The sequence below is a fragment of the Heteronotia binoei genome, chromosome 3 (genome assembly GCF_032191835.1).
Source record: "Heteronotia binoei isolate CCM8104 ecotype False Entrance Well chromosome 3, APGP_CSIRO_Hbin_v1, whole genome shotgun sequence".
Classification (NCBI taxonomy): Eukaryota; Metazoa; Chordata; class Lepidosauria; order Squamata; family Gekkonidae; genus Heteronotia; species Heteronotia binoei.
The window spans coordinates 97,028,487-97,556,667 of record NC_083225.1 but is presented as its reverse complement, the minus strand read 5'-3'; the positions used below and the strand labels follow the sequence as shown (position 1 = coordinate 97,556,667).

The window sequence follows — 528,181 nt, the reverse complement described above, 5'->3', positions numbered from 1 at the left end:
CCTTCATTTCTAATATCCTTTTCAAGCAGACTTTTAATTTGTTGTAATTGAAACCAATTATACTTATAATCCAATTCTTCCACTGATTTTAATTCCACCTTGCCGCCTCGTATTTTTAGCAATTGTTTGTATGTTATCCGTTTTCCTTCCTCAGTATCAAAATATAACTTTATTACTTCTGTTGGCACAATCCCAAGCGGTTTCCTCTCATCACCATATTTCTTGTATTTCAACCACGTCTTTAACAAATTACTTCTTATATAATGATGTGAGAAAAAGCTATTCATCTTACTTTTCCCATAGCACAAGTATGCATGCCAACCAAAACTATTTCCATGGCCTTCTAATATTAATGATTTTTTATTTAATAGCATTATCCATTTCTTTATCCACACCAAACAAACTGCATCATGATATACTTTTAAATCCGGCACTTGAAAACCTCCCCTTTCTTTTGCATCAGTCAAGATCTTCATTTTAATTCTTGGTTTCTTGCCAGCCCATATGAATTCTGAAAGTTTCCTCTGCCATTTATTAAATTGTTTATCTTCTTTCACTATTGGAATTGTCTGGAACAAGAACATGATCCTTGGTAATACATTCATCTTAATTGCCGATATTCTACCCAGTATAGACAGGTTCAGCCTATTCCATTTTAATACATCTCCATCAATTTTCCGCCAGAGCTTTTCATAAATATTTTTGTATAAATGAATATTTTTTGTTGTGATTTCTACTCCTAAATATTTTACTTTAGAAACCACTTCACATTTTGTAATTCTGCCTGTTTTTGACATATTTTTACACAGAATTTTTGACTTTTCTTTATTCACATAAAAGTCTGCCAGTTCACCATATTCTTTAATTTTTTGAAGCAGTAATGGTGTAACTTGAGTCGGGTTTTCATTTATAAACATTACATCATCTGCAAAAGCTCTGTATTTGTAAGAAAAACCTTTCAATTTCAGACCCTCTATCTCCTTGTCTTCTTGGATTTGCATAAGCAATATCTCTAAAGCCTCTAAGGAGGCCAAACTTAAAACAACTAGGGAGCTGGCCTTCTCTATAAAAGCCCCCCAATGGTGGAATCAGCTGCTGGAGGAGGTGCAGTTCCGCAGGGCCTGCAAAAACTGCCCTCTTCCAAGAAGCCTTTAAGATGTAACCAGAATAAATATTATGCTGCCGGATAAATAGAGACTGTAGCACCACTGTATTGTTTTAACTTTTTAAAATTAATTTATATTTGTATTTTTATTGTTGACTGATTTTCTGTTATTGTGATATCATGATTTCGTATCACGTTCTGTAAGCCGCCCTGAGCCTGCTTTGGCGGGGAGGGCGGGGTATAAATAAAAATTTACTTACTTACTTACTTACTTACTTACTAAAGTCATTATAAATATCAATGGGGATAGAGGGCACCCTTGTCTTGTTCCTTTACTAATTACCATTTTCTCTGTCAAGTCTGCGTTAATGCAAAGTGTCAAGCATGGTAAAACTCAATGGTGATCTATAGTTTTAGGGCGCTCCATAAAGCTGGTCTATGAAACGTCACGGAAGGCCAATGTAACATGGCTCTGTTATTCTTCCCCCCCTCCTGCTTTATGGCTTGTGTAGTGGAATAGGAAACAAAACTAGTAGTAAGATGAAAAGGAGTGACACCTTCCCATACATTCCTGCATGGGAGTATAGACCATCTGGGAAAGCAAGGACGAGATACTGATAATGTAGTGAGAATGTAGACTTTTATGATAGTTTATGCGCCGGCTGGCATTCCTCACCCCTTCCCGTGAGAACCCTTTGAAGTGTGTCTTAAAAGAAGTGTATCAATGTTGGTATCACTCTCAAGGTCCTGTACCAAGAGAGCATCTCGATTTAGCAATAAACGTAGTTTTGTATCCACTTGACTCGTTCTTTTGAAAATCGCATGCTTGACACAAAATCTTGCTTGTTGGTCAGTATATATCGCTTTTACCAGTCTCTCAAAGTCTTCACCCAATCTCAATTTCTCCATTACTGCAAACATAAATTCCCAATGTACATTGTCAAAAGCTTTCTCTGCATCTGCAAAAAACAAAGCCACTTCTTTTTCTGGATGTTTATCATAATATTCAACTATATAAATTAAAGTTCTAATATTGTCTCTGATCTGCCTTATGGGAAGAAACCCTGCTTGCTCTTCTTTAATAAAATTATTCAAATGATGCTACAGGCAATCTGCTAGTATACTAGCATATATTTTATAATTATTATTAAGTAATGAGATTCGTCTATAATTTTTTACATTTGTGGCATCTCTGTCTTCTTTTGGTATTAATGAGATTACTGCTTCTTTCCAGGTATTAGGTAGCTTCCCCTCAGCTCTTATAATGTTCATCAATTTCAGAAGCTTTGGAAGTAGAGTCTCCTTAAAAACTTTATAGTACTTTGCTGTAAATCCATCTAGACCAGGAGCTTCCCCCAGTTTCATTGAATTAATTGCTGCCTCTATTTCTTCTTTTTTGATAGGGTCATTTAAAATTTTCTTCATATTTTCAGTTAAGGGTTTTACATTCATTTTCTGTAAAAATGTCTCTATTTTTCCTTTATCCACCAAGTGGCTTTTAAACAATTTTGCATAATATTTGTAAAATTCTCTTTTGATTCCTTCCTGATCCACAATTTCTTTGTCTCCCAAAATAATTTTATTGATAATTTTCCCTTTTTCGTTTCATTTGCCAGGCCAAGTATTTTCCCGATTTGTTAGCGCTCTCAAAAGATTTTTGTTAAAGCCTTTTTAAGTTCCATTCCACTTTTTTATTTAGTAAATGTCTTAATTGTTCTTGTAGAATTGTAATTTCCTTTGAGATTTTCTTTTTCCCTCTCTCTCTTTCCAATTTCTTTTTGTAGATCCATCATTTGTTTTTCTTTAGCTTCTTTATCTTTATTATTAAATGTGATTAAAATACCTCTCATTACTGCTTTATATGCATCCCACATTGTTTGGTATCGGACATCATTATTTTCATTTAATTGGAAGAAAGCTTTGGTCTCTTTCTCAAGAGTCTCTACTACCTCTTTTTTCTACAGCAAACCTTCATTTATCCGCCATTTCAAAGTCTTTTTAGTGTCCTTCGCAAACCACATTATTTTGTTGTGATCTGCACTTATTTTAGGAAGAATCTCTATTTTTTTTGTTATCAACCCCAAATTTTTTGTAATCCATAACATATCAATCCTTAAGAGTTATGTCTTGCTGAAAAGAACGTATAATCTCGCACTGTAGGATTCATCTCTCTCCAGATATCCACACAGTTTTCTTGTTTAACTAGTTCAAAAAAAGATTTCCGTAATTTTTTCCCCCAGATTTGTCCAAAATATTCTTGACTGTTCCATTAAAGTCTCCCATTATCATAATTTGCTCATATGTCACTTGGTCAAGTTGTTGCATAATATCCTTAAAGAAAGAGTCTTTAGCTCCATTAGGAGCATACAATCCCAATAGCAAAGTTCTTTTGTGGTTTAACATCACTTCCACTGCAATAAACCTACCACCATCATCTTTAAAAATCAGTTTTGGGTCTAAGTCCTGCTTCACATAAAAAACCATGCCTCTTTTTTTCTCCTTGGCCAATGAAAAAAATTCCAAACCTAATTTCTTATTCCATAAAAAATTGTAATTTGTTTAATATGTACTTCTTGCAAACAAATAATGTTACACTTTTGCTTCCCAATCCAATGAAAAGTTGCTCTTCTTTTTTGTGGTGAGTTAAGTCCATTTACATTCCAAGATAATAATTTGTAATTCATCGTGATTTTCTAATTTTAATCTGTACCCCCCAAATTCTTTATTTTCCATCAGAAATTTCTCCGTATCTTGCACACTCGTGATGGTACATCTCTTCCCTTTGTATTCAAAACCCACACCTTCTGGAAGAATCCATCTATATCTCAGTTCACTCTTTCTCAACTGATCAGTCAGTTTTTTATATAGTTTTCTGTCACTTAAAACTTTTCTTGGTAATTCTTTCATGATTCTGACTTCACTGCCCTCCACAACCAAATTACCATCATATTGTTTGCTTAGAATTCTACCCACCAGGTCTCTTGTTACACATCTTACTACCACATCCCTTGGTAGTTTATTTTTCCTTACATACTCTCAATTGACCCTGTAAATATAGTCATAGAAATAGTTAGTCTCTTCAGGGTCATCACCAACAAATTCAGCAATAATCCTTATTATATATGTTCTTAAGTCCATTCCATCTTTTTCAGGCACCCCTCTCAAACGTATCTGATTCTCCATTAATTTGCAATCTTGCAGTACTGCTTTTTCCTGCATTTTTTTAATAGTGGAATCCACTGTATTAATTCTTGCATCATGGTCTGTCACTTTATCTTTAACATCTTGAATTCTTTTTGATATTGCTTTAACTTCTTTAGTGAGGACTTCTATATCTTTTTAAAATTCCTTCTTACATTCACTTACAGATTCTTTAATCAGCTTCACCAGTCTTGCTTCCATGGCATCCATTTGTTCTTTTTTTCAGATTTTCTTAACTTCTTCTAGTGTCTTGGCTCTTGTCTGTATCTGTTTCCCTGCCTTCCCATTGTAAATATAGGCACTAAGTTGATGTCACCAAAGTTTTTTAAAACTATACAGTCTTATAGATTAGGACACGCCCTTTCAGATAAGCCCAAAATCTCTGTCCTCCTAAGCCAAGATATTAATTTTTAAAACTTTAAAATTTCCAAAATGGCGGCCGCGTGATTTTTCTTTTATTTTTCAGAACATTTTTCTTTTTTTAATAGATTGCTCCCAGGTAACTTTAAATTACATAGTCCAGTATATTTAATCTTCAAATGTTGATATTTATTGGCTCCACTCTTTTTAACTGTCCAGTTCTTTAAAAAAAATTTTTTGCAGAAAATTACCTTCTTATAATGGCCGCCAATGTTTCTCTATGGTTACAATCCTAGAGAGGCTTAGGAGCCTTATTTTTTCCTCCTTCTCTTAATGGCCACCACTTTCCTTTCTTGCCACAAAGTCTCGTTCTCTATGGTAAAGAAGTCTCGTGATATTTCTATGATGTCACTTCCTGTGACATCTTGTTGTTCTGCAGTTCTCTTCTAGTATCAGAGGGGGTAGCTGACCACAGGTATGCATAACAATTCCAATTTCCCCCCTTTTTAGCCATTGCTTTATTTTTCTCAGTTCCAATTTCCCCCTCCTCCTTCTTCTTTGTTTTAATGTCTTATATTAATATCCAGACCTTTATTTTTCTTCCAAATAAATCTTATTTTAGTACCTTTTTAAGACGTGATCCTTCAAAAAGCACCGGTCTAATTTCATTAGATATTAATTAGTCCCAAAGAAGCTTTGACTCATAATGAATTTAAGTTGATTTCACGAATCCAGATATCCTCTGTAGACATTGGAATGCGATTCTTCTTTGGAGATTCTTCAAAGCCAAAAAGTGGGATTCCTCATCAGCCAAAGTAAATATCCTCAGAATTTTATAAGCATGTCTTGGCCACCTTCTTGCCTAGAGGATGTGGACAGCAGGCATTAAAACACCTTCTCTGCCCAGAACAGAGGGTTTGGTCTGCTCCTCACTGAGAAGCACGTCAATCCTCCATGAAGCCAAAACCGGAAGCTGATTTTAAAATTTTATTAATAGTTACAAGTAAAATCAAGTAAAATCAACTGTTTTAGTTAAAATACACAATTCACATGTGAGCAGATATTAAAGCATCCTTATTACAGTATTTTGAAGTGAGTTCTTTCTTTAAAAGAATAGATAAACATTTTCTTCGTTGTGATATTCTATTAATGATTAAAAGGTTACATCTTTTACAGTTAGATGAAATGTTATACTGAATTTAAACCATCCTAAAAACCTAGATATTGTCTTAATCATGTAATAATTTCAAATGTAAGAGCAGATAATAATACATCATTATTATAATTTTTGAAGTGAATTGTTTCTTTAAAAGAATGATCAAGAACTTTCATAGTTGCAATATCCTATAAACAATAAAAAGAGATTGCACCTGTTACAATTAGATAAATTTTAATGCTAAGTTCAAAGCAGGCTCACTTCTCTGCCATCTGGTGGTGACACTTTTCTGGGTTGTGAAGGGGCTCTTATCACATGCCTGAAAGGGTGTTGACTCAAGCCCACTGTGACTTTTTTGTGATAAATATCTCAGATTAAAATTGTTCTTATCCATCACAGCTTAGATGCTACAGTTGGATCAGTTTAGTATCAAGATGCTACTGGAGCGCAGTGTGGTCCTTGTTATATGGATGACTTTCAGTTGATGAGGTCTGAAATAGACAAGCTGCTAGAAGTGTATGGCCTATCACATCTAGGCTTACCCCTTCCCTTTCATGGCTGCTAGTATAATGCCAGGCTAGGTTGCTTGAATGGGTTCCAGAGGTAATGAATTCCTTTCTGCATATAGTTGTACTGTCTTTGGTTACTTTTATTAAATCAACTTTTGTATTTGAAAATATCTTGCCTCTGTAAGCACACTTACTCCTCAAATTTCAAAAAACAAACCCCTGTTTCTGGCAGAACATGGTTCCCCAATTTCTGATTTTTCTAGAGGACTTCAACATTCATGCTGACGGCACCTTGTCTGGTCCAGCCTAAGATTTCATAGACTCCTTTGCCATTGTAAGTCTCAGTCCAGTTGCAACAAGCTAAACACATGAAAAAGGACATTTGGGCAGACAACAGTTGGGTGGCATGAAGCCACCCAAAAGAGAGCCCGCCAGAAATAGAGCACCCGGGAGCTTCCTGGTGGCACTCGGAAGAGGGACAGGCTGCGGGCACCCAGGGAGCATCTGGAACGCTCACGTGCCCCTTCTGCAGCTCCCTGGGTGCACTCCGGCCACTTCCTGGCCTTCCAGATGGCTGGGGAGGCACCTCAGATGCGCCTCAATGAAAAGGCACCACTTTCAAAGTGGTGCCTTTTTGAACTGGCTCCCAGCAAGCCGGGGGCGACTCGGGGGTGGGACGGGAGGCAGATGTGCATGTGGACATCCTTTTTTGGTCTGCCTGCCTCCTGTCCCTGGGGTGGCTTTAAATGTTATCACCCACTGTGAACTTATTTTTTGGGACTGAGCCTTTGGGGAAGGTCTAATTTGGAATCTGGGGCTCAAGCCTGTTAGTTGTATATAACTCCCATTTCTTCAAGGCACAGCTAAATGAGGTACCAGCCCTCTGCTGGAGCAGGAGCCCAGTTAAACTGGTGTGCCCAAAGAGATAAATGGATTCTACTGGATTTCAGAATCCTACAAAGGATTTTAAGATTCCAGAGGATAGATGAGGCTGCGGTAGGAATCTGGAATGCAAAACTCATGGAAGCTATTGATAAAGTCCCGTCCCCGCTTTGTCTTTTCTTTACTCAAGTGGACTGTTGGTTTACTACAGAGTTATGTGACTTGAAGAGTCAGGAGGATGTCTTAGAGAGGCACTGATAGAAAAGTTGGAGCTAATCATCCATTTATTGATTGTTATGATAATTACCGTGATGAATTACCGTGATGAATGTTGAAAGAATATTGGGATCTGTGAAGGCCCCCTTGTTATCTGCATCCCTGCCCATCTTGATTTTTGAAATCTTGTAAGGATCACATCAGTGAGCTCCTAATGTCCACCATAAATCAATCTCCGGCTCAGGGCACCTTTCTTCAGTCATTTAAAAGAGGCAGGTATCCATCTACTACTCTAAAAATAATATTGAAGAAGAATGTTCTGGCCAATTATCATCCAGCATTTAATTTGCTTATTCTGGGTGTTAGGAAGAACCCCTCCCCCCAAGAATATTGTTACTAGCCTCAGATTGATTGATGATTAATAAGTCAGATCAGGTGTTGGAGTATGAGTAAAAAAAGAACAAGCCTGAACTTCAGATGTGAACTCTCTAAGAAAGGGGGCAGGAAAAGGTAGACAACTTTTAATAAGCTTTGAAGCTGGCCTAAAGCAATAAATATACCATAGTTCTTTTCTTTTTGACTTTTAAACTTTTTTATTAGAGTAATTAAAAATAATACAATACAGAAACTTTCACCAAAGGTAAGTAGGTAAGTATTCAAGGATTATTTACATCATATTGGCATCATTCATATTTAGAAATATAACATTCATTTATAGAGCGGATTTCTAGGTAATGTATCCAGAGTTGTCAAATACTCCACAATTGGAAACCAGACCGGAACAAAATGTTTTTCATACTTATCCAAGGTTATAAAGTAATGGAAGCTGTAAAAGGTAAGAAGGACTCATTTAAACAATGGAAAGCTAGTCCAAGTGAGATTAATAAAAGGGAACACAGGCTGTGGCAAATCAAAAGCAAGACTGTGATCAGGCAGGCAAAAAGGGACTATGAGGAGCATATTGCAAAAAACATAAAGACCAACAATAAAAATTTCTTCAAATATATTAGAAGCAGGAAACCAGCCAGGGAGGCAGTGGGGCCCTTGGATGACCAAGGGGTCAAAGGATTACTGAAGGAGGATAGGGAAATGGCTGAGAAGCTGAATGCATTTTTTGCCTCCGTCTTCACTGTGGAAGACGAGAAGTGTTTGCCCGCTCCAGAACTAATTTTGGAAGAATTGTTGAAAGACCTGAGTCAGATTGAGGTGACAAGAGAGGAGGTCCTACAACTGATAGATGAATTAAAAATGAATAAGTCACCAGGTCCGGATGGCATACATCCAAGAGTTCTGAAAGAACTCAAAGTTGAACATGTGGATCTCCTGACAAAAACATGTAATCTTTCATTGAAATCTGCCTCCGTTCCTGAGGACTGGAAGGTAGCAAATGTCACCCCCATCTTTTAAAAGGGTTCCAGAGGAGATCCGGGAAATTACAGGCCAGTCAGTCTGACTTTAATACCGGGAAAATTGGTAGAAACCATTATCAAGGACAGAATGAGTAGGCACATTGATGAACACGGGTTATTGAGGAAGACTCAGCATGGGTTCTGTAAGGGAAGTTCTTGCCTCATTGACCTGTTGCATTTCTTTGAGGAGGTGAACAAACATGTGGACAAAGGAGACCCAATAGATGTTTACCTTGACTTCCAGAAAGCTTTTCATAAAGTTCCTCATCAAAAGCTCCTTAGAAAGCTTGAGAGTCATGGAGTAAAAGGACAGGTCCTCTTGTGAATCAAAAACTGGCTAATTAATAGGCAGCAGAGAGTGAGTATAAATGGGCAGTCTTTGCAGTGGAGGATGGTAAGAAGTGGGGTGCTGCAGGGCTCGGTACTGGTCCCATGCTCTTTAACTTGTTCATAAATGATTTAGAGTTGGGAGTGAGCAGTGAAGTGGCCAAGTTTGCAGATGACACTAAATTGTTCAGGGTGGTGAGAACCAGAGAGGATTGTGAGGAACTCCAAAGGGATCTGTTGAGGCTGAGTGAGTGGGCATCAACATGGCAGATGAGGTTCAATTTGGATAAGTGCAAAGTAATGCACATTGGGGCCAAGAATCCCAGCTACAAATACAAGTCGATGGAGTGTGAACTGGCAGAGAATGACGAAGAGAGAGATCTTGGGGTCGTGGTAGATAACTCACTGAAAATGTCAAGACAGTGTGAGATTGCAATAACAAAGTCCAACGCCATGCTGCGAATTATTAGGAAGGGAATTGAAAACAAATCAGCTAATATCATAATGCCCCTGTATAAATCGATGGTGCGGTCTCATTTGGAATACTGTGTGCAATTCTGGTCACCGCACCTCAAAAAGGATATTATAGCATTGGAAAAAGTCCAGAAAAGGGCAACTAGAATTATTAAAGGGTTGGAACACTTCCCCTATGAAGAAAGGTTAAAACGCTTGGGGCTCTTTAGCTTGGAGAAACATCGACTGCGGGGTGACATGATAGCGGTTTACAAGATTATGCATGGGATGGAGAAAGTAGAGAAAGAAGTCCTTTTCTCCCTTTCTCACAATACAAGAACTCGTGGGCATTCGATGAAATTGCTGAGCAGTCAGGTTAAAACAAATAAAAGGAAGTACTTCTTCACCCAAAGGGTGATTAACATGTGGAATTCACTGCCGCAGGAGATGGTGGCGGCTACATATAATTTTTTTTTGGCCACTATGTGACACAGAGGTCGTTTTCGCACTCACCTCCAGCCGGCGCGACCCCCCTCTTCACCGCGCAGGATCTGCGCGGATTTCCCACTAAATGCTGTGGAGCAGCCTTTTGCGCTGGAAACTCCCGGCGCAAAAGCCGCTCAAACGTAAACCTCCAAAAAGCAGTTTCCGGCGCAAAAGGCTTTTGCGACGGGAGTTTCCGGCGCAAAAGGCTGCTCCGCAGCATTTAGTGGGAAATCCGCGCAGATCCTGCGCGGTGAAGAGGGGGGTCGCGCCGGCTGGAGGTGAGTGCGAAAACGACCAGAGTGTTGGACTGGATGGGCCATTGGCCTGATCCAACATGGCTTCTCTTATGTTCTTATGTTAAGCTATAGAATTAGAAATCTTTGCCATTATGAAATGTTCCCACAGCCTTTGTTGCCATTCAATGAGCGTTCGTTTGTACTGTGAGATCCATTTATAAGCGATACTGGTGCATGCCACAGATAACAAAATGTGTGTCCTTATGTAATGCCAGGTAGTGGACATATAAACTTTATAAAGGACACAGACACACAATTAAAGATTTTTTTTACTTAAAATAAAACATGCTTAAAATATTAGCATGCTTGGAATATTTTGTTTTACAGTCTCTGATAAATGTTACCTCTTGCTATGACTTATTGCATCAAAAACTGCAGACAATGTCTGTGCTGTACCAGCACAATGTATGTGCTGTTCAGGTGTGCACATCTGTAAATTGCAAATCTACTTTTGATTCATTGACATTCATTACAGACATCTCATGGTCAATGCTTTGAGCCTAAAACCCAGAGGAACATAAAGCAGCTGTGAGCTTTTATACAGAAGTTGCTTCACGTACTAGTCAAGAACATATGAAGGCACCACGGCACAGACTGAGGGCTATGTGCTTGTCTACAAAACTATCATTTCCCCCATAAAAATGACTACAAGTAAAAAAAAAATACAATTTCCCCCCCCAAACCACTGCAAGAACAGAGAGACAGCCATGTACAGTGGTCAGTGTCAGGTTACTGTCTGGGATGTCTAAATTGAAGACCCTCAATCAAAGGAAAATGTGAAAGAAAAATTAAGGAAAATTTGCTGGGTAAACCTGGGGTGGAACACACTCTCAGCCTAATGCTGTCATTTCTCTTCTAAATAGTTCACATGCTTTCCTATTGAGAAAGACTGGAGGGCATGAGTACAGTGAAAAAGAGGAGGGGAACCCAGTTACAACCATAACAAAACTCTCTCTCTCTCTTTCTCTCTGTAGCAAGACAAAATGTTCATACCCATTAAAACGTTGCTAGTCTTAAAAGCTCTCCTGATGGTGGGGACTGGCAAAGGAAGCTCTGACTCTTTCTTTCCTTCCCTGGGGCACAAGGAGGTGGAGGAGCCTCAGCCATTCATTAGAAGGTAGAGAGGCTCTTCTTAATAATAATAATAATAATAATAATAATAATAATAATAATAATAATAATAATAATAATAATAATAATAATAATAATAATAATAATAATAGATTTTATTTGTATCCCTAGGCGGCTCAGGGCGGCTAACAACATTTTATGCATTTACATTGATAGATAAAAACTTCAAATTTAACAATTAAAAATTAAACATATAAAAACCAGTTAATAGAATTAAAATACATAATTTAAGTTAAATTAAATATATCTGGCAGCAATAAGATATTCTGGCGCTGGTTCTGCCTGTTTAAATAGTTCCAAAGTAATATAGATGGCGGTTCCTTTGTTCACAGCATTCAGCAGTCAATGTCAATATACGCTTGTTTAAAAAGGATGGTCTTGCAGGCCCTGCGGAACTGGTCAAGGTTCCGCAGGGCCCGCACTTCCTCTGGAAGCTGGTTCCACAGTGCAGGGGCCGCAGCTGAAAAGGCCCGTGCTCTGGTGTTTTGGAACTTGACCTCTCTCGGCCCAGGGATAGTCATTTTATTTTTTCCAACTGACCTCAGTGCCCTCTGGGGTTCATATGGGGAGAGACGGTCCCTTAGGTAGGCTGGTCCTCGGCCATATAAGGCTTTAAAGGTAATAACCAACACTTTGTACTGGACTCAGTATGTAATTGGCAGCCAGTGCAGTCCGCGCAGCCCCGGCCGTATGTGCTCCCATTTCGAGAGCCCCAATAGTAGCCTGGCCGACGCGTTCTGCACCAGCTGCAGCTTCCGGGTCCGGCACAAAGGTAGCCCCAAGTAGAGGGCATTACAGTAGTCCAATCTTGAGGTGACCGTTGCATGGATCACTGTTGCGAGGTCGCGATGCTCCAGGAAGGGGGCCAACTGCCTTGCCCGCTTCAGATGGAAGAATGCTGACTTGGCAGTGGCTGCTATCTGGGCCTCCATTGATAATGAAGGCTCCAATAAAACGCCCAACCTCTTTACCTGGCGCGCTGATTTCAATAATGCGCCGTTGAAGGTTGGGAGAGCTATTTCCCCTCCTAGGGCGCCGCGACCCACACAATAGACCTCTGTCTTCGCTGGATTAAACTTCAGCCCACTCAACCTGAGCCACATTGCTACAGCCTGTAAAGCCCGATCTAGGTTCCCCGGGGCGGAGCCGGGCCGTCCGTCCATTAGTAGATAGAGCTGGGTGTCATCTGCATATTGATGGCAACCCAGCCCAAACCTCCGGACAATCTGGGCAAGGGGGCGCATATAAATATTAAACAGCATTGGGGAGAGAACTGCTCCCTGAGGCACCCCACAATCTAGTGTGTGTCTCTGGGATCGCTCACCCCCAATAGCCACCCTTTGTCCCCGACCGGAGAGGAAGGAGGAAAGCCATTGCAAGGCCAACCCCCCAACCCCAATGTCGGCGAGGCGGCGCTTTAGCAACTGATGGTCGACTGTGTCAAATGCCGCCGACAGGTCTAATAACATCAGTACCGCAGTGCCACCCCGATCCAGTTGCTGCTGAAGGTCATCCACTAAGGTGACCAGCACCGTCTCCGTCCCATGGCCCGGTCGGAAACCAGACTGGCACGGGTCAAGAATGGAAGCATCATCTAGGAACCTCTGTAGCTGCAATGCCACTGCCCTCTCAATGATTTTACCTAAAAATGGTAAATTAGACACCGGACGGTAGTTTGCCAATTCGGCCGGGTCTGCTGTACATTTTTTTAAGAGAGGGCGGACCAACGCCTCTTTCAGAGGCGTTGGGAAATGCCCCTCTGTGAGGGATCTGTTTATGATGTCCTGTAAAGGACATCTAAGCTCCCTCTGGCAAGATTTAATCAGCCAAGAGGGGCAAGGATCCAAATCGCATGTTGTTGGGCGAGCAGCGGAGAGGATCCCATCGACTTCCTCCAGGTTGAGTGGGTCGAAGTGATCCAGTACCAAACCCGAAGACAGGCACGGAGCCTCAATTTCGCTCACTGTTTCCAAGGTGGTAGGCAGGTCTTGGCGGAGCAATGAGATTTTATCTGCAAAGTATTTCGCAAATGCCTCACAGCCAATCTCCAATTCTCTAATATTTGGTTTGCCTTGTGGCAATGTTATCAGGTCCCCAATTATTCTAAACAGTTGTGCTGGGCGCGAATTTGCAGATGCAATCTTGGTTGCAAAGTAATTTTTCTTTGCAGCCTTGACTGCCATCTCGTAAGACTTCATAAACGTTCTGTAGGATGTTCTCATTGCTTCGTCCCGAGTATGTCTCCACTGCCTCTCTAGTCGTCTGAGCCCTTGTTTCAGCTGGCACAATTCCAAGGTGTACCATGGGGCCAGCCTCATACGAGGGCGCAGAGGGCGCCGGGGTGCTATTTCGTCGATGGCCCTAGTTAGCCGGTCTTGCCAGGTCTCCACAAGGCCATCGAGGGAATTGCTAGTGGGCCAAGGATCCCTCAGGGCCGCTTGGAACCGTTCCGGGTCCATCAGGCCCTGGGGGCGAGCCAAAATAGCTCTGCAGAGTGATTAATTGAGCCTGGCAAACTTAATCACCCATCAGAGCAATAGAGCTAAGTTCCCTCATTGGCTGAGGCTGCTCCTCCCTATTGAAAAAGGGAGTGGGGAGAGGGAAAGGCTGCTTTGCTGCTCTGGCTTATCTGGGAAGACACACAAAATGGCAACCGAAAAAAGCAGGCAAGGGAAAATGAAGCAGACAACAGCCAGTTGCTGAAGGGCCTGATTGGAGCCCTCTAAGGGGCTGATCCGGCCTGTGGGTCGTATGTTTGACACCTCTGCCTTAGAGGCATAACATGGTGATGTCCAAATTTTTAACCAGTCTTGTTTACTAATAGTATAACCAAAATCTGTATGCCAAAGATTCTGATATTTTAAACTAGGAGGCTGCCTTATATTCAGAAGTATTTTCCTTATTTTAGATAGTAGACCTTTAGTGTTTCTATCTAATTTTAATAATAGTTGCTCAAAATCGGTCATTGGTCTTTCCATGGCTTTCTTAAAGAGTGGGGAGTCAAAAGCCGATTGAAGTTGAGCATACCAAAGCCACATAACTTTAAATCGTAATTTTTTTTCTAATTTCTGTTTGATCAATTTGCCTTTCTCTATAAAGTCTTTCAGTTTTGTTATCACTGCTCCTTGCCAAGAACAGTAGGTATTGACCTCTTGCCCTGGAGCAAACCATCTTTGTTTTGTATATGAGGATAATAGCGAGATTTCTGGGGTCAGACATCCTTGTATTTATTTCAAATCTTTATAGCATTTTTAAGAAATATGTTCTCTTGCCATTGTTTTGTTGGAACTAAAGATAAATTCCATATAAAATCATTAATGGAGAAGGGTTCTAAATGTTTATGTCAATTTGAACCCATTCTAGATCTGAATATATAGAAGCTCGAAATAATGAGGCTAAGTTAGAGGCTTCATAATAAAGAAGAAGGTTAGGAATTTCCAAACCTCCCTGGTCTGATGGATTATAGAGGTTTTTTTTAATTTAGTCTAGCTTTTTTATTGCTCAGAAAAACTTTATTACCTCATTTTGCCATTTTTTTCAGATCTTTGAGAAGAATCTCCAACAGAAGTGTTCTAAAAAGGTAAGTAAATTTAGGTAAAAGGAAGCTTCTTATTAAGTCTATTCTATCTGATAAATTTAATATTAGAGAATTCCAGTTGTTGATTAATTTTTTTAATTTCTTTAAACAGAGCTTCAAAATTTTCCCTATATAATTTGTGGATGTCAACTGGAATATTAATGCCCAAATACCGCCAATTTTTAGTAGCCCAATTATAAGTAAAGTGTCTTTTGATGAAATTAGATGTATCTCTAGATAAACAAATTGGGTACAGTTCTGATTTATTCTTATTGAAATGAAGACCAGAGATCTGGGTAAATTGATCTAAAATCTTTTGAATTTCCAGTTAAGTTTTAGTAGGGTCGGTTAAACATAAAACAATATCATCTGCATATAAAGATATTTTATGACATTTTTTCCCAATTGTAACCTCATGAATATTTGGGTTCATTCTAATGGCATCCACCAAAGGTTCTATAGCCATTGCAAACAATAGCGGTGAGAGTGGACAGCCCTGTCTGGTTCCTCTTTGTAAAAAAAATGGGGGGGGGGGGGTTATAAGACCATTAACTAAAATTTTTGCATTTGGGTTACTATAAATAGCCTGAACTGCTTTTAAAAATTTGATGCCAAAATCTATCTCTGTTAGAATTGATTTTAAATAGGATATTTCCACGTTGTCAAAAGTTTTTTCAGCATCCAACGATAGCATTACTGTTTCTAATTTAGATTTGGTGCTATGGTTAATTATGTTTAAAATATGTCTGGTATTATCTGTGATATTTCTCTGAAAAATAAATCCTGTTTGGTCTGCTTTTATGTAATTTGGAAGAATCGGTTTTAACCTATTGGCCAGAATTTTTGTGAAAATTTCTGCTTCCATATTCAGCAGGGATATGGGATGGTATGATCCAGGCATCTGTAAATCGTCGTTTGGCTTTGGAATAGTTATTATGGTCGCTTCAGACCATGAGTTCGGCATTGAGCCTTTGTGCAAAATATTGTTGCAAAGGGTAGTTAAAGGTTCTAATAATTTGACTTTGTAATATTCCACTGGAAAGCCGTCATTACCTGACGCTGTATTAGGTCTCAGTTGAATTATAGCACTTAGCACTCCCCTAGTGTCAATATCTCTGTCTAAGAGTTGCATATGTTCTGCAGTTAATTTAATTGGGGGATATTTTTGTAGAAATTCCTTGATCAGACCTAAGTGTGGAGATTTTGTTTGGTAGATATGTGAGTAATATTTAGATATTATATTTGCTATTTTTAATTCAACTTGTCTACATCCATTAGCATCTTTTAAAGAATAAATAACTGATCTACTCTGGGTTTTTTTTTTAACTCTCCAAGCTAAATATTTAAGTGATTTGGGAGTTTTTTGCCAAAACTTTTGTTTCAAATAAATCATTTTTTTGTATTTTAGTAGTTTCAATTGCCTCCAAAATTCTACGTTCAGCTTGTAATTTTTAATTTTTTTTTACTTAGTGTTTTTATGTGACTGTTCTAGTTGTATTTTCTCTTGCAATTTACTAATGTTCTCTTTTTTTTCTTTTCTAAGGTGTGCAGATATTGAGATAGCCGAGCCTCTTATTACTGCTTTTGATGCTTCTCACACCATCTCAGCTAATACTCCACAATTCTTGTTTTCTTTGAAGTAGTTTTTAATATCATTTGATAATTGTTCCCTATAAGATGAATTCAATAAAATGTTTTTATCAAATGTCCATGTCCGGTCTTTCTCAGTTTGCCTTAGACTATTTAGAACACAATTAATTGGAAAATGATCAGTCCACAACTTAAAACCAATTTGAACATATTGCACATTTGACAACAATTGTTTTGATAATAAAATGTAGTCAATTCTTGTGTATGTTTGGAATCAGGCTGAATAATAAGTATAGTTTTTAGCTTTTGGTTGGTGGCAATGCCAAGAATCATATAAGTCAAAGTTTTTCAGTACTGTGCCCAGTTCAGGGTCTGCCTCATTGCTACTTCTCTGACGCTTACTTGAGTGAAATTTATCTAAATTTACATTTAACATAATTAAGGTTGCCTCCAATTATTACCTTTTCTGATTGGAAATCACTCCGTTTGCTGAAGGTTTGTTCAAGAAACGGTATTTGATCTGCATTTGGTGCATACGCTGAGCCTATTATGATTTCTTGGCATCCAATAGGCCTCTTATGAAGATATCGCCCTCTTGGGTCAGTGAGTGAGTCTATATGTTCATATCTAAGGTGTTTGGCCAACAATATGGCAATGCCTCTAGATTTTGAATTACCTAGGGCATGGAATTGTATTTGGAACAAAGAGGTTTTTAAGACTGGGTGAGTAGCAGATCTTAAATGCATTTCTTGCAACAGCAAAATGTCTGGTTTACTTTTCAGTACCTGAGATGTTATGCACCGTTGTTTCACAAAATTGTTAAGTCCACATTAAGAGTCATTACATTGAGTTCCATCATTTTGCTTACACTTCTTACTTTGTCTATTAAAAGCTAACCTTTCTCCATATAAAAGAATCTTTCCTCTATAGCTTATTATCCTGCCTACCTTCAATACTTTAAACAACAATTTTACTCTAAATCTACTAACTTATCTATTAACTTCTAATCTACTTTGCTATAATACTAAAATCCATACCTTATATCTATTAAACCTATGCTTAAGTATTCTTAATCCTATACCTTTTAAGTTCTATAAATTCCAACAATTAACTAAAATATTTTCGGGTCCAAAAACAGTTCTCTCCCTTCCCGTTCACTGCTATATTTCTTATTAATAAGTAAATAAAACGTTTAACACTTATATAAGATGAGCACTTATCCAAAGGTCCAGGAACGCACTACTTCCATTGTCATTATTACTGTCCTCTTTTATAGTGCAAGTCAAGTCACCAGTCTTACTGGTATCTTGCTAGATTTCTGTGAGGTAAAATTCAGCTTTCTTTTGGAGGATTTCTTACTTTCTCCAGCAGGTAGTTCCAGGTTCAGTGTTTGGAGAAGGAGCATGCCACTGTCCATATCATGCGAAATATGCATTTTCCCCAAGCGACGTACTTGAATTTTGCAGAGCACAGCCCACCTATACTTAATGTTAGCTTCCTGCAGCTTTTGTGTAATAGGTTTTAGCGATTTCCTAATAGCAAGTGCATCAGGTGGGATGTCTGGAAATACTGCAATTCTTTCATATTTATAGGTCAAATAACCCAGTTCTATGGCTTTGTTCAAAATTGTCTGTCTCATCCTGAGGTCCTGTAGCATAATTAAAATGTCTTGGGAATCTCCTGTTGGGGTTATTGAGAACCCCAATTCTATAAGCTTTATAAAGTACTGGAATGTTGTCTGCATCTAAGAGGAGGCATTTTGCAAGCCAGTTAGTAATGAAGTGCATTAGGTCTCCTGTCCCTTCCACGTCCTCAGCAAATCCATGTAGCTTCAGGTTAGGATATTTAAGAGCTGCCTCCAGTGAAATGATTTTTTCTTGCAGATGTATATTTTCATCTTGCAGGCTAAGCCCCAAATTCAGGGCAGTATCAGCCAGGGCAGCATCTCAGTATGAGACAGGGTTTTTGAGATGTCTTTCAACTGCTCATTAATAGGTTTTAGGAGGTCAACAATTTGGGTGCAAAGCTTTTCAACTAGAGATTTTTCTAGTGCCTGAAGGGCAGAATGAACAGAGGACTGAATAATATCTCCCAAAGGAGTATCGGTTTGGTGCTCACCCATTTCTTAGTCTGCAGACGGCGCCATTTTGTTTGGAGAAAGTGGCAACAATTCAGCTGCTTTCTGCCACGTTTCCTGGCTTTTAGAAGCTCCTGATCACCCAGGACATCAAGGAGATCATTGCTGGCCAGGTCCATTCAGATTTTCCATTCTCTGGGCAGTGTTTTGGCGGTCTATTGCAGGTTCTCAGCAGGAATGGGAAGGGGTTTATCAGAGCAGCTGTTTTACATGTCTGCCATCTTCGCTGGCATCGCCCCACACCTACCAGAGTTATTTTCATGGACAAGCAGCTGTGTCTTGAGATTTATAAAGCACTGGAATGTTGTCTGCATCTAAGAGGAGGCATTTTGCAAGAGGAGGCATTTTGCAAAGCTTGGCATACTATTAGAAGCTAGTCCTTATTAAGGCTGTAAGTTAAAAACCTGTTATATCAATTAAAGGAATAGAAGGAACTTGCATAGGATCATCTGGAGTTCAACACATATCTTCTTCATTAACTTGCTATAGTAAAAAAGGCCTTGCTATGTAAGCGTCATCAGATAAGGCCTGATCATGTTTTTTGAACCCTAGTCATTCGAAATTTATAGTTTGTTTTGCTCATTAAGTGTCTGGAAATGGAACCTTGAACCACTGGTTTGAAATTTTGGCTTGAAACAAGGGTTTGTAATACTTTATTGCTAGTGGGGTCAAAGCACCATTAATTTAAAAAGTGCTGACAAATATGTTTTGTTTTATGCATGTATAAAGGAAAACAAAGGAATTTCAATTGAGCATGCTCAATGATATAAGAAGGGGAGTGTGAGGAACTCCCATCAGAGACTTTACTCGGGAGGCAACTACTTTAAATTTCTCCCCAGTCACCTTCCCTTATTCCCTCAGCCAGACTCAAGAAATCCTGTCAGAACTAGTAATAATTGGCACCAGACGGTTTTAATGTTAACAACCACAAAATATTTATTAGGTAACAAAAGGCAAAGAGGGGGATGAAATAATATTGATTATAACTGTTCAATATTAAAAGGCAAAACAGTTGGCAGCTGGTTGGCAAAATAAAGTAATTAGAGAGAGTAGAGACTTTTTCAGGCTGAGGTAAAAATATAACAAGACTTTGGCAGAAGATCCTTAAAATAAACAACAAACCAGGCAGGTTTCAGTGTCCCACTAGACTCTATTTCACACAGGCTGTCTGTGCCTTCTGGGCACTCAGAATGCTGTTTCTTCAGATGTTTTACCCTAACTTAGGCAGTGCCAAATCATATAATAACAAACTTCAATCACTCTTCCACACACACATAGAGAACTCCTGACTGGTATCAGTATTCTCCCTCACAGACCCTTTCACACTGTCTTTCAGGACTCGCACCCCTGAATACCGATGCAACTCAGCCCCACAGCTAGTCCTCTGGTCTGAGTCTTGGGCAACCCTGCTGACCACCAGAATCCAGTTCTCCTCTCTGTGTATTTGTGTGATCTAGTTTGTACCTGGAGATTGCCTGATGCACTGGCAAAATCTCCCTCAGAGAGTTTCAAACGGTATGAAAACTCCCTCTTCCAGACAGAGTCCACTCAGCTGTCTCCCACAAGAAGCCCAGCCACTCTGGCCGCTCTCAGCCCCTCGTCCACTTGGTTTTACAACTGCCTGGTCTAAGTCCACTGTCTTCACTGGTATACTGAAGACTTCACTCGAAGACTCCCTGGCTCAGACTAAAAATCCTGAGTTGATTTTCTGCTGAGCAAACCTCCAAAGGATACTTTTCCGTTGCTTGGGCTACGTTCCAGCCAATCGCTGTAAGCCTGTTTCTCAGCAACTCAGGATAAGGGCCTGAGTCCGTCACAGGGAGGTTTTAATATGTCATAGTATATGGAGCAACCTGATCTATAAAATGTGATGTAACATTGCTTAGCTGAACTCTTGGGCTGAAACACCTGCCAAAAGAGTTCCCTTTATTGAATAAAGAAATATGTTTTTTGCAAAGCTAAAGCTATGGTGAGATTCATTAACCCAGCCACACTGCCTAAGGACCCCTTCCCTGGGATGTTGCCTTCATAGGCAAGGTGTTTAAATGGAGGGTCATATTGTTTAATCTCTGTATAAAACCCTTAGGAGAAACCATTCATGGTTCTGCAGTTGGGTGCCATCCAGATGACAACAGCCAGCAGTATGTTTCTTTGTCTAAACTACACACTGATGGTGTAGAGAATTTTGAGTCAGCACCTCACTGCTGTGGCTAAATGGTTAAAAGGTGAACAAGATGAAATTGAGACCGATTCCTCACTAGCAGTTGCTCCACGCCTGGGCTTCTGCTTTCCACGACTCAAGCGATTGATTCCCCACCAGTTGCTGCGCAGAAGCATTTTGACCTGCAGCTCCCTCCAATTTCCCTCACGGTTTCTGGATATCTAAGAAACAAGACCAGGAGCCAAGGGGAAAATTGGAGGGAGCCACAGGTCAAAATGTGTCCATACAGTTTGAGACAGGGAAGAGAGATGCCCAGGGGTGGAGCAACTCCTTGTGAGGAATCAGTGTCTATCCTGGCAAGACAGAAGTGGTACTGGTTTGGAAGGTTGAGTTCTTGGAGAGCAATTTGTTTCCTACATTTGATAGTTCAGCTGAACCTTGTAGACTTAGTTAAGTATTTAGACTTGACCTAGCATATGTGTTAGAAAAGCAAGTGAATTCAGCAGCAAAAAATGGCTGTCAGTTTCAGTGAAATATCAAGATGGTTTCCTTCTTTGACCCGGATGATCTGGTGACATCTATCAAAAGCCACAGTAACCTACATGAGTTTTCCCTTGAAGACCATTCAGCATCTCAAGCTGGTATAGAACTCTGCAGCTCAATTGAACTATCAGGAGCTAGGTGGAATATACATATTAGACCTCTGTGGTTGCTCCCTTGATCATCAATTCGTTTCAATTCAAAGTACTGACTATCACCTATAAAGCCCTTCATGGTCTGCCTCTCTCAATGAAAGCCAGTTTGATGTAGTGGTTAAGTGTGAACTCTTATCTGGGAGAACCGGGTTTGAGTCCCCACTCCTCCTCTTGCAGCTGCTGGAATGGCCTTGGATCAGCCATAGCTCTGGCAGAGGTTGTCCTTGAAAGGCCAGCTGCTGTGAGAGTCCTCTCAGCCCCACCCACCTCACAGTGTGTCTATTGTGGGAGAGGAAGATAAAGGAGATTGTGAGCTGCTCTGAGACTCTAAGATTTAGAGTGGAGGGTGGGATATAAATCCAATATCATCTTCTTCTTCAATAAGTCCCACTGTGACTTCTGTGCTCATGTGAGCAAATTGTGTGGAAGATGCCATACTACCAATGGGTAAGATCAGCAACTGTCCATGCCTGAGTATTCCCTATCTCACTTTGTTCTACTGTGCTGCAGAATATGTAAAATGTTATTGTTCAGGAGGACACTCCTACAAAGGGACAAGTGCTATTGTTTATGGCACTGTCTATTGTATGCAGCAAAAGCTGCTGTACTGTAGTCCTAAGCTCTGCTCACAACCTGAGTTCGATCCCCGGCGGAAGCTGGTTTTCAGGTAGCCGACTCAAGGTTGACTCAGCCTTCCATCTTTCCGAGGTCGGTAAAATGAGTACCTAGCTTGTTGGGGGGTAAGTGTAAATGACTGGAGAAGGCAATGACAAACCACCCCATAAAAAGTCTGCCGTGAAAACGTTGTGAAAGCAACGTCACCGCAGAGTCGGAAACGATTGGTGCTTGCACAGGGGACCTTTCCTATTGTATGCATAGTTTTGTTTATACTGCATTGTTTTCTAATTTCTGTAATCCAGAATTTCTTACATGTTATGCATTATACTGATTTTATTGCCTTGTTTTCTAACTTTCTGATCCATCCTGTTACACTGTTTTTGTGTGTCTTACATTGTCCCTAATTGCCTCTTGTTCAATTTTGTAATCTATCTTGAGACACAGCAAGAAAGATGGATGATAAGTAAAGCAGTATTAACGAATCATGTCATGTTGTGCAGTACTGTTTTTCAGAGTTTCAGGCTGGAATGTTAAAATTAATAAGTAATAAAAGTAATAAATATTAGAAGGAATATTAAAGCAATCCAATTTTTCCCTTCTGAAAGTCCTTTTGGTCATTTCCCATTGTCTAGAAACAAGTTGAGTCCTCTTTGAATTTTTAATTTCCCTGCAAGCATATTTACCTGGCTGTTGTTTCTCCTTTTCCAGTTCTGCCCTTTCCTTTTTTCACGTTATATTTCCTCCTTGTACACTACTAGTTATTACACTATTTCCTCTACTATATCTTCCTCTTCAATTTCAGCCAATGTCTTTTGTTTGCTTTTGCCTTCTTTATCTAGTAGGATCCTCACCTTCCTTCACTACCCTCCTCCTTTCACCCCAAATACCCTCATTCTCCAGAATTCTTAACTGGAAACACTCAGGCAGGTTTATTACAAGCTGCCCTACAACCAGGCCCTCAGATCTTGCTGGACAGCTGCTCTGTTTTTGCTCATCAGCCATCATACTTCTGTGAAGATGGAAGCAGCTCCCTCCCCAGTCTCCATACACTTGGTCTTCTCAAACAGCAACAATTTCCAAGCTGCATGGCAAACAGCTTTTGGAACTGTGCCATGAAGACCAGTTGTTCAAAGAAAAGAAATCCTACTGGGAGCCCCTTGTGTTACCCCTGAAAGAATTATTAATTGTTGCCTTTGATCTTTATTTGGGGAAATTAGCTGCAAAGGTGGAGTGTAGCAAGACTTGAGGTAGAGCAGGATCTATTATCTATGTTTATGGAGATAGTCCCAGGTAGACCCTTTTATTAGAGCCAATAGCCAGGCCACGTAGTAAAATAAAATGAGTTTTATTTATAAAAGAAAAATAAAATATTTAAACATACACACATACAAATGCTTTCACATAAGATACAGAAACACAGGGAGAGTGGGTGCTATAGGGGAAGAGAGAGATGGGTAATACTTTACCAGATCTTGGAGAATGGTTCAGCCTGAAGATGGTCAATGGGAAGGGTGCATGTAGAACAACCAGCACTATACATGGGCAGACCTTATGTGGATCAAGGGTGCTTTGTTAGTGGTCAGCAGAACATGAGGAACATGGCAAAATACAATACAAGAACTCGTGGGCATTCGATGAAATTGCTGAGCAGACAGGTTAAAACAGATAAAGAGAAGTACTTCTTCACCCAAAGGGTGATTAACATGTGGAATTCACTGCCACAGGAGGTGGTGGCGGCCACAAGTATAGCCACCTTCAAGAGGGGTTTAGATAAAAAATATGGAGCACAGGTCCATCAGTGGCTATTAGCCATAGTGTGTGTGTATATATAAAAATTTTTTGGCCACTGTGTGACACAGAGTGTTGGACTGGATGGGCCGTTGGCCTGATCCAACATGTCTTCTCTTATGTTCTTATGTTCTTAAAATACATTTATACCTGAAAATGTATCCTGAAGATATGTTAATGTGTGTCACACAGCAGGGGACCAGGAAGGACCTTTTACTAGCTGCCACCACTCCATAAGGGTCTGTCTAGGAGGGCCCAGAGCACCCACCCAACTCCTATATCTTCCCTATTATCAAAACCTTTTAACCATGATTGAAAAGAAATGAGGACCCAAGCAGTTTAACAACAACAAGACATTTATTATAAGTGCTCTACAACAACAAATGAGTAGTAAAAATGTTAAGTGCACAGTGAATATAGAAAAAAGTAAAGGTTGGTGTAAATAAATAAAAGGCTTAACATATCTCTCACTAGACATTTCCTTGCTATAACTCTAAAGACTCACCACCCCCTTTGGGTGAATGATCTCTCCTGCAGCCTTTTTCAGAGAGAACCTTTCTACCTGAGCCTTATCCAGAGAGAACATGCCCTGTCTGTGGCTTGGCCTTTTAAGTTTTCCTTCCAGGTCCCACACCTCTGGGCTAGTTTTCCCTCCAAAACTTTGCCCCCAATCAGAGGGAAGGAAGGAATCCTGGGAGATGTAGGCCCAGTAGCAACTCCTAGTCAGGCTTCTCCCTGCCCTCTAGGCTGCACTAGGCCTAAGATCATGACAATGTGGTTGGACTAATATGACAAAGACTTGAAGGTTTTAGGAGATCCTGACAAAAAACAAGGTCTATGTTCTCCCACATGTTAGACAAAAAGGAGGATGTATCTTAATAGGCATGATAGCAAATTCTATAAGATAGTAGGTAGAGCTGCACCTAGGTAATGGTTTCTTATAGCCTGGCCTGAAGAGGGAAATGCAGATTTAGACCAGAATTGCCAGTCCCCAGGTGGGCACAGGGGATCCCCTGGTTTGGGGGGTGGGGGGTGAGGCTTGGCCACATCTTCCAGCAGCCAGCCACCTAGCCTCAGCTCCCTCTCTTTCACACACTCTTTCACTCTCTCTCTCTCTCTGTCACTCTCTCACTCACTGTCATTCTCTCTCTCCTGTTCTCTCTCACTTTCTTTTGCTGTCACTCTCTCCTCACGCTTTCTCTCTCACTGTCACTGTCACTCTCTCATGCTCTCTGTCTCTCTCATTTGCTGGCTCTCTCTCTCATGCTCTCTGTTGCTCTTGCTGTCTCTCATGCTCTCTCTTTACAGAGGGAAGGGGGGTTTGCATAAACTGGCCTGCCCCTCCGTAGCTACGGGCCTGGGTATAACAGTGAATTAATCTGCAGGTATCTGGGGCTCTGGGGTAGCTTTTTTTTTTAGGTAGAGGTACAAATTTTCAGCATCTGGTGCCTGTTGAAAATAATTCAGGCCAAAGTCTGGCTCACTCAGAAGAAAGCCTTAAATGCAAAACCGTTGTGTATGTTACTCATAGTTGCTCCTATGTATTGAAATTGCTTATTGCTTATCTGTAGGTGTTTCTTTTTTAAGCCAAGGACGGGAGAAACAGTTGCCTTGGGAACCGTTAAGGTTAAAAGTGCAGAATGCAAGGGGAGGGGGAGGGTTTGCTGAGACGGGAAGCCTTAAGATGCTTTTGAGCATGCGTATCTAGCTAGGCAGATTGTGAAGAGGCCCCATCAATTTGTGGGAAGAGAAACTTCAGAGTTAGCCAATTAGTGTGGAATTTTACTCATTTAGGAGAGATGAGATAATGCAGTAGTACGTGTCTGTGTATGGTGCTTTCATATAAGGGAAGGGGGGGGGATGCTGCTTCATGGTCGGGAGGAGTTAGATTGTAAACTCTGCGCCGATGACCTCTCTCTGGTCACAGGGGAAGAGAGAGGGGGGGTTTGCGTCGGGAATGCTTTAAAAAACAGCAGCTTAGGCTAAAACGGCAAAGAGACTGCCTCTGAATTGAAGCCTCTCTCTCCACAATTGCAAATGTGATTTTTACAAATAAACCTTTGGATTTTTGAGCAAAAAGTCTCTGCCTGGTAAATTGTTGGGGTTTAAGGGCCGTGGGCCCAAAACCGGTTTACATGTCTCTCTTCAAAACACCCTCCAAGTTTCAAAAAGATTGGGCCGGGGGGTCCAATTCTATGAACCCCCAAAGAAGGTGCTCATTCTTCATTATTTCCATTGGAGGGAAGGCCTTTAAACTCCACCCCCAAAGTCCCCAGTTATTTCTTGAATTGGACTTGGCAACCCTAATTTAGACAAATGTTTAGAAGAATTATTTCAGAGTGATTATTTGGAGGAGGGATGTACTAGAGTTTCCATGGTATGGCAGAAGGGAAATTGGTTATGTTAATACAGACAAACATTAGAATAGTTGTGCCCACACCAGAGTGATGGCTAGAGGGAGGAAATACTATTAGTATCAGAGTGTGACAGGATGTAACAAAACATAATCTATTCATATCATAGAAGATGTGCTAGAGGCAGGATCTTTTGTCTGAGGACCTTTTCTGACAATAGGTAGTCTCGTAGCCCATTAGAAGCTGGGACCTTTGAATTATTGCAATTGCTTACCCATCGTTTTCCAGGACAGAAAGAAGAATGAAGAGGGGGGAGCACAGAGAAATGTGGCAACCAGCTTGTCACTGTGAACCTGTTTTCTCTCTCAAGTACAGCAATGGCTCCTGGCAGACCCATCATTGATGCCAAGCCTGGCATTTCTGAGGACCTTACTGTGGAGACTATGGGTCTCTCTGGATATCAGGGTGTTTCTGCTCATGAGGAAGGACAATCCCAGGCTGGAGGGAGGATGTCTTGGCAACAATTGTAGGATCCTGAATGTGCAGCTGTCTATCCATCTATAGTTGCAAAGGAGGAATGACAGACCTTTTATCAATAACTAGCACTATATGTAGGTATCATATATTCCCCACTCATAAAGAAGGAAATATGTTGAAAAATATACTGACAGCATTTAGTACATTATCAAAATATGTTCCGTTTCTCTTGCTGGAAGAGGACTGAGTCACTTGCAACACCGTTGCACCTCTGCCTTTGGCTGCATGACAAATTAACATAGAAGCTCTTTTTCATACATCCTTACTGAGTTACTGAAGTTCCATATAATAAAAGGGGTGGGGATTTGTTATATGTATTAAGTGATTCATAGTGCTAGCCTTTCCTAATTTCTTCAATTCAAATCCCCATTGTTAATTACTAAAAACTAGTCTTGGTTTATGTGTAGGCAGTGCTGAAGTTGCTGCAGCCTGATCAGTCACTCTGCAACTGAGTCATTAGCATCAGGGAAGCGAAAACTCAGCAGGTTCTTTCACCACAGGGAGAGCAAGCACACTTATTTGTTGTTAGATCAAAGTGGGCAGCCGTGTTTGTTGTTAGGCATTGCAAAAAACAAAAAACCTCCTCCATGGTCTTGTGCATGTAAATAGCACCAAGGGAAATATTACGGCTACAATTTTCAATAGTCTTCCTAAGGAGTTAATCCCATTGAACTCAGTAACTCTGAGTAAGCATGATAGGAATTGCACTGTAACACGTCCCCTGAGGATTTTTAGCTATAATACAATCATGGTGGTGGTTTCAAAACAGAACAGTTGCAAGGGAGAAGAGCTGCTTAAACCTTACACTTTGTTTGATTAAAAATGCCCCCTTCCCTTCTTATTGATGGAAACACATATACTTTGGTCAGTTCAGTATCTTCTGAAGGCAAGGTTGAACTTGCTGCCTCCTTTCTGCAGGGATGGTGGACCAATTTGGATGGTTTTCCCTTGGAGATTAATGGATCCAGTGACTCTGTGGAGGCCATTGTAGCTGCATGATGGCACCATAAACAAAGTTGCTCCTTAGTGTCCTCTTTCACACTCTGTAAGACCCACAGCTCCTTGGTTTACTAGGGAACTGGGCAATATGAAGCAAATTGGAAGACAAATAGAGTGACTCTAGCAGAAGACCAGAGATGAATCAAAAAGAGCACACTTTGCAGGTCTATGAGGTGGCAGTGATGGATGCAAAAAAGACTTTGCTCTGCCACCTTTGCATCAGCCAAATCTCAACCAGCTATTATTTAAAGTGGTTTTTGACTTGATGATAGCTACGTCTGATGCTGCCAGTGATGAAAATGTTGGTCTCGGCAGTGATGTTTCTGCAAGGTTCTTGGTTGACAAAATTTCTCTTATCCATTTAGACATGGAGGCCAAGTTGAGAGTGCTGATCAGATACCTGAGGTGTCAGAAGCACCTGACTGTATTTTGTTATGGACAGTTTCAGATTGATCCTGTATATGGATGCTGACAAGATCCTTGGAAGTATGAGGAACACCATGTGTTCCGGACCCATGCCCATCTTAAAATATTACTGGAAAAAGCTACTGCAGCCATCAGTTAAAATTATCAATCTCACCCCTAATTGAGGGGGCTCTTCCTAGGCTTTTGAGACCTCTGCTCAAAAAAATCCCTTCATTGGTTATGGAGGAGGTAGCCAATTATAGGCCAGCCTCCAATTTAACTTTCAAAGGAAGGTGATACAGTGTGTTGTGGTGGAGCAGCTCCAGGTCTTCCTGGGTGACACATCTGCCCTTAACCCATCTCAATCTGGTTTCAGGCCTGGATTTAGTACCAAGATGAGTTTGATAGTAATGATGGTAGATTTTTGTGACAAGGCAGTAAGATGTTCATGAGCTGTGCTCTGGTGAGAGGGAGTAGTTTTGTTTTACTTTTAGCTTCAATACTTCTATATTTATATTTATTTTGCTTCTAACTCCCTCTCTTCTCTTTTTTATGAATTGTGTGTGTGTGTGTGTGGGGGGGGAGAAATAAGGCTTTTAACAAACAAGAAGTGCCAGTTCTGGAGCATTTTGCAGGACAGTGGCTGAGTCCAGACCGGCATTTTGTATAGATTGAGAACATTCTAGGTTTGGATGCAGCTTGTATGCAGCTATGCATGTTTTCTGCAGTTTTTTTGTTTTATATTCTGAGGTCTTAGAATATAAAATGCCAATACATTAACCTATTTATATTACAAATAATATAACCCTAGTATGCACGCCTTGTATGTAAATAATATAAAGCTAGTATGCATTCCCTTCTCCAACTGTTCTTGCTTTCAGACCAGTTTCCCCAAGTCTTCAATCCCAACTCCTTTACTCACCCCTTCTCTACAGTATCACAATATTGTCTCCAGATATCTCTTTAATTTTCCCCCAACAGAAATGTACTCCTCCCTTCTCCCTTTCATTTCTGACCAGATTCTGGTAATCAAATAATCTCTTTTTCCATATCTTCCATCCTAGCCACACTTGGCTCAGTTTTGAAACTCCATTGGGCACTGGTCATTTTTTCTCCCATGCTTGGCATCAAGTCCATTTCTTCCCTTCGCAATCTGTAACACTTCCATTTCCCCTCTGCTCCCTATTTTTCTTGAGGATGCCACAAGTACATCTATAGGTGGGTTCTTCCTGTGCTAGTCATGAGTGGACACATCTAGTTTAATATGATCACTTCTACTAGGGTCAGCTTGTTTTTATTACATTGCATTTTAAATATACCTTCCTCTCTTGTTTTCTCAATATCTAATAATGACTGAATCAGTTCAAGTAAAGGTTTCTCTTGCAGATTTCTCTAAATATTTATTTATTTTATTTTACAAAATGCTTACCCCGCCTTTATGTCCTAAAAACCACCATGGTGGCTAACAAATTAAAACATACATTTCAAAAACCATTAAAGCCAATGGTTTTAATGTTGTTGGGAGCTCTGACAGCACCTGACTCCACCTGGCATGATAATGTCAGCTGGAAATGATGTAATCACACCAGACATGTCATTCAGGGATGTTTTAGCATTTTGATATAAAACTCTTTGGTACGGAGGGAAGTCCCCTCACCGGCAGCCAGGTAGGACCTGGCCATCCTAACCATAGCAGTCATATCTGTGTATACACACACTTAGGATCCTCCACTGCAACTGGAAGGTGAATGTGAGGGGACGTCAACATTTGTAATCTGAGCTCCATGAGGTGTTAATTGAACTGAATCTCTCTGATCTGTTCTGCTAATGCTGACAGTTTTTGGCACTGAGGAAAAAATCTGCAATGCTAGGGGCCCTTCTGGCAGTAGAAGAGACTGCAGTATTGCAGAAGGCTCCCTGTATCAGAAGAAAGGGCCACTATTAGTAGAACAGATCCACAGGATCCAAGCTACTGATAACAGAAACATTCCTAGTGAATCAATAATGAATCCACAATATGTTCAAAAATTGTTTATTGTTTCCAGTTAATACACTAATTTCATAAAGTCATTATACTTTAAAATGGTACTATATATTTTAGGTACATTTTACTTGCGTTCTCACTTTGTGGATGCTTTCATTTCACTGCCTCTGCATGGATACACAAAAAAAATTAAATGGAATTGCAAAGGGAAGAAAAAACGTTTGGAAGTCAAACCATTTTTATAGTCTTATCCAACAGTTATCTTGTTTTTCCTAAAGCATATAGTTTGTTACAGGTAAAAATATAAATGTGGACTCTTTTTTAGCCAGATAGATATGATTGAAGTTATAAACTAAAGACTACAGCACTTGTAAGCATCTGCGGATACATTAAATGAGATTTACTTAAGAACGTAAGAGAAGCCATGTTGGATCAGGCCAATGGCCCATCCAGTCCAACACTCTGTGTCACACAGTGGCAAAAAACCCCAGGCACCATCAGGAGGTCCATTAGTGGGGCCGGGACACTAGAAGCCCTCCCACTATGCCCCCCCCCCTTTAGCACCAAGAATACAGAGCATCACTGCCCCAGACAGAGAGTTCCAACAATATGCTGTGGCTAATAGCCACTGATGGGCCTCTGGCCTATCTGACCCTCAGAAGCTGTTTGTTGGCATCACTCTTCTCCTTAAATTTTAAAGGACCATTGTTCTATGAGGAATTAACCTTTAATATTTAAGGAGCAGAGAGCCCTAACATCTGTTTTCTTCGGGGCAGAAGTTTTGTCTCTTTCCCTCCCTCCTTCTCTTTCTGCTCCTGCTGTCTCGGGGGAAAGGGGTAACATTTTTCAAAAATGACCCAAAATTCCAGGTCCTAAAATAAAAATTCCAAAAACAGATTCATGAACAATACTAGCAGTCACAAAGCATCAATATAACAGTGTCAGTGCCCTCCCCAAAATCTAGATCAAAATTTAATAGGAATTTTGGGGAGTACTCATCACTACTAGGAAGTTCTTGGCACAAATCTTACTTCTCCATGAAGTCAAAGAGTTGTCTTTGACAAGCATCTCTCTCTTTCTCAAACTCAGACACCCATCTCCAATATGAAGATAATAATGCTGGCTTACCTTACATGTCATAGAAGGACTGCAATAAGATAATAGAATTCCGAAAATGCCTTACAAATGCAAGTATGCACACACAGAGAGATAAGATATTGTCAGCATTAACCAAGATTGGTTACACACAGAGGTTTTACTCAATCTTGGCCAGCAAACAGGACACAAAGACCCCTTTTAAAGCTATCTGTGTTTGTGGCTATCATTGTGTCCACTGGCAGTGAATTCCACAATTCAATTAGTTATTGAATTTAGATGTACTTTCCTTTTTCTAACCTGCTAGATAATATTGGTCAATAGATTCAGGACAGACCAAAAAAGTTCTCTTTTATTCAATAAGTAATTAAATTGTGGAATTCCCTGTAAAAGACATATGATGACCAAAGCATAGGTAATTATAAAGATGGGTAAGACAGATTCATGGAAGATAGGTCTGTCAACATGGTGACTAAAAGGAACTCCCATATTTAAAAGCAATATCCAGTGTTAAGAGGCAATCTTTTGTTGGCTCTCTAGGACAACAGGTTGGCCACTATTTGAAACAGGATGCTGGGCTAGATGGACCACTGGTCTGATTTGACTCTTGTTATGTTCTTATGAAAATATCACTAAGAATACAAAAGGATAGGGGTAACATTTTGAAAGAACATAGAGGACAACTTTCGTGACATTGTCGATTGAGTAAATTGTGGCCAGGGCAAGGAAAAATAGATTTTAATCTAGAGGAAAATGTGGACTTTCAATAGTAACAGAAGCATGATCATTCTCTTTCAAGCATATTTCATACTGTCAGCTATAAACACTTAGAAATTAATATTTTCCTAAGAAACAGTTATTCCCCTTCCTCTTTGCCCATCTGACATTACAAATTAAGAGGGAAAATACCACATTGTTATTTTAACACGACTGGAGGCGGTGGGGGGACTGTGATGTATTTTCTTGATTGCTGTAATGGATAATAATTGCATTAAAATATTGGTTTGATAGGAATGAAATCCAATGTCAGGCCTCAAGGACAGTATGTTCTCAGTCACAATCAAATGATGCAGTGAAATTAATCAGGTTATTTTTCTTGAATGGCAAAATGAACTCAAGTTTCAAAGTCCACTGAACTTTAAATCCTGGATTCTCTGACCTCTGAAGTAGAGCCAGTTACAAACAGAAGGAATAGGATCTACCTGTACACACCAACTCAAAGTATCTCACTCAACAGCAGTTAGAGACCTATAAATAGCTATTAAATAGCTAGTGGAATAATATAAGGCAACAGACATTTGTAATAATCTACCAAGTATCTTGTGAAAATGTAGCATGAACAGCATAACATCATACCATAACATGTGGTCTCTAATGTCAGCATGATCATCAGTCACCCACTGAATTCAATGGATTAATGTCCATTATAGAGTCTGATCATAGAGTCAATTGTTTGATCCTTTGACAAGTAGATCTCTCTCTCGGCTTGACTTCGCGAACGAAGATTTAAGAAAGGTGCAGTAGTCCACGTCTGCTGCAGGCTCGCTGGTGGCTGACAAGACCAATGCGGGACAGGCAGGTCCGGCCACAGTGGCTGCAGGGAAAAGTCTGATTTGGGGTTGGTGCTGTAGCAGTGCGATTCTTCCTCAATCTCCTTTTGTCCTCAAGACCAGCTATGCGTGCATTCTCAAAGGAAGAGACAGCCTGGTGGATGGTGTGTCTCCATGCTTTGCGATCTGAGGCTAGGTCAGACCACTGGTGATGGTTAATGCAACAGGTACCAAGGGATTTTTTCAAGGAGTCCTTGTACCTCTTCTTTGGTGCCCCTCTATTTCGATGGCCGGTGGAAAGTTCGCCATACAGGGCAATTTTGGGAAGGCGGTGGTTTTCCATCCTGGAGATATGCCCTGCCCAGCGCAGCTGCATCTTCAACAACAATGCCTCGATGCTTGTAACCTCCGCCCACTTGAGGACTTCAGTGTTGGTCACAAAGTCACTCCAGTGGATGTTGAGGATGGTGCGAAGGCAGCGCTGATGAAAGCACTCAAGGAGTCGCAGGTGATGACGGTATAATACCTACGATTAGGAGCCGTAGATGAGGGTTGTCATCACAACCGCTTTGTAAACATTGATCTTTGTGCCTTTTTTCAGATGCTTGTTGCTCCACACTCTTTTATGCAGTCGGCCAAATGCACGGTTTGCCTTTGCCAGTCTATTGTCAATCTCCTTGTTGATCTTGGCATCTGAGGAGATGATGCACCCCAGGTAGCTGAACTGCTGGACTGTCTTCAAAACTGATTCACCCACAGTGATGCAATCTTCCTGGGGTGCAGGCTGGTGGAGAACTTCTGTCTTCTTCAGACTAACTTCTAGGCCGAATAGATAGTAGATAGCTGGGTGGCAAAACCACGTACTGACCGTATGGTGACTTGCCTGCCTGGTGAGAAGGTAGTAGACATTACATGTGTTGTAGATAGGCTGATAGACAGTGGTGGGGAGGAGCCAGTGGTCATGGTACATGGCGGCACCAATGATGTGGGGAAATGCAGTCATGAGGACCTGGAGGAAAAATTTAGGCTGCTAGGCAGGAAACTCAAGGCCAGGACCATAGTAGCCCTCTCAGAAGTGCTACCTGTTCCATGCACAGGGACAAACAGAAAGGCACAAATTAGAAGTGCATGGATGGGACAATGGTGTAGGGAGGAAGGGTTCATGTTTGTTAGGCACTGGGATGCTTTTTGGAACAAGTGGGAGCTGTACAAAAGAGACCGTCTCCACTTGTCCCCAGAAGGAACGAGGCTGCCGGTGTTTAAAATCAAAAAGTGGCAGAGCAGTTTTTAAACTGAATCTTGGGGGAAAGAAATCAGGAGATGAAATGTTTTTGGTTCAGGATGCCTCATCTCAAAGAGATGAAGGGTTAGCTGTTACTTTTCTACCAGGCAATGGATTAGAATTGTCCACTGAGATGGTGACAAACAGTATGGTTGCCTGGCAAAGTGTCAAGGCAGCAGGAGGAAGGTTATGGGCCTAACTTACCTGGGAAATTATAGATGTTTATATAGAAATGCTAGAAGTGTCTGAGGTAAAACCAGGGAGTTGGAATGCTTAGTGTTGGGGGAAAACATAGATAATGGGGGTATTTCAGAAACTTGGTGGAATGAGGAGAATCAGTGGGACACAGTAATTCCTGGATATAAATTATATCAGAAGGATAGGGAGGGAAGGGTAGGAGGTAGGGTGGTTCTGTATGTCAGAGGGGATATACAGTCCAGTACGATTGAGAAGGTAAGAGAATTAGATTCACTTCTCGAAATGCTTTGGGTCGAAATAGTGGGTCCAAAAGGAAGTTTAACTATGGGAGTTTGTTATCACCCACCAGATCAAAAGATAGAGGATGATTATAAAATGATGAAAGAATTTAAGATAGTGGCTAAACGTCAAAACTGTGTCATAATAGGTGATTTTAACTACCCAGAGATTGATTGGATCAATATGTGTTCCTGTCAGGAGAAAGAGATTGAGTTTCTAGACACTCTAAATGACTGTGCTATGGAGATGATGGTCACAGAACCTATCAGGGGTGGGGCGATCCTGGACTTGGTCCTAAGTAATGCCCAAGACCTGGTGAGAGATGTAAAAGTGATTGCACTGCTTGGGAGCAGTGATGTTGTTGATTTCACCATTTGTATAAATAGGGAGTTGCCCACAAAGACCAACACAACCACTTTTAACTTTAAAAGAGGTAAATTCTCTTAGATGAGGAGGCATATGAAGAGGAAACTGAAAGGAAAGGTAAATAAGGTCAAAACCCTTGGAGAAGCTTGGAGGCTATTTAAAATTACAATTCTAGAAGCTCAGATAAAATATATACCACAAGTCAGGAAATGCACAAATAGGTATAAAAAAAGTCTTCCTGGTTAACAAACAAAGTAATGGAAGCTTTAAAAGGTGGTGAAAAACTAGTCCATGTGAGGTTAATAAAAGGGAAGACAGCCTATGGCAAATCAAATGAAAGTCTGTGATCAGGCAGGCAAAAAGGGGCTATGATGAACATATTGCAAAAAACATAAAGACCAACAATGAACATTTCTTCAAATACATTAGAAGCAGGAAACCAGCCAGGGAGGCAGTGGGGCCCTTGAATGACCAAGGGGTGAAAGGATTGCAGAAGGAGAATAGGAAATGGCTGAGAAGCTGAATGCATTTTTTGCCTCCATCTTCACTATGGAAGATGAGAAGTGTTTGTCCACTCCAGAACCACTGATTTTGGGAGGGGTGTTGAAAGACCTGAGTCAGACTGAGATGGCGAGAGAGGAGTCCTACGACTGATAGACAGTTTAAAAACTGAAAAGTCACTAAGCCCAGATGGCATACATGCAAGAGTTCTGAAAGAACTTAAAGGTGAACTTGTGGATCTCCTGACAAAAATATATAATCTTTCATTGAAATCTGCCCCTGTTCCTGAGGACTGGAAGGTAGCTAATGTCACCCCCATCTTTAAAAAAGGGTTCCAGAGGAGATCCAGGAAATTATCGCCCGTCAGTCTGACTTCAATATCTGGAAACTTGGTGGAAACCATTATTAAAGAGAGAATTAGTAGGCACAAAATTTATTGAGGAAGATTCAGCATGGGTTCTGTAAGGAAAGATCTTGTCTCACTAACCTATTAGAGTTCTTTGAGGGGTGAACAAACATGTGGACCCAATAGATGTTGTTTACCTTGATTTCCAGAAAGCTTTTGAAAAAGTTCCTCATCAAAGGCTCTTTAATAAGCTTGAGAGTCATGGGGTAAAGGGACAAGTCCTCTTGTGGATCAAAAAATGGCTAATGAATAGGGAACAGAGAGTGAGTATACATGGGCAATTTTTGGAGTGGAGGGCGATAAGCAGTGGGTACCGTAGGGCTTAGTACTGGGTCCGATGCTTTTTAACTTGTTCATTAATGATTTGGAGTTGGGAGTAAGCAGTAAAGTGGCTAAGTTTGCAGATGATACTAAATTGTTTACGGTAGTGAGAACCAGAGAGGATTGTGAGGCACTCCAAAGGAATCTGTCGAGGCGGGGCAAGTGGTCATCAACATGGCAAATGAGGTTCAATGTGACCAAGTGCAAAATAATACACATTGGGGCCAAGAATCCTAAATATAAATAAAAGTTGATGGGGTGTGAACTGACGGAGACCAAGAGAGAGATCTCGAGGTTGTGGAAGTTAACTCATTGAAAATATTGAGACAGTTTGTGACTGCAATAAAAAAGGCCAATGCTATGCTGGAAATTATTAGGAAGGAAATTGAAAACAAATCAGCCAGTATTGTAATGCCTCTGTATAAATCGATGGCGCGACCTCATTTGGAATACTGTGTACAATTCTGGTCACCACACCTCAAAAAATATATTATAGCATTTGGAAAAGTGCAGAACAGGGCAACTAGAATGATTAAAGGGTTGGAGCACTTTCCATATGAAGAAAGGTTAAAACGCTAAGAATAATAGACTCATAGAGTTGGATTGGACCTCCAGGGTCATCTTGTCCAACTCCTTGCACAATGCAGGACACTCACAAATACCGCCCCTTAAATTCACAGGAGCCTCATTGCTGTCAGATGGTCATCCAGCCTCTGTTTAAAAACTTCCAAGGAAGAAGAGCCCACCACCTTCTAAGGAAGCCTGTTCCACTGAGGAACTACTCTAACGGTCAGGAAGTTCTTCCTAATGTTGAGCCAGAAACTCTTTTGATTTAATTTCAACTCATTGGTTCTGTTCCTACCTTCTGGGGCCACAGAAAACAATTCCACACCATCCTCTAGTTGACAGCCTTTCAAGTACTTGAAGATGGTGATCATATCACCTCTCAGTTGCCTCCTCTCCAGGCTAAACATGCCCAGCTCCTTCAACATTTCTTCATAGGTCTCCAGACCCCTCACCATCTTCGTTATCCTCTTCTGGACCCGTTCCAGCTTGTCTATATCCTTCTTAGAATGTGGTGCCCAAAACTGAACAACAGTACTCCAGGTGAGGTCTTACCAGAGCAGAGTAAAGTGATACTATCACTTCATGTGATCTGGACACTATACTTCTGTTGATACAGCCCAAAATTGCATTTACCTTTTTAGCCACCATATCACACTGTTGACTCATGTTCAGCATATGGTCCACTAAGAGCCCCAGATCCCTTTCACACATACTATTGCTAAGACAAGTCTCCCTCATCCTGTAACCATGCATTGGATGTTTCCTACCTAAATGCAGAACTTTACATTTATCCCTGTTAAAATTCATTTTATTGGTTTTAGCCCAATTTTCCAGCCTGTCAAGGTCATCTTGTATCCTGTTTCTGTTTTCTACTGTATTTGCAACTCCTCCCAAATTTAATAAGCATCCCCTCTATTCCTTCATCCAAATAATTGATAAAGATGTTGAACAAAACAGGTCCCAGGACAGGTCCTTGAGGCACTCCACTTGTCATTCCTCTCGAAGAGGATGAGGAACCATTCACAAGCACTCTTTGGGTGCGATCTGTCAACCAGTTGCAGATCCACCTCATGGTAACAGGATCCAAACCACATTTTACCAACTTGTCAACAAGGATAGCATGTGGAACCTAATCAAAAGTCTTACTGAAATCAGGATAAATGAAGTCTACATCCAGCAAGGTAGTCACTTTCTCAAAAAAAGACTAGGTTAGTCTTACATGACTTGTTCTTGAGAAACCCATGCTGACTCTTAGTAATTACATCCATTCTTTCTAAATGTTCCAGGACCGACTGATGATTTGTTCTAAAACTTTTCAAGGTATAGATGTCAAATTGACGGGTTGGTAGTTACATGGATCCTCCTTTTCCCCCTTCTTTTTTGTTTAAAACAATTTTATTATCCTGTAATATTTTGCAATAATACTCATCATAAGTTCATACAAAAGTTCATACAAAAACATTACATTTTTCTCCTCCCTCCCCCCCCTTTTTATGACCTCCAACGGTGTATTTTAAGTAAATTGCTAAAACTAAAAGGTAATTTTTTCAAATAAAGAATCTTCATAAAAAAATCTTTCCGCAAGAAGATAAAAAGGAAATAAAAAACCATATGTAATAATTATAATCTATCTTCATTATAATCCTTTAGTCCTTATCAAAAGAAAATTAAAAAGAAAGTATTTTGACTATAGTCCATATTCAACTATTTTGAAAAATCGCCAAGTATCCTTTAACCTTCCATTGTTTTTCAACATATATTTGAAATTTTCCCCATTCATTTTTAAACTTCTCTAGATCATTTTTTAAGATTCTTGTAAGCTTGTCCATTTCACTCCAATGCATAACTTTTAAAGTCCAGTCCCACTTTTCTGGTATTTTATCCTGCTTCCACATCTGTGCATATAACGTCCTTGCAGCTGAAAGCATGTACCAAATTATCGTTCTATCATGTTTCGGAATTTTTTCCATTTGTAATCCCAACAAAAAGATGTCTGGTGCCTTCTTAATATTATAACCCAGAATTTTTGAGATCTCTTGCTGAATCATTTGCCAAAAATGTTTTGCCTTTTCACAAGTCCACCACACTTGGTAGAAAGACCCTTCATGTTTTTTACATTTCCAACATCTGTCCGACACCTGATTATTCATTTTTGCCAGTTTCTTAGGTGTCATATACCACCTATATAACATTTTAAAACGGTTTTCTTTAATGTTATAACATGTCAATATCTTCATAGAGTTCTTCCATAAGTACTCCCATGACTCTATCTGTATTTCCTTATTTATATTTATCGCCCATTTTATCATTTGAGATTTGACTACTTCATCTTCTGTAGACCATTTCAACCATAATTTATAAATTCTTGAAATCAATTTTTCGTTATCACCAAACAGCATTCTCTCCAGTTCTGTTTGTTCTTGTCTTATTCCATCGTTTTTAATGTCCTGTTCAAGCAAACTCTTAATCTGTTGCAATTGAAACCAGTTATATTTATGTTGTAATTCTTCAGCCGATTTTAATTCCACCTTCCCTCTATGTATTTTTAACAATTGTTTGTATGATAGCCATTTCTCTTCATTAATATCAGAATATAATTTTATTACTTCTGTTGGCACAATCCAAAGTGGTTTCCTTTCATCTCCATATCGTTTATATTTTAGTCATGTATTTAACAAATTGCTTCTTATATAGTGATGTGTGAAAAACCCATCCATCTCACTTTTCGCATAACACATATATGCATGTCAACCAAAAACATTTCCATGACCTTCTAGTACTAGTAGTTTTCTGTTTAATAACGTCATCCATTCCTTAATCTACACCAGGCATACTGCATCATGATACAGCCTTAAATCAGGAAGTTGGAAACCTCCCCTTTCTTTTGCATCAATCAAAATTTTCATTTTAATTCTTGTTTTTTTCCTAGCCCACATTAACTCTGAGATTTTCCTTTGCCATCTGCTAAATTGTTTATTATCTTGAAACAGGAACATAATTCTTAGTAAGACATTCATTTTAATTGCGGAAATTCTGCCCAGTAAAGACAAATTCAACTTGTTCCATTTTATCAAAACTCCATCAATCTTACGCCAAAGCTTCTCATAATTATTTTTGTACAAATCAATATTTATTGTTGTGATTTCCACACCTAAATATTTTACTTTAGAAGTAACTTCACATTCTGTTAGATTTTGTAGTTCTTTCTGTTTACTCTTTGACATATTTTTACAGAATATTTTCGATTTTTCTTTGTTTATGTAAAAACCTGCCAGTTCTCCATACTCTTGTATCTTACGAAGCAGCAATGGTATTACATGAGTGGGATTTTCATTTATAAACATTACATCATCTGCAAATGCTCTGTATTTATAAGAAAAACCTCTCTGTTTCAAACCCTCTATCTCCTTATCATCTTGAATTTGCATAAGCAAAACCTCTAAAGTCATTATAAATATCAATGGAGACAGAGGGCAACCTTGTTTTGTTCCTTTACAAGTCTGCATTTATACAGAGTCTTGCTTGTTCAGTATATATTGCCTTCACCATTCTTATAAAATCTTCTCCCAGTCTCATTTTTTCCATCACTGCAAACATAAAATCCCATTCCACGTTATCAAATGCTTTCTCTGCATCTGCAAAAAATAATGCTACTTTTTTTTCTGGGTGTTTCTCGTAATATTCAATAATATCCACCACTGTTCTGATATTGTCTCTAATTTGCCTCCTGGGAAGAAATCCTGCTTGCTCTTCTTTAATAACATTGTTCAATGCTGTTTAAGGCGTTCTACTAAAATTCTAGCATATATTTTATAGTCATTATTAAGTAGTGAGATTGGTCTATAGTTTGTTACATTCGTGGTGTCTCTGTCTTCTTTTGGTATCAATGAAATTACTGCTTCTTTCCATGTGTTAGGTATTTTCCCATCTGTTCTTATAATATTCATCAATTTCTGAAGTTTTGGTGATAGTGCGTCCACTAGCACTTTATAGAATTTTGCCGTAAAACCATCTGGACCAGGTGCTTTTCCTAATTTCATTGAATTAATTGCCACCTCTACTTCTCCTCTTTCAATTGGTTGATTTAATACCTTCTCCATATTTTCTGTTAAGGGGTTTACTTTGTTTTTCTGTAAATACAGTTCAATTTTTCCTTTATTCACCTTTTGACCTTTAAACAACTTGGCGTAATATTTGTAAAATTCTCTTTTAATTCCTTCCTGGTCAACAATATCTTACCTTCTGTTGAAGTCTTTTTAAATTCCATTCCACTTCTTTGTTTAACAAATGTTTCAATTGACTTTGTAATATTGTAATCTCCCTTATAATTTTCTTTTTCCCAGGTCTCTTTTTAAGCTCCTTCTCCTTTTTTACAATCTCTTTCTGAATATCCACCATTAGCTTGTCTTTGGCTCTTTTATCTTTATTGTTCAATGTAATTAAAATATCCCTCATTACCGCTTTATATGCATGCCACACAGTTTGAAATTGAATGTCCTCTTTTTCATTTACGGTATTTGAAAGAAAGATGGTCTCCTTTTCCAGAGACACCGCTACTTCCTTTTTCTGTAGCAAATCTTCATTTATCCACCATCTTAAAGTCTTTTTCACAGGTTTTGTAGACCACATTAATGGATTGTGGTCTGCTCCTACTTTAGGAAGAATCTCTATTTTTTTCATTATAAGTCCATGATTTTTTTGTACTCCATAACATATCAGTTCTTGAAAAAGAATTATGCCATGCTGGGAAAAAAGTATAATCACGTTATTTAGGGTGAAATTCCCTCCATATATCTTCCAGACTTTCTTGTTTTACTACCTCAAAAAATGACTTTGGTAATTTTCCTTCATTATTTTTTCCCCAGATTTGTCCAGAATGTTTTTAACTGTTCCATTAAAATCTCCCATTAGCATGATTTGCTCATATGTCACTTGGTCTAATTGTTGCATAATGTCCTTAAAGAAAGAGTCTTTTGCTCCATTTGGGGCATACAATCCCAATAACAAAGTTCTTTTATAGTTCAACGTCACTTTCACCGCAATATATCTGCTATCATCATCTTTAAAAATCAATTTTGGGTCCAATTCTTGTTTAACATAGAAAACAACTCCCCTTTTTTTCTCCTTAGCCAATGAACAGAATTCCACACCCAGTTGTTTATTCCATAAAAAGTTGTAATCCATTTTTTTAATTTGTACTTCTTGTAGGCAAATTATATTACATTTTTGTTTCCCAATCCAATGAAACGTTGCCTTTCTTTTTTTGTGGTGAATTAAGTCCATTTACATTCCAAGATATTAATTTGTAATCCATCATGATTTTCTATTTTTAGTCTGTACCCCCAAACTCCTTATGTTCATCCAAAAACGTCCTTATTTCCTGGGTGCTTGTAATTGTAAATCTCTTTCCTTTATGTTCAAAACTGAAACCCTCTGGAAGTATCCAACTGTATCTCATTTCATTTTCTCTCAGCTTTTCAGTCAGTTTTTTGTATCATCTCCTGTCATTTATAACTTTCCTTGGCAATTCTTTCATGATTCTTACACTACTACCATCCACCTCCAATGCATTTTCAAATTGTTTACTTAGAATCTTTCCCACCATCTCTTGTCACAAATCTTACCACCACATCTTTTGGTAGTTTGTTTTTTCTGAATTAACCCTGTAAAGATAGTCATAAAATAACTAGTTTCATCAGGGTCATACCCCAAAAACTCAGCAATGATTTTTATTATATATATCCTTAAATCAGTCTCAATAGATTCAGGCACCCCTCTTGAACGAATCTGATTTTCCATTATTTTACAGTCTTGTAGCACTGCTTTCTCCTGCATTTTTTTTATAGTGGAATCCACTGTGTCAATTCTTGAGTCTTGGTCTTTCACCTTTTCTTCAACCTCCTGCACTTTCTTTAATGCTGCTTGGGAATCTTTTCTGAGATCTTCAATTTCTTTTTTAAATTATTTTTTAATCACCTCTGCACTGGATTCAATGTCTTTTTTAAATTCTTTCTTACTCTCTGTTATTGAATCCTTTATTACTTTTACCAATCTTTCCTCCATGGCCTATATTGCCTCCTGCCATTTAGACATTTTTGCTTCTTTAAGTGTCCTAGCCCTTGTATGAAACTGCTTTGCTCCTGATTTATTCACAGACATCACTGTCTGCCCATTGCTGAAATAGGCTCAGAAGTTGACCACATCAAATTAATTTTCAATATCACAGTCTTATAGATTAAGGCATGCCCTTTTAGATGAGCCTAAAATCACCGTTCTCAGAGGCTCCTAAGTCGAGATATTATTTTTTTTAAGTTTTGTTTTCCTCAAAATGGCGTCCGCAGCATTTCTGTTCTCTTTTTAAAAAGTTTTCCTTTTTCTCCTTGAGTGCTCCAAAATTGAATCAAAACATATAGTCCAATAGCTTTCACCTTTTAATGATGATATCTGCCGGCTCCACTATTTTTTAAAGTCCCGTTTACTTTTTAAAATTTTTTAAACTTTTGACCTTCTTTTAATGGCCTTTACTTCTCTATGATTTATAGTCCCAGAGAGAGCTAGGAGGCTTGCAGTTTTCACTTCTCTTAATGGCCACTTTCTTCCTTTCTTGCCACGGAGTCTCATTCTCAATGGTTGAGAAGTCTTGTGTTAGTTCTGTAATGTCATTTCCTGTGACATCCCACAAGTCAGCAGATCTGTTTTTGGAGGTGGTTGTCAAGCCCAACCACAGGTATTCAAAACAACAGTTGTTTACCTTCTTTTAACCTTATTTCTCCAAGTTCATTAGTCCCAAATCTATCCCCTCCTTTATCTTCCTTACTTTTAACATAACATAGTTGGATCCAGACCTTTATCTTTATTTCAAATAAGTCTTATTTTAGTCCCAGAGTGATAGAGAAAGATATTTTACCTTTAAAATTGTGATCCTTTTAAACACCGTTCTCTTCAAAAGTAGACGTTATTCAGTTCCAAAGAAACTTTGAATCCTGGTGAATTTAAGTCAATTTAATGACCTCAGAAGTCCTCTGTAGACGTTGGAATGCAATCCTTCTCCGGGGACCCTTCAAAGCCAAAAAGGAATCCCACTGGAATTCCTCGTCAGCCAAAGTAAATTCCCTCAGAATTTAACATGCATGTCTTGGGCTTCTCCCTGCCTGGGAGAAGAAGGTAGCAGGCATTAGGATCGCCTTCTCTGCCCAGAACAGAGGTTCTGGTCTGCTCCTCTACTGAGAAGCACCTCAATCCTCCATGACTCAAAACCGGAAGTCTCCTCCTTTCCCCCCTTCTTGAAGATGGGGACAACATCCCCCCGCCTCCAGTCTTCTGGTTCCTCTCCTGTTCTCCAAGAATTCTCAAAAATAATATCCAGAGGCTCAGAAATTACACCCAAAACTCTTTTAGTACTCTTGGATGCAGTTCATCTGGCCCTGACGACTTAGTTTCATTCAAAGAAACTAGGTGTTTATGTACTACCCCATGTTGATCCTAGGTTGGAACTCCATATCCTCATTACATGTTCTATTTTTGCCATGTTGAGCACTGTTTCCCTCAAAAGAGAAGACTGAAGAATAGTAGGAATTGAGCAGTTTTGCCCTCTCTTCATTACCTGTTATAATTTCACTTTCCTGCCCTCACAATGGACCCACCATGTCCTTGCTGTTTTTCTTACTCTGAACATAAGAAAAGAACCCTTTTTTGTTGTTTTTAGCATTTTTGGCCAGCCTAAGCTCATACTGAGCTTTAGCTTTCCTAACTTTTTCTCTACAAGCACTGGTGATTTGTTTATATTCATCCTTGGGTATACGACCCTCCTTCCCATTTCTAAAAGAGCCTTTTTTATTTCAAATGTCTTTTGAGAGCTGTTTATGGAGCCACCTTGGCTTCTTTAGACTTCTTCCATTTTTTCTTCTCATAGGAATTGTCTGTGATTGAGCATTCAGTATTTCACTTTTAAGAAACTCGCACCCCTCTTGAATCCCCTTCTTCGTATTTCCGACCATGGGATTTTATCCAGCATAGTTCTAAGTTTGTCGAAGTTTGCCTTTCTGAAGTTCAACCTATAAGTCTGACTACGTATAGCTTTTCCCTTCCTTAAGACTGTAAATTCCAAAATCACATGTTCACTACTTCCCAAGGTGCCCACTATTTCCACTTCATCAATCAATTCTTCCTTGTTGGTGAGAATCAAACCCAAAATAGCAGATCTCCTTTTTTCCTTCTTCACTTTCTGGAAAAGGAAGTTGTCAGAAAGACAGGAATCTATTTGACTTTTCATTTTTAGCAGAGTTGGACTTCCAACAGATGTCTGGGTAATTGACCACTGTGTCCCTTCTCTTGGAAAACTTTTCAATCTGATGTAGAAGTATCTCATCCGTCCTCTGCCTGGTTTTGTGGTCTATAGCAGACACCCGCCATAATATCACTGTTATTTCTTACTCCTTTTATTTTTACCCAGAGACTCTCAATTGAGCTGCCATGTTCAGATTCACATATTTCCTGACTACATACCTCCTTCACATATACTGCTAAGCCTCCGCCTTTTCTCATTTGTCTGTCTCTTTTAAATAAGTTGTACCCCTGAATCCTAGTATTCCAATTGTGAGTGTCATCCCACCAAGTTTCAGAAAGGCATATTATGTCATAGTCTTCTTCCTGTATTAGGACTTCCAGTTCCTCCTGTTTGTTTCCCATACTCTGTGCATTAGTGTAAAGACATGGGAATCCATGTTTTATGCATCCTGAGGGTTTAGTTTCCGTACATACCGGCAAGTTAACATTACCTAGTGTATGCAGCACTGGCTGCAAAGCTTCAGTGTTCTTATCTCCAGTTTCTGGCTTTGAATTATTGTCTCGCTCCCCCATACAATTTAGTTTAAAGCCCTTCTTATTAGGTTAGCAAGGCTGTTACCAAACACTCCTTTCCCTACCTTTGTAAGGTGCAAACCATCTCCCGATAGAAGACCACCATCTTGAAAGCATAAGCCATGGTCCAGAAATCCAAATCTTTCCTGATGACACCATCGACGTAGCCAGTTGTTTATTTGAAGCATTCTTCTTTCTCGTCCTAAACCATGGCCTTCAACAGGAAGAGTTGATGAGAACACAACCTGTGCTCCCAGCTCCTTCACTTTCTGATCAAGAGCCACATAGTCTTTTCTTATACGTTCAGGGCTGTGATGGGCAGTATCATTTGTTCTCACGTGGATCATCAAGAAAGGATAATAATTCATGGGCTTGGTAAGTCTTTCAATCCTTTCTGTCACATCCTGGATGTACGCACCTGGTAGACAGCAGACCTCTCGGGAGGAAAAGTCTGGTTGAAACACTTTGGGCTCCACTCCTCTGAGCAAGTAGTCTCCAATTACCACCACCCTCTTATTCCTATATTGGGGAGTGGAAGCTCCAGGCTTCTTATCCACAGGATCCTGAGAAACTTTCTTCAAGCTTCATGGAGGCTGGGAAAGTAGCCCTTGTTCCAACGGTTTAGAATCAGTTTCTGTGGGGAGATCCTGGAACCTATTGCTGAGCAATATCTCCTGCTTTTCCTGATCCTTTGGGTTACATTTTTTCACGAACCCTCCTCCTATGTTAGGTTCTCTTCCAATTGCTGAGATACCACTTCCTCTTCCTCCTCTTAAGAGCGCCTCATGGTTCTGTCAAGAAAATCCTCACCTTTCTTTATACACTGCTGTGTGGACAATTGTGCTTGGGGCTCTTTAGCTTAGAGAAATGTCGATTGCGTGGTGACATGATAGAGGTTTACAAGATTATGCATGGGATAGAGAAGGTAGAGAAAGAAGTACTTTTCTCCCTTTCTCACAGTACGATAACTCATGGACATTCAGTGAAATTGCTGAGCAGTCAGGTTAGAACTGATAAAAGGAAGTACTTCTTCACCTAAAGGTTGATTAACCCATGGAATTCACAGTCACAGGAGGTGATGGCAGCTGCAAACATAGACATAGGGGATTGGATAAATATATGGAGCAGAGGTCCATCAGTGGCCTGTGACCTTACCTAGGAATCAGCCCCTGCCACCCGGCCATGTGGCTAAGAGGTGATTGAGCCTTGAGACAGAAAATATCTGGGCATTATGTATGCTCCCTGGAAGCTTTACAGATCTGTGAAGATTCCCTAGTGGTTGCAAGCCACCTGAACATTGATGCTGTAGAAGTGATGCCTGTTGTGGTAGACTTGAGGCTCCTCCTGGGGGGCTACCAGAGTGATGTGATTGCGGTCAACAGCCCCCACGACATTTGGGAACCCACCAATCATGCCAAAGCTGAGAACTCACTGTTGCTCAAGGACTATGATTTTCAATAAACCCCCATGTTTGCATTGAACTCTAATGAACTGTATTTGGACTGGCATCTGTGGCATGCCAGTTATGGGCATTTACCCCACGGACTTTTATAATGCTGGTTCAAGCCAGGCTCAGAGCACCCCTGCTTAGAGCCCTACACAACTGGTAGCTCCAAACTGGAGAGCCAGTTTGGTGTAGTGGTTAAGTGTGCGGACTCTTATCTGGGAGAACCGGGTTCGATTCCCCACTCCTCCACTTGCACCTGCTGGAATGGCCTTGGGTCAGCCATAGCTCTGGCAGAGGTTGTCCTTGAAAGGGCAGCTGCTGTGAGAGCCCTCTCCAGCCCCACCCACCTCACAGGGTGTCTGTTGTGGGGGAGGAAGATAAAGGAGATTGTGAGCCGCTCTGAGACTCTTCGGAGCGGAGGGCGGGATATAAATCCAATATCATCATCATCATCATCATCATCATCATCATCATCATCATCAGCTCCTGCTCACAGAGTCACAAAGGCTTCAGACCATGTTTCAATCCCAACTGCATAGCCATCACAAATAAACAACTGCCACCCTGTCTTCATGGAGGCAAGACCACTAGCAGACCAAGGGGAAGCCATGCTCCTGGAGGTTTTTCAAAAGGATAACATATTTTTCTGTGGCAGCCATGAAGGGTCTGTCTGTATACCACAACCTGCATTCCAATTCTCTTGCATAAGTTTTAGATATGTAAATACGAGCTACCCAGTCTAAGACAAAAGAGCATCTGCAGCGTTTGCCACCTATTCAGGAAATCACTTTTGTCAATAGATAATTGTTAGACCTATCTTTTGCCATCAGCCAGATTGTCACACATCTCTCCTCTTCCCAATTCCTTTGTTTTCCCTTTGTATCCCCAAGAAGTGTCACAATACCAATCATTAGACCCTAAATTGCCCAACATAGTTTTCTTTTTCTTGGTATATGATCCACTCAGAGAAGCAATTACCACTCTCTGGATGTCTTTTGTTCAATTTCCTGGGAACCATTAATCTGACAGGAAGTCCCATCGCGGGTTCCTGGCTCAGTTTATGAAGTTGACTATATAAGGCAGATCCTTCTATTTTTAGGTGTGATTCTTTCCAGATTTTTCCCTACCTTGCTTGAATGAGTCATCTCCATTCCTGATCAGTTTGGGCCCATTTTTGCTGATGATGCTGGTCACCTCACATGCCCCCTTTCACCATCTTCGCTGTTGAACTTTGGCTTCCCTCCAGGATAGGTAAAATATTACCCCACTATGATACCTCCTGCTAATGCAAACGTCCCTATCTTTTCATATCTATTTTTCTTAGGTCTGAATTGCGTGTATTGAATGTGTGTCTTTATCTTGTATGCTTGAAGTTTCTCCAATAAATATAATTTGTTTTAGTTGCAATCTCATCCTTGACTCTGGGACTCCTGGGAAATACTGACTCTGGTAGACACAGGTTAATGACCCTGTGCTATTTATGCTATCTTGCCAAATTGACTAAAATTCCCCAAGTTTACTTGGAAAAGGCATTTTGGCTAACTCCCCCTCATATGTTGGAAAGTGGACATGCTCATGGAGACACGTTAGCATGACATCCAGGAATGAATGGAGACAGCAGTTTGCTGATGACTGTGACACCTCAAGGACCTCAGCCACAATGCCCTGAAACAAGCCAGTAGCCAAGAACCTCAGGGAGATGAGCACCTTCTGCAATATGGGGATAGCGCATGGGCCCATCACCTGGCTGTGCAGATTTGGGCTCAGCTCCTCACATAGGGCTTGGATGGCTGCACTGTTTAGACAGAAGTGGTCTAGAGAGGTGCTGTTCTCCAGCTACAAAATGCTCAGCATCTCCCTGTACCTCCAAGCCCTACAGTGTTGCTTCCACCACCAAGCAACCCTGATGTACAGCTCTGGAAGGAAATGGATGTGGTGCACTCCCAGTGGGTGTGGAGGAGGTGGCATCATGATCTGCATTCCCATATTGGCCCTGTGGATGAGCATGGGTCATTTTTAGTGCACGAGGGGTGGGTGGGCTTGGATCATGACTAAACTCACAGGGGCATGGGGGGTGGGGTCACCTACCCTCATTTCTGCATGTTCTGCCACTGGTGCCTGAGAGGACATCCCATCTGTCAGATTCCATTCCATGGGAAAGCAGGGTGCGGCTGGCTCTGGTTAAGAAGTCTTTTCCAGCCAACTTGGATGGCCAACGGCAGCCAAGCTGGATGGAGGCAGAAAAGGCGCTGTTGTCTAGCATGGTGGTCCTTCAGATATTTGGGTCTTCTTTTCCACCATCAACTTAATTGGGCCTTTCATCAGAAAATGGCTTCTACAGCTGTAAGGAACCAACTGTCTGCAATCTTTTGATTCCATTTCTGCAGTGGGAACCAGTATGTCCCAGCTGCTTTACAGATCTTCCGGATGAAGAATATAAATAAACTTCTATATGGAATTCCAATTTGGATCCTGGCAGCAAATTCTGAAGTAGATTGTGTTGCAGCTACCTTTTTATATTGCATTCTGGGCCTTCTAAATATGATCAGACTTACTGCTATTTCTAATGAACTTGGCCTTCATCTATAGCCTGGACGGTTACCATTAAATACTGGTTGAGGCTCCATTTCTGGATTTGTCCTAATACGCCGTTATATGATTTATATAGTTCCAAATGGTACCTACATATCAGATCAAAAATTGTCTCTATTGGTATCGATTTAGAGTCTCTAATAAATTGTGAAGAGATTCAACTATTTTACATTATTCGTCAAAGAATTTGAGAGTCAGACTATTGTAGCAGCAATTAACCTGATATGTTCTCCATGGTTTTTTGGCTTGTTGCCCTCTGCCAGGCAAGGAGCTGCTTACATGCAAAATCTTACTAATCCCCAACACCATTGGGCTTTTATGCTTGCCAGATTGAATATTTTTCCATCATCTGTTCTTTCTGGCAGATTCCATAATACACTTTTCGAGAACAGATCGTGTAAATATTGTCTACTGGAACCAGATTCAGTTACCCGTATTCTTCTCTGTTGCCCCATGTTCTGTAAGATTCATCAGCAACTCCTTGATCCTGTTATTTCTAACCTCTCAGGCCCTCAGGAAAGAATTACCAAGTATTTACTTGCTGATAAATCTGCCAGTTTGACTGCAATAGTGGATGAATATTTGGCTATTGTACTGTATAAGGGTTATTCTATATCTAGGAAAAGGCAATGAGTATTTGATTAATTCTGTTTTTAGTATTTTTTTCTCTGTGACATTGTCTTAATTGCTTTTTCATTTTAGCTCCTATTTGTATTATTTATTTATTTATTATTTTATTATGCCATTAAAGGTCTTGAACTTGAATTACTTGACATCCCATCTGCCAGATTCCATTCCATGGGAAAGCAGGGTGGGGCTGGCTCTGCATGAGAAGTCTTTTCCAGCCATGCCCTGGCACCCCCACTTCCGCTGCCTGTGGGAGGAATGGTGGCAGGTACCTTTTTTTAAAATTTATCTATGACTTGTATCCCGCCCTTCCCACAAGTGGCTCAGGGCGGCTTCCAGCAATTGATCAACATAAAAATTAAACAATATTTAAATATATAAACCATTAAACATTTAAAACAGTTAAAACCTTAAAAACCAGTAAACATTCCAAATACATATAAAACAGAAGTCTGGCAAGCTACATTGAGTTCTCATCTTAGCTAGGTGTAGGCTAGCCGGAAGAGGGTCGTCTTACAGGCCCTGCGGAACTGAACAAGGTCCCGCAGGGCCCTCACCTCCTCCGGCAGCTGATTCCACCATGTAGGGACCATAACGGAGAAAGCCCTTTCTCTGGTGGATTTCAAGTGGGCTTCTTTTGGCCCAGGGATAGTGAGGAGATTTTGTGTTCCCGACCTCAGTACTCTCTGGGGAACATGAGGGGAGAGACGGTCCTTCAGGTAGGCAGGTCCCAGGCCATATAGGGCTTTAAAGGTAATAACCAGCACCTTGTACCGGACTTGGTATATCACTGGAAGCCAGTGCAGGGTCCGAAGACCCGGCCGAATGTGTCCCCACTTTGGGAGACCCAATAACAGCCGGGCCGCAGCATTCTGCACCAGCTGCAATTTCCGAGTTCGGGACAGGGGCAGCCCCATGTAGAGGGCATTGCAGTAGTCCAACCTCGAGGTGACCGTCGCATGGATCACTGTTGCTAGGTCGTCGCGCTCCAGGAAGGGGGCCAACTGCCTTGCCCGCCTAAGATGAAAAAACGTGGACTTGGCAGCGGCTGCTATCTGAGCCTCCATCTTTAGGGAAGGCTCCAATAGCACCCCCAAGCTCCTGACTCTGTCCGCCGCTGTCAGCGGCACACCGTCAAAAACTGTCTTCGCAGGATTTAGCCTCAGCCCACTCAGTCTGAGCCACTCAGCCACGACCTGTAGTGCCCGATCAAGATTTTCCGGGGTGCAGACCGGCTGGCCGTCCATCAGTAGATAGAGCTAGGTGTCATCAGCGTACTGGTGACACCCTAGCCTGTACCTTCGGGCAATCTGGGCAAGAGGTCGCATGTAGATGTTAAATAACATTGGGGAGAGAACTGCCCCCTGGGGCACACCACAATCGAGTGTGCACCTCTGGGATAGCTCCCCCCCAATTGCGACCCTTTGTCCCCGACCTTCCAGGAAAGAGGAAAGCCACTGTAAGGCCAACCCCTGAATCCCCACGTCGGCGAGGCGGCACGTCAGTAGCCGATGGTCGACCGTGTCGAATGCAGCCGACAGGTCTAACAGCATCAGCACCACTGAGCCACCCCGATCCAGATGCCGTTGAAGGTCATCCACTAGGGCAACCAACGCAGTCTCCGTCCCATGTCCTGGGCGAAAGCCGGACTGAAATGGCTAACTCGGATGGCCAACAGCAGCCAAACTGGATGGAGGCAGAAAAGGCACTGTTGTCTAGCATGGTGGTCAAGAATGTGTGGGTCCTGCTGGCCACCTTGAGAGCAGGTTGCGCAACTTCCCATCACAGAAGTTTCTGGCATATGGCAGCTGAACATGTATTGGCTGTGGGCCATGCAACACACATGGTGCAATCCACCCTGAAGTGCTGGAATGGCTTGTTTGGCCCCACCAAAAAATGGGTCCAGCAGCTTATGGCTCAGGCACTGTCAGAAGGCCTGAATGGAACAGTGGTCATGATGTGACTGCTCATCTCCTATGGTTGTGGCTGGCCACGGAGTGGAGGTACTTTGCAGTAAGTCACCCTGTGCTTCTCCCTGGTGTCTTCTTGGCTGCTCTGGGCCCCCTGGATTTATGAAAGAACTGACTGGTGAGTTGTGGGGGGGACACACCTTGATGGACACAACTGGCTAGGAATTTAGCCAGTTGCAGAGCCCACGACTGGGAACATCATATGCTAATTTGAGCTCCCAGCCACATGACCAACCAGATGACACATTGAGTGATGAGGGGATGGACACTGCTGCCACTGGTCTCTGTCTGACCATGGATGACAAGCCCCTGGATACCCTGCCAGGTGTGTGAGTGGGTATGGAGTGGAGGATGCTGGACACGGTCATGGGCACCCGCTGACTCCTGTCTGATTCCACGGGTAGATATTCAGTGACAATTGTGGGAAATGTGGTGGAAGACCTTTGCAGATTGTCCCCGAGGAGATGCTTGGCTATGGCAGCTTTACTCATTCATTGCATCCTAGACCTCCCCATGTCCCCACCCCATGTTCCAGTGGACAGGGATGCAGGAGCAGCACCTATGGCAGCCACAGAAGACAGTCTCTCATCCCCTTCCCTCCCTGGGGAGCCTCTATTTTCTGGTGGAGGGGGTGGGTGGGAGCTCTGGCTGGACAGGACGGGGCAGATGGGCATGTGGATGGTTGCAAGCCAGGTCCCAAGGCTCAGGGTTCATGGCTGGATCAAAGAATCCTGTCCATCCTGTCCTCCATGTGGGTGGTCATTGAGAGAGAGTACCTGGAGAATCACTGAGAGTGTCAAGAGGCAATAGCTGTGGCCCAACAGTTGATGGAGGAGATGTTAGGAATGGTTCTGATGGCTGCCATGCACTTTCCAGTTGCTAACCATGGTGAGGCAGTCAGTGGAGTGGTGAGAGATGGTCAAGTGGCTACATCGACCAATCACTGTCAGCTGGGTGACCAGCTGCTCTGCCTAGTGGTGAGCTTTTGCACCCCCGGTGGGTGAGGCATGTGTGTGGACTGTGCTGTGGCTGCTGACCAGGACATTGCGCTCACCTGTGATTGGATGGGGGTTGCCAGGATCTCAGGAATACATGCCTGGACTTGGACCCAATTCCTGTCCCCTTTCTGGGGCGGTACACATGTGTTTGGGGGAGTTGTGGTGACCTTCTGATGGCTCTTGCTTCAATAAAGTTTGTGTCTGGATGCTGCTCATTGTGTGTCTCTGGCTGACTGTGGCGGGGGGTGGGGTGGGGTGCAAACCCATGTGGGGAGTTGTGGTGCAAGCAGCTGGGGGGGTGGACTTGGGCCAGATGCTTCCCCTCAGCCTGGATGACCTCATGAGGTTGTTGTGCTCATGGAATGGAGAGGAGGGGACTGATGCAACTTGAGGGGGGGGGGAGTTGCAACTGGAATGGGTGCATGGCTGAGGCCCCTGACTCTGTGTCTTCTCCAGGACAGGGTTTCTATTGCAACCGAGGGCCATCTACACACATAGCAGAGAGCCGCAATGAGTCATGGTGGTCCCCTGAATCAATGTTGGGGGGAGCCATTGCAGGGGGCTCTCAGAGTATTTGCCGAGAACTTTTCCATGGAATGTGTTGGCGTGTCAGTGGCCTGGGTATCTGCCTGTAGGTGGGGTGGGACAGGTGATCAGCATCTCCAGAGCTACACTCTCTCCCCACCCCAACTGTCACATGCTACACCATCTGTTCCAGGACTGGCCAATCCCATTGGTCTGCATTGCCCCTCCCTTCCTGCCACCCCCACCTTGCCAGAACACTCGGAGTCCACTCTCCAGCAGAATTGTCATGGTGATGGTCTCACACGCAGCCAGCTCCGCTTTCTCCCCCTCTCCACCCTAGTGTAACTTGGCCCTAAGGGAGCCAACTAGTGCTGCCTGAGTTACATGGTGACTGGGTGCTTGGGCCCACCTAGATGTAACTCAGGATTGCTCTGTTGTATGAACTATGATGTATGAAGAAATCATGAAGCAATTGCACTTCAGCATGGTTCCACACTGCATTCAGAAGAAATCTGCCAATTGAAGTATTTATGATTCTGGAGAAAGTGCTAATTGCTGCTAAAGAAGCATTGATATATATTGCATATGTATTTATACATATTGAAATGTGCTGAAACTGGAATGGAAAGTAGAAATGAGAACTTCAGGAAGAGCTTAAATACTTTCTTCCCCCACCCCTTGTCACTTTGAAATACTGTATATTAATTTTTCAGGGAGTAAAATTATCTGATATTAACATTAATGAATTCTTAATACTTCCATAAAACAAATACAATTCAGCAACACTATCTAACTTTCTAAAATTGCTTTTTGTTACTGTAAAATGTTTACAGCTACAGTTCTTTTTCAATGTTTACTTTGAGAAGACCGTCTTTCATTGTTATATCCATGAAGCACTACTGTTAATTGATCTAATCTGAGCACTGAAAATATGTTCTTTGACCTTAAAATGTGTTGGTAGAGTAACACAGCAATGGTGCACAACCTGATTAAAGAGTAGATAAAGGTTTATTTAGAAATTAATATACTTGAGTGTTAAAACAATTTTATTGGTAACATATGGTAATAAATCTATATCTATATCTTACAACTTAAAAAAATGTATCTACCCCATATATTACTTTCCACCCACCCCTCCCCCATTACTTGACCCCCGCCAGTGTTATTTACTTAAAAAAACAAATATTAAAGGTACCCTTAACTATTAAAACAAAAATTTATATTCTTCTTTTTAAAACTTAATCATTATCAAAAATTGTCCAGTGTTCTTTTATTTTCCACTCTTTTTCTACATATCTTCTAAACTTTTTCCATTCCATCTTAAAAGCTTCTAAATCATAGTCTCTTACTATTCTTGTTAATTTGTCCATTTCATTCCATGTCATAACTTTTATAATCCCATCCCATTTTGGTATTTTTTCTTGCTTCCACAACTGCATAGAAATTAATATACTTGATAGGAAAGAGGACAGACAGAGATAGGTTCCTAACTACATCTTTAGCTGAGAGAGAGCGGGTAAGACTGCGTGTGGCACTTCTGTGAAGAAGAGGGAAATTGCCCTGGGACTAGCAGTCTGGAGACAGACAAGGAATTACATTTAAAATGAGAGAAGATGCTGACCTATCTTGTCTTCTTGCTGCCCCCTGCAGGGTCTTCTTTTCTTCTTCTTTGTATACAAAACATTGCCTTTTCTGACAAAGTGAAGATTTAATCATTTCTAAATTCAGTCACTATGACAAGAATGGAATTTAGAAACTTATGTGCACCTTGAAACTACTGACTGGTCCAATGAAAGATATCATTTGACCACATATTCATTTCATGACGTATTATTACTTGAGCTGGCTTTTACACACCCTATTATGGTGTTTCCATGGATAATAACGAGAAAATGTAGGTGTGCACATATACCAAGAAGCACTGAATCTCATCATTCCAGTTTGATGTAGTGGTTAAGTGCATGGACTCTTACTGGGAGAACCGGGGTTTGATTCCTACTCCACATGCACCTGCTGAGGTACCTTGGGTCAATCACAGTTCTCTCTCGGTGTTTGTTATGGAGAGAGGAAGAAAAGGAGATTGTAAGCTGCTCTGAGTGAAGGGCAGGGTATAAATCCAGTCTCTTCTTCCTTAGTAAAACTACCAGCAAAGTAAGCCAAATTGTCAAAAGCTGTGAATTGCTCATTCCCTTAAACAAAAAAAAGGCACAGGGTGAAGCCCTAACAGTGACCTCCAAAGAGGAAGTACTTTTTTTGCTTGTTTTTAAAAATGTGACACAACTCATTAAAATCCACACATTGGCTCCTCATCAGATCCGCTTGCTGCAAAAATCCTGCTTTCTTGCTTCCTTACACTGACGATTAATGCAAAGAAGCAGTGCTAACATTCTGAACGATCTGCAGTGCAAGCAGTGCACTTTGGAATTCAGTCGTTCTAGATTTTTTTTAGCACAGCATCTTTGTATTGCATGTCCCAAATCCAACATGTGAAAGAGAAAGAAATTGTCAGTCTCTATACAGTGGGAGTTCTGTTTAGTAAAGCTGCAGACTCTTAGTGGTGTGATTAATGTATTCAGGTGTTCACACATTTTCAAAAAGTTAATTAAGGACACTGGCTGCTACATCTTAATTTCAAATAAATGACAAATTGCTAGAAACTGTAAAACTGTAAGGTCTTCTACTGTTATTTGTATCCAACAGTAGCTTTACATCGTGTTTAAATCTGTGTGTGTGGAGGGACACTCATTCACTTGCAGCATTAAACAGTATATCTAAGGCCAGGCCTCATATTCAGTGGGAACTCACAGAAGCACAGCTCCCAAACCTTTCTGAGAGTTCCACCGCCTCCTTCTGAGAGTTCCACCTCCTTGTCCATTGAATCGTATGTGCAGCTGCATAACAATCCCTGGATGAGCTCCACCACCTATTTTTCTACAAAATAACCCCTGTCTAAGACAAAAGCATTATAGGAATAAAATTGTCCAGGGCTAGACATTATGCTTATAATATTAAATATTGTTAGAATTTATTTCTGTGATTCCTACCCTAGTCCTTTACTATTTTCTTTATCCTCCAGCATTTCCTGCCTAGGGACTAGGCTACAGCAGTTAGGAAGGGAACCAAGGAGGGGATGGGAGTCACATTTTCAATCTCTGATTGAGGACTTGACAATTCAGCTGACTTGACTGTATGGGCTACCAAAAGCACATGTAAAATAGGCTACATAAGGGATAAAACACAGATGATTAATCATTGTTTTCACATATCTTATACAGTGGAGCCAAAGAAATGACAAAGCACAAGTTTTCCTCCTATGTGAGTAAAATGTTTATCTTTTGCAAAAAGCATGTTGTCTACACAAAGTAGAACAGGAGTTCTCAACTTTTTGCAGCCTGTGGGCACCTTTGGAATTTTGGCACAGCATGGTGGGTACAGACATAAAAATGGCTGCTGTAGGAATCAATGCCAGCTACAAAAAGGCTGCCACAGCTTACCTTAGAGTTGACAGCCTCCAGGTGGGGCCTGAAGATCTCCTGCTTTTACAACTGATCTCCAGCTGGCAGAGAACAGTTCCCCTGGAGAAAATGGCTGCTTTGAAGGATGGATTCTATGGCATTGTACCATGCTGAGGCCCCTCCCCTCCCCAAACCCTGCCCTCTCCAGCTCCACCCCCCCCCCAAAGTCTCCAGGTACTCTCCAACACAGACCTAGCAATCCTAGCTTACCTTTAGTCACACAGTGAAGATCCTTATACTGTGATGGCAGCACAGCTTGTGCTGTGATAGAATTTTAAAATTTCTGTACAGCCAATCAGATCTCCATGGATAAATTGTAAGTCTTATTGGGCAAAAACCTGACCCTGACCACTGTCTAAAAACACTTGGTGGACACCAGGAAAGGTGTTGGTGGGTGTCATGGCATCTACAAGCATCATGTTGGGGACTCCTGGTGTAGAAGATCAACACAGGCACTAAAATCCATAAAAAGAACAGTAATGGAATGCCCTGTTCAATTTCCTTTATGCTTGTAAAACAGATAGTTAACAAATTGTCTTAATAAAGAATCAGGTACACAAGCATTAAACAAAATAATTTAAACTGTACAAAAATGTCTTTTTTGAACCTACAAACTAATGTTCTGGTTTGGAAACAATTCAGTAACTTATGACACATCTGCAATTTCTGAATTTTAGTATAGGAATTGTGAAAAACTATCAGTTTCAAAATACAACTTCGTTATACACATGGGGGGGAAAGGATTACATCTGTGATGATGTTGTCTAGTGCAGGGGTGGCTGGGGCTGATGGGAGTTGTAGGCAAAAAATATCTGGAGATCTACCATTGGCCACCCCTGCTCTAGTGTTAGATCTATAGAAATTAACAGGAGCTGTGCAAAACCTGTGAATAATTTGATTCTTGGAAAAGGAAAGTAGAACAATTCCAATTAATAGATTAAATAATTGGATCTTCTCAGTTCTGTCACATTTGGAGTTCATTTAGTTCCCTGGATAACAAGATTCAAGAATTTATTATTTATTTATTTTGTAAATTTATAGTCCGCCCTTTACCATAACGGGTGGATCATAACATGGTAAAACAATTAAAACCAGCAATAAAACAATTAAACCGATAAAACAATTAAACCATAAGATCAAAATAAATTTAAGGCAGCAGGGATGGTGTAAGCACATAAATTAAGTCATGATTGTCACAGGCGATTTGGATATCCAAAGAATGTCAACAGTATCAGCTTGATTTTTAGCAATCAAGATGGCAATCAGTGCTGGGAGGCCATTTGAATAGTGTAATGAAATGAGGATCCCCGCTTGCCTCAACCATAGGCCTGGTGAAACAGCTCCATTCTACAGGTCCTCTGGAATGGTAACAGGTCCAGTGGGGCCTGAATCTCCATAGGGAGCTGATTCCACCAGGTTGGGGCCAGGGTCGAGAAAGACCCGGCCCTGGTCAAGGCAAGCTGGACGTCCCTCAGGCCAGGGATAGTCAAAAGATGTTGGCTGGCTGATCGTAATGGGGATCATATGGGGAGAGGCAGTCCCGCACATATGCCCATTGCACTTGCATCATTGGAGGGGCAAATATCCCTGCAGATATGAATGAAATCTTTCTCTCTCTCTGTATTCTGTTCTGTGAAGTCTGTTAAAATTCAGTGAACGAACAGAGCAAAACCACACATGAGTCCCTAAAGTACAATCTAAGTATTGAAAACATGTTATTAAAATGTCCTTAAATTGAAGGTTCTATTATTTCTAATTTCAGTTACTATGGTTTCATATTTTAAAAGTAATAAGAAGATACAGTTTTCAAATAATAATTTCAGTAATCAATAAAATGTACCATTATTGTAGTGCTGACATTTGTTTGTAGAGGGCGCCAGTCAACCTTCCAGATCTTCCATGCACTTTAGAAAGAGTACTGCACCTGCAGATGTTTAAGCTCAGGCATGACTTCAGTTCCACAAGTTTTTGAATGGAAAGATTAAAAACAGAAAAGCAACTACTATACTTAAATATTTTAACACCTAGGGAACTACTAGCGTTGATGATAATATATAGAGATTTACTGCTGCAAATAACTATATTTTGGTTTCTAACCAGAGCTGTGTACAGATAACTGTGGAAGATGAGATCCATAATGTGTAGAAAATTGGCATGGCAGTTAATTAACGAAATTCTGGGCTTGTGGAACCAAGAGTAAATTTCCCTGAATTGCAGTTATTCTACCTGGGACTGTATACAAATGAGGACTTGTGATGTACTAGAAGTTTTGAACATAACATGTCTAGCATGAAGCTATTCTAAGCAACATTGAAATGGAAGCTGCCAGCAGTGGTTCTTGATGGATTGTATGGATTGCAACCTGTGTATACTGATTGATCCTTTGCTTCTAGGTTTCAGAAGATTCTTTTCAACCGGAGCAACCAAATTATTAATGAAACAAACGCATATATAGATAGGAATTCCAGTTGGATCTTGATTCACAAATTAGCCAGTCACATGAAGAAGCACATATCTGCATCTAAAATTTCATTTGTGTTGGCATGAAATGCTCCACTGCAAGCTATTTACAAGCTATTTGCTATAATGTGATCATCTCAGTTAAGTCTGTAGAATTCCCCCAGTGTTGGTGATCAGAAAATCTTTATCTTCCCACTATATATTAATAACTTAGTTCTGCAACTCTCTGGTCAGTGTACATACAACAATAATGAAAAACGCTACTCAATGTTGATCAGCTTTGAAAATCCATTGTTAATTAACAGCATTCCATTCTTATCTGGTTTTCAACATTTCAGTGGAAATAAATGACATAAAATACATTGTTAAACTCCTTCATCAGTCATTGTAGAAAAATAGAAGTGTATGGGAAATTTTTAGTACAAAATTTTGGTGAAGCTTCCCCACAGAAAGCACTGGAAGCTTCAGGTTTTTAAGTTTATATTACAAAAATGAGATCCCATAAACTTTACATTGGATGCTTCACGGATAATAACTAAGACAATTCAAGAGGAAGCTTAAACTTTGTGCTATACTCGCGCAAAGTTACAGTTTATACATGCATGTGCCAGGATGACACACTTTATTTTTCTGTGCCAAAGGGCACAAAAAGATTAACAGGGTCTTCAAATCCAGTTTTCATCTGACAGGCTTTTAAACATTTGAAAGATTTTAAAATCTAGCTACGATGGAATATTGAAAGACACCCCCCCCCCCAGTAACACAAGCAAAGAGCTGATTGCCTCCAAGAAGGCAATTATTTTTTTTCTTTTGTTGTTTGCATTCTCATACATTCTTGTTTAGCAGAGCAGACTGACACAGCCATGTTGGAATTCCCCACCATTCTTATTTACTTTTTTAACTTGTTCTTCTTTCTTTTTTTGTTATAAGGCTGCTTCTGATATATGCTAGTGCACTACTATGATATTTTTAGGGAGATGTCTCCCTCAACCAACAACAGTATGACTAGTGTGTGTATGGGGGAGATAGCTTCCACCCTAAAAGCATTTCCCCTCAGTCATTCATATTTAAGACAAACAACATATAATTTCTCTTGCACTCTCAACTCGTTAACACAAGGTAGTCTGAGGCTCTAACTTTCTCTTTTAAAATATAATATGCAGCCAGTAAATAAATCTTTTCTTGGACTCACCCCCCCCCCCCATTAGCACAGTCATGGATGGGTGTCTCAATGCAGCAAAGAATATCTGCAAATACAGCTGATACCAGTGCAGCTGGGATGTTCAACCAGTCTCTACAAGGTCCAACATGGAAGTCTTAGATGTACACCAACCTTCAGGGCTACCATTCGCACACAGAGTCTACTATTGCTGCCATGGTCACAGATAAACTGTATTAGCTTAAGTTACATACTCTAATGCTGTGACAACATACAAAAGGCATCCAATTACACATTGACATTATCTACAATGAGACTAATTTGTTTCAGAAGTAGAAATGAAATTAAGTACCAATTCTATATCTTCTTGATAAAACAAAGACATAGATACATTTTTGGGAGAAGTGCTAAGGTAGCAAACACCTCATGGAAGTCCTTGCTCTGTAAAAGTGATCAGAAAATATTTCCTCAAATCTAGGAAATATGGGGTGTAGCTCTTTTTTATCCAGATCTGTTGAGCAACATTTCAGTCTAGGAATGAGCATAGCTTCTAGGAGGCGCAAAGCAAAAATACATCATCCTCATTCCATTAAAAATTAAATCACTGGAAACTGTATTCAGCAAGAAAAAAGTCAGCACACTGTTGTGAAATTCATGTGAAGGATACATCACAGTGCATAATTTTTACCTGCCTATTAGATTTCTCCTGAGTTAATTAATTTAGAGCATGGTTTTACATATCTTTGTACAAAAAAAAAATATTTCAATGGACTTTTTATTTCCATATTGGGCAGGCAACAACATACAATTAAGGCTGTCATTTGTTTTTTGTATTTAAGGGAAACGTCTTGCTTTGATTGAATAGGCATTTGCACTAAGAATTATGACAACAAATTTTTATTTACATACTTGGATTTGTTCTGCCAAACTTTACTCCATCTGAATAGTAATTTATTCTGGACATGGATTGTTACCAGATTGATTAGGTTTCTTTCATGATTAATCCAATTTGAGCAGGACTATCTTAATTCTACTGAAAGGGGGATTTTTACAAGCACAAGTAACATAATGTTGGCCTCCCTTGAGAGCTCTTCTGTACCCTTAACAAAAAGCTCCCTAACTTGCTCTTTATATTAATTGCTTCAGCAAATGAGTTTGAACATTGATGAGTACTAATTTTCTCTACCAATGTATTTCAGTAAACCCAGCTTCTGTGTTAATATGACAAGTTAGTGCAATGCACTATTACAGTATCAATAGACACAGTCAATAGCAGATGTTTCATTACAGCACTATGCAGAAGTACTTAAGCAACACAGAATGATGTTAGATGGCTCAACATAAGTGTTCAGCAGTGGCAAGGTGTGAATGGTTTTTTAAATTTTAGTATTAATATATGGCATATTGCAGAAGAGATCTTCCTTACCCAGCATATTCAAAGGATAGTTCTCATTTAATGCATTTACAAAATGACATTTAAAATAGTCCTCTAAACATGTAAAATGGAAATGTAATGGCAGATATATGTGATATATGTCTTGCAGGTATGATCCTCTAAGCATTGCTATCTGGCCCTGATTAGGCACATGGAACTGGGAAAGCATGCTAATTGCTATTTGAAACAAAGTTTTTCATATTTTTATGAGCTAATTTCAAAGTACCATGAAAATTAGACTGAAAGAAGTGGGTGCCACTCTGATACTATCAGAACTTGTCGTCAGTGCATTATATTTGTTGCATATTTGTTTGGGGTTGGAATGTTGGATTAGTTCTTGACAGTTTTTCTTAACAGAAAAACAACAGTAAAGAATGTAGTTTGTGTGTGTCCATTAAGTTCATAATGTATAAATTGAGACCATCTTTTAATTTGATAGTGCATTGGTCATTTCTAAAGAAGGTTGTTCCATAGTAAGGAATCTATCATATTGTTTACGTCTATTCACTGCTCTTTAGTAACTTGATTGATGGACTGGAAATCTGTAGCGGTAACATGGAAGTGCACATGACTACTGAAGATATCATGGGATTAAAAGAAACTTTGTAAAGATGCGTGAATATTTTCTGATGTGCCTAAAAGGCTGGTCCAAGCTATGAAAGTGCAATTCATAGCTTGTATACTGCTTCACATTCTTTACAGAGCAAACTTCCTTGGACAAATGACACATTTCCCCTGTAAATGGTTCAGCCCCAAATATATAAACTGGTGGCAGAATGGTTAGGGAAGTTGTACAGATATTGCCCACTGGCAGTTGTCTACCATTGGGTAAATGTGACACTGGAAAGCACTTAAGGCACTATTCATTGTAAGTAAAGATGGCAGAATGAGGCCTACAAGTTGTGCTCACTGACATCACAAAAACAACATGTGTGCAAGGATGACATGCTGGTATCTCCTGAGAGATGCCTTCTTATGGATTGCTCAAGGGTGCAGATCTTTGGGGGAATATTCAAGACACATGAAGTACCTATTATAATGAATTTCATTGACAGAACTTCAGCTGAAATTCAGTTTTTCCCTCTCAGATTATAACATCAGCTGACCTATGTATAACATTCAGAGATCTCATGGCTTATATTGGTTATAGATATAAAACTACACAGTTTTCTAAAACAAACTGAATGGTTTTGAAAACCAAAGAGTTCCCCAAGGTATTGCACTTAAAGGGTGATAGCATATCACAATCTTTCTTATGAACAATGCCATACAAAGAGGTGCTTGGCTTTGACAAGAATCTTTCACAAGTTCTAACTGTACTGTTCGAATAACCATACCTGGTTTTACCATACAGTAATACAAAAGACAGTATCTTTTTGTAAACAGTTTCACAGTTTATCAAGAATTATGTTGCAGTTGTTCTGCCCTTTCCTCCCAGGACCCAGACCCAGACCTATGGCTTTTTAGAGTCAGGTAAATCATTGCTTAAGAAACAGTGAGGTACTCTAAATAGCTGCCAGTCTGGTACAATGAGAAACATGGCATGCATTAATTGGGCAGGGTGCCAACAAATTTCTGGTATGAGAATAGAAATGCCTTCTCAAAGGTGGGTTTTATTTTTTGCATCCCATTATTTCCTAGAATTATATGTTTAAACCTATATGTACATTATTTAGAAGTTCTTTACTACAGTACCTTTGTACATGCTGGGTTTATTACTAAACTGAAAGAGAAATTACATAAGGCATATGTACAATGTCACACTGAAGAGCATTTCTTTCTCTTGCCTTGGGTCTAAAAGCTGCAATGCTCATTTTCTGCAGGCATCTCATTCAGTTTATGAAACTGTTCCCAAATATATAAAAAGCTGAAGTTAAAGCTCAGGATGTGAGTGAACAATACTTAAAGTTGTTCCATTTGTTTTTGCCCCAGGTTAATAAGTGTTTGCCCTTTACCTTAAAAAACAAAAAGCAAAACAAACCTGCAACCTGCATATGAGAATGTCTCCAGTTAAAAAATAGGACAGTAATAGGAGATTATATTGAAAAATAAGGGATATTGCAGCTTTAATCCAAATCTTTGCTTATTTTATGGGCAGGTAATCATTTCACACCTTAAATGTTTCTCCTTCTCTTTCCTTTTAAAAATAGATTTATGGAACTCTGATAATAGGTTTTAAACTTTGGATTCATTCTCTAAGTTGGTCACATCACCATTCCTTTCAGTTTGTTCTTCAGGATTCTTGGCCTCCTCTTCAGTATCTGTTTCAGCATGCTGGTCTAATTGGCTGGACACAGACCAAGTGAGGGGTAATTCTGCTCGACTAGCCATCTCTGCCAGTTCTTTGGCACTATAAGATGGTGTGTTGGTTTCATATGTTTCATGAAAGTTATTGTAATCAACTTCATAAAATCCATCCTCTAATGTAAGAACAGGGGTAAACCGATAACCCCACAGGATCTCACTTGTAACGTAAGAACTTCGAGCTTGGCATGTCATTCCTGTGAAGAGTAAAGGAAAAAAATTAGAAGCATTGAGGGCTCCCAATGATGTTGCATATCATTACTAACTGTAAATAGCTATGGTTGACTCACAAACTGTGCTGAACAAATAAAAATATTGCAATATCAAACACCTATTATTATGAAAGTATTAACACTCATATAATTTAGCAGGCCAACTTGGTTTTCTCCTTCCCATATTATTATTTATTATTTCAACACTCTACTAACTGCATTTTCCTCAGTTCATTTCATTTCGAGTGGAACATCTGAGAACAATATGTTATTTTTACTATTAAAAATAATTTATGTACATTAATTCAGATAATAACACCGTACTTCTGAAATGAGAAATCCCACCATTCCAATTTTACATTACAGTGGAGAAAATGAACACACACACACACACACACACACATACACACACACACAAAGCTACTTCATAATGAGTCAGCTCTCCAGGGTCTCAAGCAGAGGCCTTTCACACTGATCCTTTTAACAGGAAATTCTGGGATTGAGACCTTGGAGCTTCTGTCAAGCATTGGTATTTCAAATAACCAAGCAGTTGTTTAATACAAAGTCTTGTTTATTGATAATCCGGTACTTGCCCAAGGTGCAATACCTTGGAAATGATACAAAATTTCGCGCAGTATAGATTCTTAAAGGCTACATCAAAGGCAATAGGATAGATAACTTCAAACCATAAAACACAGATGTAAATTGCAACAGATGCTCAAAGGATACTACCAACTACCATTATGCGGTTATAACTTCTTCCGGTTCCCAGACATTCCTGCTTTTCTGATAAGATGTTTGAATGGGAACTGTTTGGGGGAGGTGCCTCTCTTCTATCATCAAGGTTACTTCCATATTCTAACTCTTCTACCCAGGGGTGAGAAAGGAAGAAGAGGGGGAAGAGGTGGGGGGGATAAGCTTTGAAATGCAACTAAGAAAGAGAATGATTTTAGGGCAGAGAGGAAATAATTCCCAATACTTATATTGATTAAATACACAGAAATTGCATGCTTGACATATTACCCCCCCCCCCTAAGACTTTTTCTGGGGTTTATTTGGATTCAATTTGTAAAATTTCTTTATTAAATCTGCTGCCCGCACATTTGAAGCCTCCACTCATTCATTGTGACTTGGTGGGAAATGTTTCCATCTGATAAAAAAATACAACACCCCTCTCTTTAATTTTGCATCCAGAATTTCTTTAACTTCATGGTGACTCTGATTCCCAATCTGGATAGGTTGTGGAGCTTGTGGTCGAGGATGCCATGATGTAGCTCCAGGATCCCGGCATAATAGACTGCAATGAAAGACAGTCGTGGCACCCTCAACATTTTTGGTAACTCTAGCTCTACTGTAACTTTATTGATGACTCTCTTTATTTTGAACGGGCCCAGGAATTTCTAAGCTAGCTTCCTCGAAGGCTGAGACATAGGCAAGTTCTTAGTTGACAAGAAAACAGTTTCCCCCACTTTAACAGTTTCCTCCACCATACTGGAGCGTGATTTTTGTCATAGTGTTTTTTGTAAGTGTCTTTAGCCACTTTTAAGTTTTCTTGTATTACTTTACATACCTTTCCCAAGTTCCCCCACCAATGTTCAAAGGAGGAGGGTGATTCTGGAACAGTTCCTCCTGGTAATAGTGGAAAAAGTTTCCCTTCATAACCATTCACTACTCTGAAAGGAGAAATTTTAGTGGAACTATGAACACTGTTGTTATATCCATACTCCGCAAATGGCAACAGATCTACCCAATTGGATTGTTGGTTATTTACGTAGCACCATAAATATTGTTCTAGGAGAGCATTCACTCTTTCCGTTTGTCTGTCAGTCTGAGGATGGTACGCAGAACTCAGACCTTGCTCCATGCCTGTTAATTTAAAAAACTCCGGCCAGAAGTTGGCAACGAACTGTGGCCCTCTGTCACTAATGACTTTGTCTGGAAAAGAGTGTAATTTGACCACGGGCTGGAAAAAGAGATAGGCTAGGTTTTTTGCAGTGGGTAATTGGGTACACGGAATGAAATGCGCTTGTTTCGAGAAGGTATCCACCACTACCAAGATCACGGTTTTTCCTTGTGATACTGGGAGTTCCACTATAAAATCCATTGAAACCACTGACCATGCCCTGTTGGCGGTTTCTAAGGGTTGTAATAGTCCCAGGGGTTTTCCTCCCCTTTTTTTTAGCCATTATGCACACTGGGCAGGTGGCCATATAATTCGAAATGTCTTTTTTCATAGATGGTCACTAAAATTGGCAATTTACCAGATGCAATGTTTTCACATAACCAAAGTGCCCCGAAAGTTTACTACTGTTTCAAAATTGTAATACTTCCTTCTGGAGACTCTCTGGTACATACAGTTTCCCTTCTCGGTACCAGAATCCTTCCTCTCCATTTACAACTCCATCTGGCTTCTGGTCTCTCTCCTTTTCCACTTCAGCAATCAGTTTTTCCCCTCCCAACTTTCCTTCTATGTTTTCCTTTTTAGCTTTAGACCTAGTGGTTACTGCTCCCACCAGGTGATGGGGTGATATAATAGAGTTAATAACCTCTTCCCTTTGGCTATTGTGTTGGGGAAGTCGAGACAAAGCATTCGCTAAAAAGTTTTTGGAACCAGGGATGTGTTTGAGAGTAAAATCAAATTTGACAAAAAATCCTGCCCTAATTTGTTTCTTAGTCAGTTTTTGGTGTCCTGTGAGTGCCTCTAAATTCTTATGATCTGTCCAAATCTCAAAAGTGACCCTGGCTCCCTCTAACCAAGACCTCCAGGTTTTTAAGGCAAACGTTATGTCAAATGCCTCCTTGTCCCACACAGACCAGTTCTGCTGTTCCGGGGAGAAGTTTTTGGAAATGTAAGCACAGGGTCTTAGTCTCCCTTCATCATCTAGTTGCATCAGAATGGCTCCTACAGCGACGTTGGAGGCATCACATTGAACCACAAAGGGCCGTAACTCATTTGGGTGACTAAGAATGGGTTCACTAGTAAATAGTCTTTTCATTTTATTAAATTTCTCCTGACATTTGGCTGTCCATTCCAATTTTGCCCCTGGTCTCTTTGCTTCTGGGCCCTTCTCTTTTGTTTTGAGGAGGTCCATTAAGGGTAGCATGGTGTGTGCAAATCCCTAAATGAAATAAAGGTAAAAATTTGTGAAACCGAGGAAAGATTGGAGCTGTCTATGTGTCCTTGGGGGTTCCTAATCTAGTACTGCTTGGATTTTGACGGAGACCATGGCTAACCCCTTCCTGGATATCCTGTACCCTAGGTAATCCAGTTCCGTTTTGTGAAATTCAAACTTGGACAAAACTTATGTTTGTACAGAGCGTTGAGTACATCCCTCACCAACTTTACATGAGATGGTAAGTCTTTGGAGTAAGTAATTATATCATCCAGGTACACTACGGCCCCTTTATATAAGTATTTACACAGTACTTCATTTATAAAATTCATAAAAACTCCGGGTGCCCCTTGTAATCCAAACGGCATGACTAAGTACTCAAACTGACCCATGGGAGTATTGAAGGGAGTTTTCCATTCATCTCCCTCTTTTATGCACACTCTGAAGTAAGTGTCTCGCAAATCTAGTTTGGTAAAGATTTTCCCTTTAGATACCGTGCTCAATAGGTCTTTGATTAGGGGTATAGAATATGCATTTGAGGTAGAAATCCCATTGATCCCTCAAAAATCCGTGCAAAGCCTAAGCCCCCATCCTTCTTTTTTTCTGAATAGTACGGAGGCAGGGTGGGGGGCGGTGGCCGGTCTGATGAATCCTCTTTTTAGGTTTTTGTCTAAAAACTTTCGTAATTCCGCTTTTTCTGCCCATCCCATAGAATACAGTTTAGCTTTAGGAAGCTCTTGCCCCGGGATCAATTCTATAGCACAGTCAGTGTCCCGGTGGGGAGGAAGTTCGTTCGCTTCCTCTTCACTTAACACCCTTTTTAAGTCTTTTTACTCCTTGGGGATGGAGCGTACTTCTTCTACCGATAAACATAGTCTTTCATTTCTAGCGGGTGGCTCAGGGCCCCAAGTTTTGTCCCATTTGTGGCATTCGCATTTCTTATCTGTAAAGTCTATGGTTTGGTCTCCCCATTTAATGTTTGGTTCATGTTTCACCAACCACCCAACTCCTAGCACCACGTCAAATGAGGCAGATGGAGCTATTACAAATAGTTTGGTATCCCAGTGGTTTTCTATGCCCACTGGCACTGCTTGAGTTTGGTCAACGCAGGATTCCCCCTTCATTACTGTCCCATCCATTTGCTCAAATTGTATGGGTTGAGGTAACGGGATCTTGGGGAGACCCAAAGCTTCCATTAACTTGGGCGTAATTATTTCTCTTGTGCATCCTGAATCAATTAAGGTCCAAACATGAACAAACCTCTTTAGCTTCGAGTTTAACAAAGTCAATGGGACAAAAAATAAAGATCCAGTTATTCTCACCCTTAGTGGTGCTGTTAGTTGCACGACCTGCTGCTCAGCACCTGTCAGTGCAGGTTGCTCCCGTTTCCCGCCGGCTAGTCTTCCCAAGACATCTTGCTTAACTAATCTATGATGATGGTCTCTTCATCCATGGAAGTAGCGGCCACGGTACTGCCTTTCGCTGATTCTTTAGGACGACTTGCGTTCTTCTTGACGCCAGTGCTCTGGGCTTTGGAGTAAGGGGGGGCCTCGAGGTCTCTCTGGGCAGTTAGCAGCCAGATGGTTCAGGTCCCCACATCGGAAGCAACTTCGCGGGGGTAGTTGGTTTGTTGGCTACCCCCGGGGGGTTAACTTTCTTTCCTTCTGGCTCTGCCCCCGACCGAGACTCACGTCCCCCCTTACTCCCTTGCTGCTGCTGACGTTGCAGGGCCACTCTCTTCATGTTGGTCTCTACCTCACCAGCTAGCTGTACCCATCCCACCAGTGTGGTAGGGCGAGCTTGTTGTAGAGCTTGATCCAACATGCTTGCATTCAGGCCCCTCTGGAACTGCTCAATTTTTATCAGCTTGTTCAATTCCCGGACATTGGCCTTATTTGCCCGAAATTTGGCCGCATACTCACGCACTGACTTTGACCCCTGTTGCATGTCTCGCAGTGCTGTCAGCGATTGAGTTTCTTGGAATGGGTCTTCATACTGTGTGAGTAAGGCTTGAAGAAAGGCAGCAACTGTGTCCAATTTGGGGCTTCTGGTCTTGTATAGACTCACGTACCATCGTTTGGCGGCCCCTTTCAGCTTCGACCCTAGGTAGTCCACGTGGCTGAATTCATCAGGAAAGTTGTTCCCCCAATAGTGCATGTAGCTATTGGCTTGGACAGAGAAGTACTCCACCTCCTTGGGTCTCCATTAAATGTCGCGTCCAACTCTCTTCCCCGGCCATAATCTTGGGTGGTATTTATTTATTTATTTAATTCAATTTATATCCCGCCCTACCCCACCAAGGTGGGCTCAGGGCGGCTTACAACAGTAAAAGCTAACAGAAATCGGTTTAAATATGATTAAAATTATACAATAAAAACATAAAAACCTAAAAATACATAAAACTCACATCGGTATACACTATGCTACATTTTCCTTAAATCAGTCCTTCAATTTCCAATATTCAGTAATCTGATGTTTGAGATTTAGTATTCGGCATTCTGATCACAATTAATTATATGCCAACCGGAAGAGGGTTGTTTTACAGGCCCTGCGGAACTGCTCCAGGTTCCGCAGGGCCCTCACCTCCTCCGGGAGCTGATTCCACCAACAGGGAGCTGCAATCGAGAAGGCCCTGTCCCTGGTCGCTTTCAGACGGGCCTCCTTTGGCCCAGGGATTACAAGGAGGTTCTGAGACCCCGACCTCAGCACTCTCTGGGGAACATGTGGGGAGAGACGGTCCCTAAGGTAGGCAGGTCCCAGACCATAAAGGGCTTTAAAGGTCATAACCAGCACCTTGTACCGAACTCGGTATGTTATCGGCAGCCAGTGCAGTTCCCGAAGCCCCGGCTGAATGTGCTCCCGTCTAGGGAGCCCTAACAACAGCCGGGCAGCGGCATTCTGCACTAGCTGCAACTTCCGGGTTCGACACAGGGGCAGCCCCATGTAGAGGGCATTGCAGTAGTCCAGCCTCGAGGTGACCGTTGCATGGATCACTGTTGCCAGGTCGCCGTCCTCCAGGAAAGGGGCCAGCTGCCTTGCCCGCCTAAGATGAAAGAATGCGGACTTGGCAGTGGCTGCTATCTGGGCCTCCATAGTTAGGGTAGGCTCCAGTAGCACCCCCAGGCTCCTAACCCTGTGCGCCGCTGACAGAGGCACACCGTCGAGGGCCGGTAAGGGAATCTCCCTCCCCGGACCACGGCGACCCAGACAAAGGACCTCTGTCTTCATCGGATTTAGCTTCAGCCCACTCAGCCTGAGCCATCTAGACACGGCCTGCAATGCCAGGTCCAGGTTTTCTGGGACACAGGCAGGCCGGCCGTCCATAAATAGATAGAGCTGGGTGTCATCAGCGTACTGGTGGCAGCCCAGCCCATATCTCCGGGCAATCTGGGTAAGAGGGCGCATATAGATGTTAAACAACATCGGGGATAGAACTGCTCCCTGAGGAACCCCGCAATCCAACGGGTACCTCTGGGACAATTCACCCCCAATCGCCACTCTTTGTCCCCGACCTTTGAGGAAAGAGGTAAGCCATTGTAAAGCCAACCCCTGAATCCCCACGTCGGCGAGACGGCAAGTCAGCAACCCATGGTCGACCGTATCGAACGCTGCCGACAGGTCTAACAACATCAGTACCGCCGAGCCGCCTCGATCCAGATGCCGCTGGAGATCATCCACCAGGGCGACTAGCACTGTCTCCGTCCCATGACCCGGGCGGAAGCCCGACTGATGGGAGTCAAGGACGGAAGCATCCTCCAGGAAACTCTGTAATTGCAGCGCCACTGCCCTCTCAATGAGTTTACCCAAAAAGGGTAAATTCGAGACCGGCCGATAGTGTGCCAATTCGGCCGGATCCAGTGTTGGTTTTTTTAAGAGGGGGCAGACCACTGCCTCCTTAAGAGGTGTTGGAAATTGCCCTTCCATCAGGGATCTATTTATGATATCCCGTATAGGATACCTAAGCTCCCTCTGGCAAGATTTAATAAGCCAGGAGGGGCAAGGGTCTGAATTGCAGGTTGTAGGGCATGCAGACAAGAGGATCCTGTCAACTTCGTCCAGGCTGAGGGCGCCGAAACCATCCAGAATACAATCTGAAGACAGGCAAGGAGCCTCGGGTTCGGACACTGTCTCCAATATGGCGGGGGTGTCGCGGCGGAGCGACGCGACTTTATCTGCAAAAAATTTCGCAAAAGCCTCACAGCCGATTTCCAATTGACTAGCGTTTGGGCTGCCCTGTGGCAGCGTTATAAGAGTCCGAATCATGTTAGACAATTGTGCCGGGCGCGAAGTTGCAGATGCAATCTTAGCCGCAAAGTATGTTTTCTTTGCGGCTTTGACTGCCATCTCATAGGACTTCATACACTCTCTATAAGATGTTCTAGTCGCTTCGTCTCGAGTACACCGCCATTGCCTCTCTAGTCGTCTGAGTCCTCGCTTTAATTGCCGCAACTCCTGGTTATACCAGGGTACTAGCTTTAGGCGAGGGCGCAGAGGACGTCTAGTTGCAATCTCATCGATGGCCCTGGAGAGCCTATCGTTCCAGGACTCCACCAGGTCATCGAGGGAATTGCCAGAGGGCCTGGGATCCCGTAGCGGCATGGGAGGTGCTGCAGGTTGTCTCACCAGCGGGGGTATTGGTGCCCCCCTCAGATCTGCGGGTCTCAGTACCCTATTGAGCTGCCTCCTAATCTCTTGCGCCATGAAGGTGGCGTTGGCTTGTATCACGTCCCTCAAGCTCCTCGCCATGTCAGCCATCTCATTTCTCACCATTTGAAGTATTCCTTGATCATCGGGTTCAGGTTCTTCCCCCTCTCCTTCGGGGCCTGGTTGCTCAGGAGCTTCACCTTTCGCCCCCTCCTCAGGTTGGGGTTCCTCCCGCTCCCCGCCACTGATGACTTGTGTGCCTTCCCGAGCACCTTCTTGTCCGCTCTCACCGATCATTACTCTCACCCGACGGGAGTGTCGTGTTAGGATGGCTTCCCTTCGAGTTTTTGCCTCCTCCATCAGGGTGGTGGAAGTTCGCAGTTTCCAATTTCGGGGGGTGATGAGTTGTTGAATGTGCAGAGGAGATCCTCGCCCTGCGGCTCTGCGGGCGTCTAGTATGTGCCACGGTGGAGTCTGCACTTTGGCTTCATCCTCCCTGCTTTCGCCTCGTCTGCTCTCCGGGGGAGTGGGGAATTCACTGTTATCCGGAGCGCTCTCCGCCATACGGTCAGAAAACTGCGAGTTCAGTTAAATTCCTAATAGGATCACTTCCAAAATGTCAAGCATCGGTATTTCGAATAACCAAGCAGTTGTTTAATACAAAGTCTCGTTTATTGATAATCTGGTACTTGCCCAAGGTGCGATACCTTGGAAGTGATACAAAGTTTCACACGGTATAGATTCTTAAAGGCTACATCAAAGGCAATAGGATAGATAGCTTCAAACCATAACACACAGATGTAAATTGCAACAGATGTTCAAAGGGTACTACCAACTACCATTATGCGGTTATTGTCAAGCATTGTATACTCATTTTATATTATAGAAGCTGGATTTCAGAATTGTTACTTTGATATTGTAGAATCCAGATTTTAGAGTTGTTATTAACCCAGAATTAAATATGGACACATCAAAGTAGCAGCCCCCACCTTTCTTCTTTCGCTTTTACTAACAGATGCAGGAATGTCCTCTTTGAAGATAAGACCTCCTGGGAATTGTTCTCAGGCTCAGCCAGGCCCGAACCCAGGATGTGCTAGTTGCAATATAGATAAGGAGCCCAGCATGTGAATTTCACACGTGAATGTAGAATTGTTTATAGAACCTTTGATGTGCCATTTTAAAGCATGTATTCTAGTGTTACAAAGTATCAGTTCCAATCTTCAGCTCGAATGAGCCACATAGATTATCAATAAACCTAACTTTGTTTCAAAATCCAAGGATTGGTTATTTTGAAATCTCATGCTTGACAGTTATAACCTCCTGGTTCCCAGATATTCCTGCTTTTCTGATAAGATGTTTGAATGGGAACTGTTTGGGGGAGGCGCCTCTCTTCTATCATCAAGGTTACTTGCATATTCTAACTCTTCTACTCAGGGGTATTATACCGTCATCATCTGCGACTCCTTGAGTGCTTTCATCAGCGCTGCCTTCTCACCATCCTCAACATCCACTGGAGTGACTTTGTGACCAACACTGAAGTCCTCAAGCGGGCGGAGGTTACAAGCATCGAGGCATTACTGTTAAAGACGCAGCTGCGCTGGGCAGGGCATATCTCCAGGATGGAAAACCACTGCCTTCCTAAGATTACCTTGTATGGCGAAGTTTCCACCGGCCATCGAAATAGAGGGGCACCAAAGAAGAGGTTCAAGGACTCCTTGAAGAAATCCCTTGGTACCTGTTGCATTAACCATCACCAGTGGTCTGACCTAGCCTCAGATCGCAAAGCATGGAGGCACACCATCCACCATGCTGTCTCTTCCTTTGAGAATGCACGCATAGCTGGTCTTGAGGACAAAAGGAGATTGAGGAAGAATTGTACTACTACAGCACCAACCCCAAATCAGACTTTTCCCTGCAGCCACTGTGGCCGGACCTGCCTGTCCCGCATTGGTCTTGTCAGCCACCAGCGAGCCTGCAGCAGACGTGGACTACTGCACTTTTCTTAAATCTTCGCGAAGTCAAGCCGCGAGAGAGAGGAGACCCAGGGATGAGAAAGGAAGGAGAAGAGGGAGAAGGGGGGAGGGAATAAGCTTTGAAATACAACTAAGAAAGAGAACAATTTTAGGGCAGAGAGGAAATGATTCCCAATACTTATATTGATTTAATACACAGAAATAGCATGCTTGACAGCTTCTGCATGCCATTGTCCAGCAGATGCTCTACCACTGAGCCATGGCGACTCCCCTTACTAGAAACGTTTATTTCCCAGTCTAAAGTGCATCTTATCAGTGACTTTATCCATTTCTTTCCCATTCAGTGCTTTTTATGAAGCCACTCCTGAATCCAAGGAACTGGTTGGCCACTGTGTGACAGGGTGCTGAACTGTTAGACAGACCATTGGTTTGTTCCATTAGGGAACTTCTTATATTCTTATGTTAAGGCTACATAATAATAATAATAATAATAATAATAATAATAATAATAATAATAATAATAATAATAATAATAATAAATTTTATTTGTATCCTGCCCTCCCCGCCTAGGCAGGCTCAGGGAGGCTAACAACAAGTTCAATAAAATTATACAATATATAATAAGTTTAAAACAGCATTTAAATTATACAATAATTTAAAACAACAATATCTAAAACCAGTTCCGGTTGTCTAAGCCATTCCATAGTTTAATTTAACGGCAGCGGTGATGTTCCTGATGTTATTCTGTGGATTTATATAATGGCAGAGATCACTAGATAAATCGTTTGGGGGGTTGAACAGCCATCTTGTCAGCGGTCTACAAAGGTCTGCTTGAAAAGAATGGTCTTACAGGCCCTGCGGAATTGGTCCAGATTCCGCAGGGCCCGCACCTCCTCTGGGAGCTGATTCCAGAGACACGGGGCTGTAACAGAGAAGGCCCGTGCCCGGGTGCTCTGTAATTTTGCCTCCCTTGGCCCAGGGATAGTCAGCATGTTCTTCCCTGCTGACCTCAGTGCTCTTTGGGGCTCATACTTCCATCCCTGGCAAAACTATTATGGATTATCAATATTGTCAAGAACTTTGTAGAGAATTGACAACTCACTCTGAAAGTAATTCATTAGAATTTATAGTGAATTAGATGATACCTTTAAACCAGTAATAACAAGCCAGCATGGTGTAGCGGTTAGAGTGTTGGCCTAAGATCTAGGATACTGATGTTCAAATCCCTACTGTGTCATGGAAGCTTGCTGGATGACCTTGAGCCAGTCATACACACACATTCTAACATACTGTGATGGACAGTTTAGGTTGCACCTTTCCCTAAGAGTGATCAAGGGGTACTGATGGAATGTTAGAGTTGAAAAATGGCAGTTTAGCAGTTGGCAGTGTGGGAACTGGAGGGTAAAGGGTATATCTGACTGAGTGAAGCTAAGGGGAAGATCAACTGAAAGATAAATGAAAATAAAAGTCAGTTACAAATGATCCCAAATGCTAGAATGGGGAAAGAGTCCAAAAGTTCAAGGATAAAGAAACATTGTAACATCTGCCTTACTTCCCTCACTGTTATGCTCAAAGCACAAATAAAAATTAACTTCTTGTTTGTTTCACTCTGTGGACTATGCGTCTTAGGGAAAGAAACAGATATGTACACACACATACACACCCCAGTGAAGATCTCAGTGAAAATACCTATTTTTGGAAACCAATAGATGGCAACAGCACATTAATGGAACAGTGTATGAGCCCCCAACCCCAATAGCTCAGTTAAGTGTTTGACTAAGGGGTTGTTATTAAAGGGATTGGACTACCATCCTGATCTGGATAGCCCAGGCAGGCCTGATCTCATCAGATCTTGGAAGCTAAGCAGATGGGAGGCCTCCAGAGAATATCAGGGTTAGGAGGCAGAAGCAGGCAATCAAGCCACTTCTTTAAATGTCCTCCATGCTCCAATAAGAGTTACCAGAGGTCACCAATGACTTCCAGGCATGGGCACACACATGCATATGCACACAAAATACAACACACACACACACCAAAAAAAGAAAGAAAGAAAAGGGAAGGGAAGGGAAGAAAAAAGGGGCTGGGCTACTCTGTCTACTGATGTCTCTGTGAGTGTGACAGAGGACCTGGAAGGTGAGATGTTCATGGAACCTGAGAGAGTGATTGTGGGGTGTGAATGAGCCCTGTGTGAGTGGAGAAGAGGTGTCATGCCTACTTCACAGGTTTGCTGTGAGGGTACTAGGAAGGAAGGGAGAACAATGTTGCAAAGTGCTTCCAGTCCCCATTGGAGAGAAAATTAATAAAGCAGACATAAAAGTGCACTTGGAGGAGAACAATGTAGGCTGCTTTTGGTCCTCCTTGGGGGAAAAGGTGGTATATGAAGTAAATAAACAAAATACTGTAAGTACAAAGAAGTCCAACAAAAATAGAGAAACTCTGTTTACAAGACAGAACATTAAATAGTATTTGTTTTTAAAATCCCATTTATTTCTGCTGGAATGAAGAATGAATGGAAAATAATTTATTACTGAACTTCTCTCAAGGAATAATAAACTCTTTATCCCCTAAAAACCTTTTTAAAGTTTATTTTTATTATTAAATGCTGACAGTAATGAATCCATTGCATAGGCAACACCACTCTCCATCAAACCACGTAGTACCAATTGTTTCCAGCTAGAGAGTGACCATATAATTAGCTGAGAGAATTAAAGCTGCTAAAACAGCATACCTGACTTGAAGGTATTGAAATGGAGGTAGGTTCCAACTGGTGTTCCCTCAAAGCTGAGTTAGCATGTGCTAGCTCAAAGATTTTTAGCCTCCAGCTCACACATTTTTGTTTTAGCTCAGGAAGGATGACCCCAAAGCACACTAATTTATACAGTAGCTCACAACTTTAATGCCGGTAGCTCACAAAGCAGAATTTTTGCTCACAAGACTCTGCAGCTTAGAGGGAACATTAATTCCAACTATTTCTTCCCCTGGTAATCTTAGGGTTGCCAAATCCAATTCAAGAAATATCTGAGGGCTTTGAGGGTGGAGCCAGGAGACTTTGGGGGTAGAGCCAGGAGATATTGTGGTGGAACCAAGAGCAAGGTTGTGACAAGCATAATTGAACTCCAAAGGGAGATCTAGCCATCACATTTAAAGGGACTGCACACTTTTTAAATGCCTTCCCTCCATTGGAAATAATGAAGGTTAGGAGCACCTTCTTTTGGGGCTCATAGAATTGGACCTCCTGGTCCATTCCTTTTGAAACTCAGAGGGTGTTTTGAGGAGAGCCACTGGATGCTTTGCTGAAAATTTGGTGCCTCTATTTCAAAAAACAGCCCCCCTCCGAACCCCAGATACCCATGGATCAATTCTACATTGTATGTACCCCATGGAAATCAGTCTTCATAGAGAATAATGGAGTTTCCCTCCCCCCTGCTTTCTGATGACTGTGAAGCAGGAGGAGGGCCTCCAAACCGGGGGATTCCCAGCTCCCACCTGGGGATTTGCAACATTAGGTAATCTCTTTTTTCACATTATCAATTTACCAACGTCAAATACATCTCCAAACAAGGAGACATGTAATTACTTTATATACTGACCTTTTATGGGGGGGGGGTGCGGGGGTGAGTGGGCTCCCTCTGGGTATCCTACCCCCCCCAGGGAAAGTGTATGCGCAATACATAGCCTCTCCTCTCCCGGTGTAGTGAACGCCACGTGGTCACTGTCTGGCTATGCCTGGCAGATGGTCACTGCAATGGCCTCTCCTGCATTACTGCATCCGTAGCAACACCTTCTCGCTGGTCCCCCCCGTTTTTCACAGAGTTTGCTACGTCATGGTGCGACCGAATTGTCCGGCGGTATAACCGGATGGGCAGGCTGGGCCCACCAACCTCGCCAGCCTAAGAGAAGGAAAACTCTAACATCAAACCCGGGCAGATAGAGCTCGTTAATGTAACACCTACCACCTGGAGGACTCGCTGCCGGCGTCCCGGCTTACTGGGCCATGGCAGATGACCCCCAGGTGAAAGGGTGGAGCCAGTACCGCGCACACTGCGCTTCACCTAAAAAATTCCTCTGCGCAGGCCTGAAGGGCATATCCACATACACAACCCACAACGCATCAAGTCCTGCAGCGATGGGCAAGGGGCGAAACGGCAGGTGGAAGGTGCCACTGGAAGCCGCAGTCCCGATCCTGTATGTAGGCGGTTCAGGGTATTGGTCGCCTGATGCTAACCCGGAGACGAAAGCATTTTTCGGCAGCACCCTGAACGACCAAGCAGCCTTATCTAGGGACAGCACTGCTTGCTCCACACGGAGAGGGGCCTAGAAAAGGTGGCCTAAACAAAGCTCGTCTCCTCCACCCCAGTTGGCTAGCCGCGGTCAACGGGCATCCTTACTTGCGGTCAAAAAATAACAACAAAGAAAAGGCATGCACCTGCCTCACAAAGTGTGCAAAGACTAAAGCTTGCATGTTGGAACATCAGAACCATGCTTGACACAGTAGACAGTGGTCGCCCTGAACGACGCTCTGCTCTAGTTGCCCACGAACTTCTCAGGTTGAATATCGACATAGCAGCTCTCAGTGAGGTCCGTTTCCCTGAGGAAGGTAGTCTTCAAGAACACGGTGCTGGCTATACCCTCTACTGGTCGGGTAAGTCAAAGGCTGAGAGCCGCCTTTCTGGCGTTGGCTTCATGGTCAGGAACTCCATTGCCTCCAAACTCGAAAACCTGCCAACAGGTCACTCAGATCGCATCATGTCCATGCGCCTCCCACTTCAAAACAAGCAGCATGCAACACTCTTCAGTGTGTATGCCCCAACCCTTCAAGCAGATCCTGCAGAAAAGAACAAGTTCTATGCTGATCTACGCAACCTCATACGGAAGACCCCTACAGAGGACAAGGTGATCATCCTTGGCGACTTCAATGCCAGAGTAGGTAAAGACTCGGAAGCCTGGAAAGGAGTACTTGGCAAACACGGCATTGGCAACTGCAATGACAACGGGCGCCTCCTGCTAGAATTCTGCATGGAGCACCAGCTCACCATCACCAACACTATCTTCCAGCAGAAGAACAGTCTGAAGACAACCTGGATGCACCCACGGTCCAAGCACTGGCACCTTATCGACTACATTCTGGTGCGCCAGAGAGACCTTCGAGATGTCTTACACACCCGAGTAATGCCCAGTGCAGAATGTCATACGGATCATCGTCTTGTACGCTGCAATCTCCGTCTTCACTTTAAACCCACACCCAGGAGAGGGGGTATCCCTCGGAGGAAGTTTCAGGTTGGCAGTCTCCAGTCAGCCGAAGTTAAAGCTGCCTTCCAGGCAAAACTCCAGTCAAGAATTGAGGACCCCAGTTGCCCCACAGATCCTTCTCCAGAAGCACTCTGGGAACACCTAAAAACTACCGTCCTGCAGATCTCTGAAGAAGTCCTCGGGTTCTCCACAAGGAAGAACAAGGACTGGTTTGATGAGAACAATCAAGAGATCCAAGATTTACTGGCGAAAAAGAGATCTGCCTACCAAGCACATCTTGCTCAGCCCTCCTGTCCTGGGAAAAAAGCAACCTTTCGCGCTGCATGTAGCAACCTCCAGCGCAAGCTTCGAGACATTCAGAACGATTGGTGGACCAAGCTTGCAGAGAGAACCCAGCTGTGTGCAGACACTGGTGATTTAAGAGGGTTCTACGAAGCCCTGAAGGCAGTATATGGTCCATCATATCAGGCTCAGAGTCCCTTGCGTAGTGCAGATGGCCAAGTGCTCCTCACAGACAAGGCATCCATACTGAGCCGGTGGTCAGAGTATTTTCAGGTTCTCTTCAGTGCCAACCGCGTAGTTCAAGATTCAGCAATCCACCTCACCCCACTTCAGCCAGTGAAAACAGAGTTGGATGAGATCCCCACCCTAGAAGAGACTGTTAAAGCCATCAAGCAACTGAAAAGTGGCAAGGCAGCAGGAGTTGATGGAATTCCACCAGAGATCTGGAAGCATGGGGGCACAGTACTACATAGCTCACTTCACAAAGTGCTTGTCACCTGCTGGGAACAAGGCAAATTACCACAGGACTTTCGCGATGCAATCATCATCACCCTATACAAGAACAAAGGGGAAAAGTCAGACTGCTCCAACTACCGGGGGATAACCCTGCTCTCCATCGCAGGCAAAATCCTTGCCAGAATACTCCTGAACAGACTGGTGCCCACCATTGCAGAAGAACTCCTCCCAGAGAGCCAGTGCGGCTTCAGAGCTAACAGGAGCACCACCGACATGGTATTTGTTCTCAGGCAGCTCCAAGAGAAATGCAGGGAACAGAACAAGGCTCTGTATGTGACTTTTGTCGACCTTACCAAAGCCTTCGATACCGTTAGCAGGAGAGGCCTGTGGCAAATCTTGGAACGTTTAGGATGTCCCCCAAAGTTCCTCAGCATGATCATCCAGCTACACGAAGACCAGCGAGGCCAAGTCAGACACTGCAATGACCTCTTGGAGACTTTCCCAATAGGCACAGGTGTAAAGCAAGGCTGCGTTCTCGCGCCAACTCTCTTTACGATCTTCTTTAGCATGATGCTTCACAGAGCCGCAGTAGATCTAGATGATGACGATGGTGTCTACATCCGCTATCGCACCGATGGCAGCCTGTTCAATCTGAGGCGACTAAAGGCCCACTCCAAGACGATGGATAAACTCATCCGAGAGCTACTGTTTGCTGATGATACTGCACTCGTCTCCCACTCGGTATCAGCTCTGCAGCATATGACGTCCTGCTTTGCAGAGGCTGCCAAGCTATTCGGCCTAGAAGTTAGTCTGAAGAAGACAGAAGTTCTCCACCAGCCTGCACCCCAGGAAGATTATCACCCTCCCTGCATCACTGTGGGTGAATCAGTTCTGAAGACAGTCCAGCAGTTCAGCTACCTGGGGTGCATCATCTCCTCAGATGCCAAGATCGACAAGGAGATTGACAACAGGCTGGCAAAGGCAAACCGTGCCTTTGGCCGACTGCACAAAAGAGTGTGGAGCAACAAGCATCTGAAAAAAGGCACAAAGATCAATGTTTACAAAGCGGTTGTGATGACAACCCTCATCTACGGCTCCGAATCATGGGTTTTATACCGTCATCACCTGCGACTCCTCGAGCGCTTTCATCAGCGCTGCCTTCGCACCATCCTCAACATCCACTGGAGTGACTTTGTGACCAACACTGAAGTCCTCAAGAGGGCGGAGGTTACAAGCATCGAGGCACTGCTGTTGAAGACGCAGCTGCGCTGGGCAGGGCATATTTCTAGGATGGAAAACCACCGCCTTCCCAAGATTGCCCTGTATGGCGAACTCTCCACTGGCCATCGAAATAGAGGGGCACCAAAGAAGAGGTACAAGGACTCCTTGAAGAAATCCCTTGGCACCTGTCGCATCAACCATCACCAGTGGTCTGACCTAGCCTCAGATCGCAAAGCATGGAGGCACACCATCCACCAGGCTGTCTCTTCCTTTGAGAACGCACGCATAGCTGGTCTTGAGGACAAAAGGAGATTGAGGAAGAATCGCACTGCTACAGCACCAACCCTAAATCAGACTTTTCCCTGCAGGCACTGTGGCCGGACCTGCCTGTCCCACATTGGTCTTGTCAGCCACCAGCGAGCCTGCAGCAGACGTGGACTATTGCACCCTTCTTAAATCTTCGTTCGCGAAGCCAAGCCGAGAGAGACTGTTTATATTTTATGGAAGCTGCCTTAAGAACATTTTTCCAGGACTTTGGGACAAAAATGAAAATACTCTGTGGTGCATCAGCTTTCATATTACATACACATGGGAACCCACAAACACATCACTTTCCCCTGTATTCCTCCACCCTCATTATTTCATCTTTTTCTCCTCTTGGTGACTCCCCCATATCATCTCACTTTTCCCTGGCACGTTGTCTCTTTCTCAGCTGTTCACCAACTTACCTTTTACCTAGGGCTGCCAAACTTCTGCTGGGGGTGGGGGAATCCCTTGGTTTGAGGGCCACCAACCTTCCGACATGGAGTAGGCCACCAGGGGATCTCCACCCCCAAAAGTGCCTGTCATCGTGCAACATGCCCTGTGCAATAATGTCACCTGGAAGTGATGTCATCATGCTGGGCATGTTGCACTGGGGATGCTCTAGGATTTGTGGTAAAACTCTCTCTTGTTTCAAACAATTTTGTTAGTAACATATGGTAATAAATTTCAATTTCTTACTTCATTAATAATTACTTTTTTAAAATCTATCCCATATATTACTTTCTACCCGCCCCTCCCCCCGTTACTTGACCCCCACTGGTGTTATATACTTAGAATCTTAATATTAAAGGTACCCTTAATTAATAAGAACCAAAATTAATATCCTCCTCCCTCTTGTACTTAGTCATTATCAAAAATTGTCCAATGTCCTTTTATTTTCCACTCTTTTCCTACGTATCTTCTGAACTTTTTCCACTCCATCTTAAATACTTCTAAATCATAGTCTATTAAGGTCCTTGTTAACTTGTCCATTTCACTCCATGTCATAACTTTTACAATCCAATCCCATTTCTCTAGTATTTTTTCTTGCTTCCACAACTGCGCATACAATGTCCTAGCAGCTAAGAGCAAGTACCAAATTAAAGTTCTATCTTCTTTTGGAAATTTTTCCACTTGTAATCCCAACAGAAAAGTCTCTGCAACTTTGTTAAATTCGTATCCCAAGATCTTAGAAATCTCTTGTTGAATCATCTGCCAGTACTTTTTTGCTCTTTCACAAGTCCACCACATATGGTAGAAAGAACCTTCATGTTTTTTACATTTCCAACATCTATCTAGCATCTTATTGTTCATCTTTTGCCAACTTTTTAGGAGCCATATACCATCTGTACATCATCTTAAAACAGTTTTCTTTAATACTCTGACATGTTGAGAGTTTCATAGAGTTCTTCCACAAATATTCCCATGTGTCCATCTGTATTTCTTTATTTACATTAATTGCCCACTTAATCATTTGAGATTTCACTACTTCATCTTCCATAGACCATTTTAGAAGTAACTTATAGTTTTTCGAAATTAATTTTTCATTATCTCCAAGCAGAACTTTTTCCATTTCTGTTTGTTCTTGTCTTATTCCTTCAGTTTTAACATCGCTTTCCACCAAACTTTTTATTTGTTGCATTTGAAACCAATCATACTTATTATTCAACTCTTCAGCAGTTTTCAATTCTATTTTACCGCTTTGTATTTTTAATAATTGATTATATGACATCCCTTTTTCCTCTCCTGTCTCAGCTGTTATTCTTATTACTTCTGCTGGCACTATCCATAGTGGTTTTCTCTCATCGCCATATTTCTTATACTTCATCCAAATATTTAGTAGATTATTTCTTATATAATAGTGAGAAAAAAAACATTCGACTTTTTCTTTCCAAAAAAGACTAGACAAACTGCTTCATGATATATTCTTAAATCTGGTAGTTGAAATCCTCCTCTTTCTTTAGCATCTGTTAAAACTTTCATTTTAATCCTTGTTTTTTTCCCAGCCCATACAAATTCTGAAATCTTTCTTTGCCATTTATTAAATTGTTTACTGTCTTTCACAAATTGGAATAGTTTGAAACAAATACATTATTCTCGGCAAAATGTTCATCTTAATTGCAGCTATTCTACCAAGCAGTGACGAATTAAGCCTGTTCCATTTTATCATATTTTCGTCCATTTTATGCCATAACTTTTCATAATTGTTTTTAAACAAATCAATATTCTTCATTGTTATTTCCACGCCCAAATATTTTACTTTATGGGTAACTTCACATCCCGTTAATCTCTGCAATTCCTTTTGTTTACTTACTTGCATATTTTTACACATTTTTTTCAACTTTTCTTTATTAACATAAAATCCCGCCAATTCTCCAAAATCTTGTATTTTGGCTAACAACAAAGGTGTTACTTGCGTAGGATTTTCATTTATAAACATTATATCATCTGCAAATGTTCTATATTTATAGGAAAATCCTTTCATTCTCATTCCTTCAATTTCTTTATCATCTTGTATTTGCATCAATAAGATTTCAAATTATAAACAACTATGGTGAAAGCGGACAACCTTGCCTTGTACCTTCGCTGATTATCATTTCTTCTGTAAGATCTGCATTTATACATAACCTTGCACGTTGTTCAATATAAATTGCTTTTATCATTCTTATAAAGTTTTCCCCCAACTTTATTTTCTCCATTACTGCAAACATAAAGTCCCAATTCAAATTATCAAAAGCTTTCTCTGCGTCCGCAAAGAATAATGCAACTTCCTTCTCTGGATGTCTTTCATAGTATTCTACAATATTTACAACAGTTCTAATATTGTCTCTTATTTGCCTTTTAGGGAGAAAACCCGCTTGGTCTTCCTTTATAAAATTTATTAGATATCGTTTAAGCCGTTCTGCTATGATTCTTGTGTATATCTTATAATCATTGTTTAATAATGAGATTGGTCTATAGTTCTTTACATTAGTGACATCTCTATCTTCCTTTGGAATCAACGAAATTACTGCTTCCTTCCATTATTTGGTATTTTCCAATTTATTCTTATCACATTCCTTAATTTTTGAAGTATTGGTATTAATTCTTCTTTAAAGGTTTTAAATTTTTTTGCCATAAATCCATCTGGTCCAGGAACCTTTCCAATTTTCATTGCATTAATCGCTACTTCAATTTCTATTTTTTCAATTGGATCATTCAAAACCTTTTCCATATAATCAGTTAGGGGTGCTATTTTAATCTTCTGCAAATACGCTTCCATCTTTTCCTTCTTTACTTTAACACCTTTAAATAGTTTAGCATAATATTTAAAAAATTCTCTCTTTATTCCTTCTTGATCTACCATCTCTCTTCCATCAGCCACAATTTTATTAATAATTTTACTTTCTCTCTTTTTCTTCAATTGCCAGGCCAAATGTTTTTCAGGTTTATTCACTCCCTTGAAAGATTTCTGTTTTAATTTTTTCAAATTCCATTCCATTTCTTTATTTAACATGTCTCATTTGTGCTTGCAATATTGTAATCTCCCTTATAATTTTCTTTTTTCCTGGCCTTTTCCTTAATTCACCTTTTTTCTTAATTTCATTTTGAATGTCCAACATCTGTTTATCTTTTGCTCTCTTGCCTTTATTATTCTTCTCATTACTGCCTTGTAGGCATCCCATACCATCTGAAATTTTATATCCTCTCTGTCATTTACTTGGAAGTATGCTTTGGTTTCATTTTCTAGAGATGTCACTATTTCTTTATTTTGTAGTAAATCTTCATTTAATCTCCATCTTCTTGACTTTTTTGACAGTTTTGTAACCCACATTATTGGGTTATTATCAGCTCCTATTTTAGGTAATATCTCTATTTTCTTTGTTATAAGTCCCAAATCTTTAGTACTCCACAACATGTCAATTCTAGAGAAAGAGCTATGTCTAGCTGAAAAAAAGGTATAGTCCTGTACTTCAGGATTAAACTTCCTCCATATATCTTCCAAACTCTCCTGTAAGACCAATTCAAAAAAAGACTTTGGGAATTTCCCTTCTTTATCATTTTTTTTCTTCCCAGATCTATCTATCGTATTCTGAATTGTTCCATTAAAGACTTCCATCAATAAAATTTGCTTATAGGTCACTTCATCAAAATGTTGTATAATATTTTTAAAGAAAATGTCCTTAGCACCATTAGGGAGGGATGGTGGCTCAGTGGTAGAGCATCTGCTTGGGAAGCAGAAGGTCCCAGGTTCAATCCCTGGCATCACCAAAAAAGGGTCCAGGCAAATAGGTGTGAAAAACCTCAGCTTGAGACCATGGAGAGCCGCTGCCAGTCTGAGAAGACAATACTGACTTTGATGGACCAAGGCAGTATAAGGCAGCTTCATATGTTCATATGTTGGAGCACAAAGTCCCAACAACAACGGTTTTTTGGCATTCAAAGTAATTTCTACCACTATATATCTTCCATCCTTATCTTTAAATAACAATTTTGGGTCTAATCCTTGTTTAATATAAAAGACTACTCTTTTCTTCTTCTGTTCAGCCAATGTAAAACATTCTAGTCCCAATTGTTTATTCCATAAAAGTTTATAATCCTTTTTGTCTAATATGCACTTCTTGCAAACATACTATATTACAATTTTGTTTTTTTATCCAATGAAACATTGCCTTTCTTTTTTGTGGTGAATTTAGTCCATTTACATTCCAAGATATCAATTTATAATCCATCATGGTGCAAATTCTTTATTTTCTTCATAAAATCTACTCAGTTCCTGTGTATTTGTGATTGTAATCCTTTTCCCTTGAAGTTCAAAGCTCAAACCTTCAGGTATTATCCATCTATACCTCGTTCCATTGTCACGTAGTTTTTCTGTCAATTTTTTATATGCCTTTCTGTCAGTTAACACTTGTCTTGGCAGTTCTTTCATAATTCTTACTCTACTGCCTCTCACTTTCAATGACTTTTCGAAGTTTTTATTCATGATCTTTCCCACCATTTCTTTTGTCATAAATCTTATGACCACAGATTATTGGTCATAACATTGGCAGATTATTCTTTTTTGCATAGAGTGAATTTACTCTCTACATATAGTCATACATATTTCTATCCCCTTCAGGATCTTCCTCCAGACGGATCTGAGTTTCCATCAGTTTGCAGTCATGAATTGTCACTTTTTCTTGTAATTTCAACAAGTTGGATTCATGTGTTTTCACTCTCTCTTCCTCTTCTTGTACTTTTTGTTATTACCACAGTGTCATTTCTGAGATTCTCTATTTTTTTTTAAATAATTTCTTTGAGTCCTCAATATCCTTTCTTATTTCTTTTTTAGAGGCAGTTATTTCTTTCACCCCCTTCATTATCCTAGCTTCCATTGCATCTAATTGGGCTTGCATTTTCTCTATTGAAGCAGACCTAGCACGAGTTTGTTTCAGGTCTGACATATAAAAAAAAAATCAAAAATTTTAATCTCACCAAATTAAATTTGTACCATCAGGTTTGATAAAGTGAAGCTTGCCCTTTCCAATGCACCCAATTTCGCTGTCCTCTGAGCCTCCCAGGCTCAGATATTAATGTTTAAAGTTTTTATTTCTCCCAAAATGGCAGTCACAACGTTTGCTTCACTTTAAATTTTTTTTTTCTTTTTTACCAGTTCAAATCTTCTTATCTACTATCCAACAGTAGTAATTTTTTAATTGCCAAATCTGCTAACTCCACCAATTTTTAATTTCCCAATCACTTTAAAAACAATGTCAAAACTTAGTCCTTCCAACAACAATGGCCACCGATGTTTCTCTCTGGTATTATAATCCTAGAGTAGGCTGTTTGCTTTGTTGACTTCCTTCTTCTTCCTCCAATACTTCCTGCTTTTCTTGCCTTCAAATCTCGCTTCACTGGTAGAGAAATCTCACGATATCTGATGTATTTCCTGTGTTGACTGTGAGATCTGCAGGTCTGTGACGATGGAGCTGCCTCCTCAACCACAGATAGACTAAACAATAAATTCCTTTCTTCTTTTAACACTGTCTTTTAAGTTTACAAAGTTCAAATTTAGCCCCTTATCTTCTTCTCCTTTCAGGCTTTCAGTATTTCCAACTCCCATTGTTTACTTTTGTTTTGTTTAACTTTAATTAGTCTTGGAATGAAGAGATAGCAAACAGTACCTTTTTTCTGTAGTTTATCCAAATAAACACCAGTCCTTTGCAGATTAGATGTTTAAAATTGTAAAAGAAGGTTTGGATCATGTCAAGCTTATGCCAAATTGATGACTCTGGAAACTTCTGCAGATGATAAATATGCAACTTCTCTTCGGAGATCCCTCAAAGGAGCCCCCCCCGGGGTAAGTCTCCTCAAAGTATCTGTGCATATCTTGGACAATTCTCTAGCTGAGAAATGTAGGCAGAAGGCATTAATTTGCCTTTTACTACCCTGAACAGAAGTGCCAATCTTTTTCCGTTAGGGAAAGCAACTCAGCTCACCATTTTCCAAACCCGGAAGTCCAGTATGTGGTAAAACTCTCTCTTACCATAGAATTTTTACTGCAAATCCTAGGCATCTCCGGAGCAACATGTCTGGTGACATCACTGTGCTGCGCATGCTTTACCTCTCATCTTCAGATAAATTTATTATTTATTTCATTTATAACCCACCTTTCTTCACAGTAAGGACCAAAGCAGTTTACATTATGTCAAAGTATATCACCTTGTGAGTTGCCATAGTTAACTGGTGATTTAAGCCCAAGTATCCGAGATCCTACTCTGAAACTTTAACTTCTATACTACAGTGGTTCTCATAGGGTGGCTGCTGTTGAACAGTAGCAAGTAGTCAGTCCTAGGTGAGTCATGCAGTTGGTGTCGGTATATGGAGTCCTCCTTTACACAGCATGACAGGAGCAACAAGCCAGCAGGTGGATCTATCTGACAAGTCAGGTCAGAGTAACCTTGTCAGCAAGCCGGTTCTGGCTGGACAATGACTAAGGGAAAGTACCTGCTAGAGTCAGCAAGAATATGGACTGCCTTGATTGGCTGATGTACATATATAAGGACTGCATTGCCTGTATGAAGTTCTCTCACTCGAGAGGTGGATACTGGCGGAGCACTTTGTCACTCAGATCTATGTTTGTCACTGCACTAGTAGCTTTGTATATATTCTGTAAATACACTGTTTTAATACTAGGTGCTGGTGTTTGGCTCACCCTTCTTTCTGAAGCTTACTATTGTACAGTTCTCTGTTCCTCACTCTGCACACACACGCACCGATAGTTGGGTGGTATCAAGTCACCCAGTAGTTGCTGGTGCCAGTGAATCCTCCCTCAAAAGCCTGTAGTATTGTGGTTGCCTAGTAACTGCTGCTGAGGGCTTCCATTTTTAAAGCTATAGGCTTTTAACATTTTGAAGAATTTTTTTTTTTTATTTCACAAGTTTCCGCAAACCTGGGGCAGTTTTCAGGTTTGTAGAAGAATCACAGTTCCAGTCATCAGATTTAAGTACTCTCAGATTTGGCTGACTTTGTTTTTAGAATATATAAGTGAGAACCTGCAAGGACTTGTATGAGTCATCTCATTTTCCCATCCCCCACTATTTTCTTTCTCTTCCCTGAAAGCCTACACAGCCTCTCCCCCTCTGTTTTCCTCTCTGCTTTCCAACCAACAGCAAACCTACCTTTCTCTGCCCCTTGGTCTTCAGCTTTCCCTCTGCCCCTCAGGAGACTACACAGGAAAACTATGGCCCAGTTGTATGATGTTGGCCACTAGGCCAGACCTATTTCCATGGTAGGGAACACTCAAAGACTTGTGGGGAGGTACCTCACTTTCCCTTGAATTTTCCTCCCTGCACCATTTCCTCCTTCTCTCCTTCTGGCAATTCCCATATTCTTTCCCCTTTCCCTGCTTCATTCTCTCCTTCTTAGCCATTCACCAACCTACCTTTTATCAGCTTTTCATTTTCAGATGTATTTCTTATTATTTACTTTCATTATTGTCTGCCTTTCTCCAGAGTGGAACCAAACCACTTTACATTATTCTCCTCTACCCCCTTTTATCCTCACAACAACCATGTGAGGTAGGTTAGGTTGCTAGTATGTGATTGGCCCAAAGTCACCCAGTGAGCTGCCACAGCAAGATAGGGATCTGAACCTGGGTCTCTGAAGCTACATCCTACTCTTAAGCTACATCACACTGGCTTTCATAGGGTGACTGCTGTTGAACTGTAGCAAGCAGCCAGGCTTAGTTGAGTCAAACAAATTGGGTAGTCTCACATCACCCAGTATTCACTGGCAGGCAGGCTTGGCCTCAGTGAGTCACCCCTCAAAGAAACCATGCTTAGAATTCTGTGGTTGCCTAAAAACAGCCATCGTGGAAATCTGTTTCTTAAAGCTATAGCTGCAGTAACATCACTAGGGTTGCCAGGTCCTATCTTCTCTCTGGTGGAAAGATTTGGGGTGTGTTCCTGGAGGGTACAGCCATCCCCGATGTAATGACATCACACAGAGTGATGTCATCACATCCTGGACACAGTGTGCACACGCCCTTGCTTTTTCCCAACCAGGGGTCATTTTGTAGAAAAAGAAGCACCAGAGCTTATTAACATAACTCATTTGCATATGCCACACACCCCTTGCTTCACCAAAAGTGCACCAGAATGCCAGGTGGTGGAGATATGAACTTTATAAAGGGCACAACGAAACACAAGTAAAGATTTTTTTAACCTAAAATAAAACATGTTTAAAACATTATAACAACTGGCAATATTTTGTTTAGCAGTCTCTGTTAATTGATAACTCATGCTCTGAATTATTACATCAAAATCTGGAGACAATTGTGCTGTGGCAATCCTGAGTAGCTGTTGTTTGGTGTGAATCTGTAAGTTGCAAACCTACTTTTGATTTATTGATATTCATTACAGAAATCTCATGTTCAGTGCTCAGTGCCCTAGGACCCAGGGAAAACTTGAAATGGCTGGCCGTTGCAAGCTTTTGTACATATATTGCTTCATGTGCTGTTCAAGAACATGTGAAAAAACCATGACACAGACCAAGGGCTTTGTGTTTGTGTAGAGTGGTCAGTATCAACCTGCTACCTGGGAAGTCTAAGTTCAAATCAATCAAGTTCCCCAATCAATCAAAGAAAATCAAATGAAAATGTGAAATAAAAATAAAAGGAAATGTGCTGGTGAACTTGGTCTGGACACATAGCCTAATCCTGGCTTGCTGTTATTCCTCTTCTGGAGAATGAAGGCATGGATCATGAGGGCATCAATACAGTGAAAAGGGGAAGGCAAATACAATTGCACCCAGACATTACAAGCCAACCAAACAAACTCTTTCTCTCCCTGTAGCAAGGCAAAAAGCTAATTCCACGAGTAAAACATTGCTGCCTTAAAGGTGCTTTCTTTGTATCTGTACCATGCAATTGATACAGGAAACTAGGCAAAGGAAACTGTTTGTCTTTCCCTCCTCCCCAAGGGATAAGGAGTGTGAGAAGCCTCAGCAAACAGAAGGAAGAGAGCTCAGTAGCTCTGCAGTGTGATTGAAAGAGTCTAGCAACCCAGGCTCTCTTAATCACACAGCAGAGCTACAGTGCTTAGCTCCTCCATTGGTTGAGGCTCCTCCTCCCTTCTCCCTTTGGAAAGAGGAAGGGAGAAGAGTGAAAGAGCAAGAGGCTGCTTTACTTGGTTGCCTCATCACAGAGGAGGGGGAAAATGGGAACTGAAGCAAGAAAGGACAAGGAAGCAGACAACAGCTATTTGCTTGGGGGCCTGATTAGAGCTTCTGGAGCTGTGCTCCGGTGAGCTCTGTCCCCAGCTAAGGCCTGTTCCCAACCATTCAAAGGGAACCTTCTCTTTAAATGGTTGGGGGGAAAGCAGGGGCCACATGCACCTGCTTGCAAGGAGCAGAGCTGGCAGCCTTCACTTGGAAAGAGCAGGTGCCACGTGTGCCTACCCCACAAGAGGCAAACTTTCCTCTTGCAGGGCAGGAGCTGGTGGCCCCCTCTTGGAAAGAGCAAGCACCATGTGTGCAGGCCTGTAGCTACAGGGGGACTTGTGGGAGCCCTGCCTCCTGTCCTCCTTATGGGTGCCCGAACTCAGGTGCCCCAACCTTCTCACCTCCCCCTCCAGGGGTGAAAGCTAAGAGTAGTAGTAGTTCTTTATTCACGGTCATCCAACCAGCTTAATACAAACAAAAACAAAATCATAAAAACAAACCCATCACCAATTCCTGACTCCTACTATTGCACATATTGTTAAAACTCATAACCAAGATTTACATTCTCAATCCCTATATGGTCGAGGACCTGCCTACCTCAGGGACCGCCTCTCCCCATATGTCCCTCAGAGAGCACTGAGATCTAGCTCTCAAAACCTTTTAAAAGTCCCTGGACCAAGAGAGGTTAGATTGAAATCAACAAGGGAGCAAGCCTTCTCAACTATGGCTCCCCAATGGTGGAATCAACTACCAGAAGAGGTGCGAGCCCTGCGAGACCTAAACCAGTTTCACAGGGCCTGTAAAACTGCCCTCTTTCATCTTGCATTAAGATGAAACCCGGGAAATGACATCTTATTTATCTATCTATCTATCTATCTATCTATCTATCTATCTATCTATCTATCTATCTATCTATCTATCTATCTATCTATCTATCTATCTATCTATCTATCTATTTATATTTAGACTTATATCCCGCCCTTCTCACCGAAGTGTCTCAGGGCGGCTTACAACATAATAATTTACACAGATTCAATTTAAAAGCATTTACAGATACAATTTAAACCATAATTAATCTAGCCTTCCTAGTTGAACTGTAGCACTGAAATGTATAATTTACAATGGTTTAACTGTTTATTTAATTTTAACTTAACTTATGAATGTAATTTTATTTGTTTTAATCGCTTAATTGTTTGTTGTAATATTGTATTTACTATCATGGTATATACCGTGTCGTGTTAGCCGCCCTGAGCCTGCCTTTGGCGGGGGAGGGCGGGATACAAAAATAAATAAATAAAAAATTCCCTCCTAAGAGGCTGGGGGATGCTCCCTTCATTTCCCCACAATTTAAATTGCACAGAAGGTGTACCCAGGAGCAGCTGCTGCCCCTCCCATGCCACTTAAAGGGCCCTCAAGTGGTGGTATTGGCAGGAGGGCAGGAGGGAAGGTTAGGCATCCTGAGTCATGGCAGCAGCAGCCAGGGGAGGGGAGTCACTAAGTGTCCCCTAACTTTTTTACATGTCCCCCAAATTTTAAAATCCTGGCTATGGGCCTGCTACCCTGCAATTCACTGCTCCCCCCCATAATAGGTTTTTATTGTCGAAACGAACAGCTTACAAATATGAGTAAAACATTAAAAATGATACATCAAGAAATACATAAGATCTATACACATGCATTTGGAACATGAAAATAATCAGAGGTTACAAATTAATTCAAAGAAAAATATTCAGCAAAACTAATTCTTTTAAAAGGTGACCACTTTTCCATTATAGACCATTAATGCAGGATTGCACCTCACTGGTGATCTTGTCTAATATAAAATAATCCCAGACTTTTACATACCAAGCCCTTATAGTAGGGGTATGTTCATTCCATTTATGAGCAATAACAGCTTTAGCTGCTGTTAGTAAAATCATGATTAGCTCTCTATCAGGCTTAGGGACAGACCCAGATCCCCATAAATTAAGAAGAATCAATGTTGGTGTAATGTACTCGAGGCGGAGACGAGAGTAGGGCAACATTGTTTATTAGGAGCACGTTGCAAGAGAGCGAACACGCGGGCCGGGCCCCGCTTATGTACATACCCGGTTCAGCCTCCTGTACCGGTCAGGCCAATCCTGGCCTGTTAAACTTCCCGCCGTGGATGTGGTAGGCGGGGATTCCGCGCCCCGCGCTAGAGGTGCCTGGGATGCCCAGCCGCCTCTGCGCGTGGGCGCGTATTTCAGCCAATACATTACACTCCTCCCCCCCTAGTTAACGAACATAGTCTTTAAGATACGCGGGCGGTCGGCTCTCCCTGGTGGACCGTCTGGGAAGGTCCTGTGGGGGGGGCGCTGCTTCCCTGGCGGGCACGTCCGGGGGTTGTGGTGCCGCCAGAGGCGGCGGGTTTGGTTCCTCGGGCCGGTCGGGCTCGGTGGGCCCCTGCACTTCGGGCGGCGGCCCTGCTGTCGTTGGGGGCGCGTCGTCTGGCCGGCCTCTGGTTGGCTCCGCCTCCTCTATGTCCGCTGGGTCCTCGGGCAGCGTCCGGCGGCGTAGCTGGTCAATGTGCCGCCGTAGGACCTGGCCCCCCTCGGTCGATATGTCGTAGTGGCGGGACCCCGTTACTCGTAACACTCTGCCCGCCACCCATTCGGGTCCCCTAGCGTAGTTCCGGGCATAAACTGGGTTGCCTGCGAAGAACCCCCTTGCCGCGTCCCGGACCTCGGGACTTCCGCTGGGGTCAGCGGTCCTGTCGGGGTGTAGTCGGTCCAGCCGTGTTATGAGTTTGCGCCCCATGAGGAGCTCAGCCGGACTGACCCCTGTGGCCGGGTTGGGGGTGACCCGGTTATCGAAAAGGAACGCAGCTAGTCTGTGGTCCCAGTCTCCCTGAACGATGCGGCTTAAGGCTTCCTTGGTTGTGCGGACCATCCGCTCCGCCTGGCCGTTAGTGGCCGGGTGAAAGGGGGCGGAGCGAATGTGTTTAATCAGGTATCTATTGAGGAACCCTTGGAAGTCCGCCGCTGTGAATGCTGTCCCGTTATCCGAGACTATGGTATCCGGAATACCGTGTGTGCACAAGACCCTGCGCAGCGCTTTGATGGCGGCGGCCGCTGAGGTGGACCCTACGGGAATGACCTCCAGCCATTTGGAATAGGCGTCCACAATGATCATGAAGATTTGACCCTGGAATGGCCCCGCAAAATCGATGTGGAGCCTCGACCAGGGCTTCCGGGTGGACTCCCACCGTGTGGCGGGGGCGCTGGGGGGCGCAGGCCTTGACTCCTGACACGTTTGACACCTGCGCACCCACGTCTCAATCTCCCCGTCCATTCCCGGCCACCAGACGTAGCTCCTGGCTAACGCCTTCATTCGGACTATGCCAGGATGGGTCTCGTGTAGGGATTCCAGGACTCGCTTTTGCAGCGGAGGCGGGACCACCACCCTGCTTCCCCATAATAGGCACCCCTTGTGCGCGGCTAGTTCCTCCCTCCTGGTCGTGTATGGTTTGAATTCTTCCCCCATGTTTCCCTCCGGCCAGCCCCTCATCACCCAGTCGAGCACCCTCGCCAGTGTTTTGTGTTTCTGTGTTGCCTTGGCGACCTCCGCCGCGTGGAGGGGCTGCTCCGGGAGGCTCTCTATCATCATGACTTGGTGTGCGGGGGCGGGGTCTGGGCCTACTTCTGGGAGCGGCAAGCGGCTGAGCGCGTCCGTGTGGCCCATGGCCTTGCCTGCCCTGTGCACCAGTGTGTACGTGTAGGAGTTGAGGAATTGGTTCCACCTCAACACGCGCTGTGAGAGAATTTGGGGGGTTTGCCGGTCAGGGGCCAACAGGCCTAGGAGAGGCTTGTGGTCGGTGGCAATAGTGAACCTCCGCCCGTACAGATATTCGTGGAACTTGCGGACCCCCGCCACGATTGCCAGTGCCTCTTTGTCTATTTGCGCGTAGTTGCGCTCGGCTGGTGTCAGTGTGCGGGAGTAGTATGCGACCGGTACCTCCCTCCCGTCGGGTAGTTGGTGCCCCAGGACTGCTCCCACCCCGTATGGCGACGCATCGCATGCCAGGATGTCGGGGAGGCCCTCGTCAAAATGGTGGAGCACCGCATTAGACACCAACACATCCTTGACTGCCTGAAACGCGGCCGCTTGGCGTTTGCCCCAAACCCAAGGGGCTTTTTTGTCCAGCAGGCGGTGCAGGGGCTCTGCTAGGGCCGCCTTGTGGGGGAGAAATGAATGGTAAAAGTTAAGCACCCCCAAGAAGCTTTGTAGCTCCGCTTTGCAGGTGGGGGCTGGCGCTTGCACAATGGCTCGGGTCTTCTCTTCCGTTGGGTGGATTCCCGCTGCATCTACGGCGAACCCCAGGAACTCCACCCGTGGGACCCCCAACAGGCATTTCTCCCTCTTGACTTTGAGCCCCGCTGCCTGGAACCGGCGGAGTACCTCTCTTAGGCGGTTGCCGAATTCTTCGGGGTCCGGGGCGGCGACTAGCACGTCATCAAAAAACGGCTGGACTCCCGGGATCCCTTTCAGGAGAGCGTCCATTATACTCTGGAAGATCCCGGGAGCGACGCTAACCCCGAATTGGAGCCTCCTCACCCTGAAGGCCCCCCTGTGTGTCACTATCGTTTGGGCTTCCGCCGTCTTAGCATCTACCGGGAGCTGTTGGTAGGCCTGTGCCAGGTCCAGCTTCCCGAAGATCTTGGACCCCGCTAGGGCAGCCAGAACGTGGCTTACCACCGGCACTGGGTAGGGGTTATCCTGCAGTGCCTTGTTTATCGTGCATTTATAGTCTGCACAGATCCGCACCTCCCCGTTTGGCTTGATGGGGGTTACGATGGGGGTCTCCCAGGTGGCATAGTCCACAGGCTCCAGGACTCCCTGGGCTGTGAGGCGGTCTAGTTCGGCCTCTATTTTTGGCTTCAAAGCGAACGGGACCCTCCTCGCCTTGAGCCGAATCGGCCGGACCGTGGGGTCTAGCGGTAGGGAGATGGCCGGCCCTTTGTAGCTCCCTAGAGACCCATCAAACACGTCAGGGAACTCTTGGCATATCTCCCCGAACCCCCTGGGTGTTAGGGTTTGCCCCACCCCTTCCACCCGGATCCCCAAGGGTTTGAACCACGCCAGTCCCAGCAGGGTGGCAAGCTGGCGCTTTACCACCAGGATGTCCAGCGGGCCGTAGAAGGACCCCCGCTCGACTTGCACCCGCGCCCACCCCGCGATTTGCACCGGATTCTTCTGAAAGTCCCGGAGTATGAAGTTCGCCGGCCTTATTTGCAGCCGCTGGGGGGGGGGCACAGCTTCCTCAGGGTTTCCTCAGCTTCCTCGATGAGGACCGCCATTTTGATTTTATCGGGGGTGGAGAGGGGCAAGTTCAGTACCTGCAGGGACGTGGAGTCCGTGGAATGGAACTCCGCCGACTCGTGATGCGTGGTCGGCCTCCGGCGGTTGGGCTTGGCTCGGCAAGCCCTCGCAATGTGGCCCGTTTTTCCGCAGCTCCGGCAGTCCCAGTTCCGGTATCGGCAGTCCCGCCTGTCGTGGGGGTCGCCGCAGCTGGCGCACATGGTGGCCGGAACCCTCTCCGTCGGTGGGGGTCGTTCGGCCGCTCGGGGGCATTGGGCGGCTCTGCTGGGTGGCCCGGCTGGGCGGTGCAGCTGGTGGGCTTCTTCCTCCTCTGGGCAGTCGTGGTCCAGCTCCTCGTGGTGGGCGGCTTCTGTCCGGGCCTTGGGGAAGGTCCTGGAGGTCCTCTCGAACGCCACCGCCTCGCTGAAGGCGCTCTGGAGGGTGAGCTCTTCTTTGGCGAAGAGCTTCTGCTGGAGCCTCTCGTCGCGGAGGCCCCACGTGAATCGGTCGGCCAGGGTATATTCCAGCTGGGGGAAGTTGTAGTTCCCGGCGATCTTGCGGAGAGCCGCCAGGTAGTCGGCGGCCGATTCCCCCACGGCCTGGTCTCTTCGGTGGAACAGGAACCGACGGGCCACCCGCGAAGGCTGTGGCGAGAAATGGCCGGTGAGGAGCCTGATGATCTCCTCGTAGGACTTCTCCGTGAGGCGGGCGGGAGCCGAGAGACCCTTGGCGATCTCGAACGTGGCTGGCCCGCAGATGCTCAGGAGAACGTCCCTCTTTGAGCCTGCGTCGGTGACCTTGTTGGCCCTTAGGTAGAACTCGACCCGCTCCGCGTAGGACTCCCAGGCCTCGGGATTGGCGGGGTCGAATGTCTCGATGTAGCCGGTGGTTCCGTTCTGTGTGGCCATGGCGGCGGCGGTCAGGCCTCGTGGTTGCCCTGGATCTCCGTGGTAGCCGCTGAGGCTAAGATCCCACCTTCGTCGCCAGTGTAACGTACTCGAGGCGGAGACGAGAGTAGGGCAACATTGTTTATTAGGAGCACGTTGCAAGAGAGCGAACACGCGGGCCGGGCCCCGCTTATGTACATACCCGGTTCAGCCTCCTGTACCGGTCAGGCCAATCCTGGCCTGTTAAACTTCCCGCCGTGGATGTGGTAGGCGGGGATTCCGCGCCCCACGCTAGAGGTGCCTGGGATGCCCAGCCGCCTCTGCGCGTGGGCGCGTATTTCAGCCAATACATTACAGTTGGTGAAAGTGGAACCAAAAACCCTGTGATCTTAAAAATGTCTTTAACAATTTGCTTCAAGTAAATGGTAATCACAGGGCAAGACCATCAGGCATGAAAAAAAGTTGCCTTGGATCCACAGCATTTCCAGCAATGTGGAGACATGTTAGGGACAGAATGTGAAAGCTGAGCAGGAGTTAGATAACACTTAGGGATTACTTTGTACATTTGAAGCCTAATATTGAAAGCAGCTGATGTGTATACAGAAGTATTCCAGATGCAACCTAATTGAATTTTGGAAAGAGAAACACCTAAATCTTTATGCCAAGCAATTTGATAGTTATGGAGAAAAGAAGTTTTTGGGCAACCAGTATATTATAAACTTTCTTAATTAACCCTTTAATAGAAGTTACATCAAAATATAACAATTTTTCATAATCAGAAAGTAGAATGCACATAGGAATGAATTTGTGAGTGGACCATAAATGCTGTAGCTGTAGGTTCTCAAACCAAGGCAGAACAATGGAATGGTCTCTTTCCAATTTCTTTTTTTCCAGGAGAACACTTTTCAATGTTACATCACCAAACCATATAATATTATTTTGTCCCCAAGTCCAAAAAGCAGAAGACAAGAGAGCAGCAGGAAATCATTTTTGGCCAGTAAAAGTTGACAATAGGGAAGTGGGAGGGGCTGAAATTTTGTGATGCCTTCTCTAAACTTTTGTGATAGTCTCTATAAATAGATTATGTCTCACTTTGGGATGATGATGCTGAATGAGGGGCCATAAAATTTCTTTAAAAGATTGGGGGGAAGGGTAAGAACCTTCAATAAGCTTCCAATCAGCCCTGTATGAATCTTGATATTGCTTCACTATATTGGATAAAATAATAGAGTCATAATACAATTTCACATCTGGTACAGCTAACCCACACAAGTTGAATGTCATACATACGGACCGAAACCCAATATGGGATTTATGGAAGCACCAAATAAATTTGTTTAAGCCTTTTTGCCAATTAGCCAATAATTCATTTGGAAGAAATATTGGAATTGCTCTCATGTAAACGATTAACTTTGGCAGAGTAAAATTTTTAACAATATCTACACTCCAATAATATAAAGAATTGTTTATTCCACTTAAATAGAAGATGGTTTATCAATTTAGTAACTGATGAATGATTAGCAGATATTAAGCCCTTAAATTGTAAGGGAACATTCACTCCTAAATATCTCTAAGTAGAATTTACCCACAAGAAACAATAATGAGATTTGATATACTGTAGTAATCAGATTGGGAAGATAAATTAATAGGATATAAAGTGATTAATCTGCAGACCAGCTATCAAGGCAAAATCATTAAGATGTTTGGATATCACTGAAAGAGAGGACTGTGGGTTTGATATATATATATAAGACTATATCATCTGAAAGAGGCTAATTTTAAATTGATGATGTCCAATTGTAATACCAGGGTTTTTAGGGTCTGCTCTGATTATGTTAGCAAGAGGTTCTACTGCAAGGGCAAGAATTAATGGTGATAAGGAACAACCCTGTCAGGTGTCCCTACTCAATCTAAAATCTTGTGAATACACTCCATTGATAAAAATTATGTAGAAGAAGAAAAAGATATTGGATTTATATCCCACCCTCCACTCTGAAGAGTCTCAGAGCGGCTCACAATCTCCTTTACCTTCCTCCCCCACAACAGACACCCTGTGAGGTGGGTGGGGTTGGAGAGGGCTCTCACAGCAGCTGCCCTTTCAAGGACAACCTCTGCCAGAGCTATGGCTGACCCAAAGCCATGCTAGCAGGTGCAAGTGGAGGAGTGGGGAATCAAACCCGGTTCTCCCAGATAAGAGTCCGCACACTTAACCACTACAACAAATTGGCTCTGAATATATGGACGTTCTACCCTATCTAATGCCTTCTCAACATCTAGAGACAGAATACACTTGTCTTCAAGATGGAATTGCTTAGAATAATTAATTATGTCTAACGGTTTTCTAATATTATCTGTTATGTTTTGATGAGCAGGTGAGCGCAGTACCCTACCATTTCTCTTCCCTTGCAAGAGGGGAGGGGTAGGAGTAGCCACCAAGTGGTTGCTTTTTGGTTGCTCCTCCTGCTGGCTATCTGGCCAGTGACAGGCTGGAGTCCATGAAATTGGGGGATCTCCTGCCCCTACCTGGGGCCTGGCATCCTAACTGCTGTAATGCACTCTACATGGGTCTGCCCTTGAAATAAATTTGTAGACCCCCATTGGGATGGAATGCAGCAGCTGGGTTATTATCAGGAGCTAAATGGAGCGACAACTGAGGGTGTGCACATGCTCCAAGGAGTAAGAAGCCGAAGCCTTCCCCCCTCCGAGAAAGAAAAAGATTTACGACCTAAAAGGAATGTAAACATCTCTATACAACGTGAAGATAAAAGAGGAGTGTGATTAAGAAACAGAGAGCAGTCTGACCCGAAAATTCAGCTGCTGCATAAGGAAATGTTTATTTAACTTTCAAGATAAGGAGTCGACACTGACAGTGTTTGATTGTTTAAAATGGCGATGACTGTGAAAGGGCTGTCGGAGCAAATGACACAATTCCAAAATTTAATGTTAGAATCTAATGAGAACATAAGAGCAGAGATCGAAGAAGTGAGGAAAAAAGTCTCCCAAATATGGAATTGAAAGGAGTTAAAGAAATGGCATTAAGAGCTGATAATGCCACAAAAGAGAATAAGGAGCAGATTACTCAATTGAAGAAACAAATCACTGAGCTTTCAGACAGAAATAGAAGGGCCAATCTAATTGTACAGGGGATTTCAGAAGAAGTGGATCCAAAACACCTAGAGAAGAGCATGGTGGAATGGATCTCAGAGCAAGGAATAAAAATAAATGAACAGCAGCTAGAACGAGTTCACAGATTGCGGAGTTGGAGAAGAGGGGGGGAACCATGCTCCGTGATAATTAAATTTGCAAGGGAGAAATTACAACAGCAAGTATTTCTAGCTCTAAAAAAAATAAACAATTGGATTATAAAGGAAAAAAGGTGTTTGTAAGGCAAGATTTCTGTCAGGAAACATTGCAACAAAAGAGCTTAATGAAACCTTATGCTGAGAGGCTCTTCCAGAATAAAATACAGTTTACATGGACTTATTCAGCTTCTATAGTAATTTTCAGAGAAGGGAATTTTCAGACTTTCCTGGAGGACGCTTCCGTCCTTGACCCATTTCAGTCCGGCTTTTGCCCGGGCCATGGGACGGAGACCGTGTTGGTTGCCCTGGTAGATGACCTTCAACGGCATCTGGATCAGGGTGGCTCGGCAGTGCTGATGTTGTTAGACCTATCGGCTGCGTTCGATGCGGTCGACCATCGGTTACTGACTTGCCGCCTTGCCGACGCGGGGATTCAGGGGTTGGCCTTACAGTGGCTTTCCTCTTTCCTGGAAGGTCGGGGACAAAGGGTCGCGATTGGGGGGGAGCTATCCCAGAGGCGCGCACTTGATTGTGGTGTGCCCCAAGGGGCGGTTCTCTCCCCAATGTTATTCAACATCTTTATACGACCCCTTGCCCAAATTGCCCCAAGGTATGGGCTGGGATGTCACCAGTATGCTGATGACACCCAGCTCTATCTGCTCATGGACGGCCGACCAGTCTATGCCCCAGAAAATCTAGATCGGGCATTACAGGCCATGGCTGAGTGGCTCAGACTGAGTGGACTGAGGCTAAATCCTGCGAAGACAGAGGTCCTTTGCTTGGGTCGTCGGGGACCGGGGGGGGGGGGAATCCCCCTGCCAGTTTTTGACGGTGCGCCGCTGATGGCGGCGGACAGGGTCAAGAGCCTGGGGGTACTATTGGAGCCTTCCTTAAAGATGGAGGCTCAGATAGCAGCCACTGCCAAGTCTGCGTTTTTTCATCTTAGGCAGGCAAGGCAGTTGGCTCCCTTCCTGGATCGCGACGACCTAGCAACAGTGATCCATGCTATGGTCACCTCGAGGTTGGACTACTGCAATGCCCTCTACATGGGGCTGCCCCTGTGTCGAACTCGGAAATTGCAGCTGGTGCAGAACGCCGCGGCTCGGCTGTTACTGGGCCTCCCAAGATGGGGGCACATACGGCCAGGTCTTCGGGCTCTGCACTGGCTTCCAGTAATGTACCAAGTTCGGTACAAGGTGCTGGTCATTACCTTTAAAGCCCTATATGGCCTGGGACCTGCCTACCTGAGGGACCGTCTCTTCCCACATGTTCCCCAGAGAGTACTGAGATCGGGAACCCAAAACCTTCTCGTTATCCCCGGGCCAAAAGAAGCCCGCCTAAAATCCACCAGGGATAGGGCCTTCTCTGTTATGGCCCCTACATGGTGGAATCAGCTGCCAGAGGTGGTGAGGGCCCTGCGGGACCTTGTTCAGTTTCGCAGGGCCTGTAAGACAACTCTCTTCCGGCTAGCCCACACCTAACTGATGAGAAACTATTTTATATTAAATATATAAATATTTATATTTAATGTTTCTAAGGTTTTAAATGTTTTAAATATTTTAAATGCTTATATATTTAAATGTTAGTCTAATTTTATGTTTGACTCTTTGTTGTAAGCCGCCCTGAGCCACTTCGTGGGAAGGGCAGGATATAAATCCTAAATAAATAAATAAATAAAAATAAATAAATAAAAGACTGATGGCAAGAAATCCATCTGAAGCAGTGAAACTACTAGAGAAGTTTGGAATCGATCCAGGAGACATAGGTTCCCAGCCGATGGAGGAGACTTCATTATTGGAACAAGAGGAAGGAGAACCCTCTACACATCAGGACAAACGGTAAAGGACGTCCTCATAAGAAAAGGGAAGTATTCATAAAATGAAATAAAAGGTCATAAGTTAAGGATATAATTAAGTATGAAGGAGGGGGGATGTGCATACCTAAGGGCATAGAGAGGGGATGAGGAATCACCCCCAGTTACAAGCTCTATGTCAGGGGAAGGGGGGAGGGGATGGGGAGGGGGGAGGGCAGTTGGGAAATGGGAAGGGAAAGATAAAAAAAGTAAATATTCATCCAGAGGGCTGGGAGAATCTTACTGTAAAAGAATATGGTTAGAATGTTGAAGATGCTTTCATTGAACATCAATGGCTTAAGTTCTAATCTCAAAAGGTATAGACTTGCTAGACTTATAAAGCAGCAAAGTATAGATATTATGTGCTTGCAGGAAACATACAAAGCCAAAAGGGATATTAAACCATTATTTAATAACCCACGGTGGGAGGTTCTGGCTGAAGCAAGAAGTACAGCAAAAGCAAGGGGAGTGGCAATTTTGGTACACAAAAGGAATGATATTAAATTCATAATTGCATTAAGTGACCGGGAAGGAAGATATCTCTTGGCTAAATGCTCCTTTCAAAATAGATTGATAACATTGATAAATATCTATGCCCCAAACAAAGGAGGGAAAAAAATTTAGTAAAGGTTTTACAAAAGTCACAGAGGTTCTCTGAAGGAGAAGTAATAATAGCAGGAGATTTTAACACTGATGTTACTAAAGACAAGACAGTCAGGTGGAAAAAGTGGAATTTGATAGAAGCATACGAAGCCTTAGGTTTGAACCCGCAACCAACTCACTTTTCAAGCAGGCACAAAACAGCTTCATGCTTAGATCATATAATCTTTCAAAGATCAAATAATTGGGAATTGACAAGAAGAACAACACATCCAATATGGATTTCTGATCATGCCCCATTGAGCATAGAAATAGAAATAAAAAAAGGAGCTAAATGGAGCACACATATTACACCTATTCTACAGTCACCCCATTGGCTGCCCATCAGCTACCAGGTTCAATTCAAGGTACAGGCTATCATGTACAAAGGCCAACATGGTCTTGGACCATATTTGTAGGACTGCCTAGTCTCCTATACTTCACCACAATAGCTTCTGAGTAGGGTCTTCTGTAGGTGCCAGTCTGCAAACTGGCAAAACCACCTTCACTTATGCTTTCTCTGTTGTGGCCTGCACCTTTGCAATGTGCTGCCTGAGGAGGTCAGGAAAGCTCTTGCATATCCCACAATCTACATAGAATAGAACTGTTTAGGTCGGGAGGACATTTTTTTATAGAGCTAATAGGACTTCATTTAATTTACTTCATATTTTAATATTTACATTTTTATGCCACCTTTCCACCTCATCAAGGTCTCCAAGGTAGTGAACACAAAAATCATTAAAACATTTCAATAATTAAAAGCAACAAAACTCATAATTTGAAAGTTTCAAAAGGGTGCTTATAAAGGGAAAGGAACTGTGGACTATGCCACGGTGTATAGGACATAATATTTGTTAGTCATATATATTATTCTGTTTTCACTGCAGTTTCTTCTAACACTATTTTTCTGCATTGTATCTGTATTCTGAATTGTGTCTAATATGCTATGCTTGTTCCAGATTTCTGTAATCTTAGTCCTAGTACTTTGACTATCAGCTGACTCATTCTATTGATTGCACTAACACCATGTAATCTCAGTGAGAAAGGTGGACTATATAGATAGGAAATAAAGGAATTGTTGATGACCTTATCAAATTAATTTTGAGGAGTCAGAAGATGGCAGTCAGTGGTAGATGGGAAAAACTCTAGACCATATTGTGCTTGTGGTATTACTTAATGCGTGTGACAGGACTGAACTTCAGAATGCCCCAGAAGCTTTTTGTTTGTTTGGAAAACAAATCATTTTCTCCTGTGCAGTCTAAATGTGGCGATTGTGTGTGGTTGTTTGAGATCATGTTTCCTGTAGCTTCCTTAATGCTCTTCCAGTCTCAGCCAAAATGGAGCACCTCATAACCCAACTCTAAAAAGTATTGATCTGAATAACAACACAAGCAAGCAATTACATCATTTTTTTTTCTTTTTGGTGTTTTTATAACAGTTGCCAAAGCACAGTTAATTTGGGTTGTGTTTATATAAAATTGGCAAACTCAACCCAGGGCTGAACTTGTCTATTTTTCATTATCCTGACATTATCCTGTCACTGCTATCTGAAAATAACAGGGTGCAAGTTTTAATCAATTCATTGGTATAATTAATTAAAACATTGTTCTTTGATCAAAAATTCCTCACTGTGATTTTTAAAGATATTTCATCCACTATGAAGGGAAATTGCCAGAAATTTTTATAGAAAGATCCCAGTCTCTTAATTTCTGAATTAGCAGTGAACGTTATGTTGTTGGCAACTTTCTTTCTTAACAATTACAAATATTCCATGATATCCTGACCCACACAGTTAAAGGTAAGGGTGCCAAGTCTAACTAAGAAAATAACTATGGACTTTGGGGGTGTGGCCAGGTGACTTTCCCATTCCCTAAAATAAAGAAAATAAAAATACAGCATTGCAGTTTCCCTGAATACAGTCAGGGGTGGAATTCTAGCAGGAGCTCCTTTGCATATTTGGCCACACACCCCTGATGTAGCCAATTCTCCAAGAGCTTACAAGGCTCTTTTTTCTGCTCTATTTTCATTCCCCAGCAGCTAGCTACTCTCTCTCTCTCTCTCTCTCTCTCTATCACACACTCACTCACTTGGGTTGCCAAGTCCCTTTACCTTTCCAGTGGAGGCCTTTTTTGGGGGGGGGGGGTGTTCTAGGAAGTGGCTGGGGATGCAAATGATGTTTTGGACCACTTCTGGTAAAATCAGAAGTAGCCCAAACAAGAAAAGGCTGATAGCCATTTGAGTGGTATCTAGGGGGATAAAAGGACCACATAAATGGATGCCAGCCATTTCATGGTCAGTTTCTCGCCTCCCCCCCTTCTAATGGGGTGTGTGGAGAAGAGAAGCAAAATTGTTCCCTGAAAAGGGATAGCTAGTCTGCTCAGTTATCAGGATCACTGAAATTTTGTAGCCATTTGAGTGGTCCTTTTTGTTTTCCCAGGGGAAGCAAAAGGGACCACTCAAGTTTGCCTGCTTAGTGATCAGGATCAGTAAAGCTAGCAGCCATTTGAGTAGTCCTTTGTGCTTCCCCACTCAAATGGATTATCTGGTGCAGCACTTCTGGTCTTTTGGGCCGCTTCTGGTTTTACCAGAAATGTCCCAAAAACCTCATTCTGGGGTGGGATTTCCCCTACTGGCCAACTGGCCATTGGTGAGAAAGCCCTCTTCAAATTGGGGGATCCCCGCTGGGACCGGGGGATTGGGATCCCTAGTTAAAGGCTAGTGGGTACTCATAATTAGGGGGTTTTGCTTATATATCTGATTATGCTGAATATTATTTCATTGGCGCTCATGGATATTGTTTGCAGCACATCAGCATCCCTTATTAGATAAGTAGACACAAAAGATTTTAAGTTTTTGGATCTCCATTTTAAGTTTGGCCAAAATAGTAACTTAATATTCTTTGAACTTTACCACAGAGATCACTTTAGTCTCTGCCACTGTTTAATGAAATGGGCTGATTATCATAAAATGAAAATTACCTTTGTCATATGAAGGGAGGAGAAGAGAATTTAATTGTCAGCAGTGAGTAGACAATTAGCAGACTTCAGAGAGGCAGTTGGACAGTTAAGACATTGTTGCAAGAGAGTAAGTGGGAAATGATGGATAGATCAAATTGCAATAAGCATATGGTGAAACTGAACAATAAATTAGAATGAGATGCCATTGTGCAGTGTGCTCAGATGAACCATCAACAGAGCTATGAAAATGATTCTTCTTAGGCTGAGGGATAGTTTTCTATACTTTTGTTTGCAAAGATAAAAATCCAACATACTCTAGCCAGAAAAAGATTGGTAATGACAGCTCTGTTTGCCTAGAACTTATTACCAATTCTTGTGAATGTTTGCTTGTATAATAGCATCTCAAGTACATGAGTTTAGAAAGAGTAGACAGAGCATATTAGTGGGAAATCATACATCAAGAAAAGTGATGGTTTCTTGTTGATCAATTTCATAGCACATATAATTTGAGTATGTCGGTTTTAAAATTTTGGAGAGGAAGATGTCATCAGAGTTTCAACTTCATTTGTAATGATATCCTGGTAACCTTATGTGGCACCCTTTGATTCTTTGGATTCTATAAGTTCTTACATTACCTTCACTGGTATTATTACTAATGTGGTAGAGTTATTATCACACCACTGTTGGTAATGGTAAAAGACTTGTGACTGCCTAGAAGAGATTGCAATATACAGATATATGCAAACATATATCAAGCTGTGTGATTACTGCATGCTGAACATTAACAGCAATAAGGTAAGATGTATGTTTTCTAAGTTCTAGCTAGCTACAGGCACCCCTAGTTATTTTTGTCTTGGGATCAGTGGCATTCTACTGAAGGTGTTGAACATTTTTGTAGACTCTAAAACCATTGATCATGAAATGTTGGTGTGAGTTCAACACATTCTCAGCAAAGCTGCAAAGGACAATGATAGGTAGTTTCTCGTCTTCCCATGAGCTTCTTTGGGAGTTCCAATAAGAACCCCTTCTGTTGTTCCATATATGACCACAGTGTTATAGTGGCATATAAGCAGGGGTGTAGCTAGAAAATTTTGGGTGGCGAGGCATACTGTGGGGCAGGAAAGCTGAGGGAAAGAGAAAGAGTTTCCAAATCTTTGTTTTTATTTTGCAGTTTTAAAAACCTATTTGGAAGCCCCATGTGCATCTCACTTTTTTGGGGAAGGGGGGATTTTTTATTTTAAAATATTTTTTTTAATTTTTTATGCAGGGGCAGCACTTATCCATGGGAGGCATTGCCTCCAAATGCCTATTGTGGCTACAGGCTGGCATATAAAGTTAAAGACACCGAACAATTTTCAACCTGTAATCTTGATGCATGTTCATTGTTGGGCCATGACTACGGGTAAAACTGAAAAAATGATGCTAACCTGTGCTGGGGCGGGGGTGGTGAATAAATTTGCTAACAGTGCAGGGGCTTGCTATTCAGATTTGTAGAAGTGGGGTGCTTTTGGATCCACTATTGTATCTCAAAGGTGGTGAGGAGCATTATTAGGCAACTCCACTTGATGATAAAACATGGCCCCTTTAAATAGATTTCCAAAATTTGTCCCTTCATGAAATTCAAGGCCTAGGCTACTGTAATATGTTGCCTATGGAACTGCCAATATGCTTTGGTTGCTGTCCAGTGTGATGGCCTGCATCATGATGGCAGTGTGTCACTGTGGAACTCTTTTCTCCTCGAAACTATAAAAAGAAAGGTCTGCATATTTTATAGAAGTACATTAAGACTTTATCATTTGGGTTGACTTTCATAGACTGGAGTTATGCACACTTGGAAAAATGTAATGGTTTTTTTATATAGTCATTTCTAATTTAATTCCCAAAATTTTAATTGCTTTTATTTGGAGTATCATATGAATGGTCCCGCAGTTGCTGCAGAATAGAGATGAAAATAAATCTTAGCAGCATAGCAAGCACAGTGCATCAGGAACATTACTTCATGAGTCAAGTGAAATATAAAGGATATGGATATGCAAGGAATGGTTTCAAATGACAAACTATATGTAGATGTAATATGTTTGGCATCGATCAACTAGATCTTTAGAACTTGCATATGCATTTACATACATTCTGATTCTCTCTCTTACACACATTCTTATAAAATTATAAAACAAAAGGCTTGTTTTCCTTTTAAAAGTCGGGTAATTTTTTATCCCAGTAGACTGATTTAATCAATATCTAAGAAGATTTTTATAATGGGGACATAGATTCTATATATGTATATGTAACTATAAATTGTCAAACAGTAGGAACATATATGTAAGTCTATAAGTAAAAAAGGAGCTTGTCTTCCGAAATGTGTGTGTTCACATACATACATGCAAATGTGGTGGTGGCTTCTTCATGCCTGTCTGCTAATCTGTCCAACACCCACACGTTGTTCCAAGTGTGTGGAATTTAACAACTTGAAAATTGTTCATTTTCAGTTATCATGGAAATATATAACAGTTTCTTAAACTAGGAGGGGGAGACAGTGTCATTGAAGTTGAGCCAGTTATGTGGGTGTAAGATGATTAATGTGAATATAACGTAGGAGGAAAAGGAATACCGTACTTTTAAAAAAGGATTGTATTTCTATCACATTTAATATTCTCTCCAGAAAGGTGGGGTGTTTTTATTAGAAAGGTATCACCAACAATAAATCTAAAGCTTAATTCTTTTTTACATTACCATCTGGGGATTTAGTTACAATAGGGAAAATAAAAATGGTAGCCAACAGTTACCAAATCAGGATGAAGCTGTGTAGACATTGACACTGCAAATATGTGGAGAGACTGTACAGCTGCATAGCTTTCTCATAATGTGTAGATGAGATCCACTTATAAATAATGGCTGTTTCTTGATTATAGATGATGGTGTACAAATTCTAGCCATCTTCCACACAAGCTAGGAAGATAGAACCTGCCATATTTATATTGCTTTTGCAAGTATTAACGGGAAGCATTTGAAATCTTTGGCAAATTATTCTCTACATGGGCAAATGATTTCTCTACATTTGAAAATGTTTTCTTCAATATATTTTTAAGCTTTACTTAAAAGGATTTTCAGTGTTGACAAAAACCCGGGAGGTGCATAGTTTCTAAAAATTGGAGCTGCTCTTTCTTGCATTTGAAGAAATCGTTGTTTTTCAAAATTATTTTGCCAGAATTTGCAGTGGGACTTTCAGTTCTTTTTAATGAAAGATGATTTTTGATTTTCAGAAATTTAGGGACATTCTTCAAAAATAGGTCCAAACATAAAATATTTTTCCAAAGGAGAGAATATAATACAAAATTAATACAGTAACAGATAGATTTTAAAAACTGCATCAGATGATTTTCACGTCATCTTTCCTAAAACCTTTTTATCAACCAAAATGAGATTTATTTTCTGGTCCAGTTTTGGATGATACACATTTCAGACTCTCAGAGATCTGAGTGAAATAAATGGTTATTAGATGTGCTACAATTAAATTGTATGGGATTAAATTATGCTAAATTATACTTTTAAACAAATAAGCGCGATGGAAATGAGAGTGCATAAAAAGGTTCCTGCATTCCTCATTTCCCCAACAGTTAGTATGGTAGGAATGGCTGGGTGGGCATACAGCAGAGAACACTACCTCTGACACCTCATGTGCCATTCCCTCCAGGTGACTGAGGGTATCCCTTGTTGCTATATTTGCTGATGCTGTTTATCAAAGATGACCCATCAGACTGCACAGCCTACAACCAAGCTTACCTATAAACATGCATGATCATCAAGTAGGTATTCAGCCAGTTGAAGATGCAATTCTGATGTCTCCACTGCACAGGGGGCTGCCGAACTATGGAGCCTCTGGCAATGGTGAAGCTGCTTGCAGTGTGTGCCATGCTCCACAACATTGCCATGTGCCAGTGTCTCCTGCTTCCCCTTGGTGGGGCCGATGTGGAGGCTCCTTCAGCCAGTGAATGGGACTCTTTGCTGTCACCGGGACCTTAGGGGCCATCTTGAGCAGGAGCTTGTGTCTCTGCCACACATCTGGTGGCAGAGACATCTCAATGGCTGTGCTGGCAGTTGTGGGGGCTCTCACCCCCTCAGATCAGCCAGGGAATGATTGTCCCACTGGTGACCTGCCCATGAGCCTGAACCTCACTGTGTGGCTTGGGGGCACTTCCAGCCTCATATGGGCCCTCCATGAGGGCTGGATCCCCCAGCACATGCCTCCATTTGAGTGTTATCAGGATTGACAAGGTGGTCAGCCTGTCAGTACAGACTGAACACAGTAGTGCCCCTGGTTTCAACAGGCCAGGTACAGTGCTCAGTGAGTTGTGCAGACACATGCCTGTGGCCCAGTTGCTGGAGCCATTGTGGCCTTTGGAATCCTGAGGGGATGGTGAGGTCACTCCCTTGGGCACCAGTTGCTGAAGTTACTGAAGACAGCAGGGATCCTAGCCCCATGGGCACTGACACCTCAGAGAAGGCAACCCTGACAGGCAGTGAGCCAGTGACTGAGGATTCAAGAAAGGCTGCTTCACCTCCCCTTTCCCCAGAGCGAGGGGTATGCAGGAGGTGACAGGTGCAGTTGCAGCTTCTCAAGAGGAGATGGAGTGTGCGCCTTGCAGCTTGGCATTTACCAAGTCAGGAGGAGCACCTGGGGCTAATGAGCCAAACAGACAGCTCTCCTGCAACTTCAATGAGACCCAGTTGTGAACTACCTATAAAACAAGGGACTTCAGACAACTTAAGCATGGGAGCAACCTGTCAACAATCCAGGGATGCCATGACCACGACCGCCACATCTGACCCTGATTCTTCTTGTGATTTCTGAACTCCTGGCTTTGGACCTGCTCAACTGTGCCTCTTGGACCTGCTTGCACCTTGTTTCCTGGATTCTTGGCTGGCCTCCCTTGTGTATGACTTTTGGACTGACTTTTTGGCTACACAAACTTGGTTAGTAGTTTATACAGAACCTGGCGAGACATAAGCCTGTGGGGTTTATACAGCGATCCTAAATTTTAACTGTACCTTTTATATTTTACGGGTAATTTTATTCTGTATAATTTGGTGATCCTTTTATTCTGTATAACTGATTTCTTTTATGCCAATAAAGGCTGATGATGATGATGAAACTTGGCTAGTGTCCCTGCTTTGTCACCCTTACTGCCTGTGTCTGCCCTCCTCTGGGATAGGTCCGCACATCCCTCTATGGTGCAGATTCTGTGAATCCACCCAATGATGGGCAAGTGTTCCTAGCTTTGTGGGCACTGGGTCCCAGGATGCTAGTGCTGGCTACCTGGCATTTGCCATCATGATTGCCATGCTGCTGGAGTGCCATCTGAAAGGGCGTTGCACATATTGTTCATGGTGCCCATTGCTAGTGCTGTGGGTTCCTGATGTTGCCCAGTTGTTACTGTTATTTGCTGTTTGAGCCCCTTATTTGCAAACCCACATATTCCCTGGGGTGGCTGGAATCCAGATGGCCCTAGAGAGGCTCTGTAGGGCTCTGCTCTCTGAGATATACCATATCTGCTTTGCTGCCCTTTCAGCTATTGGTTGAACCTCACCAGAGGTCATTTCATAGAAAAAGAGATTCCAGAGGTCATAAGCACAACTCATTTGCATATGCCACGCACCCCTGATATCACCAGAAGGTGTTCTAAATTATATCAGCTTAGCATCTACCTTAAAATGGTTCTTGAATTATAATTGTCATAATAAAACCTTACTCTCATCATACTTGGCCAAAACCCTGCAAGGTTTCCAACCCATGGAATGGCCTTGGGTTAGCCATAGCTCTGGCAGAGGTTATCCTTGAAAGGGCAGCTGCTGGGAGAGCCCTCTCCAGCCCCACCCACCTCATAGGGTGTCTGTTGTGGGGGAGGAAGGTAAAGGAGATTGTGAGCCGCTCTGAGACTCTTTGGAGTGGAGAGCGGGATATAAATCCAATATCTTCTTCTTCTTTTAAAATTATTTTCTCCTATGTGAAGATTTGCATCTGTCTGCTTTATATGTTTTGGTTATTTTTCCATTTTTTGTGAGGGGAAATATTAGAAAGTTTGTCAAATCTTAAGAATTCAGCAGAATTCTCACAGGGGGTTTGAACAATGGAGCCCAGAAACAAGTATTTTTTTTAAGGGGGGGGGTAAGAAAGAAAAAGCACAATAACATTTAGAGGTTTTAGAGCTCTGCTCCTGGGACCACAACTTGTGCAACTGCTAGCCTGCTTGGTCTTCTGCCATAAGGGGTGCCTCCTTGATGGCAGTGGGAAGGGACTGACCAGGTTGCTGGATGTGTCTGATGTCTTGCAAGGGGTGGCTTTTACTGTGGTGTGAGAGCTTGATGGTATTTTGACAGCACAGTTGGGGTATCTCCTCTCCCCATTGCATTGGCACCTGAGTATGGGCCAAAACAGATATGGGAGCAGCAGGTAATGTTCTGTTGTTGCAGAATGAAGGGCCATAAGCAGTCCAGCAGCGGTCTTTATGCAGCAGAAGGGGCACCCTGTTGGGTGCTGTGATGCTGCAAGGGGGGCCCTGGGTGGCCATTTCCATAACCTCCTTACCTGAGTTGGCATCCTGTTGGCACCTCCCTGTAATGCAAGAGGAATGGCATTAGCACTTTGAGAACATACTTCTTCTGGATGGGGAAGGGTGTGGCCATCATGTGGAACTGGTCAGCACATAGGTTGGCGATACTTGCTGGCAGCTGCAAAGTTTTGGCCAAGGAGGGTGTTGCCACCTGGACAGGCAAGCAGCCTTGTATACAGCTGTCACAGTGGTCCCTCCCCTGGCAGCTGCCTCATGCAGGCTCCGAGGCACCTAGCCACCTGTTGTGCAGCAACCATGTAAGTCTGGGGGCTTGCTGCTCAATCCCACAGCTTCCAGGTCCAAGATGGGATGATGCCATGTCCAGTGTGGCTTGGTGTCACTGTGGTAGGCCCAGGGGGTGCACATGATGGGGGACTGGGGGAGTAGGGATGGGTATGAACTGAACCACGAAGCAAAATTCATCATGAATTTTGCTCTGCTTGTGGTTTGCAAACAGAAGTTCATGATGGGTCTACCGGCACAAACTTCCACAAACATTTAAAGTATTTTGTGGCTGTTTGTGGTGGTTTGTAGATGGAGCAGAAAGCAGGAGTTTAAATGGATTCCAAGTCCCTTTAAACTCCATATTTCTGTTCCCAATGAAAAATGCAAAAATAGCTGAGCAGTGGGGAGTGCCTCCCTGCCATGCAGTTGTTTTCTCTACTGCTCAGCTGTTTTCCCAGCTTTCTGCAAACCCTGTTGAAAGGGATTGTGGTACCTTTCAACAGGGTTTTGGGGGGCATGAACCATAAACTGGTTTGGTTTGCAACCTGGCCTCCTATTTTGATCCAGTTTGTGATTTGGTCCATGGTTTGCCATGAACCATGAACTGAACTGCACTAGATATGCTGATCAGCTTGCTTGAAGATGGCATTTCCCTCCTTTTTAGAATCCTTTTGCATCAACTGTCTCCTACTGTGGTATTTAGTTTTAAAGTATACACTACCTAGTGTCCTAATATTGATATCAATGAATCATTCTACTGCTGTTATGTAAGGTCCTCCTCATCAGTTCTCAAATATTTTCAATAACATTTTTATTTTTGTGATATTTTGCTACTCTAGTTTAAAAAACAACACTAAGCAGTCCTCAAACCAAACCATAGTTCAACACAACACATAGCTCAGTCCTCAAACCATAGTTCAACACAAGACACGCAATGGAGTGCTCAGAATTATAATTATGCATGTTTAAGTGACAATAGATTATAACATCAGCACTGAAAATTCAAGATCAGATCTGAAACATCAAGTTTACAAGTCCAAGCACTGTTGTAGTTTCACAAGATTATACTTGTCTACCATATTACAATGGCACAAAAGCAAAATAAATCATGCAAATACCTGAATATTTGTTTAATGTATATAGAATTACAGAATTCAGCTTTTGTTACAGACTTCGAGTCACCTTTAGAAAAGAAGTTTAGGAACATGTTTGAGTCTGATTATGAGGAATAAATTAACTAAATATTAACATGGAGTCAAAAGACAATAGTAACTCAGTCAACAAGGCTGCAGTTAAGAGCTAGGGCAGTTTTGCAAAGTAGTAATAGAAGAAGAAGAAGATATTGGATTTATATCCCGCCCTCCACTCCGAAGAGTCTCAGAGCGGCTCACAATCTCCTTTACCTTCCTCCCCCACAACAGACACCCTGTGAGGTGGGTGGGGCTGGAGAGGGCTCTCACAGCAGCTGCCCTTTCAAGGACAACCTCTGCCAGAGCTATGGCTGACCCAAGGCCATGCTAGCAGGTGCAAGTGGAGGAGTGGGGAATCAAACCCGATTCTCCCAGATAAGAGTCCGCATACTTAACCACTACACCAAACTGGCTCTCCACACCAAACTGGCTCTCCAGCTGATAACCCAAGTTATTATATAAATAACATTCTATGTGTATAGTTTACTGCTTCTCAAACACATTTTCCACAGCTGGAAATGTTTTTATGCAACCATAAACCCTTCAACAAATACTACTCTTCAGCTGCTCATCTATCAGAACCATAAATGAAATTAAAAACAGATTTAGATGATTTACAAAAAATAAACGTATCAGCACAGCTTCTTTTAAAGATGATTTTCCAGCAGGTTCATGTTCATGAAAACCTCTTCTTTATCTACATTGTATCAGTAAAAAAGTCTGTATATGTTCAAAGTGTGAGGTTCAAGCTCATTGGATTTGCTGAAAGAAGGGTTGCCAAGTCCAATTCAAGAAATATCTGGGGACTTTGGGGTGGAGCCAGGAAAGTTTGGGGGTGGAGCCAGGAGACATTAGGGGTGGAGCCAAGATCAAGGCTGTGACAAGCATAATTGAACTCCCAAGGGAGTTCTGGCCATCACATTTAAAGGGACAGCACATCTTTTCAATTCCTTTCTTCCATAGGAAATAATGAAGGATAGCGGCACCTTCTTTTGGGGCTCATAGAATTGGACCCCCTGGTCCAATCTTTTTGAAACTTGGTGGGTATTTTGGGGAGAGGCACTAGATGCTATATGGAAAATTTGGTGCCTCTACCCCCCAAAACAGTCTCTTCAGAGCCCCAGATACCCGCGGATCAATTCTCCATGATTTTCTATTGGAATAAATCTCTATAGGGAATAATAGAGTTTCCAGCAGACATTTCCCTCCCCTCCCCCCGCTTTCTGATGACCCTGAAGTGGGGGGAGGGCCTCCAAGCTGGGGGATCCTCTGCCCCTACCTGGGGATTGGCAACCCTAAATCTCCTTGATCCCGCTCCTGTTATCTTTTCGGCTTCCTCCAGCCCTGTCTCTTCTCTGAGAAGCATGCGCCTTGCAAAAGAAGTGGCAGAGAGAAATGAGGGGGCGTCAACAAAATTGCGGCTCCACAGCCACGTGCAGCTAGATTGGGAGGGCTGTGGGTTAATTCCATAGTCAGTCACCGGGTCGTCGGTTGAGCGGACAGCTGCTTGCGCATGCTTGCTCGTCCCGTTCTTTGGCTCTCTTTCCCCCTGCCTCCACCCTCCCCTTCTCTCATTTTACCTCAGAGGTGGAATGGGCAACGCCGCTGCTCTGCCGCCTCTTGTCCGCTTCACACCATAGCTGCTCCGCCGAGATGGGCTCGGAGACGGATTCGGACTCACCTCACTCGACCTCCATACATGCGGCCGCCCTGCTGTCCAAATGCCCCAAGAGTGAGTGGCACCAAAATTGGCGCCATCCCCCCCCCCCCCGCTTCCAGATTTTTGGAGAGCGGGGGAGGAGGCTGCAAATTCAGGGGTCCCCCACCAGGGCGGCGGGGGGGTTGGGAAGCCTAGCTGAAAGTGAGATGTGAAGGGCATGAGCTCATGACTCATGTGGGCCCAGTAACTTTATAATGGAGATGAAGTTGCATAGATGGATGAGTAGACACCACTAAGAAAATCTGCCATAGTGGCATGTATGAACTAGCTAGGTATATAGCTGAGCTGATGGGCTGGGGAAGCTTCCAAGAGCTAATAAGGTGTAAGCATGTGATTTCATAATGCCCGAGAAATACTAGTTTGGTTGATTGCTAGACAAGGATGAAAGAAAGAAACATCTATTTACAAAAGTCTCTCTCCTTGTCTTTTTGCTTTGGTTCCTGATCAAGGATAAATAATTCTGTAAACAAAACCTAAATGAGCAAGACACATTAAATTCTGCTAGTTGTATGCTTAAAGTTGCACATCTGAATTTAACAAATGAGCTTTCAAACAGGAACATCATGCAAATATATTAAAAGTAGGGAACAGTGCTTGGTTGCATCTCTGAGCAAAAACTTGGTGGGCTGCCCAATTTGCCAATTTCTTGGGCCAGTCATTCTCTCTGACACACTTTCTGGCTGTGAGCCTTTATGCAGTGAAATACATTATGTAAAGCTGCATTTTTTTTTAAAAAAGGAAGCAAGTAAACCCCACTGAACTCAGAAAAGCCAGGCAGCATGGATGGATCTAGCCCTGTTTGGGGATAACTGGTGGGTATATGTTTTCTTGTATGTACAACAAATAGAGTCTATTCAGTATTCCAGATACGTAGGAATGAGCTTCTGGTTTCTTTACTCTGCTTTGGAATTGTGTTATTTAATTAGAGCACAGGTTATCTAAACTGTGAACTTATTTGTATATGTTATCTTCCAGTACTGTGAGCCAGTTTATTGTGGACTTAAGTCTGTTAGAGATTGAGCAAGGAATGCTTTCCCTATTATCATTATAATTGGTTGTAATAATCAGAACCACCTCTGAACTCTACATTTACCATTTCTTTTATGTTTTTATTTCCTTCCTGCATTCTAAAAGCAACATGCAGTAATAATATAGTTGTCTTTATGAGCTGTGCATGCTCCACCCTGACATGTTTAAAGTATTTTCTGAGTACCTCTCCTTTTATTGTGAACCCACCTGGGCTTTGTAATTGTTCTGCCTTAATGCATTTTGAACGAAGTGCACTTCTTTTGTTCCCAAAAGTGAATGAAGTGCACTTCTTTTGTTCATGTTTCTGTTCAGAAAAAATAGTTTACAGTGGCCATGTTTTTGACCATCAACATGGTCAAAGATTGACATCTCTTTGCATGACTTTGGTCATTTTGGTTTTAGTTCATGCTTATCCATGTGTATATTTTTCTGATACAATCAGCAGATTGCACAGCTAATCCAAACTAGTATGGTTGGGATGGGAATGGAGACCTAGATCACTTTGTTGCGAGGATGAAAGATTCCATTCTGGAAAAAAAAAAGCATTCTCTTTCTTGCTCACTGTGCTTGTGATGCCATGATGGAGGCATGACATTGTCATATATTTGATGTGACGGTCAAAAACTGCTGTCTCTCTCACAATTGAAAGGGAAAGGTTAGGTAATATCAAACTGTATAATCTTTTGTGGGGCTGCAGACAACCTCCTCCTCACTTTAGTGCTTTCTGTTATTTTGAGGTTAGTTGTGTTCATCTAGTTGATTCCTCCTGTTTTAGATGAAGAAGAAGATATTGGATTTATATCCCGCCCTCCACTCCGAAGAGTCTCAGAGCGGCTCACAATCTCCTTTACCTTCCTCCCCCACAACAGACACCCTGTGAGGTGGGTGGGGCTGGAGAGGGCTCTCACAGCAGCTGCCCTTTCAAGGACAACCTCTGCCAGAGCTATGGCTGACCCAAGGCCATGCTAGCAGGTGCAAGTGGAGGAGTGGGGAATCAAACCCGGTTCTCCCAGATAAGAGTCCACGCACTTAACCACTACACCAAACTGGCTCTCTGATACAATAGGACTACCTACTTTGCAATAGGACTACCTACTTGTTGGTCCCCTTCTCAAGCAACAGCCAACACAAACCAGATGACAGTATCCTATAAGCAAAGAGACAGCATGTGTATTGAAAACAGTTCAGTAGCCATGTTAGACCATGTAGAACTTCATTGGTCCATCTACTTCAGTTCCTTCTTTTAAAACTAACAGTTTTCCTGATCAGACATCCCTCCATCCTTCAGTTCTAAGCAGCGTTGGTTCCTGTTGTTGGTTGATCAGATGTCTCAACCGGATCTCATTTTTTGAGATGGCATTCCACACTTGTGCAAGCGCAGTACCATGGAATATCGTGCTTGGCTTTTTTAAAAAAAAGGTGCCAGAAAAGGTGGGCGATTTGCCCCCCCCCCATTTAAACACCCGGAAAGGAAGGGGAAGCCCAGAAGTTCTCTTTGCTGTCTCTTCGCCTGGTGGGGAGACAGCAAAGGTGGGTCATCTTCCTCCCCCCCATTTAAACACCCCGCATAGTGTTTAAATGGGGGGGGAGCACGGCAGCTCTCTTTGCTGTCTCTCCGCCTGTGGGGAGACGGCAAAGGTGGGTCATCTTCCTCCCCTGGCAGGGAGACAGCAAAGGTGGGCGATCTGCCTCTTCCCCATTTAGGAAAGGTCCCCTGTGCAAGCACCAGTCATTTTCAACTCTGGGGTGATGCTGCTTTCACAAAGTTTTCACGGCAGACCTTTTACAGGGTGGTTTGCCATTGCCTTCCCTGGTCATTAAACTTCCCCTCCCAGCAAGCTGGGTACATATTTTACCGACCTCGGAAGGTTGGAAGACTGAGTCAACAATTGCTGGCGCAATGATATCATTTGGAGTGAGCTCTCGCAGGGAAGCGGATGTGCGCTTGCGATGAGTCGGCTACAATGGAGCGTTCAAACATAGAAAGTAAGCATGGGAGTCGTCGGAAGCATTCTTATTCCAGATTTAATGGGCCAAGGTCAGACGCACATAAACTGATGAGATGGGCATGGATGACTCCCGCGCGTACTTTCTATGTTTGAACGCCGTGCTCCCCCCCATTTAAACACCACGGCGGGATGTTTAAATGGGGGGGAGGAAGATCCCACACCTTTGCTGTCTCCCCGCCAGGTGGAGAGACAGCAAAGAGAGTTGCCATGCTCCCCCACATTTAAACACCATGGCGGGGTGTTTAAATGGCGGGGGAGGAAGTTGACCCACCTTTGCTGTCTCCCCGCCAGGCGGAGAGACAGAAAAGAGAACTCCTGGGTTTCCCCTTCCTTTCTGGGTGTTTAAATGCTGGGGGGCAGATCGCCCACCTTTTCTGGCACCTTTAAAAAAAGCCAAGCACGATATCCCACGGTTCTGTGCTTGCGCGAGTGTAGAATGCCATCTCAAAAAATGAGGTCTGGTTGAGACCTCTGATCAACCAACAACGGGACAAACGCTGCTTAGAACTGAAGGATGGAGGGATGTCTGATCAGGAAATTCATTGTAAAAAATCTGTGGGGTATAATAGCGATGGGTTAGGAACGGATTTAATGGTGAGTGTGATCATGTACTATCAAAAAAGTCCGTGTCTCAGTCATGGCAGTTCAGGACATGAATGAGCCAACGACCATTGCCAGATGCTGATGTTTGGACAACCGCATAAAATCCGACATGCATCTGGCTTTCATCCATGCCATCTTGTCAGTTTATGTGCGTCTGACCTCGACCAGTGTCTATCTAGAGTGGTTAGTCAGAAACTTTCCAGGTCTAGCTATCTCAGATCATTTGACCTGCAAATGCTGGAGATTACTGAACCTAGGGGGCTTTCTTTATCTATGAATAAATACTTCAATGTGAAGATATCAGAAATTATGGCATCCTATCTGAAAACATTAAAACTAAAAGTAAGGATTGAATTAACATGAGCACATGATCAAACAGAACAAGCTTTAAATTCTGAAATCAATAACTGTATGTATTCCTGTCGCAAACATTTTTTGATTTTTGTGATAAAGAAGAGAAATTAAAGGAATTGTTTTCCACTGGCAACCATCAATATTTAGCACAACAGTTTTCAAAAGTATGAGACAGACTTCCCCAGAAAGTGCAGTCACCAACAGATGCTCATTCAGTTTCCTACTCTCTCCTATAATGTGTCCTTACCTTACCATGAACCAGAGTATCCTGTTGTGATGTATGGATCTTTGAAAGAAATGAGTAATCTGTTTTCCTCCAAGTCTTTTTGCTTTGTTATGTCAAAACAAGTTGCAGAGCACCGTTTAAAACCTCCCCCCTTTCATTTCTTTAATCTATTTGCATTTCTACTCAAATCATAAGAATGGATGTTCTGAGATTAAACTTCTGCACTTTATGTTTGGAAGGTTTGGATTTGGTTAGATCCACAGTAACAAAATATGAGACCCCTTGGTTTAAACTTTCACACGTGAACTATATTTTCACTTATTAAATTTTACTTTTTTAAACATAACTATCTTTTTTTTAAAAAAATAATCAAATGTATAAATTATTAAAAAAGGTAAAAATGAGAAAAATTACCTGTTGCCTCCACCATTCCTTCTAGGATTACAACTATCTCTAATTCCTCTTTGGGCAGTTGGGCTTTAGAAATCTCCCAGAAAGGACTCTGTTGGTTTATTTCATGGCTGATAATCAGTGGCGAAACCAAAAATAGCCGATCATCCCCTGTGTAATAACCTACATTGATATCTGTCTGGTTGAGTGGTATAAATTCCCCCTCCTTTGTCTGTTTAGACTTGATCAACTTGGCTCGTATTGATGCCTCCACAATGTGTGAATTCCTGAGGTCCCCAACTCGGAACATCAGACACAACTTTCCATCACGCATTGAAATGACAGCATTGGTAGAAAACACCAGAGTTTCTGCCCTCTTCTTGGGCTGGGATATTTTCACAAACATGCAGCCAACCATGAAGGCATTAACAATAGATCCTAAGACAGACTGAACTAGAAGCAGAATAATTCCTTCAGGACACTTGTCTGTGATGACCCGGTAACCATATCCAATTGTGGTTTCAGTCTCTATAGAGAATAAAAAGGCTGAAACAAACCCATTAAGGTTACTGACACATGGGGTCCATTTCATATCCCCTATATGTTCCATGTCTCCTCGGATGTAAGCAATTAGCCACCAGATGAATCCAAAGAACAACCAGGTCACAGTGTAAACCATGACGAAAATCAAAAGGTTGAATCTCCACTTGAGGTCCACCAAAGTAGTGAAGATATCAGTCAGATAACGATAAGTCTCTCTTACATTTCCATGGTGGACATTGCATTTTCCATCTTTCCTCACATACCTCTGGATTTTTCTCTTGGTACATTCTTTGCTTAAGTGCTTTGGCAGATCTTCTCTGGCTTGTTTGGGCAATTTAGGTGGATGAATTGTAACAGGGCTCTCCACGTCCTGCTCCATTGAGTCTCCCTCCAGCACATGAGCTGACATTAAAGAAAACAATAAGATAAATATGGACATGTTTGCAGAAGATTGATTAAACCAGCACCTTTAACACCTGTTGTATCAGTTGCATGGAACAACAAATGTTATTCTCAATCATATTCATGCATTAGTAACAAAGGGTTGGGTCCAATCAGCTTTTCTATGAGTGAAGAAGTCCCCTATGACTGCCAAAAAGATTGTAATATATCACGGGACCTGCATAGACAAAAGCCATGTGGGATGGCAGCTATACTAAGAAAGGGTATTGAATGAGAAAAATCTGGCTGGATTCAACCCCAAGTTTTAAATCTCCTTTAAACGTAAATTTGCTTATAATAAACTCAACTTGGCTACATTAATAGTTGCATTATATAGAATATTTTCAAATATATGTCTTCTCATTTTTCTTTTACAAATGAGTGCTATTGCTTATGAGCCTTTTGAGTATAGCAGCTGCATAAATGAGCAAAAAGAGACTTGCTTCTAAGAAAACCAGAGATAGGATGCTAAAGCCAGTTTTTATTCTACTTATTAGAATTTCTAATTAAAACTATCAGAAGATAATTTTAAATTAACATTTCCTGCGAGCCTTGTACGTAGAATAAATCCATATATTAAAACTGTATATTAGCAGTAATTAATACCATTTTCTATAGAAACCAATGTATAGATTTGATAAATAATGTAATGCATACAATGCTTTAGATTTTGGAAGCAACTTCACTGTTTATCAACATGACCAATGATGGATCCGTGTATCTATACCATTTTTGCCCACATGGAGAGAGCCAATGCTTTTTCATTATTGAACTGTTGCATCTCATTTGGCCTTGTGTATTCAAGTGCCATTGACTATCACTGGGTGGATGAAAAGTCTGGGCATCTTTCTCTGCCTATATGCAATAAAGTTTATGGGGGGGGAATGGAGGGAAATATGGGGGGGAAACCTCTTTCTTCATCTTTTCTCCAGGTTTGTATGCCAACCTTCCAGCAAATACAAGCAAAGCAGGTCAGATCAGGAATATCGCCTATCACTGGGCAGGGAGGAGCCTGAGCCTTTGCTGCTAGCCCTCTCCAGACTGGCCCCTCCTGCCACTTTAAACAATGGAAGAGATTGCATAGCAGACACAGCGCCAGAAAACTTGTGCTTATACGGAATTAAGAAAGTTATCCTAAAGCCATTGTGACTGGTAGAAATGTCAATTGGGGGCAATCTTGTTTAACAAGATATCTGCTAGCTGTTATAGTTGGATGAAGCCCTGACAGGTATGTATCTGCTAAGATACTCTCTTCCCTTTCTACCACTTCTGTTGCCTGGTGACGTGAAACCTGATAGTGAGGCACAAGGTAAAGGTAGTCCCCTGGGCAAGCACCAAGTTATTACCGACCCTTGGGATGATGTCATATCATGACATTTTCTTGGCAGACACGAGAATGGTAGGAAATTTTTCAGTTGTTAAAATATCAGAAATTGTTGCAATTGGATTGGTTGTATTAACTAAAGTGGGCACATGATTTTGCCACCTTTTAATCAGTGATTATTTTAATACACAGCCCTTACATTGTTTCCAAAGTCTCAGTGTAATTCAGTATTATACCCTGATTACATCATTTGTACCACTTCACATAGTTTCTCTCAATTTGATTTCTCTCCAGATAAACACTGATTATTTAAATAGTAATAACCTCCCCAGTTCTCTGACTGTTTAGTAGTTGAGGGGCCAGCAGTACAGCATTTAATTTTCCTTTGGTGAGAGAGAACACAGGAGACTTATGGTGTAAAATGGTGTAATATGTATTTACTAATAAATCAGAGAACTTTGTAAGCAAACAACACAACCACTGAACCAGTATCAGATTCCTGAAGGGAGTGGCTGTACACCTTCTACCTACTCACAGCTTTCTTATTCTATCTCTGCCCAAATATAAACTGCAAAAGCTCCTTCTAGTTCTCTCTCCCCCTCCCTCCCTGAAACACTGGGGGCTTTGCATTCCAATGAATAGAGCAAGGTTATCAAATGTCTCGCCCGCAGCAATCAGGCTCATGGCAATTTTCTCTTCCATTCTCCCCCTCCTGTCCTCACCCTTTGATGTTCCAAGACTGTTGAGGATGTTCCCAGCTCCTTCTGTCCTGTCTTTGCTAGCTTCTGGGCTTGCAAAGCTGCAAGGAAAACATAAGAATAAATTTTCCATTAAGGTCTCTGGGTGCAGATACCTTAATGAAAATCCGTTCCATGTTTTCCTTGCAGCTTTGAGCTGCAATATATTTCAATGGAGTGGAGCTAAGACAGTCTCGCTTTTTGCCGCATTTATGGCCAGTTGATGTTGCTTGTAAATAAAAGTTGATGCTTTGAACCAGTTTGTCTCTGATGAATGGACCTGAGAACTGGTGCTTAGTAAGTACTCTAACCTGTGAACCCACAGCCAAAAGGGGATATTACACTGGAGAGCTGTTGTCCATCTGAGTAGACCCAGGAGGGAGGGAGAAGCTTGCAATGCCCAGTCATTTCATATTTTCCTAGATCAGAACATTTTATATTTTTAATTTCTGCTGTAGTCCTTGTGCTTTTTCTTCATGTTTTATTTAAAAAATTGCATTGCCAAATCCCACTATTCCCCCACCTTTCCCTTTTAAGCAGAACATCACATGAGTTTTAAGCATGTTTGCATTTTAAATTAAAAATAATATTTTTAATATTATTTATATGCATCCTTTATAAAGTTTATATCTCCACTATCTGTCATTACATTTTATGACATGCATGGCATAGCCCCACAGAATCCCATTTGTGTCAAATCTGGCCCTTGTAACAAATGAGTTTGACACCCCTAAGCTAGAGCCATCAAAAATAGTTCAGCTCTCTTGTTAAGTCTCTTATCATCAAGTTTGTCAGGAAAATCACAGTGATAGCCCCATTCATGATAGCCAGATTCAGAACTTCATTCCATCAAATGAAGGGTAAATCTGCAGATGACTTTTAGGTAAACAGAAGACTGATGAGGTAACACAATTAAGAATATACAAGGTGATTCATACAAAGTAGTTATCTCTTCCAATCAAATGCTTCAACTACATGCCATCAATTTCTCATCATCAATAAATGGTTTTCCCTCTAAAAATGGTCAGAATAAGCAGTTCCTATTTAGCAGTTCCCACAGTAGTCACCAGTGTTCATTCTTTACTGAAACAAGTTTCCCCAGTTTTTAAAGTACGTTCTAGTTCCAGTGCAGTTATTGAAGCCTGGGTGGGGCCAAGGCATTCCTGGCAGGGTGGGAAAATAAGGATGATCCTGTTGGCCTTCCAGGCAGCAAGCCAGCAGCAGCTGAGTTCTATCTGGGCTGAATGTGCTCTTGTCTCCCTGGGTAGCGCCAGAAGCACAAGCCACAGGGCAAGAACCAAAGGCCCTTTGCTCTTAGTCCATGGATGGCAGCCTGAGGACTGCAGCAAGCAGTTCAGTGGACCAGGATATGTTTGTGTTTTCTTTATTTCTCTTGTTTGCTTATACAGTTGGTACTTTGGAATTTTCTGAAAGTCTCTTTGGGTGCCTTTTGGGGAAAAAAGCAAGGAACAAACAAATGAACAAGCAAGCAAACAAACAATTTCAGCACACCAGTGGCCTTTCTTGGTGCTCTCAATCAAAATTAAAATTTTCTGAACCTTGGCATCATCTCCCCATTCCCCAAGTATTTAGCAATTTTTTAAGATCCATGAAATTTTGATGAGGGTATGAATAAGAACAAGAAATAAATCTACTTTTGCATTAACTTCATTTTAATGGGCTGTGTGCTCTCTCACTCTCAGCACATTCAGCTACCACACAATTTTTTGTTGATATTCCAAAATACCCTTCCTCCATATTCCTCATCTCTCTGCTATAGGGTAATTTTCAATACAGCCAGTCAGTACCTTTATTGGCATAAATTAAAATCAAATGAAACCAGTATTTAAATATACAGAGTATAATAAAAAATCAATCTCTCCAGAGCTTTATATTCTCTGATCCTCATAACAATCAGAAGGAACCTTGCTATTGAGAGGGTGATATGATGATACTGATCTGATAAAAGAAGACGACGACTGCAGATTTATGCCCCGCCCTTTTCTCTAAATCTCAGAGCAGTCACAATGTCTTTTACCTCCCCCCCCCAACAAACACCCTGTGAGGTAGGTGGGGCTTAGAGGGCTCTCCCAGCAGGCTGCCCTTTTAAGGACAACCTTTGCAAGAGCTATGGCTGACCCAAGGCCATTCCAGCAGCTGCAAGTGGGGAATCAAAGGAGAAGGGAAACAAGTCTCGCCAGGCTATGCCTGGTAAGCAAAATAGGGCTAATTTGAACATTCTGTATTTGGGCATAAAATTCACATTGAAGCAAAATATGAGCAGTCTGCATGGGCAGATTCTTTTGTGCTAAGAGATCCATTTAAAATTAATCTGCTGGATGATGTACAAAATTTGGCTAGATATATCCCAGCCAAGTTAAGATAAAGATCTTTAGAGTCTTTTAAGGGGATAAAATTCTCAAATGATGGATTGTTAATATCTAAGCCCACAGAATCACACAAGTTGGTTGTCCTTCCCTATCCTAGCATTAAGATCACCTGCAATCATTGATTCTGCTAAGGAGTGTTCATGCTCAAGAGCCTCAACATATTCACTAAAACAGCTCCACTGGTCCAAAAGCTTGGTGCTGCTAGGAGATGGCAATAGCTATACATTGAAAATGAGCAGACTTAAATGGGTTAAGTGCTGTGGCTCTTCCTGCTTGAAGGGCGGGGCCAGTATTGCTTAAACTGCACCACCAGTGGCCTGAATCAATCTCTCTAACCTTCCTTCCTTCCTGTAGCTCTTCCTAACCCTAACCCACCTCACTGGAGGAAGGTAAAGGAGATTGTGAGCTGCTCTGAGACTCTTCAGAGTGGAGGGCAGGATATAAATCTTCTTCTTCTCCTCTCTGTGACCTGCTTGGGGCTGACTCTAAACAAATCAGATTTCAATGTTGTTTGCAAATGAAATATGAGCATGAAGTTGAATTGGACTCTCCAGAGATAAAATTAAGGTCTTGTGATTGCCTGTTATATTAAATATATTACAGTGGTAGGGTTGATTTAATCTTTGGATCTCAAATAGTAATCAGAGGCACAATAAAACAAAGAAAAAACTGAGGTGTATGCTTTTAAAAGTGATAATTGGTTATGCGAAGACGACAAAAAGGAATGCAGAAACTACTGGAGTGAATACTGTGAAAATGTTTGTTCCTCATTCACTACAAAGCCAGGAAAAATACATGACAGAAACAACAGGCTGGTTTCAGAACCAAAGGACTATCATGATCAACCCACCCACTGCTGCAAAGCAGGGCCACACATCCATCTGCATCAGTTTTACTATATTGTTAGCTGTAAGTTCCTTGTGGGGGGGAGGGGTGGGCTCCCTCTTGGATATCCTGCCCCCCCAGGGAAAGTGTATGCGCAATACATAGCCTCTCCTTTCCTGGTGTAGTAAACGCCGCGTGGTTACTGTCCGGCTATGCCTGGCAGATGGTCACTGCAATGGTCTCCTGCATTACTGCATCCGTGGCAACACCTTCCCGCTGGTCCCCCCCCCCGTTTCTCACAGAGTTTGCCATGTCATGGTGCGACCGAATGTCCGGCGGTATAACCGGATGGGCAGGCTGGGCTCACCAACTTCGCCAAACAAGAGAAGGAAAACTCTAACATCAAACCCGAGCAGATAGAGCTCATTAATGTAACAACTACCACCTGGAGGACTCGCTGCCGGTGTCCCGGCTTACTGGGCCATGGCAGATGACCCCAAGGTGAAAGGGTGGGGCCAGTACTGCGCACACTGTGCTTCACCTAAAAATTCCTCTGCGCAGGCCTGAAGGGCATATCCACATCCACAACCCACAACACACCAAGTCCTGCAGCGATGGGCAAGGGGCGAAACGGCAGGTGGAAGATGCCACTGGAAGCTGCAGTCCCGATCCTGCATGTAGGCGGTTCAGGGTATTGGTCGCCTGATGCTGACCCGGAGACGAAAGCATTTTTCGGCAGCACCCTGAACGACCAAGCAGCCTTATCTAGGGACAGCACTGCTTGCTCCACACGGAGAGGGGCCTAGAAAAGGTGGCCTAAACAAAGCTCCTCTCCCCCACCCCAGTTGGCTAGCCACGGTCAATGGGCATCCTTACTTGCGGTCAAAAAATAACAACAAAGAAAAGGCATGCACCTGCCTCACAAAGTGTGCAAAGACTAAAGCTTGCGTGTTGGAACATCAGAACCATGCTTGACACAGTAGATAGTGGTCGCCCTGAACGACGCTCTGCTCTAGTTGCCCACGAACTTCTCAGGTTGAATATTGACATCGCAGCTCTCAGTGAGGTCCATTTCCCTGAGGAAGGTAGTCTTCAAGAACACGGTGCTGGCTATACCCTCTACTGGTCGGGTAAGTCAAAGGCTGAGAGCCGCCTTTCTGGCGTTGGCTTCATGGTCAGGAACTCCATTGCCTCCAAACTCGAAAACCTGCCAACAGGTCACTCAGATCGCATCATGTCCATGCGCCTCCCACTTCAAAACAAGCAGCATGCAGCACTCTTCAGTGTGTATGCCCCAACCCTTCAAGCAGATCCTGCAGAAAAGAACAAGTTCTATGCTGATCAACGCAACTTTGTACGGAAGACCCCAACAGAGGACAAGGTGATCATCCTTGGCGACTTCAATGCCAGAGTAGGTAAAGACTCGGAAGCCTGGAAAGGAGTACTTGGCAAACACGGCATTGGCAACTGCAATGATAACGGACGCCTCCTGCTAGAATTCTGCACGGAGCACCAGCTCACCATCACCAACGCTATCTTTCAGCAGAAGAACAGCCTGAAGACAACCTGGATGCACCCACGGTCCTAGCACTGGCACCTTATCGACTACATTCTGGTGCGCCAGAGAGACCTTCGAGATGTCTTACACACCCGAGTAATGCCCAGTGCGGAATGTCATACGGATCATCGTCTTGTACGCTGCAATCTCCGTCTTCACTTTAAACCCACACCCAGGAGAGGAGGTATCCCTCGGAGGAAGCTTCAGGTTGGCAGCCTTCAGTCAGCCGAAGTTAAAGCTGCCTTCCAGGCAAAACTCCAGTCAAGAATTGAGGACCCCAGTTGCCCCACAGATCCTTCTCCAGAAGCACTCTGGGAACACCTAAAAACTACCATCCTGTTGATCTCTGAAGAAGTCCTCGGGTTCTCCACAAGGAAGAACAAGGACTAGTTTGACGAGAACAATCAAGAGATGCAAGAATTACTAGCGAAAAAGAGATCTGCCTACCAAGCACATCTTGCTCAGCCCTCCTGTCCTGGGAAAAAAGCAATCTTTTGCGCTGCATGTAGCAACCTCCAGAGCAAACTTCGAGACATTCAGAACGAGTGGTGGACCAAGCTTGCAGAGAGAACCCAGCTGTGTGCAGACACTGGTGATTTAAGAGGGTTCTACGAAGCCCTGAAGGCAGTATATGGCCCATCATATCAGGCTCAGAGTCCCTTGCGTAGTGCAGATGGCCAAGTGCTCCTAACAGACAAGGCATCCATACTGAACCGGTGGTCAGAGTATTTTCAGGTTCTCTTCAGTGCCAACCACGTAGTTCAAGATTCAGCAATCCACCTCACCCCACATCAACAAGTGAAAACAGAGTTGGCTGAGATCCCCACCCTAGAAGAGACTGTTAAAGCCATCAAGCAACTGAAAAGTGGCAGGGCAGCAGGAGTTGATGGAATCCCACCAGAGATCTGGAAGCATGGGGGCACAGTACTACATAGCACACTTCACAAAGTACTTGTCACCTGCTGGGAACAAGGCAAACTACCACAGGACTTTCGCGATGCAATCATCATCACTCTACACAAGAACAAAGGGGAAAAGTCAGACTGCTCCAACTACCAGGGGATAACCCTGCTCTCCATCACAGGCAAAATCCTTGCCAGAATACTCCTGAACAGACTGGTGCTCACCATTGCAGAAGAACTCATCCCAGAGAGCCAGTGCGGCTTCAGAGCTAACAGGAGCACCACCGACATGGTATTTGTTCTCAGGCAGCTCCAAGAGAAATGCAGGGAACAGAACAAGGGTCTATATGTGACTTTTGTCGACCTTACCAAAGCTTTCGATACTGTTAGCAGGAAAGGCCTGTGGCAAATCTTGGAACGTTTAGGATGTCCCCCAAGGTTCCTCAGCATGATCATCCAGCTACATGAAGACCAGCGAGGCCAAGTCAGACACTGCAACGACCTCTTGGAGGCCTTCCCAATAGGCACAGGTGTAAAGCAAGGCTGTGTTCTCGTGCCAACTCTCTTTACGATCTTTTTTAGCATGATGCTTCAGTAGATCCAGATGATGACGATGGTGTCCACATCTGCTATCGCACTGATGGCAGCCTGTTCAACCTGAGGCGACTAAAGGCTCACTCCAAGACAATGGAAAAACTTATCCGAGAGCTACTGTTTGCTGATGATGCTGCACTCGTCTCCCACTCGGTATCAGCTCTGCAGCATATGACGTCCTGCTTTGCAGAGGCTGCCAAGCTATTCGGCCTAGAAGTTAGTCTGAAGAAGACAGAAGTTCTCCACCAGCCTGCACCCCAGGAAGATTATCACCCTCCCTGCATCACTGTGGGTGAATCAGTTCTGAAGACAGTCCAGCAGTTCAGCTACCTGGGGTGCATCATCTCCTCAGATGCCAAGATCGACAAGGAGATTGACAACAAGGCTGGCAAAGGCAAACCATGCATTTGGCCGACTGCACAAAAGAGTGTGGAGCAACAAGCATCTGAAAAAAGGCACAAAGATCAATGTTTACAAAGCGGTTGTGATGACAACCCTCATCTACGGCTCCGAATCCTGGGTTTTATACCGTCATCACCTGTGACTCCTTGAGCGCTTTCATCAGCGCTGCCTTCGCACCATCCTCAACATCCACTGGAGTGACTTTGTGACCAACAGTGAAGTCCTCAAGAGGGCGGAGGTTACAAGCATCGAGGCACTGCTGTTGAAGACGCAGCTGCGCTGGGCAGGGCATATTTCTAGGATGGAAAACCACCGCATTCCCAAGATTGCTCTGTATGGTGAACTTTCCACCGGCCATCGAAATAGAGGGGCACCAAAGAAGAGGTACAAGGACTCCTTGAAGAAATCCCTTGGCACCTGTCGCATCAACCATCACCAGTGGTCTGACCTAGCCTCAGATCGCAAAGCATGGAGGCACACCATCCACCAGGCTGTCTCTTCCTTTGAGAACGCACGCATAGCTGGTCTTGAGGACAAAAGGAGATTGAGGAAGAATCGCACTGCTACAGCACCAACTCCCAATCATACTTTTCCCTGCAGCCACTGTGGCTGGATCTGCCTGTCCCGCATTGGTCTTGTCAGGCATCAGCGAGCCTGCAGCAGACGTGGACTACTGCATCCTTCTTAAATCTTCGTTCGCGAAGTCAAGCCGAGAGATGTTCCTTGTGAAACCATATCTGTAGTTCTCAGAGTCAAATGTGGCAATGACAAGAAGCAGGAGGCTTGGCAGAAATGTTACTTGAGAGCTGTTAGGCAGTTCTACCAAATTGTGACAGACAGAAGAATAAAAATCACTTAGCAATATAAGATCCAATGTCAGGAGGGTTCCAATAACAAATAGAGGCTGAGAGCTGCAAAGCAGAGAGTCAGCAAGAGTTGACACTTGGAAATTCGAGAAGAAAGTTTAATGAATAGGAGAGTATTAAGGGCAGTGTAGGGACCAGGTTTTTCATTAAGTCCCCATATACTATCCTGGAATAGAGAATCTGTCTCCATTTTACAACCTCCTTATGCTTGTTGGAGAACAGCACAAGGGCTTTGTGTCACATGCATGATGGGAGTTTTGTGTCTCAAGCAGTTTCAGTAAGGAGAGATTAAGTGCAATACCAGAATTTGCCTTCGGTTTTTAAAAGGTGACCTATTCAAAAGATGCCTATGACTCTTTCTGTGCACAGACAGAATAATAGAATCACTTAGTTGGAAGGGGGCATGAAGGCCATATAGTTCAACTCTCTGCTCAATGCAGGATCAGCCTAGAGCATAGTTAGCAAATGTTTGTCTGGCCACTGCTTGAAGACTGCCAGTGAGCTGGAGCTCAACATTTCCCTAGGTAGCTGATTCCACTGTTGAACAACTCTTACTGTATCAAAGCTTTTCCTAATATCCAGCTGGTACCTTCCCACCCTTAATTTAAACCCAGCATTGCAAGTCCCATCCTCTGCTGCCTACAGGAACAGCTCCCTGCCCTCCTCTAAGTGACAACCCTTCAAATACTTAAAAAGAGCATTCATGTCCCCCCTCAACCTCGTCTTCTCCAGACTAAACATTCCCAAGTCCCTCAGCCTTTCCTCATAGGGCTTGGTGTCCAGGCCCCTGATCATCTTTGTCATTCTCTGTAGCCACTCCATGCTATCCATATCCTTTTTGAAGTGAGGCCTCCTGACCAATGTAGTCTACAGCAGGACCATGACGCAATGTGGATGTTATGCCTCTGTTAATACACCCCTAGATTGCATTAGCCTTTTTTGTCACTGCATCACACTGGCTGCTCATATTAAATTATGGTCCACTCATACCCCAAGATCTGGTTGCAACACATTTCTACCCAGAAGTGTACCCCAATCCAGTATGCCTGCTGTTCATTTTTGTTACCCAGATGTAGAACTCAGCACTTACCCTTGTTAAATTGCATATTTTTCACATCTGCCCACTTTCTCTAGATCTCATTTAATTCCATCTCTATCTTCTGGTGTGTTTGCTGCTCTTCCCAATTTGGTGTCATCCGCAAATTTAATGAGTAGCCCATCCATATCCTCATCCAGATCTCTTTTGAGTATGGACATTGGTACCAGCGCTTGCAATAAACTCAAATGCCAACTTTGCTGCCACATATACCTGGACAACACAATCACTGAACCTAGCAGCATTAACTACACCATCTTAGGCTCAGAGCCAGCCCACCCACTAGGCAAATTAGGCATTTGCTTTGAGTGGCAGCAGGGGGGGCACCAAATTTGACCCTCCCCCCACCTGCCCCCTAGGCAAATCCCTATTTGCCTCCCCAGCCTCCTCCTCCCTCCCCATTTCAATGCCCGGGAAGGGGCGGTGGAGTGCTGCGCTTCCTGGGTTCTTTAAAGACTGCTCCCCACTGATCAGCTGATTGGTGGGTAAAATGTGCTGGAAGCTCGCGACTCCTATGCTGGCCCTCCAGCGTGATCAAGATCAGTGCGGGGTTGAGGAGGCAGCAGTGGTGGGAAGGATGAGCGAGCAGCTGATAGAGCGGCCACCACCACTGCCTCCCCCCCTTCCTTCCTGGATCACAGAAGAAGGAAAGGGGGGAGGAGATAGCGGTGGCAGCTGCTCTTTCAGTGGCTTACTCATCCTTCCCATCGCTGCTGCCCCCTCAACCTCACACTGATCTTGATTGTGCCAGAAGGCCAGCATAGGAGCAGTGAGCCTCCGCAGTGTTTTACCAACCAATCACTTGATTGGCAGGGGGCAGTCTTTAAAGAGCCTGGGAAGCACAGCGCTCCACTGCCCCTTCCTGGGCATTGAAATGAGGAGGGAGGGAGGAGGCACTGTGGATGAGGCGGCGAGGCTGCCTTGGAAGCCATGCTCTCTAGGGCTGGCCCTGCTTAGGCTCATTCACTTGCTCATCTTCCTACATTGTATATGCCATTGGCCCTGTTCACACAGCATGTTGAGTCCATGTTAAACTGACCCGGTTCTGATCTGAATATCTTTGTTCTGGATATTATCGATCAGACTGCCATACTGCAATTCAAATCACTCCATGGTGAAACCGTCTTCTGCCACCCACATGACGGCACCATGCAGTTCTTTTTGTCTCCACTATTATGCACATGTGTGCATTATGCGCATGCACACATTATGCGCATGGGTTAAAACATTGTGTGGTTATGTGCATATAGCTAAGCAGTAAAAAAATTTGGCAACCATAAACCAGATGTCTGAGGCTCCTTTTGCTCTGGGACAGCCTTCAGACATCCAGAAGTTGGTCGAGAACTAAACACCGCAAAGGAGCAGGTAACAAAATACTCCGGTTCTGAGAACAATTTGGGGGGGGGGCTACTATGAGTTAATACCTGGAGGCAGATGTTGCTGTCTGATCAGCCACTTTTAATCCGGTATGAAACAGCACTGACAACTGATTATACTGTGCATCTGAACAGCCCCATTAAATGCCAACAATGTCTTTCAGTTCTCTACATAGGACAAACAGGACAAATCCTATGTCAAAGGATAAATTGAAACAAATCTGGCATTAGGAATTACAAAACTGAGAAACCCATAAGAGAATACCTCAACCTTCCAGGGCATTCAATTGGTGACCTTGGAGTAGCTGTTTTATTGCAAAGGAGCTTCAAAAACAGAATGGAAAGGGACATGGCTGAATTACAAGTTATGAAATTTGGAACTAACACCTCCCCAGGACTGAATAGGGATATTGTTTTCTTATCTCATTATGCATGCTAAACCCATTCTCATTAAGCAGAGCTATACATCAACTGTATTCCAATGCATATCGCTTTTGAAATAGTGTATCAGAATAATGTCTTGTGATATTATGCAATATATCAGAGTAGAAATCTCTCTGACAGAACTACTCTTAGAAAAGGATATTGTTAGTTTAACCTATACTTGAGAGGTATACATTCACTGTATGCTAATATATTTTTGTATCTGTATTTGAACAAAGTAAACCCCAACTTTGTTCTACAGAAAAATGTTATTTTAACCCATGCTTTAGAAGAGACCAATGAAACATTACTACAAACTCTAAATTTATTACTCTTCACAATTAAGAAACCTAATGTCATAGACATCAATCTCAAATTCTGACAAGTTTATTACATTTGCTGTCCCCCTCATTTGAACCCAGGTGACAATTAACAGACCTGAACTTGTTATTCTTTTAATCTATTAAATACATTTTCACTGTTTTCAATACTAATTCACCGTCCACTCTCTATATATGAGGAACTGCTAATTCCATTCCACACGATTGTCTGATGAGATGTGTTTTTAGCACATGAAAGCTTACATTTTGAATAAAACTTTGTTGTTCTTAAAAGTGCGATTGGACTCCAACTTTAACCCTGCATTAACTTCAGCACTACATCTCAAAAAAACTGAAACTCAAGCAGTTAAGCCTATACCTTTTTTTCTCTAGGGCTGTGCTCCAGAAATAAACTTGGAGCATCAAATCCATAAATCCACAACATGGATCCATGCAGTGCACATCTATGGGTTGGCAGTAGGCCTGCAAGCAAACATCTATCAAGGTTTTATGTGTTTCTATTTTTCTCACGATTCTCGTAAGTTACAAAGTTTATAACCAGACCTCTGTAGAAAGCTTTACTCGTTTCCCATAATAATTTTGGGGATGTATCTTTCTGTGTATTAATCTGAAAGAATGACTTCATCTCCTGTGTTGCGTATTGAATAAATTTTTTATTTTCTATTAGTCTGGGATTCATCCTCCAACCCATTCTTCTTCTTTCGCCTTTAAATCCCAACAAAATTGGATTGTGGTCTGCAAATGTGTTTGGTAAAATTTCAATTTCTTCCAGAGACTTCATTAATCCTGCTGACACCAAACACATATCTATACGTGACATGATTTATGTCTGTGTGAAAAAAACGTATAGTCCCTTTAACTGGGTTTAATGTACGCCAAGCATCAACCCACGCAAATTCTTCCGCCATTTAAAAAAAAATCATCTGATAAAATATTACCTTTATGTTTCAGCTTTTTTTTTAGTTTTCCTATCCATAATAGACTTGAGTTTTCCTATCCAAAATAGACTGTCAGTTCAATCCAGAAGTTATGCTGCTGTCAATGGTTAGAAAAGAGATCTCTAAAGAGGATACTTATATGATAAGTTATGTTTTGGCTGCTGCAAGAATCTCGTATGCTAAATATTGGAGACAAACGAAACGCCCAAGCTTGGAGGAAGTGATAGAAAAGGTCTTTCAGGCAGCAGATGCTGATATTTTGACTGCAATTATGAATGGTAAATCTAAAACACAGGCAACTAAAAAATGGGAAAAGTTTTCTAGCTGGATTAATAGTAGAGTTGGAAAAGATGGAGAAAAGGGAGTAAAAAGTAATAATAATGATTAAATGGTATCAAAGAAATTAAGATTTGGAATGAAATAATGATATACAAGTAAGATTGTTAATATGCCAAAAAGTGTGATATCCGCCTATGCCTCTCTGTTTTTTTTTTTGGGGGGGGGGTTGGTGTGAGATAAACTGAAAAAGATTTGTAGTTATGTAATATGACAGTGTTATAATGGAATTTGTATTATTGTAATTTTGAGTTTAAAATAAATATTTAAAATCTAAAAAAAAGAAGAAGTTTTATGTGGATTCTCTTTTATGGACCCTTCCATCACATGATGGCCTGTGAGCAGCACTGAGCTGCTGAGCAGCAAGCTTCAGTGATGATAGTTTTGACTTCTGGAACCAGTTCTCCAACCAGTTCCCTATCCACGTTCTAACCACATATAGATACATACAAATTCTAAGAAAGAGTACCAACATTTTAATGAGTTGTTTTACAAGTCCCAAGATGTGTATCCAATGCCTTTATAAGGCTCTAGACAGGCATTATAAGTGCTGAAGTCAAAATATGTATCGTCCATCTATACGTGGTTAAAAGGTTATCTCAACCCCTAAGGCCTGTTCCCTTTGATACTTCAAGATAACTTGCAATCTAGTTTGTCTTAAGCCTTTTCAAAGTCATAGCAACAGAACTTGGTCCCCCCCCCCCCCGGTACTTTTATTTTACGGAATTGAACAAGCAAAAAGGTTAAGTAAACAAAGAGATGAAGATATAGAATGCCAATCTGACATCTCCATATTGGGGTGTCAAATGTCAAAAATACTGTCGAGCTGGCAGCCTATTTGGCTTCTTTGGAAGAAAACTGTTTTATAGGGCATTCAGTTTGGCAAGGAGTTCCACTCTTCTCTCTGCAGTATTTGAAGGCAGGTATAAGAAAGCCACCTATCTAGAAAGGTTATGTGCATGCCCATTAGGGGAGGTTGAGTCCATAGAGCACATGTTCTTTAGTTGCTCGTATTATAAAGAGGCTTGTTTAGAGACTATTACCATGTTTCTGGATAAGATTCCTGGTTATGTAAATAAAGCTATGCTCAATTGCCTTTTATCTGATAAGACTTCCAATATCACTTATCAAATTGCTAGATTATGTGTACTGATATTTAGGTCAATCATCAATCAATATTTATTACAGTCAAAGACCAGTACAGCAGGAAGGAAAGAGAAAAGAGGATAATAAAAGTATTGAAGGATATAGAAGGGAGGAGAATGTTTCAGATGGCTAAAAAGAAACAAATAGTTAAAGATTTTTATACTCAATTATATAATAAACAGGAAATTGAGGAGAAGAAACAAGAAGAGTATTTATTAACAAGAGCTATTCCAACATTGAATGTGGATCAAAAGAAAATACTGAATAGTCCAATTACAATGTACGAGTTGGACTAGGTTTGGAGTAATTTAAAGAAAAACAAGTTGCCAGGACCAGACGGTCTCCCAGCAGAATACTATATTGGTTTAAAAGCCCCATTTAAAAATCTGGTAGAACATGTCTGGACTACTGCAGAGGTTCCAGAATCTTGGAATCAAACAAATATAGCTCTTATTTTAAAAGAAAATGGTGATCCTGAAGAAGTAAAGAATTATAGACCTATATCTCTCCTTAACGTGGACTATAAAATCTATGCAGCCATTCTTGCTAATAGATTGAAGAAGATCTTGAATGGTTTGATTCATCCGGATCAATCGGGCTTCTTACCGAAAAGACACATGAAAAATAATATCAGAATTATTATCGATGTTTTGGAGTATTTTGAAGCGAATTCAGATAAGCAATTGTCGTTGGTTCTTTTGGATGCTGAAAAGACCTTCGAAAACTTGAACTGGAATTTCATGATACTTCAACTCAAGTTAATGGACTTTGGAGAAGAATTTATAAACATGATACAGGCAATATATAAAAATCAGAAAGCTATAATAATAATAAATGGAGAAACTACAGAAGAAATTAATTTAAAGGCACCAGACAAGGATGCCCGTTATCACCGCTTCTTTTATTTTATCATTAGAAGTCCTGAACAATACTATCAGAGGAAATTTAGAAATAAGTCTTAAATTAAGGGGAGAAGATTATAAATTATCAGCCTATGCAGACGACATGATACTGATTCTCCAAAATCCAATGGAATCCATTGAAGAGGTGTTAAAAGAATTAAAAGAATATGGTCAGATAGTTGGTTTGAAAATAAACGATCAGAAGTCAAAATTATTGACAAAAAACATGTCAGATCAGGAGGTAAAGAATTTAGAAAATAAGGCTGGTTTTAAAAGAGAAAAGAAAGTAAAATATTTGGGGGTAATTTTAACGAACAAATGTAATGATATTTATGAAAATAATTATCTGATGCTACTAAAAGAACTCGAGATTCTCCTAAAAAAGTGTGAAGGCTGCAACTGTCATTCATGGGTCGGTTAGCTGTTATTAAGATGACCATTCTCCCAAAAGTTATGTTTTTGTTTCAGACAGTTAATATAAGTTTAAGAAAAGATTTCTTTACAAAATTGAATAAGATTGTGATGCGCTTTGTATGATTAGGTAGGAAACCAAAGATCAAACGGAAAATTCTTTGGGATAGAAAAGAAAATGGTGGGTTGGCCCTCCCCGATTGGGAGACGTATTATATGGCAAATGCTATGGTATGGTTGAAGGATTGGGTGGGCCTAAAGAACAAAAGAGTTCTAGTTTTAGAAGGGCATGACCTCAAGTCGGGATGGCATGCTAATATTGGATATATTGAAAAAGAGTAAAAATATTTTACAAATCACCTACTTCGTAAATCGATATACCATTCATGGTTAAAGATCAAGAGAATGTTATATCACAAGACTCCTAGGTGGATATCTCCAGGTGAAGCCTCTATGCAGCCACAATTATTCGATTTTTCAAAAGTTGTGAGATACCAAGTTTTATTGAAGGAGGATGACACTTTAAGGACAAAAGAGGAAATGGAGTCATTGGGGAAAAACGGATTGGTGGTTAAATATGCAAAATAGTGCAAAATATAGTAAAGACAAACTTAAGGGCTTCTCTAAACGGAATTTTGATTTTGACAAGCTATTGATGTCTAAGGAAAATAAGTTAGTTAAAAAATTCTATAACTATTTGATTCAGTTGAAATTGGAGGATGAGGTCGTCAAAGAGGTGATGATGAAATGGGCACAAAATTTGGGGAGGCCCGTTGAGTTGGAGCAGTGGTCACGAATTTGGAAAATAAATTATAAAATTAAAACGGTAAATTTTAGAGAGAATCTTTTAAAAATGTTTCATAGATGGCATATAATGCCGATTCAGTTGGCAAAAATTAATCCCAGTCTTTCTCCAAAATATTGGAAGTGTGAACAAAAAACTGGCACTTTCTTTCATCTATGGTGGATGTGTAGAGTGGCAAAAAATTATTGGGTTGAAATTTATGAATTTTTGAAAGGATTTTAAAAAATAGACTGTCAGTTCAATCCAGAAGTTATGCTGCTGTCAATGGTTAGAAAAGAGATCTCCAAAGAGGATACTTATATGATAAGTTATGTTTTGGCTACTGCAAGAATCTCGTATGCTAAATATTGGAGACAAACGAAACGCCCAAGCTTGGAGGAAGTGATAGAAAAGGTCTTTCAGGCAGCAGATGCTGATATTTTGACTGCAATTATGAATGGTAAATCTAAAACACGGGCAACTAAAAAATGGGAAAAGTTTTATAGCTGGATTAATAGTAGAGTTGGAAAAGATGGAGAAAAGGGAGTAAAAAGTAATAATAATGATTAAATGGTATCAAAGAAATTAAGATTTGGAATGAAATAATGATATACAAGTAAGATTGTTAATATGCCAAAAAGTGTGATATCCGCCTATGCCTCTCTGGTTTTTTTTTGGTTTTTTGGTGTGAGATAAACTGAAAAAGATTTGTAGTTATGTAATATGACAGTGTTATAATGGAATTTGTATTATTGTAATTTTGAGTTTAAAATAAATATTTAAAATCTAAAAAAAAGAAGAAGTTTTATGTGGATTCTCTTTTATGGACCCTTCCATCACATGATGGCCTGTGAGCAGCACTGAGCTGCTGAGCAGCAAGCTTCAGTGATGATCAGTTTTGACTTCTGGAACCAGTTCTCCAACTAGTTCCCTATCCACGTTCTAACCACATATAGATACATACAAATTCCAAGAAAGAGTACCAACATTTTAATGAGTTGTTTTACAAGTCCCAAGATGTGTATCCAATGCCTTTATAAGGCTCTAGACAGGCATTATAAGTGCTGAAGTCAAAATATGTATCTTGTTAAAAGGTTATCTCAACCCCTAAGGCCTGTTCCCTTTGATACTTCAAGATAACTTGCAATCTAGTTTGTCTTAAGCCTTTTCAAAGTCATAGCAACAGAACTTGGTCCCCCCCCCCCCGGTACTTTTATTTTACGGAATTGAACAAGCAAAAAGGTTAAGTAAACAAAGAGCTGAAGATATAGAATGCCAATCTGACATCTCCATATTGGGGTGTCAAATGTCAAAAATACTGTCGAGCTGGCAGCCTATTTGGCTTCTTTGGAAGAAAACTTTTTTATAGGGCATTCCGATCTCAGCGCTTGCTTTAAACATCACAACTGAAGGCAGGCACACAGGCAAGTAGGAAGCACCCGCCCCCTCCTCAAACCCAGCGCTTTGCGAGCGCCGGCTGTGGAGAGGGCAGCGTCCCTCCCCCCACCGATCCCAGTGCTTGCTTTAAACATCACAGCTGAAGGCAGGCACACAGGCAAGGAGGAAGCACGCTGCCCCCTCTGCAGCCAGTGCTTGCAAAGCGCTGGGGCCACGTGGAGCGATCCTAGCGCTTGCCTGAAGAAGATGGAGCCAGGCAGGCAGGCGCGGGGGAAGCGCTGGATCGGAGGAAGAGGCAGCAGATCGCCCCCCCCCGAAGGTACGTATCTTCGGACCATAAGACGCACACACTTCCCCCCCCCACTTTTTTTTGGGGGGGGAAGTGCGTCTTATGGTCCGAAAAATACGGTACCTTGTTTTTGGATAAGATTCCTGGTTATGTAAATAAAGCTATGCTCAATTGCCTTTTATAATAATAATAATAATAATAATAATAATAAATTATTTCTATCCCGCCCTCCCCGCCTCGGCAGGCTCAGGGCGGCTAACAACATTTTATGAAAACATACAATAATGGAAAAAACCTTTAAATTTAACAATATAAATTTAACAATATAAAACATTAACAATAAACTTAATAACATTAAAACCAGTCTAATAAATACAGTTATTCGGCGGTATAGATCTTCCAACCGCATTGGCGGATCTTAGTAACCAATCTTCCTAGCAGTCCACGTGTGCAAGTTTAAAAAGGACGGTCTTGCAGGCCCTGCGGAACTGATCAAGGTTCCGCAGGGCCCGCACCTCCTCGGGGAGTCGGTTCCACAGGGTAGGGGCTGCGATTGAGAATGCCCGTGCTCTAGTGTTCTGGTATTTAATCTCCTTCGGCCCAGGGATAATCATTAGATTTTTCCCAACTGACCTCAGTGGTCTCTGGGGTTCATATGGGGAAAGACGGTCCCTCAGGTAGGCAGGTCCTCGGCCATATAAGGCTTTAAAGGTAATGACCAACACTTTGTACTGGACCCGGTATATAATCGGCAGCCAGTGCAGTTCTCGGAGCCCCGGCCGTATATGTTCCCGTTTTGGGAGTCCCAACAACAGCCTGGCCGCCGCGTTCTGCACTAGCTGCAGTCTCCGAGTCCGGCACAGAGGTAGCCCCAAGTAGAGGGCATTACAGTAGTCTAGACTTGAGGTGACCGTTGCATGGATCACTGTTGCGAGGTCCCGGCGCTCAAGGAAAGGGGCCAACTGCCTTGCCCACTTATCTGATAAGAATTCCAATATCACTTATCAAGAAGAAGAAGAAGAAGAAGAAGATATTGGATTTATATCCCGCCCTCCACTCCGAAGAGTCTCAGAGCAGCTCACAAACTCCTTTACCTTCCTCCCCCACAACAGTCACCCTGTGAGGTGGGTGGGGCTGGAGAGGGCTCTCACAGCAGCTGCCCTTTCAAGGACAACCTCTGCCAGAGCTACGGCTGACCCAAGGCCATGCTAGCAGGTGCAAGTGGAGGAGTGGGGAATCAAACCCGGTTCTCCCAGATAAGAGTCCGCACACTTAACCACTACACCAAACTTGCTCTCCTTGCACTACACCAAATTGCTAGATTATGTGTACTGATATTTAGGTCAATCATCAATCAATATTTATTACAGTCAAAGACCAGTACAGCAATAAAGGAAGACAACAAGACAACTCATAAATGTACAGTCAATATTTCCTCTTACAAATTACAATGTAACAAAATTTTGCTACCACCTGAGTTATTGAGCTCTGTGTATCTTCCAATAAACATTTCTGAAGTACCTCAGTTCTAAAATTTATATCAAACTCCAAGGGTTTGAATTTAGATAAAAGTGGAGTAATTAGTAGCAATCTTTCCTCTTGATAAAGTTCACAATGCAGGAGGATATGCAAGACTATTTCAACTACTTTTTTTTCTCTTTGACGACTTTTTCTGAGCAAAGACAACATCATTTCTGCATTGGTAGATGGGGAGAACCTACCAGCTAAAAATGCAAAATATCCCTCTGATATAGTCATTAGACTGTAAGATTTTCATGCTGGACCACAAGATATCAAATCCCTCCTTAGCTATGAAACATCTTGAGTGATTTTAGGCCAACTATTCTCTCTCAGTCTAGGCTCCCTCACAACGCCTTTTTGAGGATAAAGGGGTTAACCCCTCCCCCCCATGTATCCCAGCTAGGTTCTGTTTGCTTAGTAATAATAAAATCATAATAAATCATACACTAAGGCCTAGAAACAGCCCAGGACAACAAGTGGTATTAAACTGCTATTACAAGAGTCCAAGAAAAGCTAAAAAGACAACCTTTTAGAATAGCCCAGTTTCCCAGGAGTGATTTAACCTTTTCCAAACTGGGTGAATGAATAGGCTTTAGAGTAATCTTCATTTCATAATAATGCATGATTTTTCAACCGGCTTAGCCTATGCGTCTTAAACCTATCTGGCACAGCTCAGCAGGAACACAAATAATTCAAAGCTCCTGCAGCCTTATGAATTCTAGATGGAAAAGACAAGTTTTCTTTTTAAAACAGCTCTGTACTTTGGTTGGGATAAAGCAAAGTGCAGGACAAAAGTATGCGCTGTATGATTGGTTCCCTGTCCCAAAGTGAGGGGATGTAAATGAGGAATCTTGTGTCTTTTGCAGGCAGTTAAAGACAACAGAACCCACTTCATATATTAGACTAAAATGTTTTTATTCCAGTTGTTGCCCCTTGCTTATCTGAGTATTAAGGATTAATCTACATCTATAGGATCAGTCTACAAACTCAGTACTAAGAATTCATCTACAGTCATGGAAAAATATATAACATTATTCTCTTGGAATGGTGTTTTTGGGGAATGCTGTTCCGGGATTCTGATCAAGATCAGAAATATCTCACATATCCCTGCACTATAAAAATCTGAGCTATCAGAGAAAAGCCAACTTTAGCTTCCTCTCTGATGTGCCATTTTTTCTGAATTTTTTACCTGTGTTATATTGGACAGCATTCAACCATACCCCTACCTACATTTAGAGCCAAACAAAAACAATGGGAGACAGATCATGATGTGCAGATGGTGCCACCTGCTCTGATGACAGCAGTAGTAGTTTATGATCAGGAAAAAAAAAATAACTACCCTGAATGTATCCTTAAATGAGTGCATCCATTTGTAGGGTGATTTTAGAGAGCAGGAGTGAATTGGGATGTTACAAGCTAAGCAGTGCCACAGGAGCTATGCAGCTTAGACCTGGGTGGCAGCAGCGATGACAATGATCATAGCACCCATGACCACCTCTAGTGCCACCAAGAGGTGGCTTCTGGGGCACAGTCAACAATTCTGGGACTTGGTTTGGCTTGCTGCTGGCCACTGGTAGCACTCCAGGGCAGCAGCTCACATTGAATTTTTCAAGTAAATTCTGCTTCTGTCAAGAAATGTCCTATTGAAGATGTTAACTGGAATTTTCTGTGAAATGTACATGCCATTAAATCACTTCTGATTCAAGTCAACTCTATGAATTAATGTCAAAAAAAGTCCTGTTATTTTTCAGGACTTACAAACTGATAACACATAGATTTAAGTTTATGTACAATCACAATATGTATTTTAAAACACTTACAATATGTATCAAAATTGAACTGGAATAAAATGCAAAACCATAAACAAAAAAATTGAAGAAGTAAAAATAGTTCTGGATATACTATGGCTGGCAACTGTGTCCACCTTTCATTTCATCCATGCAAAAGTTGATGCCCAAAGAAAGGCTTCTAAAGGGACTATCTGGCACTACAACACCAAACAAATGAAATCTGCCACTAGGCTGTGCCTTTCCAAAGACAAGAAAAAACAAACAAAAAAAGACCACAAGGATGGGAGCAGATGGTGCTCTCAGCTAAGTGACAGTTGGCACACCTTGGTTACTTCATTTATTTACCCTTGTTGTCTGTTGCTCATACAGATATATCCCTCTTCAAGTTCTGCAAACAACATCTGGCAAGCCATTAATATAACAGCTGACTGTGATAAATTTGTATTAGCTGCAACTGACTTTAGCATTACATGGTTGACCTGATATTGGGCAATCAGACTCTTAATCTTATTCACATGGAATTTTAAAACAAGTTCCTGACGGAGTAATACTATAGTTAAATCAGCAAGCTTTTGCATGTAATCTGTGTGATCAATTGTATTATTCACATGCTTGATTACTTTCCTTTTGAATTCCCTTCTTTTTAATTGCCCTTATTGTTTGTTTATACATCTAGAGTTGCCAGTATTTTTCTGGCAGAGCTCCCATGCCAGACATGGCAGAAAACTCAGCAGATAATGGTTTTCCTGTCACTGAAAGTATATCTGCTCTTCTGTCAGGATGAGCTTGACATGCTGTTTCTGTAACATGCCATTCCATATGTATTTTGCTTCTGTCATGTGATATTCTATTGTAAGCCAAAATAATAATAATAATAATAATAATAATAATAATAATAATAATAATAATAATAATAATAATAATAATAACAACTTTTTATTTGTATCCCGCCCTCCCCGCAACCAGGCTCAGGGCGGCTCACAACATGTGAATACAGTATACAATAAAACCATGTGCAATCAATTATAAATTCATATATAATTTCAATATAAAATCATCCTTAAAATCATTAAAATTACATTAAACTTAAGATTATGGTGCTATAATTAAGATCTTTCATAAAATCCAGTGATTAAAACATAAAACATAGAACATATCCAACAGGACTTTCTTGGCTTGGTTTATGTGAAGGCTATTTTAAAGAGGTGGGTCTTACAGGCCCTGCGGAATTGATCTAAGCATCGCAGGGCCCGTACCTCCTCCGGGAGTTGGTTCTACAGTAGGGGGGCTGCTACAGAGAAGGACTTCAATCTGGCCTCCTTTGGCCCAGGGATATTCAGCTGGTTCTTTCCGGCTGACCTCAGCGCTCTCTGGGGTTCATGTGGGGAGAGACAGTCCCTCAAGTAGACAGGTCCTCGGCCATATAGGGCTTTAAAGGTAATAACCAGCACCTTGTAACGAACTTGGTATGCCACCGGCAGCCAGTGCAGTCCGCATAGCCCCGGCTGTATGTGCTCCCATCTTGGGAGCCCCAACAGCAGCCTAGCCGCTGCGTTCTGCACCAGCTGCAGCTGCCGAGTTTGGCACAGGGGCAGCCCCATGTAGAGGGCGTTACAGTAGTCCAGTCTCGAGGTGACCGTAGCATGGATCACCGTTGCTAGGTCCTGGCGCCCAAGGAAGGGGGCCAGCTGCTTCGCCCGTCGAAGATGAAAAAACGCGGACTTGGCAGTGGCCGCTATCTGTGCCTCCATTGATAATGAAGGCTCCAGAAGAACCCCCAAGCTCCTGACTCTATGGGCCGCTTTCAGCGGTACACTGTCAAAAGCCGGAAAGGGGATTTCCCCCCCCCCCCCCAGGGCACCACGGCTCAAGCAAAGGGCCTCTGTCTTCGTTGGATTCAACTTCAACCCACTCAGCCTGAGCCAACCTGTCATGGCCTGCAATGCTAAGTCCAGGTTCTCTGGGACACAGCCAGGCCGGCCGTCCATTAGCAGATAGAGCTGGGTGTCGTCTGCATATTGGTGACACCCGAGCCCAAACCTCCAGGCTATCTGGGCAAGGGGGCGCATGTAGATGTTAAATAACATCGGGGAGAGAACTGCACCCTGTGGCACCCCACACACTAGTGGGTGCCTCTGGGACAGCTCTCCCCCAATTGCCACTCTTTGTCCCCGCCCATCAAGGAAGGAGGAAAGCCACTGTAAGGCCGACCCCCTAATCCCTGTGTCGGCAAGCCGGCGGGCCAGTAGCCGATGGTCGACCGTGTCGAATGCGGCCGACAGATCTAACAGCATCAGCACCGCCACGCCGCCTCGATCCAGATGCCTCTGGAGGTCATCCACCAAGGCGACCGGCACTGTCTCCGTCCCATGGCCTGGACGGAAGCCGGACTGGTGGGAGTCTAAGGCGGAAGTGTCATCCAGAAATCTCTGTAACTGTGCTGCCACTGCCCTCTCAATAACTTTACCTAAAAATGGTAAATTCGAGACCGGTCGGTAATTCGCCAATTCGGCCGGGTCTGCTGTACTTTTTTTCAAGAGAGGGCGGACTATGGCCTCTCTCAAAGATGTTGGAAATTGCCCTTCCAAGAGGGATCTATTTATGATATCCCGTATAGGATATCTTAGCTCCCTCTGACAAGATTTAATCAGCCAGGAGGGGCATGGGTGAAGGTCACAAGTTGTAGGGCGCACAGTAGAGAGAATTCCGTCGACTTCCCCTAAGCTAAGTGCATTGAAGTGATCCAAACTAAAATCAGAAGACAGGCACAGAGCCTCGGGTTCCAATACTGTATCCAACGTGGCGGGAAAGTCTTGGCGGAGCGACGAGATTTTGTCTGCAAAAAATTTCGTAAAAGCCTCACAGCCTATTTCCAATTCTTTTACATTTGGTCTGCTCTGAGGCAGAGAAGTCAGATTCTCAATTATCTTAAATAATTGTGCCAGGAGCGAATTTGCAGACGCAATCCTGGTCGCAAAGTATTCCTTCTTTGTGGCCTTGACTGCCATCTCATAAGACTTCATAAACGTTCTGTAGGATGTTCTCGTTGCTTCGTCACAAGTATGCCGCCACCGCCTCTCTAGTCGTCTGAGTCCCTGTTTCAGCTGCCGTAGCTCCAAGGTGTACCATGGAGCCAGCCTACTACGGGGGCGCAGAGGACGCTGGGGAGCGATCTCGTTGATGGCCCTGGATAGCCTGTCATGCCAGGCCTCTACCAGGTCATCAAGGGAATCGTTGGAGGGCCAGGGATCCCGCAGAGCCATTTGGAACCGTTCCGGGTCCATCAGACTCCGCGGGCGAGCCAAAATAGGCTCGCCGCCCATACAGGGTTGGGGCAGCACACCCACACGGGCCTTGAGGGCTAGGTGATCCGACCATGGCACCGCTTCTACAGTGATATCGTCCACCAAAATCCCGGATGCAAAGATCAAGTCTAACATGTTTCCGGCTTGATGTGTGGGTGTGGTGACAAATTGGGAGAGTCCCAGTGTCGCCATGGAAGACACTAGGTCCATCGCCCGATGGAAGACACTAGGTCCATCGCCCGATTGGAGTCCGCGTCGTCCGCATGGACGTTGAAGTCACCCAAGACTATAAAATGCCCTCAAAACGAGGATGGGGAATTGTCAGGTGGGCACCTGGCTTAATAAGGATCTTTTATCTGTGTATACAGGATCCACGTCCAGAAATTAATGCTTAAATTTATCAAGGACTCTAATTAAGTAGAACAATTAAAATTTATTCCAGAAACATATAGGCATACATACAAGGCAATGTGCTCATGAAACATACATACAGTCCTAAGAAAAATAGAGAGATATATAGAGACAACACGTCGATAGATAAACAGGGTGATAATTACCGATAGTAGTCTTCAAGGAAGGCTCCAATGGCGACGAAAGAGGACGGGGGAAATAGGACCCTCAACTGATCAGGAATTGGGGGTGGATCTAAACAGCAGAGATAGGGTACTGCTAGATGCACACATGAGTGGAGTTGGGTCAGAGGTTAAATAGACTACCTTGGCCCCTCAGGGGATGGAAGGTACAGGGGCGGAAAAAGGGGTGTTAGCCTCCCAAAGTGGATTCTATGGTCAAGGCTGAAAACCACATGGCCTGGATAGCTCCTAGTGGTGCACCTTCTTCCGCTCCAACGATAGAGATGGTGTTCGCAGGAAGCGACTGGGAACCATCCGTTCTTCTTGCTAGCACTCCTCCAGAAACACAGAGACGCCCTCTACGCCCTTGTTTGAGGCTGGCTCCATGGTACACCTTGGAGTTGCTTCGGCTGAAACAAGAAGTTAGATGACTAGAGAGGCAGTGGTGGTGCACTCGTGACGAAGTGGCGAAAACATCCTATAGATCGTTTATGAGGTCTTATGAGATGGCAGTCAAGGCTGCGAAGAAAGTTTACTTCGCAGCCAGGATTGCGTCTGCAAATTCGTGCCCGGCACAATTGTTTAAGATAATTGGGAATCTAACTACACTGCCCCAAGGTAGGCCAAATGTTAGAGAATTAGAAATAGGCTGTGAGGCTTTTGCGAATTTTTTTGCAGACAAAATCACGTCGCTCCGCCAGGACCTGCCCATCACATTGGCTACAGTATATGAACTGGAGGCTCCGTGCCTGTCTTCTGGTTTAGTCTTGGATCATTTCAACACACTCAGCCTGGAGGAAGTTGATGGAATTCTCTCCTCTGTGCACCCAACAACTTGTGATTTGGACCCATGCCCCTCTTGGCTAATTAAATCTTGCCTGAGGGAGCTCAGATGTCCTTTACGGGACATCATAAATAGATCCCTCCTGGAGGGGCGTTTTCCAATGCCCTTAAAAGAGGCTTTGGTCTGCCCCCTCCTGAAAAAAAGTACAGCAGATCCGGCCGAATTGGCAAACTACCGACCGGTCTCGAATTTACCGTTTTTAGGTAAAATTATAGAGAGGGCAGTGGCATTGCAATTGCAGGATTTTCTGGATGACGCTTCCATCCTGGACCCTTGCCAGTCCGGCTTTCACCCGGGCCATGGGACAGAGACGGTGCTGGTCACCTTGGCAGATGACCTCCAGCGGCATCTGGATCGAGGCGGTGCGGCAGTGCAGATGTTGTTGAACCTGTCAGCCGCGTTCGACACGGTTGACCATCACCGTCTCGCTGATGTTGGGGTTAGGGGGTTGGCCTTACAATGGCTCTCCTCCTTCCTCGAGGATTGGGGACAAAGGGTGGCAATCGGGGGTGAGCTCTCCCAGAGGTGCACACTACATTGTGGGGTGCCTCAGGGAGCAGTCCTCTCACCAATGCTATTTAATATCTATATGCGCCCCCTTGCCCAGATTGCCAGGAGGTATGTGCTTGGGTGTCACCAGTATGCAGATGATACCCAGCTCTATCTGCTAATGGATGGCTGGCCTGACTGCGTCCCAGAGAATTTGGACCTGGCACTGCAGGCCGTGGCAACTTGGTTAAGGCTGAGTGGGCTGAAATTGAAGTATTAATTTAATTATTGTTAGCTAATGAATTAGAGATTGATTGGGGGAGGGATTTAAATTAAATAACTATTAGTTACTGGTAGTTGGCAGTTTATTGGTTGGAGGTGGGAGAGTGAAGAGGGAATAGGTATAACTATTCTGCCAGTTGAGGGGCTGGTGGCCACCAGTAGGAAATGACGGGCCTGGGGATTCCTGTACTCCTAGGGAGGGGAAGGTATGATGATGGGAACAGGCAGAATTATAAGGGAAGGAGGCTGAGACATGACCGTGCTCGGCTACCTTCCAGCCTGCGTCCCATCCCGACGGTGACAGGTAGTGGGGCCAGGCGAAATTACTCACCTCCGTCACTGGTGTTATGTAATGCCAGGTCCATCAATAATAAGACAGCTACCCTTCTGGAATTCCTGCTAGAGCAGGACGTGGACCTGGCATGCGTTACCAAGACCTGGGTGCGCGATGGGGAGACTGTAGCTCTCACCCAGATGCCCCCCCGGGATACTCGGTCTTTCACCAGTCGTGGACTAGCAGGTGAGGGGGAGGAGTGGCACTATTCATACGAGAGGCTTACTCCTTTCGGGCTCTCCCGGCCCCAGAGATCAAGGGCATTGAATGTGCCGGTCTGATGTGGGACGTTGTGGAGGGGTTGGCGATCTGGCTGGTGTACTGTCTGCCTAACACACCAGCTGGTGCCTTACCATCCCTGATGGAGGCCGCGGCGGTCTGGGCGTTGGAGTGCCCAAGGCTTCTGGTCTTGGGTGACTTCAATGTTCATGCCAATGACGTGGCCTCCAATCGGGCGATGGACCTGGTGTCATCCATGGCGACACTGGGACTCTCCCAAATCGTTACAACGCCCACCCATCAGGCAGGGCACATGTTAGACTTGGTCTTTGCGGTGGGAGTATTAGTGAACGATATTACTGCTAAAGCAGTGTCATGGTCGGATCACTATGCCCTCAAGGCTCGTATGGATGTGCCACCCCAAACCTGTTTAGGCAGAGAGCATATTTTAGCTCGCCCGTGGAGCCTGATGGCGCTATGGGATCCCTGGCCCCCTGGCGATTCCTTGGATGATCTGGTGGAGTCTTGGAATGATAGGCTCTCCAGAGCCATTGATGAGATCGCACCTAAGCGTCTTCTGCGCCCGCGTTTAAAGCCGACACCTCGGTATAATCAAGAGTTGCAGCAATTAAAACAGGGACTCAGACGACTAGAGAGGCAATGGCGGTGTACTCGAGACGAAGCGACTCGAACATCTTATAGAAAGATTATGAAGTCCTATGAGATGGCAGTCAAAACCACAAAGAAAACATACTTTGCAGCTAAGATTGCGTCCGCAATTTCACGCCCGGCACAACTATTCAATATAATTCGGAATCTTACAATGCTGCCATAAGGCAGACCAAATTCTAACTAATTGGAGATTGGCTGTGAGGCTTTTGCAATTTTTTTTGCGGATAAGATCGCGTCGCTCCGCCGCGACCTCCCTGCCATATTAGAGACAGTTTGTGAACCCGAAACACCGTGCCTGTATTGGGATCATGTTCTGGATGGTTTCAGTGCTCCCAGTCTGGAGGAAGTTGACAGGATCCTCTTATCTGCACGCCCAACAACTTGCAATTTGGACCCATGCCCTTCCTGGCTGATTAAATCCTGCCAGAGGGAGCTTAGATATCCTGTAAGGGATATCGTAAATAGATCCCTGAGGGAGGGGCACTTCCCAACACCGCTTAAAGAGGTGGTGGTCTGCCCCCTCTTGAAAAAAACAACATTAGACCCAGCCGAATTGGCACACTACTGGACAGTCTCAAATTTGCCCTTTTTGGGCAAACATATTGAGAGAGCAGTGGCGATGCAGCTACAGAGCTTCCTGGAAGATGCTTTCGTCCTTGATCCCCTTCAGTCCGGCTTTCACCCGGGCCATGGGATGGAGACGGTGTTGGTTGCCCTGGTAGATGACCTTCAACGGCATCTGGATCGGCGCAGCTCAGCGGTGCTGATGTTGTTGGACCTGTCGGCAGCGTTCGACACGGTCGACCATCGGCTACTGGCCTGCCGCCTCGCCGACGCGGGAATTCAGGGGTTGGCCTTACAAAGGTTTTCCTCTTTCCTTGAGGGTCAGGGACAAAGGTTCGCGATTGGGGGTGAGCTGTACCGGAGACACATGCTTGATTGCGGAGTGCCTCAGGGAGCGGTTCTCTCCCCGATGTTATTTAACATCTATATGCGCCCCCTTGCCCAGATTGCCCAAAGGTATGGGCTGGGTTGTCACCAGTACGCTGATGACACCCAGCTCTATCTGCTTATGAATGGCCGGCCTGCGTCCCAGAAAACTTGGACTGGGTGTTACAAGCTGTGGCCAGGTGGCTAAGGCTGAGCAGGCTGAGGCTAAACCCGATGAAGACAGAGGTCCTTTGCTTGGGTCATCGTGGTCCGGGAGGGGAAATCCCCCTTCCAGTTTTTGACGGTGCGCCACTGACAGCGGTGAACAAGGTCAGGAGTTTGGGGGTACTATTGGAGCCTTCCTTAATGATGGAGGCTCAGATAGCAGCCACTGCTGAATCTGCATTTTTTCATCTTAGGCGGGCGAGGCAGTTGGCTCCTTTCCTGGAGCGCGACGACCTAGCAATGGTGATCCATGCAACGGTCACCTCGAGGTTGGACTACTGTAATGCCCTCTACATGGGGCTGCCCTTGTGCCGAACCCGGAAGTTGCAGTTAGTGCAGAATGCCGTGGCCCGGTTGTTATTGGGGCTCCCAAGATGGGAGCACATTCGGCCAGGGCTCCGGACTCTGTACTGGCTGCCAATAATATACCGAGTTCGGTACAAGGTGCTGGTTATTACCTTTAAAGCCCTATATGGCCTAGGACCTGCCTACCTTAGGGACTGTCTCTCCCCACATGTTCCCCAGAGAGTACTGAGATCGGGATCTCAAAATCTGCTTGTTATCCCCGGGTCAAAGGAAGCCCGCCTGCAATCCACCAAGGACAGGGCCTTCCCCAAAACGGCTCCTTTCTGTTGGAACCAACTGCCGGAAGAAGTGAGGGCCCTGCGGGACCTTGGTCAGTTCCGCAGGGCCTGTAAGACAGCCCTCTTCTGGCTGGCTTATAATTAACTGGCATTGGAAGCTGAGTGTAGTTCTGATAGACCGCCGTTATATGTTTTATTATTCTACTGTTTTAACTGTGTGTTTTAAATTCAAATTATGTTAGATTTTTATGTGTTGTGAGCCGCCCTGAGCCACTTCGGTGGGAAGGGCGGGATATAAATAAACTTGAACTTGAACTTGAACATATTCTGATGACACAAAAGAACACAGGCTTCCCACACTCATGTTTAGCCACATTCTGTTCCCCGGACAATTATATCCCAGACGAATGCTAGCTTGCTGTAATTCTTGTAGACTATGCAAACGTGGCTTCCTTGTACTAAACAGATGTTTCCTGTTATGCTTTAAGTTTGGGTGACTTCAGTGTAATTGCAGCATGTATAAAATAAAGGAACCTGGCTCAGAAGGCAGGGCTTTTTCTCCCAATACACGTGTCGAGTGATCATTCCTACAAGTGGCACCCAACGTGGGGCCATCTCAGTTCCAACTCATCAACGCCTGGCATAGGCCCCTGAGTGCACTCCGTCGTTCTCAACGACCCCTTCATTGGTGAGTATGGGAGGACAATTATCTCAAGCTGAGCAGAAACATTTAGATGAGCTAAAATTGTTGATCCAAAAGTCTGGTGGGTCCATGACTTCTGGCCAACTTACGACTCTGTTACAAGAGATCGGTAAGCAATGCCCCTAGTACCCGGAGGGAGGTTCTCTTAAACTTTGGGACTGGGAGAAGATAGAGCCTCTCTTTCATACAGAGCCTTGAGCTTCTGTTGAACTGCTTCAAGTCTGGCATCAATGCAGGTATGCAGTAGAGAAATTTATGCCTGTTTCTAACACTAGCCAGCTCTCCAAAGATTGTCCCCTAAAATGCACTGGTGTCCAACTTGTGCATCCTGCCCCCCCTTTTCCCCCTCTTCCACCAATGGATCCACCCGTGGGCCCAGCATCTAATGCCCCAGGACGCATGGTCTGTGAAGTTTTGGAGAAGGAACTTGGTCAGGCTAAATTGGAAAATGTTCCAGAATTGCCAGAAATGTTGTCTATTTGCCCTGTACATTTGACAGGGAAAGAGTTGCCTGACCTTTTATTGGTATGCCCAGTAACATATGCACAGAATGAGACTAGGCAACAGGTTGTTAACTATACCGTGTTGCCCCACTCTGTTTTGAGTGAAATTCAAAAGGCTATCAGAGATACGGGCATAGTGGGAACCGATGTGCAGAGTCTTTTAGAAGGAATCTCTAATGGATACACTGTGATTCCTCAAGATTGGAAAATATGATGAGGGTGATGTTAACTCCTGGACAATATGTGGTATGGGACAGTGAATATTGTAATTAGGCTGATGTTCAAGGGCGTGGCTCCAATGGGGTTTATACTGCTGAACAACTATATGGATCTGGACAATTTAGCACTATTGAAGCACAAACTGTGCTTCCTATTGCAACCCTTGCTATAATATCTAAATGTGCTTTACAGGCCTTTGCCAAAGTACCTATAGAAGGGTGGTCAGCCCATAGTTTTGCAACTGTCTGTCAAAAGCCACAAGAGCCCTATTTAGACCTTATCATCTGTCTTCAGGCAGCAATCAGAAAACAGGTTGATAATCCTGATGCAGCAGGAGAATTGATGATGAAATTGACCAAGGAAAATGCTAATTTGGATTCAGGAAGAGCCCCATGGCACAGAGTGTTAAAGCTGCAGTATTGCAGTCTTGAGCTCTGCTTACAGTCTGAGTTTGATCCCGGCAGAAGCTGGATTCAGGTAGCTGCCTCCAGGTTACTCAGCCTTCCATTCTTCTGAGATTGGTCAAATTAGTACTCAGTTTGCTGGGGAGAAAGTGTAAAAGACACACTTTATTTTGCAGCAGCGCTCAGCACAGCAGGCTGAGATCGCTGCTAGAGCAATGGCTTTTTCAGCTCTATTCACAACGCCTTTTCAACTTGATAGCTGACACTTTATATGCATTGAATTTGATTCATTAACTTCCTGGTGCATGTATCACTCCTCAAATTGACTCTGATTTGTTGGCTGTATTTTTTTAACCTTGCAGTTTTTAATTTCTTGCTGTGCATTACCCAATTTTTGTTTTACTATTATTCCAAGCCATCCTAATCTTCCTGGTGTGATTGCTCAGGGCAATGCATGCTGATAAGGTTTAAAAAGTGTTACCTCTGTATTTACTAATCCCTTTTTCATAGCTATTTTCTCCTAAATGCCAAAGCACTAGACAAACAGTTCTCATTACTTTCGTTCAGGCCAATGGCCCATCCAGTCCAGCACTCTCTGTCATACAGTGACCAAATATGTGTCAGTTTAAGTGTAGTGGTTAAGTGTGTGGACTCTTATCTGGGAGAGCTAGGTTTGGTTCTCCACTCCTCCACTTACAACTGCTGGAGTGACCTTGGGCGGTCATAACCCTCTCAGAGGTTGTTCTGGTTAAGAGCAGTTTCTGTCAGTGCTCTCTCAGCCCCACCCACCTCACAGGGTGTCTGTTGTGGGGGAGGGAGATAAAGGAAATTGTGAGCTGCTCTGAGACTCTTGAGTGGAGGGCAGAATATAAATCCAATGTCTTCTTCTATGCATACACAAATATAAACACACACACACACATGTGTGTGTGTGTGTGTGTGTATATATATAGTGGAACATGTTAATCAGACATTGAAAACCACTCTTCAAAAACAATTAAAAGGAGTGAAGATGCGGGTTCAGGAACAATTGAATTTGGTCCTATTAATTTGGCATGGTCCAGCTCCCCTTATTACCTGGGGGCGCAGGCATGCTTCTGTGTTCTCTCTTGCAGGTCCTTTGTGGGTTTTGGCACATTGTATTCACCCAGCTAAAGATGGCATGGCATCAGGGTCTTCCAAATCCGATTCCCAATTTCAGTCTCAGCCTCACACTGGAGATGGCACGACACCCACACACCCAGACGGCTCGTGATATCACATAGAGGGATGTGAATCGTCTAACTAATCAAGCTCAACAAACGTTGGAAGATGCTGGACAAGAGCCATCTCCAGAGAATTTGGTGGCTGCTGTTTTTGCAACTCACAATGGAATCCATGACTATTCTTTGTTGTTTGTGTTTATGTATTTTGTCTCCTGTCAAGGCTATTAGTTTTGGAGATCGTCTTCAGTTTAATATCTGGGAACGCTTAGCTAACAGTAACAACGTTTCACATTTTTGTCTGACACAACACACTGATTTACATATGTTATTAGGAACCTGTCTAATTCCTGTTTGTAAGGCTCCAGGAACTGATACAGCTCTTGGTAAATGTTTAAATGAATGCCAAATCTCTTCTGCAACTTTACCTAACTGGGGCATTCCCACCTATAAGCTTCCAGTGGATGCCTTAACTCTATATACCCTACATGTGGCTAACCATAAAAATCTTATTTGTGCACAGATGGTGAATTGCTTCCACCATAAGCCATTGCATGGTTGCCTGCAAACAGGTGCCCCCTTGTGGAAACGTAATGCAACAATTAATGTAACCAGTAATTATGGCCATATTCCCTTGTCACCTGCTTGGTTTTCCTCTTGCTTCCATTGAACTTTTAGTTATATTCCTGTTAATATATCTTTTTCTGTATGTTGTTTAAGTCGCCTTGCTGTGATGTTGCCTCAAAAATCCTGGCTTATGGAATCCTCTGCCTCACACATTATCAGAGAAACTGTCCCCTTAGACTCTATCTGTGATTTTTCTGATATGGCATTATTATCTCACGCTGACTATGTGTCTTGTTCACAAGAATATGTTAACCGTCAAGAGAAGAATATACCTTGCAAGCCAATCATGCATATGTATTAGCAAAGCAATTGGAACAATACACCCCTTTAATGCAATCAATTCCAGAGAGTGATGGTGAGGGGTCAGAATGTTTTGATACTCCTTAAAAAACAGAAGATGAAGGAAGGGTCAATGGTCTGGCAAACCAACCTTGGTCTGACTTCATCTATAGACTCAGAAGGCAGTCTTAAATAAATAAAAAGAGTGGAATGTGGGAGAATCACGCACTTGGCACACCAACCCCATGGTCCACAAAGTTTGATGACATATAAAGTGCAGGCTGCTCACACTCGTGTTTAACCACATCCCTGTTTCCACAAGGTCCAGACAAATATATCCCTGGGAACTGCTAACTTGCATTAATTCTTGTAGACTATGCAAATGCTGCTGCCTTGTGCTGGGCAGATGTTTCCTGCTATGCTTTGATCTTGGGTAACTGCTGTGTAACTTCAGTGTAACTTGAGCATGTATAAATAAAGACAGCTTGCACAGAAGGCAGGTTCTTTACCCAGTACACGTGTCGAGTGATCATTCCCACACCAAACAGTGTTCTATAGCAGCAAAAGATGAAATATTTAAGCAAAAAGAAAGGTATAAAGTAAATTCAACATATTTCTGAAAAAGAAAAGGGGTATATTATTTTTAGAAAGGGTGGATGTACGTTGCATTTGGTGAGGAAGGATTCACCGCTATTCAGTAGGGGCTGATGTTTTCTACAAATTTATATGAATTTTATACCAATTTAAAGGTGTCAGTTGTCTCCAAAGATGCCTGGGAACTGGAACTTGTTGATGTGATATTCATATCCCTACTTTACAAAATTGTATTTCTAAGGGTTAGATATTGGGTTGTCCTTTACTTAGAGGTAAAGCAAAACAATCCCTTTCTAATTTTGTAATTTCCACATTTTAGTGGCAAACCTCTGGAAAGGTCTGACCAGATATATGCAAACAGAAGGGTTTCATTTGCCATATGCCTGAGTTTCAGATCCATCCATGAATTTTGTGTCACTTTAGTATTTACTATGCATCTGCTAAAGTGTTTTCCCCAAATAAATTAAAAATATTGTAGCTATCAAAATTATATAAAGAAAAATAAAACATGGATGTGAAAACAGAGTAAAATGCAGATGGAATAAGCTTCCAGGGCACAAAGAGGAACAGCAACATGAAACAAGGCAAGGGAAGGAGTGATGGTTACTGGAGACAAGGATCCTAACAGTAGCTATTGGCATAGCCGAATAAGCTTAGTCTTCACAAATGAGTAAAAAACATCACAGAGCTCATTCACAGTTAAATGAGATGGTTTCCCCAGTTGGTTGATTTACCCATTTAGTAAAAGCAAAAGTTGCAGAACACCAATTCCTTTTGTTTTGATTCCTCCATTTACTAGACACAGCTTCTACTCAATGGGTTGAAAAAATGTGCCTGACAGAAGTAAAGTCTGTTGCTCTTCTAGATATTCAACATGAGAGCATGTCACAATATCTGTTTCTTGTGGCAGTTTTACATCATTTGAGATTAACACATGTAAGACAACCAGGCCTCAGATTCAGTGGGAGCTCACAGGAGCACAGCTTCTGAACCTTTCTGAGAGTTCCACCTCCTCCTTCTGAGACTTCCACCTCCTTGTCCATTGAATAGTATTGCAGTTTTCATAACAATCCCTGGATGAGCTCCACTACCTATTTTTCTACAAAATGACCCCTGAAGACAACTATTTTATCCAGACAATGGGTTGAATCTTGTGGGTCTCTTCCACTAATGAGGGTGACCTGTATGGCATCGGTCATAGCCCTGGCCTTTTCCACTGCCTCTGTGTCATGCCCCTGCTATTCTTTGGTAGTCTCCCATCCAAATACTGACCAGGGCTGACCCTGCTTACCTTCTAAAATCTAATGGGATTGCACTATCCTGGCTATCCAGGTGAGGCCACATCTTATTATCGCATGAAAAAAAAAGTATTAGCCATCTAACCAAGAATCTAAAATCTAGCATGAAACAAGAAGTGACTAATCCAAATGAGACCAAACATTTCTCAATACATTTTACTTTCAACATCTTAAAATGAAAAAAAATCCCAATTCTTGAATCATGCAACACGGCCCCAAAATGTTAATATCCCAAGGCCTGCTACTATCCTATCATGGCCATGGCTGTTAAAGTTGCATACTGACTGTTCTTGGAAACCATAGTTGCCATGGAAACCAACCATACCAAAACCATTACAGATCTAAAGTCATATGTAGATCTGTGGGCTTTGTAGGTAATTTGACTGAATTGCTGGAGGTATCTGTAGACTGTGTCAGGCCAGCAGCAGCACTAATGTGCCTGATGGAAGCACGTCCTGAAAGGGTGCCACTGCTGCTCCCTCAGGGCGCTCTTTTGAGACATGGTTTTTTAGTGCGGCTGCTGGCCTGCCTGGGCGTTGAGTGAGGATGCAGTGTGGTTTCACCAGCCAATGGAGGGGGGCAGCAGACTACCTGTGGAAGGGGGCGGCAGACTACCAGTCTGCTTAGGGCCCCATGCGCTGTCGGGCTGGTGCTGATCTTCAGACAACACAGACCAGTTCCCCTAGGGAAAATGGCTGTTTGGAGTGGTGGACTCTGGCATTATACTTTGCTGAATTCCCCCCAAACCCTACTCTTTCCAAGGTTCATCCCCAATTTTTCAGGAATATTTCAACCTGAAGCTGGCCATTCTAGTATATTGAGTGGTGGGTAGGAAGGAAAGAAGAAGACAGGAAAAGGGGAGAAGCTATCAGGGCTTTTAGAAAAAAATGGAAATAGTGGTGGAAGGGAAAATGAGATGCAACCAGCCAGGTCCCCCACTTATCATTTCCCAATGGCAAAACTAAACTTCCTTTCTTTCCATCAGTTCTCTGCATTGTAGTATGGTCTTGAGGAGTTACCATGCCAAGGATAATATGTAATGAGTGCATGCTTTGCCTGAACAAAGGATGCTCTTTTTTACACATATGAATGAAGCACAGCATATGAAACTAATACTAGAGGAGCACTGTCAATTTGGAATGTTCTAGTATTCCAGTGTATGTTTTGTCTTGTGAGTATGCTTTAAATGAAGCCATAAAAGATGTTTCTATTTTGGATTTCTCCATGAAGCTAGAGTATCAATATATGCTTCTGAAATTAAAATGAAGGCTCTTTTTAAAAAATTACTTGTACCACCATGGTTCTGTGTACATTGTGAAGATAAATAGCTAATAAATGGAACTGACAGTTTGGTGTCAGCTCTGATTTTCATCTTATACAGATTAATACCTAGTGCAGACTTGTTGCAATGGAGCCAAATGAAATTTTCAGTCATTTCAAGGAGGGGAAAAATGACTAAAACATTAACATTCTGCAAATGCATTAACATGGGGTACTGTAGTATTGTGCCAATAATTCTGCATAGCATGCTGCTCAGAAGAAAATTCTCTTATATTTGGTCCACATTTTCTTGTCAGCAGGAATTAAAATCTGGGTCATAGAGTTTAAAACGAAAGTAAAGCAGATAATTCATCTGTAAGGTCACAATACATATCATGTATTCTATAGGGGATGGGTGCCTATGAATATGACAAGCTTAATTAACACTTTCATCCTTTTCAAAAACACAGTTCTTACAACTATGCCTATAGTCTATGTAGAAATATTATAACATTGTTATTTTTATCTGTTTGATAGACTATTATTTAGCTCCATCATAGGTTGGTTAATATGGATTAATGTGTTAGGGGTATTATGGGCATAGTTATTTTTGCCTCTTATTACAGCAAGTGCGGCTGTTCAACTGCCTTAGAGTTCTGTTGACATAACCTATTGGATTTTTTCTTGGTGTGGTGTTAGTCTAAATAAATGCCATTGCAATGAATCATAGAGTTGGAAGGGGCCATACAGACCATCTAGTAAGCCTAAAGCATCTGCGACAAATAATCATCCAGTCATGTTTTGAAGACTGCCAATGAAGGGGAGCTCACCATCTTCTTGGCAGCTGGTTCCACCTCTGAACTACTCTGATTGTAAAATCCCCCCCCCCCCCAAAAAAAAATCCAGCCTGTGCCTTTCTGCTTGTAATTTGAGCCCATTGCTTCGGGTCTTATGCCAAGTGGAACAACTCCTTGCCCTCCTCTAAATGACAGCCTTTCAGATATTTAAAGAGAACAACCATGTCTCCCCTCAATCTCCTCTTCTCCCGACTGAACATTCCCAAGGCCCTCAGCCTTTCCTCATAGCATTCTTCCTCCAGGCCCTTGATCATCCTCATTACTCTCTTCTGCACCCCTGCTCGATTTTGTCCACATCTTTTTTGAAGTGAGGCCTCCAGAACTGCACACAGTATTCCAGGTGTGGCCTGACCAAGGCAGTATACAGCAGAACTATGACCTCCTGTGATTTTGATGTGATAGCCCTTTTGATACAACCCAGGATTGAATTTACTTTTTTTGCCACAGCATTACACTGACTGCTCATATTTAGTTTACAGTCCACTAGTACCTTTACCTTTAATACCCATCCCCCACCCAGTATTTGTGCTTCACATTTTTGTGGCCCAGATGTAAGACTTTGCACTTAACTTTATTGAATTGTATCCTGTTCGCAACTGTTCGCCAGGTGGCTGCTACTTCCCCTTAACTTTGCCAGGGATGCCCTTCTGCCACTGGGCTGGTGCAGCCTAGTTTGGGAGGGGGGTCATTGCCCCCCATGACCTGGTAGACATAATGGCCATTCTGTTATGGTATAGGTCAAAACAAGGTCAACAGAAGTCCAAGATTAATGATCCCACCTCCCCCTCTAGCCCAGGCACACCAGGGTTTAGGACGTCATCGGACTCACAGTTCACTCATGGCAAACCATCCAGAGAATATAAGTCCCAGTAAGGTTTATATCAAGATGTGTGGTGGTGGGTGCTATATTGTGGGCAGTTGTGAATTTGTTGACATTCTGTTATTGTATTTAACATGATTCCTTAATGTAAAATTCTTTGCTTTAATTTCACTTTTGACTTGGTTGTTGGTTGTTGGCTTTGTAGTAGGGTTGCCAAGTCTGATTCAGGAAATATCTGGGGACTTTGGGGGTGGAGCCAGGAGACTTTGGGGGTGGAGCCAGGAGAAAGGATGTGACATCACTGTGTGATGTCATATCCTGTGATGTCACTTCCAGGTCAAAGGTCAAGTGATGTCATTTCTCAAGCACCGCCCCTTCAAATGATGTCACTTCCAGAATATTGCATCCAAACGCCTTCCTGTGACGTCATTTTCCCCTTCCAAATTTAAATTTCTCACTTTACATTGATTTCTGACCCTCAAACCTTTGTTGTAATAGCAGGGGATCTCCAGCCACCATCTGGAGGCTGGCAATCCTGATTTATACCCTACTTTTAGTGGGAACCCAAGCTGCTTCCATCAGAGGTTGAGAGTATTCCAATGTTACCCAGCAAGCTTCCTTGGCAAGGTAGAGATTCAAACCCAGGTCTCCTAGACCCTAGTCCAGCACTCTAAAGCTGGAATCCAAAGGATGGGTACATAATATGAAGGGAAAGAACTACTCCATGCACAGCAGGAGCTTTGCTTGTACTCTTCACTGCAGGAATTTCTTTTGCTAACCAGGCAAGGTGTACTGAAAACTGCACAGAGGTTTGTGTTTGAGGGCATTTGGAACTAATTGATGCTGAGAATTCTGAAATAAAATTCCAGCTACATAGGCAGTTCTCTTCTTTGATTTCTAAATAATTAGCAAAACTGATTTACTGTCTTTTCCCCACCCCCAACCCCAGCTCCAAATGGCTGTGGAATATCTTTGCTGACCATTGGAGAAGGGTGGGCTGCAAGATGACAAAAGATACAACCTATGCTTGTCACCTTCTCTTCCCAGGACTCCCCTGCTCACTTGGTATTCTAAAACCACCAAACCAGAGTTTTGAACCAGACCTGTATGTTTAATAAACAGTATTCAGAAATATGGAGATGAACACTTAATAGCAAAGAAATCAAAGAATGCTAGTTAGACATCAACTCATAGAAATAAGCCCTCCTATTAATTCTGAAGTTCTCATTATACGAACAGAGAAGTCACAACTTTGTATGCACTACTAAGACAGCAAGAAGAGGAACTGCTGAGTTCTCTGGGACAGTGAAATCTTGAGAAAAAATGACAATAGTAGAGCTGTAATGAAATCCACTGCTTTATAAAACTTTGTTAAGTTCAATCAGTAGTAATGTCTTAACACACTAGCCAATATACTGTTGAAGTAAATGGAGGAATGGCTTGAAATCTGTTGCTCTTCAGTTACAGACTCTTTATTTCTATCTAATCTTTAACAAACTTTTAAGAAAAGCTAAATATGTAATTAGTACTAAATATGTAAAGACAAGATTGTCCATAGAAAACAATAGCAGAGCCTGGATTGTCCATAGGATATAATGGGAGAGAAGACTGTCCATCGACTTGCATGGGCTTCATTGAAATACATTGAAGCACAGAAACGGCTTTAACAAAAACCTGGAATGGATTCTTTCAGGAAAGTCAAAAGATACTACAAGTGTCCTGGTGGAGGGTGGGTCGCCATACTCTGGGACTGCATTGCTAGGGGACTGGATTGTCAGGGGGAAAACTAATCTGCCAGCCTTTAGGACTGGATTGACAGGGGAAAAGGTAGTTTTCCATCCTCCAGGACAGGATTGACAGGGGAAAATGTACTTTGCCAACCTCCAGTCCCCAAGGCTGCCCTTCTACCCTGTCCCCTGGCAATGCAGTCCCAGAGTGTGGCAACCCACCCTCCCCCTGACAATTCCATTCCAGGACACTTGTAGTATCTTTTGAATTTCCTGAAAGAATCCATTCCAAGTTTTTGTTGCAGCTGTTTCTGTGTTTCAGTGAATTTCAATTAAGCCCATGCAAGTCAATGGACAATCCACGTTCTGCTATTGTTCCCTATGGACAATCTTGTCATAGGTTTTAGAACATCCCCGACACACACTCAGGGAAGATCTTTGTTGATTTGAAAGAAAGTGGAATAGGGGGAGAACTGAAAGGCGCTGGAACGGGAGGGGGAGAAACAGAGACGACAGTCTCCCTTCCAACACACACACAAACAAACAAATACCGGAAGATTTTTGTTGATCTTAAAGAAGCTGGAATGGGATACCGAGGACACACACAAACAAATCAGGGAAGATCGTTGATTCTAAAGGAGCTGCTGGAACGGGATGTTGAGGAGGAGAAAAAGGACACCTCCAAACATTCACTGAAGGGGGAAAAAACTTTGTTGGTGCTTCAATGGGATGAAGGAGGAGAAAGGAGAGTGAGCGTGCATGGCTCCCCCCCCCACTTCCATCCATGGCTCCCACACGCTGCGGCTGGCCCCTTAGCAGACTCTCTCACTCACGCGCGCGCACACACTGGCCTGCCCCCTCCCCTTCTGACAGACTTCCTCACCTCAGAGGACTGGAACAGGCTGCCGCCGCTGCGCACTGCTGCCCGCTCTTGCTGAGTCCTGGCCTGCCCCCTCCCCTTCTCTGATTGACCCCAGAGGGGAGGGGAGCGGAGCAGGCCGACGCCGCTGCTATGCGCCGCTGCTGCCTCTTCTTCAACTTGCTGCTCCAAAGGACCCGGACTCGCAGCCTTTGCGCCATTCCCCTCTTCCTGCCCCCCCGCTTCCGTTTTTGGGGACAGCGGGGGAGGAGGGTGCAAACCCGGGGGTCCCCCGCCAGGGCGGGAAGGTTGGGACCCCTACTTTGTAGGGCTGACAATCCCCAGTTGGGGGCAGGAGTTTCCCTGGTTTAGAGGCCCTCCCCCCACTTCAGGGTTATCAGAAAGGGGGGGGGAAGGAAATGTCCACTGGGCACTCCATTGTACCCTATGATGACTAGTTCCCATAGGGATAATGGAGAATTGATCCATGGGTATCTAAGGCTCTGGGGGCTGTTTTTTTGAGGCAGAAGCACCACATTTTCAGCATAGCATCTGGTGTCTTTCTTCAACCCCCTCCCCCAAGTTTCATAAATATTGGACTAGGGGGTCCAATTCTATGAGCCCCATAAGAAGGCACTCCCAGCCTCCACTATTTCTAATACAGAGAAGGCATTTAAAAGGAGAGTGGTCCCTTTAAATGTGATGTCCAGAACTCCCTTTAGAGTTCAATCATGCTTGTCACAACCTTGATCCTGGCTTCACCCCCAAAGTCTCCTGGGTCTATCCTCCAAGTCCTCAGATATTTCTTCACTCCCTGTCCTACTACCCATCAATCTCATTGTATTCTGGAAGAGGGTGAAAAAGTTCTCTCTGCTCATTCTCTCTACCCCATGCATAATTTTTATAAACTTTTATTATGTATCCTTTTAGCAGTCTATTTTCTAAACTGCAAAGTCACAGACTCTTCAGCTTTTCCTCAGAGAAAAGGTGCTCCAGCCCCCATATCATCTTGATTGCTGTCTTCTGTATATTTCCAACTTCCGATGTCCTTTTGAAGATACAGGCATACTAACGTGGACATACTGTATGCAGTGTTAGCTTGTCTGTATGGAATCCTTTGCCTTATAGCAGGTTTCAACCTCTTTTGAGGGGCCACTTCCAATGGGTTCTACATGGAATTTCCTCCTAGCTACTAGCTGTGGCACTAGTAGAGAAAAGTTGTGGTGCTTATACCTTCTTCTAACCACTGAAACTAAGATACCAGTTATGTCAGAGGAAGCACTGTGGCATTTTTTGCCTCCTGTGTGGGGAAGACTGAGGAATGAGTAATAATCAAGATGGTCACAATATTTGTCCTGTTACACCAAGAGATATAGAACAGTGCAGGGCTTACAGTACTGGGTTCTTCTGGAAGAGCCAAGCTTAGATTCCTGCTGAGTGCTGATGCCTTTTAGGTGACTCTGATCCACTCACTCTTTCTAACATGTCTCACTGGATTGTCGTGGCAGTAACATGGAAGATGGGATATGTTTTTATTCTACCCTTGAAAGATGGGTAGAATAAAAACAGATACCTAAACAGATATCTTCAAATTTTGGACATTGCTGGGAAGGATATGGTGACTAGTAGAAAGCAATGTGGTGCTAGAGATTCTGTGGGTTTGGTTGTGACTGTTGCTTTGCTGAGTTTTCTTTGTTGCTATTAATCTTTTTTTGACATTGCTGGAATCCCAAGTAGTTTGTGCCCATGTAGACTCTCATATAGAAGACATTATATCTGCCTGATAATTAATTACCTATTGATATGAATTATTGATATGCTCTGGGTCTTTTTATTGAGAAATATTAGCTATTTTTTTTAGCTAATGTAATTCTCAATATTTTTCATACTGAAGAACTGTGACATGTTCATGCTGAATCCTAAATCTCACAAGAGCAATAATGAAGAGGGAAGAACAATGTCCATTTTTATTTTTTGCAGTCTGTTTAAAAGCATCCCACAAAATTGCAACTTTAACAATATTCATATCACACTATGAGTCTATTGCGCTAGTGTGAAACGAATTACATTACTACTTCCTCTAGGAAAGCTGCTTTGTGTCAATGAATTTGGAGATTAATCTGGATCAAGCCCTGATATTAAAAAGAAATTAGTCAGGTGCATACTCCTGATTATAAAGCAAGCACTTTGTATTAACATAGTCATATGAGCAGGAAAGAGGTCATATTTCTCTGAATCATCTCTTTTGATGGCCTGGAAACCAACTGTAACTGGATGCACATAGACAGATGGTTTTTGGGTGGCTAGGCCTGCCTTTCAGGTCTATGTGCTTTGTGTTAGGTTATTATCAATGCAATGTTGATTCACTACCTTTACACAATTCAAAGCACTGTGCTGAAGAAAAATAAAGTAAAATTATTCACTGCAATAAAAACAGACAAAATGCAGATGGATTCAAGTGTCATGGGGCAGTTTAAAGAGTAACGATCTAAGTAAAGGGCTAGGCAAGGAACAATAGTTATTCACCACAAAGATCTCAGTTGTAACACTTCCGTAGTTCGGCCATACAAGTCTACAGTTCACAAATGAGTTTGGAAAAGTATCATGAAACTCACATGAGAATGAGCTGGTTTGTTGCTGAACATTTTGAAATGATGTGCCTAAGAACTGAACAGAACTGTTTGTCTGGATTTCCAAAAACAACAGCATGAACAGAAACATCTGCTTCTTATGGCAGTTTTACAGATTGCATCAACAGAACTCACCAGCAGAAGCCAAGCATTTTGTCTAGAATAGATAATGTCCCAAAGTCCTCAGGGCGTGCTTATATATGTAAGTGCCAAGAACAATATTATGCAAAATGTCTGAGAGCAGAATACAGTAAATACTTTTTGTACCAGGTTGCAGAATGAAATGAACCTTACCTCTGATGCTATTTATCCATAGGATAACTACCTGGCCAGTCATTTGGTATAGATAATTTTCAGTTTTAATATCAGTGTCAGCAAATTACAGCAAAAATAAAGGTGCCTACTGGAGTCAGAGATGCTGCAAATAGTTCAGGAGAAGACCTTGGCCTCTGTGTTCTGACTGTGGGCCCTTCAAGGCAATTGGTGGACTGCTGTGGGAAACAGGATGCTGGACAGATGAAGCACTGTTTTTAAGGCTTGTTTTTAACTTGTTCATAAATGATTTAGAGTTGGGAGTGAGCAGTGAAGTGGCCAAGTTTGCGGATGACACTAAATTGTTCAGGGTGGTGAGAACCAGAGAGGATTGTGAGGAACTCCAAAGGGATCCGTTGAGGCTGGATGAGTGGGCATTAACATGGCAGATGCGGTTCAATGTGGCCAAGTGCAAAGTAATGCACATTGGGGCCAAGAATCCCAGCTACAAATACAAGTTGATGGGGTGTGAACTGGCAGAGACTGACCAAGAGAGAGATCTTGGGGTTGTGGTAGATAACTCACTGAAAGTGTCAAGACAGTGTGCGTTTGCAATAAAAAAGGCCAATGCCATGCTGGGAATTATTAGGAAGGGAATTGAAAACAAATCAGCCAGTATCATAATGCCCCTGTATAAATCGATGGTGCGGTCTCATTTGGAGTACTGTGTGCAGTTCTGGTCGCTGCACCTCAAAAAGGATATTATAGCATTGGAGAAAGTCCAGAAAAGGGCAACTAGAATGATTAAAGGGCTGGAACACTTTCCCTATGAAGAAAGGTTGAAACGCTTGGGACTCTTTAGCTTGAAGAAACGTCGACTGCGAGGTGACATGATAGCTGTTTACAGATAATGCATGGGATGGAGAAAGAAGAGAAAGAAGTACTTTTCTCCCTTTCTCACAATACAAGAACTCATGGGCATTCGATGAAATTGCTGAGCAGACAGGTTAAAACGGATAAAAGGAAGTACTTCTTCACCCAAAGGGTGATTAACATGTGGAATTCACTGCCACAGGAGGTGGTGGCGGCCACAAGCATAGCCACCTTCAAGAGGGGTTTAGATAAAAATATGGAGCAGAGGTCCATCAGTGGCTATTAGCCGCAGTGTGTGTGTGTGTATAATTTTTTTGCCACTGTGTGACAAAGAGTGTTGGACTGGATGGGCCATTGGCCTGATCAAACATGGCTTCTCTTATGTTCTTGTTAGCTCATTCACTGCTCCAGTCACTGGATTTAAGTATCCACAGATTTGGACAATTTTGCTATTAAAAGATTTATTCTTTCTTGTCTGCACTGATTGCCATTTACTCAAGATACTATCTTCAGAGCCTGAAAAGACTGGGACTGTTGTTCAGTCGCACAGTCGAGTCTGACTCTTTGCAACCCCATGGACAGTCACACCAGGCCTTCCTGTCTTCCACCATCCTCTGAAGTCTACTCAAATTTGTGTTAGTTACATCAGTAATGCTGTCCAGCCATCTCATCTTTTGCCATCCTCTTCTTCTTTTGTCTTCTGTCTTTCCCAGCATCAAGATCTTCTCCAGTGAGTGCTCCCTTCTCATTTGGTGGCCAAAGTATTTGAGCTTCAGCTTCAGCATCTGACCTTCCAGGGAACAGTAGTTGATTTCCCTTAGGACTGACTGATTTGATCTTGCAGTACAAGGGACTCTCAAGATTCTTCTCCAGCACCACAGCTCAAAAGCATTCTTCTGCACTTGACCTTCCTTATGGTCCAGCTCTCACATCCATACATTTCATGGATATAGTCATCATCTGCAGTGATCTTGGATCCCAGAAATGTGAAGCCTGTCACTACTTCCATGTCTTCCCATTCTATTTGCCAAGGTGTAATAGGGCTGGATGCCATGATCTTAGTTTTTTTGATGCTAAGTTTCAAGCCTACTTTTGTGCTCTCCTCTTTCACCCTCAACAAGAGATTCTTTAGGTCCTCCTCACTTTCTGCTATTAGAATGGTGTCATCTGCATATCTGAGGTTGTTGATGTTTTTTCCAGGAATCTTAATTCTGGTTTGTGCTTCATCCAGGCCAGCATTCCACATGATGCACTCTGCATATAAATTAAATAAGCAGAGTGACAATATACATCCTTGTTGAACTCCTTTTTCTATTTTAAACCAATCAGTTGTTCCATATTCCGTTCTGTTGCTTCTTGACTCTTTTACAGGTTTCTCAGGAGACATGAGGGGTGGTCTGGTACTCCCATCTCTTTAAGGACTTGCCACAGTTTGTTGTGATCCTGTTATGTATTGTACATAAGCGGCCGGGCCACATGGCGAGGGCTACCAAAGGAGACCCTCGGGTTCCCGGATGTGGCTTGCCAGATGCCCTGCCCCTCAACATCTGTGGCGGGAAGTTTAACCAACCAGGATTGGCCTGGTCGGACCAGGGGGGCCATCCGGGGAATGTATATATGCGGGACCCCGGCCGCGTGTGCCTTGTCTTGTAATGTGCTTCCATTAAAGGATGTTGCCTTCAAACCGTCTCGGTTCTCAGTACATTACAGATCCACAAAACCAAAGGCTTTAGTGTAGTTAATGAAGCAGAAATAGACGTTTTTCTGGTACTCCCGTGCTTTCTCCATAATCCAGTGAACGTTGGCAATTTGATCTCTACTTCCTCTACCTCTCTGAAACCCAGCTTGAACTTCTGGTAGTTCCCGATCTACATCCTGCTAAAGCTTAGCTTGTAGGATCTTTAACATGACTTTGCTGGCATGTGAAATGAGTGCAATGGTGCAATAGTTTGAACATTCCTTGGCATTACGCTTCTTTGGGATTGGAATATAAACTGATCATTTCCAATACTGTGGCCACTGTTGCATTTTCCTAATTTGCTGACAAAATGTGTGCATCACTTTAACAGCATCGTCCTTTAGGACTTTGAATAGCTCAACTGGGATACCGTCATCTCCATTTGCTTTGTTGTTAGTAATGCTTTCTAAGGCCCATTTGACTTTACACTCCAGGATGTCTGGCTCAAGGTCAGCGATTTCACTGTCATGGTTGTCACGGACATTGGGATCCTTCTTGTATAATTCTTCTGTGTATTCTTGCCACCTCTTGCTAATCTCTTCTGCTTCTGTTAGGTCCCTACCGTTTTTGTCCTTTATCATGGCCATCTTTGCATGAAACGTTCCCTTGATTCCTCCAATTTTCTTGAAGAGATCTCTTCTTCTTCCCATTCTATTACTTCCCTCTGTTGCTTTGCATTGTTCCTTCAGGAAGACCTCCTTATGTCTCCTTGCTGTTCTCTGGAAATCTGCATTCAGTTGGGTGAATCTTTCCTTTTCACTTTGGCTTTCGCTTCTTTCTTTCCTCATCTATTTGTAAAGCCTCATCAGACAGCCACTTTGCCTTCTTGCATTTCTTTTTTCTTTGGGATGGTGTTGATTGCTGCCTTCTGTATGATGTCACAACCCTCTGTCCATAATTCTTCAGGCACTCTGTCTATCAACTCTAGTTCCTTAGACCTATTCTTCACCTCCACTGTATATTCATAAGGGAAATGATAACGGTCAAACCTGAATGGCCTAATGGCTTCCCCAGTTTTTTTTCAGTTTAAGCCTGAATTTTGCAATGAGTAGCTCATGATCTGAGCCGCAGTCAGCTCCAGGTCTTGTTTTTGCTGACTGTAAGGAGCTTCTCCATCTTTGACTGAAGAGTATATAATCAATCTGATTTCTGTGTTGCCCATCAGGTGATGTTCATGTGTAGAGTCGCCTTTTAGGTTGTTGGAAGAGGGTGTTTGCTATGACCAGCTTGTTCTCTTGACAAAACTGTATTAGCCTTTGCCCAGCTTCATTTTGTTCTGCAAGGCCAAACTTTTCAGTTGTTGCAGTTACCTTTTGACTTCCTACTTTGGCATTCCAGTCCCCTATGATGAGGAGGACATCTTTTTTTGGTGTTAGTTCTAGAAGGTGTTGTAGATCTTCACTTCAGCCTCTTCTGTGTCAGTGGTTGTGGCATAGACTTGGATTACTGTGATATTGAATGGTTTGCCTTGGATATGGACTGAGATCATTTTGTCATTTTTGAAATTGTATCCTATTACTGCCTTCCTCACTCTCTTGTTAACTATAAAGGTCACATCATTTCTTCTATGGGACTCTTACCCACAGTAATAGATGTAGTGATCCTCTGAGTTAAATTTGCACATTCCTGTCCATTTTAGTTCACTGATTCCCAAGAGTTTGATGTTCAGTTGATATTTGTCTAGCCTTAACATGATTTTTTGACTTCTGGGAAGTATAGAACTATTTATCAGGAATATTTGCAGTCTTTCCTGATATTTTGTTTCCGGATAAAAATGCACTTGTAAAAGGAAGCCACATGGAGACCCTTGTCTGGTCTGAAAGCCAGTGTGGAACAGTGGTTAGAGCGTTGGACTAGAACTGAAGACACTCAATAGCTGACCTATCTCATAGGACTTTGTGAGGATAAAATTGAGGAGGGGAGTACCATGTACATTGCTCTAAACTTCTTGGATTAAAACAAAATTGACCAAGAGGCAGATGATGTAATGGAATGCCTACAGCCAGTCTCTGCCAGTTCTTACCCTTTACAGATTCCATTACTTTGTTTGTTAACCATGCAGGCCTTCTCTTATACCTGTTTGTACTTTTCCTAACTTGTGGTATATATTTTATCTGAGCTTCTAGGATTGTAGTTTTAAATAGCCTCCAAGCTTCCCCAAGGTTTTGACTGTATTTACCTTTCCTTTCAGTTTCCTCTTCACATGCCTCCTCATCTCAGAGATGAGGACTTCTGCAAAGACTTCTGCAAAGACTTCTGCAAACTTGGTGACTTTACTGCTTACTCCTGACTCCAAATCATTAATGAACAAATTAAAAAGCACCAAACCTAGTACCAGATTATTTACCACCTTCCACTGTGAAAACTGCCCGCTTATACTCACTCTCTGTTTCCTGTTAATTAACCAGTTTTTAATCCACAAGAGGACTTGTGCTCTTATCTCATGACTGCTGAATTTACTTAGGAGTCTTTGCTGAAGAACTTTATCAAAAGCTTTCTGGAAGTTTAGATAAACAACATCAACTGAGTCGGTTTGGTGTAGTGGTGAAGTGTGCAGACTCTTATCTGGGAGAACCGGGTTTGATTCCCCACTCCTCCACTTGCACCTGCTGGAATGGACTTGGGTCAGCCATAGCTCTGGCAGAGGTTGTCCTTGAAAGGGCAGCTGCTGTGAGAGCCCTCTCATCCCCACCCACCTCCCAGGCTGTCTGTTGTGGGGGAGGGAGATAAAGGAGATTGTGAGCTGCTCTGAGACTCTTTGGAGTGGAAGGCGGGATATAAATCTAATATCTTCTTCTTCTTCTTTGTCCACATGTTTGTCCACCCCCCACAAAAAACTCTAAAAGTTTAGGGAGACAAGATCTTCCTTTACATAATGCATGCTGCTGATTTTTCCTCAGTAGCTTTTGTTCATAAACGTACAACCAAAAAAGGGGGAGAGAAAAAGCACAATCCTATGTATTTAGCGCAAATGTCCATCAATATGCCTACTAATTCTATCTTTAATAATAGATTCTTCCAACTTATCTGGTATTGATGTTAGATTGACCAGCCTTTAATTTTCTTTATCTCCTCTGGAGGAGAAGAGCCCCTTGGTGCAGAGTGGTAAAGCTGCAGTACTGCAGTCAGAGCCCTCTGCTCATGACCTGAGTTCGATCCCAGCGGAAGCTGGTTCAGATAGCCGGCTTCAGATTGACTCAGCCTTCCATCTTTCCGAGGTCGGTAAATTGAGTACCCAGCTTGCTGGGGGGGAAAGTGTAGATGACTGGGGAAAACAATGGCAAACCACACCGTAAAAAGTCTGCCGTGAAAATGTTGTGAAAGCAACGTCACCACAGAGTCGAAAACAACTGGTGCTTGAACAGGGGACTACCTTTAAAAAAAAAAATCTCCTCTGGAACCTTATTTTAAAGATAGGGTTACATTAGCTATCTTCCAGTCTTTGGTAATGGAGGCAGAGTTTAGTGATAGATTACATATTTTTGTCAGGAGACCTGCAAGTTCATATTTAAGTTCTTTCAGAACTCTTGGATGTATGCCATCTGGGTTGAATGAGGTGCTGATTCATTGACAATAACTTCTATTATTATTTATATGGCATACAATATGTAAACAATGTATGTCTGCAGGAAAGCATGATAATAGGGTTACTTCAGCCAGGGAGGTGGAATAGCAGAGTGGCTAAGACAGTGATGTGTGTGTGTGTGTGAGAGAGAGAGATGTTCAGATTTCATGTCTGCCACCAAATCAGTAGATGACCACATGCAAGCCAATCTTTTTCAGCTACCCATCTGCAATATGGGGGTAATAAAACTATTATACTGCATATTATTATTATTTTTCTACAGAAAGGAAACTAAAGCCAATAGCTCACAAGTGCTCCACTTACTACTCAGTTAAATCCTGTTATGGTCAGTGGAACTTAACTCCCAATAAGAATACAAAGAATTGCAGTCAGAATCAATTCATGGTTGAGTAGGACTTGAACTCAGCTCTAATATGAAATGTCTGTCCACTGAACTATATGGTGCTTTAATTTACATTTGAATTTAAATATTTCAAAAGTTTAATATAACATTCTAATTTGTATCCATGTTTATATTGTGACTTAGATGAGAGTTCTCCACTTAGCTTTGCTTCTGCCCCTCCACAAACCTTAGAGGTGGCCCTACTGGAGAGAATCCTATACAATCACTTTCTATAGAACTTTCTAAGAAGTCCATGCTATATTTCTATGAAGTTTAGTATGCGTTCATGGTTCTATTTGCAGAATCATATATTCAGAAACAGAAAAAAAACCCCAATCTAATGTGGGATTTGCAAGGAAATAAGGCAGATTGGAAATCTATTGATATAAATATGATAAGCACTGCAGCAGAATTTGTAGTCTGGTTGTGTGGTTAATCAATGGAAATGCTGTTAAGTGAGAAATGAAGAAGGGAATAAAATAATGGAATTGCCATTGCATTTTTTTTCTTTTGGTGTTTCCTTTCCTGTCATTATTTTCCATAGCTGTTCAGTAGCACGATAATCAAAATTTAATTTAATTTATTGTTTCCTTTTTTGTTTTGTTGCCTACAATTTTATGACTGTAATAACACAAATGCAGGCATTGTGTCTAATGAAGTAATTTTCTATGCCTTAGTGATGTATGAAGTTTAGGATGTTCTGAATGGTAAATAAGAACAATATCTGGTTAGATGACTTTAGGGTCTGGCATCTCTGTGGTAAATTTTCCACCCTCAATGTGTAGTGAGTTTCCTTGCCAGTGGCTGCCATTGATTTGGTTGCAGTGTGGAATCCCACTAGGTGACTTGTACAGAATGACAATACAGGATATGGAAAACTTGTCCTAACAATGAATGCAGTTTCTAGATCAGCTCTAATATCTTTGCTCTCTCATGAAATAGCTGCCAAAATACCATTTCTGTGCTAAGTTATAGTTTGTTGAATTTTGATTGATATCATGTTTGCCTGAATGACTGTCACAGCTTTCAAGAATGGATTAGTAAAGTGAGAACAGTAAAAGATATTTGAATCACACAGCTAGACTGAATCCACACTATTGTAATATTTCAAGAACTAGATTATAATATAATAATAATAATAATAAATTTTATTTCTATCCCGCCCTCCCCACCTCAGCAGGCTCAGGGCGGCTAACAACATTTTATAAAAACATACAATAATAATAATAAAACCTTTAAGTTTAACAATATAAAACATCAACAATAAACTTAATAACATTAAAAACCAGTTCAATAAATACAGTTATTCTGCGGTATAGTTCTTCAACCGCGTTGGCGGCTCCTTAATTTCTGATCTTCCTAACAGTCCGGGTGTGCAAATTTGAAAAGGACGGTCTTGCAGGCCCTGCGGAACTGCTCAAGGTTCCGCAGGGCCCGCACCTCCTCGGGGAGTCGGTTCCACAGAGTAGGAGCCGCAATCGAGAATGCCCGTGCTCTGGTGCTCTGATATTTTATCTCCTTCGGCCCGGGGATGGTCATTAGATTTTTCCCGACTGACCTCAGTGCTCTCTGGGGTTCGTATGGGGAAAGACGGTCCCTCAGGTAGGCAGGTCCTCGGCCATATAAGGCTTTAAAGGTAACGACCAACACTTTGTACTGGACTCGGTATACAATCGGCAGCCAGTGCAGTTCACGCAGCCCCGGCTGTATATGCTCCCGTTTTGGGAGCCCCAGCAACAGCCTGGCTGCCGCGTTCTGCACTAGCTGCAGTCTCCGAGTCCGGCACAGAGGTAGCCCCAAGTAGAGGGCATTACAGTAGTCTAATCTTGAGGTGACCGTTGCGTGGATCACTGTTGCGAGGTCCCGGCGCTCGAGGAAAGGGGCCAACTGCCTTGCCCGCTTCAGATGGAAGAATGCTGACTTGGCAGTGGCTGCTATCTGGGCCTCCATTGATAGTGAAGGCTCCAGTAAAACACCCAGGCTCTTTACCTGGCGCGCTGCTTTCAATAGCGCACCATCGAAGGCCGGGAGAGCTATTTCCCTTCCCAGAGCGCCGCGACCCACGCAAAGGACCTCTGTCTTCGCTGGGTTCAGTTTCAGCCCACTCAGCCTGAGCCATGTCGCAACAGCCTGTAAAGCCCGGTCGAGATTCCCTGGTGCGGAGTCGGGCCAGCCGTCCATTAGTAGATAGAGCTGGTAGATTAGTAGAGTAGATTATCTTTTGTCCAGCTCAGAAAATCCAGGTGAATGATCACCACAGGACAATGTAATAGCCCCTATTGGTGACTGGGGGCCAAATGACATTATACTGTATATTCTTTAACAAGTTGGGTCTGGGTTCCTCAGTCACTTCAATCAGACAGCAATTGTAGAGAATGTAATTTTTAAAGCTTGGAGGAGTCAATTTGACTCAGGACAGTGACATGAAGGGAGGAGAGCACTCCCATTTTTAGCCCACACCTTTTCTTTGAGCTAAAATGCCCCCTATGGAGAGGTTTTTTCTTTTTCTTTTGCTAAAGTTTGAAGCTGCATGTCCTTAGAATACTCCAGGTGCAGCTCCAAAGGTATGCAAATATCATTCCACTGAGGCAGTTTCAACTCTAAAAAAAGGTAGGGAAGGTGGGCTTCCTCTTCCCCCCAGCAAAAAAAGAAATTGACATTTCTACAAGAATTTAGGAGTTTTCCAGGCAAATATGTTATTTTACCTATAACTGCAAGTGTTGTCATTTAGTTGTTGCATAGGATCCAGCTATGTTTCCCCATGAGAGTTCTGTTTTGTATCTAGTTTTTTCTAGTACTTAAACCACAATAACTTAAAAATTGTGGTTTACTTGAAGTGTAGTTAAAACTGCCATGTAAATCTCTGTGAATAAATAAATGAACCCAGAGTTCTGGAAGAAATCTAAAAAATAATGTAGCTAAGCAAAAGTGGATAATGGGAAGGCAACTATTGAATTTAGAAAGTGCTAGGTAGTGGAGTAGATCTTTAATGTAAAGTAATTCTAACCTGTGTAATTGTTGGGTTACAAAGCTACCCCAGTACTCTTATTAGAAATGTACCTGGGGTACAAAATTAAGTTTGATGACTAATTTAGCTGAAGTTATTCCATATTCAGCTCAATGGTTGGTTTTCTAATTTTATAAAAGAAACAAGATTGTCACTGGTACTGACCATACATCTGGAGTACAAATATATACCACAAGACATAATCACGTTGCTTGTGTTTGCAGGACTTGTGTCATGTACAGTGTTTATTCTGATAAATCAAAATCAATTGTAAAGGATAAGGCTTGCCCGCTTCGATGCCGCACACCAACCCTCCTGTTGCTTCCTGCTCAAACAGCTGCTGGGAAGGATGGAAAAGGGATTTCCCAGCACTCTTGCCCTCCTTCTCCTTCTGGCCCCTATCTACCACAGCCAGGAATAGTGGGCTGTCTGCTTCATCACTCCCTCCCTCCAGCCTTAAAAAAAAAGAATATAGAAAATTTAGCATGCTCCCTTTTTGGCCTCTTGGGAGGTGTCCGCATCCATAGGAAGCTGGGCTGCAAACTGGCTGGCAGGATACCTGTTTTTGTTATATTTTGTACCAACCAGCTTCATTCAAGTGCCACCAAATGGCTTATGCAGCAACTCCTCCAAAGTCTGAGTCATCATAGAAGCAGCTCAAATGGATGTTGACCTCCGCCCATCCCAGAGCAGGCTTCATTTGCTATATAGCCTGACAAATTAGGGCAAATCATATATAGCCTTGCTATAGCATGCCGGTGATTTTTCTTTTATACAGTTGTGTAAATTGAGTTGGGGTCTATTATGTCAGGGGTCTATTATGCACTGTGTTTTCCATTGCTTTCAGCCTACATGTCAGTTGTCTCTTTCCTCTCCCCCTTCTGCATGTATTTCCCTTCCTTTAGGGGTCACCTTGCTTAGGAGTTTTTTGGCCATGTTTTCTGAGAGTACTTTTGTGGTGAGTTATTTTTTCCTTCTTTTCAAAATTGATTACACTTCCAGAGCATGATGTTTTTTTCATGCTCCTCATCTCACTGCCTCCGCAAAAACCCTCTCCCCCACCCACATTAAACTGCTGCCATGACCTGGATTGTCCAGGCAAGTCTGATCTTGTCAGATTTTGGAAGCTAAGCATGGCGAACTCTGGCAAGTACTTGGATGGGAAACCTCCTTGGAATACCAGCAGTTGGGAGACAGGGCAGAATTTAATCAGCCACCTCTCTGAATATCCTCCAGGCCTCCAGTAGGGGTCAGTCACCAGAGGTTACCATGACTTCCAGGTGTGCATGCGCACACACAGAGAGAGAGAGAGAGAGAGAGAAACAAATACAAAAATATAAAAAACCCTGTTCTGCCTACTCCACTACGTTTTGCCTCCCCTCCCCTTCACTACCATGCAACCACCATTTTTTAGAATTGTTTTATTTTAGCAGGCCGATAAAAGTGATAAAACGCTAATCTGCATTTAAATTCCCAGTACTGGTATATTTTTAAAATTTGCAGTGTAAATTTAGCAACAGAGCACCAGTGTAATCAACATTCTCATCTGCTCTATTTTTGTCAGTCAAGCCTGCTCCACTATCATCCACTAAGAATGTTATTAAATGCATCCAGTATGACTTAGCCTATCACACATATTTAACATTGTGACTTGTATACTGAATTGTGTATAGATAATTTAATACTGCCACAATTTCCATGAAAGTTTGCTTGGTCATTTGGAAATGTAGAGCTACTGTTCATCATCCCAGATTCCAAGAACAAAATTTTTCCACCAGTCCAAAGTCCTCGGGTACACCCAATACCAATGGGGAACAGGCCCACCAGTCAGGACATACCAATGCATCCTGTCATGGTGTTGCCTGGGTGCCCACCCTCCAGCCTGGGGTGGTCTTTCCCCATGAGTAGAGGCACCCTGATACCCAGAGAGACTCACAACCTCCATAGCAGTGCCCTCAGAAATGCCAGGCTTGGCATTAATGATGGGTTTGCTAGGAGCCATTTCTGTGCCTGTAAAAGAAAAAGGTTCGCAGTGACAAACTGGTTGCAGCATTCCTCTATGCTCCTTCCCCCCCTCCATTCTTCTCTCTCCTCTGGGAAACAACAGATGAGCAATTGCCATAATCCAAAGATCCCAGTTTCTAATGGGCTAAGAGGCTACCTATTGTCAGGACAAGGTACACAGACAAAAGATCCTGCCTCTAGCACAATGGTATGACTGAAGCATGTTCTTTTACTAATGACATTTTCTCCCTCTAGCTATCACCTCCTGTGTGGACCTATCTCTATTCTAATGTCTGTTTACATTAACATAACCGATTTCCCTTCTACCATACTATAGAATTTCTAGTGCATTTCTCCTCCAAGTAATCACTTTAAGGACATCTGCATTCTCCTCTTCAGGCTAGGTTATCAAGGAACCATTACCTAGGCAGCTCCATCCAGCTACTACCACCTTATAGAATTTGCCATTTCACCTATGAAGATACATCCTCCTTTTTGTGCAACACCTGGGAGAACACAGACCTTGTTTTTGTCAGGATCTTCTGAAAACCATCAAGTTTTTTGTCATATTCAAGGTACATTTTTGGGTATAAATACATCCCCCTTTCTTCCATGATCTGTGTTCTGCTGTCTGCTCACAAAGCAGCATCCCTGGCTCATGTCAGGTCTTCTCAGTGTAGAGCACGGTTGTTCTACATGCTTCCCTTCTTTCATCCATCTTCAGGCTGAACCATTCTCCAAGATCTGGTATAGTATTGCCGCTACTTCCCCCTCCCTCTATAGAACCCACTCCTTGCTGTATTTCAATATCTTGTGTGAGTATGCATATATGTTTATATTTTATTATTTTCTTTTTTAAATAAAATCCATTTTACTTTACTAAGTGGCCTGGTTATTGGCTCTAATAAGAGGGTCTATTTGAGACTATCTCTGTAAACGTTAACAGAGTGTTTAAGCTGTAGTACTGCAGTCCTAAGCTCTGCTCACGACCTGAGTTCAATCCCCAGTGGAAGCTGGGTTTTCAGGTAGCCGGCTCAAAGTTGACTCAGCCTTCCATCCTTCCAAGGTTGGTAAAATGAGTACCCAGCTTGCTGGGGAGAAAGTGTAGATAACTGGGGAAAGCAATGACAAACCACCCCGTAAAAAGTCTGCCGTGAAAACAACATCACTCCAGAGTTGGAAACAACTGGTGCTTGCACAGGGGACCTTTCCTTTTCCTGTAAACATAGACTGATTTCGCATTACGGCTTGCTCTGGGTGGAGAGCCCTTTTGCCCTTGGCATTTCTCAGTTTTCACACAAGCCGCCCTGGAGCTGCGAGTTGGTGTGCTGCTTTTCCATGTCAAGCAGAAACCACTTGTAAGAGGATCTCACTTGCTGTGGAAAAGCAGCAGGCCAACTTGCAGCTCCAGGGCAGCTTGTGCGAAAATGGAGAAAAGTGCCAGGAGCAAAAGGGCTCTCCACCTGGAACAAGCCTAGTGTGAAATCAGTCATAGATCCTGCTTTGCTTCATCTCTTTCTATGCTCTGCCTTTTGATGCTAATTTTTCCCAATTAAAAATAAAAGGCAACAATTAATAATTCTGTCAGGGGTAACAATGGTGTGAGAATTGTGGGGTGTTGTGTTGGTGTGCTCTCCATCTTTATTTGGCTATGTTGGCTGAGAGTGCTCTTTGATTTTGCCACATGTGATACAAATAAACAGAACACAGAACGAGGGAGGCAAAGCATGAGAACACATAGTACCATCATTAATAACTCCATAGAGTCTGTCACTACTTTCTTGAACTGCAGAAATGGAAAGGGAAGTGTGATTCTTTGGTTAGGTCTAAAAATGGCTGCTTGCCAATATGCAAACCAAAGAATCTCACAGTCACATTGATGATGAATTAAAAACAAAACAAAACCCCAATCACAAATGGATGAATTAAATAAATGTGGCAAGAAGAAATTGAAATCAATCAAGAAACAGAAGGTACTTCCACATATCACATCAGCAAGCTATAGTGAATAAGGCACACAAATAAATCAGAATTCTCATGACATGACTCTCATGTCACTAATCAATTCTATTCAGATCCAGGATTTTTTGGAAATTCTGAATTTTTCAGATCCAATAAACCTGAACAGAAAAATATAGAGGAAAAAAAGCAGTGGCAAAGCTGCAAAAACCAGCTGAGAGGTGGCTCAGCTGGGGCTCTTCTGAGTAGTCCCTGGACTGCCCAAAAGAACTCACAGGGCAGCTGATACTGTGGGGAGAACTTGCCCTGCTGGGGCTTTGCTGGGTAGCCTAGTTTAAACTGGACTGCCAAACAGAGCCCACCAAGCAGTCAATCCTGAGGAGAGAGTTCTACTCACAGGCTCTACTGGGGCTGTCTTCAGCAGTTTGGTTGAACAGCCCAAAAGAACCCCAGCTGAGCGAGCGGGGAGAGTGCTCCTGCCCCAGCTGTTTTCTGGGCTGTCTCCTGAAGTCACTTTCAACATCCCATTTAAATGGCCTGCAGAAGAAAGTCCCAAAACAGCTGAGTGGCGGGAGCAATCTGCTCCAGCCCCTCAGCTGTTGTTTGGGTTTGTCCTTAATTCCTAAATATATTCAGGATTTTTTAGGAATTGTTTTCAGTTCTCCCAAAATTTTTTGGATATATTTGGGATGACAAAATATACCCCAAAATACATATTTTTTTCTTATGTTTTTGGTCTGGGTAAACCTGAATGCACCCCCTAGACACCCATGACCCATGACATTGGTGATGTTCAGCTGACCTGTTAGAAAATCTGCTTTATTCCCCAAGTGTGGAAACCTGACACAATGCACAATACAGATTACTCTGAAGAAAAAGTGGGCCACTTGGTAAAGCTGAATCAGAAAGTTGTGGATTGAAAGCACAGAAAATCAGAAGCAGAATATGCATTAAAGGCCTTGAGATTACTGAGTTTCTACTGGTAAAATTAACATTCTGGGGTTTATTCTCAAGTGGATTTTTGCAAAGCATAGGTTGACACTTAAAAGGACTATAGTCATTTTTAGCTTCAGAAAATAACCAAATATGCTGTACCACTCCACCACCCTTAAATTAGCTAAGCACTGGTTGGAAGGGGGAGTATAATGATGAGAGTGAGAAAAAGAGGAGGGTAGAAATTGTTCAAATAAGGCCATTCTATTAATATTTTGTGTTTCAAAAACACTAAACCAATATACATGATATATATGTTCAGTTTCCAATAATTCAGAAGAATTTCAAGAATACAGAATGTCCAACAAATGGACAGCGATTCATTTTTCTTTCCAGCTGCACATTCAGGATTAACTTTGTGCTGCAACTGTAATTTTGCTGTTTAGATATTAGACCTGAAATATTAGTGTGAGTAATTAAACCTCAATGGGTCCTTCCTCAAAAGGAGCATCAGCATCAAAAAAGGGTGATTCTGGAGAAGGGAACCATCAGGAGGTGGTGCCTAAAACTTCCCTTGCCAGCTGTTTAACTCTTCAGCTCTGTCTTCCCAAGCATCTCTTTTCTCTGTCAGTAGCTTGTGTTTGCAACAAACAGGAGGAGGTGAGTAGAGTTGTAATGGAAAAGCAGTGAGTGAGAAAGGGCGAAGGGAAAGGAGTTAACCATCCCTTTGCTCGGCACTGTAGTTCCAGCAGCCCCCTGCTGCTATTTAGAGAGTTTAATGAAAAAAATGTTGATCACTAATATGGGACCTTAAGGATGAAAAACATTTATTCCACCATGAACTTTTATGAGACAAAGCTTACTTCTTCAGTTCATGCTAGGATAAATGTTGTCAGTCTTTAGGTGTCACTGGACTTTACAAGAAAACACAGTCACTTTACACATTACTAAATACATAGGTTGTGTCCAGAGTCTCCACTCTTATAGAATCATAAAAGAATCATAAAGTTGGAAGGGACCTCTGAGGTCATCTAGTACAATATCCTGCACAATGCAGGAAACTCCAAATACCTCCCCTCCCAGTGACCCCTACTCCATGACCAGAATGGCAACCCCCCCCTCAGGGTCCCTGGCCAAACTATCCTGGAGAAAAATTGCTATCTGACCCCAAACCAGCATTTCCCTGGACTTGTAAGAAAGGGCCACGAGAACTAAGCACTGATGCAACCCTTCCTGTCCTCCTTCCTGTCCACCTTCCTGTTATTTGACTAATTCACAGAATCAGCATTGCTGTCAGATGGCTATCTAGTCTCTGTTTAAAAACCTCCAAGGAAGGAGAGCCTACCAACTCTCAAGGAAGCCTGTTCCATCGAGGAACTGCTCTGTTAGGAATTTCATCCTGATGTTTAGTTGAAAACTCTTCTGATTTAATTTCAACCAATTGGTTCTGGTCTGACCTCCTGGGACAACAGAAAACAATTCTGCACCATCCTCTATATGAAAACTCTTCAAGAACTTGAAGATGGTAATCAAATCACCTCTCAGTCATCTCCTATCCAGGCTTTTTTTTTTTTTGTAGCAGGAATTGCTTTGCATATTAGGCCACACATCCCGAATGTAGCCAATCCTCCAAGAGCTTACAGGGCTTTTAGTACAGGACATACTGTAAACTCCAGAAAGGAGTTCCCGCTACAAAAAAAGCCCTGCACATCTCCTTCAGCCTTTCCTCATATTTGGGCTCCACACCCCTCACCATCTTTGTTGCCCTCCTCTGGACTCATTCCAGTTTGTCTATATTCTTCTTAAATTGTGGTGCCCAAAACTGAACACAATATGGTAGAGTGAGCCCAAGGCCTAAATGAGTGTTGTTTCATAGCTCTTTGGGAAATCTCCTGGAGCAGGCTTTGGGCCTCCAGAAAGCAGTTGACAACACTGGAAGATAGAAGCAATCTGTGTTCTGTCAACCTGTGTCAACCTAATTATCTACATGCCATACATTGGAATTTGATAATGAGATGTCAAATTGGAAAATTTATGGTTTAAGTTACTGAACAGAGAAAACAACTTGGCAAGATGCCGCCCTGAGACTGCTTTGCGGGGAGGGCGGGATATAAATAAAAAGTATTATTATTATTATTAAGATGCCCTTTCTTTGTTTAAAGTTAATCATCATTTCAAAAGGTAAACAAGTTTAAAGTTCCAAATGTTGGTTATAGCCCATAATGTTTTAATATTAGCTAAGAAATCTGTTACTTATAGTTTAGATTTTGAGAAAGTTCATAAAATAATACTTTTGAGCATTATGAATTAAAAGATATTCAATTAAGAGTCTTTGAATGAGCAGACAACAGCAGAGGCTTTGCTAGTTAATATGATTTATTAGCACTCAAATGTGGAGTAGCTTTCCTCTACTGTATGTTTATCACAAGGCTTCTAAATGCTTAATACTGTATTATATTGAAATGTTAAACAATTATTGTATTTAGCTAAGGAAATGCATGAACATTTAAGAAGTTTGATCATTTTAATTCACAAGACTCTATGCTGGTAGTAAGGAATTAAAAACCTGTTGGATCAGCATTATTATTTTTAACAAGCAAAGGTGAACCTTGTTATTGAAAAGTATTTTCAGCCAATTAAGACGCCAAGGCCAGTGGACTGGGACTTTTGCCAACTAGAAGATACTTCTAACAGAAGAATCATAGATTCATAGAATAATAGAGTTGGAAGGGACCTCCATGGTCTTCTAGTCCAACCCCCTGCATAATGCAGGAAACCCACAAATACCTACCTCAAATTCACGGGATCTTCATCGCTGTCAGATGGCCATCTAGCCTCTGTTTAAAAACCTCCAAGGAAGGAGAGCCCACAACCTCCCGAGGAAGCATGTTCCACTGAGGAAGGAAGTTCTTCCTAATGTTGAGCTGGAAACTCTTTTGATTTAATTTCAACCCATTGGTTCTGGTCCTACCTTCTGGGGCCACAGAAAACAATTCCACACCATCCTCTATATGACAGCCCTTCAAGTACTTGAAGATGATGATCATATTACCTTTCAGCCGCCTCCTCTCCAGGCTAAACATCCCCAGCTCCTTCAACCTTTTCCCATAGGACTTGGTTTCCAGACCCCTCACCATCTTCATCGGCCTCCAGCTTGTCTATATCCTTCTTAAAATGTGGTGCCCAAAACTTAACACAATACTCCAGGTGAGGTCTTACCAGAGCAGAGTAAAGTGATACCATCACATCACGTGATCTGGACACTATACTTCTGTTGATACAGCCCAAAATTGCATTTGCCATCACATCACACTGTTGACTCATGTTCAGCGCACAATCCGCTAAGACCCCTAGATCCTTTTTGCACATACTACTGCTAAGACAAGTCTCTCCTGTCCTATAACTATGCATGGGATTTTTCCTACCAAATTGCAGAACTTTGCATGTATCCGTTAAAATTCATTTTATTGGTTTTAGCCCAGTCTTCCAGCCTGTCAAGGTCATCCTGTATTCTGTTTCTATCTTCTACTGTATTTGCAACCCCTCCCAATTTAGTATCATCGGCAAATTTAATAAGCATTCCCTCTATTCCTTCATCCAAATCATTGATAAAGATGTTGAACAAAACAGGTCCCAGGACAGATCCTTGAGGCACTCTACTTGTCACTTCTCTCCAAGATGATGAGGAACCATTCACAAGCACTCTTTGGGTGCGATCTGTCAACCAGTTACAGATCCACCTATCGGTAACAGGATCCAAACCATATTTTACCAACTTGCCAACAAGGACAGTATGTGGAACCTTATTAAAAGCCTTACTGAAATCAAGATAAACGATGTCTACAGCATTCCCTTGATCCAGCCTTACTGAAATCAGCCTTACTGAAATCAAGATAAACTATGTCTACAGCATTCCCCTGATCCAGCAAAGTAGTCACTTTCTCAAAAAAAGAGATCAGGTTAGTTTGACATGACTTGTTCTTGAGAAACCCATGCTGGTTCTTAGTAATCACATCCATTCTTTCTAAATGTTCCAGGACCGACTGTTTGATGATTTGTTCTAAAACTTTTCCAGGTAATTTAGGGCTATGTCACCTTGCTCTCAGTTGGGTCCGTGAGCTCTCCTGCTTGTGGCTCCCCTGAATCAGGCAGGGGGAGGTGTGCCATGGATCTGACACCCCCAAAGTGGCCCTGGAGGGGTCTCTTTTTGGCATGGGGCTTTTACAGCAAGACAGGGGTGCAACGGCAGTTGCTCCTGTTCTTTCTGTATGCCCTGAAGCTCTCCCCGTTGTGATCGCCATTACAGCAGCAAGAGGTGAACACCCGATTACTTGCTTTTCTTCTCTTCAATAAGCTTTTGATCTATCACCCCTCTGTCTCAAGCATGACAACTCTACAATGCAAGTAAGTTGGCTTTTAATTGCCAATGGCTATTGGGTCGTTTTTACATTTCAATAAACTGGCAGTTCAAAGGAAGGGAAAGAGGTCACTACGTCTAATTTCCCTGTTAATGAGGCTGTGAAAAGCTAAAAAATATCTCTAAGTACTGAAAACAATTTGAATTAATCTGAATATGGATACTTAAATCGACCCAAATCATAATTGGATATTTAGTAAAGAGACTATTATTCGGCTGCAATACGGTCTGAACAAAATGAGATACTTGTTAGAGGGATTTCTCCTTGTCATCTGATTTGAAATTCATATGCTAACATTTAAAACTCCAGTTGGAGGAGACTGGGAAGGATAGATTATCTGGGACTCTGAGCTACTTTTCAACCTGGATTAATGGACTGAGTTTGCTGACAGAGAAAAATGGCTTTGCTAAGCAAAATTTTTCACAAGAAAAAATATTTTAAGCAGTTTGAAGTCTCTGAGGCAAGATCTTTATTTATTGAAAAGTTGGTTAAGAGGCAAATGGGAGCTTTTATGCTGAAAGCTAGCGAAATCTCAAATCTACATGAGCAGAGTGCTAAAGAGAACCCGGTGACGTCTGTGGAATTGAAATGGGAGAGCGACTTGTTGGGAAACGAACAAAAGAAAATCAAAACGGAACCCTATGGTGTACTTAAAAAAGAAGACCGGAAATGGAGACTGATTCAAGTTAGGTCGAGAGGAATAAAGGCTATGGAAATTTTCCCACTTTCTTCGAGAAGGATGACTGAATTAAGAAGTAAGAAGATGTATTTTTACCAGAAAATCATGATGTGGAAATCTTTCAGAAAGAAGAGCCTCCTGAATTAGATTTTTCTCAGTGGATAATTGGATATGGACTTTGTAAGAAAATCTGATATGTGACATTAGAAGGCTAAGTGAGATTCCTTTTTTTTATTTTGAGCTACAATAAGTTGTCTTGTTTAAAATAATATGGATATAAAAGCTAAAGGAACAAAAAGTATTTGAAAAGAATTTTATGTAAAAATAGTTAACGTAGATTAACTTTTAAGAAGGCAGATAGCATAATTACCTGATAAATTGGTGAACTTGTCTTTAACAGATAATGATATTAGCTTTTTATGTTTGTTATTCATATGGATAATCCTACAAGTTAATCTATAACTGTTAAGAAGGTAGATATTGTAATTATTTTGTTAATTAGTAGATCTCCTAATATGTTTGTTTGAAGAAATTGTCTATAATAAGATAGATAAATTATTGTGCTCTATTTCTAATCTGTCAAGGATAAAGATATTGGTCACAGACCGTATTAAGGAGAGAGAGGGTGCATATTAGTTGCAAATCAGGAGAAAGATTTCTTTTTAGTAAGAAGGGTTTCCTGAAATGTTCTTATCTTGGTGGGCAGTTGGGTATGGAATTCTCAATAAGAACAGGCATGTGATTTTTATTTTTGGGTTATAATAAGTTGTTTTTTCTAGCCCAATAGGGATATAAGAGTTGGATTAATTGTTAAAAAGGCAGACAGCACAGTTGTTATGTAAACTGGCAGATTTGTCTTTAGTATGTCTTCCAGGAGAAACTGTTTATATTGAGATACACAAAATACTATGTTGTATTTTTCTTTAAGCTTCTTAAGGATAAAGATATGAATTTTTTGTGTCTATGTTAATGAGGATAGTGTTAAACTAACAAACTAGTCTGTGTTTTTAACATGGTTAAGCCAAAGCAGCTAGTTTCGTGTTGAGATTGCTCTGACTTGTTTATACTTATATGTGTTAGAGAAGAACTGTTTAGACTTGTATTGCAAATAATAGTTTAGTTAAAATGTTCTATAATGAAAGATAAAGATGGTAAAATATATGGAGAACTCTATACTTGCAGGTAGAACGAATTAGATATTTTATTTGGAGGTAGAAGTAAAATTGATATATTTGTATTTTTCTATTTTTCCCTGCTTTTCCCATTCTGTATATGCCCTCCCCCTTTTTGTATCTATGCTTATGCTGCTTTCTTTTGTAGTTAAAAGTAATAAAATTATAAAATCTCTAAAACTTTTCCAGGTATAGACGTCAGGCTGACGGGTCGGTAGTTACCCAGATTCTTTTCCCCCCTTCTTGAAGATAGGGACAACATTCACCCGCCTCCAATCTTCCAGCACCTCTACTGTTCTCCAAGAATTCTCAAAAATATTAGCCAGAGGCTCAGAAATTACATCCGCAAACTCTTTTAGTACCCTTGGATGCAGTTCATCTGGCCCTGAGGACTTATTTTCATTTAAAGAAACTAGGTGTTTATGTACTACCCCTATGCTGATCCTAGGTTGGAACTTCATACCTTCCTTATATGTTCTGTTTTTGCCATGTTGAGCACCGTTTCCTAAGAAATGGCTGATGTGGTTTTATTATCAATTCTTTTCATATATTTTATAGGAATACTTAATAAACCAGTGTTTTTATATGTCTATGTATGTAGAAGCAAGATTATATAATATAAAGTTAAGTTTTGCTTGTGATATGAATTTAAGGTTGTAAGTTCATGAGAGATGGAAAATCTTGGAAAGTAGCCAACTGGAGGTAGCAGGAAGGTCAGTGTCTAGAAAGATTATTACATTTCATTTTTAATGAGAACATTTTGACAACACACCTGTTGATGAAAAGGACAGTAAAGTTGAAAATAAGCCAGGAACATCTTGTTTGTCAAATGTAAGATTAATGAATATTAGAGACAAAGAAAATCCAAGAGTACATGCTTGATGATGTAAGATTAATGATATAAAGTGAAGGAGTGATGAAAAGTATAAAAGTTTGAACACAACTGGAGTTCAGTAAACAACTGAGCTGAACTTTTGGCTGTATGTTGTTCCTTATTTGAATAAAACTTTTGTTACCTCTTTTTGCTGTCTGGGTTTTGTCTCACTGTGTGACTTTAATTGGCTAGCTACACAAGTCAAAGAACTTAGTGCCCTGAGGGTGTTGCTTTCAATACTTTAGGTGAGGTCTAACCAGACCAAAGTAAAGCAATACCATCACTTTGTGTGATCTGGACACAATACTTCTGTTGATACAACCCAAAATCCCAATTGTCTTTTTAGCTACTGCATCACACTGCTGACTGTGTCCTCTGTGTCCTGTCACATGTGAATTCTAGGTTTTTCTCAGTTCCCATGTCCAATAAACATCATGACTGCAGCACATGTAGAGAAAGCACATGTAGCATCATGACTGCAGCACATGTAGAGAAAATAATGCCTTTCCCCTGCATTATTTTCCTAACCTGAAATAGTTTTCTGTGTGTGTGTAGTGGTTAAAAGCAGTGTAATCTAGAGATCTGAATTTGATTCCCCACTCCTCAACATGCAGCTGCTGGGTGTCTTTGGGTCAGTCACAATTCTCTTAAAGCTGTTCTCTCAAGAGCAGTTCTCGGAAGAGCTCTGTCAGCCCCACCTATCTCACAGAGCATCTGTTGTGGGGAGGGGAAGGGAAAGGATATTGTAAACTGCTTTGAGACTCTGGGTGGTTTCACATGAAAGATTTGGCCCAACCTAGCCCCACCTCCGATTAAAAGCAAATAATCACACGAGCACATTTGCCCTCTGAGCCACATGTGTTCTCACCCCATCTCTAGATGCCTCCCATTCACATTAAAATGTTACCTGCATCATCCCAGTAGTATCTCCCCGAATCACATTTAGGTCACATTATTGGCTGCTGTCTGAATGTCTGGCTCGACTCATAAGCAGAAGAGCTGTGTGATTGTGCGAAGCCATTTCTGGCACAGTCAGGTTTTTTTTCACTAACCCCTCTCCAAGGAGAGCTTGTGTGCTTCTTTGCCTGAGCACACACACTGGGGGACTTTCTTTTTTTTTTAAACAATCTTTTCTGCAGCGGGTCCGTGGTTGAGCCACACTAGCAGTGTGAATGGGCAATCACAGACTGCTACTGCGATCCTGCCACTTCAGCGGCGGCTGTCTGATAGCCTGGAAATGGATCAAACTGAACCAGGTTTTTTCACAACGGGATAAAATCATGTCAATTTCACAGTGTGACACCAGCCTCGGAGTGAAGGGCAGAGTATAAATCCAATCTCTTGTTCTATTAGGCCTGTTTGAGAAACCAATGTGTACATATTGGCTTTCTCAGACAGGAAAATAGCACACTCCAGTGGCTGCTGCAGGTCAGAGAAGGGTACTGGGGGAGGGAGAGACTATTTTGTCCTACAAGTGTTTTAAATTTACATGTAGGAACATAGCTGTATCATATCCTGAAGTAACAACCATGGTGCTCCAATTCTGTAGTGAATGACAAATAAAGTAGAATGACAAATGGAGCAAGATACGTCTTTTCTCCATGTAGCTTTGCTCTCAAATAATATTGCTTAATCAGGCACCCCACTCTATTGAATTACCAAAATCACAATTAATTCAATGATGCTACTAAGTTTTGTTAGGTGTTAAAGCATACCTCTGTGTTTATAGTAGAATGCATTAAAATCAGGCTATTTCTGAAGGAAGCAAGGGCTCCTTCTAAAGAGCTGAATTAGCAATTTGCCCACAGTAAACCTGTTGTGGAATGGGAGCAATGGACTCTCCTCCCCACAATGAAATGCTTAACTTTTCATTAAAGGGGTGAAAATCTATTCTAAATACCAAAACCCAGCAGGCAAGCCATCTTAGGAAACAACCTCCATCTCTCTGACTTTGTTCATTTGCCTGCCTAATTAAACACTCCTGCAGACTTTGATGTCAGCTGTAAAAATTTAGTACCATGAATATTCTCAGGCATCTATACAGCCAAAAGGAACTCTGTTTTCACATGGGTTAGATGAAGAGATTAATTTTCTGATATCTGGATTACTGGGCCTTGTCAAAGACAATTTCCCCTCTCTTCCTCTTGCAACAAAATAAACCAGCTGTTCAAATACTCCACTGTAATTAGGTAGTTCAAATGACCCAGGTAAAAGGAAAAGTGGGGGATAAAACAATGCCTAATTGCAAAGTCTATCCTGTCACAATGGATGTTGCTTTGTTTAAAAGTGGTTGCCTCTGGAAATTACACATCCTAGGCAGGCCTGTAGCTGCATTAGGGGCACGGGGGGGGGGACGGCCCCTCTGTTTAAACCCCCTTCCCTCTATAGGGCCCCTCTATTGGAGCCGCCCTCTAGGAACCCGACGCACTTTCTTTTCAAGCAGGGTCTGCTGAGCGGAGGTGGTGAAGCTGAGTTAAAAGGAGGAGGAAACAGCGAGAGAGAGAGAACAACAGCACGCGGGGGGAAAGTGAGAGAAAGACAGACAGCGAGAGAGAACGAGGGGGAGAGTGAGAGAGAGCGACAACACCTGGGGTGTGTGAATGCCACAGACATCTTGGGGCCTGCATGAATAGGTCCTTTCCCAAACTGTCCTCTGCCTCTGAGGCGGCGGTGGCAAAGATCTGGAAAGGCAAGCGAGCTGAAGGAGGAACTGGTTGCCTGTTGGGCCAAACAACTTGCATCCTAAAATGGGGGGGAGAGTTATGTCCTTCCTGAAGCCCTCAGCAACAAATAAAAGTCTGTTCAGCATGACATGACTGTTTGGCGGCTGTCACTCAGCACTGGCGGCTTAGTTAAAACGACAGCGACTTTGCTGAGGACTGAAACACACTGCGATATCTTGCTCCTCCCTGCTCTAATAGCACGTTCTAACCCGACCTTCTTAGAGGGCTGAGAGCGGTAACAAATGTTACTGCCTGAGCAGTGTGGGAGATCGAGAGGGTCGCTAGAAGCCTAAACTCCACCCATCAATGGTCCATCCCACTTCTGTAAGTGGCTGACTGTTCTGCGGACTGCCAAGTGATTCATGGGGGAAAGCATCATTTTTTAGGTACAAGGATTTTTGCTGCCTGCCGTAGCAGACTGAAAATTAGTCACTTGTGATCCTTCAGTGTAACTGGTTTTGTGAAGTGCTGCAAATGTGCATACTAGGTGTGACAAGGTGTGGGGGGCTTCTTCCCTGTTAGCATTCCACCCCCTGCCCCCCCCCCACTCCACGCTCAGACTCTGGCCTGCTGCAGGCTGCTCAGGCAGGCATGGGCTTTCTCTTGAATAGTAGGGGGAAGTGGTGATCCTTGCCTGGTGCCAGGTGGAGGTTGAAAGCAGAGCCAGGAAGAAGCAGCCAAACCCTGTGGCCCCCCCACCATTTTTTTTTCACCTGGGCCCTTCCACCCAAAATTTTATGGCTACGGGCCTGATCCTAGGGTTGCCAATCCCCAGTTGGGGGCAGGAGAACCTCTGGTTTGAAGATCCTCCCCCTGCTTCAGGGTCATCAGAAAGCAAGTGGGAAGGGAAAATGTCAGCTGGGCACTCCATTATACCCTATGAAGACTGGTTCCCATAGGGTATAATGGAGAATTGATCCATGGGTAAACCTTTAAATAATTACATTCTTGAGGGAGAAATCTAATTACCAACAAAATGAAAATGCTGAACACATAAGTCAAAGTTGTTGCCAGAACTGAAGAGGCATCAAGATAGTTATTTCAGTAATATGCTTGAAGATGACGCATTATACAATATTGCCAAAAAAGATGAACGAAGTTTTAAAAACAACAAATATAGGTTGGATCTAGGGCAAGGAATATTCAAACCTTGTGAATATTAATGGCTTTCCCCTCCCCATCCCACCTCCCAACTGGGCCTTGATTCCTGGAATTGCAGGAACCACATGGAGTAAAAGTCATGCAGCTTAGAAAGCTACAGTGGGGGGTGGGGAGGGCAAAATGATGGATCACTGTATCTAGCCCATGCATTCTAGATTCTGAGTTGTTTTTCTTCAGATGAAAGCTGTACACTTTCCTTTTCTCAGAATATCAGAGCTATTGAAGTATCAACATGTCATCATCTTAAGCACCTTGGCTTTGAAATCCTTTGTTTTCCCACAGACATGACTAGAACCAAAGCCATTCCTGTTAAGCATGCCATTTAAGATTATGTAAGTAAACCAACTTTTATTTCCAAGGCTTTAGAAATCTCTGGTCAAACACAATAAAACCATGTGAACAATGATACACAGAATCTCCTGATGGCAAACCTGACTTGAAAAAAAGAAAAACAGAGGGGGGGAAGCTTAACTCAAAAACTAAAATTAAGAACCTGAAAGGTTAATAGTAAGAGCCAAAAATTAAAAGCAGGATCTAAAGTAAAATCATAACCAAGAATACATGTATTTATTACAGAAAGTTAAAAACATTTAGGTGTCCATCATTAGCCTCCTTACGTAGTAAAATGGGAAACCACTTGGTCTTCTTCAGAGGTCAAACAGATATACAAATGTACAGGTTCATATCACAAAATACAACAAATCAATAAATCATTGTTGGACCAAAAAGAAAGTAGTTTAATATTGTGACTAAGGCTAAGAGATGTAATTGAGGCCTCTTGTAACACAGCCTTATGCATTATAAGCGTTATATTTAAAGCTGAGCACCAGCTATAGTGCACTACACATAACTTTTGGCACACTGGTTCTGATTTGGCACTGACTTTGATAAATTCTGGACCATTTTGGCATAAAATAAGATAAATGATGCAAACGTATGCCCTTGACCAGTACATAAGGCTGAATACAGCTTATACAGCTAGGAATCTCTTTCTTTCCCCAGGAAATATTATGAATGCATGTAATGCAGTCCCAAACAGCCCAATTGTATCTGAATTAACTACCATTTTCATTAATTGGACTAACTCATTACCCTGACACAAATGAAGAGTTGAATATGTGAATTTTCCTTTAGCTGTCTAGTTCCAGTCAAGGCATCAGTAAGTATTATTTGGGCATCTTTTGTGATGGACAACTTGTTTACATATGGTGGTGCTGGGGGACACTATGGCTCTTTTTATTAAGAAACAATAGAAAGTGTGTTAACACTGTCACCCCTTTCCTCACATATTCCTTAATAAATGGGCATTTAAGGACCACAATGTTATTTAAAAAATAAAATGCAACCTGATTCAGCTTTAAAGCATAGGTGTGTGCAGAATTTCTCCCAGTGGGAAATGAGGAAAGTCAGTGACTATATGACATCACTTCTGGGAAAATCCTGGGAGTGATGTAATGAAATAGGCTTGACAGCCATTTTTATTTTTCTCTCACTGGTGTTGTGCATGGGAAATTGGAACTGGGGATGGGGATGCCACACCCCCACCAGGGCAGTGATAAGCTTAGTGCAGGAGCAAGCCTCTGAACACTGCATGAGCAACTACACACACAAACCAAATGCTGTATGTACAGGGGTGGATCTACATTTTTGGGGTCCTGAAGCTTGAACTGTTAAGCAGAAAACACCAGAAAATAACAGGAGGCCCTGAGCAATAGTTATAGACCTTTTTCTTACACAGCTTACCGTGGAGCAAAGTCCCTCTTCACCGCACAGCGTTTGCTTGGATTTTCCACCAACTGCTTTGCAGAAGCAGGAAGAGCCGCGGCTTTTGCATAGCTAACGTAAACTGGGTTTTAGCAATTTACATTTGTGACGCAAAAGGCCCGGCACTTCCTGCTTCTGTGGAGCAGTTGGTGGGAAATCCGAGCAGATGCTGCGCGGTGAAGAGGGACGTCGCTCTGCGGTAAGCTGTGTGGGGAAAAGGCCATAGAGAAAATGGAGGGGCTTGACACATGGTAGACCAAAATTTGTTCTTTATAAAGGAAAGCTTTGAGAAATTTCTCTCTGCTTCATAGCTTATGATAGGTATTTTCAAATACAGCTTAAATGCAGTAGTAATATTAGGGTACACTTCAGTCAAGTGCTGCTCACAAATAAGCTGAAGAACTTCTGCACATTGCATTTTAAATACCATGTTTTCATCTTTGTTCTGAGATTTCCTAAAGTGTAAATATTCTTTGAACTGATAACACTTTGTGGTCAATAACTGAGAACTTTGTGGTCAATATCATCTTTGTAATGCAATATTATAAGTTTAATATTGTCCTCATCAATTTCAGAATTGTTCACCAGTTTTGAGAAGAACTTGAACCTTTTTGCTATCTGCTCATATGGGTCAATCCTCTTGCCTAACTAGATTACCAAGCAGACATAGAGTTGATTTAGAACTTCTCTCCTAAATTTGCCAGAACCTTTCAAAGAAGCCTTACAATTTGTTCCATCTGAAAATTTATCTCCCTGTTCAGATGCACAGTATAAACAGATGTCACTGCTGTTTCCTTCTGGATTTAAAGTGGCTGATCAGACAGCAACATCTGCATCCCGGTATTAACTCGTGGTAGCCCCCCCCCCAATCCTTCCCGGAACTGGATTATTTTGTTACCTGTTCTTGTGGTGTTTTTTGAGTTCTCCGGTTTCACCTCATAGTTTTCTCCATCTGGATAGTTCTGCAGCGATATTAACCAATTTCCGGATGTCTGAAGGCTGTCCCAGAGCAAAAGGAGCCTCAGGCATCCAGTTTACGGTCACCATATTTTTTACTACTTAGCGATATGCACATAACCGCATAACCACATAATGTTTTAACCTATGCACATGCGCACATATGCGCAGAACGTATGCATGTGCATAATGTGTGCATACCCATAATAGTGGAGGAGGAAAAAGAACTGCATGGTGCTGTCATGTAGATGGCAGAAGACGGTTTCAGTGCAGACTGATTTGAATTGCAGTATGGCAGTCTGATTGATAATATCCGGAACAAAGATATTCGGAACAGAATCAGGTCAGTTTAACATGGACTCAACATGCTGTATGAACAGGGCCTATTTGTAACAATGCATTTGGAAGCATCAGAATAACCTGAAGTGATATCTCTGTGCATGTGTGGTTCCTCTCCCAATCCTGCTGCTGGGAATACAGTTAATAGTAATACTGAAGCATAAAGGCAGAGAAGTGATATACATAAATTTGGATTCAGAAGGCAGTAGTATGAAGTTATTAGGGCTGATTTGTAATTGTTCTGCCAAATAGTTTATATTATGACAGAAACGCCTGAGAACCAAATGCCTTCTTCAACATCAGACTACCAAAACACTAAGATTACTGATTTGGTATCACTGTTATTAAACATTCAGTAGGTAGTAGTCCAAAATGACAGGGCTTTTAGAGGTGGCACTGAGATTATGGAAATATTTATCCATTGGGCTCCATACCCTCCTGATCTTTAGCAGGATTGTTAAAACTGTTCCTTTCTAGCAGGATTTTGATGTAATCAAGTAACACTCTGTTTTAAGTTGTATCTTTGAAGCTCATTCATATTACTGTAGATTTTGCTGACACGGTTACAAGTAATTTTGATTGTTCTGACATCTACTATATATTAGCACTACCTGTACATTATAATTAGTTTCTATTATTATGTGATCTGTTTCAGGAAGTTTAGGGGGCAAATGTATTAAAATAAATTGTACTTATTTAGTAGCAATAGATTTCTCTCGGCTTGACTTCGCGAATGAAGATTTAGGAAGGGTGCAGTAATCCACGTCTGCTGCAGGCTCGCTGGTGGCTGACAAGACCAATGCGGGACAGGCAGATCCGGCCACAGTGGCTGCAGAGAAAAGTCTGATTTGGGGTTGGTGCTGTAGCAGTGTGATTCTTCCTCAATCTCCTTTTGTCCTCAAGACCAGCTATGCGTGCGTTCTCAAAGGAAGAGACAGCATGGTGGATGGTGTGCCTCCATGCTTTGCGATCTGAGGCTAGGTCAGACCACTGGTGATGGTTGATGCGACAGGTGCCAAGGGATTTCTTCAAGGAGTCCTTGTACCTCTTCTTTGGTGCCCCTCTATTTTGATGGCCGGTGGAAAGTTCGCCATACAGAGCAATCTTGGGAAGGCGGTGGTTTTCCATCCTAGAAATATGCCCTACCCAGCGCAGCTGCGTCTTCAACAGCAGTGCTATGATGCTTGTAACCTCCGCCCTCTTGAGGACTTCAGTGTTGGTCACAAAGTCACTCCAGTGGATGTTGAGGATGGTGCGAAGGCAGCGCTGATGAAAGCACTCAAGGAGTCGCAGGTGATGACGGTATAAAACCCACGATTCGGAGCCGTAGATGAGGGTTGTCATCACAACCGCTTTGTAAACATTGATCTTTGTGCCTTTTTTCAGATGCTTGTTGCTCCACACTCTTTTGTGCAGTCGGCCAAATGCACGGTTTGCCTTTGCCAGCCTGTTGTCAATCTCCTTGTCGATCTTGGCATCGGAGGAGATGATGCACCCCAGGTAGCTGAACTGCTGGACTGTCTTCAGAACTGATTCACCCACAGTGATGCAGGGAGGGTGATAATCTTCCTGGGGTGCAGGCTGGTGGAGAACTTCTGTCTTCTTCAGACTAACTTCTAGGCTGAATAGCTTGGCAGCCTCTGCAAAGCAGGACGCCATATGCTGCAGAGCTGATACCGAGTGGGAGACGAGTGCAGCATCATCAGCAAATAGTAGCTCTCGGATGAGTTTTTCCATTGTCTTGGAGTGAGCCTTTAGTCGCCTCAGGTTGAACAGGCTGCCATCAGTGCGATAGCGGATGTAGACACCATCGTCATCATCTAGATCTACTGCGGCTCTTTGAAGCATCATGCTAAAGAAGATCGTAAAGAGAGTTGGCGTGAGAACGCAGCCTTGTTTTACACCTGTGCCTATTGGGAAGGGCTCTGAGAGGTCGTTGCAGTGTCTTACTTGGCCTCGCTGATCTTCATGTAGCTGGATGATCATGCTGAGGAACCTTGGGGGCATCCTAAACGTTCCAAGATTTGCCATAGGCCTTTCCTGCTAACGGTATCGAAAGCTTTGGTAAGGTCGACCAAAGTCACATATAGGCCCTTGTTCTGTTCCCTGCATTTCTCTTGGAGCTGCCTGAGAACAAATACCATGTCGGTGGTGCTCCTGTTAGCTCTGAAGCCGCACTGGCTCTCTGGGATGAGTTCTTCTGCAATGGTGGGCACCAGCCTGTTCAGGAGTATTCTGGCAAGGATTTTGCCTGCGATGGAGAGCAGGGTTATCCCCCGGTAGTTGGAGCAGTCTGACTTTTCTCCTTTGTTCTTGTGTAGAGTGATGATGATTGCATCACGAAAGTCCTGTGGTAGTTTGCCTTGTTCCCAGCAGGTGACAAGTACTTTGTGAAGTGTGCTATGTAGTACTGTGCCCCCATGCTTCCAGATCTCTGGTGGGATTCCATCAACTCCCGCTGCCTTGCCACTTTTCAGTTGCTTGATGGCTTTAACAGTCTCTTCTAGGGTGGGGATCTCATCCAACTCTGTTTTCACTGGTTGAAGTGGGGTGAGGTGGATTGCTGAATCTTGAACTACGCGGTTGGCACTGAAGAGAGCCTGAAAATACTCCGACCACCAGTTCAGTATGGATGCCTTGTCTGTGAGGAGCACTTGGCCGTCTGCACTATGCAAGGGACTCTGAGCCTGATATGATGGGCCATATACTGCCTTCAGGGCTTCGTAGAACCCTCTTAAATCACCAGTGTCTGCACACAGCTGGGTTCTCTCTGCAAGCTTGGTCCACCACTCGTTCTGAATGTCTCGAAGCTTGCGCTGGAGGTTGCTACATGCAGCGCGAAAGATTGCTTTTTTCCCAGGACAGGAGGGCTGAGCAAGATGTGCTTGGTAGGCAGATCTCTTTTTCGCTAGTAATTCTTGCATCTCTTGATTGTTCTCGTCAAACCAGTCCTTGTTTTTCCTTGTGGAGAACTCGAGGACTTCTTCAGAGATAGACAGGATGATAGTTTTTAGGTGTTCCCAGAGTGCTTCTGGAGAAGGGTCTGTGGGGCAACTGGGGTCCTCAATTCTTGACTGGAGTTTTGCCTGGAAGGCAGCTTTAACTTCAGCTGACTGAAGGCTGCCAACCTGAAGCTTCCTCCTCTCCTGGTTGTGGGTTTAAAGTGAAGACGGAGATTGCAGCGTACAAGATGATGATACGTATGACATTCCGCACTGGGCATTACTCGGGTGTGTAAGACATCTCGAAGGTCTCTCTGGCGCACCAGAATGTAGTCGATAAGGTGCCAGTGCTTGGACCGTGGGTGCATCCAGGTTGTCTTCAGGCTGTTCTTCTGCTGAAAGATAGTGTTGGTGATGGTGAGCTGGTGCTCCGTGCAGAATTCTAGCAGGAGGCGTCCGTTATCATTGCAGTTGCCAATGCCGTGTTTGCCAAGTACTCCTTTCCAGGCTTCCGAGTCTTTACCTACTCTGGTATTGAAGTCGCCAAGGATGATCACCTTGTCCTCTGTAGGGGTCTTCCGTACGAGGTTGCGTAGATCAGCATAGATCAGCGTTGTTCTTTTCTGCAGGATCTGCTTGAAGGGTTGGGGCATACACACTGAAGAATGTTGCATGCTGCTTGTTTTGAAGTGGGAGGCGCATGGACATGATGCGATCTGAGTGACCTGTTGGCAGGTTTTCGAGTTTGGAGGCAATGGAGTTCCTGACCATGAAGCCAACGCCAGAAAGGCGGCTCTCAGCTTTTGACTTACCCGACCAGTAGAGGGTATAGCCAGCACCATGTTCTTGAAGACTACCTTCCTCAGCGAAACGGACCTCACTGAGAGCTGCGATGTCAATATTCAACCTGAGAAGTTCGTGGGTAACTAGAGCAGAGCGTCGTTCAGGGCGACCACTGTCTGCTGTGTCAAGCATGGTTCTGATGTTCCAACACGCAAGCTTTAGTCTTTGCACACTTTGTGAGGCAGGTGCATGCCTTTTCTTTGTTGTTATTTTTTGACCGCAAGTAAGGATGCCCGTTGACTGTGGCTAGCCAACTGGGGTGGGGGAGATGAGCTTTGTTTAGGCCACCTTTTCTAGGCCCCTCTCCGTGTGGAGCAAGCAGTGCTGTCCCTAGATAAGGCTGCTTGGTCGTTCAGGGTGCTGCCGAAAGATGCTTTCGTCTCCGGGTCAGCATCAGGCGACCAATACCCTGAACCGCCTACATGCAGGATCAGGACTGCGGCTTCCAGTGGCATCTTCCACCTGCCGTTTCGCCCCTTGCCCATCGCTGCAGGACTTGGTGTGTTGTGGGTTGTGGATGTGGATATGCCCTTCAGGCCTGCGCAGAGGAATTTTTAGGTGAAGCACAGTGTGCACGGTACTGGCTTCACCCTTTCACCTTGGTGTTATCTGCCATAGCCCAGTAAGCCGGGACGCCGGCAGCGAGTCCTCCAGGTGGTAGGTGTTACATTAACGAGCTCTATCTGCCCGGGTTTGATGTTAAAGTTTTCCTTCTCTTGGTTGGCGAGGTTGGTGAGCCCAGCCTGCCCATCCTGTTATACCGCCGGACATTCGGTCACACCATGACGTGGCAAACTCTGTGAGAAATGGGGGGGACCAGCGGGAAGGTGTTGCCACGGATGCAGTAATGCAGGAGAGGCCATTGCAGTGACCATCTGCCAGGCATAGCCGGACAGTGACCACGCGGCGTTCACTACACCGGGAAGGAGAGGCTATGTATTGCGCATACACTTTCCCTGGGGGGGCAGGATACCCAAGAAGGAGCCCACCCCTCCCCCCCAGCAATAGATTATACCAGTAATAAACTAAAATTATATTTTAAATGCTTTTGAATTATTTACATTTTAGATATATTACGATGAAGTTGTCATAGATTTTTCTAGAGCTTGTATGAGAGTAATCAATGATGGTAGATATCTTGTGCATAATATCCTCAGTTTCCTCTTCTTACAGAGAAGGTTGACAGGGATGCTTATTATTTATTTAATTCACTTATACTCCATCTTTCTCCCCAACAGGGATCCAAAGTGAATTGCATAATGTTTCCCTCTATTTTATCCTCACTACAACTGTGTGAGGAAGGTTAGGCTGAGAATGTGTGACTGGCCAAGATCATCTAGTGAGTTTCAAAAGCAGAGTGAGGATTCAAGGTCCCAGTTAGGGATGGGCACAAACTGAACCACGAAGCAAAATTTGTCATGAAGTTTGCCCTGTTTTTTGGTTTTCAAACAGATGTTTGTGACAGGTTACCATCATGAACTTTCATGAACTTTTAAAGCAGTTTGTGGATCGTGCAGAAAGCAGGGGTTTAAAGATACTCTGAACCCGTTTAAACCCCTGCTTTCTGTTCCCCATGAAGGCTACAAAAACAGCTGAGCAGCAGGGAGGCACTCTCTGCCATGCAACTGTTTGGGGCTGTCTTGTGCAGTTCCTTAATACTTTAAATTGAGAAATGCAGATGACAGCTCCCAAACAGCTGTATGGTGGGAGGCACTACCCACCATGCTGCTGTTTTGGGCTGTCTTGGAGGTGCTCCCTACTGCTCAGCTGTTTCGGGCTGTCTTGTGCAGTTCCTTTAAAGTTTAAAAGCTGCATGGTGGGAAGGCACTCCCCATTGCTCAGCTATTTCAGCTGCCTTGTGTAGTCCTTTTAAAGCCACAATCCATGAACTGAACCACATTTTTCCAGTTCATGCCCATCCCTAGTCCCAGTAGGAAACTCTAACCACTATGTTGCACTGGCTTTTGTAAGCAGCTGCTGAGCCCTCTCTCAAAGACATAATGATCCCTGGAAAGGACATCCTCCCTCCCCCTGCCTTTTACTGGTAGAAACCAAGCAGAAACCAATCCCAGAATGCTGGCCAACTATTGTGGTTGCCTGGCAACAGTCACTAAGAACATCTGTTACAAGTATTGTTTTTATCATTTTTGGGGTGTTTGAAACCCCCTGAGGAATTTTTTTTTATACATTCCAGATTTTTTCACAACTGAGGATTTTTCAGGTTTGTCACCGCTCCAACCTCTGAATCTAAGTATCTTCATATAGGGCAACATTTCACTATTAAATTAGGTTGCTTGTTACAACCTTGCTCCTGGCTCCACCCCTAATGTCTCCTGGCTAAACTCCCAAAGTCTCCTGGCTCTATTCCCAAAATCCCCAGATACTTCTTGAATTGAATTTGGCAACCCTATGTGGTTTCCCAACAATGACCACAGAGGGAATCTGTTGGTTAAAACTACAAGTATTCAATTTATCATTTTCAGGGTTTGGTAAACTCTTCAATGTATCTTTTTTAGATTTCACATTTTTCTGCAAACCTAGGGCCCTTTTCAGGTTTGTGAATCGATCTGTCTTGCCTGTTCACATCTCCAGTTTCTGGATTTAAGTATTCTCAGATTTGGCCAACTTTACAATTAGTATAAAAATCTTTATGATATTTTGAAAATTCACTTTTTGAAGAGGCTTTAAGACCATTCCTCAATCTGTCATACAGTTGTGAAAGCTAACTATACATTCTTCCTAAAAACAAAACACTACTGTTACATACTAACCCCAAGAAGCTCTTAGCCCCGTGCTGCCAGTTTCTTGTCAGCACAAACACCCCTGTCAAAGGAAGGTTCCTTGAAGGTTCTCTGTCAGATGCTAATGTTTGCAGTCCTGGAAAAAGCTTAGGTCCTCAGCTAATTCAGGAACTGCAGTTCTATTTGCCAGGACTGAGTCTTGTACCACAGAGTAACATACATCATGTGCCCTACAGAATAGGCCCTGATGAAGAGAATTGTATCCTGGATATTAGGCGGAAGCATGGTGTTGTTCCTGTGTTTAACAGAAGTATATCTAGCAATAGGAAAAGAAGTGTGGACTACAGAGAAAAAAAACCCTCCTGCTGACTTTAATGCAACACATGACTAATTGCACATATACTGGATCTAAGGCAATAACTTAATTATGGGGCAACTGTTGGGTTTTCTATTGCAATTTCACTTCCTGTTGTCATGAGTTAATTAAATGAATGTATATGCATGCTGATGCTTAGCCAGTGAGAGATAGAGCCAATGAGAATGTGTGCACGGATTTCCCGCTCAGGCTAGGTGTCAAAATATAAAGTGACCATTGAAGCAATGCCCTAATTGGTTAATCCATATATTTGGGAGGTGGTCTGGGGGAAACCATTTGGTCAGTTTTATTGCCCTTTGTGTAAGTCCTCAGATCTCCATGCAGTTAGAGTTTGGACTCCATAGAGTCGAGATGTAGCTTAGAGAGCTAGATAGGATATTGAGTCCTTCTTTGTTTTCTAGTAATCCCAGTCACCCTTTCCTCATAGTAAAAGTAAACTACTTTGTTCTTAAGCTAAACTGTGTGCCTGGTGGTTTATTATTGTGGTTCTCACCACACAACTCTGCTAAAGTGTTTCTAAACCCCAACAAAGGTTATGGGCCCAGTGCTTCATAGCTGTGCTCAATTAGCCAAAGCAGTTAGCTAAGAAAGTTAAAGAGAGGTGCTCAGGTCTATTGTTCACGGATTTGCATCTGAAGGAATTCCTTCCCCATCGCTCGTGGTCGCTGGCTGGCCGCTTGGGAACAAAGAACGGATTCTCTTTGATGTCCCATTGGAGAAGAAGACCCAGAGAGAGGCAAGCGCCTGCAAGTTCTGCCGGAGCATCTTCGACTGAGGAAAGAATGTCACAGCCACCAGAGCAGGTCGTATGCAATATGGAAAATTTCCCCAAGTTAAGCATCCCTAAGCTGAGCAGGGATAACTTCCTTTTATGGAAAATGGCAGTTGAATGTGCTCTTGGAGTACAAAAGATTAAATATGTGCTGGACTATGTAATTCCAGGGGATTTGTCTCAAGAGCAAAGAGAGAAATTTGATGCAGACGAACTCAAGGCTAAACTGCTGATACTGAGTTCGGTCTCATCTCAAGAAACAGCCATTGTTGTTAATTGTGACCATGTAAAGGAGATTTGGAATAATCTGAATTCAAAGTACGGGCAACGCACCTTTATTCAGAGGCAGTATCTGCGCAAACGCCTCTACTCCCTCAGTCTTGCCCCAGGGGGTGATATCTCAGATCACGTAGATAGAATTCTGGCTCTTGTAGCTGAATTAAGGTCGGCTGAAGGGACAGTTTCCACTGAGGAGCTGCAAGCAGTAATTGTGTCATTGTTTCCAGAATCCTATGAGAGTATTTTAGCGCCCGTTGAATCCAGAGAAGAGATTGATATTGATTTCACAATTGCATATTTGAGAGATTTGAGTGTTAAACGGAAACTCTCTAAAATGTCAAGCCAAATGCAAGCGTTGGCTGTGAAGGAAGAAGGGGGCAGAGATCAAAGGATCTGCTACCGGTGCCTAAGGCCAGGGCACTTAGCGAAATTTTGTAAATCAAAGCAAGGCAGATTTAAAGGTGATAGCCCGGCCTTCTCAGACAAAGGGGAGAGAAGTCTTTCCCAGCAGGGGACCGAAGGCTCACAGACGAAAGAAAAGCCACGTGCTGAAGTTTCCTTTATGCTAAAAGCTAATGACTATGCTAAGAAAGCCTTTTTGCTGGATACTGGCTCTTCCACGCATATATGCAGATTTCGTCAATGGTTTGTTTATCTAGATGAAAGGGAGCATAGATCTCTGAAGCTTGCAAATGGTGATGTTTTGCAAATGGACGGGGTTGGAGACGTTAAGTTTTCAGTCTACTCAAAGAATGGGCAGCTGATTGATGTGTTGCTGAAAGACTGTGTTTACTCTGAGCAAGCAGATCAGAATTTAATCTCTGTAATGAAGTTAACAGATCAAGGAAATATGTTTTTGATTAAAGATAGAAAATGCACCATTTCCCTTCCAGGGAATGATATCTGTTTTGAAGCAAAAAGATTCGATGGTGCATACTATCTGAACCCTGCAGAAATGGGTCATATCTATAATGTGAGATCTGTTGAGAAGTCACTGAATACATGCAAAGAAAAGTTTGCAGGATGTGGCCAAAAGTTGCAAGCTTGTGATGTATGTGAGAATGGGAAAGGCACAGCGCCACCCTTCGGCAAGAGAAAGCCAGTGCACAATGAGAAGTCTTTAGAGACTGTAAAAGGTGATGTGATGAATGCAAAGACTATGTTATCTAAAGAATGCAATGCTGTGCATATTGATGAGAGCAGTGTACCCCTGATACCTGAGAAAATAAAGCCCACAGTGCAGGAAGATCAGGAAGCTGATGTAGGAGTGTCCCTCACTGAAATGGCCGATTGGCTGACTGCCAGTAGCGCCAACCCTCAAGGTAGGCCAGAAAGCACCCCAGAAGCAGAAGGGGAGGCAGATCAAGCTGGGCCAGAAGGGGAGACAGGCAGTACTTTGAGGCAATCTCAGAGGAGCAACAAGGGTGTACCACCTGCCAGATATGGACTTTGTAATGTTTTGCAAACTGCAGAAGAATCCTCAGACAATGAAGAAATCCCAAGGGAGCTGATTGTAAAGTATGCCGCTCTCAGAACCCTACTGAGTATAGCAGCACAGAAAGGAATGCATGTGCAGCACCTTGAGACTGAAAAGGCAAACCTCAAGGAAAAATTATCTCATAAAGGACTGAATGAAGTACTAACTGCTTTTCTGCAGAAGCAAGGGTTCCAGCAAGGGAAAGTAGAACCCAGCCTGTTCTTCAAACTGAAGAATGATAAATGCCAGTATGTACTGATATCAACTGATGGACTGTTGTTATGCTGTCAATGTGAATCTGATGTGCAAGAGATAGTTGACAAGCTGAATGCAGAAGTGGAAGTAAAATGATTTGGGACTTTGAACCACTATCTTGGAATACAGATAGAAAGGACAGAGAATGGAAGTTTTCTTCTGAGTCAAAGAACCAAAATCCTGAATCTTGCTAAGGCACTGAGCCTGGAAGATGTCAAGAGAGCAAGTTTCCCACTTGACCCATCCTACCTCAAGCTGGAAGATGGAGTGCCTCTAAAGGACAATCGTCTGTACAGACAGACCATTGGGAAACTTCAGTATCTAGCTCAACTCACCCGACCTGACATAAGTGCAGCCGTTGGAATCTTGAGTAGAAAGACAAGCTCACCTAATCACCATGATTGGAAAGCAGTGAAGAGACTTGTTAAGTATCTTGTTGGGACAGCTGACCTGAAACTGAAGATTGCAGCTGATGACGACCCAAGATTGGTTGGATACATGGACGCAGATTGGGCTGAAGACACTACTGAACGTAAATCAGTTAGTGGGCATCTGTTTTTCTACGGAAGCAACCTGATCAGCTGGACAAGTCGCAAGCAGAGTATAGTAGCCATGTCCTCAATGGAAGCTGAGTTTGATTCTGCAGCAGGTGCCTGCAATGAGCTTGAATGGATTCTACACCTGCTGAGAGACTTTGGAATAGAAGAGCCTATTCCAGTAACCCTGTTTGAAGATAACACACCTTGCCTAAGTTTGATCAAGAGTGAAAGTGTCAAAGGCAAGACCAAGCACATTTCAGTGTGATACCACAAGGTGAGGGTGTTGCAGCAACAACGAATGATTGAAGTAAAGTTTTGTCCTTCAGAAGAAATAATTGCTGACATCCTGACCAAGCCGCTCGCCAAGAAGAAGTTTGAGCACCTGAGAGAGAAGCTGAAACTTCATGACTTCAGTTCGTGAACTTGAGAAGGGGATTGTTGGGTTTTCTATTGCAATTTCACTTCCTGTTGTCATGAGTTAATTAAATGAATGTATATGCATGCTGATGCTTAGCCAGTGAGAGATAGAGCCAATGAGAATGTGTGCACGGATTTCCCGCTCAGGCTAGGTGTCAAAATGTAAAGTGACCATTGAAGCAATGCCCTAATTGGTTAATCCATATATTTGGGAGGTGGTCTGGGGGAAACCATTTGGTCAGTTTTATTGCCCTTTGTGTAAGTCCTCAGATCTCCATGCAGTTAGAGTTTGGACTCCATAGAGTCGAGATGTAGCTTAGAGAGCTAGATAGGATATTGAGTCCTTCTTTGTTTTCTAGTAATCCTAGTCACCCTTTCCTCATAGTAAAAGTAAACTACTTTGTTCTTAAGCTAAACTGTGTGCCTGGCTGTTTATTATTGTGGTTCTCACCACCCAACTCTGCTAAAGTGTTTCTAAACCCCAACAGCAACAATGGCGAAGTAACAAACATATAACAATACATTATTAGGATTTTTGTCCCTCAATTGATGAATCACCCAACCTTCATAAGAATGTTATTCTACTAATCTAGTTTTCCATTACCTAATCACATTTGCTATCTGCTGGAGCCCACAGGAGCGGAGCTCCGCCTGGGCTGGCCAGAGTTCTGGCTGGCCCGGCCCGGCTTGCCATGTGCTCCCAGGTCAGGAAGTATGGTCTAACATGCAAATGAGCTCTTGCTGCACTTTTTCTACAAAAAAGCACTGCTTATAAATAAAGCTCCAGGCAATGCTAGTTGGATTTTTTTTTCCTTTTTATGTTTCTTGGTGCTTTATTGCATTTTTAAATATTGGACTATTATATAATTATATATTTTGTGAACTTCCTTGAGATTATGCTGAAGTCAATTTACACTAAAATGGGCTAAAACCATCAATATTTGCATTGCATTTTACTTCACGTGGGTTGGCCTGGACTGCTACAGTGAACATTAGGCTGCCAATCCCCAGGTCCCAGCAGGGGTTCTCCCACTTTGGCAAGCTCCAACTTGCTGCCAACCATCTGGCCAGTGGGGGAAGCCCCACCCCCAAGCACTACCATTCTCCCCTTTCCTGCAGGCTGTATAGAGATGAAGGCTAGAGGGTCGCAGCTGCTGGAAGACTTCTTAGATTCCTTCTTTCTCCCACAATAGCCTATGCTAGCATATTGATTACTCCTCACACACAATTCAGATGATCAGCATAGCAGTGCCCCACCCAGCCCTCCTTTGGCAATTAGCAACCAATTGTCCCCACTCCCAGCAGCAATTATTCCATGTGGCCAAGTTGCCTGAGCTGGGAGCTGCTGCTTTTGCCCAACAGTCCACCACCAGGAAGAAGGTAAGAGATCCTGCTGTGTGTTAGAAAGAGCCTGGTGGGGGGAGAGCTATGGGAGGGAGGGAGATTGCAACCTGCTGCCACCACCACCAGCAGAGGCCTAGGAAGTTGGGACAGAGACAGAGAATCTTTGGGGTGTGGAGGGAGGAAGATTTGAAAGTGAGTGTATAGCAGAGGATCAATAATTAATACCAATATCTAATCAATATCAATATAGAAAATAATCTTTTGGAGCAGTTTAAGCAAGGGAGTGTTAGCTTGCAGGGAGAAAAAGGGAACTGCAAAAAGGTCATTGCCCTTTCAAAACCGCAGGCTGAAAAACATAGGACAGAGCCTAGAAAGAAGCAAGACAGGTGCTGAGGAAAGAGCAAGAAGTTGTGGGCGTGTGGGTAGAATGTTTCTAGAGAAAGAGGAACAAGGGTTTACAGAGGCCCTGACAGAGGCCCTGACGGCTGAAAAACAACCCGAATTGTGGTGAAAGTTTGACGTAGGCACCTTCCCACAAGAAGGAGAACATGGGTGTTTTAAGGTAGTGAGTGGGTAGTGAGTGGGCGAAGGCCCCCTATAAGGGATGGCAGGTAACTGTGATCATTGCTCAGGCCCTCGGGTCTGGAGCCCGTGTATAGAGCGCTTATGCACGTTAAATAAAGAAGCTGTTTTCCTGACCTTGCCTCAGACCTCGTTTGTGAGTATGATTTACTATTAATTGGACAACACAGGACTTTTCCTGCTACATAAATTTGGCGACCCAGATGGGACAGGGGCCTTTAGCCCCTGATGATTAGCCCGGCCAGGTGCTACTGTTGGCGGGGAGGACCAGATTCACGGTAAGGAGCTCCCAGCCTTCTTTCTGGCTGACCGTCATCTGCCCGCCCTGTCTTCAGTTGACCTTTGACCGATGGCCTGATCTCGGACCAGCGAGGGGGCAACAGGAATCAGCTCTGCTTGGAAGACTCCGGAGTGTAAGTAGAGAGCCTTGAACCCAGGGCCCTGATAGTACAGGACCTTGTGCTCAACGTGATAGATTTCCTTCACGTGAAACAGTCTGATTGCAGTAATAAAACCTCTCTAACAGGGTAGGTGACCAAACGGGTCGCCTGATGCCCATCCTAGCGGCCTAACCACCCGCATGCACCGGCAGCACCCTAGTACAGCCCGCTGGCAGGGGTAGTGGTTCTCTCCATACCAGCGCCCTGGAAGATGTGCTTGCCTTGAGAAGTTGACAGACCAGGGTTCCCTACCAACGCGGCTGGGGGGGGAGCCTACATGTCATTCGCCTGTCTGTCTGGGGAAGGGACGAAATCGACCCTTCTGCCACCAATAGGGAATTATTGGGGGAATTTTGTGTTTAATGTTTAGGGAAATTGTGTGTCCCATGTGTTTAAAAATGTTTTGTCCGTCTGGTTAACCATAAGAGAATTACAGTCTGGGGGACGCCCTTGACTGCATATTTCTTAAGATCAGCCTCAGTGGAGCCCCCCATCCGAGGTTCCAAAAGGTGTTTAGAGCAGCTGAATAGTGTAAAGGCTGATTGGGGTGATGTGAAATATTTCTGCAGTATTGCATAACCCTCGCTCAGAAAAACGGGAAGTGCGAGTGTGAATAAGTTACCTAGCAACTTGCAAAATGTATGTGTTTTGCCCCAGGATAGATTCCTGGAGACCCCAAAGATGCTATCTATTAACCAGGAAAACTGTGCTTTATTTTGTTTTATGATTGCAATGATACTGCCGTGTGAGACCATGTGAAAGAGCACCTAAGTCACATTTGTGTTTTGATATGCTTCCCCTTTTACTTAAGCGTATTAATGTGTAGTTTTAAGTAGTATATGGTTGTGAGATATACTGTCCCTGGACAGGCATCTCAGTTTCAGGACAAGGCACTTTTGGTTAGGAAGCCCCTGGGAATTAAATGCCAAGACATAGAGCAGTGTTTCTGCTGCCCCTTATGGGGAGCTGATTTTAAGCCCAACATAAAGCTCCCAGCTTCTTCCTCTTTTGCCACTTAGACCTCACCCTCGCCCCTTTATTGATTAAGAGCTGAAGAGTTCCAGATCTATGGGCCCTCCCAGAGAGAAGTTCTCCAGAAGCAAGTCCCCTGCCTCTGGTCAGCTTACCTTCTCAGAGGAAATCCCCGTCAGCCATGTGATGTCCAGCAGGTCCAGGGCTCCCAAGCTCCTGGCCCATGACAGGCTACAATGTATTCATTGGGCACAAGAGAAAAGAGACTTTTAAAGTGCTTGCTGAGTGCCCCTGAAATAATCCTCCAAGATTGCGGGAGTGAAGAAACAACTGCCCTCGAGTGAGATGCCGACAGGGAGGCTCCCATCTGCCTAGTGAGCCGATGCCAACAAGCTCTACCGGCAGGCACAAACCCATTAAGGCGTGTGAGGCAGCAGAGATCCTCCAGAAGCCAGATGCCTGTGTGAAGCCCACCAGATTTATTTTGCCCACCAACCACGAAGTTACAGTCGGCTCCAGATATCAGGCGAAGGCAGCAGGAAGCTGAGTCCAGCCTGAAGGAGATTGGAAGAGTATTGTTCAGCCAGTAAGATGCAAGGCTATGGGCATCAAGCCAAACAACTGGTCCAAGAAGTAAAAGGCCACAGAGGAAGCCGTGGGTTCAATAGCTTTTTCCTGTGCAATTGCTGCTGAAGATAAGAGAGGAGACCTTAGCCGAAGGGCCGATCCAGATAAGGAAACCAAGGGTCATCTGAAGGTCCTGATGTCTGCGACGCTTGAGCTCCTGGATGTCGACAAGAAGGGCCAAGCAGCTGGCAGAGAGAACGCTGCCCGGCAGCGAAGCAGATCGAGCGGATCCACAAAGGGGAACTGACTGGCATCAAGGAAGTTTCACGCCTGAAGGCTGTAGCCGGATTGCGCCAGAGGGAGATGGCCAGGAAATGGTAGAAGCACGGAAGAAGCAGCTGTCCCAGTCCCAGAATGAGGTGTGAGCCTGCAAGAGCCTCTCCAGAAGGGAGAGGGCCCAGAAGAGAGTCCGGAAGAAAGTCCAACTTGCTAAGTTTCTGTATGAAGCTACAAAGAGGGGACTCTTTTTGTTCCTTTTTGAGTAATTTTTGGATTATTTTGATTTGACTTTTTGATGTTTTGAAGCCACTTTCCTTTGATAGCAACAGCTCTATGCATGAGGCTTGTTTGCCCCAGAAGAAAAAAAGAAAATAAGACGATCCCTAGGGGTAAGTAGTCAAAATGTGCCCAAAGCTAGTTTTAGCTTGACACATTGCTCAGTGCCTTGGCCATATATTGTGATGCTTAAGTAAGAGAGAAGATTCAGTTCTTTGTGATTTTATTCATGAAAGGCCCTTTGGAAGATTGTTAAGATAAGAAAACCCAGCCCCAGAAAGAAATGTTATGTTGAATTGTTTTGTTGAATTGTTGAAGTGTTATGATGATAGGATAGGCTTGTATTGAACCTGACCTTGTTTTGCTATGCAGTTTGATTGAGGCTTTCCTAGATAGGGTTTTCAGGTGGAGATTGGCCCCAGACCTGATTGCTTGAAGCTCGACCTCTGGACCTCACTCACCGGCAGTAGTGAGGTTCCACAGGCAACGCCCTCTGGATCCTAGCCTACCCGTAATGGCAGGATTCCACAGGCATCAGAGACAACAGCCAGCGGGTCAAGTTGAGAGAGCCATGATTACAAATGATTATCAAATGTATTCCAGATACGTTCCTGAGTATGGGTTTGATGTTTGGTTTTAAGTAGGTTGATTTTAGTATGTGTGTGATGGTTTGTGGATGATGTAATAATCAAACTCCGTTTGAAAGAGGGGAATATAGCAGAGGATCAATAATTAATACCAATATCTAATCAATATCAATATAGAAAATAATCTTTTGGAGCAGTTTAAGCAAGGGAGTGTTAGCTTGCAGGGAGAAAAAGGGAACTGCAAAAAGGTCATTGCCCTTTCAAAACCGCAGGCTGAAAAACATAGGACAGAGCCTAGAAAGAAGCAAGACAGGTGCTGAGGAAAGAGCAAGAAGTTGTGGGCGTGTGGGTAGAATGTTTCTAGAGAAAGAGGAACAAGGGTTTACAGAGGCCCTGACAGAGGCCCTGACGGCTGAAAAACAACCCGAATTGTGGTGAAAGTTTGACGTAGGCACCTTCCCACAAGAAGGAGAACATGGGTGTTTTAAGGTAGTGAGTGGGTAGTGAGTGGGCGAAGGCCCCCTATAAGGGATGGCAGGTAACTGTGATCATTGCTCAGGCCCTCGGGTCTGGAGCCCGTGTATAGAGCGCTTATGCACGTTAAATAAAGAAGCTGTTTTCCTGACCTTGCCTCAGACCTCGTTTGTGAGTATGATTTACTATTAATTGGACAACACAGGACTTTTCCTGCTACAAGTGCAATATCACAAAAAGTTTCCTGGCTCCACCCCCAAAGTCTCTTGGTTCCATCCCCAAAGTTCCCAGATATTTCTGGAGTCAGACTTGGCAACCCTAGCATGGTAGCTAAACAGTCCTAATTTATCATACATTAAGCTATTCTTTGACAAACTGTAATAATTTAAAAAAAATGTGGAGTGCAAAGTCCGCCTTGTTCTGCCAATTGGTAAGCTGATCCTTGACCAGTGCTAAATCAGTATTTAGAGGTGGCTGTAAAAGAATTTCTCTCATCTGGAAACTGTTCAGTACTATTTTTCTTGTGCATTCAGACATTCAGAGCATTTCTCAAAATGGGAAGAGAGTATGGGAACTACTAGAAAGACTACTGAAGGTCTTAATTACCACAGCTTAGTGATGCTCTTTTGTTACCAGCAAAATTATATATCTAAGGAAATTCTTGCTAGAATTGCCTGACTTTCAGACAATTTTACCTGTCTTTATTTCTGAGAGGGAGACAGGAAGCAGATTGAAGTGTTTTATGGCAGAATTGCAAAGGAAGGGAAAGCTTTGCTTAGAGAATCTTGAGAGTGGTAATAGGAGTTAGATAGCCACTGGATTCTGACTTGACTGAATAGTTCTTTCAGTGTTTAAAATATGCATAGTGTAAAGGTTTACAAAGGTTTTACTTTAAAATATTAATCTAGCCTTATTTAACTTACTAGCAGCTAAATGTTATTTATCAGGCTCAATCTTTGGTACCTCAAAAAAACCTCAGATGGCAGGCATTGGAAAAGACCCAACCTGAGACCCTATGGTCTGACTTAGCATAGGATAACTTCATTAGATTTTTTTTTTTACAAGTTTTGTTGGTAAGAAAGTCAAGATACAACCAAAAAACATGAACAATGTAAATTTGATAGAGCTTCATTAGATGTTTAGCTCTGGGAAAATATGGTCCTGACTTCCAGCTTGCTACGCTAGACTCCTATAGCCAGTTTGAGAGCCAGTTTGGTGTAGTGGTTAAGTGCGTGGACTCTTATCTGGGAGAACCAGGTTTAATTCCCCACTCCTTCACTTGCAGCTGCTGGAATGTGGAATGGCCTTGGGCCAGCTATAGCTCTTGTAGGAGTTATCCTTGAAAGGGCAGCAGCTGCAAGAGCTCTCTCACCCCCACCTACCTCACAGGGTGTCTGTTGGGGGGTGCGTAAAAGGAGATTGTGACCACTCTGAGATTCAGAGTATAGAGAAGGATATAAATCCAATATCCTCCTCCTCCTTCTTCCTTAAATGTGAGCTGTCTGAAATTCTGACCCCTTGTTGCCTAACCAAATACCTTGTTCATTTATCCCTTCAAAATCTAGCCTGAAGCAGAAAACATGGCATGTAATTGATGGTTATGTGTAATACAGTGCCAGATTAAATGTTGTGGAGGCCCCTAGGCAGTCAAAATCTTGGAGGGGGGCTTGCAAATTATCTCAGAGTCAGAGCGCCTGCCCATTGCTTCCAGTGCAGCTTGTGGGCACCTTCTCAGAAGCCCCTGTGACAAAGCTGTGGGGGAGAAGCAGAGAGAGGCAAACTTGGCAATGATGCTAGCAGCAACCTCACCAGGCAAATTGGGCAAAGAGTGGCTCAGTTGCTGGCTGCACATGCAGGCTCTGAGGGCTGCAAGTAGGGGGGAAACTGGGGTGGGGGGAGCCAGCCCAGGGCCTCTAAAGGTGTGGGGGCCCATAGAACAGTGCCTACTTAGCCTAATTGTTAATGTGTAATACCATATTAATGTGAGACATAACTACTAGCAAACTTTTTTTTTTAGTAACAGACAGCTCCTCTTCAGAGGGTACCCTATGAACTTGCTGCCCAGGCTGCTTATCCTTCTGGTATTTCTTTGAGATCAATCATTGACCAGCTTCAATAATAACCTGAAGCATGTTCCTAATACTATTACATTTTACTTGTTTCTCTAGTACTGTCCTCTCACTACTGTTGCTATCATTCCACACAGCACCAAGCATGCTGTTAATTTTAAATGATGTTAAACAACAGTACAAACATCCCAAGCAGTGGGTTCTTTCTAGTATAATCACTATATTTAATAATAGCCTGTCTGGCCCCTGTGTGGATAATGAAAGCTGTACAAAGAGGCCACCCACAGAAAAGACAGAGCTCTCCACACAGTGGGTGAATTCCCCAGGTATGCAGAAAAATATGACTTTGTAAAGTGAGCAAAAGGGAACAAAACCTCTAAAAAAAGAACCCAATAAAGACAGAAAATGCAGCAGGAAGCAGCTGATTGCTAAGATGAAAAAATGGCAATGGAAGCAGAAACCAGCAAGGTCAAACATCAGAGTACCTAAAGAACCCTGATCATTGTGGGAGGGGTGGGAAATCCAAAATGTTAATCTTCCCACAATAACTGGAAAAACACAATTGGTGGTCTTGTGCAATGTTTTGTAAGATGCTAGATGATTTGCCATATCCATCTGTTTTCAATGTTAACTGTGAACCTGCCACATCCCTGTGACTGACCCCTTCCTTCAGCCCTTAAAGGTACAGTCACATTTGTGCCAAAACTTTATAGGAGGTCATCAGAGCATGTCAGGTGCCAGCATATAGAATATTTTATTTATTTATTTAATTCCATTATATCCTCCCCTTCCCACTGAAAGGCTCAGGGTAGCGAACAATGCCAATAGGCATAAGCTAAAACATTAAAACCATTTTTAAAAATTATAATAACATTAAAAATGCTATATTAGTGATGACAGTGCAGCAAATTTTCTTTATATCATGATGTTAATATTCTTCAGATACAGATTGGATCTAAGGGCCAAGCTCCATGGTGACCAGTTCAGTTTTATCCAGGCAGAAGTTCTAGATTTAGCGGTCAAAGGCTTGATGGAATTGTAGAAGATCCCTCAGTGCCCTAATGTCCTCAGGGAGCTCATTCCACCAGCACGGGCTGCAACTGAGAAGGCCCTTGCTTGAGTTGCAGCCAGCCTAGCATCTCTGGGACCAGGGATCAAAAGAAGATTTTAAAGCTCTCTGGGGAACATGTGGGGAAAGACAATCCTGTAGGAGAGAATTCTGTCAACTTCCTGCAGTAGGGTTGCCAAGCCCTCGGTCTGGGCGGGGAATCCCCTGCCTGAGAGGTTCCCAACCCACCGGCCCACATTGGGCTGATGTGGGGAACCTCCCCCTACATCGCTGGCACAATGACATCACCTGGAAGTGATATCATTAAAATGGCGGCGCTCATGTGGGACCGCTCTATGCATTTCCGGGAAGACTTTATGGTTTTCCCCAACACTCTAGCCATTTTGGAGGGAAAACTCTATGGTACAATAGGTACAATAGAGTTTTTCCTCCCAAATGGCTAGAGCATCCAGGAAAACCATAGAGTTTTCCTGGAAACACCTAGAGTGGCCCCGCACGGGTGCCACCATTTTGATGATGTCACTTCCGGGTGACGTCATTGCGGGTGATGTCATTCTGCTATGGGAAGCTGGGGACTTGGCAACCCTATCCTGCAGACTGAGTTGAGTGAATTGATCCAGAATCAGACCAGAAGATGTTCATGGAGCCTCGAGTTCACTTATTTTCTCAACTTTCTTTGCTTCCAAGTACATTTATGGTACAAATTAATGTTTTGAGTATTTTATAAGTTTTACTGAAGATTAGTTTCCTTATATCATAAAGAAGGTAAATTGAACCACAAACCCACTGTGTTATTTGGAAAAGTAGCTATTGCACACAAGCAGTGATTTTCCCCCCAGTTGAAACTGAACACGCTTCTATCTACTCTCTTTTTCTAGCCAATCAATACTTCACTACCAAAGAACAATTTACATGACAGATTGTAAATTATGGTGCTCCCAAACAGACAAGAACTCTACATTGATTCCAAAGCACATTAGTTCAATAAAGGTCACTCTTCCTAATAATTTTTCCTGAGCCTGTGGTGAAGAAAAGCTATTAGATGGCATCTATTTTTCGCAGTGTAAGAATACTTTTATGAACCACAAACACATACCTATTGGAATTGTGAGGGTAAACATTTTTCTTTTGGTTTTTTTTGGTTGGTATGCTGATAATGTGTCCTTTTTCCAGCTGAAAGAGCTGAACCTGCAAACTCGATTGGCATTGTATAGCATATTGCCTAACAGCTGATACTGGAAATGGAAAGACTGTATGTAATTTGCTCGATGGTGCATTGCCATGTAGCCTGCTCATAGCTCAGGCCTATTTATAAAGTGTTGGGCTCCCAGTATGTTCTTACGGGGTGGGGGTGGGGAAGAAAGGTCAGATGCCAATCTTTCAGTTGTCCCCCCTTCCCACTCTCTGTTATTATTGCAAAATATTGCTTTCCGTCAGAACTGACAACTTGAAAAAAAATTGCTTTCAGTTAGAATTGACAACTTGAAAAAAAAATCAAAACTGCAGCAAAAAAATCAACTGCAGACCTAGTGATCCCCATTTCTACAAATATAGACAACAGAACTAGTTGTTTCCTGTATGAAAACTCAGATTTTGTACCAAGAAGATGCTAACATATCAGACTATTTATATGGGAGGCTATTTTATGTATGATTTCCTCCCTTGTTGTGAACATTTGGAATACTGTTTGTCTCTTGTCCTTGGGGAAAAATAAGCCATATTTAAAGGCCATTTGAAATGTGTACTGAAGCAAAGTATATGTGTGCATAATCACTGCATGCAGGGATCTACCTCTTGGGTAAAACATTATTTTCCAAATGGAAGCACTATATGTGGAGTAATATTTTGCAATGTTTGAAGCAGCAATATATAAATTATTGGAAATTTACAATGAAGAGCCACCTGGCTGCCTCCTCTCCATCTCTTTAAGGGCTTGAACTTGGAGAGTAACTCATTGTGATGTTACTATTGATGTCACCACATTGAGGGGACCACTATGCCCCTCCCCCCAATTTCACAGCTCCTAAAAGCCACATTTTCTGGCTATGGGGCTGAATACCAAGGTCATGACACAGAGGCAGGAAATGGCAAACCACCTCTGAATGTCCCTTGCCTTGAAAGCCCCATGGGGTTGCTATAAATCAACAGTGACTTGACATCATAAAAATCAAAATTATCTGCATGCAGAAAGTTGGTTTTAGTCTAGCTTCCTTCTTAGCATGCTAGTTGTCTGTGTGCAATAAGTTTGTTCCAAGGGGCAGCAGAAAGCTAGAGCTTAATTTAGGTTGAAACTCTTTCTCAGAATTCTAGTCAAGTGTATAAGAACTATTCAAAGTTCACAAATGGAGCCAACAGAGGCAACCATGCAGTATTTCTAGTTCTGACAACTTCTAGAATTAAGGAAGTGACTCCTCTGGCAAAAGTCTTCCCAGGAAATAAGGAATGAAAAGGGATCTTTATGCTGCTCACATTAAAGAGACTGTTGTGTATGCTGATCAATAGTATGTATTAATAGGTTCCTGCCTGGCTCATTGGAGCCTGTAGGACTGAGCTTGGGGACTCAGGAACAATGGGCAGTAGGATCCAAATCCCTGCTGCCCTGCTCCAATCACGGGCCCCCTGCTGGTTTGAATGACCCAATAGCATACATGCACAGGAACCCTGTAGTGTATATAGTTGGCCCAGTTCCTGAGTCTTGAGTTCAGCCTTTGCCATGCTGTACTTAATAAAAGAGTTATGCTTTGACCACTGCTGCCTTGTCTCATCTCCATGTGTTGAACCCACTATATTATAGTGGCAACAAGGATGGGATCCTGGTGAGTAAGCCCAGAAACCAGCACTGCACCATGCATCACCGCATCCGCATCCAGCTCCACGCATCACACTCCCATTGCTGTCAACATGGCCGCTACCCCGGGAACTCTGCCCAATTCGAAACTGCCCACCTTGAGCTATGGGAGACATGGTTGGAGCATCTGGAATACTATATCGAGTACCATGAGGTCGAAGGACCCAAGAAGAAGGCGCTGCTGCTCAGCTCCTGTGGAATCGCCACCTTGGAGTTAGCCCAGGGCCTCCTGGAGCCTACCATGCTCAAGAATGCATACTTCGAGCAGATCACCACAGTGCTCATCATGAACTTTGCAGTGCAATCCACGATCCTGGCCCACCTCTTTGCCTTTTTTGAGTGCAAGCAGCAGCCCAAAGAGCCCACAGGTGACTATGACACTGCCCTGTGTAAGCTAGCACTCCAATGCGACTTTTCCCGGCTGGATGAGGCTCTGCAGGAACCGTTTAGTCTTCGGCTTGAGGGATGAAAAGCTGCAGCAAAAGCTCATGGGCAAGGACGATACTGACCTAAAGAAGGTGATCAAGGAGGTGACAGCTTTCGAGAAGTCCCGGAAAGAGCGACTCATGGCCATTGCACACCAGGCTTCCACATCATCCTCTTTAGAAGACTCGGAGGGGTGATGACGTCTCTCAAGCTTCACCACGCACCCCTGAAATGCCTGCCACAATGTGCATCGGAGACAGTGCCTGCCCGAGAGTGTGCCAGCTGTGGAGAGCCCCATGAGTGCCACTCCTGCAAACTCCATAATGCAACCCATGGTCCCACCTGCATCTATATTTTGAGGAACTCTTCCAGGGACAAACTTTCTTCCTTGTTGTGGACTCCCACTCCAAGTGGTTGGAGGTAATTCCTGTGGTGTCTACTTCCTCCTGAGCTGCCATCAGAGCCCTCCGCCGGGTTTTTGCCATGCATGACCTGCCGGACACCCTCGTTTCGGACAATAGGATGGCTTTCATTTTGGGTGAATTCCAAGTCTTTTGTGCCCAAAACCTGATCAGACACATCAAGTCAGCCCCCTTCCACCCAGCCACGAATGGACAGGCAGAAAGAATGGTGCGAACCACTAAAGAATTGCTCCACCGCATCATCCATGGGGGCTGGGAGGCATGCCTTGCTGAATTCCTCTTGGCCCAGCATTCCATTCCCTGCACTGCCACTGGTCGCAGCCCAGCAGAGCTCTTAATGGGCCAGTGGGTGTCCACCCTGTTGGACTGGTTACACTCGGACCGAGCCCTGGATTTACCGGAGGCGCTCTGAGTGCCCTGCAGGTTTGATACAGGGGACTTAGTCTATGCCAAGAACCTTTTTTTTGGGGGGGGGGCACCCTGGATCTTGACCAGGGTTGCCAGGGTTTTAGGGTCAGTCTCCTACGAGGTGACCACAGGGTGCTGGTCCATCCTTAGGTGGTATATTGACTAGCTGAGGTCCCAGGAGACCGCGGAAGTTGAGAACAAGGATGATAGCCCCAATGACCAACCCACAGCTCTGCCACCCCCACTGGCCGAGTCAGCCGAACCTGAGGCTCCAGCTGCCAGCTTTGGGGCTGAGTCGGCGGCAGCCAAGAATTCTGCCTTGCCGGCTGAGACCCCAACCTCGCCGGCCCCTCTGCTCGCTGTGCCTGAAGTAGCGACTGCTCCTCTGCCCACTCTGGCACTTAGTCAGTCCATGCGGGAGCAACGCAAGCCTGCCTACCTCCGAGATTATGTTTGTTGAGGCTTGCGGACTTGGGGCGAAGGGATGTTGTGTATGCTGATCAATAATATGTATTAATAGGTTCCTGTCTGGCTCATTGGAGCCTGTAGGACTGAGCTTGGGGACTCAGGAACAATGGGCATTAGGATCTAAATCCCTGATGCCTTGTTCCAATCACAGGACCTTTGCTGGTTTGATCTAATGGCGTCCTAGCATGGGAATCTTAAAGTGTATATAGTTGGCCCCACTGGCCCAGTTCCTGAGTCTTGAGTTCAACCTTTGTCGTGCTGTACTTAATATAAGAGCTATGCTTTGATCACTGCTGCCTCATCTCGTCTCCATGCATTGAACCCACTAGATTATAGAGACAAAGGGATCTCTATGCTGTTCACAAGAAATGGAGATCAAGGCTCTCTCCAAGGCATTTTACTGCCACAAGCAATTATAGGCAACTTGAGTCAGGCAAATAATGGCCATCTATAGCTTCCCTTTCTTCTGACTGATGGGGGCAAGATGAGCCCCAGCAATGCTGCCAGCACCACTGAAGCTTGCTTTGTGTCAAGGTGGTGTAACAACTGAGCAGGTCTCAGAGTTGACAGCAGATTCAAGTAATGCCCATTGCCTTCTTCCATGGCACTGCTGCCCTCAATTTTTGGTGCTCCAATGATATGGGTCACTTGTTTGTTAAAGCAGCCCTACCTCCCTAAAATCTCTGGCACATGCAATGTCAAATAAAGTTGTAACAGGTCAAATAAAGTTGTAACTAGGCTAGCTTATAGCTTTTTAAGTTGGATCCAGACTAAATTGGCAATGTCTACCAATTTTCCCCTTCCCAGTGTAGACCCCTCTCATGTTGTTCCTTTGAGTGTTCTGTCCCACAGAAGGAGCATTTCATAGAGATTGTTGGGCTGTATTGGGGAAGGTCAGGAAAGTTCCATTCTCCTAATAGAAATTTAGTTTGTGTCCACCGCTCTGTAACTTATTGCTTCAGTTAGCTTGTAGCCCAGTTCTAGGCATGTTTTCTTTGCAGCCATCCAATGTGAATTCAGTGATGGGACTTTCTCCTAAGTCTGCATAGGATTGCAGGCTTAAAGTGCTTTGAGAAATAGCACAGTGCAGTCAAGGAGGAGGACAAGATCCAAAAGTGATAGAAGTGATTCAGCTGAGTTAAAGGAAGGTGCTTGGAGCTGGGACACAACTGCTGGTGAGGTGCATGTTAATTTTGCTTTTCCAAAACTTCTGGGGAGCATTACCTAGTGTTGCTGTGTGAGAGAAATGTGTGAGTGTTTGGAGCCTGCTGGAGAGGGGTTTCTGATTGCTTCTGTGTGTTGCTGAGAGAGGAGGGCCTGTTTGCCTGGGGGTGGTTGCTGGCCCCAACCTCTACCGTTGCTCTGGCTGTTGAGTCAGAGGTGGGGGTTTTAACCTTTAAATTGTAAGGTTTCTCCTTGCCAGAAGCATGAGCCAAAGAGTGAGAGCCGAAGGGCTCTTGGCCTGTGGTTCTTATTTTGGGGGTACTGTAGGAGGGTGAGTAGCTCCTCACAAGTAGTATCAAGAGGCAGTTTGGCACTGGAATTTACAGGAAAGTCAAGATAAAGAGAACTAATTTTGAAATGGATTTCAGCAGCATGGCTGGTGAGGGAGCTGAGGCAGTGACGTGTAAAGCCTGTGGGATGTTTGTATTTTTACCTGAGTGTAGCAGCAATTACACTTGCAGCAAATGTATGTTGGTAGCCCTGCTGGAGGAGAAGATACGAGGACTTGCTTGTCCATGCTACAGTGTAAAGGAAGGTGAGGATTTTCTTGTCAGAACCCATGAAGTGCTCTTGAAAGGACAACAGGAGGAAGAGGAACAGATATCTCAGCAAATGGAAGAGAACCCAACACAGGAGGAGGGTTTGTGGAAAAACGTAACCTGCAAGAGCAGGAAAATCAGAGACATTCTGAGCCTCTACTGCTCAGCAATTGCTTCCAGGATCTCCCTGCAGATACTGATTCTGAGTCATTGCAACAAGGACTACTTCCCCAGCCTCCACAAAGCCTGTAGAGCCAGTTCGGTGTAGTGGTTAAGTGCACAGACTTTTATCTGGGAGAACCGGGTTTAATTCCCCACTCCTCCATTTGCAGCTGCTGGAATGTCCTTGTGTCAGCCATAGCTCTCGTAGACGCTGTCCTTGAAAGAGCAGCTTCTGTGAGAGTCCTCTCAGCCCCATCCACTTCACAGGGTGTCTGTTATGGGGGAGGAAGATAAAGGAGATTGTGAGCCGCTCTGAGACTCTGATTCAGAGTGGAGGGCGGAATATAAATACAATGTCTTCTTCTTCCTCCTCCTCTTCTTCTTCCTCCTCCTCTTCTTCTTCTTGAAGGAAGTTTCTCAGAACCCTGTGGATAAGAAGCCTGGAGCTTCTGCTCCCCAATATAGGAAGAGGAGGGTGCTAGTAAACTGGAGATTCCTTGTAGTGGTTAAGTGTGAGTACTCTTATCTGGGAGAATCGGGTTTGATTCCCCACTCCTCCACTTGCAGTTGCTGGAATGGCCTTGGGTCAGCCATAGCTCTCACAAGAGTTGTCCTTGAAAGGGCAGCTTCAGGGTGTTTGTTGTGGGGGAAGAAGATTGTAAGCTGCTCTGAGACTCTGATTTAGAGAGAAGGGTGGGTATAAATCTGCAGCCTTCTTCTTCTTCTGAGGCATAGCATTATGTGTGAAGGAAGTATATACTTGTGAGGAAATACATGAATCTGAGCATGACTAACCTTATCTCTCTTTTTGAGAAAGCTACTGCCTTGCTGGATCAGGGGAATGCTGTAGACATAGTCCATTTTGATTTCAGTAAGGCTTTTGATAAGGTTCCACATACTGTCCTTGTTGGCAAGTTGGTAAAATGTGGTTTGGATCCTGTTACTGTTAGGTGGATCTGTAACTGACTGACAGATCACACCCAAAGAGTGCTTGTGAATGGTTCCTCAAGGATCTGTCCTGGGAGCTGTTTTGTTCAACATCTTTATAAATGATTTAGATGAAGGAATTGAGGGAATGCTTATTAAATTTGCAGATGATACTAAATTGGGAGGGGTTGCAAATACAGTAGAAGACAGAAACAGGATACAAGATGACCTTGACAGGCTGGAAAACTGGGCTAAAACCAATAAAATGAATTTTAACAGGGATAAATGTAAAGTTCTGCATTTAGGTAGGAAAAATGCAATGCATGGGTATAGGATGGGGGAGACTTGTCTTAGCAGTGGTATGTACGAAAAGGATCTAGGGGTCTTAGTGGATTGTACGCTGAACATAACTCACCAGTGTGATGTGGTGGCTAAAAAGGCAAATGCAATTTCGGGCTGTATCAACAGAAGTATAGTGTCCAGATCACGTGAAGTGATGGTATCGCTTTACTCTGCTCTGGTTAGACCTCACCTGGAGTATTGTTTTCAGTTTTGGGCACCACATTTTAAGAAGGATATAGACAAGCCGGAATGGGTCCAGAGGAAGGTGATGAAGATGGTGAGGGGTCTGGAGACCAAGTCCTATGAAGAAAGGTTGAAGAAGCTGGGCATGTTTAGCCTGGAGAGGAGGCGGCTGAGAGGTGATATGATCACCATCTTCAAGTACTTGAAGGGCTGTCATCTAGAGGATGGAGTGGAATTGTTTTTTGTGGCCCCGGAAGGTAGAACCAGAACCAATGGGTTGAAATTAAATCAAGAGTTTCCAGCTCAACATTAGGAAGAACTTCCTGACCGTTAGAGCAGTTCCTCAGTAGAACAGGCTTCCTCGGGAGGTTGTGGGCTCTCCTTCTTTGGAGGTTTTTAAACAAAGGCTAGATGGCCATCTGATAGCAATGAAGATCTTGTGAATTTAGGGGGAGGTATTTGTGAGTTTCCTGCATTGTGCAGGGGGTTGGACTAGATGACTCTGGAGGGCCCTTCCAACTATGATTCCATGATTCTATGAACATATTATTTATCATATGGCACAGTTACATACAGGAAGCATATGATAATATAAAATTATGTTGATACAATGGGTATGCAGACTGATTGTTGGGCAATCCCCCTAAATACTAATATCTAAATTTTCACTCCACACAATCACAGCTGGGGAAAGTTCAGAGAGCTCTGACACATGTCCCTGGAAAGCACAATACTCAGATTCCTGTGACAGATAGCAAATAGGTAGGGGAGCGCATCACAATCACATTTGGGTCCTGGTATTTTACTCCAATTAAACAACAGTTCCGCACAACTGCCAATGCCTGTTTATATTCTATTCGCCATCTTCCATACTTTATATGGCAAGTCAAATCCTGCAGGCCTCTCATTGGTGTTGATCAGGTTATGGATGTTGGGTGGAACGGATTGCATCCATGTTGATAACCATTCATTCCGTAGATTGAAATGTTGTGATTGCAGGATTTGTGCAGATCTTATTGCTGTGTATCAGGATCTTAGTCTGGATAGGCCTATGTCAGCCTTGTCTTTGTGGATAGGCAACCCTTTTCAATATGTGAAATACAAAAAACAAGAATGTCTCCTTCCCTTCAAACTGTATTAACTACTGGGTGTTTGGTTGCAGTAAAGGTGAGTAATGATGAAGCCGCCCTGTTACATTCTACCTACTCCTCAGAATAAGTGAGACACATGGCAGTATTTTCTGTCATCTGACTGTGTTCCATTTGCTTTAGTTCTGGCAGAAACTGCAAACAGGAGAATGCTGACAGCAAAAATTAAAGGCTGTTGGTAGTATGTACTTGAAGCTTAGCCTCTGATTTCCATGGACAATTTTAGGCAGGGACAATTCTTTACCCAGTGGAAAGATGCTTTTAGCTCCTAGCTTTTCCTTGATTTATTAGCCAGATAATGTAGAATGAACCAATGGCAGGTTTTTGGCTCCTTGTTCAAGATGGGGGAAATACTTATAAATAAATGATAGACACTGTCTTCCTTTTTTCATCCTCCTGAACAGATCTGTGTTATGGTGCTTCTTTAGACTCATAAATGCCAGTCTTTCACTCAGCCTCTCCCCCACCAGACTGCTGTTTAGAGTTTTCTAACATCTCTTGCTATATATAGCTAATTTGTCTGACTGAGAAGGGGGCAAAGAAACCCTTTAGTTTCTGTAGGCAATATCAGCAAAACAGCATACATCTCCATGGAAACCTGTTTCTCAATCCATTAGACTATTGCACTACCTAATACATAATGTGTAAGGTGGCAACAACTGTTAAAAATTAACATGACATGTCATTTCAGGTTTTAATGCCCATTTTGCAGCTCTCTTATTTAGCTTGACTATCCTAGATTATTAGGAAATTCTTTTAAAAAAACCCCACATAGAAGCTAATACTCTCCCTACCCCTCATTAAAATGCATCATTTGACTTTTTGCCTGCAAACATGTCACAAATAGGGGTTTCTATAGTAACACAGGATATGACTTAATTTGAAATTGTAATTTTTACATAGAGATGAACATTTTTATCCATCAAAGTTTGGCTTTAAGAGACCAATATTTGACCACAGTGCTAAATTTTGCTCTGTTACAGTGACACGCTGACCTTCTAAATTTCTAATGAATAATATAATATAGGCAGTTCTTTTCAAGTACTCCGTCACCCCAGTTTTGGATTTACACTCCTATCATTTAAAAAGCTACCCCTGTTTTCTTCAAACTTTTCTGCTTATTTCTGCTCATATTACTGGTTGTCAGATGAATGCTTTTATTCACGTTATTAAATAATCACACTCATATATCTGTGATTTGAAAGGCACATGATAAAACAACCTTGCTGAAGCTACAATCATATGCCTGGTCAATGCCTGAATGGGGATCTCCTAGGCATCCAATGATTTCCATCTTGGAAGCTATGTTGGGAAAAGATGGGATATCAATAAACCCAAAGAAATCAATTAGCCGAGATGTCTGTGATCTGCTTTTACCACTATGGGTTATTATGAAGCAGAGCATTTCTCTCTCTGACAGTAATACTAGTCAGATATAATTAATTTGTGTGCATTATAATATGTTATACAGGGTTTGGAATACAATAGTTTTTGTTTGCATGTGTGTATGTGACAAAATTAAAGACAAATTTTAAAAAAAATTAGATTTCTTCAATAATTGTATTTCCATAATCTTGATTTGTCTCCTTTTCTGGTGGAAGATATGCAGTAGTGATGTAATTTTAGATTATAATCTGACCACTAACCCTGACTGCCACAGTTATCTGTAGAGGTCCTTCTTTGGGTAGCCCTGCCTTCTGAGATTAGGTGGGCCACAACCCAGGACAGAGCCTCCTTGGTCATGGTACCAAAACTCTGGAACTCTCTCCCCAGGGAGATTCTATCTGTACTCCTGTGTTACTATCCTCTATCAGAAGGTGAAGATTTTTTGTTTTTTGTTTGGCATTTTCTCAATGATTCCTCTTTCCTGACCAATGTTTTAATTTTTTTTTATGTCTTTGAAAGTATTTTAGCTGCTTTTAATTGTTTTAATGAAGTATTTTTGGGTGGTGGTGGTTATAAATAATTTCAAAACGTAATTTGTTTATTTATATTTTCATTTGCTAGCTGCCTTGTTGGGCCTTTTCAGGGCAGAAAGGTGGGATATATATTTTGTAAATAAAATAAGTAAATAAATAATGACTATATTCAGGCAGCAAGATAATTGTATTGATTTGATTAAATTCCAGTTTAGTTTGATGTCTTAATACAGGTTGCTCAACAAATTGTAGTTAGTTGGTAGATTCTAACTGGGATTCTAAACTTGGTTTATCAACTGTAATCTGTAATAACTGTGATTTGCTGTGCATTTGTAATGAAGAAATCCATGTTTCTTCAGTCACATATTGTACCTTAGCCTCCTGGTCACAGAATGGGAAACACAAAGCAACAGAAAAAAATGCTGTGTTCAGTTATTGATGCTATTTTCTAAGGACACTCCATCCCCACTTCTCTCTGCCATCTGGTCATAACCCTGCCTTCCTGCTGTGATGACTCACCAAGCAGGCATGTGCTTTAGAGACTTCAGCTTTTTTAGAGTGAAAATTAATAAAGCATTAAAATGGCAACAGAAAATGAAGGGTAATAAAAGATTTATTTTGCTTCAGAATTTAAAAAGCTCAAGAATCCATTGAAGCAGCTGGAGAGAAGGGGTAGAGTCTACCATTCATTATTGGCTATTATGTTATTGTACTCATTTTAGCTCCTGGATTTTTCTGTCCAAACTAGGAAAATCCTAAACAGTGAATGCCTACAATAAGGCAATACCCCATGACATGTGGATCCTACCCAAGAATGAGAAGGAGGAGGCTTGGTTTGTCCTAGGCTTTTCCCCCATCTTCCATTTTATTCCTGGTACTGCAGCTGATCAATAGCAAATGAATTTTGTAATGATGCAAGATAGCCTGGGACAGCATCTGAGAATTTTGCTTGGAGATGAAAAAGAAAGCAAACAGAAGCCTAACTGGGGTTTACAATCAAACCATAGTATGATATGTACATCTGGTGGACTCACCAGTGTTTGTGCAACAATCTACATTTAAACAAACCTCAATTTATGGTGACCTTATGCCAATAAAGGCTGACTTGACTTGATTTGACTTGAATGTAATTATTTTATTCTAACCATGTCACACTTTGCATTATGGATGTCAGGATTCCTGGGATTCCTTGCACCTAGGAAGCTATGATGCTACCATTGCGGTAGTCCAAATGTCAGGAAGGGAGGCATTTTAGGGTGGCTACTTACAGCTTGCTTTTTGTGCTGCTGTCACCATTCTTGTCAGACTAGATGTGAAATGGAAAAAAAGGAGGCGGGGCAGGATAAAAGGAGTCAGGGAAAGCTGAGGGCTGCATTTAAGACACATCATGCTTTCAATAATATGAGAAACCAAAAAGTTCTGAACTTCAGAATTGTGCTTGGGGGAAAACAATCCATTTCTCAATTAAAACAAAATCTCTTAGGTTTGCTAAGCGCAATTCCAATTCAAGTGTAGGAGAGTTCACCTATCAGTAGCATCCAGGCATGACCCCCTCTGCTTTTAATACAGGGTTATGTAATGACTGTGCTTGGTCCTTTCACACCTGCAGGCTTTGAATGAAAAGGGCTATCATAGAACTTCTGCACTGTGACCACTGTTCTTCATGCTCACATACTGACCAATCAGTAGGAACAGTGGATTAGTCAGTGGGAACAGAAAGGTAATCAGAGTAACTCATCTTTTAAAAAGATTTTCCTGTGGGAATTTTGTAACAGCAGCAGTCCATTAAAAAGCCTCCACATTGTGGCTAGAATGAATCCCCATAGATGGAGGTATTCACTGTGTGGACACTGATCTTTGTGTTTCAAACAATTTTTATTAGTAACATATGGTAATATATTCAATTTCTTACATCATTAATAACTACTTTTTCCCTCTATCTCATATATTACTTTCTACCTACCCCTCCCCCCATTACTTGACCCCCGCTGGTGTACTATACTTAAAACATTATTATTAAAGGTACCCTTAATTAATAAGAACCAAAATTCATATCCTCCTCGCTCTTATACTTAGTCATTATCAAAAATTGTCCAATGTCCTTTTATTTTCCACTCTTTTTCTACGTATCTTCTGAACTTCTTCCACTCCATCTTAAATACTTCTAAATCATAGTCTCTTAAGGTTCTTGTTAATTTGTCCATTTCACTCCATGTCATAACTTTTACAATCCAATCCCATTTCTCTGGTATTTTTTCTTGCTTCCACAACTGCGCATACTTGCTTCCACAACTGTCCTAGCAGCTGAGAGCAAGTACCAGATTAAAGTCCTATCTCCCTTTGGAAATTTTTCCATTTGTAATCCCAACAAAAAATTCGTAACCCAGGATCTTAGAGATCTCTTGTTGAATCATCTGCCAATACATTTTCGCTCTTTCACAAGGCCACCACATATGGTAGAAAGAATCTTCATGTTTTCTACATTTCCATCACCTGTCTGGCATCTTATTCATCTTTGCCAACTTTTTAGGAGTCATATACCATCTATACATCATCTTAAAACAGTTTTCTTTAATACTCTGACATGTTGAGAATTTCATAGAGTTCTTCCACAAATATTCCCATGTATCCATCCCATGTAGCCAGTTTGGTGTAGTGGTTAAGTGTGTGGACTCTTATCTGGGAGAACCGGGTTTGATTCCCCACTCCTCCACTTGCACCTGCTGGAATGGCCTTGGGTCAGCCATAGCTCTGGCAGAGTTGTCCTTGAAAGGGCAGCTGCTGTGAGAGCCCTCTCAGCCCCACCCACCTCACAGGGTGACTGTTGTGGGGGGAGAAGATACAGGAGATTGTAAGCCGCTCTGAGTCTCTGATTCGGAGAGAAGGGCGGAGTAAAAATCTGCAATTCTTCTTCTTTTTCTTTATTTACATTAATTGCCCACTTAATCATTTGAGATTTCACTACTTCATCTTCTGTAGACCATTTTAAGAGTAACGTATAAATTTTCGAAATTAGTTTTTCATTATCTCTAAGCAGAACTTTTTTCATTTCCGTTTGTTCTCGTCTTATTCCTTCAGTTTTAATATCACTTTCCACCAAACTCTTTATTTGTTGCATTTGAAACCAATCATACTTATAATTCAGCTCCTCAGCAGTTTTCAACTCTATTTTACTGCTTTGTATTTTTAATAATTGATTGTATGACATCCATTTTCTTTCTCCTAGCTCAGCTGTTATTTTAATTACTTCTGCAGGCACTATCCATAGTGGTTTTCTCTCATCGCCATATTTCTTATTCTTCATCCAGATATTTAGCAAATTACTTCTTATGTAATGGTGAGAGAAAAAACCATCCATCTTTTTCTTCCCATAGTACATATAAGCGTGCCAGCCGAATTTATTTCCATGACCTTCTAGCGTTAAAAGTTTTTTATTCAATAATGTCACCCAATCTTTTATCCACACCAAACAAACTGCTTCATGATATAGTCTTAAATTTGGTAATTGGAATCCTCCTCTTTCTTTAGTGTCTGTTAAAACTTTCATTTTAATCCTTGGTTTCTTTCCAGCCCATACAAATTCTGAAATCTTTCTTTGCTATTTATTAAATTGTTTGCTGTCTTTCAAAATTGGGATAGTTTGGAATACAGTATTCTCGGCAAAATGTTCATCTTAATTACAGATATTCTCCGAAGCAATGACAAATTAAGCTTGTTCCACTTTATCATATCTTCATCCATTTTACGCCATAATTTTTCATAATTATTTTTTAAAAAATCAATGTTCTTCAGTGTTATTTCCATACCCATATATTTTACTTTAGAGGTAACCTCACATCCCGTTAGCCTCTGCAATTCCTTTTGTTTATTTACTTGCATATTTTTACATAAAAGTTTTGATTTTTCCTTATTAACATAAAGTCCCGCCAATTCTCCAAAATTTTGTATTTTAGCTAACAACAAAGGAGTTACTTGTGTAGGATTTTCATTTATAAACATTATATATGGCCACTCTATGCACAGCAGCCAAGAAGGTCTGAGCGCCTGCTCCGGCTGCAATGCCACTGAGGATGTTCTCCGCAGCTGAGAACGAAACGTCTGGAAGGAAAACTTTCTCCAGTAGAACACGGCACTTGATTCCGAAAGATTCTACAAACCCTAATAAACATTATATCATTTGCAAATGCTCTATATTTATAGGTAAAACCTTTAATTCTCATTCCTTCTATTTCTTCATCATCTTGTATTTGCATCAATAAAATTTCAAGAGTAATTATAAACAACTAGGGTGACCATAATGTCTGAAGGCCAGCCAGGGACACCTTGGGGGGGGAGGGGGGAGGCAGGGTGACGGCACTTCCGGTGATGTCATGTCACCACCGGAAACAGAAAGTGACACCACTTCCTGTGACATCATTTCCCCGCGTCACCTGCCGGAAACGGGAAGTGACATCACTTCCTGTGACATCACTTCCCCCAAATGACATCATTTCCCCCAAATGCCACTGCCGGAAACAGGAAGTGACTTCACAGCACTTCCTGTGACGTCCCCAAAAATCCCCCAAATATCACCGCCGGAAACAATTTTGTTCTCAAATCCTGTATATACTTCATCAGTATATGGGATAAGGCACTTTCTCAACTGTGCTGCATAATGCAGCCTATTTATTTTGTCCTGTTTGCTCTGTTGGCTCTATCTGCGCCACCTTCATCACTTTCGGGGTGTGGATCCCCCAGTGGGGTGGTCTCCCGACTCCCTCCGCCGGCTGTTTCTGATAGCCCTGCGCCCCCTCTTTCATTTGATATGTCTCCCGTGCGGGTGCCGCAAAATGAGCCCCCTTGAGGCTTATGGCGGCAGGGCTCGGGGGAAGCGAGCTAGACTGCTGTTCTTTTGAGGGGTTATAGAGTGTTTCGAGCCCGTCCCTGTGGCATCGGTCCCATCATTGTGGGACCCAGGGGGCCGGCGCAGCGGAAAGTGATGAAGGTGGCGCAGATAGAGCCAACAGAGCAAACAGGACAAAATAAATAGGCTGCATTATGCAGCACAGTTGAGAAAGTGCCTTATCCCATATACTGATGAAGTAAATACAGGATCTGAGAACAAAATTGCACCAGAAGACACAAACACAAAGCTCCCTTACACTGAATCAGTGCTTGGGTCCACCAAAGTCAGTATTGTCCACTCCAGTTTTTTTATTTATTTATTTATTTATTTATTTATTTGGGATTTATATCCCGCCCTTCCCACGGATGGCTCAGGGCGGCTTCCAACAATTAATCAAACTTAAAAATAAACAATTTCAAATGTAAAACAATTAAATAATTTAAACAGTTAAAACATTAAAACAGAGTAATTCAGTTTCCTATGAACAGATGGCTGGTCAGTTTCCTCAGGTTGTTATCCTAGCTAAATGTAGGCTTGGTATAGGCTAGCCGGAAGAGGGTCGTCTTACAGGCCCTGCGGAACTGCGCTAAGTCCCGCAGGGCCCTCACCTCTTCCGGCAGCTGATTCCACCATACGGGGGCCATAACGGAGAAAGCCCTTTCCCTGGTGGCTTTCAGGCGGGCTTCTTTTGGCCCGGGGATAGTGAGGAGATTTTGTGTTCCTGACCTCAGTGCTCTCTGGGGAACATGTGGGGAGAGACGGTCCTTCAGGTAGGCAGGTCCCAGGCCATATAGGGCTTTAAAGGTAATAACCAGCACCTTGTACCGGACTCGGTATATCACTGGAAGCCAGTGCAGAGTCCGAAGACCCGGCTGAATGTGTTCCCACTTTGGGAGACCCAATAACAGCCGGGCCGCGGCATTCTGCACCAGCTGCAGTTTCCGGGTCCGAGACAAGGGCAGCCCCATGTAGAGGGTGTTGCAGTAGTCCAACCTTGAGGTGACCGTAGCATGGATCACTGTTGCTAGGTCGTCGCGCTCCAGAAAGGGGGCCAGCTGCCTTGCCCGTCTAAGATGAAAAAATGCGGACTTGGCAGCGGCTGCTATCTGAGCCTCCATCTTTAAAGAAGGCTCCAATAGCACCCCCAAGCTCCTGACCCTGTCCGCCGCCATAAGCGGCGCACCATCAAAAGCCGGCAGGGGGATCCCCCTCGCCGGGCCACGGCGGCCCAAGCAAAGGACCTCTGTCTTCGTAGGATTTAACTTCAGCCCACTCAGTCTGAGCCACTCAGCCACGGCCCGTAGTGCCTGGTCAAGGTTTTCCGGGGCGCAGACAGGCTGGCCATCCATCAGCAGATAGAGCTGGGTGTCATCAGCATACTGGTGACACCCCAACCCATACCTTCGGGCAATCTGGGCAAGGGGCCGCATGTAGATGTTAAATAACATCGGGGAGAGAACCGCCCCTTGGGGCACACCACAATCAAGTGGGCGCCTCCGAGACAGCTCCCCCCCAATTGCGACAAACACAAAGCTCCCTTACACTGAATCAGTGCTTGGGTCCACCAAAGTCAGTATTGTCACATTAGAACATAAGAGAAGCCATGTTGGATCAGGCCAATGGCCCATCCAGTCCAACACTCTGCGTCACATAAGAACATAACAGAAGCCCTGTTGGATCAGGCCAGTGGCCCATCCAGTCCAACACTGCGTCACATAAGAACATAAGAGAAGCCCTGTTGGATCAGGCCAGTGGCCCATCCAGTCCAACACTCTGCGTCACATAAGAACATAAGAAAAGCCCTGTTGGATCAGGCCAGTGGCCCATCCAGTCCAACACTCTGCGTCACATAAGAACATAACAGAAGCCCTGTTGGATCAGGCCAGTGGCCCATCCAGTCCAACACTCTGCGTCACATAAGAACATAAGAGAAGCCCTGTTGGATCAGGCCAGCGGCCCATCCAGTCCAACACTCTGCGTCACATAAGAGCATAACAGAAGCCCTGTTGGATCAGGCCAGTGGCCCATCCAGTCCAACACTCTGCGTCACATAAGAACATAAGAGAAGCCCTGTTGGATCAGGCCAGTGGCCCATCCAGTCCAACACTCTGCGTCACATAAGAACATAAGAGAAGCCCTGTTGGATCAGGCCAGTGGCCCATCCAGTCCAACACTCTGTGTCACATAAGAACGTAAGAGAAGCCCTGTTGGATCAGGCCAGTGGCCCATTCAGTCCAACACTCTGTGTCACATAAGAACATAAGGAGGGAGGGAAGGAAGGAAGGAAGGAAGGAAGGAAGGAAGGAAGGAAGGAGGGAAGGGAGGGAGGGAAGGAAGGAAGAAAGGAAGGAAGAAAGGAAGGGAGGAGGGAGGGAGGGAAGGAAGGGAGGAGGGAGGGAAGGGAAGAAGGAAGGAAGGAAGGAAGGAAGGGAGGGAGGGAAGGGAGGGAGGGAGGGAGGGAGGGAGGGAGGAGGGAGGGAAGGAAGGGAGGAAGGAGAGAGGGAAGGGAGGGAAGGAAGGAAGGAAGGAAGGAAGAAAGGAAGGAAGGAAGGAAGGAAGGAGGGAAGGGAGGGAGGGAAGGAAGGAAGAAAGGAAGGAAGAAAGGAAGGGAGGAGGGAGGGAAGGAAGGAAGGAAGGGATGGAAGGAAGGAAGAAAGGAAGGAAGGAAGAAAGGAAGGGAGGGGGGAGGGAAGGAAGACCGCCCCCTCCCGCCAGCCCCCCCCACTTTCGGCCCCCACCCTCCCTGCTTACCTTCTTCCAGGGCGGGTGACGGCCTCTCCTCCCGGCGGCTCGTGCTGCTTGCGAGGCTGGCGGCGGCTGCAGAGGCCGGGGAGGGCCTCCGCTGGTCTCTGGAGGACATCCAGCGACCAGCGCCGGCCTCTCCGCGGCCTCCGCGGGTCGGCGCTGGTCGCTGGAGGCCCTCCAGAGTCTCTGGAAGGCCTTCCGGGACCAACACCGGCTGCTGCGCGGCCTCTCCGCGGCCTCCGCTGGTCGCTGGAGGCCCTCCAGAGTCTCTGGAGGGCCTCCAGCGACCAGCGGAGGCCGCGGAGAGGCCTTCGCTGGTCAGCGCTGGTCCCGGAAGGCCCTCCAGAGCCTCTGGAAGGCCTTCCGGGACCAGCGCCGGCTGCTCCGCGGCCTCTCCGCAGCCTCCGCTGGTCGCTGGAGGCCCTCCAGAGTCTCTGGAGGGCCTCCAGCGACCAGCGGAGGCCGCGGAGAGGCCTTCGCTGGTCGGCGCTGGTCCTGGAAGGCCCTCCAGAGTCTCTGGAAGGCCTTCCGGGACCAGCGCCGGCTGCTCCGCAGCCTCTCCGCGGCCTCCGCTGGTCGCTGGAGACCCTCCAGAGTCTCTGGAGGGCCTCCAGCGACCAGAGGAGGCCGCGGAGAGGCCTTCGCTGGTCAGCGCTGGTCCCGGAAAGCCCTCCAGAGTCTCTGGAAGGCCTTCCGGGACCAGCGCCGGCTGCTCCGCGGCCTCTCCGCGGCCTCCGCTGGTCGCTGGAGGCCCTCCAGAGTCTCTGGAGGGCTTCCAGCAACCAGCGGAGGCCGCGGAGAGGCCTCCGCCACCGCCGCCGGGCCCCGCGCGTGGGCGGGGAAGGCGGCGAGTGAGGGAGGGAGCGTCCCTGCGCGTGTGCAGGGGCCCTGCGCACGCACAGGGATGCTCCCTCCCTCACTCGCCGCCTTCCCTGCCGGCGCCCGCGGCCCACCGCCTCCGGGGCTGGCTAAACCGGGACCTTAAATGGTCCCGGTATAGCCAGCCCGGGAGGCGGGAATAGGGGGCCAGAACCGGGACATTTCCGGGCGCCCGGGACGGTCTGGCCACCCTAAAACAACAATGGTGAAAGTGGACAACCTTGTCTTGTGCCTTTGCTAATTTTCATTTCATCTGTGAGATCTGCATTTATACATAACCTTGCACATTGTTCAGTATAAATTGCCTTTATCATTCTTATAAAGTTTTACCCCAACTTTATTTTTTCCATTACTGCAAACATAAAGTCCCAGTTCATATTATCAAAAGCTTTCTCTGCATCCACAAAAAATAATGCAACTTCTTTCTCTGGATGTCTTTCATAATATTCTACAATATTTACAACAGTTCTAATATTGTCTCTTATTTGCCTTTTGGGAAGAAAACCCACCTGATCTTCCTTTATAAAATTTATTAAATATTGTTTAAGCCATTCTGCCAGGATTCTTGTGTATATCTTATAGTCATTATTTAATAATGAAATTGGTCTATAATTCTTGACATTCGTGACATCTCTATCTTCCTTTGGAATCAACGAAATTACAGCTTCTTTCCACGTCTTAGGTATTTTTCCATTTGATCTTATTGCATTCATCAATTTTTGAAGTTTCAGTACTAATTCTTCTTTAAGCATTTTAATTTTTTTTGCCGTATAAGCATCTGGTCCGGGTGCCTTTCCAGATTTCATTACATTAATCTCTGCTTCAATTTCTATTTTTTCAATTGGATCATTCAAAATTTTTTCCATATATTCAGTTGAGGGTGCTATTTTAATTTTTTGCAAATACATTTCAATCCTTTCTTTCTTTAACACCCTTAAATAAATTAGCATAATACTTAAAAAATTCTCTCTTTATTCCTTTTTGGTCCACCATCTCTTTCCCATCAGCCACAATTTTGTTAATAATTTTACTTTCTCTCTTTTTCTTCAGTTGCCAAGCCAAGTACTTCCCAGGCTTGTTTGCTCCCTCAAAAAATTTCTGTTGTAGTTTTTTCAAATTCCATTCCATTTCCTTATTTAACAAATGTCTCATTTGTGTTTGCAATATTGTAATCTCCCTTATAATTTTTTTCCCCTGGCCTTTTTCTTAATTCACCTTCTTTTTTCTTAATTTCATTATGAATGTCCAAGATCTGTTTATCTTTTGCTCTCTTATCTTTATTATTCAGAGTTATTAATATTCCTCTCATTACTGCCTTATAGGCATCTCATACTGTCTGAAATTCTATATCTTCTCTATCATTAACTTGGAAATAAGCTTTAGTTTCATTTTCTAAAGATGTCACTATTTCTTTATTTTGTAGTAAATCTTCATTTATTCTCCATCTTCTCGACTTTTTAGACAATTTTGTAATCCACATTATTGGGTTATGATCAGCTCCTATTTTGGGTAAGATTTCTATCTGCTTTGTTATAAGTCCCAAATCCTTGGTACCCCACAACATGTCAAGTCTAGAAAAAGAATTATGTCTGGCTAAAAAAGAAGTGTAGTCCCATACTTCAGGATTGAACTTCCTCCATATATCCTCCAAACTCTCTTGTTTAATCAGTTCAAAAAAAGATTTTGTCAATTTCCCTTCTTTATCAATTTTTTCCTTTTCAGATCTATCTATTGTGTTCTGGATTGTTCCATTAAAGTCCCCCATCAACAAAATTTGCTCATAAGACACTTCATCAAGATGTTGCGCAATATTTTTTTAAAAAATGTCCTTTGCACCATTTGGAGCATAAAGTCCCTCCAACAAAGTTTTTTTAGCATTCAATAAAATTTCCACTGTGATGTACCTTCCATCTTTATCTTTAAAAACCAATTTCGGATCCAATTCTTTTTTAATATAAAAAATTACTCCTCTCTTCTTCTGTTCAGCCAATGTATAAAATTCTAGTCCCAATTGCTTATTCCATAAAAATTTATAATCCTTTTATCTAATATGCACTTCTTGTAAACAAACTATATTACAATTCTGCTTTTTTTATCCAATGAAATGTTGTTCTTCTTTTTTGTGGTGAGTTTAGTCCATTTACATTGCAAGATATTAATTTGTAATCCATCATGGTGCAAATTCCTTATTTCACCATAAAATCTACGCAGTTCCTGTGTGTTTGTAATCCTTTTCTCCTGAAGTTCAAAGCTCAAACCTTCAGGTATTATCCATCTGTATCTCATTCTGTTGTAATGTAATTTTTCTGTCAGTTTTTTATATGCATTCCTGTCATTTAACACTTGTCTTGGCAACTCATAATTCTTATCCTACTACCTCCCACTATCAATGACTTTTCAAAATTTTTGTTCAGGATTTTTCCCACCATTTCTTTTGTCATAAATCTTATGACCACGTCTCTTGGCAGATTGTTCTTTTTTGCATAGAGTGAATTCACTCTCTTTGTATAATCATACATATTTCTCTTCCCTTCAGGATCTTCATCCAAAAATTCTGCAATTATTTTTATTAAGTATTTTTCAAGTCAGATTCTTCATCTTCTGGTACACCTCTCAGACGAATCTGTGTCTCCATCAACTTGCAGTCATGTATTATCACCTTTTTTGTAATTTTAATAAGGTGGAATCATGTGTTTTCACTCTTTCTTCCACCTCCTGTATTTTTTTTGTTATTACTACAGTCTCATTTCTGAGATTCTCTATCTCTTTTTTAAACTCTTTTTTTGAGTCCTCAATATCTTTTCTTATTTCTTTTTTAGAGGCAGTTATCATTTCTTTCACCCCCTTCAATATACTGGCTTCCATTGCATCTAATTAGGCTTGCATTTTCTCCATTGAACCAGACCTAGTACGAATTTGCTTCAGATCTGACATGTAAAAAAGATCGAAAATTTTTATCTCACCAAATTAAATTTGGACCATCAGGTTTAATAGAGTGAAGCTTGCCCTTTACAATGAACCCAATTTCACTATCCTCTGAGCCTCCCAGGCTCAGATATTAATGTTTAAAGTTTTTTTCTCCCAAAATGGTGGACGCGACTTTTGCTTCACTTTAAAAATTTTCCTTCTTTTCCCTTAATCCAATTCAAATCTTCTTCACCACTGTCCAATAGTCCTTATTTTAAAATTACCAACTCAATTAACTCCACCAATTTTTAATGTCCCAGTCACTTTAAAAACGTTGTTAAAACTTTATCCTCCCAACAATGGCCACCAATGTTTCTCTCTGATATTATAATCCTAGAGTAGGCTGTTTGCTTCTCTTGCTTCCTTCTTCTTCCTCTGGTACTTCCTGCTTTTCCTGCCACCAAGTCTTGTTTCTCTGGTAGAGAAATCTCGTGATGTCTGACTTACTTCCTGTGTTGGCTGTGAGTGCTGCAGATCTATGACAATGGGGCTACTTCCTCAACCGCAGATAGACAAAACAATAAATTGCTTTCTCCTTTTAGCACTGTCTTTTAAATTTACAAAGTTCAAATTTAGCCCCTTTTTTTCTCCTCCTTCCAGGCTTTCAATATATCCAACTCCCACCTTTTAATTTTGTTTCGTTTAGCTTTAATTAGTCCCGGAGTGAAAAGATAGCGATCAATACCTTTTTTTTGTAGTTTATCCAAATCGACACCAGTCTTTTGTAGATTAGATGTTTAAAGTTGTAAAAGAAGACTCGGATCCTGTCAAGCTTAAGTCAAATAAATGACTCTGGAACCTTCTGTAGATGATGAATATGCAACTTCTCTCTGGAGATCCCTCAAAACCGCAAAGGAGCCCCCTTCAGAACTCCTTTTCAGCCAAGGTAAATCTCCTCAAAGTATCTGTGCATATCTTGGACAATTCTCTAGCTGAGAAAAGTAGGCAGAAGGCATTAGTTTGCCTTTTACTACCCCGAACAGAAGTGCCAGCCTGCCCCCATTAAGGAAAGCAGCTCAGCTCACCATTTTCTGATCCCAGAAATCCATGTGGACACTGATCTTAAAGGTAAAGGCAAGAACTAGACATAGAGAGAAATGTAGTTCCTGGATTAACTGGGACAAGGAGGTGCAAGTATCTCAATTCAAAGTTGTTTTAGTGAAATTGTTTCTCGGCAGAAGAAATATGCTTATATTTTCACAGAGAGCTATAGAGCTCCCTCCTTTATCAAAAGAGTGTGATAGTCACACACGGTCATCCAATCCATCAACACATTTCCACATTTGGATCTATTAAAACAAAAGACAAGAATGATCACTGTTATTCAGACTAGGATCTGGGAGATCTACATTCTTCCATAGAAACTTGCAGAATGACCTTAGCCCAGTCACATGCTGGATCCCCAATGAGAAGAAAGATAGGGTTTAAATTAAGTAAATAATTAAATAAGGAAAAAAGCATTCTTGTCAACCTCTTCTGAGAGGAGAGGACTGAAGATCCAAGCTGAACTGATCTGTGTAATCTAGGCACAAACAACTGTTTGCCCAGGGACTTCTAGAGGCCATCTTAACTGATAACATCCATCCACTGGCTCATGCTAGTTGTGGGTTTAAACAGTCACTGGGTGGCTAAATATGCACTGTACAACCCAATTATCTCTGTTTTCTTGCTTGCGTCCTGGTGGTAGCAGATAGGATATGAAACCTTCCTTGGCTATTAGTTAGAGCTAGGAACAACAGTGAAGAAGAAGATATTGGATTTATATCCCGCCTTCCACTCTGAAGAGTCTCAGAGCAGCTCACAGCTGCCCTTTCAAGGACAACCTCTGCCAGAGCTATGGCTGACCCAAGGCCATGCTAGCAGGTGCAAGTGGATGAGTGGGGAATCAAACCCGGTTCTCCCAGATAAGAGTCCGCACACTTAACCACTACACCAAACTGGCTCTGTGGCTACCAGAAGTACAAGAACCAGTAGCAGAGGGGTAGCGAGCTTATAAACATGTGCCGTTACTTGTAAACACAAGTGTTTAAGATTTGCCAGCATAATTCCCTTTTGTAGGAAATCTATGCTACAGTGGCCTTTTTGACTGAGAAGGGCAGGAACAAAAAGAAGAGGATATCTAGCTTTAGAAAGCATATTCATTTTCACTTCAGACACACATCACAAGAATTTGGAAATGATGTTTGCATTCACTCTTGAAGATTCTTATGGGTATCTAAGCTCACTAGCAGTAATGCAAGATAGCACCTTTATTGACTGCTATTTGATACTTGGTCAGGTATCCAAACCTCACAGGCTCCAAGTGAGACTGTCCTGATTGTACAGTATCTAGACCAGTGATCTAGCTAGTCTCAGCCATTATTTGGTCTCTTCAAGCTCTTTGTACTGACCAGAAGTCTACTGATTTTAAGAAAAATCAATTACTACATGTGAGACTTTCCATCCATTTTCTTGACCATTCATGAACAAGATTTTTTCCCCCTGGTCCCTGAATATGGACTCCTAATTACGGGATTCATAAGTTAAAATTTCATATTCAGCCAAATCATGTGATAGCAAAGATTCTATGTGGCTTAACATTCTGCAAAGTTAAAGGTTTCAGCAATGAGATAATGTTGAAAATATTTAAGAATAATTCCCAGTAAAAGCAAATTCATTTGATAGGAGTCCTCAAATTTTTGTGTTGCATTTGACTTAAATAAATATAGGAAAATCTAAAAAAAAACAGTTCCTAAAATTATTGTACACAGGGCTTTTTTTTGAGCAGGAATGCACAGGAACACCCTGTGTGAAACAACGGTGACATCAAGGTGTGTGGCCTAATATGTAAATGAGTTCCTGCTGGGCATTTCTACAAAAAATGTCCTGATTGTACAGTATCTAGACCAGTGATCTAGCTAGTCTCAGCCATTATTTGGTCTCGTCAAGCTCTTTGTACTGACCAGAAGTCTACTGATTTTAAGAAAAATCAATTACTACATGTGATCTATGTGATTACTACATTAGCCTTCTAGTACATAACCCATTTCCATTATAAAAAGTTTCCATATACAAGAGAACCAGAATCACATAGTTAACTAGCTCAGCTCCATGGTGATAAATGGTGAAAAATCAAAGTTTTTCTATCCCCATGCACTCCATGTAGACTCCTTTAATGGACCTTAATGGAGGCCTACTTTTTGCTGATGTGGGAAATGTTTATCAAATAGAAAAATGCATTTATCCAAGTTAGAGGAATACTGGTGTGTAAGAATGGTGTATACAGTCAAACAGGAGTCTGACACTATTCATTCACCCTGAATTGAAAAGTTGAGAGAGAGGGGGAGAGAGAGAATGCTTTGAAGAATACTTATGATAACAGCAACACATGATTACATCATACCACAGGATTGTTAGAAATGCTGAAGAAAATAAAAGATTCACTGTTTAGCAAAGGATTTTCTAATAGCACCACTGCTGCCCACTTCTCAAATGTGTGAGGCTTCAAAAGAACATGCAGTAACTGTTCAGTCTGAATGTGGCAGGAAGGTTAGATGAACTGAAGTCCTTTGCATGTGAAATACTTTTCTCCTTCCACATGACCATATACCTGGGAAATTATAGATGTTTGTATGCAAATGCTAGAAGTGTTCGAAGTAAAATTGGTGAATTGGAATGTTTAGTGTTGGAAGAAAACATAGACATTGTGGGAATTTCAGAAACTTGGTGGAATGAGGAGAATCAGTGGGACACGGTGATTCCTGGATATAAGCTATATCGGAAGGATAGGGAGGGAAGGGTTGGAGGTGGGGTGGCTCTGTATGTCAGAGAGGATATACAGTCCAGTAAGACTGAGGTCAGAGAATTAGATTCACTTTTAGAATGCTTTGGGTTGAAATAGAGGGCCCAAAAGGAAATTTAACTATGGGAGTTTGTTATCGCCCACCAAATCAAAAGAGAGAGGACGATTATAATATGATGGAAGGCTTAAAGATAGCGGCTAAACGTAAAAACTGTGTTGTAATAGGTGATTTTAACTACCCGCAGATTGATTGGGTCAATATGTGTTCTGGTCGAGAGAAAGAGATTGAGTTTCTTGATGCTCTCAATGACTGTGCTATGGAGCAGATGGTCTCAGAACCTACCAGGGGTGGGGCGATCCTGGATTTGGTCCTAAGTAATGCCCAAGACTTGGTGAGAGATGTAAAAGTGATTGCGCCGCTTGGGAGCAGTGACCATAATGTTATTGATTTCACCGTTTGTATAAATAGGGAGTTGTCCAAAAAGACCGCCACAACCACGTTTAACTTTAAAAGGGGTAAATACACTGAGATGAGGAGGCATGTGAGGAGGAAACTGAAAGGAAAGGTACATACAGTCAAAACCCTCGGGGAAGCTTGGACGCTATTTAAAACTATAATCCTAGAAGCTCAGATAAAATACATACCACAAGTTAGGAAAGGCACAAACAGGCATAAGAAAAGACCTGCATGGTTAACAAACAAAGTAAGGAAGCTGTAAAAGGTAAGAAGGACTCCTTTAAGCGGTGGAAAACCAGTCCAAGTGAGATTAGTAAAAGGGAACACAGGCTGTGGCAAATCAAATGCAAGACTGTGATCAGGCAGGCAAAAAGGGACTATGAGGAGCATATTGCAAAAAACATAAAGACCAACAATAAAACTTTCTTCAAATATATTAGAAGTAGGAAACCAGCCAGGGAGGCAGTGGGGCCCTTGGATGACCATGGGGTAAAAGGATCACTGAAGGAGGATAGGGAAATGGCTGAGAAGCTAAATGAATTTTTTGCCTCCGTCTTCACTGTGGAAGATGAGAACTTTTTGCCCACCCCAGAACCACTAATTTTGGAAGGGGTGTTGAAAGACCTGAGTCAGATTGAGGTGACAAAAGAGGAGGTCCTACAACTGATAGACAAATTAAAAACTAATAAGTCACCGGGTCCGGATGGCATACATCTGAGAGTTCTGAAAGAACTCAAAGGCCGTTTTCCCACTCACGTTTTACTGGCGCCACGACCCTCCTGACGCCGGCGAATCTGCCTGGATTTCGCAACAGAAGCGCCGGCGCTCCCAGAAGCGCCGGCGCTTTCCGTCGCTAAGCCAGCGCAAACGTTTTCCTGCATCTTTGCGATTTCCGTTTGCGCTGGCTTAGCGACGGAAGTAGCCGGCGCTTCTGGGAGCGCCGGAGCTTCTGATGCGAAATCCAGGCAGATTCGCCGGCGTCAGGATGGTCGTGGCGCCAGTAAAACGTGAGTGGGAAAACGGCCAAAGTTGAACTTGTGTATCTTCTAACAAAAATCTGTAATCTTTCATTGAAATCTGCCTCCTTTCCTGAGGACTGGAAGGTAGCAAATGTCACCCCCATCTTTAAAAAGGGTTCCAGAGGAGATCCGGGAAATTACAGGCCAGTCAGTCTGACTTCAATACCGGGAAAGTTGGTAGAAACCATTATCAAGGACAGAATGAGTAGGCAGATTGATGAACACGGGTTATTGAGGAAGACTCAGCATGGGTTCTGCAAGGGAAGATCTTGCCTCACTAACCTGTTACATTTCTTTGAGGGGATGAACAAACATGTGGACAAAGGCGACCCGATAGATGTTGTTTACCTTGACTTCCAGAAAGCTTTTGATAAAGTTCCTCATCAAAGGCTCCTTAGAAAACTTGAGAGTCATGGAGTAAAAGGACAGGTCCTCTTGTGGATCAAAAACTGGCTTGGTAATAGGAAGCAGAGAGTCAGTATAAATGGGCAGTCTTCGCAGTGGAGGACGGTAAGCAGTGGGGTGCCGCAGGGCTCGGTACTGGGTCCCATGCTCTTTAACTTGTTCATAAATGATTTAGAGTTGGGAGTGAGCAGTGAAGTGGCCAAGTTTGCGGATGACACTAAATTGTTCAGGGTGGTGAGAACCAGAGAGGATTGTGAGGAACTCCAAAGAGATCTGTTGAGGCTGGGTGAGTGGGCGTCAACGTGGCAGATGCGGTTCAATGTGGCCAAGTGCAAAGTAATGCACATTGGGGCCAAGAATCCCAGCTACAAATACAGGTTGATGGGGTGTGAACTGGCAGAGACTGACCAAGAGAGAGATCTTGGGGTTGTGGTAGATAACTCACTGAAAATGTCAAGACAGTGTGCGTCTGCAATAAAAAAGGCCAACGCCATGCTGGGAATTATTAGGAAGGGAATTGAAAACAAATCAGCCAGTATCATAATGCCCCTGTATAAATCGATGGTGCGGTCTCATTTGGAGTACTGTGTGCAGTTCTGGTTGCCGCACCTCAAAAAGGATATTATAGCATTGGAGAAAGTCCAGAGAAGGGCAACTAGAATGATTAAAGGGCTGGAGCACTCTCCCTATGAAGAAAGGTTGAAACGCTTGGGACTCTTTAGCTTGGAGAAACGTCGACTGCGGGGTGACATGATAGAGGTTTACAAGATAATGCATGGGATGGAGAAAGTAGAGAAAGAAGTCCTTTTCTCCCTTTCTCACAATACAAGAACTCGTGGGCATTCGATGAAATTGCTGAGCAGACAGGTTAAAACGGATAAAAGGAAGTACTTCTTCACCCAAAGGGTGATTAACATGTGGAATTCACTGCCACAGGAGGTGGTGGCGGCCACAAGTATAGCCACCTTCAAGAAGGGTTTAGATAAAAATATGGAGCACAGGTCCATCAGTGGCTATTAGCCACAGTATATGTGTGTATATAAAATTTTTTGCCACTGTGTGACACAGAGTGTTGGACTTGATGGGCCGTTGGCCTGATCCAACATGGCTTCTCTTATGTTCTTATGTTCTATACTTCTAGAGTCTCATGTGAAGCTCCCTTATCATGAATTAGACCATTTATTCATCAAGGTTAGTACTATCTACTCAAACTAGTAGCAGTTCTCCAGGGTCTCAGGCAGACAACTTTTGCATCACTACCGCCTGATCCTTTTAGCTGGAGATAGCAGGGATTTCTGCTGTATGACTGAACCTAGCATCTCCTTCTGATCCCTCAATGGTTTTTATAGAAGTGGGACATGCAACTGATGGAGTACAGCCATCAATGGACATAGGGAGCTGTGAATTTAGAGATATTTCTTTATTGTATTGTATTATTACTTTAACATTTCCCTTAAATAAAAAGGCTTGGTTTTGTTTCACTTTTTACTTATGTTGGTTGCTGGATATGGCTGGTTATGGCCTATGTCCCAATAAAGTTCTGAACTGTTTTGTTTCTGGTTGTTCTGGATCTATTATAAAACCTTTTGAAGGGCAATGGAATTATATGTAGCCACATGTAGTCTGTGTGAACCTTAGCAGTGCCTACTAGTCTTGCCAACTCCCAAGTGAGGGCTGGAGATCTCCTGGAATTACAACTGATCTCCAGACTACATAAATTGCTTTTATAATTAATTATTTAAAACATATATTCCTTTTCCCCTGGAGAAATTGGCTGCTTTGAAAGGTGGACTGCATGGCATTATTCCCTACTGAGGTCCCTCCCCTCCCCAAACCCCACTCTTCCAGGCTCTACTCAAATCACCAGGTCTTTTGAACCTAGATCTGCCAACCGTGCCTTCACAGCAACTCCTTCCTTCTCTTTTCTCACATTCTACGTGTTTTCTACTACCTCCAGAAAAACTTCTTCAGACTGTATGACCTACCTTTGATGAATGGTGAGAAGCTGCCAGAAATGAGGTGAGAAGGGTAAGCACAGTTATAGAACATGCATATGCTGTTCCTGCCTATTTGCACTGTCATCTACAAAATGCCTCTGAAAAATGTGAGCCCTGTCCAAAATTGTCCGAGCTGTAGTGATATCACAAAACCTGCATGTTACTGCTACTCTGCCCAGTGAATGATTCACCTATCCAGTTTGCACATCATTATGACATCATCTACTGGCGAAAAAGAGATCTGCCTACCAAGCACATCTTGCTCAGCCCTCCTGTCCCGGGAAAAAAGCAACCTTTCGCGCTGTATGTAGCAACCTCCAGCGCAAGCTTCGAGACATTCAGAACGAGTGGTGGACCAAGCTTGCAGAGAGAACCCAGCTATGTGCAGACACTGGTGATTTAAGAGGGTTCTACAAAGCCCTGAAGGCAGTATATGGTCCATCATATCAGGCTCAGAGTCCCTTGCGTAGTGCAGATGGCCAAGTGCTCCTCACAGACAAAGCATCCATACTGAATTGGTCGGAGTATTTTCAGGTTCTCTTCAGTGCCAATCGCGTAGTTCAAGATTCAGCAATCCACCTCACCCCACTTCAACCAGTGAAAACAGAGTTGGATGAGATCCCCACCTTAGAAGAGACTGTTAAAGCCATCAAGCAACTGAAAAGTGGCAAGGCAGCGGGAGTTGATGGAATTTCACCAGAGATCTGGAAGCATGGGGGCATAGTACTTCATAGCACACTTCACAAAGTACTTGTCACCTGCTGGGAACAAAGCAAACTACCACAGGACTTTCGCGATGCAATCATCATTACTCTACATAAGAACAAAGGGGAAAAGTCAGACTGCTCCAACTACCGGGGGATAACCCTGCTCTCCACCATTGCAGAAGAACTCCTCCCAGAGAGCCAGTGTGTCTTCAGAGCTAACAGGAGCACCACCGACATGGTATTTGTTCTCAGGCAGCTCCAAGAGAAATGCAGGGAGCAGAACAAGGGTCTATATGTGACTTTTGTTGACCTTACCAAAGCTTTTGATACAGTTAGCAGGAACGGCCTTTGGCAAATCTTGGAACGCTTAGGATGCCCCTCAAGATTCCTCAGTATGATCATCCAGCTACATGAAGACTTGCGAGGTCAAGTCAGACACTGCAACGATCTCTTGGAGCCCTTCCCAATAGGCACAGGTGTAAAGCAAGGCTGTGTTCTCGCGCCAACTCTTTTTACCATCTTCTTTAGCATGATGCTTCAAAGAGCTGCAGTAGATTTAGATGATGACAATGGTGTCTACATCCGCTATCGCACCGATGGCAGCCTGTTCAACCTGAGGTGACTAAAGGCCCACTCCAAGACAATGGAAAAACTTATCCAAGAGCTACTGTTTGCTGATGATGCTGCACTTGTCTCCCACTCGGTATCAGCTCTGCAGCATATGACGTCCTGCTTTGCAGAGGCTGCCAAGCTATTCAGCCTAGAAGTTAGTCTGAAGAAGACAGAAGTTCTCCACCAGCCTGCACCCCAGGAAGATTATCACCCTCCTTGCATCACTGTGGGTGAATCAGTTTTGAAGACAGTCCAGCAGTTCAGCTACCTGGGGTGCATCATCTCCTCAGACGTCAAGATCGACAAGGAGATTGACAATAGACTGGCAAAGGCAAACCATGCATTTGGCCGACTGCCCAAAAGAGTGTGGAGCAACAAGCATCTGAAAAAAGGCACAAAGATCAATGTTTTCAAAGCGGTTGTGATGACAACCCTCATCTACGGCTCTGAATCGTGGGTTTTATACCATCATCACCTGCGACTTCTTGAGCGCTTTCATCAGCGCTGCCTTCGCACCATCCTCAACATCCACTGGAGTGACTTTGTGACCAACACTGAGGGGGAGGCAAATTATTCCCAGGAAGACATGGCTTACCCTTGCCTCACTAGAACAGCTGCCTGTGGGAGGGCATGTAGCACTTGGGCAAATCAGATAAGAAGAAATATAATGATGCATCATTAGAATAAAGGCTACTACAAAGTTCACTACTAATGTTCATACAAATTTGTTTAAAAAGGTACACAGTGCTCAAGCATATTTTTTCTGTACCCAGCACAAAATTGTTATATGTCCCTCATCCAGTTAAAATGTCAACATACAATCTTACGAGATTTTTAATTTAAAAAATTACTGATGGAATGTTTTAAAGAAATGGGTTTGCAGCTCCTAATGGCCCCTAGGCAATTTTTGTTCTAGTTTTCTAACACACAGGAGGTTGTATTCTGGAATGCAGAGGATTTTGGGAAAATTTAAAGATATCTGTTTGTACAGTTGCAGGGTTTGAGGAGAAAATATTCACTAGCTAAGCACATACTTGAATTATGACCAAGAAGGGAGCAGTATTCTATCAGTCTATATGTCTAATGCAGGGGTGGCCAAACTTGCTTAATGTAAGAACCACATAGAATAAATGTTAGATGTTTGAGAGCCACAAGATAGGGAAGAAGGGGGGGAGGAGGGAGGGAGGAAGGAAAATAAATAGATGAGGGAGGTGGAGGTGGAAAGAAAGCAACTTTGACTCCACCAACTGGCTTGGCTTGGAGAAGTGATTTAAACAGAGAAATGCCTTCTCCAAGCCAGCCAATGGGTGGTGGGGCTTTGAGAGCCAGACAATATGTGTGAAAGAGCCACATGTGGCTCTCAAGCTGCAGTTTGGCCACTCCTGATCTAATGTAACCCCAAGACATTTTTTAATCTCAAACAATTCTTTAATTTTCTTTCAAAATTTATATACACCTGCTTTCTGATAAAATTGACCCCCAAGATGGAGTAATGCTACTGTTTTTATATTTCATGAAAATGTTACGCAAATTCAGTTAAATACAATGTGAAATGGATACGTTACTTGCATTCTCTGTGGTCTTGATGTGATCTCCATGTGGACTGCCAAGCCTGGCAGCTAGCAGGATGGTTGGGAGGTGGGGACAAAGTACAACCTAGAGTTACCCATTGACACTTCTGGGCTGTACTTGAAAGTGATGCATCAGCACAGAGGCTGGCAGTGACTTTTTTCTTTATTCTCCCACTGCTGCTTGAAGTGGCAGTGGGCAAAAAAGATTAGCAGGAGGCCTGGAACCCCCACCTGCATGGCTAGAAAAAAAGATGCCCACCTTAACATGTTTCAAATTTTCCACCCAAGTTCATTTCAAGAGTTGGCACTGGAGAAGAAGCTTGTAATGGGAGAACACCACATTCTAACTCAAATTATTAAAGTAAATACAGTTTGTAAAATTATATATATTTGCTGTCAATTCACAATTTATGGTGACCCTGTGGGGTTTTCAAGGCAAGAGACACTCAGTGGTTTGCCATTGCCTACCTCTGTGTTGTGACCCTGGACTTTCCTGGTAGTGTCACATCGAAATACTTACCAGCTCCTAATCCTGCTTGCCTTCTAAGATCTGACAAGACCAGACTATCCAGGTCAGGACATCATATCTTATACAGGTACCAGTCTATTATAGTGATACATTATCTGACTAAAAAGGTAAAGGAAGTCCCATGTGCAAGCACCAGTCATTTCCAACTCTTTGGTGACGTCACATCACAATGTTTTCACAGCATACTTTTCACAGGTTGGTTTGCTATTGCCTTCCCCAGTCATCTGCTCCTTACCCCCAGAAAGCTTACTCATTTTACCAACCTCAAAAGGTTGGAAGGTTGAATCAACCTTGAGCCGGCTACCTGAACCCAGCTTCTGCCAGGATCTAACTCAGGTTGTGAGCAAAGCTTGGACTGCAGTACTGCAGCTTACCACTCTGCACCACGAGGCTCTAACCTTATCTGACTAGAAAGCGTTAAATCATGCAGATAAGCCTTCATGCAGCTGAAGAGCTGGGCTTTAGTTGCTGCTTTTTAAGAGAGGAATACTGCTTGCCATTGATTCAAGAGAGTTTCCAGCACACGTGATCTCTAGGTAGGAGTTGGCAAGATTATTATATTTTCTGCAGTAGTATACTGTGAGCAGCTATTCTTTTATATTTCAAATACAGTTATTTCAAAACAGCTCTTCCCTGAAATATTCACCAGGTTTCTATATAATTTGCCATGCCACTTTGTCGAAGTCCAATATTTAGATGGCTCCATAAACTTTGTGTAGGTCAGACTATTCTGTACTATGTTTAGAAAATTCTATCACCGCTGCACCATTTTACTATTTGATGTGCCCTATCTGAAGGTAATCAAATCATCACTTTTACTAATTGTCCTAATAATCATGATCCTCTGTCCACATTCCTGAAAATGTATTTTTTGGAATCCCTCTTCCTTTTCATGTATAGAATGAGTTTTGATTACTGTTGCACTACATTTATCAAGGTACCGGTACCCAATTTCATTTGTAAAGTGAATGCACATTGGCTCTTTCTTACAAACATATGGGCACATGTACAAGCTGGATGTGTGTGCATTCACTGTGACTTGTGAACGGTGCTAGAAAGGATGCATATTTGAAAACAGAACCTTCAGATTTCTGCCAATTGTATTCTGCAAATTATCTGAGTGTCCTTTGCAGGGCATTTTACTGCTTAAAGGATTGCAATCTTCCTCCTCTTTTATCAGACCAGGTGAGCAATGATGTGAATGGGTGTGACTTGGGATGAAATAGTAGAAAGAGCTATTTTGTTGCATCTCTCTGATTAACACAGAATTATTTCTATATGAAGCCATCTAGAGCAGGGGTGTCAGACATATGGCCCATGGGCTGTTTCTCATAAAACCCTTTGGTTCTTAAATATTAATGTGAAACTTAAAATTATACCAAATTTATTTTTTTGCGCAAATATTTCTCTAAGTTCTTATGTCATTATACTTATCACTTTACACATCTTCTGAGTAAATATTTTATGAGATCCTGATTCAATTTTTTAATTAATCATGTATAAAATTATTATTTAATTAATTGGGGAGAAAGATCTATTATTATTATTATTATTATTATTATTATTATTATTATTATTATTATTAATTGGATTTATATCCTGCCCTTCCTGCCGAAGACTCAGAAGAAGACATGTAAAGTGACAAGTATGATGACATAGGAACTCAGAGAAATGTTCGTACAAAAAATAAATTTGGTATAATTTTAAGTTTCACATTAATATTTAAGAACCAAAGGGTTTTATGAGAAACATGACTTTATATTAACCAAAAAAAGGGATATATCTGTAGGAATATATTATTTCATCATTACTTTGATTTTGCCATGTGTATGCAATAGCACTTTAAAAGATAAGACAGGCGCTATCATTTGGATTAATTAAAAGTCAGGGAGTGGAATATGCAATTGCCTTGAGCCATCTGAGCATTTTGCCAGTGAGAAAATGAAAATGGAGACGTTATGTTCTGCATGAGCCTTGGCTTAGAAATTATGTCTTTAATGACATTATGAAATGTGAGTAAATTGTTTTCTGTGGTTTGATGGGTGATGGTAGTATGGAATAGTTGGTTATTTTGCATACTGTTTTCAGTGTTCTAAATTCCGTGCCTGAGAAAATTTTTATTGAAACAGGAAGTGGACTACCGGCTGTCCTGTCGCATGAGGATGAAATCTTTCATGGGATTCAAGGAATTGCAACTTACTTCATGTCATTGAAGTCCACACTGGAATCTGTACCAACACTAAGGAATTTTTTCAGATAATGGACTTCTGTATGTCTGTTTATAATATGTAATTGTTGATTCACCTGTCTTTATTATAATAAATATATTGAGTATTTAGTAATTTTGATCACAGTAACCAGTAGGCTCAGTGTAGTTGGTATCTGGAGGTTGGCAACAGTGGTTCCCCAGGAGGAAATGGCTGATTTGGAGGGTGGAGTCTATGACATTGTAACTGTCTGAGGGCCCACCCCTCAGAGAGCCAGTTTGGAGTAGTGGTTATCTAGGAGAACCGGGTTTGATTCCCCGCTTCTCCACTTACAGCTGCTGGAATGGCCTTGGACCAGCCATAACTCTCATAGGAGTTGTCCTTGAAAGGACAACTGCTGTAGGAGCTCTCTCAGCCCCAACTACCTCACAGGGTGTCTGTTGTGGGGGGGGGGAGAGAATGTAAAGGAGATTGTGACTGCTCTGAGACTCTGAGATTCAGAGTATAGGATGGGATATAAATCCAATATCATCTTCTTCTTCCTCAAACCCTACCTTCTCCAGGCTCCAGCCCTGAAATCTCCAGGAATTTTCCAACCTGGAGTTGCTTGCTGCTGAGTCACACTGGCTGACATGGGGGGCTGCTGTTGAACAAGAGCAAGCAGGCAGTTCTAGTTAAGTCACGCCAGTCAGGTGGCATCAAGTCACACAGTGGGTGCTGCCAGGCCTAGCATAGCCAACCTCCAGGTGGAACCTGAAAATCTCCTGGGATTACAAGTGAACTCCAGACAACTGATCTCTCTTCCCCTGGAGAAAATAACTGCTTTGGAGAGTGGGTTCTTCTAGGGTGTTATATTCAGCCAACATTGGTTGCTTAGCAACAGCCTCTGGCTAGCAGCTTTCCCAGTGGGGAGCGAGAGAGTGACAGAAAAGAGGCAGTCACCATGGCCTCTAAGGAAATGCCTCACAAGACTGCAGGAGAGTGGCAGCCCTTGCTGAGGCAGGTTGATGGTGAGGACACAGAGAAGCATCAGAGATGTGTCTTGTCTCTCAGATAAGACTGTTTTGGTGGTTTGTTCAATGTTCCTGGGCTTGAAGTAGGTGGGAGATAGGGGAGTCAGCCAATGGGAACCCAGAGATAGTGACTGATGCATGATGGGCCAATTATTTGTCGAGTGCACCCATAAGCCAATGGGAGAGCACCAATTGGCAACCACCATAGGGAAATTTTATATATATATATAAATGATATTGATAATATATGAATGATATTGGCCATATTCTCAGGGCAAACAATGGCCTTTCCAAGGGTCAGAGCATATGCTATCATTTTGCACTTTGTGTCTTAAAAAGGATTTAATACACAGTCCCTGGTTAATTATTCAGTTTCATAACCCAGCATCATGTTTATTGATTTTCTTCCTAGTAGAATTGCTAAGAGCAAAACCCTTAAGGAGCAATAGTACTAGCAAATTCCCATGTTGTTTTGTATCTTTGTAGAAATTAATTACTACAGTAAATAAATTCTCTGAAGAAGTTTTATAAAGCACACTGAACATTTTCTATTAAACTACAATTACACCTTACTGGATCATCTTCATTTGGTCCAAATTTATTAATATATAATTAAAAAAAACTTTATTATTTTTAAAGGCAGTCCTTGCATGCAGGATCACAATCTCAGTCCCAGAAATCACAGAAGGAATGTGACATAATAAATAAAGAAATGCAGGAAGAGATTATCAGGGAGGGAAAAGCCCAAGATAAGTGTAACTTCAGCTGTTGTTTAAATACACGGTTCTCATCTGTATTTCCTTTATCAATAACTTTAATTGTTTCACAGCAAACTCTCAAACTAGGCCTTGGAATTAAAATTAAATTGAGAAGAGAACACTGTAAAATGTTTTGGGGGTCCCCATTGGGGAGAAAAGTAGGGTATAAATGAGGTAAATAAAACTACATTAACATTTTAAGGTACAGGGATTTCATTTGAATCTGTCTTGAAACTGTAGTATTCTTATGCTGCATATGGATTTGCTTTATTACATATGCAAATCTTCAGTAAATAGTGCAAAAATTCTGGATTTTTATTTGCTTTTGGAAATTGCAAAAGGAAACACTCCCTCACTGGCAAAAGTGGAACATTTGAAATAATAAAGATTGTGCTTGTGTTGTAAGAATCATGGATTTCGCTGAAACACTATTGTGATCTACCAGGATCTAATTTATTTAGTTATGAAAATGAATTGAAAGATCTAGAGTAAAGCATATACTACTGTAATAAACATAAATCTTGTCATTATGCCTTTCTGAGTCCAATGAGGTGATAAACACCAGCTAGCTCCTGCATGAAAGCTGTATGTACCTGGAATCTGAGTGCTATAAAACCGCTTAAGTACAGGAATGGTGATCTGGAGGAATCACAGTCAGCAAATACAAAAATATATCTATGAAAACGAACTGTGAAAATAAGCACAAAAACAATAAAGAATTTTAAACAAAATTTGTGTGATTATTTTCTGAAAGAGTGATTGATATGACAATAAATCTATCTCATAAGTACAATTCATAGAAAATTATTCACATAATCAAATCACATCAAATTTGATTATTCTGATTAATTATGTGAATAATTTTGAACTGGTTAATTTTGAAAAGAAGAGTCAGTCAGCATCAGGGGTGGCCAAACTTGCATGACATAAGAGCCACATAAAATAAATGTCAGATGTTTGAGAGCTGCAAGACACGAACTAATATTACACACATGTCTTTATTAAAACATACTTTCTTTACACAGAAAGATAAAATATATATGTAGGCGCTTTACAACACATCCATGCTAGAAGGCAGTGGTCATTTTGTAGAAAATTAGGTGCTGGCGCTCATTAGCACAACTCATCTGCATAACTTATTTGCATATGCCACATACCCCTGACATCACCGGAAGGTGTGCTAAATTATATCACCTTAGCATCTACCTTAAAATGCTTCTTGAATTATAATAGTCATAATAAAACCTTACTTCCATCATATTCCCATCCCTAAATTACTTTCTCCTATGTGGCCACAGTGGCATGATGAAGATTTCCATCTGTCTGCTTTATATGTTTTGGTTATTTTCCCATTTTTTAGTGGGGAAAAATATTAGAAAGTTTGTCAAATCATTGACTTCAGCAAAATTCTCCCAGGGGGTTTGGACAATGGAGGCCAGAAGCAAGTATTGGAGGGAGGGGGTGGTAAGAAAAAAAAAAGCACAATAAAATTTAGAGATTCTGGAACTCCTGTGAGCTCCTGCCCAAAATAAGGCCTGTTGGAAGGAGACTTTTTAGGAGCTAAGAATAACAGTCCCCATAAGTACAACACAGGGAGAGGTTAGTGAATTGTTTTTGGCACCAGTGGGAGAAGGAAACACGCACGCACCATATAAATCAATGACTATTGTTTGCATCATTATGCATCTCTCTTTGCCTTGACTCCAAGGTTAGTAAATGCAGCTCCTACAATAGCTATGAAACTAAGGGGGAACCCTGTGCCACTTTCTTTAATTTCAACCCTCCTTTCAGTGGCTCCCTTGGCTCTTGCACTCTTTTTCTGCTCTAGGTCTCTGGATGACCTCTGTGGTGGAGGTGACGAGCTTGCAAGCCTGCCTATTTTCCCCTCCTTCCATGCTTCACACATGGCAGAAATAGTCATCCATCTATGGGGTAAGCACTCAAAGGCTGACTGAGGTTCCAATGCTAAGCCTGCTTACTTGAGAGCAAGCCTGAATTAAGTTCCTCCTCAACCTCCAGGAGCTGCACAATATATGTGAAAGAGCCACATGTGGCGCCCAAGCCACAGTTTGGCCACTCATAATCAATGCTATATGATTTTGCACTTTATGGACCACAAGTATAGCCACCTTCAAGAGGGGTTTAGATAAAAATATGGAGCATAGGTCCATCAGTGGCTATTAGCCACAGTGTGTGTGTATATATAATTTTTTTTGCCACTGTGTGACACAGAGTGTTGGACTGGATGGGCCATTGGCCTGATCCAACATGGCTTCTCTTATGTTCTTATGTTCTTATATAGTTGGCCCTGTTGGCCCAGTTTCCAGTCTTTGGAGGCAGCATTATACTATGCTGCATTCAATAAAAAAGCTATGTTCACTATCACTCATCATTGCATAGAATCTACTATATTGTAATGGCACCGAAGGTGGAATCCTGGTAAGTGAGGCCTGCAGCCACCGGCACCGCACCATGCACCACTGCATCCACATCCAGCTCCATGCACCGCATCGCCAACACTGACGATGGGCACTACACCAGGAATGATTCCAGAGTTCGATGTGGCCAGCCTCGAGCGATGGGAGACCTAGTTGGAATGACTGGAGAATTTCATCCACTACCATGAGGTTGAGGGGGCCAAGAAGAAATTGCTACTACTCAGCTCATGTGGAATGAACACCTTGGAGCTGGCACAGGGTTTAATGGTGCCCATCACCCTCAAGGACTCCACCTTTGAGAACATCATCTCAGTCCTGACGACCCATTTCGCACTGCAGCTGATAGCCCTGTCCCACCGTTTCCATTTTTCTGAGTGCTGCCAGTGGCCCAACGAATCTGCCAGAGACTACATCATGACCCTCCGCTGGCTTTCGCTGCGCTGCGATTTTCACTGGCTGGAGGAAGCCTTGAGGGACCGGTTTATCTTTGGGCTATGGGACGAGAAGCTTCGGTGGAAGCTGCTCAGAAAGGATGACATGGACCTCACCAAGGCAATCAAAGAGGCCACCGCCTATGAAAAGTCATGGAAGGAATGCATGACGGCTGTGGCCCACCATGTTGCCTCTTCATCTTCGAAATCAGAGGACTCAGTGGGAGACGACGCTCTCAAGCTCCATCACACAGCCACTAAGCGCCAGCTGCCATGTGCAACCAAGACTGTGCCTGCCCGGGAGTGTGCCAGCTGCGGGCAGCATCACAACTGCTGCTCCTGCTGATTCTGGGACACCGTCTGCCACCAGTGCAGGAAGACAGGTCACCTTGCTCAAGTCTGCTGTTCAAAATCAACTCCAACCCGAGAGAGCACCATCCGAGGGAGGTGTGAAAAGAATGGCCACCACCATGAGGTTGCCATCATGGAAGATTTCAACACCATCACCACGTCATTCGGACAGATATGCGATATCACCATGCCATCCCCTGATAAACCCAAAACGACGGTGTTCATTGAGGGTGCTCCATGTAGAATTGGGATTGACTCTGGGGCCACCCACACCATTATATTGGCCCAGACGTTAAGAAACTGTGTCCTAGGGGGGGACTGAAGCTGCACCCATCCCCCGTTGTTGTCTGGGACTTTCAAAAAAGGGCGATAGGCATCATAGGAGCTGGGGTAGTCAAAGTACAATATGGGAAATTCTCGGGGAACCTTCCTTTGCTGGTGGTCGAAGGGAACCTGAGCAGCCTTTTAGGCCAGGCTTGGTTCGCACCCCTGGGGATTGGGGTAGAGGAAATCCACCATGCCCCCACGAGTATGGATTTCCAGGACTTATGTGGGGAGTTTCCATCTGTTTTCGATGGAACTCTGGGAACATACACAGGTCCCCCCATGTCACTACAGATCGACCCCAATGTGCAGCCCATACGGCTGAAGGCCCGGTGGGTACCCTTTGCCTTAAAACCCAAAATCTAGGAGGAACTAGATCGCCTTGTGGCACAATGGGTCCTCGAGCCGTTTGCCAATGCACGTTGGGAAACCCTGATCGTCACCTTGGTAAAGCCCAACAGGAGTGTTTGCATCTGTGTGGACTACAAATGTCTGATCAACAAAGCACTGCAGGACCACACCTACCTGGTTCCGATAGTAAGCCATGTGATAGCATCCTTAGCAGGTGCCAAAATTTTTGGAAAGCTGAACCTGGCCCAAGCATATCAGCAGTTGCCGGTGGATGCCGCGACAGTGGAGGCCCAAACCATAGTCACTCATCGGGGTGCTTTCCGGGTAAAGCATCTCCAGTTCGGGATCAGTGTGGCCCCAACTCTCTCTTAAAAGGTATCCCCGGAGTGCAGCCATTCTTTGACGATGGGCTTCTCGCTGCAGCCATGAAAGAAGAATTCACCCTCCGCTTCCGCACCATGCTCCAGCATTTCAACAAGGCCTGGCTCAAGGTAAAGAGAAAAAAATGCCTGCTGGGGGTCCCTACGATAGACTTTTTGGGCTACAAAGTGGATGTGAGTGGAATCCACCCTGCTAAAGACAAAGTCATAACCATTTGTGACGCACTTGCACCCACTAACAAGGCCGAATTACAAGCGTTCCTTGACCTGCTCAACTTTTACCACGCCTTCCTTCCCCACAAGGCGGCGGTAGCAGAGCCCTTGCATAGACTCTTGGACAAGCGGTCTCCGTGGGTTTGAGGTCGCCGGCAAGCTGCCGCCTTCTAGGTGGTTAAGGACCTTTTGACTTCAAACAGTTTGCTGGCACACTTCAACGAGCGGTTGCCCATTGTCTTGGCCTGCGACGCCTCCCCGTACAGGGTGGGCACTGTCCTGGCCCACATGCTGCCAGATGGTTGAGAGGTCCCTTTAGCTTATTATTCTAGAACATTGCAGAAACGGGAGCACAACTATGCACAAATTGATAAGGAGGGCCTGGCAATCATGACGGAAGTAAAAAAATTCCACAATTACCTGTATGGCCGGCCCCTCACCATCTTAACAGACCATAAGCCTTTACTCGGCCTCTTTGCCCCAGACTGCCAAATGCCACAGATGCTGTCGCCCTGGGTATTGCAGTGGTCCATTTTCTTGGTGGGTGTTGTGTCCTAGGCTCAAATGGGAGAACTGTTACTTTTGGAGGGAACTGTTACTTTTGGAGGGAAGCCGAACAAGCCAGAGCTTGAACTCCACACCAGGGTTCCAGAGAAGGCCTAAGCGTGCCCAATCAGGGGAAGGATTGAAACATAAGTAGCCAATCAACATCCAGGCTCATACTGTACCCTGATAGGCCCTTAGGGCCCTGTAAATAGCCAATCCATGTAGATAGTTAAGGACCAATCAGAAGGGGGCAAGAATTGTATAAAGGAGCGGGAAGTTTGAACAGAGCTCAGTGTGTGTTGTGTGTGTGTTCCTGAAGTAAAGCTTGCTGAAATCACTCTCCAACTCTGGTCTCTTACTGCGCCGACCCCAGTACATTACAGCGGGGTACCAGTACAACCTTCAGTACTGCCTGGGGAAAGTCATGGGCCTTGAGCACGCCCTCAGACACTTGCCGCTGCCATTGGAGGATCTGGATCCTGCCCTGGTGCACCAGATCCTGCTGCTGGAGTCCCTTCCAGACTGCTCAGTTCATGTCAAGGATATTGCCTACTTTTCGGCTAAGGACAAAATCCTTTCCCGAGTTTTGGACTGGGTGTGGAGGGGATGGCCAACCAGCTGGGTGGTTCCGGAATTTGCTGAGTTCGCATCCCGCAGCGATGAACTATTGGTCCATAAGAGGTATTTGTTATGGGGAAGCAGGATGGTGATGCCCCAGGTTTTGTGACAGCAAGTTCTCAAGGCACTGCACAAAACCCATCTGGGGATTGTGTGTATGAAGGCACTCGCCCGCAGATATGAATGGTGGCCTGGGATCGACGATGTGATCAAGTCTTGGGTCATGCGATGCCAGCCCTGCCAGGAGATCTGCCTGGCATCTCCCCGGGCTTCGGTGCAGCACTTGGGAGGCCACTCGAAATCCCTGGTTCTGCCTTCACCTAGACTTTGTGGGGCCCTTCCAGGGACAAACATTCTTTTTAATTGTGGACTCACATTCAAAATGGCTGGAGGAGCTTCCAGGAGCTTCCACCTCCTCCCAGGCTGCCATCAGCGGCCTCTGCCAGGTGTGTGCCCCACACAGCCTCCCGGACACACTGGTTTTGGATAATGGAATGGCCTTCACTTCGGAGGCATTCCAGGACTTCTGCACCTGAAATCTCATTATACATATACGGTCAACCCCCTTCCACCCAGCCACCAACGGCCAAGCTGAAAGAATGGTGTGGATGACTAAAGAATCGCTCTGCCGCATCACCCACAGGAACTGGTTATGGCTAAGAATTTTTTTGGGGGGAGGGGCACTTGGATTCCGGCAAGGGTTGCTCGAATGCTGGGGTCCGTGATGTATGAGGTAATGACCAGGGGGAGGGTCTACTCTAAGGCGGCATATAGACCAGCTGAGGTCCTGCGAGGCCCCTGAGGAGGAGGTCGAGGTCTACAGTCCTGACAACCAGCCTGTCGCTTCCACTCCTTCCCCAACTGTTCCCACCAAGTTGGAAACACAGGCCTTGCCCTTCAGGCAGGGCCGGCAGTCACAGAGACCAGGGAACCACCAGTCAAAAGCAACGCAGCACTGGCTCCTTTGCTCACCACCGCTGCCACCAAAACCGCTCCGCCATCCACTCTGGTGCTCAGGTGGTCCACACGGGAGAATCAAAAGCCAGCCTACATCAAGGACTATGTCAGCTAGGCTTGCAAACTTGGGGGGGGGGGGGAAGGGATGTTGTGTATGTGATTGGAATTGCATCTAGTATATGAAGTTCTTGCCTGGCTCATTGGAGCCTGTAGGACTGAGCCTGGGGATTTAGGAACAATATGCAGGAGGATCCAAATTCCTGCTGCCCTGCTCCAATCATGAGCCAGCTGCTGGTTTGAATGGTCTAATAGCATGCTAGCGTGGGAATTTTGTGTGTATATATAGTTGGCCCTGTTGGTCCAGTTTCCAGTCTTTGGAGGCAGCACTATAGTATGCTGTATTCAATAAAAGAGCTATGTTCACTACCATCTCACCTGATCATTGCATAGAACCCACTATATTATACATAGTATCAATGTTCCCTCTAAGCTGCAGAGTCTTGTGAGCAAAAATTCTACTTTGTGAGCTACTGGCATTAAAATTGTGAGCTAATGCATGAATTAGTGTGCTTTGGGGTCATCCTTCCTGATCTAAGACAAAAATGTGTGAGCTGGAGGCTAAAAATCTGTGAGCTAGCTCACACTAACTCAGCTTAGAGGGAACACTGCAAAGCATAATGCAGTATATTAATCATGTACTTTATCACATTTAAATGGTTACTTTTTAGTGCTGGCTCATAGTAGATTTGTTTTTAAAAAAGAATGACACAGGTTTGCTTGTTAAAGTGGCAAAAGATGTGCAAAAATTCCAGGTCACAGCACTACACAGCCAGCTATATAAACATAGGGAACCCCCTCCCCCCCAACAACAACAACCACCCTGCCTTCCTAACAGAAGTGTTCTATTTGGGACAGTTAGATAAATGATTATTGAAGAGAAATGCCCCATTTTAACTTCATGTATTTCCAGCTCTAAAGACCAAACTAACATTGGGTGATCTTTCCAAGTGGGCAGCCATGTTGGTCTGAAGCAGTAGAGCAAAACAGGAGTCAAATTTGCACCTTTATTCAGAATGTAAGCTTTCATGTGCTCTCTAAGCACACTTCATCAGACGAGGGGATCAGGTATACCAACCAATTTTTATTCAGAACGTAAGCTTTCGTGTGCTCTCTAATGATCTAATTCATTAAGGTGTTGATAGATCCAGGTAGGCAGCTGTGTTGGTCTGAAGCAATAGAACAAAGAAGAGTGCTTAGAGAGCACATGAAAGCATACGTTCTGAATAAAAATTGGTTGGTCTTAAAGGTGAAACTTTACTCCTGCTTTGCTCTATTGGGTGATCTAATCCTTTCTTCTCTGAGCTGCAGACTATTGCAATTGCTTCATTCATTTCGATCTAATTCATTAAGGTGTTGATAGATCCAGGTGGGCAGCCATGTTGGTCTGAAGAAATAGAACAAAGTAGGAGTCCAGTAGCACTTTTAAGACCTCTTTGTATCACTTTGTACCACTTTGCATTCTAAACCACTGGCCATCAGCTATATGTAGCTCTGCTCGCTGTACCCCATTCCAATGTCTGATAAAGTATGCATGCATTTGAATGCTTACATTCTGAATAAAACTTTGTTGGTCTTAAGGTGCTACTGGACTCCTACTTCATTTCATTAAAGTGTGTTAGATCATGACATATTTGGGTGATACCCAGTCTCAGCCTGAAGCCTGAAATTAGGGGTGGGGTGGGTCACTTCTGCCCTACAATAATTCGGCCCCACCCTGGCTGGGCTCTGAAAGTGGCTACGTGCCGCGAGGCCATCCTTTGCCTCCCTGGAAGGATCAGGAGGCTATAATGCTTCCCGGGCATCTGGGGAATGGTGAGGGGTGAAGCGTCACGGCTATATATAGCCCCGACCCCACCCCATGCAGTTCTTGGAAGCTCTCGGCCAGATCGGAGGCACAGCGTGCATCCGGGGCTGGGAGCGTTGGGCGTGGCGGCCTTTGCGGCGGCGGTTTTTCTCGGTGGCGAGGCGCAGCGGGCCTTGAGAGCAGAGTGGTGTGATGGGGATGGCTGGCCATGGAGTGGGGCAGCTGACGCCGGCGGCTCAGGCCGCCAGAGGAAAGATAGCACCATCGGTCCCCAGGGGCGGTTTGTAGCTGCCAGTGGGGCAGCAGGCCCTCCAGAGAGGGCAGGACCTTGGGGCATTGGGCGTTGTCCCTGGGTGCGGGGGCTGTTAAGCTGGGGAATTGGCAGGAGCCCCCTGGCTGTGAGTTGCTTCAGTGCTGGGCCTCTCATACCCCCCCTCCTCCCCCCCATCATCATCACAGGTGAGGCATGGGTGGCTGTTCAGGGAGGGGTGATTGAATTCAACCACCTCTCCACACACCCTTCCATCCCAACACACTTCTTTAGTTCTGTGCAGGCAGCCTGACTTAGGGGGTAATGGGACCTAAGAAGGGGCAAGGCCCTTCTAAGGGCAAACAGCCTGCTAAAGGCTCTAAGAAGCGGGCCTGCACGGTAGCTTTGGGGGATGAGCTGGAGGATGAGGGCCATATGTGGCAGGCCATAATTGATCGTTTGGGGGCCTTGGAGAAGGAAAGGGGTGCGGCTGGGGCACCTTCAGTTTGGGCTGGGCACTGCAGAGTCTCGGGGCGGTCAGGAACCTTCACATTTGAGAGGAAAGTACTGGCAAGACTTTCTGCACTACAGGAGGCCAGTGGATCAGGGGCGGTGTCTGACCGAAGCCAGGAGGCCGGGACGAGCAAGGACGTGATGCCAGGCAACGATAGCGAGGAGCAGGAGGTGGCAGATAAACAGCAACAACTGGTCCAACCAGTGGCGGTGGCGGTTACACCATTGGAGGCTGAAGGTAAAATGTCACTGTCACAACACTCTCAGGAGCCCATCAAGCCACGGCACATTTCCAGGGCCCTCTGGAATGGCTCAGGTTACGGCACCAGTGGAAAAAGGTGGGCAATGGGTATTCCCTGCCCAGCCTGGACCAGCGTGGGCTACAGGGTGTTCCACTATGGGGCGGGTCCAGGGTAACTCAGTTAGCTGGGGCCAGCCGCCCGCCGTCTCGGGGGTGGCTGAGTCCTCCCAGGGGACTTCTGCATCTTTGGCATTGATAGGGGTTCTCCCATGGGGAAGGCACATGTGGATGCCTCAGCCCAGTGGGTGGACTAGTGTCAAGACGTGGAACTTCAAGCAAAGTAGGACCATGTTGGTTTAAACAATTAATCCATTTATTGAGAACGCACATACAGTATGGAAGCAGATTGAGTTTGATACTGGCCCAAGGCTGGAGCCAGTCTTTTCTAGGTTTCTACAGGCGGGAAACAATACAGCCTTTTTTCACACCCCCAGAGGCAGCCGGCTCTTCCCAGGGTGTTATCTCATTCCCAGCGGAAGAGTCCTTGAGGATGTGCATTTCAAAGCTGCAGCTGGTTTCTCACATAGGAGTGAGATTTTACTCTTGCGGTTACAATATGCTTTGAGAAATAGGCACTGGCTACAGTTCTCATGGTTAGTAAAAGCAGGGTTCATGCTGAAATACATCATGGCGTTAGTCATGTCAAGCATTCTATTCTATATTTCAGTTTTAGTAAGTTACACGTCTGACAACTAGTGCGCAATGGAACGCGTGGAGCTATACCCCGGATTCCTATGCTTCAGTTCCTTTCCAGGCCCTCCCCTTTGAGGATACTGCACTGCCCTTAGGGGACCATTTGGCCTCCTTGACGTGGGACAAAATTTTGAGAGAGGAATATGTCGATGTATTCAGTCTCCTTTATAGAGAGGTGGAGAAGACGAATAAGGAAGAAATGGATGAAAAGGAGAAGGAGAAGCTTAAGCGCAGAAGGGTTGATTGGACCTGGGCCAACTGGCTGCCAGGTTTCCGTATATATGCGGGAGTCATTGCCAGGGCACAGCCATGTAGGGCTGCGCCTGTTTCAGTATTGTGACATTGTATACAGGGCATATACTGATTTTGTAGGTGCTGCCTGGTTACAATATGATGAGGCCTTTAGCATGAGAGCAGCAATTAACCCTGTGCTGCCATGGGACCAAATCAATCAGCAGCTGTGGCTGCAGCTGATGTCCCCAGCAAAACCCAATTCGGGGGATAGGGCCAACACCAGTCACTTAGTTAATAAACAGTCAGGTGCCTCTGTAGCCCGCTCAGCAGCAGGCCAGCCGGTTCAACCCCAGCTAATATGCTGGGAGTTCACATCCCAGGGCATGTGCTCGTGAAAAGTTTGCAAATTTAAACATGAGTGCTCGTTATGTGGTGGGTCCCACACTTTTTAAGCCTGCAGCAAATCCAGGCAAAAAAAGGGGGTGAAGTGCCCTGGGGGAGGTGGCAATTCTCAGACACCTGGCAAGGGGTCCCAGTCCCATTCGACTGAAAGTTCTTAGGCGTTTCCTGGAGGGTTATCCCAGGATTGCTGACAGAGACTACTTATGGGAGGGGCTCACCATGGGGTTCCGGATCCCATTTCAGGGGCTTATGGCGCCCTGTTGGGCATCCACCCTTCGATCCATTGTAGGGCTTGAGCATGTGGTTAGGGCCAAGATAGCTAAACAATGTGCAGAGGGGCTACTCATCGGGCCTTTTGATTCTCCCCCAGTTCCATGCTTACAGATCTCCTCATTGGGAGTGGTGCCTAAAAAGGCAGCTGGGGAATATCGGCTTATTCACCACCTATCATATTCCAGAGGTGGGTCGGTGAATGATGCAATTCCCAACCACCTCTGCTCAGTTAGATACACTTCCTTTGACCAAGTGGTCAAAGTAGTGCGGGGGTGTGGTCTTGGAGCAGAAATGGCTAAATGCGACATTAAGTCGGCTTTCCATCTGTTACCAGTGCACATGGAGGATTTTGAGTTGTTGGGGTTTAAGTTTGAGGGGAAATACTATATGGATAGAGCCCTACCAATGGGGAGCTCCATTTCCTGTACGGTTTTTGAGCAGTTCGGTTCCTTTCTGGAATGGCTGCTGCGGGCTAGATCTGGGTGCCAGGAGACGGCTCATTAACTGGATGATTTTCTGTTTGTGGGTGTGGCAGGGACCGGGCGCTGTGCCAAGCTATTGGAGTTTTTTATGGAGCTGGCTGAAGAGCTCAGGGTGCTGCTGGCACATGAAAAGACTGAGGGCCCAGCTACATGGCTGACATTTTGGGGCATCTAGTTGGATACCGTTCAGCAAGCTTCTCGGCTGCTGGGGGAAAAAATCTGGCAGCTCAGGGAGCTGCTTACAGCTCTTAAACGTACACACAAGGTGTCACTGTTGGAGCTGCAGCAGCTCGTGGGGCATCTCAATTTCGCCTGCAGAGTGGTCGCACCGGGCAGGGCATTCCTTCAGTGCCTTTGTGATGCCATGGGGTCCCTGCACCTTCCCCATCATAGGGTGCAAATAACGGCAAGCATGCAAGGTGATTTGGAGGTTTGGGAAGAATTCTTGGAATCTTTCAATGGAGTTTCCTTTCGGAGGGAGGACATGAAAGTGGAAGCTGACCTCCAGATATCCTCAGATGCTGCGGGTTCTACAGGCTTTGGGGTCTTGTTCCGGGGGCTCTGGTGTGCTGAGGAGTGGCCCAAGGATTGGCTGGCTAGTGGCCTTTGCAGGAATTTAACATTTTTGGAATTTCCCCCCATTGTCGTGGCGGCATGGCTATGGGGGAATCAGCTGGCCAACCAAGTTGTGCACTTCTGGTGTGACAACTTGGTGGTGGTTCACGTCATCAATTCATTGACCTCCAAGTCGGTACCAGTGATGAATCTGGTTAGGGCCTTCACCCTATGCGGCCTTGTTCCGGGGGCTCTGGTGCGCTGAGGAGTGGCCCAAGGATTGGCTGGCTAGTGGCCTTTGCAAAAATTTAACATTTTTGGAATTTCCCCCCATTGTCATGGAGGTATGACTATGGGGGAATCAGCTGGCCAACCAAGTGGTGCACTTCTGGTGTGACAACTTGGTGGTGGTTCACATCATCAATTCATTGACCTCCAGGTTGGTACCAGTAATGAATCTGGTTAGGGCCTTCGCCCTATGTTGCCTTCATTTTAACATGTTTTTAGCAAAGCACGTTCCTGGAGTTTGTAACGGGGTGGCGGACGCTCTGTCTCACCGACAGATGGAGCGCTTTCGCCAGCTGGCCCCAGAGGCTGACCCACGGCTGGTGCAGATGCCCCAGGACCTGTAGCTGCTTGGCAGGCCAAAGCCGGTAGGGCAATTCTCTTAGCATTGGCTCCGAGTACACGGAAAGTGTATGAGAGAGCAGCTCTACAGTTCAGGGTATTTAGAAATACAGTGGAATTGGGAGATAGCTGGCCCATTCCAGTCCCCCAACTGATGCAGTTTTGCGTGCACCAGAAGGCCAGGGGGTTAACGGTGAAATCTATTCAAGGACAGTTGGCTGCCTTAGCTGTTATTAGCAAGGTGCAGGGGTTTCCCACAGCTATGGGGGATTTTAGAGTGAAAAAGATGCTTGAGGTTTGGTCACGGGAATGTGGGGTTTGGGCGGACGCCCGTCAACCCATATCCCCATCTATGCTTAGGGGGCTAGGCCGTGTTTGGCCTGAGGTGTGTAGTTCGGACTATGAAATTCCACTGTTCCACCCAGCAGCCTTTTTCGGGGCCCTAAGGGTCAGTGAGCTGGTGCTGCGGTCACGTAGGCATTGCAAAGGCATTGCAAAATAGGCATTGCAAAGTAGGCATTGCAAAGTAGTGACATCAAATTTGAGGGTGGCCAAGTGGTGTTGCAAGTTCGGCGGTCCAAAACAGACCAAGGCCGTAAGGGCACCACAGTCACACTTGGCCCCTGTGAGGAGGGGGGCTTATGTCCAGTGCAAGCTCTGCAACAGTATGTGGCAGTCAGGGGGAATGCTGAGGGGCTGCTATTCTGCTATAAGTAAGTCATGGCGCGGGCACTAGACAAGCTGGGGTTGGGGAGGTTTAAGTTTGGTACTCACTCCTTTTGGATTGGTGCCGTGTCAACAGCAGCAGCAATGAGCTATCCTGAACCGGCTATCCAACGGGTGGGCCATTGGAGTTCAGCAGCTTACCGAGCCTATGTGCGCCCCCTGGTGTTTCCCTGATGGGGTTAGGGGCAAGTTTGTTAGTGTTGTGCCCCGTTTGCAAGTTTATTTTGGTTGACTGTTTTCTCCTTCCAGGTGCTGTGTCATCTGTGGGCACAGTATGGTATTTTGGACCGCCTATTATGCCAGGCGATCTCCAGTTGGTTCCCAGTTGGGACTGAGTGAGTGGGCTGTGGTTGAGTGGCAGGGGCGCTGGGGTCTAAGGTGGCCAGGGCTCCTGCCATTGTTGTTTTCGGGGAGGGCTGTACCTCCGCATCACATACTTGTCATTCACCTTGGCGGGAATGACTTGGGGCTGATGAAAGGGAAGGTCCTTTCCTTGCAGGCGGTGGCGGATCTTCGTGCCATCGTAAGGAGGTGGCCCAGAGTCCACCTAATTTGGTCCGCCATTCTTCCATGAAGAGTCTGGCGGGCCACCTGGGACCCAGCGGGTATTGAGCGGGCCAGACGCAAAGCAAATCGGGCCCTGCAGAAGGCCTTAGAAGGGGGTTTGGGCACCTTCCTTCCTCACCCGGGAATTAGGGTGGATAACGGAGAGCTGTACCAACCAGATGGAGTCCATCTGTCGGATGTGGGTAATCGGGCCTTTTTGAATGACCTGCGGCAAGGCTTTGGGCAGCACTTGGCCATCCGAAGGGCGTGAGTGCCTAAGCAGAGGCTTGGCATTGGCGGTGGCAGAAGGAGCAAGGGGTTACTTAGCTTGCAGATGAGCACCCAGGCCTCTGCACCTGTTTAGTGCAGGTGATCTGCAGGAACGGCAGATGGGCTTTACAGTTCAATGCTGTATAATGCGGATCGTATTTATGCCTCCCCCAAAATTCGCTTCCTTCTGGTGATCGAGGCTGGAGTCGTGGGGGAGGGTAGTTTTGGCTTGACCAGCCTGGCATTAGCCATATTAATATGGCTCATGCTGGGGGCAGGGTGGCTTGCCCATTATTGGACAAGGAGGGGTCGGAGGATGACCCCAGGGCTTGTCCAACTGCAGGTTGCCCTTGCTGTGCTAGTTGTGTTATTTCAATATAGTGGCCCGTTTACCCAATATACAGTGTCAGCCTCTTTATTCCGATGGGGGGGGGGGCAAATCAATTTCACTGTTCATATTGTGTAACTATCTGCTAATTTGAATGTTCCAGCTTTAACTTTCGACCAGTGAGTCTTACTACTGATTCCCCTGGTAGATGAAACAGCTCTTCAATTCAAGGCATCATCATGTCCAACTGATGCTGATGTTCCTTTAGGAACTGCATGGCATGCTGAATCTGCTTGCTTCCAAATACAACTTGGAAACTGCCCCTAATAAATCACCATTGTCTAGCTTATATAGAGTTTGAAGTGCTTCATGTATATCGTATACATTGTCTTGTTATAATCCTTGAGCCAATTCAGTAAAGGAGGGTCAAGGCTGAGAGAGAACAGCTTGCCCAAGGCAATGAGCTGAGTTCTTGAGAAAAGCAAAATTCAGTCTGGCATCTTGCAGATCAATGGCTCAGGTTATGCCTGTGGGAGACTTGCTTTGCCCTTTTCACTCTGGCATGACAAGGCTCCTCAAAGCCCATGGCATCACAAGCAGACGGACTAGAGCATTCCTGTAGGTGGTGTTGGAGGGTGGGAGGCAGGAGTAGCCTCTCATAAGAGAATTTTTAAAGAATAGCATGTTCCAGGAGCTCAACACAAAGGATATATATATGTATACATGTGGGGGGATACATAGAGAAGATCTGACCCTGCAGCTCTCTCCTGGCTGTTTTCTACCATTTTATTCTGTGATGAATTTCCTGCTCAAAAGGTATGACAAATATAGCTAAAATCCAGTGATAGTTTAAAGTCTAACAACATTTATTTAAATTATTAGCAGCTGAATCCCTCTTCATGCTCAGAGCATCCTGGAGCAAGCACTATCAGGGCCAGTCACATAGCAATCCATGGGAATGTGAGCGAACTATACTTTGATTAAATCAGAAGGTGGTCATAACAGATGTCTTTCCCCCCACCCTAAAGGCATGCATAATTTAAGCAAATGGATTACTCAAGATTTATGAAAAACATCTCCGGAAGACTTCATTAGCAACTTTAGCAAGCAATTACTCTCAAACCCTCTTTTGCATATCTTTTCCTCTTCACAATTGTGTAAGACTCAAACTTTGTTCTGCTGCTTCAGACCAACATGACTACAAATTTGAATTCACTTGAGGCACCTGGATAGAGGTGCCACTTGAAGCCAGCTGGGTGATCTTGGGTCAGCCACAGTTCTTGCAGAACTGTTTTCTCAAGAGCAGTGCTTTGAGAGCTCTCTCAGCCCCATCTACTTCACAGTGCAAAGCTTTCCTCCCACTACATTTTATTCTTGCAGATATTTCTTCAATCAGTCCAGTATTTCAGCATTCTTTAAAAACATGTTTACTAAAATAGAGTTTATCATTTAAGTAACAATTCCACCAGTGCAATTTAGAAATAAAATATTTTTTCTTAACACCTACTCACTACTTGGTTGTTTATATTTTCAAAGACTACATAAGCCCCCTTTACTATCCTGATAGCAATGAAAAGCATGGATACATTAAATAGTAACATTATTTAAATAGTAAAGATTTTTATTTTGACTTAGAAATTAGCAATTTAGAGCGCCATGGCCTGAATCCACCATACAACTCTATAGATTTTTGTGAGATTTACTCCAGAGCAGGCTGTGTGGAGGAATGCAGTCTGTATTTGGTTATGTAACAACCACATTAGTGTAATTCCCTAGCAGTGAAAACAGTTTTTCCAGCTCAAGAGATTCACTTAACATCTGGAAGTTGCCAATGACCAATGGCAGTATTAAAATTTGTGAACAATATTTCTTTAGCTGACTACTTTTCAAGAATTTCAAGGTCTGGATCTTAACATATGTATTCCCATTTATACCTCTGTGTTACACAGCTGTTTCCCCATGTGGCCTGTTGATTAATGCTTGATGTTTCACTGATGTCCTCTTTATCAATGGAAAAACTGGTCAATAACTTGTAGCCAGAAGAGAGTCTTCTCTGAGCTTCTAGCTCACAGAACATTGCTTTGGGATTCTAATATCCTTTTGAAAACTGCTTGAAAATGGTGATGTGTTTGATATACTCCACTTCACTTTGGCACACTCTGGTATAAAACTTAGCACCCAACTGTGGGGTCATAGACATACACTCTAAAAAGTTAGCCAGACAATGATAGCTGGCCCTTCGACAGCCAGCTGTCTGGCAACTAGTTTTCTGGAATCTTTTTTTTTTTTAAATCAAGCTTAATAACTGTGTAAAAGTAATCCTTCAAGAATATATGTCTAGTGAGGCAACCACCTGCCCCACCAATCTCATTGTGGAGAAAAGGGACCCTACCTATCAAAACCCAAGAAATGGAAGGTGAGAAATGGGAGCAGCTGGCAGATTTTGCAGGCAAGCTTCTACTCTAGTTTGTCCCTTGCCAACCGTTGATAGGGTGATGGTGGGGGAAATGTGCAGGGTGAAATGATGCAATATCACTTCAGCTGTATAACTAGAAGTACTGCCATTGCATTGCAGATGGCCCTAGAATTCACCTGAAATGTTATAGTAGAAACAGTAGAGTTTCAGGTGAATCTTAGAGCATCCCACAACATAGTGATGTTACTTACAGTTATACAGATAAAACTGATGTTGCTACATTGCAGGACTTTATTAGGGTAAGTTGTGCCCCTCACCAGTCTTTTGAAGGTAGAATCCTGGTTCATAGCAGCCATGGCCTGGCACATTTTTTATGTTAAAGATATCCTTGAACATTTTATTATAACAAATTAAGTTGAGGTTATACAGTGCTGGTGTGTGGGCAGATGCAGGTCATTATATCTTACTCAACAATAGCCTACACACGCTGCATGAAGCAGGTTTTATCTGAGTAGGAAAAGATTTTGACTAGGTTCATGGTTAATTTTAATATTGTACTATAGGATGTCTTCTTTCTACTTTGGATAACACAATAGGTCTTCACATTTGTTTGCAGTTGCAAATAAACAGTTTAGATGAATGATCAGTTATTGTGGATGATTGAGCCCAGTGAAGTCAATTGCATAGAGCCCCCATGGTTTGCTAAAAAATGGAAGGCCAAATTCTGTATGCCACCACCAAATCTATGTGTACCAATCAGATCTGTCCCAATCAAATAGGAAACATAGGCGGCAGGTGAGTGCAGAACCTTCTTCATCCTCTGATTATTACTGTTCTCCCAGGCACATTCCTCCTCAGCTAAAAAATGATACCAAAAGTATTATTTGATATTAGAAGTCTCAGCTACATGACATGTACTTACAGAACAAGGCTAGAGAAAAGGACTGTTGTCCCTTTTATGTAACCTTTGGTTCCTCCACAGTGTTACATATTCTCTTCTAAACTATATGTGTATGATGGAAGGAAACTGCCAACTTCTGTGGTAACATTTGGAAAGAGACAAGAGATGAAACGGGCACCACCCACTTGCTGACAAGCTTCCTGTCTCCTCAATGAACTAACTTAGCTGCCAGCTGGCCTGTACATTTAAATGCAGCTGCCAAACAGTGGTACTGAAGGGTACAGACTATTGTTGGATTTTTCAACTAATGGAAAGGTGTTTGTTTATTTTATATGTTAAGGATGAATATGCTGGTGGTGCAAAGGAGGGATGCTTTGGTGTGCTGTGCCTGTAGCAAAGCAAAACAGCATTGCCAAATTCAGATTTTGACTGTCTTCAGGCATTCAGGCTCCAGGGGTCTCCACTTAATCTGGCATCAGACATGGATAGCCATGTTTCCATCGTTTTGTATAAAGAGCCTCTTTTCCTGTTCCATCGTGTGGAAGAAACGTTCAGCCTTGAAATCCAGCTTCATCCATGTTTAACAGCACCTAATCTATCCTTCCAGAGAACTGCCAGAGCTTCAAAATGGACAACCTTACCAAGACTCACAATTGGTGACTAACTTTTTACCATGGCAGCATCAGATCCCACAAATCCCATCTACCAAGTTCATCACTGAGGCCTGTGCCTCTTTGTGATCCTTGTGCTTATACTTGGCCTACACTTGCAGTGAAACAGAGTGATAAAGGCCTGAAGTGGCAGAATGGACTGTACCACTTCAAACTACACATAAGGAAATAAAAATAATTTCAACTGCTACCCTACATAAGAAGGTCAGTCTCTGCTGTACTATTTTATTAATTGCAGGAGGTTTCTTTCTTTATCTGGTATTTTTTTCACATGGAGAAACATCCTGAAATAGAATCCCCACTCTGCTAAATAAAGTATTACAGCTCACTCAGTGAATTTGGGTTTCTACTAACCCACACATGCACCCACAGCTGCATGTGTTGACCGGGCTTTGCTTTTTATCATTTTATGCTTCCATTTGCCCTGATTCAGAACACTACTGAGGGTGGGGCCAGTTGTTGCACAGCTCTGCCTAGAGTGTTGGTGGACCTCACCTGGAAGTGTGGTTGCCCCACATAGGCTGGTCCCAGACTGGCAGTTTAAGCAGCCCAGGGATAGCAGGTGAGTGGACAAAAAAAGTGCATCCAAACGTGCACATCTATGTCCCATCCCTCTTCTTCCCTCAACCCGTCCATACCTGCAGGTTGGCTGGCTCAAAAAGGTACCACTACCAAAGTGGTACCAAATTTCAGAGGCGCCTTCAAGGCAGCTCCTCAGCTGTCTGGACGGGTGGGAAGCACCCTTGAAGTACCCGGGGAGTGAGGGACAGGTGCATGAGCACTCTGGAAGTTCCTCTGGGGCACCCACTGCCTGTTCCTGTTCCAGTGATGGGCGCAGGCCATTTGAATGCTCTAGGGCACTCCTGTTTCTGCCGGCTCACTTCTGGGTTGGCATGCTGCTGTCCTGAGCCGGAGGTCTGGAACCAGCCATACTGAAGAAGAGTGACTATGGCCTAAGGAGTGGGAAATTTGGGGGTAGCCCTTTACAGGTTAACTTTGCTACTGAGGTGAGAATATTGGAAGCTTTAGTTATCTTTTGTGATAAATCTGTACATTCACAGATGTATAAGCTGAGAAGTGGAGCAAACATATGCACAGGCTGTACTAGTTTCAAAACCAGTCCTTGAAAAGAAAAATAGATTTCACTGCAATACTGCATCTTTCCATCTAACTGCAACAATTCACTTTGTCTACTCAAACTGTAAAACAGTTTTCTTCAGTTCTTTCAGGCAGGTCTAGTGTGAAGCAAATTTCAACTACTTGGTGTTGCAAACAACTATAAAAGGCTATTAAGGACAATACATCAACCCAATGATGCATCATTGGATTTGTCCTAATGAAACATGGACTATGTTTTTGGTGTTTTGGTGTTCAGTGTTGAAAGGAATCTGAGAGAGAGAGAGGAAGGGGACATTAAATGGTCCAAAGAACATGCTAATGATAACGTAGTCTGGTAACTCCTTCAGTTTCATATATTCATCCATCTAGAGTGCTGAAGTGCCTGAAATAGTCATGTAACAAGGCTGAATATGGCCCAACATGAGATGATAGAATGCTTTGCAAATATTGGTGTGTAAACAGCCTTACAGTTAAAACAATGTGTGTTTTGAAGAGAAATACTAAATGTGTAAAGTAATTGTTTCCTAGTTACTACTATAAGAGGCAATTTAAACTGGCAAATACTGTATATAGTTTAAATGGCAGTGAAGTAGTGCTGTGGTTGCACCCTGGGATATAAATGGCGAATACTAAAACACTTTATATGCTAGATATTCCTGAAGTTTTGTAATGATCAGTGCAATAATCAGACTGTTTCAATGTACCTGTCATTACCAGAGAAATCACAGTATTGCTTGAAAAGAAAATAAGAAACAGCAGCCATGTCCTGCATTCATGGCTCAAAGCACTGTATTTATTTATAAAATTGCTGTTCTTTACATTTTGGTAATTTCATGTAAGAATTGAGCTACGTTAAACAGCAGAGTCATATATATATTCAAAATATATCTTAGGAAAAAATTGCTGACATCCTGATTTTGATCTTTACTTAAATGACTGTGTTCAAGTTGCCAGGATTTGCTGTGAATTATACAAATTCCCTTTCTTCACTACATGTTGTTCAATACATTAATTTTCTTTTCTCAAACCCATGGCACAGAAGGTGAATTGAAGGTGCATTTACTCAGCAAAGGGCTGTTCTCCCCCTTGACCTGGTTTATGTCATTCTCACTCAGCAACACATAAGCAGTGTTTCTGGTGACTGAAGAATTGTCTGCCTTTCTATGGCATTTGGCATATTATAGTAAATCACCATGGAAATACCTGATTTGGATTTCTGTTGGGTGAGGTGCCCAACAGGTGAGCAAAACATGCAGTTTTGTTTTAGTCAGAAGATACAATTTAAGCCACCCAAATATCAATGTAGAATAACTGGAAAGGTTTGCTAAAAATAACAAGATGTACAACACAGAAGAGGAAAAGAACAAAGAGTTAACAAGGAGTGTGGTCATGTGATTAAAACCATCTTTGTATCATTATCAGGACCCTATAGCACATCTGGAGGTTTAGCTTTTAGCCTCCAAGTAATATAGGATTATGTCTGTATGATCATATCTACTGTCGTTGCGACATAAAACATGTTTCTTCACTTGACAATATCATGAATTTCTATTCTTCTGCCCCTTGAAGAACCAAACTTTTTTTGTCTGCAATTTCTTGTATTGATTCTCACAATAAGTATGTCAGATCTGAGAAGGTACAAATGGCTAGTTAAAGGAAGATTATTTCATGTAGTAAAGGAATCAGATTAAAAGTATTAACACAGATTTCAACATTACTTGCCTGCACAGAAATCTTGCCTGCACAGAAATCTTGCCTGCACGAAAGGCATTCTCTCTCTCTCTTTCTCTCTCTCTCTCTCTCTCTCACACACACACACACACACACACACACAGAGCGCATAATGGAGAAGTTGAGATGCAGTTGTCCATTATATTTTAATAAGCATCAGTACTGAAAGCCTGGAGAAAATCAGCAACAACAGAATGTGGTAGCATGATATTCAACATAGTGTTTTCCATTGATAAGGAAATAATGAAAATTCCATATTATTATACTGGAGTGAGGAACATAAGATGACTAGGAACAGTCCTGGAGACCTGTGCAGTTGCATAGCATCAAGGTACAGAAAGGAATAAATTGTTGACAACCTCAAAAGCCACTGTTTTCTATTAGCATGTACTCTCTATATCATGCCTTTTAGAAACTTTGAAATAATTTCATTATCTTTGTTTAGAAAAGATGCTATTTAATCTCTTTAATAAAATAAAAAATAAATTTTCTTGAAATCTAACTTGATTTTCTCATTTGTTGCAGTGTAGAGTACCTCTCCCATCAAAACACACAAAATAATCACTTTGAATCTTAATGCTATATTTATTTATTTATTTAATTTAATTTATATCCTGCCCTCCCCGCCAAAGGCAGCCCCAAGGCGGCTCGCAGGTTAGGGTCAAACAATGACAAAACAAGATAAAACAGCAATAAAAATAAGACCTAAAACAATTAAGAACATAAGAGAAGCCATGTTGAATCAGGCCAAAGGCCCATCCAGTCCAACACTCTGTGTCACACAGTGGCCAAAAAAATTGTATATATGTATGTATGGATATACATATACATATATATATACACACTGTGACTAATAGCCACTGATGGAACTCTGCTTCATATTTTTATCTAATCCCCTCTTGAAGCTGATTATGCTTGTAGCCGCCACCACCTCCTGTGGCAGTGTTCCACATGTTAATCACCCTTTGGGTGAAGTACTTCCTTTTATCCATTTCAACCCGACTGCTCAGCAATTTCATTGAATGCCCACAAGTTCTTGTATTGTGAGAAAGGGAGAAAAGTACTTCTTTCTCTACTTCCTCCATCCCATGCATAATCTTGTAAACCTCTATCATGTCACCCCGCAGTCGATGTTTCTCCAAGCTAAAGAGCCCCAAGCGTTTTAACCTTTCTTCATAGGGAACCCTTTAATCATTCTAGTTGCCCTTTTCTGCACTTTTTCCAATGCTGTAATATCCTTTTTGAGGTGTGGTGACCAGAATTGCACACAGTATTCCAAATGAGACCGCACCATCGATTTATACAGGGACATTATGATACTGGCTGATTTGTTTTCAAGACAGAAGACAGAGGTCCTTTGCGTGGGCCGCGGCGCTCTGGGGAAGGAAATACCTCTCCTGGTCTTCGACGGTGCGCCATTGAAAGCAGCGCACCAGGTAAAGAGCTTGGGTGTTTTACTGGAGCCTTCATTATCAATGGAGGCCCAGATAGCAGCCACTGCCAAGTCAGCGTTCTTCCATCTGAGGTGGGCAAGGCAGTTGGCCCCTTTCCTAGAGCGTCGGGACCTAGCAACAGTGATTCATGCGATGGTCACCTCAAGATTGGACTACTGTAATGCCCTCTACATGGGGCTGCCTTTGTGCCGAACCCGGAGGCTGCAGCTAGTGCAGAATGCAGCGGCTAGGCTGTTGTTAGGACTCCCGAAGTGGGAGCATATACAGCCGGGGCTACGCGGACTGCACTGGCTGCCGGTCATGTACCGGGTTTGCTACAAAGTGGTGGTCATTACCTTTAAAGCCCTATATGGCCGAGGACCGGCCTAACTGAGGGACCATCTTTCCCCATATGAGCCCCAGAGAGCACTGAGGTCAGCAGGGAAAAACAAGCTGACCATCCCAGGGCCAAAAGAGGCTAAACTTCAGAACACTTGTGCACGGGCCTTTTCCATCGTGGCCCCATTCTTATGGAATCAGCTCCCAGAGGAGGTGAGGGCCCTGCGGAACCTTGACCAGTTCCACAGGGCCTGCAAGACCACCCTTTTTAAGCTGGCTTTTACGGACTGCTGATTTATGATGGTTAGATTAAGGGACCCGCCAACATGATTTTGTTTATTGAATAGCTTTTATATGAACTGAACTGAATTGTTTTTAAATAATGTTAATTTTAATGTCTGTATACCTATTGTATTGTATTGTATACCTATGTATGTTGTTAACCGCCCTGAGCCTGCTTCGGCGGGGAGGGAGGGATATAAATAAAATTTTATTATTATTTTTTATTATTCCCTTCCTAATAATTCCCAGCATGGCGTTGGCCTTTTTTATTGCAATCGCACACTGTCTTGACATTTTCAGTGAGTTATCTACCACAACCCCAAGATCTCTCTCTTGGTCAGTCTCTGCCAGTTCACACCCCATCAACTTGTATTTGTAGCTGGGATTCTTGGCTCCAATGTGCATTACTTTGCACTTGGCCACATTGAACCTCATCTGCCACGTTGACGCCCACTCACCCAGCCTCAACAGATCCCTTTGGAGTGCCTCACAATCCTCTCTGGTTCTCACCACCCTGAACAATTTAGTGTCATCTGCAAACTTGGCCACTTCACTGCTCACTCCCAACTCCAAATCATTTATGAACAAGTTAAAGAGCATGGGACCCAGTACTGAGCCCTGCGGCACTCCAATGCTTACCGTTCTCCACTGCGAAGACTGCCCATTTATACTCACTCTCTGCTTCCTATTAATTAGCCAGTTTTTGGTCCACAAGAGGACCTGTCCTTTTACTCAATGACTCTCGAGCTTCTTAAGGAGCCTTTGATGAGGAACTTTATCAAAAGCTTTCTGGAAGTCAAGGAAAACAACATCTGTTCGGGTCTCCTTTGTCCACCTGTTTGTTCACCCCCTCAAAGAACTGTAACAGGTTAATGAGGCAAGATCTTCCCTTACAGAACCCATGCTGAGTCTTCCTCAATAACTTGTGTTCATCAATGTGCCTTCTCATTCTGTCCTTGATAATGGTTTCTATCAACTTTCCCGGTATTGAAGTAAGACTGACTGGCCTATAGGATTTCCTCTGGAACCCTTTTTAAAGATGAGGGTGACATTTGCTACCTTCCAATCCTCAGGAACGGAAGCAGATTTCAATGAAAGATTACAGATTTTTGTCAGAAGATCCACAAGTTCAACTTTGAGTTCTTTCAGAACTCTTGGAAGTATGCCATCCGGACCAGGTGACTTATTAGTTTTGAATTCGTCTATCAGTTGTAGGACCTCTTCTCTTGTCACCTCAATCTAACTCAGGTCTTTCAACACCCCTTCCAAAATTAGTGGTTCTGAAGCAGGCAAACACTTCTCGTCTTCCACAGTGAAGACGGAGGCAAAAAATGCATTAAGCTTCTCAGCCATTTCCCTATCCTCCTTCAGTAATCCTTTTACCCCTTGGTCATCCAAGGGCCCCACTGCCTCCCTGGCTGGTTTCTTGCTTCTAATATATTTGAAGAAATTTTTATTGTTGGTCTTTATGTTTTTTGCAATATGCTCCTCATAGTCCCTTTTTGCCTGCCTGATCACAATCTTGCATTTGATTTGCCACAGCCTGTGTTCCCTTTTATTAATCTCACTTGGACTAGCTTTCCACCCCTTAAAGGAGTCCTTCTTACCTTTTACAGATTCCATTACTTTGTTTGTTAACCATGCAGGGCTTTTCTTATACCTGTTTGTGCCTTTCCTAACTTGTGGTATATATTTTATCTGAGCTTCTAGGATTGTAGTTTTAAATAGCCTCCAAGCTTCCCCAAGGGTTTTGACTGTATTTACCATTCCTTTCAGTTTCCTCTTCACATGCCTTCTCATCTCAGAGAATTTACCCCTTTTAAAGTTAAACGTGGTTGTGCTGGTCTTTTGGGGCAACTCTTTATTTATACAAATGGTGAAATCAATAACGTTACAGTCACTGCTCCCAAGTGGTGCGATCACTTTTACATCTCTCACCAAGTCTTGGGCATTACTTAGGACCAAATCCAGGATCGCCGAACCCCTGGTAGGTTCTGAGACCATCTGCTCCATAGCACAGTCATTGAGAGCATCTAGAAACTCAATCTCTTTCTCTCGACTAGAACACATATTGACCCAATCAATCTGCGGGTAGTTAAAATCACCTATTACAACACAGTTTTTACCTTTAGCCACTATCTTTAATCCTTCCACCATATTATAATCGTCCTCTATCTTTTGATTTGGTGGGCGATAAACTCCCATAGTTAAATTTCCTTTTGGGCCCTCTATTTTAACCCAAAGCATTTCTAGAAGGGAATCTAATTCTCTGACCTCAGTCTCACTGGACTGTATACCCTCTCTGACATACAGAGCCACCCCACCTCCAATCCTTCCCTCCCTATCCTTCCAATATAACTTATATCCAGGAATCACCATGTCCCACTGATTCTCATTCCACCAAGTTTCTGAAATTCCCACAGTGTCTCTGTTTTCTCCCAAAACTAAACATTCCAACTCACCAATTTTACTTCGAATACTTCTATCATTTGCATAAAAGCATCTATAATTTCCCAGGCAAGCTAGGCCCGCAACCTTCCTCCTGTCACCTCGAGACTTTGGCAGACAGTCCATACTGTTTGTCACCATCTCCTTGGACAACTCTGATCCATTACCTGGTAGAAAAGTAACAGCTAATCCTTCATCTCTATGAGATGAGTCCTCCTGAACCAGAGACATTTCATCTCCTGTCGGCTTTCCCCCAAGATTTAGTTTAAAAACTGCTCTGCCACCTTTTTGATTTTAAGCGCCAGCAGCCTGGTTTCATCTGGGGACAAGTGGAGACCATCTCTTTTGTACAGCTCCCACTTGTTCCAGAAAGCATCCCAGTGCTTAACAAACTTAAACCCTTCCTCCCTACACCATCATCTCATCCACACATTGAGATTTCTAATTTGTGCCTGTCTCTCCTGCCCTGCATGTGGAACAGGTAGCACTTCTGAGAAGGCTACCTTGGAGGTCCTGGCCTTAAATCTCCCGCCTAGCAGCTTAAATTTTTCCTCCAGGACCTCACGACTGCATTTCCCCACATCGTTGGTGCCAACATGCACCATGACCACTGGCTCCTCCCCAGCACTGTCTATCAGCCTATCTACTACACGTGTAATGTCCGCTACCTTCACACCAGGCAGGCAAGTCACCATATGGTCAGTACACAGTTTTGCCAACCAGCTGTCTACTTGCCTAAGGATCGAATCACCAACTACCAAGACCCCCCCTCTCTCCCTGCCCAGGGATGGTTCCTTGGCGCGAAAGGATACTCGCTCACCAACTGAAGAAGAGGTCCCTTCTGAGGGCGCATTCCCCTTATTCTCAGCCCGGTGCCCTGTTCCCTCTCGACCCTCAAGCTCCCTGGCAGCAATGGGGCTACCACGTTTTGAGTGGGGCTCATCTAATACGTCCCCAAGAGTCTTCCCTGAGTGCCTAACTGACTGTGTCTGCGTCTCCAGGTCATTCACCTCGGCCTCAAGGGTACGAACTTGTTTCCTGAGGACCAGTTGCTCCTTGCATCGAGCACATACCCAAGACTTCTGTCCTGTGGGCAGATAGTCATACATGTGACACTCAATGCAAAAACTGGGAAAGCCCCCATCCCCCTGCTGGCATTCTACCTTCATGATAGCTTTTAAATATTTTTTTAAAATGTACAGTCCCCTTTTAAATCCTGTTTGTTTATGTGGCTCTCCTTCTGGAAGTCAACTTACCTTATTGGGAACACAAAGAAATTAGGAATCTGGGTTCCTGGTCCTTACAGAGCCCCGAGGCTAAGAGCCCTTTAGCTCTTGCGCCTCTGGCAAGGTGCGGCTTAATAATGCAAAGAGGGTGGGGAACACAGCCACTCCTAATCAATCAGCAACAATCACCTTCAGCCCAATCAAACCAAAGAAACAGCAGTTCCCCAGCAACCACAAACTCAGAATTTTCAGCAATCACAGTTGCACAAACTCAGAAATTCTCAGCAATTTCCCCAGCTGCTTAGAAAGCCAAATTTCATCCTTGTAGCACTTCTTCTCTGCTCTCTCTCAGAGCTCTCTGAAATGTGCCAATGAAGGTAAGGCAGGGGCAGTCACCAACCTCTAGCAGGCCCTGACAGTGCCACTGAGCACAGTGCTCAGCATGATTCCCCAGGCTGGGTTCAGCCCATGCTGGGAAGATGGTGCTCCAGGTTGGCCCCCTCCAGAGAGCAACAGCTAAGGTCCCACCCTCCACATTTTGGATTTAGCCCTGCTCTGGCTTGGGTGGGCCCAGTGGATGCTGAGGATAAGGTGACTGGGTAGGGCTTCTGGAGTGGCTGTGGCAAGCTGAAGCCAATGGCCACAGTCGTAGCCTGATGTACAGGTGTCTGGCCCATATGGGAATAAGGGAGATGGGTTCAGGGGGTGGCAGAAGTTAAAAAAGGGGCTCCTGAGAGCAAGTTGAAGAGGAGTGACCAGGAGACTCAAGGCTGCATGAGACAGTCTTCCAGGTGGAAGGAGGAAAAACCATGTGGGCAACCCCCCCTCGTCGTCCATTCTGAGGTTTGTGGAGCATTCACTTGATGTGACTAAAGTGATGCTGGAAGGTGGCATGTTCCCTGGGGTGCAACTTGGGTGTGACACTACATAGCATTTAATTTTAAAATACTGTGGCTTGGGGATATTTTTGGACCTTGAGTTCCAGATGGAGGTACAGATCTCTTCTGTGACATACAGTGCCTTTGCCCAGACTTGGCTGGTGCACCTTTCCTAAGCAGCTGCGGTTTGGCAACAGTTTCCTATGCTGTAATCACACCCAGATTGGATTATTGTAGTACATTCTATGTGAGGATGCTCAAGAAAACATTTCAGATGCTTCATTTGGTACAAAATATGCTGTCCAGATAATCATGGCTTGTTACAGAGATTATATTATCCCAATCCTACAAGAACTTCATTAGCTGTTAATTTTTTCCCAGAACTAATTCAAGGTGTTGATTGTTACCTTGAAGGTTTTAAACAGGCCGGAACATTTTCCCATATATTCCCACTCACTGACTTGGGTCTTTTGGACATGTCTGTTTCCATGTGGCTGCTCCTGAAGTATGGTAAATGGCTAACAAGTGAAAGGACATTTTCTGTGATGGCATCCTACTTAAGGAACTCTCTCCAAATTGTGTTTCATCTCTAGATCTCCTGTCTTCAGGTGAGAAGCAAAAACATTCCTCATTGCCAAGACTTTTATTGTGGGTATTCATTTTTTTTTTTAGAGGGGAGATGATTTTTTGGATTTTGGCATTTAAGAACTGGGAGACTGGCATAAAAATATTATAATCATTGTTGAGTTAAATAATTTTTTAGCATTTTATAGGTTTTAAAATACTAATATTGCATTGTATTGTTTGTTTTGTGAGACACCGTGGGAACAAATATGGTTTGAGAATGAAATATATAAATCTTCTAAATGAGCAAATGAATAACTAATACCCCTTTGAAGAACAGTAAGCTGTGATTGTACAGAAAACTGCTATGATTGCAAAGGAACCACTGGGTTATGCCAGCCCCCAAACAGTGAGATGTAGTCAATTTTGAATTTCTAGGGAAAATTGCCAGGGCTCTTTCTGATGCAGAAGTTCTTGTTCCTAATCGCTGTGCAGTGACACCCTGTAGTGACAAAGGAAGGCAATTTACAGCAGGGTATAGCCCTCTATTCATCTTTTTTGAGATTATATCCTGGCACAGAAAATAGGTGTCAGAGCTGCACGCTGGCACACAGTAAGCCTTGCATGCAAAATTCATTTCACTTTATGTGTTGATATGAGATGAGTAGCCTTTCTTAAGAAGATGAACATGTGTCAGAAAGGGTAGAGGAAGCACTATCCCATTCCCAGCTCACAGGATACATGAAAAAGACTCATGGATACATGAAGCTGCCTTGTATTGAACCAGATCAATCATCCATCAAAGTCATTATTGTCTACTCTGACTGGCAGTGGGTCTCCAGGTAGGGCTGCCAAGCTCCCATTGGAGGTGGGGGATCCCCTGGTTTGGGCCCCCCAGCCCGCCAGCACAAAGCAGGCTGTTGGGGGGATCCCCATCCCAAAGAACTCTGTCGTTGTGCCTGGCATGATGATGTCACCTCTGGGTGACAATCATGCTGCACACACAGAGCGCGCACAAGAATGATCCCTCCCACCGAAGCCAAGGCAACCCTGTCTCCAGGGCTTCAGGCAAAGGTCTCTCACATCACCTGCTACCTGATCCTTTTAACTGGAGATGCTGGAGATTGAACCTGAGACCTTAGATGCTCTGCCACTGAACCACAGCCCCTCTCAGGGTAGGAAACAAGTAGGAAATGAAGAGATACCACAGATGATCTTTCATGGATGTCTTGTGAAAATTATTTTGTAAAAATGCAAAATCTAAATGTGATAAGAAATTAACAGCATACGGATGACGATTTTATAGACAGGTGCAAACAAAAGTAAAAAAAGATCAGTTGATGTTCATAGTACTATTCATTTCTGGGGAGAAGGGTAATCCAGATGGTTTACTTGCCTCCCAATAGGTGATCTATGCTGCCAGAACTGCCTATTCCAAGCATCTCTTGGTACAAAAAATTCCTTACAGATAATAAAATATGCATGCCATCACCTAGAATTTGCCATAGCAAGAAGAAGAAGAAGATATTGGATTTCTATCCCGCCCTGCACTCCAAAGAGTCTCACAGCGGCTCACAATCTCCTTTACCTTCCTCCCCCACAACAGACACCCTGTGAGGTGGGTGGGGCTGGAGAGGGCTCTCACAGCAGCTGCCCTTTCAAGGACAACCCCTGCCAGAGCTATGGCTGACCCAAGGTCATGCTAGCAGGTGCAAGTGGAGGAGTGGGGAATCAAACCCGGTTCTCCCAGATAAGAGTCCGCACACTTAACCACTACACCAAACAAAAAATATATGTTTGCAGAAATGTTACTGCTTGGGAACAGCTGATGTGAATTTTTCTGTTATGGTGCCAAAATGATATATGCCTGATAATGATGCCTATGTTTCTTGAAAAGTCTGGGTACTGGTTACTGCTGCTTGCAATGCATGAGAAATCAAAGCATTACAGAGTTCATAATCCATCTTTAGTATAATTTCATGGTATCAGTGTGTTACTGTAAATGGTTAATTCTCTCAAGAGTTTGAACTTTCTTTGCAAGTGATTCTACTAAAGTTTCTTATCATCAGTGAATGGAGTGTCAGTTGATCTGGGAGTCTAATAAACCAAGTAAAAATAATCAAATACAGAGGTGTTTTAGGTGCCTATTACCAGACTGACTTGGGGGGTGGGGGGTGGGGGGTGGGTGGGCTCCCTTTGGGTATCCTACCCCCCCAGGGAAAGTGTATGCGCAATACATAGCCTCTCCTCTCCTGGTGTAGTGAATGCCGCGTGGTCACTGTCTGGCTATGCCTGGCAGATGGTCACTGCAATGGCCTCTCCTGCATTACTGCATCCGTAGCAACACCTTCTCGCTGGTCCCCCCCGTTTTTCACAGAGTTTGCTACGTCATGGTGCGACTGAATTGTCCGGCGGTATAACCGGATGGGCAGGCTGGGCCCACCAACCTTGCCAGCCTAAGAGAAGGAAAACTCTAACATCAAACCCGGGCAGATAGAGCTCGTTAATGTAACACCTACCACCTGGAAGACTCACTGCTGGCATCCCGGCTTACTGGGCCATGGCAGATGACCCCCAGGTGAAAGGGTGGAGCCAGTACCGCGCACACTGGGCTTCACCTAAAAAATTCCTCTGCGCAGGCCTGAAGGGCATATCCGCATACACAACCCACAACGCATCAAGTCCTGCAGCGATGGGCAAGGGGCGAAACGGCAGGTGGAAGGTGCCACTGGAAGCCGCAGTCCCGATCCTGCATGTAGGCGGTTCAGGGTATTGTTGCTAACCCGGAGACGAAAGCATTTTTCGGCAGCACCCTGAACGACCAAGCAGCCTTATCTAGGGACAGCACTGCTTGCTCCACACGGAGAGGGGCCTAGAAAAGGTGGCCTAAACAAAGCTCATCTCCTCCACCCCAGTTGACTAGCCGCGGTCAACGGGCATCCTTACTTGCGGTCAAAAAATAACAACAAAGAAAAGGCATGCACCTGCCTCACAAAGTGTGCAAAGACTAAAGCTTGCGTGTTGGAACATCAGAACCATGCTTGACACAGTAGACAGTGGTCGCCCTGAACGACGCTCTGCTCTAGTTGCCCACGAACTTCTCAGGTTGAATATCGACATAGCAGCTCTCAGTGAGGTCCGTTTCCCTGAGGAAGGTAGTCTTCAAGTACACGGTGCTGGCTATACCCTCTACTGGTCGCAGGCAAAATCCTTGCCAGAATACTCCTGAACAGACTGGTGCCCGCCATTGCAGAACTCCTCCTCCCAGAGAGCCAGTGCGGCTTCAGAGCTAACAGGAGCACCACCGACATGGTATTTGTTCTCAGGCAGGTCCAAGAGAAATGCAGGGAACAGAACAAGGCTCTGTATGTGACTTTTGTCGACCTTACCAAAGCTTTCGATACCGTTAGCAGGAAAGGCCTGTGGCAAATCTTGGAACGTTTAGGATGTCCCCCAAGGTTCCTCAGCATGATCATCCAGCTACACGAAGACCAGCGAGGCCAAGTCAGACACTGCAACGACCTCTCGGAGACCTTCCCAATAGGCACAGGTGTAAAGCAAGGCTGCGTTCTCGCGCCAACTCTCTTTACGATCTTCTTTAGCATGATGCTTCAAAGAGCCGCAGTAGATCTAGATGATGACGATGGTGTCTACATCCGCTATCGCACCGATGGTAGCCTGTTCAACCTGAGGCGACTAAAGGCCCACTCCAAGACAATGGAAAAACTCATCCGAGAGCTACTGTTTGCTGATGATGCTGCACTCGTCTCCCACTCGGTATCAGCTCTGCAGCATATGACGTCCTGCTTTGCAGAGGCTGCCAAGCTATTCGGCCTAGAAGTTAGTCTGAAGAAGACAGAAGTTCTCCACCAGCCTGCACCCCAGGAAGATTATCAGCCTCCCTGCATCACTGTGGGTGAATAAGTTCTGAAGACAGTCCAGCAGTTCAGCTACCTGGGGTGCATCATCTCCTCAGATGCTAAGATCGACAAGGAGATTGACAACAGGCTGGCAAAGGCACAAAAGAGTGTGGAGCAACAAGCACCTGAAAAAAGGCACAAAGATCAATGTTTACAAAGCGGTTGTGATGACAACCCTCATCTACGGCTCCGAATCGTGGGTTTTATACCGTCATCACCTGTGACTCCTTGAGCGCTTTCATCAGCGCTGCCTTCGCACCATCCTCAACATCCACTGGAGTGACTTTGTGACCAACACTGAAGTCCTCAAGCGGGCGGAGGTTACCAGCATCGAGGCACTGCTGTTGAAGACGCAGCTGCGCTGGGCAGGGCATATTTCTAGGATGGAAAACCACCGCCTTCCCAAGATTGCCCTGTATGGTGAACTCTCCACCGGCCATCGAAATAGAGGGGCACCAAAGAAGAGGTACAAGGACTTCTTGAAGAAATCCCTTGGCACCTGTCGCATCAACCATCACCAGTGGTCTGACCTAGCCTCAGATCGCAAAGCATGGAGGCACACCATCCACCAGGCTGTTTCTTCTTTTGAGAACGCACGCATAGCTGGTCTTGAGGACAAAAGGAGATTGAGGAAGAATCGCACTGCTACAGCACCAACCCTAAATCAGACTTTTCCCTGCAGCCACTGTGGCTGGACCTGCCTGTCCCGCATTGGTCTTGTCAGCCACCAGCGAGCCTGCAGCAGACGTGGACTATTGCACCCTTCCTAAATCTTCGTTTGCGAAGCCAAGCCAAGAGAGAGAGAGAGAGAGAGACCAGACTGACTCCTTATCACAATAAGAGATGTTCTGCAAAGTCCAAACTTTTCCAACAGCTTTTATGTGTAAAATGTGAATAGTGTGAACAGTTTTTTAGTTGATACCAAATGTATTTCAACTGAAGTACATAATCTTAGCAGAGTAGTGGAGCAGAGTGTTAATAATATATTGATAAAGTAACCCTCAATAGCTTCTCCTCTGTTGAACTGACCTGATAGAAGCTGCAGACATTGCCTGTGTAGTTCTCTGTGCTGCTTCTTCATGAGATGTAAAATGCAAAATGGAGGGCAAAAGGCTGGGCCTCAAGATTGTAGTAATTGTCCACTCAAAATTAATATTATATAGTACTAGTTAGAATGTAAAATATAGTACTATTATATAGTACTATTATATAGTACTAGTTAGAATGTAAAATAGATATACTGGATTCTGATTTATAGAAAAAGTACAACAGGAACCATCAGGGGTCATTTTGTAGAAAAAGAGGTGTCAGAACTAATTAGCATAACTCATTTGCGTAACTCATTTACATATGTGACACACTCATGGCATCACTGGAAGGTGTATTAAATTATATCAGTTCAGCATCTATCTTAAAATGCTTCTTGAATTATAATTGTCATAATAAAACCTTACTCCCATCATACTTTTAAAATTACTTTCTCCTATGCAGCCTCAGTGCATGATAAAAATGCCATGTTTTTGGTTATTTTCCCTTTTCTGTGGGGAGGGGATATTAGAATGTGGGGGGAAATATTAGAAAGTCAAATATTGTGTGAGGAAAAATATGAGAAAAATATTTTGTGGGAAAAAATATTAGAAATCTTAAGAGTTCAGCAAAATTCTCATGGGGGTTTGAAAAATGGAGCCCAGAAGCAAGTATTGGGGTGGGGGCAATGTTCCCTCTAAGCTGCATAGTCTTGTGAGCAAAAATTCTACTTTGTGAGCTACTGGCGTTAGAGTTGTGAGCTTCAGCATAAGTTGTTGTGCTCTGGGTCATCCTTCGTGAGCTAAAACAAAAATCTGTGAGCTGGAGACTAAAAATCTGTTAGCTAGCTCACGTAGGCGTCCCAAATCTCCCGCCCTGGCGGGAGAACACTGGATTTTGAGCCTCCTCCCCCGGTCTGCAAATATTCGGAAGCGGGAGGGGGGGGCCGCCGCCGCAGCAACACCAGCGCAGCGCCGCCACCACAAGCGCTGCTGGCCCAGGCCCATCACCGCGGCTGCGGCCCGAGCTACAGGCTGCCAGTGCCTGAGGAGAGCGGCAGAGGGTCTCCTCTCCCCCCCCCTTTGATCCTGCCTTCTGGGAGGGACTTGCGAGATTTTTTTTTTACAATAAATACCAATTGCCCTTCCTTCCGAGGAGCGGCTGTAGCTGGGAAGGAGCGATCAGGAAAGTCAAAGGGAGGAAAGGTAAAACAGAAAAACAACAACCCCATGCAAGCCCCCCCCCCCCCCGTCTGAGGCTGCCAATTACAGGCCGTTTTCCAACTCGACCCCGAAGAAAAGCTAAAACCGGCATGAGGAAGCCCGCGCCTGCCTGCACTCTTTGCTTTCTTCCTGAGTGAGAAGGAAGCCGTCCACTTTCTTAACGCTTGCAAGGTCCGGGTAAAGTTAGAGAGTCCAGCGGCTCCTTTAAGACCAGCAAAGTGCTATTCAAGGTATGAGCTTTCGTGCACGGCACGCACACCTCAAATACGCAAGGTCTGGGTAAATAATTTTAAAAGCACATTATGCGGTGGAAAAAAAGGCCAGCAAGGCATCGCAACCAGCCAGGCAAGACTGCCTCCCTAGCGAGAGAGAGCATGTGACTTACCAGACTGGGGAGGAAACTGACTGCTGGGCATTCATTATTCCCTATGGAAACCAATTCCCAAAGGGAATAATGGAGAATTGATCAGCGGGTATCTGGTACTCTGGGGGGGGGGCTGTTTTTTGAGGTAGAGGCACCAGATTTTCAGCATAGCATCCGATGCCTCTCCTCAAAAGACCCTCCAAGATTCAAAAAGATCTGACCGCGGAGTCCAATGCTATGAGCCCCCAAATAAGGTGCCCCTATCTTTTATTAATTCCAAGGAGGGAAGGCATTGAAAAGGTGTGTGGTCCTTTTCAATGTGATGGACAGAACTTCCTTTGGAGTTCAATTATGCTTGTCACAACCTTGCTCCTGGCTCCACCCCCAAAGTCTCCTGGCTCCACCCCCAAAGTCCCCAGATATTTCTTGAATTGGACTTGGCAACCCTAAGCTCACGCTAACTCAGCTTAGAGGGAACACTGGTGTGTGTGTGTGTGGGGGGGGTTTAAGCAAGAAAGAGTACAACAAAATTTAGATGTTCTGGAGTTGTGCTCCTGTGAGCTTCTGCCCAAAATGACACCTGGTAACAGTGCAATTGTATACATATCTACACTAATTGGTTGAAATATGGAGTAAACACTGTGTATCTAATTATAAAAAACCCAACAGATCTGAAACAAGGTCATCTGATGCAGATAATAGGAAATCTGTGAGGGGAATGCAGTTGAAGAATAAAAATTGTCTCTAGCAAAACACACACACACACAAAACACCTGTACACTTTGAGACTGCAAAAAGGGATCTGTGTAATTTATTTATGAAGACTGCCTAGTATACTTTAGCAGGGCCATGGCCTGTGTGACGCACGTGGGGCACTGATTCACATACCTATGAACAGTTAAGAAAAGAGATTTACTTTTATTTGTGACTTTTACCTTTCAAGAATGACAGCTTCTTTTTAGTGTGTGAAAATATCTGTTTTAAAAGATCAGTGGCTGCTAGTGCTTCCCAAACATGGCACTACCCCAAAGTCCACCCACTTGGCACACAGTTGCACTCAGAGAAGATTATCCCAGGGGATTTTTTTTTTAGATTTGTATCATTTTTATAGGGTTGCCAACCAGTTTGGAGAAAAGTATCACTTACATAGAATCTTTTTTTTTTGTTTAAAACAATTTTATTATTCTGTAATATATTGCAATAATACTCAATCATCTATTATTAAAAGTTCATACAAAAACATGACATTTTTCCCCTCCCCCCCCTTTTCATGACATCCAACGGTGTATTTTAAATAAATTGCTAAAACTAAAAGGTAATTTTTTTCAAACAAAGAATCTTCATTAAAAAAATCTTACAGCAAGAAGATAAAAAGGAAAGAAAGAACCATATGTTATAATTATAATCCATCTTCATTATAATCTTTTAGTCCTTATCAAAAGAAAATTAAAAAGAAAGTATATTCCCATATTCCTGCTTTTTGACTATAGTCCATGTATACTTCCTCCAAAGTTCAACTATTGTCAAAAATCGTCAAGTATCCTTTAACCTTCCATTGTTTTTCAACATATATTTGAAATTTTCCCCATTCATTTTTAAACTTCTCTAGATCATTTTCTTTTAAGATTCTTGTAAGCTTGTCCATTTTACTCCAATGCATAACTTTTAAAGTCCAGTCCCACTTTTCTGGTATTTTATCCTGCTTCCACATCTGCGCATATAGTGTCCTTGCAGCTGAAAGCTGATCTTAACACGCCTTACTTTCAAATGAGTGTACAATGGATTGTGGCCATGGTTACAGAAAGTTTTGTTGGTAGGAAGAAACAACTGATTTTACCTGAAACTAAGGCAGCCCTATCTGGAAAGGGAGACTGGTTACAACCCTGTATTGTAGGTAGTTTCTTATATAATAAGCAATGATGATTAAAAACACAACAGTCATTGACTTGTATTAGAGATTGAAGGAGAAATATCAGTTCCAGAATCAGTGTTTTGGCTCTACTGCAAGCTTCTAATCTGGGAAACATACAGACAGATCTACAGCTTTTCAGTTCAGTCCCCCTATGTGTTCATTTATGGCTAATCATAGATGGATTCATTAAGATTAGGAATGAATGACTAAACAAAGGGAAAACAAATCCTCCCTCTCCATTTCTGCATTCAAATATGGATGCATTCTCTGCTAAATGTAGTCTATTTTGGAACAGAATAATTGGATGAGTCTAAGAGGGTGATAGTATTTATTTTGTGTCAGTTCTGTCATATATATAATGTTCACTTGACAGGGTATTCCTAATGATTGCCTTAACAAATGGTTATGTTAACACCATGGCAAATTATTGCTTGGTAAATCTGTAGTCAGCAAGGCCTGCAGTGTTAGGAGAATTAGCATCTCATGGGATTCTCTATAATTCTAAAAGGTGTCAGGCCCTTTTAAGAGTTAGGCCCTTTTCACACTTACCAGTGGAAACCGGAAGGGAGTCGGTATTGTGCCGCTTGCAGTAATCCGAGACAGGGATGGGAGTTTTCAGACACATGTTTTTTTTCCCGGTAGGGTTCCGTGATTGAACCGAGCCATTTCACACTGTTCCGCTCTTATCTCGCTTCCACCAGCGCCAGCCGTTTTTGCCTGCCGGCTTGCGATCTCTAGCTTATTTTTTTTTTTGGAACGTCGGCTAAGATCGCTATAGCGCTATAGCGCTGTATCACAACAGCAACACCATAGAGATGGCTAGGCTCTATTGAGATAAGTTACCAGGTTTCAGCAGTGGCGATATCTGGCATCTTAATGGAGCCCAGGCATCCCTATGGTGATGCTGTTGTGATACGTCACTATAGCGCTATAGCAATCTTAGCCCGACGTTCCAAAAAAAAAAAGCCGGAGATCGCGTGCGCTGGCGGGCGAAAAAGGGCATGAAAACTGCTCCTGGGTTAGATACTGGACATTTCACACAGCACCCCATAGCGATTTCAACCCGGAAGGAGGGGTTGAAAAGTGGAAGAAGCTGCTCTTTGTTTGTAACGACTCAGGCATGCCTCACTACCGGGACAGCCGCGGGAGTGTGTGAAAAGGTGAGAGTATTCCGGTAGCAGCCAGTTACTGAATCGGGTCTGTCTGAAATGCCAGCAGAAACCCGTTACTGTTCAGTAACTGACCAGCTTCCATACCGGAATACATAGACTGTGTGAAAAAGCCCTATGACTCACAGTCCTAGTTATTTGATGTGATGCTTCTTGCTTTGTGTAGCAGTAGACAGTCAATTGTCATGCTTTGTTGCTTTAGTCGGTATTTATCACATTTCATTGTTTACTTCCCCCCTGAACTTTAATCTGAATGTAGTTGGATACATATCTAATAATGTCTAATCTGGATCAGATTAACAACAAAAAAAATAATGAATTAAATGATGAAATAATATGTGGAGCACTGGGGAAAAGTGCCCTGCCTCCTTAATGGGAGTTATTTACCAGGTGATGTTATTTACCTCCAGGCCATAAAAATCTCCATCTGCAGTATGGGTAGGTAAATTAAATTTATATAAACGGGGGGAAAGTTGTTGGATGAAGGATTAAGAATAAATTGGATCGCTGTAGTAAGTGATTGTTTGTATTTTGCTTTGTTTCTGAGATATTTTTGGAATTGGTTAAATTGTAAAGACATGTTTCTCAGCTTTAATTTCTTTTTTTCTTTTTCTATTCTTTATATTATTTCTTGTTCTTTTTACATATGTGTGAATTTTAATATATATATTTTAAAAAGCTCCACCTGCTCATGTCCACACATCAAGCCTCTATTAAACAGACAGGATTCCCCCCCCCCCACCCCAGGTCTGTTGACACCACTTGTGGTGCATTCTTTTGTTGTTGTTGTTCAGTCCCACAGTCGAGTCCATGGACAAAGTCATGCCAAGCCCTCCTGTCTTCTACCATCCTCTGAAGTCTGCTCAAATTTGTGTTTGTTACATCAGTAACACTGTCCAGCCATCTCATCTTTTGCTGTCCCCTTCTTTTGCCTTCTGTCTTTCTCAGCATCAGGGTCTTCTCCAGTGAGTGCTCCCTTCTCATTTGATGGCCAAAGTATTTGAGCTTCACTAAATAATGCGTTTTACATCCAGATTTTTACTGTGTAAGGCCCTTTCTGCTTTTGTGTTTACTACGACTCTCACCTCCCACCTCCGTCACTTTAAAAACCTGCTTCCATATTCACATGCACAGTCAGTTCACTCTCCCATTGGATTTTGAAATTCCTTCCACCTCCTTTTCCTAGCATTCTGCTGTCACCCTTCTGTATCTCTGCAGTTTCCAAGAGTGGTTTTTCAGAGCAGTATTCCCCGCCCCCCATCTCTTAATTTGCTTCCAATCCATTGAAGTTGAAACATTTCCTCAGACTTTCTCCCCCCCGCCCTCCTCTGGCAGGCTAATTGGTCTGTTCTTATTGGTCAGTTTCACACTATGCATGTCTTTTGATATAGGAGATGAGGAAAGTAATTGTTTAGTTTAAATGCTGTGTTATTTTATATTTGAGGGGGGGAAAGTTTTCCTTTTAAATTGACTCTGACCACAAATGTTTCAAACGTGAGACTAATGCTGTAGAATTTATTTTGAGGCAGCAGCAGCCTTTAAAAAAAGTTTCATCCATCTCAACATCTTCTTTTGTTATCTCATTTCTAAATAACAATGGGGGAAATTCAGGCTGCAAAGCACTGATGTCTCTGCCTCCTTTCCAGCCAAGTGGTCAGCATTGACTGTCACTACATTTTTAAAGCAGTGCCTGGCAGTGTTTTTTTCCCCTTCCAGCAAACTCCTTGACTACTAATAAAGGGGGGTGGGGACACTAATAGCTACCCCACAATAAATTCAGCTGGAAGAATCTTCTATTTCAAAAGGCATGCCCAATGTGAAACTAACCAATCAGGAGAAATCAATCCCAGAACACTACCCAGGTTTTCTCATTGGTATGTAGAATATATACACCACAACTCGCAATAGAAATCAAAGAGACAGAAAAAGATGTAGAATGCAGGCACAGCATTCAAAGTAAACCCGACCGACTCAACTTCAGTGAAAAGCAGAAGTAAGCTGTCTATGCAGAGTGGACCTAAGAATAGCAAAAATCTGGATGTAAAATGCATTATATAGTGTAGTGTAATGCACCAAAGGTTTAGCCCAAATGCTATCCCAATACACATTTCACTGTTTCTCCGTAACCAGTTTTTTTTAAAAAGAAGCAGACTATACATGATGGTTGCTCAGTTACATGAGACAGGAGCAAAAATTCTATCATTCATTCAGACCAGGAAATATATGTAGGAGTACAAAGTGGGCTCCAGTACACTGCTAGTGTCAAAAAGCAGCATTTTGCATACTTGGTCCTATATGGTTCTTGAAACATCTATATGCTGCTTGTTAGCACAAAAGTACTCGTGAAAATAGTTTACATGTATACTGTACATATTTAGGGGTGAAGTCCTATGCATACCCTGATCTAGATGGTCCAATCTAGTCCTATCTCACAAGATCTCAGGAGCAAAGCAGGGTCAGCCAGGGTTAGTACTTGGATGGGAGATCACCAAGGAAGTCCAGGGTTGCTAAGCAGAGGCAAGTATTGACAAACCACCCCTGAACATCTCTGGCCATGAAAATCCTACAGGGTTGCTCTATGTTGGCTGTGACTTGACGGCACTTTCCACCATGAATCCTATGCATCCTTTACTCAGTGTCAGCACTACTGAATATCATGGGACTTCTGAGTAGACATGCCTAGGATTCTGCTGGATAGGTGTTTAACATGTTTGCTGTTGTCACTATTACAACTACAACATAATAATACATTTAAAAACATTTGTTTAGTTCAGGGGTGGGGAAGCTTTTTTCTGCCAAGGGCCATTTGAATATTTATAACATCATTCGAGGGCTGCACAAAATTATCAACTAAAAAATTAGCCAGGAGAGCAGCATCCAGAACGGGGCCACAGGGAGAGTGGGGGCCGCAAAAAAGGGGTGCAGAGAGCGGCGGTAGAGCGGCAGTGGCCTGAACGAGGCCACAGGGAGAGTGGGGGCCACACAAAAGGGGTGCAGGCGGCGGGCAGAATGAGGCCACAGGGAGAGTGCGGGCCGCAAGAAAGGGGTGCGGAGAGTGGTGGGAGAGTGGCGGCAGCCAGAATGGAGCCACAGGAAGAGTGGAGGCCACAGGAAAGGGGTGCGGAGAATGGCAGGAGAGCAGGTGGTGGCCAGAACGGGGCCACAGGGAGAGTGGGGGCTGCAAGAAAGGGGTGTGGAGAGCTGTGGGAGAATGGGCGGCGGCCAGAATGGGGCCACGGGGAAAGTGGGGGCTGCAAGTAAGGGGTGCGGAGAGCAGCAGGAGAGTGGGCGGTGGCCAGAACAGGGCCACGGGGAGTGTGGGGGTTGAAAGAAAGGGGTGCATAGAGCAGAAGGAAAGCAGGCGGCGGCCAGATTGGGGCCACGGGGAGAGTGGGGGCTGCAAGAAAGGGGTGCGGAGAGTAGCATGAGAGCAGTGGCGGACAGAACAGGGCCACAGGGAGAGTGAGGGCTGCAAGAAAGGGGTGCGGAGGCTGGCAGGAGAACGGGTGGTGGCCAGAACAGGGTCACAGGGAGTGTGGGGGTTGAAAGAAAGGGGTGCATAGAGCAGAAGGAAAGCAGGCGGCGGCCAGATCGGGGCCACGGGGAGAGTGGGGGCTGCAAGAAAGGGGTGCAGAGAGTAGCATGAGAGCAGTGGCAGACAGAACAGGGCCACAGGGAGAGTGAGGGCTGCAAGAAAGGTGTGTGGAGGCTGGCAGGAGAACGGGTGGTGGCCAGAACGGGGTCACAGGGAGTGTGGGGGTTGAAAGAAAGGGGTGCATAGAGCAGAAGGAAAGCAGGCGGCGGCCAGATTGGGGCCACGGGGAGAGTGGGGGCTGCAAGAAAGGGGTGTGGAGACTGGCAGGAGAGCGGGTGGTGCCCAGAACGGGGCCACAGGGAGAATGGGGCCACTAGAAAGGGGTGCAGAGAGCGGATGGTGGCCAGAACGGGGCCATGGGGAGAGTGGGGGCTGCAAGCAAGAGGTGTGGAGAGCAACAGGAGAGCGGACGGTGGCCAGAACGGGGCCGCGAAGAGAGTGGGGGCCATAAGAAAGGAGTGCAGAGAGCAGCGGGAAAGCAGCGGCGGCCAGAAGGTGCCACAGGGAGAGTGGGGGCCACAAGAATGGGGTGTGGAGAGCAGCGGAAGAGCAGCAGCGGCCAGAATGGGGCCGCGAGGAGAGCAGCAGCCACAAGAAAGGGGTGGGGAGAGGTCTTGGAGAGCGGCAGCGGCGAGAACGGTAGGGAAAGGAGGGGCCATACAGGTGGAGGGGGGGTTGGGTGGAGGGGCCGGGTGGGCTACGGGCCTGATGGGCATCCATTTGAGGGACCCTAGGGGTCAAGTGTGGTGGCTGATTAGCTATGGGCCTGGCTGCCTCTCCTCCCCTTCCTCATTTCTCCGGCTCTGTGTGCTCCAATCCCCGCTGCCTCCCCTTCCCCCCCCCCCCAGTTCTCCCAGCTCTGTAACCCTCGGTTCGTCTTGCCCTGACCCCACTGTGCGGGTGGGCAGGGGGAGCATTCTGCCATTCTTGACTTCTGTTGCTGCTTACCAGTGTGCCTCAGCTGGTTCAAGGTCAATATGGTTGGGGGAAGCAGCACAGGAACCCTCAGCCTGAGAAAAGAGGAGGAAAGCAGTCAGTGCTAAAGGGAGGAGCAGAGGCCTGCAATAGCAGGCAGGCGGTACGCACGTGCTTCTCCTCGTTCGCTGCCTGCTCTGATCTCCTTGGTGTACGAGAAAGGAAAGGGGTGGGACCAGGCCAGGAAGTGTTCCCCAGACCTGCACAGAGCTCCTTGGTGTGTGTGTGATCGGCATGGGGCCAGGCAAGGAAGCCTCCGACCTGCAGGGGCATATGGAGTGTGCGTGTGTGTGTGTGCATGCGTATGTGTCCAGCCTGGGTTGCTCTGAGGGCAGGTTCAAGTGGCCTCGGGGGCCGTAAATGGCCCGAGGACCGGAGGTTCCCCACCCCTGGTTTAGTTGGTGATTTAAAGCAGGACTCTGCATCCTTGTTGCTATTTATGTATTTAAATGTTTATATGGTATTTGAAAGCACAAAAATGCTCCCTTAGGTGATATGGAAACTTGATTGATACAGCCAAAATACAGAGTATGGTAGCTGTCAAGGGCAAAACCTAAGGTTGCCAGGTCCTCTTTGCTGTCCATGGGAGCTCTATGGGAGTGGGGAGCAGGGCAATGTTGCCATGTGCAGTGTCCTCAATGTGATGACATTACATGGAGGTGACATCATGTGACAATGCTGCCACCTATCTGAGCGAATACTAACTATGAACAATTACATAATGTCTCAGGGACTACCAAAGAATAGATCAACTAAGACATCAATTGAAATTAAATCAGCCTACTGAAGAAGTTGTGAACCGCCATGTAAGATATGATTAGCATCCTAGTGATGTATTATGGTTTTAGTTTTGCATTGTTAGCAATTTTAATGGAATCTGTTAGTAAATGTAATTTTTAATTGTTAATGTAATTTTTAGCTGTTGTTAGCTGCCCTGAGTCTGTTTGCAGAGAAGAGGATACAAATTTAAATTAAATCAATCAGTCAATCAAATCATGCTGGGGACTCTGCACAGTGACACTCTGATATTTTAGGCAAAACTCTATGGTTACCATAGGGTTTTGCCTAAAATATCAGAGTGTCTATGGTAACCATAGAGTTTTGCCTAAAATATCAGAGTGTCCATGGTTACCATAGAGTTTTGCCTAAAATACTAGAGCATCACCATATGGCATCCCAGCATGATGATGTCACTTCCATGTGACATTATCATGCTAGAGATATTGTGCCAGCAAGCCAGTGGTGAATTCAAGCTAGCCAAATCAGGGGATTCCCTGCTCCCACCTTGGAGCTGGCAACCCTAGCAAAACCTTCTAGCCATTGAATGAGAGAGGCTTTCACAACATCAACAAAAAAATACATGGTAGTTGTATTCAACTCCTGTGAAAAATACAAGACAACAGCATTCTATGCTTCTCAAAGGGGACTGAAAGACGACTGCTTCATTTTTTGTTTATTGTCATCTCTGATGGCCTACAAAACAGCCATGAGTGGTAAAGACAGAGTGAATTGATCTGTACAGTGAAAGTATGCATAAAGGCTAATCAATGAACCTATGGCTTAGCACTCAGGGTCTTTTTAAATTTAATAGAATAAAATTTAATAAAATTTTATTTAAATGTAATAAAATAAAAAAAGGTTTAAGCACAAGGACTGTCTGGATATAATATAGTGGTTAAAAAGAACTACTGGCAAGGTGAAAATAAATAGTAAAGCCATCAATTCCATCCTGCCTTTCCTTTAAATGGCTTGGGATGGTTTGATCCATTGCAGTCTGGCTTCTGCCCTGGCCATGGGATGGAGATGGCTTTGGTCACCCTTATGGAAGAAGAAGAAGAAGATATTGGATTTATATCCCGCCCTATACATCTCAGAGTGGTCACAATCTCCTCTACCTTCCCCCCCCTCCCCCCGACAACAGACACCCTGAGGGGTCGGTGGGGCTGAGAGAACTTTTTACAGCAGCTGCCATTTCAAGGACAACTCCTGTGAAAGCTATGGTTGACCCACGGCCATTCCAGCAGGTGCAATTGGAGGAGTGGGGAATCAAACCCGGTTCTCCCAGATAAAAGTCCATGCACTTAACCACTATACCAAACTGGCTCTCCACTACACCAAACTTCACAAACAGCTGGATCAAGTTGGGTCAGCACTGCTGGTGGTGGTTGACCTCACAATGGTGTTTGACCTGGTCAACCGTGATCTTCTGGCCCATCGCCTTGTTGACATAGGAGTTTGTCAGGAATATCCTGAAGTGGCTCCTCTTGTTTCTCCAAGGTCAGGGCAGGGTGACACTTGGAGAGATGGTGTCCCCTAGGCACCCTCAGATTATGTGGTGTGCCTCAGGGAACCATTCTGTCCCTGATGTTAATGTCTACACAAGCCCCCTCACCCAGCTGGTATGGAGCTTTGGACTGGGTTGCCATCAATATGCTGAGGACACCCAGCTATATCTGTTGATGGGCAGCCAGCTGGATACTGTTCCAGTTAATCTGGCTGAGGGAATGGAGGCCATGGTGGGATGGCTAAGCAGAGCCGGTTGGAGTTGAATCCTTCTAAGATGGAAGTTCTATGACTCAGCCAGGGTGGGGGTGGGGGTGGGGGATGCTGGTGTAGGTCTTCAACTCCCAGCTCTGGATGGCATGCATCTGAAATTGACACCAGCCACCTGGAATTTGGGAGTGATCCTGGATACCTCACAGACAACAGAGGCCCAGGTTTCCAACACTGCCAGGCTGGGATTCTACCAACTATGTCAAATCAGGCAGCTGGCCTCCTACCTGTCTCACCCCAATCTGGCCACTGTAATTAGGTTAGGGCTGCCAATCCCCAGGTCCCAGTGGGGGTTCTCCTACTTTGGCAGGCTCCAACCTGCCTCCAGCCATTTGACTGGAGGGGGAAGCCCTGCCCGCAAGCACCCGTTCTCCCCTTCCTTGAAGTCTCTATCGTGAAAGAGATGAAAGCTAGAGGGTCACAGCTGGTGGAAGCCTTCTTTGATTTCTTCCCCTGTCCCACTAAAGTGTGCTGAAACAGTAGCCTGCGCTAGCATACTGATCCCCTCCCCTCACAGTTCAGATATTCAGTGTAGTGCCTAGGGTTGCCAAGTCCAATTCAAGAAATATTTGGGGACTTTGGGGGTGGAGCCAGGAGACTTTGGGGCGGGTGAAGCCAGGAGACATTAGGGGTGGAGCCAAGATCAAGGCTGTGACAAGCAGAATTGAACTCCAAACGGAGTTCTGGCCATCACATTTAAAGGGATGGCACACCTTTTCAATTCCTTCCTTCCATAGGAAATAATGAAGGACAGGGGCACCTTTTTTGGGGCTCACAGAATTGGACCCCCTGGTCCAAACTTTTTGAAACTTGGGGGGTATTTTGGGGAGAGACACTAGATGCTATACTGAAACTTTGGTGTCTCTACCCCAAAAAACAGCCCCCACAGAGCCCCAGATACCCGCAGATCAATTCTCCATGATTTTCTATGGGAATAAATCTCCATAGGGAATAATAGAGTTCCCACCAGACATTTCCCTCCCCTCCCCCCGCTTTCTGATGACCCTGAAGCGGGGGGAGGGTCTTCAAACCAGGGGATCCCCTGCCCCCACCTGGGGATTGGCAACCCTAGTAGTGCCGCCCGACCAGTCCTCCTTTGGCAATTAGCAGCCTGGTGCCCCCACTCCCAGCAGCACTTATTCCATGTGGCCATGTTGCCTGAGCTGGGAGCTGCTGCTTTTGCCCAACAGGCCACAGCCAGGAAGAAGGTAAGAGGTCCTGCTGTGTGTTTGAGAGAGAGCAATGGTGGGGGGAGAACTGTGGGAGAAAGATTGCAGCCTGCTGCCACTTCCAGCAGCAGAGGCCCAGGAAGTTGGGGGGGGGGGGGAGAGAGTGTCTTCAGGGTGGGGAGGGGGGAGGATTTGAAAGTTTGTGCCTGGCTTGGGAGGGACTTTATCAAGAGCAGAGTTACTCCACTGTAAGCTTCCTGAATTCATGAGTTTAGATAAGAATTGTTCAATTAGAAAATAGGTTTCCCTCCCCTCTTCAAATGTCCAGAGCTGTCATCAGAGAGGTGTGTGTGAGAGAGACTTGAAAGAGAGCCTTCGGGACTGGGAAGGAGGATTTGGAAGTGAGTGCCTGCCTTGGGTTGGGAGAGACATGAAGGGCAGAGTACTCCTCTCTAAGCCTTTTGATTTCATTGCGTTGAAACAGGAATTTTTTAGTCAGGAAAAGGGGTCCCCCTCTTCAAATTTCAGCGCTGTTTTTTGTGCGTGTATGTGTGTATGAAAGAGAGAGAGAGAGAGAGCACCATGAGAGGTGTGCCCTGTAAAAAGCAGATCTACTTGTAAGTAAGTCCCATTATAGTGAGTGGGGCTTACTCCCAGGAACATGTTTGATGTCCTTTCCCCTGCCCCTTCTGCTTCTGATATCACAAAAAGTCTCCTGGCTCCACCCCCAAAGTCCCCAGATATTTATCAAGTCAGATTTGCCAACCCTATCCTGGCTCCACCCCCAAAGTCTCCTGGCTCCACACTCAAATTTCCCAGATATTTCTTGAATTGGATTTGGCAACCCTTACCGTAATCCATGCAGCAGCCACCTCTAGGTTGGATTACTATAACTCAGTCTATTTGGCCCTACCCTTGAAGCTGACCCAGAAATTCCAACTGGTGAAGAATGCCGAGGCCTGGGTCCTTATGTGGACCCCGCACACAGGTCACATTTCTTCTGTGCTATGAGAGCTGCATTGGCTTTTGGTGGAGTACTGGACTAGATTCAAGGTATTAAATGTTTAGGCCCTTAATAGCCAGAGACCCACGTACCTTTGGGACTGCCTTGCCTGGTATATTCCCAAGAGGGCCTTGTGCTCTAGTGACCAATATCTGCTGGTGGCCCCTGGCCTGAGAGAGATCCAGTTGTCCTTGACTCAGATCAGGGATCAGGGCCTTTTCTGCCCTAGCCCAACCAGGTGGAACTCTCTGCCAATTTTCATCTGGACCCTGTGGGAATTACTTCTGTTCCACAGGGCCTGCAAGGCAGAGATGTTCCATTAGGTATTTGGTTGAGGACAACTACAGTTTACATCTGGCACTCCCACACCACTATCCTGAAGTGGCTCACTCCCCCATGAGATAGCAGCAGCACCTGGACTTGATGCCATCTTTTGGGGGGTAATCTGCAATGTTTTTACTCTTACTTAATTTGGTTTTATCTGTTTCTGGAATGTAAATTGCTTTGAACCACCCTGAGTCCAGCTATCAGGAAGGCTGGTCAAAATTCAATTAATTAATTAAATAATAATAAATAAATCCATTATTTCCCCCTTCTCCAACTCTGTGAGGTAGGTTAGACTGAGAAAGCATGCCTGGTCCAAGGTTACTTTGGAAAACTTTGTAAAAACCCAGTAAACTTTGGAAAAGAGTAGAAATTTGAATCTGGGTTGCTCTGGTTGCAGTTAAATGCTCTAATTCAGAACTCAAAATTCTCTTAGCCCCAGAAACATAGCCCTATTATGGTGCAATTTTATGCCTGATCTCTCAGAACATCAATGAGACTCACCATGGTTAAGATTGCAGCATTATTCTGTTGGATCAAAGAAAGTAACATTTTGTGTTACTTTAAAGACTAACACATTTTTGTATATATTTTTTGTGAACCAAAGTTCTTGACTTCAACATACACTGAATGTAGTAACATTAGCATCAGTATATACTATAGTTTATGCTGCAGTTGGCACTTATTGTCACAACTAAAATGATTTGCCAGCTTAGCTCTTGTTGATGTATTATTTATAACTGTATGGAATTTTATAGGCCCCTTAATGAGCAAATTCTTTTTAGCACAACGCAACAATCTGATTCCTCTTTTACACACAGAAGACTGAAATTGTATGAATTACTCAAGGCCACCCAGTGTGTTCACTATTCAGCAGGGATTTGAATTAACTGGTTAGGTGTGAGACCTAAAATGAGATAAATCATAAAGCAGCACAAGTGAGAGTATAATTTAAAATGCAGCATGGAAAGCCAAGAGGGATACTGAGTCTCTCCTCCTACTAGTACGCAAGGTACTGTTTTAGCTGTTTTTATCTTAGTGGGGCTCCTGCTTTGAGAACAGGTGGGCATACTTGAGCTCAGCCTCCTCTTTCTGCCTGTTTATGTTGTACTTTAAACCTGTTTCATAGTTCATGCCTAGGCACATGTTGCATTCCTCGTAGACCGTCCCTGGATTTGTATGATCCATATATACTTACTAGTTCCCCACTAGGAACCCTCCAGGTGAACAGGGCCTGATTCCAGTCAATACTGTGACTTGTGAAGAAAAGAGGATGCAGCCTTTCCTTTCCTGACCTGAAAGCCACAAGAAGCTACTGTTTCACCTGTATTTATGGGGTGCACAGAAGTTTATCCAGTGTAGGACACATCACTGTTCAGGGGCATATCAGGTTGGAAAAGAGATGCAGAAGGAAGGTATAAGCACCACTCCTCATGCTCCATGGTTCTGATCAGAGATGGACCTCACATGCCTGGCAATTGAATTCCCACTGGGAAATTCATAAGCACACATCTGATTTATGGTCCTCATGGTGGATTTGGACCTGACCTGAGTACTGTGTGTCATGTAGTTAGGCCCTCTGGACCTGGATTGGATCCTGCAGCAGTTATCATTGTGTCCAGGTGTGGCTATAAGGCACATGATCCAGCAACCTTGTTGACGCTATGCAGTTTTGGGTCTTGTTAGTGCTTGGATAGAGACCACCAGGAAAGCATATCTTGCCACCTCAGATTCTATAATGGAAAGTAGGCTTGGTATAAATGTGGTAAATTATGATAATATGCAGGTCCTTAGATACCAAGTCTCAGTTAAGTTTTTTTAAATTTTTTTTTGTCCTTTGGGTGTACACATGTGTGTGTCTGCACCCGGAAGTCTTGGTGACTTTTGGTGACTGTCCCCTACTGGGGGTCTGTAGGATATTCAGAGAGGTGGCCGAATAAAGCCTGGCCCTAGGCTTCCCAACCCCCCCTCCCTGGCGGGGGACCCCCGAATTAGCAGCCTCCTCCCCCGCTCTCCAAAAATCTGGAAGCGGGGGGGAGGGACGGTGCTTCCCCCTCACAGCGCCCGCCGCTGCCGCAGCAACACCAGCGCCGCCGCCACCAGCGCCGCCGGCACAGGCCGCTACCACCACCGCTACAGGCTGCCTGAGGAGAGCGGCCGCGGCACAGGCCGGCGCCGCTACAGGCTGCCTGAGGAGAGCGGCCGCCGCTGCTGCTACAAGCTGCCTGAGGAGAGCAGCAGAGGGTCTCCTCTGCCTCGTCCCACCAAGCCCCGGTCACTCTGCAATTCAAACACCAGTATGAACAACAGACCCCAACATGCTGCGCGACTTTAAGGCACGCCGGTCTATCTTGCGCCGCCGACAGAATTATGCAAATCAAGCACCGTTGATATTCTGGCAGTGCCCTGTGTGATATGGACTGCTGTGTCCCTCTCTCCCAAGACTGGCAGTTATTTTTTGCACCACTTCCTTATTGTGTTTTTAAGCCTTCTGAGGGTTTTGGCTTGGTTTGGATACAAGCCTTTTACAAAATGCAATAATTTTTAAGGGCGAGAGCTTCTCTTCAGAGGGGAAATTGGAATTCATTTGCTGTTAGTTCTGCTGAGTGACCATGCAGATGAATTCACAGGGCCTGGGGAGAATTATCTACAAAACGGTAAGAGAGCTGGCCGGCCACCACGAGAGGGGTGAGGAAGAATCGTGGCTGCAGTTTTACTCCCTGCTCAGTGATTTGCAGCCATGTGTAAAACACTCTAAAAATAATTGGGTAGTGATTGCCTCTGCATTGCCTTGCTAGCAGAAAGGGCAAAATGTCTGACTCCAGCAAGCCAAGCCCAGAGGTAGAGTTGCCAAGTCTGGGTTGGAAAATATAGGGTTGCCAATCCCCAGGTGGGGGCAGGGGATCCCCTAGTTTGGAGACCCCCCCCCCGCACTTCAGGGTCGTCAGAAAGCGGGGGGAGGGGAGGGAAATGTCTGGTGGGAACTCTATTATTCCCTAGGGAGATTTATTCCCATAGAAAATCATGGAGAATTGATCCATGGGTATCTGGGGCTCTGGGGGGGGCTGTTTTTTGGGGTAGAGGCACCAAATTTTCAGTATAGCATCTAGTGCCTCTCCCCAAAATACCGCCCAAGTTTCAAAAAGATTGGACCAGGGGGTCCAATTCTGTGAGCCCCAAAAGAAGGTGCCCCTATCCTTCATTATTTCATATGGAAGGAAGGCATTGAAAAGGGGTGATGGCCAGAACTCCGTTTGGAGTTCAATTCTGCTTGTCACAGCCTTGATCTTAGCTCCACCCCAATGTCTCCTGGCTCCACCCCCAAAGTCTCCTGGCTCCACCCCAAAGTCCCCAGATATTTCTTAAATAGGACTTGGCAACCCTACCTGGCCCTGTCCTCCTGACTACTGGTATTTCAAGAACATAAGAACATAAGAGAAGCCATGTTGGATCAGGCCAATGGCCCATCCAGTCCAACACTGTGGTTAATAGCCACTGATGGACCTCTGCTCCATATTTTTATCTAAACCCCTCTTGAAGGTGGCCATGCTTGTGGCCGCCACCACCTCCCGTGGCAGTGAATTCCACATGTTAATCACCCTTTGGGTGAAGAAGTACTTCCTTTTATCCATTTTAACCTGTCTGCTCAGCAATTTCATCGAATGCCCACGAGTCCTTGTATTGTGAGAAAGGGAGAAAAGTACCTCTTTCTCTACTTTCTCCATCCCATGCATTATCTTGTAAACCTCTATCATGTCACCCCGCAGTCGATGTTTCTCTAAGCTAAAGAGTCCCAAGCGTTTCAACCTTTCTTCATAGGGAAAGTGTTCCAGCCCTTTAATCATTCTAGTTGCCCTTTTCTGGACTTTCTCCAATGCTATAAGAAGAAGAAGAAGATATTGGATTTATATCCCGCCCTCCACTCCGAAGAGTCTCAGAGCGGCTCACAATCTCCTTTACCTTCCTCCCCCACAACAGACACCCTGTGAGGTGGGTGGGGCTGGAGAGGGCTCTCACAGCAGCTGCCCTTTCAAGGACAACCTCTGCCAGAGCTATGGCTGACCCAAGGCCATGCCAGCAGGTGCAGGTGGAGGAGTGGGGAATCAAACCCGGTTCTCCCAGATAAGAGTCCGCACACTTAACCACTACACCAAACTGACTCTCCTTTTTGAGGTGCGGCGACCAGAACTGCACACAGTACTCCAAATGAGACCGCACCATCGATTTATACAGGGGCTTTATGATACTGGCTGATTTGTTTTCAATTCCTTTCCTAATAATTCCCAGCATGGTGTTAGCCTTTTTTATTGCAAATGCACACAGTCTTGACATTTTCAGTGAGTTCTCTACCATGACCCCAAGATCTTTCTCTTGGTCAGTCTCTGCCAGTTCACACCCCATCAACTTGTATTTGTAGCTGGGATTCTTGGCCCCAATGTGCATTACTTTGCACTTGGCCACACTGAACTGCATCTGCCACGTTGATGCCCACTCACCCAGCCTCAACAGGTCCCTTTGGAGTTCCTCACAATCGTCTCTGGTTCTCACCGCCCTGAACAATTTAGTGTCACCCGCAAACCTGGCCACTTCACTGCTCACTCCCAACTCTAATTCATTTATGAACAAGTTAAAGAGCATGGGACCCAGTACTGAGCCCTGCGGCACCCCACTGCTTACCGTCCTCCATTGCGAAGACTGCCCATTTATACTCACTCTCTGCTTCCTATTACTCAGCCAGTTTTTGATCCACAAGAGGACCTGTCCTTTTACTCAATGACTCTCAAGCTTTCTAAGGAGCCTTTGATGAGGAACTTTATCAAAAGCTTTCTGGAAGTCAAGGTAAACAACATCTATCAGGTCTCCTTTGTCCACATGTTTGTTCACCCCCTCAAAGAAATGTAACAGGTTAGTGAGGCAAGATCTTCTCTTACAGAACCCATGCTGAGTCTTCCTCAATAACCTGTGTTCATCAATGTGCCTACTCATTCTGTCCTTGATAATGGTTTCTACCAACTTTCCCGGTATTGAAGTCAGACTGAGTGGCCTGTAATTTCCTGGATCTCCTCTGGAACCCTTTTTAAAGATGGGGGTGACATTTGCTACATTCCAGTCCTCAGGAACGGAGGCAGATTTCAATGAAAGATTACAGATTTTTGTGAAAAGATCCACAAGTTCAACTTTGAGTTCTTTCAGAACTCTCGGATGTATGCCATCCGGACCCGGTGACTTATTAGTTTTTAATTTCTCTATCAGTTGTAGGACGTCCTCTTTTGTCACCTCAATCTGACTCAGATCTTTCAACACCCCTTCCAAAATTTGTGGTTCTGGGGTGGGCAAAAAGTTCTCATCTTCCACAGTGAAGACGGAGGCAAAAAAAAATGCATTCAGCTTCTCAGGCATTTCCCTATCCTCCTTCAGTAATTCTTTTACCCCATGGTCATCCCAGGGCCCCACTGCCTCCCTGGCTGGTTTCCTACTTCTAATATATTTGAAGAAATTTTTATTGTTGGTCTTTATGTTTTTTGCAATATGCTCCTCATAGTCCCTTTTTGCCTGCCTGATCACAGTCTTGCATTTGATTTGCCACAGCCTGTGTTCCCTTTTACTAATCTCACTTGGACTGGTTTTCCACCGCTTAAAGGAGTCCTTCTTACCTTTTACAGCTTCCATTACTTTGTTTGTTAACCATGCAGGCCTTTTCTTATGCCTGTTTGTGCCTTTCCTAACTTGTGGTATGTATTTTATCTGAGCTTCTAGGATTATAGTTTTAAATAGTCTCCAAACTTCCCCAAGGGTTTTGACCATATTTACCTTTCCTTTCAGTTTCCTCCTCACATGCCTCCTCATGTCAGAGAATTTACCCCTTTTAAAGTTAAACGTGGTTGTGGCGGTCTTTTTGGGCAACTCCCTATTTATACAAATGGTGAAATCAATAACATTATGGTCATTATGGTCAATAACATTCAAGGAGGTTTCCCATCTAAGTATTTGCCAGAGTCAACCCTGCTTAAGCTTTTGAGATCTGATGAGATTGGGCTTGCCTGAGCTATCTGGATCCGGATAGTAGCTTGAGCTGGAAGAGAACTTTGTGCACTACTACTGAATGACTTGATTTGGGGATACTATTCTATACCAATGTGATCTTGGTATGTGCAATTATGGACTCATATGCAAGAAATAGTCCAGATGTGCAGCTCAGTGAAATCAACAGGAGATTTTCCATTGATTTCAACAAGCTCTTGAAAGTCCCCTTAATTAGCTGCAGCTCCATTAATACTCATGATGGAGCTTTGGGAGTGGAAGCCCTTAAAATCTGCACAGTGAACATTACATTTCCAGTCTTTTCCCCTTTGGAACACTCTTTTTAAAATCAAAACAAGTTGTGATATTCTTGTATCATGCTCCAGAGAAATTGATTTTATTTTACAACAATTGCTCAGGAAATTCTAATAGCAGATTAGGGGATCTTTCCTCCTCAGCCTTCCCTTCTGTGTCTCTCATAAGCAGTTGCACTGATTTGCTTTCACCTTTTCCTGCTCCCTACTCATAAATACAATCTCACAAGAAAGCTTTAAACTCCAAAACAATCAGTACTCCTGGCCAGGGGAATGGCATTGATGAGGGTCAGTAGCTGAACAGACATGACTGCCCACTGCCTCAATTCTCTCCATAGTTCACCCCTGTCACCCCCTAACTCACCCTCTTTCCCTACCAAAGGACCCAGTTTTTGTGTCATGTAGCTTGATTCAGTGGGGATAGCCTTAGATGCTATACTTGGATCCATTGGTAATGTTTGTCCAACATGATATTTCATCTTTAAGATAGGAATTCGAAGATGTTGAGCCAAGAATAAAACAAACAAACAAAAATGAAATCTGATCTTAGATAGTGAAATGCCATTCAGTTTGCTGTGAGGCTGCAGATTTTGGTTGCAAGGTAGAAGGAAGTTACATAGGTATGGATGTATTAGAGAAATCAGATCCCAAACGATTAAAGCTATGGTCCCACTAAGCCTAATTATGATCTTCAAGTTTCCTTTTGCCTCAAGGGACATTTTAAAGATCCAGCAATTATCAGTGGCAACAACTTCTCCCAAGGAATTGCACTGACTGCTGATTTTCTGTTGCTTGCAAATGCAGATACCAGCACTGCAGACACCAGTACCTATAGAACAAAGTAGGAGTCAAGTTCACCTTTAAGACCATCAAAGTTTTATTCAGAATGTAAGCTTTTGTGTGCTCCAAGCACACTTCATCAGATGAAGAATCAGGCACAGTGGGCAGAGCTTCATATAGCTGATAGGCAGTTGTTTAGAATGCAAAACACACAAAAGCTTACAGTCTGAATAAAACTTTGCTGGTCTTAAAGGTGAACTTGACTCCTAATTTGTTCTACTGCTTCAGACCAACACGGCTGCCCACTTGGATCTACCAGTACCTATAATTACTGTTTGAATTTTAGTGCAAAAACATTAGATTTTGCCATACTTTTCTATCAGAAATGGAAGCGGCCCCATGGCACAGTATGGTAAAGCAGCAGTACTGCAGTACTGTGGTCTGAACTCTCTGTTCACGACCTGAGTTCGATTCTGGTGAAAGCTGGATTCAGGTAGCTGGCCCAAGTTTGACTCAGCTTTCCATCCTTCTGAGGTCCTGCACCCACTCTGTTCTCCAGCCCCCACAGGCTGGCTCAAAAAGCTACCACTTTTGAAGTGGGAGCAAATTTCTGAGCCAACAGCCAGTCTCCCTGTTGGCGTATGGAAGCAGCAGGATGGCTGCAAGGCGACTTGACTGTGTGAAAGTGCCAAGCCACCCCAAGCTGCTTCTGCCTTTTTTCATCCTTCAAAACTGTTGGGAGTGCTTAACTAGTTGGGGGAAGAAAGAGCCATCCACTATTGAGGTGCCTCCGCGTCTGGAGGTGCCCAGCCGCCTGGATGCAGGTGCTTCACTGGGGAGTGTGTGGAGGCTTCGGAACGGCTCTTTTTGAGCCAGCCCAATTTGGGATGCCTCCCAACCACCCCAAACTGCCCGTCTGTTATCACCCTACAAGATGACAGCTGGAGGTAGTAGTGACTTCCATCTTGAAACATACCACTGACACACCGAATGTTGTTAAGTCTTCAGTGATGCTGCTGAGATTCTTGAGTATCAGCAAGCCAAAGAATAAGGCAAGTCAAACAGAAATGTTATCTTTGCAAAGGGTCTGGATCATTTGCATTTCTTTTATGAGAAAAATAAAGCACACACAAATTACATGAAGAAATGTGTCTGTCATTGAAAACAATGAAAACAAACAGAACACTGAATCAAATTCTCAACATAGTCCCATATGTGGATACTTAAATCCAGAGACTGGGGCAATGGACAGAGAAGACAGATTTTTTCTACAAACCTGAAAAGGCACCAGGTTTGCAGAAAAGCCTGAAATCTAAAGGGGGGAAAAACCATGGTGAGGGGGTTAATCCCCCAAATAACAGAAGTAGAGCATTTAGCTTTAAGAAATCAATGCCCTCTCAATGGCTCTTGCAAGACAATCACAACAGTTTTGCTATTATTCAAGCCTTGGTTTCTGAGAGTTAAAGGCAAGGGGGAGGGTCCTTTCTAGGTAGTTCTGGCTAAGGGGGGATTATTGTGGCCAGGCCAGCAGGCATAGCTACCACTCAATTTTAATCACTCCACCTGGTGCTGCTGCATACTATGGTTCAACAGTAGCCACCACTTGAGATCCAGTATAGTGCAGTAGTTGGAGTTTCAGATTAGGATCATGGATACCTAGGTTTGAATCCCCACTCTTCCATGGAAGCTCATTGGATGACCCCAAGTCAGTAATACTCTCAGCCTAACCAGAATGCCCAGCCTCCTTCCAGCCTGCGTCTCATCCCAACAGTTGCAGACAGTGGGGCCAAGTTGAAGCACCTGCCTCCGAAATTGGTGTTGTGTAATGCCAGGTCCATTAATAATAAGACCTCTGTCCTTTGGAACTTTCTGCTAGAGCAGAATATTGACCTGGCTTGTGTGACCGAGACCTGGGTGCGAGATGGGGTGCGAGATGGGAAGACAGTTGCTCTCTCCCAGTTAGCTCCACCTGGTTTCTCAGTCCTTCACCAATCATGGACTGGCAGGTGGGGGGAAGGTGGTGACATTCATTCGGGAGGCTTACTCCTTCCAGGTGCTTCCGTCTTCAAAGTTCACCAGCATTGAATGTGTCGGCATGGTGTGTGATGTGGGAGAGAGTCTGGCTGTCTAGCTGGTGTACCAACCACCCAACGCACTGACCAGCGCCATACCATCCCTTCTGGAGGCTGTAGCAGGCTGGGTGTTGGAACTAAAAGCCTTGGGTGACTTCAGTGTTCATGCTGATGACGCATGCTCCACTTAGGCGATGGACCTGGTGTCATCCATGGCAGCACTGGAACTCTCTCAATATGTAACAATCCCCAGACTTCTGGGGAAGGAAAATGCAGGCTGGAACTTCTGTTCGGGGTAGTAGAAGGCAAATTAATGCCTACTGCCTACTTTTGTCAGTGAGAGAAGAGTCCAAGACATGCACGGAAACTTTGAAAAGAGATTTACCTTGGCTTAAAGGGAGCCCTGGAGAGGGTCTTCTTTGAGGCTTTGAGGGGTCTCGGGAAGTTGCATAGTTATCATCTGCAGAAGTGCCCAGAGTCATTTATTTGACATAAGCTTGTCAGGATCCTAACCTTCTTGGACATTTCTAAACACTTAAAGCTTTGAAAGACCAGTGGAAACTTGGATAATTGGAAGAAGAGGTACAGAAGTTTTTTTTTCATTCTGGAGCTATTTATAGCTTAAAGGGACAAAATTAAAAGGTGGGAAAAGGAAATATGGAAAGCTTGGAAGAAGAAGAAGGAAGGGGTGAAGTTTGGATTTTATAAATATAAAGGACAGTGCTAAAAACTGCTAAAAAGTGAGAAGGAATTTATTGTTTTGTCTACCTGCGGTTTGGAAGTAAAAGCAACATCGTCACACTGGAACAGACCTGCAGCACATCTGAGCAAGACAGGAAGTACGTCAAGTATCATGAGATCTTCATGTGAGTTGATGGTGACAAAGACAGGAAGCAGTAAGAAAAAAACCTACTCTAGCAAAATATACCATAGAGAAACATCGGCGGCCATTGCTGGGAGGCTAAATTTAAAACACTTTTTTTTTAAAAGAATCTGGGACACTAAAAATTGTCAGAATCAACTGGAAAAAGGGTAAGAAGACAAGTACTATTGGTCACATTATTTGTGGGCTCCTAGGGAAGCTTTAAAAGGAAAGACAAATTTGAAGGAGGAGTAAAAAGTCGCGGCCGCCATTTTAGAAATTTTAAAGACTTTTTTAGTAAATATCTGGACTTTGGGGGCTCAGAAACCAGCAAAATTGGGCTTGCTGGAAAGGGCAAGTCCTAATTTTTTGAATCTGATTGTCAGATTGAAAATTGGTGAGGTCAAAATTTTCGTCATTTTTTGAAGGTTTAAAATTTTTTAATTTTTTTTTTAAATTTATATCTTGGCCTAGGAAGCTCAGAGGAAGATGGAATAAAGTTTATTATAAAGAGTAAATTTAGGTCTTTTGAACTTGATAGCTAAACTTGCAATTTGTGAGACCAAAATTTTAGATATTTTTTTTTCTTTGCCTAAATGTCTGAACCCAAGCAGACCCAACAAAGGCTTCTTTCATTAGAGAAAATTCAGGACCAATTGGATGCCATGGAAGCCAGAATAATGAAAGGAGTTAGGAAGATGATAGATTAATTAAAGAAAGAAATTATTACTGAGATTAAAAAAGAAATGGAAGATCTCAAAAAAGAAACTGGGGAAACAGCTAAGAAAGTGCAGGAGGTGGAAGAGAAAATAAAAGTATATGACACCACCTTGTTGAAAATTCAAGAAAAAGTGACAATCCACGACTGTAAATTAATGGAAACTCAGATACGTCTGAGAGGAGTACCTGAAAGAGAGAACGGTGATTTGAAAGGATATATAATAAAAATAATTGCAGAATTTTTAGAAGAAGACCCTGATGGGACCAAAAATATGTATGATTATAAGTACAGAGTGAATTCACTTTTTGCCAAGAAAAATAACCTACCAAGAGATATTGTTATAAGATATATGACAAAGGAAATGGTGGGAAGGATCATGAATAAAAACTTTGAAAAGACACTGATAGTGGGAGGCAGTAAAGTGAGAATCATGAAGGAGCTGCCAAGACAAGTGATAAATGACAGGAGAACATACAAAAAGTTGACAGAAAAACTGAGAAACAATGGCACGAGGTTCAGATGGATAATACCTGAAGGCTTGAGTTTTGAACTCCAGGGGAAGAGAGTCACAATTACAAATGCTAAATTGAGTAGATTTTTTTGAAGAAAATAAGGAATTTGCACCATGATGGATTACAAATTACTGTCTTGGAATGTTAATGGACTAAATTCACCACAAAAAAGAAGGGCAACATTTCATTGGATTAAGAAACAAAATTGTAATATAATTTGTTTGCAAGAAGTACACATTAAACAAAAGGATTATAAATTTTTATGGAACAAACAATTGGGAATGGAGTTTTTTTCATTAGCTGAACAGAAGAAAAGGGGAGTAGTTTTATATATTAAACAAGAATTGGAGCCAAAATTAGTATTTAAAGATAAAAATGGAAGATTTGTAGCAGTGGAGATAATATTAAATGGGGAAAAAATGTTGTTATTGGGACTATATGCGCCTAATGGTGCAAAGGATGCCTTTTTAAAAGACATTACACAACAGTTAGATGAGCTGACTTAAGATCAAGTATTGTTAATGGGAAATTTTAATGGAACAGTTGAGAACTCATTGGACAGATCTGGAGGAAAAAAAAATGATGGGAAAGAAGGGAAATTCCCAAAGTCTTTCTTTGAATTGGTTAAAGAAGAACATTTAGAAGATATATGGAGGAAGTTTAATCCTGAAGTGCAGGACTATACTTTTTTTCTGCAAGACATAAAACCTTTTCTAGAATTGACATGCTGTGGGGAACTAAAGACTTAAATCTTATAACAAGAAAGGTAGAGATCTTACCTAAAATTGGGGCCGATCACAATCCAATAATGTGGATTACAAAATTGTCCAAGAAATCGAGGAGATGGAGATTGAATGAAGATTTGCTACAGAACAAAGAAACAGTGACATTTCTAGAAAAAGAAACTAAGGCTTTTTTCCAAGTGGATGATAAAGAAGATATAACGGAAAATATGTGAAAAGTTTTGAATGACCCAATTGAAAAAATAGAAATTGAAGCAGCAACCAACGCAATGAAAAATGGGAAAGCTCCCGGGCCAGATGGATAGACAGCTAAATATTTCAAAACTTTTAAGGACGAATTAATACCAAAATTGCAGAAGTTGATGAATATAATAAGAATAAAAGGGAATGTACCAAATGCATGGAAAGAAGCTGTTATTTCTTTGATACCTAAAGAGGATAGAGACACCACAAATGTGAAAAATTACAGACCAATTTCGCTATTAAATAATGACTATAAAATATTTACAAAAATCCTGGCAGAACAACTTAAACAACATCTGATAAATTTTATAAAGGAAGATCAAGCTGGTTTTCTTCCCAAAAGACAAATAAGAGACAATATTAGGACTGTTGTAAATATTTTAGAATATTATGAAAGACATCCAGAAAAAGAAGTAGCATTATTCTTTGCGGATGCAGAGAAAGCATTTGACAACTTAAACTGGGACTTTATGTTTGCAGTAATGGACAAGATGGAGCTTGGAGAAAGCTTTATAAGAATGATAAAAGCAATATATTCTGAACAAAGGGCAAGGTTGTGTGTTAATGCAGATCTTACAGGTGAAATGAAAATTAACAAAGGTACTAGAAAAGGTTGCCCGCTTTCACCATTGTTGTTTATAATGACTCTTGAAAATTTATTGATGCAGATTCAAGAAGAAAAAGACGTAGAAGGATTACAAATAAAAGGACGTACTTACAGGTATAGAGCATTTGCTGATGATATAATGTTCATAAATGAAAACCCCATACAAGTTACACCTTTGTTGTTAACGAAAATACAAGAATTTGGGGAGTTGGCTGGACTTTATATAAATAAAGAAAAATCTAAAATTCTGTGTAAGAATATGCAGATGAATAGACAACAAGAATTACAAAGACTAACGGGCTGTGAAGTCACTTCCAAGGTAAAGTACCTAGGGGTGGAAATAACAATGAAAAATATTGATTTGTTTAAGAATAATTATGAGAAGTTATGGTGTAAAATGGAGGAAGATATGCTAAAATGGAACAAGCTCAATTTGTCATTGCTGGGTAGAATAGCTGCAGTAAAAATGAATATTCTACTAAGGATAATGTATCTGTTTCAAACTATTCCTATTGTGAAAGACGCTAAACAGTTTGATAAATGGCGAAGGAAAATCACAGAATTTGTGTGGGCTGGGAAGAAACCAAGGATTAAAATGAAAATTTTGACAGATGCAAAAGAGAGAGGTGGATTCCAATTACCAGATTTAAAATTGTATCATGATGCAGTTTGTTTAGTATGGATGAAAGAATGGATAACACTGTTAAACAAAAAACTTTTAGTGTTGGAAGGCCACGGAAATAAATTTGGCTGGCATGCATACTTGTATTATGGAAAAAAGAGGATGGATGGTCTTTTCTCTCACCATTACATAAGAAGTAATCTATTAAATACATGGATAAAGTATAAGAAATATGGTGATGAGAGGAGACCTTTATGGATAGTGCCAGCTGAAGTGATAAAGATAACGGCTAAAACAGCCGAAGAAAAATGGCTATCATATAATCAGCTATTGAAAATACAAAGTGGAAAAATAGAACTGAAAACTGCTGAAGAATTGAGTTACAAATATGACTGGTTTCAAATGGAACAAATAAAAAGTTTGGTGGAGAATGATATTAAAACCGAAGGAATAAGGAAAGAACAAACAGAAATGGAAAGAGTTCTGCTGGGAGATAATGAGAAATTAATTTCAAAAGTATACAAATTACTTTTACAATGGTCTACAGAAGATGAAGTAGTGAAATCTCAAATGATAAAGTGGGCAATTAATGTAAATAAAGAAATAAAGATGGAATCTTGGGAATATTTGTGGAAGAACTCTATGAAACTCGCAACATGTCAAAGTATTAAAGAAAATTGTTTTAAGATGATGTATAGATGGTACATGACTCCAAAAAAATTAGCAAAGATGAACAACAAGATGCCAGACAGGTGTTGGAAATGTAAAAAACATGAAGGTTCTTTCTACCATATGTGGTGGACTTGTGAAAGAGCTAAAATGTTTTGGCAAATGATTCAGCAAGAGATTTCTAAGATTTTGGGATATGAATTTAACAAAGTTGCAGAGACTTTTCTGCTGGGATTACAAATGGAAAAATTTCCAAAAGAAGATAGAACTTTAATATGGTACTTGCTCTCAGCTGCTAGGACATTGTATGAGCAGCTGGGGAAGCAAGAAAAAATACCAGAGAAATGGGACTGGATTATAAAAGTTATGTCATGGAGTGAAATGGACAAATTAACAAGAAAATTAAGAGACTATGATTTGGAGCTTTTTAAGTTGGAGTGGAAGAAGTTCAGAAGATATGTAGAAAAAGAGTGGAAAATAAAAGGACATTGGACAATTTTTGATAATGATTAAGCTTTTCATTTTTTCTTTAAAACAAAAGTATAATTTTTGGTTTTTTAATATTTAAAGGTACCTTTAATATTTGTTTTTTTTAAGTAAATAACACTAGGGGGTCAAGTGAAGGGGTGGGGGAAAAGTAAGATATGGGGTAGAAGAATTTCTCTTTTTTAAGTCTTTATAAGATGTAGATATAGTTTTGCTACCATATGTTACTAATAAAAATTGTTTATTACCCACAACCCCCACACATCAGGCTGGGCACATGCTGGACTTGGTCTTTGCAGTGGGAGTGACAGTGGACCGAATTACTGCTGATGCAGTGCCATAGTTGGACCACTATGCCTTGAAGGCCCAAGTAAATGTTCCACTCAAACCCTGTTTGGGTGGTGAGCGTATTTTAGCTTGCTCGCAGAGCCAAATGGATCCCATGTGGTTTCAGATGGCTCTGCGAGATCCTTGGCACCCTGGTGATTCTCTAGATGAACTTGTGGAGACCTGACATAACAGGCTCTCCATGGCCATTGATGAGATCGCTCCCAGGCGCCCTCTCCACCCCTGTTCAAAGCTGACTTTGTGGTATACTCTGAGACTACAGCTGATGAAATGGGCTGAGACTGCTAGAGAGGCAGTGGTGGCCTGTCCGCGGCGAAGTGACAAGAACATCTTATAGGTCGTTTATGAGATGGCAGTCAAGGCTGCTAAGAGAATTTATCTTATGGCCATGATTGCATCTGTGAACTCACATCCAGCACAATTGTTTAGATCAATTCGGTCACTGACTATCCTTCCACAGGGTAAATTAAATGCTAGGGAATTGAATATAGGCTGCGAGGTTTTTGCGAGCTTTTTCACAGATAAAGTCTTGTCACTCTGCTGTTACCTCCCGGCCACACTTGAGACAGTACAGGAACTTGCGGCTCCGTCCACATCTTATAATCAGATTTTGAATTACTTCACTCCACTCAGTCTGGAGGAAGTTGACAGAACGCTCTCTACTGTATACCCAACTATTTGTAGTCTGGACCCATGCCCATCCTGGCTTATAAAGGCTGGCCGGGATGAAGTACTGGTTCCCCTGAGGGAAACTGTCAACCAGTCCCTATCTGAAGGGAACTTCCCACAGCCTCTTAAAGAGGCAGTAGTCCACCCCCTTCTAAAGAAACCATCTTTGGACCCAGCCATATTGGCAAACTATTGGCCGGTGTCAAGCTTGCCTTTTTTGGACAAGATTATTGAGAGGGCAATTGCAGTGCAGTTACAGAGCTTTCTGGATGATGCTTCCATGTTAAACCTTTTCAATCTGGTTTCTGCCCAGGTCATGGGACGGGTAGCTCTCATAGATGACCTCCAGAGGCATTTGGATAGAGGTGGCTCGGCGGTACTGATGCTTCTAGATCTATCAGCCACGTTTGACATGGTTGATCATCGGTTGCTGACCCGCTGCTCGGCCGATGCTGGGATATAGGGGTTGGCCTTAAAGTGGCTCTTCTCTTTCCTTCAGGGTCAGGGACAAAGGGTGGCAATAGGGGAGGAACTGTCGCATTGGCACCCACTTGTGTGTGTGTCACAAGGGGCAGTCCTCTCCCAGGTGTTATTTAACATCTACATGCGCCCCCTTGCCCAGATTGCCCAGAGGTCTGGGCTGGGATGTCATCAATATGCAGATGACACCCAGTTCTATCTATTGATGGGCAGCCAATCCAACTCCTCCGCAGAAGACCTGACCATGGTGCTTCAAGCTGTGGCAGGGTGGCTCAGGCTGAGTTGATTGAAATTGAATCGAACGAAGACGGAGGTCCTGTACCTAAGTCTTGGTAGTCTAGGAACTGAGGTCTTATTACCAACCTTTGATGGGGCGCTACTTACACCGGCGCCCAAGGTTAAAAGCTTAGGGCTGCTTCTGGACCCCTCCTTAAATATGGAGGCCCAGGTGGTGGCCATCGCCAGATCAGCGTTTTATCACCTTTGGCTGATAAGACAGTTGGCCCCCTATCTCGAACGCAATGACTTCGAGACAGTGATCCACTCTGCAGTCACCTCAAGACTGGATTACTGCAATGCCCTCTACATGGGGCTGCCCTTGTCTCAAACCCAGAAGCTTTAATGAGTGCAGAATGCGGCAGCCAGGTTGCTATTGGGCCTTCCCTTATGGGAACACATTCAACCTGGGCTGAAAGCAGTGCACTGGTTGCCTATTGCATACTGGGTTTGTTTCAAGGTTCTGGTCCTTGCCTTGAAGGCCCTATATGGCCAGGGACCTGCATACCTTAGGAACCGCCTTTCCACACATTTTCCCCGGAGAGCAATTTGGTCTGGATCACAAAATCTGCTTTCAATCCCTGGTCCTAAGGAGGCCAGGCTCATGACAACTAGAGCCAGGACCTTCTCTGTAGTGGCCCCATGCTGGTGGAATTAGTTGTCGGAAGAAGTTAGGACCCTGTGAGAGCTCATACAGTTCCGTAGGGCCTGTAAGATGGCACTCTTCTACCAGGCATTTGCAAACTAGATTGCTGGCCACTAAAGTCCTCAGGAAACATCTGGACACCCTGTGAGGTGGGTGGGGCTGGAGAGGGCTCTCACAGCAGCTGCCCTTTCAAGGACAACCTCTGTCAGAGCTACGGCTGACCCAAGGCCATTCCAGCAGGTGCAAGTGGAGGAGTGGGGAATCAAACCCGGTTCTCCCAGATAAGAGTCTACACACAGAGATAAGAGTCTACACACTTAACCACTACACCAAACTGGCTCTCCAGTAACCTACAGTTAGGTTACTCAGTCCTCAGTCCTCAGTGTTGTTGTGAGGATAAACTGTCAGAGAGGAGAATTTTGTAAGATGTTCTGGGTCCTATTGTGGAGTGTAATGGAACAGGCCTGGTTTGACTTGCAGACCCTGCTCTGCCCACCCTTCCTTGGCATTGCCTACTCCTGGGAGGAGGTTACTTCCTCCTTCCACTAGGTAAACTTGTTGCCATCACCTGCCATTTTGGAGAGGGTTTCCTGCTAGGAGAGACAGGGCTCTGAGTGCTCCTTCCTAACTTGAGTCCCTGCCTCTATGTCCTCCATTACACAGAGTTTGGTTACCACCTCTAAGCTGAGTTAGTGTGAGCTAGCTCACAGGGTTTTTTTAGCCTCCAGTTCACACAGTTTTGTCTTAGCTCAGGAAAAATGGCCCCAGAACAAACTAATTTATGCAGTAGCTCACAGCTTTAATGCCAGTAGCTCACGAAGTAGAATTTTTGCTCACAAGACTCCATAGCTTAGAGGGAACATTGGTTACCCCAGGGGTCAATTATACCTTTGGGGCTCCCCTTGAGAAATAACCACATCCACAGACTGCTTTCCTCCCAACCTGGGAGCCCCTCTTGTTCTAGCACGTTCAAGATGGAAGGGGATCTTAGTGGTACAGAGACTGAGAATCAACCTCTTAAGTAAAAACAAAAGATATATTTAAAAGAAAATATTTCTTCTTTTTTACAACAATCCTTCAGCACAGCACTAGATCAGCAAACAGATTTCAAAAGAAAACTGATCATAAATGCAACCCCCTTTCCCTGTTCTAGACATATCCTAACTGATGTTAAAACAGGGCAGGCACTAACAATCTTAAAGAGTTACAAGGTTCCTATCTACACCCCATTACCTGGGAGATTTCATGGTCATAAAAAGTTGGCTGCCTGCTTGCAGTCTCAGATCAAAGGAAAGAGAGAACAACTCCCCCTTGCAAGTTCTTAACCCCCATTTCCACCCACTTCACATCACTCCCTCCACTCCCCTGACCTGGTCCACTGAGGTTCAGGTGCATCCTGGGAGCCCTCCTGAAAGGTATTCTGGGAAATCTCCAGAAATCACATGGAGACTTCCTAGCACTGAAATCCTTAGTTGGTTTTCCTACAAGGACTGTAAGCATATGTATAAATGTAATCTAGCAGGCCATTGAACTGGCTGCTAGCCACTTCCAGGGATAACCCCCTCCCCACATTTAAAACTCAGAGTGGGGAGGGTTTCTCCATATGGAGAAAGGAGGGTTATAAATTAAGTAACTCAATAATAAATGTAGCTGAAGTTAGGGGCAGATAAAAGGTGGGTGGGAGAGACAGAAGCAAGAAAAAGTGAAGTATGGGCGCTTCCAAGAGGAAAAAGTATGGAGAGATGGGTAGAGGGGAAGTGAGCTACCTCCCACAAGTCCTTGCATGTTCCTCAGCATGCAACTTGCCCTGGCCTTGCAGATAACACTGCACAATTGGGCATAGTTTGGATGTAATAGTTTTCCCAAGTAGAGAGTAGTACAGTGAAGGAAAGAGGAAAAGCTGAAGAGACAAGCAGATAAAGGTAAGTTGGTGGGTGGGTGGGAAGGATGAAAAGAAGCAGGAAAGGACAGGCTACAGGGGCTATAATATAGTGGGTTTGATGCAATGATGAGGCGAGGTGTTAGTGATCATAGCTCTTTTATTAGATACAGCATAGTATAGCGTTGCACTCCAAGATTGAAGACTGGGCCAATGTGGCCAACTATCAGGCCTATAGCCATGGGAGGCGGGGGCATGGGCCTCCTACCCAACCACCCCTCGGACCTTTATGGCTCCTCCTTTTCCTGGCCCCCACTCTCTCCGCCCCCACTTTTCTCCCTGAGGCTCTGGTGGCCCCATCCCCCTCGCGTGGCACCTCCCCCTTCCTCCCACTCACTCACTCATCCACCAACTGGGTGAAAGAGTATAGAGCAGGCTCCTGGGGCTCTTGCAAGGAGCCCCCTCACCTGCGCTGATCACATCACCACTGAAGCTGGCGGTTCCTACGCCGGCTTTCTGGTGCGATCAGCAAGTTCAGCACTGGCCGCCCCAGCGCTAATCTTGCTAATCGCACCAGAAAGCCGGCATAGACACTACTGACTTCAGCGCGGCCTTTCCCGCCGGTTCCGTGATTGGCGGGAGGGGGCACCTTGCAAGAGCCCCAGGAGCCCGCTCTTTTCTCTTTACTCTTTTGCCTGGTTGGTGGGTGGGTGGATGGGAGGGAGGTGGAGGTGCCGTGCAGAGGGTGGCGAGGCCGCCAGAGTTGTGGGGAGAAAAGTGGTGACAGAGAGAGTGGGGGCCGCCAGAGGGGGGGCCCTCCATCCAAACATTTTTCCTGTGGGCCCCCCAACTGGAATTTTCTGGCTACGGACCTGCCAACTACATATACACATTCAAAGTTCCCACGTTAGCATGCTATTGGACCATTCAAACCAGCAGGGGGCTTGTGATTGGAGTAGGGCAGCAGGGATTTCAGTCCTTCTGCCTATTGTTCCTGAGTCCCCAAGCTCAGTCCTACAGGCTCCAAAGAGCCAAGCAAGAACTCCATATAATAGTCACAACTCAGGGCACATATACAACACCCCCCCCTCCACGTTTGCATGCCTAGTAGACATAGTCCCTGAGATATGCTGCCTTGCGATGCTCCCACGTGAACTGCCTGGGCTCCGGAATGGGTGGCGGAGTGGTCGCGGTTTCAGTAGCAGTGAGTGGGGGGCCAGTGATGCAGGGCTACCAGCCGGCAGTTCCCTAGTTTCAGTGACTGCCGGCTCTGCCCAAAGGACGGGGGCCTGTGGTTTCGATTCAGCCGAGTCGGTCTGGGGAGGAGTCGGAGCAGTGGACTGGTCATTGGGGTTGTAGTCCTTGATCTCTTCCTCGAGTGCATCGCGAGACCGCAGCTGGTCTATGTGCCGCCTTAGAGTGGACCCACCCTCCGTGGTTACTTTGTACATCACAGACCCCAGAACCCAGGCGACCCTTGCTGGAATCCATGCACGCCCCCCCGAAGTTCTTAGCCATGACAAGGTCCCCTATATCTAACCTGTGGGGCATCCTAACTACCTCTGGTACCTCCTGAAGGTCTAAGGCCTGGTCTGGGTGTAGCTGGTCCAGTATTCAGGAGTAACTGGGACTATTGGGAACTAGAGTTTTAAAGCTCCCAGGACTGTCTCCCCCTCCTTGAATTTTGTTGTGTGTCTCTGTCAGTGACTTCTTCACAGGGCTTGCTTTTGACTTGCTCTGTTGATTTGGCTTAGTTTTATAGCTCTTGCAACACTGTGCTCTTTGTGTGAGTTGGTTTGTGTTGGGTTTTGGTTTGTGGTGGTTTCTCTCTGTTTTGACATTGCCATGGTTCTTGGGTTGTAAATTGGCTTGGCTTATTTGATGTTACATTTGTTGGGCCTGCAACAGAATTTTTATTTGGTTTGGTGGGATTCTCTGGTTTGACACTGGTTTGGATTCTCAAATTTTACATCAGTCTTAGGTTTGCCACTTTGTCCTGTGCTTCTGCTGGGATTCCCTGATTTTGCATAAGTTCTTTGGATTTGTTGGTTCTATATTTATTTATTTATTTATTTAATTCCACTTTTATCCTGCCCTCCCTGCCGAGGCGGGTGCAGGGCAGCTCGCACAGACATGCATGTGCATGATTCAATGTAATAGTACAGCATTAAACCATAAAACATAGAGTAAAATAGACGTAAAATACATTAAAAATGTTTTGGTGCCATAATCTTACATTTTCCAATTTTATAATTCTCTGTATAGCAGATCTTCTCCTCTCTGCAACTGCTATACAGCAGATTGTTGGTGGTGGTTCACATGTTGCTATAAACTGTAGTGGCCAACAGCCTAGTTCAGAAATGCCTGGTGGAAGAGTGCTGTCTTACAGGCTCTGTGGAACTGTACGAGCTCTCGCAGGGCCCTGACCTCTTCTGGCAACTCATTCCACCAGCTTGGGGCCACGACAGAGAAGGCTCTGGCTCTAGTTGACATGAGCCTGGCCTCCATACGGCCGGGGATTGTAAGCAGATTTTGTGATCCAGACCGAAGTGCTCTCCGGGGAACATGTGGGGAAAGGTGGTCCCTATGGTATGCAAGCCCCTGGCCATATAGGTAAGAACCAACACCTTGAAACAAACCCAGTATGCAATAGGCAACAAGTGCAGTGCTTTCAGCACAGGTTGAATGTGTTCCCGTATAGGAAGGCCCATTAACAACCTGGCTGCTGCGTTCTGCACCAATTGAAGCCTCCGGGTTCGAGCCAAGGGCAGCCCCATGTAGAGAGCATTGCAGTAATCCAATCTTGAGGTGACCATGGCGTGGATCACTGTCGCCAAGTCGCTGCGTTCGAGGTAGGGGACCAACTGCCTTATCAGCCATAGATGATAGAAGGCTGATCTGGCAGTTGCTGCCACCTGGACCTCCATATTTAAAGAGGAATCCGGGAGCATCCCTAAGCTTTTGACCTTGGGCACCGGTGTAAGTGGTGCCCCATCCAAGGTCGGTAGTAAGACCTCGGTTCCCAGATCGCCACGACTTAGGTACAGGACCTCTGTCTTCATCCGATTCAACTTCAGTCGACTCAGCCTGAGCCACAGCTTGAAGTGCCATGGTCAGATCTTCCATGGAGGAGTTAGACAGGCCACCCATCAGTAGATAAAGCTGGGCATCATCCGCATATTGATGACATCCCAGCCCAAATCTCTGAGCGATCTGGGCAAAGAGGCACATGTAGATGTTGAACAACATGGGGGATAGAACTGCCTCTTGTGGCACACCACACACAAGTGGGTGCCGACAGGACAGTTCCTCCCCTATCGCCACCCTTTTCTTTAAAAGGTTTTTAGCCAGATGTTGCCTTGCTTGCTATGACAAGGGGGAGATTTTGAATCCTGACCACTGCCACAAATTATGAGACCGGCATTACTGATTTAACGAGCCCTCCTCTAAAATCAATCACCCTGTCATTTTTTTCTGTTTTCGGGGATCATTTTGTTAAAAAAGATGTGCCAGAGCTCATTAACTCATTTGCATATTCCACACACTCCTGACATCACCGGAAGGAGTACTAAATTATATCAACTCAGCATCTACCTTAAAATGCTTTTTGAATTATAATTGTCATCACAAAACCTTAATCTTATCATACTTTTTAAATTACTTTCTTCTGTGTGGCCACAGTGACATGATGAAGATTTCAGTTTGTCTGCTTTATATGTTTTTGTTACTTTCCCATTTTTTGAGGGGAAAAATATTAGAAAGTTTGTCAAATTTTAGAATTCAGCAAAATTCTCACAAGGGGTTTGAACAATGGAGCACAGAAGCAAGTATGGGGGGGGGACGGTAAGAAAGAAAGAGCACAAAAAAATTTAGAGGTTCTGGACCTCCACTCCTGATAGCGCCTGTCTAAAATGAGGCCTGTCTGTTTTAAAAATTTACACCTTAGAAAATGGCACAGTAGGCAAAGGGAAGGACTAAACAAAAGTTGGTTTCTTAAAACAAACTGGCAGGGAAGGGGATTAATATGTACGTAGGTGTTTGGGCTTTAGCAGATGTAAACAGACATTTAAAAATTCAAACAGAACTTCTGAAGTGACTGGCTTTACACAATACAATGTTTCCCTTAAAGTTACTCAACTTTCTCTCAAGGTTTCAAGTATCTTTCTTTTTTAACTTTTGACAACTGGACTCTGTTTCTAGTTAATGTTTTCACTTCACAATTTCACACAAACTTGAGTGCCCTATGCTTTGTTCCTATGGGTGTAAGACCAAGGTCTCTGCAGTAGACTTTCTCCTGGTGGCACAATAGTTACCATCTGCCCATTCAGACCAGTAACCTGGGTGTTTGGTTCCTTTTGAGGACCTTGTACTGTCAACCTCAAAATCCCTTTTCCAAAGCCTGATCTGCTAGCCTCTCAGTCTCCCCACCCCCACCCCCGCCTTTGGACACTAAGCTTCAAGATGTGCTTATTTAATCCACAAATACCAGTGCCAGATCTACCCATTTTTTGAGTGGGGGCAAAATGAAAAAATGATGCCCCCACTAAAAAAATGGTGTGTGTGTGTGCCCACCACTCCAGGCAAGACACCCCCCCCCCCACAAAACAGCCCAGTCTTCCGCCCCCTCCTCTGCGCCCACCTCTTTTTTCTTTCCTGGGTCTGTGCACAGACCCAGGAAGGGAAAAGGGGGGGGGGAACTGAGGAATTTGCACCATCCTTGCCTCTGAGGACGGCACAAACGCCACTGAGATGCCATCGCTTTCTCTTCCTTGGGTCTGTGCACACAGACCCGGGAATGAGAAAGGGGGCGGCAGCGGCGTTTGCGCCATCCTTGGCTCTGAGTACGGTGCAAACACCACCAGGACACCCTCGCTTTCTCCCCCCTGGGTCTGTGCACACAGACCCAGGGAGGTAAAAAGGGGGCATGTGCATTTGTGCCATCCTTGGCTCTGAGGACAGTGCAAATGCTGCTGGGATGCCCTCGCTTTCTCCTCCCCGGGTGTGTGCACACAGACCCAGGGAGGAGAAAAGCAGTAGGTGGGGCAGCCAATTTGGTGCCCCCATGGTGTCTGCCCCCCTTTAGATCTGGCCCTGACAAATACAGAGACTGGTCTTCACTTCTGAGAGCAGTCTCTCACCAGAGTCTCTAAGATTTAAAACCTCACTTCTCGGGCTCTGCATTAGACTCTGCCTTGTGACTTTTGTCACACTCTAGACTTATAGAAAGCATCTCCAAAAGACCTCCGCTCTCTTCTCTAATCAGCCTTCAACTCCCTTCAGGTATGTAACTGACTTTTTTCAACTGCCTAACTGCTAGTCTGCTTTGACAGTTCAAAGCAGTCCACCAATGAGAGTGAGTTCTATCAGCTATCACTCAGTGGTCCTTAGCATGCATATTGATGCTGTTCATCACACTTGCCCTCATGTTTTTGGCTATTTTTTCCGTGGAGAAAGTATTGAGCCCCCTCCCCATACAACAGAGGATGGCTGGAGAGGAGCACCCTGTTCACTTGAAACTTTGAGGTTATTTAAAGGACAGGCACTAGCAGCTCCTTTGCAATTTTGGTGCATTTTTCTCAAAAACCAGTCCCTCCTGCCAACTGAAAATATTTCCAGTAGGGAATAATGGAACATAATAATATTGGAGTACCCCCCCTCTCTCACACACATAAAGATCTGAATACCAAACCAGTACTTGGAACCCAGATAACTGAAAATTCTGATATTTTCCATCTCCCTGGTATTCAGATCCAAAAAAATGTAGGCTTTTATTTTATGTGCACATCCCTAATTTAAAACTTCATATACTTAATCTAAGTTTAACCAAGCTCTTTCTAAAGGTGACATTTGCAGTAACCTCTAACTGGGCTATTTGTGTGTGTGTGAATGTATTGATAATCTCATTCTATGTCCAAATTGTTTTAAAACTGGAATCTTGCTCCTTTGGTAGTCTCAGTAAACAGGTGAAGAAGTGAATAAAGATGAAGAATAAATCATTCTTCTCCTAGTGAGCAAGTGCCTGTCTAATCTATTTACAACCTATGGAAAAGACTGTATTCTACAGTGGCAACTAGAGAGTTGTGGGAAGGGGTTATTATACTGGTGGGACTTATTGCAACTCATGCCTTAAGCCATGCAGTAGCACCTGATGATAATAAGTACTAACAGGATATATACACTGTAAAGCTGCTACTTTGCTTTACATTTATTGTGTCAGTTAAGTTAAAAATGCCAATTTATTTCAATGATAAGAACAGTTAGAGAAAGGACAGGGGAACATACTGGATGGGAGGTGGAAAGGAAGGCCCATGGTTTTGTTCCAAGAACCTCACATTTACAATTCAGTTCTGAGTAATAAAACTATTGCTTATAATTATATGATACTTTAATAGTATATTGTTTTGTTTAGGAACAGAAGTTTAAGGAATAATAAAATTATTTTAAAAATTAGGCAATTTAAAGGTGCTTTGGCACAGTCTCCAAATGTAGATATTCTCTCCAATAAAAAGTTGACCTTAGAAGAAGTACTATGTTGTCTGTTCTATATCTGCCAGATATGCAAGAAATACATTTAAAGCATTATTAATGCTAGTTGAATCAGAACAGTGTTTTCTATTAATGAGTCACAGTCTATGGCTGGGTTTACATACAGCAGAATTAAATAGTAGAATGCATGATGATAGAATGGACTGTATTGCTTCTGACTATAGAGGGGTACGCTGTTTTATGTGGCTTAGCTGCAGATTCCCCCTTTCCCCACAAAATTTGGAGGGCATTTCAGGCTGCCACAGGAAGAGGGGAGCAGGAAAATTATGCTCCATGGAAGGACGTCCCTGTGCCCATAGATATATTAGTCTGGATCGGGGATAGCCACATGTGGCTCTTTGACACATATTGTGTGACTGTTTTGGAAAAGGGATTTAAATTACTTCTCCAAGTCAAGCTAGCTGGCGGCTTGGAGAATGTGTTTGAAGTTAAAGCTGCTTTCTTTCTACCTCCCCCATCTATTTGCCTTCCTTCCTTCAAACATTTGATGTTTATTCTGACTCTTATGTTAAGTAAGTTTGGCCACCCCTGGTCTGGATCCAACCCTATGCAAAAACTCCAGGCAAACAGAAGACTTGCACACCAGGGAGACCAACCTTTTGCCTGTTTTGCTGGCTTTCTGTTTTGGGGGGCTTTTAAGGCACAGCATTTAGAAATATGATCTCCTATCTACATTTAAAATGATGCAGTCTATTCTACCACATGTGTAGGCCACCCCTTTATAGTAGGTAGACACATTTAGATTTCTCTTTATGTTTCTTCAGAGTATCCACTCTTCCTATTAGGGCATGTCTTCCTAGGTTGAAGATATTATTTCAGTGGTGTTAATACAGCTGTATGAAATCCTATTCAGTGGGGGAAAAGCCCATCAACCAGCAATGCATTTATCCTTCTAAATGATTTATGGACTACCGGTATCCATGTAGGTCCATTAATATTTTTGGGATTCCATCAGCACATCATTTTGACACATTCCCAGACAAAGCATGCCCTTCTGAATTGGGCATATTTAAGTTCTCATGTAAGTAATGGCACAAGATCTTGGACAGCAGGATATCAGTCCTTAGAATGCCAATATTATTACTTTGTAGTGAGTGAAGGTCAGTGGGTGGTTCCTACCTTTTTAGAATTTAAAGGAAAGCGTCCTGATCTGTTTTTCTGTGGCACTGAACAAACAAGTTAATCTTGGCTCTCAAACCTATGCATGCAGTGTGCACACATGGCTAGTTATATAACAGTGTAGCAGCACAGCATGTAGAGGAAAGAATGAGGAGGAAGATAACAGTAAATCAAGCAATTCATACCATTTTAAAAGGGGAAAAATCAGCTTGGGAAGGTGGCCACTAAAATGGAGGAGTCCTTGGTTTACAGCTCCTTAGACTTCACTTAAATTGCTTATGGGAACTGTCCAGAGGGTCAGTAAGATATGGAATTGCTATGTTCTTAATCCACAGGCTGGGAAGATTGTCTGGCACCAAATGTTGATTGCTCACAGTAGGTGTGGGTGGGCAGAAATGTTATTTGTTGCCATTTGCCTGTTTGGGTTTTTTTTAAGTCCTGGTGTCACAGAGGGCATTATGTGGTCATTGCATATCTGAACTGTTACCTTATATTGTGAAAAATATTGTCATCCCATCACGCACAATTTTATTTCAAATTTGAGAGCGAAGTACATCTTCAGGTTAATGTCACTGGCATTTGTTCTTGAGAGAACTTACAAAATAGCATATTTATGGGTGATCAGGTTCAATGTCTTGAACACACATTAACACACACTCTCATCAAGCTGCCTTATACTAAAGGAGACCAGTGTTTTATCAAGGTCAGTATTGTCTGCTCTGACTGACAGTGGCTCTGCGGGGTTTCAGGCAGATGCCTGTCACATCACCTGATACCTGATTCTTTTAATGGGAAATGCCAGAGATTGACCCTAGGAACTTCAGTATGCAAACTGGAGGCTCTGTCATTGAGCCATGGCCTCTCCCCATAAGCAATCTTCATTGTAATGTTTCTCAAGTTGTCCCATAAAAGGTGGCCCTGGACAACTTCTATTCTCATTTTGTTTTTACCTTACTAACCAATTCAACCATTTAACTATCTGGATATATGCCCACTAGCATAGTGTTTATCCTAGATAAATAGGAAGAAAGCATTGTTAAAGGTGGAATTTTTAAACATATAGCAAAAGCAAGCCTTACAAAATGAAATCTTCACTAACCTTTTTGTATGTTAAGATTGTCAACAAACATTTTGTTAGAGGTAACTGGGAGGATATTATATGCTTCTCAATAACCTGTTCCCTGATTATTAGACTGGAGAATAATAGTTTATTCAAATCTACTATCATAACAGCATAATTCAACAATGAGCTTTATTGTATCATAGCAAAATAACTTATCACATATGACTGATTCCAGTTCTCTAGAAAATCACTGTGCAATGATTAGTAACATCCATGTCAGAGAAGATAACATCCTTCCATTTAAGGATCCATTTATGCAGAAATGCAGTTGCCCAGTTTGGTAACAATTGTATTATGCCTTCTGAATTTTAATCACCATTGGAATGTCCTACAAACTAAAATGGTTAAAAAGGGATTACCCTTCTATAGAAAATGTGTGTGTTGCATTTGATGTACTGAGGCACAACGTTAAGATAAAGGGGATTTTTTTTTTTTTGCTTAGTCCAACATGAACCATAGCACACTATTTATTACCACATGAGACTTTACAAAAACATTACATACAGATGGTGAAATGCAGGGTGAGGAAAACAATCATGTTTTAAACGAACAGCTGGATATTTCCCTAACGGACTGCTGTTGGAAACAAGACAGAATATCTATTATCTTGTATATAATGCTGGGAAACCAAAGATTCCTATGGCCATACATCAAACATAGAAGAGCAAAGTTGGTCTACCTAGAATGATGGGATAAGCAGAAGTTTCCCAGACTTCTGCTTGCTGACCAGCACTAACAAAGAGGTAGTAGCTCATCAGGAGACAGCCTACTAGGCCAGTTGCCCTCCTACTTTTTTCCTGGCCTTTCATTCCCTCTCCACATCAAATGAGGAGCACAAGATACTGCATCTTATCTGGCAAGAGCTGTTTCCCATAGAGCAGCGGTCCCCAACCCCTGGGCCCTGGACCGGTACCGGTCCGTGGTCTGTCAGCAACCAGGCTGCCAGCCTTGCTCCCCCCCATGCTGCCCCACAGTCCCCCTGCCCCCCCACCATGGTGCCTCCTCCTCCCTCTGTTTTTATGATGTTAAGCCGGGGAAAACGCCTTCCAGGCTCTTTAACAGCTCACACCCCTCCGGCCAATCAGCTGATCCATGGGGGAAACTGCGGCAGCAGTGGCAAGCAACCACTGAACAAGTGGTGCTGGCTTTGCCTCCGGAGGCAAGGGCAGTGCCACTTGTTCAGCGGTTTGTTCACTGCTGCTGCTGGGGGTGGTGGTGGTGGTGAGCTTTTAAAGAGCCCAGAAGGCGCTTTCCCTGGCTTAACATGGTAAAAATGGAGGGAGGAGGAGGCGCCATGGGGGGCGGGGTGACGAGGCAGTGTGGAAGGGGGGAGAGGCCAAATTTAGTTCCTCCACCCTGCCAGCACTGGGGCCACGGTGGGCGGGCTGCTGGTCCCTGGTGCCAAAAAGGTTGGGTACCACTGCCATAGAGGAATTAACAGTTGCCTCACAGGTGCCTTTACTTTTTCAGGGGCTTTAGCAGTGACTTCTCTCTTTCCAATGAGAGGAGTTTCTTCTAGGCTCTACAGGCTCTCATATACCTAGGTGCTCAGACAGAGGAAATGATTGTGTCACGGCTGGGGATGGTTGGGAAGAGTTAGCTTTCAGGCTGACAAAGAGAAGCATTAAGAAATGTTATAACACTTGGAATCTTCTAGACTACAATTGGATTTTTGTCAAGTTCACAGCCACAATTTGGGGTGTCAGACTGATGCTACTTTAAGAATAACGTTGACTGTGTGATTGTATCTCCAGCCTGCTCAGCCTGAACATTTATACAAGTGCTATTTACAGATTATTCCAAAGCAATCATAATTCTCCAGTAGAGTTTCCAACACTGCTTTGAAAAATGCTGGGAGATTTTTTGGGGGTGGCTAAATAAATGGGAGGCCTACTCTCCAGTACTCTTGTCTGCAAAAGGAAGTTTACCTTATAAATACTATTCTGAAGTTCCAGAGAGAATCTTATGCTTGCAGACTGCAGCGTAGCTGCTAGGCTGCATGAACAGAGTTTGCTTCCCTGGATGGGAAGAGTCAGGGGGTGCCCATTTCGGTGCGCAAAGAAAAAGGTGGGATCTGACACTCTAACTGTCAAATCTGCGCTCCTCGTCGGCTCCTTCGTCTTGGCAGACGATGGGCTGAGGCTTTTATTTTGTTTTTGGTTGGACATCGGGGTTTGTTGGGGCAGTCGACTGGGCAGCGGTGGGTGAAGAGTTGGCTGGAGCGTTGGCGTCGGCTGGAGCGTTGGCTGCAGTGCTGTGGGCTGGTGGCAGCATTGGAGGTGGTGGAGGATGTGGCGTTGTCCTTCTTGTTGGCTGAGTCTGCCTAGGGTTTGGGGTCTGCTGGGGCAGGGGTTGTGGAGCCCAGGGGTTGGTCTTTCCCCTTTTAATTTTTGAGGGAGTGGGCCTGTGGGGCAACCTGGGTTTTTTATTATTGCCCTTGAAGTTGGCAGGTGACCATTTTGGAGAGCCTCCCCCTCCCCCCATTTTTCTCCTACTGGAGACATTGATGTGCAGCAGAGGCTTTTGTGGCTATTTTGAGTTCCCTTTCTTCTTCCAGGGGAAAGCCATTTTAGAGTAGAGCTGCAGGAGGCCATTTTGTAGTCTTGTGCTTTCTATTTAGATGGCTGGTGGAAAAGGGTCAGGCAAGCCCAAAGGAAAAAAGCCAGCGCCTAAGGCGCCCAAGGCTCCTGTGAAAAGGCCACCACCACCATTATCCTCTTCTGATGAGGAGGGTGATATGGTGGTTGATTCCAATACTGCTTGTAGATTGAGAGCATTGGAACAGGCAGCGGGCATCCTTTCTCCAGGTGGGGAGAATGGTGTGAGGCAATCTAAGAAGGGTAAGCAGGCGAGTATTCTCACCAGGCTGTCTATTCTTGAGGGCAGGTCTGGTGGAGTCATTCCTGGCAGGGACGCTGGCCTTTGCGGTCCGGATGTGGGTTTGATGGCGGCGGCTGAAGCATCGAGGGTCGGTTTGCCATTGGTTCCTGCTGGATTCGGAGGTAGGTCGGGTGATAATTTACAGGCGGGGCCTGGGCAGGTTTGGCCATGGGGAGCATGGGGGCCTGCTTTGGCGGCCGGGCAGGGCGCTTCCATGTCAAGCGTGGGGGCGCCTGCCTCCTCTGCGTTGGGCGCATTTCAGAATTGGGCTTGGCCATGTGGGCAAGGCGTTCCTAGTGTGTACCCGGGTGCAGGGCATCCTGGCATGGCTCGTTCCTTAATGGGGGCACTCTCAACATATGGAATGGTGCCTTTTGCTGCTTTGCTGTTTGGGGAGGTTGCCTTGCCGCTGGGGGACCACTTGCTTCCCGCTACTAGGGAAAAAATATTAAAAGGGGAGTACGTGGATATTTTTTCTCTTCTCTTTCGGGAGGTTAAGAAAAAAGACAAGGAAGAATTGGATGAGAAAGAGAAGGAAAAATTGAAAAAATGGAAGGTGGACAGGACCTGGGCTAATTGGCTTCCTGGGTTCTGTATTTATGCCGGGGTGATTGCGAGGGCGCAGCCATGGTGGGCAGCATCCCTGTTCCAGTGGACCAGCCTGGTTACAATATGACCAGGAATTTAGGATGAGGGCTGCCCTATATCCGTCCCTTCAGTGGGATCGGATCCATCAGCAGCTTTGGCTGCAGGTTATGTCCCCGGCTAGGCCTAATCTGGGTGATCGCTCTGATAGTGGTCACTTGGTGAGTAGGTCATCCACATCCGCTGCTGGTTCATCAGGCTCTCCCCGCGGTGCAGCGGGGCAGGCAGTTCAACCCTGCATGCTCTGCTGGGAATTGGGATCCCTTGGGGTATGTAATAGGAAGGCGTGCCAGTTCAAGCACGAGTGCCCCATGTGTGGTGGTTCCCACTCATTTGACAACTGCCCTAGAGCCCGTGGGCGTAAAAATATGAAGAAGCCTGGCGGGAGCGGAGGTGCCTTTCCAGCTAAGAAAGGGGCCCAGCTCGATAAGGGTGGAACCTCTTGAGCAGTGGCTGTCAAGGTACCCTCGAAGGGTTGATAGTTTGTATTTGTTAGAAGATTTTAAAGTTGGGTTTAGGATCCCTTTTCAGGGTCCTCGAGTTCCATTTATGTCAGAAAACCTTAAGTCAGTTCAGGGCTTGGAGCAGGTCATTAGGAACAAGATTGCAAAAGAGCTGGCTGAGGGAAGGATACTGGGTCCTTTTTCACATCCTCCAGTGAGTACTCTTAGAGTCTCACCTTTGGGTGTGGTGCCTAAAAAGGCGCCTGGTGAATTTCGTTTGATTCACCATTTGTCTTTTCCTAAGGGGAAGTCTGTGAATGATGGGATCCCGGAGCACTTATGCTCTGTTAGGTACACCAGCTTTGACCAGGCTATTGCCATGGTGAGGCATTGCGGGGTGGGGGTAGAATTGGCAAAATGTGACATTAAGTCTGCGTTTCGCCTTTTACCTGTCCATCCCGATGATTTTGAACTTCTAGGTTTTTCTTTTGAGGGTCAATTTTACATTGATAGAGCATTGCCAATGGGCTGCTCTGTGTCATGTTCAGCTTTCGAGCGTTTCAGCACATTTTTGGAATGGGCTGTGCGAAAGAAAGTGGGTTTGCAGGATGTCGTTCATTATTTGGATGACTACTTTTTGTGGGTGCCGAGGGGACTGGGCATTGTTGGCAGTTGCTGCCTGACTTTGTTGAGCTGGTGGCGGAGCTTGGGGTTCCTTTAGCGCCTGAGAAAACTGAAGGTCCGACCCAGAGGTTGACCTTTTTGGGGATTGAGATTGACACTATTGCGCAGTTGTCTAGGGTGCCTCTTCAGAAAATAGTGGAGCTGAGGGCTAGGATTTCTACCTTTCTTCTTAAAAGGAAGGTTTCTTTGTTGGAGTTGCAGCAGCTAGTTGGGTACCTCAACTTTGCTTGCAAAGTGGTTGCTCCTGGGAGGGCTGCTCCTGGGAAGGCTGTGCGATGCTATGGCAGGGTTATACTTGCCTCAGCATAGAACTAGGGTCGCCTGCAGCATGAGTGATGATTTGAGGAATTTAGCAGGAATTTTTGGAGTCCTTTAATGGAGTCTCTTTTTGGAGGGACGACATGAGGCTCGAAGCTGAGCTTCAGGTCATGTCTGATGCTGCTGGTTCCTTGGGTTTTGGAGTCTATTTCCGTGGACATTGGTGTGCAGATAGTTGGCCTGACTCCTGGATAAAGGTTGGTGTGAACCGGGATCTTACGTTTCTCGAGTTCTTTCCTATTTTAGTTGCGGTTTGGCTGTGGGGGAAGGATATGGCCAATCACACTGTCCATTTTTGGTGTGATAATATGGCGGTGGTCCACGTCATTAATTCCCTTTCATCCAAATCTGGCCAGGTTATGAGATTGGTGAGGGCCTTCACTCTGTGCTGTTCGCAGCTTAACATTTTGTTTTTAGCCAAGCATGTTCCTGGGGTGAGTAACGGGGTGGCTTACACTCTATCTTTTAAACAGATGGAGAGGTTTCGTCAGCTGGCGCCAGATGCCAACAAAGAGCCAGTGCCAATGCCCCAGGAGCTATGGCTGATTGGAGAGCCGAGGCCTGCAGAGCAATAGGTCTAGCCATTGCGCCCAGCAACAGGAAGTCTTACGAACGGGCTGTGCAGCAGTTTGAAGACTTTAGGGCTGAGGTAGGGTATTGCAGGGTTTGGCCCCTCTCGGTGGAGCATTTGCTCCATTACTGTGTTTCGCTGTGAGGTAAGGGGTTGGCTGTGCGATCCATTAGGGGGCGCCTGTCTGCATTGGCTTTTGTCAGTAAGGCGCTGGGTTATAGGGAAGAAACAGCTGACTTTCGTATTCGAAAGATGCTGGAGGGGTGGGCCAGAGATGCCGGTCCTGGGGTTGATACGTGGAATCCTGTGTCTCCTTTGATTCTGCAGGGTTTGAAGAGGGTTTGGGACGTGGTGTGTGCTTCGTCATTTGAAGTATGTTTGTTTCACGCTGCGTCTTTGTTAGCTTTTTGGGGGGCTCGTAGAGTAAGTGAGCTGGTGGCACAGTCTAGAAACAATGTTTCTGATAAGGCTCTGTTGTTAAGGAATCTGCAGCTATTTGCAGGTAAGGCAGTCATCACTATCCGTCACTCTAAGATGGATCAGTTGCAGAAGGGTATGGTGCTCAAGTTGGGTAGTTGTTCAGAGCTTGAGCTGTGTCCAGTTACTGCGTTGGCTGCTTATTTGGCAGTTAGGAGGTCCATGGAGGGATTTTTGTTTATACATTCAAATGGTAGCCCATTGACGAAGCATCAGTTTTGGGCAGTAACGTCACGGGCTTTGGGTGAGTTGGGGTTGTTTGGGGTGCGGTTTGGGACCCACTCCTTTAGAATTGGGGCAGCCTCAACAGCGGCTGTCATGGGGTATCCTTCCACTTCCATTCAGAGATTGGGCAGGTGGCGTTCCTCGGCCTATAAGGCTTACGTGCAACCTTTTATTAGGCCGTGAGTGACTTGGTGTCTGTTTATTGTTGGTTCTGTTCTTGTTTAACTGTTTTTTTCTGTTTAGATGCTGTTGTTCCTGGCCAGAGGAGCCGAGTTCTCGTATGCGGCCATAGCCACGTGTTTTGGGCTGCTCATCAGGCTTGGAGAACTGCGGTTGGCTTTCAGCTGGGACTCAGCCAGCATGTGTGTATTGAATGGCGGGGGCGCCGGGGTCTTTAGTGGCCGGGCCTGCTGCCTTTGTTGTTTAAAGATTGTGTGGGTCCTTCCTCAGGTTTTAATTGTTCACCTGGGAGGTAACGATCTGGGACTCTTAAAGGGCAAGGCATTAGTTTGGCAGGCCCAGGATGATTTCCAGCACATTCGGGAGCGATGGCCTGGGACCACCATAATTTGGTCAGCCATGCTGTCCGCCTTGTGTGGCGTTGTGCTTGGGACCCTGCAGCTATAGAAAGGGCCCGGTATAAGGCTAATAAGGAGATCAGGAAGGTGATGGAAAAGGGGTTGGACCACTATTTGCCCCATCCGGACATTTTGTTGAAATTTCCTGACCTCTACAGAGGGGTCCATCTCTCGGAAAAGGGTAATATGCTTTTCCTGAGAGATTTGCAGCAAGGGTTGTGGGTGGCTTTGGGCCTCCCGGTGGGCTCTAAGCCCTAAGTAGAGACTTGGCCTTAGTAGTGGCAGGTTTTGGGGGTTTAGGGCACTATGTGGCTAGGGGAGGACTGTGAAGCACCCCCCTTTTGGGGAATTTGGGGTCTGGCATGATCAGCCTTCGTGTTTGAAGACCCGGGTTTGGAGAATGCAGACTGTCCAGGAGGCTCGGCTAGAGGGTGCCTTTCTGGCAAGACGTGTGTCTGGGTTTGGGCCCTCTGGTGCGTGCCTCCCTGCTGGGCCTGCCTGGAGGGAGCTGAGTAACACTCAGCTCCGGCTGGGGGGATGGGTCTCTCGCCTGTTAATGGCAGGAAAGCGATCGCGGTGACCCCTAGCCCTGGCCAGGCTGCTGGTGGGGTACCCTTGCTGTTTATTAGAATATTGAATAAAGTGGCCCAATTTTATACCAGTATTCTGTGTTTGACTCTTTATTCCGTCCTTGGGGAGCAAAGAGGCCATAAAGCAGTCTGAATTAAATAAAAAATGCTTGACTGATGGACTGTCACAAATTGGTAGAGCAAGCAGAGGAATGTCAGTTAAAAACCAATCAACAAGGTCATTATTAGTCTACCTACATATCAAGCAATGGCCATGGATAGTAATCAAGGGATCGCTCCAAGTGATGGGTTTGCTAGATCACTGGCAGCTGCAGCCAACAATCCAGAAACCAATTAAGGAATGGAACTTCTTTATTTATTTATATATTCAATTTATGAATAATCTTAAACCAAAATGTACAACTGCATTACTTCAGATGGTGCCAGATATTTCTTTGCTACCCCACTCTGGACTGCAAAAGAGTCCCAGGTAATGTGAAAGTGGGGAATCACCACCATGGCATAGATGTTCAGCAATGGCCAAGCCATGGTGGAATGCTTGAGGTCCAGTCTGTCTTACAGATGATCAGCTGGTTGGAAGCAACCCAAGCCCTGCCCCTGAGTTGGGGAGCAAGCAGCAGGTGCCAGGAACTGGACCAGAGCTCTGCCTCTGGAGTGGGGCCAATGTCAGATGCAGGACACGCACAGCTTGTGAGGTGGCCTTCAAAAGGGGAAGGGAGCAGGACTATCAGGACACACCAGACCTTTGCTCCTGAGTTTAAAGGCCAGGATTCCACCCTCCTCAGATATCTGAGGCCAAGGGGGAATTCATGGAGTGTTCCGCCACATAGCAGAAAGGCAGTAAAATTTGTCTACCCCCTTCAATCATTGTTATCCCCTAGAGGTGATGATTTTTCTTTGTTTTGAATACCCTTACTAACACCCTCTTTCTTGTTTGTTTTTAATTGTCAGTTTTATTTATCTATACTATTTTTAATTGTTCACTCTCCTGAGAGCCCAGATTAGGAGGAAAGGTAGTATGCAAATTGTTTAAACAAATAAAACAATTCGGCCCAGTTTTAGACAATATATATGTGAATGAAAGTAAGACCATGAGAAATGCTGTGCTGGTTCAGTCTACTGGTTAATCTAGTCCAGCATCTGCTTAACATGGTGGCTAGCCCACTGCCCTAAATGGATATCAACAAGCAGGGCATAGAGTCCAAAACCTTCCCCTGATATTGTCCCCAGCACTAGCAATCAGAGGTTCCCTTTAGTCATTGTGGCCAGTAGTCACTGATAGACCTATCTTCCATGAATTTGTCTAATACCCTTTGAAGCCATCTGTGCTGGCTGCCATCACTAAGTCATCCATAATATCCATGTTTTAATTACTCATTTAGTAAAGAAGTCTGTGTATTACTCATCAAATGCATTGGATGCTGGATGCCCCTGAGTACTAGTGTTATTCAAATTCACATCAATCATTTATACATAAAATTTCCAAAAGTTTAAAACTATAAAATATTTCAAGCTGAGTTCCAAGTGGAATTTTTAAAGGAATTTGGATCAAAATTTAACAGTTGTGAATCCAAGAAACTAAATAAAACTTCTCCTGTATAACAATTATGTACATTTCAATGCAATTATAATTGCCAAATATTTTGCTCCTGAGACAGTAATTTCAGGGTTAATATCTACCAGTAAGTAGGAGGTCACCGATGTCTCCAATGGAAGGTGATATTTGGATAAGATTGGATATATCCAGTAACACTTAAAAACTAACCAATGAAGGTGAAACAAAAGGTGCATCAGAGTCTCAGTCTCTCCAGATGCACAGGCACAAAGCCTATCTGAATAGAGAATTTGTGCAAAATGTCCCGTTAATTCTGCAGATGGTAAGGCGTTTACTTGCAAGAGTAAAAGCAAACCTACAGTATGAGAAGGGATGGTAAGAACTTAAATATGCAGGAAGAGTCAGCAATGGAAAATTTGTTCCCCTATCTATTTTCTATACCCAGTCTTAACTTTATATGAATTATGAACATATGAAGCTGCCTTATACTGAATCAGACCCTTGGTCCATCAAAGTCAGTATTGTCTTCTCAGACTGGCAGCGGCTGAGGTTTTTCACACCTATTTGCCTGGACCCTTTTTTGGAGATGCCAGGGATTGAACCTGGGACCTTCTGCTTCCCAAGCAGATGCTCTACCACTGAGCCACCGTCCTTCCCCAATTATTGTGTCCCTCTTTAGCGATCTTTTCCCAAAAACTTAAAAACCACAGACTCTTCAACATCTTCTTGTTGGAAAGTTACTTTAAGACTTGAATCACCACAGTAAACTTCACTTGCCATGTTACCCACTCACCCACTTTGGAAAGATTGTGTTAGAATGCATACATTTTAAGATGTGTTCTATGAGGATGTTAATGTATACTTTTCAAAATGTGAATATGGCAACTATGTGTTTGTAAATTCTTATATGGTACAGGTACTGTCAGGGATCCATAATTAGCTGTACCTTTTTGTTAAGTATATATGTGGTAGTAAGTCCAGGTTTCCCTCTGTATAATGTGTGAAATGACCCCAGAATTACTCATTTTCTTAAGCATTTAAGGTATTTTTACTCATAGCTGAACAAAAGCAAAGGATTTCCTGCAATGCTGCAGCCCAAGGCTGAGCTGGATAAATGAATGGATAGATCCTCTTGAAAAATACTGCAGAAAACACCATGGAATTAACAGCTAATTCCCTTGTTTTTCTTTCCATCCTACTGCTTCTTAATTCAACATTCATATAGTTTTCTTGAGAAGAAGTGTGTGGGAAAATTTAGTAGAAATACTAGCATATTTGTCTTTGAGAGAAATCTTCATCTCTTGTGAACCTCCACCTATTCTGTTTTTCTCTTAGATCCAGAGTTAAGTGTCCTCATTCATCTGTTGTGTTGGAATAAGTTACCACTGGTGCTCTCTAAATCTCTCAACATGCCTTCAAGTATCATATCTCTGATTCACTATCCTAGGAGAAGCTGTATTGTACTATCTTCTTAGTTTAAAACAGAGCTGTGCATGATTTCAGATTTTCCGCATGATTTGTCCCTCCCATGAGATTTTTTCATTTCCAACATATTCAGGCTGGCAAACCAGAGAGGAATAGCAGCTAATTCCTCCTTGTAACAAATGAACTGAACTGGCTGCATCTCTGGGGTAGTATTACACATTTCCCCCTTTTCACTCTGTAGCCTAAATTAACTCACTTAATGTGAGAGCCTTGGGAAGAATGGAAGTTAACAGCTGTAGAGAGACAGGACAGTTTCCTGCAACATGATCATGGCTGCCTCTCTGATGTAAAGACTTCAAGACCATAATGTTGTTTTTTTCTTTCCAGACAAAAGCTGTTCTCGAAGACAGCAACTTTGTGTCCATACCTAAATGTGCTCTGGAGGCCTGAATGTATGAGTCAGTGTGGGTGTGGTACTGGACTAGGGTAGGGAGAACCCAGGATCAAAGCTTCTTTTCAGCCAGAAAGCTCTTTGGGTGATCTTGGACTAATCCCCTTTCCTCAGCTTCTTACCTTACAGGGTTATTGTAATGATGAAATTAAGGGAGCATCTTGTATACTGTTTATTGTAGCAAGGTGCAGTAGGAGTGGGAGTTTGCCTAAATCAAATCTTCAGACCTTCAGTCAGATGAAGACACACTGGCTTTTTCTTCACTCAGATGCAATAGCACAAACAGTACTACACTAATTTTGTTATAATATAGAGCACATGCAAAGCTACCCTATGCTCTACTAAAATAACTGTGAAGGAGGAACTGGGCAAAAATGATTAATGTGTCATTTAATCACACATGTTCTGAGATTTGCCTACAACAGCTGAATTTTGATTACATCATTCATTAGGACCTAAAAGATGATCTGCCCACACACTTTCTATATCAACAGAGCAATTGTTATAACTGCAAACTAAGAATTTATATTCAGGAAATAATAAAGGGACCCTGAGCAGTACAAGGATGCTTTCATGCATACACAAAGAGGAACATTTGAGTCCCTCTTGTTTTGTATTACATATGAATGTTGGTCATGCAGGAGAGAACTTAGATGAAAAATCAAATGTACATCAAGACCAGTGCAGATTTTGCCTAGCTCTTAGCAGCCAATAAAAGGGGCATTTTACTCATTTATTTATTTAGTTCCTATATAGACCAACTTTCTCATTAATACTCAAGGCAGATTACAAAATATAGAAAACAACTCAATCAAACAGCACAAGACATTCACTAACAATGTAATAGGAACAGGATTACACAAATCAGGAAACAGGGCAAACAAGGCAAACATAAAACACAAAGCCATAAACAATGCTGGGAGCACATTTACAAAGGTACAAAACAGTGCAGTAGAAGCAAGATAATACAGACAGTAAATATTACTGTCATCATATAATCATCTATATACTATTGACTACCTGTGACTTCCATCTGTAGATAGCTAAATCTGCAGACTGGGGCCACATGGATCGGACACGCCCCAGGTTTTCAGAAAAATCTGAAAAAATACATGGTGTGTGTGTTAAATCTCCCAGAAAGTAAAGCAGCATTCTTTGTGCAAATGCAGAGAATGCACCTAGCTCAGGTGGGGTTGCAGTGACTGTGCAGCCTGGAGCTCCATGTTGCATTTGGTGGTGGCGGCTGCACAGCCTGGAAGCCCAGCTGGGCCCAGTGGCAGCACAGCTCAGGGCTCCACACTGGGTCTGAAGGCAACTCTGCAGCCCGGAAGCTGAGCTAGGCCTGGTGACTGTTGCTTAGCCTGGGAGCCACACTGGTCATGTGGCAGTGGCGGGAGGGGAGGAAGCCACAGCAAGCTGGCAGCAGAGGCTTGGAGCCTCATTGGCCCTGGGATCAGTGGCAGTAGTGACAGCAGAGATGTTGGAGAGGAAGGAAGCCACGGTAGCCCAGCCTCAGTGGCTGAGGACTCTGCTTCCTCCTAAACCAGCAAGCCTGCCCACAAACTGATCTATAAGGAGAGAATTGGGTGTGTGCATTCAGGAGCCCTCACTATCCCGCTGCTGCTTCCCAGCCAGCAACCAGGGAGTCAGGAGAGGAGGTGTAGAAGTCCTCTCCACCCCACCAGCTGTCAATGAGGAAGATGGGTGGCAGCAGCAATGATGGTGGGGGTGGGTGAGAGATGTTCTGGGCCAGCAGTGATGGGGGTAGGAGGATTATTTCCCGCAAGTATCGCAGATCCTCACTTGTATATTCTAATAGTGAAGTCAGCCATATCTGAGGATACTTACATCCAGGGATTGGAGTCGTGAACAGGCAAGACAGTTCTTTCTACAAACTTAAAAAATTGTTCCAGGTTTGTAGAAAAATGTGAAATCTAATAAATAAATAAATAAATTGGGGTATTTTTTAAAAAAAACCCAAATTACAAAAGGACCACACGTAATTTTAAGAAACAGGTTCACACTGTAGCTAGGCAACCACAGCATTCCAGCCTTGGTTTCTGTGAGTAAAAGGCAAAGGTAGAGGGCAGAGCCCTTTCCAGCTGATTTTGGCCTTTCCCAGTTTCAGCTGTTTTTGGCTTTTGAGGGAGAATGTATTAGGGCCAGGCCTGGCAGTAACAACTTAGTGATTTGATACCATTCAAATTGCATGACTCAACCAGGTCTGGCTGCTTGCTACTGTTCAACATCAGCTGCCCTATGAAACCTAGGCCGATTCTGCATTAACCTTGCTCAGCACCAGGCTTCCGTTTCTCTCCGAAGCAAGCTAGCTATTTTGCACCAGCTGCTGCATGTTGCCATTTTGCATGGGGAAAACCCTTGATTTGCCATGCCACAGTGTACAGGTTTACACTGCAGCATGGCAAATTGCAGGTTTCCCCTGCGTAAAATGGTGGCGCAGAGCAGCTGATGCAAAATCTCTAGCTTGCTCCAGAGAGAAATGGAAGCCTGGCGCAGAGCAAGGTTAGTGCAGAATCAGCCCCAGTGTGGTACAGCAGTTAGAGCTTCAGAGTAGGGTCTGGGAGACTCAAGGTTAAATCAACATGCTGTCATGGAAGCTCACTTGGTGATATTGTTTTGGTTACATATTTCAGCCTAGCCTTTCAGGGTTGTTGTGAGGATAAAAAGGAAGAGAGGAGAATTATGCAAGCTGCTTTGACCTCCACTGTGAAGAAAGTTGAAGTATAAATGAAGTAAATAAATAATAAATATAGCAGAAGATAGGGGAGACAAAAAGAGTAGATTGGTGAATAGCTGAGAAGGAGAGAATGAAGAAAGAAAAGAAGAATGCATATGGGGGTTGCCAGGAGGAGGAAAAGGATAAATAATATGGAGAGGGGAATACAGGGGAAAGTGAAGTGCCTCTCAAGTCCTTCAGGGTTTCCTATCACAGGTGGGCCAGGATAAGTAGCCAGTGCCACACAACTGTGCCATAGTTTTCCTAAGCAGAAGCTGCTTTGGGGAAGGGAAACCTGAAGACAGAGAGGCAGATAAAGATAGGTTGACAGTTGGGTGTGAAGCAGAAAAGGAAGTAGGAAAAGGAGAGAGATTATGAGGGCTTTAAGGGAAGGGAAAGAGGAAATAGTGAGAGAGGGGGAAGTGGGATTCCCCACAAAAGTCCTTGCAGTCTCCTGTTTGTATACTATAATCCTGTTCCTTATCAAAGCACATCTCTGATGTGTCCCATTATATTGCAATTCTAATCCATTTATAAAAATCCCCCCCAAACATTCCTGTTCTGATTTGAAGTGTGGGCACATTTGTGACACATTTCACAGAGGCACACTCTGGCTTGACACTGAAAACATACTCAAGAGGGAGCTGTACCTGTCTGCACATGTTTCTCATATCCACACATAACGTTTGTAGATATATATTTCAAATATCTTAGGTGAGCATCAAAAATGTAAATCAGAGGTGTCAAACTCAGGAGGGCTGGATCTGACACAAATGGGACTTTGTGGGGCCAGGCCATGTGTGTCATAAAATGTAATGTGAGGTAGTGGAGAGATAAACTTTATAAAGGGCACTGTGATGGACTTAAAGCAATCTATCTGAGTGGGGGTTGAAAAGCTCACTCTGATTGGCTGAGCTGCTTCCATAGAAATGAATGTATCTAGTGGAAAGGCTGGCAGAGGGGGTAAATCTCCTCAGTGTTTAGTTCACTTAAAGTTCGACTGGAGATTGGAGCTAAGAGTTAATTAAAAACTAATTAAATGATGAATTAAAAACTAATAAGTCACCAGGTCCGGATGGCATACATCCAAGAGTTCTGAGAAAACTCAAAGTTGAACTTGTGGATCTCCTGAGAAAAATATGAAATCTTTGATTGAAATCTGCCTCCGTTCCTGAGGACTGGAAGGTAGCAAATGTCACCTCCATCTTTAAAAAGGGTTCCAGAGGAGATACGGGAAATTACAGGCCAGTCAGTCTGACTTCAATGCTGGGAAAGTTGGTAGAAACCATTATCAAAGACAGAATGAGTAGGCACATTGATGAACACAAGTTGTTGAGGAAGACTCAGCATGGGTTCTGTAAGGGAAAATCTTGCCTCACTAACCTGTTACAGTTCTTTGAGGGGGTGAACAAACATGTGGACAAAGGGGACCCAATAGATGTTGTTTATCTTGACTTCCAGAAAGCTTTTGATAAAGTTCCTCATCGAAGGCTCCTTAGTAAGCTTGAGAGTCATGGAGTAAAAGGACAGGTCCTCTTATGGATCAAAAACTGGCTAATTAATAGGAAGCAGAGAGTGAGTATAAATGGGCAGTCTTCGCAGTGGAGGACGGTAAGCAGAGGGGTGTCGCAGGGCTTAGTACTGTGTCCCATGCTCTTTAACTTGTTCATTAATGATTTGGAGTTGGGAGTAAGCAGTGAAGTGGCCAAGTTTGCAGATGACACTAAATTGTTCAGGGTGGTGAGAACCAGAGAGGATTGTGAGGCACTCCAAAGGGATCTGTTGAGGCTGGGTGAGTGGGCGTCAACATGGCAGATGAGGTTCAACGTGGCCAAGTGCAAAGTAATGCATATTGGGACCAAGAATCCCAGCTACAAATACAAGTTGATGGGTTGTGAACTGGCAGAGACTGACCAAGAGAGAGATCTTGGGGTCGTGGTAGATTACTCACTGAAAATGTCAAGACAGTGTGTGATTGCAAAAAAAAAAAGCCAACACCATGCTGGGAATTATTAGGAAGGGAATTGAAAACAAATCAGCCAGTATCATAATGCCCCTGTATAAATTGATGGTGTGGTCTCATTTGGAATACTGTGTACAGTTCTGGTCACCGCACCTCAAAAAGGATATTATAGCATTGGAAAAAGTGCAGAAAAGGGCAACTAGAATGATTAAAGGATTGGAACACTTTCCCTATGAAGAAAGGTTAAAATGCTTGGAGCTCTTTAGCTTGGAGAAACGTCGACTGCGGGTGACATGATAGAGGTTTACAAGATTATGCATGGGATGGAGAAAGTAGAGAAAGAAGTACTTTTCTCCCTTTCTCACAATACAAGAACTCATGGGAATTTGTTGAAATTGCTGAGCAGTCAGGTTAAAACGGCTAAAAGGAAGTACTTCTTAACGCAAAGGGTGATTAACAAAAGGAGATTGAGGAAGAATCGCACTGCTACAGCACCAACCCTAAATCAGACTTTTCCCTGCAGCCACTGTGGCCGGACCTGCCTGTCCCGCATTGGTCTTGTCAGCCACCAGTGAGCCTGCAGCAGACGTGGACTATTGCACTCTTCTTAAATCTTCGTTCGCGAAGCCAAGCCGAGAGATTAACATATGGAATTCACTGCCACAGGAGCTGGTGGCAGCTACAAGCAGCCAGCTTCAAGAGGGGATTGGATAAAAATATGGAGCAGAGGTCCATCAGTGGCTATTAGCCACAGTATGTGTGTGTGTGTATATATTACTCTACAGTTTGGAGTGTACCTGATTGCTATAAGAAAGGGTCTGTGGGAGGATATATCTGTCACAATTTCAGTCAGTCCTCTGTGTGAGTGATTTAGTGTGTGTATTTATATATAAAAAGCCTGAACGTATTTTATAAATCTTTCTTAATTAAGGTGTTATCCAGAGTGAAGGAAACATTTTTTGTTTTTATAGTACAACTTCAGCCTGCCAACATCTATTGTGTTCTAAGATTATCTGTTATTTGAATTCTTGCCTGCCAACTGATTTTTATAAACATCCATCTGTTATTATTTCCTCCTTTCCTTGCCTTCTGTACTTAATAAGCATAATACTTAGCTGTTGAACTTTAAAATGCTACCAGTGCCTTCATTATTTTCTGATAAAGTTTAATTCTGGTTTCCTGAGGTACTTGGTAAAGGTGACAAAATTTAGAGTGGTCCCTGTTTACATGCTGACCCTGACTGTTCCTCATAGACACAAACACAAAGATATTATTTTTAAACTTAAAATACAAACATGCTTAAAACTCTTGCAGTATTTTGTTTGGAAAGGTGGGGAGATAGTGGGATTTGGTAATGCAATTTGTAACATAAAACATCAAGAAAAAAGCACAAGGATCACAGCAGAAACTAAAAATATGAAATGTTTCGATCCTGGAAAAAAAATTTAATTTAATTTTTTTATTTATACCCCACCCTATCTCACAAATGGGCTCAGGGTGACTTACAACATTAAAAAAACAAACATTGAAATTAAAGCATATTAAAGCAATTACAATAAAATCAGAGTAGAATATTCAAAAGAGAATGAAATGGCATTACAAGCTTCTCGCCCATGTGGTCAACTCAGATTGGCAATGGGTCTGCAGTGTAATATCCCTCTTTGTCTATGGGTTCACAGTTAGAGTATTTGTTGATCCAAATAACCCAGGTTACAGAGCATGACGTGCTGTAGCCAGCTATGGCCAGAAATGACAAAAACAATATGATTACTTAGAATTACAGTAAAAAGAACACACAAAAAAAATCTCCACCCAACAAACCACTGGTTCCCACAGAAGGTGGTACTTACAGATATTTGGAGCATCAAGGTCAATGATTGAATCTTACTGCTCTGTTGTCAGAGCAACATGATAACTAAGCTAGCCATGTATGGAATACAATAAACTACAAACATTCTTCCTCTCCATCCCTCCTGCACATGTCCTAATAGTTAGATATATATTTCTTCAAGCAGCTACACGAAATGAAAGTTACAACATTCAGAGCAAGCGATACCTCCAGTTCATATCCCTTGCAAAACATGGCAGGCTCATTCTGACAGTACTCACTAGGTCAGGTCCACTGAGCAGAGACAAGCTATCTCAAAGCATCAACCCCTTTTTGCAAGGACACAACTCCCAGAAGCATGAGCTTCAGCTGACTATAGGGACGCTGAAAAGTGAAGCTGATCTCCGCTCCATTGAAACACATTGCAGCACAGACAAAGTTACAAGGAAATGTGGAATGGATTTAAGGTCTCTGGGCTTCGGAGCTTCAATGGGTGAGGACAGGAGAGGAGGAGGAGGGGAAGAAAAGAGCCCCCGCAGGCCTGATTAAAGCACTGTGTGGGCCAGTTCTGGCCTGCAGGCTGGACATTTGACACTCCTGATGTAATGGTTGTATCCAACCAGCTTCTCTCTCGATCTCACTTATTTCCCCTCCTTACTACAGTCTCCATACCACATGACTTTTGTCTATGCAGGTACCATAATCTTCAGCACAACCTTTTGGGTGGTCAAAGAGAACCCTCACCTCCTGTTTTCCAAAGGAAAAAACCTGGTTGGTTCCAACCCATTGTACACGGAAAACCAAAATATCACATGTGAAAATGACCTCATACAAACAATGCAATGTACAAACAGATCTGTTAGATCAGATCACTGGTACATCTAGTTCAGGTTTCTCTTTTCTACAGTGGCTAATCACCAGATGCATGGAAATGCATGTAAGGGTCATTAGGAGGAGGACAGAGGTCAGAACTTTCCCCTGCTGCTGCCTACCACCAAGTAATGGGCATTTGCAAGCCAACAGGTATGACAGAGAATGCTTATTCAGAAAGCAACAGCATCTGAGGCTTGGTCTACAGATAAGCACAAACTGCAAAACAAACAAACAAACAAGAAACCTGATTAGATTAGGGTTCATGGCCAGATCATGAACCCACCCACAAACTGAACTGAACCCATTCTCTGATGGATTGGTTCAGTTTGTGGGCCTAGCAAAACTCATTTAAAGGGACTGCAATCCCTGTAAATGGGGTCTTCAAAAAACAGCACAAACAGCTGAGCGGTGGGAGCACTCCTAGCTGCTCAGCTGTTTTGGGTTTTCTTGTGCAGACCCTTTAAAATGTAAAGGGATGGTATAAGAAAGCCAGGAAACAGGGAGGCACCTATCTTGGGTTGGACACTGCTTCAACAGGGGAAGCCTGCATCCATCACTCAGTGATCCAGAAGAGCCTGGGTGCTCACTCACCATCGCCCATCACCTAGGATGCCCCCCAGACCTTTCATTGAGAACTTACCCAGGAGGCCAGTGGAGGAGGAGGTTAATAGCAGAGAAGGGGCAGCCAGCTGAGGTGAACCACACAACAGCTGTGCCCACCCCAGGAACCCAGAGAGGAGGCGGGGAGGTGGTACCACTGGGGAAGAAGCTGCTCCATCCTGGGGGCCATGTAGGTTGGGCTTCTTCCAGTGGTGGTGGCAAAGCCAGGCCTAGCAGGAAGTGGGCTGACCACTTTAAAGGTACTGCACCAGAAAGCCTGAAGCAGCTGAACATTAGGGAGTTCTTCCAGCCATTCAGTTGTTTTTTCAGCCTTCTGCTGGAGCAGAAAACAGGGGTTTAAAGGGATTCCTATTAAATCCCTGCTTTCTGCTCTGACCAGGAACTGGCATGAACCCCACAAACTGTCACAGACTTTGGTTCCCAAACCATGAACAGGGAAAAATTCATTATGAATTTTTGTTCATAGTTCAGTTCACTAGCCTGGTCTACAAAGACAGCAAAGTGAGGTGATTGAGACCTGAAGTGGTACTTTGGACTGCAGGTGCAGGATGCCATTTTTGAATCCTTCTCCATGTAAAAATCAGGGGGAAATGTTATGTGATGTCATAGCTATTATTCAAGATTTCACCCTACTCTACAAGTACTGCATTTCAATAATAAATGTCCTCTCAAAAGTGCAGCTTGAAAATACTTTCTAACCTTCAGTTAGTTTGTAAATAATCAACATCGTACACCACCACCACCCCCCACAGTGAGAAGAAAGAGATGGACACAAGTGTTGGGTTAACTAATGGGCCATTTTATTTAAGTCTTAACAATAGATAAATGGCAAAGGCTAAGCTGACTTGTGGTATAAGCAAGGCCAGGGGTCAAATGACCCTCCCTTGCCATATGAGTGAGTCCCCCTGCCCCAGGTAGAAACCATCACAGCATCAAACCCAGCCAGCACAGCAAAAGGAATCACCCTACAATTCCCTCTCCTGAGCTGTACTACTGTACTGAGTTGGCCCCCTTCCTGGAGCGTGACGACCTAGCAATGGTGATCCATGCAATGGTCACCTCGAGGCTCGACTACTGCAATGCCCTCTACATGGGGCTGCCCCTGTGCCGAACCTGGAAATTGCAGTTGGTGCAGAACGCCGCTGCCCGGTTGTTATTGGGGCTCCCAAGACGGGAGCACATTCAGCCAGGACTCCGGGCTCTGCACTGGCTGCCAATACTTTACCGAGTTCGGTACAAGGTGCTGGTTATTACCTTTAAAGCCCTATATGGCCTAGGACCTGCCTACTTGAAGGACCATCTCTCCCCACACGTTCCCCGGAGAGTACTGAGATCGGGAACTCAAAATCTCCTGATTGTCCCCGGGCCAAAGGAAGCCCGTTTGGAAACTACAAGAGATAGGGCCTTCTCAGTAATGGCACCCTCCTGGTGGAACCAGCTGCCGGAAGAGGTAAGGGCCCTGCGGGACCTTGTTCAGTTCCACAGGGCCTGTAAGACAGTCCTCTTCTGGCTGGCTTACAACCAACTAGAACTAACCAGCACTGAAATACTGAAACGCTGAAACATGGGAATTTGAAACTGAGTGTAGCTGTAAGACCGCCGTATGTCTTGAATGTTTTAAGTACATAATTATGTGAATGTCTAGATTTTAATTATGTAAATTTGGAATGTTAATTTTTATGCATAATTTTATATTTTATGTTAGTTTTTATATGTTGTAAGCTGCCCTGAGCCACCTGGGGGGAAGGGCGGGATATAAATCTCAAATAAATAAAAAAATAAAATAAAATACTCAAGGAGAGGATCCAACTAAGGTGATCCCAAAAGGCAGTCTGCTTTCCTCACCCAGAGCCATACAGTCCAAGGGCTGTCCTCATCAGACTCCTGTTCCCCTAAAGGGGGTTTTAACTGGAGCTCACCAAACTGCATTTCATGCCAACTAAAATTCTGCCAACCTGTAAACTGACCAACCTATTTAACAGCACCACCTGATCCAATTTCACAAACCACAGCCAAAGCACAAATTAGCAAAAGCATCTGTTCCTGTGAGCCAATTCAGAAGGGGTGAAAAATTCCTACCTGTCCCCCAAAGCCTGCACTGTGAACCAGGCAGGAGGGTGGGCCACAATTGGGTGAAGATGGAGCTGGGGTCAGCTAGGAAACCCTCCGGCCCTCCTTCCACCCTTAGCTGTGAGAGTGCACAGTCCTTCCTTCTGAGAGGGTAAACCTCCCCAGCCATACAGCCATGAAACCATGGCCAGTGGATCCGGATTACATATTTCGATTTGATGCTTGAATCCAGGTTTGGGTCTTTTCAGTCTGTTATAATTTATTCATTCTGTTTTTGATACGAAAGCCCTCCATTACTAAACAAGTCTCCTTTCTGTTTTCATTTACAAGATTATCTAGTTATAGCTTTTGTATTAATAGAAGATGGTTTCAGATTTCTAGATTAACTTTATGCTACTCTCTGAAATTATGCATGGTTTGTACAGAATGATTTCTAAAGCTATGTACTCAGTAAGTTTTAAAGAGAGGTTCTGTTATTTTTACATTTACAGAAAAAAACTTTTAACATTTACCTCTCATTATATATACTTAAAATTCAAGACGTAAAAATAATAAATGGAAAAACCTCCTATCATCTGACCACCTCCCAGTACTAGCCTTCCATAGACTATTTAGCTGAAACAAAGAATCATATGTAATTTTCATCTACTTATTTTGCCAAGTCTCAAATGTGGCATTTAAAAAAAAGATTTGTATAGCTGAAATCCTTTTTCTCTTATTTAATTTTAAGGCATAAACCTATTTTGTCTCTGGAATGCTTAACAGAATCCCCATTGAAAGAATAATGCAGTGAGATGCTTTTGGCAAGAAGTTTAAATATTGGTAGGAGGAAAAAAACCATTCATATTTTGGCAAGTTAAATAATAAACTTGTTGGAAATGTTCTGTAAAATAATAAGGAATTCTGCCTTTCATCTTGTTTGGAGCTGGGATGATGGTGGCAATTTCTCTTTCCTTCTTTCAACAAAATTTAAATTGTACTTGAATAATTTTGTTTGACATGTGAGAATATTATTTGTATATATTTATAACAGGTTTCTTGTTGATATTTACAACAGTTCTTTCATCCATTTTCAAATTTCTACCTGAAGAGAGAGCCATATAAACCAACATTTAGAGCAACTAAAAACTTTGTTTTCTCCCTGCCCTCAATATAGAGGAACTTACATTATGTTGTGCCTCACTGCAGATATATGTGACATACAGACAGGAGTTGCATGTTCTCAGTGCCTTTTGGGGACTTAACCGTTAACTTGTTGTAAAAAATAAACAGACCAGCAATATGTGCTTTAAAATGGGTCTTATCCAGTCCTACGGATTTGCTGATACAGGTTTATATGTTAGATTTAAGTGTTGTGGGGAAGAAACTGTCCTGGATCATCTGGCCATGGGGTTATTTTTTCCCTTAATTACTTTTGTGAGGAAGAGCACAGGGAGTTTGTGGAGGGAAAGCAGACATTTATGATTGTGGCAGACGTCCCTGTTTTCCCTCAAGCCACCTGTTTTGTTTTGGAGAGGAAAGCTGAGCAGAGACTATTGAGCTGTGCAACTCCATTTCTGCTTTAGATACTTCCCAGAATATAAAAGCTGTACTGGTATAGAAATATATGCTATGGATTGGTTCAGATGAATTGTGCAGCATTTCTGCAAATTTGCTTCTGAAAGATATTGAATAGAACATCATTCTTTAGATTGTTGGAAGAAAAAGTTAAATAAATGACTGAAATAAAGTAAAATAAATGAATAAAATAAATAAAATTACTTTCTAACTCAGGATCACATTGATGTACATACATTGATTATACATTGATGTGTATAATCCTAGGATTTCATCACTTCACTGAACACAACTGTTCTTGTGTACTATTGCCATAGTGAAATCAAAATTTCACTTGAGCTTTCTGGATCTCTTCTTAATGAGAAAGAAGGTATAAGAAAGGTAGAAGCAGCATTTATTTGGAAACTATCATTCTATTAGTGCTTAAACTGTTATAAAATGAAACTGTATCCTGAGTTAATGAACATGCAGTAAGCAGTCGCAGAAAATCAGTAATTTTCGATGCAAAGAAAAATTCAAGAATTCTTCTCTATATCTCTTCTACCTGTGGGCTGTTCTCTTCTTTGACTTAATCTCTACCATTTCTCCAAATACAATGAAATGATAAAAATAAATTCTTTAGACAGAATGATCTGTAATCAATTTATATAGTATATTCTGGTTACAGACGTTGTAATTTTCACAACTGAGGATTTTCCAAATTTTTTTTATCGATTTCACAGAATAAGTGCTATCTCAATATGGGTGTTTTGAAATTTTGACATAGTTTATTTTCAAACTAATCTTAAGAAAGCTCTTAAGATATTCACTATGATATACTTAACACCAATGGACTATAGAAACAGATGTCTGATAATAAATCATGTACATTTTTGAAATGTTTGGTTCTCTGAAAATCTGCAGTATATCAGCACTGCTTTCTGCATTGTCCAACATTATTTACAGCTTTTTGTCTTGCTAGAGTATGGAAAACACAAAAAGAAAGTGTGTTTGTGAAATTGGGGGGGTGGGAATGGGAACAGCACAAAAGTGACTCATCCAAAGATATCTTTGCTAAATGAACACTATTATTTTCTTGTTTTCTTTTCTGTTCTTGAATGCTTTGCATTTCTAACAATAGACAGAAATAATGATAGCAAGAAATAGAACTAGCGATGTCAGTGTGAAACAATAGTTGTGTACATGGCTATATATTTCAGGAAAAGCATGCAAAAACACACAACTGGTATATTTTCCTTCTTCCTGCTGACAAGTTTAACATTTAAGTTTAACATTTATCTCCCACCTCTGGTAATTTCTTGAGAATAGTTACCAAACAGCTTTGTTAAATAATGTGCACAATATAATCCTATGCATGTACACTTGAAAACAAACCACTTTGGGACTTACTCCCAGTTCACACATGACTACAATCATAATGTAATGTATGTCTCATGTGCAATGCAGATGGCTCTTGGTTTGTCAGTAGTTGGAATTTAGCATTTAATTTATGCCAAGAGATCCTCGAGTTTATCCATAGATCTCTGCAGAAGTTGTAGGCACAGGATATCAGACTTCCATGGTTTTTAAAGTAAGATTAGTAGAATGAATGGTTTGCCTCCAAAGGGACTTCAAAGTTCTTAACTTTGACTGGATTGTGACCATAGTTTTCATTCTGTATAAAATAAAAGCAATTCTAAGGATATTTTCTCAACTGGAATGCTAATAGAAAACTTAGATTTAAAAAAATCTTTAAAAAATATGGGCCGGTATACTAGCTATGTCTGGTTTATCATGTCAAAAATGAAAAGGAAATTGTGTGCATATGGTGAAAGCACTACTGCTGGGCAAATCTTATTTGATTCAAACCCAGTTGAAACAATGAAGATATCATTGTGGCCACCTTCCATGGGTTATTATGCCTGTAATTGGCAACAAATAAACCTTGAGAATGATTTGAGTTTTTAAACCATCTGCCTAAACAGATTTTAGCTTTCAGAACCCACTGTTTTTGCTCTACTGAAATGATTTGCTTGAGTGCAAAAGACATGAGATTGCATGACTAAACAACCTTTTCCTGTTCACCACATTTTATATTAGCAGTTGCATTTGGGAAAAAACCCCTTAAAAACTTCCTCTAGAGTATATGCTATAACAGACTAACTCCTGTAATCTAGCTTCCTGTCAGTCGCTTCCTTCAATGTTTCAGATATATGCCTGTGGCATGCTGTAGTCTGCCATAACCAGAAGGATCCTGCCCTGCCCTTGAGGAAGTGAGTGAAAGCTTGAATTACATTTGTATTGCTTAGAGCCTGACCATTTTGTAATTCTAACATCATCCTATTACCAGTTTCAATGTACAATCTCCAATGTGAAAGAAAGGCAACTTGTTATTTTTACATTCCTCAATGACTGTGGACATAACTGACTGGTGTTCAAGCTACTCATTTCATCTGCTTGACCGGGGCAGAGCTATTCTTTTTTTTGAAGGCTGCACCACTGCATATGGTGAAGTACATTCTTATCCTGGGTCTTGGATAGTTGTCCCAATTTATAAGCACCAGAGAACTATCACCCACAAGCACCAGAGAACTATCACCCAATTAGTCAGCTTGACATAGCAGGCAAATTATATGTGAGACACCTCTTGGGCAAACTTACTTCATGGATGCAACAGCAAGCAAAATACAAACTGTTTTGCAAACAACTCCTTTGCTGACTGATCCATGAAGTTTCTAGGCATGTTACAAGTTATTCCCGAACCATTTACCCACATGTGTGTCATAAGCCACCACTCCATCCACTTCATGGAACATTCATTTTTAAATTAACATATTAATCACAGAAACTTTGAAAAGTTTCAGAAAACAGCTTAGTTCTGTATTGTTCAATTAGATCAATTCAAAGTTTTGCTACTCTGTCCATGGTGCTGACATCTGGATTACAAACACTGCTCAGTTCAGTAGAGGACATCTGTGATTGACTCGATTCTACTTGCGACCAATAATCCATGAGTTCTGAATTTTGTCTACCGAATTGCTGAAGCCAAACCTTTCATTATCTATCCCTCTGAAACTGGGAAAGACCCCCCACCCATATGTTCTGTGAAAATGGAGTTAATATTCTCTGAGTCACCATGGTGATAGTGAGCTCTGTTCTTTGGAGCAAGACAAATTAGGCATCACCTCATTAGCCTGGAGACCTCTCTAGCTGGCTGCTCTAAAAACCACAGAACTATTCCTCTTAGAAAGATTCCAAAAGGAAATGGGTGCCTCTGCATGATTGTGTGACATTGCGTCACAGTATCCCACATCTCTAAATCCTTTAATATTTTCCCCACAACCTAACCAATTGTTCTGCTAAGACATGAATTCAAGGGGGTCATCCCATGCCAGTGAAATCAATGAGACTGGCTTCAGTTGAGATAAGGACAGTATCTTCAGTCTTGGCTTTCCCAGTTCAAGCTCTATGTGAATGTTCTCTCCTCTCTACTGGACCTTTACCAGATGGGTTTATTTTGACACACAACACTGTTGTATCTAAGTGTCTTAAATATGGAACTAAACATCTCAATCAGTTACATAATTAGACCATGATGTGCTTTTCTATCTCTAGAAAAGAAATAAGCATAATCATTTGCTTTCACTAAAGATTAAAAACAATCAAAATAGATTCTTCAATTATATTTTTGGAATGAAAAAGCAATCTTTTAACTTCATAGGCATGTAACTTGAGCACAGAGGCTTTTATGGAGGATGAGAAAGAAATCACAACTTTTAAGGATGCCAGGGTGATCTGGAATCTACTATCTAATTATGTCCCCTTCTTAAGCACATCTCATTCTTGGACTGAAATCACCACTGAAGACAGATTCCCCATTCCAGTAAACAGAACTCCATATCCAGAGTCTAACTATTTGAACAACTGATTTCTTGAACAGCAAAAAATATCAATCTTTTCAAGCAGAGGAAAAAATAAATTGGAAATAGTAACTGGCTGGATGCATTTCATGCAGCACTTCCCATCCTTTTATTATTATTATTTTTTGCTAATGAAAGAGGAAATAAAACTAACCAGGCTTTGTGTTACATAATTAGCATCCTTTGTTTTAAAAACACAACTTTGATTAGATATAGTTCGATGTGCCATGGCAAAGAGGGAGGGGAAAGAGCAGGCTCTTTTGCAGGCATACACACAACTATAAGCTGCATTGCCATACCTGTTTGTTGCACCTTGTCACTCGATCATGATTTTTTCCTTCAGGATCGAACAGGATTTGGGTGGCTGGTCATTCACTCCAGGACAATTATTAAATCAAATGCAGGGGCTTAACAAAAATAATAAAAAGAACAACAACGAAGCTTAGCTGTTACATTGACCCAGTGCTGCTGTCTGGAGCTTCCATTCTCCATGCTATTCACTCACCTCTGGATCCAGGTTCGTTTTCCCCACAAGTCACCTAGGTAAACTATTCAAGTTGCGACTGGTGCCTGCTTTGCTAGGCAGAGTTCAGTGGGATGCAGAAGAAACGGGGGCCTGGAACAATCAAAGATCAGAGCCGAGGAACAACAATGAAGCCCTGGCAGGGAGCAAAGTGAAGGACCACTCAGCGAAACGTCATGAAAGCCCGCAGTTTCAGTGAATTCTACTCAATTTCAGGCGAACGGTTGCCTGCCTCTCCAGTAAAAGCTATAGCAAAACAAGAAAGAAGAGATAAAACTTCACACAGTGCCATCTAGTGGCGAAAAGCTAAATGCAAGACAGGGAAAGGGGGGGATTGTTTGCTTTAGCGCTTATGAGGCTAAATGGAAACTTTACTGTCTGTGCAACCAACTGGCTTCATTTCCTGTGGTGTTAGAAACAGATTTTTCTGCAGAGCTGAAGTTAAGCCATTACTCAATCTAGTCAAGAAGGATGGAGCTAGGGTTTCTCCCCCCCCCTCCTTTTGTACATAAACAAGCTCAAAGAGGCAGTGGGAAGAGATGGATCACTTTGGGGGGTCCCCTCTTTGGCTAAATAAAATGATAACATTTTAGAAATTGTAAGAAATAGACAAGCTATCAGACACAATTCACTTTGGATGTGAAGAGGATGCTGAGACTTCGTGTTGAATTCTGCCTGAAAAAAAAAATGCATTTGTTAAACATATTTAACAAAATCAAGTTTAAAGCATCTGTTAGTAAGATGAACTGAGGAGACTGTGAAACAAAGGATTGCAAGCTTTGACTTTAAAACCACAGGAAAGCATCAGATTCTAGTTGCTATGAACTCCTTCATTTCTTTGCTGTGCATGTCTACGTGAGCCTGTCCTGGGTGTGTGTGTGTGTTTGGGCACATGCAGTGCATGTTTCAGCTCTTCTAATTCCTGCAGTGTGGATGAGAATGGAGGAACCCCCATGTTCAGTGGCAGTGCATCCTTTAATTATCAGATGCAGAATGGGGGAAGCAACAGAGAGTGTTGACCACCATACTGACCTGCAGATGTCCTTCCTAGAGGCAACTGTCTGGCCACTGATGGAGAGAGAATATGGAACTAGATTGGACTAATTTAGTAAGGCTGTTCTTTACAATGTGTTGAGTGCTTTAGCTGTTGCTTGAGAGAAGTGTCAAGGCAGACATTGCCGGCTGTGCAGTCTCTGTGGCTGGCTTGCTCTTGCAACAGTAGGGAATCTGGGGCAGGGAAGTGTCTGCTTTTAGCTACTTCCCACATTCTTGCTTGTTCACTGCAGCACTTAATCAAGATCAGAAGTAGGTTCTGGCCCAGAGAATAGTCTTGGTTATGACAAAGTAATTCTGACTTTGGTAGGTGCCAAGTGAGAAAGCTGCCTGGGAGCCCCCAGTGGGTCATGCTAAGCTTCTTGAAGAAATTGTGCATTGTAATTGTAATCACTAATTGTAATCACTGGAAACAGCCTGAAGAAAGTATTCTTCTGTCTTGAGCTTATGTGAATGGCTCTGTACTATGACCCAGGGGCAGAATGGGAAGTTCAAATGACTCAGGCAATAGCTGAGTTGAGTTGCTCCTGCAGTGTTGTTAGCCAGAACTGCAGGGGCTATGCAGCCCTGTCAATGCCACCAACAGTAGGAGGCAGCCCATGCACTTCCTCCAACCAGCAGTACTGTGGGAGGCAGCAGCTGGTAAGCTACTAATAATCACTGGTGCTAAAGAGCCCCTGCAGTGCTTGCTGAGCTCCTGGCATCCAGCGGCACCCTGGAACATTACATGGCCAGTCTGCCTCTGCTATGAACCATAGATTTAGATGTGTTGTGTAGTCCCTGAACACAGTCTGAATGATAACTTCTGGGTCTGTATGTGGAAGCATTATATTAAGCATGAAGCCTTCACTTATGCAGCTCAGTGATGGCAGATTTACAATTAATAGTAGCTGGAAACATGCTGAAACTGTTGCGAAGGGTTTCATGCAGACATCCCACAGAAAATATTGAATACCAAATTCAAACAGGGAGATGAATTGGAGGTATTGTTATCTAGGAGGATAAAATGAAGGTTGGCTTATATAACTATGGTCCCTAGTGGAAAAGGTGTGATATTGAAAGAATAGTTAAATGCAGTCTTTCTCTTTCAGATGTAACTGCCATGAAGAGCCTGTTTACATGACTTGATTGAAGGGTTATATGAATTGAGAGCATTTACACAAAAACTGAAATGCCAAATAGCTTAATAGCAAAATAGTGGGGTCTTTCACATATTATGCTGTACATATTTATATATGAGTAAAACTGTTTGTGTTCATTCTGATTTTGTACCTGAGCTTCAGTGCCCTGAAAAATCCAGGGTCCTGATTGTGTGTGCTGATATATAGACTGCACTGGCTCGATGCAATATGGAAGAACAGAGAATAGGAAAATATACTGTGGTCTTTATAAAACCTCTGTTTGGGTTAATGTTAATGCCTGAAGGTTTTCAGTAAGAACTATATTATGAACATTTGAGTCCAATGCCATGTAGAGATTCAGGTTGCAAATCCCTGAGTGAAATACCTTACAACAGCATCAAAATGTTTTCTTTAAGAGCATTATGGGAGTTCTTAGTAAGGATGTAAGGATCTCTTTACTCAGTAACAATGGAAGGATCTCTTTACTCAATAAGCAATCAGCAGTATTGGTTTTATGACAGCAGAAGTCGAAACCAATGCTCCCCCTAAGCTGTGAAGTCTTGTGAGCAAAAATTCTACTTTGTGAGCTACTGGCATTAGAGTTGTGAGTGGGCAATTTGACTAACGCATAAATTAGTTTGCTCTAGGGCCATCTTTCTTGAGCTAAAACAAAAATGTGTGAGCTAGAGACTGAAAAACTGTGAGCTAGCTCACACTGACTCAGCTTAGAGGGAACACTGGTGGAAACTACCAGCAAGATTGCTATCCTGACAAAGTGACAGTGGAGGCAGCAAGAATGTTATACTAGAAGTGGGAAATCATGAGATCACAGTAAGCAAAAAGATGGGAACAGCTGGGTGCCTTACTGAAAGAAAATACATTTGGTGGTCAGATCACCTCTTCATTCATACGCCTACAGTAAATGTGAATTGAACACATGTGTACTGAATATATGAAATCTGCAATAGGATAATTATATTTTGACAGATATTTGACCTATGCAATTTAAAATGGAGCTGAGATTCATTATTATATGTTGGCTTTCTCTTTTCATATTGAAAACCCAAAATGCTTTACATTGCACTAGTTCTGGAGCTTGATTTTATACCGAGATAAGAAGCAGAGATGATTTTTAAAATGTCCTTTGCCCCCACAGACGGAAGAAAGAGACGGACACAAAGGGTTGGTTTAACTAATGGGTCACTTTATTCATTTGATTAAAACAGCAAGGGCAATAACATAACATGCAGCACGGCAGGACCAGAGGTCAAAATATCCCCTCCCCTGCCGCATAACGGGCAAGCCACCTTTGCCCCTAGGTAGAGCCATCCCTAGATGGCTCATACCCAGCTGGCACAGCCAATGGGAATGCCCTGGAGTTCCAACCCCAGCCGCACAGCTGAAGAGGAGGATCAATCCAGGCATCCCAAGGGAGTCTGCCACCTCACTTAACCAAGCCACATCATCCTAGGATGATTCAGCAAGACCCCCATGCCCCCACAAAAAGAGGGGGTTGCAAATGGTGCTTACCAAGCTGCATAACATGAAATAAACAGAATCCTGCCACTGCAAGGCCAAGCCTCTGTTTAGGCCATTGCGGCCATCTAAATACCTAAAACCTTCCTAAGCCCTTCCCTTAAATCTTCTAAAAAGGCATAATTTCCTATTTTGGAAAAGTGCACACTGTCCACCCTGTATAGATCTGTACAATCGGCATGAATTCCAGGGTGAGATAGAAAGTGGCCCCACCCACCATCTCTAGATTGGCTTTATGCCTAACCCTCTCAAGGGCTTGTGGGTCCCATACCTCACTCCACACCCGGTGTGGGATCATGGCAGACCACACCACCAAAGTCTTTGACCATCAGCTCTTGATGACTCTAAAGTCATCCTTGGCCTGCAATATGAGAGCCTTCCCGTTGAGTATCCCGAGATTGTTACCCCCTAGGTTGATTACAAGAACATGAGGTGGCTGAGCAACACCACCCTCAAAGAGCAAGGCAACAGGCCTGACCACCGGAGACCCTGCCACATTACTCAATAGTGGCCCACTTACTAAGGCCCAATTGTGAACCAGCAGCAGTCCTGCTGGCCTGATAAGTGGCCCAGAAAATGAAACTGTGTCTGCATATGAGGACGCAATGTCTCTCACCATGGACCACAGCACCTAAAGAAAGAAAAAAACAGTAAATAACCAATCAAACTTGTAATGAATTACAAACTACTGCAAAGCAAGAGGGCGCACATAGCCCCTATATGCTGCAGAATGCCACCTGCCTAATTGCAGGGGGAGCATAACCCAAAGCTGCAGCAGTAGATGCCACCCCTATATGGAAAAATTGAGTGCCAAATTTTACAGGGTCCAGGCCAAGCCTAGCAAGCACTTTGGCAGTCACTGACCAAAACTGGTGCTTTGTCAGGGGACTGCAATCCCCATGGCAAAACAACAAACCAGAACCCAAACCACATGCAGCCAGGTAGTGAGAGAAAGCTAACAATGGACTTGATGTCGCATTTTGCCAACTTGGCACCCACCCCGCAGCACCGTTCCATGCACACCACCTGATCAAATGATGTGTACTTCACAGTGCACAAAAATTGGGAATGGCATCGTTAACTGATTCTGCATGTGGGTAAGACAAGTGGTGAATCAGCCTGAATTTGCCCAGTGCTTTCTTAGGCACGATGCCTAAAGGAGAAACCCGCAAATTATGCATGGGAGGGCAGGTAATGGGCCAAGTACCCTACCCTCAGCTAATTCCTTTCTAATCTTCTGCCTAACAATATTCTCCATTCTCTTAACCGACTGCAAATTATTTGTCATAAACAGATTTCTAGGGCCCTGAAAATTCTAAAACCAAACTTAAAATCATTCAACAAATAAACTCTGTTATCTTGCTTGGGATAATTGCGGAGCCAAGCCTCAAGCACTCTCCCCCTTATTGGGCTGGGACCCTTTTCCAGCAGGTTTGTCAGGCCCACCCCCTCCTTGCTGACATTGCCCCCTCCTGGGCTTTCCCCTGGAGCAAGTTGTAAAGGAGTGAGACCCCCCACAAAGGGGGCACTCGTGTTTGTACTGACAGGTTTTCCTGTTGTGTACCTCTTGGGATCTGAATTCTCAACAGAGTAAGCGGGGTTGAACCGCCTGCCCCAAGTTGCTGTGGGACCCCAAAGCAGCAGCTGAGTGCTGCACAATATGGGCATTATTGGACCTATCACCTAAATTAGGCCTCGCCAGGGACACAACCTGCAGCCATAGTTGTGGTCGAATTTGGTCCCATTGAAGGGAAGGGTTCATGGCCACCCGCATCTGGAATTCTTTGTCACACTCTAACCAAATGGGGCCAATAAAGCTGGTGTAACTCTTGTAAATGATGCCAAAATATTGAAACAAGGACGTAGCCCTCCATGGCTGTGACCAAGAAATAATGCTGCATAAATAATGAACCTCGGAACCCAGTTGGCCCAGGACTGGTCCATTTTACGCCATTTAATTTTTTCCTTCTCTCTATCATCAAAGTCTGCCTTGTCTTTTTCCTCCAACTTCCTACAGAGCAGAGAAAAAAGGTTGACAAATTCACTCTTCAATATTTTGTCCTTAGTCGCTGGCAGCAGGTGGATCAAGGCGGCTCGGCGGTGCTGATGCTGTTAGACCTATCGGCGGCGTTCGATACGGTCGACCATCGGCTCCTGGTGCGCCGCCTTGCCGACGCAGGGATTCAGGGGCTGGCCTTGCAATGGCTTTCCTCTTTCCTTGATGGTCGGGGACAAAGGGTGGTGATCGGGGAGGAACTGTCCCAGAGACACACGCTTGATTGCTGAGTGCCTCAAGGGGCGGTACTTTCCCCGATATTATTTAACATCTATATGCGCCCCCTTGCCCAGATCGCCCGAAGGTATGGGCTGGGTTGTCATCAGTATGCTGATGACACCCAGCTCTATCTGTTTATGGACGGCCGGCCTGCCTGCGCCCCAGAAAATCTGGACCGAGCGTTACAGGCAGTGGCTAGGTGGCTTAGACTGAGCGGGCTGAAGCTGAATCCGGCGAAGACAGAGGTCCTTTGTCTGGGCCGTGGCGGCCCGGGAAGGGAAATCCCCCTGCCAGTTTTTGACGGCGCGCCGTTGATGGCGGCGGGCAGGGTCAAGAGCTTGGGGGTACTATTGGAGCCTTCACTGACAATGGAGGCTCAGATAGCAGCCACTGCCAAGTCCGCATTTTTTCATCTTAGGCAGGCGAAGCAGTTGGCCCCCTTCCTGGAACGCGACGACCTAGCAACAGTGATTCATGCTACGGTCACCTCGAGGCTAGACTACTGTAATGCCCTCTACATGGGGCTACCCTTGTGCCGGACCCAGAAATTGCAGTTGGTGCAGAATGCCGCCGCCCGGCTGTTACTAGGGCTCCCAAGATGGGAGCACATTCGGTCGGGGCTTCGGGATCTGCACTGGCTGCCAATAACATTCCGAGTCTAATACAAGGTGTTGGTCATTACCTTTAAAGCCCTATATGGTCTACAACCTGCCTACCTTAGGGACCGTCTCTCCCCACACGCCCCCCAGAGAGTACTACGATCGGGCTCAAAAAACTACTAGCAATCCCCGGGCCAAGGGAGGCCCATCTGAAATCCACCAGGGATCGGGCCTTCTCGATGGCTGCGCCTTACTGGTGGAACCAACTGCCGGAGGAGGTGCGGGCCCTGCGGGACCTAGGGCAGTTCCGCAGGGCCTGCAAGACAGTCCTCTTCCGGCAGGCCTATAACATCTAACTGAAAATGTGAATATTTTTAGATGGAACTAAAAATGCACCTACCGACCGCTGGTTTTTATTCCTATTTGTATTTTAATTATGGTTTTAACTTATTATGTAAATGTTTTTAAGTTGAATTGTGTGAATTGAAATGTTGTGAGCCGCCCTGAGCCACTTCAGTGGGAAGGGCGGGATATAAGTCTAGATATGAATAAATAAATAAATAAATAAATAAATAAATAAATAAATAAATAAATAAATAAATAAATACACTGAGAATCACTGCTCCCCAATGGCTCCCGCTGATCCACACTGCTGCCAACAGCCACGGCCCGAAACATGGCCACAATGAACAACCAGGAGCCTTGGACTGGGGAGAAGCAGCAGAGAGCTCTTCTCCAGCCAAGCACGAGGCAGGGACTGCCTTCGGCAGGAGCGGAGCCAGTCCTTAGAGTTCCGGCTCCACTCCCGAAGTTCCCAGGGTGCCCTGCGCCCTGCTGCTCTTCCTTCTAACGTGGAGACAAATGCAGATTCCCGATGGCATGACTGATTAGCCTGCCGTAGGGATCTGAATTGTAGGTGGGAACTAAGGCCCAGTTTAAATGTGCTGCTGGCAAGGTAAATCTTCTCTATGTAACTTTGCACAGGCATGGCAACCTGTGCACAGCAGCTACATGTGATTATTTTGCATGCCAGAATCTGTAACCTTTGGAAGTTTTGTGGTGATATGTTGAACAAGCGCACATAGCTGCTTTGTTTGAGTTGCAACACAGTTTCAATGAGAGCTGGTACAATTGCTGAGTCTTGTGGCCGAGTCCTTTTTCTCTAGCAGGCATCTTGTCTAAATCAGTTCTTGTGATTAGACTCTGCAAACAGATCTTTATATTGACATCTCTGGTGATGAGTTTTCAGAAAAAAGATTTGCTTTAGCTTAAAACTACCTCCTGTAGTGCCATTTTTAGTTTCATTTCAGAATTGTCAGAAAACTTCAGTAGTAAACAACTTTATGTATGATTTTTTAAAAGATGGGGAGCAATCTCTCTCTGCTATTGTAAAAGCAACTTCCGTGTCTCATGGAGACAGTAGCGTTTGCTTGGAAAATTTTCAGAGCAAGCTGTAGACTATGAAGGGGAACAAAGAAAGCAGTGGCTGGAAACAAGTAAAATCAGTTTTATGATTTGTGTTATGCCAGAGGGAAATCCGCCTTGCCCTTTCTTCTGTATTTCTTTTGCAGCTACTGCATTGTTCAGTTTTAGAGGCTATGAGATTTTGTGCCAAGAGTCCCATAGAGATCCTTGCCCAGAGCAGTTTACAAAGCAAAAATATGAATTGCGTTCTAGCCTTTATTCTTGTAGACATTAATGAAGATATGCAATGATCATAGATCCTCCATTCCACCCTGCCCAGCTGCCAGAATTTTCTTATTGGTGTAGTGTAGGAGCCAGTTTGGTGTAGTGGTTAAGTGTGCGGACTCTTATCTGGGAGAACCTCCACTTGCACCTGCTGGAATGGCCTTGGGTTAGCCATAGCTCTGGCAGAGGTTGTCCTTGAAAGGGCAGCTGCTGTTAGAGTCCTCGCAGCCCCACCCACCTCACAGGGAGTCTGTTGTGAGGGAAGAAGGTATAGGAGATTGTGAGCCGCTCTGAGTCTCTGATTCAGGGAGAAGGGCAGGGTATAAATCTGCAATTCTTCTTCTTCTTCTGGGAGTTTTGTATTTAGATTTTTGTGGTAGTAAGGTAAGATCTCACCTGTTAACAAGGTTTTTGGTACAGCAAGAAAGTTGTAATACTATTGCTGTGACTGTGGTGCAGTGCCCCCCCCCCCCCAAAATCTTTCTTTCCAGGTCTTTGCTTTTTTTCCTCCCTAGGTAAAGTCCAAATATATTTTCTTGTGTAAATTACATCAGATAATTTCTTTTCCTCCATAGTCTAGTATTCTAGTATCCTGCCTCATTTTAAATGGCAGGTGTTTGGCTTACATTTTGTATTCAATAATGAATTTTCACTGGTGGTATATAAAGAGATTATACTGGGCCATGGTGATCAGTGGTTGATGTCTGGTCTTATTGTGCAAAAGAAAATGCCAAATTTCTTTGCTTTCACTGCCTTTGAATGCTTGACTAATTTTTCCCATGAAAGGCAGATGTAACTGTTGCAATTTTGCTTTGCTGTGCTCACTTTTGTTGCCAGCAGTTTAGACATTAATGACTGTGTGTTGCGGAATTTTGAGGGGACAGCACATTTACACTGTTATACAAGCTGTAGACTCACTACTTTACATTGTAGCCAAGTGTCATTTCTTCAGTGTTGTCACATGAAAAGATATACTTAAATATTTACAAAATGTGAGGGGATGTACTCACTTCTGTGACATACTGTATGCAAAGACTGAAACACATCTATGGGATTAACTAGTATCAAATGGAAACTCTGTGTGTGTATGTGCATGCCATTTTATTGTTCAATATAGTGAGAGACCTACTCAGAATTCATAATGGTTTGACTGGTCACTATGGGCTGGATATCATATAAAAGGTATGGAATGGGTGTTGTGACTTTGGGCTGTGTTTCACAGTAGTCTGGAAACATTTTAACTGGGGGGGGGGGTCATGTAGGAGAGGTTGACAACATGGTTACATCCTATGCCAGTAATTTCTCTCTTAAGGTAGTAGTTGCTGATACTACCCACATCATCTTCTTTACTGTTGCTTTTGTTAAATTAATACTTCTTCTAGTCATCTAACTTCTCCATTGTAAAATTACTGGACTGAAGGTGTATAGCAACTGTGTCACTGCTATAATGCAAGAACTGGCCTTGCCACTCTACCTACACTTCTTACTACTGCTTTTTGATACAGCAGGAATAGGAAGCAGGGCTCATGACTTATCTTCCACCTTTATAAGTGGTAACTGTTGGGTGGCATCAAATTAAATCTCATTTGAGGAGTGGCTTGGCAATGACACCAGTATTTGCTGGGGGCTCGTATCTGACCTATAGCCCAGAATAAATTGTGCATTTTGGTTCTGCGTAAACTAATGCAGAACTAGTCTGCCAGCTTCTGTTCCAATGTCAAGAGTCAAAGAACAGAACCAAATGGCAAACAGTCAAGCTGAAGCTGGTAAAAAAACTTACCAATACAGTTCCTCTATTGCGTGACTTTGTCCATGGGGTCGCAAAGAGTCAGACTCGACTGTGTGACTGAACAACAACAAATTGCATGGGGAGCTGGTTGTTTGTAGTCTCAGACCACATAGTTAATCCCACATTTATCTCTAGGGCTGCCAAGTCCAATTCAAGAAATATCTGGGGACTTTGGGGGTGGACCCAGGAGTTGTTAGGGATGGAGCTAGGAGCAAGGTTGTGACAAGCATACTTGAACTCCAAAGAGAGTTTTGGCCATCTTATTTAAAGGCACCACACACCTTTTAAATGCCTTCCCTTCCATTGGAAATAATGAAGGATAGGGGCACCTTTTTGGGGGGCTGATAGAATTGGGCCCCCTGCTCTAATCTTTTTGAAGTTTTGAAGGTTTTTTGAGGAGAGGCATTGAATGCTATGCTGCAAAATTGGTGCCTCTACCTCTAAAAACAGCCCCCACCCCGAGCCCCAGATACCCATGGATTAACTCCCTATTATATCCTTAGGGCAGGGGTGGCCAACGGTAGCTCTCCAGATGGTTTTTTTTGCCTACAACTTTCATCACCCCCAGCCATTGGCCATGCTGGCTGGGACTGATGGGAGTTGTAGGCAAAAAACATCTGGAGAGCTACCGTTGACCACCCCTGCTGTAGGGAATCAGTGTCCATAGAGAATAATGGAGGGCCCAGCAGATATTTTCCTCCCCCCTCTGCTTTCTGGTGAGCCTGAATTGGGAGGACGGCCTCCAAACTGGGGGATCCCCTGCCTCCACCTGGGGATTGGCAGCCCTACTTACTTCTGACTTTCTGCCCTTCTCTGACCACCAGTCAGTGAATGTGGCCAATATCTTCATATAGTTACTCTGTCCAATATCTTGCAAAGACATCAGTAACTTTACCTGTCTGTTTTTTCTTTCCTTTCAAGGAGATCAGGACAATGTACATAATTTTCTTATCAATTTAGGTGAAAAGAAAATGAATCTAAGGTCAACCAGTCAGTTTCATGGTTAAATGGAGAACTGCAGGATAAATAGCATGACAATTCGTATAAGCATCGACAGGCAGCATGGTACACTGATTAGAGTGTAGGGCTAGAATCTGAGAGACCCAAGTTCAGATCCCCACTTGCCTATGAAGCTTGTGAGGCTATCCCTCATGATCAGGTTAGCCTACCTAACACAGTTGTTGTGAAGATAAATTGTAGGAAGGGAGAGCCATGTCAGGTTCATATGAAAACTCTTTGGAGGAAAGGTGGATAAAAATATATTAAAGAAATAAAATAAACCACGTCACATTCCATATGCTTACTCATAACCAGGAGGTGGGTAACCACTAAGGAGAGCATCTCCTCTGCCTGGATCTGTACCCCTGGCATTTCATGATGGACTAAATTGTGCAAAGAGTGGAATTAACATAGGTTCTATAATTCAGGGGGGGGGGAGGAGTTTAAAGGAGAGAAATGGCTGAATTTAAATAATGTAAGGCATTAAGAAAACATCTTATGCTGTGCTGTGTGAGCACACAGACTAACTAAGCAAATCAGCACAGTATGTGTTGAATAAGGAACCCTCCAAAGACCCGCAGTGGTTCCAGCAGGCATTTCAATTAAAGCGAATAGTCTGTATAAAACCTGAATTGCATTTACATTCAGTTTTTAAAAACAGGCAAACTGCATGAATGGCAGAGAAACCAATTGTATTGCATAACTTCTAATTTAGGGCCGCATACTGATGACCTGGCAGTGTTAACTTGTGACTCTTCCATGACATGCATTCTTTCTAGTTTTTTGTAGCTCCATGTTGGGGGGTTTTGCCATAAATTCTGAACAAAATGAAAGTGACTCAGTCCAGAAGTCTTCCAGAATGCGATTAGCTTTTGAGGTTTGCATTCAGGAACAGCCATTTCAAAATGAAAGCTGTTTTTTCTTCTGCTCTGTTATGCCAAGTCCAATGGAATAGAAATGCACTATTGCTACTACCTAGTTTAAGTGACATTTTGCCATGCATTTGGAAATGAGCATATATCACAATGGGAGTAGCTGGGGACAAAAAAAGAGGCTCATTCAGAAGTGGAAATACAGAATACATCTACTAACTTTAAAACTGTGTTCATAAGGAACAGGATAGGATTATCTTAATCCTTTTTACAGGCAGGCTAGTAGCCAAGATGGGGCCAGTGGGTGCATGGTCACTCTTAGAAAACTGTTTCAACCAACCTGGGGGGAAAAAACAGTCTGGTCGTTTTCGCACTTAGCGTTTGCTCCCCTTATTCCGCGGCGCAATTATGTCCGGATCATTTTTCTCCTTTTCCCACTAGTGACTCTTTGCGGAGTCGCCTTCCCTGAAGCCCCGGCTCAAATCGTTTTCCCACTGGCATCGACTTGAGTTCGATGCCCTGTCAATCATTTTTTTTTAAGCGCAAGTCTGGTTGCGTAATGACGTACTAAAGTACTAACGTAACATCGAGCTGTTCCCTCCCCTTCTTTTCGTGGACAAACCGCATCACGTGTGCTGCTGCTGCTTATGGATTGGCTGCAGCTGTAGAATCCTCCACAGCCCTTTATGTATTAACAGAAGCATTCACAGTGGAGAATCCTAGCACTAGATTCCCCCCCCCCCAAATTCTGAAGCACTAGATTCCCCCCCCAAATTTCCTCCGCTCTCTTTCCCCTCCCCGGCTGGCGCTTGCAACGGGGACCTGACTGATTCCTGCTGCCAGAGCTCCCCCCCCGCCCCATTCTCTCCTTCCCCTTCTGTGGCGCGTGTGAAGAGCGAGCTCGCGTCTATTTTCTAACCGAGCGGAATGTAGCCAGGGAGAAGAATGCAGGACTCCAACTTCCCATTTTATACATGGCGATTTTGTGCAGGTCCAGAAATCCTGGTGGCACAGCTGAGGGAGGCATTCCCTTTTTAAAACACACACACATGAACGCTTTGGCCCGCACCGGCACTAGATTCCCCCCCCCCAACAATGGTCGTTTTCGCATTATCGAGATAACGCAACAGCAAAATAACGCAACTAAAGTCAATAATAATAATAAAAAATTCTAACGAAACCAATTGAAGTGGCAATTGAGGCTATTCCAGGAGGTTTTTTTTTTTTCCTATTTGTAATTTCGAAATATCGCTATTATGCAAAACTGTGAAGTTTAAAAAAAAAATGGCCGTGCCGGCACTTTGGGGAAGCGCCGCGAAAGGCTGATGATTGGCCAAGGGGGTGGATGGGGTGGGAGGACGGAAAGGGAGAGGGTGCCGCCCACACAGCAGTCGATCCGGCGTGGATGGATTTCCCACAGAAAACTCCGCGGAGTGGATCCGGAGGTTTTCAAAAACTCCGGAAGGAGGTGGATCTAGATACTCCGGCGTGAAACCCCTGCAGCGCCGGAGCAAACCGCAGCGCCGGAGCAACAGGTGGGAAAACCAGGAAAAGATCCGGAGGTAAATGGGGTGCTACGCCGGAGTAAACGCTAGTGCGAAAACGGCCTCTGTGAATCTGCAATGTGTGAATTGGCTGGTGGTGGGCGGGAAGGGGGCTACTGGTGGGGAAAGTAGAGGAGCAATATTCTGTTCTGGAGTTGGAATAGTCATATTACTTGTTTTCATATAATGTTTGGCTTGGGTCTGGATGGTGAAAATGGTGTAAGGATTCCAGGAGGAATTTTTATCTGAAAGCTCATGTTAATTATCAGCACCTCTAAGGGTTTTGATCTGCCCAGAAATGTTATAGCCTTACCTACATAAAACATCTAAAAAACAATACAACTAGGATTACAGAATTAGAAAACAACACAAAGAAAACCTGTCATAACATATCATAATGACTTGACAAACCATAATAGAGAAAGCAGATTACAAAAATAGAATAATAATAATAATAATAATAATAATAATAATAATAATTTTTAATTTATATTCCGCCCTCCCCTCTGAAGCAGGTTCAGGGTGGCTTACATGACATAAATACATCATTACAATAATACAGCAATAAAATTCATAACATTTAAAAGTACAATTACATTTAAAACAGTGTTTAAACTAATAATTTAAAACCACAGTATGATATGGTGCTACAGTCTTGATATATGCAAATAAACATAATTTTCATGGTGATGATACAATGGTTCCACCTTAAAAGGCCAGCTGGAAGAGGTTGGTCTTGCAGGCCCGATGGAACTGATTAAGGCTCCGCAGGGCCCGCACCTCTTCTGGTAGCTGGTTCCACCAGTGGGGTGCTGTAATCAAGAAGGCCCGCTCCCTTGTTGCTTTTAGTTTGGCCTCCTTTGGCCCAGGGATTTTCAGCAGATTTTGTGAGCTAGATCTCAGTACTCTCTGGGGAACACATGGGGAGAGACGGTCCCTAAGGTAGGCAGGTCCTCGGCCATATAGGGCTTTAAAGGTAATAACCAGCACCTTGTAACGAACTCGGTACACAATTGGCAGCCAGAAGAAGACAATGCAGCAAAAGCCAGGTAATAAATATAATAAACATTGTTATACACTACAATCCCATTCCCTTATAAAAGTGCCATCCTCTTGAACTGCTCCATTAAACTACAGTTCTATTCCCCTTATACCCCTCCCCCCCCCAGCATTTCTGTATTGCCCATTCTGCAAGATGATAGAAATGTGATCTCTGCAGGCAGGCAGACTATTCCACAAAGTGTGTAGCTGCACTGATGGAACGTGAATTGTTCAAATATTTCAGTTCTTACAAGGGCTTTTGAAGATGGAAGACCCTCCTGCTGAAAGCAAGGGGGGATCTCTTGTTCCACTGCAGACTGAAGGCCTTTTGTGGATCAGAAAGTGGAGATACCATCCTCAAAACCATTATCTGATAAGTATGAACAATAAGATTCTACAGGGCTTTTTTGTAGAAAAAATGCAGCAGTAATTCATTTGTATATCAGGTCACATCCCCTGATGCCAACCCAACCAAACTGCATTCCTGTGTGTTCCTGCTAAAAAAAAGCCCTGAGATTCTAATCCATATATGAAATAAATTAGATAATCAAGATTTCAAAAACTGGAAGACATGGGGTTTGATCCTAAGAACAGAGAGAGACAGCGAGATAAAGAGAGAGGGGATCTTTTTCTTCTCTCAGTCTGCGGCAGCCTACTTTGCCACCCAAAGCCATGCCTTAGTATCAGAGGTCCCTTGGAAACAGTGTGGGGTGTGGTACAGGGAGACACTGCTCAAGGGTAAAATCCACAGAAATGGCAGATCCTCCCTTATGTGATCAGAAGTACCAACTAATATACTTTTATGCAAAGACAGTAAAAAATGTTTCCTAAATGTTTCTGTTTACTTATTTATTGTAATACTAGGAGTAAGGCCCATTGTGAAAAAAAAATACAACAGGCTCTAGAAGGAGGCTTTGGGCAAATGCCTGCCACCCTTGCTGTCTTCCCACCCACCCAAGTGAAAGCATTAACTTCCCCCCACTTCAAGGGGAGCTTATCTCTGCTATCTAGAGAGCAGTTGTAAATCTGAAAGATCTCCAGTGGTTTCCTGGGAGGAAATGGCATTGTACCTGTCTGAGATCCCACCCCTCCTCAAACCCCACCCCTTAAATATCCAGGTGAGCTGATCTCTGGCATCTGGAGAGCAGTTGTAATTCTGAGTGATCTCCAGCATTCACCTGGAGATTGGCAACAGTGGTTTCCAGGAGGAAATTGTTGGTTTGGAGTCTATGGCATTGTACCACTTTGAGGTTCCACCCCTTTCAAACCCTGCCCTTTCCAGGCTCAGCCCCTTAAATCTCCAGGAATTTCCTAAACTGAAGTTGGCAACCCTATCTCCTTCCCTTTATCTGCCCCTCTGACTTCAGCATTCCATCACCTTTGCCTTCCCTGCAGCCTCTATATAGGAAAATTAGTCATTCCTCACAGTGGGGGGGGGGGAGGAGCCAAAGCAGTTTACATCATTCTCTCCCCCCATGTGATCTGAACAACAACTCTGTGAGGCAGGTTAGGCTGGAAGTCTGTGACTGGTCTGAAATTAGTCAGTCAGCTTCCACAGCAAGGACCTGGGTCCAGCAGACCCCTTTGAAGCTCTAACTCCTATGCTCCCTGTAATGTACTGAGTTATGAGACTTGTAGAAGGCAACATGCTTTATTGCTGAGTACATCACAAGAGAACATGGCAGGGCCGGGTCCCCGATTATATACATCTCCCAGAACAACCCTCTTACCTGGCCAGATCCAATCCTGGCCAGTTAAACTTCCCGCCACAGATCTTCATAGGCAGAGGGTATTTACGTCATTACAGCCGGTGACCTGCGGTCTCCCATTGGTCACCTCTGCGCGCGCGCATGCGCTGTGTTGTGAGTTCAGGGACTGAATTGCAAGACACAACACTCTCCTCAAACTCCACCACAGAATTTTCAGAAATCTCTCACCAACCTGGAACTGGCAGCTGTAGTCAGCACTGGGCCCAGTGAGTTCTGCCTCAGAGGCCTGTAGTGAGACCTTTCAGACCAACAGTCTATCTCTGACAGACTGTTTAATAGGGAGGAGTTGTCAGTCATTACATCAGCTTACAGCATTCCCCTCTCCTCGCCCCCCTTTGATCTGAACAACAACAACAACCCAGTGAGGCAGATTAGGCTGGTTCAAAATCACCCAATCAGCTTCTACAGCCCTGACCTGGAGATTGGCAACAGTGGTTCCCTAGTAGGAAAGGCCTCCCTCAGAGGGCTTAGGAATTTCTGACCAATGTTGAAAGGTACCACTAAAGGCCTTTGTGCGAGTGTTCCCCCCAGCCGTGTGTCTTCCCAGCCACGCAAGTGAAGGCATTCACTCCCCCCACCCCCGCCTCAATGGGAGCTGATCTCTGCCACCTGGAGAACACTTGTAACTCTGAGTAATCTCCAGCCCTCACCTGGGGATTGGCAACAGTGGTTCCCCAGGAGGAAAGGCCTCTCCCTCAGAATCCATTCTGTCATATGAGCCCACTGTAGCCCAATTGGAATAGAAAGAGTGAAGAGTATTGGCAGGTGGAAAGGGCCCCTCCCTGCTGTGAATGAACATTCCTTTTGCCTCAGTTGAAGAGAAGGAACCCAACTGTTTTCTCATGAGCACAGGCTCATAGCTGGGGGGCAGTTTGGGGGCCAGGCACCACAAATTTCCCCCCTGTTTTACACCCTCACACCTCCTTGCCTGCTCTCAGATGGACTGTCCTGGACTTCCTACAACCAGGCCCTGAGGAGAGGCAGTACTGATCAGGAAGCCCCCTGTCAGCAGAGAACTGTCTCCCTCAAAGGTCAGTGGACTTATGCTGGAGTTATTGCCTGATGGGGCTGGCAGTGGGCGGGGAGAGCATCATCAGCCAGTGGTACGGCAGAGACAGTGTGAGCCAATCCTGTGCAAGCCACTTCTAACGAATGAAAATCCTCAGAACTGCCACCACGGTTGGGCTTTTATTTATATAACTGATTATGCCCCATTCCTTCCTCCCCCCCTTAGACAGCTTATGGTGCCTTACAAAAAGAGAACACTCAAACACTATGGATATGCTTAAATGGAACAATTAAACAGTAAAATGTAAAAAAGTAACAATTAAGCCAAAAATGCAGGAAAAATATAGTAATTCAAATATGGTAAATCTGAAACTACCTAAGGCCACTCTAGCCTTGTCCACATACTCTCCTCAATAGTTTTCCAGAAATTCCTAAAATTAAAAGAAGTAGTTTTGTTCCTGTGTTTTCAAGGAGGTTGTTCCCCATGGCCACAGTTACAGCCTGTAAGGCAGACCTGATCATCTTCACAGCAGGTACTGTGATGGGAATTGATGGGAGGTTGAAAGATTTTTTAATTGAATGCATGCCATCTCTTTTGTTAAGAAGCTAAAACATGGGTGCGGTCACACTTACATTAAATCCATCAGCAACCCATCTTTAAAGCGCCGTTATTTCGTATGTCAGATAATCCGCCGCATCCTGTTTCCCGATCAGACAGCATGGAGTTCCGATGGCATGCCGTGTTGATCCCGTCCCCTGCTCGATCACACAGCGCCCTCCCAGAACTTCTTTCAGATGGCGGCAATCCGCATTAGCGCAGGCGCAGTGCTGGGCGCTAACAGGAGGGTTTGTGGGGTTTCCGGCTATTAAACCTCTTTTTTTTTGTTTCCCCGCTGCTCTATCGATATATCGATATATCGTTGTGTCGAAATGGAATTTTTGAGCTCTTGCTTGGTGGCCGTCCGGTCGCCGCCGCGCTCCGAGACCTCCGCGTCTCCCGGCACGTAGGGAGGGATCGGCGGGTGGGCGCCCCCCAGCAGCCTGGGCCGGAGGCTGGAACACATCCCCATGGTGGCGGCCAAAGGTTCCCACGTCCCCCGGGCCGGACATGCGACTCGCACGCACACCCGGCTAGAAGGGAAAGACTCGGATCCGCCGGCAGGAGGAGGAGAAGTGAAGGAAGGTCGCTGCGCCTCTCGGTCCCCCTTTGGAGAAGACTCTGCAGCCGGAGGCAGGAGCGCGGGGTGGTCGCCGCCAGCCCAGGGAAGTCCCGGCCCTCCCCGAGGGTGGCTTTTAAAGTGGAACCATCTCCTCCTCGGAGCGGCCAAAGCTGCCCGCTTTCCTTGGGCTCCGAGAGAATCGTCTTCCTCCCTTCCAATAATCATAAGCGAGAAGGAAAAGTGACGCACGTGACGGAGACGCCTTTACCGTATTCTCCAGAGGGGGGAAAAACTGAAAAGGGGGAGAAAGTTAACTTTTCTCAGTCTGAGCCCTTGGTATGGTGCATGCACGAAAGCTCATAGCAGGATTAAAACCGTGCAGCCGTGTTGGTCATACAGGTGCGATATTTCGATATATCGCTATTACGCAATAAACTAAAATATTTTTTTTTTTAAAAGGCCGGGCTGCTTGCACGTTTCAGAAGGCCCCCCCCTTCCTTTGATGGCGCAGTGATATGCATTTTGCTTGTGGCGGGAAGCTGGAAGCGGGAAGCGCTGTTGCAACTCAGCAACGATTGCCCGTCCAGACGCTCCAGAGCGCCCAGGAAGCGCTCAGGAAACGTCTTGTTCCGGATTAAAAGCAGTGGCAAATTAATCCGCGAGCAAGGCGCATCAGCGTGGGACGGGCACGGGCTAAGCACGCTTCACAGATGTGGATGTGTGAACGTCCCGGTAAAATCCGACATGCATGCGGGCTCAACTCATGCCTGTAGCAGGGTTTTTTGGACGTCTGACCGCACCCCATGATATATTACTCTCCTTTTTTTGCTGTCAAGTCACAGCTGACTTATGGTGACCTCTTTCATGGGGTTTTCAAGTCAACCAATGTTCAGAGGGGGTTTGCCTTTGCCTGGCTTTGCATAGTGACCCTAGTATTCCTTGGTGGTCTCCCACCCAAACACAGGGCCGACCCTGTTTTAACTTCTGAGGTCTAACAAGATCAGGCTAGCCCGGGCAAACCAGATCCATACCATTCACAAAGTCAGAGGAATATTTGCTTGTTTTCATTTTAAAGATTGTCCTATTCTTTCCCCTCCAGTGGCTTTTGACAGTCCTGCAGGCTGTGATGTCTCTTGATCCCACAGCTTGATTCTGATTTTGTTGCATATGGTAAAACCATCACAAAGGGATCTTTCCCTTCTGAAGAACATGTTTTATGCTCTTGATGTTGGAATCAGCTCTTAGTAATGGTTTCTGAATGTCTGTAATGTGGAATTGGTCAAACAAGCATTATAAAGTTCTAAAAATAAGAAAGTATTCTTCTTCCATTCCTAAATATTGCTTAATTTAATAATTGTAAAAACAATGTTTCCTTCTTGCAATGTTCCTTTTGTTCCTGGAAAGGAAACAGTATTTTCATCTTCCTCAAGCACAGCTATTAATAAATGTAGAAGACTCATCAATGGGATTATATCTGAACAGACATACACTAGCTATCAGTCCAGTAAAGTTGCGTGTCTTTTTTGAAGTCTGTAGCAATCTCTGTCACTCAGCAGGGCTATGTTGGGGGCTTTGAATTGTACAGCTAGCATGTGAGGGACGGCAGAGAAGCAAAGAGGCAGCCAGCCAGCCAGCCGCCCACACAATGCTGCAGTATTCCTGCTTTAGTTTGCTGGCAAATGTAATCTCTCCTCGAATCCACTTGCTTCCTTTCAGCTTTTTAGGTTTGTGCCTTTCCGTGTGTCTAATTAATTTGGGAGGGTCTGCAAAAAGCAACAGAGTGGCCTGCCAGGATATCATAAAATAGACCTCCAAAACAATCCTAGTGCTGATAGTTAAATCATGAGTTTCACTCCAGAGGAGGTTTATGTGTGTGTAGTTAGTTTAGTTAGTTTTCATTTTGCTCTGGAACTCTTTAGGATCCACTGCAGTCAGTTTGTAAAACTTTTCTATGTAATATAAGAACATAAGAAGAGCCCTGCTGGATCAGACCAGTGGTCCATCTGGTCAGTGGAGTACCTAGCCTATTTGGTGCTTGGGGAGGATACTTTTTAACACCCCCCCCCCACTCTGTTTTGTTTTGTTTTACTTTCAAGTCACAACGGTCTTCTGAAGACCCTGTAGAGTTTTCAAGGCAAGAGACGTTCGGAGGTGATTTGCCACTGCCTGCCTCCACATCAGCCTTGCTTAGCTTCTGAGATCTGAGAAAACCATGATGGGGCTATCCAGGTCAGGGCCCCTCCTCTATACAACAAAATTATTTTCAGCAATAATCAGGAAATAAAATGAATAATGATAATAGCCAGAAAAGAAAAACAGAGAGTGAAAATTTTATTTTATTTACCTTTATATATATAATCATGTCAGTAAGAAAATTCAGATTCCCACACTATTCCAACATGAAAGCAAGCATGATGTAGTGGTGAAAGTGTTGGACTAGGAGATCACTTTGCAGTTTTAGATGTTTGTGGACACATTCATTGAGGTTGTTGTGGTTTTCAGACACAGATTAAACTCTTGAAAATGTACCTGTGACTTTCTTTCAAACTGTAATATGGGAAGTGGGCTCTGTGTGCAAAAAAAAATCCCAAAGGATAGCTGTGTTAAGCTGTTGCAAGAAAAACAAAATGGAGTTTTTTGCCAGTTTAGAGACAAAGAGATTTATTGTGGCATAAACTTTCATGGACAAGAGCACATATGGACAAGAGCACACACACACCAGCATAGAAGGGAAAATGTCAATGCCCAAAGTTATTGTCCTGCTTTACCCTTCTTCCACACTTCCTTGGTTTTCCTTGTTCAGTTGAAATTTTATTATTTGATGTTTTATCCTGGCTTCATTCTAGGAGCAATTGATATACTATACATTTATTGCAAAATGTGCACTACTGATGTATCATTGATATTGACCATGCTCACTTTTTATCTTCCTTTGCAGTTAATAGCACAAACTGTAATTAAAGGAGAAAAGAATAGCAACTGCGATCCTCATATTTGGTATCGGAGAGAGTAGACATGTGTAAGATTCCCAATTGTAGATCACTTGCTTGCAGCTTGGTTCAAAGATGCACTTTTCACTTTTATCAATCAGGCAAAGGCTCTTTATTGATATCGAGAAGGCAAGAACAGCTCATATGCCCATACAAGCCGGGCAGAGAAAATTGGAGTGCCTTTCGAAGTTTACAGACAACAACAAGTAAGTTAAAAACCAAATAAATTCAAACTGGAGGAGCAGGAGGACTTCCTCCCTCCAGCAGATGCATGCGATTAAAAAAAGGTTTTTTCCCCTCTCCCTCTTTATCTTGGAAGCTGAGATAAAGAGTTGACCTACTGACTTCCTTTGCCTCCTCCAGCTCAGCTGTTGATTAGAATGACTCAGCAACTCTGGCAAACTTAGGTCATTAGCTTGCTTTAACTTATCAGCTACCTCTAAGCTGATCTCTTTCTTACAACATGGTAGGATGACATGCAGGAAGAATTCAAACTGATGCCATTGTTGCTGGACACAAAAGAGTCACATATATGAATATGGATGTCTCAAAATCCCATGACCTTCAAAATAATGTCCTGAGAATTAGCTGAGGTAGATCCTGGCTTGTATCCCACTACACCGCTCTATAAAGTCTAAGGAGTCCATCTCCAGTAGAAGTGGCTCTATCGCTGAATATAAAAATTTGAATATTTAGGAGGGTGTGCCCCAATCAAATGTCAAGGGCCAATTCAGAATGTAGTGGAGTCTGATGGTAAATTTAGGGAACAAGTTTAAGATGTTAATGAAAATTAGTGTAGCGTCTTGTGCTGAAATAAAGCACCGCGCGGCCCTGCAGCAGAGGCGACCAGGGGAAGTCCCCAGGTCGCCCAGCGCAGCGCGCGAAAGGATCCCGCCAATCACGATCTGTGGCAGGAAGTTTGACTGGCCAGGATTGGACTGGCCAGTCAGTGGGCTGTTCCGGGATAAAGTGTATATAAAGCGGGTCCCAGCCCGCTTTCTCCACTCCTGTGATGTACCATCCAATAAAGCATGTTGCCTTCAGCACATCTCGTCTCTGAGTACATTACAATTAGTATGTACTTTTTTTCCTTTTATAATCAAATAAGAAAATAGAGAAAGACTGAATACAGAGTTATTCATTATGGCCATTCCCATCCAGCTATCTTCAGAGTATTAGCAATTAGAAACATAGTACCATTAGAGATATATAGAGGGCTTCCCTTATTAGGCTGGATTTTCTGAGTTGCTGGAAGAATTGAACTCATAAATGCTAGAATATTAAGTACCCTATATACTCGAGTATAAGCCTAGTTTTTCTGCCCAAATTTTGGGCAGAAAAACCCCCTCCTCGGCTTATACTCGAGTCACTATTCCGCCCGCATCCCCGGAATTCCAAGGACAGCTAAAGCTGGAGTTCAACTCTCCCTGTCGTCTCCCTCATTTGGCAACCTTCGGCTGATCACTCCCTTTTAACGCCGTGCTAATAATAACCTTCTGTCGGCATCCTCTGAGGCTGTGAAGCCCGGAGAGACAGACCGTCAAGGAAGCGCTGCACAACAGCGGGATTAGCTGGAGAGAAGGGCAAATTGGGGAGGTGGCAAGAGCTGCTCCATCTGCGAGGCGGGGGAAAGGCGATGGCGGCGGCCTCAACCCCAATCACCTCACACTCAACTCCTCCTCAGCGGGCGCCAAGGGAGACCCGCCGCTGCTGCTCCTCCCACCCCTTCAGCCGGTCCTGCCGTGACGCCGTGTTTTCAGTCTGACCAGAAATAACTTCTGCCTTGGTATTGTTGATTTGTGTTCTGCACCACCATTCTCCTCATCTTTCATTGCAAGCAGCATTGTGGCCTTACCTGCCACAGGAATAGTAACTGCTGCGTTTCCCACCCTCGGCTTATACTCGAGTCAATAAGTTTTCCCAGATTTTTGGGGTAAAATTAGAAGCCTCGGCTTATATTCGGGTCGACTTATACTCGAGTATATACGGTAGTCCCTGAATGCCTGTAACTCTGGCCTGAAGCCAGCAATATCAACTCATAGGAGCAGTGCTTTGCACAGAACAAATGCAGTTTCATGATGTTTTACCTTAGAGGTTTTAACAAAAAATTGTTTGGCACACATCTGTTCCTTATAAAGAAATTTTCATGCTCTCCTCTTTGTCAGTGGTTGAATTGCTTTGATGTCACAGTACTAGAAATGAAAGAAAAATGAGGAAAGAAAGCAGAAGACCTTCTGGGCCAGAGGAAGGTATTCAAGAAGAGAAGATTGATGAGGGAGAGGAAAGAAAGGAGATTAGACATTGTGCCCCCCCCCTAGAGTATGTTAAAGGCACCATCTATAGTGTCACAAACTTACTGCCAGGCAGAGAAGCCAAAGCCCTTGCTTAGTATCAAGGCCTTTTTTTGAACAGGAACGCACAGGAACGCAGTTCCAGTGGGCTTTGCACCAGGGGATGTGACCTAATATGCAAATGAGTTCATTCTGGGCCTTTTCTACAAAAATACCCTGCGTGAAACAATGATGACATCAGGGGTGTGGGCTAATATGCAAATGAGTTCCTGCTGGGCTTTTTCTACAAAAAAATCCTGCTTAGTATACACCTTTACTCAGTATATACTAACTATGGTATATCTGCCTGTAGTTTCTTTCTCTCATGTTCTACTCCAGCCATCTTGGGCTCCCTTCTTCAATACTGTACTCAGGGCTTTTTTGTAGCAGGAACTCCTCTGCATATTAGGCCACATACCCTGATGTAGCCAATCTTCCTGGAGCTTACAGTAGACCCTGTACTAAGAGCCCTGTAAGCTCTTGGAGGATTGGCTACATCAAGTGTGTGTGTCCTAATATGCAAAGGAGTTCTTGCTACAAAAAAAGCCCTGACTATACTCGATTCTCTATTGCTTCCACTTTCACTCCCACCTGTTTCCTTCCTGCTCTGGCCCTCTTAATTTTTAACTGCTCCACCTCCACCCTTGTCTCCTTCCACATGGCCTTTATAACTGCATCATTCATTATTGGTACAGAGGCCTGCTTTGGACTGGATACTGTATTGTCCCCTTCACTGAAATGGTGTCTGATTTATTAGACAATTCCATGGCAGAAATGGGAAGAGAGAATAGGTGCATAACACCATGAACTAGAGAGGTGAGGAGGGCTGAAGTTCACATATTGATCTGAAAATAGCCAGCAAAATCTTTGTCTGGCAACTTCTGTTCATCTACCATTCCATCATTCCTAACCCATTATAAGAATCTTATCATACATTTAATTCTGAAATGTAAGTTGTAGCAAAATTTTGTTTAATCTTTGCTGCCACAGGCTTCCATCAAAGTTTTGCATCTTATCATAATTACTGAACTGTTGTTTTGTTCCATATATGCAATCTATTTTTCTTTTTCTATCATGATTGGTTGAAATGAATGTTAAAATGCAATAGGTGAGGATTTACTGTCATATGCCTAGTCAATGAAAACTGAATTATGTTTCTATCACTAGACATATCAAATGGATTTTCCAATTAACCCAAGCAATGCTTTTTTAAAAAAATCAGCAATTCTCATTTCATTGGTATCTTTATTTTTGCAAGAGAAGTATCATAACCTTTCAGAGAGAGGTTCAAATGATATTTGTTCTTGAATTTTTTGTGACCAGCTAAGAGAGACTTAGTACACTAATGATATCCACAATAGCTTGGCAGTGATGTCAGACAGACCGTTTGCTGTTACTAAGGTTAATATTAATTAGGCTGCAGAACTAGAACAAGACACCAAAAAGACTGTTTTTAGCTTATTCTTTAAATAGTGAATGTTTACAAAGAGGCATCACATGAAACATGCTGCAAAGCATTCAGCAAACATATCTGTGTTGAATATAAACATATATAAAGGAGTCCAGAGAATGTGCAGCAATTCTTGCTATGTTACTGGTTATAAAACATAAAAATGAGTTTCCAACAACCAGGCTGACAGTGTGTGATTCCCTGTTCTGAAATAGATTAGAAAATCTATTTAAATTGCTAAATGCTCAGCTTGATATTTGAACGTTCTGAATTCCCTGAAAGCATGAATCTATACATCATTTTCTCCTGTTAATTACCTTTGGCATATAAAAGGAGAGCTACTCATGGGTTGTGTTGATTAAATCTGATTGCTCGCAGGGCTATGATTCATGTAAATAGAGCACTAGCAATTAAATTACACAATGCTATTAGGCTGTTTCTTCCCCTCATATATTAATCCATTATTCTTGTTATCATGTGAATGAAGGTGTATGGTAATCCTACAGCTCCTCTTGTGTTGAAAAATCTTCTGCATTATTGTCAAATGGAACAGAGCACAGAACATGTTTACATAAAAACAGAGGCTTCAGAGGCTCAACCTGTGTTGGACATAGTTCTGGATTGCTTCAGCACACCATTTGCTTCACTTTCACTTTGAAGTTAAAATATGAAATGGTAAAGGGTATTTGTAATTAGGTGCTGAAGAAAGAAGCAGTTTAAAATTATTTCTCCACCAAGAGTAGAAGGGAATCCTCAAAAGCCTTCAGTTTTTCTGCTCACCCATTCTTATACATTGTTGACCTCCATCTTTAGCATATCAATAGCCTTTCTTCTCATGGACTTATCTGAGCAAGGGTTTGTTTATTTATTTTACTTCCATCTTTCTTCCTGAGACTCACGGTGGATTACAAAATTTAGAAAACACCTCAATCAGATACCCAATGAACAATGCTACAGGACTACAATTACAGAAGTTGAAAGCACACACAAAAATGTGTCTAAAGTCTTAACATACTGTGGTACTGGGTCCTGTCAGGCCTAGGTAGCTGGAATCCATTGAAGCTGATGCCAGCCCCTGAGAGGACTGTTGAGGTCTGTGGCCCGAAACTGCCCTGAGTTCAGAGAAAACAATCTAGGAGAAAAAGTCTGCTGCCACCCTCCAGTGGGGAGGGTATTTGTGGCTCAATACTCACTCTGTTGGTCAGGGATGGTTGTTGGCACTAGCCACAGAAGGAGGAGAGGATGTGTCCCTGGGGCTGTGTAAAACCAGATGGGGGCAAGCAGCTCCCAAAACAAGGCAAGCAGGTCAGGGTAGACTGCTGGCAATGTGTTTAAGGTGGTGGTGAAACACATGTGAGGGTGGTTGGTGGAGAAGAGTATGGTAGATATTGTGTAGTAAATTACAAAGGTAGGAGACAATGCACTAGGCTTCCCAACCCCCCCCCCCCCCGCCCTGCCAGGAAACCCCTGGATTAGCAGCCTAATCTCCCGCTCCCTAAAAATCTGATAGCGGGGGTGTGGGGGTGTGGAACGGCGTCATGTCTCTTTCCCTGCCTGGCTTCAGGTGTCTCCATTCCTCTGAGTCACACAGACCCGCCCACCGCCGGCCTGCTATTCGCTCCAGTCCAGCCTCCCTTCGCGAGGTGCATACTGGGACTTGTAGTCCTTGCATCCTCTCATGTCTGCTGAGCATTATTCTCTATGTGGAGATTGATTCTCATAGGGTATAATGGGGAATTGATCTGGAGGTTTCGGAGGCTCTGGGGGAGCTGTTTTTTTAGATAGAGGCACCAAATTTTCAGTATAGTATCTAGTGACTCTCCCCAAAGTATCTCCTAAGTTTCAAAACGATTGGACCAGGGGGTCCCATTCTATGAGCCCCAAAAGAAGGTGCCCCTATCCTTCATTATTTCCTATGGAAGGAAGACATTTAAAAAGGTGTGCGGTTCCTTTAAATGTGATGGCCAGAACTCCCTTGGAGTTCAATTATGCTTGTCACACCCTTGTTCCTGGCTCCGCCTCGATGTCTCCTGGCTCCACTCCCAAAGTCTCCTGGCTCCACCCCCAAAGTCCCCAGATATTTTTTGAATTGGACTTGACAACCCTACAATGCACTAAATGCAGTAGAAAATTATTCAGACAACATTTTTATTTTATTTATTTATTTAAGATTTATATCCCGCCCTTCCCACAAGTGGCTCAGGGCGGGCTCAGGTATGTTTTGTGCAAAACAAAACATACCTCAGAGGTGTCAAACATATGGCTCGCAGGATGGAACCGGCCCACTGAGGTCTTTAATCCGGCCTGCAGGTAGAACACCTCCCACAATCCCCCTCCCCCATTAAAGATTTACTGCCAATTACTGTTGGGGTTGGCAGTACATTGGGCAGCTCCACATGGCTGGCTTTCTCCTGGTGACTGTGATCAGCTACTTGCTCTTTTCCCATGCAAATCCCACCCCCTCATTACTTGGGTATCCCCCCTTGCCTCGCTACAACAGCTCTGTGTGTATTCAAAGCAATATTTGAATCCAGGGGCACCTTAAGATCAACAAAGTTTTCTTAAAGGTATGAGCTAGGTCTACTTCCTCCTGCCTTCCCACCCCCACCCCCCATCTCTGTGTGCTCAAAGTGAAGTTTGTTTCCAGAGCTGAGTCTGTTTCCTCCTGCATTTCCTCCCCCACCCCTGCATCTCTGTGTGATTGAAGCTAAGTTTAAGTCCAGTGGCATCTATTGACTGACAAAGTTTGTTTCAAAGTATGAGCGCTCTCTCATGTTCTGTTGAGATCCTTATGCTGTAGGTCTCCTGGGTGCAATTGGGTTTGCCTCCTCCTCCTCTCCCTCTTCCCCTAGCCTTACTATGGAGGGAGCCTCTGTGTATGTGCAAAACAAAACCAGTGTTTGTCCAGATCAAGTTCACCCAACACATTTCCTTTTATAGACTGGGGGTTTTGAACTTAAGCCTCTGAAATAGTAGTGTTATACTGACCACTATACATTGCTGCTTCTCTGCTATTGCACTGCCTTATAGGAGTAGTAATTTTTTCTGGGGAGGATTATTGTTGTGTAGACAAACACTCCAGTTTAGTTTTGTGGACTCCCCACTCCAGGCAGCATGAGGGCATCAGCAACAAAATATTGCAAGAGTGTTAATTGTTTTAAGCATGTTTGTATTTTAAGTAAAAAAGTAAAAAAAGCAGGAATCATGGGGTGTGTGTGTGGGGGGAGGTATTTGTGAATTTCCTGCATTGTGCAGGCGGGTTGACTAGATGGCCCTGGAGTTTTCTTCCAACTCTATTCTATAATATATTTAATTGTGTTTGTCTGTGCCCTTTATAAAGTTTATATCTCCGCTTCCTGGTATTACATTTTGTGGCACACATGGCCTGGCCTGACAAGGTCTCATTTATGTCAGATCCATCCCTCATAACAAGTGAGTTTGACACCGCTGACATAAGCAATGCTATAGCACTAGGATTATTTATTTAGTCAGTTCATTTACACCTACCTTTCTTCCCAGTGGGGAACCAAAGTAGCTTTTATGTTCTTATCTCCTCCATGTTATCCTTGTAGTAATGCTGTGAGGTAGGTCAGGCTGAAAGTGCACAACCAGCCCAAGGTCACCTAGCAAACTTTTATGGCAGAGTGGGAACAGAAAATAGTGTAGCAAACAAGGAATCATATGTTGTTAATCATGCTGTACATTTTGTGGCAAGGCCACCAATACAATTCACTATTTTCTAGTTAGCATCTCTGAAGTCATATATGAGACACAGCAAAAGAGGAGGCTTGCTTTCTTAGGTTTCTGTCAACTAGCAAGACCATCACCTGCAGCAACAAATTCCTAAACTAAAAGTAGGTGATGTTCAGAATTAGGAATAACACAGGGAAGGATTTTTAAACAACCTACTAGGAAATGTTAAAATGAGAAAATTCCACATATCTAAAATTCAGATTTTTGTGTAGGCAACAATATACAGAAAACAGCAGCTGCACAAACTAGCTGCTTCCAGCTGTCTCAGTCAGTGTTCATTTCCCTCCCTTCTTTCTGCTGTTCACTATTATGATGAAACAAGGTTAAAAACTACATTAATACCAAAGTGTCACTTTTTCTTGCCATCAGTAGGAAAGACTTTATGTTAATTTCTCTGTTTCCACTCCTTTTGGCTTTTTAGTCCTGTTATATCTTTTAAAGCTGCAGCACATATAGAAACATGAGAAGCACATGCTGGTGCTGCCATAGTGATAAGTGATGACAAATCATGAGGTAAAGCTTTGGCAGAACACAAGTATACCTGCAACCAAACAAAGTTTGTGGCAAGTTTATGGCTTCCTCCCACCAGGCTTGCTCCCTTAAAGGAAACAGTCTTGAAGATAAGTCAATGTCTACTGAAGAAAGATGAGTTCTGTCTTGGCGACTGGCCACACTGATGGGTTTCCATAGTACTCTTTCAACTGCAGGGTCTAAGACCAATGAATAAGGAGCAAGAACTGCTGTTGAACACCTGTCTAGTCTCTAGTAGGAGTGTGTAATTTAAAAAAAAAATTGGCATTTTTCGGTTTATGTCTATTGGACCCCTAAAAAGTCAGTATTTCTGAAAAATCCAGGATCCCAGTACTGGTATGCTATTTGGATCCTGAATTTTTCAGAAGTCTCGATTTTGGGGGGTCCAATAAACCTGAGAAGAAAAATATTGGATTACAAATATTAGATTAAAAAAAAAAAAGCCAGTCCGATCCTGGGGCTGTCTTGCTTCTCCTGTAAACAACAAAAATACTTTCCGTGTACAAAACAGTATTCAAATATAATTAAACTGATTTCAACATTTCATGTGCAAGTAACAATGTAATAGTACAGTGAAATGACCATCCTGTGCACACAATTTAGCTACTGTCCATAATAACATTCATAAGATAAAGTCCAATGATGAATAAAGAACCGATCCAATCTCATTTTGAATCTTGAAAATCCTTCTTCAGGGACCGTCTTTCTCATACATACAGTAGAGTGATGGTGCCATAATTAATTTATAATTCACTTCATTCCAGGCTACTGCAGAAATTTGAAGGCACACACCTTCCAAAAAGCAAGCCCTTTGGGGGCTAGCTGTCAGGGAAGCCCCAGTCCCATTAGGAACCATGTGTCTTTCCACTTGGGAAGGCCAAAAGAAGTTGGGCTAGGGCTTGCTTTTTGGAAGGTGTGTGCCTTTAAATTTCTGAGGAGCCTGGGTGAGTTTCAGCTAGGGCTTCCCATGATGACACCACAGCAGCTTGACAGACACCCCAGCCAGACATCATGAGGCAAGAAGTGTAGCCAGAATGCTCCCAAGCCCCCTCAGGCCCAAACACAAAGATCTCTGGTCACAGCCCTCCCCAGGTGAAATTTCTGGATTGTTCTTCATTATTAGTGGAACACATTGTGCCAGTAAACAATAATCTGTTGTGATTGTGAATTGTACAAATACAATGGGAAGGGGTAGGCAAACAGGGGCTTGCTTGTACAGGTAGCTGTTTGTAGAGGTGGAGGTTTGCTGAGGTGGATATCATTCCATGAGGTAGGTGTTGTCAGTGGTGGAGCTAGGACTCCGGCCCAAGGCTGGCGCTCCAGGCAAGGTGCCAGCGCTGCCCCAACACCAGCACCGGTGATGGCAATTACAACTGCAGTGAGGCTCCTGGTGTCAGCATGTGTGCCGCCACTGCCCACCATTGCTCTGCCTCTTGCATCTGTGATGTGAGAGGCAGTGTGACGGTGGGCAGCGGAAGTGCACGCTGACACCGGGAGCCTCTCTTTTGCTTCTAAGCGGACTATTTCAGTCTGCTTAAAGCATAGGTGGGTGGGAGGGCCCAAACCAGCACCCTCTCTCCAGCTCAGCACTCCAAGCAGCTGCTTACTATGGCTTAATGGATGTGCCAGGCCTGGGTGTTCTGCTATGAGGTAGATATTGGTTGGTTCATGAGATAGGTGATTTTTATGAGGTAGATGTTGGTTCATGAGGTAGGTGTTTGCTTATGAGGTAGATGTTGTTTGGGTTGGCTATGGGGCAACACAGCAGAGGTGGCCATCCTCACACCCAAGCACCAAGGGTGCAACCCATGGGGCAAATGTCTAATCACACAGAGAGAAGGAGGAATGGGGGAGAAGATACAACACTGGAAGGCCTGGCTCTTACTCTGGCAGGGCCAGAGCAGGATCAGGGGGAAGCTGATGTTTAGGAAAGTCAATTCATCCACCCTGGCTGGGTCCAGGCAGGAGTGGTATAAGCTGAGATGGTCAACCAGGTGGGAGAATACCTACTCACTCTAGATGTTGGTAGGAAGACAGGAGAGAAGATTCATGGCTGTGCAAGAGAGGTTGGCTCAGATGACAGCCTTATGTGACTAGTATTTGAAGGGATTGGTCAAGACAGGCTTGGGGGACTCTGTGAGGAACTCTCTCATCATCACCTCTGTCATGGCGTGCCCACTGCTGCTGTTGACTTTCCATCTCACCACTGACAACCAGTAGTGGGGTTTCTGCCTGGCTGAGCTCTTGGAGGCAGAGGTGCTGGTTTGTGGTCCCTCCCCCCAGCTTCTTCCACCTGCTGTTCTTTCTGGCCTGAAGTCTCCACACTTATCTGCAGAACTTCCACTCCACCTTCAACTTCTCTACCAAGGCCAAACCCATGACACCAAGGCCTGATCCTCTTGGGGCCCGGCTGCAGTGTGGAGGCCAGCACCCTGGGGATGACTTGCCCTAGGCTGGCCATGTGAATAAAGAGCATGTCAGTGGTGCTTCGAAGGACTTCAGGACATACAACATTGGAGCTGATGCTGAGCTCCTCTTCTCCTTGAAGGAAGGTCACAGATGAGATGACACCAAATGTGCTGTCATGGCATACATGGAGTTTTAGTGGGTAGGCACATTCTGGATGAGTGCTTGGGCTCATCCCTACTCCCCTGCCTCTTGTGCAGTAGATGGACAGACTTGATGCTGTGTGCGAAGTCAGCAGCCAGGCACTTGCAGGTCTCTGGGAGGGACCACAGTTCAAAAGTGGCAGCATCTCAGGTGGGCTTCACAGTGCTTCCCAGCCCCAGAGCATCCTTCACCACCAGGTGCAGAATATGCTCCTGAGGCATACAGCCCTTATCACTGTCAGGATGTTGGTGCCAGCATTCATGACCATGTGTCTGTTGAACTATGTTGCTACCACCCAACCACTCCCTTAGGCGACTCTGAATCATGGCAGCAATGTTTGCTGCTTCATGGTCTGCATCCACCCCTAATGCATGGAGAAGAACCACTTGGTAGCCAGATGGCAAGAGTGTCCCCTCCTGGGGCCTGAGCTCAACAATATGGACAGGGAGGTCTTCCAGTTGCCACCAGTGGATTGTGAGGGAAAAGTAGCCATGCTTCTAGCAGCTTCAAAGGTCAGCAGTGAAATGGATGGTTTGCCTTCTGTTCTGGAGAGCCTGGCCTTGACCAGCACCACTGCAGAGTGATGCATGGTGGGTGAGACTCACTGGCTCATGGTCTTCTGTGAGGGGACAGAGTGCCAGGGAGCTTGGTGGTACAGCAGCTGACAAAAGGCTACATCCTCTACAAGGGAGAAAGGTTGGCCATCCACAGCAATAATCTCACTGATGAGACAAATGAGTGCTTCCTAAGGCCTTTTGGGTGGCACTGTCAGCATCCCTGGGAGCATGACTTCTTGGAGGGTGGCCTGTCTTGAGGTTCCAGCCATGACACCCAGAGCATGGGGAGCCTTTTCTTGGAGTAGCCTCCTGCTCCCCCTCCACTTGTCTCTGTTGAGAGGTAGTGGGCCTCTTCCTTCTCCCACTGCCTGCCAATTCTTCCTTTGGCTGCAACAAAGTGGGGTGAATTCTTCACTGGTGCCTGCAGAGAACAGAGGAAGACAGTTGTTTGGTGTTTGTGCCCTTGCAGGAATGGTCTTGGCACACCTGGTACTCTATGACACATGGTTCACTGGGGAGGGTGTGGAAATTACATTATTACATTATTTTAAATGTAATAATTTTGCACTCTGTTTATTGTTTTATCGTTTGTTGTGAGCCGCCCTGAGCCATTTTATGGGAAGGGCGGGATATAAGTCATAGAATAAATAAATAAATAAATGTTGGGGAGGGTATGGAAATGTTGGACCAGGAATGGGGCCCTATGATTTGATCACATGGAATGGATACAATATCTTTTTAGGACTGAGCTGGGAGGTGCCTGAGCGGGGTGTACTTGGGGCAGCAGGAGCAGGAGGGAGTAGGGCAGTGGGGCTTTTTTTGAGCAGAAACATAGTTCCAACTAGCTTGGTGCCAGAGGATGTGGCCTAATATGCAAATGAGTTCTTGTTGGGCTTTTTCTAAAAAAAAGCCCAGAGTGGGAACAAAAGCAGTTGGGACCAGGGAGGAAAGATGCCCCCCCCCCAATCTCTGAACCTCTGCTGACAGAGGATTCCTCTCTGAAAAGTTCTAGCAACTTTGTTATTGCCTCTGTCTCCTCTTGGGAAAGCCCCAAGGGGAGAGCAGAGGAGGAAGACTCTGAGACCTCTGGTGATGTTCTGCTGCCTTATAGAGGATGGTGCAGAATTGTTTTCTGTTGCCTCAGAAGGTCGGACCAGAACCAACAAGTTGAAATGAAATCAAGAGTTTCTGGCTAAACATTAGGAAGAACTTTCTGACAGTTAGAATGGTTCCTCAGAAGATGGTGGGCTCTCCTTCCTTGGAGGTTTTTAAACAGAGGTTAGATGGCTATCTGACAGCAATGCTGATTTTGTGAATTAGGCAGATCATGAGAAGGAGGGCAGGAAGCATTGCATCAGTGCTGAGTTCTCATACATGCCCAGGGAAATGCTGATTGCCACATTTTTCTTCAGGGCAGTTTGGCAAGGGATCCTGAAGGTTATAGCCATCTTCTGGCAATGGAGCAAGGGTCACTGGGAATGTATGTGGGGGGGGGGGAGGTATTTGTGAATTTCCTGCATTGTGCAGGGGGTTGGACTAGATGACCCTGCCTTCCAACTCTTTGATTCTATTACTCTATGATGCTATGAATTCAGCGGCTTATACTATCCAGGCCTTACACACAATTTGTGATTTGCAAAGCTTTGAAAAATGTTCTTAGACTAATTTCATCCTCTTTATTTTTGCAAAAACTATTTTAAAGGGAGAACTTTCATTTTCATTTGGAGTTTAAAAAATTAAAGTGATTTGATTATTCATTTTGCAATGGTATATATTCTGATGCTTATTGTTTGATATTATATCAGACAAATTTAGATGTGTAACATGAGTTGCAAGTTAAAAAGCATTTCAGCAGCTGAGCAAGGGTTCCAGGGCTGCAAAGGTACTTCCAAAGATAGGGAGACAGGATATGCCCTTTCTTCTCTGGCCAATCCCCCTGCAATCCCATTACTATCAATGATGCTGATATATCAATTACCCTGACAGGAGTGTGTCACAAGGAGTGTGAGCTGTGAGTCTGCCAGGCAAAAATACCTCACAAAATAACAAATACTGAATCTCATGTAATTTTGTAAAATATTAATTTTCTGTGCTAAACTTCCTAGAATACTCTTGGCATAAATAAAAAAGTAAATGAAAGCTGTCAAAGCAAAGGGACAAAGTAGTACATTGTGTGCACATTGACCTTGTTTACTTCTTGTCTGTTTATTTCATAATTTGCAGAATGAGGTAATTTGCAATTCATCTTCCAGTCATTAGTGGGGGATTAGTGAAGTTCTGTGAAACTGACCTCATCCTGCTGCCTTGGTCTGCATCTTTCTCTGAGGTAGTTATTCCTGTTGAAACCATGCCATTTTGTTAGAACCAAAAAGCTTAGAAATATAAAAATAAAAGCACAACATTGTGTATAACCTATTGCTGACTCAGAACCCCTAGCAGAAACTTCAAGCCAAGACACATCCACAAACTATAAACAAGAAAATAGGTGATGCCACGGTGTGTTCCCACAAATAAAAATTAGCAACTGAGGACACACAAGGAATTTGTGGGGAGCAGGAATTCCATTCCCACTGCATTTGCATTGTTTACTCTCCCTGCTTCTGTCAGTCTTCCCCTCACTCTTTCTCTGTCACTCATGCCCTCTCCCCCAGCTTCTGTTGTCACTCTTTCCTCTTCATTCTTTCTCCCCACCTTCACTGTCATTCCTCACCACTCACCAGGCTGCTCCCATAGCTTCACCCCAGTGCCACCCATCATTGCCACTTCAGTGTCAGGGTGGCAGTGATGACTCCCATGCTCTCCACCCTATGCACTGCCTGGAAGCAGCAAATTTCAGGTGTGGCAATTACAGCAGAAAGTGGGAAGAGGTGGGTGGTTTAGTTTCCCCCTCCTAAGCAATCCCCTCCTCTCCAGACCAGCTGTCTCTTTGGCATTTTTAGGAATGGGGCAAAGGTGGGTGAGACTCCCACTTCTACTTGCAACTCTGCTTACTCAACAACCTTCTCACCCATCCACCCACATCCATCAAGACCCCTGAGCTGCCCTCCACAAACTTCCCTTAGCTGCTGACTGCTGAGAGTGAGGTGACAGCACAGGAGGCGAGCAAGTGTGTGAGATCTGTAACATACTAGCCTGCATATAGTGTTGTTGCCTCACTCTTGGCAGCCAGCAGCTGAAAGAAAGTTTGTTGAGGTAATGGTGCTGGAGTTGGCAGATGGGCAAAATGGCTCCTTCTCACCCTATCTCCATAGCCATTACCACAGCTGCCCTCCCTAAACTTTTGTATTGCCTTCAAATTGCAGTTACTGCAAGGAGCAGCACTGGCGGTGTAATGGCAGCAAGGGGCTCCAGCACCATTGCCCACTGTGGAGATCCATTTTTTTAACCCACACCCCATTTTTTTTATTTCAATAGAAAAACATGCAACCATACTATAAAACATAATAGCCAAGAATACTATCAACACTCTGTTACAAACCCTAAATTCACAATTACCAGCCATCTAGCTTTAATTGCATCAAGGGAATTATGTCCTTATCACACAAAAACTCTAAAACTGGTTTTCATGTTTCATCATACTCTGATAAGGGAACTACCACACAACAGTCCCCCAAAAATGGATTATGCATAATCCTGCCCATCAAAAATTGTTTCGAGAGTTTCTGGTACCATTGTCTAAGTAAAGAACTTGTGGGGGACTTCCAGTTCCTGGCAATAACCAAGCGAGCCGAAGCAACCATTGTTGAGACAAAAGTTTTGATGGTTTTATCTATCAGTGAACCAGCCCAAAAATCCAATAATAATAATAATAATAAATTTTATTTATATCCCGCCCTCCCCGCCTAGGCAGGCTCAGGGCAGCTAACAACATATTCATATAAAAGTTATACAATAATTTTAAAATCAGCATTATGTTAAAAACCATTCTAAATTACATTTGACATAATTTAACAGTAACAGTGGTGTTCCTGGCGCTATTCTGTCTGTTTACATGATGACGAAGATCACGGAGACAGAAGTTACTTTGGCGGATCCCTAATCAGCAGTCTGCAAAGGCCAACCTAAAAAGGATGGTCTTGCAGGCCCTGCGGAATTGGTCAAGACTCCACAGGGCCTGCACCTCTTCTGGGAACTGGTTCCACAGGCATGGAGCTACAATGGAGAAGGCCCGTGCGCGGGTGTTCTGCAATTTTGCCTCCTTTGGCCCGGGGATAGTCAGCTTGTTCTTCCCTGCTGACCTCAGTGCTCTCTGGGGCTTGTATGGGGAGAGACGGTCCCTCAGGTAGGCAGGTCCTCGACCATATAGGGCTTTAAAGGTAATAACCAGCACTTTGTAGCGAACCCGGTATGTAACTGGCAGCCAGTGCAGTTCACGCAGCCCTGGCTGTATATGCTCCCACTTCGGGAGTCCTAGTAACAGCCTATCCGCCGCGTTCTGCACCAGCTGCAGCTTCCGGGTTCGACACAAAGGCAGCCCCATGTAGAGGGCATTACAGTAATCCAATCTTGAGGTGACCGTTGCATGAATCACTGTTGCTAGCATGATATGTATCTGTCACTGACTGTGCACTAGTGGCAACCCAGTGACATTGTGGGTGGGGGTGTAAAAACTAGTGTTGGGCAGGATGAGGGCCACTGGGCCTGCTATTCCCAGGCTTTGCAGGGTGTACATGGCAGACAACATATCAGCCACCAATGAAAAACAGTTAGTGGCATGGATAGGCAGGGACCAGTGTTCCCTCTAATCTGAGTTAGTGTAATCTAACTCAAAGTTTTTAAACCTCCAGCTCATACATTGTAATTACTGAGTTCGGAGACGTTCAACAGCAAACATTCTTTATTGGAGAGTACATCACAAAAGATAACAAAGTGGGGTCTGGTCCCCGATTATATACATTCACCCGGAACAACCTCCTTTCTAGTCAGGTCCAATCCAGACAAACTTCTTGCCACTGATCTTCATAGGCAGGTTGCATCTGTCCCTTACAGTCAGGTGACCCGCGGTTTCCTGCTGGTCATCTCAGTGTGCGTAGCCATGCTGTGTTGTAATTTCAGGGACCAAAATGCAAGATGCAACATACATTTTTGTTTTACCTCAGGAAAAATGGCCCGAAGCAAACTAATTTATGCAGTGGCTCACAACTTTAATGCCAGTAGCCCACAAAGTAAAATTTTTGCTCACAGAACTCCACAGCTTAGAGGGTGTATTGGCAGGGACCTCTTCATGGGTTTCATGGTGACTGATAGTGGCATGAACATGAGGGCAGCAGCACAGGCATTGGGCTTCAAGTACATTTACTGTGTGGCTCACCTTCTCCACCTGATGGTTAGGGATGCCTTAGGGCCGGGTTCTGCAGAGAATCCCAGTTTTTACACAAAGATCCATGAGTTCAGGCTTATCCTCCAGAAATGCTGGATACACATCTGCTGTATGAGAAGCATATACTGACAGGCATGCTGGTGTACCACCTGGCTGGTGATGTGAGCACTCACTGGAATTCCACATGTACCATGCTCAAGCACTTGGTGGAGCAGAAGAGAGCCCTGACTGTGCTGATCTTTGAGACTAGGGTACTTTGGGAAGAGAGTCAGCTTTCCCAGGAAGACTGGTTGACCATCTCTCAGACTGTGGAAATTCTTAGGTCCTAAAAGAACACAGAGATGTTCTCATCTGACATACCAAGTCTGGGTCTGGTCATCCCCATGATTTAAATGGTCTGTGAGGACTTGGCCTCCTTTCTGGAGCCAGCTTCAGGGTGTGCAGACATGGTTCCAGCAGTGTGTGCACTGGTGAAAAGGCTACTATATGGATTCACAGGCCACCTTCAGTCTCTCATACAGCAGAAGGTCTACATGTTGGTGGTGACCATATGTGACCCACATATCAAGGGCAAGATTGCTGAGTGGGCTGATGAGCTCATTTCCTGGAGAGATGAACTCTCTCTCTCTGAGTTGAGTGCATGTAAGCAAAGGGGCATGTTGGCACAAGCTGAGGAAGAGGGGATGAAAGTAGCTTTGTTGCTGTTCATCACCCACCTCCTTAGCTGGGCAATGTCCTCTCCCAGGCTACCACCATGATGATCTATGAGATGGTACGCATTGGGTGGAACTTGGCCCCTCTGGTAGCAGTAGTTATATGAGACAAGTGGACATGGTATCTGCAATGGTGAGGCAGTACCTTGTTGAGCCCTATAAGTTACAGGTCACTGGTCCTCTGAGCTACTGGGCCATGAAGGAGGCTCTGACAAGCGTGTAGAGCAGGGCTGGCGCGTGGGAGTAGGCTAAGTAGGTGGCTGCCTTGGTTGCTACTTGGCCTGGGGGAGCCATGAGATGCCCCCTCTCCTTATGGCCACTCCCCTCCCCATGGCTGCCCACCTCCATTCACCTCCAAGCGCCCACTGCCGTTCACCTCCCAGCAGCCGCCCCCTGCTGCCCTTCACCTTGCAGTGCCCACTCCCTGCTCACCTCCCAGCACCCGCCCCACTACCACGCGCCTCCCAGTGCCCTCCCCCTGCCCCACTGCCACTCGCCTCCCAGTGCCCACTCCCCACTGCTGCTCGCCCCCCACCCCACTGCCATTTGCCTCCCAGTGCTGGCCCTGCTCACCTCCCAGCACCCGCTCCCTGCTCCCACTTGCCCCCCCCCAGTGACCGCCCCCCGCCCTGCTGCTGTTTGCCTCCCAGTGCCCACTGCCATGCCATCCTGGCCCCCCATGCCAGCTTGGCTAAGTCCAGGGGGCATGGCAGTGACATCATTGGGTGCGGGTGTGTGCAAAGCATGTGCAAAATTAACACTGAGGAGCAGAAGATAGGCCTTTGGCCTAGGGGCGCAAGCACCCCTAGCCCCGGGTCACTGTAGAGTGAGCATCCCCCCTTCAATATAGATGACATTGTCACCTCATATCACTCACTTCCACTCACCTAGATAGTTGAACAACATACAATGATAGAGGTCACACAGGAAACCAACAACATAAACCCAAGGTTACTGTGACCAAAATTACTAAAATGCATACACAGTTTATTACAATAATCAATGTATTCAATACATGTAGTAATGTTCCATTTCCATGAAAATAGAATGTGTGCAACAGGACAGCCGGTATTTCAATTCCTGTTTCAATAATGCTTTTCCTCAGGCATGGGATTATAACATTATTTCCATAACACCCTTGAAAATACAAATTCAATTCATAAACTTATGTTGGAAAATATGTCTCTTACTACATCCTTCTCACAGGCAAAATGCTCAGTTGGCTCAAGGCCTTGATCAAGAATACTGTGAATTCTACAGGAGTACTGTGAATTTTATTTATGATTGGACAGAATTCTTTTCTGTGAATATTATTTCTATGGTTTTGCCTGTCATTATTGCAATAAACTGTATACATTTTAGCAATTTTGGTCACAGTAACCTTGGGTTTATATTATTGGTCCCCTAGATGAGGTCATCTTCCTGAAGGTCAACTTGCCACTATTTGGCTAACCAGTCCTGGACTTTGAGGGTGACTGAAGTGAGTAAATTCTTGTGCTTGCATCCTCTCTCAGTCTGTTCTGGGAAGTTAGGGAGAAATGCTCTTTCCAAAATTAAAGAGCCTAGAAAGAAATAGCAGGGCCATTAACCAGTTGAACTGGCACAGAAATACCCCACCAATCTCCCAACTGCCGTTCTGAATCCACCTGCACCAAAATACCTCTTCAGAACCCTAGTAGGAGTGCAGCACAGTATGTTGTTGAACATGGTGCGCTCAAGTTCACTCACCGAGTCACCAGCCATCCCAAACCAAAATCACATGCTGAAATTAAAACAGCAGCACAAAATTGGGGCAGTTTATTGGAACATGATGAATTTGTTTTGGATGCCATTGTTTTTATCATAGAGCAGAAGTCTTAACTGTGAAAATTTTAAATATATTTAGGTTGTAAATTTTATTGTTTATGACTATATCAATAACCTGCCCTGAGCCCATGTGCAGGAAGGGTGGACTAGAAATCAAATAAATTGAATCAAAAGCTGTTCTTCATCTCAATGGAGATGAAAGGTTAGAGAAGAATAGTGAGACCTGTGTTCCAAACATAAATCAGCAGAGCCCAGAGGAGTGCCATAAATAAAGAAGCTAATTTGGTGTGAAACCTTCTTCGGAGGGGTTGGAGGTGGGAAAGGGAGGCCTGTGATGAAGGGCAGCTGCAGCACTCAGATTAAGGCTCCTCTACAGAGGCAGTGATGGTTGGTGTGTACTGCTCCTGCTGAGAGAGGAGGATCAGGTTGGACACAACCTCCTCTGTCTCACTTTGAGGCCTTCCCTGGGAAATGGTGTATAAGGTTTCTCTGGGTATGCCCTTGGCTTTGGAAGAAAACAAACATTACTAGGCTTCTGTGAATTGGGCTAGCTTTGGTTCAGGCAGGCTAGCAAATATCATCATCATCATCATCAAATATGCTTGCCCACCCTGCACTTTTGAGTATTCTACTGGTTTAAAAAAAAAAAAAAAACCCTGCTGAGATTCTCTAGTTTGACATCAGTGAGTTCTATTGGGTTTTCACTACGGCCTCATTGGCAGTAGTTTGTGCTGCTAGGCAATATTGCACTGGTTCTGCTGTCCTTGCAACCCCCCTTCTCCTCATTTGGACTGTAATTCTGTACTTGACATCAGTCCTGTTCAGTTGGCATTTGCCGCTGAACTGGGTTCTGCTGCTGGGCATTAGCAAGTTGGCACTGGGTTCTGCAGCTGGGCACTAGTATATTGCACTGGTTCTGCTGTCCTTGTAGAAATATCCCCCACTTAATTTCTACAGTGCAGTGAAGTTTGTAGATGACACTAAATTGTTCAAGGTGGTGAGAACCAGAGAGGATTGTGAAGCACTCCAGAGGGATCTGTTGAGGCTGGGTGAGTGGGCGTCAACGTGGCAGATGAGGTTCAATGTGGCCAAGTGCAAAGTAATGCACATTGGGGCCAAAAATCCCAGCTACAAATACAAGTTGATGGGGTGTGAACTGGTAGAGACTGACCAAGAGAGAGATCTTGGGGTCGTGGTAGATAACTCACAGAAAATGTCAAGACAGTGTGCGATTGCAATAATAAAAGGTCAACGCCATGCGGGGAATTATTAGGAAGGGAATTGAAAACAAATCAGCCAGTATCATAAAGCCCCTGTATAAATTGATGGTGCGGTCTCATTTGGAATATTGTGTACAATTCTGGTCACCGCACCTTAAAAAAGATATTATAGCATTGGAAAAAGACCAGAAAAGGGCAACTAGAATGATTAAAGTTTTGGAACACTTTCCCTATGAAGAAAGGTTAAAATGCTTGGGGCTCTTTAGCTTGGAGAAACGTCGACTGCAGAGTGACATGATAGAGGTTTACAAGATTATGCATGGGATGGAGAAAGTAGAGAAAGAAGTACTTTTCTCCCTTTCTCACAATACAAGAACTCATGGGCATTTGATGACATTGCTGAGCAGTCGGGTTAAAACAGATAAAAGAAAGGACTTCTTCACCCAAAGGGTGATTAACATGTGGAATTCACTGTCACTGGAGGTGGTGGCAGCTACAAGCATAAACAGCTTCAAGAGGGGATTGGATAAAAATATAGAGCAGAGGTACATCAGTGGCTATTAGCCAAAGTGTGTGTGTGTGCATATATATATATACACATAAGAGAAGCCATGTTGGATCAGGCCAATGGCCCATCCAGTCCAACACAGTGGCCAAAAAATTTATATATATATATATATATATATATATATATATATATATATATATATATATATATATATATATATATATATATATATATATATATATAAATATATATATAATTTTTGGGGCCACTGTGTTGGACTGGATGGGCCATTGGCCTGATCCAACATGGCTTCTCTTATGTTCTTACTTCAGAAATTCTCAGATTTGACATTAGTCCTGTTGGGTTTTGGCACTGCCATAGTGGCACTGGTTCTGTTGGGCACATTGCACTGGTTCTGCTGCTGGCCTTGAAAAAATGCCCTTTCTATATCAGAAATTATCTGGGACATTCTGCTGGGCTTGTATCACCTTGCTATTTCTCTCATTGGAAACAATGGAGGATGGGACACCTTCTTTGGGTGCTCATAGAATTGAACCCCTAGTCCAATCTTTTTTTAAAACTTGGGGGTTCTTTTGAGAATAGACTCCAGCAGCTACACTGCAAATTTGGTGCCTCTACCTCAACCCACCCCCCAACCACTAAATATACCCCAGGATATATTTGCCATTAACTTTAATAGTCCCCATAGGGTATAATGGATCCCCAAAAATTCAAGATTCCCAAATATTTACCATATCTGAATATGTATATGATCCATATGTATGAACCACTTGGTGGAAATCATGGGTTCCTGTTCACTGCTAGGGATGGACATGAACTGGAAAAATGCAGTTCATGTTGGTTCCTGGTTTGCGGCCAAAGACAGACCGAACCATGAACCAAACTGGAAGGTTCATTTGTGAACCAGCCTGGTTCAAGGTTCATGGCCCAGCAAACCTCATTGAAAGGTTCCTCAGTCCCCTTAAACAGGGTTTGCAGAAAGCCTGAAAATAGTTGAGTGGTGGGGAGCAGCCTACTGCCTGTTGTTCAGCAGTTTGGGGTTGTCATGTGCAGTCCCTTTAAAAACTGGTGGGGAGCAGAAGCTTCCCACTAGGGATGTGCACTGGAAAATTTTTGGTGCTATTCAAATTTGGAGTTATTTGGGGTTAAAAATATTCAGAGTTGCTGTATATCCCTGAATACCAGGCTTGGTGAAGCAAGGTGAGATATTCAGGAATCCTGAATATACAGCTCTGTTATACCCTATGGGCTATTAAAGCCAATGACAAAATCTCATAGGGTATAATCTGGGGGCTGGGAGGAGGGGGTTTGAGGGACAGCCTCTCCCTACAAGACCCCACAAGTACCAAAAGCACTGTACAGTGCAGTGTACAGTGGGACTAGGTCATCTAGTGATTTGAATGTCATGCCCCAGATAATGCACCCTAAGATCACATTAGCTTTTTTTGTTGCTGCATTACATGGCTGCCCATGAGAAATCCCATTATTCTCTCATGTTGTATTATGGATGCCTCTCTGGGGTTGGGGGAGGTGGATTTTTGGCTGTGGGTGATTTGATCATTAGGAAGAGGGTGAGTGAGGTCTGTGGCAGGTGTTTTGACCACATGGTTACTTGCCTGCCTGGTGCAAAGGTTGTGGACATAACACACTGTCTAGATACATTAATAGATAGTGCTGGGGAGGAGTCAGAAGTCATGATGCACATTGGCACCAATAACACTGAAAAATATCAACAACAGGGCATAGAGGCTGATACCTTCTCCTGATTTTGCCTCCTGGTTCTGGGGTTCAGATATTTCATGCCTCTGAACATGGAGGTTTAGGGATTGTAAAAGAACATTGGGAAATAAGGAGGTGTGTGCCTTTAATTACACCTCCCTTTCCAGTTCAGTTTGTAAGATCTACTTAAACACTGGCACCTGGCAGACATATTCTTGGGTGTAATGAACCCCCATACATTGGATTTAGATAAACAAGAAATGTTAGGGATATGGTGGTTTGATCCAACATTTGTAGTAACCCTGTAAGACCCACAGACGTAGTGGAGCATTACAGATGTGGGGTTGTTTGATCTGTCCCCTTTCATTAGAATTGAAGGATTTTACATCTAGACAAGGGTACATGGTCCATTTGAAAGCATTCTCTAATTGTCATTTGTTCATGTCAACTCCTATATATAAGGAGCACCACTTGTCCAGTGAAAACAAGGATTCTGGAGCATCTCTAGGGGTGCATCTGGAGTGATGCTCCAGAATCCATAACAGAATTCTTGTGCATCCCTAGTGGCCCATATTACTGATTTGAACCACAATGCGGATCATTTCAAGTTTGTTATTATCTTCAGATTTGATTGCAATTTTTGTAACAATGTTGACATATGCAGAGTACTCCCCTGGGTAGAGTCTTACTGGATTTTTAGATTAAACACTTTTTTTAGATTAAACATTTTGTTCCCTTCTCGTTTGAACTTAAATATTGATTGCTGTTGTTTTTTATGATGACATATCTGTCATGTCTAATGATCTGTTAGAGTTTCGACCATTTTTGGTTTTTCCCCATTTAAGACTGTGTTGGCTGGAGTGCATCAGCTGTGTGCAGTTGGGGACACTGAACTGAGGATTTCCTATTAATGGATATCATTACTGTTAGAATTTACAGACAGATCATGGTCTTGTGTGTGTAAAGGTTGATTAATCAATTGTGGTAAGTGTGTTCATGAGAATATGGTAGTGAACTATTTATGATGTTGTGGTTTATGTTGGATTTATGGTCTAGAATTTTTATTTTATTTTAATGAGATGTGAGTTGGAAGCCACTGGTGACAGTCTTTTTCTGTTCCATTTCTGAGAAAGCATAATGCAACATGGAAATAAATTCTAGTGGCTCTGTAAGCCCAAAAAAGAGCTGGAACAAGGCATTGCTGAAGTCATACTTTGGAACATCACTGTCTACCTTTTCAAATATTAATTAGTGAAAAGGAGAGCACTGAGTGCACATACGCTCGACGTTCAATGTTTATGACTGTTTAATTTTTTCTACAGCACAAGAACTGTTGGAGTCAACAGTTAGATGTTATCGGACAAAAAGCCATTTCAAGCATTGGAATGTTCTTTATATGAATCACCCTTTACATGAATTGTCCTTTTTTTTTTTTACATTTTAAATCAATGTTGTAAAATTTTTGCATGTGACATAAACAATACTAACAAGGAAGAGCAGTTATAAAGATCAGTAATTAAGACAGGTGTCCATTCCCAAAACATTTTACAGAATAAAAGCAGTTTGACTTTCATCTCTTAAGCATAAGAATTCTGTGGGTCTAGATAATTTCAAGGGAAAAAGTACTCTTTCTTGCTTTGGGATATCCGATACACTTTTGAAAGGGAATGAGTGTGCTTTGCATATTGGTATGCTTTATGAATTTATGGAATGCACTGTAAGGATAATTTGTAATTTATGTTTCCTGTTAATTGTTCATGCTTAATGGATTATTTAATTATATGAGTAATGGAGATTACTTATATAATTAAATAAATTATCTGAATTTAAAAACTTAAATCTGAATTAAAAACTAGAGTCTTAAAAGTATAATAAACATTGTTTTGAAATTTGATTAATCTAATTTTCTATTAATGGTTTAGTGATGCGTAACTTGGGCTTTAGGATTTGGTATCAATTGACTAGTTAAGCAACATAATCTCCTGGAGCCAGTTGTTTGTAAAGAGAAAATAGTATTCCTATTGTTTGATTGCACACATGTGGCAGCCAGCTAACAACCTGGGGATGTTACATACCTAAAATTCTGCTCATTACAGCCAGTGATTGTGAAGGAAAGGACCTTGGGAGAGGGAAAAAGCTACCAAAAACTGCCACTGCTTTAGGTCCTGATGCAGGAACAAATGTAAAGGTTAATGTTGTAACTTAGAGACTATTTGCATATTTGTTGTAGATGTTTCTCTGTCCCAGGACATGTAGTAGCAGCAAGCTGCATGGGAGCAGCTGATCTCCTGCAGGTCTGCAGAGAAAATGCAAAGATACCAAGACTCTACATGGGTGGGGAAATCTAGTAAAATGATTTGCCCTGGAGCCAGATTGATAAGAGGCACCATTTTGTGATGGTACTGGTCCTATTTGGATGGCAGGTTCAGAAGTGGTGCTGATGGCTTGCTGCTCAACCCCTTGACCTTTGTCTGCAGAGTCCCACAATGCTCCATGTTGTTCCATATGCTTTTCAACATGTACATGAAACCAATGGGTGAGGACATCCAGAGATTTGGTTGTCAATAATAAACAGGTGACAGTTCTATCTCATGCTGCAGGTTGATCCCAGGAAACCTTCAAATGGCATGTGGAGGCTGGTTTGGAGTGGGTATCAGCTAATATGCTGAACCTTAATACTGGCAAGATGGAAGTTGTGATGGACAGGAGGCAGATGCATGCTTAGAGGCAGTGCTGCTTGGTAGAGAGTGAATTAGCTGAACTGATGGACAGATCTTTTTCATGGTCTCTGTGCTTCACACTGATGGGAGAAGGCGCCAACGCCGATCACGATCGGTAAACTTCAAAGCTGCGGATTTCCGCGCCCACGTCCCAGTGCGCATGCCCAGAAGCCCCACTGCGCATGCTCACTGAGACGGGAGCGGACATCCCACCAGTTCTCTTCTGACTGCTGCTTGGATCAGTCGATCATCGTTATGGTCAGTGAACTTTCTCTATTGTTAGAATTTCTTCAGATTTCCAGAGACTGCTTAAGACCTTTTTTCATCATTGTTGTTTTGTTCCTATCGTCTGTGGAAGTGGGGAGGAAAGAGGCGTTTTTTCCCCTGTTTTTCCTGCTTTCCTCTCCCCCCCCCCCTTTTTTCCTCACATGGAAAAGCGTTGGGGATTTTTTAAGAGGTGTGCTAAGCGCGGCAGCAAAATCGCTCCACCAGACAGCCACACTTTATGTTTACTCTGCCTCGGGGAGGCTCACAGACCGGACTCGTGTACCCATTGTGCCAGATTTTTGAAGCAAACTAAGAAAAATCGGGCGGCCTGTCTTGCAGCTGCGCTGATGGAACAGGCTTTGTCCCCTCGGAAGATGGCGGCTCTAGCGGAGCGAGCCCACAAACAGTCAACATCGGAGTCGGTCGATACTGACAGACCCCCCTCCGACGCCGATCACCCCACTAAGAGAGCGGGCTCAGCTTCTACGCCAGACTCCTCCACACCTGTAAAGAGGTCTAGGGAGGATAAAGGGGCTCCTTCGGAAGTGAATAGAGGAAGAAGGCGGATAAGCTGAAACACAGCAAGATCGTTCCTCTCTCCTCACCGAAGTCACCATCAGACCCGACGGCTCTGATTGTCCCACCGCTGAAGCTTTTCGCCTCACCAGGCCGTCGGTTAAGCCCACCGATGCTCGCTTCCATGTCGACACAGATTGCCATCTCGTCCGACTCCAACCACGACCTGGACCTTGCACAGTGCTCCGGTGCAGAAGACAGTCCCCCTGAGCTCATTCACATCAGAGCGGAAACCCCTCGGTCCCGAAGCCCTCGAGATCGATTGGGAAGCCCTCATTGAGGCCGATCCCGAAGTCTTCGTTGGGGTCGCTCCCGGAGTCCAAGAGGTAGATCCAGGAGCCCTAGACAAGATCTCTCCAGGAGCTCTCAATGAGACCGATCCCGAAGCCCTCGGCATCAACGTCACTCTCAGGAACTGGATAGAGACAGATCCCCATACAGCCACTTGCCTAGAGCAAGACCGAGTGAAGGCTCTCCACCTCGACAGGTACCACCTCCATTGCCATGGGATCAACGCCAATAGCAATATTTGTATGGATCCTACCCAATGCTGTCGGTTTTTCCATGGTTTCCCCTGTGTCAGGCTGAGTGGGACCAATACTCAGAAGCATCCTGCAGATCTAGGATGACCTAAAGACCTCCGAAGCGAGCCCCATCCGCGTCAGTATCAAAACCCCCAGAGGAGGAACCCTCCAAGCAGAGGAAAGGTTCTCCGCACCCTCCGGCTCCGGAACGGGTTACACTACTGGAATCGGTTCCAGACTGACCATTACTACCCTCTGAACATTCAGAATCGCCTGCGGGTTCCCCGAGGTCGGTTGAAGGTTCGATACTGGAGGAGCAAGGAGCATTATCGTCTCCAGAGGAGCCATCACCTTTGTACAAAGTCATCGAGGAGCAACCTATCTCTCCTTCGGAGGACCTAAAGTCTTATGGGGACCTTATAAAAAGAATGGCTCAGTCCCTATCCCTTCCCACAGTCCAGCCTCAACCCGTCGTCACAGACAATGTCTTTGACATCGTTCAAATGGACACATCCACAACTATAACTCTTTCACTAACCACAGTGATGTTGCACACAGCAAAAGCATCATGGGACAAGCTTGCATCTACGCCTATTTCATCACGCAGACTTGATCACATGTATAGGATACAAGAATCCACAGCGGACTTCCTCTTTAATCACCCCAAACCGAACTTGGTAGTGATAGCATCTTCATCGAAAGCTAGGAAAATGCATGCTGCCCCCCAGATAAGGAAGGCAAGAAGCTGGAAAACTTGGGAAGATGTGTCTACTTGGCGGGCTTGCTGGGACTGAAGGTGGCAAACTATTCAGCCTGCATGGGGCGATATCAATACGCTTTATGGGACCAACTGTCTACTATATTACCAGGTCTCCCAGAGCAGAGTAGGAATGTGATCAAGAAGATCCAAAAAGAAGGCATGTTATTGGCCAAACAGCAATTAAAATCAGCCAAGCACTCAGGCGACACAGGAGCAAAAACCCTTATGATGGCTATCACCTTGAGAAGACATTCATGGCTAAGGTCCACTGCACTGCAACTAGATACTCAAGCCAACATTGAGGATTTGCCCTTTGATGGGAATGGCTTATTTAGTGCTAACACGGACTCTGTGTTGCAAGAGATGGACAAAAGCATCAGGGCCTCCAGGAATCTGGGAGTTCCCATCTCATCCCGATCACAAAACAAACGCCCTTGGCCTAAACCGTGAAACAAGAAGTTATTCCCTAAACCAACAGAGGAGCTACAGTGGAGGCCTAAGAGCACTACACCCTTCTCTTATTCTCCTTACAACTCAAAATCCAAATACTCCCCGACCTCGACACAATCGTCTCGCCAAAAAGGGAACAGACAATTCAAGCAGGGACTTTGACTGTCCTTTCCCCTGTTCCCCGTCCCCCCCCCCCCCGGCTTCAGACCATACCTGCCTTTTCCCCTTCTTCCAGGCATGGTCCAGAATAACTACAGACCAGTGGGTCCTATTGGTAATCCGGCAGGGTTATATGATAGAATTCCACCAGGAGCCAACAGTTCCAACATTCGTCTACACCAGCCCTTCTCCCACTCTTCGAGAAGAGGTACACTCACTCCTTCGCAAAAATGCCATAGAGCCTGTCCCAACAAACCAAGAGGGACTAGGTTTTTATTCCCGTTATTTTGCAATCCCAAAACGGGACGGAGGCCTGCATCCAATCATGGACCTCCGAGGTCTAAATCTATTCATCCCATGCCACAAATTCAGGATGACCTCCTTGCCAAACATACTCCCTCTACTAAACCAAGGAGATTGGATGGCCACACTGGATTTACAGGACACTTATTTTCATATAAGTATTCACCCATCCCACAGGAAATTTCTCAGATTTGCCATCGGGACTGCGCATTATCGGTATCGGGCCTTACCGTTCGGCCTCTCCACAGCCCCCCAGGTGTTTACAAAAACAATGGTGGTCATTGCAGCCCATTTGCGGTTACAGGGGATCACACTATTCCCATACATAGATGACTGGCTTCTGGTTGTGAAGTCAAAATTTCGTCTAGTACAGCATATCACCACCACCTTGGCCCTCTTGCAGGAGTTGGGACTGCAAGTAAACAGAAAGAAATCATGTCTTCAACCCTCTCAGAGGGTTCAGTTTATAGGAGCAATCCTAGATACTCGGTCGTGCAAGAAATTCCTACCAGAGAAGCGTGCAGATGACATTATAAGCCTGGTACAGATTTTCCTACAAAACCAGACGGTCACGGCTCTTCAGGTTCAACGCCTGTTGGGCCTAATGGTGTCCACCACATCAGTTCTGGTCTTTGCCAGATTCCACATGAGGATCCTTCAGTTATGGTTCCTCAAGCGCTTCAGATGCCAAATAGATCCTCCCTCACACAGGTTGTCCATTCCACAGGACGTTCTGGCTACCCTGGATTGGTGGCAGCAGAGGCATCACCTACTAGCAGGGGCTCCCTTCCACAAGCAACACCCGACAATAACCATAACCTCGGATGCGTCCCTGTGGGGCTGGGGAGCGCATATGAATGGACTCTGTGTGGGAGACAAATGGCCCGGGTGCCATCTGCAGTATCACATAAACTTTCTAGAGCTACTAGCGATTCATCACACCATCCTCTCCTTCCAGCTGTTGCTTGCAAACCAAGCTGTGGCAATCCTGACAGACAATACCTCGGCATTGGCCTACATAAACTGGCAAGGGGGTACGGTATCAAGGAAGCTGTGTCTCCTAGCTCTGCGCATATGGGGAATTTGCAGAGAAATGAACACGTCTCTAATGGCAACACATCTTCCTGGCGACTTGAATACATGTGCAGACTTCCTCAGTCAGGGGGGAGCCTCCCTCCATGAGTGGGAGCTCAACTGGGATTTTTTCCAACCAATCTTCCATAAGTGGGGGACGCCGGAAATAGAAGTGTTCGCCACCCGCGACAACAAGAAGTGCAGGCGCTTTTGTTGCCGGGGGGGAGGAGACACACTATCATTGGGAGATGGCCTTCTGTTTCCAGGGAACCAGCGACATGTGTACCTGTTCCCTCCAATTCCACTGATTACCAGAGTAGTGCAGAAACTGTACAAGGAACATCCGAGAGGAGTTCTGGTCACCCCTTGGTGGCCCAGACAACACTGGTTCTCCCCCATCCTTCGCCTCTAAAAGGGAATCTTCTATCAGTTTCCGATGGTTCCAAATCTTCTGCTATCCCACCAGGGGTTAGTGGTCCACCACGATGTCCCGCATCTGAAGCTAACAGTGTGGAGGCTGCTGTGAGCTCGTTATCTCTGAGGGATCAGCATGTCATCCTAAATAGCAGAAAGGAATCCACTAGGAAGTCCTATGCTTATAAGTGGGCACAGTTCGTACAATTTATGTCGGATACCTCGGGGGACCCGAGGGTAGCGGGTCTCCCCTTGATCTTGGACTTTTTACTTACTTTACTCGACAAGGGACTAGCAGTGTCATCCATACGGGTGTATCTAGCCGCTATCTCTGCCAACCATGTTCAGATTGAAGGGCATTCGGTCTCCACGCAGCCTACTACGAAAAAGTTTCTTCGTGGGTTGATGAGGTTATATCCCTCTATTAGATGCCCGGCTCCATCTTGGGATCTTCCTGGGGTTCTGAATGCCCTAATGGAGAGGCCTTTTGAACCCATGGCAACATGTTCCCTCCAATTGCTGGCGTGGAAGACAGCGTTCTTGGTGGCTATCACCTCAGTGCGGAGAGTGGGGGAACTCACAGCATTGAGGTGTGATGGCCCATATCTCCGTTTCAGTACCGTAGGTGTATGGCTGCGTCCAGACATTACTTTCCTGCCCAAGGTGGTCTCATCGTTCCACCTGAAAATGGAGATTTGTTTACCGGTTTATTTTCCTAACCCAGCTACTGAGTCCGAGTGGAGGCTCCATGCTCTAGACGTTAAACGGGTGCTTTCCTTTTACCTGCACCATGTAGGGCCCTCTTGGATGGACCCTAGGCTTTTTGTCTCGTACGCCCCAGCTTCGTTGGGCCGGAAGATCTCGTCTCAAAGACTTTTAAAGTGGATAAAGGAGACGATAAAACTTTGTTACTTACTGAACAAGAGACCTCTTCCTGGGCCTATTCAAGCACATTCTACAAGGGCAATGGCCACCTCTGCAGCTTTCATGAAAGGTGTGCCGTTGCAGGACTATCGCAAGGCTGCCACTTGGTCCTCCCCACATACCTTCATCAGACACTATGCGCTGGACCTTTGTTGGCATCAGTATTCGTCCGTGGGCCGTGCTGTTCTTCAGTCGCTTTCCTGCTGACGGACTGTGGCACCCTTCTCCAGGTAGGCTGTTAGCTTGCTATTCTCCCATCAGTGTGATGCACAGAGACCACGAAGAAGATAAACAGGTTTCTTATCTGTAATTGATGATCTTCGAGTGGTCATCTGTGCAGTCACACTACCCGCCTTCCTTCCCCACTGCTGCCGGTCCATTCTAGGGCTCATGCAGCGGTCAGAAGGAACTGGCGGGATGTTTGCTCCTGTCTCAGTGAGCATGCGCAGTGGTGCTTCTGGGCATGTGCACTGGGACGTGGGCGCGGAAATTCGCAGCTTTGAAGTTTACTGATCGTGATCGGCGTTGGCGCCTTCTCCCATCAGTGTGACTGCACAGATGACCACTTGAAGATCATCAGTTACAGGTAAGAAACCTGTTTTTCATGGAACTCGCTCTGATTGGAGAACTGCACTCAAGTGTAGACAAGAGTGAGACAGGCAGCTGGAGAATTGGTTGGAAAAGGGAGTGGTGACTTGGAAGACTCTCTAGTGTGAGAAGAGTCTAAAAAGTGGAGTCTGTTTCAGAGCCAGTGTGGTGTGACTTTGGAAAAAGGATAGACTCTGGAGGGGACAGTTGCAATAGTTTAAACACTCTGTGCGTAAAACAAAGAAATACAACATGAAAGGGGAATTAGTTCTCCATTTACAAGCTTAATATCCAGCGTGAAGAGAAAGTAAGTCTGGAAGATAAGGATTTGGCAAATAGTTGAAGTGGCATTGAAAGACCCTAAACCTGCTAAAAGTCCATGTTATTGATCTCAAAGAGAAGATAATAATTTTGACTTCCGGGAAAGGAAAATGCCGAGCTGAGCTGTCTCTCATAACGGGAGCAGGCTGAAACTCTTGTTCGGGGTAGTAGAAGGCAAATTAATGCCTACTGCCTACTTTTCTCAGTGAGAGAAAGGTCCAAGACTTGCACAGAAACTTTGAAAAGAGATTTACCCTGGCTGAAAAGAAGCCCTGGAGGGGGACTTCTTTGAGGCTTTGAGGGGTCTCTTGGAGTTTGCATAGCCAACGTCTGCAAGAGTTCTCAGAGTCATTGATTTGACATAAGCTCGCCAGGATCCTAACCTTCTTGGACATTTGTAAACAACTAAAGCTTTGAAAGACCAGTGGAAACTTGGATAAGTGAAGAAAAAGGTACAGAAGTTTTCTTTTCATTCCGGAGCTATTTATAGCTTAAAGGGACAAACTTAAAGGTGGGGGAAAGGAAAAATAGAAAGCCTGCAAGAAGAAGAAGGAAGGGGTGAAGTTTGGACTGTTTAAATATAAGGACAGTGCTAAAAATGGCTAAAAAAAGTGAAAAGGAATCATTGTTTAGTCTACTTGCGGTTTTGAAAAAAAGCAGCCACGTCGCACTGGAATACATTGGAACAGATCTGCAGCACTACTGAGCAAGACAGGAAGTACGTCAAGTATCGTGAGATCTCCATGAGAGTTGATGGTGACAGAGACAGGAAGCAGTAAAGAAAAAAGCCTACTATATATCATAGAGAAACATCGGCAGCCATTGCTGGGAGGTCAAATTTAAAACATTGTTTTTAAAAGAATTTGGGACTTTAAAAATTGACAGAATCAACTGGAAAAAGGGTAAGAAGACAGGAACTATTGGTTACATTATTTGTGGGCTCCTAGGGTGATTTTAACAGGAAAATTTTTTTTGAAGAAGGAGTAAAAAATCGCGGCCATCATTTTGGAAATTTTAAAAACTTCTTTGTTAAATATCTTGACTTTGGGGGCTCAGAAACCAGCGAAATTGGGCTTGCTGGAAAGGGCAAGTCCTACTCTATTGAACCTGACTGTCAGATTCCAAATTGGTGAGGTCAAAAATTTCGTCATTTTTTTAAAGGGGAAAAAATCTTAAAAAAATTATATCTGGGCCTGGGAAGCTCAGAAGAAGACAGAATAAAGTTTAACTAAAAGAGTAAATTTAGATCTTTTGAATTTGGTAGTTAAACTTGTAATTTGTGAGACCGAAATTTTTGTTTTTGTTTTTTATTATTCCTTCTATCCCTTTGTTTTTTGCCTAAATGTCTGAACCCAAGCAGACCCTACAAAGGGCTCTTTCATTAGAGAAAATGCAGGATCAAATGGATGCCATGGAAGTTAGAATAATAAAAGGAGTTAAGAGAATGATAGATGATTTAAAGGAAGAAATTATTACAGAGATTAAAAAAGAAGTGGATGATCTCAAAATAAAAACTGAGGAAACAGATAAGAAAGTGCAGGGGATGGAAGAGAAAGTTAAAGTACATGATACCGCCTTGTTGAAAATTCAAGAAAAAGTGACAATCCACGACTGCAAATTAATGGAAACTCATACGTCTGAGAGGAGTACCTGAAGCAGAGAAGGGAGATTTGAAAGGATATATAATAAAAATAATTGCAGAATTTTTAGATGAAGACCCTGATGAGACCAAAAACATGTATGATTACATGTATAGGGTTAATTCACTCCATGCCAAGAAAAACAATTTACCAAGAGATGTTGTTATAAGATATATGACAAAGGAAATGGTAGGAAGGATCATGAACAAAAATTTTGAAAAGTCACTGATAGTAGGAGGCAGTAAAGTGAGAATCATGAAGGAGCTGCCAAGACAAGTGATAAACGACAGGAGAACTTACAAAAAGTTGACAGAAAAACTGAAAGACAATGGCACAAGGTTCAGATGGATAATACCCGAAGGTTTGAGCTTTGAACTTCAGGGGAAGAGAGTTACAATTACAAATGCTCGGGAGTTGAGTAGATTTTTTGAAGAAAATAAAGAATTTGCACCATGATGGATTACAAATTACTGTCTTGGAACGTTAATGGTCTAAATTCACCACAAAAAAGAAGGGCAACATTTCATTGGATCAAGAAGCAAAATTGTAACATAATTTGTTTGCAAGAAGTACACATTAAACAAAAGGTTTATAAATTTCTATGGAACAAACAATTGGGAATGGAATTTTTTTCATTAGCTGAACAGAAGAAAAGGGGAGTAATTTTCTATATTAAACAAGAATTGGAGCCAAAGTTAGTAATTAAAGATAAAGATGGAAGATTTGTAGCAGTTGAGATAATATTAAGTGGGAAAACGTTATTGGGACTATATGCACCTAACGGTGCAAAGGATGCTTTTTTAAAAGACATTATACAACAGTTAGATGAGTTTTAAAGATATTATACAACAGTTAGATGAGTTACGATCAAATACTCTTAATGGGAGATTTTAATGGAACAGTCGAGAACTCATTGGATAGGTCTGGAGGGGAAAAAAATGATGGGAAAGAAGGGAAACTGCCAAAGTCTTTCTTTGAATTAGTTAAACAAGAAAATTTAGAAGATATATGGAGGAAGTTCAATCCTGAAGTGCGGGACTATACTTTTTTTTCTGCAAGACATAAGACTTTTTCCAGAATTGACACGCTGTGGGGAACTAGAGACTTAGGCCTCATAACAAGGAAGATAGAGATTCTACCTAAAATTGGGGCTGATCATAACCCAATAATGTGGATTACAAAATTGTCCAAAAGATTGAGAAGATGGAGACTGAATGAAGATTTGCTACAGAGCAAAGAAACAGTGACATTTCTAGGAAAAGAAACTAAGGAATTTTTCCAAGTGAATGACAAAGAAGATATTGACTTTCAGATGGTCTGGGATGCTTATAAAGCAGTAATGAGAGGGTTGTTGATTACTCTGAACAATAAAGACAAAAGGAAAAAAGAAAAACAATTATTGGACATTCAAAATGAAATAAAGAAAAAAGAAGGGGAGCTGAGGAAAAGACCAGGGAAAAAGAAAATTCTAAGGGAAATTTCAATATTACAAACTCAATTAAGACATTTGTTAAACAAAGAAGTGGAATGGAACCTGAAAAGGCTTCAGCAGAAATCGTTTGAAGGGGCAAATAAGACGGGGAAGTATTTGGCGTGGCAATTGAAGAAAAAGAGAGAAAACAAAATAATTAGTAGAATTGTGATAGATGGAAGAGAAGTAGTTACTCAAGAGGAAATAAAAAGAGAATTTTTTAAGTACTATGCCAAGCTGTTTAAAGGTGCTGAAGTAAAGAGAGAAAAGATAGATGAATATCTACAAAAAATAAAAATTGAGCCCCTAACTGAAAATATGAGAAAAGTTTTGAATGATCCAATTGAAAAAATAGAAATTGAAGCAGCAATCAACGCGATGAAAAATGACAAAGTTCCCAGGCCAGACGGATATACAGCTAAATACTTTAAAACTTTTAAGGATGAATTAATACCAAAATTGCAGAAGCTGATGAATGTAATAAGAACCAAAGGGAAGGTACCAAATACATGGAAAGAATCCGTTATTTCTTTGATACCTAAAGAAGATAGAGATGCCACAAATGTGAAAAATTACAGACCAATTTCGCTTTTGAATAATGATTATAAAATATTTACAAGAATTCTGGCAGAACGACTTAAGCAACATTTGATAAATTTTATAAAGGAAGATCAAGCTGGTTTTCTTCCCAAAAGACAAATAAGAGACAATATTAGAACTGTTGTAAATATTGTAGAATATTATGAAAGACATCCAGAAAAAGAAGTAGCATTATTCTTTGCGGATGCAGAGAAAGCATTTGATAATTGAAACTGGGACTTTATGTTTGCAGTGATGGAAAAAATGGAGCTTGGAGAAAGTTTTATAAGAATGATAAAGGCAATGTATTCTGAACAAAGGGCAAGGTTGTGTGTTAATGCAGATCTTACAGATGAAATGAAAATCAGCAAAGGTACTAGACAAGGTTGCCCGCTTTTACCATTGTTGTTCATAATGACTCTTGAAATTTTATTGATGCAGATCCAAGAAGAAAAAGATTTAGAAGGGTTACAAATAAAAGGATATACCTATAAGTACAGAGCATTTGCTGATGATATAATGTTTATAAATGAAAATCCCATACAAGTTACACCTTTGTTATTAATGAGAATTCAAGAGTTTGGGGAGTTGGCGGGACTTTATATAAATAAAGAAAAATCAAAAATTTTGTGCAAGAATATGCAGGTAAATAGACAACAAGAATTACAAAGACTAACGGGTTGTGAAGTTACCTCTAAGGTAAAGTACCTAGGGGTAGAGATAACAATGAAAAATATTGATTTGTTCAAGAATAATTATGAGAAGCTATGGCGTAGAATAGAGGAAGATATGCTAAAGTGGAACAAGCTCAATTTGTCATTGTTGGGCAGAATAGCTGCAATAAAAATGAATATTCTACCAAGGATTATGTATCTGTTTCAAACTATTCCTATTGTGAAAGATGCTAAACAGTTTGATAAATGGCGAAGGAAAATTTCAGAATTTGTGTGGGCCAGGAAGAAACCAAGAATTAAAATGAAAATTTTGACAGATGCAAAAGAGAGAGGTGGATTCCAATTACCAGATTTGAAATTGTATCATGAAGCAGTTTGTTTAGTATGGATGAAAGAATGGATAACGTTGTTAAATAAAAAACTTTTAGTGCTGGAAGGCCATGGAAAAAAATTCGGCTGGCATGCATACTTGTATTACGGAAAAAAGAAGATGGATGGCCTTTTCTCTCACCATTATATAAGAAGTAATCTACTAAATGTATGGATAAAGTATAAGAAATATGGTGATGAGAGGAGACCTTTGTGGATAGTGCCAGCTGAAGTGATAATGATAACGGCTAAAACAGCCAAAGAAAAACGGCTATCATACAACCAGTTACTAAAAATACAAAGTGGGAAAATAGAACTGAAAACTGCAGAAGAACTGAGTTACAAATATGAGTTCTGCTTGGAGATAATGAGAAATTAATTTCAAAAGTATATAAATTACTTTTACAATGGTCTACAGAAGATGAAGTAGTGAAATCTCAAATGATAAAATGGGCAATTAATGTAAACAAAGAAATAAAGATGGAATCTTGGGAATATCTGTGGAAGAATTCTATGAAACTCGCAACATGTCATAGTATTAAAGAAAACTGTTTTAAGATGATGTATAGATGGTACATGACTCCAAAAAAATTAGCAAAGATGAACAACAAGATGCCAGATAGGTGTTGGAAATGTAAAAAGCATGAAGGCTCTTTCTACCGTATGTGGTGGACTTGTGAAAGGGCTAAAATGTTTTGGCAGATGATTCAGCAAGAGATTTCTAAGATTTTGGGATGTGAATTCAACAAAGTGGCAGAGACTTTTCTGCTGGGATTACAAATGGAAAAATTTCCAAAAGAAGATAGAACTTTAATATGGTACTTGCTCTCAGCTGCTAGGACATTGTATGCGCAGCTGTGGAAGCAAGAAAAAATACCAGAGAAATGGGATTGGATTACAAAAGTTATGACATGGAGTGAAATGGACAAATTAACAAGAAAACTAAGAGACTATGATTTGGAACTTTTTAAGTTGGAGTGGAAGAAATTCAGAAGATATGTAGAAAAAGAGTGGAAAATAAAAGGACATTGGACAATCTTTGATGATGATTAAGATTTTTAAAATAAGAATATAACTTTTGGGTTTTTTTTGTTTTTTTTTAATAGTTAAGGGTACCTTTAATATTTGCTTTTTTAAAGAAAATAACACTGGCGGGGGTCAAGTAACGGAGGGAGGGGTGGGGGGAAAGTAAGATATGGGGTAGAAAGATCTTTCTTTTACTTTAAGCTTTTATAAGTTGTAGATATAGTTCTGCTACCATATGTTACTAATAAAATTGTTTATGAGAAGATAATAATTTTGCCAGAGGAAAGGATCTTGTAGGGAAACCCTACTGTTAAACATAAAGGGATAAAGCTGAGTACATTCTCAAGTCTGTTGGACTGACAAATATTAAATTCAAAAGGCACCACAGGGAAATCAAGAACAAGTAATATCTAAGTAAAACCACTGTGACATCTGTAATACCTTCAGTGAAATAGAGCTATAGAATGGTTTTAAAGTTAATATATGTAAATTATGGTTTTATATGTTTTATTGGATTGATTGTTTTTATAATGTTGTAAGCCGCCCTGAGTCCACTTGCGGAGAGGGCGGGATATAAATGGGAAGTAATAAATAAATAAATGAAAGCAAAACAGCCATAAACGTGTCTTGTGTATTCAGCACCATAAGATTCTGTTCTGTAAATATATTTAACTTTCTGTCTACCACTTCCACATCCTAAGCCCTATGTAAATATTGATTCCCTTCCCTGCCAGTTGGTTCAAATAAATCTAAATATTGTTTAACTGTTTAAGTGTGCCTAGAGTGCCAGTTTTGAAGGGGAAAATTGGACAACTGATGCAACATAAGGGTGATCATTTTAGAGCTAATTAATGAAATGGTCACCTTGTTATACAAGTATTATTGGTGAGTGAGAAGTGTGACCTGGGACTTAAGGTAGTATTAGTTATAGATGGGGTTCACTCCCCTTGAAGGAACAGGACCATAGTTCTTGGGTGCTTTTAGACCCAGGTCTACAGCTGATTAAGTAGGTAGCAGCTGTGGCAAGGAGTGCCTTTTAACAGCTTCAAATAGTTAGCCAGATGTGGCCTTTCATGGATCTTTCCTGGGCAAAAATAGATCTGGCCACTGTAGTTCATGCCCTGTTTACATCTAGGTTAGATTACTACAATGCATTCTGTCTCAAACTGCCCTTGAAAACTGTCCAAAAACTTCAATTGGTGCAGAATGCTGGAGGCAGCATGTCGATTGCAGTGGGTCACAGGGACCATTTACACTAGTTCCCAATCTGTTTCTGGGCACTGTTCAAGGTGCTGACGTTGACCTTTAATCCCCTATATGGCATAGGACCAGAATACCTGAAGTACTTTCTATAAACCTAGCTGATCACTGTGGTCATCTTCTGAGGTGCTACTTTGAACTCCCCCTGCCTTCTGAGATTTTGTGGAGAGGACCTTCTGTGTTGTTGCGCTAAAACACTCCAGTGAGAGTTGCCTGTCTCCTTCTTTGCCATCTTCCACCAGCAGGTACAGATTTTTAATTTTATCTGGCATTCCCTCAGTGATTTCCCCCCCTCCCTACCCTGTTTTTAATTGCTGTTCTTATGTATAGGGATAGGCACAAACCAGCTCATGAACTGGTTCATGATGAATTTTGGCTGGTTAGTGCTTTGCAAAGTCAAGTTCATGGCAGGGTGACTGGCACAAACTTTCCACGGACTTCCAAGCTGTATGTGGAGGTTTGTGACAGTTCATGACCAGACGCATTCCCAGACAGACTATCTCCACTCAATCAAAAATTTTATATAACTTTAACCACTTGGAGGACATGTAGAGAAAAAAATCTGAGGGAGGTTCTCTGTGACTTTGATGTCCCTAGTTTGCATAGGATCCATTCTATAAACTCCAGGCACAGGTTCAAGAGGTTCAGGAGTGTATTTATTGGATTCTCTGCAAACTAGAGATGCTTTTTGTTTATTTTAATGCTTTTTAAGATGAGTTTTTATTATGTATTATTTTTATTTCTGCCAGTCACCTTAGTGGAATCTGTTCTTGAAGAGTACAGAAAGTCAGGAAATAAATTCTGCAAATAAATAATAAATAGCAGGCTTTGGAGGAGCAATACAGTTTTTTCAGTGGTGTGACAGTATTAAATCATGAACCATAATGCACCTGCACAATCACTTTCTTTAAAGGAACCCTGGAATGACATGCCCACAGAAGGCTATATGGTAATTTTATCACCATATATTTGATGAAACTGCTCTTTCATTTGCCTGTCCTGTTCATTTTTACAGGGCAGGTAGTGATAACCATCCCTCCTATGGAAACAGGCTAAACTAAATCCCAACTGGATTATCCCTGCACTACTTCCTTTGCTTTTTAAGATCAGGACAGTTTGGGACATGTATAGACTTAATGTCTGTTGCACCACCATCAATCAGTTCATGGAAGATAAAATTCCTGAGAAGCTGTGAATGAACCACTGTGGTGTGAATTGCACCAATCCCCACCTCATCAGATGAATTCTAGTTTATAATTAATTATTTATTTCCCTGTTATGTATAAAAGCTGGAAAGGTTTTCACCCAGATTTTGATCTGTGAATAGAACTATCTTTCTCTAATTGTTTCAGATGGAAATGACAAAAAAAAGATTCAGTATAATTCAAACAACACTTTACTGGGAGTAAGTCCCTTTGACTAGACCTGAGTAGGAGCAGATTTGCAGCAACATTGCTCTCCAAATGTTCTTTTCTTGATTTGGAGATTTTCAGCATGGAAAGGTATGAGAATGACTAATTTGTAGTAAGAGTGATATGCTAAACTTGGTTTAGCAGCTATTTGATTAATATAAGTTCACTGAGAGTTGGGGTTTTTTTTAACAGTACAAATAAGTTAACTGGAAAGTGATATTTGGTTTCCTACCTAGCTCACCTATGAAATTAAAGGTTCAGAAGATAACCTGATGAATATTTACTATTTGATATTTCCTTTACTTTAAATTTGTTTTAAATACTTACTTCACAACTATCATTTGTTCAGGCAAATGGCCCAGTTCTTTGAACTTTTTCATTAAAGTAAAAAATAACAGTACATTTAATCTTTTATTAAAGAATTTAATGAGCTAATGCAACTCCCAGATTCTTCAGGAATGTTCATACACATACATATTATACACAGGGCTTTTTTTGAGCAAAATGCACAGGAATGAAGTTCTGGCTGGCTTGGCATCAGGGGGTGTGGGCTAATATGCAAATGAACTCCTGCTGGGATTTTTCTACAAAAAAGATCTGCCATATATATATATATATATATATATATATATATATATATATATATATATATATATATATATATATATATATATAAATAATATAAAACTTTTGTGATCCCTAGAACAACATTATTGGCATGATGAAGCTAATCCATATTTGCAACTGTTGGAGAGCTTCAAGAACTTTCCAAATGAGCTTGAAAGGAGGCAAGCTCCTTCTTAAGTTTGGCTGTCTAGTGAAGGCCCTGATGCAGTTCTATTAATAAAGCACAGATTTTTTAGAAGGTGTCAGCTGGTAGGATATTGTAATGGACAACCCTGTAAACTCCCAGAAACAAACTGTTCCAATGATAAATAAATACTATCTGGATGCAGAATCACACTTTCTCAGGACATTAATGTAAATGTTTCAATTAAATTTACATTCTGTATAAGAGATAGTTCAATAGTCCCAGTCCTGAGATTGTTAGCTATTTTTCATAAATAGACTAGGTAGCCATGTATGTCCATTAAAAAAAAACCCTAAAAAGAACTATACAGTAATTCATTTTTATTAGGACCAACCAAAATGTCACACAGGAACTATAAGAAGTATCACATCAGTCTACTGTTGTTAACCTTATATGTGTTCTGTTTAATGCTAGTGAGATATTAGATTAACAATTGACTTTGTGTTTCCAAACAGAGAGTGAATTTCTTCTTTTTCTTCTAGATTTTGGTGCATTCCGAAATCTGTTTTGCACTTAGCAAAACATTTTTATCTAATTAAGTTTCTGATACTTTCTGTACTTAATTTTAAGATTACAGAAATGCAGCCTGAACTATGTCACGAGGAATCTAATAACTTCTTCCCTACTTCAGCTTTTTTGGGGGGTGGGGATGGGGGATACTGAATACGCGGCCTGATAAAGACTTCTGGGAGACTGACAAGCTTGCTCAGTACTTTGTGACATTTTGAGGTGCAATTCTAGCTCACCTGCTTATGGTGCACCCTGGATAATGCTAAAAAACTAGCATTTCTGACTTCCAGACAATTGTAGGATCTCCTGGCTACACTACATATGGAAATCATTCAGTCAAACAGGACTACTTGACAAAGAGTATAGGAGACAGCATCTGAATCTGCCAAATGAGTATTGAAGGTATAAGCAAGCCTAAATGTCAATACTTGTTGTAAATCTTATTGACCAATAAAACATTTCACTCTTGTTCAATAAACTCATCTTGATAATGAAAATCAAGCCCCACACAGAACAAAGATCGAAAGATATGATATTATTGGCATCACATACCATAATACCTACAGTATGAGACTTATGCCAGAAGCAACATCAAAAATGTAAAGTTGGTATTGACTGATAGGGATGTGGGGGGAAACCCAGTATTTGTTGTTTCTGGTTATATTGAAACCAAATATTTCTCAATATTCCTGAATCCCACTATTGTTATGGTATTTGGATTTGGTAAATATTCAGAATTTCTGATTTTTTTGGCTCCATTATACCCTATTGGGACCATTATAGTCAATGGTCTCCATAGAATGTAATGGAGAATTGATCCAGGGGTATCTGAGGCCATGTGGGGGCTGTTATCTTGAGACAGAGGCAGTAGATTTGCAGCATAGCTGCTTGTTAGTCTCCTAACCCCACTAAGTTCCAAAAAATTGGAACAGGGGGTCCAATTATTTGAGTCCCAGTAGAAGGTACCCCCATCCTCAATTGTATCCAGTGGAGAGGGGAATGCATTTAAAAGAGACACAGTTCCTTTAAATGCCTTTTGCAAGGTGTGGTTAAACTCCAAAGGCATTTAAAAGACTTGCAGTCCCTTTAAATGCCTTCTCCAAGCTGCAGCTTCATCCAGAAGATATTCAAAGGGACTCAGTCCCATTAAACACCCTTTAATGCCAGGTATCTGGCGGCCCTGAAAAATCCCCAATATTTTGGGGATTTTTCAGGCTTGGCCATATCAGATGACCAGATAAATACCCTGACTGATATCCTGCTGGAAAAACCTGAAAAATACTGGTAAAATATTTTTCAGGGGTTTCTCTGGCTTATATAAACCAAATTCACATCCCTATGGACCAACATCCATAATGACATCCATGCAATTGTAGTAAAAGTTGGGGAACGACATGTTGTCAGTGTTTACAAACCTCCTGCAGTTTCATGACCAGCACATGTTCTATCAACCTACTCTCATCCTTCTGGATACACTGGTGATTTTAACAATCACCATGGAAGTTGGAGATACATGGTTAATGATAAGATACTGAGGCACTTGCCAACTGGACTGAAGAACATGCCTTGCACCTTATTTTCAACACTAAAGACAGAGGAACCTTCACTAAAGACACTAAGGACAGAGGAACTAGACTGAGTCCAACCTTGAATTAACATTTGTTTCATCTGACTGGACAATTCAACACTTGTTTATATACGTGTTCTTGAGGCTTTCCCACACAATCAGCATTGACCTGTAATCCTCAAACTAAGAATCCAAATACCAAGACCATGATGGAACTTTAAGAAGGTGAATTGGAAAAGTTTCAATAAAGAGTTGGATAGGTGTCTTGGATGGGTGCCTCCAGCACATAATAACTACTGCTGATTCATTGGAGCTGTTATAGCTATGGCCAAAAGGCACATTCCTTGAGGATATCAGAAAGGATATATTCCATTCTGAAGAGAGAGGATGTATCAAAATTTCCTTGCCCGCAAAGATCCAAAAGTAGCAGATGAATTACTCCATGAACTCAATGCTGTATGAAGACAAAAATGGACCAAGACAACTGCGAATTTGGATTTCAGGCATTACAGTAGAAAAGCCTGGTGCCTGTTGAAAAAACTAGGTGCAAGCCCACCTGCGCACTGTGGAAATCCTGAGGTAACATCAAACCAGGTAGCTGCCTTTCTGGTATCCCTATCCAGAATTCAAAAGGATTGAGATTATACAATCAGGATAAAAAGAGAACTCCAAATTTTGAAATACACCTACCCTGAAAACAGAGTTGTCAGGGGATTTCACTGCTGATGAGATTTTGAAGGCACTGAAGGATACCAAGAGGAAAAGCACCAGGCTTTGACTGTATCCATAATGAGTTCCTGATCAACAGTGGCACATTCACTAAGAATTGGCTTTCATAGTTTCTCACTGGCATCATGAGAACAGGAAGACTCTCAGGGGAATTCAAGAAAGCAAAGACAGTTGGTATTCTGAAACCTGGAAAACCAAAACAGAAAGTTACAAATCTATTTCCCTTCTGAGGTTCTGTTATTAAATCCTTGAGAGGCTAATCCTGAACAGAATCAGTGACAGAATTAATGAACATGTCCTTGTAGAGCAAGCAGGATTTAGACCATCGCAGTTGTGAAGACCAGGTTCTCAACTTAACAACTTTCACTGAGGCAGGGTATAAAAATTTCTATATCAGCAGTTTTCGTTGATCTGACTGCCTCTTATGACACAGTCTGGAGGGATGGTCTGTTGTACAAATTTTTACAAGTTTCCCGCTGCAGATCATTAGTTCAGCACTTAAATAACACGATGAGTAATTACAGGTAAGTTGATCAGCAAGCAGAAAAAACTGAGTAACAGTTACCTCAGGGCTCAGTCCTTGCTCCAGTTCTTTTCAGTCTATATATTTCTGATGTTCCTGAGAGGCTATCCAGGAAGTTTGTTTATGCTGATGGCATGGTAATTGCAGTAAGGCACAAATCAATTGAAAGGACTCAGGAAATACTAACTAGGGACCTCGAAATTTTGACTAACTACTAATATAAACTGTGGCTCATTACAAGTCCAGGGAAAACATAATGCTCCTGTTTCCATCTCAATAACAATCTTGTCAACCATGAACTGAATGTCTACCTTCATGACACTCAGTTTACACACAACCATACACCTAAGTAACTCAGCATTACAACATTCTCCAAAAATTATGTGGTACAACTTGGGGCACATCTGCTACAACAGATGCTCTGCTTTGGGGTTGGTGTATGGTACTGTGAAATACAGTCCTTCAGTGTGGCTCAACAGCCCCCATGTCCACAAATTTTATGTCCAGTTCTATACAACAATAAGAATCATCAGTGGATGTATTAAATCCACCCAACCTATTGGTTTTTGATGTCACCTAACATCATGTCCCCGAATCCCTTATGCCAGGATGCTCTTCTTTGTGACTATAGAAAGATAACTGAAAACAGAGAGTTGCCCATTCACAAAGACATGACTGACACAGGTCTACCCAGACTAAGGTCCTGACACCCAGCAATAAAATCTGAACAAATCCTGCAATAGTTGCAAACATGGATTTAATGAATTCCTCTTGATATCCATAACCTGATAAACACCATTGAGAGGCCGATGGGATTTGACATCCTGTGTAAAGCATGGAAGATGGCTAATAGAATATAGGCAGGCTTTGGCAGATATGCAGACCTGTTGTTTAAATAGCACAAAATACCAGGACCCAAATGCGATTGTGGTACAGCCTGCCGAACTATTTTTTATTTGTCACAGGAATGTGAGCATTGTGTTCTCCAGGGACATGTGATGGAGCTTTTTGAACTTTCCCCAGCTGCGAATAAGTGGATTGAAAATTTAGATATTAGTATTTAGTGGTAAAGCTGTAGTACTGCAGTCCGAACTCTGCTCATGACCTGAGTTCGATCCCAGCTGAAGCTGGGTTCAGGTAGTCGGCTCAAGGTTGACTCAGCCTTCTATCCTTCTGAGATCGGTAAAATGAGTACCCAGCTTGCTGGGGGGAAAGTGTAGATGACTGGGGAAGGCAATGGCAAACCACCCTGTAAAAAAGTCTGCTGTGAAAATGTGAAGGCAACGTCACCTCAGAGTCGTGCTTACACAGATTGGTGCTTACACAGGGGACTAACTTTAACTTTATTTAGGGGGTTGTTCAGTATGTCTGTATACCTGTTGTATCAACTTGGTTATGTATTTTATATTATTATATGCTTTCTGTGTGTAATTCTGCCACACCATAAATAACACTGCTGTTTTTCTATGTGCATCCATTTCATGGAAATAATTCAGATACTTTTTTATTTATTTATTTATTTATTTATCTGGGATTTATATCCCGCCCTTCCCACCGAGTGGCTCAGGGTGGCTTACAACATATATAAAACTAACATAAAAATATAAAATTACACTTTAAAATTAACATTTCATAATATATAATTAAAATCAACATTTGTTTTGTTTTTGAGGCACTGGAAATGTACATTCCCCCCTATTACATATCTCTTACAGTTTCCCCACCTTTCCCTGAAGGAGTTTAGGGGAGCATATGTGGACTTTGTGAGTTAGATTAAGCTGAGACACAGTGGACCTGTTCACACAGCGTGCTAAGTTCATGTTAAACTGACCCAGTTCTGTTCCCAATATCTTTGTTCCGGATATTATCGATCAGACTGCCATACTGCAATTCAAATCACTTCGCAGTGAAACTGTCTTCTGCAGTCCACATGATGGCACCATGCAGTTCTTTTTTCTCCACATTTATGCACATTATGCGCACATGCACATATGCTCATGTGCATAGGTTAAAACATTATGTAGTTATCCACATATCGCTAAGTAGTAAAAAAACCGGCGACTGTAAACCAGATGTCTGAGGCTCCTTTTGCTCTGGGACAGCCTTCAGACATCTGGAAGTTGTTTGAGAACTATCCAGACGGGGAAACTATGAGGTGAAACTAGAGAACTCAAAAAACACCGCAAAGGAGCAGGTAACAAAATACTCCGGTTCTGAGAAGGATGGGGTGGGGCTACTATGAGTTAATACCCGGAGGCAGATGTTGCTGTCTGATCAGCCACTTTTAATCTGGTATGAAACAGCAGCGACAACTGATTATACTGTGCATCTGAACAGCCCCGGTGAGTGTCCTAAGTAAACTTCATGACAAAATGGAAATTAGAAACCTAGTCTCATTGTTTCTGTTTACTGGTTTTACTATTAGACTACTCTGGTTCTCATTGTATTTTGCCATGTCTGGTGGGGTTGTTTCCAGATCCAGGCTAGTATCAAACTGTGGGATTTTTAAAAAATCAGATGACTGATTAAAGATGATCTCTTGTTGTTGCACTTGAGAGTGAACACTGAAGCACCTGATATTGGAATGTATGGACACTCACCCCACCCCACCACTTATCTCTTGTCCTTGGGATATATTACTCCCCTCCAAGGTCAGTTATGGGGGAAACACACAAAACACGCACACAGGGGAAATCATGTATTCCTAAACAGTACGTAAGTCCCAGGAAACCACCCCAGTAGTGAAACTCAGCCCAGACTGGGCCACAGAGCAGCTCGGTGCACATCAGTCAATTATAGGAGTCCACCTGCTGTACTTCTAATTTATTTATATTTATTTATTTTGGGGGTTCCTGATACATAAGCATGTATTCTCTATTTTATGACTTGTTGATTTTTTCTGTGAGAATTACGGGAGAGATTTCAATAAAAGATTTCCTTCACTACTTGTTTGATTTATTGATTGATTGCTTCACCACTTGTTTGCTTGTATGCCATAGTCCTAAAATATATCTGACAGTTCCCCCTGTTGTGTCCATGCCATCATGCTGCTGTGATAACTTGTGACCTCAACAGTGGAGTTGCTGGGGACAGCAGTATAGTCACAGCCTACATGGCCCTGCTTCTGGGGCATTTTACTGGTTCCCAACCTATGAAGATTCTTTTTAGGGAAGCAGCCATGTTTTACCAGCAGCTAGTCACTCTGCCTCTGCAGCCCTCAGGATTGCACTTTTTGAGTGTAAACCTGTGCAAATGTGCTTAGAATCAAAGCTGCTATTGTGACAGATATCACTTTTAAAAGCTTAAAAATGCTGTACAAACAGCTGAAGGAGTGTGGAAGGTTAATTCTTCACAGATACAGAGAGCCTTGAGTGGCAGGCTGCTCCAAGCAACCTGATTGGTTCGCATCAGCTAAACAGAGAGAGACTTTAGAGCTGAATGTTGAGATTTTATTTTGAATTCAGTCCTGACCGAGAGCAGTTTAACAAAGATTTAACAAAGACAGAAGAATTGGGGAAAGGTGGCAAGGATGAGTGGGTAGTTAGTGTCAGTAGAGCATGGGCAGAGTGCAGGAGCAGGGAACAACCACCAGGTCGATGTGAGGAAAAATATGAACCACACACCAGCACCTTGTGTTAAATAGTGTATTATACAACTATATGCAACAGACGTGGTGCAGTGATTCCAATATACAATTCTGAGGATCAAAGTGCTTCGCCAGGAACTCGTTCAAACAAGAGAGAGATATTGTCTGGCACTGCACTGTATATATACATTGGTCAGCCAATCATATTAGTCCACAAATATGCTGACTCACAGCAGGTGCTTTTCCCAGGTACAATCCAGCTTCAACCAGCCTTCTTCCAAGGTTGCTCCAGCCTGAGCTGTCAGAAGCTGTCATAATAGATGCACCTGCTCTAACCATGCTGTATCCATGCTGTGCACTATGGACTCTTATACTAACAGTTAGATGGAGACTTCCATTTGGGCCAAAGAAAGGGGATAGATCTTCTAGAGAGAGGAAAATTTTCCTACCCAGTCAAACAGGGAATTAGCTCTGAAGAATGTAGAGATCCCTAGTCTGTGGTGGTTAGATCAGGGTTAGAGACCTTAAGAGTAAGTTAAAAACTCAAGACAAGTACTGGTGTTTCAAGAGAAGGGGCTTGAGTACTGGAAAGAGTGCACCAGCCTTCTGGAAACCAAAAGAGCCAGATAACACTCAAAAAAAGCGTACTGGAGTATTTGGGAAAACACTGAAACAAAAGTCTCTCAACATAAAGATTTTAAATAGCTCTGTGTGGTGGAACTGGCCTGTTCCATCCTTCCCTCCAAGGGTTTCCCAACACCTGGAGAGGCTTTTCTTTTTCTTTGGAGTAACTCCCTGTCACCACCTGACCTTTGTAAGGAATTGCCCCCTGGAAGGTTCAGGACTTCTAGCTTTTCTACCATTTCTGAGGCCTTGCCTCTGTGTTTCCTGCTGTCCAGTGCTTGGTTGCCACAAGGACAACTCACGGCCCAGTTGCTAACAGGCCACCAACCAGTACTGGTCCATGGACTGGGTGTTGGGGACCCCTGTGTTGTTGTTGTTATTATTATTAGTTTACTTCTATTCCGCCCCTTCCCCCTTTTGGGGATCTCAGAGCGGAGTACAACAATTTAAATTAAGATCACAATAAAATCATAATAAAAACAACTTCAGCAATCAGTAAAGTGTAATAGGTTAGTTCAGCATGATGATATGAAGCAAGATAGTATAGCATCACAATACAGTGGTGTAGTGGGCCATGAGGGCATAGAGGGAGGCCAACCGATCTAACTGGTGGATAGATGCCTGCTGCCTCATCCAAAGACCTGGCAGAACAGCTCCGTTTTACAGGCCCTACGAAAGGCCAATAAACCAGGTAGGGTCCGGATCTCCATAGGGAGCTGATTCCACCAGGTCGGGGCCAGGATCAAAAAAGCCCTGGCCCTGGTAGAGGCAAGACAGGCATCTCTTGGGCCGGGAACTATCAGAAGATCTCGGGAGGCCGAACAAAGCGACCTCTAGGGCGTTTATGAAGACTGATGACAGACTGATGACAGACACTTCCTTAAAATACTTGGGTAGTAAATCCTATTGATCAGCATCAGGGCTCTTTTTCTAGCAGGAGCTTTTCTGTATATCAGGCCACACCCCCTGATGTAGCCAATCCTCCGAGAGCTTAGAGGGCTCTTAGTTCAGGGCGTACTGTAAGCTCCAGGAGGATTGGCTGCATCAGGGGTTTGTTGCCTGATATGCAGAGGAGCTCCTGCTAGAAAAAGATTTCTGATCAGCATTAACAGCTGTGGCTCCACCAATGGGAAGTGCAATATATAATGCAACAGGAAGGAACAACAGCAGTGTTTGTTTTTGTTTTGTTGCATCATATCCAATTGCAATCTTCACAGTGTAAATAGTGAATTAAGTAAACTCTATTTGGTGAAGATATTGTCCCTTTTTGTTATTCTTTTCATGGTATAAGGAAGCCAAGTAATTTTTTTCTTATGATATTTGGTTTGAATTAGGATCACATGGGAGATGGCTGAGATGGAAACTTTGTCCAGGGGCTCATGGTGGTTCTTGGCAGCCCTGGACATGTCCTGGAAACTCTTTTCTGTGTTCACTTGAGCCCCATGTGGGCTGAACTGGAAATCTAGGCCAGTTAGTGTTGCTTTGCTAATACTTGGAATGGAGCTAGATCAGAATTTTGATGCAAGGGAACAATTTGTCCTCTTATCTTGGGGTTGTGAGTTGTATAATTGATATAAGTCATACAAGGGTCTTCCTAATGTGAACAATATGGAGATTTGTGGCACCTTAAAAATAAAACAAAGTTGTTGTTATATCAGTTTTCATGGCTGTAAAGCAAACTGCCATCTTGCCTTCCTTCAAGGGTTAATGTTTTTAATATGGGCCTGGTCTTCCTTTCAGTTATTACTAATAAGTGAGACTCAGCCTGCCTGGTACCTTATCATCTTCAAAGTCAGAGTGGAAGTGGATAAGTAGCTTCCCATAGGGTTGCCAATCCCCAGGTAGGGGCAGGGGATTCCCTGGTTTGGAGGTTCTCCCCCTGCTTCAGGGCCATCAGAAAGCGGGGGGGGGGGGAGAAATGTCTGCTGGGCACTCCATTATTCCCTATGGAGACCAATTCTCATAGGGTATAATAGAGAATTGATCAGTGGGTATCTGGGGCTTGGGTTTTTTTTAGTTAGTTTTTTTTTAGTTAGAGGCACCAAATTTGCAGTATAACATCTGGTGACTCTTCTCAAAACACCCTCCAGTTTCAAAAGAATTGGATCAGGGGGTCCAATTCTATGAGCCCCAAAAGAAGGTGCCCCTATCCTTCATTATTTCCAATGAATGGTTGTCACAACCTTGCTCCTGGCTCCACCCCCCAAGTCCCCAGATATTTCTTGAATTGGACTTGGCAACCCTACCATAAGAGCATGTCTTCAGCAATGGGAGAAGGAAGACTAGGAGCAATGTTGTCATTTTTCAGAGCTTTCTCCTGAAGATATGTTGTGATTGGATGTCATCTGCACCTGACTTGGAGGGCCAAAAACTATAATTGCTATATGACTCTAGAGGATTGCTGACTGAGATGTCCATGGACTGCATGTCTATTTCTATGCTTCATAATTGCTGAAACTGTAGACCAGGGTTGAAGACCCTACCACCCTGTTGGATGGCTTGGAGAAGGCATTTGTCTCATTAAATCCCTTCTCCAAGCCAAGCCAGCCAGCAGCTCGGATAATACATTTAAAGTTAAAATTGCTTTCTCTCCACCTCTCCCTCCCCCATGTATTTCCTTCCTTCCTTGTGGCTCTTAAACATCTGACATTTATTCTATGTGGCTATTTCCTTAAGCAAGTTTGGCCACCCCTGCTGTAGACTATGCTCATCAGAGGCCTTCATCTGGATGTAAGTTTGTGTTAGGTTTTTTTTTTTTGCTCGCTGTTTATCTATGCTAATCTGTTTATTTTTATTTTTTTTGAAGATTTATAGGCAGCCCTTTCCCATAATGTTAGCTATATTTTCATTAAATTGTCTGTCTTCATAATAAATTATATAACTATATATTTTTAAAACAGCAGTCTGGTTATTTGTGTGCAACTGCCCTGGGAACCCATGGAGTCAGCCCATTCATTCCTTGATGATGGACTACAGCTTATTTTCATCATGAATATAGGGAGGGGTGAAAAAGACAAAAATGATGACCACTGGAGTGCCTAAGTCCTGCAAGACTATTAGGATCTGTTCAGATTTTGCTACTCCATACTGAAGCCTGCATGAAATTGCAAATGTGACATGGTAACTGTATTATTATTATATAATACATTAGGTTCTGCAAAAGAAAAGTGACTGGGGTGTGTGTGTTGAGAATCACCTGCAATCCCCTCTATTAAATCCAAACAAATGGTGACCTGGTGATCATATAAACCTAGCTTGTTATTGGTGTTTGCATATGACAAAACATCTTCATTAAGTTGCATGCTAATTTGCTGTTCACCTATGTAGAGGCATATGTCTCTATATATGAACTGTTTACTTCCATTTCAGTGTACCTGAGGAAGTGTGTGTGTAAATGAAAGCTCATACCTTGAATAAAACTTTGTTGGTCTTAAAGTTGCCAGAGGACTTTAACTTTGTTCTGTTGCTTCAGACCAATACAGCCACCGCCTGGAAGATCTTCTTCGTGGTCTCCGTGCTTCACATTCATGGGATAGAGCGCCTGCGCTGATCCCTGAATTGGTATCTGAAAAGCCCGGGATTTTTCCACACTTGGCGCCAATGGGCATGCGCAGGCGTCCCAGTATGCATGCTCACCAGCACCAGCGCGGGGATCCCACCAGTTCCTTTCTGACTGCTGCGCGGAGAGGATCTACCTTTTGTGTCCCCGGTCGGTGAGATAGTTGGGTTTTTGCCTTATAGTTGTATATAGCCCGTTTGTTGTTTTTCTTAGTGTAGATAGTTAGTTAGTTAGTTATTAGATAGTTAGTTAGTAAAAAAAAAAGTTTGTGGTTGTTGGATTTGCCCCTCGGGGCTTTTCCCCCCATTTCCCCCCCCCCCCCAAATTTTTTCCCCTCGGAGGACTCTTGAGTGGGTTTTTTTGTGTTTGGCGTCTATGGAAAGACGTTGGGGTTTTTTCAAACGCTGCCACTCTTGTGGGAAGAAGATTGCCCCCCCAGATGGCCATTCCCTGTGTCTTCTCTGCTTGGGTGAAGCGCACCGCGTGGAGTCCTGCCCACATTGCCTCCGCTTCTCCAAGCAAATGAGGAAGAACCGGGCGGCGTGGCTTTCGGCTGCTTTAATCGAGTTCGCACTTTGACCGCAAAGATCAGCATCGGGCCCGTTGGCATTGACGATGGCAGACACCACGGCTTCGACGATCACATCGGCCGATGTTGCACCGGTCTTGACCAAAATGCCGATCGAGTGAGGCCCCTCCACAAAACGATCCCACGAAGGATCAGTGGATACGCCTGCCAAGAAACGTTGGGATGACTCAGGGACCCAAGCATCCATACTGAAGAAGGCAAAGTCCAAAGAGAAGCGGAAGAGGTCCCGCACTCCATCACCTTCTCGCGACGTTTCGGCACCGATGACTTCTGCTCCGCCAAGGAAGATCCTGGCGTCCCCCTGCCGCAGCCCATCGGCATCGAGAGGCAGCACTCATCAATCCCGTCTCTTGATGTCCGAACATGAGATCGACCTCACTCAGCGATCCTCTGCTTCCGGGTTGAGGCGTCATAGTGGGAGTGGTTCGAACTCTGAAATAGAGGCATCGGCACCGATGGAACCATCAACCCTGATGGAACCTAGAGGCAGACGAGATCTGGAGCCTTCCATGGCACCACGCCACTTCCCACTGATACCACCGTGGGAGCAGCGTCAGTGGCCGCCCACCTATCCGTACCCTTATCCACCATATCAGTGGTTTCCACCAAAGGAGTTTGCGGAGTGGGATCAACAATCGGAGGCATCTTACATGTCGAGGCTTTCGCACCATTCCAGAAGGCCTTTGGCATCGACATCGGCATCAATCCCTCCGGAGAGGCGTACCGCGCTAACAGCTGAGACTCATCAGCATCGACCCGTTCACCCATTCGGGAATCGACACCGATCCTCTCCGAGCACTCCATACAGAGGGAGTCTTCCTCATCGGACTCTGAGAGCGGAACCGACAACCAGGAAAGAGCCTTGGAACCTTCACCAGTGTCCCATATGGCCGAGGATCTTCCTATCTCACCATCGGAGGACTGAAGTAATATGGCGAGCTGGTGAAGAGAATGGCAACCTCTCTCTCCCTGCCTGTGATGCAACCACAACATGTCGTGGATGATAATGTTTTTGACATTATGCAAAGGAATAAATCCACAGCAATAACTTTGCTGGTCACCAAAGTGATTCTGCAGGCAGTCAAGGAGCCCTGGAAGAAACCATCTTCTACGCCGGTGTCATCCAGAAGGCTGGACCACATGTATAGGGTCCAGGAGGCAGGTGCCGAGTTCCTTTTCACCCACCCAAAACCAAACTCAGTGGTCATCTCTTCCTCTTCCAAGGCACGTAAGGTCCACGCATCCCCACCTGACAAGGAAGGGAAGAAGCTGGACAACATGGGAAGAAAGGTCTACTCTGCAGGGGCCCTAGGAGTAAAGGTATCTAACTATGCTGCTTGCACGGCTAGATACCAATACTCCGTATGGAAACAACTCACCCCTCTCCACTCTTCCCTGAGTGAAGACAAAAAGGCTGCTGCCAGGAATCTGCAGAAAGAAGGCTTTGCTGTGGCCAAGCAACAATTGGCCGCAGCAAAGCACATGGTGGACGTGTCCTCAAAGACCATCACTTCCGCTGTGTGCCTTCGTCGACACTCATGGCTACGATCAACAGCCCTTCAGCAGGACACTAGGGCTTTTGTTGAGGACTTGCCCTTTGAGGGAGACAGCCTCTTTAGCACCACCACAGACAGTGCGCTGCAGGAGATAGACAAGAGCCTAAAGACCTCTAGGAACTTGAGTGTTCATGCCACCTCCAGAGCTCCCAAGACAAAGCAGTGGCACAAACCCTGGGCCAAGAAGACATATCAAAAGTTTTCACCTGAGCAGCAATGGAGACCTCGCTCGGCCCTGCCTGATAGTAGGCCTTCATATTCAGGCAACAACAGGAACCGTTATGGCTCCCAGGCCACTGGCAAATCCAAGGGCACTCGCCGTCAAAAGCAGGGCCTTTGACTTTCTCGTGGCATGCGTCATCGTCCCCACTGGTTCTACATCTATCTGCCTCCGCCCTTTCCTACCTGCCTGGGAGTTGATCTCTACAGACAGGTGGGCGCTGTCCATCATAGAAGAGGGCTACAAAATAGAATTTGTTCAGATTCTGAACCAATCCGTGGTAATCACCACTCCCCCTTTCCCACCTCTGCTGGTGGAGGTGAACAACCTCCTACAGAAACAAGCCATAGAGAGAGTTCCGATGGAGGCCAGGACGGGAGGTTTCTACTCTTGTTACTTTCTGGTCCCCAAGCGGGATGGGGGCTTAAGACCAATTATGGATCTTTGGAATCTGAACAAATTTATTCTGTACCAGAAGTTCAGAATGTCCACGCTGCAAACAATCCTGCCCCTCATCAATCAGGGGGACTGGATGGCAACCTTGGACCTCGAGGATGCCTACTTCCACGTCAGCATCCATCCGGCATTCAGGCGTTTCTTTCGGTTTGCAGTGGGTTCTCAACACTTCCAGTTCAAAGCTCTTCCGTTCGGCCTCTCCACTGTACCTCGGGTGTTTACGAAGATAATGAGCGTTGTGGCTGCCCATCTCCATCTCCAGGGATTTGTAGTCTTTCCATACATTGACGACTGGCTCCTTGTGGCGAAGTCAAGGGAAAGTTTATCAACTCACATTGCCATCACTGTACGTCTTCTCGACACCTTGGGGCTGCAGGTCAATTTGGAGAAATCTCACCTTACTCTGTCAAGGATAGTGCAGTTCATAGGGGCTTTGCTGGATACGAACCTGCATCGTGCATACCTGCCTCTGTAGAGAGTGAGGGACATTATCTGTCTGGTACGACTTCTACAGAGGCGAAAGTGGGGCACAGCCCAGCAGCTGCAGTGGATGCTGGGGCTGATGGCGGCAATGACAAGCGTGCTACTTTTTGCGAAAATGAGGATGAGAGGCCTACAGTTGTGGTTTCTTCGCCAGTTTCGTCCACTCAGAGACTCACCTCGAAAGAGGTTCGTCATCCCATCCGTGACTCTTCTGACGCTACAGTGGTGTGAGTCAGAGAACAACATCTGCCAGGGAGCTCCCTTTCATCTCCTGACTCCCACTGTGACTATCACAACAGATGCTTCCTTGTGGGGTTGGGAGGCCCACATGGAAGGTCTGTGTGTGGGGGGCCCTTGGCTGCCAAAACTGACTCAATGCCACATAAACTACCTAGAACTGCTGGTGGTTCATTTTGCCCTATGTTCTTTCCACCCCTGTGCTACATCAACAGGCAGGAAGGGACAGTTTCTCGTCGGCTCTGCGCTCTGGCGATGGATCTCTGGTTGGAATGTCTACAATACGACATCTTTGTGAAGCCGGCACATCTTTCAGGTGTCCTCAACATGCAGACAGACTCCCTTAGCAGGGGTGGGGCTTCCCCACACAAGTGGGAACTCCAGTGGCATTTTCTGAAGCCTGTATTCCAGCTTTGGGGGTACCCGCAGCTGGATGTCTTCGCCACGGCCGAGAACAAGAAATGTCCCATGTTCTGTTCCAGAGGGGGAGCGGATCCAGCATCACTTGGAGACGGCCTCCTGCTTCCTTGGGAGGGTTGCATGCTTTGGGAGGTTGCATGCTTTGGACATAAAGTGTGCTTTGCTGTTTTATTTGAACCGTTCAAAGAGTTTTCGTAAGGACAAGCAGTTTTTGTTTCATATGCTGCCCCCAACTTAGGTTCCAGAATTTTGTCTCAGAGGCTTTCAAAATGGCTCACTGAGACTATTAAACTCTGTTATTTGTTGGCAAAGAAGCCGTTACCTGGGCCTATTCGTGGACACTCCACAAGAGCGATGGCTACATCAGTGGCGTTCCTGAAAGGCGTGTCCCTGACTGATGTCTGCAAGGCTGCCACCTGGTCTTCTCCGCATGCCTTCATGAAGCACTACGCATTGGACGTGCATGCTCAGCAGAGGACTCGGTTGAGAACTGCGGTGTTGCAAGCTGTTTCTTTCAGTTGATCGTCTTCCCGCCTCCAGGTATGTCTTGCTTGCTAGTCTCCCATGAGTGTGAAGCACTCACTCCCATGAGTGTGAAGCACAGAGACCACGAAGAAGATAGACAGGTTGCTTACCTGTAACTGTAGATCTTCGAGTGGTCATCTGTGCATTCACACTACCCGCCCTCCTTCCCCACTGTTGATGGTCTCCCTCCAGTAGAGGCTTCCAGCGGTCAGGAAGGAACTGGTGGGATCCCCGCGCTGGTGCCGGTGAGCATGCGTACTGGGACGCCTGCGCATGCTCATTGGCGCCAAGCGCGGAAAAATCCCGGGCTTTTCAGATACCGATTCGGGGATCAGCGCAGGCGCTCTATCCCATGAGTGTGAATGCACAGATGACCACTCGAAGATCTACAGTTACAGGTAAGCAACCTGCCTTTTCTTTGTCTGTTAAGACAGTAGGTGGCGCTGCAGAACTAACTGGGCTACAGTTTTGTGGAGGCTGCCTTTTTGTAATACTATGGATGGTCCTTGTCTTAAAAAAAACAAAAAACAAACTCCTCACCCTTCCCTTAAAATGTAATTTATATTTTAAATGGTTTGTTGTACCTAGAAAATTCCATCTGAGCCTCCACGACTAAAGTAAAATAGGTAATACATCTTGGATCTTTCCCCATATTTGGCAGCCATAAGAAGGCATGCAAGCCCAGAGGAGGTTGAAGAAGGTCAATACATGAGTTTTGAGTGGAAGGTCAGATGTTGCTTTTCCTGAAAAAAATGGAATTAAAGGTGGAATTCCAGTTTCAAGTTTCACAAATGTCAATAGTAACACGGCTATAGGAGTAGTAGTAGTAAAATTCGTTCTCTGAATCTCTGTAAAATAGAATATTATTTGTGCCGCACACTAAAGCAGCCCTTAATATGTTCCTAAGTGAAGCACTTATTTTCTTATGCATCAAGTGTTAGGCCTTTATTTTATTTAATATTCTAGCCTTTCACATGTGTTCTCAATATTCCATCTGGAGTTTGTTTTTGTCGTTTATAACAAGATGATCACATTGCCTTAAGTCTCTGCAGCTTCTACATCAGCTTCAGTCTCCTACTCCACACTTTCAAAACTCTCCATATTGTCAACGCTACATACCACTGACTTCTGAACACACCAGCTTGAGGCATTACTTTCATCACTACCTTTCTCTTCATCTGTATGTCCATTGTCCCTACCTCACCACAATTTCTCAGTTATCAGAGTTTATACATTTATGAGAAAGGCAACTTGAGGATTCTAGTGTAGCTTAGCAAATTTGTTGTGATTATATGTTCAAAACATATAACTAAAATGCACACTTACCAATATTAGCACGTTAAGGCCATACCTCATGCGATTTTTCCTGATTATAATCTGAGAATTGAGCCTTAGATATAGAAGTCAATTTGTAGTTGTATTTTCATCTCTTTAAAATCCTTACTCCCTTAGGAACCACACCCAATCAGTGTGGTCAATTCTAGGGGTTCTTCTTTGGGTGCCATCCTGTTTGAGACTTAGATAGATGGCAATCGAACATCATCATCTGGATATTTTAATTTTCTATGTTGACTGTTTTGTTTTTAAGCATTGTTTTTACACTGTGTATTTTAAAAGTTTATTTTAATGTGTTTGATTGTTTGCCACACTGGGGATTCTAAGCTAAATGGAAAGGTAGCATAAACATGTTTTATATTAAGTAACACATGGGAAGTGGTCCTCACTGTGAGATAACATCAGACTCATAGCCCTGACATATTGTAAAAAAAAATCAGTTGTATTAAAGATTATTTTCATGTGTATGCACAGCCCATGTTTGATGTGTTTTTGTTTTCTAATGCAGGGGTGGCCAACGGTAGCTCTCCAAATGTTTTTTGCCAACAACTCCCATCAGCCCCAGCCAGCATGGCCAATGCCTGGGGCTGATGGGAGTTGTAGGCAAAAAAATATCTGGAGAGCTACCGTTGGCCACACCTGTTTTAGCATTTATTCTTAATGGCTTAATAAGACAGTGAAATGTTATCAAGCCAGCTGCCTGTGCAAAAGAATCAGGGCAACTATAAGAGCATACTGTTAGCAACTACTAAACAGCATTTGCTGACTCTTTCTTCTTCCTTTCCCCCAAATAGTCTTTCAGTGCCCCAAGTTGATTTGAAAGGACACATTTAATAGTGTGACCATGTTCAATTTTAATAGGAGTGAGAGAAGGTATTCCTATTTCTTTTTGTTCCCTAGAGCTTTATGCCTTAGCTCTTCATTTTCATGCAGATGTTAATCTGAGAAGAAGTAAATGTTGTTTTGCAAATGTGAGGATAGCTCATTGGCATTCCTGTAGTATAAAAGAGATTAATTTGCACCTTGTATTATTTTCTTAATTTACATTACAATATGATAATAATTAAAAGACATCCCCCTCATTTATATAAAACGTTATTTATACACATTGCTATTCCAAGTTCCTGCTTGTCTACAAATGAAAGCTAACAGATTGTTTTCTTATCTGCTTGGTACTTATAGGGTAAATGATTGGGGTCTCCAGATAGGAGTAAATGATGAAGCCTCCAGAATCACTGCTGCTACCCAGCTTGTCCATCCCAGGATCAAGCAAAGAATGCATGGGCAGGCAAACATCATGGCCAGCTGCTGAGAAAGTAATGAAGCCACTGCTACTTGGACCTCAGAAGAGGTGGGTGGTGCACAGCAGCCAGCTGCTAATGGGGACCTGAAGGCGGTATACTGCCATGGAGCTGGCTGGCTCTTGCTGGTTCCCTGAGGGGAGGGTGGGTAGACATGAGGCAGCTGCCATGCTGACAGTCCTCTTACCAACTTCTCATCATGCCTAGCAAATTGGTGATTCCTGCTGGCAGCAGGGCTGCTGGACTAGAAGATCTGCAGTTTGGCAGCAGATGGGACTCCAGCAGCTTGGCATTGTGCATTCCTCACCCAATTCCAAGACATTTGCCTTGGCTACCCCATGATTAAGGCAGCTCCTGTAAATGATATTCATTAATTATAATTCTGGAGAAAAAAAAATCACTGATGGTTTTAAGATGTAGCCTGATATATAGAATGTCTGAAATAAGCAATATTCCTGGTAGTATTGCAATGATTTTTTTTCTTTTTTTTTCTGATAGAATTTAAGATTGCAGACTCTAGACATAAAAGCATTATAGCATTTGACAGCAAATAATGGAACTACAAGCTAATGAAATCATATTTGGAAGTGTAAGGAATTTATTTAAAATGCAACATTTAAATAGTTTATATTCTCTCTCCTTTTCTTCTTCCATTCCCATGTTCTTTAAATACAGGACATTTGCATCTACTGTTAAATTCTAAGCACTGCTGATTTCCTCTTTTTTCTATTTTATCTACTGTATCTTTTCCATTTTGCCTTGAAATTTATTCAGTTTTTCAAGTAAGGACAATGAATGAACATTGATCAAACTAGTTTCTTCATGTGTCCCTGAATTAATGCCTACTTTAATTGCACAATAATCCCCCCCTGTTCTCTTATATGAAAGTAAAATATCTTTGTTTTGCCATAGAAATGGTCCCACAGAATTTGAATTGTGTTTATAGCTGCTTAATGTGTAAGAGAGGAGGGAGGGAGAGGACTGCTGAATTTGTACCAACAAGTAACAAGAAGGGTAGTTGTTCCATCCAGCCACAGTGTATGCAATATGGTAGCATTTTCTAATGGAGGAAGGAGCAGCTAAATATCGTACTTGGCAATGAGAACAAGGCAAAACTTGGATTAAAAAATCCAGATCTTCAAATACAGAAAATGAAATAGGGCTCAGTACATTACTTATGAAGTCTGAGAATTCATGATGGAAAACTTATAAAACCAGGGACTTCCAGGTTTTGGTTATGGAGGATTGAGCTGCTCTTCAGTTGACGAGCAGATCAGAACCTCTGTTCTAGGCAGAGAAGGTGTTCTCAACACCTGCTGCCTACCTCTTCCAGGCAGGGAGGGGGCCAAGATATGCTTATTAAGTTCTGAGGGGATTTACCTTGGCTGATAAGGGACTCCAGTGGGGTTTCTTTTTGGCTTTGAAGAGTCCCCTGAGAAGGACTGCATTCAATCGTCTACAGAGAATCTCTGAGGCCATTAAATTGGCTTAAATTCACCAAGATGCAAAGCTTATTTGAGACTGATCAACAGCTGATAACCAAGAGAGCAGTGTGTAGAAGGATATCGGAATAGAAGGTAAAAGATTTATATTTATCACTCCGAGACAAATAAAAGACTAAATAAAAATAAAAGCAAAGGTCTGGATCCAGAAACGTAATATTATATCTAGGAGGATAAAGGAGGGGTTAAAACTGGGACTTAAAAATTTGGAGAATTGAGACTAAAAGAGGAAAAATAAATATTGTTTGGAATACCTGTGGTTTGAATAGACAACCCCTCCAAGAAGATTTCCTGAGCTGGTGATTATAATACAGGAAATGTCATCACTGAAAACGAGACTTCATGTCAAGAAAGAAAGGAAGGTAAAGGAAGGCGCCATTAGGAGAAGGGAAGAATAACAAGTCTCCCAGTCCTCTCTAGGACTCAAAATCATAGCGAAGTATCGGCTGCCATTACAAGAAGGTCAAAATTTTAAATGTTAATGAAAAGAAATCTGGACATTGAAAAATAGTAGAGCCGGCAGATATCATTATTAAAAGGTAAAACCTATTGGACTATATACTTAGAATCAACTTGGGTGTAGTTTTGGAGAAAAAAGAAAAAAAAATTAAACTGACAGAAAAACCGTGGCTGCCATTTTGTGTAATTTTTTTTTTTAAAAATAATATCTCGACTTAGGAACATTAGAGAATGGCAATTTTGGGCTTATGCAACAGGGCATGATCTAATCTACAGGACTGTGTACTTAAAATTTGAATTTGAGAGGTCAACTTCTGAACCTATTTAAAGCAACAGACAAACAGTGATGTCGGAGCAAAGATTAGCAGCAAAGCAGATGCAAACGAGGGCTAGGCCACTTGAAGAAGAGAAAATGGCTAAATTTAAAACTGATAAGACTGATAAAGCAGGATGGCAAGAGGCAATGGATGCTATGGAAGCAAGACTGGCAAAGATAATTAGAGAAACAAAAACAGAACTAAAAATAGAACTAAAAAAAGATATTGAGACCAGTGCAGAAGAGGTTAAAAAGGACATTGAAGATGCAGCTCTACAGAAAGTGCAGAAGGTAGAAGAAAAGGTGAAAGACCTAGATACAAGAATGGCTCATGCAGATTCCACTATGCAAAAAATGCAGGAGAAAGCATTATTAGCTGATTGTAAATTAATGGAGAACCAAATACGGTTAAGAGGGGTGCCTGAGTCTACTACTACTGATTTAAGCCCATATGTAATTGAAATTATTGCTAATTTTTAGAAGACCCAGAAGGAATTGATCATTATTATGATTATATCTACAGGGTAAATTCGGAATATGCCAAAAAAAAAAAGTTACCAAGAGATGTGGTGGTAAGATTGGTGACAAGAGACATGGTGGGAAGGATTCTTAGTAAACAATTCAAGAGCCCACTGGAGGTGGATGGCAGTAAAGTAATGATTATGAAAGAATTGCCAAGGAAAGTCATCAGTGACAGGAGACTTTACAGAAGATTGACAGAAAAGCTGAGAGAAAAAGAAATAAGATATAGATGGGAACTTCCAGAGGGTCTGAGTTTTGAATTTAAAGGACGAAGATTTACCATCTCAACTGCTCAACAAATGACAAAATTTCTGAGTGAACATAAAGACTTTGGAGAATCAGATTAAGAATAAAAACCATTATGGATTACAAATTAATATCTTGGAATATAAATGGACTCAACTCACCACAAAAAAGAAGGGCAATCTTTCATTGGATCGGGAAACAAAAATGTAATATAATTTGTCTACATGAAGTACACATCAAACAAATGGATTACAAATTTTTATGGAATAAACAACTAGGTGGATTTTTTTCATTGGCCAGGGAGAAAAAAATGGGGGGAAGTTTTTTATATTAAACAAGAACTAGACCTGAAATTAATCTTTAAAGATGATGATGGCAGATATATTGCAGTAGAAGTGACATTGAATTATAAAAGAATTTTGCTGTTGGGAGTATATGCTCCAAATGGAACAAAAGACTCTTTTTTAAAAGAAATAATGCAACAATTAGACCAAGTGGTGTACGATCAAATTATGATAATGGGAGATTTTAATGGGACAGTGAAAAATACTTTGGACAGAACGGGGAAAAAAAATAATGAAGGGAAACTACCAAAATCATTTTTTGAATTGGTAAAACAAGAGAGCTTAGAAGACATATGGAGGGAATTAAACCCCAAAGAGCGTGACTACAAGTATTTCTCAGCAAGGCATAATTCCTGGTCGAGAATTGATATGGTCTGGGCCACAAAATATCTTGGACTTTTAACGAAAAAAGTAGAGATACTTCGTAAAATAAGAGCAGACCACAATATTGAAAAATCAGGAAAAAAGACTCCTGGGTGGCGGATAAATGAGGATTTGCTACAGAAACAGGAAATAGTGGTGTCTCTGGAAAAGGAAACTAAAGACTTCTTCCAAATAAATGAAAAAGAAGATACCTAGTTCCGAATTGTGTGGGATGCATATAAAGCAGAGATGAGGGGCATTTTGATTACATTGAACAATAAGGATAAAAGAGCCAAAAATAAACAAATGATAGATATCCAGAAAGAAATTGGCAAAAAAGAGAAAGCGCTTAGAAAACGACTTGGGGAAAAAAAAATTATAAGAGAAATTACAATATTACAAAGCCAATTGAGCCATTTGCTGAATAAAAAATTGGATTAGAATTTAAAAAGATTACAGCAGAAATCTTTTGAAGGTGCAAATAATTCTGGAAAATATCTTGCATGGCAAATGAAAAAAAGAAGGGAGAATAAAGTAATTAGCAAAATTGTATCTGGAAGATATTGTGGAGCATGAAAGCATTAAAAGGGAATTTTACAAATATTATGCCAAATTGCTTAAAAGCCAAAGGGTAGACAGAAAAAGAATCAATGAGTACCTACAAAAAATTAAGGTTAACGCATTAACAAAAAACATGGAGAATCTGTTGAATAAATCAATTGAGAAAGAAGAAACAGAGGAGGCGATCAACTCAATGAAATTAGAGAAAGCACCTGGTCCAGACGGATTTATGGCAAAATTTTACAACGTTCTTGCAGAGACGTTATCACCAAAACTTCAGATACTGATGAACACTATAAGATTAGATGGAAAGGTTCCTAGTACATGGAATGAAGCAGTAATTTCTTTGATACCAAAAGAAGACAGAGACAACACAAATGTGAAAAATTATAGACCAATTTCATTATTAAACAATGACTATAAAATATATGCAAGGCTTTTAGCAGAACGCCTAAAACAGCATTTGAACAGTTTTATTAAAGAAGAACAAGCAGGATTTCTTCCCAAGAGACAAATTAGAGACAATATAAGAACATATAGACATTATTGAATACTATGAAAAGCACCCCGAAAAAGAAGTTGCATTATCTTTTGCAGAAGCAGAGAAAGCATTTGATAACGTAAATTGAGACTTTATATTTGCAGTGATGGAGAAATTGAGATTGGAAGAAGACTTTATTAGAATGGTAAAAGCGATATATTCTGAACAATCAGCAAGGCTCTGCATTAACACAGATTTAACAGAAAAAATGATAATAAATAAAGGAACAAGACAAGGATGCCCTCTATTTCCATTGATATTTATTATGACTTTAGAGGTTTTGTTAACTCAAATTCAAGATGATAAAGAAATAGAGGGGCTAAAAATGAAAGGTTTCTCCTACAAATACAGAGCATTTGCAGATGATGTGATGTTTATAAATGAAAATCCCACTCATGTAACACCGCTGCTGCTTCGTAAGATACAAGAATATGGAGAGCTGGCAGGGTTTTACATAAATAAAGAAAAATCAAAAATTATGTGTAAAAATATGTTTAAAAGTAAGCAGGAAGAACTACAAAGGCTAACAGAAAGTGAAATAACCTCAAAAGTAAAGTATTTAGGTGTAGAAATAACAACGAAAAATATTGATTTGTACAAAAATACTTATGAGAAACTCTGGCGCAAGATGGATGGAGATATGATTAAATGGAATAAATTGAATCTATCTATGTTGGGCAGAATCGCTGCAATTAAGATGAATGTTTTACTGAGAATGATGATCCTGTTTCAAACAATTCCAATAGTAAAAGACAATAAACAATTTAATAAATGGAAAAAGAAGCTTTCAGAATTTGTATGGGTCGGGGAAAAAACAAGAATTAAAATGAAAATTCTGACTGATGCGAAAGAAAGTGGTGGATTCCAACTACCTAACTTAAAGCTGTATCATGATGCTGTTTGTCTGGTATGGATTAAGGAATGGATGACATTATCAAATAGAAAATTATTGACATTAGAAGGACATGGAAATGTCTTTGAATGGCATGCTTACATATATTATGGGAAAAATAAAATTGATAGTTTCTTAACACATCACTATATCAGAAGTAATTTGTTTAATACCTGGTCAAAATATAAAAGATATAGTGACGAAAGGAAACCGCTTTGGATTGTACCAGCAGAAGTAATAAAATTGTATTCAGATATCAAAGAAGAGAAGGGATTAATATATAACCAACTCTTAAAAATTCAAGGAAAAAGGTGGAGTTGAAAACAGCTGAGGAAATACAATATAAATATAATTGGTTTTAATTGCAACAAATAAAGAGCTTGCTTGAACAGGACATCAAAAATTACGGAATAAGACAAGAATAAACAGAACTGGAGAGAATGCTGTTTGGAGAAAATGAAAAGCTGGTCTCAAGGACATATAAATTATTATTGAAATGGTCTATGGAAGATGAAGTAGTCAAATCACAAATGATAAAATGGGCAATAAGTATAAATAAGAAAATACAAATGGAGTCATGGGAACATTTATGGAAGAACTCTGAAAATTTCTACATGTTATAACATCAAAAAAAATGTTTCAAAATGTTATATAGGTGGTATATGACACCTAAGAAACTGGCAAAAATGAACAATCAGTTGTCGGATAGATGTTGAAAATGTAAATGTCACGAAGGATCTTTCTACCATATGTGGTGAACTTGTGAAAAGGCGAAACAATTTTGGCAAATGATTAAGCAGGAGATTTTGAAAGTATTGGGATATAACATTAAGAAGGCACCAGATATTTTCCTGTTGGGATTAGAAATGGAAAAATTCCAAAAGAAAGATAGAATAATAATTTGGTATATGCTTTCAGCTGCACGGACTTTATATGTGCAAATGTGGAAACAAGATAAAATACCAGAAGTATGGGAATGGACTTTGAAAGTTATGTATTGGAGTGAAATGGACAAACTTACAAGAATCTTAAAAGAAAAAGATTTAGAGAACTTTAAAAATGACTGGGAAAAATTTCAAAAATATATTGAAAAACAATGGAATGTTAAAGGACATCTGGTGATCTTTGACAATGGTTAACTTTTAAAGAAACAATATATGGATTACAGTTATTGGACTATTGGATTAATGGGCAATAACCGTTTCTGGTTTTTTATTCTTATTTTTTTTTTTTACTTCCTAACGATTAAGAAAAAAATAACATGATGAGGGATGATTATTATAATTTTTGGGTTTTCTGGAAAAAGATTCTTTAATAGATAGCGTTTATTACCTTATAACAAATAATTTATTTATTTATTTATTTTTCGTATTTATATCCTGCCCTCCCCGCCGAAGCAGGCTCAGGGCAGCTAACAACATTGAATATCAACAATAAAACAATAAAACTATAAAGCAGTAAAAAAATTACATAATATCAGTTAAAATTAAACAATTTGCAATTTAAAATTATTAAAACAATTTTAAAACAGCAGTTTTGGTGCTAAGTTCCATACCATGATGTTGAGCAACTATGTACTTTGGTTGAAGGCCATTTGAAATAATGTTGTTTTGCAAGCCTTGCAGAATTGGGCAAGATCCTGCAAGGCTCTAACATCATCTGGGAGTTGGTTCCGCCAGTGGGGGGTCACAATAGAGAAGGCTCGTTCTCTGGCAGCCTTCAATTTCACTTCCCTCAGCCCGGGGATTTCTAATAGGTTTTGTGATCCAGATCTAAGTACCCTCTGGGGAATATATGGGGAGAGATGGTCCCTAAGGTAGACAGGTCCTTAGCCATATAGGGCTTTAAAGGTAATAACCAGCACCTTGTAGTGAATCCGGATCACTATTGGCAGTCAATGCAGTCTCCGCAGCCCTGGCTGTATATGATCCCGAATAAAGAGACCAAGTAACAGCCTGGCTGCAGCATTCTGCACCAGCTGCAGCTTCTGGATGCGAGACATGGGCAACCCCATGTAGAGGGCATTACAATAGTCTAGTCTCGAGGTGACCATTGCATGAATCACTGTTGCTAAGTCGCTGTGCTCTAGGAAGGGTGCCAACTGTCATGCCCGCCTAAGATGGAATAAGGCGGATCTCTTAGTGGCTGCTATCTGGGCCTCCATTGTCAATGTGGGCTCCAGTAGCACCCCCAAGCTCTTGACTTTAGGCACCGATATCAGTGGCGCCCCATCAAAGGCTGGTAGAGTGATTTCCCTTCCCAGGCCACCACGACTCAGACAAAGGACTTCTGTCTTCATTGCATTCAGCTTCAGATGACTCAGCCTGAGCCACTCTGCCACAGCTTGTAACGCCGGGGCCAATTTTTCTGGGGTGGAGGCAGGCCATCCATCCATCAGCAGATAAAGCTGGGTGTCATCTGCGTACTGATGGCAACCCAGCCCAATTCTCCTGACAAGGGGGAAGGAGGCGCATATAGATATTGAACCGCATCGGGAAAAGCACCGCCCCCTGAGGCACCCCACAATTAAGCAGATGCCTCTGGGACAATCGTCCCCCGATCGCCACCCTTTGTCCCTGATCACAGAGAAAGGAGGAAAGCCATTGTAAGACCAACCCCTGAATCCCCGCATCGGCGAGGCGGTGAACCAGCAACTGATGGTCGACCATGTCGAACTCTGCTGACAGGTCCAACAGCAACAGTACTGCTGACCTGCCTCGATCCAGTTGTCACTGAAGATAATCTACTAAGGCAACCAGCACCGTCTCCGTTCCATGGCCCGGGAGAAAGCCGGACTGGTGTGGGTCTAGGACAGAAGCATCCTCCAGGAAGCTCTGCAACTGTAGCGCTACTGCCCTCTCGATAATTTTACCCCAAAAGGGTAAAATTGAGACCGGCCGATAGTGTGCCAATTCGGCTGGGTCTAATGTTGGCTTTTTCAAGCCTCTTTAAGAGGTGTTGGGAAAAGCTCATCCGAGAGGAACCTATTTACAATATCCCGTCCAGGATATTAAAGCTCCATCCGGCAAGCTTTAATCAGCCAGGATGGGCAAGGGTCCAAATCGCATGTTGTTGGGCGAACAGTTGTGAGGATTCTGTCAACTTCCTCCAAGCTGAGTGTTGTAAAGCTGTCTAAAGCTGATCCCGAAAACAGGCACGGAGCCTCGATTTCACTTACTGTTTCAATTGTGGCAGGGAGATCGCAGCGGAGCAATGAGACTTTATCCGTGAAAAATGTTGCAAAAGCCTCACAGCCTATTTCCAATTCCCTATAGTTTGGTCTGCCTTGTGGCAGAGTTGTAAGAGTCCGAATAATACTAAATAATTGTGCCGGGCGTGAATTCGCGTATGCAATCTTGGCTGCAAAGAAAACTTTCTTTGTGGCCTTGACTGCCATCTCATAGGATCTCATATACTCTCTATAAGATGCTATGGTTGCTTCGTCGTGAGTCCGCTGCCATTGCCTCTCTAGTCATCTGAGCCATAAGATTAAATAACAATATGGGGACGTTTATTAAGAGGTATGCACTGCTGGGGGTCACAAAAGGGGAGGGGTGGGATGGTGAAAAAGTTATATATGTGTACTAACATTTAATGATAAATGTTGATATGTGGATACAGTATATTACAGTACAATAAAAATTGTTTTTACAAAAAAAGAAAACTTATAAAACCATCTAGGACAATACCACCCTGATAGCCCAGCTAGCTCAATCTCAACAGATCTTGGAAGCTAAGCAGGATTGGCCCTGGCTAGTATTTGGGTAGGAGGCCTCCAAAGAATATCAGGGTTGTGACATGGAACCAGACGACAGCAAATCACCTCCGGATATCTCTTGACTTTTCAGTGGAGTTGCTTATAGAGTCACCATAAGTCAACTGTGACTTGATGGGACTTTCCACCACCAAGAACAATATCACATTGCAGAATGCCCACCTGCAGCAATCCAGTGGATCAAGGACTTTACAATTTTCTTAGCATTTGAACATGTAGATGACAAATGGACATGGGCATATTTTTAGATATTTGGAAACCTATTATAGATGCTTATCTGTATATTTTCCACCATTGTTGTGATGTATTTTTATTTGCAAAAAAAAAGGCTTTAATTAGTCTTTTTGCTTTCTCATTGACAAAACCTCATTATAACAAAGTGTTCTTTTTTGTTAAATATGGGGACATTTTGCTGGAGGTAATACCATGTTTCTGAACTAGCTCCAATTTTGGCATTTAAGTTGGGTTCTAAAACAAAGTATATGTATGCACAAAACCTCTGAACTTACTTTAGTATTGTGTAGGGTGTAGGAAAAGTACCAGACGCCACGCTGGCAAACCACGTGGAAGCCTGTGCTGCCTGCACCCGACGTAGCCCAATCAGCAGGTGCCTAGTGTCTCATGGCGTAAAGAGCATGTGCAGTCCTGTGACCAAACTGTCCAATCACTGGCTTACACATGGATTTAACTAAAGCAGCGCTCCCACCCTGGGGGAGGTCAGCTTTCACCCACGGTCATCTCGTCTCGTTTCCTGACTCCCACAGCTGGTGACCCCGACGTGATCAGCTCCCCGCCTCTACTCGCCCGACCTCTCGGTCTTCACGGTGCACCTTCTCAGGTGAGTATGGGGGAAACATTGTCCAAAGAACAGGTAGCGCATGCGGATGAATTACGGAAATTATGTCAGTCACAGCAGCCCGACAGATGTCCGTCAGGGAAAGAGATCCTTGAGCTCCTGCGGGAGATAGACTGCCAGTGCCCATGGTATCCACAATGTGGTTCCATGAAGCCCAATGACTGGGGGAAAATCGGAGCGGAGCTGCGGCAGGAACCCCGCGCTCCTATGTCTCTGCTCATAACCTGGCAGCGGATTCATCATGCCATTTGCCAGTTCACTCCGACTGATAACATCCTCTGTAAGCCCCCTGAGATGTCGGGTGAACCCCCCCCCCCTTATCTCTACCCGGCCCTGGCCCCTTGGTCAGAGGCCTCAGCTCCCGCGGGAGCTCCCCAGACGGTTGTGTCTCCCAGTGAGCCGCTGGGCTCAGCCCTCCCGGCGCCCCAGTCCTCTCCCGCCATCCTTCTCAGTCCCTTAGAACGCTCCTTGGCTCGAGCCCGAGAGGCAGGGGAACTGGACTTGTCAGAGGATTGGGGTGGGGAATCTCCGGGGTTGTTCCCCATAACACGGACCCCGGATCCGCGGCACCCTAACCAGGTTCAAGTAACTTGGACAGGGTTGCCCTATTCTGTCCTGAGAGAATTGAACAAATCCATTAAAGATTATGGCTTGAAGTCTACCTTTGTGCAGGGGACCTTAGAAGGTATCGCACAAGGTTATTCTATGCTGCCCTATGATTGGAAGGCTCTTGCTCGTATGATTCTGTCCCCCTCCCAATATGTCGTGTGGGACAGCGAATATCGGGCCTCCGCCATTGCTGCGGGTACTGCTCAAATTACCGCCGACCAGCTTTATGGGGCGGGGCAGTTTGCTGACCTGGCTGCTCAAGCCCAGCTCACTGACGCTCATCTGGCAGGCGTTAAAGCTTGCATCCTCCGCTCCTTCCGCCGGGTCCCAGTTACAGAGAAGGCACAAAAATCATTCAGTGCCATCCGGCAGGGTAACGGGGAGCCTTATGGCGCCTTCATCGATCGCCTCCAAGAGGCCATCCAGCAGCAGCTGGATAACATCGAGGCGCAAAGCGAGTTGCTGGTGAAGTTAGGCTATGAGAATGCCAACACTGACTGCAAGCGAGTTCTGAGCTCTGTCGTCAGCCGCCCTGGCTACACCTTAGCCGACATGTTAACAGCCTGTGCTGAGGTGGGCTCCAAGCAGCACGAGATGGCGCTTCTGGCCGCAGCCCTTCGGGGAAATGGGGACAGAGGCAAACGGCCCGCGGGGAACTGTTTTAAATGTGGGAAACCAGGCCACTTCCGGGCTCAATGCCGCGCCCGGACCCCCCAAGGGGGCTCCTCGGACAATAGGCCATCGAAAAAATGTCCGAGGTGCGGAAAGGGCTATCATTGGGCAAATCAGTGCCGCTCTGCCCCCCCTAGCGACTCAGAGCAAAAAAACTCGTAAGCGGGCAGTCTCCTTGCCCGAGCCCAAAGGGAGACCCTTTACTTTGGACCCTGGAGACGGTGTCTGCTGCCGCCCAACCTTTACCAGGAGAAGTAACCACCTTGGCTGTCTCTGTGCCCCCAGACTTCCCCGCAGCGGCAGCCTTGCTCTTACCCCTGCATGAGATGGGGGAACAGGGAGTGTTCATCATTCCTTCTTGTGAGGAAGCCCCTCCCCCGGGGGTGCCGCTCCTAGTACAAGCATGGAGCCAACTCCCTTTTTCACTTCCGCCCGGGACTCCCGTCGTTCACGCGCTTCCCATAAGGGGGCGCGAGGGTGGTTTCTCTTCTTCTTCTATTTTTCAGATCGCTCTGGTGAACCAAGAGATCCTTGCTTCCAAGCCTTTACGAACTTATTTAGTCAACGGAAAACCCTTTGAGGGCCTTCTGGACACCGGAGCTGATATTTCTGCTATTGATTCTGCTCAATGGCCGGCCGAGTGGCCGTTAGACGATAGTCCAGCGGTGCATGGTGTTGGTGGGACCAGGGCCGCCCGTCAAAGTCAGCGGTCCCTCCCCGTCGTTTCCGCGCACACGAAAACTCTTTTGGGCTATATTCAGCCCGTTGTGGTCCCGCTGGGGTTAAATCTCTGGGGGAGGGATCTTCTCAATCAGCTAAAAGCAAGCCTGATTCTTGATGAGTAATGGCCAGGCCTTCCGCAGTGGCCCTTTCTTGGCTTTCTCAAGAACCCGTTTGGGTAGAACAATGGCCGCTGCCTCTTGAAAAATTACAGGCTTTGCACTCCCTGGTCGATGAGCAAGTAACCGCAGGTCACCTCACGACCTCTACCTCGCCTTTTAATTCTCCTGTTTTTGTTATTAAAAAGAAATCTGGAAAATGGCGCTTACTACATGATTTAAGAGCTATTGTGGAGCGTGCCAACCGTACCTTAAAAACTGCCCTGGCTGTTCTTGAAAAACAGAAAGGGGGAGAACCCCCCTCCGCTGTCTCCTGTGAAATGCTCTTAGCACAAACCCTCTTTACTATGAATTTATGTTTTTCTCAGCAGTCGTCTTACACGCGTGCTCAACGCCATTTTCAGCAAGAGACCCCCTTGGCCCGGCCATTGGTTTATTATCGCCGCGCGCCCGATCCTGCGTGGCTGGGGCCTGCTCCCTTGATAACGTGGGGGCGGGGGTATGCAGCTGTGGAAACTGCTTCCGGACCTTTGTGGGTTCCAGCTCGTTTGGTCCGTCCAGCGATCAGCACCGATGGCGTGGCACCAAGGTCTGCACGACCCGATTCCCGAATTCCAGACCCATGCGTCCCTGACCGAGACAGTACAGCAACAGCGCCGCCGTCGGCCAGCAGGGGCCCCTCCGACACCTCTGGTCACTTGGGGAAGCCTGAAGCGACTGACGGAGCAGGCCCTCGAACTACTGGGTGGCGAGGAACCCCCGACGCCTGAGCGTCTTTTTGTGGCCTTTATTACTTGTATTCAGCGCAACTCTATGATGGGCCTTCTGTTTGTTTTCTTTTGTCTTTTTATGGTTCCCCTCAATGCAGAGCCACTGAGCCGGTCTCCCCCTCAAAATTTGTGGGTCCGCCACGCCGCTTATATGTTTTGGCACCATGGGACTAATGTTACACTCGTGTACGAGCCCCCCATGTCTGTTTCTTCTATGTCCTTTATGCCCACCCCTTTTCAGGCACCAGAGATAGTGTTGGCTCAATTGCAAAATTTAGACCAGTCCTATATGTTTACTAACCCCATGGAGGACAACGTTAACGACACCCGCTTTCGCATGTTTCATTATCAGTATGCCCTTCCTGGTATGTGTTTTTGCTGTGGTGCAAATAATCCCGCTTTTGGGTCTTGGAAGGGGTTCGCGGACGGGAAGAGATACTGGGCTCACCGTAAAAACCAAACCCATTGTACGGATAGCTTTTGGGTGGGAGGGGGTAACAATATGAATTTTAATTCCTCCTACGTCCTTAATATGTCACTTATGAATTCGACTTGGGACATGCTGCAAGTATCCTTCCCCTTTTTATTTCCTACTGTTTCCACATTTACCCCCGGTTCCATTTGTAGTGGTTGGATAATTAAGGACCCTAATTTGTGGTTTTTCTGGGGTGGGGGGGTTGCCACCAATTTTCATCCAGGGGATTATGAGTGTGCTTCCGTTGGATTTCTTACTTTGCCTGTCACAGTGTTGCGTCCCTCACCTGCACCCCCGCGCCACCGGCAACGACGGAGCCCGTTGGGACCAGGTTGCTCGGACACAGTGTTTGTGGACCCCCAATTGAGCAGGGATCCCGAGAAATGGGGAGTGGGGCGAGCAGTCATTTCAGGTCTCACGGGTGTTCTAACCCTAGGAAGCTATTCTAACATCATTGCTCAAGAAAATCGAGCCTCCATCATTGGACTCACCTGTCGTCTCGAGCAATCCATTAATGCAACAACCGCTGTCATACGCGATTCACAGAGCGAAATCTTTAGTCTACACCAGATCCAGCTACAGTATCGACTCGCTCTGGACTATTTACTGGCTCGCCAAGGAGGCTTTTGTAAAATCGTCGGGCCCGCGGCCTGTGAGGTGCGCTTTCTAGATCTCAACCGAACAATAGAGAAAGAACTGGAGCATCTGCACACCTTGATTGCAAATAACGCGCTCCACCCAGACTGGGACCCGTTTGCATGGCTCACCTCTTTCCTTCCAAATCTTACTTGGCTTCGACAATTAATTTGTGCCGGTATTGCTATTGTTATTTTATTGATTAGCATTTGCTGTTGTATTCAGTGTCTTCCTAACTTGATACAATTGTGTACACAATCCAAAGAATCATGGCAGCGACGAGCACTGTATTACGCCTACTACAAGCTTAAAAACAAAAAGGGGGAGATGTAGGGTGTAGGAAAAGTACCAGACGCCACGCTGGCAAACCACGTGGAAGCCTGTGCTGCCTGCACCCGACGTAGCCCAATCAGCAAGTGCCTAGTGTCTCATGGCGTAAAGAGCATGTGCAGTCCTGTGACCAAACTGTCCAATCACTGGCTTACACATGGATTTAAATAAAGCAGCGCTCCCGCCCTGGGGGAGGTCAGCTTTCACCCACGGTCATCTCGTCTCGTTTCCTGACTCCCACAGTATTGTATGTTGAATGTACTAAATATACATTTAGTAGTAACTTCAGACTTTTTTTTGGCAAAAATTAACTGACTCATGCAGGGACAGAAACCTCAGCATGATTAGCACTGTGTTCTAAGCAAGTGAGCTAAACAACAGTTCTCTGAAATAGGCCTCTCAGCCTGATGCTTGAACATAACTTCTGGCAAATAGTACTCTCATATGGCTGTCTTCCAGAGCCATCAGGTCATGCTTGCAGAAACAGGACAGCCCAGCCCTCTGATAATGAGCTAACAAAGGAAAGGCTCCTGTCAGTAATCCCCTCCCCCAGCAATTCAAGGCTAATTTAAAAAATCATTTCACTAGACTTATCCTGATTGTATGAAAAAAAAAAATCAGTGGCTCCCCAGCAGTAAATGCTCAGCGTGAACTCACCAATAAGAAGAGACCAACCATGCCACCCACACATCTACAGGAATTTCAGCACAGAGATACTATCCATTTTTTCCTCATTGATATGCAGAATATATACTCTGCAATTCCCAAGAGGAAAATCCCATGAGGAAAAAATAAGTGCAGTGTGCAGGCACAGCATCTGAAGTTAAGCCCTATCAACTGGACTTCAAGGAAAATCTGCATTGTTGAGAGTGCATAACAGGCCTAGCTTGTTTGGTTTTTTTTTTTTTTTTGAGGGGATGATCTTAATGACTTATCTGGCAAATCATTAAAAGGGTTTCACAACTCTTTTGTCTTGGTGATAGAAGGCTATTTCTGTTATGCTTTAGCATAAAGCTCTCTTGGCTGGCCAAGATAGAGTCTCTGCTGTGTTGCTGTACTCATGTCTACTGTGACATAGCAGTGCATTTCTTCAGTGAAGGAGCCTTAGCATAGGTGCTGCAGCTGCCCTTCATCACAGGCTCAGTAGTGCATTTCTTGATAACAGCTTGATTACAGTAGAAGATGCTTTTGTCAGTAAGTAACTGGAAACCAAAATTACAGATGTGTCAGTCACCATTTTGGGTATTAATATGTAACAGTCTGTCACCCAAATGAATACTTTGTCATAGACTATTGTGAAATTAGTACTCCTGAAAAGTGTGGTGGGATATGTCATATCTATGACACAGCAATCAAAGTTTTGTCGTCTTTGGTATGCAATAAATTCTAGTAATGTGATGGCTTTAATAAGCATGTACTGCAAAGAGTTGTACTTTACAAAGACAAAATAAGTAGTTCTTACAAAGTTATATTGGAGGGTGAGACCTTTAAAAAGATCAAGGAAAAATGCTTCTTGCTATTGCGGTTCATTCTTGCAAACATGAATGTCTTTCCCTGTGTCTTGTTTCCTTTACAGATGTTTGAAAGGAAAGGGAAGGAAGAGTAAGGAAGCAAGTCCTTGAATTTTGTGAATACTCATTCTGTGCAGTCAACAGGAATATCACGATTTTATCCTGACAAGTTCTTTCACCCCAACAGCAGGGTTGTAAGAACTGTACAGCTGATACACGGGTATGCCCCCATGAGCCCTGTGGCACAGAGTGGTAAGCTGCAGTACTGCAGTCTGCTCACTACCTGAGTTTGATCCAAGCTCTGCTCACTACCTCAGTTCAATCCCAGTAGAAGCTGGGTTTAGGTAGCTGGCTCAAAGTTGACTCAGCCTTCCATCCTTCTGAGGTTGGTAAAATGAGTACCCAGCTTGCTGGGAGTAAAGTGTAGATGATTGGGGAAGGCAATGGCAAACCACCCCATTAAAAGTTTGCTGTGAAGAAGAAGATGAAGACCACAGATTTACACCCTGCCCTTCTCTCTGAAGCAGAGTCTCAGAGTGGCTTACAATCTCCTTTATCTCCTTCCCCCATCCCGCCCAAACAGACACCCTGTGAGGTGGGTGAGGCTGAGAGAGCTCTCCCAGAAGCTGCCCTTTCAAGGACAACTCTGCAAGAGCTATGGCAGGTCTTGCTATTCCAGCAGGTGCAAGAGGAGAAGTGGGGAATCAAACCTGGTTTTCCCAGGTAAGAGTCGTGTACTTAACGTGATGCAATGTCACCCCAGAGTCAAAAATGATTGCTGATTGCACAGGGGACAACCTTTACCTTTTATGCCCCCATACCCATATTTCTCCCACACTTTCCTCTGTTGCACTTGCAAAAAAACTAGTTTGATAGCCCCCTCATGACCTGTAACCCAATGGTTCACCTTTCCTTTCCTCTACAGAACCATACTATAGCTGCATAACATTGCTCAGCATGCTGTTAGGGGAGTTGCTAAAATCCAGCACAGCCCCCTCTTCTCCAAGATCAATTCGGGAGAGAGAAGACAGAGCATACAATTTTATTAAAAATGGTAATTCCTGATGCTAGCTCAAGAGAGAGAGTTCTAAAGTCTCCCTACTAAGCTGGCACACTGAATAGATACAGAGTATCTTTTTATAGTGGGTGGGGTGGGGTAGAGGGGAAAATAACATCTGTAAAATGTATCAAGTTAACAGAGGCTCACTAATCAAAGATCTTAAACCTTTGCTAAGTTCTTGATAGTGAAATATAATACCTTAACACAAGCAAAGCTGAAAAATATTTTAAAGGGCTAGAAAGCATAGCTTGATCCTCCCCCCTCCCTGTAATGGTAGGATAGGTCACATCCACCCCACCACAGCTACTCCATGGATTTCTTTTTGTAAGGAAGGAAAACAATTTTTTTGCTCCACCTTAAGAGGAAAAGCCCCAAGAATTGCCTGAATTGCAGCTGAAATGAACACAGTTTGACGCAGAGAAAAATTCCTGTGTGAAAGCAGCCCAATATATACTGTCATGTTTGTGCTGAAGTACTGATATGGCTGTTCTGGCAACTTCAAGAGGGGATCGTACTCTTCCCTAGTAGGTTTTCCCTTTGTGGTAACACAGAGAGGCCCCTGGTCAGGATGCAGAAAGCAACATGGCTAAAAAAAAAAAAAAGACTTCATTTCTCACTGTGGTATCAAAGTTGTAGGATAATTGATGCCTAGGGAAATGATGGCTTTCTAATAATAAGCATATGTTATAATTAAAAATAAACTTTTCTGTACCTATTGAATTACTTTAATTTGGATATGAACATGAAAGAATGAAAACTGAAAATTAAACAGTTCAATGGGAATATGAGAAAGAGAGCCAGCAATTATGCCTGAACTCAGTATGAAGGGATCCTGAGAGAATGGATCACACATGCACAAAAATCTGGAATTAAATTATATTAATAGGAATATGGGATTTGGTTTGCAACACAAAAAAATGTAAAATATTACCTACTTGAATGATAGGTGGGCAAAATGTTATTAATTTACCTGGTTGGGAATGATGGGCAGTTAGTGAAGTCTTCAGTGGTGAGCAGTTTGTGAAGTCTTCAGTGTCTTTTCCCTGAATAAATAGTCATTATTTTTTTGCAAAACAAAAATATTATCATTATAGTTAAAAATAGTCTGCAGAGCAACAACAGAGATGAAAGCAGGGGGATGGCAGCCATGAAGGTGGGGGGAGGACTTCTGCCTAAACTTTCATCTCTGCCCTATAGTCTCACAGCAGGACTGCATCTGTATCCTGTCCTTCACCCAAGGAGCCAAAGCAGCATTCATGACTTCCCCTTCTTCTATTTTATCTTCAAAATGTAGGCCAGGTTGAAAATCAGTGACTGGCCCAGGTTACTCAATTAACTTCTTGGAAAGCATTCTAACCCTTGCACAACTACAAGACAGAAGGGGAATTTGAACCTTCTTTATGACTTTAGACATATTGAAAGGGGAGGCAGGCAGAGATGGAAAAAACATAAGAACATAAGAGAAGCCATGTTGGATCAGGCCAACGGCCCATCAAGTCCAACACTCTGTGTCACACAGTGGCAAAAATTTTTATATACACACATACACTGTGGCTAATAGCCACTGATGGACCTGTGCTCCATATTTTTATCTAAACCCCTCTTGAAGGTGGCTATACTTGTGGCCACCACCACCTCCTGTGGCAGTGAATTCCACATGTTAATCACCCTTTGGGTGAAGAAGTACTTCCTTTTATCCGTTTTAACCTTTCTGCTCAGCAATTTCATCGAATGCCCACGAGTTCTTGTATTGTGAGAAAGGGAGAAAAGTACTTCTTTCTCTACTTTCTCCATCCCATGCATTATCTTGTAAACCTCTATCATGTCACCCCGCAGTCGACGTTTCTCCAAGCTCCAAGAAGGTAGCTTGAGGTTCAGAAGTTCTCTTGGCACTGGGAAGGGAAGTTCAGCTGCTACTGCTGCTACTTTCTGACTTGTGGAGTGAGTAGAAAAGCAGTGGGGATGCACACTAGGCTTCCCAACCCCCCCCGCTTTGGCGGGAGACTTCTGGGTTCGCAGCTTCATCCCCCGGTCTCCAGAAATCAGGAAGCGGGGGGGGTGGAGGGGGGGAGAACATACCTGTAGGGTTCATGTTGGTGTAGCAGTTTGTAAAATGTCTGTCCTGAGCAGTTTGTAAAATGTCTGCCCCTTTAAGGCTGGGCAGGAAGGAGGAAACAGGAAGGGCTTCGGAGAACGGCCCCTCCCTTTCTTTGCTTTCGTTTTCACAGCAGGCAGAGGGAAGAAGACCAAGTAAGTATTTGTGTGTGTGAGAGAGGGAGGGGGCAGGGAGGGGGGATTCCCTGGTATGGAGGCCCTCCCCCCCTTTAGAAAGCGTGTGGGGGGGAGGGAAATGTCTACTAGGCACTCTATTATTCCCTATGGAGAACAATTCCCATAGGGAATAATAGGGAATTGATCCATGGGTATTGGGGGCTCTAGGGGGGCTATTTTTTGAGGTAGAGGCACCAAATTTTTAGTATAGCATCTAGTGCCTCTCCCCAAAATACCCCCCAAGTTTCAAAACGATTGGACCAGAGGGTCCAATTCTATGAGCCCCAAAAGATGGTGCCCCTATCCTTAATTATTTCCTATGGAAGAAAGGCATTTAAAAAGGTGAGCTGTCCCTTTAAATGTGATGGCCAGAACTCCCTTGGAGTTCAATTATGCTTGTCACATCCTTGTTCCTGGCTCCACCCCCAATGTCTCCTGGCTCCACCCCCAAAGTCTCCTGGCTCCGCCCCCAAAGTCCCCAGATTTTTCTTTAATTGGACTTGGCAACCCTAATGCACGCCCAGGAAAGGTGCTAGCCAAGCTGGGAAGCTTGTAAATCCCAGCATGTAGATTTAATTGGGGGTGTGTGTGTGCATGTGATGAGAAAAAAAATTGTTATAATTTCAGATCTGGGCTTTGGGGATGGGTGTATGCTTGGTTTTTTTAATCATGATTGATTATTGGGGGGTACGACACTGCTAGATAGTATTCAAATCCATGTGGCTCTGGAGTTTGGCACCATGATTTTCAATTTGGAATGTATATGAGGGTTTGGGGCAGCTGTTTATAAAAATCATGGCACCAATGTTGCACAGAATATGATCTACCCTGCAATCTAAAGACCCCTTAAATTTCAAGCTGATTGAACAAAAGGGTTTGATTTTACAGGCCCCCAAAGTAGGTGACTCTCTGTGCAGCCACACTTAATTTACTGATCTTACCAAGTGCATAATTTACTGATTCCTAACACAGTGGCCAAGTGACAGACTAGCAGGAGAGTTCCAGCTGGCCATGACATTAAAAAAACATACCCTGTATCTATTTTCCTATTTCAACAGTGACTGACAATAACAATTTCTAACCTTTCTTATCTTTCCATTGAAAACACTTCATTTGCCATTCTTCCTGAGGTCTTGTTTGCTGCCTTTCAGAAAGTGAAAGTAGCTTCATGTAGACTTTCCCTCCCTTTCTGTCATTCTGCCATTATTTCCTATTGGGGCTTTTCTGGGAAGCTGGAGTGGCTGACTAGAATTGCAGCAGACAGAGTGCTGTCTGTCCTCTAAAGAAACCCCACATTTCAAGCAAATTGGGCCAAGGGGATAGATGAAATAATGAAAAAGGGAGAGGGGAACACCAAGGCAAAACAAAGAAAAAGAAACACAATAGTGCAGAGAGAAATGGAATATTATTATACAACTCTTACACATTTTGCATCCAGCTTCATCAGGGAGAATCTTTCAGAGTCTTTTTTGTTCCATTCCCATATATAATTTCTGTGTATATCCTCAGCGCAATAATTTTTTTATACACACCTCTGCTGTTTACTTTGGAATGGAATGATGCAAGTCTCAGTGCAGTTTACCATGAAAAAAAATGGTTGCATCAAGACACACTTGGTAAAATGAGAGAGTGTCATAATCTAAATTAAAAAAAAGATAAGATCCTTGATCTAAGAAGCTGTGTCATATAGTAAAATTTTTTTGTAAATATATATTTTTTAATTTTGTAATATAACTTATGTTATTTCTCCATCTTACATTCCTACAGTATCTTACATTCATATTACAGATCCATCAATTACCCCCTCCCTCCCCACTCCCACCTCTCCCAAATTGACCATTATAGAACCTATTTATATTTTCAACCACATGCACACCCTTTGGAGCCTGAGCCTTATTTTTTTATTGGTCCCTCCTGTTTTTACCCATCCTATATATTTATACCACCTTTCCTTAATTTCTTCAATCTTGTCCTCTCCTTGCTTTCCTTGTTTTAGTATTGATAACATAGCTGACTGAATCCATTCGTATAAATAACTGTTCCATTTATCCAAAGTCCATTTTGTGGCATCTTTCCAACAAAATGCTATGACAGCCTGGGCTGCCAAAATCATAGCCTTAAATATCTCCTGGAAAGGCTTTTCCACTTTAGGGTTCCCCAATATTCCCATAAATAATACCTTTCTGAAAGTTTCACTTTAACTTTACACACTTCTTGCACCTTTCCCAAAATCTTCTGCCAAAATTCAGCCACTTTTGAACACTCCCACCATAAATGCACATAATGTCCTTTCTCCTTTTTGCAATGCCAGCAATTGGATCTCAATCTATTAATCATATATGCTAATTGAGCCGGTGTTCTATACCATTTCCAAATTAATTTCATTTCTAATTCTCTAAATTTTTCCAATTTTATATCATTAATATTTCTCATTACTTTATTTATCTCCTGTTCCGAGAGTTCCACATCTTTCTCCCACTTTGGCGGTATTATACTTATCATATAATCTTTACTTCCCCTCATAATATTATATATCTTTCTTGTTAAACCTTTTCTGTCATCTTTCCTACTTCTATACAGTTCTTCCATCTGGGTATCATCCTTAAATATTCCAGAATATTTCTGTTGTTTCAACATACTATATAAACCATTAACACCTAACCAATATTGACCCCCTACTATTCTTAATAAACCTTGCATTAGTATTAAAGTACCCCAGGTATCATACATATCTTTCACTTTTCTTATATCATTTTCCTTCAGTTTCTCCCAAACAGTTCTCTCAATTTGTTTTGACTCCCTACAATGATTATAATTGTGCCCATTTTGAAATTGTAGGCATACACATTGCCTCCCCCCCCCATATTTTTAGTCCCAGTTGTCTTGGTCCTATTGTATTTTTATGTCCCTTTTTATTTCTTGTGTAAATATGCCAAATCTACCTTCTCTTTTATTTATACTATCTTCCCATCTTACCCATTTATCTCTGTTATTTCCATCCAGTTCCATTAACATTTTTTATTTGGAATGCTTCATGATATGCTTCCAACTGTGGTACACCCCAACCTAGTTCTTCTTTTGAAGCATATATCACATTATTTGAGACTCTAGATTGTTTCTTTCCAAAAACCCAGTTTCTAAGTACATTATCCCATATTGTCAGTTGTTTCTTGGGCACCCACTCTGGGAGTACCTGAAACAGATACATCAACTTTGGTATTATAAACATTTTAATTGCTTTTATTTTTCCTAATATACTTATATACTTGTACTTCCATTGAATTAAAGTTTCTTCTATTTTTCCCCAAACTATTTTATAATTTAATGTCATTAACTTCTTAACATTCCTTGTTATACTTACCCCTAAATATTTCAACTTTTTAACTCCTAATTTCATGCCTGTTAACTTTGCTATTTCTTTTTGTTCCCTTATATCTATTTTACTGAACATTATTTCTGATTTCTCAATGTTTACTCCCAGTCCTGAACATTCTTTAAAATCTTCCAAAATTATTAATTCTTTCATAGCCTCTAGGGGGTTCTCTAAAACCAATAATATATCATCTGCAAATAAATTCAGTTTAATTTCCTCCTTCCCCACCTTATATCCCTGTATTCCCTCTGGCTAATTCTATCAGCCAGAGGTTCCATAGCCATGACAAAAAGCATCGCTGACAGGGGGCAACCTTGCTTAACCCCCGTCTGAATCATAACTTCCCTAGTATGTCCTTCATTTATTTTAACCACTGCTTTCCCATTCTTATATATTTCTCTTATTGCATTCACAAACTGTCCCTCAAAACCAAATTTATGTAACACTTTAAACATATATTCATGATTTAAAGTATCAAAAGCTTTATATACATCTAATTTTAAGGCAATTTTTTTCTTATTATTCCCATGGTATAAAGCATTTATCACATTTCTGATAGGATGCCCTATATACCTCTCTTTTACGAATCCATATTGGTCTTCTCCTATTAACTTTGGTAATACCTTCTTCAATCTATTTGCTAGGACCTTTGCAAAAATTTTATAATCTTGGTTTGCCAAACTTATTGATCTATAAGAATTTGGATCTTCTGGATCCCTTTTCTGTTTTTGGATTGTAATAATCTCTGCCTTCCTCCAGGAGTCTGAGGCTTTCCCTTCATTCAAAATTTTATTAAATAACCTTTGTAATTCTGGGGCTATCAAATTTCCCACCAATTTATAAAATTCTGCTGTAAACCCATCTAATCCTAGTGACTTCCCATTTTTTAAGTTTTTATAACATTTAATATTTCTTGTGTGACATATTCATTTAATTCCATTAGTTCCTCCCGACTAACTTTGTATCTTATGATTTCATCAAATTGTTTACTTTCTTTTGCTTTAAATAAATTTTGATAATATTTAGCAAAGACATATCTGATTATCCTTATATATTTTCTCACCTTTTTCATTCTTCATTGACCCTATCCTTTGTTTTTCTCTTGTTTTTTAAATAATTTGCCAATCTTTTCATTGGACTTTTGGTATTAATTTTTCACTATTATGTCTCTTTTCCACATGGTTATTAGATCCATTTCCTGCAATTACTTTTTCAGTTTTTTCTGAGTTTGTTTTTCATATTTCTTTTGTAACCTCCACTGAAGTTCTAATAGCTCTTTCAGCCTTTCCTCTCTCTTAATATTTATTTTTCTGTTAAGCTGAGCTTCTTTAGATATGCAGATTCCTCTAATAACTGCCTTTGCAGCATCCCATATTATCTCTTCTTCTGCAGATTGTCTATTTTCCCTAAAATAATTTTCCACCCCTTTAAATAAATTTGCCTTATCTTCCTGAGGGAAAAAAACCCTTAGGATTGAATCTCCATCTTTTAATCTTCCTTTCCTCATCTAATTCCATTCCCATAGTAATCGGTGCATGATCTGAGATCCATATCAGTCCTGTTTCTATTTTAGTAATTTTTGTCTCATTAGATTCTTTTATTAAAATACCAGGTTTTGTAGTAATATACAATGGTCCAGGGTGGAATGACCCTGTCTAAATCCTGCTTGATATGGTGTTAACAATTCATTATCAAAGACCCATGATTCCAATTTGGATAAAAGATGTCTAGCATACAATTTTCTAGCAACATCTAACAAGCTTATTGGCCTATAATTTGCAGGGTTGGAACGGTCATCCTTCTTATAGATTGGGACCACAATAGAGGAGGACCATTCCCTAGGAAATCTTCCAGTCTTATCAATAGTAGTAAAGAGAGTGGTTAGTACAGGCGCCCACCAAGATTGAAAAACCTTAAACATATCTGGCGGGATGAAATTTTCACCTGGGACTTTATTACTCCTCATAGAGGAGCATTGACCCAAGGCTTCTTGCATGGATAATAGGCCTGTATTCCAATACAAGCCTGAGGATCCGATTTGGTCCATATGGCCAATTGTCCAGCCCAGTTAAAACAACAAAAGGTGTTCACCAAGGGTGTATTTTGGCTCCCCTTCTTTTTAATTTATATTTGAATGACATAGTAGATTTTCTGGCAGGTCCCCACTTTTTTCCAGTCAAAGTTGGTGAGAAATTCATTTCTACTCTGCTATATGCAGATGACACCCTCTTAATTTCTCATATCCAAATTGGTCTGAGAAGATTATTGGCTCGCTTTAGCCAGTATTGCAAGGATAACCTATTACACGTAAATTATGATAAAACCAAGATTATGGTCTTTGCTCGAAGACCTAAATACTATAATTGGAAGATGGATGGGATACCACTTGAACAGGTTCCCTCTTTTAAATACCTAGGTGTCCTGTTCCACCACTCAGGCTCTTTGGCCCCTCATATTGATTCTGCTAACCATAATATTGAAAAGGCGATGATGGGGTTACTGAGATTTTATAGAAGAAGAGGTGGATGCCTGGTTCACCCAACTGCTGAGATATATCAAAGGAAATTATTACCGCAGCTGCTATATGGAGCGCCAGTGTGGGCCCCTGGTAATCTCCACCCTCTTGAAGTTTCCCAGAATAAATTTATGCGTAGGCTTCTTGCGGTTCCCCCTTCAACACCTTCGCCAATGACTAGACTGGAGCTATCTCTACCTCAGATAACTACTTTAGTTTATAAAATAACTATCAACTTTTGGTTGAAGATCATTTTTCATATGGCTCCGGAACTGTTAACCTTGGCGTATGGGGAAATGAAGGATAGGTCTTGGCGCAGTTTTGTTTTGAATATAGTGGCCAAGCTTGGGTTTTCAGTTGATTTTTTGGGTTCTCTTGGGTTTGACACGGCTAAATCCTTGGTCAAGCAAAGATTGTTAGATCAATCTATTCAAGCTGACATGGGAATTATAGGTGAATTGAAAACAGCTGTGATTGATAATCACTTATCTTTATCGTATCCGATATTTTCTTCATATTTTGTTACTTTAGCGAATCCCAAGCTTCGGAAACCATTTATGAGGGCTCGCTTTGATCTATTACCTTTATTGGCTAATGAGGGTTGCTTTAGGCAGATTCCTTATCAGAAAAGAGTTTGTATTTGTGACCAAACTTCTATTGAAGACCTTTCTCATGCCATGTTTTATTGCCCTGATTTTAACTCTGAATGGAATAGGTTTCTGGGTTTTATTCTGTTGTCTCTTCTTGGGAAGTCAAATCGGGAGAAACTAGTTTTTTTACTATCTGATAGAGATAAAGACACTACTTTTCAAATTGCAAGGTTTGCAGCTGCCGTCATGGAAAAGAAAAAGAAGACCGTGCCTCATTGATCGCCCCCTATTATCACTCTCAGTTCTTTTCTAGTGTAGTCCTGGTTAAATTTTGTTGATGTTTTAAATTTTAAATTTAGATTGTTAAGGTTCTAAAAGTTTAGAATGTATAGATTTTTAGGTTTTAAAATTTTTATTGACATTTTATTCTAGATACTTTAGGATTGTATGATTTCTTATCATAGTATGGAATGAGGTACTGGATGCTGCCTTGTGTTTTCTCTTCGTTCCTTTTTATCTTATTGTTGTATTTGGTTGGTTGCTATGGCAATATTTTGCTAATGCAATAAAGATATTTATTATTATTATTTATTATTAAAATATGGTCTATGTAAGAGAATTTTTAAACCTTTTAGAGAAATAGGTAGGTTGTTACTTCTCTAAGTTTCCATTTTTTAAATTTCAAATACTTGTTTCCCTTAATACCAGTATTAAAATTTCCTACTATCAATAATTCTCCTTCATAGAATGATTGCAACGTTTGAAAAGTTTGATTCAGAAAAGACTTTTGTCCCTTATTAGGGACAAAGTATATATTTTTTCATTCAAACTAAATTTCATAAAAATAAACCTCCCCTCTCTATCTTTTAACTGTTCTATTATATTCACATTTAATTTAGAATGAAAACGTATAGCCACCCCTCTTGATTTTTTGTTCCGCTTGATTCCATTTGCATTCTTCATATTTGAAAGTTAAATAAAGGTCTCAAATCCGTTTTACTTTTATGTGTTTCTTGTAAACATAATACTTCTATTCCTTTATTCTGCAGTAGTTTATTAAATCTATATCTTTTGACATCTGTGGCCAATCCATTTACATTCAAAGAGAGTAGCTTAATCACCCTCCTCATTTCTTGGTTAGATCAAGCTCATCAAGGTGTGCTTTGTGATCATATACTCTCCTCCCCATATCTTCTGCTATGTGGTCATTCCCTCCCCTATAGCCCGAAACATTCCCCTTTAAGGGTACAAAAAGGGATCTCATTTCTCCCTCCCTTTTCGGTCTTGTGTGAAATCCTGTCTTCTCCTCCCCCCCCCCAACATATTCATTTCACCATTTAATAACCATTTCAACAGAAATCATTTTCTTAATTAACACAATTATCTTAATCTTTGTTTTCTTAAGATAACAACGTCCTCATTACTTTTGTTGTTCCTCCCTCTTCAACAGGAAAAAACACACACAAAAAACCCTTTTCTCATTACACATTACACAATCCATTTCTTCTTTCTTTTTTTCTCTTTCTCTACCCTTCTTCCCTTCCTTTCTTTCTTCCCTCCTCCTTCTTCATGTTCTTCCTTATTCCTTTTAAGATGGTTTGAAGGTGATGTTAAGCATCTCAAACAGTTTCTCTGCCTCTGGAGGGTTTTTTGCTTTCAACAGTTTCCCATCCTTAAAGATTAGAATAGTTGCCAGGTATCCCCATGAGAATTGAATTCCATTCTTGAACAGTTCCTTTGCATATGGTCTCATTTCATTTCTCTCTTGCAGACACTCAGGAGATAAATCCAAACGTGGAATTACTCTTTGACCTTGAAGTTGTAGATCTTTAATTTTCTTTAAAGCTTTCCAGACTTTGTCTTGCCTTTTTTCTCTTGATAATATCCCGTGGGTTCTCTCCATCTTTTGGCTTGGGTTTTAAACTTCTATGCATTCGCTCCACATCATTCTCTGTAACATTTATTCCCAGCTTTTGAAACCAGTCAGGTATAGTTTTTTCAAGCTGTGCACTTAAGATGTTTTCTTTGACTCCCGAGAGCCGCAGATTCTTTCGACGTTGTCTATCTGATAAGGAGGCAATTTTCCTTTTAAGCTCTCTTAATGTTTTCTCATTATGTCTTGTTTTCTCTAGAGCTTTGTCAGCAACTGTGCGAATATTTATTACTTGCTCAGATAAAGTTTCTACTGTTTGTCGGAGTTCTTTTATATCATCTCTGATATTTTTCTCCATATTGGCTAAAAGTTCCACCATTTCCTTTATTTCCTTTTTTGCCATCTCCGGCGTGTCTCAGTCTTGAGAACTTTTTTTAAAATATAATTTCAAAACAAATTCACTCCCCACACCAGCACGCTGCTGCTCTTCAAGCCTTATACTTTCAGTCTGGTTTTTTCTCTTGTTATCTTGTCTCTGTTTTGGTTGTAATTACATTTTATCTCTCTGTTTCCTTGGAGGGGTTGTATGAGGCATCTATCCTAAGTGACACATGCACAGGACTCTCCTGTCATATAGTAAAATGAATGTGCATGTTAGTACTAGGGAAAGAAAGTGGATTGATTTTGCTCTCTGCACCTCTATCATGATTCTGTAGGGTTGAAAGATACGATGACACACTGGCTGCTATGGGCAGTGTGTGGTTATCAGGGCTTTTTTTGAGCAGGAACACACAGGAATGCAGTTCTGGCTAGCTTTGTGTCAGGGGGTGTGGTCTAATATGCAAATTAGATCCTGCTGGCCTTTTTTACAAAAAAGCCCAGTGTGAAACAATGTAATATTAGGGGTGTGGCCTAATATGCAAATTAGTTCCTGCCTTGATGGTTATTAAGCCCTGGTGGTTATTAAGACAATCTTTCCTCAATATGCCAGCTCTCAATCCTGAGATCTTCTGCATAGGAAGCAAAAAACTCTACACTGTTATTTCTCTTCTGGCTGGGGAGAGGACTATGGGCTATGAAGCCACTGTTGTCTTTTAAAGTCTTATTCCTTCCAAGGAGGGATAGGAGGTCAATATTTTGCATTCCTTGCTAAAAGAAAGTTTGAAGCAATTATTGTAATTAAGTTTAAATGTAATATAGTATGTGATTCACTTATATTGTAGGATCCTACTACTGAATGTGAAATTGAATTATATTTAATCAAACTGGCCACAATATCAGTGCCTTACAGAACATTACTTTGTTCTTTTGGTACACTTGCAAAGTGACCTAAATGTGGAATAGTAATATGCTTTCAGTTTAGCACAATAGAGCATCAGTTTAAGTCCTCTCTACTATATGGAATCAGTCTAATGTATTGACTCCACTTTAGATATATCTTTCTAAAACTGCCTAATGCTTTTAAAATAGCCACAACACCCTGTAGGCTTCTGTTGCTTCAGAAGCCATAATTATAACACACTTAGTCAGCATATTCTGTCTACTGACTTTGTTCATGTGTCTAGGATTTCCACCTTCCTTATTCTAAAAGCTCTATAAAAGAGATTTAGCACTTAGATGACGGGTACAAGTTGCTTATCACTCATTTCATCACTCATGTGTTCAATATCTGCCTGTCATTACAACCTTCTCTTTTGGCCAGCAACAACTTCCTTTATTCTTTGACTATAAGATATAACAATCATTATCTCTAATAGGAAAGCCTTTGGCTCCTATGACTATAATGAAAGCAATGAAAAAGGCTATCCACAGATATGTTACAGGTCTCTACATACTTGGTGGACTTCCCAAGTATGCACAAAATTATGTAAGCTAAAAGGAAATGAGGAGAAAATCCAAGACTGGTTGTTGGGGCCTGGATATGTTTCAGAACTAGGGATGGGCACAAACCTGCTCATGACCCTAAATTTACTACTAAAATATTCTGTGTTGTGGTTTGCAAGCCAAGGGCCACGTGATCTTGCCTCAACAACATTCCCATAACCCTCCAAGTGGTTTTCAGAGGTTCAGGAGACTTGTGATGGGGCACGTCAGCCGTGTGTATGACTGACATGCTGGCAGCAATCAATTACAATAATCAAAGCAACAGGGGGATGGACTTCTGCAGCCCTAGGATCACAAATAGTGACCTTCCAAAACTCATCAGGCAGTGCTGGTTGCCAATAAGAAAGCTCCCATTCAGCCATTGTTTCCCATAAGCAGCTGATGTGATGAGCATTAGTTAGAGGCAGAGACAGGGTGGGAAGGGAACTAGAAGTCAGGGCCGGCTCATCCACTTGGCAAATTTGGCATTTGCCTAGGGCACTGGGAGAGGGGTGCTGAATTGGGCTCCCCCCCCCCCGGTGTTCAAGACAAATGCCTAATTTTCTCCCCACCACCACCACCACTGCTGCCCACCCCTCACTTCCCTTCTGCAGCACAGTGCCATGCTCCACCCCCTGGTGTGCTCAGAGAAGTGCCACTAGGATCAGCCCTACCCATTTGATGGGGCCTGGGGTCTGGTTCTGGAAAGGAGGGAGAGAAGCCTCCTCCAGCACTTTCTTAAAAGAACTGTCAGATGCCCAGGCCCTGTCAAAGTGGGTAGGGCCCAGACTAGTTGCGGCACTTCTCTGACCTCGCAGGGCAGGGGGGGGGCAGCGGAGCATGACGCCATGTTGCAGCATTGCGGAGGGAGGGATGGTGGCTGTAGTGAGGGGGCAGCAGGTGGGGTGGCAGGCAGGGAGTCTGCCTGGAGTGCCATGAGCCCTAGGGCCAGTACTGCTGGAAGTCATTCCTCCTGTATACTGTGGGACTGGGTGTGTTTGGTGCTTAGGGTTCTGAACCACCTGCCCCTTTGCTCACACTGGACAGAGGAGCTTAGCTGCTGGCTACTGTGATGGACATCATGTTTATGAAGCTTAGATGTGCTGTACAAACAGCTGAAGGACTGTGGAGGGTTAATTCTTCACAGAAACAGAGAGCCTTGAGTAACAGGCTGCTTCAAGCAATCAGATTGGTTAACAACCTGTCACTCAAAGCGCTTTGTTTCTGTAAAGACTTAACCCTTTATAGTCCTTCAGCTTTTTGCACAGCACTTCTGAGCTTAAAACTACAGCCCATCACAGTTGCCTTGTTAGAACCCCTCCCCCACACTTTCATATTTATTTCTGAACACCTCTCCCTGGCTAGGGTTGTGTTTGGTGCTGGGCTCTGCCTCTGAGGTACCAGTCATTCTGCTCACATTGAGCAGAAGTGCTTAGCTTCATTAATTCCTCAGCTAAGGACACCTCCATTGGGTTTTGTGACTCTAGCTCTGACTGGGATTGTGTGGGGTAGAGTGGACTCATGGCTCTGAGCCACTTGTCTCTCTGTTTACACTGGGCAGAGGAGCTAAACTGCTGGTTGCCTTGCCAGAACACCCCCCTCCCTCATATTATTTCTGAACACCTCTGAAAGTTTGATGCCTTCAGCTTGCAGGAAGTCCATTCACACCTTCAACTGTAATTTCCCTAGAAAGCTTTTTTCTGAGGAAAACCTGCTTTTGGGGGGGGGGGGGGGGTTGTATCTTGCCCCCCTCCAAAATCCAGTCTCACCAAACTTGAACAAGTAGAGAAGAGTCATTTGGGGACTTGCTGTGAGTTTGGCATCTCTAGCCTGCAGGGGAGCCATTCTGCCACATCATGAACTTCACGAAAAGAACTAGTTTGGTAAACAGGAAGGTTTGTGTGGCCCCACAAACCATGAACCAAAATGAACCTCAATTTCCCTGGTTCATGCCCATCCCTAAACCAGGACTGCAGGATGCTGAGAGCAGCTGAGGTTGTTTTTTTTTTTTTTGGGGGGGGGGGGTTAGAGAAAGAAAAAAGGGAGATGGGAATCAGCTCAAGACCTCATTGAATAGCTGAAGTGGGGATGGGGGGGCGGGGTTGGGGTAGGATTTCTCAATTGCATCCCCTCTCAAAATTCATTGCAAGCTCTCAGCTTGTAATCAATCCTATTGACCTCAGATATGAATTTCATCTTCACCTCCTGTCTTTATATAAGCATGTCTTTTCAAAATATACTCATGTTCCATTGTGACTATGCTAATTGTATCTCCTGGTAGACAGGGTTATTATATATTTCATGTACAATGTCTCGTATGCATTCCCACACAAAGGAATTTTAGCTGTCAGCCAAGTAGTTCTGAATCGCAAGGAAATGAGGTAGCTAACAACAATACAAACATTTCTCCAGTGAAATAGAAGTATTGTTGATTATCTGGAGACTAAAATTGTAACTAATAAGAATTAAACAGAAATAAAAACACTTGTTTTTAATAAACAACTTTTTAACAAATAAAAACCAAACAAAAATAATTAAAAACAACACCAATATGTTTGAGTATGTGTGGTTTAAAGGGTAGAACTATACTATATAGTCAGCTAGAAGTGTGGGCTTTGGGAAGGGGCCTGTTGCTTCTCTGACACAGGGAAAGGAGGGAGACACTGGGCAAATAGGTATGTCTGAAATGTTTCTCCAACCTGCTCCATTTCTCCTGTACATTTCTCCCTTAAATGTGTTTTTGGATGGGCATGAACTAGGAAAATGCAGTCCAGTCTATGGTTCATGGTGTGCATAGTTTGTGAACCACAGACTGTTATGAACTTTTGATGCTAGATGAACTAGTTGTGAAGTTTTTGAAGTTCGTGATGTGGTAGCTTGGCTCTACAGTGTGCTAGAGACCCTAAACTTGCAGGGGGATCTCTGACCAACTGTCTTCTACCTACTTTTCAAGTTTGGTATGATTGGATATACATGGTCCATATTATTGCCCCTCAAAGAAGGTGCCCCAGGAAAGTGCTTTCTGGGGAAATGACAGGTACAGATTCAGGAATGTATGGAACAGATCCTGTGCAAGCTAAGAACATCAAACTTGCAGCAGTTTTCTGTCTCTTTTACCTGCCCTCCAATATAGGATTGGATTTGTGGGGTCCAAATTACACCAAAGGCAGATCATTGGTCATCAAGGCCACTGTTGTTCCTCTGGCTGGCAACAATGCTTTGGGTTGAAATAGAGGGCCCAATAGGAAATTTAACTATGGGAGTTTGTTATCGTCCACCAAATCAAAAGATAGAGGACGATTATAATATGATGGAAAGGTTAAAGATAGTGGCTAAACGTAAAAACTGTGTCGTAATAGGTGATTTTAACTACCCGCAGATTGATTGGGTCAATATGTGTTCTGGTCGAGAGAAAGAGATTGAGTTTCTTGATGCTCTCAATGACTGTGCTATGGAGCAGATGGTAACAGAACCTACCAGGGGTGGAGCGATCCTGGATTTGGTCCTAAGTAATGCCCAAGACTTGGTGAGAGATGTAAAAGTAATTGCACCACTTGGGAGCAATGACCATAACGTTACTGATTTCACCATGTGTATAAATAGAGAGTTACCCCAAAATACCAGCACAACCACATTTAACTTTAAAAGGGGTAAATTCTCTGAGATGAGGAGGCATGTGAAGAGGAAACTGAAAGGAAAGGTAAATACAGTCAAAACCCATGGGGAAGCTTGGAGGCGATTCAAAACTACAATCCTAGAAGCTCAGATAAAATATATACCACAAGTTGAGAAAGGCACAAACAGGTATAAGAAAAGGCCTGCATGGTTAACAAACAAAGTAATGGAAGCTATAAAAGGTAAGAAGGACTCCTTTAAGTGGTGGAAAGCTAGTCCAAGTGAGATTAATAAAAGGGAACACAGGCTGTGGCAAATCAAATGCAGGCAAAAAGGGACTATGATCAGGCAGGCAAAAAGGGACTATGAGGAGCATATTGCAAAAAACATAAAGAGCAACAATAAAATTTTCTTCAAATATATTAGAAGCAGGAAACCATCCAGGGAGGCAGTGGGGCCCTTGGATGACCAGGATTACTGAAGGAGGATAGGGAAATGGCTGAGAAGCTAAATGCATTTTTTGCCGCTGTCTTCACTGTGGAAGACGAGAAGTGTTTGCCCGCTCCAGAACCACTAATTTTGGAAGGGGTGTTGAAAGACCTGAGTCAGATTGAGGTGACAAGAGAGGAGGTCCTACAACTGATAGATGAATTAAAAAATAATAAGTCACCAGGTCCGGATGGCATACATCCAAGAGTTCTGAAAGAACTCAAAGTTGAACTTGTGGATCTTCTGACAAAAATCTGTAATCTTTCATTGATATCTGCCTCCGTTCCTGAGGACTGGAAGGTAGCAAATGTCACCCCCATCTTTAAAAAAGATTCCAGAGGAGATCCGGGAAATTACAGGCCAGTCAGTCTGACTTCAATACCGGGAAAGTTGGTAGAAACTATTATCAAGGACAGAATGAGTAGGCACATTGATGAACACAAGTTATTGAGGAAGACTCAGCATGGGTTCTGTAAGGGAAGATCTTGCCTCACTATCCTGTTTCATTTCTTCACTATCCTGTTTCATTGTCCACAAACATGTGGACAAAAGAGACCCAATAGATGTTGTTTACCTTGACTTCCAGAAAGCTTTTGATAAAGTTCCTCATCAAAGGCTCCTTAGAAAGCTCGAGAGTCATGGAGTAAAAGGACAGGTCCTCTTGTGGATCAAAAACTGGCTAATTAATAGGAAGCAGAGAGTGAGTATAAATGGGCAGTCTTTGCAGTGGAGGACGGTAAGCAGTGGGGTGCCGTAGGGCTCAGTACTGGGTCCCATGCTCTTTAACTTGTTCATTAATTATTTGGAGTTGGGAGTGAGCACTGAAGTGTCCAAGTTTGCAGATGACACTAAATTGTTTAGGGTGATGAGAACCAGAGAGGATTGTGAGGCACTCCAAAGGGATCTGTTGAGGCTGGGTGAGTGGATGTCAACGTGGCAGATGAGGTTCAATGTGGCCAAGTGCAAAGTAATGCACATTGGGGCCAAGAATCCCAGCTATAAATACAAGTTGATGGGGTGTGAACTGGTAGACACTGGCCAAGAGAGATCTTGGGGTCGTGGTAGATAACTCACTGAAAATGTCAAGACAGTTTGCGATTGCAATAAAAAAGGCCAACACCATGCTGGGAATTATTAGGAAGGGAATTGAAAACAAATCAGCCAGTATCATAATGCCCTTGTATAAATCGATGGTGCGGTCTCATTTGGAATACTGTGTGCAATTCTGGTCACCGCACCTCAAAGAGGATATTATAGCATTGGAAAAAGTGCAGAAAAGGGCAACTAGAATGATTAAAGGGTTCCCTATGAAGAAAGGTTAAATTGCTTGCTTCTCTTTAGCTTGGAGAAACGTCGACTGTGGGTGACATGATAGAGGTTTACAAGATAATGCATGGGATGGAGAAAGTAGAGAAAGAAGTCCTTTTCCCCCTTTCTCACAATACAAGAACTCGTGGGCATTCGATGAAATTGCTGAGCAGTCAGGTTAAAACAGATAAAAGGAAGTACTTCACCCAAAGGGTGATTAACATGTGGAATTCATTTGCCACAGGAGGTGGCGGCGGCTACAAGCATAGACAGCTTCAAGAGGGGGTTAGATAAAAATATGGAGCAGAGGTCCATCAGTGGCTATTAGCCACAGTGTGTATATATTTGTGTGTATATATATATATTTAATTTTTTTGGCCACTGTGTGACAGAGTGTTGGACTGGATGGGCCACTGGCCTGATCCAACACAGCTTCTCTTATGTTCTTAATTACTCTGCAGGGTCTCAGGTGGAGACTCTTCATATCACTTGTGATCTGTTCCTTTTAGCAGCAGATGTTGAGGATTGAAGCTGTGCCCTTCTACATGGAATGCAGAAGCTCTGCGTTTGGGCCTACAACTCTCCTGGTGCTTCTCTCCAACTTCTTTATTCCTCAAAAGCCAGCATGAGGTAGTCATATAATGTGTGATGATGAGACCCTTGATCCTCCTCATAGACAACTGTATTCCTTGTCTTTTTCTGTAGCCTGTTCTAGAACTGACAGGGGCAAACATAGCTGTAGGCAAAATGCTTCAAGGTAATGCCTCAGAAACAGTCCGTCTTTTCTGTTTGAAATGGCAGCTAAAAGCCCACCCTTGCATGTACCCTTACCAGGGTTCCCCCCACTTTTTAAAAGAAATATAGTTTCTGTAAACAAACCCAGAACATCCATGAGGCAGCAGTAGGCAGCTGACTAGGGCGCAGGTTTCGGCCCTCCCTCACCTCTGAATTGATGGAAATACACCAGCACAGTGGTGTGACTCATGCCTGTGCACTGGCTAGCCACTGTGACTCTGCTTCCCGTCTGTGCTTCCAGCAGGAGGTGGAAGCCACAGTGGCTGGCTGGTGCACATGCTCTGAGCACAGATGCTGGACTGCCATGTTTGTGATTGTGCTTGCACTTGCTGGGGGAGAGAAAATGGGGGTGGCAGTGGAGCCTTGCCTGGGGCACCAACCTTGTGCTGGCACCTTAGCGTCGCCACTCTCTGTAAAGTAATTTACACTGGAGCAAATACAGAAAGTAATTTCTCTGACAGCCAAAGTTTTTTATTTGTTTTCAGCTTGAAGCAAATTGATTTCTAAGTGAGGGAAATCTCATTCCCTCCCCCACTATTTCCTCTTAACTTCCTTCTGGAAGCCTCCTAGCCCCATATTTCCCTGCTTCCTTTCTTCCTTCCCACTCATCAACCAGCATTTATTTGCCTTCCCAACCTTAGCTGTAGTTCTTATTTATTTCATTTATACCCCACCTTTCTCCACTATGGAGAGTGAAAACTGCTTACATCATTTTCCTTTCCTCCATGTTATTGCCTTGACAATTTTGTGAGGAAGATTAGGCTGAGTGTGTGTAATTGGCCCAAGGTCACCCAGAGGATTCTAGTCTGAAACCCTAATTGCTTCACCACACTGGCTTTTGTGGGGTGGCTGGTGTTGAACATTAACAAGCATCCAGGCCTGGATAAGCCATGGAAATTGAATGATAGCAAGTTGCCCAATGAATGCTGCCAGGCCTGGCCCCAATAAGTCCTCCTTCAAACAGTACAGGAAAGGGCCCTGCCCCTGCTTTTTACCAACAGAAACCAAGTTTGAACAACTTGCAATACTGTTGTGGTTGTCTAGCCACAACCACTGAGAACATGTTCTTATGTTCTTAACATTCATTTCTTAAAGCTACAGGTGTTTCTTCTGTGATTTCTGGGGTTTTAACCAACCCCCCTCCGTTTAAAAAAAGAGTTCAGATTTTTCTGCAAACCTGGGTCTTTTATCAACATTGCAGAAAGATCTGTCCTGTCCATTCCTGACTTTAGTTCCCAGATTTATGTATCCACAGATTTGGCCATGTTGAGAATTAGATATATTGATGACATACATTTCTAACTACTGGAAATCAGACATTAGCCTGGAAAACCTGACACCAGCAGCGGGGCTGCAATAGCTAAATACCAGATGACTCCCCCCTACTTCATCTATACAGCTAAGAAATACAAAGTGAAGGAAGAAAATAAATACCTGAAAAAAATCAGAAGACGTAAGAGGACCAGTGCATTTTTGTGTATATCCTTGTAAAAGAAATGCAGAAACACACATTTTAGGAGAGAAATAAAAAAGGCTGTTGGCATTCATTTTTGTCTCCCTGATTAACACTAAAAGAATGTTTGTTGTCTGATATAGCTTTCAAAGCTCCATTCTGCTGTCCTTGCCTGTTTATATAATGCAATTCAGAAATGTATTTCTTCCCAAACTCTGTGGAGGAAATATTTCTCTTGTTACCCTTTGCTGCAGTATACTGCAGCACTTCAGCAAAATTGCCATTGCCTTCAAACTGGGAGAGTGGCTTGTGCACTCCACTGTATCTTTAAGCCATTCTCAGCTTTAATTCTTTCCCATCTGAATACTTAAGGAAATGGGAAAAGAACCATTAATATGCATAAACTTCTTACCTATGTTCTGGGTCTGTTTACTGAAACCATATTTCTCTCCTATGTTTGGATGGTAGGTGAAGTCTGTAGAAGGATTACACACAGTGCAGCTGGCAAATCAACTTGCATGCCTTAAAAACAAACTGCAGTACACCAGGACCCATTGTAGTTTCCTGCAGCTTATGTTTTCTTTTTTACTGTAGTGTGTACATAAGGAAATAAATGTGTGCACAGTTGACATATTACAGGATACAGACAAGGACATGCTAAGCCTTTCACCTGCTTGTACTTCCTTAATGTTTACTGTGTGAAACATGCTGTGTCTAAGCAAGCAAAAAACAAAACAAAACCCCATGCTCTTTACTATGCAATGTTTGATGTGAAAAAAGGAGGACCACTGGAGCTCTTTGAACAGCTGAGCTGATTTGGTCATTTTTATTCTTCTTGGATATTTGTATATTACCATTGGTTTGGATTGCCTGTATTTTCATTGCAGATGCTGATGAGTCTTTTTTTTTGTACCATTTTAAAAGTTGTTTTGCACATATTTAACACCATTTACATGGTATATTTAATTTATATGTAATGGATGCTGAAATAACAGGAACAAATTCAGAATGTGGAAAGAGAAAGTAGTGCTTAAGTATAGTCTCATTTCTCACAAGGGGGAAACAAAACTGAAATGGAGATAGCTTTCACAGTTGAGTCTCATTTGTTAGAATGAAAGGACTGTGCAATGTTGCTTATTGCTAGCGCAGACATCAGATTCTTGGGGGAGAGCAGCAGAGAGTCAGTAATAAACTAGATAGGGTGCTCCCTGATCTTTCCTTTGTCCACTCATGCTGCTATCCCTTCTATAATATAGTGCAGGGGTGGCCAACGGTAGCTCTCCAGATGCTTTTTGCCTACAACTCCTATCAGCCCCAGCCAGCATGGCCAATGGTTGGGGCTGATGGGAGTTGTAGGCAAAAAACATCTGGAGAGCTACTGTTGGCCACCCCTGATATAGTGGGTTCAACACAAGGAAGAGGTGAGGTGGTAGTGATCATAGCTCTTTATTCTAGCACAGCATAGTAAAAAATTGCACTCTAAGACTGGAGAACTGGGCCAATGGGGCCAACTAGATACACTACAGGGTTCCCATGTATGCATGCCATTGGGTCATTCAGACCAGCAGGGGGCCTGTGATTGGAGCAGGGCAGCAGGGATTTGAATCCTACTGCCCATTGTTCCTGATTCCCCAAGCTCAGTCCTACAGGCTCCAATGAGCCAGGCAGGAACACCTTTGAATGTACATATCACAGTTCACATATACAACATCCCTCCCCCCCCCCCTAGTTCACAAGCCTTAGCAGACATAGTCCTTCAGGTAGTCAGGCTTGTGGAGCTGCCACGTAGACCACCGAGTGGAGGAGAGGTTGCTGCTTCAGGCGTAGCAAGTGAAGGGGCTGGCGATGCAGGTTTTTTAGCTGGTGATTCAGAGTTCTCGGTGGCTCCCTGCTTGGCCCAGAGTGTGGGAACCAGGTTCTCTGCTTCAGCCGTCTCAGTTGGTGGCAGAGTTGGAGTGGCAGATGGCAGGTCGACGGGACTGTAGTCCTTCTTATCCCCTGGGGCCCCGCATGACCTTAGCTGGTCGATATGCTGCCTAACGGCAGACCCCTCCCTCTGTGGTTACTTTGTACATGACCAACCCTAAAACTCTGGTGACCCTAGCCAGGATCCATGCGGGGCTGCCCCCAAAGTTCCTTGCAAAGACCAGGTCCCCAGTATCTAACCACCGGGGTGCCCTAATCGCCTCTGGTACTTCCCAGAGGTCCAGGGCCTGGTCCAGGTGCAATTGGTCCAGAAGGGTGAACAACCGCTGGTCCATTAAGAGCTCTGCTGGGCTGTGGTCAGTGGCAATGGAGGGGATTGGATACTGGGCCAATAAGAACTGTCAAGCATGCGGTTTCAATGATAAGTCAGGTTTGATAAGTCAGGTTTGCCAGAGGGCCAGGGATCCCGTAGAGCCATCTGGAAACGTTCCGGGTCCATTTGGCTCTGCGGGCGAGCCATAATACGCTCGTCGCCTAAGTAGGTTTGGAGTGGAATGTCCATACGAGCCCTGAGAGCAAGGTGGTCCGACCATGGCACTACATTGTCCACCATAACCCCGCCCACAAAGATCAGGTCTAACATGTGGCCAGCCTGGTGTGTGGGGGTTGTAACAAATTGAGAGAGTCCCATTGTCGCCATGGATGACACTTGGTCCGCTGCCGGCTTAGAGGTCGGGTCATCAGCATAGATGCTGAAGTCACCCAGGATCACCAGCCTTGGGTGCTCTAACGCCCAGCCTGCCACGGCCTCAAGCAGGGATGGTAAGGCGTTGGCCGGTGCGCTAGGCGAACGGTACACCAGCCAAATCGCCAACCCCTCTCCAACCTCCCATGCCAGGCCTGCACATTCAATACCCTCGATCTTTGGAGCCGGGAGTGCCCTAAAGGAGTAAGCCTCACGTATGAACAACACCACTCCTCCCCCCCACCCACTAGTCCATGATTGGTGAAAGACCGAGTAACCCGGAGGAGCTGTTTGAGAGAGAGCTATCAGATCTCCCTCTTGTACCCAGGTCTCGGTCACGCAAGCCAGATCCATGCCCTGCTCAAGTAAAAACTCTCGGAGGACAGAGATCTTATTATTAATGGACCTGGCATTACATAACACCAATGACGGAGGTGGGTTATTTAACCTGGCCCTGCTACCTGTCACCCTTGGGATGGGACACAGACTGGAAGGTGATCGAGCCCTAATTGGTCTCGGTCCCCTTCCCTTATATCATTGTCTGTTCCCACCACCATACCTCCCCCTCCCCAGGAGCACTGGAATCCCTGGGCCAGTCATCCCCCATTGGTGGTGTTAGTTGTTATCGTAGCCACTAATTCTAGTACTCCCTAGCACCACCCTTAAATACTCCCCAATCCACTCCACCCCACCCCACCAATCCCAATTCCAAATCAAGTACGCATCTCTCAAGTCCAACTTAGTAAAGATCTTCCCCTCCGACACTGTACTGAGTAAATCCTTGATGAGGGGTATTGGATATGCATTAGAAGTGGAAATCCTATTGATCCCATGCAAATCCATACAAAGTCTAATCGAGCCGTCCTTTTTTTCCTAAAGAGGATGGGGGGGGCATGGGGGACCGTGGCAGGTCGTATAAAGCCTCTGTTCAGGTTCTTATCTAGGAACTTCCTCAGTTCCACTTTTTCAGCCCACCCCATTGAGTACAGATTTGCTTTAGCCAGGGTTTGCCCTGGGATCAGTTCAACAGCACAGTCCATGTCCCTTTGGGGCGGGTGTTCATTGGCTCCCTGTTCACTGAACACCCCCCTTAAGTCTTGATATGCCTTAGGGATCGCCTGGACTTCCTCCATTGTCAGGCAAACCTTCTCATTTTGGGGCGGCGGATTGGGGCCCCACTCCTTATTCCAATGATGGGCTTGGCACCTCGTATCATTGAACTCTATTGTCTGGTCCCCCCAGTGAATGTCTGGTTTGTGCTTTGCCAGCCACCCACTTCCAAAACTACATCGTAAGAGGAGGACGGGGCTATTACAAAAGCCTCCTAGTCCCAGTGGTCTTTAATGCCCACCGGTACTAATTGAGTCTCATCACTGACCCATCCATTTGCTCGAACTGGATGGCATGCGGCAAAGCCGTTGTGGGAAGCCCCAACGTGTCCACCAGTTTAGGGGTGATTATGTCCCTCGTGCCCCCCAAATCAAGGCTTTCACCTGTATGAACCTCTTGAGTCTGCTGTTTAACAAAATCACTGATACAAAATATAGCGACCCTGTTACTCTCACCCTGAGTGGTGCTGGTTCATCGGCGACCTGCTGATTGGCACCATTTAGAGCAGGTCGTCCTCATTTCCCGCTGGCTCGTCCTCCCAGGACATCTCACTCAGCTCATCGATGACAATGGTCTCCTCGTCAGGCACCGAGCTCACGGCCGCACTGCTCTTCGCCACATCCTTAGGGCGGCTGGTCTGCTTCTTTGGAGTCGGAGTGCTTGTCTTGGTGGTGGTTGACGCTGGCCTAGGGGGATTAGGGCAGCCACTGGCCAAGTGGTTCGGGTCCTCGCAATGGAAAAACTTGTGGATCACCGGGGACTTCCCTGCTCCTCCCCCAGCCTGGGTCTTCTTCACCTCCATCTTCACCCCGGTTTCTGGTCACGGCCTGTCTTGCCGCTGTGCTGCTGGCGCTGCAATGGTCACTCTCTTCATGTTGGTCTCTACCTCTCCCGCCAGCTGTATGCACCCCACCACGGTGGTTGGCCTCGCTTGCTGCAGGGCTCGATCCAGGACACTAGCATTCAGCCCCTGGGTGAAATGCTCGATCTTCATCAGCTCACTCCATCCCTTCACTTTAGCTGTGTTGGTGCAGAACTTGGCCACGTACTCATGGATCGACTTAGAGCCTTGTTGTATGTCCCTCAGGGTGGCCAACGCACGGGTCTCCTGTAGGGGGTCCTCATACTGGGCCAATAATGCTTGGAGGAAGGTGGCCACATCGTCCAGTTCCAGGCTCATGGCCTCGTACAAACTCACGTACCATCGCTTAGCGGCTCCCTTCAGCTTCAATCCCAGATAGTCCACATGGCTAAATTCGTCAGGGAAGGTGTTTCCCCAATAATGCATATAGCTATTGGCCTGGATCATGAAGTACTCCACCTCTTCAGGGTCCCTGTCAAAGGTGGCCTCTAACTCCCTCCCTCGGCCGCTCTCTTGAGGGGCCGGGGGTGCTGCCGGTTACACCCGAGGAGGTATTGTCGAGGGTCTAGCTGCAGGCGGTTGCAGGGCTCTTCTTGGGTCAGTCATCCTCATAATATGGTTGACTTGCCTGTTGAATTCTCCGGCCATCATAGTGGTCATTGCTTGCATCTCATCCCGCAACCCCTTGGTGATCTCTTTGACTTCCTTTCTTACCATTGACGGGAATTCTCGAGCAATCTCATCTTTCTCCTCCCCCGGGCCTGTTACTTCATGGGTCCCAGCCGCTTCCACCTCTGCCAAAGGTGGATCGATTTCCGTGCAGGTCGCTGCTGCGCTCCTCTTCTCTCCAGGCTCAGCTGCCTCACCTGCTCCGGTGGCCATCTTCACCCAGCGCATGTGCCTGGTTAGGATGGCATCTCTGCGCGCTGGTGCCTTGTCCATCGTGGTGGTAGAGGTACACAGTTGCCACTGGCATGGGGTGACCAAGAGTTGTTGAATATAGAGAGGGAGCCCTTCCCAGCGACTCTCCGGGCATCCAGTACGTGCCACGGTGGTGTTGGTGCTCTCGCCCCTTCCTCAAGTTCTGGAAGTTCACTGCTCACTGGAATCTTTTCAGCCATCCAGTTACAAAGTTGCCAGGGTGGTTAAACTTCTTATAGGATCACTCTCAAAATGTCAGGCATGCGGTTTCAATGACGAGTCAGGTTTGATACAAAACTACGTTTATTGATAGACCGATACTTTCAGTGTAACAGATTCTTGAGAGTGATGCTAAAGATACATTGATACAATACTTTTAAGGCATACTTCAAAAGGATTCCAAAAGGTGGGGTCGAGGGATGAGCACTCACACATAAACTATCATAAATGTCTACATTCTCATGGCTTTATCAGGACTCCGTCCTTGCTTTCCCCAGATGTGTCACACTTCCTAACAGGAATGTATAAGAAGGTACTGATTACTCTTTCTCAAGTTAGTTTCATTTCTCTCTACTTCTACTTTGCAAGCAATAAAGTAAGAAGGGGGAGGAGGAAAGAATAACAGAGTTAACAGACCTTGGTCCTCCATGATATTTCACAGGCCAGCTTTATGGGGGACCCTAAAACAATCAATTACCAATGGAATTTTACCATGCTTGACAAGAGCTCTGCAAGGTGGGCCTCCCAGTCCCCTTGGATGATGCAACGGAGCAATTCCTTAGTCGTCCGCACCATCCTTTCAGTTTGGCTGTTAGTGGCCGGGTGGAAAGGGGCTGACCTGATATGTCTAATTAAGTTCTGGGCAAAAAAGTCTTGGAACTCACCAGAAGTCAATGCAGTTCCATTGTCTGAGACAAGACTGTCTGGCAAGCCGTGTGATGCAAAGACCTGGTGGAGGTTGCCGATGACAGCCCAGGAGAGAGATACCACGTGGACTATCTCCAGCTATTTCAAGTAGGAGTCCACTATGAGAAAGAAAGTCTGCCCCTGGAAGGGCCTCGCAAAGTCCAAATGTAGGTGGGACCAAGGGTTGTGCATGGACTCCCAATGCTGAGCTGGCTCGTGGGGTGGTGCTGATTGGGTCTCCTGGCAGGGTTGGCATGTGGTGACCTAGGACTTGATCGCATAACTGATCCTGGGCCACCAAACATAGCTGTGGGCGAGTGCCTTCATTTGCACGATCCCCAGGTGGGTCTCGTGCAGTGCAATGAGGACTTGCTGATGCAGAGCCGAGGGCACCACCACCCTACTCCCCCAACACAAACACCCTTTGTGCACCAAAAATTTGTCTCAGTGGGGCACGTATGCTGAAAACTCCAGGCCCACTCGACTAGTGAACCATCCCCTCCACACCCAGTCAAAAACTTGGGAGAGGATCTTGTTCTTGGTGGATAAACGGGCAGTGTCCTTTGCGTTCACCGGGCGGCCCAGGAAAGCCTTGGAAAGCAGAATCTGGTGCGCTGGAGCAGGATCTCCCAATGGCAGCAGCAGACTACTCAGAGCATCCGCATAACCCATCGTCTTCCTGGGGCAGTACTGAAGGGTGTATGGTACCCCGCAAGGAAGATGGACCATTGCAAGACCTGGGGAGATAACATCTGTGGCGTTTGGCGATCTGGGGAAAATAGGCCCAGCAAGGGCTTATGGTCTGTTAGGATGGTGAAGGGCTGCCACAGAGGTAATCATGGAACTTTTTTACCCCCACTACTATGACCAGACCCTCCTTGTCAATTTGTGCATAGTTGTGCTCCCGTTTCTGCAAGGTCTTAGAACCTCATGGCTATCTGGCAGCACATGAACTAGGATTGCACCCACCCCGTAGGGGGAGGCATCGCAGGCCAGCACAACAGGCAGCCACTAGTCAAAGTATGCCAACAAGCTATTCAAGGTTAAGAGGTCCTTTACCGCCTGGAAGGTGGCGACTTGCCAGCAGTCCCAAAGCCAAGGAGCCCTTTTGTCCAGGAGCCTTTGAAGAGGCTCGGCTACTGCCGCCTTCTGGGGGAGGAAGGCATGATAAAAGTTCAAGAGGCTGAGAAATGCCTGTAGCTCTGCCTTGTTGGTGGGGGCCGGTGCCTCGCAGATGGCCTTGATCTTGTCTTGCACTAGATGGATTCTGCTAGCATCCACTGTGTAGCCCAGGAAGTCGATTTTTGGAACCCCCAGCATACACTTCTCCCTCTTTACCTTAAGGCTGGCCGCATCGAATTGCTGGAGCACTGTGCGGAGTTGGAAGGTGAATTCTTCCTCTGTGGCTGCAGCAATCAGCACATCGTCAAAGTACGGCCTGACCCCGGGGATATCTTATAAAAGAGAGTCCATTAAGTTCTGAAAGATCCTCAGGACCACACTGACCCCAAACTGGAGGCGCTTGACTTGGAAAGTGCCCTGGTGAGTCATGATAGTTTGGGCCTCGGCTGTGGCGGCATCCACAGGGAGTTGCTGGTATGCCTGGACCAGGTCCAACTTGCTAAAAATTTTGGCACCTGCCAGTGAAGCAAGAACATGGCTGACCACAGGGACAATGTAGTATTTCAGATGTTCCAGCCAGGTCTCCCATGACTCGGGGCAGGCGGCGTCAAACTCTGGTACTGTTCCCAGTGTGGCGGCCATGTCGTCAGCAATGGACATGTGATGCATGGGGCTGGATGGCTGGATGTGGAGGCAGTGATGCGCGGTGTGATGCCAGTTGCTGGGCTCACTCACCAGGATCCCATCCTTATCACCACTATGGTGTAATGGGTTCAGTGCAAGGAAGAGGCGAGATGGTAGTGATTCTAGTACAGCAAAGTATAGGGCTGCAAGAGTGCTGGGCCAACTGGGCCAACTATATACACTACAGGATTCCCGCACAAGCACATCACTGGGTCATTCAAACCTGCAGGGGGGACATGATTGGAGCAGGGCAGCAGGGATTTGGATCCTACTGCCCATTGTTCCTGAATCCCCAAGCTCAGTCCTTCAGGCTCCAATGAGCCAGGCAGGAACACCATTGAATATAAATATCACAGGTCACATACACAACACCTTCATTATCCTCAGTGCTACTCTCAGGGGTTCCTTGCTTCCAGTCACCACTTCCCTTCTATCTCTCTAGTCCTCTATCCACCATGGGGCCTGGATATGCTTTCGTTTTGGCTGAGAGTCAGAAGCTATCCTCTACTCCTGTCATGCTTCTGTGTTTTAAATAAATAAATACATTTTGTATGCTAATGACAAAATAAATACCATGGCCTGTGGTTAGTAACTGTCTTGACAGGTAACTGAGGGGAGCAAAGAAATCTCATGGTCAGTGAAGGGTGAGAAATGCTCTTTTCTCACGTGGCTCTAAAGGGAGTTTCAAGTATTCAGTTCCTTTCTCTGATCATGAATGATTCTTCTTCTTTGTTCTTCCTTATCTGGGAGAACCGGGTTTGATTCCCCACTCCTCCACTTGCACCTGCTGGAATGGCCTTGGGTTAGCCATAGCTCTCGCAGAGGTTGTCCTTGAAAGGGCAGCTGCTGTGAGAGCCCTCTCAGCCCCATCCACCTCACAGGGTGTCTGTTGTGAGGGGAGAAGATAAAGGAGATTGTAAGCCACTCTGAATCTCTGATTGAGGGAGAAGGCTGGGGTATAAATCTGCAATTCCTCTTCTTAGCCAATCCTGACAGACCCCAGTCTCCTGAATACTGAAAAGGTGCTCACCAATCAGCAAGCACTTGCCCCCAACTCTTTCCAGCAGAGTGACCAACCTATTGTACAACTCCACAGAATCCATTACTATGTCTACTCTCCTCCCTTTACCAGCCCCCCCCCCAAAAAGAGGTGACCAGTCAAAGTCTGCACTACAACAGGTTAGGCGAGAGGTCTGAGAACAAATGGTGAACTGTGTGCAGAGCAGCCTTTTAAGTAGGGTTGCCAGGTCCAACTCAAGAAATATTCTGGGACTTTGGGGGTGGAGCCAGGAGCAAGAGTGGGACAAGCACAATTGAACTCCAAAGGGAGTTTTGGCAATCACATTTAAAGGGACCGCATGCCTTTTGAATACCTTTCTTTCATTTGGAAATAATGGATAGAAGCACCTTCTTTGGGGGCTCATATAATTGGGCATCCTGGTCCAAGCTTTTTGAAACTTGGAGGGAGGGTGTTTTGAGGAGAGGAACTGGATGCTATGCTGAAAATCTGATGCCTCTACCTCAAAAAACAGGCCTCCTCCGAGCCACAGATACCCGCAGATCAATTCTCCATTATACCCTATGGGAATCAGTCTCCATAGGGTATAACAGAGTGCCCAGCAGACATCCCCCCGCTTTCTCATAACCCTGAAACAGGAAAAGGGCCTCCAAACTGAACCATCCCTTGCCCTCTACTGGGGATTGGCAGCCCTACTTATAAGGCCCCTGGCTCCACCCCCATGCTCAAGTCTCATATGCCTGGGAAAGTCAGGCTCCTCCTCCTTCCAGAGGAGTCAAAGGCAACCCCTGACCTTAGCAGACATAATGGCTGCTGACCAGGAAGGGGCTGGATTATTCCCATTCTACAGATACGATGCCCGTTTGTTTCCAGGCTCAGTTTAAGGTATTAACTATAAAATAAGAAGCCCTTCTTGACCTTGGCCCCTCTTACAAGACCACTTCTTTCCCTGTGTTCCATCACAACATCTTTGCTCATGTCAGCTGCCAATGAGCAGAATCAACAACTGCCTGTAGACCTGCTTTCTCCTTTATGGCTCTTACCATGTGGAACAGCCTGCCAGAGGGTTTAGAAAGCTCCCACTTTTCTGGCTTTCTACAAAGGGTGCAAAACTGAATTATTCAAGAAGGCTTTTCTGCACAGGTAATAGGGTTATACCGTACAACGTAGTTCCCAAATTTACTTGGTTAAATTATTAGGGATTGTGGTCTATACTGCTGCATATTGCTTATTGTAAGTAGGTTCTTATTGTGTGATTTTTGTACCACAAATATGTCTTGTTAATACTTATGCTCTTCTTCAGTTCTTTCTAGTGGTTCTGGAGTTCTAATAACCTAATGCCTTGATAGCTGAATGTCTCGTGTTGTTGATTGTACTGGCTCACTGTATGTAATCCACCTAAAGTCCCTGTGAGAAAGGCAGGCTATAAATAATGTTAATAAATAAATATATAAACTAGCTCTGTACATAAGAACATAAGAGACACCATGTTGGATCAGGCCAGTGACTCATCCAGTCCAACACCTGTGTCACACAGAGGCAAAAAAACCCCAACCAAAAACCCAAGTGCCATCAAGATGTTCACAAGTAGGGCTGGAAGCCCTTCCACTTTGCCCCCCCCAAGCACCAAGAATACAGAGCATCACTGCCCCAGACAATTCCAGTAATATACTGTGGCTAATAGCCACTGATGGACCTCAGCTCCATATTTGTATCCAATCCCCTCTTGCAGCTGGCTATGCTTGTAGCCGCCACCACTTCCTGTGGCAGTGAATTCCACATGTTAATCACCCTTCGGGTGAAGAAGTACTTCCTTTTATCTGTTTTAATCTGACTGCTCAGCAATTTCATTGAATGCCGTGAATTCTTGTATTGTGAGAAAGGGAGAAAAGTACTTCTTTCTCTACTTTCTCCATCCCATGCAAAATCTTGTAAACATCTATCATGTCACCCCGCAGTCGATGTTTCTCCAAGCGAAAGAGCCCCAAGCGTTTTAACCTTTCTTCATAGGGAAAGTGTTCCAAATCTTTAATCATTCTAGTTGCCCTTTTCTGCACTTTTTCCAGTGGTATAATATCCTTTCTGAGGTGCGGTGACCAAAATTGTACAAAGTATTCCAAATGAGACCGCACCATCGATTTATACAGGGGCATTATGATACTGGCTGATTTGTTTTCAATGCCCTTCCTAATAATTCCCAGCATGGCATTGGCCTTTTTTATTGCAGACACACACTGTCTTGACATTTCAGTGAGTAATCTACCATGACCCCAAGATCTCTCTCTTGGTCAGTCTCTGCCAGATCACATCCCATCAACTTTTATTTGTAGCTGGGATTCTTGGCCCCAATGTGCATTACTTTGCACTTGGCCACATTGAACCTCATCTGCCACGCTGACACCCACTCACCCAGCCTCAACAGATCCCTTTGGAGTGCCTCACAATCCTCTCTGGTTCTCATCACCCTAAACAAGTTAGTGTCATCTGCAAACTTGGCCACTTCACTGCTTATTCCCAACTCCAAATAATTAATGAACAAGTTAAAGAGCATGGGACCCTGTACTGAGCCCTGCGGCACCCCACTGCTTACTGTCCTCCACTGCGAAGACTGCCCATTTATACTCACTCTCTGCTTCCTATTAATTAGCCAGTTTTGATCCATAAGAGGACCTGTCCTTTTACTCCGTGACTCTCGAGCTTAATAAGGACCCTTTGATGAGGAACTTTATCAAAAGCTTTCTGGAAGTCAAGGTAAACAACATCTATTGGGTCCCCTTTGTCCACATGTTTGTTCACCCCCTCAAAGAACTGTAACAGGTTAGTGAGGCAAGATCCTCCCTTACAGAACCCATGCTGAGTCTTCCTCAATAACTTTTTTTTTCCCCACAAAAAAAGAATTTTATTTACAACAACAAAAGGCAAAAAACAAATGAACAATTAAACAACAACAACAACAACAACAACAAAAAGAAAAGCATTATTGATAAACCTATATACATTTATCTAATGGAGCGAAATTACTGAGACTAATACAGGTAATGTTATTCTATCCATTCAAATCCATTCAAATCCCAATTGTTTGGCCCATTCATACATTGGATACCAAGTTTTCTTACACTCTTCCAGATTACCATCTTTCAACCTATAAGTTAACGTATCCATTTCTGCAGCATCAAGAAGGTTAAACATAAACTCCCTTTTAGTCGGTATATGAGACGTTTCCCAATATTTGGCAAATAAAATCCTCGCTACTGTAATAATGTGGAGTAGTAACTTTTTCGTTGTTTTAGGTAGTGGAACTTTACATATATTTAATAAATATAATTCTGGTACATGGGGAATGCTTACTTTTAATATCTTTTTGCACCAAAGCGATACTTGTACCCAGTATTTTTTGGCAAGGTCGCATTTCCACCACATATGAAATAAGGAACCTTTTACTTTGCCACATTTCCAACATTTATCAGATGTATTCAGAAAGGCTCTAGAAAGCTTTTCCGGGGTGAAATACCATCGATGGGCCATTTTGTATAAATTTTCTTTAAACTGGGAGGATCTTGTCAATTTCAAATTCTCTTTCCATATTTTCTCCCATTCACTTAATTCAATAGCATAACCAAAGTCCTGCATCCATTTAACCCAATTTTCCTTCACACTTTCATCTTGCATTTTCAAGTCCAACAGCCAATTATAAATTTTGGAAATAAGTTTCCGATCTGTTTCCAATATAATACGGTCAAATTCATTTAACTTTTTGGAAAATCCTATTCCCTTATCCATTTTGTATCTTGATCTAACTTGCACTTTAAGCCACCAATCCATGTTGGTATTTTCCTCAATATTCAATTCATGCTTGGCATCAAGTAGGGACTCATAGGTATAATTGTCTCCCCAGTGAAAGAGATTTGGGTGCATCAAAGCTTCAACTGGAGAGAGCCATTTAGGAGTATACCTGTACACCTGTTTTTTGATTTCAGACCACGTCTTGAACAATGATTTTCTTATTTCATGTCTGAGGAAGATACTTCCTTTTGTTGGGTCTTCGTACCATATATATGAGTGCCACCCTTTAGCCAAATCAGCACCTTCCAGTGTTAAGAGTCTTTTATTTTCTAATAGCAACCAATCCTTGGCCCAGGTCAAGACACATGCTTTATGATAGATTTGCCATTCTGGCAGGGCAAACCCACCCCTCTCTTTATTATCTTGTAAGACTTTCAGCTTGATCCTGGGTTTTTTATTTTGCCAGACAAAACTTGCCACTATTTTATTAAGTTGCTTGAAGAAGATTTTTGGAAGTATAATTGGTATCATTTGGAACAAAAACAATACTCTCGGGAGTACATTCATTTTGACTGTTGCAATTCTACCCAACAGAGAGATTTGCAGGTCACCCCACCGTTCTAAATCTGCTTTGATCTCTTTTAATATTTTTTCATAATTATCTCTTACCAATGTTTTCAATTCTGTTGTTAAATTTATACCTAAATATTTTACTTTTTTTCATAATGAAATCCTGATTTAACTTCCAGCTCAGATATTTGTTCTTTCGTCATATTTTTGGATAGAAACTTTGTTTTTTGATCATTAATCTTGAACCCTGCTACTTCACCATATTGTTTTAGGCAGATCATCAACTTTCCAATTGAGCAATTAGGGTCTTCCAAAGTAATTAATATATCATCGGCAAAGGCCTGCGTTTTATAAATTTCTCTCTTGATCTTCACGCCTTTGATCTCCAAATCTTCTCTGATCATTTGCAGTAACGGTTCCAATGCTAATACAAAGAGGATAGGAGACAACGGGCATCCTTGCCTAGTACCTTGCTCAATTTTTATTGGATCTGTCAAGGAGCCGTTAACATTGATTCTCGCTTTTTGGCTTGTGTAAATTGACCTAACCAATTTTACAAAATTTTCTCCACAACCAATTGATGTCAAGGTTTTAAGGATGAAGCTCCCGTTAACATTATCGAAGGCTTTCTCCGCATCTAATGTAATTGCTGCAAGTTGCTTATCCGGATGTTCCTTACAGTATTCTAGGATGTTCATAAGTACTCTTACATTTTGCCTCATTACTCTTCCAGGAATAAAGCCCGACTGATCTTCATGTATAATATTCAGAATAACTTTTTTAAGTCTGTTCGTTAATATAGTTGCAAAGATTTTATAATCCGCATTCAACAAAGAGATCGGCCTATAGTTTTTAATATCAGTTGGTTCAGTCCCTTCTTTATGCAGTAATGAGATTAACGCCTCTTTCCATGACTCAGGCATTTTAGTTGTTTCATTTATTCCTTCCAGTACTTTCTTATATGGCAGTAGGAGAGTCTCTTCAAAGCACTTATAGAATTCGACCGGTAGGCCATCTAAACCGGGGGCCTTGTTATTTTTCTGGTTTTTTATTGCTTCAACAATTTCTTGTATTGTTATCGAGTTTTCCAAAGATTCCCATTGTTGATTTGTAATTTGTTTCATCTTAGCTTGCTCTATATACTCATTCTGTTGAGACTCAGATGTTTGCTGTTTCTGATATAGTTTCAAATAGAACTTTGTGACTACTTCTTTTAATTGTGCCCCTTTCACCACTTCTGTTTGGTTCTAATCTTTTAATGATCTAATAAGTTTTTTTTCTCTTTCTTTTCTCAATTTAAAGGCTAGCCATCTGCTGGTTTTGTTTGCATTTTCAAAATAATTTTGTCTAGTCCATTTTAACTTCTTCTCGAGCTCTTCTGATAATAATAAATTTATTTGATGTTGCAAGGCTCCAATTTTTGTTTTTATCTGATCTGTATTATTCACTTTTTGCAAATTTTCTTGTTTACGTAAGCTATCCAATAGGTCGTTATATTTTTGAGTTCTTTGCTTCTTTTTTTTGACGGAATAACAAATTGCTAAGCCTCTGAAAAAGGCTTTAAAAGTGTCCCATATTGTTTGGATTGGGGTGTCTTCTTCCCGATTACAGTCGAAAAACATTCTTATTTTTTCTTTGGATTCCATTACAAATTCTTTATCCTTTAAAATTTGCAAGTTTAGAGTCCAACGAGGTCTAGGAGTTGATTTTCCCAAAGTTATTTGAATTGGGCTATGATCAGCGTAGGTCTTTGGAAGTATATCAGCTTGCTCCACTAATATTGCCACCGATGTCGACATCCAACACATATCCAATCTTGACCATGTATCATGCACTTGAGAATGGTAAGTAAAATCTGAGGTTTGAGGGTTTTTCATCCTCCAGGTGTCAACCAGGTTTAATTCATCTGCCATCTTAAAGAAAGACTTCCGCAAGATGGCGTGGTGAAGCTGGTGCCTATCCAAGGGGCTCTTGGAAGACACCCGGATTACAAGCCTTAGGGGTGACCCCCTGGTGGGGTTTCACTCAAAGGAGGTGTCTGGGGACACCCCCGCAGCCAAAGGGAGCATGCAGAAAGTTGAAAGGAGCAGCGGAGGCTTCTCTTTTCAATTTCTGCTTTCCCTGGGCCGAGGCTTGCAATCGCTTTTTTAGCTCTAGCCGGGCCGCCGGAAAAAGGAGCGTCTGAAACTACAGCGATTTCAAACTTTAGCCCCAAAAGACTGAGTTAAAAGGTTTGGATAGAAACCGAATGAACTAGTCTGGACTGAGATAAGGAAATACCTGGTAGAAGGCGAAACCCCCGGGCTGAAAGTGAAGGGAAGCCGAAAACGACCCAAGCGGCTGACAGCGGACAGCGAAAAGCACCGGCGAGGTAAGCAAGGAGAAAATCCCCCCCCCCTTCCTTCCTTTGAAGAGACGGGACGTTTGACAGTGCACTTCTTCTTTGTGATCATTTACTTTCTCATTTTCGCGAAGTGGTAAGAGAGGGGGATGGAGTCCTGAAAGATTTGAAGGCACAAGGACTGAGAAGACTAAGGACTGAGACTGAGACTAAGACAAAAGAGCACCAGGGTGGAAATAGGAGTGGAGGAAGGGAGTGTGAAAGAAAGAAAGAGGACGGGAAGTTGAAAGAAAGGAGGGGGAAGTGGAAAAGGTGGACGTGGTGAGGAGATGTGAGATGTGAGTTGAAACGTGAAAATTAAGAGCTGCGGAGAACGGAGAGCAGAGAGAGAGAGCTGGAGAGTTGGAGGTTAGAGTGCGGAGACAAGCTTGGAAGATGGCGGAGGTCGGTAACGTGTGAGGTGCTGAGACAGAGGACGACGTCGAGGGATAAAGGAGGTGGAGGCAGTTTTTAGCGGCTTCCCGCCGCGGCTGCCTCCCCCTTGAAGAGTGGGTGGCTGTTTTGTCTCGTCTTGGAGCTTCTCTGGAAATACTTTTTGCTACTGTGTTTTATGCCTGTGCTCTGGAATTACACTGACTCTGTCTGATAATGGTGAAGGTTTAACTAGACGTTGCTGAAGGAGTGGAGCCTTCTGGGAAGAAGAAGGAAGAAGGAAGAAGAGAGAGAAGAATGCTGGGACTTGTAGTCTGAGAGCTTAAGGACGGGTGAAGTATCTATTTAAACTGAATGTATGAACTTGATTACACATTTTCCTTTACTTGCCACTAAATGTAATGAATTAATTCCTTGTTGTCATGATCTTTGTTATAATGATCTTTGCTATAAACCATTGAATTAATTGATTAATTGATTATCATAATGATTTAAGTGTTGTAAGGAACTAATTAATTATTTAACTAATAGCTAAAACCTTAGACTTATTACTGGACTTAAATTAGCCTTTGTTAGCTTCTGTCAAGAAAGGCTATATGAAGTTAAACAAAACTTAAGAGTGAAAGTATAAAAGTGACATTTGATGACAAAAAGGCTGACAAAACCATTATATAGAAGGGTCAATACTAATAGTTGAAAATAATAATAATTTGCTCTTGAGAAAGGGAGGAAGATAAGACTCTTTACTTAGACTATAAAATGGATACCAAAGCTAAGAAGCTAGCCCAGGCCACCCCTCCTGGTTTGGGGAAATCTGCTACTTCAGTACTGAATCAAGATGCAGTTGAAAAACTTCAAACTATAATGTTGGCAGGTTTTAAACAGAATCAAGAGGCCTTGGAAGAGATCCAGGCAGAGTTAAAGGAAGGAATAAAGAAAACAAATGAAAGGATGGATGAATTTCAAAGACAAGTACTGGCAAACACACAACAAACACACAAATTGTCAGCTAAAGTTGAAGTGCTGGAAGAGCAGGGGAAAACCATGGCTGCCTGTATGAGAGAAGTTAAGAGCACTACATCAGACTTAGAGGACAGGCTGGCTAAAATGGAAATGGACAAAGCCATGTACAAATTAAGATTCCAAAATGTTCAAGAAGAAAAAGGTGAGGACATATATAAAAAAATTGAAGAAATTTTGAGCCTAGGTGAGGAACAGGCGACGAAGGACATAGGCCTAGAAATTGACTGGATAAAAAGAGTCGCAACAGCGTATACAAAAAAAAAAAATAACCTTCCAAGGGAAATTCATGTGAGATTCATGAGAGTTTCCACATGTGAGAAGATCTTGAAAATTTCAAGGGAAAACGACTTAATGTGGAAAGGAAATAAGATTAAAATTATGAAAGACATCCCCTGGAGTGTAAGCCAAAGAAGAGAAGGCTACAGGAAATTGGTATCTTGGCTGACTGACCAATCCATTTCATTCAGATGGTTGGTCCCGGAAGGAGTCTTTTTCGTATATCAAAGCAGGAGGTTCAACATAACATCTTTGGAGAAAGTGCAGGAGTTTTGGCTGGAACACGTTGACATTGATGCTCAAGAGCCTGAGGTGGAAGAAGTGCAAGAAGGAGGAGAAGCTTCAAGTAGTACTTATAACCAGAATGCTAAGAAGAAAAACAATGGAAAAATAAAGACAAGATCGCAAGTGCTGAAAGAAAAAAGAGTGATAGCAGATAGTAACTCGAGGACAGAACAATGAACAAAATGGGACTGAAGATAATATCGGTGAACATAAACGGCTTAAATGAACCACACAAAAGGAAAAAGACCTTTCTTCAACTTAAGAAGACCCAGTCGGATATAACATGTATCCAAGAAACACATATCAAGAAAGAAGATCAAAAGTACTTACAAAATAAGAAATTGGGTTCCCTCTATCAATCCTCTGACCTCAAGAGGAAAAGAGGAGTAGCTATATATGTGAAAGAATGGATGAGATCTAAGCTACTCTATAGTGACAATGCCGGAAGAATTGTTTTGGTGGAAGTTGAGGTGGAGGGTAAAAATATGGTTATAGGAAACATCTATGCCCCCCCACAATAGCCAAGATAATTTTTTTGCCGAGTTACATAAGAAGTTGAATGAATTTGAAGCCACAAATTACTGTATTCTGGGAGATTTCAACGCTGTACATGATGTTTTCAGAGATTAAAAAAAATGGGAAGAAGGGGGAAAAAAAGTTGTGTGGCTCACTCCCGAAAACCTTCTTCCTCAATAACTTGTGTTCATCAATGTGCCTATTCATTCTGTCCTTGATAATGGTCAACTGGCCTGTAATTTCCCAGATCTCCTCTGGAACTCTTTTTAAAGATGGGGGTGACATTTGTTACCTTCCAGTCCTCAGGAACACAGGCAGATTTCAATGAAAGATTACATATTTTTGTCAGGAGATCCAGAAGTTCACCTTTGAGTTCTTGTAGAACTCTTGGATGTATGCCATCCGGACCTGGTGACATATTAGTTTTTAATTCGTCAATCAGTTGTAGGACCTCCTCTCTTGTCACCTCAATCTGACTCAGGTCTTTCAACACCCCTTCCGAAATTAGTGGTTCTGGAGTGGGCAAACACTTCTCATCTTCCACAATGAAGACGGAGGCAAAAAATGCATTCAGCTTCTCAGCCATTTCTGTATCCTCCCTCAGTAATCCTTTTACCCCTTGGTCATCCAAGGGCCCCACTGCCTCCCTGGCTGGTTTCCTGCTTCTAATGTATTTGAAGAAATTTTTATTGTTGGTCTTTATGTTTTTCGCAATATACTCTTCATAGTCCCTTTTTGCCTGCCTGATCACAGTCTTGCATTTGATTTGCCACAGCCTGTGTTCCCTTTTATTAATCTCACTTGGACTAGCTTTCCACCGATTAAAGGAGTCCTTCTTACCCTTTACAGCTTCCATTACTTTGTTTGTTAACCATGCAGGCCTTTTCTTATACCTGTTTGTGCCTTTCCTAACTTGTGGTATATATTTTATCTGAGTTTCTAGGATTGTAATTTTAAATAGCCTCCAAGCTTCCCCAAGGGTTTTGACTGTATTTACCTTTCCTTTCAGTTTCCTCTTCACAGAAAACTCTTCCTCTGTAAATTTTCTTGTTGATTGTGAAATGACAAGTTTGGGGTGTGTATACACACACAGCCCTTTATGTACTTTTAACTTTGTTAAAACCTCTTGAATTAATTCCTCTGTTGCCTATCAAAAGCAATCCATCCACCCTGAAATTAGCACCTGTGATTACAGTGGGAGACTCTACTCTGTAATTTACAAGATGCTGCTGTCCCCAAACAGTGTAGTATACATACTGACAACCTTTGTTCTCTTCAACCAATGCAGTGCCAATATAGATTGGAAAAAAATGGATTTGAAATATTTAGGTGTAGTTCTTGTTTTCATGAGGATTATGTGGGGAAGGATGGCTACTCATTTGAAGAAGGTTGTGGGGAAATAGAAAAACAGAAAGAATACTCTTCACCTCTCCCCACACCCTATCTGCTTCAAGAGGCTGCAGCCTCAGAAGATGTAGGAATGAGTGAGATGTTGGTGGTTTTGGAGTGAATTCAGCCATTTAATCTCACCTACTTCCCCTCATTACTTCAAGGATGAACAGAGCCAGTCAGACACCATAACAGTGGGAAGATTATGGACTTCAAGGAATGCCTTGTGTCACTGGATTTCTGTCAGAACTTGAAGAACTTCAAACGAGGCCCATGACTCTGGTTAAAGTCTAAGCATTTATTGAGAACAGTACAGGTAGAAGGCAAGTTGATTCTGATGACGAGCTCAGCAGCAGTTACATTCTTTAAGTTATTCTAGTTGCAATAACAAACTGGTTCCCACCCCTCAAGAGGCCCTGCTTGGTTTCCAAGGCTTCTTATCGATGAGAGAGGAGAGGGGGAGGCAGCTTCAAAGGTTACTGGCAGATGTTTCCCAAGGACTCCCCGTCACCCTCCAGTTGGCTTGGAATGCGAAGCATTTGTGCACACTACTAGATACAAGGCTAGCTATTTCCTAACAGTTACAATATAGATTCAGCTAAGCTAAGCAGGCATTACAATCATAGAGTTCAATAATTACAAGTTCTGACATACTGCCCCCCCTAGGCTCCCCGCCCGGGGCTTGTGCGGGTACAGTTGGTGGAATCTCTTAAGCAGTTGTGGGGCAGACACGTCACCGGCTTTGACCCACTCATCGCAGCTCGGGGGGAAGTGTTTCCACCGTATCAGATAGTGCAACACTCCACGTTGGACCCTGGAGTCTAGGATTTCCTGCACCTCATGGTGGCTCTGGCCCCTCACGCGAGTAGGGGGCGGTTCGGGGGGGCGCGGGTGCCAGGGCATGGCCCCCGGGTCTTTACGAAGAAGGCTACAGTGAAACACCGGGTGGATCTTACTAAACATTTTGGGCAACTCTAGTTCCACGGTGACCTTATTGATCACGCGTTTTATTTTGAAGGGACCAAGGTATTTGTAAGTCAGTTTCCGACACTTTTGGGAAAGGGGAAGGTTCTTGGTGGAGAGAAATACTGAGTCCCCTTCCTTGAATTCCCACTGGGGGGAGTGCTTCTGGTCGAAATGCTTTTTATAATCTTCTTTAGCTCTCTCCAGGTTCTCCTGTATCACCTTCCAGCCCTTCTGGATCCCCTCCCACCATTGTTGACAAGAGGTGGGCTCAGTGGCGTTTTCGGTCGGGGAAAGGAGAGGGACGGGCTTTCCTTCGTAGCCATTGACGACCTGGAAGGGGGAAGTTTTGGTGGAACTGTGTAAGCTGTTGTTGTACCCGTATTCTGCAAAAGGCAATAGCTCCACCCAATTGGTCTGCTGGTAGTTGATGTAGCACCTAAGGTACTGTTCCAGCAGGCCGTTCACCCTCTCCGTCTGTCCGTCTGTCTGGGGGTGGTAGGCAGAGCTTAGCCCCTGCTCTATGCCTGTGAGTTTGCAAAACTCCCGCCAGAAGTTGGCAACGAACTGCAGCCCGCGGTCGCTAATTACCTTATCTGGGAATGAGTGGAGGCGGACCACGTAATTAAAGAAAAGGTGCGCCAATTTCTTAGCAGTGGGGAGCTGCTTGCATGGGATGAAATGGGCTTGTTTGGAAAAAGTATCTACCACCACCAGTATCACCGTTTTCCCTTGAGAGGGGGGTAGCTCGACTATGAAATCCATCGAGACCACCGCCCATGGTCGCGTGGCGGTCGGTAGGGGAATAAGGTGGCCCGGTGGTTTCCCCCCCCTCCGTTTCGCCATGATGCATGTGGGGCATGAACTCACGAATTCTGACACATCTCTTTTCAATTTGGGCCACCAGAACTGTCTCGTGACTAGGTTCAGGGTTTTCACGTAACCAAAGTGCCCTGCTAGCCTGCCTGAGTGGCAGTTTTCCAGTACTTCTTTTCGCAGGGTTCTGGGCACATAGATCTTCCCATTGTAATACCAAAGCCCCCCTTCTCCCTTTTCTACCCGTTCGGGCCGATCCCCTCCCTCTGCTTCCGTCTCGGCCACGAACCGGTCTTTCCCCTTCAGTTCCGGGACTCCGGTTGTTTTCCCTGATCGAGTGGTGACTCCTCCCGCTACTTGGTCTGGGGGGATCAGGGAATCTATCACCTCCTCTCTTTGACTGTCGTGCTGGGGCATACGCGAGAGCGCGTCGGCCAAAAAGTTTTTGGTGCCGGGGATATGCTTTAGCACGAAGTCGAATTTAGCAAAGAATCCCGCCCACCGGATTTGTTTTGCAGTCAGCTTGCGACGGCCGGTGAGGGCCTCTAGGTTTTTGTGATCGGTCCAAATTTCGAAAGGGACTTGGGCTCCCTCCAACCAGGATCTCCATGTTTTCAGAGCAAACATCACTGCAAAAGCCTCCTTGTCCCAGACCGACCAGTTCCTTTGTTCGTTTGAAAATTTGTGAGAGATGTAGGCGCAGGGACGAAGTTCCCCTTCCTCGTTCCTCTGCATCAATATGGCTCCTACGGCGACATCGGAGGCGTCGCATTGCACCACGAAGGGCTTTAATTCATTGGGGTGAGCCAATATTGGTTCAGAGGTGAAGAGTTGTTTGAGCTCTTTGAAAGCTCTGTGGCACTCCGGCGTCCACGTTAGGCGTGCGCCGGGTTTTTTCGCCTCATCCCCTTTTCCCTTAGTTTTGAGGAGTTCCGTGAGGGGGAGCATTACCCGGGCGAAGCCCTTAATGAACCCGCGGTAAAAATTTGCGAACCCGAGAAATGATTGTAGCTGCCGTCGGGTTCGGGGTGGTTCCCAATCTAGAACCGCTTGAATTTTGGCGGGGTCCATTGCTAGTCCCTCCCCCGACACTCGGAATCCCAGGTAGTCTAGTTCCGTCTTGTGGAACTCACATTTAGACAGTTTAGCATACAGTTTGTTCTCGCACAAGGTAGACAACACTTTTCTCACCAGGGGTACATGCGATTCAAGATCTTTCGAATAGATAATGATGTCATCAAGGTACACCACCACCCCCTTATACAAGAATTCCCTCAGCACTTCATTTATAAAGTTCATGAAAACCCCTGGCGCCCCTTGAAGCCCGAAGGGCATCACCAAATATTCAAATTGTCCCATGGGTGTATTGAACGCCGTTTTCCACTCGTCTCCTTCTTTAATCCGCACGCGGAAATACGCGTCTCGGAGATCGAGCTTGGTGAAGATTTTTCCCTCGGCCACAGTGTTCAATAAGTCTCTTATCAGCGGGATCGGATAAGCATTGGACATGGAGATCCCGTTTATCCCGCGAAAATCTGTGCAAAGTCTAAGCCCCCCGTCCTTTTTCTTGCGGAATAGAACAGGGGCTGCATGGGGGGCCGTGGCCGGCCGAATGAAACCCCGCTTCAAATTTTTGTCAATGAATTTTCTCAGTTCCGCTTTTTCTGCCCACCCCATGGAATACAGTTTCGCCTTCGGTAATGTCTGCCCTGGGATTAGTTCGATAGCACAGTCCGTAGGGCGGTGGGGAGGGAGCTCGTCAGCCTCCCGCTCACTGAAAGCTTTCCTTAGGTCCCTGTATTCTTTGGGGATCGACCCTATTTCCTCAAGGGTGAGGCAGAGTCTCTCGTTCTGAGGAGGGGCCTTCGGACCCCACTCGGTGTTCCAATGGTGGTGCTCACACCGCCAGTTCGGGAATCGTATGATTTGTTCGGCCCACCGAATGTCCGGTTGGTGTCTAGCCAGCCACCCTGCTCCCACCACTACATCAAAAGAGGAGGACGGGGCTATGACGAAAGTCTCTATTCCCCAGTGCTCCTCCGTCCCCACGGGGGTAGCTTGGGTTTCTAGGGTGCAAGGTTCCCCTCTCATGGTTGACCCGTCCATCTGTTCAAATTGGATGGGATGGGGGAGGGGGGACGTGGCTAGTCCCAGCGCTTCCACTAGGCGCGGGGTGATAATGTCTCGGGTGCACCCGGAATCGATTAGGGCGCGGGCGTGCATAAACCGCTTGAGGTTGGGGTTCAGGAGGGTGACCGCCATGAACAATAACCCCCCGGTAACTCTCACCGTCAGTAGTGCCGGCGTTTTCTGGACCTGCTTTGCGGCACCGATTAAAGCAGGTCGCTGTCGTTTCCCGCCGGCTCCTGGTCCCAGGACTCCTCTATGGTGGTAACATCCTCGTCAATCGCCAAGGATGTGGCGACGGCGCCCCGGCTGGGCTCCTTGGAGCGGCTGCCATTCTTCTTCTGCACGGTGGATGCCGGCTTGGGCTGAGTAGGGGTCGGCGTTTGCCTCGCCGGGCAGTTGGCGGCTAGGTGATTCGGGTCCCCACACTTGAAGCACTTGCGAGCCGCGGTGGTGGGGGTCGAGGTTGCGGGGGCCCGCTTCCCTTCGGGCTTGCCGGATGCGGGACTCTGCTCCCCCCCCTTCTTGCCTTGCTGCCGACGCCGCATCTCCACATGTTGGAGGTCGGTTTCCACCTCCCCCGCCAGCTGAATCCAACCCACCAAGGTATCGGGCCTCCCTTGGTGGTAGCACCGATCTAGAATGTCCGCGTTCAGGCCGTTCTTGAACGCGGTATACTTCATCACTTCGTTCCAACCCCTGGCCGCCGCACAGTGGTCCATGAACTCGGTAGCGTACTCACGCGTTGTACGGTTCCCTTGCTCTATTCTTTGTAGAGCCGCGATGGCCTTCTCCTCCCGCAGGGGATCTCCGTACTGTCGGAGCATCGCCTGCAGGAACTCTGCCACGGTGGCCAGTTCGGGCTTCCGTCCCGTGTAAAGCCCCACGTACCATTTCTGAGCCGGTCCCCTCAGTCGGGAGGCGATGTGGGCTACGCGGCTTGCTTCCGTGGGGTAGCCCGCTCCCCAGTGTGTGAAAAACGTGTTGCACTGGATCGTAAAGTATTCCACCGCTTCCCCGTCTCCGTTGAAGGTAATCTTCAGCTCCCGGTGTCCTCCCCCGTCCCCTCCAGCCGGGGCGACCGGCACTACTGGTGGCGGTCCCGCGGGGGCTGGGGCTGCTGGGGCGACCGGCACCGCGGGGGGCCCCGGTGCTGCGGGGCCGGCGGGTGGTGGCAGCGCCAGCGGGGGTAGCGGGGCCGGCGCGCCCCGTGGTCCCTCTCGGGCTCCGGTCTGCCTCCGGATCGCGTCCAGCTGTTCCCGGATTTCTCGGGTGATCTGGACATGGCTGGCCTGGATCTCTTCCATCAGGTCCCAGAGATCCGCCTCCATGGGTTTGTTGGTGGGCTCTCCGTTATCTGGTGCCCTTTTAGCCATCTAGCCAAGGTTCCCAGTTCGGATAAGCTCAAAAATAGGATCAGAATCAAAATGTCAGAACTTGAAGAACTTCAAACGAGGCCCATGACTCTGGTTAAAGTCTAAGCATTTATTGAGAACAGTACAGGTAGAAGGCAAGTTGATTCTGATGACGAGCTCAGCAGCAGTTACATTCTTTAAGTTATTCTAGTTGCAATAACAAACTGGTTCCCACCCCTCAAGAGGCCCTGCTTGGTTTCCAAGGCTTCTTATCGATGAGAGAGGAGAGGGGGAGGCAGCTTCAAAGGTTACTGGCAGATGTTTCCCAAGGACTCCCCGTCACCCTCCAGTTGGCTTGGAATGCGAAGCATTTGTGCACACTACTAGATACAAGGCTAGCTATTTCCTAACAGTTACAATATAGATTCAGCTAAGCTAAGCAGGCATTACAATCATAGAGTTCAATAATTACAAGTTCTGACAATTTCTGCAGAGCCCTGGGATCTACCTTTGAAACCCCTGTTCAGTCCTATGCTGCCAGCTCACCAGACCCTGAACAACTATTCTCTTAAGGTTCTCCCCACACAGTGGAAGCAATGGAAACAATGAGCTTGCAAAAAAAAAACACATGACAAAGAGCTGGGCTGGTGTCCCATGGTTGTTCTTGCCACCAAACACAACACTGCTCAGGTACAAGTAGTTCTTTGCAAGACTGGGTTTCAATCCAGTCCCTGCTTGATGAATCCCAGGAACAAGTGAAGACCTCTTCTGCTTCAGGGATTTAAGCCCTAGATCAGGGGTCTCCATTCTCTTTGAATCTGTGGGCACCTTTGGGATTTTAACACAGCATGATCATTGCAGCCACAAAATGGCCGATACAAAATGGTTGCTGCAGGAGGTGGAGCCAGCTACAACATGGCTGCCATGGCTTTCCTTCAATCACACAGTGAAGATCCTTGTGCTGTGATGGCAGCTGCTGCCAAAGCAACATTTAAAAATTTCTGTACAGCCAATGGTGAATCAGAAGCCTTGCTGGGCAAAAGTCCCACTTGGTGCTCACCACTTTCTAAAAACACTTAGCAGACACCAGGAAAGGTTTCAGTGGGTGCCATGGTGCTCACGGATACCACACTGAGGACTCCTGCCCCAGACAAAGTAGAATGTCTTGTTGGTTCAACCAATTTGTATTGTCAGTGTGCAATTGTTTAATCTGTAAATCTGGCTTCTTAAAAACCCAAACTATCACCATGATGTCTATGTTGCCCTGAAGAACATACCTCAGTTACTGTGTGGTTTCCTGCTTCTGAGGAGTTTTAGCTGACTCCAGGGCTCTGCTGCTAAATACAGAAACCAACCTCCTCAGGTGACAAAACTTATATCCAATTGAAGAGCTAGTGGACAATTATGAAGGTGATTATTATATTGTCTTTTAAAAATTATATTATTTGAGTTCTTTACTGCTGGGGAGGGACTTGGGGGGTGTTTTTGGAGGGGATGTCCCCAACTTGATCAGGTCATAAAGAAATGACATCATCATGCTGGAGACCTGTGCCCCATGCCCCTGCACTTCAAGCAGTGAATTCTCAGCTTGGAGTTCAAGTGCACCTCCCCCCCGCACTTCTTACCAAAAGCATTTGAAGGGTCCTTTAAATGCTTTTGGCAAGAAGTATGTGGGGGGGGGGGGCTCAATTAGCTGGAGGGCCCTTTAAATTGCTCAGAAGAGGAGGGAGAGGGGTGGCTGCTGGTGGTAACTGTTATGTGTGATGTGGGGCTTAGGGGCAGGGTTTCCAACCATCTTTTCCATGGTAATTGATCCCTGTCATCTGGAGGTCTCCAGACTCAGGTTTCCAATTGGTTGGTGTGGACAGGAGCCCATGAAATTGGGGGATCCAACCCTCACTTGGGGACTGGCATCCCTGTGTTAAAGATAGGATGGAAAAGTTGACATAGAAACAGTTATATGTGGCCCATCACTGGATCATAACTGTATTGTAAGTACTGTGTCTTGGGATGCTATGCATAATGACTTTCTACAGCAGTGCAAGTTATTTCTACAGAAGAATCCATGCTGCTGTGAAAAGCCACCATGTGAATTATCTGGACCATCATATAGTCCTGGTATGATGATTAGCTACATGGAACAGTCTCCACACCACCCTTCCAGGGTGGTGCCAGGCTTTTTTGCGCCTTAGGTGAGACCATCTACTTGTGTCCCACAGGCATTTTGCAGACCCTGAACTATGGCTCCCAACTTTAGGTTGGGAAATCCCTGGACATTTGAGGAGGGAAGGATTTGGGGTGACCTCAGCAGGGTATAAAACCATAGAGTCCATCCTCCAGAACAACCATCTTTTCCATGGTAACTGATCCCTGTCATCTGGAGGTCTCCAGACACAGGTTGCCAAGTCCAGCTTGGGAAATTCCTGGATATCTGTGGGTGGATGTTGGGTAAGGGGGTATTAAGTACTGGGTTTGGCAGAAAGGATGAGGACTCCCATAGTAGTGATCAGCATCTTTTACTTAGTGAATTCAAGCAACTATGATTTCAAGCATGCAAACCCCAGATCTTGGCCTGATTAAATACAGTGAAACTCCACTCCAGCTCCTGACCCATAGGTGCATTCAAACTGGCCCTCTAGCACCCTATAGGTAGTCCAGGACAGCCCATCGAACCAGACTGCTTCAGTCCTAGCACTCTATTGTTTTGGGGATTGATGCTCACAGAGTCTCTAAGGAACTTCAGCTCAGGCATAACAGGGGAATGTCAGCAGGCTATGGTATTGTAGAGTCCACCTCCAGAGCAGCCATTTTCTCCAGGGGAATTAATCTCTATACTCTGGAGAGCAGCTGAAATTTCAAGTGATCTGTGCTGATGGGTGGAGTAGCACCCTGTCATACTAGGGGCAGAACATCTGGAAGGAGTGTGTGTAGGCACCGTGTAACCTGGCAGATGGAAAGGGACAGTCTTCTTCCATGCCCCATGGAACCAGATTGTTTTTCTTGTCCAGAGCTCTGCGGGGAGGTGAGACTGGGAAACACCCATCAACTCTGTGCAAAATCACCAGCTCACATTTGGGGAAGTTCACAAAAGTTGGCGGTGGAGCCTAGGGGAGCAGGAGATTGTGGCGGGCTAAAAATTTTCACTGCTGCAGAGCTGGGTACTGCTGCTAGCTGGATAGCTGAGACCGGCTTTCCTCTGGTGCACCTTGACTTGGGTCCCCAGAGAGGAGTGAGATTTTACTTACAGAAAGTGCATAAATTCCCAGAGAGGAGTGAGATTTTTTTTTGCATAAAGTGCATAAATCCCAAGAGAGGAGTGAGATTTTTTTTTGCATAAAGTGCATAAATCCCAAGAGAGGAGTGAAATTTTTCTTGCACACCCTACTTTGCCTCCCTCTTTGTTTGTTCTCCTCTTCGACAGTCTTCTTGCTGCCTGAAGAGGGGGCAGAGCTGGCTGTGCAGGCACTGGGCATGAACTCCCATGCCATCCACTCTCGCTCACTTGCTCACGCACTCTGCCAGGCAGGGGTGGGAGTCACGTCACAAGTCAGTCAGCCAGAGCCTGAGCAAGCATGACTGCCACATCCTCTTCTTGCCTCCTCCTCCTCCCCGGCCATAGTGGCAGTGGTATGGCTCTTGGGCCATTGGTGCTGGGGGCATGCAGGAGCCTGCTGCTGTGTCCAGATGCTGCTCCAGACAGCTGCCTACCTTGCTGATTTGTTCATGCTGGCCCTGCACCCTTCTGTCAAAATTGTTTACACTTCAATGGGATATTCTTCCTAATAAAAATGTAATAGCAAGATGTATGCAACCAAAAAATGCAGTAGCTAAGAACATAAGGTAGAAGCTTTAATTCACTATTTAAAATATAATCTGGGCCAGTAGTGACAAAATATTTAACACTGCTATTTGTGTACATTTAGCAATCAAGCCAAAGAAGGATTGTTAGTAGGGGCACTTGAAGACATTCGTTCTTCTACATAAATATGAAATTAACAGGAAATTGGAGGTTGGCTAAGTCCCCAAAGTCTATTGATTCACTGATCCCCCCCCCCAGCATCCTCCCCATTATCATGTCTAGCCAATCATGAGCTGTAAAATTCACATAGCATTTCCTTTTTTCAAAACTAAGCCCTGAATCCCATAATCTGTTTATTCATTCAAGCATACTTCCTGTGTTTCACCTCCTCTTAAGGTTAAAGGGACAAACTGATCTCTAGGCAAAAACTGATCTCTAGGCAAAAACCCTAAGCATTAAGATACAGTAAGCCCCAGAATTTATTATTTGATCCCATCCCTCCATAATAAAAATGCTTCAAGAAGAGATGGGGGAGGTCAGCTTCTGTACACCCTGAATTTATTTTGAAAACCATGGGATAGTTTGGTAGTAGGGTGGAACAGGATATGATGAAACAGTACCTTCTGTGAGTATACGCACTGTGCCAATTTTCAAAACAATGCTACAGCTCTTCCCAATCTTCTGCAAGCCAAAAGTAAGTTTTGGCTCCTATCCCAAATAAACTTCCAAACAGAGGAAACCAAAAGTAATAAAGGAAGGTTCACCCTATTGACCAGTTGGCTGCCACTATAGTTAGTGATCATGTGTGACTACATTAACTTTGCAATACAGTTGGCAGCTGGAATGGAGAAAAATGCCTTGCTCTGTAAATAGATGCTTAATGTACTGAAATCAGCAATTGAAGCTGTTCATGCCATGGAGATATATAATATCACCTGGTAAAGAACATCCAATTAAGTCTCTGTTACAGGGACAGGGCATTTCTTTCTTCCAGGTAACTGACAACTCTCCTTTACATACACCTTTTTATTTCCTGCTACCAGAATAAATGTCAGTCAGTCATGTAGGCAAAATACTAGGGTGCCTTAATGGAATGTGGAAGAAACCTGCCTCCTAACAATAGCCAAGCCTGTATGCATTGCCCAAAGAAGGTGTCGGGATAAATCTCCCATAACAGATGGGTAGGAAGGAACAATCAACCCACCTACCTACCAACCTACTGAACAGAAAGGTGTGAGATTATCAAGAAGAGAAGCTTCAAGAGAGCAAATAGAAGCCCTGACCTGGATAGCCCAGGCAAGCCCAACCTCATCAGATTTCAGAAGCTAAGCAGAGCCAACTCTGGCAAGTATTTGTATGAGAGACCTCCACAGAATACCAGGGTCAGGAGACAGAGGCAAACTATCAAGCCACTTCTCTGAATGTCCTTCATGACTCAGTAGGAGTTGCCAGAAGTTACCATGACTTCCAGACACAGGCACACAAACAAAAAAAAAATGAGAGAAGAGAGAGAGAGAGAGAGAGAGGTTCTCTGGTTAATCAAGTATTGTATTGTTCAGTAACGAAAGAACAGTGCAATATGTTGTGATCCGCCTTGAGCCTGTTTACAGGAAAAGGCAGAATATAAGCCTATTAAATAAATAAAAATTAAATAACAGGAATCTTGTGTAGTGGGTGGGGAAAATATGTTTTTATACACAGAGCATTGTTCTTACCCTTACAGGCTCTTCCAATATTGTTTACTTTTCTCCACCCCATTCCTAGTTATAATGACAGACATTTTTTAGTTCAGTGTAACATTTCAAAACTATTATTTCCTTGTTTTTGTCCCCCTTTGCATCTCTGCGTTACCTCAGGGTGAGAACATAATAGTTTTATTAGGGGCTCTCTGGAATGTCTCAAGTAAGCCTACTGAGATGTAGGTAATTTTAGATTGGAGATGTTACTAAATTTTGCAACCCCACCATTTCAAGTAATCTCCATTACAGTTTTGCTTCACAAGTCAAACCCATGAGCTTTGATTTTCATGTGACTTTGTTTCCTCAAGCTGATTTTTCCTATGAAATTTGTTCAATATTCTTTAACTTAATTTCTGTGTCAATTGCCACCAAATGGCATATAAATGGCATAAAAATGGTGCAAACAGGGCCGGAGCATGGGAGTAAGCAGAGTAGGCAGCTGCCTAAGGTGCTACCCTGCCTGGAGTCACCACCAGGCACCCCCTTACTCCCCTACATGGCATTTAACAGCACTTGGCTGCTTTCAACCTGAAAGCGGGGAGGGAGGCCGCTAAAACATCACGCTCTCCGAAGAGCGTGGCACTTTAGCAGCACCTGGCCACTTTCAGGTTGGAAGCGGCAGAGTTGCACCTTCATGGAAAGGCATCACTCAGTTGCTTACATCCCAAAAGTGGTGGGGTGCCGCTAAAATGCCATGCTCTTTGGAGACCACAGTGTTTTAGCGGCGCCTGGCTGCTTCCAACCCAAAAGTGGCCGGGTGCTGCTAAAGCGCCTCATTCTTCCAAGGCTTTGAAGGAAGCCTCTGAAGAGCCAGGTCACCCTGCATGATGATGTCACTTTGTGACATCATCATGCCCCATGCGTGCTCCATGCACGTGCAAAATAACTGGAGTGAGGGGGAAAGGTGCAGCGCAGTGGTCTATTTTGAGCAGCAGAACCCCTAGCACTGGACCTGGGTGCAAATACTCCTAAATGAATCAGGAACTGTAACAATGAAACCTGGTAGAATGAACAACAGCATACAAGAGCAAAAAGAAGCAATGCTATCAAGGAAAAGGGAAGGGGGAAAGCTAAAGCTTAGGCCAATTCTACACTAGACCTTTAATCCTGATTCAGCCCTGTCCCCAAACTGATTTTCTACACTAGAATCATAAAATCTTAAACTCAGAGTTGATTTCTATGATTCCATGATTCAAGTATAGAATGTCAGTTTGGAGACAGGATTCTCCAACCAGGATTAAAGGTCTAGTTGGGGGCCCTCACCCATCTCTTTGGGTTCCCTGGCCACAGCCTCTAGCATTTCCAATGCATTCATTGATGCCAGTAACACAGAATTCAAAAAGGTTTAAATTACATCTGATGTAACTTTTAGAGGGTTTGTAATGCACAGATGGTTGAGAAAGGACAACATGTAGAGGGAAGGAGGATTACTATTTTAGTAAAATTACTAAATCAGTATGACCTGGCCAGGAAATCTGTAGCTACAAAGCAGCAACAGTACATTTTTATTGCTAAAAGCTATGGTATTTTTTTCAATTTAAAACTATATTCCAAGAAACTCAAGGGTCCTGAAGAAGCTTTTAAAGAGATATTTTATATGAAAGTAAGTTATTGCAGCATATTTCCCTGAAAGACAGCTTGCCCAGTGTTATTAGCAATACACAGCTTCCAGAGTATTTGGTGTGAATTCTAAAGTATGTTCCTAGTCCATATGCAACAATTCTTAGAACCAGTTGCCTTGAGAGCACCCTTTCTGAGCTAAGGTTACACTTTCTAACATGCCCCTGAATCATCTACTATGTGCAGGTGTTCCTTCCCAAATTTCAGGGGGATTATAAGTAACAGGTTCCCCAAAGAGAAAAATCTGAAAACCGCTCTTTTAAAGCATCATTTAACATGATTCTATCAGGAACAGTGTCTTTTCCAGTCAATGATATAATTCTTCCCTTGCCCATCTGGATACAATCCTATTAGTCATTGAAGCAATGAAGGAAATTAGCTTGTCTGGAACTCTGAAAATTTTGTTCTTCTGGAGACTTAATCAGATCCTTGTTTGAACAAATCTCTAGTGCTTATGGTTCAGTAACTGGGGGTGGGGAGGAAATCACATCCCCACCTGCAAGATACTCTTTTTTGGGGGGGGGGAGGGTTCTGCTAATGTTCATGGTCCCTTAGAGCTGTGTAAGTGGGGAAGGGGACTTGTTCTGTGAATTTTTATATATCTGAAAAAACACTTTGAAGAAATCTGTTGGATTACTCTTAGACAGGGTATGATTTTGGATTAAGAGCAAATACTTGGTTTGAGACTTCTCTAAAGAGCAAAGGTACTGATTCCATCAATACTAAACAGCAAAGTCCAGTTTCTTTGTTTCTTTCTAGGGAAAATAATTCCACACATGCTCAGATGCACTCAACCCAAGGTGCCAACCAGGCCTTGAATTCAGTAGGAGTGCAGCTCCTGAATCTTTCTGAGGGTTGCCTCTCTTCCTCCCCACCTACCTTGTCCATTGAATAGTAGGTGGAGCTGCATAACAATCCCTGGATTAGGAGAGCAGGCAGCCAGCCAACCAGCCACCAGGAGCTTTGCCACACCCCCAGCAGCCCTCATTAATCCCTGGAGAAGCCCGCACCACCCTTTCTCCACTTCTTATGTGATTTTGGGTGGCAGGTTGCTTGCTGGCCTTTTGATTGGGGGGGGGCATCCAAGGAGAGCCCCAGGTGAGCAAGGATCTCTAGCCAAACCAAGTCAGTCTCACTCACCCAGGGCTCTCCTTTCTTGCATCGGGTTGCTTTTGGTTGGTGGGGGGAGGGGAATATGCAAATGAGTTATGCTAATGAGCTCCACCACCTATTTTTCTACAAAATGACCCCTGGCGCCAACACTCTAGTTTAAATGTGTAAATCCAATTGTTTAGATCTACACCTTGCATAAGGGAAAAATGATTTAATTGTGTAGGAGGAATATGCAGTTTCGACCAGTCCCCACTTCTCACTGCAGCTCTTTGTGCCACATTCAATACAGTGGAATCCTCTTGGAAACTGGGACTGATTTTGCACGAGGCTTGTTCTGGGTGGAGAGTCCTTTTGCTCCCAGGACTTCTCTCCATTTTTGCACAAGTTGCCCCAGAGCTGCGCGTTGGCATGGTGCTCTTCTGCAACAAGCAGGATCCTCTTCCAAGCAATTTCTGCTTGCCACAGGAGAACAGTGTGCCAACTCGCAGCTCTGGGGCAACTTGTGCGAAAACAGAGAAGCACTGGGATTAAAAGGGCTCTGCATCAGAACAAGCCCTAGTGTGAAATCGGACACAGTGAGCTGTGCAGAAAAGAGAGAAGCAGCAATTTTGTGACTGGAAAACTGCTTATGATTCTCTAGGTCCAATTTGATAGACAGGAGAGAATTATTTTCCCAGATGATCAATTTAAACAAACCATGCCTTTACCTACAGGAAAAGAATAATGAACCATCCTGACCTGAGTTCTGAGAGGAGCAGAACAGAGCAGAGCAGCTCTGATAGCTGAGACAGCTGGAGAAGTTGCTGAGAATTTCTGAGTTTTAAAAGACTTCATTCTGAGGTTTGTGGTGCTGCCTAAAATTCTGAGGTGTGATAGCTGGGGAACTGCTCTTTGTTTGGTCTTTGGTTGCTCTTTGGTTGAGTAGCCTAAAGGAGAAAGAGATTGAGAGTGATTGAGAGTGATTGCTGCTGATTGCTTAAGAGTGCCACTGCTCCACCCTCTTTGCATTTTAAGCTGCGCCTTGCCAAAGGCGCAAGCCTTTGGCGTGAGCCGGAGAGCTAAAGGGCTCTTGGCCTGTGGCTCTTCACCTAGGGGCTCCCTAAGGACCAGGAACCCAGATCCCTGATTTCCTTGTTCTCCCAATAAGGTAAGTTGACCCTCCAGAAGGGGGGCCACTTAAACAAACAGCATTTAAAGAGGACTGTATATTTTAATATATATAATGAAGATAGAATGCCAGCAGGGGGTTGGGGGCTTTCCAGTGTTTTGCACTGAGTGTCACATGTACGACTATCTGCCCAAAGGACAGAAGTCTTGGGTGTGCGCTCGAAGCAAGGAGCTCCTGGTCCTCAGGGAACGAGTTCATACCCTTGAGGCCGAGATGACTGCCCTGGAGAAGCAGAGACGGTCAGTTAGGCACTTGGGGAAGACTCTCGGGGGCGTATTAGATGAGCCATGCTCTGAACGTAGCAGCCCCGTTGCTGCCAGAGAGCGTGAGGGTCGAGAGGGAACAGGGCACCATGCTGAAGATAAGGGGAATGCGCCCTCAGAAGGGACCTCTTCTTCGGTTGGTGAGTGGGAATCCTTTTGCGCCAAGGAACCATCCCTGGGCAGGGGGAGAGAGGGGTTTTTGGTAGTTGTGATTCGATCCTTAGGCAAGTAGACAGCTGGGTGGCGAAACCGCGTACTGACCGTATGGTGACTTGCCTGCCTGGTGCAAAAGTAGCAGACATTACGCGTGTAGTAGATACACTAATAGACAGTGCTGGGGAGGAGCCTGTGGTCGTGGTGCATGTTGGCACCAACAATGTGGGGAAATGCAGTCGTGAGGTCCTGGAGGAAAAATTTAGGCTGCTAGGCGGGAGACTTAAGGCCAAGACCTCCAAGGTAGCCTTCTCAGAAGTGCTACCTGTTCCACGTGCAGGGCAGGAGAGACAGGCACAAATTAGAAGTCTCAATGTGTGGATGAGACGATGGTGTAAGGAGGAAGGTTTTAAGTTTGTTAGGCACTGGGATGCTTTCTGGAAAAAAGCGGGAGCTGTACAAAAGAGATGGTCTCCACTTGTCCCTGGATGGAACCAGGCTGCTGGCGCTTAAAATCAAAAAGGTGGCAGAGCAGTTTTTAAACTAAATCTTGGGGGAAAGCCGACAGGAGAGGAAATGTCTCTGGTTCGGGAGGACTCGTCTCAAAGAGATGGGTTGGCTGCTATTTTTCTACTGGGTAATGGACCAGAGTTGTCCACTGTGATAATGACAAACAGTATGGACTGTCTGCCAGAGTCTCGAGGTGGCAGGAGGAAGGTGGCGGGCCTAGCTTGCCTGGGAAATTATAGATGTTTGTATGCAAATGCTAGAAGTGTTTGAAGTAAAATTGGTGAATTGGAATGTTTAGTGTTGGGAGAAAATATAGACATTGTGGGAATTTCAGAAACTTGTTGGAATGAGGAGAATCAGTGGGACACGATGATTCCTGAATATAAGTGATATCAGAAGGATAGGGAGGGAAGGGTTGGAGGTGGGGTGGCTCTGTATGTCAGAGAGGATATATGGTCCAGTAAGACTGAGGTCAGAGAATTAGATTCACTTTTAGAAATGCTTTGGGTTGAAATAGAGGGCCCAAAAGGAAATTTAACTATGGGAGTTTGTTATCGCCCACCAAATCAAAAGAGAGAGGACGATTATAATATGATGGAAGGCTTAAAGATAGCGCCTAAACGTAAATACTGTGTCGTAATTGATTATTTTAACTACCCGCAGATTGATTGGGTCAGTATGTGTTCTGGTCGAGAGAAAGAGATTGAGTTTCTTGATGCTCTCAATGATTGTGCTATGGAGCAGATGGTCTCAGAACCTACCAGGGGTGGGGCGATCCTGGATTTGGTCCTAGGTAATGCCCAAGACTTGGTGAGAGATGTAAAAGTGATTGCGCCGCTTGGGAGCAGTGACCATTGTAACGTACTGAGACAGGAGATGTATAATGTTATTGATTTCACGGTTTGTATAAATAGGGAGTTGCCCAACCATGCCACAACCATGTTTAACTTTAAAAGGGGTAAATTCACTGAGATGAGGAGGCATGTGAGGAGGAAACTGAAAGGAAAGGTAAATACGGTCAAAACACTTGGGGAAGCTTGGAGACTATTTAAAACTATAATCCTAGAAGCTCAGATAAAATACATACCACAAGTTAGGAAAGGGCACAAACAGGCATAAGAAAAGGCCTGCATGGTTAACAAACAAAGTAATGGAAGCTGTAAAAGGTAAGATGGACTCCTTTAAGCGGTGGAAAGCTAGTCCAAGTGAGATTAGTAAAAGGGAACACAGGCTGTGGCAAATCAAATGCAAGACTGTGATCAGGCAGGCAAAAAGGGACGACGAGGAGCATATTGCAAAAAACATAAAGACCAACAACAAATACATTAGAAGCAGGAAACCAGTCAGGGAGGCAGTGGGGCCCTTGGATAACCAAGGGCTAAAGGATTACTGAAGGATGATACAGAAATGGCTGAGAAGCTGAATGCATTTTTTGCCTCCGTCTTCATTGTGGAAGATGAGAAGTGTTTGCCCACTCCAGAACCACTAATTTCGGAAGGGGTGTTGAAAGACCTGAGTCAGATTGAGGTGACAAGAGAGGAGGTCCTACAACTGATAGACAAATTAAAAACTAATATGTCACCAGGTCCGGATGGCATACATCCAAGAGTTCTGAAAGTACTCAAAGTTGAACTTGTGGATCTTCTAACAAAAATCTGTAATCTTTCATTGAAATCTGCCTCCGTTCCTGAGGACTGGAAGGTAGCAAATCTCACCCCCATCTTTAAAAAGGGTTGCAGAGGAGATCCAGGAAATTACAGGCCAGTCAGTCTGACTTCAATACCGGGAAAGTTGGTAGAAACCATTATCAAGGACAGAATGAGTAGGCACATTGATGGACACGGGTTATTGAGGAAGACTCAGTATGGGTTCTATAAGGGAAGATCTTGCCTCCCTAACCTGTTACATTTCTTTGAGGGGGTGAACAAACATGTGGACAAAGGAGACCCGATCGATGTTGTTTACCTTGACTTCCAGAAAGCTTTTGATAAAGTTCCTCATCAAAGGCTCCTTAGAAAGCTTGAGAGTCATGGAGTAAAAGGACAGGTCCTCTTGTGGATCAAAAACTGGCTGAGTAATAGGAAGCAGAGAGTGAGTATAAATGGGCAGTCTTCACAGTGGAGGACGGTAAGCAGTGGTGTGCCGCAGGGCTCAGTACTGGGTCCCATGCTCTTTAACTTGTTCATAGATGATTTAGAGTTGGGAGTGAGCAGTGAAGTGGCCAAGTTTGCGGATGACACTAAATTGTTCAGGGTAGTGAGAACCAGAGAGGATTGATTGTGAGGAACTCCAAAAAGATCTGTTGAGGCTGGGTGAGTGGGCGTCAACGTGGCAGATGCAGTTCAATGTGGCCAAGTGCAAAGTAATGCACATTGGGGCCAAGAATCCCAGCTACAAATACAAGTTGATGGGGTGTGAACTGTCAGAGACTGACCGAGAGAGATCTTGGGGTCATGGTAGATAATTCACTGATAATGTCAAGACAGTGTGCGTTTGCAATAAAAAAAGCCAACGCCATGCTGGGAATTATTAGGAAGGGAATTGAAAACAAATCAGCCAGTATTATAATGCCCCTGTATAAATCGATGGTGCGGTCTCATTTGGAGTACTGTGTGCAGTTCTGGTCGCTGCACCTCAAAAAGGATATTATAGCTTTGGAGAAAGTCCAGAAAAGGGCAACTAGAATGATTAAAGGGCTGGAAGACTTTCCCTATGAAGAAAGGTTGAAACGCTTGGGACTCTTTAGCTTGGAGAAACGTCGACTGCGGGGTGACATGATAGAGGTTTACAAGATTATTCATGGGATGGAGAAAGTAGAGAAAGAAGTACTTTTTTCCTTTTCTCACAATACAAGAACTCGTGGGTATTCGATGAAATTGCTGAGCAGACAGTTTAAAACAGAAAAAAGGAAGTACTTCTTCACCCAAAGGGTGATTAATATGTGGAGTTCACTGCCACTAAAGGTGGTGGTGGCCACAAGCATAGCCACCTTCAAGAGGGGTTTAGATAAAAATATGGAGCAGAGGTCCATCAGTGGCTATTAGCCACGGAGTGTATGTGTGTGTGTGTGTGTGTGTGTGTGTGTATATATATATATATATATATATATATATATATATATATATATATATATATATATATATATATATATATATATATATATATATATATAAATTTTTTATTACTCAGTAAGACCCTAACTGTGAAAATAAAATTGGTCTTCTAACTTACTCTCATTCTTCCACTTTGGAGAACGGCAAAAAAAAAAGGGAAAAAAAGGAATATTGAAAGTATATATGGCATTTCCCAGTGCACAGAGTACATTTCTATTCCATTGATTCCTTTCTTAAATCCCTTGTTCTACTTGTTATCTGCAGAAATGCTGGTGGCCCAGGGGAAGATGCCTCCTCCCAGGCCCACACTCTGCCATGAAACTTGCTACGTGACTTTGGACCAGTCGCTCTCTGTCAGTCTAACCTGCATCATAGGGTTATTGTAAAGATAAAGCTGAAGAGGGAAGAACCAGGAATGTTCTTGAGAGGATTTGATTAAAAAAAAGAAAGAAAAAAGCTACACAGGTACAATGTAGCTGCCTTATACTGTTGGGGTGGCCAACGGTAGCTCTCCAGATGTTTTTTCCTACAACTCCCATCAGCCCCAGCCATTGGCCATGCTGGCTGAGGCTGATGGGAGTTGTAAGCAAAAAACATCTGGAGAGCTACCGTTGGCCACCCCTGTTATACTGAATCATATCATTGGTCACTATTATCTCCTCTGACTGATAGTGACTCTTCAGGGTCTCAGACCAAGATCCTTTATGTTGTTTTAACTGGTATACCAAGGACTGAACGGTTGGGACCTTCTGAAAGCTAAGCAGATGCCTTAATACAGAGCTACAGCCCACTATTAATAAATAGGGCCATGATGTAGATATGGTGAATTGCCACTATTTCCCCCAGTTGCTATTCTTTCCTGATTACCTGTGCAGGTGAACAATCATCCAGTTCTGTTAGGACCAACTGCCATAATTCACTCAGCTGTCTTGGTGGGCAACAGCAATCACCGCCGTTCATTGTGACCATCACTGTTAGAAATGACAGGTGAGTGAACAGCGCACAGCATCATGCACCAGTCACTTTTGCCTCCTGGAGGCTAAGGGGGACTTCAACCCAAATAGTGCCTCACAACAGTGTGATTTCTCTACTGGCTACATAACTGGAAGTATAATCACCATGTTGTGGGATGTTCTAATATTAACCCAAAATTCAATGCTTAAAACTATAGAGTTTTGGCTGAATCCTAGAGTGCCTTCAACATTTATTTATTTGATTTGATTTCATTTGATGGTGACATCATGGCTTGTTACACAGTCTGAAGTGATGTTGCAATATTGCAGGATGCTGTTGCCTCCCACCACCAACCCACCATCCTATTGAGTAGTGATAGGGGATCAAGGGTGACAGTGGGAGATTACCTATCAAAGCGGTCAACCTGGCCAGCCTAATGGCCCAGGCTAGCGTGATCTCATTTGTTCTCACAAGCTAAGCAGGTTGGTCCTGGATAGTATTTGGAGGGGAGACCACCAAGGAAGCCCAGGGTTGCTATGCAGAGGTGGGCACTGGCAAACCACCTCTGAACTTGCTTTGGAGACCCTACAGGGTCACCATAAGTTGGCTGCAATTTGGCAGCACTTTCTGTCACTACTGTGGCAGTATCATGAGTACTAAGGGAATGAAAAATGGGTGGATGACCAAATCCTTCAAAAGGCTGCCAGTGTCACTGTTCAGAGAAAGGGGGGGGGGGAGATAGACAGAGGCTGTAGTTACCGTTGTACTGCACAGTGGCAGGCCTTGGCTACTCTTGAATCTCAGTCATAATTCTCTCCCCTTGCATTGCTTCCAGGAATTGTGTATCAATTATATATAAATTGTGTATGAATTGCCCAAGAGAACTTCTTATAGTGGAGCCACTGTTTCATCTCTATATACCAGTGATGGCCAAACTGTGGCTTGGAAGCCACATGTGACTCTTTCACACATATCGTATGACTCTCAAAGCCCCCTCCCCTACCTCATCAGCCAGCTTGGGGAAGGCATTTTTCTCTTTAAACCTATCCAAGTCAAGCCAGCACATGGCTTGGAGAATGCATTTAAAGTTAAAGTTGCTTTCTTTCCACCTCTCCCTCTCCCCATCTTCCTTCCCTCAAAATCTGACGCTCATGTCTTGCGACTCTCAAACATCTGATGTTTATTCTATGTGGCTCTTACATTAAGCAAATTTGCCCCCCCCCCGATACATACCATCTCTAGGGGAAGAAAAATGAGGGCCATAGCCAGGATTTTAAAAGTCGGGGGGGCTATTTAACTTCATGTCATGAAAAGCTTCAGCTGCTCCTTTCTGCATATGAAACTACTTTTAAAGGGACAGAACATTTTGTCCCTGTCCAGCTGGCAACCTTAAGAGAGGCTGAAGCACTTTTTTTTTTTTGCATCAGTCCCCTGATGACGTTAGTTTGGAAAATTCATATGCTTACTTGCATTTCTCACAACAGACACAATTATTTCATCACAACAATTGCAGAATGTCACCAAAGGTCAGACTTATGGCGACTGCTTGGATCAGTTTCAGCTACTGCACTCTGGAAATGTGGACAAGCTGCTTTGAGCATTATCAGAGCTCAACCCTTGCCCTTGCCTGTTTGGGTCCAGGTGGTAGTAAAGGAGAGGGGATAGTCCTATCTGCCTTAAAGCACATGTTTGTGAACCCAACTCTTAACCTATCCTTACATCTGAACAATTTCAGCAACTGTCAGTCATTGGAAGAAATGCATCTTTGGCTAAGTGCTCAAGAAAAGTGATGGCTTTACAAGTGCAGACCTTCATGAATAAGACTGATTATCTTGACCCATAGCAATCCAGCATCTAGCCTGGTTTTGGAATCAAAGCTTTCCTGGTTGCCCAAACTAATCACTTTTGGTGCAAAAGAAATGGGGGGAATATGACATTCGATTTTCACTAGCTCCCAGTATCACCAACTGGACTGGATGGCCAGGTTGGGTATTAGCAACACAATACTCCACCATACTCTTTAAGGTTGGTAGGTGCCTCAAGCTAGTACTATTTAATATCTATGTAAAACTTCTGGGAAAGGCTGACCAAAGGAGATTCGTAGTAAAATGTCATCAGTCAGATTGATTCAGGAAGCTTCCATTTGGATGGTCCACTACCAAGGACATGAGAAAAGGCAGAGATAAGTGAATCAGGAAAGCTGGAAGCTTTTGAAGAGCTACCAATGAAATTGTCAGCAACAACAACAAAAACAAAAAGCACAGATCATTTTATTGATGACTCATTTTTCCTTTTCTAGGTCAGTTTCTTAAATCTGATGATATCCTGTTTATTTTAGTTGGGTTTTTTTACAAAGTGGAATCCTGTATGTAACCAGAGGCATAGAATTCAGCTGAAGATATGATAAGCCCTCAAGATTTCAATCTCAGAAGTGTTAAAGAACTCATGTAGAAAAATGACAAGAACAACCAAGAACAATTGGGCTGACCTGTGGATGAATGTTCTTCTGAGAAGAATCTGTTCCTTTTCCAGCCTTCAACCCTTTGGTCTACAGGAAAGCCTTAAGAATTTTAAGAAGACATGCTCTTTGTCACATACATTCTTGTTTTTGTATTCCAAATGTCCCCAGGCACCTTCTTGATCAACATAATTATTTTCATTGCCTTCGTCATCATAGAAATACCTAGATACTACAAATTTCTAAGCATGGGTGTCAAACTCATTTGTTATGAGGGCCAAATCTGACGTAAATGAAACCTTGTCAGGCTGGGCCATGTTGGGCCGGGGCATGTTGGACCTGGCGATGTGCATATCTATTTAAGATTAGGTAGCAGAGATATAAACTTTATTTAAAAACTTTTAAAAAGACATTAGTACTCACTGGACTTAAATGTGCTTTATTTGTATTTCTCTCATGGGATCCAGGGAATGAGCAAAAGAAGCTCTGGCTCTTTCCTTCCTTCCCCTGGGGACCAGGAGGGGGAGTAGCCTCAGCCAAGAGAAGAAAGAGAGGTTTGGCTCAGTAACTCTGCTGTGCAACTGAGATAGCCTGGCAAAGCAAGCTATTCCTCCCCCTCCTTCCTCGCCATGGAGGAGTCTCAGCCAATGGAGAAAATAGAGGCTTTGCTCTGTAGCTCCTGTGCAATTGAGCAGAAGGAGGGAGAGAGAGGGAGAAGGAAGCAGATGACAGCCAGTTGTTTGCGGGCCTAATTTGGCCCCTGGGCCACATGTTTGACTCCCCTGCCTTACATGGTTCAGCTCTCTTTTGGTTACCCTTTTATATTTCTGTAATAACTACCTCACCCCAAAGGATATATGTTTCTTTTCACTGGTTCTCCTCTCTGTTTTTCCACTGACCACACTGGTTCAGCACTAGTTCAGAAGTAAGACAATGCCTTCAATCACAAGGGAGAACCATTCTGGAGGTAGGGCTGTGTGGATGAATTAAATTTAATATATTTAGATGATTCCTTACTTCTACTTTAGTGCATGTCTGTTTATATAAATATGGCAGTGCTTCTTTGCTGCAGTGGATGGCTTCTGGGAAATGGTACATATATTTATGAACAAAGTTGGTCGGATGTTACTTCCAACATCTAGCCATTTCCTTGAGAATGACAGTGCTACTCTACATGGAGGAATTGATTTCTATTTGAACTAGCTCATAACCATTGGCAAAAACAAAACAACTGCTCAGGTGTTGAACATCTGAATCTTAACACCTGAAAAAATAATATAGTGTAAGTGAATGTATACAGTAATATAATTTTATGTTTGGGGCATATATGGTTCTGGCACTCAATACAAATTGTATTTAACTGTCAGAAGACTTCAAAGTTAAAAGCATTTCTATGATTCCTTATATACAGTGGTTACAGGAATCCCAGCCTTGCATTTGGAAACCATCTGTTCTGCAGCATACCTAACCCATTTGTTTTGCTTATCTCTTATGTAAAATGGATTTTTTTTAAAAAAATACAGATGTAAGAACAGATGATATTTTAAAGGTTTAAAGCAATAAAAGTGTGAAAAAGAACTCTGTGTATAAAACAGGAGTTTCCTGATCTATGCTATGAAAGGAGATGCAGTCCATGTACAAAAATTCTGTGTTGCATGTGTGAAGTATTTTTTGGCTTATAGAAGGGAACAAGGGAGTCTCTGCTCTTTAGAAGCTCTACACATGTGTTGGAGCTGAGAGTTAGCTCTGTTACTGAGGTTCAAGAAACACTGCCTGGAGAAAGATAAATATGCTTTCTACTTCTCTGCATTGATTTCAACAATGCACAGAGCATTTAGATCAGTGCCCCAAACATCTTTTCTGGTGCCCTTCAAGTGCTATTAGAAAGTAGGGGGTGGGGTGGGGCTTTTGCCCAGCAGGGCTTCTCTGTGGAGATTAAAAGGAGTCCTGTTAAATAGAACATCTGCTTGAAATGTTCAGGAGTTGCTTTTAGTCTCACTCACTGATATTGTGTAGTTACTCTACCTTGGGTGGCAGCTATTTTGTGGTGTCCATCACTCTGTGTCAGAATTCTAAAGGTGCCCACAGACTCAAAAAGGTTGGGGACACCAATCTAGATCATATCTGACTGATTGTTATACCATCCATATCATAATTACTGTAAAGGCAGCTGAACAAACATAATAAAATTACCAGAATAAAAACATGTACTTTACATAGACAAGTTTAGGAAGTGATTCTGATAGCAAGTGAGATTTTTTTTTAAATCACCCATCCAATTTATTACCAAGAACTTTCTCCTAAAGTGTGGTGCTTGGTTTTCTGAGATTGCATTGTTTTTCTGTAGTATCAAAACATATTTTGCTTATATAATCTCTAAAGATGTTGTATGTTTTTGTATAATTCCAATTCAAAAATGCTTATGCTAAAAATGATTCATTTTCATTTGTTATTTTTGCTTTAGCGTGAGCGAATATGGTACACTGGGGAATGTAAAATCATTTTTACGAAGTCCCTCTCCAAGCCAGTTTGAAACCAGATGGTGACATTTTCCCTTTTTATTTTCCTAAGTGTTTTGAGGACTTAATTCAAAAAGTCAAACTAATTACAGAGCCTAGGAAGCAGAGATCTTGATTTTTTTTATTATTAAAAACAAAACAAAATCTTATCTTAGTTTTATTGGATGGGTCTTTTACCCAGAATAAATGGGCATGTGAATGCAGAGTTTCTCTTATCCTTAATTATATAGTGTTAATCCTGTAATTATAACATTACTTTATGGGAAACGAAGATATTTGTTTTATCAAAGCAAGAAAATGTTCAAGCTGCATTGCAGAAAGATGCTCCACCTGTTACCGACAATGCTTTTAAGTCTCTTATTTTTAACGGGGAAATTAGCTAAGAGGCTTGGTAGAGCGAATTTAGGAGTGAGGATCTTTGCTTTCAATAATATGGAGTTCAAGGTTTCAGCCAAGAATAGTCCAAGCAATGTATTTTATAGTGTTTTACTCAAATAAATGCAGGTGTTGCGATACAATCATTCCTTTACACATAAATAATATAAGCACACACACGAGACCTAAGAAATAAAGAGATGAGATATAGCAGAGTCAAAGGGAAGACACACAGGGCATACTACCTTTCCAGGTGTGCAGAGGTCCATTTGGGACCTTGGTGTCCAGGCAAGAAGAGAGAGAGAGCAAGCATCGCTTGCAGTCCTGTGTATAATCTTTGGAGGGGGTGAGACCAACCCAGAAAAGGGGCTGGCTTGTGTGGTGGGCAGTGGTTAGTCTATTCTGGGTATCTGATTGGGTGCCCACCTTAAGCCAATGAGTAGAGCAGACTCTGGTCACCTGGATGGATCTTCAGGTAACAATAGTGGGGCTGATTTAGTAATGTCCTCCCAATAGGTTACAAAAGGTCAGGATATGTTTTAATGGTTTGAGTGGTTCAGCAAAGATACCCCTGGGGAGTGGCAAGCATAGAAAACAAAGAATTTGCCAATGTCCTTTTATTTTCCACTCTTTTTCTACATATCTTCTAAACTTTTTCCGCTCCATCTTAAAAGCTTCTAAATCATATTCTCTTAATATTCTTGTTAATTTGTCCATTTCACTCCATGTCATAACTTTTATAATCCAATCCCATTTCTCTGGTATTTTTTCTTGCTTCCACAACTGCGCATATAATGTCCTAGCAGCTGAAAGCAGGTACCAAATTACAGTTCTATCTCCTTTTGGAAATTTTTCCATTTGTAATCCCAACAGAAAAGTCTCTGCAACTTTCTTAAATTCATATCCCAAGATCTTAGAAATTTCTTGTTGAATCATCTGCCAATACTTTTCTGCTCTTTCACAAGTACACCACATATGGTAGAAAGAACCTTCATGTTTTTTACATTTCCAACATCTGTCTGGCATCTTGTTCATCTTTGCCAATTTTTTAGGAGTCATATACCATCTATACATCATTTTAAAACAGTTCTCTTTAATACTATGACACATTGAAAGCTTCATAGAATTCTTCCACAAGTATTCCCAAGTTTCCATTTGTATTTTTTTATTTACATTAATTGCCCATTTAATCATTTGAGATTTCACTACTTCATCCTCCGTAGACCATTTTAAAAGTAATTTATATATTTTTGAAATTAATTTTTCATTGTCTCTAAGCAGAACTTTTTCCATTTCTGTTTGTTCTTTTCTTATTCCTTCAGTTTTGATATCATTATCCACCAAACTCTTATTTGTTGCATTTGGAATCAATCATATTTATTATTCAACTCTTCAGCAGTTTTCAATTCTATTTTGCCACTTTGTATTTTTAATAATTGATTATATGACAACCACCTATCTCAGCCATTGTTTTTATTACTTCAGCTGGCAATTTTTGATAATGATTAAGTTTTAGAAAGAAGAAGAATATAAATTTTTGTTTTAATAGTTAAGGGTACCTTTAAATATTAGCATTTTAAGTAAATAACACCGGTGGGGGTCAAGTAATGGGGGGAGGGGTGGGTAGAAAGTAATATATGGGATAGATAAATAAACGTTATTAAAGACGTAAGAAATAGATTTATTACCATATGTTACCAATAAAAATTGTTTTAACCAAGAAAACAAAGAATCTGCCCAGATGTCAGATATCACCATAGCAGTAGACAAAGAGAAACTGAATCGCAGGAAGAGCCAAGGAGATGGCTGATCGATCAGTAGCTGAGGCTTAGGGTGTGAACAATACTTACCAGCAGTTCCCATGTTATTATGCATCCTGTTGGGTGGAGGTATTGGGGGGGGGGGGATAGGTGATACTACACTGAGAGACAGAATTCGGGCGCCAACCAGAGCAAGCTCTCTGTGGGGTCCACTCATCCTTTTTAGATGGAGTGTTTTCTTGGCCTGTTTTTGGTCAGACTTCATTTTGTTTAACAGAAATAGGAGACCCGCTCTCTCTCTAGGCACTGGGGTACTCCATTTTATCAGGCAGTGCCTCTCAGTAACACACCACAATAAATTAATGTGGAATTCAGTTATCCTAAAGACTCTATCAGCAGTAAACATGTATATATGATCCCCCAGAGCTTGAAATTTGATTGTTTTTTCATAGTTCATGAGAGGTGGATGGGGGGAGATTGTGTAGTGATATAGTAAGCTAGTTTGAAGGAGAGTTCAATAAGTAAAATTCAAAGACCAGCTTCAAGGAAGAACCTTTCTGCACCTGCCAGATCTCAGGAAAATTGCAGTGATACCAGGATTTTTCTTGCACTGCTTGCTTTTATAGACTGTCATGGATCATAGCACAATGCGTCAAATATGAGTTAAAACAATTCCAGGTTTCTTTTCCTTAAAAAAAATCCTGCATTTGAAATTCTATGCACCCTCCTTAGGAGGGAACATGCACTTTATTGTGCTGTGTATTTTATAGAATACTAATTCTGGCATAACTTTCACACCTGTAATTCTCCATCTGACTACCTCAGTGGGTTGTTGTGAGGTGAACATGTAAGACAACCATGTATGTTGTCTTGATCTCTTTGAAAGAAGGGTGGAATAAAAAAAAAAAACCAAATAAATAAATAAATGTTCCTCATGCCATTATTATAAATAGCTTAATTCTGCACTCACAAAACCCATATGCATCAGATTAAAAATAAATATCTCATTTGTGTTACAAAGATGACATATTGCATCGTGTAAGCACCTAGTAAATACTTGACTACTGAGTCGAACTTGAATTGTACATCATATTTTGTATTAGCATGAAGAGATAGTTAAAGTCAAGTCACCTGTGGAGAGAATGATCATAAGAAAAATGGTGTCATGAAGCGAGTCATCAGATATCTATGCACAGAAGCAAGGCTAATGAAAGTGTCTGACAATCTTCTATTGATAAATGACAGAAATATTTGCTTTTGAGGTATGCAAATGGAGCAGAAAACTACTTGAGGAAATCAAATGTTTTAAAGAATCGAGATGCCATCTAGTGGAAACGACACAAGAATATTATATTCACAAAGGGAAGACCATAAAATCCCTTCATCCAGATATTTACAACGAAAAGCGATCAATTCAGTTCAATATCTACTTCTAGCTACAGCTAGTTCTGTATCTTTGAAGAAGTGTATAATAATACATGGCATTTATGGAGGATTAACCTGAAACAATAGGGGGGTCTTTCCTCAAGGAAATGTCTAAAAAACAACAGCTGACTGCAAATTTTATATGGATTTGCAGGGAAAGTCTATGAGCTCATGATTATGTTCAGTGTTATAATTTCTTCCTTGGCAGAAGAAGCTTTTCTCTTTCTTTCAAAGATTGCACGGAGGGGGTGTTGCAAAAGGACCAGTGACTGGCAGGAGGAGTGAGAATTAACCAATTGTCAGCCAGATGTGAATTCTAAGAAGTCAGGCTCTTATTCACAGTGAGGGGAGGGGGTCAGGAGCTCCCCATCACTCAGTTGTTTTTCATGGAGAACCGAACCTCCACAAACTGCCATAAACTGCCACAAACTGTGCCACAATTCATGGAAGTTCATGGTAATTCTTCAGTCTGCAAACATTGCTTCATGAGCTGCAAACTGGCCACAATTTGAGACAAAGTTCAGCTTGTGTTAGCCAGTTTGTGCTCACCTCTATTGATATTGAATGGCCAAATATTCAGTCCAGAGACATACAATATATAGACAGGTAGTCTGAAAGTGACCCTCAGACTGCTTTGTCTAAAGCAAATGTTATCTTTCCAAATTTTTACATTCAGGATTTGATATCTGTTCCAGAAAAGCTGGTGGAAATCTGTATTATCCCACCCATTTTTATAAAAGCCACTGTCTTGATAGTTTCCTCTGGCAAAACTAGCTGAGAGTTATATCTAGTAGTGTTATTCTATAGAACAGGCTAGAAAGCCTTTTTGTTTCTTTCAAGAACATATTCTTTCCTATACTGTGTAGGCATGAATAGAAGACATTATAAACTGTACTGTTGGCATTATAATCTGTTTAAGACTACATACAACTTTATCAAACTGCAGCCTTGCAGGTTTTTAATTTAAGATTTTCAGTCTAAATATTTACTAAATAATCAGGGGGTTTGTAACTATGTAGAAATTTGAATTTGATGTGGAAATAAAAGAAAATGTGCAGCTTGATTTTGTTTAACTGAAGCCAAACAATTTTTAAAGTTCCAGATTCACTGTGGAATGATTTTTCTCCTCATAGTTTTCAAAACCCACTAGTATACAAGTTAATTTATTATGGTCTAACAAACCTTTTTAATTTTTTCCAGGATAAGCTAATTACAAAGAGAGTTTCCACAGGACTTTTTCTATAAATACCTAGTGATTGGGGGGGGGGGTACAATGTGGGTGAGTCAGTGGACTGTTGGACTGAGCATAAATCATGTTAGGTTCAGCTGTAATTTCTGAACATGTTTCAGGAGCAGCCTCTCACAGAGCATGTTTCAATTATTTAATTTGGATGTTACCAAGGCATAATGAATGGGTAGTAATGGCAAGGAGATCATTGTCAGGAAATGGCACAGTGAGTATGTAAGGACCCCACCCCCTCCTCCAACTGAGACCCTCTTGACCAGTGGGATCCCCCTCTTATTTTGGACTTGGATGCTTTAATAGGCACACCCTTTTAGAGTCTAAGTGCCTGGGGATCTGAAGCTTGGGAGGTCTCATAAAAGCATCTGGGTATAGCCATGACATTAAAAGTCCAGGGATGAGGAAGGGTATGTGGGAATTGTGCACTCTCCCCCAGCTCAAGGGACATATTTGTTCACAAGAACAAAACACCTTTCGATGCTAAGCTCCAAGATAGGTCTGATACAATCATATTTCTTGGTCCAAGGTATACTTCACAAAGGCAATGCAAACCATTTCCAACTATAGACAACAGAGTACTGCTAATCCAATCCAGCCATTGATAAAGGCAAGTTAACATCTGAGCCACCCAGGATGGGTCATCAGGAGGAAACTTAAACCTATCATTCACTCCTGGTTCTTTGTCAATATGCTAAATCCATCCAACGATCTGTCTGAACTTGGAATGTCAGGTATTTTCCTACTAATCTTTCCAACTACTAATTTTTATTAGTTTTAAGTAGAAGAAAAGACATAGTAGGGAAATACAGAAAGAAAGAAAAAAAAAGGGGGGGTACAACAGAGAAATAGGAGGAAAACAGAGAATATTTCAGTTACATTTCTACAACAACAAAATAAAAAATACCAAATTTCTTCTACCTGCAAGTCTTTGAGTTTTAACCAAATATTACCATCAAATTCTAGTCCTTTTGTAGCTTTTTAAACTTTTATATAATTCTAATACCTATGGTATAAATCTAAGTTATTTATCTTTGATGCAACAAGGATCAAATCACTTATCAAAAAAAGAGAGAAAAGCAAAGAGAAAAACAAGAACTAAACAAACTGAATAGTTTTAAAAATATTAGAAGTAAGCATATACAGGTAAGATGAATATACACTCTTTATCTATAAAACTAACTTATTTGCTTCCAACAGGAGTTGAAAATAAGAGCATAATACTTTGTCTATGTCAATGTAAACCGATTCCAAAGTTGGAGATCAAGAGCAGATCTATTTGTGTAAGTTAATAATTAATTATTCAAAAATAATTTAGAAGCTTTTGGAGAGACTATCTCCAACTATCATATTACTTTAAAAAGAGGAGGCTTGATAAACCATAACGACCCCATCCCCCATACATATTTATTTTTGCCTAGGGAGAATATAAACCAATTCCAAAGTTAGAGATCAGGAACAGATCTTTGATATCATATAATATCTATATTCTCTTCATTAATGTGAGTTAAACATAACCAACTATTTGTGTAAGTTAATTATTAATTAATTATTCAGGAATTATTTAAGAACTTTTAAAGACACTATCTCCAACTATCATATTACTTTCAGAAGAGGAGGCTTGATTAATCATAATGACCCCATCCCCCATACATATTTATTTTTGCCTAAAGAGAAAATAATGCAATCTCTACAGCACAGTCTCTACTGGGTTACTCCACTTGTATTATAAAGTATAAAACCTCTCGATTATAAAGTTTCAGCTTCCAGTTCAAAATAACATATCAGTTCCATTATGTTGTACCGTTGGTGACCAAATATAAAGACACAGTTTATAAGCCCTTCTTTTTAAAGGCTTTCCAAGTTTTGATTTTTTTGAAGCAGTATATAGTTTCTCCCCTCGACACACTCATCTGTTCTGCTGGGAATGATAAGGCCCACAAACTGTCATTTCCTCTTGCAACAGCTTTAATAAGTCACGATTTCCGCTTTTCTTTTAAAACTGCGTAGGTCATCTCCATTTTGATTTCATCCAGCACATTTCCAGGCTGCTGTTTATTCACTTTCCCCAACTCATTTGACACTTCTGGGATCTCTCAACATTCCTGCTTATGTAGATTTTCAATTTTGCTGTACTTCAGAAGAAAGTTTTCCACCCACTTTTCTGTTAACTCTGCTAAAAGACCAATTCCGTGCTTTGTAGAAGATATGGTAGCAAAAAAATCTTTTTAATCATCTGCTTCATTTTACCAAATCATCTTTCCACAGAATTAGTCCAATAACAAAAACTAATAAATAGCTCAGAGTCCCAGTTAGTTTATCCTCCAGCTCTCCTCCTGCCGTGTGCTTTTCCCTTACATTCCAGTTCAAACTACATCAATTCTGCTCCCCCATCAGATACATCCTCTTAGAAAAATATTCAGCTTTTATTCAGACTGTATTATATGTTAATGTTCCAATTGTAGCTTATTTAATTATAAACCAAATCAATTTGAGTGTCTGTATTCAATCCAATTAAAAATGCCAGAGAAAAGGATGCCAATTTTGTTCCTCTCCTTTTGGAAGCCTCTCTTGTGGGGGAGGGGGAAATCATCCTCCTCCCCCTTCTTTTGAACAGTCCTGTTTGGTTTTATGATAGGAATTCCATTAGTCGGTTAGATTGTAAAGTACATTTACTTGCATGGTAGAGTTTCAGCAATTGCGGTAGAAAAGAAGACGCTTAGAAAAGTTGCTAAGACAAAGGAAAAGTTGGGCATTCACCTCTTGTTGCCATCATGGTGATCAGTGCGGTGGAGCATCAGAGCGACAGGAGACTCAGGGGCTGACCGCCATCGTTCTCCCCAGCTCCTGTCAAGCTCCTGTCTGTCAGAGAACCCTTGCCCAGGCCCCCCTGGGGGTATCACACCTGTGGCACCCCTCCAACTGCCCGATTTGGGGGGTCGCTAGAGATAAGCTCTGCGGACCCCACCGATGACGAAGCGCTTAAACCCAGAAACTCTCTCCTACTAATCTTTCCACCAGATTTTGACAGCAATTACCTTCAAACAGCCCTGTTGAATTCAAACGTCATATATTGGACCAATTATATCCTTGGGAAAGTGAGTTCCCAGAGTCTAGCCATGGGACCCTTCTCCATAAAACGACCATCCCACCTAAGTGGAAGGTGTGCCAGGTTTATCACTACCACCTGAACACCTCTGCAACGAACACCTCTGCAACAGAGCGTCGTGGCGTGGCTGCAGGGGAAATTTTGCCCCCCCCCCGGAGGAAGAGCGGACGCTTCGGCGCGCTTTTGGCGTGTCTGGAGGGGGTGGGGCTTCAGCGCTTGTCTGGAAGCCTCCGCACCCCATCTCCTCAGTCCTCTCTTCGTGCTTGGGCTGCAGGGTGTGTGCTCGCACGCTCTTAGTTTGAGCAGGGGAGGGGATTAGGCCTGGAGGCCGGTGCGTCGGCGGATCGCAGCGTCGGGAAGCACGGAGCGTCGTGGGACGTGGTTTGCTGTCTTCTTTAGTCACTGTGGCCCTGTATTTCATGAGGGCTGTTGTTACCTACATGCCATCGAGATTTTTATCTGCCCCATTTTTAGTTGGCAGGGGAGTGTCATTGGGGCGGTGGGAGGCTTCCTTTTTATAAGGGCCCCAGTTCCCGGCGCTTCTTTGTTGGGTGCAGATCATTGTTTTGGGTGGCCTGTGGTTTTGGGTGGCCATTTGAGCAGGGCTGAGGTGGCAGTCAGGGTGGGTCAGCCATTTTTATAGGCACTGGGGTGGTTGTGTTTCTCCTTCCCTCTGATGCTTGGCGGCCATTTTAAGCTCAATTCTTCTTCATCACACCTTGCTCTTGGGCGGCCATTTTAGGAGGTGGTGAGGCGGCGGCCATTTTAGGTGCTGGTACGTAATCTGATTGGTTTTAGGGGAGTTTTTCTGAGGTTTAGACACCTGCTCAGTGTGACAGTGGCTTTGGGCAATTCATTCCTCCCTTAATCACTACTTGTGATGTGGACCCATGCCCCTCCTGGCTAATTAAAGGTTGCCAGGAGGAGCTAAGATGTCCTATATGGGACATCATAAATAGATCTCTTTCGGAGGGCTCTTTTCCAACACCTCTGAAAGAGGCAGTGGTCCGCCCTCTCCTGAAAAAGGTTACATCAGATCTGGCCGAATTGGCTCACTATTGGCCGGTCTCAAATTTGCCCTTTTTGGGCAAAGTTATACAGAGGGCTGTGGCATTGCAGTTACAGGGTTTCCTGGATGACACTTCCACCTTAGATCCATACCAGTCTGGCTTCCGCCCAGGCCACAGGACAGTGTTGGTCATTCTCATGGATGACCTCCGGCGACATCTGGATCGAGGCGGCTCGGCGGTACTGCTGTTGTTAGACCTATCAACTGCGTTCGATATGGTTGACCATCGGCTGCTGACCCACCACCTCGCCGATGCAGGAATTCGGGGGCTAGCCTTACAGTGGCTTTCCTCCTTTCTTGAGGGTTGGGGACAAAGGATGGCGATTGGAGGAGAGCTGTCCCAGAGACACGTACTTAATTGTGGGGTGCCTCAGGGGGCAGTTCTCTCTCCGATGTTGTTTAACATCTACATGCGCCCCCTTGCCCAGATTGCCCAGAGGCATGGGCTGGGTTGCCATCAGTACGCTGATGACACCCAGCTCTATCTATTGATGGGCGGCCAGACTGACGTCCCTATAAACCTGGACCGGGCGTTGCAAGCTGTGGCAGGTTGGCTTAAGCTGAGTGGGCTGAAGCTGAATCCAGCGAAGACAGAGGTCCTTTGCGTAGGTTGTGGCGGGCTGGGAGAGGAGATCTCCCTACCAGCCTTTGATGGTGTGTCACTGATACCAGTGCACAGGGTCAAGAGCTTGGGAGTGCTACTGGAGCCTTCCTTGACAATGGCGGCCCAGATAGCAGCCACTGCTAAATCCTCCTTTTTCCATCTTAGGAGGGTGAGACAGTTGGCCCCCTTCCTGGAACGTAGCGACCTGGCAACAGTGATCCATGCAACGGTCACCTTGAGGTTGGACTACTGTAATGCCCTCTACATGGGGCTGCCCCTGTACCGAACTCGGAAACTGCAGCTAGTGCAGAATGTGGCAGCCAGGCTGTTAGTGGGACTACCTCGGTGGGAACATGTACGGCCTAGGCTGTGGGAACTGCACTGGCTACTAATTGTGTACCGAGTTTGTTACAAGGTGCTGGTTATTACCTTTAAAGCCCTATATGGCCGAGGACCTGCCTACCTTAGGGACCGCCTCTCTCTATATGTTCCCCAGAGAGCATTGAGATCTAGTTCTCAAAATCTTCTAAAAATCCCTGGACCAAGGGAGGCCAAGCTAAAAACAACAAGGGAGCAGGCCTTCTCGATGATGGCTCCCCAATGGTGGAATCAGCTGCCAGAGGAGATGCGAGCCCTGCGGGACATCAATCAGTTCTGCAGGGCTTGTAAAACCGTCCTCTTCCAACTTGCTTTTAAGGTGGAATCCTGGTAATGACATCTATCCATCTTTATATATATATATTAAACTGTAGCACCTTCAATTTATACTGGTTTTAATTTATTTAC

At 43.4% G+C, this 528,181-nt stretch overlaps 1 protein-coding gene across 1 annotated transcript; it reads right to left on the bottom strand.

Moving 5' to 3' along the window:
• Positions 1-63,809: 63,809 nt before the first annotated feature.
• Positions 63,810-355,523, bottom strand: KCNJ6 (potassium inwardly rectifying channel subfamily J member 6). The gene is made up of 3 exons (XM_060234263.1): positions 355,268-355,523; positions 121,305-122,225; positions 63,810-65,029 (listed from the first exon to the last, which is right to left on the bottom strand). Exons 2-3 carry the CDS (start codon positions 122,200-122,202, stop codon positions 64,704-64,706), a joined length of 1,224 nt encoding a protein of 407 aa, XP_060090246.1. The 5' UTR covers positions 122,203-122,225; positions 355,268-355,523; the 3' UTR covers positions 63,810-64,703.
• Between the last annotated feature and the right edge of the window lie 172,658 nt (positions 355,524-528,181).

Bases quoted from the DNA above. Each gene is read 5' to 3' on its own strand.
- KCNJ6 (XM_060234263.1), bottom strand. From the start codon at position 122,202: ATGGAGCAGGACGTGGAGAGCCCTGTTACAATTCATCCACCTAAATTG. The intron at 65,030-121,304 runs GTAATTTTTCTC...TACTCTTCACAG, and splicing joins AGGAATGGTGGAGGCAACAG to GAATGACATGCCAAGCTCGA.